Raw genomic sequence first — 576,716 nt, forward strand, 5'->3', positions numbered from 1 at the left:
ATTCATCCATCCATCCACCTATGTATTTAGCATCCTCAATGAGCTAGACATTGGTCATATGAAAATGCTCAAGAAATGTGTAACCTGCCAGGTAAAGTATACAACGAACAACAACAAAAAAGTAGACCAGTGGCACTGGGATATTTAACCTCACAAAGACTAGGTGGAAAAATTCATTCTGGAAGCAAAGGTCAATCTGGACTCAAAAATGTTGTTATTAGCTAAAACAAATTTTATTTATTTATTTTTAAATATTTTATTTATTTATTCATGACAGACACACACAGAGGAGAGAGAGAGAGAAAGAGAGAGAGAGAGAGAGAGAGAGAGAGGCAGAAACACAGGCAGAGGGAGAAGCAGGCTCCATGCAGGGAGCCCCACGTGGGACTTGATCCCAGGTCTCCAGGACCACACCCTGGGCTGAAGGTGGCGCTAAACCGCTAAGCCACCCGGGCTACCCTAAAACAAATTCTAGAGGTAATGTTTGGGATACAGAAAAATAGGAATGGGCAAGTGGTTATGTACTAACGAGTGATAACATCAACTAGCGCGGTGTGCACTTGACCTTTTAAGTATAGTTCTATTTTGCTTTTAACTTCTTTTTTTTTTTTTTTTTTTAATTTTTATTTATTTATGATAGTCACAGAGAGAGAGAGAGAGAGGCAGAGACATAGGCAGAGGGAGAAGCAGGCTCCATGCACCGGGAGCCCGACGTGGGATTCGATCCTGGGTCTCCAGGATTGCGCCCTGGGCCAAAGGCAGGCGCTAAACCGCTGCGCCACCCAGGGATCCCTGCTTTTAACTTCTAAATCTTCCACAAATTGCTTAAATATTTAAGGTAGTGAAGTTCAAATGTCTGAGGACTTTGTACGTGGGAGGACGATGACAGGATCCCCACCTCTGAGATGCTTACTGGAACAAACAGTAACAGCACATTGTGTAGAACTGATCCAGGGTTGATATTTTATAGCACAAGAATGGCAAGATGAGGTAAAGGTATTAAAAGTAGATCTCCTTGCATGAAGTCTCTTTGATCCTTCTAAGATAACTCCTTCAATTCTCCCTCTTTTACTCAAAGGTAATAAACTTTTAAGGACTCCCGTTGAGGAAGGATCCCCTTCTCCCAAGAATAGAGCTACAGGGGATACAAGCAGGGTATGAAGCCTCAGACATCCACTATGAGGGAATTTTGTGGTATTGGTTAATTGGGGTTACCAGGTCCTAAACAGATCTTTATGGGACATTTTCCTAGTCCATCATCATCTGCACCACATAGAATGGGGGAAAATAGGTTCTGTAATGTAAATAGGAATTAAGTAGTTTAGGTAGTAGTATTCTATCAATGATCATGATTTAAATTTGACCAGTGGACCAAAAACTTGATGTTGGTGGAAGCTGAAGGATATAGGGTAACCGTGTACTATCCTGCAACTTATCTCTAAGTCTAAAATTACTCCAAAATAAAAAACTTTTTGAGGGCAGCCTGGGTGGCGCAGTGGTTTAGCACCGCCCTCAGCCCAGGGCCTGATCCTGGAGACCCAGGATCGAGTCCCAAGTCAGGCTCCCTGCATGGAACCTCCTCCTCCCTCTGTCTGTGTCTCTGCCTCTCCTTCTCTCTCTGTGTGTCTCTCATGAATAAATAAATAAAATCTTTAAAAACAAAACAAAACAAATGCTTTTTGACAAAAAGGCTTTGGAGTCAAACTAACCAAAGTTCCCAATATTAGAGACACTATCATTAGATAGCTTTCCCAAGCTTTTGGAAGATGCAAGATAATACTTAAGCTCCTGAGTAGTGTGTCTGAGAATGAGAATCTGTAGGTGAAGGACCTTACAAATATAATAAAAATTCCCCCAAAAGAAACCCTAAGGCTCTCTGAGTCGGTTCCCGCAGCAAAAAGATCAAGAGATGACGTGACAATGTACTCACCCTGGCAAGGTCCTGGAGAAAGGTTTTGACACTGTCAGCCATCTCTTCACCACCCTAACTACCAACTACACACAGAGAGAAGCGTCTCAAAATCTTTCATCATGAAGGACCTGGAAACAGATGGAACATAATGAAGCAACAAATAGGCATCTTATAGGTAAGTTACTTCAGGTATATTTCTACTTGATGGCATATTCCACATACCAACATCTCTACATGGAGTGCAGCAGATTTGGGCACTCCCACAGATACTAACACAGTGAACTAAGTGAAGATATACCTGTAACTGCTAAAACCTGAAAGCAATAAAATTTTTTAAGTCCCACCCGTTCACTTTTACTTGGGGGTAAACATGCTCTTGGATGAGGAGTCTCCTCTCCTCTCTGGGCTTTGGTGTCCGTAACTATCCCTCCCCTACACATCCCAAATACTTTTGAGGATTTGGAAATGAGCCATCATTTCATCTTAGTACCCTCTTGAGTGGTTATTTATGCTTGACATAGAACCTCCAACACTTGAATGAAAATCAAGAGCAAGATGAAATTCTGGGAAAAATTACTAAATACATACTTCATACACAGGACCCTCGGGCACACAAGCTTAAGGTACAATATAAATTACCTACCTACACTACCAAATAGGCCTCCTCGAGTTTTCCAACTTTAAATACACACACGATTTTAATAAGCACGCAAGAAACGTTGGATTATAAACTAGGTCAAAAAAGGTCGTGTATAAACATTCTTTAAAAAAATACAGCTTTCTCATTTTAGGTATTCTCAGATGAATGAGAAACCTAGCTCCAAAAATTGATGACGGAATTTCACAAGCATCTCGTATAAAACTCAAACTTCAAAACCTAAGTACGTTTTTCCCTCACACATATAACCACTTCAAACTGTACTTTGACCCAACTGGACTACTGCCACCCAGAACCAGAAGAGCAGGGAATACTGCAGTAGGAAGGCAACTTGTACAACACCATATGTACCATCTGCTCCTTAGGTCAAATCCTATTACTTCAGATAAAGAAGTTTCTAAGGTTAAGAGACTTCTGTGACTACTCCCACTTCAGCACAAACAAAAGTACCACAGAGTAACTGGGTAACTCACTGCCAGGTGAACAGTTAACTACTCAATGAGGACAATACACAACAGTAGTTTGTCAAGACTATCATGGGTTACTCTTCATCAGCTACTTCCTCACCTGTAAATTAAGGATATTAAAATGTTTTATAGGTCTTTTGAATATATGCTGCACTAACATCAAAATAGTAACTTTTTTTTTTTTAAGATTTTATTTATTCAGGAGAGACACAGAGAGAAAGAGGCAGAGACATAGGCAGAGGGAGAAGCAGGCTCCATGCAGGGAGCCCAAGGTGGGACTGGATCCGGGGACTCCAAAATCAGGCCCTGGGCTGAAGGCAACGCTAAACCGCTGAGCCCCCCGGGCTGCCCTAGTAACTTCTATATAAACATAGTCCTGCTCCAGACTGAGCTGGCTTGGGAGTTTAAGCAGGACCATCGCTTGGTCTGGATTTCTCACAAGGCAGGGACAAGGGTGAAGCATGGCAGTTCTAGTCCAGAACAGCTGTGTTGGGAATCCCTGGGTGGCTCAGCGGTTTAGCACCTGCCATTGGCTCATGGTGTGATCCTGGGGTCCCCAGATTGAGTCCCACCTCGGGCTCCCTGCATGGAGCCTGTCTCTGTGTGTGTCTCTCGTGAATAAATGAAATCTTAAAAAAAAAAAAAAAAGAAAAAAAAGAAAAAAGAAAAAGAAAAGAAAAGATAAAAGGAAAGAAAAAAACCGCACAGCTGTGTTATTTGAACCGTGGCCATTAACACCTGGCTTCAGGACGTTCCAGGGGCAAGTTACCTATTGACCAACAGCAGCAGTCGAACAAGTCACTTCGATTTTATAGAGACCCTAGCAGTCCTTCATTCAGGGATACTGGTCAACTGCCCGCTTGGACAAAAAAGCTGAGACGTGGAGAAAAATAGAACTTCCCACAATTTTAGGACCACACGGGGGGAAGGGGGGGTCCCGACACTTTGCAATTGAGCTGGAAGGAAAAAAGATGCATCTGGTTCTCATCACTTTACAGATGGAGGAACCCAGTCTCCAAAGTTCAATGCCTGCCCAAGCCTACAGCAAATGAGAGGCTCCTGCGAACTTCAAAACCCTGGTGTCCTAACCCCCACCATCCCCCGTGCATCCCCCCATCTCTTCACTCCAGCTTTGCGATGCGTGTGTTCAACCCGTGCAACTTCTCCTGAACCTGGAAATACAGATGGCCCGGAGACCCCCGGTAGTCACTAGACCTTGTCACACATCCGTCTGCGGCACAGTCCTGTCCTTTCGTTTCTAAGCGGGCAAACCCAACCCGGGAGGCAGGAAGCCGTCCCGGCCCACGCGGCTCTCGGGAGGGTGAGCATCCTCGCTGCTCTCGGGGGCGGCGGCGGGGGCTCCACGGGCGGCTCGAGTGCCCCGGTCATCTCGGGTCCGTGCCCGCCGCGCCTCGCAGCCAGTTTCGACCGGAAGCCACGGTCTCGCCACCGCACAGCCGCGCACGAGGAGCGGGGCACGCTCACGACCGGTCACACGCAGGGCTACACCCGCGCGCCCCCCGCCCGCCCCGGCCGGCTCCTGCGAGCCCGGGGCCCCCCGCCCGGAACCGCGCACCCGCACCCGGGCCCTACCGCCCCTGCTCGCAGGGCCCCGGCCGCGCGGCGCCGGCGGCCCGGCTCGGTGGGCCTGCACCTACCCGGCCGCTCCGCCGCCCGGCCCCTCGCCCACCGCGGGCCCGCTCGGCTCCTCTCGGCCCCTCCGCGCCCGGCCGCCAGCTCCCGCCCGGGCGCTCCCAGGGCCGGGGCCGCTGCGCCCGCACTGGGCATGCCCGGGCCGCACGGGGCCGCTGGGAAGTCGGGCGGGCGCCGAGCCGAGCGGGGCCGAGCCGAGCGGGGCCGAGCCGCGGCGCGCCGCCCGGGCTGAGGGGGCGGGGCCTGGCGGCGGGGGCGGGGCCTGGCGGCGGGGGCGGGGCCTGGCGGCGGCGGGGGAATAAAATCGAGCGGCGTCGGCGGCGGGGCCGGGCTTGGGGGGCGGAGCCTGGCGGCGGGGGGCCGGCCTGAGGGGCGGGGCCTGAGGGGCGGGGCCGCGCGGGCCTGCGGAGCCTGGGAAATGCAGTTCGTGCTCGGGCCCCGCCCCCCGCCCCCCGCGCCGCGCGCTCCCGGGACCGCCTCCCTCCTCCCCGCCTTCCCGAGCCCTCCTTCCCAGTTTCCTGCCCTTTCCGGTCCGTTTGCTCCCGCCGGGCTGCTTGTGTCTCTAAAACAACCCTACGAAGCCTAAGAGAACAAACTACAAAGGTTCACCTTGCTTTTCTGGTTGGAGAGTTTCTAGACCCAAAGGCAGCCATGCGCAGGAGTCAAGATCGTTCAGAACAGGACAAGCCGCCGTGCAGTTCGGCTGCGTTGGGTGTGTGCTCTGGCTGCAAAGTGATGCTGGAGACTAAAATTCTAAAAATAAAGTGAATAGAAAGCCCTTTTCATCTCCATCCCCCCCAATCCATCTTTACCCCAGGGATGGCAGTTCTTTGGCATCCCCATCAAGCCTCACCCAGAACTTTTTCTCCTCTAGTTCCAGCCTATTGTATCTCACTTCCCATTTCTTCTATTCACTTCCCATTTTCCTTTACCTCTGTGTTTAGAGCTGCTAGCGCTAGGTCAGAAGCTCAGACTTTTACCCCCAGAATCTATCTAATGCAACCTCCTATTTGTGGGACAGGAAGCCTGGCTGCCAACTGGACTCACTCGAAGTGAGTGGCGGAGCAAATGTCCAGGCCTCCTGACTTTTCCAGTTAAGTGGGCTGGGAGTTGTTGATCTCTTCTCCCTGGGCCAACTTCCAGCCCCGTGCCAAAATAAACCAGCCCTTACCTTGAGCCTGCTGAAACCTTCCTTTCCCTTCAAGGAAGAGGACCAAGTGGAAATGACCAAGATCAGAGAAGGGAATGAAACATTCAGATCAGAAGGCCAGGGCAGCCCCAGTGGTGCAGCGGTTTAGCGCCGCCTGCAGCCTGGGGTGTGATCCTGGAGACCTGAGATTGAGTCCTATGTTGGGCTCCCTGCATGGAGCCTGCCTCTCCTTCTGCCTGTGTCTCTGGTCTCCCTCTCTCTGTGTCTCTATGAATAAACAAATAAAATCTTAAAAAAAAAAAAAAAAAAAAAAACCAGAAGGCCAACCTAGGATTTATACGTAAACCACTGGGGTGGGTTTTTTTGTTTTTTTTTTTTTTACTTGTTTCAATAATCTATCACTGAAAACACATCTAGGAATATCCACTCAAGTTTCCTTTTCTCATAAATCTATTGATGAAGGAGGGTTGGAAGAAAGGCAGGCAGGGACAGGGGACCCCCTGGCCTAAGAGGAAACCAGTCTTAAAAGGATTTTACACCACCCTGGAAGGAGCCTCCACCCTTTCCTACATGATAGATGCTGAAAACCTGATTGGATGACCAGTGAAGAGGGTTAATCACATTAAAAGAGCAGGCCATGGAGCCTATAAAAACCCTTAGATGTAGAAACTGATGGCAACCCTCTCTGGTCCCCTCCCTTTTCGGGAGCTTTGTACTATCACTTTACTAACCCTCAATAAACTTTGTTTTCTGCTCACTACTCTCTCAGGCCTACCTCTTATTCTTTGAAGCAGCATGGCCAGGAATCTTGGACACCAAAGGAAAGGAAATCCTACCACACTATTGCTGTATTTACTCTATTGCTTTATCTACTCCACCAATGAAGTCATTACAAAGAAAAGACTCTCCTAAGCATTCCTTTTGCCTCCACTATAAGTAAAAATCTTAAATTGCTTATTACATAAAGTGACTTTCTTTTGGAATTTTATTTTATTTTAAAGATTTTATTTATTCATGAGAGACAGAGAGAGAGACGTGGGCTCCATGCAGGGAGCCTGATGTGGGACTTGATCCAGGGATTCTGGGATCACGGCCTGAGCCAAAGGCACCCACTCAACCGCTGAGCCAACCCAGGCTTCCCTGGAATTTTATTTTTATTAAAATAAGCAATCCAGAGGCTCCTGGGTGGGCTCAGTTGGTTAAGCATCTGCCTTTGGCTCAGCTCATGATCTTAGAGTTCAGGGATTGAGCCCACGTGGCACTCCCTGCTCTGTGGAGAGCCTGCTTCTCCCTCTATGTTCCTCCCCACTGCTCCTGTGCACGTATGCTCTCTCAAATAAGTAAAATCTGTAAAAAATAAAATAAAATAATGTGAACTCCATCCTCTGAGTCTTAGATACCGTATTATAAAGAGGTTTAATGATAAACTGAGTATAGTAACTATCAGTTACAATAGTAGCTTTTCCTCCAAGCTATATCCTTTCTCAAGAGTGTGAACTTAGAATTTAATATGTATTAATCTCTAACTCGCTTGATGGTAGGAAATCTTACAAATCTGACAAGTATAATACAATCTAGAATTTTAAAACAATGATAAAAAATAATTATTATACTTTGCACTTTTAAAGAGCTCTCACAAAGTCCTGAAAGATTAGAGGCAACCTATTGGACAAATAAAGAAGGTATTACTGTCCCAATTTTACAATTGAGGAAGCTGTATGGCTGAGCACCGAACTCAGACGACTTAACCTCCAGCCTTAGAGCCTTGCCATATCTGTAACACAATGTTGCTAAATTAAATGGTATCTGTAAAGGTTCCTTCTAACTCTATGTACCATGATTTAGTGAATTGGTGACAATATCAGATTTAGAGGCTAGATCTCCCAGTGATCAGCCTTGGAATCTTCCAGGGGAGAGAGATACTATGATTTATTAAGCATCTAACATGTACCAAGCCTTTCAAACTTACTATTTCACAACAACCACTTGTGGGAGGTAACTAATAATCAAAAACAACCCAGCCAGGTCTGTGGGATTCTTAATGCCTTTTCTTCATAATACTGGCCTTCCTTTGTGGATCACTATAAGGCTTCCCAGTTCAATTTAGGCTGTGTATTATTATCAATAAAATAGTGCTCCTCAAATTTTAATGTGAAAACGAATCACCTAGGGACCTTGCTAAGTACAGATTCTCATTCAGTCCATCTGAGGTGCAGGCTAGGAGTCTGCATTTTTCTTTTCTTTTCTTTTTTTTCTTTTTTTTAAGATTTTATTAATTTATTTGAGAGAGAGAGAGAAAGAGCACCAGCAGGAGAGGGACAGAGGGAGAGGAGAAGCAGACTCCTCTACTGAGCAGGGAATTTGTTTTTTTGTTTTTTTTTTTTTTTGAGCAGGGAATTTGATGTGGAGTTCCATCCCTGGACCCTAGGATCACTACCCCAGTTGAAGGCAGACACTTAACTGACTTAAGCTCTCTGTACCCCAGGAGTCTGCTTTTCCTTCTTTCTTTCTTTTTCTCTTTTTGTTTTTAAGATTTTACTTATTTATTCAAGAGAAACACAGAAAGAGAGGCAGAGACATACACAGAGAGAGAAGCAGGCTCCCTTAGGGGAGCCTGATGCAAGACTTGATCCTAGGACCCTGGGATCAGGACCTGAGCCAAAGGCAGACACTCAACCACCAAACCACCCAGGATCACTATCCCAGTTAAAGGCAGACACTTAACTGACTTAACCTCCCAGTACCCCAGGAGTCTGCATTTCTAAGAAGTTTCCAGATGATCATTATAAATGTTTATCAACTGCCTGTTATCTACCTACCTATCTTGGCTAGATGTTTGGAAAACATCATGTTCTCCACATTCTTCTCTCCACCTGGAAAACAGACAATGTAATGCAATGTGATAAAAATAAAGTCTTGAGGGGCAATGAGGAGTTAGCAAAAAGAAGAAAAGATGAGGAGGGAATTCTACATGGAGGAAGAAGCATATTTAGAGCAGTGTAATTTGTTCATTAAGTCTGGAATTTAGAAATGGCAAGATATAAACTCTCTATTAATCAAGTGGTTTCTGTTTGCCAGACTCTTTTCAAATAATAGGATTTAGTGATAAGCAAGACAGACAAGATGTCTGCATTAATGGGGTTGAGTAAATAGGCAGGATGGCATAAAATAGAATAGGATAATAATGATAAATGATGAAAAAATAAAACATGGAAACATCCTAGAGAAGGCTGGCTGCCACTGGCTTTGTGAAGGATAGGAATGGAAGGCAAGTTAAGGAGCTGACTTCGTGCTGGCATCTGAATGCAGAAAAGGAGACAGCCATGTAACAATCTGGGGTTAGCAGGGGAAACCAAGTACACAGCACTATGGCAAAAAAATTGCCGGGGTATGTTCCAGGAGCAGAAACGAGGACAGTGGGGCTGCAAATATGACAAAATTGTATTTGGCTTTCTCTTCTTTACCTCCTACATCTCACCAGTCACCGAGTACAGTTGCCCCTTGAACAATGCAGGCATTAAGGGTGCTGCCCTTCCCCACCCCTGCACATAGTCCAAAATCCACATGCAACCTTTGACTCTCCCAGAATTTAACCACTTAATAGCCTCCTGTTGACTGGAAATCTTATTGATTACATGAACTCTATACTGCATCCTAATAAAGTAAACTAAGGAAAAGAAAATGCCAAGACAATTGTAAGGAAGAAAAAAAATGCATCTACAGTAGTATACTGTATTTCTCAAAGAAAATCCACACGTAAGTGGAACTGCGTGGCTCAAGGGTCAACTGTAATTTTGATTTGACCCCCTAAAAATCTCTCAAATCTATCCTTGAATCCATCTGTACCTCTACAATTGCTTTTTACCTAAATCCTTATAAAAGTCTTCCTGCCTCCAGTCAGTTCCCCTAACCCATTCACCACATAGCAGATAGCCAGAGCTTTGAGAAAATGGAAATCTGATTATTCTTCTCTTTGCCTAAAACCCTTCCGTGGCTCCTATTCCCATCAAGATAGAGTCCAAACTCTTTATCTTTATTATGGTTTATAAAGACTCTGGGGACCTGGCCCTGCATATCTCTCGTACTACATGTCTCTCTATACTCTGTATTTCAGGCCTAATTCCTCAAACACACTAATGTTTCTCTTTCTTCCTGGTCTTCATATGGCATTCCATCTGCCTCCCTCTGAGCCCTCCACACACACACCTTCCTCAGGCAGAGTCCTCCTCACCATCCTCTGTGAAACCCTTCCCAATTACCCTCCAGGTCTTCCTGAGAGCTCTTGGAGCACGCAGAATTTCCCTTATCAAAGTACTCATCCTGCTAAATTATAATTACTTATGTATTATCTTTCTTCCCCATTAATTGAGGGGAAGACCATTACTGCTTTGTTCTTTTTCATAATCCCCAGTGCCTCACACGGTGTCCAGTATTGGAGTAGGGACTCAAATATTTGCCGAAAGAACAAGTGAATCAGCCTTTCTGTGTCTCTCATGAATAAATAAAATCTTAAAAAAAAAAAAAAGAACAAGTGAATCAATTAATAGAAGTTGAAATAGGCAGTGAGATCATAGCTTTCTATGTCAGCCCATGAACTTTGGACACTAGCTTGGTGGCAGCAAGGAGCCAGTGAGGAAGCTGAAGGAAAATGGTATGATTATAGTTGCACTCATGAAAGACCACTCTGGTAACAAGAAGACGCATGGATTTGAAGTGAACAAAATTGGCAGTAGTGACTGTGGATGTAGGAGGCTGGTTGCTTCCACTATGAAAGGGTAGAATGATGAAAGCCTGAATCTGCAGAAAACAGCTTAGAGATAGGAAGAAAGAAACTTAAGGATGTGGAGATTGGGAGAAGAGGTAGAGAAAAGGGGTCTTATGCTTCTAGGGTGGCTAAGCTGGTTGATAAGAAAGGTCATGACCTAAAATTGGAAAAGAGAGGTAGGGATCATGGAGGAAGATAAATTCAGTTTTACACATGTTGAATTCCAGGCACCTGCCATATCCACAAGATGAGCTATTTTAGTAGGCAACTGGATCTGGACTCACCAAAGAAATCTGGGTAACAATACAGATTTGGGAGTCGTTGGCATGTAGAAGATATTTGAAATTATGAAAGTAGAAGAGATCAACCAGGAAAATGCACAGACATGAAGTACCTGGCTGGCTCAGTCAGTAGAGCAAGTGATTCTAGATCTCAGGGTTGTGAGGTTAAGCCCCGCGTTGGGTCTAGAGATTACTTTAAAAAATAAAATCTTAAAAAAAAAAAAAAAAAAAAAGAAAGAAAGAAAGAAAGAAAGAAATGAAGCAGCATAAACTGAAACTGTGAGTATGATAGCTTTTAATGAGGTCTGGGAGTCCTTCTAGAAAATTATTGAAACTAAGAGAGGTCTTGGGGACTCCTGAACTTGCGCGCGGTGTGAGAAATAAGGGTGCTTTTATAGACCTTCCTCCCTCTAACTTCACAGTTTACCAAAGTGAAAATGAGAGAAATACAGAGGAATATTTAAAGCAGCTCTGTTCCCAACTGCCAAATTCTGGAAACAACCAAAACATGCATCAACAGTAAATGGATTAAAAAATTTTAGCATATTTATAGAGTACTATATGAATGAAAATGGATCAAGCTCATAAATATTAAATTAGGCAGAGGAATCCAAACACAAAAGGATACATACTGTAAAGTTCTACTTATATAAAGGCAAAGAGCAAGTAAAACTAACCAAATGATAGAAATATTAATGCTTATATTGGAGAAGGAGGGAGAAAAGGATATGAAGAGGACATCTGGGTTGCTGGTAATGTTCTATTTATTGATCTGGGTGAGAGTTACATGTATGGGTTCACTTAAAACTTGTTATTGAGCTCTGCACTTTTTCTGTATTTATGTTACACTTCAGTTTAAAAGTTTTCATTACCAAAAGCTTAAATGTGAAAGAGAATAGCATCAGGTAATTTGAATAAAAGGCTTTTTTGCCTTTTATTTTTAAGCTAGGAGAAAATTGAGGTTTGTTTTTTTTTTTTAAGATTTTATTTATTCAGGGATCCCTGGGTGGCGCAGCGGTTTGGCGCCTGCCTTTGGCCCAGGGCGCGATCCTGGAGACCCGGGATCGAATCCCATATCAGGCTCCCGGTGCATGGAGCTTGCTTCTCCCTCCGCCTGTGTCTCTGCCTCTCTCTCTCTCTGTGACTATCATAAATAAATAAAAATTAAAAAAAATAAAAATAAATTAAAAAAAAGATTTTATTTATTCATTCATGAGAGACACAGAAAGAAGGCAGAGACACAGACAGAAGAAGCAGGCTCCATGCAGGGAACCTGATGCAGGACTCGATCCTGGAACTCCAGAATCATGCCCTGAGCTGAAGGCAGACCCTCAACCACTGAGCCACCCAGGCAGCCCGAGGGTCTCTTATATAAGGAGAAAGAGTCAGATCCAAAGGAAAGTCAAAGAAACCAGAAAGAGAGGCTAGGGAAAGATTCTTTTTTTTTTTTTTTTATAAGATTTTATTTATTTAAGAGAGAGAGTGAGTGGGCATGAGCAGGGGGAAGCGGCAGAGGGAGAGGAAGAAATAGACTCCCTGCTGAGCAGGAAGCTGCCCCCAGGATCCTGGGGATCATGACCTGAGGTGAAGGCAGATGCTTAACCAGCTGAGCCTCCTGGTGCCCCTAGAGAAAGATTCTTGAAGAGTTTTGAGAAAAGATAAAATCAGAACTTCTTGTGGGGCCTTGTCTATTAAGGTGAGGTATGGGGAATTAGTTAGAAATGCACATTCTAAAGAGTCACACCAGAGATTTTGATTCAGTTTATCAGGAATGGAATCCAGAAATCTACACCTTAAAACCTGGTGTTTGTGGTGCAGGAATTCTTGGACTTAAGCTTGAGAAATACTGCCCCAAGGTAGTGATAAGGGCAGAAAGGGCACAGCACTGGGATCAGAGCATTTTTGCACGTTCCAGAGTTGCCACTTTACCATCTAATAGGAGAGTTTTGTATCTTTTGCTTGCTTATTTTGTTTTAGTGTCCACAGGTCATATACCATGCAAACTTCTGGGCAAGGTTATTCCATTTCTCCAAGCTTCAGATGCCCTCATCTGTAATGATCTTATCTGCTGCAGAGTAATTAAGAATCGAATTAAATTATGTGGAAGGGAGACTTCTTCTAGCCAAGATGTAGTAACAGTAACCCTCCCATGTGAAACAACTACAGAATCAGACAATATACATGCAACAGTGGTTTTCGGATATTGGACATCAGGCAAAGCAGGACAGTGATCCCTAAGAGTGGAGGAAACAAATGAGATGAGCCTACTATTGATTCACTTTACTATATTGAGGCTGTAACGCACAGAGAGTGGAAACCCAGTTGAACCCAGTAGTCTCCCTGAAGGTAGCAGGTGGAGTTGGAGGTCCCAGGAGGCACAGCTGACTAGAGTTCACAGGGCAGAGCCCTAGAAAGGGAAGAGAGCAGAGAGAGGAGTAGAGTTTCGGGTCGGCTGTAGAAAGGCTCCTTATGGATACAGCTGAGCACACATCAGTGCATAAATATAAGGAAAGTACTCAAGGTTGAGGAAGAGCCACCCAAAAGGACTAGAGGGCATAATGTCTGAACCTCACAAAGAACTAGGAATACCTTGTGTTCCCACTAACCAGAGGAAAAAGAACGTGATAATAAAAGGACATAAGGTAAAATAATGCCCAGGAAAAAAAAAAAAAAAAAGCTCTTACTAAAGGCTGCACTAGTCCTGCCTAACAAAACTTAAAAGCCATCCTCATCCTTGAAAGAAAGTACAAAAGTGTTTCAGGTAAGCTTACCATATCCCAGAAAAAAAGCTCAGGTATATGTATAGGAGGGACACCTGGGTGGCTCAGTGGTTGAACATCTGCCTTTGGCCCAGGGCATGATCCTGGAGCCCTGGCATCGAGTCCCACATTTGGATCCCTGCATGGAGCCTGCTTCTCCCTCTGCCTATGTCTCTGCCTCTCTGTGTCTCTCATGAATAAATAAATGAAATCTTAAAAAACAAAACAAAGGGACAGGGGTTCATTTAAAAAAAAAAAAAGAATATGTATAGGAATACAAAAATATCCAACTCCCACAAGGAAACATTCATAATGTTTGGCATTTAATCAAAAATGATCAGGCATGCAAAGATGCAGGGGAATATAATGCATCATGAGGAGAATAACCAATCAGTAGCAACGGATCCTTAAGTGACACAAATGATAGAATAAAGAAGAACGCCAAGAGGAGTTACTGTGATTGTATTCCATATAGAAGGTAGAGAGGGCACCTGGGTGGCTCTGTCGGTTAAGCGTCCAGCTCTTGATTTCAGCTCAGGTCATGATCTCTGGGTCCTGAGATTGAGCCCTGTGTTAGTGGGGCTCTGCTCAGAGGGATTCTTTCCCTCTGCCCCTCCCTGTTGCATGGTCATGTGTGTGCTGTGTCAATCTCTCTCTTTCTCTCTCTCTCTCTCATAAATAAATAAATAAATAAATAAATAAATAAATAAATATCTTAAAAAAAGAAAAAAGGAAGGTAGAAAAGAAACCGAACAAGTTAAGTAGATGCATGAAAAAATTTTAAAAGAACCAGATCAAACTTCTAGAGATTTAAACTTCTAGAGATTTAATCCAAAAGAAGGTAGAAGAGGAGAAGGATGGAGACAGATGAGATAAATAAAAAATAAGATGCTAAATATAAATCTAGTCATATCAATAATTCCATTAAATGTAAATGGTGTAAACACCCCAATTAAATGTATGAATCTAAAAAGAAAAAATATCCCTTTGGCCATCTTTGGAATCTGGTATTCTAGGAGTTGTGGCCACAGAGTCCATAAGTAGATAGTAGGAAGGAGCCCAAAATCAGTTGGCAAAATTCCCTACAGAAATAAACCAGTGAAATGTATTTCAGTCATTGAAAGATGTTATGAATAATAGATTATAATGTCCTATCAGGCAGCAATTTACAAATGAAACAGTTACTTTATTCACTTGAACTTAAATAAATTCTTTTTTTAAGATTTTATTTATTTATTTCAGAGAGAGAAAGAAAGAGAGAGAGAGAAAGCAAAAATGGGAGGTGGGGAGGAAGAAAGGGAGAGGGAGAGGGACAAGCACATTCCCCAGGCATCCCTTGTATGTATGTATGTATGTATGTATTTATTATTATTATTATTATTTTTAAGTAAGCTCTATGCCTCAGGTGGGGTTTGGACTCACCACTCAGAGATCAAGAGCCACATGCTCCAGGACTGAGCCAGCCAGCTGCCCCTAAGCTTGTATTTTACAATGAATACTTAATTCATTTTTTAAAAAAAGATTTTATTTATTTGACAGAGAGAGAGAGCACTAGCAGGGGGAGCAGCAGAGGGAGAAGCAGGCTCCCCGCTGAGCAGAGAGTCTGATTACAGGGCTCAGTCCCACCACCCTGGGATCATGCCTGAGCCAAAGGCAGCTGCCCAACTAATTGAGCCACCCAAGCACCCAAATCAATACTTCATTTAAAACTCAAGGCAAGGGGATCCCTGGGTGGCGCAGCGGTTTGGCGCCTGCCTTTGGCCCAGGGCGCAATCCTGGAGACCCGGGATCGAGTCCCACGTCGGGCTCCCGGTGCATGGAGCCTGCTGCTTCTCCCTCTGCCTAAGTCTCTGCCTCTCTCTCTCTCTCTGTGTGTGTGTGTGTGACTATCATAAATAAATAAAAATTAAAAAATAAAATAAAACTCAAGGCAACTCTATATAAGAATCTTATGTTATCTATCATTTCTCTCTCAATTAACAGATGAGGAACCAAGAATTAAGTAGGAAAAGTAATTACTCAAGGACAGACAGATAAGTGGTGAGGCTCTTCCAAACACAGATTCACATTATTCCAACATTTATACATTTAATCATCATTCTATATTGTGTTCAAAAATTGGAGAGGGACTCCTGGGTGGCTCAGTGGTTTAGCTCCTGCTTTCACCCCAGGGCGTGATCCTGGGGTCCTGGGATCGAGTCCCACATCAGGCTCCCCTCAGGGAGTCTGCTTCCCACTCTGCCTCTCTGTGTCTCTCATGAATAAATAAGTAAAATCTTAAAAAAAAAAAAAAAAAGAAAGAAAGAAAGAATAAGGGGCAACTCCCAAGGAAGCTCTATTGCTTGGCTGGAGATGTCCGGGAAGGCTTTCTGAAAGAACGGATATTACTGTTGAATCTTGAAGGTTTGATGAAATGTCTGCAGACCAAAAGGAAGAATCACCATTCTGGTTTAGGATGAGGAACCTGTAAGGTAACCACAACCATAGAACCCATGGGATGGGGAATAGGAAGGTGAGGTTGGTAAGGTGAGCAAGGACCATCATGGAAGATGGTTTATAAACTCCTACGAAGTCTTACCTTCTTGTTTTTACTTTTCTTTGTTTTTTTTTTTTTTTTTTTTTTATTTTTTTTTTATTTTTTTTCTTTTTTCTTTTTTTTCTTTGTTGTTTTTAATCAGTTACAGCTAATTGAGTTCACTGTACTTCTCAATTCAGAGTACGCTGCCATCATTGGTCTGGGCAAGGTCTTGCTTGTTTGTTTTTTTGTTTGTTTACACTTTTGCATTCCCCTCTATTCACCAATCTCCACTACCCTTTCCTACACAAATATTCCTGTGTGTTTGATATCATTTTACTTGAATATGTTCTTGTAAAACATGAATCATCTTATAATATATACAAAATTTTAATTTACATAAATGATATGCGATAGATGTCAGCCTGCTTTTCTTTTCTTTTTTTTTTTTTCTCACTCAGTACTGCTTTGAAGATCACACCAAGGTGATGTGGACATCTAATTCTTTACCTATTGCTGCCTAAGGAGACAGTTTTGTCTTGGATTTTTTCCTGTGAACCCAGAAGAACCGTTCTGACTTTCCATGGTTTGTAAAGTCAGATGTCTACAGGCCTGCTGAAGCAGGCTGAGCAGCCTGGATGGGGTGGAGGAAGTTGTTACTTGGCTCTGGGGATTTGATGCTATCTGGCAGTGCAGGAAATGTTGCAAGAGAGGCCAAAAATCTTCTGATTTTTTAAATATTGGAAAAACTTAAATACTCAACCATGCACTGCCATTTCTTGGCTTTTACATTAAAACATTTGGATTATCATGGGGCACGTGGCTCAGATCATGATCTCAGGGTCCTGGGATGGAGCCCTGTGTCGGCTTTCTGCTCAACAGGGCATCTGCTGCTCACTCTTCCTCTGCCACTTCCCCTGCTTGTGCTCTCTCATTCATGCACCCTCTCACATAAATAAAATCTTAAAAAAAGCAAAAAACAAAAATGTTTGGATAAGGGGTGCCCAGCTGGCTCAGTGGGAAGAACATGCAACTCTTGATCTCAAGGTTGTAAGGTCATGTCCTGTGTTGGATGTAGAGATTATTTAAAAATAAAATCTTTAGGGACGCCTGGGTGGCTCAGTGGTTGAGCATCTGCCTTTGGCTTGGGTCATGATCTCAGGATCCTGGGATCAAGTCCCACATCAGGCTCCCTGCATGGAGCCTCCTTCTCCCTCTGCCTATGTCTCTGCCTCTCTCTTTGTGTTTCTCATGAATGAATAAACAAAATCTTAAAAAAAAGAAAAGAAAAGAAAAGAAATTAAGGGGAGAAAGAAATAGAGTAAAAGGTCAAAGATTCCACTGAGCTTCGGTACCTAGAATGGTGGTTTACCAGAGGCTGGGAGCAGGGGAGAAGGGGGTTTTGGTTACAGAGTGAACATTTCAATTTGGGATGATGAAAAAATTCTGGAGATGGACTAGTGGTAATAATTATAACTAATGTGAATGTATTTAATGCCAAACTATACTTAAAAATAGTGAATATGCTGAGTTTTATCTTTATGTATATTTTAACACACACACACACACACACACACACACACACACACACACACTGACTCAAAACAAGTCCTTTCTGGGATCCCTGGGTGGCGCAGCGGTTTGGCGCCTGCCTTTGGCCCAGGGCGCGATCCTGGAGACCCGGGATCGAATCCCACGTCGGGCTCCCGGTGCATGGAGCCTGCTTCTCCCTCTGCCTATGTCTCTGTCTCTCTCTCTCTCTCTGTGTGACTATCATAAATAAATAAAAATTAAAAAAAAAAAAAAAAACAAGTCCTTTCTGCCAGCAGGAAAAGCTGTGTTTAATATGGAAAAATACACCCCTGGGTGTGCCTGAGTGGCTCAGTCAGTTAAGCATCCAGCGTCTGAGTTGTTTTCTGCTCAGATCACCATCTCAGGGTCATGGGATCGAGCCCCACGTAAGACTCAGTGCACACTGTGGAGTCTGCCTGAAATTCTTTCCCTCTGCCTCTCCTCACTCTTGTTCTCTGCCGGTGACTCAGAGAGGCAGGGAAGTCAAAACGTGCTGAGAATTTGAAGTTTGGTTTCAGGTAATTCTTTCAATACCAGGGACTTGATTAAAGATAAGATTGAGTAAGAATCATGACACAACAATCTAAGATGGAAAAAGCAAGGCTGGGATGTGAGAGAAGGAATTAGAGGATTTAAAAATTATACATAACCGTATTGAGATATAATATCCACATTATACAATTCGCCCATTGAAAGTGTACAAGTCAATGGCTTTAAGCTCAGTTTCTGCAACCATCACCACAATCAATTTCAAAACATTTTCTCACTACCTGTAAAATAACCCTCTTACCCATTAGGGATCATTGTCCACCATCACTAGGCTGACACACATGCACTTTCTGTCTCTTTGTAGATTTATCTATACTCTTTGTCTGTGTTGGGAGGGAAAACTTTTCCTCTACCAAGTTAGGTTCAGTAAGGGGGGCTTCAAATTAACAATAGACAGATGAATAAAAGATAAGAAGTTGTATTTATACATAAGCCATGTGACCATTCAGCAACTTTTCCTCTACCAAGTTAGGTTCAGTAAGGGGGGGACTTCAAATTAACAATAGACAGATGAATAAAAGAAAAGAAGTTGTATTTATAAATAAGCCATGGGAAAAAAAAATAAGCCATGGGACCATTCAGCTCAAGAGGCTCTCTGAATAGCTAGAGATAGGAGTTTATATATCAATTTAATAGTGGAAAGGGGGGAGACAAAGGGTTTCTGAAGGAAGAACAAATGGTTTGGTGGGGTTTATTGTTTGTTCTCAGAAAAGACAAATGGGCTTTTAGGGAAGCAAAGGGCAAGTATGACAGTTTGTTATAAAGTTTGTTTATGTAATTTCTCTTCCCCGTGTGAGTGGCCCATTTTCTTCCTAGAAATGAAGCATCCTGGGAATATTAATGGCAGTTTTACTCTTGGAAGACTTTTTTTTTTTTTTTTTAGTTAGATAAGGGAGCCTCTGAAAAGGCTTCTTTCTGCATTTGCTGTACCTCAAAGTGTTCAGTTTAAAACAATCATAAAAATGAATAAATGAATGAATAAATAAATAAATAAATAGTAAATAATAAATAAATAAATAAATAAAATAATCATCCAATGAGCAACGCCTGGGTGGCTCAGTGGTTGAGCGTCTGTCTTAGTCTCAGGCCGTGATCCCAGGGTCCTTGCATCAGGTCCCACATCTGGCTCCCCGCAGGGAACCTGCTTCTCCCTCTCCCTTTCTCTGCCTCTCTCTGTGTCTCTCATGAATAAATAAATAAATCTTAAAAAAAAAAATAATGCTTTCCACTGAAGGGTTGATGGGAAATCCCAATAAGTAATGCTAACAGAGTGAAATTGCAGTCTTGTGATGGGAAATGGCAAGGAAGCGGTTGGTTCTCTGTGTCCAGGCTGAGTAAAGGAGTAGAGGGTTTGGGTTCTTAGTACTTAGCTCATAGGGATAATAGAAATAAAATACTTAAAATGGTGCCTGGCACTCAGTACTCAGGAAGTGTTAAGTTCTTATTTCCCAGGCAGCCTGGGTGGCTCAGCGGTTTAGCGCCACATTCAGCCCAGGGCTTGATCCTGGGGACCTGGGATCTGGTCCCACGTCGGGCTCCCTGCATGGAGCCTGCTTCTCCCTCTGCCTGTGTCTCTGTGTCTCTCATGAGTAAATAAAATATTAAAAAAAAAAAAGTTCTTATTTTTCCCAGACAAATTTCTTTTGATGTAATTACCAGAGGAATAGCTAAAAAATAAAGAAGGTTATGATGAGGGATCCCTGGGTGGCACAGCGGTTTGGTGCCTGCCTTTGGCCCAGGGCGCGATGCTGGAGACCAGGGATGGAATCCCACGTCGGGCTCCCGGTGCAGGGAGCCTGCTTCTCCCTCTGCCTGTGTCTCTGCCTCTCTCTCTCTCTCTCTCTCTCTGTGACTATCATTAAAAAAAAAAGAAAAGGTTATGATGAAATCTTCAGTACAGTAAATGTTTACCTTCTCAATTTGACAGGGAAGTTTCAAAATGCACTGGGAAAGGCCCCAACCAGAAACAGAAAGGTAGAAGTGCTTAAAAGGACACATTTCGGGGATTCCTGGGTGGCTTGGCCGGTTTACACCTATTCTTATACTTTCACTCATCTCTCCCTGTGGAGTGGTCTAGTCACTCTTGCAAATATCCACATAAAGCACTCTGAGATGCTCATGAAAGATATTGTTCCTCCCAAAAAAAGATATTCTATAAGTGTGGATAGAGGAGAGAGAAAGGAACAATGTTACATAGGCCAGACTTATTATTCAAGGACAATTAAAATATTACTTTAAAACATTGTTTTTGACTTTTTTATTTTTTATTTTTTTATTGGAAGAAGCTATACAAAAGTATGCAATTCAATTAATCATCATACACACCCATGCAAATGCACATACTTGCACATCCTTTAGGATTTTCCCTAAAAATTCCCTAAAAAAGGGTAAAATTTTCCCTAAAATTTTTCCCTAAAAATTCCCTAAAAAAGGGTAAAATTTTACCCTTACCCAAGGTAAGGGTAGATGTAGGGTTGCTGGATGAAATATGGAGATACAGAATGTCCAGTTAAATTTGAATTTCAGGCAAACAATGAGTACATTTTTAGTACAAGTCTATTCTATGCAATATTTGTGACATATTCACTTTTTTAAAAAAACATTCATTATTTATCTGAAATTCAAATTTAACCGGGTGTCCTGTACTTTTGCTTGGTAAATCTGGCAATCTTAGAAGGGGACATTAAAGAACATCCATTGGGTATAAATAATTTTTTTTTTAAGATTTTATTTATTGGGAAGCCTGGGTGACTCAGCAGTTGAGTGTCTGCCTTTGGCTCAGGGCATGATCCCAGGATTCTGGGATCAAGTCCCGCATCAGGCCCGCATCAGGCTCCCCCAAGGGAGCCTTCTTCTCCCTCTGCGTGTGTCTCTGCCTCTCTCTGTGTCTCTCATGAATAAATAAATAGAATCTTTTAAAAAATAAAATAAAAAAAGGACGAATTTCTCTCACTGATTAAAAAACATGTTAAAAGTTTAATTAATTATTAATGTGGGACTCAGAATGTTATAACCAGTTTAAAGGAGAAGTAAAAAAAAACAAAAAGTTTATGTAGAGTAAAAGAATGTCAAAAGGAATTTACAGATAGATGATAATCTGATTTTTTCCCCAAGGTTTGGGGAAGGGAATTGAACCTCCACCTGACAGAGTCAATTTGCGTGTCTTTAGGGAAGAATTGTTTTGCATTTCTAGGAGTTATTTGCAATTTACAAAATTGCAAAGTAGCTAAAGGGCAATGAAGGGTTCAGAACAGGCCACCTCAAAATGACCTGTTTTGGTCTACCGATTATCTTGAGCTAAAGAAGCTTGAGATACTGCAGAGGCAGGAAGCGCTCTCTGACCTCCTCTTTCTACGTAAAAGCTGGTCAAGACATTTCCCATGAGAAAGATGCCCTCCCTTACCAGCAAGAGAAGAACATTCTCATCACCAGAGACTGTAGTTGATGCTGAAATGGCTCGATACACACAGACCTACCAAAAATAACCCTCATCTTGTAGTAGTTACCTCCACATATTTCCTAGTGACCTTCCCACAATTTACTGCCGGTACTTCAAGCCCCTTCATCTTTTCACATCTTCACAAATTTACCATTCCTTTATTTAAAATGTTATATAAGGAAAAAAATAAAATAAAATGTTATATGAGGGATCCCTGGGTGGCTCAGTGGTTTAGCGCCTGCCTTCGGCCCAGGGCGTGATCCTGGAGTCCTGGGATCAAGTCCCAAGTCGGGCTCCCTGCGTGGAGCCTGCTTCTCCCTCTGCCTATGTCTCTGCCTCTCTCTCTCTCTCTCTCTCTCTCTCTCTCTGTCTCTAATGAATAAATAAATAAAATCTTAAAAAATAAATAAATAAAATGTTATATGAGGTCTTGGTCCTGACTGCTGCTGCTTCTTCTCCCCCCCCCTTTTTTTTTTTAAGATTTTATTTATTCATGAGAGAGACAGAGAGAGAGAGAGAGAGGCAGAGACACAGGCAGAGGGAGAAGCAGGCTCCCTGAAGGGAGCCCAATGTGGGACTTGATCCCAGGTCTCCAGGATCATTCCCTGGGCCAAAGGCTGTGCTCAACCGCTGAGCCCCCCAGGGATCCCCCCCTCTGTGTTGACCACAGTTCGTACTGATGAGGTTTTGGAATATAGGTGAAGTCCAGAGCCGATGACCAAGAAAGAATTCTTGAGGCATCTTGGGTGTAAAATGGTTACTAAAGCAGGAGGACAGGACAGCTGGGCAGGAAGAGCTGCTGCCCTGGGGCTCACAAGGAGAGGCTGATTATAAACCTGGGAGTTGGGAGACTAGGGAATAGGGAGGTTTCCAAAGGGTTTTCATATACTAAGGAGGACCTGCAGGATAGTGGAGGCCTTGCCATTGTCAAGTTAAAGATTGCGTTTCCCACTAGCAAGGCACCAACATTAAGACAATTGGAAACTTTCCGAAGAATGTCACACGTATCCCACCCTGGATAGGGGTCGTTTGTGGGATATAAGCTGTGCTTTGTCCTCAGCTAGTCCTGCTTCCCTATCCTGTACCTTCTATTGATGAAGTTCTTCTTTCCAGCTTATCTCTTAACTCCCACAAACGACCCTATGGGCAAAGCATCCCCCGATGGGAACTGAGACTACCCCCACATTGAGCAATGACAACTGTCCCGACACCAGCAGGACCGCACGTGATTGACCCCAAGACAATGATCGGCTTGACCTTTGCTGCCCACCACACGTACCCACCGACCTTCGTCCCACATCTGCCTTATATAAACTGGGATGTGTTCTCAGCACTTTGGAGGCAGTCTCTGTGACGTTTGTCCTCTGTCTTCCTGGCGTTGGCCTCATTGGAATGAATTCCTTTCTTGTCTCCCCACCGCTCCTCTCTCTGTCTCTGGATTTCGCCAGGGGCGAGTGGTCGAACCAGCTCTGTTTGGGGTCCCCGGAGCCAGCTAGTCTCCCACCCCAGCACCCCAGCTACATTACTGTTACCATTTCAGAAATGATGACATTGAAGCAAAAGAGAAATAAGTTGCCTGGGACAATACAGTGTGATGTTAGGGACTTCCCTCTCAATGAGTGCTTACGAAAGTAGGCTCCTTTACACACACACACACACACACACACACACACCTTCACCTTGACGACACCAAGGAATCGAAGAAACAATACAACCGTGGCAGATTTAAAAGTAAAGAAAAAAAAGAATTAAAAATAAAGGTTCCGGGGGATCCCTGGGTGGCTAAGCAGTTTAGTGCCTGCCTTTGGCCCAGGGCGTGATCCTGGAGACCCGGGATCGAGTCCCATGTCGGGCTCCCTGCATGGAGCCTGCTTCTCCCTCTGCCTGTGTCTCTGCCTCTGCCTCTCTCTCTCTGTGTCTCTTATGAATGAATAAATAAAAGCTTTTTTTTTTTTTTTAAAAAAAAGGTCTGGACAGAATTTGCTGAGCCCAAGAATTAGAACAAACTTAAAAGAATCTTTAGTTAACTAGAGATTCAGGCCAAGCGGTTTGCTTCGTTTGACTTCCTTTGTTAAGCTACAAGAGCATTAGAGCCTAGCAATTTGCTAAGACCTAGGTGTTTCTTTTTTATTTTTTCCCCAGTTTTTAAAACAGCTTATTGAGCTATAATTCACATACTATACATTTCCCCTACTTAAATTTAGTGCGTAACTTGGGGTGCCTGGGTGGTTCAGTCTTTTGAGCATCGGCCATGGCTCAGGTCATGATCCCAGGACCACATGGGGCTCCCTGCGTGGCGGGGAGCCTGCTTCTCCCTCTCCCTCTGCAGTTCCCCCTGCTTGTGATCTGTCTCTCTCTGTCAAATAAATAAAATCTTTTTTAAAAGTGTGTAACTCATTGGTTATAATAAATCACAGAATTGTGTAGCCATCATCACAATCTAATTTTAGAATTCTTTTTTGGCCCCCAAAAGGAACCATAGTCATTGCTGTCTCTCTGCATTCCTACCTCTCTACCCCAGGCATAGGCAAAAGCTAATCTTTCTGTCTCTAGATACCTATGCAGAATGTTTCATATAAATGGAATCATCCAGTAGGTAGCTTTTTGTGTCTGGCTTCTTTCACTTAGCACAGTGTTTTCAAGGTTCATTCATCTTAGAGAATATACAGTACTTCATTCCTTTTGTAGCTGAATAATATTCCACCGAGTGAATATACCACATTTTGTTGATCAGTTCATCAGTTGATGGACTTTTTTGGCTTGTTCCCATTCTTTGGCTATTATGAATAAGGCTGCTATGAAAATTCCTGCACAAGATTTTCATGTCTCCTGAGTACATACCTAGGAGTGGGATTGCTGGAGCATACGGTACCTCTATGTTTATTTAGGTTTTTTAATTGTAGTAAAATGCATATAACATAAGATTTATCATGTTAACCCTTTTTCTCAGTGTACAATTTGGTCGTGTTAAGTATATTCACATCGCTGTGCAACCAAATCTTCAGAACTTTTTCTTGTAAACTGAAACTTTATACTCATTAAATAACAACTCCCCATTTCCTTCCTTCCCCGACCCCTGCAACCATGACTGTACTTTCTGTTTCTGTGAATTTATGCTAAATACCTATAAATGGAACCATACAGTGTTTGTCTTTTTGTGACTGGCTTATTTCACTTAGCAAGTGTCTTCAAGGCGCATCCATGTGTGGAAATTAATGAAAGGAAACCTTGTTCATAACCATGAATATATAACCAACACTTCCTGGTAATTAAGAGCATGAACTTTACTTTCAAAAGACCTAAAGTTATTTTGTATAAGTTTTCTAAGCTCTTTCAACCTCAGTTTCTCCATCTATAAAATGGAAAATAAAAAAAATAGTGTCTACTTCATAGTATATGTGTGAAGGTTAAATGAGGTAATACGAGTAAAGCATATGGTACAGTGCCTGATGTATGGTAATTACTCAAGATGGTTGATTTCTTTCTTTTTATTGCCTTCAAATAATGTATTTACTGAACCCTTCGCTTACCTTCAAATAATATACCAGTGTATTATTTATTGTATGTTATAACTGGAGACATCATGGACTTCTGGTTAAAAGTTCAGGTTCTAAAATCTATTTTATTTATTTATTTAGTTTTTAAAACGTTTTACTTCTTTATTTGAGAGGGAGAGAGAGAAAGAGAGCACAAGAGGAGGGGGAGGGAGAAGCCGGCTCTTCACTGAGCAGGGAGCAGGATGCAGGACTCCATCCCAGGATACTGGGATGATGATGATGATGATTATTATTATTATAAAAGTTTTTATTTATTAACTCATGGAGACACAGAGAGAAAGGCAGAGGCACAGGCAGAGGGTGAAGCAGGGTCCCTTTGGGGAGCTCGATGCAGGACTCAATCCCAGGATCCTGGGATCTTGCCCTGAGCTGAAGGCAGACGCTCAACCGCTGAGCCACCCAGGGGTCCCTCAGGATGCTGGGATTATGACCTGAGCAGAATGCTGATGCTTAACTGACTGAGCCACTCAGGCACCCCCAGATTCTAAAATTTAAATTTCTGTGTTGGTGATCCTTGGGTGGCTCAGTGGTTTAGTGCCTGCCGTTGGCTCAGGTCCTGATTCTGGAGTCCCGGGGTCCCACATTGGGCTCCCCGCAGGGAGCCTGCTTCTCCCTCTGCCTGTGTCTCTGCCTCTCTGTCTGTGTGTGTCTCTCATTAATAAATAAATAAAATCTAAAACAATTTTTTTAAATTTTCTTAATAAATAAATAAATATTTGTGTTCAGGGGCACCTGGGTGGCTCAGTCTGTTGAGTGTGTCTACCTTTGGCTCAGGTCATTATCCCTGGGTCCTGGGATAGATCCCCATGTTGGGCTTCCTGCTTAAGCAGGGAACCTGCTTCTGTCTCTCCCTCTGTCTGCAGCTCCCCCTGCCTGCTCTCTCTCTCTCTCAAATAAATAAACATAAATCTTTATTTAAAAAAATAGGGACACCTGGGTGGCTCAGCGGTTTGGTGCCTGCCTTTGGCCCAGGGCATGATCCTGGGAACCTGGGATCGAGTTCTGCATTGGGCTCTCTGCGTAGGGCCTGCTTCTCTCTCTGCCTGTGTCTCTGCCTCTCTCTGTCTCTCATGAATAAATAAATAACATCTTTTTTTTAAAAAAAAGAGGGATGCCTGGGTGACTCAGCAGGATGCTGAATTTAAAGGAGGGATGCCTGGGTGACTATATGAAGGAGGGATGCCCGGGTGAAGGCAGGAGGGATGCCTGGGTGACTCAGCCGTTGAGCACCTGCCTTCAGTTCAGGGCCTGATCCCAGGGTCCTGGGATGGAGTCTCACGTCAGGCTCCTCACAGGGAGGAGCTTCTCCCTCTGCCTGTGTCTCTGGCTCTCTCTCTGTGCCTCTCATGAATAAATAAATAAAATCTAAAAAAAAAAATTAATTAAAACAAAACAAAACAAAACAAAACAAAACAAAACAAAACATCTTGTTTAGAATGGAGTGGGGAGTCCAGCAGGGGGAGCTCTCATGCCCTATCACTCAACATTAATTGTAGACCCAACAGAAAGAGGTGGACTTTGCCCTTGGATAGGATTTACTATCCCAGCAGGAGGAAGGCAAACTTTCCTCCTTCCCCAGCAACAGCCTGGCTAGAGAGGGAGTCACCGCTCAGCCAATGAAAAGTCTCTATACTTCAGTCTTCAGGTTGTTCCAAAGGACTTTTTGTTTATAACAACCTTTCCAACATTCCTTTCCTGTATAAAAGAGCCTTCCTCTCCCTGGTTCGGCAGACTTGCCTATGGTTTTGCCAGAGCTTGCTCATCCCAGATGTCAATTCTCTGCTATTCATGAAAAAATCCATTTTTTTTAAACTGGTAAAATAACTGACAGTTTTATTTATTTATTTTTAAAGGTTTGTTTATTTATTTATTTATTTATTTATTTATTTATTTATTTATTCATGAGAGACAGAGAGGAAGGCAGAGACAGGCAGAGTGAGAAGAAGCAGGCTCCACGCAGGGAGCCTGATGTGGGACTTGATCCTGGGTCTCCAGGATCATGCCCTGGGCTAAAGGCGGTGGTAAACTGCTGAGCCACGCAGGCATCCCAACGGACAGTTTTATATTTAAGATTAACACATGTTATATATCATGCGTCAGAGTTTCCTTCCTTTTAAGGCCCAGAAAACTTCCACTGTATGTATATTCCATGTTTTGTATATCCATTCATCCATTGACGGACATTTGTGTTGTTTTCACCTCTTCTCTGTTGTGAGTAATGTTGCTATGAATGTGAGTGTATTAGGAAGGAAAACAGGGCAGCCCGGGTGGCTCCACGGTTTAGGGTTTAGTGCAGCCTTCAGCCCAGGGTGTGATCCCGGGGAATCCCACATCGAGCTCCCCACAGGGAGCCTGCTTCTCCCTCTGCCTCTCTCTCTGTGTCTCTCATGAATAAATAAAATATTAAAAAAAAAAAGGAAAACAAAATTACTCTCCTAAGTTCTGTACCTGGATCATGCAAACTAAACTGACAAAAGATAGATTAACTAGAGAATAGGCGGGGCAGCCCGGGTGGCTCAGCCATTTGGTGCCACCTTTGGCCCAGGTTGTGATCCTGGAGTCCCGGGGTCGAGTTCCAAGTCGGGCTCCCTGCATGGAGCCTGCTTCTCCCTCTGCCTGTGTGTGTCTCTGCCTCTTTCTCTTGTGCTCTGTGTCTCTCATAAATAAATAAATAAAATCTTAAAAAAAAAAAAAAAAAAAAGAAGAAGAGAATAGGCACTTAGTTCATGTGCATGGGAATCAGAAAAGAAGTGAAAATCAAAGAAGCATTTAGATTTTGGAGTTTATATACTCTCTTAACAAAGGAAACTAGGTTTCAAGGGACAATAAATTGTCAGGAAGTGACTAAAAAATATAGAGGGGAACTAATGGAAGATAAGGGCTATTTTAGTAAGATCTGTTTATGCAAACTTATCTTGGTGTAGATATCCATCTTCAAAGGTAAGAGTCTCTTCTCTCACTGGTATTGGGGAAGAGCACTTTACTCAAAGAGAAATTTATGCTGTGCTTTTAGGCACTGAAGGTAACTATGTTTTTGTTTTGTTTGTTTGTTTGTTTTTTGAGGAATTTCCAGTTTTTTAATTTTTATTTTTTTAATTTTTTTCAGTTTTCTTTTAAATTTACGATTTTATTTATTTATTTGAGACAGTGAGACACAGAAAGATTACAGAGGGAGAGGAAAAGGGAGAAGCAGATTCAGTGATGAGTAGAGAGCCCGATATGGAGCTCAATCCCAGGTCCCTGGAATCATGACCTGAGCCAAAAGCCAGACACCTAGTGAGCCACACAGATGCCCCAGAGGAATTTCCAGTTGTTTTTTTTTTTTTTTTTTTAGAATTTCCAGTTTTTATTTGAACTGATAAATGCAGAGAGAAGATTCACCATAACAAAATCTAAATAAAGTAAATTTTTTTAAAAAGCTTTTATTTATTTATTCATGAGAGGCACAGAGAGAGAGAGAGAGAGAGAGAGGCAGAGACACAAGCAGAGGGAGAAGCAGGCTCCATGCAGGGAGCCTGACGCGGGACCCAATCCCAGGTCTCCAGGATCAGGCCCTGGACTGAAGGCAGGCGCTAAACCGCTGAGCCACCCAGGCTGCCCTAAATAAAGTAAATTGTATTTCAAGAATGATATTCTACAACAACATGAGATAACCCAATAACAACAAAAAATGTATATGTTGTTATTATTTTTTAAGAATTTATTTTTAAGTAATCTCTACAACCAAATAGGACTCGAACTGACAACCTCAAGATCAAGAGTTGCACAATCTGCTGAGTCAGTCAGGCGCCGCTCCCCCAAAATGTATATTTTATTTATTTACTTATTTAAAAGATTTTATTTATTTGAGAGACAGAGAGAGATCACTAGCAGGAGGGTGGAACAGGCTCCCCACTGAGCGAGGATGCAGGGCTCCATCCCAGGACCCTGGGATCATGACTTGAGCTGAAGGTAGACACTTAAGCAACTGAGGGACCCCAGTGCCTCAAAAATGTATATTTTAAAAAGAAATACATATTTTGATTTTGGAACTGTAAATTGTGTTTTTCTTATTTTCTTTTTTTTGAATTTTATATTAAAATGCATTTCTTTATATTTGAGAGAAAACAAACTGATTAAAAAAAAATGTTGTGTGACCTAAGATAGTCACTCTAGGGAGGAACACCATAAGGAGAAAAGCAGATTTCCAGGCAAAACATCCAACTGAAGAGACAGCAAAGCATGTTTTGCATTTGCCATTTTCCTAGCTAGACAAAGAGCCCAGATGTATTAGTATATTTACATATTAACTTGATCTTCACAATGCAGTGTCTATTCGGACCCCACACTAGGCAAAACAATGGACTTGATCTAGTGCCAGGCACCTCTCTCTCTAGGTTTAGGGAAGAGAAAATTCATGAAAAGGCAGTGGGAAATGGTCCAAGGTCCAGCCTGGAGACATCAGAGGGAAACAAGATCTTTCCTCTAAAGTTCTCTGGACTGAGACCCCTTCAGTCCTTGTTTTTGACCTGGGGGCATAACGGTCTCCCTTTCTCTTTGGGTAGACAGACAGTCACTGCCTATGGGAATGCAGCAGCTCCTCTCAGTAACCATGGGAACCTTATTGGCATGGCAACCTGGCAGCCACAGTGAAAGTCAGCAAAGGGTGGAGGGATGGAAGTAGTGGGAGGTAGTCCTGTGGAAGAGGGGAGGGGGAAGCTGCCTTCCTTTTTGCTGAAGAGGGAAAAGGATGAGGAAAGATGTCCAGTTCTCTGAATGGCCTTGGGGAGAAGCTCCTGATCAATTCAAAGCTCACTCTATAACCCAGTTCAGGGGGCTTGGGGTAGGATTATATGCCAAACTGGACACCAGGATCTAGATCTCTTGATGCTTTCCTGTGTTAAGTGTGCCTCAGCAGCACCAAGACAGGGATAGGGCTGGGAGACACAGAGTAAAATATCTCACAACATGTGAGCAAATTCTGACATTAAGTTTTGATTGCAGGCAAAATACCATGCAGAGCTTTTGTAGGGCTCTGAGAGTCAAGCACCTTTTATTAAAGACGTCTAGGGGTGAGGAAATTTCCAAGGAGCAGCTAAGGCAGGAACTCACTATGCAATAAGGTTGAGGATGGCTAAGAAGTAGTAAAAACAAAATCAGGGGCACCTGGGTGGCTTAGTGGTTGAGCGTCTGCCTTCAGCTCTGGTCGTGATCTGGGGGTCCTGGGTCTGAGTCCTGCATCGGGCTCCCCACAGGGAGCCTGCTTTTCCCTCTGCCTGTGTCTCTGCCTCTCTCTGTATGTCTGTCGTGAATAAATAAATGAAATCTTAAAAAACAAAACAAACAAGATCCAGTAGGGAGAACCCCTGCCCTGCACCTTACCTACCTATGTCAGCCTCAAAGAAATTACTGTTTCTCAGCGTCCATTTCCTCTTCTCTCAAGACAGAGGGTAACAGTACCTAATTTTTGGGACGTTGTGAAAACTAAGTAAGATTAAAAAAAAAAAGTAAATTAAAAAGTAGTATTAAAGCTCTGTGCATGAAAATATCTCAAATAATAGTAACAAGTGTTGTTACTATGTTGGCTCCTTATAAGTGGCTGTTTGGGTGGTTCTGTAGCATCACCTGAGATCTGAGGAAGCCTTACTTTAATGCACTGACTATTAAAAAATAACAGCTTTATTGAGATATAATCACATGTCATAAAAGTCACCCTTTTAAAATATACAATTCAGTGGATTTCAGTATGGCCACAGACTTGTACAACCATCACTTATCTAATTTTCATTACCCCAAGTAAAGGTGAAGAAACTATACACTCTACACAGTCGTTGGCAGTTACTCACCATTCCCCTTCCAAACAGCCACTTGGAAGCCACTTGTGTAATTTTTTTGTCTATGGATTTATCTGAACATCTTATATGAATTAAATCATGCAATTCATGGCTTTCCATGTCTGACTTCTCTCATTTAGCATAATGTTTTCCAGGTCCATCCCTGCTACAGCCTGTGTCAGTATCCTATTCCTTTTTATGGCTGAATAATATTCGACTGTATGGACATACCACAATCTGTTTATCCATTTATCTGTAGATGGACATTAGGGTTGTTCCCACTGTCTGGGCTCTTATGATAAAGTCACTATGAACATTCATGTACACGTTTTTGTGTGTATGTCCTGATCAAGTTTTAGTTTATGGTTTATCAGGCCCCATGACTTTTTTTTTCTTTTTTTTTTCCCATGGCTTATTATGATCAGATAAAGAAATGGTAAATATGAAAGAGAGGCTGATGTCATTACTTCTTTTAAAAATTTCCTCCTGACCATACCCTGCTTTACACCTATTCTCCTTACATTTTCACTCATCTCTCCCTGTGGAGTGGTCTAGTCACTCTCGTAAATATCCACATAAAGCACTCTGAGATGCCCATGAAAGATATTGTTCCTCCCAACAAAAGATATTCTATAATAAGTTCTATAATTATAGATATAGATCCACTCTATAAGTGTGGATAGAGGAGAGAGAGAGAAAGGAACAATGTTACATAGGCCAGACTTATTATTCAAAGACAATTAAAATATTACTTTAAAACATTGTTTTTGACTTTTTTATTTTTTATTTTTTTATTGAGAGAAGCTATACAAAAGTATGCAATTCAATTAATCATCATACACACCCATGCAAATGCACATGCTTGCACATCCTTTAGGATTTTCCCATCTCCACCAAGGTAAGGGTAGATGTAGGGTTGCTGGATGAAATATGGAGATACAGAATGTCCAGTTAAATTTGAATTTCAGGCAAACAATGAGTACATTTTTAGTACAAGTCTATTCTATGCAATATTTGTGACATATTCGCTTTTTAAAAAACCATTCATTATTTATCTGAAATTCAAATTTAACTGGGTGTCCTGTACTTTTGCTTGGTAAATCTGGCAATCTTAGAAGGGGACATTAAAGAACATCCATCGGGTATAAATCTTTTTTTTTTTTTTTTTTTTTTTAAGATTTTATTTATTGGGAAGCCTGGGTGACTCAGCAGTTGAGTGTCTGCCTTTGGCTCAGGGCGTGATCCTGGAGTTCCAGGATCGAGTCCCTGCATCCGTCTCCCTGCATGGAGCCTGCTTCTCCCTCTGCCTTGTCTCTGCCTCTCTCTCTGTGTCTTTCATGAATAAATAAATAAAATCTTTAAATAAATAAATAAATAAATAATTTTTAAAAATAAAGATTTTATTTATTTTATGACTTATGACTGAGTAGCGACTGAAGCTGTGTTAGAGGAAATCCCTGAATAAAATGCAATTTGGAGTAGCTTGTAGATTTAATTTAGTTGGCATTCCCCCTACGGTTTTGTATAACTAAGCGTTGTGCCATCTTGTTTTCTCCCAACACCTCTATGAAATACTTAGGAGTCTACCAATGGGCACAGAAAGACAAGGAAATTTAAAGACATTCCAAGATCCCTCAGAGTTTGGAGTCAACTTAAACAAAATGTTGGGATTGGTTTGGGAAAGAAAACAGACTTCAGATTGATTAAATTTAAGAGAAGGAAAAGATCTTATTTGAAGATCTTTATATCGTAGATGAGCAAACTGAGGTTCAGAAAACCCAGTAATTCTAAGTCATAGAGTTAGCTAACGTTTATTTATTTTTTTTAAGGTTTTATTTATTTATTCATGAGAGATAGAGACACAGGCAGAGGGAGAAACAGGCTCCATGCAGGGAGCCTGACATGGGACTCAATCCCGTGCCTCTAGGATCACAACCCGGGGCTGAAGGTGGCACTAAACTGCTGAGCCACCGGGGCTGCCCTAGTTAGCTAATGTTTAAGTCGACACTGAAATCCAAACTCCTAACTCCTAGCTTATGGAGCTTTCCCCAGTTTTCCAATACCACACACCCTTCAACTTCTCTTCCCTTCCCTTTAATTTTCTTCTCTAGTAATGTGGTCTACATAATCAGATCAGTCATAATCACATAGTTATATGAGACACTAGACTGAGAATTTTTCCTAGATCTTGCAAGTATAGAGAGCTGGATTATTCAATATGGATTAATATTTTTCTGTTCTAAAAAGGTTTACAAAAGGATTAAAGGATGGGACACCTGGGTGGCTCAGCGGTTGAGCATCTGCCCTTGGCTCAGTGCGTGATCCTCGGTCCAGGGATCAACTTCCACATTGGGCTCCCCACAGGGAGCCTGCTTCTCCCTCTGTCTGTGACTCTGCCTCTCTCTCTCTGTGTTTCTCATGAATAAATAAATAAAATCTTAAAAAAAAGGAAAATGTATAAAAAAAAGAAGCTCACTCCTTACCTATCAGAAAAGATTACCCCATAATCTAATAATAATGATTCTTTAATCCTTTTTGTTTGTTTTTGTTTTGTTTTTAAGATTTTATTTAGTCATTCATGAGAGACAGAGAGAGAGAAAGAGAGAGGCAGAGTCACAGGCAGAGGAGAACCAGGCTCCCTGCAGGGAGCCCGATGTGGTACTCCATCCCTGGACTGAGGATCATGTCCTGAGCCAAAGGCAGACCCTCAACCACTGAAGTCACCTAGGCATCCCCCAAAGAGCAAATTCTTAACCTGGAAAGGAACTGGATTTTTTTTTTTTTTGAATATGCAAACTTACAGAATCAGCAGATTTTGAATGATTGTAGATTGCCAAGTTTCTCAAAGCTTCTGTATTTATATTCATTCTATATCTAACTGCTCTGTGTGTCTCTAAGTCAGTATTTGACTCATCAACTTCTTTTCACATGTTCCAGGGATCTGATCAATATCTAACACTGTATTTTTCCTCTTGTGGCTCCTCAAAATCCAGTTGCAATGCCCTGCCATGTCAAGAATTTTGCAGGATGTCATTTGCTATGTATATTTTTGGGGAGCCATCTTGCTCATCACCAACCATACTTCTTTGGGGCTTGGTGTTTCAATGTTGTGAAGCTTTCACCTAGTAGGATGTGACAACTAGAAGAGACCGGTTTATTTAAATCCTGGCGACCAAGACTTTGTGAAAAAGCCTAACTGCTGAAAGTGAGACTATGGGGGTTCTTTGCTCATCATTTCTACAGGGTGAAAAATGATGTCGTGACTCAGAGTCAAGTCTTAAGGAGGACAGCTGTGGCCTAGAGCAGCATTTGCAGTGCATGTAGGGCTCTGGGGGTTTGCTGGTGAAGTGATTTTTATATGGCCTGACGAGTGCAGTGAAATGACAGTGTTAATTGGCATTTTCATTTCCTCCAGTTTATTTCTGAATCATCACATTTCTGAGTACCAGGGCATCCTGGGGTAGCATAAAATAGAGATTACCTGAGATAGAGGGAAGAGGGAGTGAGTCCTCAAGAGTTTATATAAATGATGTGTCTGCTTGGCCTGGTGGGCACCCGAGGAACCTAAAATTAACCTGATAGTGAGCTCGTGGACCTGAACCACCTTGTGAGTGGCCTCTCCTCATGACGCTGTGGTTGAGGCTGTATTTCCTATCGAGAGTAGGAGACAACAATAAACCTATTCTGTCCTCATTCACCCAGGCACATGCTGAACTGTGCTGATAAATCACTTGGTAGCTACAGAGAGGGGAAGATTAATGACCTTTCTCTTTTGACCACTGCAGATCTACAAGCTTCCCCCACACCGGGGATCTCATTTTTCTCTTCCAATTAAAACCTGTGGTTCTCCTTTCCTGAATAGCCAAATATTTTCTTTATAGAAAATAAAAATTGTCATCATATTTACACTTAAGGGAATTTCCAACACCTTAAGGGATCTCATGCTTTATTTGCCAACTAGTTCATGTATTTCGTCATTTTTCATCAGGTCACGGAGGAGACTATTCTGGAATTTGTAATTATTCTTGAGGTTGATTTATTGTCAATTTTTATAGTGCTGCTCATTCTTTTTGCAAGTAATGTGCTTTTGCTCTTGCCGCTTGCGCTTTGTGGTGGAGGGTAATTACCCACCAACTAGATGGCTATGAATAGATTTTGAATCTTGGGGAATATTCCACTTCCCTTGTGGAAACAAATCAGGGAGTTTAATCAACCCCGGAGATTGAGGATGGAGATGGATATGGGCTGGAATGGAATGTTGGTGTTTGAGAGCTACCAGTGATGGAAACATCAAGCAGCCTTAAAATGTTAGCAGCTATGAGCTCATCTTTATTTGCTGGGCTGTGATTGACATAGGTTTTCAAAAAAGATTCAGCAGCTCATTTCCAGAATACCATGGAAAGCTGGCTTCTTCAAGAACGATCCTTCTAAGGAAAGTCAAATAGAACGAGCACAATACACATCGTGCTATTACTGAATTTCTAACAATAACAAGCTGTTTCTAGCCTTGAAGCCCATTAAAAACACACAACCCGAAAAACAGAAAAGGAATGTGCCACCCTGCAAGGTCAGGTTTCTCATCACAGGAGGTGTCTAAGAGCACCCGGAGGGATACTGGTTTCTGAATCAGGTGCAAGTTAGGTTAGATGACCTTTAAATGCTCCTTATTCCCCAAGATTCTTTGATTATATCAAGTAAATTAGAGACTAAAATAAGTTCAGTTCAGGAACTAAAATAAGCTCTTAGAATGGTATTAGTGTGATTCCAGAAGTATTATTTACCCTGTATTTCCAACAACCAGCAGTTTGAACCGACTAGCCTCAGTTTTTCTTACTTCAGCCAAGCCAAGCTTGGGCTATGCCAGTTCTCTCTGGAGGAAATGCAGCCCCGTGCTGGGAGGACGTTCACTTACCCCGTGAAGACCTATGTGTAAGGTAGTGGTTCTCCACTAGGGTGATTTTGTGATTTTTCCCTTTCAGGGGTCACTTGATGAAATCCAGAAGCATTTTTGGTTGTTACAACTGGGGGGATGCTACTGGCACCTAGTGGCCAGGGATGCTGCTAGACATCCTGCAACACAGGACAGCCTGCAACGGCAATCACCCAAAATATCTACAGGGCTGAGCTTGAGAAAACCTGCCCTAAGGTTTTCAGGCAAAACCCTGCTCTCTTCCTTACTATCAGGTAGCAGTCATAGAACTTTGTTTAAAACACTTTATACCTGGGGCGCCTGGGTGGCTCAGGTAGTTAAATATCTGTCTTCAGCTTGGGTCGTGATCCCCAGGGTCCTGGGATAGGGCTTCCTGCTCAGCAGGAAGTTTGCTTCTCCTTCTCCGTCTGCCCATCCTCCTGCTTGTGTGCACGCATGTTCTTTCTAGCAAATAAATAAATAAAATCTTTAAAAAAAAACCCTCAAACACTTTATATCTTCTTTAAAGCACTGATCACTTTTGTCTACTGAGAGTGTCGTTTGTTTGGAAACTTTCCTAAGGTCTAAAAGCTCTTACTATGGGGATGCCTGGGTGGCTCAGTGGTTGAGCGCCTGCCTTTGGCCCAGGGCGTGATCCTCGAGTCCCGGGATCGAGTCCCACATCAGGTTTCCTGCACGGAGCCTGCTTCTCTCTCTGCCTATGTCTCTGCCCCTCTCTCTCTATGTCTCTCATGAATAAACAAATAAAATCTTTTTTTAAAAAAAAGCTCTTACTATGTATAAATAAAATTGGACTTACTCTGATTGGAGATGTGGAGAGGTGGAAATAGCTCTACCTATTAACCTTAAGGAAGATTTTTGAAACTTTTAACAATAGCATATAAGCAACACTTATTGAGCACTTACTATATGCTAGGTCCTGTGCCAAAGTCTTACATGGATTGCACTCAGGAGGTGTAAATATGCGTTGAATGTTGGATTGTCTTATATAATTCTGCTGGGGTTCTGTATTAGTTTCTTGAGACTGCCTCAACAATGTCACCGAGTCACTGGATATCAGGCCCACCCTAATCCAGTTGACCTCATTACCTATTTCCAGGTAAGGTCACATTCTAAAATTTGGGGTTGGGATGCCTGGGTGGCTCAGCAGTTGAGCATCTGTCTTTGGCTCAGGATGTGATGTTGGAGTTCTAGGATCTAGTCCTTCTTGGAGCTTGCTTCTTCTCCCTCTGCCTGTCTCTGACTCTCTCTGCGTCTCTCATGAATAGATATATAAAATCTTTTTTTTTTAATTTTTAAAATTTTTAAAAATTTATTTATGATAGTCACACACACACAGAGAGAGAGAGGCAGAGACATAGGCAGAGGGAGAAGCAGCTCCATGCACCGGGAGCCCGACGTGGGATTCGATCCTGGGTCTCCAGGATCGCGCCCTGGGCCAAAGACAGGCGCTAAACTGCTGCGCCACCCAGGGATCCCGATATATAAAATCTTTAAAAAAGAATAAAGTTTGGGGTTTCTAGGGTCTGAATTTTTTCCTCCTCTTAAAATTTACAGATTGGAAACCTAATGGCCAATGTGATGGCATTTGGAGGTGGGGCCTTTGGGAAACCTCACAGATGAAGTGAAGCCCTCATGAAAGGGGTGAGTGCCATTACAAAAATGGCCCAAGGGAGATCCCTAGTTCCTTCTACTTTGTGAGAAAATGTCCATCTGCAACCCGGAAGAGACCTTAACCAGAAATCCTGCCATGCTGGCACCACAATCTCTGAATTCCAGCCTCCATACCTACTAAAAATAAATGTCTGTTGTTTATAATCTACCCAATCTGTGGTACTTGGTTAGAGCAGCCTGAATGGACTAAGACATGGGTGGACATAAGTTTTTGGGGGACAATATCCAACCCACTATAGTCTGCCCTCAGTCCTCTTGTGTGAGATACCTTCATTCCATACCAGCATTCCCAAGTCTTAACCCATTTCAACATTAAATCTCATCCAAACGTCATCAATTCAAAAAGTTCCAAAGGTCATCATCTAAGTCAGGTATGGGTGAGATCGTGGGGGTGATATACCTGGGGGCAAACTTCCCCTCCCTCTGTGGATCAGTGCAACTCGTTGGCTTCTAAAATACAGGGTGGGACAGATGTAGGATGGACATTCCCACTCTGAAAGGGAGCAAGTGGAAGGAGGAACAGGATGGCCAATTTAAGGCAAGCTTGAAACCCAGCAGGGCAAATTCTATGAGGTTTCGAGGCATGAGAATGATTCTCTGTGGCTCAGAGCTCCATCCTTCAGACCAAGGGTGGCCACTCTGCCTTCAGAGTCGTTCTTCCTTCTTCTTGGAGGATACCAGGTGTTTGCACACACCAGGTGTGTGCTTCTATCAGCCTGTTTTCTGACCGTGGATTTCAAAAGTCTGGTAGTCTTCCTTCATCTCATCCCATTTCTGATCCTTTTGGCCCAGGTTGGCAGTGTTTCTGTTGGGATCGAATTCTCAGAAACCTTGCACGCACGCAACACAATGCATAGGAGTGCAGGGGGTGCAGGCCATCATTCCTCATTGCATTTTGCCCTAAGCAGCAAGGAGATGCCAGGCCACATTTTTCACCCTTTAAAGACTTTTTTTTTTTAATGTTTTATTTATTTATTCATGAGAGATACACACAGAGAGAGAAGCAGAGACACAGGCAGAGGGAGAAGCAGGCTCCATGCAGGGAGCCTGACTTGGGACTCGATCCCGGGTCTCCAGGATCATGCCTTGGGCTGAAGGCAGCGCTAAACCGCTGAGCCACCTGGGCTGCCCCATTTTTCATCCTTTAAACGTCTCCTCAGCTAGGGGCGCCTGGGTGGCTCAGTCAGTTCAGCACCTGACTTTTGATTTTGGCTCTGCTCATGATCTCAGCATCCTGGGATCGTGCCCCAAGTCAGGATCCCCCCTCTGCTGGGAGTTGGCTTGAGATTCTCTCCTCCTCTGCCCCTCTCCTTGCTCACAGGCTCTCATTTTCTCTCTCTCTCTCTCTCTATGATAAGTAAATAAATCTTAAAAAAAAAAAAAAAAACAGAATGTGGTACATCCACACCATAGAACATCATTCCATCTTAAAAAAGAATGAAATTCTGACCCATGCTACAACATACTGAACCGTGAAAGATTATGCTAAGTGAGATAATCCAGACACAAAAGGACAAACTTGGAATAGTCAAATTTATAGAGATAGAAAGTGGAGTGGTGGTTACAGGGTGTGCAGGGAAGAAGGAATGGAGATTTATTGTTTAGTTAATAGAGTTTCAGTTTGGGATGATAGAGGTGATGGTTGTTATAATAATGTGAATGTACTATCTGCCACTGGATTGTACATTTAAAAATGGCTAAAATGGTAAATTTTATGTTGTGTGTATTTTGCCACAATCAAATGAAAGAAATGTTTGCTGGAAGAATAACTTCGTTTGTATTTTGGGACATTCTCATTCCAGATGCCTAGAATATCAGTCATCAACTTCTAGTTCCTTCAAATCCTCACAAAAACAAGAACAACAGCAGTATTCCCTTATTTAATACTTAATATATGCCAGGCACTATGCTAAGCATTTTGTGTGTATTATTTTATTTAATCTGCACAACCACCTTGTAGGAGATACTGGAATCCCCACTTTACAGATGAGGAAATTGAGGATCAAAGCTGGTAAGTAACTTGTGCAGAATCACCAGCAGAGAAATGGAACACTGAGAAATTTTCTGCAGAGCCCAGGCTGTTTATCACTTTGCTGTGCTTCCCTGAAAACCTCTCTCAAACCTGTGAGTCCCATGCTTTGAAGTCAGGACAGAAGGTGGCCTCTGATACAGTGTCCGCAAGCTTTTCTTAAAGAGGATGACGGCCAAGACTTACATAGTGCCTTCTAGTGTGCCTGACAGTACTTTACATATATTAACTCCTCTAATCCTACAGCAGGCCTCAGATGTGGGTGCTCTTTATTTATCCTCATTTTACTGAAAAGGAAATGAGGCGCAAGGAGGTTAATTTACCTAAGTCATAGAACTGGGTTATCATCGCAACAAAATAACTCAGGCTCCCTCACTCAATTTTTAAGATTTTTTTTTTTATAGATTTTATTTATTTATGAGAGAGAGAGAGAGAGAGGCAGAGACACAGGAAGAAGGAGAAGCAGGCTCCATGCAGGGAGCCTAATGTGGGGCTCAATCCCTGGACTCTTGGACCATGCCCTGGGCCGAAGGCAGGCACTAAATCGCTGAGCCACCCAGGGATCCCCAAGATTTATTTATTTTAGAGAGAGAGCGAGAGAGAGCATGAGTGTGGGAAGGGCAGAGGGAGAAAGAGAATCTCAAGCAAATTCCCTGCGGAGCATGGCCCTCTGTCTCATGACCCTGAGATCATGACTTGAGCTGAAATCAAGAGTCTCACCCTTAACTGACTGAGCCACTCAGGCACTCTGACTCAGACCTTTTAACAACCTCTTTCTTTTCCACTCAATCTGGTTGATGCCACCTGAAGGGCAAAGTGATCAACTCTTCCTAGAATCTGGATGGGACCTTATTCACTTGCTCCACCTTTGTCTCATGATTCCAGTGTCTGTGGAATAAATGCATAAATGAGCAAAAAAAGGGCTCCCTGCTGCTTTCAGCAGAAGCTCTCAGCTTCACCATGCTTCCGCCAGTTATCTGACTTATCTCTAACTTTTTTAAAAAAGATTTTGTTTATTTATTGATGAGAGACACAGAGATAAAGAGAGGCAGAGACACAGGCAGAGGGAGAAGCAGGCTCCAGGCAGGAAGCTCAATGTGGGACTCGATCCCAGGTCTCCAGGGTCACACCTTGGGCCGAAGGCGGCGCTAAAACACTGAGCCACCCGGACTGCCCTGACTTGTCTCTAACTTGATGAAAGTATTTTGGGTTCTCCAAACAGACTTGCTCTTCAGGTGCCTTTCATTGATACCTGAAGATCTTGCGTTCTTAGTTACCGGCTTTCATGAATTATTAGATTTTGTATTGACAGCATCTAGAAGAAGCACAGACGTGCATAGAGGACAAGATAAATGAATGAGGAGGAAATTTTCATAATACCCCAGGGTCCTTCCTTATACCCCCTGGTGAAGCATCCTCTGTTATGCCAGAAACCTTACTCAGCTTAATCAGCCCGGATCGAGCTCTCCTCCTGCATCTTCGGGCGGTGAACGCATGTATCCCTGTTGGCTCGAGGTCTGACCGGGTTTGGGCTGGGAGGCGCTGCTCCGCTTGCCCACCTCGGTCTCCAGTATAGTAGAATGAGTCGGAGCCCCAGCAGTCCAAGGAGCCTTTGGTGTGTTTGGGGGCATCCGCCTGCCCGTGCGCTCGGCCCCTGCCTGGGTTTCCAGGGGGCATCTGCAGTGCCAGGCGCTGGGAGGCAGCCGGCGTGGGGGTTCCTGCGCGCACCCCTCTTGGGGCTCCTGCATATTCATGAGGGAAGCCGAAAGTCCAATGTTAGAGGGGGGAGAAATAGTAACCATAAATATTAATAAAGGCAGGCCACATGCCGCCTGGAAGGCTCTGAACGCCAGCGAGTCGATGACGTCGGGCCGGCGCGTGCCTGCGGGCGGGTGCCCGAGCGCGGGCGCGCCCCCGAGGCCCGGGCGCGAGCGCGGGGAGGGGGCGGAGGGGGCGGGTGGAGGAGGGGAGCCGAGCCGGGCGCCGGCCGAGCTGCGGGGGAGCGCTCGCTGGCTCGCCGCTGCCGCCGCCGCCGCCGCCGCGCTCTGCTCCGGCCGCTCCCCGCGGCCCTGGATGGGGGTGTCCCGCTGAGCCCCGCGACCCGCCTCCCTCCGCCAGGACCCGCACAGGTGCCGTCGCGGGGCGACCTGAGCCCGACCGACCCACTGCCGAGGGTGGGGGTTGCACGGGGGGCGGTGAGGGAGGCCCGGCGCCCGGGCTTCTCCGCCGGCGGGTCCAGGGGGCGCCGCCGCCCGCTCCCCAGCCCGTCCCAAGCTGGACTCGGAACCCGAGAGCCCCGCGGCGGTCGCCCTCGGGCCGGGGGTGTGGGATGACGGGCGCTTCCAGCAGCAGCAGATGAGAGCCTGGCCCCCCAGCCAGGCCTGGGTGCGTGTGCGTGCGAGTGTGTGTGTAGGGAGGGCGGGGGCCGGGGGGCACCGGGAACGCTGCCCGCTGGTGTGGGGCAGCGGGTCTGCACCTCCTCCCAGGACCGCTGCCTGCCCGGCCGCTCTGCAGCGCCGCGGGGTCACCTGTGCCGCCGGAGCCGCAGCCCCAGCCCGAGCCCCAGCCCGAGGCCGAGCCCCTCCGCGGGGTGCCGGGCCGGTCCCCGGGACCGTGCATTCCTGCAGTGTCAGAGCCGCTGGCAGCCGCCGCGCACGCCGCGGGAGCGATTGTCTGTCCACGGAGCAGGTCGGCGAGAGGACGCGGGTGGGGGCGGGGCGGGGCGGGGGCGCTGCCCTCGGGCGGGCCGCGGGGCGCAGGGCGCGGCGGAGCCGCCGCGCGGCCGCGCCACCCCAGCGCTCCCCCGGTCGCCGCCCGACCCCCGCGGAGCTCCGCGCCGCTCCCGCGTCCCGCTGCCGTTTGGCCGAGGGCCGCCAGCCATTGTGCAGCCGGGAGAAGCCTCTCTCTCCCCCCACGGCCCCGGGGCGGGGCGGCGGGGAGGGGGGTGTGAAATGAGGGTGAGCGGAGCCGCGGGAGGAGGGGGGGGAAGCGGCACCGCTCAGGGGTTGCTGACTTCTTTGCAAGCAGACACTGTTTCTGTGAAAATGGGAAGCTGGCACGATCGTCTCTACGGACCGGTTTTGCTGAGTAGCGGTGGGACAGCTGCGTGGCTCCAGCAGGGCAGATTTCAGGGGTGAGGCGGGCGAGGGGATGGCAATCAGCTGAACTGCGGGGCAGGTAATAGGACGAAGCGGGAGATGGACCGGGGCCTCCTAGGAGGTGCAGAGGCCCAGCGGCGCGGAGGCCCGGTGAAGTCTCCACGGCTCCCGCTCCGCTCCGCTCTGCTAAGCGGGGAGTGAAAATTTGTTACTGCGGCCCCAAGCTGCATCATGATGCTGCAAGGGAGAGGCTCATGTGTTTCCTACTGGGTCTCTGTTAAGCTCGGAGCCGTCTTTTCTTTTCCAAATTACACCACCTATTGGGAGCCAAAATAAACGGAATAGATTATGGGACATAAACTATAGCCCTGTAGCTTGTTCTAGGATAAAGAGAAAAAAGACAAGGTGACCCTTCTGTGCTTCCCTTTTCCTGCCATTCTTCCTGCCCTTTTTTTTTTTTTTTTCACATGGATTTTGGAAGTGTAGAGAAAAGAGGATAAGCTATGAATTGTATTAACCCTAGCTTTTCAGGGAGAAGGCCTCCGGGATGAGCTGTGAATGAAGAGGAGGGGTGAGCTTGCCAGGCTGCAAGAGTGGGACGTTTCTGTGGGAGTGCAAAGGCGCCCCACCAAGAGAGAAGAGCAAAAGAAAGTGAGCTACAGAAAGGACAGAAGGGGCACCGGTTCAGGAAGGGCTGCCAGCGCCAACCCAGAGACCCCTCCCGGAGCCAAGCTCTCATGGCCTCTGCCACAGCCCGGGGTCTTTCTATAAATACCTGGCTCAGTTTGGGTGTTGAGTGACTTCCAATTTCCAGAGCAGGCTTTCTGTTTTTGTTTCGTCTCCAGGTGGCCATTCATGCAGAGCTTCTTGGCTTCTGGGTAGTGAGCTGATGAAAAGAAAACAGGCTACATTATGGATTGTTCTGATGACCATGTTTCTGAACTCTAGAGCTGTGATATCCAGTTCTTTTTTTATAATTGTCTAGGTGAATTCATTTTCTCTGGAGGCTGCCTGGGCTGAGGATAGGTGCTTTCAGCATAATCTTCCTGTTGCCAACACCCAAAACTCAATCTTTGTCTTAGATTCTGGTTGGATTGCCCTCTTGTTGCTGGTTAAAAGTATAGATTGTGCCATTGCAAACTAGCACCCCATTGCTAGTTTACTCATTCCGGCTCCCTCTTCTCTCTTAGAGAAGAGTATACATTTAAAGGGAGTGTAAGTATCTGGAACATCAGCTGGTTAGCTTTCATGTCTTTCTGAAATGGGGCCAGTGTTCCAAGAAGTTTTGACCAAATATATCGAAAAAAAGGTAATAAAATTTACTTGGCGATAGTTCTCCCATTTGATCATTTATTGGACATCACATATGCCATACATTGTGCTTAGCACTTTCAAAGATTATCTTCATTACTCTACAAAATAACCTTCAAGTTAAGTACTATTTTATTTTTTTAGGGATTTGTTTATCTATTTGAGAGAGAGAGAGAGAGGGCATGAGCAAGGGGAGGGGCAAAGGGAATGGGAGAGAGAGAATCTTAAGCAAACTCCCCACGAGTGTGGAACCCGATGTGGGGCTCCATTTCATGACCCTGAGATCATGACCTGAGCCCAAACCACGCTTAACCGACAGAGCAACCCAAGTACCCCTAAATATTATTTTAAACCTCCTTTTATGGATGAGGAGACTGAGGCACAGATTTTTTAAAAAGATTTTATTTATTCATGAGAGACACACAGAGAGAGGCAGAGACAGAGGGAAAAGCAGGCTCCCTGTGGGGAGCCCGATGCAGGAATCGATCCCAGGATCCTGATCCAAAGGCAGCCAAAGGCAGATGCTCAACCACTGAGCCACTCAGGTGCCCCCTAGGCACAAATCTATCAGAGGCTGATAATTTGCTGGAAGTCTCACAGCTAGGAAGGGATAGGATCAGCATGAGAACCTGGAGTCCAGACTCTCCTGGAGTCCAGACTCTTAGCTATCTCAGATTCCAGCTCTAGTCCACACAAATCCTTCATCTGTAAAGCCTTCCTTGCGCCCTATTGTGCTCTGAGATCTTTTCTCAACTTACTTTGGCACTCACAGATTCTCAATCTTTTTTGTGCTTTGGCCCATTTGGCAAAGTAGAGCCTATGGTGTTCTCCTTCAAATATCTTTTTTTTTTTTTTTTAAGATTTTATTTATTCATGAGAGACACAGAGAGAAAGCCAGAGACATAGACAGAGGGAGAAGCTCCTCCCTGTGAGGAGCCTGATGTGGGACTCCATCCCAGGACCGTGGGATCAGGCCCTGAGCTGAAGGCAGGTGCTCAACCACTGAGTCACCCAGGCATCCCTCGTTCAAATATGTTTTTTTTTTTTTTAAAGATTTTATTTATTTATTCATGAGAGACACAGAGAGAGAGATAGAGAGGCAGAGACACAGGCAGAGGGAGAAGCAGGCTCCATGCAGGGAACCTGATGTGGGACTCGATCCCAGCACTCCAGGATCACACCCTGAACCGAAGGCAGATGCTTTAACCATTGAGCCACCCAGGCATCCCCTTCAGAATATTTTTAAGTACACAAAATATAGTTATATTTAAAGGGCCCCTTTAGGGGTCTGTAGACCCTAGATGATGAATTCTTGACTGGCAGTTAGTTGTGTATTGCTTTATAGCTGTGTTGTCCAATATGGTAGCCACAAGCCACCTGTGGCTAGTCTAAATGGAAATGTACAGTGACAATACACTGGATTTCAAAGACATGGCATGAAAAAAGAATGTAAAATGTTTCACTAATATTTTAAAATGTAGATTACATGTTGGAATGCAATCTTTTGGATATATTGAATTAAATAAAATGCATTATTAATATAGATTTGTATAATTAAGATTAGCTAAGTTAATAAGTTATTAAAATTAACTGCCAAAGCTGTTAGCTGTACACCAACATCTTCATATTTTAACAGATTGGAAAATCAGGACCGGGATGCTTGTCACTTAGCTACACTTTGGCAGGTCTGTTTGGCTCTTGAGCATATGTTCTTTCTAAGATATCATACTGCTTTTATATATCTCTTTATCTTTACATCTTACCACGTGGCCTTTGCAAACTGTAAATATGTAGAATATGTTTTGACGTGATGTGACGGTAATTGGCTTAAACCTAGTATAATCCCAGTAAGAGGTAGCCAGGTCCTTGCCTGGCATGACCTTTGCCTCACTTATTTAGAGTTTAAGTTTTATAGGCAGAGATGGAGACTGGTACTTGCCGGGCAAAACCCATGGTTTTTGATGCCTGTCCGGTTCTCCTCAGCTGGTGGTTCCAATTTCAGTATCTAACTGGATCACTACTCATGCAGAGAGAAGAAAAAAGTTTGGTTACTTTTCCATGTTACAGGGAAGAAAGTTGAGTATATAGAGAAAGGTAGATAATAATGCTGCGCTGCCTAAAATTGAAGATGAGAAACTGGGGGTACCTGTGTGGCTCAGTCAGTTAAGCATCTGCCTTTGGTTCAAGTCATGATCCCAGGGCCCTGGAATTGAGACTCACATGGGGCTCCCTGCTCAGTTCTCACTCTCCTCTGTGTGCTCTCTCTTTCTCAAATAAATTTAAAAAACAAATGAGAAACTGTATGTGGGGGCAGATGATCATTTTTCAGTGAGTGCACATTGATTGATTGCCTTAGCCGCAGAGCAGTGTATGCTCGAAGCCATGCATGATTTCCAGGGGACTTCTGTGCCCTCGAGGAATTTAAATTAAAATTGGGGAAGGGCTTGGATAACCACACAGTTGGATAAACCACAGTCGAAGGCAGTGTATGAGGAGGACCCGGAGATGTGGAAAGGAAAGCAGGCCTGAGTGTGCAGCTTTCCAGCATGCAGTGCCCGAGATGGTTACGGAGGCTGACCTTGGAGCTCGTGGCCTTATCGTCTCTCCTTCAGGATAACCAATCGTTTGGTCCAGTCCTCTAGCCTTAGACATAAGCTCTGTATCTTAGTCTATTATTTGTTGATGAGGGTAGTAATATCCAGGTCTGTGAATCCCTATCCAAAAGCCTTGGGGCCAGGCATTTTAGAAGCCAGTAATACAGTGTGTATTCTGCATAACATCTCCTGGGGACTGGGGCAGCAATCACCATAATTAAAAAAAGAGTAATATTTCTGCAGCAAAAACACACTAAATGGGATAAATTAAAACCATAAGCAACTTTATATTCACATAGATCAGGTTTGGTTGCCAAGCGAGGTCAGGTCAGGTTTTGCCACCAAATAGGTTATGAAAGACTTCTGGTTTTTAGAGCATGTGGTTAAGGAGGTGGACCTATGGGTAATAACAACAATAATAATAATAATAATAATGTGGACCTATGGTAATAATAATAATAATAATAATAATAATGTGGACCTATGGTAATAATAATAACAACAACAATAATAAATGGAGAACATATGGAACAACGATGACACTGTTCTAAGCACTTACACGAGTTTACTCTTTTAACCTTAAGCTTTAAGATGATTATTTCTGTCTTGAGAAAAATAAAAGGAAGCACAGAGAATTAAATAACTCGTGAGGCTGCAACCGGTAGGGGTGGGACTAGGGTGCAAACCTGGGCAGGCTGGTCCCAGGGCTACATACTTAACCACTCTGTCTTTTGGAGCAGGGAACCAGAAGCTGGTACGTCTCCAAAGTTTACTCCACGTAGGTTCTTCACACTGATGACACCGTTTGAAAGCCTTACATGTATGACAGTGAGGAAGTGCGGCAGCAATGGGTACCTGGGAAGTTAGAATCTTCGTTTTCAGAGGGATAGAGTCGTGGGATACGTGGTGATGGTTCCTTGGCAGAGCTGGTGCAGTAGCCCAGTCCAAGCTCACGTCACCTTGTTTTTTTCTCCTAGGTAAACGAATCCTGAAAGTGGCAATTGTCCCATTGCTGTGCAAGAATGGAGGCCCCACTGGTGAGTTTGGATGAAGAGTTTGAGGATCTTCGGCCCTGCTGCTCAGAGGGCCAGGAGGAGAAACCGCCGAGTTTCTATGGCTCATCGCCCCACCATCTAGAGGACCCCTCCCTCTCTGAGCTTGAGAATTTTTCTTCTGAAATAATCAGCTTCAAGTCCATGGAGGACCTCGTGAATGAATTTGATGAGAAGCTCAATGTCTGCTTTCGGAACTACAATGCCAAGACGGAGACCCTAGCTCCCGTGAAGAACCAGTTCCAGATCCAAGAGGAGGAGGAGACCCTGCAGGATGAGGAGTAAGAAGTCTTAATTGCCCTCTGTTGCTTCAGACACAAGCCCGTAGACTGGGGCTCCTTGACGTAGAACTGGTTTCTGTCTGTGGGTTCACGGCCCATCACTTACCTTTTTCTGTAGTGGGGCAGGGTCCTGGTAATTGCTGACATTATTCTGCTATGTTCCTTTACAGCAACCTGTAGAGCTTCCTAAAATTAAAACCTTAAAAGAATGACAGATTTTTAGAATATAGGTTTTCTTAGATATGAAATGGAATTTTAGGAGCATGATCCATTTTAGGGTCTGTCTTCAGGTTCCTTTTTTTTTTAAGATTTTATTCACTTGAGAGAGTCGGGGGGAGGGAGCCCACAATCAGTGGGGAGAAGTAGAGGGAGAGGGAGAAGCAGACTCCCTACTGATCAGGGAGCCCGATGAGGGGTTCAAACCTAGAACCCCAAGATCGTGACCTGAGCCAAAGGCAGACACTTAACTTTAGTTTTATTTTATTTTTTAAAAAAGATTTTATTTATTTATTCGTGAGAGACAGAGGGAGAGAGAAAGAGAGAGAGGCAGAGACACAGGCAAAGGGAGAAGCAGGCTCCCTGCAGGGAGCCGGATGTGGGACTGGATCTCAGGTCCCCAGGATCCCGCCCTGAGCTGAAGGCGGCTCTAAACCGCTGAGCCACCCGGGCTGCCCTCAGTGTTTTTTTATATCAGTAGTAATCCACCCAGGTATTAGAAATAAGGACCACGGGGGAAAAAAAGTAATTAACTGTGACAGAGGAATCTTGTCACCTGAATAATTTGCTTCAAGAAACAGCAGAATTGTGAAAATCACCTGTTTACAAACCCCCCTCAGGACTCCAAAGTCATCTATAAATGTTAAGATCTGTCCAAATAAGAAAGCATGCAAAGTGAACTGAGAGCCCAGGGAATTACCTTGGGCACAATAAAGGGTGGTAATTAGTGACATGGCTTTTGAGTATGCGGATTTCCTGTGTCACTTACCAGCCACCTTCTGGGGTCTTCACATGAGTCAAGAAAAGGACTTTGAGTAAAGCGCTGTTTGAGGAGTGACTAGAAAAAGAAAAAGAGGGGGACCGCTGGGTGGCTCAGTGGTTGAACGTCTGCCTTGGGCTTAGGTCGTGATCCCGGGATCATGGGATCAAGGCCCTCATCAGGTTCCTGGCAGGGAGCTTGATTCTCCCTCTGCCCCTGTCTCTGCCCCTCTCTCTGTGTCTCTCATGAATAAATAAACAAAATCGTAGAAAAAAAGAAGGGTATAATTCGGTGCATAAATTAAGGAAGGGTGCTTTGGGCACTTAGTAAATATAGGCCTGAATTCCCTGTAGAGGTAAAATATGCATTGATTGTTCTTAAGGCATCACACAAGAAATGTCAAGTAGTTGTAATGGAACCTTGGAACAACTGGGCTTCCTTTTCTCTTTTTATGAACTTGAGCGGGGGCAGGGCGGGGGGAGTTGCCCATAAATAAGTGGGGTAAAAGGACGTGTCCTAGGACAAGGGAGCCTGACCTGGGTGAGAGGTAGCTGGTTACTGGATGAGCCTGTGAGTGTACAGGGCCTCCCTGTCTGTCTCATGCACCATTATATCCCCATGCCTAATACAGGGCTTGGTGTGTCGTAAGGAATCAAAGTAATATTTTTTGAATGAAATACTGAATGTCGAAGGAATTGGGTGAGCACTAATAGCTGGCCTTGTAGGTGAAGGTAATGCATTCCCAGAGCCACACCATTTCCTTCTCTCCTTTTTAATTAATGTTGGCCTGCAGTCATGACCAGAGAGAACATTTTTACTCTGGTGACCAGTACTGTAACTGTGGGCTCAGTGTTTTAATTCAATTTTAAGTTTCAAGCTGATTCTTCTTAAATTCAGAGCCTGTTATGATTTGTTCGACTACTTTAAGTCTCAAAAGAATGGCTCTGGGGCTTCATTATACAGCGGTTTTTTTTCCCCCCACTGCCTGGTGCAATGAACTAGAAATACAAAGACTATGAATTATAATTTTCATACTCTTTGCTAACTCACTGTGTGACCTTGGGCTAGTCACTTAACTCAGTCGACTGCGTGGGTCCTCATCTTTGAAACCTCCAGAGCTCAATCCTGATGAAGCGAGGCTAAGGACTTGAAAAGAACCTAATTCCTTACCTCACCCAGGCTGTGCTCTGAAAATGACATTTTAAGATGCGTGCCATTCCTTTTGCTTCCAACAAATCATTTCTTCCCTATCTAACCCTCCCTACCCTGCGCCTCATTAAGGATGAAGGCCCAGTGAGCAGGTTCTTACTCTCTTCTAGCGCATTAGCAAAGGCCATTCAATGTTAATTACCGTCACATGGGGTTATTGGTCTGCTCACCCTGATTTTTCTGACTTGTCTGCCTCATTGACTGCCTCAGCTAAAAGACCAAAGGTTGAATAGTTCCTTAGAGATAAAGTACAATTTGGGGGTAGTGTAGAGGGACGAAGCCAGGAGTAGAGAAATTAACACTGCGCTTTCTAACCAGTGCATCTAGACCTTTCCAACTTTTTTTTTTTAAAGATTTTATTTATTTATTCATGAGAGACAGAGAGAGAGAGAGAGAGAGAGGGACAGAGACACAGGCAGAGGGAGAAGCAGGCTCCCTGCAGGGAGCCTGACGCAGGACTCGATCCCAGGTCCCCAGGATCACGCCCTGGGCTGAGGGTGGCACTAAACCGCTAAGCCACCAGGGCTGCCCAATCTTTTCAACTTAAAATAAAAATCAGAGTTAAATTGTACATTGTGCCTATAGATACCTATCCAGATTCCTCAATTATAAAATTATGATGAAGGAAAAAGGTAATTTACTATCTAATCTGGTTAAGATTCTCCTGAGCATAGCTTGTAATAAACTTGCTTAGGTTTGGTATTGGGATGGGTATTTCATCCACAAACGGATTGACCGTGTTTTGGTTGGGTTAGAACTAGATAATGGAACCATAAAACAAAAGGCTGTGAAAATCTCAAACCTCCTTAAAGATAGCACAAGTCATAAAGCGATCGCAGTAATTCCCTTTAAAGTTTGGATTTCTTTCATTCTCACGTGGAACTATTTGCTAATAGGGAATTGGCTGAGATGTCAACTTAACTCCATGTTAGGGCATGGAAGTTTTGGGCATTACGGGAGAGTCAAATTTGAATGGCTACTTCCTAGTTTTAAGTTTAGAAACTTCCAGAATCTATTCTTTGCATATGTGTGATCATCCTTTTTTTTTTTTTTTTTTTGGTTATAAGAGTGAAAGGGGAATGGATGGTCCTCAGCCAATTGCTTGCCTCACTGGGGCTGCAACTGGCCTTCTTATAGGCACCCTGGACACGACAGCCAAACATGCAAGAACAATCACATTTTCCTGTTCTTCAGATAAACTATTGGGTTAAAGATGTAAAAAATAAAGTCCACACAGGGAGGCGCCTATCTGGCTCAGCCAGAAGAGCATGCGAGTATTGGTCTGTGAGTTCGAGCCCCACGCTGGATGTAGAGTTTACTTAAAGAAATAAAAATTTAAAATCAAATAAAGTCCATACAGTAAACAAATAACCTCGTAGTCAGCCAGGCTTGAAGGTGAAGACAAGTAAATACCAAATACTCAGGACAGAGAAAGCCAAAGTAACTGATTTTCAGCAAAGTTATTTCTCTTCTCAGTTTCCCCAGAGGGCAGAGGTATTATTGATTCTGTTTAAGTCCTTGAAAGAATCTAAAAAGTTGTCCAAAGCCATCTGTGCTAATAATAATTCCTAAGTATTAACTGTGAAAGCACACTCATGTGAACACACAGCAGAATGTGGCTGTTGGTTTGATTGGATGCAAAACACTGGACAAGGGCAGTAGCCAGCCGAGAGGGTGTTTAGGGAGATGTTACCAGATTGGAATTCTAATAAGCCCTTTAGGCTAGTTGTCTGCCTTAGTGTCAAGAATAGGTATGCAGAGGTGTGTGTGTGGGGGAGTGGGGGCAGAATTCACAGAGCCCTGATGGCCGTGTTGCCAGTAGACCCAGATCTTTGTATAGGGGGTTTCTCCCACCCCGTCCTGTGCAGTCTGTTCCCCCCTTGCCGGCCTCCTTTTCCAAGTCCCTGGTGTTATATGGGGAAAGATAGTTTAGCCAGTTCCATGGGCACCTGAGCCCAGGCCATGAGGCACGCACACCTTTTCTGTCATTACGGGGAATTGCCAGTGCCATGGCAGCATCATGACAGGAATGGAGGCAACCTGTTTAATCTTGGCCCTTTGATGACAAAATCAAGGAGTTGACATTCAGAGTCTCCCTTCCCCCAGATAAGAGTAAGCAGCAGGGGCTTCTCAGGGAGGTGGAATTCCACGGTCCACCTCAGGGCGCCCCGAAGAGGGAACAGATTCCTCCCCAAGGCTCCTGCCTGTGGTAGGATAGATGGCCTCTCCGGGGAGGAAAGGCCTTCCCTTCTCTTCCTCACAGAAAGCTTTGTGTTTTGCCCTCCCACCACTGGCTCTTCCCTCCTGTGGCTGCGGCCTGCCGCCAGGGCTCTGCCTTCCATTTAACCTTTGCTGGGGCAGGAGAGCCAGACAGGAAGCAGTCACGCACCCCGCTGCCCCTGCCATTCCTCCCTTTGTAGACTCATGAAAGCACCGTGTCCGAGGATAATGTAGTTAGAGATCGTTCACGCAGAGCTGGTTTCTGAACTGCTGTTCAAGCTTGTGATTGGGAACTTGGAATATTATTCTGATGCCCGTGCCAGTACCAATCATAAAATGATAAGCATTGGAAGAGTTACGTGGTTGGGAATGTAGGCTCTGTAGCCATGTGGCCTGGATTCAAATCCCACCTCTGTCATTACTGGCTGGGTGAACTTAGACAAGTTAACTGACTTCTCTGGTTCAGTTTTTTTTTTCCTCCTTAGGACCTGCCTTATAAAGTTGTGAGGAGATAGTGAATTGATCCACACGAAGGTCTAGAAGAGTAGCTGCCTTCTAGTCAGTGCCCATTAAGTGATGGCTGCTAGTGTTGTTATTGTTACGTGGGCACTGAATACGTGTGGGAGGATAGGGTATGCAAGCCATTACAGAGAGCTGAGAGTCGCTCCATCTTAAAGGTTGTTTATGAACCTCAAAGGGGCAAAGATTCCTTTAGAAAAGAAGAAGAAAATTTGGACAAAGCAGGAAAGAATGAGGATGGCTTGAACCCCAAGGAGAAGAGGGTGTATGGGAATCGTCACTAAAAATCTAGAATAAGAAGATGAAAGCCGCAGTATGTCGGGTAAAGGCTCACAAGAGAAAAGCTGCCACTCTTGCCCTACATGATTTGACAGGGTCCCCAGTTGTCGTTTTAAGGATGCACACAGTTTCAAGGTCATTGGCTAGTGTGCAGTTCGTTAAAGGTCCCAAGCTTCTGTCCAGCCTGAGAGAGGCACAAAAAGCTCCTGCCTATTTTGGGCTTTGCTGAATCTTGTTTTTCCAGGCACTTGTTACAGGGACAAACCTGAAGGCCAGTGCCCGCACACTTGTTGTTGATTCTTGGAGCAGAGAGTGTACCACAAACGATGCAAGGAGGAGTCGAATGAACAGCTGGCCTTCCTGGTGGGTGTGGTGCTTGGAATTTTGTCTTGGAGACAGCAAATCATATTTGCCTCTTGGCTTTAGAATGCTACTGAGACTTGCATTGTTAGCATTAGGCTGGATTAATGAAGCTCTAATGGTGCCTGATGGAGATTGGATTATCACCCATGTTTAAGAAGCAGACGCTGAAATCCTGCTCAATGGATGTCTAATGAACACTTGATGAGTCCTCTCAAAGTGCTTTCTTGTAATTGTAGGAAAATAACGAATAAGCGGATCACCCCAATAACGGCTATGAGCTTGTTTTCTTGAGTTCCTTCAGTGTGCTTCATGACCGATTGTATACCTTGTGCCCTAGGAATACCTCTTTGCCTCTGTGCCCATAAATCATATGTCATTCTGGATTTTACGTATATTAAGAGCACTCGCCTCTCCAGATTTCAAGTGCCTGTGCTCTTGTCCATCCTGCACTTAACCTTTTCAGCATCTTAACCCATATTTTGTCATCTTTTGAATTTGATCCATATGGACACTTAGCTGCGTGGTTTTTAAAAAATTATTTAATTTATTTATTCATGAGAGACACAGACACATAGGCAGAGGGAGAAGCAGGCTCCCTGTGGGGAGCCCGATATGGGACTTGATCCCAGAACCCTGGGATCATGCCCTGAGCTGAAGGCAGATGCTCAACCACTGAGCCACCCAGGTGTCCTTGGCTGCTTATTTTTAAATGGCCATTTCTTTATATTAGTCTATCTAAATAAAATTTACATCCTTATACCTTGTTTTTGTAGATATCACTCAGGTTTGACATGTGTAGGCACCTGAGGGAGATTGCTTAGAGCCCTCATTTATCATTAGCTAATATTAATTCAAGTGCCATGGCTGCCGTGGATGGCATTATTTTAGGAGCTTGGTTTACTAATTTATATTAATCTCTTAGTGTTGACTCATGTGTTTATTTTTCTGTGTGTGAGAGTTTGTGACTTTACGTAATTTCCCCTAACTTCTTCCTTTTTTTTCCCCCCTCAAAGAAACCTTCCTAAGTGAATTAAATGACACGAATTGTAGAAAAGTGTTTCTTATAATGTACATATTGGAATTCTAAAAATACATGTAATAAAGAGAGCCCCATCTTTCCTCACTAAAGACCAGTTGTTAGAGGTGTACTGATTGGTTCCTTTCATATATTTGCCTTAGAGTGTCCATGATGGAAACGGGGCACACTCATACTCTGCATTGGTAGAGGGGGGGGAATTATGCTACCCGTGGGCTTGCTAGAACATTTTGGCTAATAAGTAAGCATTAACAGCATTGATATATCCCCCTTAGCTACATTAGAGGCCAAGTAATTAATTCTTGACCCATTTGGATTGCAGGCCTCTGAATTGAAATGCATCTAAACTCTACGATGGCCCTGATCTTAATGAGATTCAGCCAGAAAATCTGCCCCATATCCATCTGTCTATCTATCTATCTATCTATCTATCTATCTATCTATCTCATGATCTTCCTCTTTCTCAATCTTCTTTGCCCATAGGAACTGAAGGGAAACATGGGCATTTCTTAGGTTCATGAGACGAACTATTTGGTTGAGGGGCAGATTTATTTTCAGGGGCAATTAATTTTTTGCCAGAGGTGGTTTGATTGGGCTCTACCATTTGTATCTCAATGGTGAGAAATCCCTCCTCTCTTAAGCAAACACCTTTCATGCCGAAGCCCCTGGCTGGGCTCCATTATCTTGGCTCTTTCTCTCCAGATAGTGCTCCTAATTCAGTTTTTAAGCTGCTTTGCTCTTGCATGCTGGAAGGCAGATGATCTCAGCCTGGCACACACAGAAGCCTCTCTCCTCCCCTGGCCCAGCTCTTCCTTCCTCTAGGCGGGGCCAGGCCACAGATGTGTGCTAATGAGAGCTTCTCTTTGTTTACAGGGTTTGGGATGCTCTGACAGACAATTACATCCCTTCACTCTCAGAAGACTGGAGGGACCCAAACATGGAGGCTCTGAATGGCAACAGCTCTGACACTGAGGTACCTCTCTGGGGCCCCTTACTTAAGGCTTGAGTAGATGTGGATTCCAGTTAGAAAAACATTTAGGAATTCAGTAGTCTTCCCCATTAGGTAATGAAGCTCAGCAGTAGCTCCAAAACATTGCTGGGAAGGCAGGAGTTGTGGAGGAGGTTAAGGATAAGCTTAGGGGACATCCAGTGTATACGAGGTGATTCTAATGGCTCTCTGTAAGAAGTGTGAATGCAAATTACCCTGTTGTTGATCTGTGTCTTACAACATGCAAAATAAGGTGGTCTGAAGTAAGAGGAGGAGAGCAACTCTAACAGGCTTCTCTTGTGTTCAAATAATGATGGTTGAAAAAAAAAATCAGGTTTTCCTGTCTACGATGAACAGTTCAGTCCCACCAAAAACAAGATACCAAATACCGACAGATTTGTGGCAAGGTCAAATCCTGGCTAATGGCTAGCGCTGGGGCCTACACATTAGTGAAGTGACCACTGAGTGAGGGGTGGCTGAATGAGCCGTTCATAGACTCAACCAAGAAGATGCTTATGTGGCTGAACCTGAATTACACTCTGTGCTTACTCATGCCAAAGAAGAAAGTAGCCTAAAGGCTTCTGAATAAAGAGAATACTTATTTTGAGTAGATTTGCATGAGGAGTGACCTTTCAAGAAGATCCAAATGGCCCTTCCTAGCTGAATCTACATATAGAAAAGTAAAATCATTTAATGACTCTGCCCTTGCTAAAAGCCAATTTCTGCCTTGCCTCTCCTAATTTCCGCTGTAAAGGAAATTTGCCAATTTCTTATCAGGAAGGGCTGTCGCAACCCCATGGGCTCAGCGAATGAGGGAAAAGGAGGTGAATCTCATCTTCATAGGTCCTCCAGAATTGAGTCCAAGTAAAAGACCAAGAGACAGATTTCCCTTCCTGGGCGACATTTCTGTGGATTGTTGCCCAAATAGCACAGCAAAGGGATCAGCAGTTGACTGATTTGTTGAAAAGGTAGCTGTATATCTTTAATTCTTTTAATAATTAGCAATCCAAAATTCTCAAAACTGCAAGGTTTCATTGATGGTAAGACGGTGATGTTGAGATCAGGAGATGTGCGACAAGCCTACTAAGCATGGATGTAGGAGGCTGAGTCCCAAGTCCCATTTTGTTTTCTCTTGACATACTTATATGTATCCTCACCCCAAATGCAAAGGACAAGGAGGCAACCATGGAATAAATGTAGCTACTGAAATTAAATCAGGTCCATCATGATGGAAAAGGCAGATTTTACTTTGTTATCTCTTTTGCCACCTTTCCAACTCATTTTGTGGATTAAGCCAAAGGATGTATAAGATATCCTGCCCTTCAAAAGGTCTCTAATTTATCCTCATTTGCAGATTTCCCTCAAGAGGGTTAATATTTCAGGGCAAATTGAGTGACCCTGAGAAGGATGATCTTGAGTTCCGCTCCTTGTGAAATTTCTTCCATCTAACCCATGGGAAAATGACAGGGTAGCCAAAGTGGATGAATTGAGGCTGTTTTATTTCATCTCCTTTATTATCGGGATTCATTACAGTAGAAGCTCTTTTAACTGACCTCAGTTTAAATGATTTGCTAGATTAACCAGCGCTCTGTACTCCTGTAAAAGAGTGACCGACCCAGTGCCCTTGGCTTGCCGAATGCACACAGCCGGTAGGCTTCTTCGAGCAAGCCCTCATAGCTCTTCTTCTGCTTACGTGGTTCATTGCCAAGAATCTGTTGTTTGTATCCAAACCTCTTGATGCTTGTCCTTCTATAAGTGATGTAATCAAACATTATAGAAACTGTTGGATTATGATGGCAAAGAGAGTCATATTTCGCTTTTTGAGAATCAGAGTAACACATGTACATAGTCTTAAAAGTCAAATAAGACTTTAAAAATATTATAAGACCTAAAAAACCCGCTCCCCCAGCAGTTCCGGACTTGTCTGACTCCTCCTTAGAGGCAACCACTTTTATTTCTTTTGGCCTATATCCCGAATTTTCTAAGTAACACATTTATATTGCTATTTGATGGTTAAAATCAACAGTCTGGGCGGTTATCTATTAACTTTATTCTATGGAAGATAAGATCAAATGCTTTCACACCACCTCAAATATTTACACTTAGCCTTCCCCCCTTCTAATATGGGATAGTCACCAATTTATATATAGTGAAATCAATATTAAATATATACACTATTGTAACTGTGTAAATACTATTTCTTACTGAATCATGTAGTTATGTATGGATATTTCCTCTCTTATACAGCCTTTGGTTGAATCTGATATAAAAAATAACCTTGTTTTTGTATTTGCTTAGTTTTCTGTAGATCTATCTATCAATATAGTTCAACCCCAAACTCTGAGTGAAATTTAAATCTCACAATATGGTAAAAAAATCAGACATTCTCTCAATATTTTGGGGGGGGGCGGGTCCTGAAAATGTCCAAATGAGTACCTCCATCTTTCTGCTGTAAACTAGTCTGGTTGTATTCTACATCTGGTGCACAGCTGTTGTCCTTGGACTTGCCTTCACTTTCATCCCAATAATTCTTCCTGCTTCTCTCTCCTGTCCTTGGATTGCTGTATTTTTTATCTTTCTGGGTACATTCCGTTGTTTTGGTGGGAAATAAATTCAGTATATTTTTGAGAAAGGGTACAGAGGAATATATTTTTTAGAATTTACTAGAATGTCTGTATTCTCCTGTCATATACTTGATTCGAGAGTTTGACTTGATAGTTATTTTAGATTGCAAAAATTTTTTTTTACTCGGGATTCTGAAGGCAATGTTCTCTTATCTTCCAGCTTTCCCTTGCTGTTGAAAAGCCCTCAAATCCATTCTGATTCTCCTTTTATATGTGACTGTCTTTTGGTTCTTTCTAAAAGCATTTAGGGTATTCTTTTTTCTTTTTGAAATATTCCATTGTGGTGTGCCTTATAGTGAGGGTTTTTTTTTTTTCCCCTCCCATTCATTCTGCATTATACTTAGTGGGCCCTTTCAACCTGGAAGCTCATGACTAAGTTGCGGCATTTTTCTTGTGTTATTTGTCTGAAAATGAATTATTTCTGTTTTCTGCCTCTATTGAGATGATTACGTGGGTAGTTCTCTCCTTTATTATGTTAATGTGATAAATTACATGAATTGATTCTCAAATATTGAGTCAACCTTGCATTCTTGAGATAAACCCAACTTGGTCATGGTGTATTATTCTTTTCTTTCCTTTTAGTTCATTGTGTGGTTTTCTTTTCTTCTGATAGCTTTACTGAAGGATGATTGGCATACAGTAAATGGCACATATTAAAGTGTTCAATTTGATAAGTTTTGATGTAGGTATACATTCATGAAACAGTCACCACAGTCAAGATATTGAGCATATCCATTACTACTCCCTTGCACCCCCCAGTCTCTAGGCAATCCATTTCTGTCACTATAGATTAGTTTGTGTTTTCTAGAATTTTGTATAAATGGAATCCTGCAGCATGTACTCTCTCTCTCTCTTTTTTCTTTTTTTGGTCTGGCTTTTAAAAACTTAGTATAATTATTTAGATATTCATCCATTTTGTTGTTTCTATCAACAGTTCATTCCTTTTATTGCTAAGAGGTGTTCCATTTTAGAGATATACTGTAATTTGCTTATTCATTCGTCTGTTGATGGGCATTTGGGTTGTTTCCAGTTTTTGAATATTGTAAATAAAACTATTATGAATATTCTTGCCTAAGTCTCTTTGTGGACATACGTCTCCATTTCTCTTGGGTAAAAAATCTACAAGTGGAATGTTGGGGTGATATGGTAAGTGTATGTTTCACTTTTTAAGAAACTGCCAAACTATTTTCCAGTGTGAGAGCTCCAATTACTCCACATCCTAACACTTGTTATGGACAGCCTCTTAAATTTTAGACATTTGAGTAGGTATCTTATTTTGGTTAAATTTGCATGTCCTTAGTAACATATGGTACTGAACATCTTTTCATGTACTTATTAATAATCTGTGTGTCTTCTTCAGTGTGTTCAAATCCTTCGCCCACTTTCTTAATAGGTTGTATGTGTTCTTATTAAGATTTTATGGTTCCTTATATTAAAAGATAAAATGAGGCATACTAAATTTTTAAGAGTTTATGTGAGTAAAATCAAATAGGATGGCACCAAGCCCAAAGTGGTGAGGAGTTACTTCAGCAGGAACTAGAGGGACAGACTTTTATATAGAAAAGGTGAAAGCAAAGGAAGGATGATATTTGGTTGACTATAGCCTAAAGGATTGTAATTCTTTGGGAAAGCCCAGTTGGCTGTTTGTGATTGGTTGTTCTTTGGTTTGAATTCTTAACCTTGAGGCATTAGAGGCTTTGGTTTTGGTTTGCTTGGCGGGCTACTAAGGCACTGAAACCACCTCAGTCCAATGGCCTCCTTGTTTAATTAATCTAACATATACATTCTAGACATAGTCCTTTGTCTGATACTTGGTTTATGCACATCTTCTTATCTATGGATTCTCCGGATTGCCTTTTAACTTTCCTAACATATTTTGAAGGTCAAATGTTTTTTAAATGTGATGAAGCACAGTTTACTGATTTTTTTTTTCTTTTTATAGTTTGTGCTTCTTAGGCGGTATTTAGGTAGTCACTGAGAGTTTTTTTCTTAAGTCTTCTAGAAGTTTTATAGTTTTAGCTGTTCTGTGGCTTATGATTCCTTTCAAGTTAGTTTCTGTATATGGTGTGAGGTAAGGATCAAAGTTCGTGTGTGTGTGTGTGTGTGTGTGTGTGTTTGTGTATGACTATCCACTTGTTCTGGTACTACTAATTGGAGGTATTATTCTTTCCCTATTATATTGTCTTGGCACTTTTGTCGAAAATCAATTGACCATATATGTGTGGATCTATTTCTGAATTCTTTATTCTGCTTCATTGATGTGTGTCTATCTTAGGCCAATGCCATGGTGTATTAATTACTGTAGCTTTGTAATAAGTCTCAACATAAAGTAGTACAGTTGCTGACCCTTGAACAACATGGGTTTGAACTGCATGAGACCTCTTACATGTAGATTTTTTTTGGGAAATATAGTACTGTAAATATATTTTCTCTTCCTTATGGTTTTCTTCATAACATTATCTTCTCTCAAACTTATTTTATTGTGAAAATACAATATATAATACATTTAAAATCCCAAATATGTATTAATCAACTGTCTATATTATCAGTAAGGCTTCCATCAACAGTGTGCTACCAGTAGTTAAGTTTTGGGGGAGTCAAAATTATATGTGGATTTTTAACAGTGCAGGGCATCTGCACCCCTAACCCCTGCATTGTTCAAGGGTAAACTGTATAAGTCTTTCAACTTTGTTCTTTTTTTTAAAATTATTTGGCTATTTTAGGTCCTTTGCATTTCCATATAAATTTTGGAGTCAGCTAATTAATTTCTATAAGTTGCTGGAAATTCAACTGTGACTGTATTATATTAAATCCATAGATCAATTTATATATTAGATCAATTTGTTATGTTAATGTGAATTACACTAATTGATTTTCAAATCTTAAACTAACCTTTCATTCTTAAGATGAACCCCACTTAGTCATGATATAATATCCATTTTATATAATGTGGGTTTTGATTTGCTAATATTTTATTAAATATTTTTTAAAAAGATTATTTATTTATTTATTTATTTATTTATTTATTTATTTATTTATTCATAGAGACACAGAGAGAGAGAGAGAAAGAAAGAGAGGCAGAGACACAGGCAGAGGGAGAAGCAGGCACCATGCAGAGAGCCTGACGTGGGACTCAGCCAGGGTCTCCAGGATCACGCCCTAGGCTGCAGGCGGCGCTAAACCCTTGTGCCACTGGGGCTGCCCCTTTATTAAAGATTTTTGCATCTATGTTCACAAGGAATCTTTTTCTGTAATTTTCTTTTCTTTATTTTATTTTTAAAAAAGATTTTATTTATTTATTCATGAGAGACAGAGATAGAGAGACAGAGACACAGGCAGAGGGAGAAGCAGGCTCCATGCAGGGAGCCAGATGTGGGACTTGATCCGGGGTCTCCAGGATCAGGCCCTGGGCTAAAGGCGGCACTAAACCACTGAGCCACCTGGGCTGCCCAATTTTCTTTTGTTTAATGTCATGACATGAAATGGGAATTTTGCTTTCTCTAGTTTCCAAAAGAGTTTGTCTTAGATTGGTATTATTTCTTCCTTACATGTTTAGTAGACTACACCAGCGAAACCATCTGGACCAGTTTTCTCTGTGGAAGGTTTTTGATGATGCATTCAATTTCTTTAATAAATATAGGAGTGTTCAGATTTTCTATTTCTTCCTGAGTTGATTTTGGTAAATAGTGTTTTTCAAGGAATTTTTTCATTGAATCTAAGTAATTGAAGTATTGACCACAAAGTTGTTTATGATATGTGCTTATTATTTTAATGTCAGTAAGATCTATAGGATGTTCTCCTTTTTATTTCTGATCTGTTAATTTGTGTTTTCTTTCTCCTTCTCTCCCACTCCTTCCCCTCCTCTCTTTTCAGTCTGGTTATGGGTTTATCACTTTTTTTTTGGGGGGGGTGGCTTATCACTTTTATTAATCTTTCCAGGAAACCACTCTTGGTTTCTTTTTTTCTCTGTTGCTTGTTCATTTTTCTGGTTTGTTGATTTATTCCCTTAACTTTATTATTTGCTTGCTTCCTTCCTTACATTTACTAGGGTTTTACTAAACCTCTTAAGGTGAGAGTTTAGGGCAGATTTTAAACTTTAAAAATAACTGTCTTAGTCCACCCAGGCTGCTATAACAAAATACCACAGACAGGGTGACTTATAAACAACAGAAATTTATTTCTCACAATTAAGGAGTCTGGACATCCAAGATCAGGGTGCCAGCATGATTAGGTTCTGGTAAAGGCTCTCATCTGGCTTGCAGCCTGCCAATTTCCAGCTGTGTCCTCACAAGGTACAAGGGTTCTCAGGATCTCTGTGGAGCCTCTTTTCTACGGTACCAGTCCCATTCATGAGGGCTCCACTGTCATGAACTAAGCAAATGCTTGAGGTCCCACCTTCTAATACCATCACATTGGGCATTAAGATTCCAACAATTGAATTTTGGGAAGACACAAAAATTCAGACCAGCAGTGACATAAGCATCTTAAAATTAAAAAAAATGTTTCCTTTAAGCATTGCTTTACTTGAATTTCACAATTTTGATATGGTGTGTTTTTACTTCTGCTGTGTTTCAGACTTCTGTTTGAAATATTTTCTAATTTCTCTTGTGATTTCTTCTTTGACCTATGGGTTGTTTAGGCGTATGTTGCTTAACTTCAAAATATTTGAGGATTTTATAGTTATCATTTCATACTGATTTCTTATTTAATCTGTCAGAGAACACAATATATACCAATTCAATATTTTAAAATATATTAGGATTGATATGCAGCCCCGCTTATTTTGTATCCTATTAGGAATGCACTATGTTCCATTGAAAAGAATGTATATTCTGTAATTATTGTAATTATTTGTACTGTTCTGCAAAGGTCAACTAGATTAAGTTGGTTTATAGTATTGTCGAATTTTTCTAGATCTTAGCTGATTTTTTTGGTCTGTTTATCCATTATAATTTATTTTTGTGTTTTAAGTTTTATTATTGAAGTATAGTTGATGTGTACAATGTTAAATTAGTTCTCTTTTTAGGTGCATAGCATAGTGAGTTGACAATTCTATACATTACACAATCCTTACTGTGATGAGTGTAGTTACCATCTGGTGTCATTAATGTTATTACAATATTATGAACTATATTCCCTTTGCTGTACTTTTAATTTTCATGACTGACTGATTGATTAATTTTAAGTAAGCTGTACACCCAACATGGATCTTGAACTCACAACCCCGAGATCAAGAGTCATGTGCTCTACCAACTGAGCCAGCCAGGCTCCCCATGATTTATTTATTTTATAACTGGAAGTCTGTACCTCTTAACCTTCTTCAGCTTTTTTGCCCATGCCCTCCTACCTGCCAGCCTTCCCTCTGGCAGCCACCAGTTTGTTCTCTGTATTTATGAGTGTTTCTATTTTTGTTTCGACTTTTAGATTACTAAACATATAAGTGAAACCATGGTATTTGCCTTTTTCTGTGTGACTTATTTCACTTATTTCACTTTCCCTCTGGGTCCATGTATGTTGTCACAAATGACAAGATCTCATTCTTTTTTGTGGTTGAGTAATATTTCATCAAACACACACATGCACACACACACCACATCTTTATCCGTTCATCTATCAATAGACACTTGGACTGCTTCCATACCTTGACTATTGTAAATAATGCGGCAATAATCATAGTGCATTTATCATGTTGAATTAGTGTTTTTATTTTCTTTGGGTAAATACCCCAAGTAGCATAATTACTAGTGGTAGTTACTAGATGGCATCATGTTTCTATCAATCCTTTTACTTTTCACCTGTCACCTGTCTGTATCTTTACGTTTAAAGTGTATCTTTCATAGATTGCATATCTATGCTTTTTGGTTTATTGAGTTTAATTAATTTGCATAGCATTTAGTTCATTAACATTTAGAGTAACTTTATTTTTTGAAATTTGTATTTATTTATTTATTCATGAGAGACACAGGGAGAGAGAGAGGCAGAGACACAGGCAGAGAGAGAAGCAGGCTCCATGCAGGGAGCCCGACGTGGGACTCGATTCCGGGTCTCCAGGATCATGCCCGGGCTGCCTTAAAGTAACTTTAATAGTTTGTGTTTAGGGGTATGATCTTGCATTTCTATTTGTCCTATCTGGGTTTTTTATTGTTGTTGATTTTCCTCTGTTCCACCTTCCCTGCCTTATTTTGGGTTAATCAAACTTTTTGGTATTCCATTTTCTTTCTTCCATTGGATTTTAGCTATACCTCTCTCTGTGTGTGGTTTTTTTGTTTGTTTGTTTGTTTTATTTTTGGCTTTTTACTGACTATTCTAAGGATTATATTCTGCATTATTAAGTTATCATAGTCAATTTAGGGTTAATATTATGCTACTTCACATAAAATGTAACACACTCTCAACAGTATAAATGTATCCCTGTCATCCTTTGTGTTATTGTTGTCATACATTTTACTTCAATCCACATTATGTACCCCACAACACAAGTTATTATTTTTGTTTTAGACAGTTAAGAAATTAAATGGAAGTAAAAAACCACAATTTAAAAATATTTACCATTTCTGGTGTTATTTATGTTTTCTTGTAGATCTGATTTTTAATCATTTCCTTTCAGGCCAAAAAACTTTCTGTAGTATTTCTTGTAGTGTTGGTTCACAGGTGACAGATTCTCAGCTTTCATTTATTTCATGTTTTCCCTTATTTCAATGATCACAGCCTTGTACTGTCTGTGCCCAGTGCCTCAAAACAATCAGCTCTTAGATTTTTGTCCAGATTTATAGTTGTATGTGGCAGGGTAAGTCCAGTACTAGCTACTCTTTTGTGGCTGAAAGAGACTGTCTCTTCTGTTTTTGCTTTTGGAATTCCTTTTATTCAAGTGTTGGACTTAAATCTGTCTTTTGCTTTTTCTCCCCTCTATTGACTTACTTTGTTTTGCTCTTTAGGTGATTTTCTCAGCCTTATCTTCATTTCTTCTACTGAAAATAGGTTTTGCTACCATAATTTAAATTTCTTTTTTTGTTTTTTAAAAGATTTTATTTATTTAAGAGAGAGGAAGAGAGAGCGAGTGAATAAGCAGGAGGAGTGGCAGGCAGAGGGAGAGGGAGAAGCAGGCTCCTCACTGAGCAGAGAGCCCAATATGGGACTGGATCCCAGGACCCTGGGATCATGATCTGACCCGAACTGAAGGCAGATGCTTAACTGATTGAGCTACTCAGGAGCCCCCATAATTTTAATTTGTAAGAACTCTTTCTTGTTTTAAAAAATTTTTAAAAAAATTAATTCTACTAAACAAGCTATTTTTTTTAAAGATTTTATTTATTCATGAGAGACGCAGAGAGAGAGGCAGAGATATAGGCAGAGGGAGGAGCAGGCTCCATGCAGGGAGCCCGATGTGGGACTTAATCCCGGGACCCCAGGATCATGCCCTGAATGTGAAGGCAGATGCTTAACCACCTGAGCCACCCAGGTGCCCCAATAAGCCTGTTTTAAGGAAGTAATATTTTCTTGGTGTTCCTGTGAGGGCAGCAATGATAGGAAGGAGTTTCTTCTGCCCTCTGTATTGCTTTTGATTTACCTTTCCTTTGTATTTGTTTTAGTCCCTGTTTTCATGTTGGGGATTATCTGCAAATATTTGACAATCCTTGGGCATATTTAAAAGTGAGACTAGACTCCCAGAGCTTTTCCTGTGAGGGCAGGGCTTGTCTCTTGCTAGTCCCCACTGTAGCAATCAGTAAGGACCTGGTCATTTGTTTGGAGACTCCAAATATTAGCATGTATCTATAGGTCTTTTTTCTTGGGCGTGTAACAGAAATGTACTGACCACTAAGTGAATTCCTCCATTGTTTTGCTTGAGGAGCATAAGCCTGACTGCCAGCATCCTTGGAGCCTAATCAGGGCAGGAGGCTGAGGGTCTCTGGTGAGTATGTAGACTTACACTTAATCCCTCTGTTTGGGGTAAGATCCCTTTCCCCAGCTTACAGGTGGCCTGGTGTCTATTGAGTCCAGGTCTTCCTTAGCTCAAGAATAAAATCTCCACTTCTTTTGATGGTGAGAGGGCAGTAGTTGCCTCTCTACGTGGGACAGGAGAAGAAACCTGGGGTTTCACTGCTCTTATGAAGAATCCTGGCAGATCCTTCCTTTTACAGCCCCACTTCCCTGTGCCCCTCGAAGTCTCCAATTCCAGAGCCTTTCATCATTTTTGGAGCACATACTTTGGGAAGCTTCTTCTCATTGGGCTTAAACCCTCTAGGCTACTAGCTAAACATCTGCTTTCTAGCATCTTGTTTGCTGTTGTCTTTCCTTGGGTTCATTTTGTACCTGTGCAATATTCCCTTTTGGCCCTTTTGCACTCACTTTAGTAGGGTATCAGGAGGAAGAGGAGATAAATGTGTGTGCTCAATCTATGTGTCTTCCTTCTGCTATTAAAAAAAAAGAAAGGAAATGGGACACCATTAAAAAAAAAATGTGTTCTAGGGTGCCTGGGTGCTGCAGTCAGTTACGTTTCTAAATCTTGATTTCGGCTCAGGTCATGATCTCAGGGCTGTGAGATTGAGCCCAGGGTTGGGCTACACACTCAGCATGGAGTCTGCTTGAGTTTCTCCCTTTGCCCCTCCTGCTCATGCTCTCTTTGTCTCTTTCCTCAAATAAATAAATAAATTAAAAATAAAATTGTGTTCTAGTGTGGATGAAAGAAGAAAGACAATGTGGAACCTCTACTCAAAGACCTATCATGGAGAATAAGGTGTTGGCCTTACTTTAGGAGCTTGGGGAAAAAATAAGTATATGCTTACATTTTTAGGTCAAAATAATATGCTCAAGCTATATAGTAGTATCATTATTTACAATTCTCCACATTTATTGGGTTTTTCAACTAATCAATATTCTGTTCCTGACTGATATAAAAGATGGTCTCTTTCATCCCTATGACTGTAATTAATAGCAGGTGGTGGTTGTCTTGGACAAGAGGAAAGACAGTTCAGGACAGTGCATTCCGCCCTTCTGTTTTCCAGGTAACAGAGCAGCTAAGTTGTATTTGGTGGTGGATTGACTATATGAGGTGATAGTGTTACCATTCCTCCTTGTTCATTAATTCTTTCAAGAAACGTCTGTTGTCTACATGCTGTTTGCTGTGCTCTGGTGCATCTCACCGTGGGGATTCAGAGGCGTTGACTTAACCCCACACAGATGTTTCCTGGTTGTTCACAAGCATGAAAGGATGTAGCTGTCCTTTCCTTGGGCTGGGTGCATGTTGATTTTTTTTTTCACGGAAGGTGAAAATAGACCTTCGTTCTCTAATTCTGGTCGAAAGGCAACCACCTATGTGGAACAATTGTGATAAGGGCAGGGAAATATAATGCAGTAGAGACTCCCTTTATTGTGAATAGAATCATCTGGATTGCTCTGCCAAGAGACACTGGCTAATAGTCACTATTGAACACAAGGACTCAGTGTCATTGGAGTCCTCACTCAGACTACTGTGCGGCAAGATTTAGCAGCATTCTAGGCTCCAGGGAAGGTTCCCTGCATTAACTGTCAGGCTTTAAGCTACCACATTATGGCTTTAAGGGCACACCCTTTACTGAGAGCAGGAGGAAGAAACAGCTTGCTGAGAAGGATGGCCAGACCTTTCCTGGCTTGAGGTCTTCTTTTCTCCGTTCTGGAAAGAAGTCACTTGGAAGAGTGATTTTTTCTTGGAAGAGCCATAGTTCAACTTCTACAGTATGGACACAACTTGAGTTTTAGTCTATGCAGAAACTCAGCCCCAGATGACCTGGCCTGAGGGTTGTTTGTGCCTTTGGCCTTCCCATTGTTACACCAGAGGCTAAAGGAACTCCCCGTAGCGATTTCTAGGTCTCTGTCCTATGTTAAGAATAAAAGTGTAATGTACTCCTCCATGTGCATGTGTGTGTAACTCACGTGATCCTACCCGTATACATAAGTGCCATCATTTCTCAAAACTTTTTTTTTGTCGTGTTAGTCCTCACCCTGCTTTACCCTCTGCACAAGATATTGTCCTCGTAACAAAGGGCAGGTAGGGATTCTGTAAATTTGCAAGGAAAGAGGGCTCATTGAGAAGTGACAGAAACTATTAGAGTGGAAAAGAATCTGGCTAGGACTGGGGAAAAATGGGGGACAAGCCCTAGAGAGGGTGGGGAAGGATGGGAGCATGAGAGCCAAAAGGGAGGAGGAAGGCCATGGAGGGGGCCGATGTCGTGGAAGTAGAGGCAGGGAATCATTCACACACGGGAGAGTGGAGGAGCCAGGGCTTTCTGCAGATACTTTTGTGTTTGCTTCTCCTTTCATTTTACTTTTTAATGGCAGACTTCTGAGGTCTGAGAAAATGTGGCGTAGGTGCACTTCCCACAATACTAGGAACTCAGAGTAACTTGTCATTTTTTTTTTTAAGATTTTATTTATTTATTCATTAGAAACACAGAGAGAGAGGCAGAGACACAGGCAGAGGGAGAAGCAGGCTCCATGCAGGGAGCCCGATGTGGAAATCGATTCTGGGTTTCCAGGATCACACCCTGGGCTGCAGGTGGCACTAAACCGCTGAGCCACCCCGGCTGCCCACTTGTCATTGATTATAGTTGATTTTCAGGTCTCTTTTTACCCAAGCCTGACAAATGAGACCTGTCAGCTTTGTGCCAGAAATGGGGAGATGAAAGAAAGCTCCCTCCGAGAGGCATCCATGCCACCACTCAGGTTCACTATCATTTAAACTAGAACCTCCCTCTCCACCTTCAGCATGGAACTCAGACGGAAGGCCTCGTGAAGGGAGATGGCTTAGCTCAACGATGCACTATTAACAGCCAGTGAAAATTGGCCATATCTCAGAAAACGTAAACCTTCCATTTTTAGAATAGACTTACTGTCAAAAAAAAAAAAATTCTGGTTATAGACTTAACACTCGCTTATAAAAAAGAATCCAAACAGAAAACAACTCTGTTTCCCAGGGTGAGCCTAACTTCCAGCACAGGCCTTTCTGGCCCTGAGAAGGTTTGCCCTAGGAGTGTGGTTGTGAACAAACTGTGGCTTCAAGAGCTTTGCTCTGTAGAGCGGGATGTGCGGAAGCCAGGCTGCTACCACAGGTGGTAGACTTGGCAGAGAGAGGAGCATATGGGTTCGCCAGCAGAAATAGATGTCGCCATCTGGCACACAAGCCCCTCAAATGATCCCCTTACCTCCCTGCCCTGCCCCTTATCCAGGGTGAGCGCAGATGGCATTTGAGATACATTTGATTAATTTTTTAATGACATAGTCCTGGTTTTAAGCAAACGTAGATAGAAGGTGATGTGTTTCGTCAGGGGAGTTTGCCAAGGTGGGACTCAAGGAATAGGGGAGAAGTTTCTGAGGACAGATTATCTCTGACATGATTGCTTGGGATGAAACTGGGTGTTTTCTATTGGAGCAGGGGAAGTGTAATCTCCAGGAAGGAGGCAGATCAGCATGCCAGCTATCGAGGAGCACGTAAAACTTGATTCCTGGATAAGAGGTGTCTCTGCAGCAAGATTTCCTGGAGGCTCTCTTTGCCAGCCCCCAGAGGACTTTCTAAGTAGACTTCTGGACATAGGCAAAGGGTTAGGTGGTTTAGTGGTTTATTTTGTGCCGGATTTGAACATAAATGCCAGACTGTGGCCGTTAGGGATGTGATTAGTAAAGCCAGATATGCTGTGACTATCTTGGTGGATTTCAACATCTAGACTCTTAGTGGTTGTGAACTATCAGAATTTTACTTGGCATTGTGGAATTTTGGAGGAACAGGGCACATGTTTCTATGTTTTTTGTTGTTTGGTGTGTGCTTCTATTCGTGTGGTCAGGTGGTTCTGTGGCATGTCCCGTATGGATTCACTGCATCCTTAGCAGCTGTGACACCCTGCCTAGATTCCAGTCACAGGATGGCATTGCATCAGGTTCTAAAAGCTTAACTTTCTGAACCAGAACAGCGTACCCCTTAAAATGCCTCAGACAACTAACTCTGGAAACAACCCCCAGAGGAAGTTGTTTCAATCTGGGGGAGCCCGGATTGAAACTCCTTATATAAATAAGAGTGCCTTGGCTGCAGGAAATGGTTGTGGCATCACTCACCTTGACAAGGCTCCTTGTTCACGCAGGGACAATCTACCTGTGGGTTAAAGAGCAGTGCTCCTCCCTTTGAGTCAGACATCCCTCATTGTCCTTTTTGACGGCGCTGGACTCAGGGATGCATGTTGCACAGAAAGGGTGTGTTTGAAATTTGATGAAACTCTGGGCATCTCTTCAGATTCCCTCGTCACACAGTGGATGGCCGGAGGGGCCTCTCAGTCTGTGTCCTCTGTTCTAGAGACCAGACAGTAAACAGAACCCTAGTTCTGCTGATGATCAATCAGAATTCCACCCCCCACCCCCCCCTTCAGATCCATGAGAAAGAAGAGGAAGAGTTCAATGAGAAGAGTGAACATGATTCTGGTATCAATGAGGAGCCTCTACTCACAGCAGATCAGGTATGAATATTTCTCTTGGTTCTTGGGACTTTTTGTTCTTTGGATCAAGAAAAAGTTTAAGTACATACTTGTCATGTCCATTTAAAGCAGAAGAAAAATACATGGTCTCGCCGTGGCTATGTCGATGACTCCTAGTGTCTTTGAGCAGGGATTTCATTTCTCTCTATGTCTCAGTTTACCCACCTGCAGTAAATAGGAACATAATTCCTGACCCTTGGGTTGGGTGGGGTTTGTGTTTGATTACAGCCAGAAAGAGGCCCAGTGTTGACTGGCTTTGCTTCTTGCTAAGCCTCTGAGTACAATCTCATTAAGAGTCAAGACGCTTAAATAAAAGATCCCAAATACCTATTCTTGCAAAAATAGAAGTGACTGTTGTATGATGAGTATTTTCTCATATTTCATAGAACACCCAAAATATCGAGCCTTCTAGAAGGAGTCTTAATGGACAGTTGTGTCTTTGTTAAAAAAAAGATTAAAAAAAAAAAGGTAGTGTTTGACATTTGATTGAATTAGTTATATTGTGGCTTGAGTCATTTATTACTTGGGGGACAGGCACCATACACACTGTTGACAAAGTAGTTCTGAAAAAGCTCCACCAGGAGCCTTTGGTGCCAGAAAGTGCTTTTCAGCAAAAGGAACTCTTTCCTATCTGTGATAAAAATGCAGATAGATGTAAACAGGTAAGGATCAAGAGATTGGAGGGCACCAGATAGGAAGAGAATTGGGGCTAACAGTTATTCTTGTGAATTGTAAAGAAACAATTCAGTAATTCAAAGTCAGTGATAAGTACTCTGGGAGAAGAAGAAACTCAACCATATAATTGTAAAGGGGGTTTGTCATTGGCTTGCATTTTATAAAGGCTGTCGGTAAGCAAAGACTAAATATCCCCTAAATTTGCTGAGTGGAGGTGAGACGGGGTGGGATTAAAAGAGAAATTCTCCAGGTGGTTAACTCAGTCCGCTCGTCCTTGGTCCAGCTAACAGGAAGAAAAGCCTGCCTCAGGGAGAGCACAGCCCATTGGTCTGGAGCCTGAATCCATCACAGAATCGAGGACAGACAAATGTATGCGTGCCCGGTCGTGACCAGACCCATCTGCGGATGCCTTTCATGCTATCTTTGCCTCTTCCATTTTCTTTATGTGTAAACAATTAATGAACGGAGCAGCTTGCCCATATTCCTCTGGCAGTCCTCTGATTTAGCTCTCTCTTCTAGGGGCTGATCTGTATTAAGAGTCTAGATCACGGCTGGGTTTCTCAGCTCTTTCCTGCTCTCCAGACCCTACCTATCCTTTTGTTATTTTCTCATCCTGGTTTGCCCTGGTGGCTGGGAAGCTTTAGTTTCTATCTAGGTGACTTCTGGAGAAATTTCCTCTACATAAAAAAGTCTCCCCATTTTGAGTTGTTCTAGGAACAGCGTAAGCACTGTGAGCAATTAATGGACTGGGTTTTGTGTTAAAATTGGGTGGATAAAGTACTTTCCCACTTAGAAATGAAGTGCTCAGCAGATTGAAGTAGATGTTCCCTTCTAGGCAGCTCTGCTTTGTTTCCCGAAAGAGGAGTTTATTTTCAATAAAGCACTCATCTAAATGGTGTTCTTGGAAGAGATTGCACATGAAAGAGTACCTTACATTAATGAGAGAGTGTATGGAAGCCTTTGGTCAGATCTATTTTTATTATTGTTCAATATGTATTAAATAACAATATTGCTTTAGGAATTTTACAGGCAGCAATGTAGAAATACCCTTAACTGATCAAAATTCGAGATGGAATGTTCCTCCAGCAGAGAACAGAGTTAGCATTCTCTTGCGTACCTTCTTCAGGTGATTGAGGAGATTGAAGAAATGATGCAGAACTCCCCAGACCCTGAGGAAGAAGAGGAGGTTCTAGAAGAGGAGGATGAGGGAGAAACCTCCTCCCAGGCAGACTCGGTCCTCCTGCAGGAGATGCAGGCCTTGACCCAGACCTTCAACAACAACTGGTCCTACGAAGGTGAGGGGCCTGGCAGGTGGGTGTGCCAACGATGAACACTGCTGCCTGCAGGCCAGGCCGTGGGCACAGGCTTCCCATGTAGCTTAATAGGACCTCAAATCCAGGGAGTTGGCAATGCCTTTCCAACTGGTTGTCAGGACAGAAGTTAGCAATTTTGGGGGGTGGGATGGGGGAAAGGCAATCAAGCAAAATCAAAATAGTAAAACTAACCAAAGAGCAAGACTAAAGCAGATTAAGTAGAAGAAATCGGAAACCCGCTGTCTAAAATGATACTACCATAAAATCAACAAAAAAGGTAATAATCACGAGAGCTGATATTTTTGGAACGCCCGCCATGTGCCGGACCCTGTTCAAAGAATTTCTGTGCATAATCTCATTTCATCCCCACACCAACTCCATTAGGATTGGGGTAATTGAGTATGCTGAGAGGCTAAGTGACTTGTTCGATGCCACTATTGGGGAAATATAATTAATAACAAAATCTAGGGCAGCCTGAGTGGCTTAGAAGTTTAGCGCTGCCTTCAGCCCAGGGCGTGATCCCAGGGACCCGGGATAGAGTCCCGGGTTGGGCTTCCTGCATGGAGCCTACTTCTCCCTCTGCCTGTGTCTCTGTCTCTCTCTCTTTCTCTGTGTCTTTCATGAATAAATAAATAAAATCTTTAAAAAAAAAAAAAAAAAAAAAACACCAAAATCTCCTGCCCACCTAGAAAACCTCTCCACAGAAGAAGAGAAAGAGAACAATTTTACTATTGAAAAAGTATTAAGCCAGAACCGAGTGCCCATCACAGGCAAGTCGCTAAAGGGATTGCAAAGCCAGAAAGAAATCCTACTCTCGTCTGCAGCTAAGTGGATACAACCCATTTCATTAAATCGGTTTAGCAATCTGGAGAAGGGTGACTAGTTAGGGGCCTGTCATCTTCCTCGATGATTACTTTTCCAACCTGTGACTCCCGGGTGCTTGAGGAAACATTCCTGAGTCCCGAAGCTGACAAGAGGCTTATTTTGCCATTAAAATGATTGGTGTCCATCTGCAAAGGACAGAGGAGGGTGTTCACAAAGAACAGGCAGGTGAAGGGGAGAGAAACTCGCTGTCCTTATTTTCAGCAGGGAGAGCCAAGCCTCCTATTTTTTATTTGTATCTGCCCTGACATCACATCCAGGTGGTGAGGGGTGGAGCCCACATGTGAAGCCAGGCAGGTTCACTCCAGAATCCACACTCCTGATCTGTGTCGTGTTAGCTCTCTGACACAGGTTCATGGTAATTATGATCACGCAAAGAAAGAGGTGGATGAGGCGTGAAATGAAAAGATGTGACACAGTGAAGGCAAAATTGAGTACAAAAGCCATCAGTCTGGAGGGATAATGGTGCCCATGCTGCAGGAGGGGCCCATGCTCGCCGCCAAGGGAAGGAGGGCTGGGCAGGTGTCTAGGTCCAGACCCCGGATGGAGTGGTGGTAAAAATCGAGGCCTGATCTGAGGAAATGTGTCCTGAAAATGAGACCCTGTGACCCTAAGGGAGTAGAGGCTGGGCGAGGGCAAAAGCAGAAGGAATGTGCTCGGAATGATGGGGCAGATTTGGCTGCAGAGCTGCATTCAGGCCGTTCTCAGCCACACAAAGGCCCCAAACATAGCCGTGCTCGGCGGAAGACTCCGGAAAACAGCTGAAGTGCACAGTGAAATGGCAAACGCAGAAGGAGGAGGACAGCTCCAAAGAGCAGAATAAAGGAGGAGGTCGAACCGAGTCAGCACATCCACAGGCCACAGCAGAAACAGAACAGAAAAGCAAAATGGATTCTGGGGCAGAAACAAAAGATGTTAGGGACCAATTTGAAAAGATGTTCCACCCAAACCCCCATTCCAGTCAATTTTTTTTTTTTTTTTGTAAGTAGGCTCTCTGCCTAGCCTGGGGCTTGAACTCCTAATCTTGGGACCGAGAGTTGCATGCTCTACAAACAGAGCCAACAGGACACACTCCCCCCACCCCCGATCTATTTTCAATGAAGAAATCTTAAGGGACAAAAACTTAAGATAAAGTCCTCTGTATTGCAGCATCTCAGATTCCCTTTCCTTTTCTCTGATGGCAGACTCTGTACCAACTAGCCATGGTGCATTTTTTTTTAAGATTTTATTTATTTATTCATGAGAGATACAGAGACATAGGCAGAGGGTGGAGCAGGCTCCCTGCAGGGAGCCCGATATGGGACTTGGTCCCAGGATCCGGGGATCACAACCTGAGCCAAAGCAGATGCTCAACCACTGAGCCATCCAGGGGTCCCTCCAGGGTGCATTTATTTATTTATTTATTGCATTTTTTAAAAAAAGATTTTTATTTATTTATTCATGAGAGAGAAAGAGAGAGAGAGAGAGGCAGAGACACAAGCAGAGACACAGGAAAAGATGTGACACAGCGAAGGCAAAATTGAGTACAAAAGCCATCAGTCTGGAGGGATAATGGTGCAGGATGAAGCAGGCTCCATGCAGGGAGCCCGATGAGGTACTTGATCCCTGTTCTCCAGGATCAGGCCCTGGGCTGAAGGTGGCGCTCAACCGCTGAGCCACCAGGGCTGCCCTGGGGTGCATTTTTTAATATGTGTAGCCAGCCGGCCACACGTTTCCTATGTTCCCTAATATCTGCACCCGCCACCCAGGGCCACAGGGGTGCAGAGGGCCTTGGATCCCTGTGCTTGTTTTGCTGGCCGGGTATATCTTGCTCTGTTCTTGGGACAAACACCACCTTTCTACTGCTCTCAGCACACATGCCAGAAACCTTCTCTTAATGTTTTCTCCCCCTGATCCTTCACCTGCTTCGCACTAGGAATATCATAGGAACAGGGGAAAAATAGGAGGAGGACTCTGGGATCACAAAGCCACACGTCTGTCCATGCACAGTTTTGTGAATGGGGTCCACAGGCCCCCCTGGGGGCTGTTTCCTTTTCCCTCTTTGTTTCCCCAAGAGCAGTGTTCACTTTGCTGCTGGCACACAGGCCCCTTCCTTCCCGGCACGGCCCTGAATTCCCACCCCGTAAGGAGCTGGGGAGCCCTGGGCAGCGCCCGGGAGCCGCTGGGTGGGCATGGGCCATGGCTGGGACGCAGCCGTCACCCACGGGCCGTCTGCCCCCGCAGGCCTGAGGCACCTGTCGGGGTCGGAGCTGACCGAGCTGCTGGACCAGGTGGAGGGCGCCATCCGGGACTTCTCGGAGGAGCTGGTGCAGCAGCTGGCCCGCCGGGACGAGCTGGAGTTTGAGAAGGAGGTGAAGAACTCCTTCATCACGGTGCTCATTGAGGTTCAGAACAAGCAGAAGGAGCAGCGGGAGCTGATGAAGAAGAGGCGGAAAGAGAAAGGTCTGAGCCTGCAGAGCAGCCGGATAGAGAAGGGAAGCCAGATGCCTCTCAAGGTACGTGAGCCCCCAGCGGGGAGACGGGGCGCGTGGGGCCCGGCACCAGCAAGACGGGGACCGAGCGGTGACTGCCAGCAGGACCCGGGCACGCACTAGGGCCCTGACGATGGAGAAGGCACCCATGTCTCCTTTACTCCTCTCGAGGACCTCGGTCTAGCTGGGGAGATGGGACGCGGACATCGGAAAATCCTTGCCTGTGGCATGTGCTCCCAAGGCAAGCCCTTGGAAAGAGGGGTGATGAGCCCTGAGACTCGGGGTCAGAATCCCCCTGCTCCCAGTCCTGACTTACCTCCTCCAGGTGTCAGTGGGGTGTCTCAGGATTGAAAACTCTGACGCCTTACTGGTATGTTGACAGGGCTCCAAACCAGTGGTTCTCGATCTGGGAGGCTCAGGGGAATCATCCAAGGAGCTTTTGAAAAATACCTTGGCCTGGGCCCTGTCCCAGACCTACTGATTCAGGCCGAGGCTTGTGCATTCCGGGAAAGGCTTCCCGGATAAGGACAGTAGCTTTGCGGACGTTGTGTTCTCCTCCCTAAGATGCTTGTGGCATCATCTGCCCCGGGTGGACCGTCTTGCTTTATTCTCTGTACACCTGGAAGCTGGAATGAGGAAACCAGGGACGTGCAGGGGCCACGCTGCCCGCTGCCCTGAGGGATGACGGAGTTAAGAGTCTTTGAGACTCAACTGCTGGTTCTTGCAAAGCTCAGGCTTCCGTGTTGGCCTATGTTTTAGACCGGGTGTTATCTGGGACCCGGTGGTAGCCGTGGGTCTGAGTAGCTTAGGGAGGACACCGAAGTCCCCAGGGGGTAATGACGATGGGGCAGGAAGCACTTGTTCTTGAGCACCCCCCACTCTCCGCAGCGCTTCAGCGTGGAAGGCATCTCCAACATTCTGCAGAGCGGCATCCGCCAGACCTTCGGCTCCTCAGGAACTGACAAACAGGTACGAGCAGTTCCCTGGCTCCCAGAAACCCTCCGGGCCGCTTGCCACCTGGCCTCCCCCCGCAGAACAGGACGTGGCGATCCCCTGGGATTATCTCAGCCCTTGGGCAGAGGGGTCTTAGCACCTTCTTGCACTCTTAGGGAGGGACACACAGTGTCTTTTAAAGGGTGAACTTTTTTCTTTTTTTAATTTTTTTTTGAGCGGCTGCCAAGCCCTCAGGTTCAAAGATGAGTGGGTCCCGGCCCTGCCCTCACCAAGGGCATAACCTGATAGAACAGGCATGTGCATAAATGGACGCGTTTGAGATCGTGGACTAAGTTACCTGATTGTGTGCGTGTGTTAGACACATTCGTAGCTGGATCCTAAGGGCTGGCATTCTGGCACCGCAACATGGGAAGTGATTTGGGGAACATCTGGCCCGATTGCCACATTTTGCAGGGGTGAGAGCTAAGACCCCAGAGAGATTAGGTCTCCTCTCAAGGCCACACCTCGAGGGGCCAAACATATAGGTCTTTGGCCTTTGGGTCAGGGGCTCTTCACCCTCAGCCCCCCAGGGTCCCCCACAACCTCCAGGATCTCTCTGGTACCCTGTTCTGGGGGGGGGAATGATCTATTTGTATAAGCACCTCATATCCAGCAGAGGGAGCAAACCCAACGTCCAAGACCGAGGGCGGGGTCGAGGTTCTCTCCCCTGTCATTATTGACCCTTGGATTTCGTATCACCCAGCAAAGGATAAGGAAGTACCATCTCCCCTTGAAATGTTCCCTGCGCTCAGCCTGAAGGAGGCACAGCTCACCAGGACTCCTAAATTCCCCAAGCTTCTAAGCATCCGAAGAGTGTATTGGATGGAAGGGAGGGCTAATAGGGTTAAGTCTTAGTTTTAGAGACATCCCCCAGAGACGGGGAAGGAGTCCTAGGGGTCCTGAAGCAGCGGTGTGCAGAGGATCGTGGGTGTCACTGAGTGTCGCCTTCGGGGAGCATGTTTGTTAGGCAAAATCACAGTCAGCATGCGGATGGCTGACGGATCTTACCGCAGAGGGGCCGTGCTTGTGTCTGAAGGCCTGCGTGCCGTGTTTGTCTCGTAGTATCTGAACACGGTCATCCCTTACGAGAAGAAAGCCTTGCCCCCGTCGGTGGAAGATCTCCAGATGCTGACAAACAGTGAGTTCCTGTCATCCCCAGCGAGATGGGCTGCTCGTTTCCCTCCCTCCCTCCTTGCCTGCTTGCCCCGCTGCAAGCTGCAAGCGGTACCCCTGGGGTCTGAGGCCTCAGGTTTCCCCGAGAGCAGCGTTAGCTGGGTCAGCCTGTGCATCACGTCCCCCTACAGGGGACAAAGCCAAAGTCCTCTGCACTGGCACCCAGAGCTGTCTTGTTTGCTCCCTGGTTCCCTGTAAAGGGCAGAGCCTTGCCAGGAAGGAATGAGCTGGGGAGAGGGGTCGGCGGCAGGTGGGGGCAGGACTGGTGTGCAGGCCCTGGCTCCCCAGCAGGCCTCAAAGCCTTGCCTTCTCTGCCTTGTCTGTCCTCCTGGCAGCAACTTGAGGTTTGCTTTGTCCCACCTCGTGGCCCCGCAGCAGGGGGCTTGGTCTACGGGGCTGGCTGCATTTTTAAGGAGAAGCAAGGTTTCTTCTTCATTGGCGGTGGCTGGGTGAGTGAGCCTGATTGGAAAGAACAGTCTTCCTTCCAGGAACTGACTGCCTCCTCTTTGCTCTATTGTCAAATATTAATCAACACCCTGAGCTAAGAGCTACGGGAGGAACCAATGTGTGATAAAGAGCCTTTTGTAGGCAAAATCTCTTTACATACATCAAACACAACAACGCCCCAAGGGCTCGGGGCACATGGTATTAGCCATCAATGTCAGCCTGCATCTTTTAGGAAGAGAAAAATCCTATGCTGAGGTGGCGGCAGCTCAGTGAATCCCAAGAACGCCCATCTCCCTGGCAACCGAGTGCCTCACTAAGTGACATAGTAACCGGGCCACCCAGCCCAGAGTCACCCTGCCTCTGAGGCAGTGGCTTGAGCTGGGGGCCAGGGCAGGGCCACTGGATACCCAGGGGGGAGGAGGGGCAAGAGGAGTTTCTTTTGTTCAGCTGAGGATAGATACCTGCAGGTGTCCCCAAGCTCCCCCCAACCCCCTCTGCGGTGCTATGAAGGTGACCAAACATTTTCATTTTTATCAATTTGAAGAACCAAAGCAGGGGGTTCTGGTAAACAGAAACCCTGCCTACATCCAGGGATACCGCGTCCTTGAGAATCTGGAATTTTAAATTCAAAGTACATTGGCTTCCTCGTCACTCATTTTCAACTCCTTTATTTGCATAAATATGCACTCAGATTTTTTTTTTTTGTCCAAGGGAACAGCCAGAAACGAACTGACATTTATAGGTGTTTGTGTTTTCACAAGTAGTAAGCAGTTGGAAAATAATTTGGACAGATTATGGAGGTTGATACATGTAAAGTACTCTATCATGTTTTTTTTTTTTTTTAAAGAAGAGCTATAAATTTATTACAGATACCCATTCAGGAATTCAGCGCGAAATCCTTTCATTTTAATTAAGAAACAGTGGGTTTATTTACATGTTTCCCAGTTCGTTTTAAAAAATTTTAATTGGAGTGTATCCATCATTTAGAATAGTTTGGAAATACAGAACAGTGAACAAAAGAAAATAAATAATTCATTGTCCCCTCCACGGTGGTTACTATTTTGGTGTTTTCAGCCATAATGTTTTATGTCTTCTCCACATACTCGGGATTATACTGGCTATAAAATTTTGTATCATGATTTTACTCCTATCAGTTAACATTTGGTTAACATTCTTTTTATGGCTCTCTCTTCTATCATGTGGGTACACCACAATCCAATATTTTATTCCTTTTAAAAGAAAGAAGGGTCTTTCCTGCATGTGAATTCAGCTGCAGGTTATAAAAGCTCTCTCTCTCTCTTTTTTTTTTTTTTTTTTTATGGGCAAATCATCGTATGGATTTGTGAATGTCTCCTCTTGACTCCTGAACTAAGGACATAGGCCCCAGACCAGCTCTTGGGACCGGACAACTCCTATACCTTTTGGATTTGGGGAGTTAACTTAGACACATGTTGGCTGAATGCAAGGATTGCATTTTTACAGCTGTCTTCTTTTTCTTCTTCTTCTGTTTTTTAAAGATTTTATTTATTTATTCAGGAGAGACACAGAGAGAGAGGAAGAGACACAGGCAGAGGGAGAGGCAGTTTCCCTGCGGGGAACCCAATGTGGAACTCGATCCCAGGACCCCAGGATCATGCCCTGAGCCGAAGGCAGATGCTCAACCATTGAGCCATCCAGGCGTTCCCCCCCCCCCTTTTTTATTTTATTGATTTATTTTTTTGAGAGGGGGAGAGAGCACACTTGAGCAGGGCCAGGAGCAGAAGCAGACATCGGGGACGATGAGCAGGGCCCCTGAGATCATGACCTGAGCCGAAGGCAGACGCTTAACCCACTGAACACCCCCAGGCTCCCTGCCGGGGTCTCCTTGTTGGGCATTTTGTGTTGCCCACGTTCAGTCATCAGGTACTTCCAGCCTGTTAGGTTGACTCGAATACACATCTGAAACTACGGTAGAAATAAAAAAACTACCACCTAGAGGGCCTCAGGTTCAGGCTCTTGCTTTTCTCTGGACCTGGTCACTGCCTCACGCCCCCCAGGCTCCATTCATCACTCACTCCCAATCTTTGGAGTCAAGTTCCATGATCCTGATTTGAAGCGAGACAGGGTGATCAGTGGAGACCTAAGCCATGGAAACCCCTGGGGGGAACCCTGTACTGTCCAGGCTGAGGTTGCCTCCCCCCAGTTATCTGTGTCTGCCCACCTGTATTGCTTTCTCTGCTTGCAGAAAAAGCAATTTGTGCTCATTGAAGAGAGCCAGACCCTGCAGAAGTATGAAGTAGAAAGGAACATCCCCTGTGGTCTCACACCCAAGGGTGACCACCCTTAACAGTTTCATGCACATTCTTCCAGGCATTTCTTCATGAATATTAGCATTTATTTATTCATTTAAAAGTTAATGCATCATGTTCTATAGTCTTCTTGCTTCACTGATAAATGTGTCTTGTGCCCACAGATCCCTCTCTCCATTTTTCATAGAGCTAGGTAAGACCACCTGGGATAGACACACCATGTTTAAAGAATCTGTGATGAAGAATCCTATATGGTGGGCTTTCTCCTCCCCTCTTTTTCTTTTTTTTAATATTGTAAAGTCCAAACATGTTCTTAAAGGATATCCTACAAAGCTGACTTCCACAATGTGAATTATGAACATGAGAAAGTGCTACCTCGTTTAGTAACAGAAAAAAGCTATTTTCAAAACCTCTATAAAAAAAGCCTTTATGCTTCAGTAACTTCCCTCCTGTTTGCCTTATATGTGTGTAAATCGTGAAGCGTCTCAATGAGAAGTCTACGAGCTCCTTAAGAGTATGTAATTCCTTTGCATTTCCACAAAGTCTGGCCCTGTACTGGGCACAAAATAGAAAAAAAAATTTTGTTAAAGTAAGTTCATTTGTTTTGAATAAATTTGAATAATAATTTATTATTATAATAATTAGAGAAATTTTTCTAATGTCTCTTTACATGAATAGAATGTCTTTAAAGAGAGTTTTGGGGCACCTCGATGGCTCAGTGGTTGAGCATCTGCCTTCAGCTCAGGGCGTGATCCTGGGGTCCTGGGATCGAGTCCCACATCAGGCTCCCCACAGGGGGCCTGCCTCTCCCTCTGCCTGTGTCTCTCTCTCTCTCTGTGTCTCTCATGCATAAATAAATACAATTTTTAGAAAAAAGAGAGAGAGAGAGTTTTATTGGTGATTCAGTAATGTGATGACTGCCATTCTTAATATTTAGATTGCATCTGAAAGCTGATTCTTTTTTAAATTGCTTTATTTCTTTTCATGCTTATTAAAGATATATACTTAGGAAATCATGTGGAGGTTATAGATGAGCAAAAATAAAAAAAGTAAAAGATAAAGGAAAATAAAGTCACCAACAAGCCACTGTGACTTTTTGGATGTATTTTACTCCACCAGCATGCTGACATGCTTCTTGACAGAAGCTTCTAGGCGTTTGCTCCTTACTCAGTGAATGTCTGGTTTCCTTGAATCATTTCCCACTCTGGGTTGGTGGGTTGTCTGCCTAGAAGTGAGCTTTCTGCTCTGCTGGCATCTCAGCTCATCTCTCTTTCTTTCTCTCTCTCTCTCCTTCCTTAGTTCTCTTTGCCATGAAGGAGGATAATGAGAAGGTGCCCACTTTGCTAACGGACTACATTTTAAAAGGTGAGAGCAGCCCCTGGCCCCCCTGGTGCAGGGCTCCCTGGCAACCCCTCGCCCAAGGCCTCCCACCAAAGGCCTGGAACCTGCCCTTCTGCAGGCTTCTCAAAGCCTCCTGCCCGCCCAGACCACTCAGGGCTGGGGGCCACCAGTAGGCGCTTGTGAGGCCCCCACAGGGATGGGTTTTTGTCTTTGCTTGTTGCCGGGAGGCCAGGGGAGAGTCCTTCACCCTGGAGTCACCAGAGCGACTCCGCATTGCAGCAACCAAACCAGCACAAGGCTGATTGTGAAAGCTCTGTGGAGTTCAGGCTATTTCGTGGGGAGAAACAGCCTGGGGCTGCCTTTACTAGTCTCAGCTGCTTGAAGTCTACATCCTTTGCTAACATTTGTTTTATTAAGGAAACTTTTAACATATGTAGGAGTCAAGTGCCCAGAATAATGAACTCTCATGTGCTCAACATCCTACTTCAGTGATCATTGACTCATGGCTGATCTCTATTCACTTACACCCCTACCCAGCTTCTCCCCTCCATATTATTATTATTATTATTATTTTTTTAAATCTTTTTTTTTTTTAATTTATTTATGATAGTCACAGAGAGAGAGAGAGAGAGGCAGAGACACAGGCGGAAGGAGAAGCAGGCTCCATGCACCGGGAGCCCGACGTGGGACTCGATCCCGGGTCTCCAGGATCGCGCCCTGGGCCAAAGGCAGGCGCCAAACCGCTGCGCCACCCAGGGATCCCTCCCCTCCATATTATTATTATTTTTTTTAAAAAGATTTTATTTATTTATTCATGAGAGACACAGAGAGAGAGAGAAAGAGGCAGAGAAACAGGCAGAGGGAGAAGCAGGCTCCCTGCATGGAACCCAACGTGGGACTCGATCCCCAGTCGCCAGGATCACGCCCTAAGCAGAAGGCAGATGCTTAACCGCTGAGCCACGCAGGTGTCCCCTAAGTCTCTTTATATATATATATATATATGTATATATATATATATATATTCCCCTTCCTTTCCTCTTGTCCCTTGAAATTTATTTCTTGGGGGAAACCAGGCTGTTTGCCCCATAGAATTTCCTGGTTTTGGCTTCTGCTAGTTAGTCGTGTCCTCATGGTTTAATTTAATACATTCTTCCTTTTTTTTTTTTTTATTTCCTGTTAGTTGGCAGAGCTAGAGGCTTGATCACACTCAGCCTCAAATAAGCATTACATTATCGACGGTGCTAAACTTCCATTAAGAGACACATATTCTCCGGTTGTCGTTCTTTGTGTGACATTTATATCCATATTAGTTTGCTCAGGCTGCTAAAACAAAATACCACGGGGTGGCTTCAACAACAGAAATGTATTTTCTCACAGTTACAGAGGCTAGAAGTCCACAATCAAGGTGCCAGCAAATCCAATTGCTAGCAAGGGCTCCCTTCTTGGCTTGCAGGGAGCTACCTTCTTGCTGTGTCCACAGGTGGCCTCCGTTGTGTGCATGTGGAGAACGCTAGAGCTCTCTGGTGTCTCCTCTTAGAAGGACACTAATCTTATTAGAGCAGAGCCCCATCCTATAACTCTTCTCCTTGGAGGCTCCATCTCCAAATATGGCTACATGGGGCAGTTAGGGCTTCAACATGGGAATTTGGGGGGGCACCCGGACATTCAGGCCATGACAGTATCCACCGCTGATAGTCATCTGCTGTGTGGATCCTTTATTTCATTTAGCTTCGCTCTACACGCACACACAATGTCGGGTGCGGTTCCAGTAGGCTCGCGGATCTCAGTTAAGGATCTCGGAGTTGTATTGTTTCCGTAAGGATCAGAAAGATTAGTCTTGAATTTCTGCAGGAGGACGGCAGGCTCAGCATTGGGAAGAACTTCTGGCTCTTAAGGGCTTTCAAAGCAAATTTCTCAAAGGAGTTTTGTGGAAATGGGTTTGGAAAGTCTGGGAGCCTGAGGGCTGGACCCCTTTCCCCACCGTGATCCACGGAAATGTCAGTGAATTCATAAAACTAGTTAACATTTACTGAGCACTCTCTATTTGCTTCTGAACCACCCTGTGAGGTAGGCAGAGGCAGAGCACAGAGGGGTGGGAGCCACTTCCCCAAGGTCGTGGGATTAGCACAGGCCGGATCTGGGGTTTGAACCCAGGCAGATGAGCACCAGAGACCTGATCATCTACACCTTCTGGAAGGAAGACACGTGATCGCAGGTGTCCCCTGGTTCCCGGGGGCGGCTTTCTGCCTCTGGGCCAGGGGCATCCTGCGCTGGCAGGGCCTGCCCCACGCGTGCTTTGACCTCTCTCCTCTCCCCTTCTCTTTGCAGTGCTCTGTCCCACCTAACCCTGCCCTCGGGGGCAGCCTTGTTGCGGAGGTCACGGAGCAAGAGTCATTCTATCACAGGGACTGCATGACACCACGTAACCTCCGACGTGTATTTAAACGTGTATACCTTAACCTGGATTAAACATGAGCAAGCGCGCGGGGTCCTTTGCTGTTGGCTTCTAGTCCTAGTGATCATTGGATGCATGACCGAGGGGCAGGGCTGGTGGGGGCCTCTCCGCCGTCGGAGGAAGGCGGCCGCTCTCACCGCGCATTATGTAGTCTGGCTCCAGCCCTCGAACACAGCTTACACTCTAAGACTAATTTTGAAATAAACCTTCATTTAATTAATATTCTTCATGTGCTTTGGAGTGTGGTGTTTCAAACCCACAGGGGCAGGCCGCCTCGTTGCCTTTGTGTGGTGTCCCGTGGCCTACGGCAGACGACCGGGTGTTGGGGGGCCAGAGCGAGGCCCTGCCACGGGCCGGGTTCGGGCTGCACGTGGCACAGAGGGAGGAGGCCACCCCCGGAGCCCCAAGATCCGGCTGCTTGGCAGCTGTCAAGGGAGCTGCGCAATGTCTTGTAGGATCTATGGGTGGGGGAGTCAGAGCAGTGGGGCAATGAGGGAGTCAGCAGGTGGGGAGTGAGTCTCGAGGAGCAGCATGTGCCTCCTGGTGAGGTGGCCACGCTGGCCCTCACCAGCCCCTCCACAGGGACCCGGGGCGCGGAGGGAGTCAGCTCTGCTGGGCGATCCCAGCTTGGGGGACTGCGGCTGCCCCCCAAACGCCCCCAGGGCCCTGGGAACGGTATCCTGTGGCCGTGTGTGCCCTCCATCTGCCCTTCCCGCAGCCCCAGGGGGCCAGCGGCCCCGACCCCACTTGGTGTCCCGGCCTTGGTGACAGGCAGCTGCCGGCCTGGGCTGCCCCGCAGGTGGGCGCTGTCCCCTTGCCGGGGTGCTGGCGCGATTTCACCACACCTTGAACTCGCTTGGCTTCCGTCTTCTGGCTTGAATGATCATAGCCCTGTGAGTTCCCACAGCCCCGTCGTTTTTTTTTGTTTTGTTTTTAAGATTATGTTTATTTATTCCTGAGAGACACAGAGAGAGGCAGGGACAAGGCAGAGGGAGAAGCAGGCTCCCTGCAGGGAGCCCGATGTGGGACTCGATCCCCAGACCCTGGGATCACGCCCTGAGCCAAAGGCAGACGCTCAACCCCCGAGCCACCCAGGTGTCCCTCCCACAGCCCCGTCTTAAAACAAAAAGCTTTATGGAGCCCTTGCCCTGTGCCTGCCACTGACCTTATGGCTTCATAAGCTAGTCTCACATCGTGGCGACCCTCCGTGGTAAGTAGGCCATGGCGTCACCCAGATTTTACAGATGAGAGGAGACCTGGGAGGAGAGACGTTCACAAGTGGTGGAGTCAGACTGTCACCCTCCACTTGTTCTTGGTAGGGTTTGCCTTAACCGCATACAACAAACAGAAAGCCATACTTTATCACGTCGGCAGAAGGCTGAGGGTCAACATGGGCGACAATAGAAGGCCTTCTGGGTGCCTTGCCTCTCACTTGTTGGGCCTCTGCTTTTCTGGCAGCTGTGTCGCTGAGCAGTAGCCATCCGACCTTGGGGTGAGGAGGGCCCACCCCTCCAGGGAAGCTGCCCCCGTCCCTGCAGGCCTAACTCAGGCATCTACCTCGTGCAGAACTACACAGGCCGAGCCCTGGCTGCTGGGGGGAGGTCGAAGCAACCATAGGTGCCCATGTAAATACTTAGGGGCCGACACCCTGACCTAAGTTTTGGTGCTTTGCCAGAAAGGGGTGACTTCTGTTTTGCATTCAGTGGCACCGTGGTTAAGGATGCAAAGGGTCATCGGTGATGGGAGGTCACTTGCCAGCTGTGGGGTTTTTCACCTGCCTCAGCAAAAGGGAAGCAGAGAATCCTCCAGAGCTTTCCTTCCGGGCTTGGATTTGTCAGATCTGGGTCAGCCACTCCTTTCCCCCCGAACGTATCCTGCCAGCAGGCGTCTGAGGCAGCAGAGACAAGCTAATCAAAGCTGCTGGCAGTTAAAAATAAATCTCAAGTGTCAGGGATCCACTCAAGCTAGGGGAGGTGAGTAGGGAAAGCTGGTGACCGGGGGTCCTCTTTTCTCGCCTTTTGTCCACATCGGCAGCCTTAGCGGGAAGGTTCAGTCGAATTGCCACGATTTTGCATTGCCCTTCCCTCAATTCCTTGCTCTTCAACATGTGGTGCCCAGCATGGACAGCATCGAATTGCTGTTAGAAACATCTCGCCCCAAACCTCCCGAATCGGAATCTGCATTTTTAATAGGCTCTCCAGGCCATCGGTATTGGCATCCAAGGTCTGGAGAAGCCTTGCGAGAGCAAGTGTGCAGCGTGGTCAGCAGGAAAACGCGATTCTCCACCCCCCACACGCCCCTCTGCTCATGCTTGAGGTGCAGTGATGCAGCCGGGGTGCCCCCAGGTGCTGTGACACCTGCGACTGCGGTCAGCCTTGATGGCCGGGCGCAGGACCAGTCCGGGCTGCTGGCACATGGCGAGGGGAAAGGGGCGCCCGGGCCTCGGGCAGGTGGGCTCTAACCTCCTGCCAGTTAAACGCCCCCACGGGGTGTTGCCCAGTGCCCCGTGATCAGGTCCCGGTAAGGAAACTCCGCTGGGGAGCCAGACACAGCCTCTGTGTGTCTTGTCTCTATTTCGGGAGGGAGGCAGATACAACCCAGCAGGAAGAGCTAACAGGGAGGGTGGCGCCCCTAATGCTTGTGGGACAAATTGGCTTCTAAAAATTCAGGAGAAAAAATAAATAAATAAATAAAATAAAAAATAAAAATTCAGGAGAGCTTTTTCCTGCCTCATTGGATGGTCGGGAGGGTGACTTTGTCCAGCCGGTGGCCAGGGAAGAAGGGGGGTGGACGGTCAGAGAGGAGGTGCGCCCTGCAGGGCTCTCAGGACGAAGGACAGATCAGGTCCGACGTGCAACCAGTGCCCCTCCGTGGGCACCCTGGCACCCACCGCACCCAGGCGTGGCAGGCCGCGATGGGGGTCTGACCAAAGGCTGAGGGCCGGGGCACCCCGGGACACCCAGCCCGCCTTGCAGCGGAGCACTAATGGGGAGGGGCCGCCTCGCCCCCCCCCCTCCCCTGGGAGCCCGGAGAGGTGGTCCTGCTGGCGCCTGCTGAGTTCCTGGAGAGGCTGAGGCCTGTCGCTCGGCTTCCTGCCCGAGCTGGGGGGGGAGCGCCTGGCCCCTCTGCGGACCCCAAGGTGCCTAGGCTTCCTCTCGCTGCCTTTCTTTCAGAAGAACAATGAGCCACCTTAGCACACAGCCCCGCAGCTCCGCACCCCGCCCAAGCCCTCATGCATATTCATCCCGCTTCAAAGAGCACAGCATGGAATATGCAAATTGGCCAGGCAGGAGCTGGTTGGCATTTTGATAATAGCTTTGTCTGAAAAGCCCCAGAGACACTTGCACATCCAGGTCCTCTCTCCCTCGCCCTCTTTCCCCTCCCTGAGGCCCCTCCTCGCTCGCTCTCCCGCTCTGCATGGGGAGCAGGCAAGTGCACTGCAGAACCAGGACCCCAGAAGCCAGGGGAAGAGCCGGGGCGGGGGTCTGGCTCCAGGCAGAGCATCTCCCTTCCCACCTGGTCCTCTCCTCCCTCCTCCTCCAGCGGCGTCGCTTGGGTTTTCTCCCTGTGGAGGGGTCCCGGGACCCTGGGCCTGTCCACGCTGTGTGGGGACGCGGTCTCCGAGGCCATTCCCCCCTTTCCTTGGTCCTTCCTCCTCCTCCATCCTGGTCTTGCCCTTACTCTGGGAAGTCAAGTCTGAAAACCCAAGACGCTCGCCTTCCCTGAGAGCAGGGAAAGAGTCACCCACAGATAGGAGAGGAGGCTTGGGTGTCGCCCCCATCACCGACAGATCGCGGGGCCCCAGGAGTTCCTGACTTCACCCCGAGGTCTCGATGGCACATCCAGGCGGCCGTCAGTGACAGGCTGCGTGGCCTTGGCATTGCCCACTTCTTTATCCCAGTTTGTGGATGGTCAACAGCAGCATATTCCTGAAGATGAGCTCTGGGAGTGCATCCTGCCTTAGCGCAGCCCCTAGAGAAGCATGCAGAGGTGGGGTCCCTGCTCGCCCCAGGGTAGCCGGTTCCAGTGAGGCGCTGGTGGGCTACAGGTGGGTGCCCTGCTGCGGGGGAGGCGGGCTAAGGCTCGGAGCCGGGCGGTGAATGCTGCTGCATGTGGGTCCTTGGAGGAGAAAAGTGGAGGCAGGTGCAGTGCTGCAGGCACCTCCCAGATTTCAGGGACCAGGGGGTCCTCTGCCTTTGACCCTGAAGGCCAGCCCTGGTCAAGCTGGGGCTTAGAGAGACATGTTACCTCACAGGAGGAGCATGGGTTTTGCCCTTGGGTTCAAATCCCAGCTCAACTACATATCAACTAAGTAATTTTTTAAAAAGATTTATTTGAAAGATAGAGACCACACTTGAGAGCAGAGGGAGGAGCAGAGAGAGAGAGAGAGTAAAGCAGACTCCACACTGTGCGTGGGGCCCGACACAGGGTTCAATCCCACAAGCCTGAGGTTGTGACCTGAGTGAGCCAAAACTGAGGGTGGATGCTCAACTGACTGCACCACCCAGGCGCCCCCACATTAGCTAAATAATTCTATTTTTCTTAGATTTTATGTATTCATGAGAGACACACAGAGAGAGGCAGAGACACAGGCAGAGGGAGAAGCAGGCTCCCTGCAGGGGAGAGACCCAATCCCAGGACCCTGGATCACGCCCTGAGCATCTGAGAATACGCTCAACCACTGAGCCACCCAGGCGTCCTCTAAATTATTTTTGAGAAAATAATTTCTCTGAGCCCCAGTTTCCTCATTTTAAAAATGAGAATATTAATATCAGTAATTCCCCCAGGGTTATTCTGAATACAGTATCTTGCATATATGCTAAGTACTCAATACATTGTGACTTTTTACTAGTAAACTTTGAGGAACAAAGAGGAACAAGGCCAGGTGCCGTGTTCTCTCTGTTGTTGGGGACGTGATCGTGTTCTCAATCCAGTAGGTGCAGAGGCCTGAAAACAGAAGACAAGGCAAGAGAAGGTGTGGGCTACTCCCCTCGAGTCAGCCGTACCCTCTGTCCTCACCAAATCCTGCCCGCCGGTGGCCCGGGGAGTGCTGGCCCCTGCCAATTCTACAGCCAGAGGTCTCCGGGTGCCAGTAGCCCCGGGACCAGGAGACAAAGCAAAGAGGCTGGAGCTGGATCATATTCTGATTTCTCAGCAGGTTCATTCAAGGGGAGTGATGCAGGAGGGAGGGTGAAAAGTCCAATGTACTTTTGCACTTAGCGGAAAGATTCTATTTATACTGCTAAGGAGACAGGTAGAGAGACGGAAGAGGGAACACGCAGAGCACCCCAGACACAGAGAAGCCTCACGTGCCCTGTGACTAGGCCAGACAGGTGGGAGGCATGCGGATTCTTTCAAGAGGTTCGAGAAGGGCATTGCAGGGTCTCCTAAAGTGCTGCTCCCACACATCGACTAGGCCTTGAGGACCACCTTTGAACAGTCTGGAGGGGTGTCTTCAGAAGCAGATCTTGGACCATGGTGGAAATTGGAGGGATGGGGTGGCTCTGTGTGCGATGCAGCCTTTCTGCCCGGGAGGCATGGGGCTCCCCAAGGCTGGGGGTGGGTGGTAAAGGCAGGTAACAATAGATGGTGGGCCGTGGGTGGGATTCCCATATGGGGTGAGCAGGTTGGGTTTCCTGACCCATTCTGGGGGCCAAGAAATGATTTTTTTGCTTCTGCACTTGGATCCCTGCTCTGGGCAAACAGCCCCAAAAGGGGCAATACTCAGAGCATCAAGCATTTTCTGCTCGGGGCTACCACAGATCCCTTTCTGAGTTTGGTCCTGGATGGAGCAGGGGTTGGGAATCGCTGGGGGGCTGTCTACGATGCACCTACCTTGGGCCCAGCCCAGGAGACTCTGATCTAGCAGAGAACAGAATTGGGCACCTGCAGCTCCAGACTGCTGCCCAGCAATCCTAGGCACTCCAGGCTGACCTCCTGGGGGTGTTGCAGGAGTGGTGGGGGGAAGCTGCATGAGAGGCAGAGATGCCACTGGGCCCTGAAGTGCTGGGGCAGAGTCCAGGAGCCAAGTTATTGCATCTCCTTCCAAAATGTGACCCCTTGTGACAGAGTGAGACCCGTCAGAAGGGCAACAGGAAGCATGCAGCCCACTGGCCCGTGGAAGCCTGGACAGTGATGTCAGTCTCAGCTTCTCCAGCAGGGGTGGGGGCTGTCCCGAGATGGGAGGAGTGCCCCCACCAGGAGAAGCTGGGGACCCACGTCATCTTCCACAGGACTAGTTTCATGGAGCATCAGCCAAGGGCAGCTTAGCAACCATCTCTTCTAACCTCTCAGTGTGCAGGTGAGGAAGTTAATTTAGATGGTCGGTGAGAGGGAATTGTTAGCAGAGTCTTGACCAAATCCAGGAGAACCCAGGGCTCATCCTCTCCCTACAAAGGAGCTTGGGAGGCCCCCGGGAGGGCAGAGCCAGCCTTAAGTGAGGTCCCCGTAATAAAAATTTGTGATACTACGGGGGAAACCACCACCCTGAATTTCATGAAATAACAGGTGGGTGTGAGATATGCACACCTGACATGAGTTCTCTGAATAATGCTTGGGTGTAATAAGATGAGAAAAAAAAAACCCGAAAATGAAAAGGTATAATGAGATATACACAACTGAAGGGAATTGTCTTAAATGGCTGATTGTAATGAGATGTACATAAATTGTAAGGCTTGTAATGAAATGAAAAAAAAAATCCTTCCCTGATAATACTGGGTGTAATGTCTACACCTGAAATAAGTCGTCTCACTGCGCTGAGTGTAATGAGATGCACATAATTTTAAAGAGTGTAATGAGATGAAAAATAAATCAAACACTTGTCTTAAAATGAAAGATGTACAAAGATGCACACACCTGAAGGGCATTGTCCTAAATGGGTTCGCTTTAATGAGATGCATTTAATTTGCAAGGGGGCTAAATGAGATTGGCCCAGAGAGAGGCTGAGAAATATAAAACTATAAGATCTGTACAATCGAAAGTGGTATAATAAAATCTGCCTCATCCGTGGGGTGGAAATAAGATGCCAAAGTGGAAATGCACAGAGTATGACGCGATCGATCAGCGTTCTCTCGGCCAGTCCTTGGTGGTCCCTCGCCCTGCGACGCTCTGCAAAGTTGAATTATCCTCTGTCCCCTGTATGGTGCCAGGCACACAGTAGGCACCTGTGAATCCTACTGGCTGAATGACGGGGTTGTAGTCTCTATAGCAAAAGGAAGGTAAAGGGAGCAGCTATAAACAAGTAACTTCTAAAAGGCAAAATAAAACTACTTTCTTTTCTTTTTTTGAGAGAGAGAGAGGGCAGCGGAAAGGAAGGGGCCGAGGGAGGGAGAGAGAGGATCTTAAATAGGCTTCATACCCAGTGTAGAACCTGGTGCAGGGCTCGATCCCTCGACCCTGAGGTCATAACCTGAGCTGAAATCCGGAGTCGGACACTTACCCGACTGAGCTGCCCAGGTGCCCTGAAAATTATTCTCTGAGAGCAACGCTTCTCGAAGTCCTCAGGCATCTTGCCTTGGAATCTGGGAAACAGTTGGTCATGGGACCAGATCTGCATATATAACAAGCAGCCCTGGTGCGTTTTATGTCCCAAGATTCATGTTTCCCTATTGAGGCCAGAGAGGCAGGTAGCCGGAGTGAAGATGTCTGGATGTAGGACACAAGGAACGCTTTGCAATGAGACGTCGGAATATCTTCACTTCCACAGATACGTTCTCTTGGATATTTTTTTTCCCCTTTTTGTCAAAGGCCAAGCCTCCTGAACTGTCTTGTTTTCTCACGCTTGAATGCAAGAATGCAAATATTGGAAGGAAAGTCAAAAAAAGGCAAAAAAAAAAAAAAAGGCAGGGGCGGGGAGGATAACTAATCAACGAGCCAACCCAAAAGTGACAGCCTGGTAACAAGTGTCAGTGTTGGGGGGAGCACGCGTACGGCCAGTGTTGTGATAGCCTGGAGAGCGTGTCGTAAGGGGTAGCGATGACGGGATCACACCCCGTTGTGGCCGTGTAGGAATATAGGTCCTGGGTGGCAATTCTCTGTCTTTCAAATGTTGGCACAAAATTTTTTTTAGAAACAGTATGTGGTCCAAACAAAGTACGTCTGGGAGCTCAATTTGACCTGAGTGCCACATCGGACTCGAAAGTCTTGTTTGCAGCTCTGAATGATGACGTCTGAGGTCAGGGTCCCAGGAGGAGGTCGTATTTTCACCGTGAGGGTGATGTCACCAGCACACATTCAGTTGCCTGTTCTTCCAGTACGTAAACTCCTGGGGGCCAGAGCTTTGATGCCCGCAGGTGTATCCCCTGCACCTGAAGCTGCCGGAGACGGAGGTGGGAGACCGAGGTGGGGCTCTATAAATACACATCAGCTGGATGAGTGAGTCTGAGCGGGATGGGGTGTGACGGAGCTGTTGCCCCCAACTGGCCCAGGGGTCTCCCATCAAGGGAACGTATCTCCGGCCCTCGGCTCCCGTGACCCGGAACCTTCCAACCTGGAAGGTCTGCCCCGCTGGGATAGGGTTGGGGCCAGACATCGTCTGGAACGGCTTCCAGGGCCCCGACGCCAGCACCCCGGTCCCACCCTCCATTGTCCCATACCTCCACGGGGATCGAGGCACATCTTCTCCTGGGCCCAGAGAGGGCTTGGTCACGCACGGACAGAGGTTGTTCCTCCTCATAACTCTGCCAGCCGCATCTCAAATGATTTGGGAAACCCCTTTATCATTGGTGGCATGGTTGAAAAGCTGTCAGAACCCGATAGAAAAACAAGCAAGAGGTGGGAGAGGCTGGGGCAGACTACTCTGGTTTCTCCCAATAGGGTCGCCTACAGTGTGTTTTGCGGAATATTAGCAAAACTCAAATATATACTACTTGGGGCGGGGGGAAGGCAAATAAATCTGGGGAACATGATAAACAGGTTTCTCAGAGCTTTTCCTTTACTCCTGTGCCTTCTGGAACCCCACCAGCAGAATAGAATATGCAGTTCATCCTAGATTAATTTGGCCATGGATTTTTTTTGTTTTTTTTTGATAGCATGGCTTTGAACAGTGTCTTCCTTGGAAACCACTTCTTTGAAAGCCTCCTGGTTTCCGGGCTCTGGGAGGTGAGGCCCTAAGGTGTCATATACTTGCGGGGCTCGAGACTCCTCACCGCCCAGAGGTGGGGGTCTCTGTCTGTGGATGCTCTGGGTTTGAGGGAGGCTCGGGCTCCATGAGAGCGGGGACCTAGGGAGCACCCCTCGAGCTGCCTGTGGGCCCATGCGGGGGCCTGCGTGAACTCCCCTCCCTGCCTGCAGCCTGGGGGGGGGGCGGGGACATGTACATCTCACCGGGTGCCCAGGAAGGGAAACTGGGCTGAAAGGAACAAGAAACCTGCTTCCTGGGGAGGTGCGGGGTGGGGTGGGGAGAAGCTGTGCCTAAATTCCCACTCGCCCCAGGGAATAGATTGCTGAGCCCTGGGGTTCAGAGGGCAGGCTCCTCTCTGGACACAGCTCCAGGATTCAATGCGGCAGCCAAGACTCGCTCTCCTTCCCGATTCCTGGGACCTGGGGCCTGCGAGGGCTGGCAGGGGGTGGGGGGTGGCAGTGGTGCCACGAGCTTTGAGGATGAAGACCCTTTGGAGCCTAGGATGCAGTCCCGGGAAAGGCAAAGGCCTTTGAGGGAGGTCAGGGATGGTGGAAGAGGGACCACAGGCTGAGCTGCTGCTCTGGGGGAGCCCTGCCAGGTAGGGGCGGAACAGGCTGTGGCTCCCGGCTCCCCTCCCTCGGTCTTTGTCTTTGAGCCCCACCCGTATGCAGTGAGTGTGCCCTCCTGCCCAGACGGGTAAACTGAGGTCACTCACACGGCCTCCTACCTCGTTCCCATCCATGGGTCATCAGTTCAACAACAGGTAGGCTGAAGCCAAAGTTTCTCTGCTCCAAGGTCCCACTAACCACCGAAAAATGACTGCGCACCAGAATTATGGTAGGTAATAAGATTTACTGAAAACTTCTCGGCCACATTCAGTACTGGTTTGGTGGATACATCAGAAGGAGGTTGCATAACATTAGGCAGGTGGAGGGGCTGGGAGGAGGATGTGTGGGCCCATGTGTGCGGGTGCACCTGTGCTGGGTGGGTCGCTGTCCGAAGTGCTAGGTGAAGGGTGTGTGCATGTCTGTGTGTGTGTGTGTGTGTGTGTGTGTGTGTGTGTGTGAGACAGAGAGAGAGAGAGAGAAGAAAAACGAACCAGAAAAGGAAATGTATTTTATCCCACTGCACATTGCAAAAGTCTCACTCCAAAAAAGCTAGACTTTCCTCTACTTATGGCATCAAAAGGGAGTAAAAAATGATTGGATCACCCAGATTATAAATAAGGTTATTTGTTTCTCAAAAATCCCTATTAAAACATTAAATATCAGCTCTTTTGGGGGGAGAAATACATTCATTTCAGGGAGACCTCAGGGAAGCGACCGTCCTTCTGCTCCACCCCAACCAGGCAGGGGAGGGGAAGCCCCCAGGAGGGCCCCCGAGGGTCCCCGAGGTGAAGCCAGGTAGCCGCACCCTGCCACTGAAGGAGATGGCCAATGCACAATTTACAAATGAAACTGCAAGTCCATTAAATTAAATCCAATGGAAAACACACATGTGATCAGTCCTGTCATTCACAGCCAAGGGGGCAGGAGAGGAGAGGGGAGGGGTGCCAATCCTGGGGGCCCGGAAGTTGGGGGGGTGGTGTGAGTCAGGGCAGGGGGTGGAAAGCCTCCTCCTCGAGGGAGCCCCAGTTCCTCCCGTGCTGTGTGTCAACGTGGTGGGTAGATCAGCGAGGTGTGCGGGGTGGGCCCCAGGTCTCTGGGCCCTTCGCCCACACTGTGGATATTGATGGGAAGAGGGATGTAGCACCTTCTCCAACCCCCGGCTTCCCCCTGGACTGGATGCTTCTTTCCAATGTTTCTTCCGCCTTCTCTGAAGGATAGAATGAAGAAGAGAGAATGGGGGCTGGTGGGGCCAGCCTGGGAGCAGGGGGTCGGTCCCGGGGGGGCTGAGGGCTGGGACATCTGAGGAGCTCCATCTGAGGGCTGGAACATCTGGGATAAGACACCATTGTCCTGTTGTTACAGGAGCGGAGTTCCGTGACCACCTAGGGATGGCCGTGGTCCCCAAAGTCACCTTGATGTGGCTCCTAGCTCAGGTTCTGCATCTCCTTGGGTCCTGGAGCCAACCCAGGGGAAGGGATTCCTCTGAACCCCCTGCAATCTGAGCCTGCCGGCTTACCATTCATTCCTGGGACAGAGAGAGAGAAGGTGGCTATGGGGGCTCCTGCCCTCTCTCCCAAGTCCATGGCTGCCTGGGCCTGAGGCAGGTCCTTGGAGGAATGAGCGGGAGCCCTCAGGAGCCCGCGTCCCACTCTGATCTGCAGGCCGTGGCGCCACGGGGCCTCCTGCTCTGCTAGCCACAGGTGACGCGTCTGGGCTCCTCCTGCCCTTGAATGTCTGTCAAGGAGCTGAGAACCTTGTGGGGCTGGAACCCAGACCCCCCGATTCTCCCTTTCCTCCTAACTCTGTCCCTGGCAAGGCTCACTCTGAACAGCGCCGATCCACTCACAGTGCAGGGCTTGCAGACAACCCAAGTCCTTCAGTGGGGGGAGGGGGCGGGAGGGGGAATGGGTGCCATCTGTCCTCAGGGATGTGGTGAGTCCAGCTCTCACTCCTGCCTTTCCGCGCAGGCTGCTTGACGGGTCCCGCAGACGGAGTCCTCTGCAGTTCTGGGGAAGTGGGGCTGGGGTACTCATTGAAGCTTGGTAGTTGGGAAGGAGCAGGTGTCTCCTCTGCATTTCTTCAAGCTACTGATTTGGGGAAGCTAGGGCCTAACTTCCTTGGTGCTGCCTGCCCATGCCCCCCTCCCCCCCACCCTGAAGCCCTCCTGACGACACTCCTCCCCCGCTCGGTGACCAGTGCCATCTGGGCTGCCAACTACTCCAGGGAGTCACTGTGTTCCAAGCCCAGGTCGCTGACATTTGTTGTCTGAAGCTCGTCGGTCTCCTCCTCCAGCTCCTCTTCCTCTTCCTCTTCCATCTCGTCCTCATCCTCTTCTTCTGTCCCATCCAATGAGTCATCGTGTGCAGCCATCATAGCCTGCTGCATAGCCATGGTGGCATTGTCTGAGGACAGGGACTGCAGGTTGTCCAGGCTGATGGAACCTACATGAGAGAAGATGACAAGGGTCAGGGCCAGGAGCCTGTGTTGGGTAGAGTTGGGTAGAGTTGCAGGGACTGACTCACAGGTGGTCGACAATTCCCAGGTATCAAGTCCCCCAACCATGGGTCAGCTACGCCCTGCCCCATCCCAAGCAGTGGTGCTCCTAGTTACCATTCACCGACCGTCTTCCATGTAAGTATGTTAAGTACTTCGACTTTCTAGCGGTTCTGTACGGTAGGTGTTATTATCCCTGTTCTGAAGAGGAGGAGACTGAGTCTCAGGTGACAGTCAGGCAGGATGGAGCTGGGATTCTCCTCTTGGTCTGTCTAGCTCAAAACCTGTTATTTCCGCTACACCTGACGTGGCAATTGCCCAGCACCTGGAACCTGAGTGCAACCGTATAGATGCGCAGGAAGGTATGTACGCGCACACCCACACCTCCACTCCGCTTCCCACACAGAGCCATCTTCACGTGCCGAGCTATAAAATGTCTGGCTCATTGAATTATTCATTGTGCACCAGGCGACCAGCAATTAGAAAAGTGTATCTGGAGGGTGTGATGGAGAAGCTGGGAAAACAAAGCTCTTCCTGGCCTCCGTTCACGAGCCAGCTGCCCGCTTCGGTATTTATAGATGGCCTGGCTCCTGGGGAGCCGTGTAGACACTCATGGACGCTAAGGAACTTTGGGTGGGTGTGGGAGTGAGGAGGGGGCTCTGCTGAGCAGTCATTGACTCAGATGACCATGGACTCCCACTCCTCTTTATGAGGTTGCTTTTTTGGCTCGTTAACACATATGCAGAAACATCCCCTTCTTTCAGGCTCGCACGCATCCTTGGACGGAGATCACTCTTGTGACAGCGCTACCACTGTCACTCAGGCAAGTAGATGGTCAGCCCTTGCGTCTTTGCAGAACCTGTCCCAGAGGTCTACCCACCAGCTCCAGTCTAGTGTCCACCTATCCCCAGTTCTTACCGTCTGGGTTTGTCCCTGGGGCGCCACCCTGCTGCTGCAGCACCCCCGCAGCAATGGAGTTGGGCCAGAATCTTTGGGTGGGCCGGTGCTGTGACTTGATCTTCTTGGCTTTCGGGGCAGGGTCTGGGTTGCTGGCATCAAGCATGGGCTGCAGGATGCGCCTCCGGGCATTGATGAACCTGCCCGTGGGTAAAGGGAGAGACCTGGTTAGTCACCCCCCCGAGGTTGTGTGGCGTGTGTGTGCATGCATGCATGTGCAGGGAGTGCAGAGCTGCTTCCAGGCTCTCAGCAGCCGATCCACTGTACAGAACAGACGGGAGCTGATGTAGGATGTGAAAGCCTAGCCGGGGAAGAGCCCTGGGCCCTGCAAAGCTCATGGAATCACCTGAGCTTGGTAGCCACAAAGCAGCACGGGAGGGATGCATGAGGAGGGTCAGACATCTCTACTCGGGACTCGTCAGGACTGGACAGAGGAAGTAGGGGTCCCCTTAGGCAGAAGCACTATACTCTGACTCTCTCCAGAGGGCCCAGGGCTCTGATCAGGGGGCCCACCTGTTGGGGCTACCGGTCTCCAACCAGACCTTGCTCTCAGGTTTCTAGGACAGCTCAGCCAGACACAGAGAAGGGGAACAGATCCTGCGAAGTCAGAACAGCCAACTCTCCCTCCACCTTCCCACCCCAGCTTTGCAGAATGTTGTAGTTTTTCAGTTCGTAGAGGTGGCGGCTCCTGCAGGCTCCCAGGCCTGAGGCCTGCGCTCCGCGTGTGTCTGCGGTGCAGGCGGGGCTGGGCTTTCCGCGCTGGCCTCCCGCGCTGTTCCGGAACCATCTCCCAGCAGAGGGCGCTGAGAAGCTGCAGATGAAGCTCTAGGCCGTTGGGTTGCTGGTGGTTTGGGGTTGATTCTGTTTGGAGCCCAAGGGGAAGACTGCCCAGGGAGCTGGGCCGGGCCAGGCTGGGCTGTCTCTCTCCCCCCTACGCAGTCCCTCGCCAAGCAGGTGGCCCCTGGATCCGAGCGCCTTTGGGCAGGCGAGAACTCACCAGTTATTTACTTGCAGGAGGGTGAGGTTTGTCTGGGCTGCGATCTGCCTCTTCTCATCCTCCGTGGGGTAGGGGTGCTGAAATGAGACGGGAAGGGCTAATGCGGGGTGGGCACACGGTGGCCCGGTCCCCTTAGACACATCACAGCACTGTCCTGGCCCAGGCAGCCCAGCGGTTCGGAGCCTAAGTTGGGGAGAGTACGATGTTTATTTCCCAAAAGCAACGGGACTGGGCTTGGGGGAGGCTGCCCCATGTCTGAGGCTCCCACATTCAGGGCCACCCGGCCCTCAGCGCAGTCCCCCCCAGGATGGGGGACCCAACTGGTTTCCCAGGAGTCAGTACAGTTCCATGTTGAGAGCTTCCAAGGCACTTTCACATCCCGACTTGGTCCTCACAGCCAACCCCCAGCAGGCAGGTCAGCATTATTAGTATTAGGTTGACAATGACCTCAAAAGTCCACAGACCTAACAGAAGGTGGTAAACGGGGTATATGAACCAATTCAATCTAAATTGACTGAAATGTACTGAATATCTACTCCGTGCCCAGATTTATGCAGGCCTCCCAGGAGGCAGAAGATAAACAATACTTGGTAACCTGTGAAATGTTGTCATGCGTTTAATCTCATTTAACAAAGCCTATCACTAACATTTTATGAGATAGGCAGGTTAAGTGTTGTTAGTCCCACTTTACAGATGAAGGAACCAAGTGACTTCTCCAGTGTCCCCCAGGCAGGTGGTGGCACCAGCTTCTTTCCATTTTGGTCCTATCTCCCTCCCCTTGCTTCATGCTGCCACTTTGTAAGACTGAGTCCATGTCTTTGTGGCAGTGAGTGAGGAAGTGGTGTCCCAGGGCATTTCAGTCATTGCACTGATGACATGTTTGTCTCCCTCTCTCTTAGACTGTGCTTCATGAGGGCAGAGACCATGTCTTATTAATTCGTCTTATTAATGTATCCCCAGTGCCTTCCACATGCAAATGACATGCAAATGACTCCCAAGTGAAAGAAAGCAGAAACAAAGCAAAGGTTGGGTGGTTTGGGTAATGGGCCCTATAGAAGGTTAGGAGAAATGGGTTGGCCAGAGCGTTGGGAAGGCTGCACAGGTCACATTAAGAATGGGAAAGTTTTGGGTGGGGGTGGAATAGGAGTCCTTCCGGGTCCCACTGGGTGGTGAGCCACATGGTAACTGGGTCTACGTGTCTTTGTAAAGTCTTTCCTGGAAAGGTCCCCACACTGCCACACCTTGCACCCAGTAGGCATGCAGTAAAGGTGTCATGAGTGTCTGAATAGGTGAGAGCCTTGCCCTTGAAATGGGGAGGTGGGATCTAGGGGTTCTTAGGGCACAGGGCCAAGCTGTCCAGCCTCCTCTAGCCAGGGTCATTTCTCATGACGGAGGTGGCATTAGAAAGTGCTGCTTAGGGATCCCTGGGTGGCGCAGCGGTTTGGCGCCTGCCTCTGGCCCAGGGCGCGATCCTGGAGACTCGGGATCGAATCCCACGTCAGGCTCCTGGTGCATGGAGCCTGCTTCTCCCTCTGCCTATGTCTCTGCCTTTCTCTCTCTCTCACTGTGTGCCTATCATAAATAAATAAAATTAAATTTAAAAAAAAAAAAAAAAAAAGAAAGTGCTGCTTAGGCTTTCTGAAGTCCCAGAGAGTGGGACTTGGATTCAGGCATGTCCCTTAGCCCTACACCATAAAGTCGCCTAGTGGTTAAATGAAATTATACTCATAAAGTGCTCAATAGGAGGTGGCTTTTCATACTATTATTACGGGATGATGTGAGCAAGGCGCTTAAGGCTGTCTAAGGAATGAGTGTGAGAGCAACAGCCTTGGAAGTGCTCTCATTATCAGTGACAAAGGCAGCAACCTCTGCAGTTGCCTGCAGCAGTCAGGATCATGTGCTGTTCAGATTCGTACTTCTGACCCTGACCACCATGCCAGGGTAGCTGGGCCTTGTGATTCACCCAATATTAAGATTCTAACAAGCAGGAAAACACATCACTGTCACAGGAGCCAATTTCATCTTAACAGGGAAGGAACAGAGGAAGGCTGGCTGCCCCAGGGCGCAGAGGAGGAGGGGCTCTAGGTTTCTGACACCTTCTGGGGAAGGGCTGGGGTCCAAGCCCTATTTTCCTGCCCCACAGCGTTCCAATTTCTCTAGCCATGAGAGGGAGCCAAGCAGCCTCCCTGTCCTTGGCCACTCGGTCTGAGAACACAGCAAAAATATGGCAACTTTCTGCCCTTGCCAGGCTGCACTAGGCTCTTTTGTGCCTCCTGGTCCTCACACCTGCTTTTCCCTCTACTGTAATGCTCTTTCTCCCGCTTTTCCACTGTGTGTATTTCTGAGCTTCTGGGGAGACGTGTCACAGATCAGATCCCCTGTGAGGCATTTCCCAACTTGCTGGGGCAGAGTTAGTGATGGCTAATGTTTGAGTAACTGCATTTAGCCCGTTATATGGTGTGAGGTCTCCCTAGGAGACTAGGACTTGCTTTCAGGCAGGACCTGGGTCTTATTCGACACTGTACCTCCAGGGTCCAGCCCAGGCAGGGGCGGTGTTCAGTGTCTGTGTGTGGAACACACGAGCGAGCCAACACAAGGAGGAGACGGCCAACTTGTTTCTTGAGCAGAGAGGCTGTCCCTGTCCGTGGTGCGGTCCATCGGCCCACAGGTGAGGGGAGGCTGCTGCCCCCTGGCTGCTGGCGAGTGAAGGACACCTGGCTGTCGCCGCTCCCAGCTCAGAGCCAGAAAGGCTACAGACAAAAGGGAAAAGACGCCTCTACCAGCGGGCAGTGTGGGCATTGGCAGTAAGAGAAGGGTGGGCTGGACTGGTCAGGGAGGACTTCCCTAGCAAGGTGGGACTTCAGCTGGACTTTGAAGACTGGCCAAGCCATCCTAGCAAAGGAGAGGATGGGCATTCCAGGCAGGAGCCTTGCACCAAGACTTACATTGAAGCCAGTCAGATGCAAATCTCTTCCACTCTTAAAGACCTCCAGGGAAGGAAGGACATCCTTCAGCCTCCCATGGAGGGATAATGTGTGCTGTGTCCAAGCCCACATTCTGAGTGGATGTCATAAATCCACAGGTTGATATGCTCCCATTGAATGGAGAGGGTGAGAGGCAGTGTCACTGAACTGTCTGGTTGTTCTCTTATGGGGGGGGGGGGGGAGAGAGAGAGAGAGAGAGAGAGAGAGAGAAGCCTCTTATCCTCCCAACAGTGCAAATGCCACCACCCATCCCTCCTGGAAGCAGTATCTCAGGAGGCACATGGTGGAGGCCACGGGGTGAGTGGCAGCTTTGGCCCAGCTCTAGGGACAGGTGTGTCGGCCAGAACATTCCTGGCACCACATCTGAGTGCTCATAGGAGCAGTCCAGCTTGTACACGCCTCAGACCAGATGATTCCTGAGGACAGAGTCAAAATAGTCCTGGCTCCTGGACAGACCTCGATTTGCTCAGTGCTACTTTTAGCACAATTGGAAAGGCTCGGGGCCAAGGACGGGAAGAGGAGTCAAAAGAGATCGTGGTAAGCCATCAAACCGTACTACTCTCTGGTCATTATTTGGAAGAACTCCTCGGGAGTTGGGAGGGACAGGCAGCAGCTTTCTGGAAGTAGTAATCCTTTCTTGAAAAAGGGATACAGAATGGGCCAGAAAATGACAGATCTTTCTCAGGGCAGCCACGGAGCTTCACACAAGTAGGTAGAGCTGCCTAATGGTCAAGAGCGTGGCCTTTGGACCTTTGGAGAGGTCAAGTCCTGCACTCCACCCCCCAACCACCCCCCTTACCGGCTATGTGAGCTTGGAGATTTGTTGTTTTACATCTTCCATCTTTAGTTTCCTTAGCTTAAAATGGAAATAACAGAACAGTGCAAACCTCTTGGACTTGGGGGTTGGTTTAGTGAGATACTGTGGGTAAAGCACGTAGGCTTCATGGACTCACTCTGTGCAATGTAGCAAAGCCTCCCAGACATCACATTGCCAACTGTTCAGTCTCCTGAGAAGGGCAGGGCAGCGTTGACACCAAGTAGGTGTTTCATGGTGCCCCAGCTGCCATAGGAAGTTCCTCTGAAATCTGACCTAACCTCTTCCCTGCCTCTTTCTGACGTCTTGCTTTATGACCTCCTCACTCAGGTGTCATCTGCCCTAAATGGAGGCTGAAGGCACCTTCGGGTGAAGGGTGAGTCCTCATGGGGTTCTTGGTCTGAAAGAAGTATGGCCAGGGCTGGTTCATGGGTCCCTGGCCACACTTCTTTCACCCGAACACTGTCTTGGCCCAGGCAGCTAAGCACAAGGCCAGCCAGTCACCAAGGAAGGAGGCACAGGGGAAGCAGCAGCCCGCTGGTGTCAGTGGCCTGGTGCTACTAGTGAAGCAGGGCTTGGAGCCAGTTTTCCTTCCTCACTTTCCCGCCGAGACCAAGCACTGCACTGGCAGAGGTGCCAGCCCTCTTCCCTTCTTACTCCTGACTAACTGTGGGCATGTACCCTGGGGCAGCTCCAACTCTGTGGGCACAGCCTTGCTCTAGGGGCAGATGCTAGCCCAAGGGAGGCTGTTGGGATGGTGAGGGGCCCCAAAACAACCACATTGTCATCACATCTGAGATGCCATCAATGGGAGGGTGCACACTGTTTTCAGAGATGCTAAGTGGAAAAAAATGAGCCTTTTAGAGAGGAGAGAAGCCCAGGAACTCCTCTTTCTTACTGTAATGTGCCTTGTGCAGACTTTCCATTCTTCTATCTCTCCTTTAGACTCCCCTCCCCCTTATAATTGTACCCACACAGAAAGGCACAAAGAACTAAAATGTATAGCTTTATGTATTATCACCAACACCAGGGGGACTGCCACCAGGTAAAAAAATAGGATATTATCAGCACCCAAAAGTTCCCCTTGTGTACCTTCCCAATCACCACCTTCAAAGATTTCCTCCCTGGAGATAACTGGATTTTTACAGTACTTTCTTGCTTTTCTTTATAGTTTTCCTATCTATGTTACATCCTTAAACATCATTGTTTACTTCCGCCTGGTGTTTGGATCCTCTATAAATGGAATCTGCTAGCAGGCAGGATTTCACTCCACAGTACAATTGTGAGATTCCTCTTCAGTAGTTCTGTGTAACTGTAGCTATTCATTTTCATTGCTGTACAGTTTTCTCTCATAAAAAATCTGCCGCCTTCTGGTTCTTCACCCTCCTGCAATCCTGGACCTGTTTTCCCTCCCTCTTGTTTCTCTTTCAATCCATCCTTCATGCTGCAGCAAGACTGGTCCTTTCTCACCTGGCCCCAGTGCCTCATGGCCGCGGGGCACCTCTCCTCTGAGTTCGAACGCTAACCCTATCCCGGGTTCCACACACTACCTGGATGATTTGTGGAATTGTCTTTCACTCCAACCAGATGTACAGAATGTTTTTGAGGAAATGAGGCCCCCACCTTTCTTTCTACCCCCACCTCATCAGTGCCAAGGAAAATGCCTGGCACACGGTAGGTGTTCAGCATGTGTCCGTGGAGTGGATGATTATAGGAACCGAAGGGGTTAACTGGTGGTTGTCACCATTCCCCAGGTGTCTTTGTGAGTGAAGAGGAGTGGGAGAGGGTGGGGAGCATCAGTGAGTCAGACTCCCTGGAATACTACCTATAATCAGGCCACCCTACTTCCTAAAAGGGTGGGTTGTTCCATGTATGTTTGTGGGGAGGAGATTGGAGTACTTAGGGTCTATAGAGGCATACTGGCCAGCTTTCTGAAGGAGTCCGGGGTAGCACAGTAAGACTCAGGTAAGAACATGAACTCTAGAGCCAGACTGTCTGGCTTTGAACACTGGTCTCTCAGCAGCTCAAGGCCTTGAGCTTGTTACTTGGGTTCGTCTTCTGTAAAATGGGGAAAATAATCCCACCTACCTCTGAGGTGGCAAGGAGGATTAAATGAGTTAATATTTGAAAGGTGCTTAGAACAGTGCCTGGCACTCTGTGTTTCTTAAATAAATAAATAACAAATAAAATAAATCTGCTGCTTGGCACATGTGGCTCGATCTCTGTGAAAGCCACAGGTTGTTTTTCTGACAGATGGCAAGAGCCCCCAGCAGCTCCTTCCGTGCATGGGGAGATGTGTTCCTTTGTTCAAATGGTTTTATTTCCTGGAATCTGGGACTGTTCCAGCCCCTGTGCACATATGATGGGGTGTTTTCCCCTAACCTGGATCTCAGGCTTCTCGGGGGATGCTGTGAGGCTGTAAATCTCCCCTGGCCATTTTTTCGGGTGGGATCTTTGAGAGCTGCAGGCTCCCATGGAGCGTCCTGGGGCTCAGTGCAAGCCGTGCCTCCCACACCTCCTGTCTTCTGGGATCAGCTCCATCCAACCCTGCCACTGACCAGTCAATTGTCAATAAGTCCCTGTCTTTGCTGGAGACCACCGAACTTGCCTCTATCCCTGGGACTCACTGCTGCTGAAGCAGCCAGTGTGGCTCACACCCTGGGACTATGGGTGTCCTAGGGCATGCTTCCACCACTCTCCATCTGTCCTGGGGAGTAGAGGGCAGCTTCCAGGGGTCTGCTCTCTCCATGTCCCTATAGTGAAAGCTAGGTGGGAGAAAATAGTTTCATATCATAGGCAGGAATCCAAGACCTAATGTTTCTCTGGCACAGAAAGATAAATGCAACCAAGACAGTCAGCCTGACTTCCCACTCCAGGTGTACCTTCTCCCGAAGTTCTACAGGTACAGATGCCTGAGCAGCATGGGATAGACAACAGTTATGGCACGACAAGGAGCCACAGAGTTCCCTGGGCTCTGGAGGGTGTGGGGATGTGGCAAGTAAAGGGGAGAGCAGGAGTTAATGCTCACAACACTAGGAGGAGGGGTCAGTTCCTTGGTCTGCAACAATCACAGCCCAGACAGGGGCAGTGATGGTCAATTGGGAGAGAATTCTCATCCAGACAACTCCTGCTTCCCTCCCTACTCCATTCTAAATCCTAGCCACCCTTCTAGGTCTGGCCCAAATCTCATCTCTTCCACTAGACCCTAACTTTGTTCATCAGCATTACATGCAGGACTTGTTAAAAGCAATAGCTCAGTCATGCAAGAGCCCTCAAAGTCTCCTCTCCCACTGGGCAGGAGTCCTTGGTACCAGCACTTTCAGCGATGCACCCAAACAAGTTACAGGTGTGCAGAGATAGAGCTAGGGTGGCTCGGCGGGGTCTGGGCTGGTGGGAATGCCCTAGCTGGTCTCCAACTGTAAGTGGTGTAGTTGTTTTCCTACCATTTTCTGTGTGGACCATCCTGAAGAAGGCGGGGGAACGTGGCCCTGTGGTGCCACTGTGCAGTGTGCAACCCTTTGCTCTGATGGTTGGGAGAGTCTTTCTACTGAACTCAAGTCTTCCGTCTTGAGAGACATCCAGCCAGAGAGCCTAGACTGTCCTCTGAAATCACACAGAAGCCTACTGCACTGCCTCTCCCTGTATAACAAGAGTTACCACCACTTACTGGATGCCTACAGTTTTTGGCTAACTTTGAATACTTACAATATTCACAGAGTATGCGGTCAAAATACCTGATATGTATTCTCATTGAATTTTCCAGGTACCTATGAAATAGGCATCATTATTCACATTTTACACCTGAGAAAACCGAGTCCAGAGGGGTTAAAAAACTGGCTCCAGGTTATACATGCAGTGAGTGGCGGAGCCCAGACTCACACCCCCTGTATCTTTAACCACGTCCACTCCACCTCTGGGCTAGACCATCTGTCAGGCGCTGCGCTTTTTAGCATATTATTGATCATCTTCGCCATAGGTGGGTATCATTATCTCTACTCTATGAGGAGGTAATGAGCATCAAGAGGTGCTAGTTGACCCGTTCAAGGTCATATCGCAACTACAAAAATGGAGCTCGGATCAGTCTCAGGTCTGTCTGCCTCCAAAACCCTTGTTCCTTATACTATACCGTGCTGGCCCTAAAGGAACAAATCTTTTCTATGGACCAAACATCCCCAGTCCCCTTAACCATTCATGATGTGACATGTTTCCTGTTAAGGGTCGTTTGAACAGACATTTCCCTAACCCAGCTGCTCTTCTCTGGACACAACTTGTCAAAGGACCTTTTGAAATGTGATGGCCAGTTCTGGACACGCTAATCTGGATGTGTCTGACGAGCACAGATGGTCAAACTCCTCTCATCTACGTGGATTCCTCCATTCTTGAACCCCTTGAGTGTGTGTGTATGTGTGAGCATGTGCATGCTAGTACCTGATTATATCATGGGTTGACCACTCATGGTTTATGTATGTAATTTGTTTCCCCAATTAAATGATCAGTCCCTTGAGTGCTGAAATCATGTCTCATTACCCAAAACTTAGGTGTTAGTGGATAGATACTGTATTTGGAACTTAGATCACTGTTTCCCAGAGAAACAGTGATACTCTTTTTTTTTTTTTTTAATTAGCTAGCTTTCCAGGCTAGCCTCAAAGGCTGATTTAGTTAGAGATCTGTGTTCTGGTGGAAAGGAGCCCCCAGGACTCATGGACAAACAAGAGATCTTGTTCTATTTTCAGGGAGTGGACTAGACAAGAGTAAATTCTGAGATAGGTGAGCACAGACTCCGTCCTTTTTTCTTTTCCTGGGCCCTGCTGGCACTTCTCAGTACCTCTTCTCAAAGCCCCGGGGCCCTCATGTGACTCTGCAGTCAGCCTTCCCAATCTGAAGCCTCTGGCTGCTAGGACTTCAGGGTCAAATCTCCTGAAACTATATTCATGATGATGTAGATAAAACTCATCAGATTCTCAAGAGGTCGGGGGTGGGGGGGTGGGGGGGTTGTCTCAAAGAGGTTAAGAACAATTGCTAGAAACCTTTCCTCTGGCACCCCATTCTGGTTTGCCTCCTCAAAGTGCTGTGTTAAAAAATATTCTAATCTTCATTTGCTACTGCTAACAAGCACTGGCACTCTTCCCATGAAGCTGATCTTAGCTGAGTGGGAGTAAAAAAGCAAGCTTTGGAACTAATTCATACTAAGCTGTGAATGAATGATGGCATCCTGGCCTCTCCATTGGCATCTGTTTTTGACAGGGATTGGAGACTTGTAAGTGGATCTCTGATGACTGGAATTTCAGATTGTGTGGCAAAGTTAAAGGAGAAAGTAGCAGACAAGATATTCTGGAACAAAAATGGTCTCTCTAAGTCTCTCTGAGCTGTTTTTTTGCTTTTCAACTTTTCTTGCTCTTCCCCACAGATTCCCTAGAAGTGTCAAGATTTCTCTCAGCTTTTTGTGAGACAGGACAGATTATGGGGACTCCCGGAGTGAGATGGGAGGCATCTGCAACAGTAGCTGTGTCTGTATTGGGACAAAGTACTTTCACACACATCTCATTCCACCCTCACAACAACGCTGTGAGCTGGGTCTCATGATTCCCATTTTAAAGCAGAGGAGATTGAGACCTGATGAGGTCAGGCAACCTGCCCCCAGCCCCCTGGCTAGGTAAGAAGGGGCGTGACACTCGAATCCAGAGCTTGCCTCCCCGTATCATGCCCGTTCCACAGGCCACACTCTTTCTGTGGGTAAGAGACACCACCGTTCCTAAGTCAGTTCTAGGTGGATCCTCTCAGTGGGTCTTTGACGGAGACAGATGCATATTCCTTGGGGCTTTAGTACCATGTTAGGCATGGGGAAGGTGGCAAGACACACAAAGAATGTTTGTTGAGTAACTGAAGATAACACCAAGGCACAGAGGCAACCAGCTGGCTTTCACGTCCACATGCCCTCCTTGGCCAGGAGCCACGCTCAGGGCACACGCCGTACCCGGGTATGTGGCAGCCTGTTTCCCCCGGCAGGGCTGAGCCCAGCATGTGAGGCTCCAGGGCTGTGGGTGAGAATAGCTGGGAATCTGACAAAGACTCGCTAAGATAAGGCCACGCTCACATCACGTGGAGTACCAGAATGTTCATAGGAGCATTACTCAGAAGCCAAAAAGTGGAAACAACCCAAACGTCCATCAGCTAATGAGCAGATAAACAAAATGTGGTCTGTCCATGCAGTGGAATTCTGTTCAGCCATAAAGCAGAAGGAAGCACTCATGCGGGTTACGATACGGATGAACCTTGGAAACATAAGTCAAAGAAGCCAGTCACAGAAGACCGAGTGTGATAAACCTATTCACGGGAAAGATCCAAAATCAGCAAATCCATAGAGACCCAAAGTAGATGACTGGTTTCTAGGGGCTGGGGAGCAATAGCTAACGGGTACAGAACTTCTTCCAGTGATGAAAATATTCTGAAATTCAATAGTGGTGATGATTGCGCAAGTCTCAATATACTAAAAATCTCTGACTTTACTTATAAAGGGTGAATGTTGGTATGTGAATTATAATTCAATTTAAAAAAAGTCATACAGAGAAGGCCCCAGGTGCATTTTGTGACAGCGGCACAGAGTTCACGGGAGGGCCCTGGAGCCAGGCCCTCGGCCATCGAGTGGCCGCGTGGAAGGGCAGCCCTCTCGACCATAGGGTGGGACGGGATGGCAGCAGGCATAGTCCAGCTGTGACCCTGGCCAGATGCCACACGAGCGGTGCCGGTGTGAGGGATGGAGAAGGGAGAGGGAAGGAAGGGATGGTGAGGCGTCCTCATTGTATCTGGAAACTAGGGCTGGCATTTAAATCTCCTGCCCCCCATCCCCCCACCAGGACAGGGCTCTGGGTCTCCATTGAGAGCCTCCGCTGACAGCCAAGGTTCCCCTTTGCTTCACCTAGACTTTGAGTGGGAGCCGAGAGATGCTCTGGTGTCTTGGGTCAATGCAGAGGCAGTGTAACCCCAGTGGGTGAGGAATTAGAGCCTCGAGGTACCACAGACCTGAGTTCAAATCCCACGAGATGTTGGGGAGCGTGTTCCCTTCTTCGAGTCTACTTTTGCTACCGACACAATGAAGATAATAGTAGTACCCAGCTCCTATGCCGGCCGGGTGGATTAAAGGAGATGATGCTGGAAGATGCTTAGCCTGGATCTGGCCTGCGCAGTGAAGGAGCCGCTGCTTTGATGTGCGGCGGGGCCAGCTGGGGACTGGTTTCCTCTCTGGGATCTCCCCACATGCAGAGAATATTCTAGAATGTTGCTCCTGTGCGGGAATGAGCAGCATGGCCCGGCCCGGGGTGCTGGGATCTGGAGCAGAGGGGATGGAGGCAGAAGCTGGGAGGGAAGAGCAGTGTCTCTCCCTCCCCATCCCGTGGAGAGGACCCTCTGCAGGGTTTTCTCCTCCAGCCTGGGTTTGCTATGGAGTTATTGCTTCCAGCAGGAGTTTGGCTTCTTTGAGCCAAAAAGCAATAGCAAGAAAATATCACTGGATTCTTTAGGGACCCAACAGCAAGCAGCTAATGGAAGAAACCTTCCCAATCTCACTGCAGCCTGACAGCAAAAGGGCTCTGGGGTTTAAGCTCCATCTCAAGAGCATTCCGTCCTCTGAATCCACTTCGGTAGCTCTTCATGCCGCATGAGAGTGGAAATGACAAGAAGCCTCAGACTCAGGACAAAAGGAATCAAAGAATACTAACTTCTCCCAGAGGGAAAGAAGACAACGGGAAAAACTAGTATTTACTACAGAAGTTTGAATAAGCAACCCCTACCAACCGAGATTGTAGATTTACAGTGTTCTCCATTTCTTCCGCAGACCATGACAACTGCCGTCCACATCGTCCTGGGTGCTCGGGATGAACAGGCTACTGAGTAGGGGGTTCATCAGACCCTCTATCTGCTTATCAGGAAGTCCGCAGCGTGTGTATCCAGACTGGTTTACGCCAGCTTTATGTGTTAGTGTGATGACGTACAATTTAACTATTCTGGGAACCAGTGAAATATAAATGCAAAAAGAAAGTTATTCTTGCTAAGAAAACGAAGTGGAATGCTTTGGAGAGACTGGGGACTCCGATTTCTTTAAAAAATGCCCTGTAGTGAGGATCTTGAGACAAACGTAAGAGGTTGGAATACGTAACAAAAATCTAGAAAGATCCCCTGGCCAGATTACTTCCCAGACCTCCAAGTTCTTATCCCATGTTAAATAAAGACGGAATTTATAGATGTTCTATTATGGGAGAGGTTTGTGCAAGTAAAAGGACAACGTCTCATCAGAAAAAGATCAAGATCGTGGCCCTGTATCAAGACATTAGCAAATCAATATATATGCATATCTTCTAAATTAAAATAAAATGTATCTTTCTAATGACTGTGCCTTTCTTCCTTTCTTGGGCCAACTTTTCCAACGAACCAATCAACACATTGAAATCTGTCCTTTTTCATGCATTTTTCTACCCTTTTCCCCTAAAACCGAACAGCTACTTTGTGCAGATACGGTGTTACTGCAGAATTCTATTTCCCAAGAACTACTATCTCTGAGTTGTTCCTCAAAGAGACAGTGCAAACGAGGGGGTTGGGGAAAGGGCTTTGAGTAACCAAATATGTTTAGGGAAAGCTTCCGACCATGCCCCCTCTTGTGAATTGGCAATGCCCTTCCCTAACACACTAAGAGTCAAGAACTGAGCTAAACTTTGTATAACTCAGATTTTCCCAAATTCCTTTACCCTGTATCAGGAGCAACACCTGTAACATCCTATAAAGGTGCACACTCTGGGAATCAAATCTTTAGGGCCCACATAAGAGGTATAATGTATAATCCCCGTTCTGGAGCAATCTACAAGGAGTCAGAGACACGAGACATGTACGTTTGACCCACACATACATACACAGAACACGTAAGTAACAGTCTTCATCAGAATATTTTTAGGGTCAAATGATGGTAAAAATCAGTAGGTGGTTATATATATATATTTTTTTTTTTCAGTAGGTGTTTATAGATCAGAACAACAGATCTGGCGTCCACCTCTAATTTTCACAAACCGTGGGCCTTGGTCTCAAGAACTCGCTCTTAGTCCACTGTTCTAGAAAGTTCAAAGAGGATTCACATTTCTTAAATGTGACTATGTGCCAGGTTTGGCTCTTTATCCGTGTTATTTCATTTAGTTTTGATAAGCACGGGAAACGGGTATTATCTTTTTTCTTTAGATGCAGCGAGATTGCACAGCCAGTGGCAGGGGCCTCAATTCGTACCCATCTGCCTGGCCTCGAGGCCTGCCTTCTTTTCGCTGTGCCCTGTTACCCAGTCTTTATAGCCTCTCCTGAGCTAGGGTTTGGGCGCCTGTGCACCCACCGATATCTGGGTAGCCGGGCTGACCCATGGCCCAGCCTGGGCCTGCAGAGGACAGCTGTGCCATGCTGTGTCCCTAGAGCCTGGACTTCTCCCCATCCCCTTCTCTGGCTCATCCACAGGTTCTGAGTTGTAACTTTTTTTTAAAGGCCTGCGGGTCACTCTGTTGTCCTCTCCTGATGGTCGCTGTGAGGAAGGCATTAGCTGGGGGAGGACTTTGCCAATGTTAAGTGCTTTATTAATAGTATCCGCACTGAGTGCACTCTGAGCTGGAGAGGGTCCAGGGGTGGGAGGGTGTGGGCAGAAAGTCTTACTCATGCTTTTCAGCAAGCCCTCTCCAGGGTTCCCGGGCCCATCTTTAGAGCTGATTGGGGCCCTTCCTTCTCTTCTGCTGTATGCTCAGCGACTCCCCCCTCTCTCTTCACCTCTACCTTCCTCTGCCTTCCCCAGGCAGGCTGGCAGTGGCCATGGAAGGGAAAGAAATGACGCTAAGTTATAGAGGGGCGCTGAGCAGGAACAGGCCAAGAGGGCGGGATGTGACCTGGAATCCAAGGTCAAAGGGGAGCACAGCCAGGCTGATAGGATGACCCTTGAGTCTCAGCCTAAGACTTAAGTCAGGGGTGAGATGCGAAGGGACAGTGGGAAGTGGCTGAGGCAGGAGCCCCGCACGGGCGATGGGGGTCAGTGCAAGGTGCTGGCCTGGGTGCCCCAGCTGGTGGGCAGGGGAATTGGTCTGGTCATCCTCCCCCTCCGACGCTTGCCTTTTCTCCCCTTCAGAAGTGAGGCTATAGGTGGGTTCACATCAGTCTTCAAAAATGCATGGGGTTGGGGAGGCGGGGCAGGAAGGACAGGGACTAACAGCTGTGAAGCCCCTCAGTGTGCGAGGTCTTGGCGTTAACTTCGCTGCTTCCTGAGTGTGAGTGTGTCTAGGTTACAGAGTGAGAGGTTAAGTCTAGATCTGAGCTCAGGTCTGGCTGCCTCAGGAGCCCATGAGCTTTCCACCGCACCCACAGTCTATAGTCACACACCATTGCCACGGACCCATGGCTGGGGGTAGGGGGGAGAGGACCAGCTGCCGCCATCTTGGCTGTGACGGGCCAGGGCACAGAAACAGGTCCTTCCCCGAGAGCCCTTCTTCCCATGGGTGGGGCTGGGAACTGTAGCTGGACACTGAGCCCGCTGGGCCCCTGGGGCTCTCTGACAATGTGGAGAACCAGAACAGGCAGGAGGCCTGGACATCCCTGCCACCATCTTCAGCCACTGAGTCAGAGCTGCTCCCAAGAGGCCTGAGGATGGACCTGGCCCTGGCTCCCTGGCTTCATCACTAGGATCTCAGAGTCTCTCCAACCTCATCCCCTCAACTTGACCCTAGGTCTTCCAGTCTCCTCTCTCCAAACTAGGTTCCTGGTTGTTCTCTAGTTGGTGCTTTCAAAGCGTGCTTCCTCAGCAAAGCACTGAGGAGGCCCCAAGACCCTAGAGCTGGAGGGTGGACCTGTGTGGGGAGACGCAGAGGCCCAGCCCCACACTGGTCACCATGGAGCAATTCTGGGTGTGTGGGCCTAGTGCTTCCAGGCCAGAGTCCCTAGGATGCCCATATCTGAGCACCATAGCCCAGGCTCAGGCGCCATGGCTTCTGGAGGTACTCCTATTTCAAATAAAGCGTTGTTGATTGACAGACTGATTAATTCCTATGATCCATTTGATTTCTTCCTCCTCAGAAAGAGTTTCCCTCACTCTTGGTTCTTCCTCACAGGCCAAGACAGTCCCTTGGTATCTGTTTGTTTCCATCTGTCTTTGTACCGCCATGCCAGGCCAAGACCTCACACACTGTTGGAAGCCTGCTGGTGCTTCCAGAATCTACTTCCCCTCCTTGGGTGCACACGCGTGTGCATACACACATGCACACATACATGCGCATGCATGCACACCCTACAGGATCAGCCCAGACATGGCCATTGGCCTTCATTTATTGGGACAGCTCTTGAATGATGCCAGGGGATTATAGCTTTGATCTCATTCCTGACGTTCAACCACAGTCCTGTCTGTCGCAACCAACACTGCACACAGCACACAGTTGCCATCATGTGAGCGCACACAGCAGGCTCTTTACAGACATTACATTTAAAGCCAAGGCTTTATCGCCATTTTTGGAAGTGGCCGTAGAGGCTTATTGGAGGCAGTTGTTCCGCACCAGAGCTGAGCTGGTTACATGAGGAAGGAGAAGTCTCCCTGGGATGCTCCTCCAGACCTGGTGGTTGCAGCCACCGCTCCCCAGCCCTGTGCCTCATCTGGCCGCTCTGATCAGAGGGACCGAGAAAAGGGCCACACATCTGCTGCTACCCCAGCAGCGAGGACTCCAGGGAAACAGAAGAGCCCTGGCTGAGGATCACCCTTTTCTTCCATGGGAGAGGGGCTGGAGTATGCACAGCCGCCCGCAGGAACCACAGTCCTGGAGCCACAGAACCTCACTCCGTTTATGAAACATTGCCCAGTGCTCCCTTCAGAATAAATCTGTGCTCATTCCCTCATTTGACGTCACACTTTTTTGTGGCAGCAGCAAGCACTGGAGAAAGCCTCTCCCAGCTTTAGGCCCCTCTGAAGCCTCTCATCTGCCTTGGCCTCTGGAAGATGAGATCCCTATTGGGAGAGCCTCTCTGTGGGGCCACACCCTCTGAAGATCCGGGGGTGACAGTAGAGTCTGGACCCTAGGGGGTTATTCGTACCCCATGCTGCAACTCCACACCCCCAGCGCACACACACTCACCATGAGATGTTGGAAGAGCCAAGAACGCATTATATTGGTGGCGTGCTTGGGCAAGACTCCTCGTTTGTTCTTGGACTTCTTATCCTCATTGTCCAGGAGGGAGGTGAGGTCAAGGTTAACCTTCAGGGCACGTGGAGAAAAAATTAGCATCAGCAGCCTGGCGGGCCAGCAGCCGGGGACCTGTTGCCATAGTGACGGCAGGCTCGCTGCCAACCCCCTTCCCAACTGGTTCTTAGGGCCCCAGGAAGGCCACCTTTCCTTTAACTCTGCACCAGCCCCTCAGAGAATGGGAAGAAGGAGGGGGAGGGGGTGCGGGGGAAGGGGATGAGAGAGGACACAAAGGAAACAGGGACATGCAGACGGTAGAGGAGAGACAAACTTGCCAGAGACCATCCACTGGTTATGAGCATTTCTGGGTTACTTTACAGTTTGCAAAGCAGCTTCCTACCCATTCCCATGGTGAGCACTGACAGCAGCCCTGAAGGTAGGAGGGCTGCGTGCAGTTGGTGTTAACCCCCCTTCTGGGGATAAGAACTCTGAGGCTCAGGTGACTTATCCAAGATGACAAATTAATGTCACATCTCAGGCCTGACTTCAGATCCTCTTTCTCCCCCTACTTGTGTGCACCGCTGTATCCCACTGAGCTGCGGGGTGTCTTGGGGTAGAGGCCAAAAGTGGGAGGTGTAGGATCCTTTGACGTAACCCGAGAGGTGGGGAAATCCTAGGACTTCCTGACACTCAGCTTCCGATATGTAAACTGGGGGTAATGATAACGAGGATTGAAGGAGTCGCTGGTGTAAAGGGCCTGGCGGATAGTAAACGGTTACGGTTGCCCTCCCCATACCATGCACATGTGCACACACCTGTGCACGGACACTCACCTGTGTGTTCTGGATCTGGATGGCTCCCTGGGGGATTGCTTGGGTGACCACCTGACCCTGGGAGGTTACCATGGTAACCGGCTGGTATAAGGCTCCACCTGAGGAGACAACCAGTTTTTGGGTCCCCTGCCACGGGGGTGGGTAGGAGTGAGGGCAAGCAGGATTTTCAATTTGCTTGGCACTCCCATGGAAACACCTTCTATTCTGGAGGCACTCAAGTCCCTGTTGTGGGGGGTTGGGATGGGAATGGGGTCCAGAGAGCAGAGCCTCTGGTGGGAAGTGTTTGGGGGCAGGGACAATAGCTTTACTTGGTCTTTGAGGGGCTCATGAGACTCTGACCCAAATTTGTTCCAAAATATCACAATCAGATCTTGGTGCGAGCCATCGATAAACTCAGAGAACACTTTAGTCAAGAAATTGAGCTGGAAGCCCCTTCTTGGCAGGGGGCACCCCTCCCACTTCCTAAGATTGTACAGCACCCTGCCCCCCACCCCCTGGAGCCCCCTTGGGGCCACCCCTTCTCCTCCCAGGAGTGTCCCCCACAATCCCCTGCACCGACCTGACACCACTTGTGAGTTGACGGTTGTCATGGCGATGTTGCCCTGCTGGAGAGCTGAGGCTGGGACCACAATCCCCTGGGGGTTATTGGAGACTCCAGACATGGAATTGGGGGAATTCTGCAGGAGGTCCTGGCAGTAAGGGAGGCGTGGTTTGTGACAATGTCACTAAATGCTTAGATGCCACAGCCCCAAACTCCTCCTCTCCCTTTCTCTCTTCCTGCCTTCCCTCCTCCCTTCATCCTGCTCCTCCCAGGACCCAAATCTGAAAGGCAATTCTCATGGCCTTCTAGAAGGAGTGAATAAGAAGGCTCAATATTAAAAACCAACCAACCGACCGACCGACCGACCAGCCAACAATATTTATCCACTTAGCCATTCCATTCTTCCGAAACCTGAGACACAAATCACCACATAAACAGTGGCCTCCACTTCAGCTCCACTTTGGAATTTCCAATATTGATGCCTTGGTTCTAACCCCAGAGATTCTAATTCAATTGGTTGGATGTGTGGATGGAGCCTTGGTGTTTGACAATCTCCCCAAGTGGTTCTAATGTGTGGCCAGGGCTGAGAACCAGGCTTCATCTGCCTGGCACCTCTTCACTCTTCACATTCAACTGTCTCCAGACGCCTTCCCTGACACCCTCTCCCCTGAGAACCTCACCTCCTCACGTACCTATATCACATTATTACACCAAGCTCCAGAAGCGAATGGCCTCCAACATTTTATCTTTGTATCCTGAGCACCTAATGCAGGGGCCTGGCACACGGTGGCTACTAAAACAGTTGTTAAATAGTAATTTTAAAAAGCCATCCTAGCTTCTTTATAACCTGCCTTCCAAGGGCATCTCATGAGCCTCGACCTCAAGCCACCCTTCTGCACATTTCATCGATTCCTTCCTCTTCCTGAGGCTGCCAACCCAGAATCCTGCCACAGACAGAGCTCCCTTTGCCCCACACTGTCAACCTGCCAGCCCCTGTTTTACCCAGGAAACAATCCTTGCAGTTTGTTTTTCTGCAGTAGCCAAAGCAGATAAGAAGACCATGTTTTTCTGGCACTCTGGTCACCTCGTCATTGCCATGTACCAGCTGGGCAAGGAAGTGCTTAGACCTGACGTTGAGGGACTCCGCATGCCATGCACAAGGGAAGGGAGCTTGGCTGCAGCCTCCAAGAAGCAGCACTAAGCCCTCCCTGCCTGGAGGTCGGTTGCTTGCTCAGAGCGGGAGCGGGATTTGTGAGGAAGGCATTGGGTGTGGGTGACAGGTTGGGGTCTTTAGGCTTTATTTGGAGAAAGCAAGAAAGGTGGCCGATGAGGTGTCGTGGAAGGAGCTTCAGGAGACGTGCTTGGGTCTCTGAGCTTCTCCGACCACGGTTCCTCATCTGAAAACAGGGCTGAAGCAGGTAGCCTGTCTGATGACCCTCTAGGGCTGATGCTCTCATGCTCAAAGCTTTGAGTCATGACACATGAGCTGTAAGAATTCAGATAGGTGCAGTCAAGAAAATAGACTACAACTGGGGGGTAGGGGCAAGAGGAAAGAAGGCCCCTGGCTTCCCAACTTTTGCTTTAAGACTGGAAGAAGCTTGAGCTTTCAGCCTCCAGGGAAGTTCTAGAGTTTCTTGGATGAGCCAAACTCTTGGTCTTCCCACTCAAGCAGTTCAAGTCTCATACGGAGGCCCCACCTTCCAAAACCCAAAAACTGGAAGAGCCCTTAGAAGCCACATACTACAACTCCCTGAACACAAATAAGGAACTAGAGGCTTTAGAAACCCAAGTGACTCACCCAAGGCCCCCAGCTGGTTCGCAGCAATGGGACTAGAACACAGCCCTCCTTCATCCACAAATACTGAACACCCACCTTGTGCCAAGAACCGGGCTACGAAGTGCTCCTGGAACCACAGCGGTTCAGTACATAGTTACTGGAGGTAAGATAACGGGCAAAACAATCCAACCCCAGAAAGACAGAGGTGGCATGGGCACCGAGGAAAGACCATGAATTTGGGAATCAGCCAATCACAGCCCTTCTGGGAGCCTTAGTCTCATTTATAAAATGTGTCTGGCCCAGTGCTGACATCCAGGAGCCCTCAAAGCCTGTTTTTAGCTACGTGGCCATCTGAGGTTGATTCAGCCCTCATCCCAATGCCCCAGCCAACCATCCTCACAGGATGTGAGCCAATGCTGATGTTCTCTGAAGCTGAAGCAAAGCTGGAAGGTAAATGTATCTGAAGAGGGTGTCCCACCCATGCCTTTCACCCCAAAACTAATGGAAATGATTTTTCAACAATCTCATCGGGAATCATTCATGCCATGTGCTCCTCATTGGGTAAAGGCATTTGGGTGTTTCAAATATAAAATGTTGCCCCAGACTTTCTTTTCTCTGAAAAAAGTATCCGGCAAGGTTAGGAAAACACAAGCGAAAGCAGTAAAATAAATACAAGATGTGTGCCTTGGGATTCAACCAAACACACATTTTTGCTAGCTGGAGGCAGAAGGGTGAGAGCTATTGCCTGGATACTTCATCTGCTTATTCAGACTCTGGCTGGTTCCCTGCCCTGTGGTTTTGCAAGCCTCGTGCCAGGTTCTGGGCTTGGGTAACGAAAGGCAATTTATGCATTAGATCTTCTCTTTCCGACCCTCTCCTCCTACTCTGGGGTCCTTGGCTGGGACATGCCGAGAGGCAGCCAAGTTCTATCAGCAAAGGAATGGAATGTAGAGCTTTGAGGGCAGAGACCATGGAAAGGGCCAGGGCTGACCACATCTTAGCTGGGCACAAAAGAGGAAGGAAAATCTGGGCATCCCTGAGGTCTGGGGAAATAATATCCATCCCCAACATTTGTAAATGTGAGCTGTTTCACACACCGGCCTGAGCCCTGTGCTGTTTTTAAAGACACAGATTCTCAGGGTCATTGAACCGGACCCTCTGCAATCTGTATTTGTAATGACCACCCTCAGCTGGTCTCAAAGATCAATGGGTCTGAAACTACCTATTTATTACACACATAGAATATTTGCATTCTTCTACCAGGTTCTTTCATTTTAATCTCCCTGCTACCATTTGCCTGAAGAGGAGCTGAGGTCTGGAGAACCAAAGTGACTTCCTAGAGTCACCCAGCCTCGAACCCGGGTCCTCTGGCTCTGAGCGCGGTGCTGATGCTCGCTTGGAGAGATGTGCTTTGGAGTCAGACATCCAGGCCCGATGTAAGCAGGGTGCCTGGCACATTCAAGCACCCAATAAATCACTTCCCACTTCCTTTGGCTAAAGCCACTCAACTCGGGAGCTGAGTTTGGCATGGCCAGGATTTAAAACCTGTCCTAGAAGTCCTGGAGCCCCTTGGGTTCTCTACTGAGCAGCTGTGGAGATCCGTCTGGGGCTGCATACCAAGTGGTGGCCAGTCCTTACCACACGCCCCCCTCATTCCTGCCTCCCTGCTGCAGGCATTCCCGGGCCCAGGCCAAGACCAGTGGAAGCTGCGTCCCTGTCTCGGACGAGCTCTGTGACTTGACTGCAGCCACTTCAGGAGGAGCCCAGGGTCTAGCTCTCTGGAGCCTCTGTCTCTCCGGAGACAATGGGGCTCCAAATCTCTGGCAAGAGTCTATGGTCTTTTCTGAGGAAACAGCTACGATGGCAGCAGTGGAAGCCCCTTGGGGAGACAATGTTGGCTAAGCATGCAGTATTTTTATCTTCTTGACAGCTTTCTCTTGGGGCTTATCAGACTCCCAACCAGGTGGATGCTGCTCTGTCTAGACCCAAATAGAGCTGTTTCCTTCCAGACTCCTTAGCACCCATAAAGAGGTGAGAAGCACATGTGTTACAGTTTTAGCGACATTCTTGAACATCCAGAGCCTCACGTCTCTGCCCAAATTGTCCAGGAACCAGGGGTGCAAGCTGGTTATCTAGCTCAAGATCTCTGCCTTGTCCCATCAGGAACATGGCAGGGGTGTCCCCAAGCCTCTGAAACCTGCTGAAAGGCTGCTGGAAGCCTGGTTTCCTTGGTGAGGCCATCCCACCAAACTGGGGAGTATGTGGGCTCCTACTTTCTAGGAGTAAGATTTGCTTTCAAAGTAGGAAAAGTCCCCAAAGCTGAAAACTTCCATAGTTTCCTGCGAATGATGTCTCAGGGCCTGGACCGGGTGACCTAGGACTCGGATGGAAACCCACAAGCTGGGCTCTACAGGCCTCCCCAGAAGCTGCCCCTCCGCTGGTCCTCGTGGGCAGTGGCAACAGGCATCTCAGAAGCGGGTATAACAAAGTAGGGGAGCAGCTTTAGAACGGCTGAGAGCTCACACCTCCTAAACCCCACCCGTGGACCAGCTGCAAAGCCCTCGCTGCCACTGGTCACTCTTTCTGGGTCATAGTGGTCACTGGGCGAGTTTTACTCCAAATCTCATTCTGGAACCAAAAAAGATGATTTGTTCAAAAGGAAGACCTTACTAAGAAAAAGTGGGAGGCTCTGGGGTTACTCTTGGAAGCAGAGGGTGTTCAGGTGAGGTACGTGTGGCACAAGGAGGCTGACGATGGCTATGGCTCTGACCTCATGGCCTGCCATCAGCCCAGGAGGAGCTCGGTCAGTCCCTGGGGCCCCCAGTCTTTGCTGTGAATAGGGAAAGGGCTTGTGTTGCCTGAAGAAACGTAATTTCCACTATAGGAAGAAATTCTTAGAATGAACTGATGGGAGGAAGAAAGAAGGAGCGAAGGCAAAGACAAGACGGAGAGAACAATTCTCCTTTAAGTTATTTTGAAAGAGCCGGAGTGTTTATCTTACCAGGATGTCTGTGGAACAGGGGACGTGACCTAGATGACACTGCCAAGGTCCTTCCAGCAGAGGATTTTAGAAAAACCAACGCCATTCCCTAGGATTGTGTGTGTGTGTGTGTGTGTGTGTGTGTGTGTGTAGTGGGAGGGGGTGAGCAGGGGAGAGGTTGGGGGAGCAGTACAGCCCACTGAGGGGGGTGGGGGGGACAGCTGTCTGCCATCCACCCCCAGGCCACTAGGGGTCTCTGCTGATCCATCAGCTCAGATCTCACTCCCCCAGACCTCCCCAAGTGTCCCGGAGGTCAGGCTGGGGTTGGGCGCAGCACTTCTGCTGGAAAGCTTGTCCTGACTCACCCCTGGCACGCCCATGGCCCATTCTCTGGACTCCTTCAGTGCTTCCTGTCGGCCTGGCCCTACTGGACACACAGCACGGTCGTTCTCCTGCTTATGCAGGTGCATGGGTCCTCCTCCCCTAGCTTTGGTTGCAGATATTTGGAGGGGAAGAGGGTTCTTTCTTTGCATTCTCCCACACTGCCTACCACAGTGTTGGGTGCATGATAGATGCTCAATAAACGCATGGCCTGACTCGGCTTTGGCCTGGGATGGGGTGTGTGCGTGTGTCTTAGAGGGGTGGGGAGGTTGCCCCTGTCCCCAGACACGCTGTCCCTGGCAGGCTTCCTCCATTCTGGCAGGGCCTGAGTCTGGTCCTGAGATGGGAGGAGCTGGGCTCCCAAACACTGGGGAGCCAAACACATGTAAACAAGCCACCTGATCCTGTTGCTGTCCCTCTGGTCGTTGGGGGCTTTAGTCTCAAGGGAAAGGCACTTCTGGCCTGTGGGGGCAAGTGGCAGCTGCTGCTCTTAAGGAACATTCCTTCTCACAAGGAGGAGTGGACTGCTCAGGTTTCACTGGCCTGGCGGAAGGGGAAGGGCGGTCCTCATGGTCTCCGGGGCCCCTGAGCTGAAGGGCTGGAGGCCAGGAAGTGGTGGAGGGGACAGCTCCAGCGGCCATGGCGACAGTGAGGCAGGCCAGGGCTTGGAACTCTGTTTCCTGGCGCTGTGGTCTAGGGGTGCCCCCTTCCATCTCAGGGGGATCTCGCAGGGTAGATCACTTCCCCCTTCTCCTGCCGTCCCTAAAATGGCCTGGTCAGATCCTCAGGATGCTTGGCCACTGGGGTGGAACTTCTGGGGGCTTGATGGCAGGGACTGCCCTCCACCCTCACCGCCTTGACCTCCTGCTAGTCTTGAAAATGCAAACTCCCTGTAGGTCAGTAGGCAAGTCTACCTTCCCCAGGTAGGGGTGCACTCGCTAGTCCCCTTCCTGTGTTTTTAGGGAGTCTGCATAGCTGGAGAGTTCACTCTGTACCTTTCTCCTCCCTATTAGCAAATCTAAAGTCTTGCTTCCAGCAATTGGTTCCTTCCTCTCTAGTCTCCAGATTCCTGCTCTGCGGTTAAGGGGGTCACTCCTCCTTACCCAGGGCGCAGGATCTCTGGTTCTTCCTATGCGTCACCAAAAAAGCCAAAGGATTCATTATAGTAAGTAGAACATAGACTCCAGAGTAACCTACTCCAGTCTCTGCTGCTTACTAGGTGTGTGACCTTGAACCAATGTCTTAACTTCTCTGAGCTTCTCTTTCCTTGGGGAGAAAATAATGTGTCCCTTGCAGCCTTGATGTGAGGAGTAAATAATATATGCAAAGCACCCAGTGCATACAGGGTTTGGAGACGTAGGGGAGGTTCAGGAAATGTTGACCTTCTCCCCGTTCTCTCCCAGCTCTTCCTAGAGCAGCACAAGTAGCTCTTCCTAGAGCTACTCAATTAATTTGCCTCCAACACGTTTCCAACCCTTACCCCCTCGCCTACGCTCCCCATTACCTCTCACATCTTTGGTGACTGGCCATCATTTCCCACCTTAGGGCATAACTCCCCACAACTTGGTTGCAAGATACTCCACTGTTACGTTTGGAGGACAGAGATCATGTCAGATCCACTTTGAGATCTTTGGAACTCAGCAGGCTCAACTGCACTTGCACAGATGCACAGGGTATGAATGAATGACTGCTCAGGAACGAATGACTGCTCCTCCTCTACAGCTGCTTCTCTCCAGGGATTCTAGAAGGTTGTTTCTGTTCCTCACCTTCTCCCAGACTTCTCTCTATCCTGGGAACACTTTTGGAGCTCCTGGAAAGCCTACACCCTGCCCCCCCTCCCCTCATCCCCCTCATCCCCCTCATCCCCAAGGCCAGTGAATCTGTGACTTCTCCACTCACAATGGGCAAAATCCTCCTGCTGGTCTACCTAATCCATGCTGAGGTTTGCTCATTCTGTCTCTAGGCAGGAACAGACTGGCTGTGTGAGTGTGCAGGGCAGGCCGGGCCCTTTCTGGGGGCAGGAGGAAGGAGGCTGAGCAGCGACTGGGGTAACCTGAGGCCACACATGTGGTTTGTTTAATCCAGACCCTTTCCTGGGGCTCCTCTCCCCATCTCTGGCCTCTCCCTTCCCGCCTTTCTCAATGTTTCCTCGACCTGGAGCCGAGTTATGTTATGGCTCACATAACTTATCTAGATCCTCAGGTGTGACTCACAGCTCCTTCGCACTGAGATTGGGGGCTCCTTCTGGATGATTCACTCATGCTCTCACAGGACCTAGCAGGGTGCATACAATAAGTGCCCCCCCCCCTTGGTGACTGAGAACCAAGGCTCAGCCCAATGTGCCCCTCGATGGGGCCCTGGCTTAGATCCCCATAGAGAAAGAGGGATGAGTTTCAAGTCAAATTAATACTTGAGTGAGGCGGGAGCTAGGTTTTGTCCAGTGGGATGGTTTAGTTTACAACCTCTAGGAAAAGACAGGAGAAGCTTGAGTGCGAGTCTGAGATGAGCCTCCTTCCTAGGGAGGCTGCCCCTGCAAGAAGCCTGGGCTGGGAGGCGTGAGGGAGCTTGGATGTCATCAGGTGCAGGCAGACAGGCTGGCTTCCTGGGGACGTGGACAAAACTGTGGCCCAGTTCTTTGGGAGACTCGGTTTCAGCTCTCCTGCTTGGTGGAAGCCAACTCCCCCACTCCCTACCCTCATCCCACCCCCAAGAGAAAGCTCACATTCAGAAACAGGAAGGCCAAGCGGGGAATGTGCCCAGCTGCCACAGAGCTGAATGGGAACACGGTGTGGCATCTGAGTTGGGGCGGGGGAGACCAATTTGAATTAAAAAAATGTCTCCCACTTTGCAACACAAGGCCGAATGATTAGCACACAGGGAAAATCATGAGCCAGCAGTTTGCAACAAAGCTGGCAGGCGGCTGGAATGTTGATCCTGAGGATCATGTTCCAGAGGGGAGACACCCCTCCCCGGGCCAGGCTGGCGCTCAGTGGGGCTATTTCAGGCTGGGGGGATTAAGGTCGAACCATGACGAATGTGAACCATCGTCTGCATGCGTGTGTGTGCGCGTGTGCGCAGACACACACATACACACACACACACACACACACTCCAGACACTCCTTTTCTCTCGTCTCTTCCCGGGCCCCCATGCCCTGATCTCCAGGCCTGCCTCCTGCACAGAAAGTCTCTTGGAGGCCAGGACCTCTCCCTACCGGGCAGGCCCAGCCAGGCCCGCAGCCCCAGCTCAGGGAGTCACAGGAGCCAGGCCTGGGAATGTGGACAGCACACACCTGGCTTCGCACTGTCCCCTCACCTGCCCAGCCTGTCCCTTCATCCCCTGTCTCTGCCGATGCCATTCTTTCTTCTTTCTCTTCCGCCCTGGCTTTCTCAGCCTCACTTCCCTTCTCTCTGCTACCCTTCCCTCTGGGCTGCATCCTTCCTAAGCCTCCCTCCTGACGGTGACTCTCCAGGGTTGTCTCTCTTTCCCTTTTTCTTGCTTCTGATTTCTCCCTCCCTCCTTCCTCTGGTCTTGCCTGATCTCCGTCTTTCTCCTTGTCTTACTTCTTCTTTTTTTTTCCCTTGTCTTACTTCTTTAAACAGTTCTTCGCTGGCCATCCATGCATGAGACCTTGGGTTAGCCGCCACCAGGCGTGGGTTATAATTGTATATAAAATACTGTCTGTTAGCTAGGAGACGAGAATAACAATATACCAGCGACTCTGAGTTGAAGCCACATGTGATGTTTACAATTAAGTGGCCCCCAGTGCTCCCAGCACTTAGTTGGCAGAAAGAAAAGGCCTTTCTGGATGGGGTGTCAGAGGGGCCTCCAGGGGAAAGCAGCCTTGTGGCCTCCTTGGGAGGGGGCTGGGCTTGGTCCTGCAGAGCTGCGCAAGTGTCGTGGGAGCAGACAGGCCTGGGAGAATGGGGGTCCGGGGAAGCCTGGGGTATCAGGTGAAAGGATGAGAGAACTCTGAGGACATTAAGAGCTTCTGGGCAGGAGAATGACATGAGCACCTCAGCACCACAAATCCAGCGGCAGAGGCTGAAGAGGCACGTGTAGGCGTGTTTGCGGTGTGCATGAGTGTGCGCGCACGTGTGCGTGTGTGTGGAGGGCTGAGGGCTAGCCAGAGAGGACAGGCGAGCCGGTGAGGCACCCAGGGCAGCAGCCTGTGTGCGATGATCCCATTTACCCACTGAAGTCTGGACTAGGTAGGAGGTGGCAGTCAGGGGCAATGAAGGGACACGTTTGCGAAATTCCAGACAGGAGTGTCTTTGCGTCTTTCTCTAGCTGTCTTTGTTTTTGCCCAATTGTCTGAGTTCCCCTTTCCAAGCAGATCAGAAGCCTTTCCACGGTGGCCACCCCAGGGCCAGCTTCGCTGTCAGGCAGAGATCTGATATTTACAGTGACGGGAATCAAAGTTCTCTCCTTTTCCTCAAAGCTCAGAGGCCCCGAGCGCCGGGATCTCCCAGGAGGACTTGGGCAGGCAGCAGCTCCGCGCCCCGGCTCACCGGGGGTCTTATCCTCCTCTGCCAACCCCGCGCCCCCAGAGGCCCTGCCGGCTGCAGACTGACTTGTCAGCCCCAGGACCCCAACCCCGGAGGGGCCCGCTGTGGCTGCCGAGCCCTCTGGCCCTCCTCTCCTCCCCCATTACCCCGGTGCACCCCCAATGTCAGCGCTCGAGGTAGACTTGGAGAGCCCAGGAGGGGAAATCCAGAGCCTCTCCAAGGACCTGATTATTTCCAAAGACTTGTGCTAATTTTCTGATATGATCCTCACATCTCTGTGAGGCACTAAATCCTCATTACTTTTCCTGACCGATGCATTCTAATTAGATCAACACTTAAAAAAAATTCACAATAGCCACAGGATGGCTTTCCATCTCATTAACTCCTCACTTATTATTTTCATGAAAATTACTGATAAAAATGTGCATCTCCATTTGCTGAGGCCTCACGGCCTCCTCAGCTCCTATCTTGAATCTCTCCCGTCACCGGGGCTGCGCAGCGTCGCCATGGTAACCCACAATAATAGAAACTAATAAATTACAAACGAGATGCTCGTTGAGCAATTATTGTCCTCTTTTATGCAAGTTTCTTGCTAATTTTGATCATAAGGGAAAGTACAATAAGACTCTGAAGGAATGAGTCTATTTCAAGAGAATATTAGCAAGCAGAAGCCTGGGCGGCTGTTTTTAGATCTGTAATAAAGTGATTTGGTGATTTCAAGCAATGGGAAGAGGAAATAAACTTCTTGCCTCATGTCCCATGCAGTACTCACTGTCAAGTCCCACAGAGATCCCTTTGGATATGTGCAAGGCGGGGGTGGCCTCCTAGAGGCGCCCCTGACCCTTCCGTCCCCTGCCTCTACCAACCTGGAGGGATGGATGGATGAAGTGTGTTGGTGCCCATCATTCTTAGAAAATTTACCCTTTTCCCCAATCGTCTCATGAGAAGAGGCCACTGCAAACATGGGGGGCCCCCCATGTTTCTGTCCTAGACTCGGGAACTTAGTGGGAGAGGAAGAAAGCGGTGAGCTATGGCTTACGTAGATTGTCGGTGAGTTTGATGGAAAGGTATCACCAGGCAGCTTTCTTAGCTCGTAGGTTTGGAGAAAATATTCCACCCTGGAGAGAAGAGCCCGTGTTCACCTAGAACACATAGTGGCCATTTCTACATTCCCCAGTTCCCAGGATGAAGGTAGTGGGTGACTCTTGGGAAGGGGGGTGACTTGAGGTGACCTTCACAGTGGCCCTGAACCTTAGGGAGACAGATGAGCCAGGGTAGGGTGAGCAACAGGAAAATGATCTGGGAAAAGCAGTCGCATGGGAAGCATAGAACCCACCTATTAGGTGGGCAGGACTCAGGGAAGGACCATTTTCCTCAGAGTCTCCTTCTCAAAAACACGGAGAGCTCAGCAAGCCCTCTTGAGAAGTGTGCGGGGATGGGAGGCTGGGGTCCATTCCCAGCTCTGCCTCTGTCTCTTGTTCCAGGAAAACTTTCCATCTCAACACTTATGTGCATTTCATGCATCAGAAGAGGGCCCTCATGCTGAAAGGATCGGGTGAGTCTAATCCACTTTCCTGGGCCACCAGGGGGCCTTCAGATAGTCCTACACCTGGCATAGAAGCCTGGCTTAGGAGATAGGACCCAGCCTGTGTGTTACCTGTGAGTGAAGGTTTATGGAGGGCTGGTTGGGGGAGTAGGGTCCCCCGAGATCATTCCTGAGCAGGTTATCGCTGTGCATCTTGGTTTTGAGGCAGGTGATGTACCGGTTACAAAAGTCCTTGCAGAGTTCATTGACTTTCTCCAATTCCAGCAGGTGAATTCTCAGGACCTGGATTGCCTTCACCATCTGGAGAGAGGAGGGAGAGGTGAGCCCAGGTATTCGTATCACACTCCTCCTGCTGCCTTGACCTCCTGGGCCCCAAGCCCACCAGCGGGGAGAGAAGCCCATCCCCTGCCCTAGGTAGAAGCTTTCTCATCCACTGGATTTAAATTCTAGTTATGGTGACCTGCTGGTGGTTCGTGTGTGTTGAGCCCACTGCTACTACAACCGTTCTAGAGTCTGAGAACCATAGAGATAAAAGGCCAGGTCTCTAGCTCTGGCCCTGCCATTTATCATCTGTGCGGCCTCAGGTAATTGCTCTGCACCTTGTTGTCTGAAAAATAGTTATGCCCTCCCTGACAACTGTCTAGGTTTGTTGAAAGGATTGCATGAGAGAATGCACAAGCTGAAAAGTGTGAGGTGCTGAGTAGGCATGAGGAAGACAGGAGAGTTTCTTGTGAGTGCCTCAAGAAGTCAGGGACTGTCTATTCTTAAACATGTATTCTGAGTGCCTCATGTGACACAGGTCACCTTGCAGATGCCCCATTGATACTTGTTGACTGATGGAATCATCCAGCAGGACTTAGCTGGGCTCTGGAACACCTAGCTGTCTGTGGTGGCCTCTTCTGTGCCCTTTGGATTGTTGTATGTGTGCCTGTCGCTTCTTCAAATGGACACTCCGAACCCTTCACGGCAAGAGGCTATTTCTCAATCGGAGCTCTTCTCTTTATCATTGTTATTATTATAAAAAGAAAAAGTGTGACAGGAGGTTTGGAAAGTAAGGGATGAAAATAACTGTCTTTGATCCAATCACCCTAAAAGAAAGATGATTTTTTTTTTGTCTTTTCTACAGGCATCTATTTTAACATGGCTTTAGTCATCTCATCCATACAACTTTGTTTCCTATTTTCCCCTTAGTTTATCAAATGGATTTTTCTACACAGCAGCGCTGTCTTCCCTATTGCCCTTTTCCAGCCTGTGAGTTTCTAGAAAGGAGAGATGGTGTCTGATTTGCTCACCGTGTTATCCTTGGCACCACCACTCAAGGGATGCTGAGTAAATATTTGTTGAATGGGTAAAAATTATTGAGTAAATATGTTTTTTATTGTTGCCTATTATTTCATGTGTGCCATCCTTAACCAATCCCTTATTGTTGAGCATTTAGGCTACTTCCAATATTTCAATTTTATAAAACATGTTACTGTGACTGTTTTCCAAGCTTCCAGCTTTTACTTCACACGTCTGCATTATTCCTCAAGGTGAATTCCCAGGCGTGACAGGAAAAAAAGGCTGTGGACATTCTTTTGGCTTGTGATAAATACTGCCAAGCTGCTTTTCAAAAAAAGTTTGGTTCAAGTGAGGCTGGAGCGATTGGACATCCCCAAGCAAAAAAAAAAGCAAACCTTATATAAAAATGAATTAGCATGGACCAAAGACCTAAATGTAAGCAATAAAACTATAAAAACCTTTAGAACAAAAATGCAGGAGAAAATCATGAGTTCCTAAGAGTAGGCAAAGAGGTCTTAGACTTGACCACACAAGCTTGACCCAGAAAAGGAAAAATTGATAAATTAGAACTCATCGATATTGAAAATGTTTGCCCTTCAGAAGACCCTGCGAAGAAGATAAGAAGGCAAACCATAGACTGGAAGAAAATACTTGCAAACCATATATCTGACAAAGGACTTCTTTCTAGAATATGTAAAGAGCTCACAGATTTAAACAGTAAAATAGCAAGCAACCCAATCCGAACAGGGGGAAAAGACAATATCAGACATTTCACTGAAAAGGATACACAGATGGCAAGTAAGCACACGAGAAGATGTTCATTGTCATTAGCCATCAGGGAAATGCAAATTAAAACCACAATGAGATACCACTTACACACCTATCAGGATGGTTAAAATAAAAAAAAAAATAGTGATAACACCATGGCAAAGAAATGGACACTGGGTCACTTATGAAAAATGGTTCAGCCCCTTTGGAAAACAGTATAATAGGGGTTTTTTTGTTTGTTTTGTTTTCTAACAAAACTACATATATGCTTACCACACACCCTGCAATTGTACTCTTGGGGATTTATCCCAGAGGACAAAAATATATGTTTGCACAAAAACCAGTATGTGAATGTTCAAAGCAGCCTTATTTCTAACAGCCCCAAACTGGAAACAACCAAACTACACTTCAGCAGGTGAATGGGTAAAAGACACTGTGGTACATCCATGTGATGGATTACTATTTATCAACAAAAAAGGAACCAAGTACTATACACTGAACAACTTGGATGGATTTCAAAGGAATAATTACGCTGAATAAGAAAAGCCAATCTCAAAAGGTTGCACACTATATGATGCCACTTCTCTAACATTCTCGAAATGACATTATGGAGATGGAGAACAGATTGGTGGTGGCCAGGGGTCCAGATGGGGAGAGGGGGAGGAACTGCTCTGTATCTTGACTATCAGTGTTCACAAATCTAGATCTGTGAGAAAATGGCACAAAACTACACACACACACACACACACACACACACACACACACACACACAAAGTGCATGTAAACTGGTGTAATCTGAGTAAGATTGGTAGATTGTATTGTTGATTTCCTGGTTGTGAAACTACGTAGTTATGCAAGAAGAGAATCAGAACTTTTTTGTATTAATTCCTAAAACTGCGTGTGAATCTATAATTACATCAAAATGAAAAATGAAAAAAATGGGGCTTGTTGCCCTTTGAGACCCATTGATATGGATAATAGCAGGATACAGGGAATTCCTGTTTAATCCTACCCTCCCGGCTGTTGGCTAGCATCTTGATGCCTGGGAAACAAGGCAGGGAATGTCTCCCGGAGAATTTTGCAGGTCAGGTGTGAGTAGAGCGGAGTGGCTGGACACCAGTGCCATGCTCCTCTCTGAGCTTCACTGGCATCTCTAGTGGGGAGTGACTGGGGTTAGCTTTTGGATTGCCTGATGGGCAGGCAGGCACTGTGCTTAACTAATGAAGGCTCCTGGAGTATGGAATTAGACTCAGTGCCACTCAAAGACAGACCCACAGCTCTGTGTCTTCATTTGGGGCTCAACCCTCGGGTCTTATCCTAAGGGAGTGCTCCCTCCCTGGGGCTGAGACCAAAAGAGACTGTGTTCTCCCAGGTAAAGAAGGGAATCTTGACTTTAGAATGGATTATTCGGTACTGGAATAACATTTGCTCTCAATTTCCTACTTGGCTGTGGCCATGGATATCTTGGTTTACGCCTTTCAGAATAATTAGCCCCATATAAAGCGTTTAATGAATGCTCATTGATTGATTGATAACAACACCCAGACATTTCTTATTCTTACAAAGTCTCAGGCACTGTGTTAACCCTATCACATGCCCTGCCTTAATTATACCACACAGCCACCTCTGCGAGCAGGTACTCTTATTGCCCATATTTTAGAGTTGAAGAAAACAAAGCCCAGATATACTAAGTTTCACTTGTTTAGAATCACATGGCCGATGAGTGATAACACTAGGGTATGAAGCCAGGTGGCTTATGTTGCTTCACCCTCAAGACAAACTCTCAGGATTTGTGTAGCTGGAGAACAGCAGTTTGAAGGCTGCATGATTTGTGGGGTGTGTGGGGGTGGGGTGGCTCAGTGATGGGAAGTATGGGCTTCCAGGAAGACCAAATAGCTTTGGGGACATTAAAGTTTAGGATTTCCAGAACCCTCCCTGGTAACATTGCCTCCTTTGGCTGCTCTGGGTTCTCATCTCTCACTCCTGGCCAACCCCCTGGAGTCAGAATACCTCACAGTGTAGGAGTATTGGACTGTTAACATAGAGGGTTGGACTGTCAGGGGCTTCCTGGTTTTTGATTCCCTGAACATTACCAGGACTCGTGCCCTCAATTCACTGATGGGGCTGGAAGGGCCCTGGGAGATGATCTGGGCTGGCGTCCAGGTGAGTGGATGGTCCAAACTCTCTAGGCTACATGGCTACATCCTCTCTTCTGAGGCTGCCCCTGTCAGAAGCTTCACTTCAGACCATCGCTATGTCTCTCAGCCTGCTGATCGAGAAGTTCTTCCTTACATGTCCCAGAATCTCTCCTCCTGCCTGAATATAAAGTGCTTACCCAGCACCAAGAACATCTAGTGACTCCATCAACACCACCTCCCTTAACTGAATGTTATCCATTCAACACAAACACTGAGTCTCACTATAGGTCACACACAGGACAAGGCATCTGACTTGAATAAATTATCCAACTGGCTTTGTCTCCTTCGGACAAAATCACCCTAATTCCTTAAACCTTTCTTTTTTTTCCCCTTCTTCCCTCTCTTCCTTCCTTTTTTTTCCCTTCCTTCCTTTACTTCTTCCATTTCTTCTTTCTTTCTGTTTCTGAGCTTTCCTTTACTGGACTATTTTCCATTTTTAATTAAAATTGCACTGACTCATTTAATTTTAAATCTACATGCATGCATCCACCACGTGGAAAGGTGTACATATCTATTCAATTACTTTTAAAACATAGCCAGTAAATAATTATTATTTAAAAAGAATCCAAAAGTACAAATAGGTAAGACAAAACACAATAAATCTACGCAGGATGATTTTGTTCAAACAAAATACACAAGGAGCTTACACCAGATCTGCAGATCTGGTGCCCAGTGGTCAATAGTGGACCTACTTTTTGGTCTAACAAAGCACAGTTGAAGGATGACTTTTTTATGGGATAATAGGCTTGGTTTAAAGATTTAAGAAGGTAGAGTAAATCATAATGATATTCTGAGGCAATAAATATGTAGGACCTATTCAATATTAGAGAAAAAGATGGGCTGGCTGTCCAGTGGAGCAGCAAGTCTGTGGGGGTTGTTGTCAGACAACCTGAATCCAGCCCACTGCTTACAAAATTGGGTGTTACTGGGCCAGTTCCATGACTTCTGCAAGTCTCAACTTCCTCATTTGTAAAATGGGGATAATGATCATCTCCAGCTTGCAAGATCTGATGAGGGCTAAAGGAGATAATGATGTGAAAGTATCTTAGAAACCACAGGGAAGCAAATGTGTATAATTTTTCCACCTCTTTTAATAATTTCTAATATCCTGTTGGCTTTTCTATTGCTATTCCATATTCAGCAAGTAGAAAAATAATCATTCCCAGTGTTTTTCCTCCTGTATTTATGTTTAGTAAATCATTCTCTATCCTACATGTTTGCCGTTTCGGGTTTTTGCTTCTCAATCAGAATAAAACTCTGATTTATTAAACTATTTTTCTAAGTGATCAATGTCATACAAAAAGTTATTTCAAATATTCTAGAGCAATAACTATTCCATTTCATTTAATATCATCATCAAACGTGATGAATGTGTTCTCAATCTTTTTCCCTAAGTCCTGCTTTACCTCCAGCTTCTCTCTCTGCCTTCTCTTTCAAAATAAAGAAACAGCCCCTTACTTCTGAGAAATACCCTTCAAAAAAAGCAAAACAAGATGCAACCTTACATTTCAGTCTCACATCACTGTGCATTAGGTTCTCCAACCCCTCATCCCGGTCCCACAGGACTGGGGCTACTCGCTGGCCATGAAGTTGCAGGGTGTGATGTCTCAAATCTATTATTTCCTGCCCGCTGAATGTGGACAAGTGGTTCAACTTCATCTGTAATATTTAGGATGAAAATACCTACCCGGTAGAGTGGGTATGAAAATTGAATAAGACAATGTAGGCAAACTTTCTGGGCACATTGTAGCTATTTGATAAATGCCCATTCTTTACACCAATCCTCTCCCCTACCCCACTGCCACCAAGTTTCTTGCTAAAAGGTGGCCTCTTGTAGGATCATGGCTTCTGCACTTCACGGTCATAAATCCTTGCCTTCCACAACGCTTGTATACATACACCACTTTATGATTGGCAAAATGCTTTTCTCATCATTATCTCATTCGAGTCTCACAACAACGGGGACACACAGGCAATAAGCACGGGTAACCTAAATCCCCTGCGGCAATGAGGGAGGCACCCTTTCCCTGGAGGGCAGCTTCTTTCCCCCCCTCCCTCTTCTGCAACTTGGGAAGCCAGGACTCCTCTTCCTCACTTATAGACAAAAGAGATTACACACTTTCATTCCTTAAAGTGCTCAGATATTTCCTGCGGGTCGTGAGGGCAGCCAAAGCTAAAATCTAATCAGGGATGGTTCCCTGACCATACCAGTTGGATCTGAGCGGTTGGAAGTGTAGGGTCCCTGGAACAACAGATGGGACGTGGGAGAAGGGTGAAGACCAGGGATAGGAGAACTGCCAGATGACTGGGGGTTGCAATGATCAGCTACAGAAGCCATCCTGCATGACAAGTCCTATCACTTTTAAGTCAATAACGTGGCACTTCGCCCCCAGCGTCCTCAGAATTTGGGGCAGCAAGTGGTTCAGAGGGAAGAGCTGGGCTTTGGGAGTTAGACCCACTTGGTGCAAATCCCAGCTCTGTAACTTCTTGCCTATGAGACTCTTAGTCCTTGATTTTCTCCTCTGTAAAATGGGGATGACAATGACTACCTGGCGGGGGGGGGGGGCACTCCCATGAGAATTACATAGAGAAGCGTGCTCGAGAACAATGGGTTTTGGAGGCTGAGTCTTGGGTCTTCTTCCACCCACTGAGAAATTCTGGACAATTTACTTAATCTCTGCACTTTATTTTCCCCATTTTTTTTCCTGTAAAATGGGATAATAATAGTGACTCTCTCAGCATTGATCTGAGGAGTTAAGTGAGATACAGCTCGCAAGAACTAAAAACAAGAACTGATGCATAGAAAGCCCTAGAAGAACAGCAGCTATGGGTCAGCACAGCTGTCAAGAGTGTGGGCGCTGGCGTTCGAGCCCCATGCAGCATCTGACTTGCGCCTCTGCCTCGGACTAGCTGTGGGATCTTGAACGAAGTGATTTCACCTTGTGTCTCAATCTCCTCATTTTAAAATGGAAATAATCATACATCCATACCTTGTGGGTTCCAAAAGAGGATTAAATAAGATAATATATGTAAGGTGTTTACAGTGGCACCTGGCACCTAGTAAGTGCTCGCTCTATAAATGTTAATCGTGACTAGCTTTGATTATTCTCCTAGCTTTCCCTATCTTGGTGTTGGTAAGGTTTTCTGCTCCTGTGTAGGTGAAGAGCTGGACTGAAGCCTGAAGTGAACGACTCTGATCGGAGCCGCCCGAGGTCTCTGCGGGCCCAGGGCTCTGGCCCGGCTCCTTCGTGTGCCTCCTTATTCACAGCCTCCGGCCTCTGGCCCTGCCTCTTTAGAGTGGGCCCAGGGGCCTGGGGGCCCCATTTTGGAGCTGGCTTTGCGGTCAGGCAGCCATAATCTGTCCCTCGAGCCACACCAGAGTCTCATTAAAACGTGCCCCATAAATGTTAAAAAATTTACACATAAAAAAATTCCATGCATGAAACTGAAACCGTACGTTTTACAGCCTCGGTTTGAAATCTTGCATAATATATAAAACCTCGGCACTGCACTGGGGGCCCGTAAATCAGATTTTATAAAACAAAAAGCTTTTACCTTTCAAAGGGGTTTGGGGAACTTGCAAATTTTACAAACTTTACCAACTGCCAGTCAGAGGCTGCTGGGTCCAGGCAGGGGATCAGTGGGCCAAGTGAGAAATGGGCCTGGTGAGCACTGGTTGGGTGGGGGGGCTCCTGAGGGAGCTCAGCTGGGGGTTGGGGGCATGCCAGCTTAGCCACCATGCGGGGGGCGGGGGGGGGAGCCACACCCACAGCCCTGAAACAGGGAGGTAAAGAAGGGCAGAGAGTGGGCACCAGGGGATGGACAGGGGGTGTGTAGAGATGCTGGTGGCATTTATAAATGAGGGCTTTGTAAATAAGGTGAGGTCACCCCAGAAGGAGTAGGATATTGAGAGCCAGCAGACATGGGCTTTGGTCCTAATGACTCATTTTCCTTTTCTGGACTTCAGTGTCCTCATCTGTAAAATGGGTAGTGGGATGGGCTGGATTGGCTTCTCCCTGAGGTTGTGTTTTTCTCTTAGTGTTTTGTGATTCTACTGTGGGAGCAGCTGGCTAGCAGGGGAGGGAAGTTCCCACAGAAGCCTATGATCTGGGAACCTCTCTGATCTTTGGGCAGCTCTGGGACAGCCCGTTCCCATGGGAACTTGTCTGGGAGACCACGGTGGGGAGCAGGGTCTGGGATTGCTCAGCGAGGCAATTTGCTTAGAGGAATGGAGAATGAGTGGCTGGAGGTGGTGGGATTTATGTCCTAATGGCTGGCCTGGCAGGGCTGGGGCCCATGGGCTGTCTGGGCTGGGGAGGGAGCAGGATCAGAGGGAGACTTGAGGCCCCAGGGTGGGACAAAGTTTTGGGGGACCCCCCATGTCCTCCTGACAATCCCATCTATGAAAGTCAATATTCAAGGGCAAAGGAAAGCCGCCCTGACACACATATATATAAAAAATAAATCTCTCAATTATCTCAGCTCATTTGCTTGGGGTCTCTCATTTTATGTCCCTGCTCCGCTGCGCAGTATATCTGTCCGGATAAAGAGTTACAGTCCGTTGGGCTACGTGTGCGGGGTTGTAAAAAATACAGATGCCAAATTAACTGGCTGTGGCACTCAGCAGCTGATTGAGCTGATAATGACGCGATCTGACCTTTTTCTAATTTCTAATTATGTGCATCTCGGCTGTGCTGGCTACATGATTCTTGTTCTAATGATGGCCCCTGTGGTTGGCCTCTTGAGCCGCTCCCTTCCAACATGGGACCATAATCAGGGAGGCAAAGGGCACTGCTGGACTCCCCAAATAAAGTTGCAGGGTCCCCGCCCCACCGTCTCTCTGATGGCCAGGAGGAGAGGTTGGGGAGGTGGGCCTCCTTACCTTAGCGATACTGCCTTCGAGATTAACCTTTTGGATGCCACCCATTTTTAAAGGACATTTCGTTCCACATGCCATCTCGTTAATTTTTTTTTATTGCAGTCACATGAGATGGGTGTCTTAGCACTACAGATGAGGAAACCAAGCTTCAGAGGAGTTACATCATGAAAGTCACACACTCAGTGAAGCTGGGCTCCATCCTGTGTCTCGAAGTGCTCCTTCGACTCTCTCTTTAAACACCTGACCGGTAGGCCAGCCATTGACCGTGGCCAACACCTTTAAGTAAATCAGGTCCACGTGGGTGGATGTGATGTCTGAGGACTGGTCCATCCACTGGACCAGTCCCAGCCCAGTCACCTGGAATGAGAAGACCAGGGAACACCAGAGGTCTGGGCCGCGGGGCATCCACATCCCTAGGTCAGGTGCTCATGTAGCACATACCTGACCAAGTTCTGTTGGGTTGAATCAAGAAGTCTGATTCTTTGGGTGAAAAAAAAACCAGAGAGACCCAGGTAGTGTTAGCAAGGGGAGAGCACAGAGCCAGCCACTTACTGGTATTTTCCAGGTTATACTAGAAAAGGAGGCGGTTCACAGGGTGTCTTTGATACTTTCACCTGGCAGGGAGTGGTGGGCAAGGTGTGTGAGGTTCGTTAGGACCCTAGGACTCCTGCTTCTTATAAACGCTTCAATTCTTTCACATTACTCAGCCTGATTTTACTTTTTCCTACCAACTTAGGCCTCAGCTTCTTTTCGTGTCATGTGTCAGGAGTGGGTCCCGGCCCCTCAGGTCCATTCTGCCTCACACAGAAGTAGCTGCCACAGGCCCCGGGTGGCTCATTCATTTGTCTTCGTTCAGCTCAGGTCATGATCTCAGGGTCCTGGGATGGAGCCCTGCATTGGGCTCCCTGCTCTCTAGGGAGTCTGCTTCTCCATTTCCCTCTCCCTCTCCCCCCTGCTCATGTTCTCTCTCTCTTGCACACATGTGTGCATTCTCTCTCAAACAAATAAATAAAATCTTTATTTATTTATCTGAGAGGGCGTGAGTGAGAGAAGGAGCAGGGGAAGGGGCAGAAGCAGACTCCTTCCTCAGCAGGGAGCCTGACATGGGGCTCCTTCTGGGCACTCCAGGATCATGACCTGAGCTGAAGGCGGATGCCTAACTGACCAAGCCACCCAGGGGTCCCAATAAGTAGAATCTTAAAAAAGAAGAAGAGGAAGCTGCCTCCTCCCCTAGCTCCATGGCTACTGTGGGTCTAAATTCCAAAGACCTACTTCGGAGCTGCAGTTCTGAGATGGTGGTCAGCTGAACACTGGAGAGGGCCAGACCAGCCTGCAAGGAACCGGACAGACAGTGGTCTGGGCTCCTGGGAAGTGGGGCTGCTCCAGACCAGCCAGGGACAAAGGAAGGCCAGGGATGGGCGGAGCAGACCCAGGGCCCTCATGTGTGTGTACATTGTTTTGGTGCCACATTTGCTTTTCTAATTCTATTTCTCTTTTGGGAGCAGGTTATCAGCTAAACTCTGGCTACAAGAGGTCAGCACTACCATCGATTTATGGAGGAGCATTTTGCAGAGTTTCCAAATTCACCATGCATGATCTAGGTAATCTGCCCACAGGAAAATAAAAAATTGTGGTTAATAATTAATAATTCCAGGATGACTATATATCATGATGAATGAACAGAGCAGCTTCCCTATTGCTTGCTCTCTCTCTCTCTCCCTCTCCCTCTCTCTCTCTTTCAGCATAATTCCCAGGGCTAGAAGAGAATTTTAGATGTCACCTATGGTAGTGGGTATCAAATCTCATTGATGATTGCAATTTCCCAGGAAACCTAAAAAATTGTAGATTCTTGGGCCCCACCCAATTTACTGAATCACAGCGTCCAGGTGTGGGGTCCAGGAATAAACATTTTTAAAAAACCTGTAGTGATGATCTGGATGATGATAAATTGGGTTTCGGAGCTTGGTCTAGGCCCAGATGGACAGGACATCCGCTGGCCTTCTCAACATGACTGTGTCTGCAGGCTTTTTTCTCTACTGATGGGTTTAAACATGCCTGTTGCCCTCATCCTCCACACAGGAGCGCACTAGCCATCAGCTCTTCTCTGAGTGGCCCAAGACATATTTATTAACACGCCAGGACTCCAGTCCTCATAACAGCTACTCCAGACCTTCTGGCTCCCATGACCCTCCTTCCCTCCTGTCTACACTGCAAAGGGGGTGGGGTAGTGGGATGCAGGTGTGCAGAGAACAGAAGGCCATTGGCAGCAAAACCTAGGCATGCGACTCTTGGGTTAGGAACCAGAAATGGCTCTCAACTGCTAGATGGGTGCATCTAGTGCCTGCCCCACAGCGGGCACCCCCAAATTTCTGTTGAATGAATGGAAGGAATAAAAGGATCATTTCTAAGGCTTTTGGAAGGATCAAAGGGTAGGAAGACCCTAGCCAGGGTGGGGGTTGGAGGGTCTTTACCAGATTGTCCAGTTCTGGGTCATCGCTGAAGAAGGGTTTGTGCTCCTGCTCCTGCTGGTGGACAAAGTTCTCGATGTCCACATCAAAGCTGGCGGAGGTGATGCACTCCGAGCCCTGGGTGGCCTGTTCGCATTTCTCAAACAGCAGCGTCAGGAGCGGGAAAAGAGGGTGCCTGCGGGGACAGCAAGAGCTCACACATGCGCACACACACAGACCTGCTGCTGGCGGGGCTCGGAAGCCACCGGGGGCCCCTTGCCCACACTCCCAAGGCCCCCATGCCAGCCTCGAGGGCAGCACCTCATTCCCTGGTCTCCCAGCTCCTGGGGCCTTCGAGGACTCTATTACTCCCCAGTGGGTGCCTAACCCTTCTCTTTAGTTAGATAAGCTGCGCGAATATTTGGTGAGAGATGAGGGGTATCACCCTTCATGGAAATCAGTGTCCATTTCCCGCTCAAGGTCAACCCAGGAAGGAAGTGTAGGAAGTATCCAGAAAAGTCCTGCACATGAGCAGTAGTGGTTAGTCACAGACTTATTCTAGAGCCAGCTGAGGGCAGCAAATGTGCACACCTGTGTGTCTGCAAGTGTGCACAGGGGGACTGTGTGAGCTCAAATGCTCGTCCATACACGGTGGGCTGGTGTCGCCACCTCTCCTGAGTCCCCTGGCTGGGTCACACACCCCAGTTACATGTATACAATCTCCCTGCACCTTTCTCTCATTGCACACTTAGCACAACTGTGACTCAATGATTATCTGCATCCCTGTTCTCTCCCAAGATTGGCCCTGTTTTAATGATCATTGTATCCTTAGGACCTACCCTGCCCTGCACACTCATAGCAGGCACTTCCTAAATATTGGTGGCTGATGATGAATGAGCAAATGAAGACAGTGTGAGTGTGAGCGTGTGTGAGTGTGTGGGTGTTGTTCTGTGATTACATAAGCTGAAGTGCCTACTTCAGTCCCTGACTGGCTCTCGGGGTCCTCGCTTAGACATCACCACCTCGGGGAGGCTTCCTTCACTCCCCTGCCCCTAACCGCGGCTGATGGCTCCCTGAATTGTTTGTTTTAGTATCAGCCTTCCTCACTAGACTCTGAGCGAGATGAGGGCAGGAGCTGAGCCCACCTCCTTCATCACTGTGTGTCCAGAGTCTGGAAGAGGTACGTGGATCCCGATAAATGTTTACTGCACATTACATATGTGTGCGCCTATTTGCACATACAAGGGCACATCATTCATATTTCCCCACAGCATGTGTGAACAATTAGGTCTCAGCATCCAGCAAGTGTGCAGGTGTTTGCATAGCTTGCTGACGCTGGACCCTGCAGCCTCACTCCCTTCCACTGCGATTCCAGAAGAGCGTCTGCCCACATCCCTCTCTGGTCTCCCCTCAGCCCCTTGGGAGCACACAATCCAGCTTTTTTCTGCTTGATGAAGCCCTGCTTGCTGGGAGAGGAGGAAGTACGTGCGTTGGGCCTGGCTCCCAGGTCTCTGCCAAGAGCACATTCTAGCCAGCACTGTCTGATAGAACTTTCAGCCATGATCGAAATGTTCTACCATTTCCTCTGCCCAATATGGTAGCCACCAACCCAGGGAGGCCAACAAACACTGGAAATATGACGGTGGACCCTGCAACACTGAATTTTAAAGGATTATTTATTTATTTATTTATTTTAGAGAGAGAGAGAGAGCGAGAGAGCGCAGAGCTTGCAAGAACACAAGTGGGGGGAGGGTGGGACAGAGGGAGAGGGAGAAGCAGGCTCTCCATTGAGCAGGGAGCCCCATGCAGGGCTTGGTCCCAGGACCTAGGGATCACGACCCGAGCCAAAGGCAGATGCCCAACTGACTGAGCCACCCAGGGGCCCCTGACTTTTAAATTTATTTAACTAATTTTACATAGGTAGCCAGGGTGGCTAGTGGCTACCATACTGGGGAACACAGTACGTCTTGCAGAGACAAACAGACCAGGCTTTCTTCCTCCCAACATGCTACGAAGACAGCAAGAGAAAGACTGACTATCCAGCCTACAGTGTTGGTGTACAGATGGGGGAACCCTTAATGGCCTGCCCCGTGCTGGGATTCTGGTAATTCTGGGCAATAAGACAGAAGGTGCTCAATGCCATCCACACCCACACCTCTACTGACTGGGCATTCTGCTCGGGCTCAGGGGCACTGGCGGATGAAGAGAGGGACATGCCTGCTTCAGTTGAGCCACTTGGCGGGGCAGCCTGCCCCTGGACACCACCTCCTGACCCTTGTCTTGGGAGCTGTTGCACACACAGCTGCCCCCCACCCAGGCTGCAGCCGAGGTTACAGTCTGGAGAGGAAAGAGGCTGGATGTCTGAGGGCGGCGCGTGGGCAGCCCCCAAGAGCTAGCCCATCTCCTGGGCTCCCAGAGGAAGCTGGCAGGGCAAACCAGGGGTCCCTTACCCGTCCGGCTGAAGACAAAGAGAAAACCAGGTGAAGGGGTTAAACTCCAGTGTAAGTCTTCATTTGCAGCCACTAATACCGCAGCATATTATAGTCTAATCTAACCTGATCCCAGTTTAATGCAAGATTCTTCTGGCCCTGAGTGGAATACCAAAGAAAGCCTCAGTGGCTGTAATTTAAGCAGAGCCCTGCAGTGGTTTAGCTGAGGGACATGAAAGGCAAATTCCAGACGGTGTTATGAATTATTGCGCCTTATGAACCTTCGTACTCTCAACAGATGCCTGCTGCCATTTAAACAGCCACTAGATCAATTAGGAATGAAAGGCACAAATCGACTCTGTACAAGGGCACTAAATTACCAGGAACTAATAATCCGCAGCATCGTGCCAGGTGGTGGGGGTGCGGCCCCCGCCCGAGCCCCGCAGCCGCCGCCGGTCACCGCACGTTCCTCCCTCGCTGGTTGCAGGGAGGGTGGGCAGCGGCTGCATGGGGAGGGGATGGTCTATGTGTGTGCATGCGTGTGCACACATGTGCACCTGGGTTGAATGTTGGCTGCCAATGAGAGCGGGTGTGAGTGTTGTCCAGGTGTCCTGGCCTGTGTGTTGCTATTGTGTGTGCACACACAACGCATTTTTGCAGTATGCGTGCACATGTGGGTATGAAAGCGGGATGCAGATTTGGTGTGCTGTAAGGTGTGCATATGCCCCGTGTTGTATGCAGTGCGTGTGCGCATGCGTTGTGTGTTATTTGCAAGCAGTATGTGTGAGGGGTTTGTGTGTTCTGTGTACCCAGCCTGAATGGCATGTGGGGTGGGGAAGAGGGATCTGCGAGTGATGGAGTCTCCCAGCGTTAGAGTTTAGGTAGGCAGGGAGAGTAGTCTTTTTTGCCACTGTCCTTACCCCTGCAGGGCAGACAGTAGTCAGGGAGGGCCTCTCTGAGGAGGTGACATTTAAGTTAAGCTTCCAGTGATGAGGAGGGAGGGAGGAAAGGAAAGATCATGCAAAGATCTGAGGGAGGGGCCATTCCAAACAAGGAAAAAAACAAAAAACAAAGTATTTAAGGTAGAAATGAGGTTGGCACGTTTCTAGAACAAAATCCAGATGAGTGTGTGGAGTGAGGCACGCAGGACGGGAATGGAAGGAGAGGAGGCTGAAGAGAAGCAGGTGTTAGACCAGAGGTGGGGGGCTGAGGTAGGACCGGGGCATTGTCACACACACTGGGGAGCAACGTACACTTCCTATGCAGAGTGACAGCAGGGGCCCTTTTTATAAACTTCTCACTTCCAGGTGTCAGATCTCCCCGGAACATGTGTGTGTGTATGTGTGTGTGTGTGTGTGTGTGTGTGTGTGTATGTGAGGAGGGCATATCTGGGGTATTTTCTATGGCTTCTGCTATCTCTCAGAATAAGGAAATATTTTCTATTGCTGCCTCCTCCCCCACCCCAATTTAACCAGGGGCCCCTGGAGCACAGAGCAGACCCCATGGACGCCCGCATGGACACCTGTCTCCAGCCCCCACCCCCACCTGAGCCACACTATCAGCTCCCACACCTCTCTTCTCATGGACACCCTCCCCAGGCTCCTGCTTCTTGCCACTCTGATCCCTGGGTCCCCGAGGCCTGGGGCTCAGACGGCACCGGAGCTTGCCCACGGCTTTCCTACAAGTGTTTGCCAGGGTCAGTGAGCTGTCTGTGGCTCCCATGCTCTATCTGCCTGGATCCCTCGATAAACCTAGATGGCTACCTGCTACTTCAAGACACTCTGCACACACACACACACACACACACACACACACCCTGAGAAATAGGCTGTTTCTTAATGACTCAGCTGGGTTCCATGGCTGCAGTCATGCTATGGGCTCCTCTAAGGCTGTCCCCAGCCCAGTCCCCAGCCTCTGGCCCAGCCACCCGGCCTATGGGTTGACCTATATTTCTAAGCTACCCTCCAACATCACCCCAGAAGGCTGGAGATGAGGCCGGAAGCCTCCTCCATGCTGCAGGCTGGGGTAAGCTGGGGGTGAGTAGGTCAGGGACCAGGGGAGCTGGGTGTCTTAGCCTCCTGGGATGTGAATGGTCCCGCCTGAACCAGGTGGGGGATGGCAAGAAGCATTTCCAGTTAGGCGTGGGGTCTGGTTCTTTATTCCTGGCTTTCTCTGAGCTTCGGTTTGGCCAGCTAAGATGAGTTTTAAGGAGTTCCTCTTCCTGCCGTCCAGATCTGTCCCACTGTGGGTCAATACCCTTCAGAGGCTAGAAGCAGGAATGTGGAAGCTCCATCCCCGGTGCCCAGACGATGATGAACAAGATATGAAAGATGGCCATTAGACTTTATTTCCAAAGAGCGGAGGACATTTGACCTCCATAAGAGCTCACCTTCTCCCTCCCAGATCTTTCTCCACTCTTCTCCCCCTGTCGCCTCCCGCACGACCGCCCCCTCCACCCCAATCTCTCTTAAGCCGTTCGAAATTTGGAGGAAATAAATCTCACTGCACTAATTCAGTGAGAGTTTGAGCCTCGTCAGTGCAGAACAAATAAAAGGAGTGAACTGGCATGACATTTTACTGCAGAAGAGAGGTCGTTTCCAGCCACTAATAAAAAGGATTTGACACAGACTAATAAAGAGAAATGAATTTCTCTAATGGCCTAATTTAGCACATTCAGCATTGTGCCTCTGCCTGGGTGCTGGGAGGGGGCGGGTGGGAGCCGTGAGTGCGGACAGAGCCAGGAGCAGGGGAGGCGCCGGGGCTCAAGCAGAGGGGAAGAAGAAATGATCTCAAATCACATTTTATTATTTCTTTTCTCTTTTCAGGGGCCCTACCCCCACCCCCCACCCTCATCACCTCTCCTCAGGAGCAACTGAACCAAAATCAAGCGCGAGATACGCAGTTTCCGCTAACGATCCAGAGACATAAAGAACTGCTCTCCGTAGAACCGCAGTCTTGTGCTAGCTTAGGAAGGTGATTAAGCCGGATGTACTGATTTCTACAGGGGTTTAAGCCGTCATTTGGTTTAATTACTTCTGACATTTTTGCCTTCGTGTGTTTTTTTACATCACCCATGTGCTGCCCTGGAATGCCCAGTTTGGGGCTGCCCCGCCCTCCAGGGAGCAGACTGGGGACAGGGCAGGATGTGGGCTGAAGCCCTTGGCAGTGGCCAAGGCCACCCTCCCTCTGGCAGCTGGGAGCGGCCCCCACTCCAGCCCCGAAGCAATCCTGCCCACCCTGCCCTCTCCGGTGAGGCTTCCCAGAGCCTCCTTGGGCAGGCGAGCCTCAACACCACCTGCCCACCGTACTCCTCCCCGCCTCAGGACAGGTACTCTCAACATGGGTTGGCCCGATTGGCTTCTCCAACATTCAAAGGCCTCCAGTGATGGAGACCACCACTTCCTTGGTAATTCATATGCTCGGACCCAACTTCAAGTTCCCCTATAAGGCTGAAGCATGTTTCCTTTCGTTTGAAGGATTCAAGAAAAGACAGTGGGACCCTTTTCTGTGTCTCTTCCTTCCTCCTTGGACAACCTGGGCTTTTGGGAAAAACATTTTTTTCCATATTTCTTTCCGCTTAGAGGACCGGAAATACAGAAGCTGAGCCAGCAAAAAAGTTAGAAAGAATACAAAAAATAGCTTCAGGGAAGCTCAGATGTGAAGAACACAAGAGGCAGACGGAGAAGAGATAGCAGTAGCAGAGCGCCACAGACTCCAGGGGTGGGGGGGGCAGGATGGTCATACGCAGGGGGGCACATTCGTGTCGAGTTCTCTTTCTGGGTGATAAACCTTGTGATTCACAGTCATGCCACTCCGTCACTTCTGAGCCTCTCAGCCATCCCTTCCCTTGTGACCTTGGCCGGGACTGCGGACCTCAATTATGGGTCCAGCCAAGTGTGTGGCAGCCTGCCTGGCTGTCTCCCTCTTCTCCCTGGCACTGCCCCTGGAGCCCCTAGGCCTGTCCTGCACCTCGCCTCAGCCCAGACTCCTCGGGCTAGGGGGAAGATGGGCAGAGGAGGCTCCGCGTCAACCCTCACCCCTCACCCCGTTCCCCAAGCCCTGGCTGCTTCTTCCAAAGGGCACAGGGCCCAGAGCCTCCCCGGCCCTTCCTAGCTGGGATGGGGGATGGACTGCTCAGAGTGTGGAATGGTTGGTAGGAGAGCAAAATTCCTGCGTGGAGATTTTCAGTGATGAGCTGGTGGGACAAGAGGCCTGGTCGGGGCCAGAGGACATTATTAGTCTGTTGGCCAGCGAGGTGGGGGAAGGTGGGAAAGGCAGTGATCAGGCTGGCTCTGCAGCTACCCACCTAGTCTCCACTCACACACACAGTGCAGGTCTCCACTTGCCAAAGGCCCACCACTTGGGAAACTACCGTACCCATGGGCTGGCATTTTGATCCTTTATTTCTAGCGCTTCAGGTCAGAGGTCACTGGGATCAGAGATTCACAGACAATACCCTAGAGCCGCTTTCTGGGACAGCCCCGTCTTTTTCCTGGGCATCTATTCAGGGCCTGATGGTCCATTACAAGTATTCATTCTCACAACTATTGTTCTCCTGGATGCCAATGAACTAATAAGTTCACACTTCAGGTGCTTCGGGTATGGCCTCAGACTTCTCTTCAGTACTTTTTTCTTAAGAGTCGAAAGAGAATGTGGTCTTGGCCAGACAGTGGGTGGTCCCTGGTCCCTCGTCTTTTCACTGACCGCCTTCACCAACAGAGGCAATCTGGACTTCTCGCGCCCACCTTTGCTCCTGCCGCTCCTGAACTGTGTTCCTGCATCTCTACCTGTCACCTGTAATAATCTTCAGAATCCATGTCAAGATGCCACCCATTCCACCAAGGCTTCCTAGTGGGTCTCTCCAGCAAGAAAACCATTGCCGCCTCTGAAGCATCATAGGAAGCACTTTGGGGTTTCTATCTTGACCTCGCTCATAATTTAAGGTGAGAAGCTCGGCGGTCTGAAATAAGCATAGACTTTAAGGTGAGACAGCTGTGTGACTCGGGGGCAAGTTAATGAATTTCTCTGAGCCTCAGTTTCCTCTTCTACAAAATAGGGCTCATATCACCTACCACGCAGGTTACTGTAAGGTTTCAATGAAGAGACACGTAGAGTGTCTGACACTTAGTAAGCTATCAATTAATGCTTGTTCCATTTCCCTGGAAAGGTGTGTGGGCACCTTCTTTATTCAGAGCAACATTGACACCATCGGCTCCAATAAATTTCTATTCCCATATCCACTGACTCATTTGGCAGGGAAAACAAGCCCACGTGCCAATTCAAATAGAGGCACAGAAAGAGGAGGAGGAGAGGCGATGTACAATTTATCAGAACTCAGAACCTCTTTTTTTTTTTTTTAACCAAAAAAGCACTGCCAGTAAGAATTTATTTTTATTTCCCTTATGACACTCATTAAATTCTACTAACTATAGTTGTTTGTGCACAGATCTGTCTTCCTCACTATGTGGTGAGCTGCTCTGGTCCAAGAGCTCATCTTATCTCTTTTTGAATTTCCAAGGGTCAAACACAGTGCCTGGCACACAACAGAGGATCGGCAAATGTGTGGTGAATCAACCAATGGGAATAAACGAACTATGGGAAGGGAGGTTCTAAGACGCAATCCTGAAGTTCTTTCAGGCTCAGAATCCATCCCTTCAGCAAGACTCAGATCAGACGCTGCCATCTGGCAGCTTCTAGCTACAATGGTTACAAAAGGACCTGTGTTCCTTGGGCTCTGCTGGCTTGTGTGTGGGGTGGGGGCTGGCAGGGTCCTGGAGGGAGGGGGTGAGTGTGAAGGAAGAGCTCGCCCGGCCCTCCATTTCCCCTCCCCTCGAAGGCACCAGATGGAGAGAGCAGAGTGGGGTGGGGGAGAAGGAGCCAGCAGCTCCTGGTTGGATGTATTTTTACCTCAGGTGTGACGTTGAAGCCATGCGGGTGTATTTTTAGCCCTGCCTAGTGGGTGGTGTGTTCGCCTGGGTTGCCTTGGAGAGGACTTCTTCTTGTTGCTAAATTGGAATCGCATCTGCTAGGGTTCCTGGGCTCCAACCAGTTCTCCTCCCCCAGGTGGGTGGACAGGTCCATTCCTGGCAAGGGTGGAGCCCAGGGCAGGCCAGTCTGCTCTGTCCCCATCCCTTCACCCCCTCTACACACCCCTCCCTCCTGGCACATTAAAAATAATAATAATAAATGTGAGATCTCAATGAAGTGACTGCCAAGGCGAGTCTGCAAGGGTACGAATACAAACAACCTAAAGCTAGAGATCTGTGAGGACCTCACGTCTGGCCCCTTCATTTTAAGGAGAGGTGACTCAGGCGCAGAAAAGGGAAATGTCTTTCCCAAGGGTAGCTGGTGAGGGGCAGTCAGAGCTCCTGTCCAAGCCACCAGAGATCTAGCCAGGGCCCCACGTACAGGCAGCCTGGAGGGGGTGCAGGGGGAGGGCGCGCTCTCCCTTCTGCCTTGGTCACTGGCAGTGACTAAACACACACCCACACACACTAAGTTACAAAGGGCTCTGGCACGTGCTTATTGCATCCGAACACTCCATATCCTTCTCATTCCCATTTTACCCATTAGCGAACCCAGAAGTGTATCATTAAATAATGATATCAAGCTAGTAAGGGACTGAGTTGAGATTGAAATCTGGGTACCCACACTCCGAATTCTGTGCTCTTTCCCTTCCCCCGTGTATCACTGAACCCACTTCCTTCTTCTCCCTTTTGCTCTTCTGCCCTTGAGACACGCGCATCCTTGGGGGTCACAGACCTGAGCCCCCACGTTTACCCTTCGAGCATCAAGATCAATGCAGCGCAAGAGAATCTCTGTCCTATCAAATGAATTTCAAAAAGAATCTTCTCTCATAATAATAAGGCTTCTGTGCGTTTGGGGAGGGCTTTGACATTTTTGCAGACCTTTCGGTTTCTCGTTTGGTGCCGACCCTGTGAGGCAGGAGAACAGTTTATCTAAAGAGGTGACATAATTTGCCCAATGGTAGAGTCAGAATTTAGACGGAAGTCTTAGTCTTAAGTTCTTTCCACTTGACCATGAAATGGGCTAGTGCTTGAGAAAATCAGAGAGGGTTTAAAAGAAGGGCAAGACTGGCCGGGTCCAGCACTGGTGAGAAGCCCCAGCCTGCTGGCTCTCCTCCTATTCTATCCTGCACGCTTCACAGCAGCAGGAGACCCAATTGCTGGTTGTCTTCCCTCTTATGAGGGGGACAGATCCCCTGTAGGACTAATGACAGTAACTACTCATGAATGCAGCCACCGTTCACTGCGAGCCTTCTACATGCCAAGCACTGTCAGCTGTTAGCATTGGTTATCTCCTTTAATCCGAATATAACCTTGTGAGGATAAAAGTCAGTGGGTTCCAGACTCCTGAACTCTTACCAGTGTGCCTTGTCTTGGCAGGGTACCTGGACTTCTCAGCTGGGCCTGGGCCGGGCCGGTGAGCTGCAGAAGCAGCAGGACTCACTGCCTCGGAACACACCTGCTTCCTGGACCAGGCAGCTGCAACCTCTGTGTCTGCCAGCAGCACGTTCAGAGGCTGCGCTGGGCTTGGGGGGCCTTCGGATGCCGGCAGGAGGGGCAGAGAACAGGCTTTGCCCGGTGCCAGGGGAGAACTGAGCGTGGTTTTACTTCCAGATTATGGCTCCAGCAGGATCACTCCCCTGACTATAGTCAACAGCTGAAATGTTATCTCTGATGCCAGTGAATCCAACTGCTTCCAAGAACAGGGAGTCTGCTGGAGCCCCCAGCCCACAGAGCCCAGCCCAGAACGCAGCCTGGAACATCTGCTCCCAGCATCTCGTCTAGAAGCCCTAGCATGGAGCATCTGGTCCTGGCTTTTCTGCTTGGAATGGCTGAATTTCTCCTACATTCTTCTCAGGCCAGCTCACCCAGCACATTCCAGGAATGACCAAGCACAGTGCCAGGGAAGGCAGAGGGTTAGGCCCCAGGGTCAACTCACTGGAGCCAGGACACCCTTTGGTCACAAGGTGGAAGTGTTCTCTCAAAGACACTTCATTAGAAAGTGCCAGTTCCCAGGGTCCTGGCCAGGCAGCTGTCCTGGAGGACAGTCACAGCAGGACCCAGTCCCTCTGTCCAGGCCCCAGACTCCGGGGGCTCCTCCCACCCCATTTACCAGCCCAGCTCCAGGAAAGGCAGCTTGGCCATCATTTCCCTTGGGCTTTGCCTCCCTTGGGAAGAGCAGTGTAGCTCTCCCACACTGTGGGTCAGAAGCCTAGCAGTCAATTCCGCACTATGTGCCAAGTTTATATTATAGCTACTTTATGTCTATCTTTTTCCTACTCGCGGACTGATTCGTCTTTTTTCACAACCCCTCTTGGAACATAAGATGATGCTTTACACACAGCGGAGCTCCCTGCACGTTTAACTGAATTGCCGTGTGGAGACCACTCGGCTGGGGGGCCTTTCCAGCCCTGTCTGCTGCCTCGCCTCTCGGCATTTACCTCCTACCCTGACCAATCCCTGCTCCCTTTTCCCCAAACGTCTGATAGCAACTAACCCCTACGGCCCTCTCACCCGATGCGAGATTCCTTACCAAGCACCTAATGTGCGTTGTCTCATTTATTCCTCTTGCCAACCCTGATGAAGAGGTAGTATTATTTGTAGCCCTATGTTACAGAGGAGAACACTGGGGGCAGAAAGGCTTAGTGCCGAGTGTGGAGCCAGAATGTACACCCAGGTGACCGAGGTCCAGGGTCCATGCTCCCAGCCCTGAATGCCACCTCCCTGAAAGCACCAGACTGCTTCGTTGTATCCTGAGCGGGCCAAGGGGAAGCATGCTGGCCCCTCATGCTTAAAACGTCCTCACTCAAAAAAACAAAAACAAAAACAAAAACAAAAACGTCCTCACTCCCTCAGCCCCGGTCTACCCCCTGCAGCAAACACTGGTCTGTGTGTCAGGTATTAGCCTGTATTCCCTAATGTTAGTCTAGTTGTTACTGTTTTCTTTTTTTACAGTTGAGAAAACAGAGGCTCCGAGAGATTAACTCGCCCAGGGTGACAAAGCCAGCGATCACCAAGTCTATTTCTAGAGCTCGTTGCCTTGCCCGGCACGGCCCTTCTGCTGCACTTACGCCTCTAGTTGTAGGGCCAAGCCTGGTGCCTCGGTGACCTCTACTAGGATGGTCTCAAGAAAGCGATCTGAACGCTTTCACTGCCCTGTTCTGATCTTCCCCCAAGTGAGCGTGGCTTCTAGAGGGACCCAGTCCCAGTCCGGGTGAGAGGAGACCAAGGAACACAGACAGGGCTTTAGAAATGTCCAGTTAGGACTGGACTCCAGAGTGAGCTGGCAGGGCAAGGTCTCACAAGGGTAAAGCTCTGAGTCTGTGGTTGAGAAGAAGAGAGGAGGCTGTCCCAAATGAAGACCTGGAAGGGCCACAGGGAAAGGCCAAGACTCTGAAAGCAGGAAACTACAGAGGAGGTGAAGCTTGGTTTGACTCAGGGTTTCTGGAGCTGCCAGGAAGGAGTTTCATTAATGGGGAAACCAGGAAAGGCTTGGAATCTACTTGGAGAAGGTAGGGAAGTCAGGGTGGAGGCAAGGCTGGGCTCAAGCAGATGGGAAGAGACAGACCACGCTGGTTGAAACCAGGAAAGAAAATTCACCGCATTAAGGTGAAAAGGCATAATTGCAAATGCCTACTGCGTGCCAAGCACTGGTGGAAGTATTAATTCATTCGGAGAGAACATTTTACATTTAGAACCCAGGGGTAGACCCGACAGGCCAGTGAGGACCGAGAAATGTAGGAGCATGGCTAAGGGCATGAATAAAACCAATCTAAAGAACTGATTATACGATGTACTGACCTGTTTACCTCCCCCTGGCTGCACACAAAGGGGGGCGCTTGGGTGGCTCAGTAGGATAAGTATCTGACTCTTGATTTCAGTTCGGATCATGATCTTAAGGGTTGTGAGATGGAACCCCATGTCGGGCTCCGAGCTGGGCATGGATCCTGCTTGGGATTCTCTCTCTCTCCCTGTCCCTGCCCCCTCTCCCTCTCTAAAAAATACATACATACATACATACATACATACATACATACATACATAGGGGGACCTGGGTGGCTCAGTGGTTGAGTATCTGCCTTCGGCTCAGGTCATGATCCTGGGGTCCTGGGATGGAGCTCCATGTCAGGTTCCCTGCTCAACAGGGTCTGCTTCTTCCTCTGCCCCTCCCCCCAGTTTGTGCTCTCTCTCTCTCTCAAATAAATAGAATCTTTAAATAAATAATTAATTAAATAAGTACTGATTTGTTTAAAATCAGAGACCGTGGACCTGCAGTGTGGCTGCCTGTGTGGGGTGTGTACTTCGGGCAGGCAAGAGCCAACCAGGTCCCTCTTCGCAACTCTGTTCAGTGGTATCACCTTGGTAGCTTGAAATGGGCCGTGGTGGGAGTGTTTACACCATGCAAATCAGCACAAGCTACAAATCAGGGCTGGGCCCTCGCTCCCCTCTCCCAAGAGCCGGTTGGCCAGCATACCAGCCTAGAACCCTGTATATTTTTTGGGGGGGGGTTTACTGCCTTTTGAATGAATCCATTCAATGAGCACTGCTTTGGTGCCTACTCTGTCCAAGCTGCCGACTCTAAGGTGTTGTATAAGGTGCCAGAGATGGACCAATGAATAAAACAGACACAGACCCTGCCCTCATGGAGTTCCTGATCTAGTAGGGGAAACAGAAGCACTGTTAGGTTGATCAATTCAACTTCGAGCCACGCCAGGGAAGAGAAGCACAGGGGGCAGCAGCCACCCCGCCCCCCACCTCCCCACCCCCGCCCCAAAGCTCCATTCTCCAGCATTTTAAACGCAGAAGCCAAGCACACTGTCCCCCTGCCCCCCCCCTCCCCCGCCCACGTCCTCAGGCTCAAGTCTGCAGCCAAGCTTTCCCCATTAATAGCTGGTAACTTCTGCGCTGGGCAGGCCCCTTCCCCGTTCTCAGGGAGCTTGGCAGCCTGCTGGGGGGAACCAACGCCCCAGCAGAGCCTCCCCAGCCAAGCCTCTCAGCCCAGCCGCCCTCCTCCCCCTCTCGCACCTGGCCAGGCCTAGCTCCCTGCCACTCTTCTGCTCCCCAGGACATCACGGTTTCCATGGGAACCCACTCACTTCAAAGGGGAACGGAGGAGACCGGAGGGGAGGGGAGGAGTGAGAGTGAAAGCTGGATTAACCTCACCCTCCTGGCCCCATCTCTGGGCCTGGCAACCTGACCTAAGGGCCAGGTCCCCAGGACAGCGCCAACACTGCCCAGCAGCATGGAGGGATGGGGAGGGGTGGGGTGCGGAGGGGTGTCCAAGCTAAGTTTGAACTTTTTGTGGGGAAAAGCCCCAGGGTTGAGGCGGGGGCTAAGGAAGAAGAGAACTGAGCTAGGTCCAAACCTGTGGTCCCCGCTGCACGGGGCAACCCCTCCTCGGACCCCCTTCTCAGCATTGCTCTCGGGCCACAAACACAATTACCCGCGATGTGCATCCAATCATGGGATCTGCTAGGATTAGACTGAAATCATTAATCTGAGCCGGAGCTCCTGGTTGCCTTGCTGATTAGCCCAGATGATGCTCTGGTATGATCCAATTAAAGACAGACTGCCTCCCTTCTCCCCCCATCACACACACACACACACACACACACACACACACAAACACACACACTCCACATCAGAAGGAACCAATACATTTCATTAACACGTCCTCATACACAAATAAAATCTCAGGGGTGCTGGCAGGCTCCCTGGGCTCACAGGCACACCCTTCTCTTTTGTCACACTGTCCCCCCTGCTGTCCTGCAGGGGGCCTGGTCAGAAGAGGGCCCTCTCCACCCTTCCTTCATCTGTGATTCTGGGAGGGGCCGCAGTGAGGTCTACCCAAAGTCCGTGCTGGGCACTAATCTGAATGGAGAGAGTCTTGTTACATTTATTGACATAAAATGCCGACTCCCTGATGTGCTTTGGAGCAGCCAGGCTGCCCCAAGGCAGGCAAATCTAATTAAAATTACCCGACCCTTCAGGAGGCTGAGCTCCTTCCCCGGTCATCCGGCAATGGCTGTAGAGAGAGCAGCTGGTACTAATGGGAGAGGTGTGGTTATGGGAGAAAACCCCGGGTCCCTGGGGCAGGAAGGACTGCAGAGAACAGCCAGGCAAAGGTGTCGGCTGTCCTGAGATGCTGGGCAGCCGTGTTTGGCTGGGCAGTTGGTGGTGACCGACCTGGGATTCCTTCTTCATGGTCAGACACCCGCAGAGATGATTTGGGCAAATGCTGAGGGCTGTTGGGGGCTCAGCCCAGTGGGAGAAGATAAAGCTCAGGGGTGAAGGTGAGCAGGACTACGTGTTAGTTGGAGGAAGATCTGGCCCTTTATATTTCAATTGACATCATGATGGATTGCTCCCATGGGAGCAAGGATGTGCAAGGATGGGAGAGGTGACCCACTTCTCCTGCAGGTTGGCTTAGGTGGGGAATGAGCCTGGGATCTTGGGAAGGGCTGGGGAACCCATTTGCTTTGTGCTAGACACAGTGCCAGGTGCCTACATGGGCTCTCAGTGATCTTACTAAACCTACTGGTTAGCTTCTGTGGTGAAACTAGAGCTCAGAGAGATTAGTACACAAAGGAATTAGGACTCAAGCCTGGGTTTCCAGAAACTTGGTTGTACCACTAGTCAGGGGTCTTTCTAGACTATGATCTGTGCTCATTACAGGTCCCTGTCCCCTAGGAGTTTGCAAAGGTGCCTAGGACGGTGCATACAAATCATGTGGTGTGAGGGGGACCCGAGGGTCTGCATCTCTAGACAGCTCCTAGGTGACTCAACGCTGCTAGCCCCTGGGCCATACTGTGGGTAGCGATGATCTACATGGAGCATGATGGCTGTGCTCCCAGGCCATTGGACAATCAGGCCATTTTCAGAGGCCATGGGATTCTCCTCTTCCTTCTCCCGCCCCCCACATAAGCATGAGCCCACCCTGCCATTTAATTTCCAGGTGCCCAGGCAGCCTCACCTCCCCAACCTGATTGTTCTGGCCAGTGGCCATTCTTGGAACATGGAGGCTCTGCTCTGTCTGGAAGGCCCTACTCCAGCCCATTTCTTCTTCCAGTGGACTCTCTTACTAGCCTTTGTGCTCAAACTCAAATATTGCCTCCTCTGACCACACCGTGTTGGTTTCTTGTCTGCATATCTGTCCGTTCTAGAGAGACAGGGAAAAGCCCACCCATTTGCTTTTACAGGTTTACCCTCTATCCCCTGGAGTCCAGCCCAGTGGCTCCACATACTCTAGTGAGTGTTCAATAAATGAGTGTGAAGGAAGGAGGGAAAGGAGGACAGGTGTGCTCCGTCTCTCTGACAGGTACTGTGACCAGGTCTGGGAGTTCTTTGGGGTCCAAGGCAGGGCTCTGTACCTGGCCTGTGCATTGGGCGGGGGGGGGGGGCGGTCACAGGCACAGTGATTTATCCTCCCACCAGGGCTGCAGAAGACCCTCGTGGCAGTACCTCTGGATCAGGGCTCACTGCTCTGGACTCCGTGTTGGCATTAGAGGCATTCAGCTCATCCGAGGAGCTAAAAATAATGCCGACGATAATGATAGTAATGGCAATAATTACCAACATTACCATAAAAGCACTGTCGTTGCAGGGAGGAGTGAGGAAGAAATCAATCCTCTTTCCGTTCATCTTGGGTGGACCATTCCACGTGTTCCTGATCTTGGCACCTGCCGTAGCGAGTGCTAGGGCACAGGTAAGACGTGCTTGCCGATGCACGTGAATGTACGTGCTCACACAAGTGAATGTGAGCAAGGGTCCAACCTCAATACTCAGTGCTGACTCGGGCAGCTGTTCTAGTGGTGTAAGCTCCCCACAGAAACGTAACGACTAAGATCCCTGCTGGAGCTTCATTCAGGGCTGCTCCTAGAGGGCTGCGTCTTCTCAACCCCATACACAGAACAGAGAGCCCCCGAGCCCATCTCACCCTCTGCAACATTCAGGGCCTGGCCCTGCTCTCAGCGAACTCCCCGTCTGGAGGGAGGGCGCTGGAACCTACATGGCCACACACCACAGCGCTTGCTACAAAATAAAGACAACCACGAACCAGATGTGGTCCAAGGACCAGCTGCATTAGATTCATCTGGAATGCTTTTTAAACATTCATATTCCTTTTCCTATAGCTTGACCTACTGATTCAGCATTTCTGTGCATGGAGCCCAGAACTATGCATTTTAATAAGCTCTTCCAATGATTTTTCAGGCATACTAAAGTTTGTGTGATACCAAGTCCTAGACTGTACGGGCGGATGTCCAGTGGTCTGGTGGGCTTGTGGGAGTGAAGGCAACAACGGGGGATGTGCAAGGAAAGGATGTGCCCGAGGTGGCCGTCAGCTGAGCTGAGGGTTTCAGACACCCACAAGGGCTCAATCCCCAGCTGGGATGAGGAAAGGATCCTTCTGGAAGATTCTTCCCCAGGTTTTGTTGCCCCTTACTAAACAATCCCAGGAAGCTGGTGTCAACCCACAGCGGCCAGCTGAGGGATGTCCAGACTGATTTGAGAGAGAAGGCAGTGAGGAGAGCGGCTGTTGGCCGTGGTCTTTATGAGCCCACCCGCTGGCCTGTGTGCTCATCTCTCAGGGCTGAGCTGGGCCGGAGGCTGCCGGGGGGCTTCCGGACACAGCTCAAGTGTCTCCTACCTGTACACAGCTCGCTTGTCAGCCTCTAGCTGGGCCTGGGGGTCAATGGGGGCACTGGGCACAGGCGTGCTGGCAGCAGCTGAGGGGGCGGAGATGTGGACAGCCTGGGTCTTAGAGGGAGCCTGAGCAGTTGCTGTCATCTGCGGAGAGAAGAAGAAAGAGGAGGTGGCAGGTTAGTATGACCAGGATAGTGGGTTCCTGGCCAGAACTGGGAAGCCTACCTCCGCCTGTGGCGTGTGCATGAACGAGAGAATGTGTGCCAGGGAACTGTGAACGTATAACAAGCATCCACTTGTTTACGTGCTCCAGTGAGAAGAAAGCATTCTTCATATGAGAACATTCTAGAGAATAATTTAGGGCCATACAAAACCAGGTGGGGTACCTGCCCTCTTCAAAGAAGAGATGATTCTTAATGTAAATGAAGGTGGTGACCTCTGCCCAGAAGCAGAAAAAACTAAAATGATGAACCCTTTAAATTGTGCTTATGGGTCATTTGGGCTGTTCTGGGCAGTAATAAGTTGATTTGATGACTTCGAAGAGCAGGGGAAAAAAACCCCAGCTGAATCAGTTCTCATTTGGGCAGAGGTTTATCCCATTTCACTCAAGCCAGAAGTAACTGAATGGGTTTGATAATGGAATGGGTCCCCAAATTTGGTTTACCTGAGTGGTAGGAGGTAAACAGGTTTTAGTGGCCACTGGATAGATTTCTTTTCTTAGCCATAACGAGTGCTTTGGGTAGTGATTTTTGTCCTAAGAGATGTTTTTGAAGGTATCTCTATGTCCCCGATTTTTTGCCAGAGCAACTCATTTTAATTTATTTATTTATGATAGTCACACACACACAGAGAGAGAGAGAGAGAGAGAGAGAGAGGCAGAGACACAGGCAGAGGGAGAAGCGGGCTCCATGCACCGGGAGCCGGACGTGGGATTCGATCCTGGGTCTCCAGGATCACGCCCTGGGCCAAAGGCAGGCGCCAAACCGCTGTGCCACCCAGGGATCCCCAGAGCAACTCATTTTAATGTTCTATATCAGACTTTCTGAATAAAATTTTATTTAAAGAAATGATTAGATGGCTTAAATTTTTGGATAACCAGCATTACAGAATTTAATGCTTTTAAATATATTTTCTTTAGTCAAATGGATCCCTAAAATGTCACAAATGGTGACATGCCTCAACTCTTCTCCTCCACCAGCCTGTCCACAGCACCAGTGCTGTTGGGCTTGATATACTTGACTACCTCCTACACACTAAAACCTTGTTTACACCTTCATCCACAGCATGCAACTGAGGCAGGTAGATGCCTACTTAGCCTTTGTTGAGAAAATGAATGAGAGAATGAATGAATGAATATACTTCGAAAGAATCAGATGTTTTACAGTTGGCATGTTCACCATATGACCTAGGTCCCTGCTTCCTGGAAGGAAAAGCATGGTCCTTCCATCAATACAAGCACATTATTGCTAATGCTGATACCCCCAAGACATTTATTTTTGCTGTGTCATTTACTCCATTTAGAGTTTTGCTCGGATGCCATGTCTTCAGTGTGAAACAGAGCCCCTCTGTCCCTTGCCGTCCTCTTACTCTGCTTTTTTTCATAGGCCTTTCTATGATCAGATACTACACATCCACTTGCTTAGCTATTTTCTCTCCCACTCCCAACTAAAATGTCAGCTCAAACAGGGCTTGATTAGCAGTTGTATTCGTATGGCCCAGAATAGCCTGGCACTAGTAGATGCTCAATAAATAAATGTCAGATGGTGGATGAAATCTTTCATTTCCTAAAAGAAGCCTATCTGCCTTACTATACTGAATCCCCATCATCTTTTGTTAGGAAGAAATATCCTTGCCACTGTTGACTGGACTGGGGGAACACTCCCAAACTCAGAGCATCATGGTGCCTTCAAGCTAGAAGATGATTGTTTGATTCCTACTGTTGCCTGTTATTAGCCTTTGACCTTGGGCAAGTCCCTTAACTTTCCTTAACTCCTGCTTTCTCATCAGTAAGCAAATTGGTTCTTGCTTGGTTCTAAATTGGTCCTAAAACTCATTTTAGGCCCCATGGGTATTAAAGAGGTGCTGTAAGGAGGAAAGTAGAAACAAATGTTCCAATTTTCAAAACAGAGAAAGAAAGTAGAATCAGAAAAACCAAATACTGCTAATCTTCACGTTGATCTGGGCCAGTTTCTTTCATCCACTAATGCAAGTGGTCATCTTTTTTTTTTTTTCAAATATTTCCCGAGTCATTGGCAATGCACTGGACACAACGTGAAGTAGGCAGTGAGGTTATGGATGAATGCCTGCTCTCAGGTTGCTCAGTTTCTGGATTTCACAGGTTGCCACGCTGGCAGGTGAGGAAAACATGTAGACACAGATGGTGTAAGTGACCTCAGCAAGGTACCTCCCATGACACCCTTGTGGAGGGCATGGAGAGCCACGACCAGTGGACAACCGCATGGATTAGGACTCTATAACGTAAAGGTGGCATTTAAATGACCCAGGTCAGCGTGAGGAAGGCTTCTAGGACAGTGTCACATGCTTTCTCCTTAGCCTTCTTCTTCTGCAGTATTTTTATCAGTGGTTTAGAGGAGGGAGGGAAGCTGAAGAAATGCTTGGCAAATTTATAGGCGACATGAGACCAAGATCCAAAAGATCTTTACAGATTTTGGCCACAGGCTAAGTCTAATAAGATTAATTCTCATGTAATAAGTCAGAATTTAACACTTCTAACACTTGGGCCAAAAAAAAAAAAAAAAGAATCAATAATATAAGAGCAGAACAGGAGAGCCATGGTTTAACAGCAGTGTTCTAGTTGACAGAAAGCTCAATATGTCCAAAGTGTAATGTGTCTGTCAAAAAAAAAAAAAAAAAAAAAAAAAAAAGACAAGCAGCCTCACCTAATGCTATCTGAGGATGCACTAACAGAGGCACGACTCTCACAAAGCCTCTAGTCCCACTCCTCTCTGCCGAAACAGGTGTAGGAGAGTACGTTCAGAGAACTGATGAGGCTGGTGAAGGGATTATGCATTATGTCCTAGGAGGGGTATGTGAATCTGGAAGATGTAAGAAAGATTCGAGGGATGGGGGAGATGAGACACAAGAGCCCCTCTGACTAGGTGAACAGGGACTGGATTATATTGGTTCTGCTCTGCAGGCCTCAAAGGGTCAAACTACAAGCAATGCATTCAATCTATACAACGTTGGAGACAGATTTGGGCTCAACCTAAATAATAAGTTTCCAAGCCTCTGAGTGTTTTGAGGCTGGAACAGGCTCCATCTGGGAGGCAGCGAGTTTCCAGTACAGCAGGGACTGAGCAGAGACTGATGGGCTGGGTCCCTGTGCAGGGGATGGAGGCTCTAGCTGGGCAGCATCTGAAGTCCCAGCAGTGACAGGCTCAGACACCAGCGGGGTCCTCTAACAGTCACCACCTGCTGTGCGGTTGACAAGAGCCTGCGACTAGAGGCTATAGAGTATGTAGGAGTGCTTTGGAAACTCTGGGATGCTCCCAAGATGGAGGGGTGGTTGTTGTCATTAAACACACGGTTTCCAGAATGTGCTTCGTTTCTCAAGCAAGGCACGGCTATGTCTACAGACATAGACCCCTTGTTTAGGGGTGAGACGTAGGGGAGGCTGGTATGCTCTGCCTTGGCCAGTAAGGCTGAATTTCCTCATGTCCTTGAAGGAATCCACAAGGGACTTCCATGAAGATGGGCTTCTAGGAGAGAGAGGGATGAGGGGACTTCCTCTCCTCTGACTTCCCTTTTCTAGCAGGACTGCTGGGTGACAGAGGAAAGCACAGAATAAGAATAAATCTCCTCTTTCTCCTCTGACTTCCCTTTTCTAGCAGGACTGCTGGGTGACAGAGGAAAGCACAGAATAAGAATAAATCAAAAGCAGTCAATTAAAAAAAAAAAAAAAAGCAGTCAATTGCCAGCATCCCAAGAGGTCCCAGCTGAAAGGCTGTTCCTGGAGCTCAGGGAAGGTGGGCGGGGGGTGGCAGGAGAGACCAGATCTGGTCTGAGCAGGACAATGACTCAAATTTATTTAGCTCCTGGGGGCCAACTCAGCAAACTCTGCGTTTCCTCCAGGTTTGGAGAAGGAGTGTTTACCTCCAAATAGATCCCCTTTCCTAGCCAGGGACTTCCATTTCCCCAAGTACTGAAGCTCTGAGGGAGAGGGCCCCCAGCAGCTGCCTCAGGGGCTGGAGGAGGAGGGCCACCTGTGCGGGTTCTGGGAGGAGGTTTCTGGGCAGCACCCCCAGAGCAGGAGCAGGGGAGAGGATCAGGCGCAAGGCATGGTCCTAAGTGACACAACGTGCTACAGCTCCCTTGTTCTGGCCTGCGAAAGCCAACTTTTAAATCTTCAGGACTTGGGCAGCCCAGGTAACTCAGCGGTTTGGCGCTGTCCCCAGCCCAGGGCCTGATCCTGGAGACCTGGGATCGAGTCCCACATCGGGCTCCCTGCAAGGAGCCTGCTTCTCCCTCTGCCTATGTCTCTGCCTCTCTGTCTGTCTCTCATGAATAAATAAATAAAATCTTTAAAAAAAAAAAACAAAAACAAACCTTCAGGACTTTTGCAAGCTGATTGATCTCCCACAGGTGGCTTGAAAGTGGCCCGGTTAAGCATTTACACCAGGGGGATTGGCAAACGCCGCAAATCAGGGCCTCTTCCAAAGCGCCAAGCAGAGAACTGGTTGTCAGACATTTACCAGCACACCTAAATGTCAGGCATTCTTTCCAAGCAACTTTGTCCTTTTCTCCTCGGTCTGGCAGGTACAAAAACTAACTGTACACACTCCATGAGGCCACTTGGCATGTTCACAGCTGGTGCCAGAACCGGCCACTCCAGGCTCTGAACCTTCCTCCAAGGAGGCCTCAGGGGAAGCTGGGGACAGGGTGTGCGGACGGCACTGCACAGACATGAGGACTGTCGCCTTACAACAAGGAGAACTGAGGCACAGGGGAGGAGAGGCAAAGCTCAACAATGTCTCGTGAGTTTCCTGGAAGATCAGAAAAGGCTCAGAGAGTGGAAGGAGCAGGGAATCTGAGGCCCTGGGTCTGATGCTCCTTACCTATGAGCTGCATGTCTGGGGGCAAGTTTCCTGATCTCTTGGACTCTTGGTTTTCTTATCTATATAAAAGCCAGGGTGAATGTCTACTGCAGAGGCTGCAGGGAGTAATCAAGAGAACAGGGTGCTGACTGCTGGATGGGGAAGGGTGGCAGCACTCCCTGAAGGAGACAGGGTGCTGTGAGAGCCGACACAGGGTTCTAGGGTTCCCACCTCCTCTTACCTTCGGGTCTTTTTTTGGGGCAAAGGTCCTAGGGCCTCCTCCCCTAACCCCATACCCCTTCCTCCCACGGAAGCTATAACCACCGGACTTCTCGCCATCATTCAGCTGGAACCAGCCCTGCTGGGAGCTTGGAGCTTGAGGGCCCTGCCCAGATTCTTGGTTTGAAACACGCTGGGATGAAAGTTCATGATCCCCACCCCCATCCTAAAGCAGAGTGGGAAGAGATGACGTTTGTAAGCTGTGTGTATAGGAAGGCAAAATCTGCCCGCAAATCTGCCAGCCTCTCTGACAGTCTGGTCTGACCGCAGAAAGAGGTAGGAGATGCTCCACAGTGTGATCTGAGAACTCACCTCACCTACCCACCCCCGCTGCCCTCACTGACCTTGGAATGCCCATCCACGCTTCAGTGTCTGCCAAGCACCACCCTCCCCCAACTGTAGGAGGAGAGTGGCACGCGATGTTCTCATGAGCTAGTAAAATACCTCGATGTTCTCATGAGCTAGTAAAATACCTCGATGGTCTCAGGAGCTAGAAAAATACCTCCACAGGCCTTCAGGTTCAACAGTAATGCAGGGCACTAAGTTAGCGCCATCCCGTTTTACATGAGAAAATTGAAACCCACAGAGGTGAAGAGACAGCTGGAGATTGCAGACAGTTTGTGTAAGGGTTGGGGTGAGAACCAAGGGCTTTTTTTCTTTGAGGAGGAGAATGGGATGGCCCCCCATGCCCACCCCCACCAAGTGACAAAGAGGGCAGAGAGGAAGGGAGCCAGATTCAGGTGGAAGGGTCACTTCTTGGCCATGCTGGGGTGACTGGGGGGGGGGTGTCCACGCAGTTTCTTGTTTGCACTGCGGCCCAGCTTCCCCCCATCCCCCCGAGAGGCCTCCCACACACAAGTCATTCCTCAAACATGGCTCATGGGTCATGTGAGGAACAGTCCTGTGCGGGGGCGGGGGGGGGGCAAGTAGGGAGGTGTGGGTGGTTCAGTAATTGAAGGTGGCCCGGTGCTGCCGGGTTCACTCCCCTCGGAGGCTGTGGAGGAGCCTGTGACCCAGAGCCTGACCACGCAGGGCTCCAGGCTTCCATCACCACCTGCTGTCAGCCTCCGTTCAGGGCTCCTCTCTTGCTCCTGGGAGGTGGGAGCAGGTGGCTGGGGGATGAAGGATGGCAACAGAGTCCCTCTAGCACCCCAAAAAGGTGCTTGGCAGGAGAAACTGGCCTCAGGTAGAACTGAATCCCACCTTTGCCACTCACTATGGGCCAGCCCTGGATCTGGAACTTTACCTTTCAGGGTCTCAGTTTCCCGATCTGTGAGATGGCGGCGATGCTTCCTGCCTCCCCAGCTCGTGAGGATTGCTGCCTCCTTCAGCGGATGCTGGCCAAGCAGCGGCAGCAGTCAGGCCCGTCTGCTCTGTGCTCCCTCAGCCCTGAGCATGCTCTTCAGCTGCATGTTCTTACTTGTCTCTCTCAGTGACTAGCCTGTAGGCCCCTGGTGGGCAGGGGCTCGATCTCTCCTGTTCACTACTGTAGCCTCCGTGTATCTATTGAAGGCAGGGTTGACTGGTGTGGAGGAGGTAGGCTTCCCATCCAAAAGATACCTTTATGGCTGTAGGTTTACCCTCTTGACAGTGGATGCCTCAGGCCCAACAGAGAAGTCACAGTTCCTGACAGCATATGGTTTGGGAGTGGCAGGCATCCAGCCCAGGGCTGGAGATAATGGGACAGAGCATGATGTACTGGCATGAGCATTCACTCTGGACGTGACTCTGCCTGTGTGACTCGGGCGAGTTACTCAACCTTTCTGATCCAGGGCCCTCACCTATAGAACAGGGGCAACAATACCTACGGTGCAGGGTTGTTGGAATTAAATGAGATAATGCGTGCAAAGCAGCTGGTACGTAAGAGACAGCGTATGGTAGTTATCATCAATATGAGCCGCCGTCTGCAGCCCACACTCAGACTTGGCCTCTTTTGCTTCTGTTCCATGGGCTGCCTAAGGGGTCCTTCCCTGTGGAGGGAACCCACTGTCTTGTGGGGCAGGCCTGGGCTCAGGCACAGGGAGAGGGGACCATGGTGTTCTGGGCAAGTGACTCAGTTTCTCCATCAGGTACAAATGGAGCCGACAATCTCTTTTCCGGGGATTAGTGAAGCCATTATGTGAGAGTGAATTGCACACGGTGAATGCTCAGTAAACTTTGGTTTCTAAGCATTTTTATTATTCCTTTGTTGCTACTCTTCCCTCTGAATCCAAACTCCACTCCCTGTCCAGACCCTGCTCCAGAGGTCCCAGCACCCGCACTTCCCATGTCACACCCTCCGTCCCCACACATGGCCTTGTTCTTTGTGACTCCTCTACCTAAGAACCTCTCAAAGAGTCCTTTCTTCCAATCTTGGACAGCCTAGGTCTGTACCTTCTCAGCGTGACTCAGCAACGACAATCCTCCAAAGAGGACACCCCCTCTTCTGAGCCTCCCACCTGACCCGGGCAAGGTGGGAGCCGCCCATTCCCAGTGCCTGCCCCACCAGGTCGTGGAAGCACGGTGGTGTTCCGGGGAGCAGCAATGGGGGAGGCGGGGAGACCCGCACAGGCCTGGTCCACTAGGGGCCGCTGAGGCTCCAGCAGGGCTGGGCTGGGCTTGCCTGGGAGCTGGCACTGTCTGCAGTGCTAGGGCAAGCTGGCAGGGCAGGATCTGGTTCCCTCACTACCAGGAGAGAATCCAAGGACCTGGGAGGAGGTCAGGGCTCGAAGCTATTTGGTAAACATCAGGTTTGGCCTCAACAGGTGGGAGGCAGCAGGGCGGCAAGGCCAAAAAATGAGGTTTTTGTGGGGAGGGCACAGCTCCCAGAGTGCTCTAGGCCCAGGCCTGCTCCCTGACCCTGGTCTTGCTCCGGTGCAGTGCCTTCCCCTTACGTTGTACCCTGCTCAGACCCTACTGTGTACGGTTGCCTGAACATGCCCGATGATTTACATCCTCATGCCTTTGCTCCCATAGCTGCCTCAGCAGGAAATGTCCACGTTTCCCCTGCCCTGCCTCCCTCCGAGCATGTGTAAACCTACCCCTCTTTCCAGACTCAGCTGGGCACCATGTCTCCCAAGAAGCCTTTCCCAGTGCTCCCCACCCCCGGACCTAGGTAGCCTGGACCCCAGCCTCATCTGTGTGTGCCTCTAACCTTAATGCCTCTCACACTTTGGGACCTTTAATTGTCTGTCTCCTGAGCGGACTGGTTTCCCAGCCCCTATAACCATGCCTGGCTCCCGGGAGGCTCCCGGTATGGTTGTTGGATGACTGAATGACTGACCAAGTGAGCGGATGAGAGAGAGCAGTGTTGAAAGGTCCAGGGATCAAAAAAGGGAGGGGCCGACAAGGAAGGGCTCCTCTAAATGACCCCCAGACCCCCTCCCCACCGCAGTCAGCACAGGGAGGGGAAGAACCGGCAGCAGATTTAGCTGGAAGCAGGCAGCCCAACTTAGTCCGAAGGGGCTCCTGGCACGGCAGGCCGAGGTCACCTACATTCTGATCCCGGGGCCAACTGGATAGAAGCAACCACAGAAAAATGACCTCGTGGTGTAAAACGAGCGGTCTTAGTTAATTAATTAGCTTTAAAAGGGTTTGTAGGCACTGGTTCTCACAATGAGGCTTGTAAAATGTTCACTGCTCCTGTCTGCACTTCTGGGGTGTTACTGACGTTTGGCTAACGGGCACGAGGCTGCGGGCTTAAATCTGAGTCTCGCTCCCCAGCTTTCTGGCACTTTCTGGGCAACCGTCTGCCCTCCATCCTTCCTGTCCATCTCTGGAGAACCGCTCGCTTGTATAACTGTCCCAAACCAGTGATTTCCAGTAGGCCCGTTAGTGGATATATCAGAATCTCCATGTGTGCCTGTGTGTACGCACGTGTGTGCAAGGGGGTGTATTTACAGCTAGAAACATATTTGATATGCATATCCTATTCCTAATAAAAAGCGGAGGAAATCAAATTCAGGGCAAACTTGGCTACTAAAGATGTACAGAAGAGGCTGAGTAGAAAGTCAGTGTCATGGTCGTGGAGGAAAAGAGGCCGGGAGTGAGCATGCTGTGTTTCACGCTCACACTTACAACAATCCCGTGGGGCGGGGAGGGCACGCGTTATTCCCATTTCACTGATGCAGACACTAAGGCCCCAAGTGGACTCTAAGCTCGGCGAGGGCGGGAGCTACTCATTCTGTGTCTCTAGTACTGAGCACAGGGTTGGCGAGATCACAGGGACCCTCGGGATTGATCGAATGGGTGCGTGGCTGGGAGAAGTGTACTGAGGTGACTGGCCTAAGACGCGTCTAATTCATCAGCAGCGCAGCTGCGACAAGGCCTGAATTGGATTCCTGAAATTCAGGATTCCTGAATTTCTGCCGTGTGGAGTCATTGCTCTAGCCTGGACCACAGATTCCAAGGCCACCAAGCACCCCTCGCTTGCCCATTCCCCGCCCCCTGGACCATGTAGACACCCGAGCTCCTAGAAGATCACACAGGCAAGGAAGGCAAAGCAAGTTCAAGTGCTCCTCAGGCTCGCTGCGGACTTTGATCACCTGTTCCCTGATTTATTTTAAGCTTCGTGTACTTGGGCCATTAACTATTTTTGTAGCTGTTTGGGGCCCGTGCCCTGTTTGGAGGCAACAGGATAGGGAATAAAATCTCTGGGTTTTTGGCAAATTGCAGAATTCAGGTATAAGCTCATCGAACAAATAACCTAGACAAGGCCACTAGAGTATTTCTTCCCCAGCTTAAAAGTCAGGTTGCTAGCCCACCATCTCCTAAATGGGGGCATGAGGGCCCCCCGGTCAGACTCATGGGTTGCACAATGAGGAAATACAGGTGTTAAGTGAGCTGGAGTTCAGGGATATGTCCAGTTGAAAGACATGGGTGGCCCAAGCAGGCCAGGGACAGAGGTCACTGTGCACAAAGAGAAGAAAGTCCCGGCCAAAAAATAAGAAAGAAAGAGAAGAGTCCATTTTGATGAGTCAAAGCCAGGCAAGGCAGGTCACCCATACGGGTCCCTGGGGTGTTGCCCCCAGGGGCAGAGGGAGCCGTCAATCAGGCCACAGAAAAGGCTGAGGGGGACTTTCAAAGCTGCTGAATTAACTCTATGGCTGCAAAGCAAAAGGCAGGGGGCTCCAGCCTTTAAAGAGATGAGAGGAATGTAAAGTGTGAAAACATCTGAACTCACTCTGCCCTTCACAGCTGCATGGCCTGGCTGGGGGCCATTCACAGCCAGGGGGCCCCAGCCACCCCCTATGCCTCCAGCTAATGAAACCAGCATGGGGATCCTAATGACTGATCAAAGCCCATCCAGCTTCCCCAGGATGTCTGCTCCCCTGGCCCTGCCCAGAGTGGGAATGGTGCTCTGATAGGGTAGGAAAGAAGGTACTGGGGGTTGGGGTCATGGTGGGGGGTGGTCAAGAGAGGCGGGTCCAGCCTGGTCCGGGCCCAGCCTTAGCCTTCCTCTTGTAGGAGAGGTGAGACTACAACACTTTGACCCCAGATCTCCAGTTTTCTGGGTCCTGAGCACCAGTCTCCTTACTCTAGGGGCTCAGGAGGATAGAGGGGGTACAGAGGGACACAGCTTTTGCCAAAGGGTCCCAAGCAAATGCTTGACTTCCTTCTCAAGTGAGCTTCCCATACTGGTCCTGAACCAAGAGTTCCGACTTTGCCTGCCTTGCGGCCCTCTGGTCATGAATGAGGTTGCATCTTGGGTGAGTGACCAAAACGCACCCATCATCAAGTCAGCCACCTTCTGTGCCAATTTGCTCCTAAAGTGGTAACTGGGTGCCATACTCACAGGGGAGCTGCACCTGGTGGGACAGACTAGGGCCTGCCAGGATGTCTGCTTTCTGGTCAAATGCTCACGCAGCCCGACACGCCGGGGACATGCAGACAGAGGAATACTAAACATTGAATACATACACAAATAGACCAGATAAAATATTTGTCTTGCCTATAAGCCAAGGGCAAAGATATTTGTGGAACGGGAGGTATGTGTCTGTGTTTGAGGAGGAGTGGGGGGAGGTTGCTGATAGCAGGAGCTGGCGTGTGTGGGTAATAAGGTGAGGGAGCGGAAGTTCCTGCTTTCACTACTAGATCCCACTTCTTTCCTGAAATTGCCGGTGGAACAGCAGAGGGGAGAACTTGGCGTGGTCGTGACGTTGCGTCTGGAGTGTTACAGGAAGTGGGAGAACTTGTATGACCTTCAGTGGTGAAGATGGAATACACGAAGGAAGGGTGTCCACTCAGAAGGAGTGAGGGGGTGGCTGTGTCATCTCGAAAATTCTGGGAGGGGAGAGTCACAGGGAACAGAGCTTTTAGAGTCCCATTTAGATGGGGGGGCGAGGGGGTGGGGCAGTGGGAGGAGGGGGCCGGGAAAGTCCAGGTGACAGATGGCCAGGCTGCTGCCAGGATGCAGAAGAGGGAAAGGAGTGATACAGGAATTAACCGCATATAGTGAACGGGATGGGGAGTGGAGAGACCACACACCTAGCTCATATCCAGGTCTCCCTGGAGACAATGTTTTCATTAAACAGTCATTGTAGAAATCCAGAGTCCCCAGGGACCTGGCCCCACCTCTGGGGGCAGAAAGTGAGGATGGGGGACCCAGCTCGCCTGCACCGGAATCGAGGAACTGCGGCTAGACAGTAGAGGGCGCTGTGACTCCAACAGAAGTTAGCCAGAAGCCACCAGAAGGAGGAAGCAGGCCACAAGGAAGGGTTCCAGTGGGTTGTTGGGTTTGCACTTTCTAAGTTTATGGTCTGCCTTTAGTGCACAATGAACGCAGAGCGACATCCTTACAAGTAATCACGGGTTTCCGCAGGATGGACTGAAACAGAACTGCATGGCCAGGGGCTGCGTGGCCATCATACCACTTGGCTTGTGCCCAGATAGCGTGGGGCCAGAACCATTAATGCTTCTCTCCTGAAACGGGAAGAAAAAAAAGCCTCCCTCATTTTTAATAACTTTATTCCCCAAACTTCAAAAATGAAATTGCCAAGTTAAGAACTTGCCTTGGAAAAAAAATTTTTTCTAATTTATTATAAAGAAGGTCCGGGGCTTGGGAATTTTTTTTTAATGCAGATTCCTAATTTTCCAAAGTGAGATTCTCCTGTGCATTTGAATAGATTATGCTCGGTATTGCTAGCCCTTAGCACAACGGGAACATTATTAAAACGATTGCACGGGTCTCAGAGGAAGGGCTCTGCTTCTCGCTTCCTTTTTCATTTTGGGGACTTCGTATCAGAGACTGTCCATTTTTGCCTGTGGAAGAAACTGGGTTTTCCGAGGAGGTGATATAGAGATGTGCTCAGCTGTCCAGGCCTTGAGGAAACAAGACCTAAAGGAATAGGAGGAAGCGGGGCATCCTTTCCAGAGGGCCCTGTATAGGAAGCGACTCCCCTGGGTGCTGACCCATGTTCCTATTAGGCCTGGCTTTCCTGAGGACACTGAGTGTTAGAGAGCAGCTGGTTCTTTAGGATAATGAGCATGATGAGGGCAATGGAGCAGGGCTTCCCCTGAGAAGCTCAGCCTCTTGAAAGCATAAAGGGAACAAGGCAGGAGGACGCAAGCAAGTTCCCCAGAAGATGCACACAGAAGACATTCCTACATGGGAGCCAGTCCACCTCAGAGTCTAGCTCTCTCTGGAGAGAACGGCCTTTCCCTATGAGTCAGAGGTCTTTGTTCTGGAGATCTCACCCACCTCCTCCATCCTGCTCATTCCATCTCTGCCCTAACCCCCCATCCTGATCAGTTTCTTCGGGACCCGGGTTGGCCCAGGGAAGGTCCATGGCAATCTAGCCATAGTCTCCTGACCTAGCCAAGGCCACAAGAACCCCAGACTTTGGCTTGGTCACTTTACCGTGGACACTGATTTCCTGTCAGACCCTTGGGTTACAAATAGATGTGTGGTTTCCGCGGGGCAAAGTACTCCTTGGTGTTTTGAGTGTACTTTGCCTGGTGAAGCATGGTGGCTCCTCGGAGAGGAGGGCCTTGGGACAGTCCCTGCCCAGGGCTTCTACTTCAAGGCCCTCGATGGGGAACTTGAGCCTCCCTTCGTCTCCCAGAAGGCTCGAGCAGCTCAGTGGTGGCTTCCGGGGGGCTGAGTGCCCGAGGGCTGTGGCCACACCTCCATCCCCTCCCTCAGCAGCTGGGATGTATTAGTTCCCAGCTGTATGCTGAGAATTAAATTAGGCTCCTGTACTTAACTACACCCGGCTCAGCATTCTTGGACAACAGAGGCCTTGCTGCAGCCCTCCCGCTAATCCCCACCAAACCCAGACTTCTCCCAGCTGCCCCGGCAGGCAAAACAAGGCTTGGGGTGGGCGGGCGGACGGCAGCAGCCACCAGCTGTGCCAGTCCAATGCTCTCTGGACTTTTGGCCCTGCCCTCGTCTGTCCTTGAGCCTTGGGTACCAGGCCTTTGCACTCACCATGTGCTAAATACGGGGAAGTGACCCCATGTCAGGTCCCCACTTCTACTGTTGAGCTAGGAGAGTAGGATCCAGCTACAAGAGAAACGGAACCGGCGTGCCTGCCTCTTTATTGGTACCCCCGGGGTCCCTAACACTGCCTGAGCAGACGAGAGGATGAAGTCTGTATCTACTGATGGAGGAGGAAGCTCGTCCCCCATTGCAGCCCCAAGAGTCCTAGGTCTCCACAGTCTGGGCCTCCTGCACCGCAGGGAAAGGTCCCAATGTAGGGTCGCACCCCCAAAAGCTTTCGCATTGAGGAGCCATGTAAATGCTGCAGTCACTCGTGGAAAGCTACTGATGGGGCAGAGGGTTTGCCGCATAGGAGGCTGGCTGCAGAAAGCCCACAAGGAGCACGGAGTGGACATGCTGGGGCCGGTGTGGGGACAAAAAGACGTGCGCTTGAAGGTTGGGGAATGACACGTGCTTTTGAGTTTTCAGGGGGAGAGGAGTCAGTGGTGGTCCACATGCCAGGCATTCGGTAAAGTGGGGATTTCTGGGGGTGGTGTTGTGAGGGAAATGGATGGATGGAATGGCCACTACATGCTCACACCGGGCTGGGGCTGTCAGGATCCCAGGACCCAACGTGAGCAAGAGCCTGCCCGCCCTGTGTCTGCACATTCATACTCCCCTCACAGCATAGACCCTCCACGTGCTCCCTGAGAACGGCTGAGTGTGAACCGCTATGGAGAAGGGAGGCCGGGCAGGGACGGCTGCAGGTCCCCGGCCCAAGGCAGGCCCTCACTGCACGTTTGCTGAGTGAATAAATGTCCTAGCTGGCTGCAGTGCACATTCTAGATACTCAGTCAACCCTGATAATACAGACTTGAGAGATCGGGGTAGAGAAAATAGGAGAGGGTGATGGAAAGGGTCGGAGAATGCAGGCTTCTGGGACAGCACAGCCACATAGCTAACTCAGAGTCTCCAGAGAACCGGGTGTGGAGAAAGGTGCACATTGGGTGGGTGGGGAGGCACGGGTCCCAAGTGATGGGTCTGAAAGACTGGGGGAGCCCAACCCACAAAAGCAGGCCTCTAAAAGGAGGAAGACGGGGCACAGATGCCACCTTCTCCAGAGGTGCAGCCAGGATGGAGTCTCTGGAGAACTCAGGGAGGGCACTGCTGTGTCCAAGCTGAGGGATGGAAACTGGGAACCAGGTGTTGGGGGGAGAAGTGTTGGACGACCTACAGATACCATCCTGGCCTTTTTCTAGCAAGAAGCCAATAGGATCCTGAGCAGAAGGGTGATTCCAGGAACAGGCAGGTAGGGAAGGACAGGACAGAGGGGCTCCTGTGACCAGTGAGTGGGGGCATCTGGTGCAAAAGAACCTCTCATTAAGAAGTTTCCCCAGATACTCAAAAGAAGACTCGATTTACCTGCACCTGGATCTCCCTGAGGGAGGGGCTGGGTGCATTGGTCGGACACCTGCTCTGAGGGGGAAGCAGGCCAGGGGTGGGGGCAGGACTGGGACTGGGGGCTCCAAACCATGGTCCCAGAAGTTGGTGACAGATAAGCTCAAGTAGGATCTGAACCGGGTTTTACAAATGCAGCAATCCCTCCAGGGGTCTGTGTGGGGCGGCCCTCCAGAGGTGGGGGGGGAGCCCAGGGTACAGCAGAGGCAGGCCTGGCTCTGTCCCGCCCCCGGGGAAGGCCGCCGCGCCCCCTTCCCGTCACCTGTCACCTGGTCAGTCACACTCACCTGCGGGCTGTCCTGGTAGGGTGGGGGAGGGACATTCTGCGTGGCCATCATCGTCAGAGCGGGGGCTGGGGAGGCATGTTGCATCATGGGGTTGATTCACATCGAGGATCTGTGGCAGGAGAAAGGGAGCCGCACCGTTAATAGGCTGTGCGCAGGGGGCCCTGGGGACCGGCCGGCTTGACATTTCTCAGGCTGGGCCACCTAGACTGACGGGACACAGCAAGCGCTGGAGACCCTTCAGGGGAGCAAATGAGAGCTGAGGGGGGGAGGCCTGGGTGGGGAGGGGCTGGCTGAGCATTTTGACTTGAAAGAAACGATATTCAAATCACATGTGAAACGACCTGTCCACCCACAGCCATGCTTTGTTCAGCATCACCAGGGGCCTGGTCTGGGAGGGGGGAAGGGGTAGGGGGCTCGGCCGGTGGCAGCTCAGGGCATTGGCGGCATTCGGGGATCCCACAAGACAGAAGAGTGCTGGCCCCTTCCCAGGCTTCTGGAACGGCCACCTGAGCTCTGGGACGGGGGCCCAAAAACCTCTGTCCCTGCAGGAGGCATCAGGCCCTTCCACTTCCAAGGCCCAGCCCCCTGCACTGGGGTCTGGGGGCCCAGCCCAACCCCTCCCAGGTGTGCTCACCACACCCCCTAGTGGCAGGTGGGGTGCCCCGGGCTGAGGGGTGGAGTTGGCACCTGGGCACCTGGGCACCTGGGCACCTGGGGGGACCAGTGGGTCTTCAGGGAACCTCCAGGCTGGGGTGAGCCTCCCGTCACTTGGCGAGTTTTTCTAGGTGTGTGCTGGAGACTCTGGGCATAGGGATGTAAGTCAGCCTCCTTAGCCTTCGTTCAGTACAGAGGCACAGGCACCTGGGGCCAGAAGGGCAGAGCCAAGTCCACCCCCTCCTACAGGGGGACGAGGCCAAGAGGAAGGATGTGTGCAGGGTGGAGGTGGGGATGGGGGATGCTGCTAGTGAAGCCGGGGTCAGTCCCCAGTGTCCTCCACTGTGCTGCCCCCTGACCCATCACCAGTAAGCCAGCTGCCCCTCCTGAGCCTCAAGCTTTCTTCTTGACCTGGAACGTGGTGCTGTAAGTGGAGACCGCTGGCAATACCCCCCAAGGAAACAGAATGCCCAGAAAGCTGTTGAGCTATACTAGATGCCCTGAAATATTTAGAGCTGGAAACCACAGGCTAGTTGCCTGACCCAGGGCTGTCCGTTGTGGGTCCTGGAAACTCTTTTTTCTTTTTTTTTTTAAAGAAGTTTTTTTTTTTTAATTAATTAATTAATTAATTAATTAATTTATGATAGTCACAGAGAGAGAGAGAGAGGCAGAGACACAGGCAGAGGGAGAAGCAGGCTCCATGCACCGGAAGCCCGACGTGGGATTCGATCCCGGGTCTCCAGGATCGCGCCCTGGGCCAAAGGCAGGCGCCGAACCGCTGCGCCACCCAGGGATCCCGGGTCCTGGAAACTCTTAAGAACCTCAGTGGGGCTAGGGACATGGGTGGAGGGTGCTGATGAGCTAGGTGTGCGCACAGACTCAGGCCCTCCCTCCCCTATCTCTGAGGGCCCGGTGGGGCTCCACCCGCCCCCACCATGCCCTCCCACCCCTTTCCTAGGGTCTTCTGAAATGTTCTGCAGGAATTCTGTGGTAATCTCCGGGTGTTTGGAGCTGCCCAAGGGAAGGGGCTGGTCTCCAGAGCCCTGAGGGGTGTGTGTGTGAGAGAGAGAAAGAGGGAGTGCGGGTGTTGTTTGGTTATTTTTCAGGAAGAAGAGGAAGTAGAAAGCCTAGCCTGACCTCTGTCTCTGAGGCACGACTATGTTCTGACCTTCAGTGCCCAAGCAAAGACACGGGACATATAGGTGTCCATTCAAGGGCTATTTATTGGGTGTCAACTACATGCAAAGAACTGAGCTAGGAGGTGGGAAAGGGTACACGAAGGAGGCAAGATCTTTTTTCCAAGGAGTGTTATCAGTCGGGAAGGTGATGGCCCGGCAGGCAAGAAGAAAGTGAAATGAAGGTTCCAGAAGGGACTGGGTAGGGAGAGAGGGCTTTTGCTGTGATTGCAGGGCATTCCCCTTGGCCTCACTCCTACCTACACCTCGCCTACCCCGGCCTTACTTCAGAGGAGGGGCCACCGGGATGTGTTGGCAACAGAAACACTCAGGGTGTCCCCACCTCATGCACACCTGAGGCACCCAGATCCATGCTTTCTTTCTGCAAAGAGTGTCGGGAGGGAGCCCTTGGGGGAGCTGGTCACTTCAGGCGGGAGAACCAATGCCTGTTTTCGTGGCTGGGTGTTTGGGTGGCGGTAAACATCCAAGGAAGGGTGGAAAGGGTTCCCGAGGACAAAAGAGCATAAAGGCTCCTTGAGATGTCGGAAGAAACTTCCAGAATTAAGACGTTTGAGATACTAAAATGGGTGCGGAGTCTCTTTTGGACCTTGGGCGGGCGTGCGGGGGGAGGGAAGGAAATCGGGCTATTTCAGGGGTGTGTTAGGCTCAGGCTTTCCTGGGACTGCAGCGGATGAGGTGACGCTGGTTGGGGCCTCAGGACAGGCCCTGGGGACCTGTTCCTTGGAGCTCCAGGCTTGGATGCTCCTTGGCAGGGAGAGCCGCTGCGGGGCTGTAGTGCCAGCGGCGTCCAGCAGAGGGCCTGGAGGGCCTTCTCTCCCCTCCTGGGGCCACCCGGTTCCCCTTAACCTCTGCGCTGGGCCTGGGGGTAACCCCATCCCACAGGTGAGAAAGGCAGAGCAGAGGACGCCCTCGGAGGAGGGCCGGGGCTACCAGATTGGGGCATTCTTTTGTTGGCTGTCCAAGGAATGGGAGGTGGGGTCACTTTAGAGTTGCTGTCCCTAGAAATACTTGCGATGGCAGGAGGGCTACGCGGTCTGGAGGCAAGGAGAGGCACATTGCAGCCAGAAGCAAACACCCACCCGCTTGGGCTAAGAGGAGATTTTTTTGTCTCTGGCCTGTCAGGCTGGAGCAGGGGTCAGACCCGCCTCGCCAGAGGACACAAAGAACAATTTTCTGAGGACCCAGATGGCCTTTGCCCCTCCCCGTCCCCCTCTCCGGGGTCACTGCAGGCCACTAGGCCACTAACCCATTGCCCTCTGGGGGCTTCTCCTGCTGGAGAACAGGAGGACTTTTCATCGTTGGTTCTCTGCTCACTCAGGCACAGAAGGTTCTGGTGGGGAGACGCTGGGGGAGACCCCACACCCATCTCTGGAAGCTTGCTCTTCGCTTCACACCACTCCACAGGCCCAGGCACCCCCGTCCTTGGGAACCCCCCCCCCCCGCCTCCAGCTGGCTGGCCTGGGGGCCCGTGGAACCACCCTGGAGAGGAAGGCGGGGATCCAGCTTCTCTTGTCTGAAACTGGGCCCAGTGAGACTCCAGAGCTGCGTGGGGGGAGCTCCCTGCGCAATCACGGGGTGCCTGGGCCTCTTTGGGAGTGCGGAGGGGAGGAGCAGGCCTGGGCTCTGGAAACCCAGCCCGGGGCTTCCAGCATGTGTCAACGGCTCCTGTGCGGAGGCCCCAGGGCTGTTACCAGACACCAGGGCACTCAAGGGGGCACGGCCAAGAGACTACGGATGGAGGACACACGAGGAATGATTTACCGCAGGGAAACCTTCCCAGGGAAGAGAGGCTCAGGTCAAAAGGTTGTTCTTAATGCTGAAAACCTTTACTATATGACAGCTAGGAGAGGGGTGGGGTGGGGGGGACCCTAAGGCAACATTCAACCCGACAATGATACCCAAGAAGTAATCTGTGTCACTGATATTATCAAAAGGAGTCCAGGCTGCCATTTCACAGAGCTCAGGACCCGTGTTGCACGGACTGGGGGTGGGTGAGGGGGCGTAAAAAGACACCCCGTTTTAGGAAGTAGGAATGGGCAGCCCAAGAGCACCGCCTCCCTCTCTCCTCAACTCTTGCGCCCCTCAGCCCTGCAAGGTGAGGCCCTGGGTCTGTAGCCCAAACTCCAGTGTGTTGACAAACAGGCTTAGAAAAAAAAAATAGCAAGCTCGTTAGGAAGGAGCTCATTAGGACTTGTTGACATGAAACCCATTAGGCCAATTAACATTCCATTAACGGCCTGGGGCACCAAGGGGTTAATGCTGCCCGGCAGTAATTGGGCTGGGGTGCTGGGGTTGGGGGCTCAGGGCCTCCAGGATGAGAAACAAAGTCTAATTGGGAACTCTCTGGCCAGCTGGCCCGACAGCATTTGTTCTTGCCCTCTGACCCCAGCTGAGACTACACCGCATCCGGCACCCACTTTGGGAGGGGGGGACGGGACCAGCTCTCCTATGGCCCCTCACAGCTTTGCCTCAGTGCCCCAGACAGGAGACTGGGGGGATGGCGGGCACAGGCCAAGGCGTGGATGGCTTTTCCACCCCGTTGGACTCTGAGAGTCCTGTTTTCTTCGTCCATCCCTGCCCTCACCCCCTTCTGCTCCAGTGTCTCTCCTAGGGCCCAGGCTGGAAAGTCTCCTGGACTCTCCCAGTTATAGGTGTGCCATCGAAGCTTCCAAAAGCTCTTTGGAGAAGCGAGGATCCTGGAGGCCCCAGAACCTGATTCGGCTGAGGAGTGTTGTAGTTTAGGCACAGGGGTGAGGAGAGGGAGCACTGGGTCTTCCATCCTTCCTCCCTTCCCCAGAAAAAGCTACGACACACTGCGGAGGGCCCCCTAGAAGCCCTTGTCTCCTGTCCTCTGACCCCCACCAGCAGTATTTTCATGATTTTCCTCCCCGGGGTACACGTAGAGGCTGTGGAAGTCCCATCCCCTGCCTGGGCCTTAATTTCCTCTTTTGTAAATGCCCTTGATTGAAGCCTTGTGCTGAGGGTCGAAAAGTCTGGATTCCTCATCTAGCCCTGCCACTTCTCGGTGGCCGGGACAAGCCACGTTCCCCTCCTGGACTGCCACCATGAGGGATTTCACCGGAATATTCTGCGGGTCTTTGCCCAGGGTTAGCCCTCCACGTGAGCTTCGTCGAATAGAATGGAAATAGTTGGACTGGAGCTTCATTTCAAAGGCCAGCCAGCTGGCGGGTCTTCTCTTCCTCACTTCCCATTTGGGAGTAAGGGAGGGAGGCCAGAGAGCCAGGAGCCCTCCCCAGCGCACCCAGGTGGTTGGTTACCAGCCCACCCCCCAACCCCAGGCTGGGGGGGCCTCCCAGCAGCTGCCCAGGCCTGGGTTCTGACGTCTAGACAGGTTTGCAGGAGGCTGAAATAACAGAGTGAACTCAGCAGGAAGGGCCAGAAGGCTGCGTTAGTAACCTGGCTGGCTGCAGCTACTCCCCCAGGAGCCGCCGCCTCACCCAGGGCACAATCCGGTCTATTTTCCTTTCAGCCTAGAGCCTCCTCCTAAAGGATGGTCTGGGGCCCGCTTCCTTCCCAGAGGCGGCCTGTAGGTGGCGCCTCGGAGCCCCGCTTTAATTGCATTATATAATATAACCTGTTTACTAAATCATGTAATTCAGTCGCCTTAGGATTTACAGCTTCGGATGTGTATAGAGAATTGGACTTTGAGGCAAATTTAAAAACAAATAAAAATGAGAGGCAGCTGTTGCTGATAGTGTGATATTCATCTTTTGGAAACAAATTCACCCCACTGCTATAAATTATGCCTGGAAAAAAAGTGTTGTTGGTGGGAAGGAGTTGGCTAGGTCTCCTGTGCTGGCAACTCAGAGCGATGAATCTTGAAATAACGGTGTCAACCTGTCACCGATTTCATGTGACTCTGTGGATTTATCTAAAGAAACGCAGGGGTGCGCGCGCGCACACACACACACACACACACACACCCCAGATTTCCTCGCAAAACACGGGAAGGGCTAGGAACCTCGAGCTTTAGAGGAAAGACAGTGGTCACTGTGCCGGGTGTACGGGGTCAGTGCTGGGTGGTGATGGGGTGGGACCAGTGCAGGGATGGTAGAGAGCACAGAGGTGAGGATGTACCTCTGGGCTGGGACGCTGTAAAATGTGACAAGGTCTGGTTGAAGTATTTGCAAGCGATGGAGAAGTGAAGGGTCCTTGGGGAGCGGAGGGGAAGGGGCCAGCCCCCCAGGAGCCCACCAAACGCTGGACCAGGTGCTCTAGGAATCGGGTGGCATGGCTCAGGGGCCCGAGGATTCAGACGACAGGAATGCCGTGGCCTAGCTGATGCTGCTTTGACCCATCTCTCTGACCTTGGGTGTTGGGGGCAAATGGAAGGCCTCTAGTTTGATAAGAGCAGGCTCAGAGTGGGGTGGGGGAGCCAGGCAGGTAACTATGTCACTGAAGGAAGCACAGGTGGAAGGGGACCCAAGCAGGCTTTGCACTCAGGATCAGACCTCTGCTCACTCCTGTGCTGAGGGCTGGCTGGTAAAGGTCCAAAGTTAGCCACGGCTCCACCATTACCCAGGTCCCCGGGGACACTGCACCTGGCACAGGGCCCAAGTCATTGCAGAATGCCCCAGCCCTTCCCTGCTGCTCCTGTGGTTCCTGCTTGGACCTCTCAATAGGTCTCTACTGATTTCAGCAAAGATAGCAGGCAACTCAGACTCCCTGGCCACCCACAGCCCTCTGAACTAATTGTCATTTGCCACCTTTCTGAGAAGCCTACTTGGGTGTTGGTGCCAGGTCATGCCCTATTATTATGGTGCTGGTCTCCAGGGAACAGAGTGGAGACGGAGCAGAAGCCAGCGTGAGCTTTAACTGGGATTGCTGTCTTCTGACTCCCTGAGAGACGTGAAAACAGCTCTGTCCCCACCCTTCTCTCCTCCTTCAGCCCTTAACTGCCACGCAGAGCAAATGGTCTTTGGAAGGTATACGAGCCTTCTGTGAGGTCAGAGAAGCCAGAGACCCTCCTGCTTCCCATACCAGGAGTATAGTCTCCTCCAAATGGCCACGGTCCTCCTTCCAAGGGCCTCTACTCCTCTCCTTTCCCCACTCCCAAAGACCACTTTCGGTGTGGTCTTTATCTGGAATCCCAGTATGTCTCCCATATGCATGGCTGGGTCAACAGAGCATCTATGCACTTACTGACCCCAGTCTAGAGACCCCGTTCTGGGAAGCGGGGGTGGTTATCATCCACCCTGGACCCCTCTGTGCACACAGTTTAGGCAGGGGATGCTCAGTGGTTACAGAAGGCAGAGGACTGGACTCCGTCCTGGCTGTGAGTGGGCCTGCTGGCAGTCACGGACCCACATCACCCCCTGAACAGATTTCCCAGAGAGGAGCCCCCCTCTTGCTTCCTGCCATGCCTCTCTGATCATTGGGGTTCCAAGAACTTCAGCGCCCAGACTTTGGGCACATCAGGGCTGCTGCTTTGCCCCTTGACGCCCCTAGTTTAGCTATTTTGCAATTTGGCTTCAAGCATGTGGACCAGGGTCAGAGTTAGGAGAGGAACTCATGCTCTGCACCATCCCTCTTTCCTGCCTCTCTCTACTTCCCGACACCAGGGCCAGAAAGTGACAGAGCAGTCACTCGCCTCCCTGCCTGGCCTGTCACACCTTTCCCGGCTTCAAAAAGCTGCTGATATATTTTACAAACTGAAACAGCAATTTAATTCCCCCTGATAGCAGCAATTGTCCATTAGATCTTCCTACCGAGGAGCTTTAACAATAATTCCTTTCATCCGACTGCTTGCTTCTTCTTGATCTGAGAATCAATCCCATAAATAGCAGGCAAGAGTTTTCACATTACTCTCCCCCTCCAGCTTTTAGCATTTTGATGAAGATTCTCATCTCCTCTTAAAGCACTTCACAACTTGGCAATTTTTCCCCCTTTGGTTCCTTTAAACAAAATAAAACAAAAAACAGAAAGTGGTGGGGGGAGCGTGCTACTTCTCAGGGTAAGTGCAGCCCTTGCATGTGTCTCACAGGTAAGTGCCTTGCACCTTTGCCTGCGCAGAGGCAGGGGATTGGCAGCAATGACCTCCAATGGCTACCTCCTGACAGCTCAAAGTGGGTGCTACTCTGCCCCAGAGGGGCACCATGATAGGTTCCTAACCACCCACAGTTGGGTCCGGCTTTTGTCGGTGATGCTCGACTCAGAGTATTTTTCCCTTTCCAGAAAGTCTGTCCCTTTGGTGCCACATCTCAGGAGTGGAGGCCGGGAGGCCGTGCTACTGCCCTGGGGTGGGGTCCTCTCCCTGGACCTGTGGCCAAGGTCCCACCCAGCACTAAGGCAACTCTCCCAACCTAGAGCTGGGAGTCTGCTCTCTCTCATTGCCAGCCCCAAATAGCACAGGCAGGAGAGGTGGGGAGGAACAGGGAAAGGAGGGAGCTAGAGACCTTTCATTCAATTGTTTCTCTTTTCTTTTAAACCTGCAGGCAGTCCCAGCGATCAGGGGCAGAGGAGAACCGTCTAGTTCTTCCGAGGGTACGGTGAGGGCGGTGAGGGTGGATTGCCAGGGCACCTGGGAGCCCCAGCCGCTCCCTCAAGACAGCGTCACGTGCTTTCTTGTCTGCACACACACACACACACACACACAGAGAAACAAATCTAAAAATGAACCCAGGGACCGAAATCCCCCTCGACAAACCTGATTCCCAGGTTTATTATTATTTGTCAAGAGCTGACGGCAGCCGCTGCTCGGGAACGGAGCTGAGAAAACAACACAGGCTAGGCCCCTGAGGCTCACAACTCAGCAGAGACAGAGGAACAGCTCGGATGCCGGGGAGCCCAGATGGAAGGAGGGCTTCTGTTCTGGAAGGAGCCAGGCAGCCACCTCCCTGCTGCCCTGTCTGCCTCCCTCCCTTTTGGAAATCCAGCCGAGCCCCCTCTCTCCTGTACGGCCACACCAAGTCCTCTGGCTGGATGATGCCTGGTTCTCTAAAATTGCCTCCAGAAAAAAATGGTCAGGAGTCACGGTTGTTGAAGCAAGTGGCTCTCTGGGCTGAGTTTATCATGGAAAAGCCACTCATCCTGGTACATCCTCACCCAGCTAATGGGTGTCCTTCCTCCCGAGGCCTTTGCGGTGGCCCAGGCAAGCTTGTGAGGAACGGGCAGAGTCAGGCCCCAAGGTCAGTTCAGGGAGCCTTGGTCCTCATGGCTGTTTGGAGGCAGGGACACTGGCTCTGTGTTCCTCACCTGTTGGGAAAGGGAGCCCCAGGGAAAGGAGGATGGTGGCTGCCACATGCGAAAAATTGATGCTGGGCAGCGGGCCCACTCATGGGACTCAAGGCCCAGCTGAACAGACACAGCCCCCATCACCTTAGGAAAGTTTTCCTCCCTGCTTTTTGCTGTCCTTCTCCTCTGCCATCTAAGTCCCTGTAGGGGACACCACTCTGGTGTCCTTTCCTTCATCCACATTTTGCTCAAAACTCTACTCTTCCATGAAGCAGAGTAGAGCACAGAAGCTTGAAGATCACTACCCGTGTTTCTATGTTACAGGAGGTCTGCTTTCCATCCACGCGTCCCGTCTCGCCCATTGAACCCTGTGCCCCCCGGCACACAAGGATCATGGCTTTTCCTTGGGTTTCCTTTCTAGGGGGCAGAAATCCTAGGCCACATGATTTCTACAAGCTCTATATCCTTACAGGGCGTGAATATATACACAGTTACAGTTTAATTTCTTGGGCTTACTGTTACAATGTAAAACAAACAGACAAATCTGGAAAATATAGCTCTTTGAGTCCCAGCAGTCATTCACACCTCAGTGAGAAGGAGTTTGTTTCCCCGGAGCAAATTTTGATAGGGGTGAGATGGTAAATGGAATTGATAACAGCTGCTATTTATCAAGCTTTCCCCACGCCCAGGGCATGAGGCTTATCTATGTGATGCAGATAACCTTGTGTATTCCCACCCCCCCATCCCGCCACTGCATGGTGAAGGCAAGAGGCTGTGCCCATTCATGGATGTGAAAACTGTGGTTCAACGAGGTTGAGGAGGTTTTCCAATGTGATACAAGGTCTGCTTGCAGAGTCTGCATGTTTAACCTAGAAGTCTCAGGGTAGAGGTGGGGAACACCAGAGGAGGAGTGAGCTCCCCAGAAGTTGGGGGAAGTACAGAAGAGGGAAGGGTGAATGTGGAAACGAGCTACCAACAGAGTCGGGCCATCCCGTACCGGCTGTCCTTTAACGTTCACATGCCCTGGATTTCTGTGGATTATAGCAATCCACCTAAAGGTCTCCCGGCTGCCAAATCTGGGCACCCGTACCCCCCGTAAATGCTCACGGTCTTGGCACCTTTGGATAGTGGCACCGCTTCGGGAGCAGCCTGCTTCTGCCAGCCCCGTCACCCTCGGACTGCAGCGTGGGCACACATTTTATTTAAAGATTTCACTGCATTCTGCTCTTCTCATTTCACAAAAATGAGTGGAAGATGGAAAGCTGGAAGTGCTGATCCCAGGGATAAGAAGTAGGGGTCTCATAAACATAATACCGCTGAGACAAAGATGGAAAACATCAAGCGTGCTGAAAGAGGCAAATCTTGAGTTTCCATCGTAGACTCCCTGGACTGTGGGCTCAATTATAAAGGGGAGGAACAGAATTAAAGAATGCACGCGAAATGACAGAAATCCGCGGTGGAAACCTGCATGTGGGGGGCGACGCGTAATTGGGAATTCGATTGTGTGTTCGAGCCGCCTGGGTGGGAGTGGAAGTCTGGGGACCCGTGCTGTGCCAACACGGGGCCAGCCAGGGCCCTGACCCCACACTCTGTGGCGCTGGGGCCAGGGCTCTGACTCACATCTCCTTCCCGTCAGCTCGGGTGCAGGGTCCCACTGTGGTCCAGGTGAGAGTCACCAGGGGCGGGGTGCGCCGGAAGGGAGCGTGCAGCCGGCAGCCCGTCTGCTCCCTGTGGCTGTATCCGCTTGGACTTCTTTCCCCACCCCGCCCCTGGTTTTCCAGGGACCACCCACAGCTGCAAAGAAGTCCCTGTTCTGGAGGGAAGTAGGCCCATGACTCACAGGCTAAGAGGCACCTGGCTCTATCTCTGGAAAGCCTGTCCAGTTGAGCAGTATGGGCTTTTTCAAGTTGGGGCTGCCCTGCCGTAGGGGGCATCTCACTCTTCGTCATATCTCCCTGAGTTCTAGCCTTATCCCCCTGCAGAAGTCCCTTCCTGCTCACCCTCCTTTCAGTCTTCTTCCTCTCCTGGCCCAGATGGATTCTGGGCAGCAGTCTGAACAGGTGACGGGTGAGGACATCTCTGCAGGCCAGCAGCGGGGTTGGTACCCACAGCCTCCCGGACAGGCAGCTGAACACAAGTGCAGAGGACCAGAGCTGTGTTCTACTTCCCACCGGCTCCTGCCTGCCCCCTGCCAAGCCCCAGCCCCTTCAAACTCCAGCCTTAGGAGGGGTCTGCAGTTCTCTGGCTTCTCATAGGGAAACTTTTAGTCATCTGCTGGCTCTTTCTGCTGCACTCAGGCACCCAGGAGAAGTGTTTCATATTAGCAGCAGAATCTTTGATTCCTAGAAGCTTGTCTGAAAATTAGAACTCACCTCAAACCTTAATCCTGCCCTTTGCAATGCCAACTCATGTTCCATCATAGTGCTTTCAGGGGCTAGAAAGAGTCCTGCCTTCAGTACAGATTCATGGTGGGCTCAAAGGTCAAAATTGTGCCCCTACTTTCCCCTCTTCTCTCTCTAGTAAGAGGGGACTCCACTTCTCATGGCAGGGCAAGGGCCAGGGGATGGAAGAAGAGAGAAGACAGTGGTTTGTGGCTCTTGGGGACCAATTAGGATGCTCTGACTTAAAACAGAGAATGATCTTCTGGGATCTGAGCCCTTGTTAATCTGGATCTTCCAGTGTCTGGCCCTCTCAGGGAAAAGGAGCGAAGCGTCTTGGCTCCCAGATCTAGAGCTTCTGTCCAGAGCAGGTTGGTCTGGGCAGTCAGGGGAGCTGTGTGTGAGCTGTCTGCTCCCAGAGCCAGTCTCTGGGGTGGGGAAGAGAAGCAAGTGGGAATTCTCATCCAAGATGCCTCCCCCAGGGCACAAGGTAGCCTAAGGCTGGGGCAGATCCGAGCTATCCAAGCCCTCTAATCTTTCTTCTCTTTTTAGGGCCTGGCTGTCTCAGGTCAGAGCATCTGCTGTGCAGCATTGCAGAGGGAAGTCTGGTGTCTCTTTGTCCTGGAATTCATAAAAGTGAAAAAAAAAAAAAGATCTCACTTAATGAGATACTTGCCATGGTCAGGGATTATTTCACTAACGGGAGCTTTGTGTGGAGGTGAGCTGAAAAGGTGTAGGGAATAGGGAGATGAAGAGGAAAGGAGGCCCATTTAAGAATGATCTGGAAGGTCAAGGGGTCCCCAAGGGGGACAGGCTGCAGCTGCTGAACAGATGAAAGGTTCAGGGAAACGTCTGTAGCGGGAGGCTGACCTACTGCCTGACCTCTGCCTTCCCCTCACTTCTCACTCTGCACCTTCTTCCCCAATTCCAGGGGCTTCTAGGTCTCAAGGCTCCAGGGAGATTGCCAGAGTGGCAGGGTTGTAGCACCCTTAGTGGTCATGAGGTCTGACCTCTCTGTTCAAATGAGAAAACTTGTCTAAGTCCATGCAGCGAGTTGAAAATAGGGACCTGACTAGAATCCAGGTCCCAAGAAACACATCTGATAAGCATTTACTGAGCACCTACTACGCACCAGGCTCTGTGTTGGGCAGTGGAGGTGCCAGGAGGAAACAGAGACAATGGAGCAGGATAAACGAAGAAATAACGAAATGATGATATCCCTGAGCTGAAGCAAGACCGCTGATTTCAGATTGAAAGTGGTCCCAGGGCCTGGGCAGGAGTAACGAAAAAAAAGAAAGAAAGGAGCAAACAAAATGTCAAGCCTCAGCACACGGTGGTGATGTTTTCGAACTTACAAAGGAAAAGTAAACCAGAAGTTTTCATGAATTCTTATTGCAAGATCGGAAATACAAGATGGGAGAATAACGTCTTCAAAACCTAAGAGAAGGAGTTTTTTTTTTTTTTTTTTTTTTTTTTAGATTTTATTTATGTATTGGACAGGGGGAGAGAGAGAGAGCGAGAGAGAGCGAGCGCACAAGCAAGGGGAGCAGCAGCAGATGGAGAGGGAGAAGCAGGCTCTCCACGGAGCAGGGAGCCCGATGTGGCCTCCATCCCAGGGCCCTGGGATCATGACCTGAGCTGAAGGCAGCCGCTTAACTGACTGAGCCCCCCAGGCGCCCTGAGCAAAAGGCTTTTTAAATATGGGATTCTGAGCTGTATCGGAATATCAATCAAGTTCAAAGGCGAAATGCAATCTGTTTTGGATGCATAAGACCTCAGAGTTTATTTCCCACCCATCAATATCAGAAATCATTAGAGGTGGTATCCTCTAATGATTAGAGGAGGAATCCGAGCAAGAGGACTGCATCCACACAAGACCGCGGGGCAGCCTGGTGTGTCCCCGAGGGAGGGTGAGAGCTGGAGGGGAATGGGGGCAGGCGGTTACCGCCAGGGGCTCTCAGATTCTCCTGCAGTGGCCACGTGGTAATGACAGACGGCTCCATTTCCTTTTCCCGGTCAAATCACACTATTTAGTTCTGTGGTTGGATAATATTTCTTTTTTTTTTTTTTTTAAGACTTTATTTATTCAAGAGAGACACACACACACAGAGAAGAGAGGCAGAGACACAGGCAGAGGGAGAAGCAGGCTCTGGTGGGGGAGCCTTACGGATCACTCCCTGGGCTGAAGGCAGATGCTCAACCACTGAACCACCCAGGTGTCTTGGTCGGATAATATTTCCATCTTACAATCAACCTATAGTTGGAATGCAGAGGGAACTATAGTGATAGGGCTGTAAATCTTCTAAATCTTTAAAACAAATCTTCTAAGTCTATAAAACTACTATTATACTCAATAAATATGAGTGAATTCTATATAATGCTATGCACTATATAATATTTACCATGTAATATACATACACACTGTATTCTATATGATACCATATATAAACATATAGTGTCAGGTACGGTTTAATAAAAATTATCCAACTGATCCAAATTGGAAGGGGAGAATGTGTGCCAATTTTCCTGGCTTTCATGGCAGGGGGTGAATAGATAAAGACGTGAATTAAGAAAGAGGGACTAATGTATATTATATGACATTATAAACACTAGCCACCAAATAACTAAAATTGCAGGCTATTCATTGTAGTTGACTTTGGGTCATTTGGACCTTGTGGATAGAGGTGGGGAAGGAAGGGACCCTTTTAATTTTTTATTTTTTTAATTTATCATTTATTTTTGAGAGAGAGAAAGAAGGCATGAGCAAGGTGAGGGGCAGAGGGAGAAGCAGACACCCCACTGAGTAGCGACACACCCCCCGCCCCCTAAGGATCCTGGGATCATGACCTGAGCAAAGGCACACACTTAACTGGCTGAGCCACCCAGGTACCCCAGGCCCTTTTTATTTTATTTCATTTCTTTTTCATTGCTTTTTCCTCATGTACGTACTTTACTTCTCATTTTAAAAATACCTCAAATAAATAATGAAACATCCACAGAAGAGAATACTACACAGCAGTTAAAAATAACAGAGCCAAGCTATTTATTTTGACCTGGAAAGCTGCCCACTATACAGCCTAGGTTAAAAAAAGCAAGGTTTTAGAAAAGTATTTAAAACATAATACCTAAGCACCCGAGCCAATAAGATGTAGTCCCTCTCTGTGTTCCCTGCCCTAGGCCAAGGGGCCTGCTTTCGGAAGGCTTCCTTGTCTCAGATTTTTATAAGATGCATCTCTGGTTTTGCCCCAGGAAAGAGTTATTTTATGTATGTTTCAAGGGACAAATGTATGTTTTTTTGACAATACGTGATCAATCCCAAGACTGGCCATGCTGAAGCTGCTCAGGAGATGAAAGCCTTACACGCCAGGAACCAGCCGGGAGGAAGCTGCCAGAGAAGAAGCATCGGAGCCTTACGGATGTCAAGACTGAAAGGCACCTGAGAGCTCCTGGCCCACCTCCTCATTTCACAGATAAAGGACACAGGTGGGGCCCGATGAAAGGTCACTCCGTTGAAGTCGTGTCCAAAGAAGAGAACTGGGCTGTTGGAAGCCAGAGTCGGGAGCCAGCCAGGGAGAAGTGGAAGGCTGGAAGGGAGGCCTCAAGCCCAGGCTCTGCTGAGAATCCTACAGGGAGATGGCGGGGGTGCATGTGAGGGGGTATGGGTGCCCTTCAGGAGATGTTCAGGGTGCAGATGGCTTGACTTGGACGGGAGACCCGGCCAAGTCAGACCAGATCGCCCTTCCTTAGTGTCGCGGTGGCTGGAAAGGTGACAGGAGGAAGTGTGCTGGGGCTCCTCTGTGAAGCTCGGTGAGATGCTGAGCTTGATGGGACATCTACGGGGCGCCAGCCTGCAAGCCGCTGGGTGAGGTGCTTTCTAGTACATTATCTCATTTAATCCTCAAAGAAGCCTTCTACGATGATCCCAATCACATAAAGACAGTGAGTGTCAGAAGACTTAAGTTAATTAACTTGCCCCAAATCTCACAGCCAACAAATAGCAGAGCTAGAATTTGAGTCTGGGTGTGTCCAGTTCCAAAGTCCCAGCCCAAGGGATCAGAGGACTTCATGAAATATGTGTTGGTCAATTATAAGTCCTTCCCAAACTGCGGTACACCTACTCGGGTTCCCTTGCCGAGCCCTGCATATGTCATCAGTCCCTTCACCTGATCCATGAAGGTCCGGTGCCTGGGGACTAGGATTTACGTTTGCCCAGGAGGGCTCACAAAATTCCCACCTCGGAGGGTCTAGATCAGCAGTGGAGGCTCCTTTTCTCCCAGCTCTGACCGTCAACTCCAAGGACATAGTCTTGCTGTGTCAGGGCGGGGATGAGGTGGGCTGGGGCCGAGTATGAGTGTGGGGAGAGGAGGGATGCTGGAGTCCCAAATTCTAGGTTTCTAGGTGGGTGCTCAGCTCCACCCCTGTCCTCCACCAGCCTCAAGGGCACACTGAGTTTCCAGCGGCCCGCAGATTCTGTCCCTGGCCTCTCCCTTGTGTCTCCCTGGGTCCCTCTGCCTCCATCGAGCCTCTGACTTCAGGGGGAGGCAGGCAAGCCCAGGAGGGTATGGCAGTTAGGGTTTGTCGTTGACACGTGGAGATCATTAACGGGGCTTATTTTTAAATTGTAATTGCAAAATGTAAATGCTCCCCAAACTGATGTGTAATTGCTACCCCCTCCGCCCCAGCCCTTCCCCTCTGGTGCCAGCTTTGCAAGGAGAGAATTAGAAAATAAAAAGGGGGTGGATTATGTAAGCAAAACGATTTTAAAAAAAGAGAGCGAGAGAGCTAAGAATTTAAGTGAGACAGCTGGCGGCTCCTCTGATTGCCACACTTCCAGCATTAGCTGCAAAAATTGTCCTTGCCGACTGCACCAACCCAAGCAACGGTGTCAACTGCATTTAGTCCCCGGAACAGACCAGGCTGGGCCTCAGCAAGAGAGTCTGGTGGGCAGTGTGTGTGGGGGGGGGGCGGGGGGGGGAGAATGAGGGGGAGGTCAGGGGGTGCATTGTGAGGTCGCCTCTCTGCCATCCATGCAAACTTTCCATTCCATGGCAAGACGCAACCCGCCACAGGCATGAGCAGTCCCTCAACCCATTTCCATCCTTCCCTTGATTCTAGCACGTAAGGAGGGCAGGGCTGCCTCCATTCTCCCAGGCATGCCCTGGCCTGTTTGGACTCCGGCATCTGCAGCCTCCACGTGGAGACAAACAGGACTCTACCGAGTTGCTCAGTGAGAAGTAGCTAAGTGGAATGGCCAGTCCCAGAGAAAGCCACTGGACTTGGCAACAACACCCGTCCACACTGGTTCACCAGTAGTCTCTAACCCTGTCCCCTTTTTCTCTTTCTTTTTCTTTAACATCTCCCCATCTTCTTTAAGCCATAACTATCTCCTGCAGTGGTTTCCCTTGACATTGCTGGGCACGCAGACTCCGAAGGGTGTTGAAAAGATGGTCAACACGTCCCTGAAATGGGCATTGCCAAACCCACACTTAGCATGAAGACTTGAGCCCCCTACATAGGCCTTTTTCTCTGGTCTATACCTCTCGGAGCTTCAGCATGCTGCCCATCCCTTAAGGCACCTACAACACAGAGCTCCCCAAATGGCCAGAGGCCATAGGAACCAGGACAAGCACTGTGGGCTGTTCTGCCCATGTGATCCTCTGGAATATCTGTGGCCTTGCTAACTTGGGGAGCTGGCCCCAGCAACATTCGCCTCTCTGGCTCACTGTCTCCCTCTCCCTCTCTCCAGGGAAACCAGCTTTTGTGAGGAATTGGGTGATGATTCCTGCCCCCCAAATGAAAGCTGATGAACTGTAAGATCATGGCAGCCCTGGGACAGCAGGGGAACTTACAAAGTCCTGGGCAGTGTCCTTTGGAGTTGGGGCCCAATCTCACCACAACAGATCCAGCCCTTATCATGGCATACTGGAAAGAAAAAAGGGTTGTTTTGGATAACTGGATTTCTAAATCCCTGCCTATACTGATACTTATGTCTTTGAGATCATGAAGTTACTTAAGGGGATTTAAAAAAACCCTATCTGATAAGAGGATTAAAGGAGATTCTCCATTCAACATGTCTTATACATCCTAGAGAACTATTTCTCAGAGTTCATCAGAAACACCTGGGATGCAGTTTCTTCTGTGTTCATCAAAAACACTTGGGGTGCGGACTCCCGGTCTTAACCTCGGCTTAGAAAATCAGATGCTCTGGTGTGAGGTCCAGGTGGTACATTTTAACAAAGACCCCTACGTGATTCTTAGATGATAGTGCTTGCTCCAGAAGGTTATACAAATGTCAGTATCATTGTGGATGTAAGCAACAGCCCATCCATCTGCATCGACAGCACTTTATTGTTCCCAGACTATGCACAAGAAGAGAGGTACAAGGGACAAGGTATGGCTCTGGCCCTGCCCTGAAGGAGCTAAGGAGGAAAGACATGAAAAAAAAAATAATTTGGTGTTGCGAGTTCCAAGGTTGTGTATGCTAAGTGCCAGCTAATGGGATAGGTTGCTTCTCAAGGTTTTCAGAAGAAAAGATCATCTTCCTGGAAGGCTTAACTATGTGTTTAGGGATGGAGAAGCATTTCTTACTGTTCGGGTGATCCTGGCGGACTCGAGGATGGCCCTCAGGAGACTCACTCCTTCTTCTCACTCCCAGCTGGGCCAGAAATTCTTCCTGTCAGCTAGTGCCAAAGCACCTGTAAAAAAAAAAAAAAGGGGGCAGAGTGGCTCTCAGAAGGGGTTAGAGGCCCTGGGTGATCAGAGAACATGGGGGCACCTGCTATGGCTATGAGGGATACACTCTATCTTCTCCCTGGACCTCCCTGCCATATGTACCAGGCTAGTCTCTCCCCAAGGTATAGTGGCTCAGGCCCACCGAGCCACTGTACAGCCCAAATCCTTGCCTTAGTTGCAAGTGCCCTGTCCTCACCTGGCTGGTTTCCTTTTTTTTTTTTTTTTTTTTGGTATACCTTTTTATTGGAGTTCGATTTGCCAACATATAGCATAACACCTCAAGTGCCCCTCCCCCCAGCTGGTTTCCTGATATCAGTTGTCCATGTGGCCCTCTCTCCCCCAAAGTGTGGGCAGGTGCCTGAGTGATTCTGGGCCCTGGGGAGGGCGGAGCAGCTGGCTTCTTCTTCTTCTTTTTTAGAGATTTTATTTTATTTTTAAAGATTTATTTAATCATGAGAGACGCACAGAGAGAGGCAGAGGCACAGGCAGAGGGAGAAGCAGGCTCCATGTAGGGAGCCTGACATGGGACTCGATCCCGGGTCTCCAGGATCAGGCCCTGGGCTGAAGGCAGCACTAAACCGCTGAGCCACCCGGGCTGCCCAAGGCTTCTTGTTTTAAACTGGAGAAGACTTGGGGTGCCTGGTTGCCACAGTCGGTTGAGTGTCTGACTCTTGGTTTCAAAGGCTCAAGTCTTGATCTTGGGGTCTTGAGATCAAGCCCCACTTGAGATCAGGCTCAGCACTGGGTCTGCTTGAGTTTCTCTCTCTCTCTCTGCCTCTCCCCTCCACTCTCTCTCTTTAAATAAATAAATCTTAAAAAAATAAAATAAAAAACTGTAGGAAACTCAAAGGAAGAGTAGCAGTCGCAACCTCTTCAGATGTGCGGCTGAGTCTCTGATCCTTTTCCCATGGCAGGCTTTCGCTGGGGGTCTGGAGACTGGGTGTGTGTGTGGGGGGGGGCAGCAGGGAGGAAGAGTCAGGAGGGCAATGGACCCCAAGCAGAGACGGGCAGTGAACGACAGCCTTGGCCTAAACTTGGCTTTGGCTGTACTACTTACTGATTTATTTTTAGATCGAAGTGAATTATTTTGGTTCTCAATATTTAAAATGAACTGCGATGTTCAGAAACTGAGGTTGGTGGTCTGCACTGTTCTAAGGCCTGGCCTGACACTTCCCAGACACTCGTGTCGGTTACTTTTCTCCTTGTGGATCCAGTTGCTAATTTGATTTGAAGGAGGCTGTGTTTGGGGCTGTGAGGGCAGGGTCACGGGACGGCGCGGGAGCAGGGCAGCTTGCTGAAATGCCTGGGCTGCCTTTTCAGGGCAGCATCGGGCAGCACTGCCAGCCAAGAGCCCCAGCCTCAGACGAGGGGTGGATGCATCTGTAACATTCACAGTTCCTCCCTAGTTAACACCATCGTAGTCTCCTTGTAAAAACACATTTGCACCTCAGTAAAGAATGTAATTAACTAGTGACATGACAACAGGAGGAGCTAAACAGTGGCCTGGGCTGCGAGCTGCAGTGGGGAAATGGAAATTTAGACATTTGCCTGAACAAGACTTTCCTGTCTTCCTTCCAGTGTGTGTATGTGTGTGCGTGCACATGTGTGCACACGTGTGCGCATGTGTGCACCAACACAGGCACTGCTAGGGGTGAGGGTGGCAGAGGCACAGCATCCGGGATGAGGGGGTATGAATTCTCGCCTGCAGGAAAGAGTGAGCTGGGGCATGCTCGGAGGATGGGACGAGCCAAGAGAAGCTTCCACGATAGGCAGGCTGCTTAATGTATTTCCATTAACAAAAGCTTACCGGGTTGAAACAAACCCTCTGTCCACACCCCAGGCTCCTCCCAAGAGGAGCTAAGGAATAGAGACATATTCAAAGCAGCAGGGGGTCAGGTCACCTTGGGACAGCCTGAGACAGAGAGGCCCAAGGGATCTGGACCAACAGAGGGAGAACAGGTCCTGAGCACCAAATTACTGTTGTCCCCAGACCGCAGCCTGTTTCTCCTCCCCGGGGCCTTGGGTGGATTCTGTGAATGGCTCCCAGTTCTCTGGCCTCCCAGGCAGCACCCAGGAGAGGTGTCCCATTCCTCCTTCCCCAGCCCCATATCATGAGGGAGGACCTCCCCACCCCTGAGGGGTTTGCTGCGGTGTCAGCTCCTTCCCCAGAACTTTCAGTGACTCCCTACTCTCAGAACACACCAACAAAGCTTCCCAGATGGCATTTTACCAAGTGTGGCCTTCCAGGTGTGTGCAGGCCAGCCCCCAGGCCCCCAACTGCCCTGCTGGACTCCTCTTGCTCCATCACCCGTAGGCTCTCTGCCCTCCATCCAAACGCAAGCATTTCCCATTCTCCAAACCTGTGCCACAGCTTCCCGCTTCCTCTGCTGCCCCGGTTCTATATTTCTACCTGGCAGGACCTTAACAATTCGTCAGTATTCAACTCAAACATTCTGGCTCTTTCCTCTAGAACCACAAGTAATTTTACCTCCTCTGTGTTTCCAAGTAACATGCTGTTTATCATTCTTTGGAAGCTCTTGCCACATTCTGTTTCATGCTATAGTTATCTTGGTGTCTTTCATCTTTTTCCAAACTGTAAGCTCCTCATGGGCAGAGACCCTGTCTGATGTCTGTCATTTTTCAGTTTACAAAGCACTTTCATATGTAATATCTTCTTTAACTCTTACAGCCACCTCTAAAGGTCACTATTTTAATACAACTAAATTTTCATTATCTTTACAAAACAATACAAGCTGATCCACACCAAATAGATAAATAAGAGGGAGAAAGTTTAGGTTAGTTGTAAGCCCACAGTACAGAAAGAACCACAGTTAATATGTAGAATTAAAACTCTTCTTTCTTAAAAACAGTATCACACCATATAGACTGTTCTATAGTCAGCTTTTTATTTTTGTAACATATATATACCTTCCAGATAAGGAAAATATACATTATAATCCTAGTGGCTAAATGGCATTCCATTTACGGATGTACTATAATTGTTCAGCCAAATTTCTATCGTTTGTTGTTTAGACTATTTCTAGTTTTTGCTTTTATAAATCATGCCCATTCTTATAGCTGAATATTGCTCCAGACTTGATTGTTGTTGTAGAATAAGCTTCTAGATGTGGAGCTGCAAAATCCAAAGGTATGTTCATGAAAAAAAATTTTAACAAATTACTTGTGGGAAGGTGACAGCAATTCACATCCTATCTGCAATGTACGAGTGATGCCTTTTTCTTTGCCAGGTGATTGTCCCCATTTCACAGAGGTGGATAATGAGGCTTAGGTACTGGGCTTGCCTCAAAAGACAGCCAGCAAGTGGCATGTCTTCTGACTCCAGACCCTGACATTTTGTGGTTCCAACCTCCCCACTTCTCTTTGCTCTTGTACGTCTTACCAATCCAAAGGACGTGCCCGCAGTAGTAAGTGCTGAGTAAATGCTGGGCCCCGGAAGAAAGCAGAAGTGGATGTGCCCTGAGTTGTAGGGTGGGCTGTTCCTGGGAGCTCTGCTGATGTCGGCTCCCCTGCCTCATTTCCCCAGGTGTCTGGGGTCTACTTGGCAGATGAGAGCTCTATTCTTGGGGAGCTTTATACTCTTCCTTCCTCCCTTCATCCACCCCTCTGAGCAGGTGCAAATTGCTTCAATTTAGCCTCCATGTATTATAAACCTACCATGTACTGGGGACTGACTGGGCATGCAAAGATCTCACATAGACACAGACACACACACAGACACACACAGACACACACACACACACACACTCTGTCCTGTCTTGGAGGTGCTCACAACCTAGATAATACGGAAATAATTGTACCCTTCAATGTGTGGAGGCAGCTGCTTCTGGCTGTCGGCCTCACCACCCCCTCCTCTGCCCAAGTCCACAGTGGCAGTGCGGGTGGGGGAGAGGGTGTGGGTCAGGGGTTGGAAGGCTGGGAGCCCTGCCTGTCTGCTCCTTCAGCCTCTATTTCTAATTGTGTCCTCTCAGACTGAGGGGCTGGAGCTCCTTTTTGATGCCCTGGTGCAGCTGCAGCCACATGTTCTTTTTTTTTTTTTTTTTTTTTTTTAAGAATTTTAATGTATTTATTCGTGAGAGACACACAGAGACAGGCAGAGACACAGGCAGAGGGAGAAGCAGGCTCCCTGCGGGGAGCCCGATGCAGGACTCGATCCCAGGACCCGGGGATCAATGCCCTGAGCCGACGGCAGACGCTCAACCACTGAGCCCCCCAGGCGTCCCAGCCACACGCTTTTTAGTCTGTCTTTGTGCTCTAGCTGTACCTCTGCTTCTACTGCCACCCCTCTGGTGACACTGAGGACCCAGGGCCCCTCAGACAGGAAGCACACGGACAACAGAGGCGGGTAACCAACCCCACCCCCACTCAGGCACTGATGGGGATACACTGGAGGGAGGAGGGACAGTCTGAGGGGACCCCAGCCTGCCCCCATGCAGGGCACTGCTGCAGAGCTACAGTATACACAGATTTCTCCTCTCCTAGACCTGACAACCACCTAGCTCCCGACAGCCTGGAGAACGCTTCGAGGCAGAAATATCGCTTATAATCTCCATTCTGTCACTGCCAGCGATTCCTCTGAGCAAAGGAGGGCAACTCGCATGGCAGAGAGCGCTGGAGAGAATGAGACCAGCCTGGGGCTGGGGGGACGTGGGTCGCGGCCACCCCTCCAACCCCAGGGCAGCTCTGTGAGCCACGTTGCTGCCCGCCTTGCCTGAAGGAGGGGCCCCAGTCTGCCTTTTCCCATCTTGGCCAGAGAGAACACACCACCCTCCCTCTTGTTAGACAAAATCCGCCTCCTCTGGAGGCCAGCGTGGCCTGCGACACTCCTGCCCTGATCCCCAGGCTGGATTTGGGCTTAATTAACAGGCTGCCTGACAGGCGGGGAGGCCGACAGAAAGAGATGGATGGGAAGACAGGGGCCCTGTGCGATCCGATGGCCCAGATGTTTCAGGGACAAAGAAGGAAGCAGGAGCTTCACCTTGAAGATGAAGTCCTTCTATCCCTACAAGATCTCCAGGAAATGGAGTAGCCTCCACCCATAGTTCTTTAGCTCTGGTCAGGCCCTTCCCTGCCTGTCCAAGTTTCAAACCAGGGCGCCCCCTGACAGGACGGGCAGGCTTCCTCAAGAGAACACCTCTGCCAGTTCTGACAACTCGTACTTTTTGTTTATTCATTCATTCATTCATTCATTCATTCATTCATTCATGAGAGATGCAGAGAGAAAGGCAGAGATACAGGCAGAGGGAGAAGCAGGCTCCCTGCAAGGAACCCGATGTGGGACTTGATCCCAGGATCCTGGGATCATGCCCTGAACCGAAGGCAGACGCTCAACTGCTGAACCACCCATGCGTCCCCAACTTGTACTTTTTGCAGATGGATAGGACAGAGATGAACCCGAGCCTCTGAAATCTGTGGCCGGAAGCTCACACCAAAGGCCTGTCTCCTGTCCACTCTGGGAAGGCTGCTCCATCCTGAACCTATCCCAGGATCAAAAAACATCACAGTCATTGTCTCCTTTGGCCTAAGAGCCTTGAAAGAGCCTGTTCTCTCTCTGGAGCCCACCCCAGGGCCTATACTGGCATGAGTGCAGGACCCTCCGGCACCTCCTCAGTGGTAGACACAAGAGTCTAAGGCTGCTTCACGTCCTTACTGGGGTGAGCAAGCTAAAGAAGTGTGGCGGCTCATTCCAGCCTGACCATGGGTTTGCTAGGTGATGTTGGTCAAAAGCCTTCACCCTCTGAATTCTGTTCCGTCATCACCATCATCACCACCACCATCATCAGTCTTCATCATTATACACAAAAGGCTGGACTTGACAGTGTGATCTCATTCTCTTATTGCTCTTGATCTGCTATTGAACTCAGCTGTCCTGGTGAAAGCCTCACATATCACCAGAGAGACGAGGCCGATCTCAAAGAGACCAGATTCCAATCCTCTAGGAAGAGAGAGCCTCTTCGGGAGTTAAGATGATTTACAGACTTGTTTATACTGATTGTCCCCTGCTCAAAAAAATCTGTGGTGGCTTGCCAGGGCCTAAGAAGACAAAATGCAAATTTCTTAGCTTCCATTTTATCCTCTGTAATCAGCCAAAACCTACCTCTTTTCTCGAATCCCCTGGGCCTTTCTTTTTTTTTTTTTTAATATTTTATTTATTTATTCATTAGAGACACACAGAGAGAGGCAGAGACACAGGCAGAGGGAGAAGCAGGCTCCATGCAGGGAGCCCGATGCAGGACTCGATCCCAGGACTCCAGGACCATGCCCTGGGCTGAAGGCAGATGCTCAACTGCTGAGCCATCCAGGGATCCCTCACCTGGACCTTTCAACCCATATCTTCTTCCAGCCAGCCTGGGCTGCCTCTGTCGCATGAGCTAGCGCACGCCATGTCTGAGTCCTGTGCCGTGTGACTAGGCCCTCATGCCCTTCTGGGGGGCCTCATGTTCCTCCTCCTCCCTGCTGTCCAGGCCCATCACCATCCTGCACTTACTCAGGTCCTCCTTCCTCAAAGACAGACTCAAGTCTTGCCCTTCTCTGACCTTCTGCAACTGAATGAAGTCAACCTTTTGTACCCGGTGACTGGTCCTCAGTCTACTCTGTTTTGTGAACTGTTGCTTTCTGTGTTAATCTGAATCTCTTCAATGGCATCATACATCTTTGAGGACAAGATCTGTGTCTTTTATTTCTTTTATGCCCGCTACACATACCTTGCTTAGTACCGTGTCCCTGTAGACCATTGAAAGAATCATTCCTGTCACATGAAGAGGGACCGCTACCGGAAAATACTAATCCAGATGAATGCTTAATCAGTACAGTTGAAAGTTTGCTATTTAGTCATCATTACTTTTTGCCAAAGGCATTCCAATTCTCTATATTTCAATGTGTCTCTGAAGGAAGAGCTTTTGACCAAACTCTGGGTTATTTCAGAGGACTCCTGCACTAATATTAATAAGTGAATATGGAGGGATAGTCCAGCAGAGCGGAAGAGGCTTTGAAGCCAGACAAAGTTGGATTCAAATCCTGGAGCTCCCTCCTCCCAGCTGTGTGACTTCTTTAAGTCTTGGTTTCCCTATTCCTGTAAAATGCAAACAATAATAGCTAACTCACAAATTGTTTATTAGGATTTTACGGTATTACAACACACAGATGCTGTGCTTAGCAGACGGTAAAGTACTCAGCCCTGGCCCAGACTAGGCTTCTGTAAATGGTGACCATCATCATTAACGACAATGATGGTAATGACAGTTTGCTTAGGTCTTGTTTGGCCAAATCCTACTCCTCCTTCCAGATTCAGCGCTGTAACATTTTCTCTCTATGCCACCCTACTACACATGGGGTATGTCATGCCCTCCTTTCTTCTCCCCTAATAACTGGGGCCATATCTCTTATAAGATAAAGTCCAAAGTTCTTAGCCATGGACTCCAGGCTGTATCTCACTAAGTTACTGTTTGTTATGTATTCCTATAGGCGTCCCTTCCATTAAACTCTGAGCTTCCTGGGCGACGTGTTCCTCACATCTGTGCTTCCAGCTCTGGCCTACCAGCAGGCTCGATGTGTATTTATTAAACGAGGTAATGAATGGATGGACAGGAATTCCAAAGGCACTCAAGAGACCTGGGCAGAATCTCACCAGACATAAACGAGAGATTGGTGATCGGGACTCCAGCATGGAGAGCAAATGTCCCTTTAAGCACAGCTAAGACCAGCCCTGACTTTGGAGAAGGCACTTAACTTTTCCAGCAGGATTTCCTTTCTTGGAGAAAACTTCAGATCCATTGGAAGCATTTTGAAAATCTCTGAAAAGCCCCGACTGTCTCCATCCCCCCTTTGTGCTGGGCTAAGCCTCTTCACAGCCTACTGCTCTGCCATTCCTTTCCCCAGGGGTCAGACCCTCCAGCCAGTGAGCCCCTGCTCCCTCCTCCAGCCAGGCTGCTGGATGGCCCTGGTTCTGAGACAGCCTTCCCAGCCCTGAAAGCTCTCACCAGAAGCACGAAATAAGTGTACTCTGGCACAAGCTAACCATTCATTTTTGTCCCCACATAGAATGAACTATATTTTTCTCTCTAGCTCCTTTGCTGCACCTTAGCTCAGCAATAGCCTCTTAATGGGTCTCTCTCTTGCCTACTCCATCCTCCACATGGCTGCCTCAAGGATGGTTCTAGTGACTTAGAACATCCTATTCTTTTAGCACTTATCCCACCAGATTGTGATTGTCTGTTTGCCACTCTGGCTACCCCACTAGATTATATCATCCTAAACTCAGTTTCAAGCCTGTATATATCTGCAGAGCCCCAAACGCATTTTGGACGTATCGGATGTTCAATAAATATTTGTTGAATAAAGGAATAAATAAATATACACATTCAGCAGAGGATATGTACACACAACATCCTAATGTCCTTTACCAAGAACTATGTTATCCCATTTATTATTTAATTCCTGCAACAGCCCTATAAAGTAGGTATTATTCGTCCTGTTTTTAAAAGGGGGAACTGAGGTTAGAAAAGTGACTTTGTGACTTGCCTGAAGTCACAACGCTGGGTAAGGAGTGAAGTGAAAAGGCAGAGTCCAAGGGTTTCACGGTGACCTCCTCAGCACCCCTGTGCACCTGCCCACCTGCCTGCTGTCTGCCTAGCCAGGGAAAGGATGCAAAGAGGCTGAGCTGCTTCAGGTCTGCCTCACTTGGGAAATAAACAAGAAGAATTCTTCTTCTCATCATTTGGTGAGTCGCTGACATTTTGTTTGACAAAGAATCTAGGAAAAGCCTCTCCTGGGACTAGTTTTGGGACTAGGCTGTGATAATATTGCTTTATTGAAAAAAGATGCTAGGAACTGAGCTCTGGATGGCCTTTTACATGGAGTAATTTATGCAGGAAATGAGAAATAATTTTTCTTAAAGATACACACATTGAGCTGTACATGGTCACAAAGACAGGAGTGATGACAAAACACACACAAACACACAATCCCAGAGACATGGTCACAGACCCACAAAGGCACAAATTCTAGTTCACAGTCATGATCACAGCCACACACTCTGTAAAAAGTCAAAAGATTCCCAGTCAGATCACTACAGAGCCCTTGCAAGTGGACACACCCACTGGCAAGAGAGTCTGATGGCTCCGGCTTTCCCTTTCAGGCCTTCCAGGGAAAATCGCGATCCCCCCCACCCACACACACACATGTAAATTTCAGTCATTAAGGAACACACAGAAAGAATGACACTGAAAAAATTAATCTCTGTGCCTCCCTGCCCTTCTCAGGGCCCTGTTCCCTCCTGCAATGATCACGCTGCCTGTGGAGATCCTGCCAACCTGCTGACCTGCCACCCAAGGCACAAGTTCCCACTCCAGGAGATTTACACCTTGGGTCTCACAGTGGTTGCAGTCATAACCTGCTCCTGGAGGACAGCAAAGGAATGATAACAAGGACGAGAAATGAAATGTCTGTAAAATTCTCATTCAGATGCCACTCAGAAATGAATCTCAGAAATGGAAGGGATGGTAAAAGGATTTTATTTAAAATGCTTCCCTCCCTAGGCTGTTTGTGAAGGGTTGGGATTCACAAGGATATCTGAAAGTCAGAAATTCTCTTCCATCCATCGTGATTTTGACCTGGGCTCAGAGCAGAGTCCAGGATCCCTGTTCTGGTGGAATTGGCAACTGAGATACTCAGAGAGGCCAGAAACTGCATCTGGAGCCACACACCTGGCTTCTATCCATAATGCTCCTGTATTAGCTCTGCATGTGACCCCGGGCACATCACTGCCTGGGCCTCAGCTTCTCTATTTTTAGAGTAAGAAAGTTAGGAGCAGATTGTTGTTTCTGCCAGGGTCTCATCAGAAGGCCCCTTGCTCTGCCTTGGCCAAGTGTTAGTGAGATTTCATACACCTCTGTACATGCACGGTGATTTATACATCCCAAAGCATATCCAGCCACATCTGTTAGCTTTTTGCTTGAATTCACAGTACCTTCGTGACGTTGATAGTGCTAAAAGCAACACACCCATTTTACAGATAGAATAATCAAACTAAGACTTAAAGTGTCTTGGCCAAGGCTGCAAAAAGAATCAGTCCTGATTCACCTTACACAGAATTGAATTTCTTCTCTTGAACATCACTCCCTATTCAAAGGGAAAAAATGCACAACATACCTTGAAAACCCTGGAATTTGGTCTGGAAAATATTTTTTCTATTGCCTACCTTGGACTGGTTAAATAACAACTGTGATTTTAAAAGCTCCTGCTTCATTTTTGCATGGCTTAGGATGGAGGTCCAGGGCAGATGTTCTTTCATTTAGGAAAATGATTTAATCATCCTTTGGCTACTAAAGAAGGGCCTACTCTGAGAGGGGAAAGATCAAAGAAAAGGGAACTCGACTGTTATTTGCTCATTCAACAAATGTTTATTGAGTGCCTGCTATGTGCTAGGAACTGCTCACAATTGTTTACACACACACACACACACAAAGATAAAAGTCTCAGCATTCATAGGGCTTACATCCTGGTTGGGGGAGGGTAGAGATGGGAGTAGTGGACAGATGATAACAAGACATATAAATAAAATATACAGTGTCAGATACTAAGGGCAAAGAAGAAAAGGTAAAGGGAAGAGAGTAGAGTATGAGGAACTTAAAGTTCCCCCCACGAACTTCCCAGGGAAATGAAGCCAGGGCCTCAAAGATGGAGAAGTGTGAGTCTCAGCAGAAGACAGCAGAAAGAAGATATTGTTCTTTGGGAAAACAGGTCCCAGCAAGAAGGTGGCAGGGTGGACTGTGCAGGAGAAAAAGAAACAGATAGGAGAGGGATCTGAAGAAGGTGCCTCACCTGTGAAGCTTAACTAACTCCTGCCCTGTGCCATTGCCCCGCTCTGGCCTCTCCTCAGGTCTCCAGGGCTAGGTGAGTGAGGCCAAGGGAGTGTCAGAAAGCTTAGTAACAGAGATAAAAACTGGATCAACAAAAATGTGCTGCTTAGCCATATTATCGTGCAAGGCAGGAGAAGAATCAGGGAAACCTGATTCTGCTCTCCTTTAAGTCTGGTGTTTTGTTTATCATGTGTTTTTGTCATTTTTTTTTTTTTTTTTTTGTCACTGGTTTTGATTAAAAATTTCCTTTTTTTTTTTTTTAAGATTTTGTTTATTTATTCATAGAGACACACACAGAGAGAGAGAGAGAGAGAGAGAGAGAGAGAGAGAGAGAGGCAGAGACACAGGCAGAAGGAGAAGCAGGCTCCGTACAGGAAGGAGACATCCTTCCTCGATCCCCGGTCTCCAGGATCACACCCCAGGCTGCAGGCGGCGCTAAACCGCTGCGCCACCGGGGCTGCCCCCCCCCAATTTTTTAAATTAAAATAGCATTTCTACCTGAGTTTTTGGTGTCCCCCCACCAAATGCCTGAGATGAGTAAGTCCCCGTAGGCCTAGCTCCCACATGATTAGTAAGAATGCACAGGAGACAGCTCTGCACTCTGTGCTGAGGAGAAAGAGAAAGGGCCGTGCCCCAGAATGAGGAAGCTGTGAGGATAAGTCCAAAGAGGCCTCACAAGCAAGACAGAGAAGGAAAGGGGAGCAGGACTTATTCCTGGAGCAGAACCTTGAAGCAAGACATGACCAGGAGAATCCAAACACCCTTCCTCCATTGGACCTTGGGGGAAGCTGGATTTCCCACAGCGTGGGAGGGAATCTCAAGCTGTTCCACTGGGATATTCATGGGAAAGTAAGCCTGGCAGTTTGGAGGGCTTGGGGGCATACTGCTGATGGCAGATGGCCAACTGCTCCCCCTTCCAGCTCCACAGCCAAAGGTCCACTGCAATAATTAAACTGTGAAGGCACCAGAGTCCATGGGGAGTTCTGGGAGCTAAGCTGCCCCTGCCACAATCAGCAGCCCTGCCCTGGTGGGGGAAGGGAGGGGAAGAGATGGTCACTATTTGCTTTCACTGCAAGGGAAAGGAGAGGGTGGCACCTTATCACTGTGTCTGCCCAACAGAGCGTGACCCCCCTGAGGGTAGGGAATGGGAGGGAACTATGAAACAAAAGGGAAGATTGTATGATGGGGTCAGTGTTCTCCAGGGCACCCCAGCACTCTGGCTCACAGATCTGCCTCCAAAGGAGGTGCCTAGAGTCTGCTTTCCTCACTGTTGCTCCCTGCTTTCCTCCAATGCCTTCCAAACCCTGACAGTAAACCCTAAGACCTTAGATGCTCTATTCCTATTCTCAAAAAAACTTATTTTATCTTTTTTTAGGTTTGAGAGAGGGAGAGAGAGAATGAGAGAGAGAGAGAGAGAGAGAGAGAGAGAGAGAGAGAGCACATGAGCGGGGGTAGGAGTAGAGGGAGAAGCAGATTGCCTGCTGAGCAAGGAACCCAATGCAAGACTAGATTCAAGGTCGCCAGGATCAAGACCTGAGCTGAAGGCAGATGCTTAACTGACTGATCCACCCAGGCACCCTCAAAAAGCTTATTATTAAAAAAGATATTGGCAGCCTGGGTGGCTCAGACGTTTAGCGCCACCCTCAGCCCAGGGCCAGATCTTGGAGACCCAGGATGGAGTCCCACGTCAGGCTCCATGCATGGAGCCTGCTTCTCCCTCTGCCTGTGTCTCTGCCTCTCTCTCTCTCTCTCTGTCTCTCATGAATGAATAAATAAAATATTTAAAAAACAATAGGGGCACCTGGGTGGCTCAGTGGTTGAGCATCTGCCTTCGGCTCATCTACCTGGGGCCCTGGAATCCAGTCCTGCATCAGGTTCCCTGCAGGGAGTCCACTTCTCCCTCTGCCTATGTCTCTGCCTCTGTCTCTCTCTCTGTATCTCTCATGAATAAATAAGTAAAATCTTAAAAAAAGAAAAAAAACAAACAGGTCAGGTAGTTGAGACCTTTGTGATATGGCTCCTACCTCAATCCCCTGGCTTATATCTCACGTCTCCTTCAAGTCGGGGAATGGCAAACTATACTCACACCAGATCCTGAGGCTGTCTGTTTTTGCAAATAAAGTTTTATTGGAACATAGCCACACCCATTTCTTCACTATTATCCATGGTTGCTTTCCTAAAGAGTGGGAGAGTTGAGCAGTCGCAACACAACACCTGGAATATTTACTGGCTGAAACATTTCATGAAAAGTTCCTTGGTCCTGGTCTAGGTAATGGGTAAACTGTGCTCATCCTCTACTATGCAGACCCTATTCATGGATGGCTCCAGGCTCTTGCTGGTTCTACTCCCCAAGACTGGGATGCTCCATTTCCCTGTTCCAGTAGCGAAATGTGGCTCATTCTACAAGGACGCCCCTTATATATCATTGGCTCTGTGATGTCTCCTCAATTCCCATATAAATATTGCTCACACCAGTGTATAGCCACGACATGTTGTTAGGATGACCACACATAATTTATCACCCAAACTGGGACAATTTTGAGAATGGAGGAGACCACGACTAATAATTACACAGAAATTACAGCTTTCAACTGAGACCGTCCCAAGCAAATGGGGTCATCGGGTGGCCCTACACTCAGCGCTTTGTTCATTCTGCCTTCTAAGGGTCAACTGTTTATATATCTAACTCCCACAAAAGCCAGAATGCTCAATGACAAAGACAGTGTGTGTGTGTGTGTGTGTGTGTGTGTGTGTGTGTGTGTGGCTGGTGGGGGGTGGATGTTGACCCTGAGAGTATCCATATATATAAGCTATGATCAATTAATGATTGCTAAAATGAAAAAAGAAAGGGCTCTGGTCCTGAATGAAACAAAAGCAGTCTCTTTAAGAGCAGCAAGCTGGAACAACCAAGGACAGAGGAGCCATTAGCCAAATAGAGAGGCACCTGCAGCCAGCAGAGGGTGCACACTTGTGTCACTGTGCAGGCACACTCAGAACAAGAGGCCATGACAGTGCCTGATCCCCTCCCAGGGACTGCCACCTTTCTGCTTCCCTGGCCCCCCTGCAGCCCCCCACCTTCCTCTTCCCAGCTCTGCCAATCTATGGCTCAGCTGCTTTCCCATCACTCAGGATGGCTTGGGGCCGCCATATGCACCAGAATGCTGGTCTTGCAATGGCCAGAACAAAGGAGGGGCACCACTTCAAGGATGATAGCTTATTTCTGTGGGTTTTCGGCTGAGGTGGAATACTGGATGTTCAGAATTTAGATATACATCTCACTTCATAAAGCTCCAGCATATTCTATGGACTTCAGCTAGGAAGTCCATAGAAGCGGGAGCTAGGAAACAACAAGAAATGAAGAAATGAAGATGACCCATTTAACATATTGATACTCTCCCATCTGTTCTCTACTAAACAGCCAGGGAGATCTTTTTGAAGTGTAAATCCATTCTATCCCCTCCGCCTCTTCTCCACAGTTCCAAACACATTACTGGTTTCCCGTTGCTCTTGAGATCTGTCCTTAGCCTAGAAGTTTGGGTGTGGTTTGGCCCTGCTGACCTCACCTGCTTCACCCACCTTGCTCTTTGCTTTCCAGCCACCCAGGCCTTTGGTCCCTCAAATAGAACATGCTTCTTCTGACCACAGGATCTTTGCACAAGCCGTCCTACCTTCCTGGAAGATGCTCTTTTCTTGTCCACTTTCAACTAGTAACAGCCTGCTTCACTTTCACAACTCAGCTCAAGCTACTTCCTCAGGGGAGCTATACTGAACTCTTGGGGCAGGGTGAGGATCCTTTGTACATTGCATTTCTTAATCCGGTTTGAGTACTTGATTCAGTTTATAATTATACATTCATTTATGATTATTTGAGCAATGTCTAGGCTATAAGGCACTGGGCTGTAAATTCCACGTGGACAGAGACCCCTGTTTGTCTTGCCCACCTTGAATCCCTAGCACCTAGTAGTGTTCCAAAATGTTAGTGGAATGATCCTTCGCACCAACCCGAGTCAAAGATCAGGAAGGTGACCTCTGATCATTTCTCAGTGTAGTGAACTAAAGTGATTGGAAATAAGAGCTATGGATTAAATTCTTTTCATCCTCCACTTTCAGCTCTTTCTCCTCCTTCTCCTAACAAAGCTGTCTCTAGGGACCTATTGCACAGAAGGCCACATAATGGAGTTTACACAGGCCGAGGCAGTGGCTGTGAGTTCACAGGATGAGACAGGCAACAGATGTGGACAGACCCATAGAGGGCTGATCAATAACCAGGAAAGGAGGCTGGGCCAGGACCAACCAGATGGGAATGACGAATTTGTAGCAGGTCCTGTTTTTGCCGTGCTCCTGCCCACAGCATTTTAGGTTCAAAGAGAACCCAGAGGGGATCTTCTCTACTCCATAAGTCCCTCCCTCCTTCCCTCCCTCCCCCTCTCTCCCTTTCTCCTTCCCTCACCTCCTTCCCTTGCTGTTCTATAGTATTCTTTATGCCTAAGGACATCTTGACCCCACTACAAGGCAATCTTCTTGAGGTTAGGGACTGTGCCTTAAGTGACTTTGCATGTCTCACTAGCTCCTGGTACAAGGACCAGCACACAATGAATATCTGTGGACCCTGTCCTTATCTGGACGGCGTGCAATGTGGCAGTGACTGTCTGGGGTAGAGAGCCAGAGAACAGCTTTAAGGCCTGGGTGTGGGGTAGTGCCAGGGAGGCCATGAGGGCTCTGTGGTCCCAGGTGTGCAGACAGGGTCAGCTCTTGGGCCAGACAAATGCTGAGGCCTTCAAAGCCCAGCCCACCACTGGACTAAGAAGCTGCTCCTCCGTGGGCCGGCTCATCTCTAGCGTAGAACAGGTCACTATGCCTTCTGGGGTCTGGAGAGAGAGGCATTTACTCACCGTCCCCCACCCCAGGGGCGCCAGGGGCAGCCAGGCACTTAGCCTTAGCCGGCACTTGTACCCTGCAGTGGGGCTAAGCAGAGGGGCCCCACCTGGCCAGGGAGAAAACAAAGCAGCTGCCTCCGTGCTGGCACCAGGCCGCTCCCTGTGAAGTGAGGCCTTTGTGCTGGGCCAGTCAATAATAGAAAATGCAAGTGGTCCAAGGTAGCACTCCGAAGCCCCTGGGCAGGATGGGGCAAGTAGCCTACCAGGTCGGGAGCACAGGGATTAATAACGCATCAATTTTAATGCAGGGAGAGGTTTTTTTTTCTGCTTCACAAACAGCAAAGTGAATGTTTGAGCATCCCGGCAGGGGGTTAATGAGGACTCTGATTAGTTATTCGGATTTCTCCACACTGCCTCAATCCATCCTACTAGGGAGGAGAGAGAGTAGGAGGTGGGGAGGGGGAGGGCTGCAGATGAGCCAACCTCCAGTCTCTGAGCCGGTTTCAGCCCCCAGAAAGGAAAGCGACACCCCACCCCACCCTTCCTCTCCACTCTTCACACACTGTGGTAGGAACGAGGGCTGGAGGGGGTTTGGTGGTGACCTGGTTCAGCCCCTCGACCAGAGGGAAGACCAGAGGGGCAGGATTCCCCAGGCACACCTAGGATGAATGAGAGCGCTTGCCCAGGCCAGAGCCCAGCCCTGCTTGGGGCTTTCCACCAAAATTCCCTCACCCTGCTCCTTCCTCCCAACCCAAATTGAACATTCTTCTCCAGAGTCTGTCTGAGACCCCCAGCCAGGGCTGTCGGCTGGGCTGGTGGACCACAGGGAATCTTTATCAGAATTTCTCTGCCTCTAGCCCAGGCTGGTTCCCCAGGAAGGCCCTCGAGGAGGGGAATCCTCTCAGCCCTGCCTCCTCTGTTCCCAGCTGCCTTCCCGGCTCCCCGCAACCAGCAGAGCAGCTCCGAGGAGGGAACCCCAGCACAAAGCCACCAGCTCCCTCTGGCCAGACCTCCTGCAATCAGCCCCTTCCCCTCCCTGCTGATTCCAGATCAGCGACCGGTCCTGCTCATTTGGCTCCCAACATGCAGGAGGGCACACAAGAGGGGCAAAAGCATGCAGAGACACAGCATGATCTCAGGAAGAGAAATCGCCAGGCCATCTGGACAGGCTCAGTGCCTTTCCTGCTATTACCACGCAGACAGACTTGTGAGCAAGGGCTCCCCACTCCCCTCCTCACTCCCAGGTCCCAGTCCATCCCCTGTGGGACCCGGAGCAGGATCCAAACCCAGATCCACAATAGATGTCACAGCGGGACACAGCCCCTGAGTTTTTCTGAGATCATCTTAGTGTCACTTAAGTCCTTAAAATGCCTCTTTCTGGAGGCATCAACCCCAAATGCTCAAATAGCACATTGAGAGGCCCCTTCTACTCTCCCAGCCTGAATCTACATATCCTCCCTAAGGTCAGGGTCCATCTTGGCATCTTCTTGGCACTGGCAGGGATTCGTGCCCTGAGGGCTTCTCAGTGCTGCTGCCCTAAGCCTCCGTGATCTCTTCTAGTTCATTCAGCAGCAGAAGGGCTGGTGTTTATTGCCGGTTCCTATGTGCCAGCCATTGTCCCCAGTGTGGGACACACACCACACGCATGATCTCACCGACCCTCACTGACCCTGTGGAGTAGGCGCTTATATACCTGCGTTCCAGCCCAGCACAGTCCAACAGAACTTTCTGCTGGGAAATGTCCTCTGAGCTCTCCAATATCGTAGACACCATGTGGCTATTAAGCACTTGAACTGTGGCTGCTGTGACTGGGTAACTGAATGTTTATAATTTCATTTCATTTCATTCTAATTTAAATAGACACATGTGGCTGGTGGCTGCCGACTTCAACGGCGCAGCCTCACAGGGTCAAGCAGCGCGGTCACTGTCACCCAGCTGGTAGGGGCCCGGCTTCCCACGGGGGCGTCTGTGTCAAGGGCAGGTGTGCGTCTCCCCGATGCTGTCTATTATTATTTATTATTATCAAGTGCATTAGAAACTAAGGCCAGAGAAGGCAACGAAATGGTCCGTAATCAGCAAGTCTAGAATGCTCTCCAGCCCCGGGTCTGTGAGGATGCAGGGACACCATGCGGGATGCAAAGATGAGTAGGGCAAGGCTCTCCCCTCAAAGTGCTACTAATTCAGTTAAGAGACAAAAGGAATTCTACTTGGGACAGGGGTTTTCAGCGCAGGATGGATTGAAGTGGGATGTTGCCCAGACATCCCGCAGTCCCCCAAAATCAACCTCACCCAGCTATCAACTCTATTATCTCCATTCTGCCCGCTTCCCCATGTCGGGTTCTCGAATGTTCTTCATTTCGGGTGAAGGGTACCATCACTGCGGCAGGCGCTCAAGAATGAAACTTGGAGGGACGCCTGGATGGCTCAGAGGTTAAGCACCTGCCTCAACTCAGGGCGTGATCCTGGAGTCCCAGGACCGAGTCCCGCATCAGGCTCCCTGCATGGAGCCTGCTTCTCCCTCTGCCTGTGTCTCTGCCTCTCTCTGTGTGTCTCTCATGAATAAATAAATAAGATCTTTGAAAAAAAAAAAAAAAGATTGAGACTTGGAGGCGCCCTCCACTTTTCTTTTCCCTTCCTTCCTGCTTCTCACTTTCTACTTTCTAAGACGTGTTGAGGTTCCTTCCTAAATGTGCTTTAGAGACCCCCTCCTTCCCATCCCTACCCTCTATGCCCCCCACTGCCCCTCAACCTGTGGCTTCCTCCTGTCACCTCACCATGGGCTCCAGCGTCTTGGAGGAATTGGATGATTTCTTGGGCCTCTGCACTTTTGCATCTGCTCTTCTGTCTTCCTGGAAGGCCCCTCCTTGCCCCATCTGCTCAGACCACTGTACGTAACTAAAGATTCGGCTCAGGGCTCTCTGTTCCTCGAAGCTGCCTCTGAGCCTCCTTACCTCTCAGGCAAGATGCTTCCCCCTCCGCTCTCCTGTGACTCAGCTCACCTCTTTTATGCCACAGGACCGTGTGGGTTTAAGCACTGGCATGTCCCATAGTGTCCTCTCAGGCCAGACATAGTGGCTTTGTCACTTCTGTGCTCACAGGGCCTGCGGTGGATGGCGCACGGTGGGAGGGAGGGAGGACGGCACAGATGTGTTGGCACCAGCTGTTATCTGAGACCTACTGCACTTTCCCCTCCTGCCTTCCCTGCGTCCCACGCACACCACCTTTCTGCATGAGGAGGCTTGCGGGGAAGTTCCCTGAAACATTCCAGATTCACCTCGCAGCCTGCCCTCCCGGGGCAAGGTGGGGTGACTCCCCAGCACCTGGCACTCAGTGAGAACCCCGATGGCTTGGAGGAGTCTCAAAACAGGGTTGGCTTCAACCCCAACCCAAACCTCCAAATGACCTTATCAACATCTCTCCCTTGGCCTCTGGGCTTCTCCCGGTTCCCTCCCATAGGCACGTGGGTAACAGCGGCATCAGGCACTGTCCACCCGCACCTCTGGTCCCTCCGAGAGAACTTACCACACGGTGCACCTGTCTGGGGGGCCAGAGTCATCATATCGACATCGTTCTTTGCCGTACCCAGTGCTCCACCCCTTACAAAGCAGCTGCCGCCCCATTTCTCATTTGAGCCTCAGGACTCCCCTTTGTGAGGATGGAAGTTAGACGCTGTTCCTCCATTTCACAGACGAAGAAACAGAGGCTCAGAGGGATTAAGAGACTTGTCCGGTCTAAGCACTGGATCCTAGATTCTAGGTCAGATCTTTTGATTCTAAGTTCAAGTGTTCAACTTACTGGGAGGATGGTAATGACTGAAATAATGGATCGCAGGGGAAAAACATGCTTGGAAGACTAAGCCGATGGGCTCATTTGAGGGTACGTGGGGCTCGGGGTTTTGAGGGGACACTGGGGGCAGAGCAGAAAGCTGGGAATGAGTGTCTGGGGCTGTGCTCTACCCCCACCCAGTCCACCAGATGGTCTAGCCCTGCAAAGTCATCTGCTGTTCTCCAAGCACCATCTTGCAGCTTTACCTTTGTGCTTTGCTGAGGAATTTATAGCATTCTTTGCATCTCTGACTTCTGATAGTCCACCCAGCCTTCCACGACCATTTCAAATGCTACCTTCTGCAAGAATCTTTCCTGGATCTTCCCCGGGCAGAAATGGTCTCTCCTCCCTTTGGGCTCTCACAGCACTTTGTATCTCCCAGCGCTGCCAACTTTGTCTCATCCCAGTTGGGGCGACGGTAATTTATGTGTCTGCCTCCTCCACCATGTCTGAGGCGGGGACAATTCTTGTTCACTTCTGTATCACTCACAGTATCTGGAACTGTGCCTTGGGCATACGAGGTGATCCAAACATATTGGTTGGGTTGAATTGCATTGCTAATTATATTTCTAAGGAGGGCTGGTAAAAGAAGGTAGAGTTAATCCATGTCTTTCTAATGGTGAATGTGAAATGTCACAGACATCACATCTTTTGTCCTCATTCTCAAATCTGAGCTTGAGGATGATTTAAAAGCACATGTGCAAAAGATGAAAGGAGGGGCTTATAAACAAGAAGCAACAAAAGAGTAGCCCGCACCTGTTAGAAGTGTGCTAGGAAGGCCAAAGCCCAGAATGCACTGGTGTCTGAAAACACCCCATCCCCCACAGTCCCCCTCTCTTTTCTCTCTTAAAAAGCAATACTTGAAGCAAAACGGAAGAGAAAAAAAAATCAGAGAGTAGCTACGGTCCAGGCAGACATATGAGGTTACTGGATAGCAAAAGGAAAGCAAACAATTTAACTCCCACTTTGCTTTGTTATCTTCAAGGACAACAATCATCAAAACAGAAAAATGATTTCTAAAAGGTTCAAGTTTGAGATAGGTGAGGAGATGGTAATCGAGCAGCTTATGGTGTTAAGTAAAGTCAAGGCCAAGGACACCAGCAAATCACACCTCAGAGCATGGAAGGAACTTAAGGAGAGGACTGCTGAGCCATGGTTAGCTGTCTGTGACTTGATGAAAAGAAATATTTTGGGGGTTTTTTGTTTGTTTTTTGTTTTAAGAGATGGAAACATGTAAAAGTCATCTATCTTTTCACAAAGTGGCTAACAGATTCTGGAAGTCACATAACTGTAAATTCAAGATGAATTGCTAACAAAAATTCTAAATTGAATTAATTACCAAAGAAAGAAGTGATGACCAAGAATCAGAATAGCTTCACTGAAAACCAATCATGTTTAACTTGATTGCCCTTTGTGAAAAAAAAAAAAGCAGAAATCCTAGGTTGGCAGACAAGGAAAATTCTGAGAAGTATGTTGATTTCAGCAAGATACATGATGGCACCATCCATGATATCCTTCTGGGTAAGATAGGTTGGTCTGGGGCACCTGGGTGGCTCAGTCAGTTAAGTATCTGCCTTCAGCTCAGGTCATGATCCGAGGGTCCTGGGATCAAGCCTGCACTGGACTCCCTAGTCGATGGGCAGCCTGCTTCTCTCTCTCCATTTCTCTTGCTCTCTCACATGCTCACTCTCTCAAATAAATAAAATCTTTAAAAAAATACATAGATTGATCTGAGGAGTAAGTTGGACGAGAGAATAGGTAGGTGAACTTTTAGCGAGATTGTGATCATCCCTCATCAGTAGTGGCCAGCCGATGCCAGTGTGGTGGGAGTGACTGGCTCTGTGCCACTGAGTGTCTTTGCCAGTGAGATCTGCATGACGTTGTAGAAGGTTTGCTTATTCTACACACTGGGAGGGGTAGTTAATGTGTTTCCAGACAGAATTAAGATCGAGCTCATGAGGCAGGAGACACAGGCTGAAAGCAAGGAGATGATGCTGAAGAAAGGAAAATATAAAGTTATACTGCTTGAGGAAACGGCAAGGTGTGCAAGTGAGGGGGATGGAGCTTAAAACCACTGCATGGGAATAACAAAGAGGGAAGTTTGGTTGAACATTCCATAGGTACCAGTGTTGTGGTGTGGTTGCCAAAAAAAAAAAAAAAAAAAAAAGTAATTGCAATTGCAATCTAAGGCTGCATTCCTACAAGTCCAGGTGAAGGTGGCGATGGTTGAGACCGTGCTGGAGGGTCACGCTTACTTACTTTATCAGAGGAACACTGAGACTATGAGTGCATCAGGGAGCTAGGCTAGGATAAAAGGTATCTACCCGCAGCACAGAAGACCCAGGGAGAGGCATGAGCATTGTCCTCAATGTTTAAAGTGCTATGACAGGGACACCTGGGTGGCTTAGCAGTTGAGCCTTTGGCTCAGGGCATGATTCCGGGGTCTGGGGATCGAGTCCCACCTCGGGCACCCTGCAAGGAGCCTGCTTCTCCCTCTGCCAATGTCTCTGTCTCTCATGAATAAATAAATTGAGAAAATAAATAAATAAAGTGCTATGACACAGAAGAGCTATTGCTTTTACACTCTGCTGTCCAGAGCAGAACTAGGACAGGAAGGTGGAAGTGACAGAGACATAGTTCCCTTTTGTGTCCTACTGCAAGAGCTGCCCCAGAGCAGAGCAGAGCAGAGCAGAGCAGAGCAGAGCAGTGCAGAGCAGCTGCCTCCACCAGGAGCTATCAGGAGGACAGCGAAAACCTGTGTACTGGAAATGCCTTCATATCATGGCAGGTTAAACCAGCTGACCTCCATGACCCCTTCTGGCTTAGGACATGATGAGACCCCTGAGTGAGGAAGATGTTTCTGATTGGGGCAAAGCCTCTCCAGGGTCCTTCCAATACATCGTGGAGGTCATCATCTCCTTGGCCAGTGTCATAAATCTGGTCCTGCGTTCTGGGGAATTGCTCTTGGGAGAGATGAGCGCGGTCATGACATGTGGCATTTGGAAAAGAGCCAACATTTTCCCCTGTGCTTCTCACAGAGATTCCCTGTCCCCACCCCCACCCCCTCCAACATTTCTGGGAGGAGCGTGGCTCCTTCTTCATCTTCCCCTGGGGCGTGAGCAGAACTGGGCAGAGGTGGGAAGGGAAGGCAATGGTGTGACTGCCACCTCTGGAGCTCAGAAGGCCAGTGAAGCTAGCAAGGCCCAGCCCAGGCACAAGCCAGAGAGCTGACCACCATGGCCAAGGGCATGATCACAAGCTGATAACTTGTCAGAAGGAAGAGCAAGAAGCAGTTAGGGAGCACATTCCAAGGAAGGCCAACCCAATAGCCAAATGGTCTCCCTGGACCATACAGTCAACGCCAATTGATACAAATTAGGTATCTCTGAGAGATTCTTGTTTCCAGCCCTCCCTGGGTCTTTGCTCACAAGGCTCCCTCTTCTCAACTGTCCTCCTCCCTTCTAGGTTTGCCTTTTCTGGTCTTGCTCATCCTTCAAGGCCTATCCTTTGCATAACCTTTTAGTTTCTGAATTTAAGTCATTTCCCACTGGAGCACTCACTGTGTTCTGCCTTGAAGTATGGGGAGTGATATTTGTGCCTGGTATGCCTCCTTCATCAGGAAGCAAGTTCCTGGAGGGTAAAATAGGGGCCTTTTGCATATTATTAGTCTCGCATATTAGTGGCAACGTGGTGGCTATTAGAGCACCGCCCTCATGGTCCCGAGTTCTGGCCTTGACTCGGACAGCAGATCCTGAAGGCCTCACGTTCCTGAAGAGTGAACTGAGTACAGATCCCCAAGTCCACACCCTTATGATTCTATTCAGTAAATGTTGTCTTGAGGTATTTTCCCCTGTATCACCATTGTCAAACCCTGTTCATCCTGTGGTCTGCTTTCATTTCTGGATTTTTTTCTGTTGTTGTTGCTCCTCCAACCACCCATCCATCCCTCCGTCTGTCTGTCCATCCATGCACCCTTACTTTTAACCAACATTTATTGAACATCTGCTTTGGACTAGGTCACCCAAAAGACAAAGATGTATGTACCGTTCCTAAGAAGAGCACGGTTATAGCAGGGGACACAGCCACGTGAGCGAGTAACATGCGTACAGGGGAATGCGTGCTTTATCAGAGGTGAGCAGGAAGTGTGCTGGGCCACCAAGGGAGGGATGGACAGGGAGGAGGAGGCGGATCACAATGCTCAAGCCCCTCCTAACCCCCTCAGCTCTGTCTCTGACCCTGATGACTGGAAGCCTTCTCCTTGGCCTCTCCTCCCAACATGGTACCGAGAAGAGAGACAGGATTTGCGTGAAGCAGAAACAGGGTGCAGAGGGGTGTGGCCTCCCAGTCCACAGGGAGCTTGTGGGGCGGTGCAGGGGGGGCTCTGAGGTCCAGGGTCTGCATTCCCCAGCCGCTCCCCTCTCCCTGCCCCCACTGCAGCAGCGCGCGAGTCATTTATTCCTCCATAACATTTGCTCGAAGGAACGTTGCCGCTGAATTATAGCTGGGACCATTATCTCACAATAACTGTCTGGGAAATGTTAATGTTAATGCATGGATCATGCAGAATGCCACATTAGGGGTTTTATGGTGGACATAACATTTTTATGAACTTTTTCTCTGGTAGCATCAGCCTTTGATGGAAAGAAAAGAAAAGAGGGAAGAAATAAAGGCAGAGTGGGGAGGAGGAAAGCAAGCCGGGCGGCGGAGAAGTGGCCCTGGGAGCACAAGGGCCATTTGATGGCCCCTAAGGCTGATCCCCCCAGAGCTGCTCCTTCTGGGGGGGCCACCCGGCAGCGCGCCACTGGACTGAGTATCTTTCGTGTTGGGTGGTTGGGAGTGGGGGGCAACCGGCCAAACTGGCAACTGGCAGGAGACAGGGTCTACTTGGGCAGACCCATAAAACTTTTCAGCCCTTTCAGCCACCTGCTGCCAGGTGGGCATTCGGTGCCAGTGGGGGCCAAGGGAGGGGTGTGGTGCGGAGGGGGGTCCCAGGCTCGGTGGGGCGGCCACCATACCTTCTGGATGAGGGAACGGTTCCCTAGCAGAGCAGCTTTGGGGGCTCACCTTGGGGAGTGACGGCTAATGGCTTAAGGAGATTTTAATTTCTGCCATTAAATGGAAAAAAAAAAAAAAAAGGAAAAACACAATCTTGGGAATGGCAGTATTTTACACCTGGCTTTTAGAAAGGACTAATAAAGGCAGTGTTTAGCATTTTATATCCTTACTCAAAAATAACGATCTTTGGTTCTCATCTCAGACATATTTTAAGTGAGCCTGTGTCTCCTACCTCCAGAATATTCTTTCAGGAGGCTGGATTTATGGCTCTGTTCTTTGCCTGCCCTGGGCTCCAATTTAAGCCTCGTAACCACTGCATTACGGTCAGTTTGCCTCTTCTCTTCCCTCCTTTCTACCTTTGCAGTCGCCCCCGATGCTGTTACTGCAATTTTTCTTCCAGACAGAGTGCTGTTTAGCTCCTGACCCTGCAAGACACCTAACACCTGTTTACAGCCATTCCTTTGAGCACATTAAAACTCGGGCTGGGGGTGGGGTGGCAATGCTGTTCTGCAGCTCCTTCTCGGTGGTGTCAAATCCCCACAAATCACCACCCCGGGAGGCTCCAAGACTCCCCTCCCACCCCCCACTCCCCACCCGCACCAGACCGTGAGTCCCTCTGAGCCAGGACAGGTGTGTGGTGGGGAGGCTCGAGAGGTGTGTATGGTGCCCGAGGCAGGAGCGGATGCAGAGAGTTGGCAGGAGCCTGGCTCTCTTTAAGAACACATTTGTGGGCTTGCTGAGAAGACCTGACCGGTGAGCATGGTTAGTAGAAAGAAAGGGTGCCTGCAGGCCAGACCTTTCAGGTTCCAGCTCTACAATGGCCTATGACCTTACTGAGGTCACTGAATCTCTGGGGGTCATTTTTCCTCTGGCTAAGGCCAGAGTGGCAACTCTCTGGGTCTTCTGAGCCAGTCTGACTCTGTGATCTGCTCAGATCATCTGGAGGTTGTTTAGGTGGCTTTGGGTGTCTGATCTATCCTTGAGGCAAGGTGAGTGCCAAAGACATTGGGCTGGATGAGTCTAAATCCAGGCTTCACCACTTCCTAGCTCTGGGAACAGAGCTTTTTTAACAAACCCTTGGGGTCTCTATGCCTGCACGTAAAGAGGAAATCACAGTGCATATCTCGTAGGTTGCCAAGGTCAACATGCCTGCGAACACCCTCAGCAGTTTACACATGTATTACGCTTGACTTATATATTATGTCTGCTATTCCGCACTAGAATGGAAGCTTTGCGAGGGTGGGGATTTTGCTTTGTTTTCTTCACAGATGTATGTCTTATGCCTTGGCCAGTACCTGGCACGTCGTAGGACCTCATTCAATATTCAGGGAACGGATGAATGTCAAAGAGTGCTGGGGCAGATCGGAGTCCCTCAGTATCCCCACTTCCACCCCAGTGTAGACCTCTGAGTATGTGCCCTAAAGCTCTCCAGAGGAGGACATTCTCCAGGCTCTGGGGGCTTTTGAGTCTTTTGACATAAAATGCCAGTTTAAGGAGCATCGAAGGCATTCACGACCCAAAATGTAAAAGGAATTTGCACAAGCCCTCACGTCTGTTCTGGCGGATACCGAGAGCAGGTGTACCTGAACCAGGCAGCAGGCTGGGAGCCCTCCCCTATCCAGAGACCCCCTCCCATCCTTCCCCAGGCCGCTCCCCTCCTTCCTGAGCTGCCACACGCTCGCTCCTGGGGACCCCTGCCATATGCTCCATTCCAGCTCTAAACTGCGTGCTAATTGTTCTGAATGAACAGCTCCAGCTGGAAAAGCAGGCAGGCCGTTTACAGACCTTAAGATAACACCCAGCTTCCCGTAAGTAAGGGGGGTTTCCAGGGAAGGGGAATGGAAAGTCTTCCTTTCAGGGCCAGAACTGGGCGAGACGTGTCCCTGGGGCTGGGGCTGCGGCTGGGGCTACAGTCCAGGGTATCAGCTCTTCTTGATCTCTACCCAACTGAACCCATTTCAAAGCAGCCCCACCTGAGCAGCCTTCCCTGTGGCAGCCCAGAGCCATTTTGTGCCTCCTGTCCAAGGCCCAGCTCCCGGCATGTGTGGAGAATCTCCTGTAATGGTGTCCCTTGTGCTTCCAGAACCCGGCCACATCCCTGCGTTCTCTAAGAAGCCTTTCAAGATTGGCTCACGTTAGGCCCCTCATTCAGAGAGGCATTGTGCATTGCATCTATTTGGGGAAGTGGGGAAGGAAGGAGGGTGGATGGAGGGTGGAAACGGGCTGGCAAGGAACAACTTGCTCTGCCACGGAGGACTGCCTTGACAACCTGCGTCACCCTGCACGTGGAAAGGGGCGTCATCTACGCGTCTTTTTGTGTCATCCTCCTACTGCCTGTCCCTACACCGCACACCCAGTTTTCGCCGAGGTTCTGCAGTGTGGATTTCAGCTTTGTCTCCATTTCCATCCACATTTCCCAAAGAGGGAAGGAGAAATGCGTACAGGGCAGTTTTCTGAAGGAGGCGCCTTGAGGTTGGGAAGAACTTGGGGGGCCATGACACTGAACTCCCTGATTCGCTGAGGAGGAGGTGGAGGGGGCTGTGGGTCTTTCCCGGCAGGGAAGGACTCACCCCTGCACCCTGCCTTCTTCCTCGTGCCTGGGGCCTGCCTGGGGATATGCCAGGGAGGACGGGGCTGTGACCACAGCTTGGAGACTGGGGCTCAACGCCAGCTCTGCCACAAATGAGCTGTACGGCCTCAGGCGTGTCACTCAGTCTGTACCCCCATTTGCTCATCTATAAAAGTGAGGGTGAAGCAACGCTTGCTCTGCTTACCCCTCAGGGTGGTTGGAGGGTCAGAAGAGAAGCAAGTGTGAGAAGACAATGAAAACCGAAAAGCAGGATTCAAAAGTAAGGGATTTAGGTTATGCTTATTTTCAAGGCTTGGAGTCTTTCTTACCTACCAGGGGTTAAGGTTTTGGAAGAGGTAGAGAAACAGCCATCTGCGTGAAAAAAAAATATCTGCCGGTTCTCCCCACCTGGCATAAGAGCAACAAGGAGGGCTGCTGAGGAAAGCAGAGGCTTGGCCTGCTCCGCCTGTGTCTCTTCTAGAGGCGGGAGCGCACGGAGGTCTGATCCCCGAGCAAGCTGGCTCTCACACGTCTGCCTGCCCAGAGTGGAGCCATGGGGGAAGCTTTCAGTTTAACAAAAGGAAGAGTAGACTGGCCATGAAATGCCTGTGGATTGGTGGGCTGGGTGGGAGCTGGACAACTTCAGTGTTCTGGAGGCTTCTGCTGCCTCCAAAGTCTCTCACAACAGACATTCCTGGACTTCTGAGATGCTGCTGGGAAAGGAGGTGGCGAGGGCACGGCGAAGGGGAAATGGGCCTCTCCTTGAGGGGGTGTTTAGCCAGAACCTCCTGGCTCTGGCCCATGTGCCTGCCCTGCTTCCCTGTCAGGCACTGTTTGTACATAAGACTTACGGCTCCTGGCAACGGGCCTGACTCGGAGACAGCCTTGACCCTGGAGGGCCTGACCCAGTCCCCTTGGCCTCATGGCCCCACCAGTACACGGGGTGGCCAAGAGGGCCTCGACAGTCAGCCTCTCTCCAGCCAAAGGAGGGCAGCAGGGGAGGTGAGCCAGAGGCCAGCTCCTTCCCTGGAAGGCTCTAAGCCCAGCTTCGGCTACAGGCCAGCTTGCTGAAGGCAGTAGGGGAGGTGGTGGTCAGGGGGAGCTTCATGGGCAGAGAATTACACCCATATGATCCCCGATCAGACATGGCCTCAGTTACTCAACGGATTGCCAGAGTCTGGGTCAGCCCAGGGCCAGAGAGTTGGCTCAGGTATTCTCTGCCTCTCCAGGCCCAATTTCTAGGTCTGATGGCTGAATGCGGCCTTTTGACTGGTGCCATTCACGCTTCCTTCTCGTTGCATGCAATGCCTTTCCTCCCCTCCTCTGCCAGTAGAAAGTCTACTCATCCTTCAAAGTCCAGCTCAGATGTCACCTTCTCTTTGAAGCCTTCCTGGATCTCCTCCAGGCAGCAGAGGGTGTCACCCGCTGCTCTGGATTCCCCTGGCAGGCAGAGTTAGCTGCTCCTGAGATGCCGTGATCACACTTAGCACACAGTCAGCAGCAGGCCCTGAGCTCCCTGTAGCACTGAGCTCACCAACACACCCTGCGATCTCCAGCAGCACCACGCACAGATCCCTGCACACAGTAGGCACTTAAACATTAACAAGCATGCAAATGTGTAATTGCATACCTGCCAGGGCCTGAATACATCTGTGAAATGAACACCCAGAAAGGAAGAATTGGAAAGATGGCTGAGCGTCCTGAAGGTTGCCCAAGGGAAGCACCTCTGCCTACCTCTCCCTCTGCCTGCCTCAACCCCAAGCCCAGAGCCCACCAAATCCAAATGGTTTTTTATCAGCGATGAAACAATAGATGATCTTTTGACATTTCCCGGGCTGTTTGGAAGGAGGAAAGATAATATGTAATAAATTCATATACTTCTCTGTGTTTCCTGGCTCCAGCAGCTATATTTCCATCTCTTTATGCAGGAGTCCTGGGGAGCTGAAATCCTTGATAATGCCAAACAATTCAACACTTTTTTCTCTTTACTCTGTCTGCACCACAAAAAAAAAAAAAAAAAAAAATCGACTTTATGCTGGCAGCTGTGGGAAGTGAAATCAGATGCCACATTCCTTCTTGCATGCAAGAGAAGTCAATTCTGCTTTGGGGGCCCCGTCTCTACTGGAGGGTCTTTGGGAAGGAGAGCTTAGGACCTCATGTCTGATTAACCCAAGGTGAAGGGCAGTCTGGCCCCACCTGCCCCCAGGGGATAGGGACTCGTGGATCTTGCACCTGAGGTGACTAGGACAGACTGAGCCATTTTCTCTCTGTGCCTTCTATCTCCACCGCCCACGGTCCTTTCTCAGACAGTCCCAGCAGTGGACTGACTACATCTGATCTGACTCCAAACAAACACTCTCCCAAGCCAGAGCAGCCCAGGGCCCTGGAGGTTAGTGGAGCAGGCTGATGCCTTTGAGCTCAGACTCTCAACTTGAACAGCAAATTTCAGCCCAGGGCTGAAATCAGCATCCATTAGCAGCACCTTCATTTCTCGGAGAAGGGAACTGGGGACAAGCTGGAGGACAAGGCTTAACCCAGGGCCATGCACCGCAGTCCGCTAGAGCTTCAAACCTCTTCTCTTGACCTCTAGGCTGGAGATTTATCTATTTGTCCGTCTACCCTTTGAGTCCTCTAACAAATCTTAAATGCCTCCCATGTGCCAGGCACTGTGTTCAGGTCCCAGGAAGCTTCCCCTGAGTCAGGGGAGCTTTGCTTTCAGGTTTTCCTGTAGAGACATAATGCAGGGCTCTGCTCGTTTGGATCTGAGTAGGTTCTGCAGGACACACAGTGTGTGGCTTCAGCAGGCATTTACAACACCCCCAGCCTCTCCTTCCTTGTAGCCACTTCCCCCCAGGCCCCCTACACACATACACACACTCACCTACACTCCAGCCATCCTAAAGTGCACTGAGTACCCCGAGGTGGTGCTGTGACATCAACGTGCCATTCCTTCCTTCTCATATACTAAAGACTAAGAGGGTGGGCTTGAGATTCTAAATACGGGATTTGAATCTTGGTCCCACTACTTGCCAGCTGGGGGGACTGTGGCAGGTGACCCCTCTGTGCCTCAATGATCTCATGTGTAAAATGGGGATAATCATGATAACACCCCCTAGGATAAAAGAGGATTAAACAGAATAATACACACGCAGTGGTTAGCACAGCGCCTAGCACTGTGCATTCAAACACTGCTTGCAGCTGTCAATAGTAGTCGTAGCCTGATAGGGAGTGGCCCAGAGAGGCCTAACTGGAGTGGAAATAGAGAGTTCTCCAGCCCTAGCCTTGGCCAGCTTTGTTCCTTCCAAAGCAAAAGGCGCTATTCCAGAATGAGGGTGGGAGCCACTCGTCTCGGCTTGACCTGCTTCTTGTCCCGACATCCTGCCCTGTGAGGGATGGCCCTGAGATGCTCTTGCAAGCTTTCTCCCTCTCCTGTCCCTGGGGAGAGTAGGGGCAAGAAACAGTGACCCTCACCCTGGACAGTCAGCCCAGGAGTGATGAGCATCGGTCTTTCATGGGGAAAGAACCATTAGTCTCCCAGGCCATCAGCTACCTTTCAACCCCAGCCGCAGGGAGGGAAAGACAGGGGTGGGGTGGGGTGGGGTGGGGGTGTCTCAGAAACTGGAAAGAGACTAAGTGCTTTGGGCCCCTCTGGGTTTGCTCTGCAGTTTTGGGGGAAGCACCTAAGTCCCTCCTGGCCCCGGACCTGACTCAGGAAAGCCTAGAGGGAAGTAGGTGGGAGGATGCAAGGGGACTCAGCTTGTGCAATTCCAAGGTTCCTCAGCCACCTGCTTCTGGGTGGGGGAGCCAGGGGGCCCTGGGGCCAACTTTGGGCTCCCGCCAGTGCCATTTGGTGAACACTTCCACATCCTCTTCTTTCTCTCAAACAGTCTTTGAGACAAACATGGCAGAGATCATTGACCCTATGTAATAGGTTAGTATGTCGAGGCTCAGAGCTGCTGAATGTCATGAGTAAGTGGTGTTGCCAGGATTCCTGGCAAGCATACCTTCCTGATTCCTAGTCGAGCATACCTTCCCTCCAACACCCTGCCCTCCACCCTGCCCTGAGTGGCCAGTTCTTCATTTCCCCATGGAGATAGCTGAGGGGCTCATTGACTTCACCCCATATCCTGCACCCAGGGAAGGGAGGTCAGCAAGCAGAGTCACACACTCAGACTGTAGCCTGGATTAGAACTTGGCCTGGGGAAACCTGACAGGTGCTTTGGGACTTGGACTTGAGAATTGATGGCCAGGTAAGGACTGAGAAAGGGAAGAACAAGGTCTGGCCTACAGGTGCATCACATGGGTTGAGGAGACCCTGGGAAGAAGTCGAAGGTCATGGGCCCCCATCTGAGCTTCCCGGTTGACCACTTCTGACTTGGGCCTACAGCTTAGCTTGCATGCATGCATTCATTCATTCCAAGTATCTCCTCGGTACTTGATGCTGTGCTAACAGCTACCCTTGCAGGAGCTCAGAGCTTGCTACCTGGGAGACCTTCCTGCAAACTGCCAAGGCTAAATGCTCTCAGGGCACTGTGGGAGCACAGGGAAGGAGGCACTGATTCTGCTTCTATCTGTGCCAGAGTCTGGGACAGCCCCTCTAGCTAATGCTTCTGTGCTTCATTCCAGTTTCAGAACGAGCCCTCCACTCAGGTGGCCAACTGAGGGCCAGGTAGCCCTGTACGCAGGGGCAGGCAGTCGTGTTCCCATAGTGCCATGACCCATCTGTCGGCTCCAGATTGTCCCACATGGGCCTCCGGCCAGGACACTCATGCACAGGTGGCCCTCTGGGCTTATGTCCCTCAGCAGGAGGCATGATCTTTCTAGACCTCCCATGCCCGTCTATACTGCCACAGTGCAGGAGCTCCTTTATGTCCTCAAGGCCATCTTCTGAAGGATCTGACCCTCCCGTGCTCTTCAGCTTGTTCAATCGGGCCTGTTCCACCGAGGCTCCTTAGCTGCCCTCACTCTATATGGGTCTCCCCAAACCTTAAGTTCCTCCCTTCTAGCAGAGACTCAGCCTGGTGAGTCTCACATTGAGCCTTCACCCTGTGACAGATGCATGGGGTTGCACGGCAGCAAGAACGAGTGATTAAGACCGTTTGTCCTCGGAGCAGTGATGACTGGTGGGAGCTACAGAAATGTGACCGCGAGCTAGTAGATGGGGAGGGTGATAGGGGGCTCAAAGAAGGGCCAGGACCATCCTGGGGAGGAGATGACGCTGAGCTGGCTCCAAACAAAGAAACTAGTAGTGGTGGTGAGGAGAGCATTTCAGACAGAGGAAACAGCATTTGCGAGGGTAGGAAATAGCACAGCGATGCAGGAAATGATGAGAAGTTTGTGTATTTGATGAAGGGGTTGGCAGGAGATGAGGCTGGCGAGGATAGAGGCCGGCTGATGGAGGCCCCACATGCCAGGCTCTGAAGCTCGGCCTTTATCCTTTCAGGAACAGCCAGTTTTCTTGAAAGCATCGTACTCCCTGCAGAGATTCACGTCAGGTATCGTCTCCTCCAGGGAACCTTCTCTGACTTCCCCAGAATCACGGACTTTGTGAAAGAGGAGTCCCTTTCTCTTTTATGGTACTCATCACATCACTCTAAGTTTTTGTTTAAATCGCTGTTTCCACCACTATTCTGGAGGTCACATATGGTTTTCTGTTCTTTTTTAGGGCCCCCAGAATCTAGCAGGAGGCCTGAAGGTACCCAGGTGCTTACTAAGTATTTTACGGATAAATGAGGGAGAGCGCGTTGAAGTCAGATGATTTCTTCACTCCCTGCTCTCTGCCTTCATTTTGAATCCTCAGTTTAAACAATAAGTATTGATTTATATCTGTACCGATCTATTTCCTGATCTATATCATGGAAATAATAGTACTCTGAGGATTATTGTAAGGAATGATATAAGTAAAATTGTTTAAGATATAAAATCACAGGGCAGCCCCGGTGACTCAGCGGTTTAGCACTGCCTTCAGCCCAGGGCACGATCCTGGAGTCCCAGGATCAAGTCCCACATCGGGCTCCCTGCATGGGGCCTGCTTCTCCCTCTGCCTGTGTCTCTGCCTCCCTCTGTGTGTGTGTGTGTGTGTGTGTGTGTGTCTCAGGAATAAGTAAAATCTTAAAAAAAAAAAAAAGATAGAAGATCACATAGTAAGTTCCCCATAAATGCAAGCTTCCCTTCCCTCTCATTCAGTTAATATTTATTACTCACTTTCTATGTGTCAGGCACTGTTCTAGGCACTGGGTTCATAGCGAGGAAACAAATCAAACCCTCTAACTTTGTAGGATGCCCTTCTAATTGGGTGAGACAGATAATGCCAGATGGAGGAGATAAGAGCCTTGGAGGAGAATAGGCCAGAACAAAAAGGAAAGGGGGAGTCCCAGGAGTCAAGGTGGTGTGTGTGGGGGAGGCAGGAAACCCCATCGGTGAGATGCCAACTGAGCAGAGACTTAAAGCGACCAAAGAGTGTTCAGGGCGGGAGGGGTGTGTTGGAAGAACAGCAAGGCGGCCAGCGTGGCTGGAGCCGAGCCAGCCGGGAGACGTGGCAGGCCTGGCAAGGTTCCGGAGCAGGTGAGGCCGCGGGAAGATTGAATTTTCCCTCTGAATGAAATGGAGGCCATTGGAAGAGTGGATAGAGTGGTGTGATCTCATTACCATTTTAGATGGGGACTCTGGCTGGCTGCAGGGGGGTGAGAACAGGCTGAAAATTTGCAATGAAGGATGACAGGTTGGGGCCAATTGCAATACTCCGGGCAAGAGACAGTGGAGACGGGCCCCGGACTGGGAACAGTGGTGAGGAGTCTGGTCCACCAAGGCTTCTGCATTCAATGCTGTAGAGTGTGAGAGAAAGAGAGATGCCAGGATGACCCCAAGGTACTTGACCTGAGCACCTGGAAACCTGGATTTCTCCTTCGCTGGGATGGAGAAGGCTGCCTGCCCTGCACCAGGTGGTGCAGAGGTGGAGAGAACCGAAGAACATTCTGGAAATGTGTATACCCACATCGGGCAGTAGGGAGAATTATGCGTGGTGCATATGAGGGAAGAATAGGAAATAGCAGCCGATGAAAGAATAAGCCAAATAAAAGCCAAATGCCAAAATGATACAGACAAGAACGGTTATGGCTGGTCAGGAAGGCGATCACTTGTGTTGGCTCAGGCTCTGAAACTGCCCTTTACAAAAGCCACCTTCTCGCCAAATCCAGGGACCTTGTCTCAGACCTCATTTCCTTTCCACTCATTGTCACAACTGACCCTAGGATCTACCCTTCTCGGCGAGAAGCTGCCCACAGCTATGGCCCCCTCATGCGGCTCTCCTGTCCTGCTGCTCCAGCTCACCGTGAGCTCCTCCTCTCAATCCATGTACCCACCCAAGGCTGCCGGGGCCCTCACGATGCTCTCTGGTTCTGAGAGTGGTGCGTGCATGCACGTGCATGTGCAACCCATGCACACACACATGCACACATGCGTGCACACATGCAGATTTGATCTGTGACCCTCAGAAGCCTGAGGACTTTCGTCTCAACAGGACATTTATTTTAGGTGTCCAGTTATCATCTCATGTGCAGGCTAAGCTCAGTACCTCCTTTCCTTCAGCTTTTCAGGTCACCTTGCCACTTTCTTTCTTTTTCTTTTTTAAAGGTTTTATTTATTTACTTGAGATTGAGCACAAGCACGAGCTGGGGTAGGGTCAGAGGGAGAAGCAGGCTCTCCGCTGAGCAGGGACCCCAACCCTGGGACCATGACCTAAGTGGAAGGCCACCCAGGCACCCTACCTCACTGGTTTCTGTCAGCGGCATCATGGTTGTGCCAACACTCTGGCTCCAAGCCTCAGATTCATCTTTGGCTTGTTCCTCATCCTCATCCTTTTATCCATGAAGTCATCCAGCCCTATCCCTCCTTTCTGGGAAAGGCTCCCTTATATCTCCTGACTTAATTCCTGCAACACAGGACCCTATCTCCAGCCTCCCTGCCTGGTCTGTCCTTGCAGAGGCTGTGGCCAGAATGACCTAACTAAAGCAGGAACTTTACTATTCCACTTCTCTGTTGGAAAATGCCAAGTGGGTTCTCATTTCCAGCAAGACGGGGCTCCAATTCCTCAGCCTGGTGTTAACTTCTCCCAGTTGCCACTTCTTGCTTTGACCTCTCACTGGACCCCAATACTCTACCCGAGGCCGGCGGGGGGGGGGGAGCTGGCCGTAGTTGGGCACCTGGCAGTGCCACTCATTATCTCATGGAATCCTCATGACAGCCTTGCGAGGTAGACATTACCACATTCGTTTCGCAGATGGAGAAATGGACCTTATAGTGGACTCTTCTAGTTACTCTGGAAGTCAAGAGCTAGTGAGTAGCAGACCCGGGACGGAGACTCAGGCCTTCTTGATTCTCTAGTTCCCACCTCTTCCATCATACTGTACTGCCCCCCCACCCCCCATTAACCTTTCCACCGTGGAGCGATGGCTCATGTTTTTCTTCTACTCACTCACAATGCCCTGCCGCTGGGCCTCCCCACCCCACCCCTTCCCCTGACCCCACCTCCCTGTATTCTTTCTGGCCCAGCTCTCGGGTCTCTTTCTCCTATGATCCCAATTCTCCCAGCGTCTCCACTCAGCAGACATTTCTCCTTTCCTTTCATGTCTAAATCAGTTGTTTCCTGTACCTCTCCTCTGGTCACTTTGCTAGGGAACGCTGTCCACTGTGATTGCAAGCTCCTTAAGAGCAGGAGCTTATTTCAGACTCCTGGAATATCCCACACATTCTGTTAGGCTCCAAAGGAGATAGTCCATAAATACTTGTGGAAATGAAAATATGATAACAACTAGTTCTTTAACAGAAACATTCAAAACAACTTCTAGCAAAAATCGTTTGTATTTCAGTTTATTGTGTTAATTTCCTCTAGTTAACGTGAAAATAATTGTCTGAAATTACAAGTTAAGTAGGATGGTTAATGTTAGGAAGCTTTGTTATTTAAGAAAAATATTATTACAACGTTAGTGGCAGTGAACTACGGAGTTCAGCTTAGGAGACAGCTTCCTTCCTTGACACGCAGTTTTCCATCGCTCAGAATATTCTGTAACGCTCTGATTTTTTTTCCTCCCTCCATCAATGTCTGAGGAAATGAGATTAAAGGTAATATCCACAGAAAGTTTGAAGATTTTTAAATAAGAGGTAAGAGGCAGAAGGGAGAGGATATTGTATTTCCCCAGGGAGTGTGTGTGTGTGTGTGTGTGTGTGTGTGTGTGTGTGGTGTATACATGTGTATATGTGTGTAGCGTGTGCGTGAGGTTTGTGTGCGTGTGTGTATGTGTGTTATAACTACCCCAATAAAAAGTGACTTCCCTGAGGCTGGTCAAAGATGAAGACAGATTCTTCCCAAAGTTTGAAAAGATTTGCAAAAGACAAAGACCCGGGGATCCCTGGGTGGCTCGGCGGTTTAGTGCCTGCCTTCAGCCCAGGGCGTGATCTTGGAGACCCGGGATCGAGTCCCACATCGGGCTCCCTGCATGGAGCCTGCTTCTCCCTCTGCCTGTATCTCTGCCTTTCTCTTTCTCTCTCTGTGTCTCTCATGAATAAATAAAGAAAATATTTAAAAAAAAAAAAAAAAAGACCCAAGAGCTAGAGGGAGACTCTTTCAGATATAAGACCAGAGCGGTGTTTGTCGGGAAGGTCAGACAAGGAACAAGAGGATGAACTACTGAAAAAGGAAGATCTCTTTCAGAGAAAGAAATTCAAATAACGTCTTACACTTGAGTGAGCTCCCTAGGAACAGAGCCCCTCCCCACACGTCCAGCCTCCCCCTGGAAGACACTCTGCCTACAGAAAGCAAAGAAAGAGGGAGCTACATCTCCCTCACTTGCCCCATTAGTCAGACACCTGCTCACTTCCAACACATGGTGTTGGCCTAAAAAAAAAAAAAATTAAAATTTGTTTTTGTGACTAGGCAATTAAAAGCATATGGCCAAGAAGGTAAGGAGTAGAAGCAGCACCAAATGCTCTATATACGCAAAGCTGTTTCTCCCACCTCTGCCCCTGGATCCCCCATTGCTCCACGCCACCCCCAGGGGCAGTTACTGTTACAGCTTGCGGGCCTGCCTCCCCGGGAGACTGCACATCCAGGCAGGTATACTTCTGCCATAAACGGCAGCACGCAGGACAGTGCTATTCTGCACCTTGGCCTTTTCCCTTTGGGGTTGGCCTGGACTTAAGCTTCCATGGTCCACAGTGACTGCCCCCCCGCTCCCCAGGCGAGCCCGACAACAGCCACAGTCTGTCCCCGCTCTGGGGTCTGGTTCTCCTGGACCTCTTCCCACACTTCCATATCCCACGTGCACAGCAAACGCGGCTAAACGCCCCGGTCTTGAACTGATGTACGTCGTCCCTTCCAGGACAAGCACTTGTCAGGTATCATGAAGTCGGTCTGAGGTCTGGGAGAGCAAAGGAGAAAGGAGAAGGGGGTGACACCTGCTGGGTTCCGACAGTCCTGAAGGGAGTGCCCGCCAGGTGCCCGGCCTTGGGTAGGACCTGGGGATTCAGACACGAAGCCGGCCTTGCCGAGGACTCGGCAGCAGCGCCCCCAGAACCAGCATTGCTATCCGAGGAGCTCCTTAAAACCGGGGACGGGCAAGGGTCAGCCCCTCGCCCCCACCCCACCCCTGGGCTTGGGGGGGGGTGTGACGCAGCGGGGGCTGGCAATCGCTCCTCTCCTGTGGCTGCCACCGCCACCAAAGAGACTGTCATTAAAGCTTTGTCCCCGGCTCTCTGATTTACATGTACAAATAATCGCTGTCAGGGGCACGAGCCCCAGAGAGCAATAATAGATTCTGCTGGTAGCAGATGCAGATGCAGGAAATAAAAACAAAAATGAAACACGCTAGCCTGGCAAAACTCAACGCTGGGAGAAATCCTAGGGGGGAAAAGCCTGTGGGGGGCGCGGAGGGCCTATCAGACCAAGTATTGATTGGTTGGTCTGCCACAAAAGCTAGCCTGGGAGTCGGCTTTTTTAAAAAAATTGTGGTCACATATATGACATAAAACATGCCCTTTTAACCGTTTTTAAGCATCCAGTTCGGTGGCATTAATTGCATTCATACTTTTGTGCAACCGTCACCATTACGTTCCCAAAACTTTTCCATCACCGCAAACAGAAACTGTATCCTGTAAGCAGTAACTCCTCATCCCTGCTGTCCTCTCAACCCCTGTAACCTCTGGTCTGCTTCCTTTCTTCTTTTTTCTTTTTTTGCTTCCTTCCTTTAGGAACTTGGCTATTCTAGAAATACCGTATAAGTGAAATCACATAATACCTAGTCTCTTGTGTCTAGTTTTTCTCCACTTTGTGTCATGTTTTTCAAGGCTCCCCCCGCCGGCCCCCCATTGTAGTCGGGCACGAGAGCTTCCTTTTAGGGCTGAATACTATTCCACAGTGTGGGCACACTACATCTTGTTTATTCACTCATCTGTTGATGGACACTGGCTGTTTCCACCTTTTGGGGATTGCGAACAGTGCTTCTGGGATCATGCACATATTATGCAAATATATTTTAGAGGCCCTGTATTCAATTCTTTTGGGTGAAAGTCTGGGAGTGGAATTGCTGGGCCATGTGGTAACTCTGTTTAGGTTTTTGAGGAAGTGCCATACTGTTTTCCCCACAGTGGCTAACCTCAGACTTGGAAGGATGACTCAGTCCCTGCTCTAGCAGATGGGGCTCTGGATATGTTGGTCCTGGGAGACCACCTGGTGCACCTGGGCATGGCTGACCTCTCCGGTCTAGCCGACCTGGCCTGTGGTAGTGGAATGAAGGAGAAAGCGTCCAGAGCAGAGGGGTATCAGAGTAGGGTCCATTCGGCCTGTCTTCCAAGTCGCTCCCCAATGCGCCCAGCTTGGAAGAGAGCCCACTGTAAGAGCGGGGCAGGGAATCCTAGGGACCCCCACCCACCTTCCTATTTTACATTTGAGAAAGTGAGGCCCAGACATCTGATGACACCTGGCCTAGGTCTCCTGACCCTTATTTTTTCTGCTGTACCATCCTGCCAGCGCCAGGTCTGGAAAAACGGGGCTGCCCAGAATGGAGTGGGAAGAGACGGCCTCAATGCTATAGCTCTGCAGCTGCGGTGATACTGGTGTTGGGCTTAGTCCTGTGTCGGGCTCAGCTCTCTCTGCCAGAAACTCCTTTCTCCCACCAGCTTCCCCTGGTTCACTTCTGTCCACCCCCAGCCCCCACTGAGCCCCCTAGCCCCTCGGTGGCGTTGGGCGCCCTCCTCTGGGCTCCCTCAGGAATTCAGGCTCAAGGCTGTTCTCACACACCTGCTGATTTCAGCTTACCATCTGTTGCCCCCACTGTGAGGTCAGCATCTTGAGAGCAGAGAACGAGCACGCTATGTGTGTATCCCCAGGACAAGGCTGGTACCGAGTGTTTGTCGAATGAATGAATGAAAGTAATTGAGTGAATGAACTACTTTATAAATAACCATGCTGCTTAATAAATGTTTATTGACCCACCAAATGAATGAGTGAATGGATGAATGGCATCCTGGGGGCTGAGTGAGCTGGTGAAGTAGACTCTTGGCTCATGGTCAAGCCCTCACTCACTCACTGACTCATGGATTCCTTCATTCATTATAATCACTGCTGTGTGTCCAATCCTGTTAGGTACTGGGGTTCAGATACAAATTAAGACTCTGCCTCTGTCATCAGGAAACCTCAGAGTAAGTGGAGACCCAGGGAAACAAGAGGTAGGCTTCGTGCTACCCCATCCCCAAAAGCATACAGGGACTCACATCACATCAAAAACCCAACCAGGCCCTTCTCTGCTTCACCAGTTGCTGGGCACAGCTGGCTGCGGGAGGAGTGGCCAATTAGCATGCTGCACACACCTGTCCGAGGCTGCTCCAAGGATCCAGGGGCTGGAGAATTAACGACCAGGAGGATTTTTGGAGCTCCCAGAACCCAGCCCAGCTCACATCAGAGACCTCATTCCCCTTTAGGGATTCATTCATTCTGCACAGCTGGTTAATTTTTCATCAAGGGGTGGGGGTGGGAGTTGGGAGAAAGCTCTGATCCTTCACTCTTTCATGCTGGGGGTGGAGGAGAAACACAACATCCTATCCATTTTATTTTTTAGATGAAATGGGAACAGATTGTGGTTGCCAGGCAAGACCCAGCCCTCACAGGGCTCGTGCTTCTGCTGCGGGTTGATTAACGGTTATTGGGCAAAGGATAAAGCATCCAGACGGCACAGGCCTCTGATGAAGGTGCGTACACATTTAATGAGCACCGGGTGACATGCTAGTGGTGAGCAGCAATTTTTTGTAAAAAGTGATTTAAGGTTCCACTCTTCTATCCCGCCTTCATCTCCCCTCCCATTAGGACCAGGTCAGGCTAACTCCATGCTCTTGCCTGGGGAACATTTGTTCTGTTCCTTTATGAGCACCTCCCTTCTCCACAGATCCTCCAGCTGCGGCACCAGGGGCAACTATTTCTGCTTAAATCTGGGCCAGAACCTGAAAGCATGGGGCTGAAAATAAAGTCTCAGTTTGCTCATCCAGAAAATGGGAACAAGAAGAATAAGAAACTGGCCTTATAAATAAATGGGACCGGACATAGCAAATTGTCATTTGCTATCTCACTTGGTCCTCATTCAAAATTACGTGTCCCGAATTCGAGGTGACCCCAGAAGGGCTCTGGAGCAGACACTCTCGTTCCTGTTTTGGGGAAAAGGATGCGGAGGACAAAGTCGCAGTCTCTGCCCAGATCATGCAGTGGGTCAGTGGCTGAGGAGGGAAGGGATGTAGAGCCAGAGATGAGAAGGTTCTTCCTTCCTTCCTTGTTTCTGGGCTCCCTTCCCTCTGGGAGCCCCCCATCCCCTGCACCCCAGAGCTAAGATGACTTCCCTGGTCAACAGGGCCCCTGCTGGCCTGCTAGACACTCAGCTTGAAGACCTGACCATTTCCTAACTCCATGTCCCCCCTTCCGAGATGTCCACACCCCAGATAGCTGGGAGACATAGTTTCTGGTCAACAAAAAAATAAAAAACACCTACTGTGTACCTAGCATTGTGCTATGTTGCTATGTGCTCTGTGCAAGACGTAAGGCATCATGGTCCCCTTTCTCAAGAAGAAGGCAATTTTATGGTTCAGACAAAATCTGCACAGAGGAATCTGATAGAGGGTGTATGTTAAACAACAAACATCAGTGTCTCCCCCACCTTTGGTAGGCTTATGAATATTTAATCTGGGGATCTTGCTAAAATTCGGATCCAGGAGCTGAGATAAATGCTGAGGCATTTCTAACCATCTCCCAGATGATGCTGGTGCTGCTGGTCCTCAGACCACATTACGAATAGCAAGGCTATGTGTGGTCCATCTGATGACAAGTCAGAGGAGCTAGGATGGTCAGGAGGAGTTCCTGCAGGAGGAGTTTATGGTCAGGAGAGGTTTATGTGTGGTTTGGAGGGCGGGAGGGACAGCAATTGGCAAAGCAGGAGAAATCCTCAACAGAAACTCTGGGGGCCGGTGGGTCATGGGAACACAGAAGAGGCCTGATAGAGCAAACTCTCAGCTGGGAGTTGGAGGCACAGTCACCTGTCCTGACTGTGTGACCTTGGGCTTGTCACTTCTTCAAAAGGGGCTTCACTTTCCTCCTCTATAAAGGAGGAGTTGAGTGGCTCCCAGCCTGGGCAGCACATTAGAACATCTGGGCAGCTTTTAAAATAAAACAACACCTGAATTCCTTCCTGAGAGGTTTTTATGTAGTGGTCTGGGCTAGGGCTCAGGCCCAGGTAGTTTTTAAAAGCCCCCCAGTGATTCTAATGAGCAAGCCTGGGTTGAGACCATTGCACTGGGCGACCTTAAGGGTCACCCCCCCCCCCCCCCCCGCCCCCCAGCTCCCTCATCTTTACATTTGGATAGAAAGCACCAGGACTCCTGGCTTCTGTTCCTGGGCTCCGGCCTGGAGCAAAAAAACAAAACAAAACCCAAAACCCCACAGTATTAGACAAATCCTAAGAAAAGCTTTACCACAATGCCAGAAATCTGAGCATTTCTCTGGTGGAGGCCAGGTGGAGGGGCTGTCCTGCCCATCTGGTTCCCATTAATCCCAGGGCATGTTTCACATCCCTGGCAGGTACTTGGAGCTGGGAGCAGCCCCCTGGGTGGCCCTCGGCAGGGGCCTTTCAAGCCAAGCCCTGCTGACAGGCTGCAGGGCTCTGTGGGGCTCTCCTGGCTTCCAAGTCACTTGCCCCCTCTTGGGGGTAGGATCCTGGGCAAATTAGGAACCAAAGAAGGCAGACGCAGAAGCTTGGCCTCTCTTTCATTAGCGGTCTGTCACAAAGCGTGAAGGGCCTCGATAAATTCTGTAGCTCAGCAGCTGCTGAGGCGACCAGGAGGAAGACGATTCATTTGTTCCCCAGAAGACGGAGTCTTCAGGAATGTCCAGCCCCGTTCATCCCCCCCACCCAGCCGGGAATGAGCCCAAAGCCACATGGTGCTGTCTGCCTGTGAAGACGATGCAGGGGCAGTGACTGCCCCAGCTGGGGGTCCCCGAGGACCCTTCCGCCCTGCCAACATGGGTGGAGAGTCAGCCTCTGTTTCCATTTGGCTGCTAACACATCCCTTCCCGGGGCGCAGGCATGACAGCTCTGTGGGGGGGTGGGGAGGATGGGCCACCTCACCAGGGTTGCTAAGCAGGGTTGGGGAGCGGGGGTGGGGAGGTCACCTGGATGGAGAGTGTGTAGGCTGAGTCTCCACCTGAATTCTCCCCAAAGGGATGCTGCTGCTTCTCCTTCTTCCACTGGCTGTGCCCTAGAGGGCACAGTGTTCTGGTTCCGCCTGGGCTCTGGGATCAGACAGCCGTGCAGCAGAGTCCCAGCACCACTGACTAGCTAGGAGACCTTGGGCAAGCTAACCAACCTCTCTGTGCCTCAGTTTCTCAGCTACAATGTGGGATAATAAAATATGTACCTGGCAGGGAGCTGGTGAGGATGAACGTGGTAAGATTATTAACAGTGAAAGTTTAAGGGGGAGAAAGGTCAGAGACAGAGAGGTCTCTCCAGCTGGCAAGTTCTCGAGCAGCAGGGAACTCAGAACTCCTTGCTCAGGTGAGCTGGAGGAGAGGATCCATGCCCAGCACAAGCCTTCCGGGATGAAAGCAGGGGTAACGCCCTCCTTCTCAGGAAAGGACAAGAACCTATAGGCCATACTTTGCCTGACACTCACAACATGTGCACATTCTGGCCAAATCAGTGTGGGACACTCTGGCCAAATAGCAACGCCAGCCCCTGGATTGGGAAAGGGCCAAGGGCCATGCCTGCAGATGTCCCTCCCAGAAGGAACCTGTGGCTAGGTTCTCAAGGAACTGTGTGGGGAGGGCAGACAGGAAGGAAAGCGTACTGCAAAACACTGCCCTGGCCTGTGCTCGGCCAGAGGCCAGCCAGGTACACAGCTGTGTGGCCCAGCAGGGCCCCCGGCAGACTGACACCAGCATGGCCACCAGCCAGCCCCAGGGGCCCGGACAGGTAGTGGGCAGTGGGGAGGAGGGGCTCCTAGCCAGGGCTGGCCCAGTGGGTCAGTACCCGTCACAACATTGGACACAATCCTTCCACCAAGGCTGCTTAACCTTACTTTGAAGACATGGAGTAAAAATCCATTTTGCACAAAATTTCAGTTTAGAGCAAGAAATTATTTATGTTTCAAAAGGATTCCTTCCAGTGCAAAATTTTTTACCATGGGACTTGTCGGTGACAGATTTCTAACACCTTTAGGATATGTCTTGATTTTTAAAAACTCCAATGAGAAGCAAATTTTCAGGAATTCAAATTTCTAAAGCATGAAGTTTCTTTTAGGCACTGATTCTGCATTTTTGACCTACCTGTAAGCACTGGCGCCCTGTCCCCCATCTGTTCTTTACCACCCCTTTGTCCCTCCCGTGTCTCCCCAGTTACCTCCCTAACTGAGTGTGTCCTATGTGGCCAGTGCTGGGCTGGGGGCTTGTTTTCTGGTCTCTCATTGATCCTCACAAGACCCTCCCCATGCTCCGTCCCTCACTTGTGGCACACCTGGGACCAGTGGGGTGCTGGTAAATATTTCACAGTCTGTTCTCTGGAACATGCGCCCACCATGGCCAAGCCCAAGCTACAGCGAGGGGAGCGATGCAGAGCAGCCTTTACATAGGAGTCCTGCCCCCCAGCCACAAAAAGCAGGGGTAACCTTAAGGACCTGGGTAATAGGAAAACGGAGTAAAATGCTTAGGGACTCGTACATTTTGAGTATTCATTACCTTTGTTTTGGTTTTAACTTTAATGAAATATACACAACAAAATTTACAGCTTTAAACATTTTTAGAGACATAATGGACAGCATGGTAGCCACAGTTCTTAGTACTGTACTGCATATTTGAAAGTCGCTCAGAGTAAAACCTAAAAGTTCTCATAAAAAGAAAGAAATTTGTAACTCTAGTGATGAATGTTAACTAGGTTTATTGTGGTGGTCCTTTTGCAATATATACAAATATCAAATCATTATGCTGTACACCTGGAACTAATATAACGTTAGATGTCAATTATACCCCGATTAAAAAAAAAACCTTTTAAGTGTACCAATCACTGGTGTTAAGTACAGTCACACTGTTGTACAAACATAACCACTATTAATTTCCAGAATTTTTATCATCCCAAACAAAAACTCTGCACCCATTAAATAAGAACTCCCCATACCTTTGCTTTAAAATATAACTTATTAAACTTAAGTTTACAAAATTTAATTTTAATCAGGGCTGTGTTTAACCAGTGGCTTGAAAAATTCCTGAAAGTTTAACAAACAGCTTTTGCAAAGTGGTACAAGCTGGCCCCAGCACAGCACTGTCTAGAAACCAAGTACTGCCATGCATCTGCTACGTTTACTCCGGGTAATGTAATAATGACGTCAAGCGCAGCATTTTAAATGCAGCCTTTCATGTAAGCCTCATAAGCAAACCTCTAAGTTAGGTCATTTATTATCCCCACTTTACAGAAGAGGATCCAGGTGAGGCTACACCGAAGCTAAGGAGAAGCTAAATGACTCATAGCCCTATACCAGGTCACATCTAAACTCCTCAGTCCAACTGTCAGGACTATGAACGGGGCCTTCTTTATTGATACAGTTTGATTTCTCGACACCAGTCAATGTCCTTATCCCCAGTGAGGCATCGGGACAGAACTGGGAATCTGGGATAGGTCTCCTGAAAGTTCCTTCTCGCTCTAGCGAGGGAGTCCTTTTCAAGGCAGGAGGGCTGTACAGGAGAACCAGCCTGAGTCCTAGCTTTGGCTCTGCCTCTGAGATATTGAGCAAATCACCATTCCTAAGACTTGGAGTCCCCGACTGAAGAATGAGGGGAGCAACAGTCTCTCTGGGGTCTTAGTCGCTCCAGATTCCAGGATGCTTTGGGACAGAATGTGATGTGATTCTCTGCTCTGTGGCCAGCTCACTGCCAGATGTGACTCCTTCTATTGCACTCAAACTAGTGTAGATCCTCCCATATAGTCAAGTCCTCAAGCAGAAGCGTATTGGACCAAGAAGTGTCCTCACAGACGCTGAAGGACCTCAGCAGTGAGACAATCATAAAGGAAGAATGGTTTGGGGGAGGCTGCTCCGATCTGGGGTTGGGGGAGGAAAGAGGATCAGTTGACCTCCAGAAGTCCCCAGTGTCCTCTCCCCGAGGAAGCTGGTCTTGCGGGTTTCCTGAGCTAGATTGATTCCAGGCCTGGAATCCATCATTCCCTTCATAATACAAATAATCACCAAATGTGCTCAAGCACTCGGTAGCCTGGATATTCACTCTAGCAATTCTCTGTGTGGACGGTGATTAGACCATCATTATCTTAATGCTTCTTAATTTATCTTTCTGATTAGCAACTTACCATTTTATTTGCAAAAAATAGCCTTCTGCTGGGTGGAAGCCAGCCGAGCACAGCAGCTGTCATTTTCTCTGTACTAAATCAGGCCAGGCTTAAGTTGGTTTTCTGGTGATGCTATTTCTTGTGTCTTAGCGCTAATATATACCACAATCCATCATGGTTGTTGTTGTAAAGTCTCACCCCCGGGGGGCTGCCGGCGGAGAGGTCACCTCTACCCAGGGAAGAAGTCCAGGATAAGACACCCCCTCCCCTATTGACATACTCCAGGAAGGGCTCCCAGAGTCTGACCAGCATCCTGCCCTGATAGAAGCATAGTCATAGAAGCAAAGTCGGTGGTATGTGAAAGATAATAAAAGCTGCCATGTCAAAAGCACCTGCCCCGTGCCAGGCATCATATGAAGCGCCTGATATCCACGATCTCATTCAGTTCTCAAGACAACCCTAGAGGTGTGTGCCATTGCTATTTTCCTTTACAGATGGAGAGACCAATGCTGAGACGAGTTACGTAAGTTGCCTACAGTTTGTAAGCGGCAGAGCTAGCTCTGAATCAGATCCTTGCGACTCTCAGAACCGATCTTAAATGCCATGTTATAGTACCTTCCCAAGCACAGTAGACACAGCAGGAGATGAGAGATTTTAGGGCAAACATCATCAGGGTGACTTTTGAATAGTAACACTCTCTAGCTTTCCCACTCACAGAACTGGCTCAAAACAGCATCTCTCCATCCTAACCACAAAAACCATCCTCTTCTTTCCCACTCTCCACCACTGTGAGCAAGTCCTGCTCTTTCACGCTGTTCCTAGCTGTCGAGCCCTGGGTCACGTAATGTTTTCCTTTTAAACTGACCTTCTGTTTTTCTGTCTTCTTTTTGTTGTTGTTGTTTTTTGTTTTGTTTTTCTGTCTTCTAAACATGAACAAATCATACTGCCTTCTGAGCCCTACTTCCTTCCAGAAAATATCTTTACCATTTTCTATCCCTGAAACAGACCGGTCATGGCTCTGGGACATCACTGCTCTGCCATTGTCTTAGGAGGTCCGTCGTATTTATTCTACTTGGATATTCAAAGCCTACACTTCATATATTTCAACTGTTCCTACTTCCTTCAGGAAGAAGTATGCCTAGATATTCAGGTACATGAGGGAGGGCAGGAGGATTCATTATTTGACTCCTAAAGTCTCCAAAGAAGGTCCTTAGGTAGAGGAAACTCACTGAAGGAGCAGGTGACTGTGATGTTGTGTCTTCAGCCCAGTGAGTGACCATGTATTTTCTTGGTTAACAGACATGCCTTCGCTAAGCTCTATCTATGAGAACCTAGTTTGCGCTATTCAATATGGCAGTCATTAGCCACAAGACGTTATTTAAATGTAAAATGCAGTTCCTTACTTTTACTAGCCACATTTCAAGTGTTCCCATTGGCTGGTGGCTACCAAACTGGACAGTACAGATAGAGAACATTTCCCACTGCAGAAAGTTCTACTGGACAGCAGCACTGGTCCAGATAACTTAGTCCCCTAAACCCACTTGGAAGCTTTCATAAACTAGGTTGGATACTTATTAAGGTGCAAGTTTAATGGATTATGGTCACATATTTACCTCATTTTGGATTGTATAGGCCAGTGTTTTCCAAAGTGTGGTCTTCACACTTTGAGAAACAGCATTATCTGGGAACTAGTCAGAAATGGAAATCCTTGGGCCCCATCTCAGACGTACTAAGTCAGAGCCTCTGGAGGTAGGCCCAGCAATCTGTGCTTTAACAGGCCTCCAGGGGATTCCGATGCTCGCCACACACATGTTATAGATAAATAATGATGCCATGTGTTGAGAGACTTGTGTGTGCTGGCCACCATTCTAGGTGCTTTACAAGTACTATCTCACTTAAACCTGGCAACGACACTGTGAGGTAAACAGTGTGTTCCTATTTTACAGACAAGGAACTGAGGCTCTGGGTAGGAAGTGACTAGTTCAAGGTCACACACATCTTCAAGATTTGCAGAGGCAGGTTTCAAACCCAGTTTGTTCTGACTCTAAAGCCCAGGCACTAACAGCCCCTGGTTTGGCAGCTCCTCCTTGCCAATGGTCTCTGAGGATACTTGGGGAGAGTATCCTCATTTGCCAAGCAGAACAGTGGGACTCAGGATGGGGAAAAAGAATGAGGCCCAAAACTCTCATGGAGCAGCTGTAGGAACAGTGCTGTCCTGCCAGCGGCAGCTCCACCTTGCCCTAATTGGGGAAATGAGGTGGATTTGGGTAACCTAAAGGCCAGCCCTCTCTACTCAGGGCAGTGGTCTTTTCCTGGGTCTTTCCAGATTGGCCAGGCACTCAGGAATCTTGTCTGAAGGGTGCACATGAGTTCAGAGAGATGCATTGCTCTAAAAATAAACTTCTTCCCTGGATAACTGTAGATTTGCTTTTCTTAAGAGTTCAAGGAAACCGCCGGTGATTGTATTAGGGGATTAGAGCGAGAAATTGCTGTTCCTTCTTTAATCTCTGCAGTAGTCCCTAGGCTGGTAAGTCGGATTTTATAGGAAAGGAAACACATGGTTTGTTTTGTACAAAAGTCAGGTTCCTGAAACTTTCAACAAACATCCATTGAGCACCTATGTTATCCAGATACTTTCCCTCAGGCCACCTCATTTAATCTTTAGAACAACCCCATAAGGACCTATTATTTAAGACAGTGGCTATCATTTCCCCCATTTGACAGATGAGAAAAGAGAGGGTTTCGACTGGTAAGTGGCCAGTCGGAAAGAAAACCCAGATCTGCCTATTTTGCAAGTTCTCACTCTTACTCCTCAAGCCTACCGTGTCTGGCACTGGGGTAAATTAGGAGGAGGGACTGGACTCTGGGGATCTGGGGACAAATCCAAGAAAATCTCAGGCACAGCAGGCTGATATAGACAGGGAAAGAAGTTCCGTGTGATGGCAGGTCAGCCATGGGGAAGGCTTCGAAGGAATATTTCCACGGGGATTTGTGTAAATTGGGCCTGTTCTACACATTGCTAGGATCATATTTGACCCTATCACATGTGTATATCCCACACTTTCAATCCCTTTCCTCCTGAGGTAGTTCCAAGCTGGTGCTGGCCACCAACTCTTTAGGCCCACAGGGGAGACATGGCCCCAGAGACTGGCCTGAGCTCTGGCGGATACTGAGCCCCTTGTGACCTCGACGCGAGAGCTGGCCTGTCTGCTTGGGCCAGCAAGTCCTGATTTATCTAGCTAGTGCCCAGGAAGCCAGTGCAGTACTCAGATCCCCAGTGGCCTCAGACAGACAACCCACCTCTGCCCTCCTGGAAAGCAAGCAGGACTCAGTGGGCAGGCGGGAAGGCGGCAGGCACAGTCCTCGCACAGCTTGGCTGAGAATGTGCAGGCACAGCCAGACTTTGCCATGCTGCACCTCCTCGAATGGGCTGGCCAGGCCATGTGCAGCCCAGAGGGGTGATGTGGGGCTGTGTGTGTGAGATAAGGGGCCTCAGCCTTGGGAGGCCCTCCTCCAGGCCCTCTAGAAGGAGCAGCGAGGAGAAACAGGGGCTGCCCCTTGTACCGCCAGGGCCACTCACGAAGGACTCTACTGGACAGCCCGTTTCAACTCACATACAGTTAGGATCTCCTCAGGATAGTTTCAGTACTCTCTAGATTAGGGGGGAAGGCTGGAGAAGGCCATCCTATATTCTCTTTCTGAGTTTGGCTGGCTCATCCTTGTCCTCCCCTGACATCTGGATTACTAACGTCCGACAGAGAACTCCAGAATGCCAGAGAGGAACTTTTTAGGGGAGACACGGCCTCTCCCTGCCTCTGTGCAGATGGCCTGGGCCCCTCCCTCCCCAGCCCTAATTTCTCATTCCAGATCCGGAGTGCCATTCCCCAGATGCCTGCAGGTTAAGAGGGGTGGTTATAAGCTGAGCTTCAAGCAGCCTCAGGAGCCTGGGTGCAGGTTCAGGCTGTCACGAGGTGCATATCAAAGCCGGAGTTTAAAAACTGTACTGGGAATAGTGCAATTATCTCGCTTCACCACATTTCTCAGCCCCGACTGAGGTTTAATTAAAGCCAAGTAAAAACACAGAGTCGCCATTTCAGATATCACCCCCACTGCATGCTGGTTAAAAAAAAAAAGGAAAGGAAAGGAAAAAAAAAAAAACCTTTATCAGGGACTTAAAATTTTTTCTGTGGGTATCTTCCAGCTCAGTTGGATATTATTCCTTCATAACAGCCTCTTTAAAGAAAAAATATATATATTTAATATATATGTATAAAATGAGTTAATCCCCCATAATCTCCTTGAGTTGTACCTAAAACACAGTTTCTTGCAGGTGACCTTTTCAGGAAAGGCTGTTCCTATGGCAACCGCATTGTTTGATTCAGTCAAGAGAAAAATGCTGCATGGAGATGTACTTAATTTTGCTTAATTTGATGCTGTATTTAACACTTGCGCAGGCTGACAGGAGAGAGGGGCTGAAAGGTAGGAGCCCGCTCATCGGGTTACGTTCACTGGCATCCTATCCTGAGAGTGAAAGGATCTGCAGACACTATGATCCACTTGGTACCTGCCCCTGGCTTAGGGCAGGGGAATAGGACTCTGAGGGTGTACAGTTGCAGGAAAGAGATGGATAGGGCCTACCAGCCGGTCCTCAGACGCCAGGCCACAGCATAGACATTGCGAGTTGAATAAAAACGTAGCACACACTGGTGACATAACTTTGGACCAAATGTTAAGAAGCCTGGGTAGAGTCTTTGTTTTATTCCTCCCATGGCATTTCCTCATCAATGTGAGAGGCAATTGAATTCAAAGACCTCTCAGGTGTCTTTTAGTACTAAGCCTATGAGCCCCTGTGTGCAAGTCTGGGCTCCTCAAGGAGACTGTGAGCTTCATGGAAGTGGTGCTGGGCACAGAGTAGACACTCAGGAAATGGTTCATTCCTTTGGTCAGACAGGAGCCAACTCCAGGATGTACCACAGCCCAATCCTCAGAGATTTGGGTACAGCCTTGCCCACCACAGTTCGTAGGCCACTGCAACTACTTCTTGCCACATACAATCACAGATGGAGATCCTAAAGTAGGATAAACTAGGGCAATTGACCAAGATGCCACAGATGGTGACAAGGATAGAGTCCCTAGTCCAAGCTCTCTGGTTTCCAGTGGTTCTGTCAAGCCAGATACATGTTCCTGTTTGGAGGAAACAAGGCGACCCCAAGATAAGAATAGCCCAAGACAAACTGCTGTCCCAGATGGGGCCAGGATGCTCCTGTTCCTTCTGTCTCAGCCTTAGACCAGCAGCATGGACCAACTATATGCATATCTCTATTCCAGGTAAGTTCTAATTTCACTTACTAGCTTGATGACCTTGAGCAAATTATTTGACCTCTCTGGGCCTGGGTTTCCTCATCTGAAAAGTAAAAGAGTTGATTGGAGATGCCTAAAATGCTTTTCCTACTTTGATATTCTTTGTAATATGATTCTACTCTTCTGTCCCCATATGTGAAGAGCTATATTAGTTAGTGGGCTGGATTAGCCACTATATGGTTCCAACTCTCAGTGAGTCAGCCCCTCTCCCCAGGTCTTCAACTAGAGCCCCAACATCTCTATCATGAGCCACGCCCAGCCTAGATGTCTATGGCCTCAACTGTGGACTGCTATGATGTTCAGAAATAATTCTGTTATGCCTGCTTCACATTTACCGGAGTTACCATCAGGAGTCTAAGCCTACTTGATCACGTATCACTGTATAGATGCTCAACCCGTGCTACTGTGTCCACCTTTCCCTCTCTCCTCCTTCCCCATATCCTTCGACTGTGCCCTCTGGAAATCTTGGTCCTCTCAGATAATCTCCTTCACTTTCTTGCTTTAAGTGAAACCCAGCTTCCCTCTGAGGACACGTGTCCTTAGAAGCCCTTTCTGATAGAGGCAGGTCTATCTCCCATATCCAATGTGCTTCAGAATGGGAGGTGAGTATATGCCTACCTTGCTCCCCATCTAAATTGTCTCTTTCTACGTTCAAAACCCAAGCTTATTTGAAGAGCTGATCACCAGACCTCTTGACCCCTGCTGCATATATAATTCTATCTTCCTACCAGCTTTCTGGCCCTTCCCCTGCATTCATGGATGACTTCAGCATCTGATTTTCTGATTCCTTCTCCACTAATATTTCTGCCATCATCATCAGAGACTTTAACATTCATGAAGATGATCCATCCAACATCTTGGCCTCTTAGTTCCATGATCTTCTAGCCCCAATGAGCTTTTGCTCTAATAAAATGGTCATTTTGTAGACTTCGTCTCATCAATCACTGAATCACCAACTAAATGTAGATTTCTAATGTCCCACTTTCTGACCATCACCACCCTCTTTAGAGCTAGCTTATCCTGACATTGCCAATTTTCCAACCTCATAAAGGCCTTCATTTAATTAAAAAAAGCCATTTTTGGGGGGTTAACCATTGTTACCACTCTCTGCATGTCCACTTTATTCCTTACCCAGCTCTGATCCCACAATCCAACACTTGAACTACTCCCTTGCCAATACCCTGAATGTCTGGCAGCTCTCCTTCCCCTGTACCAGTCTAACAGAACTCCAGTCCTGGTATCCTATCCATTTGTTAGCAGTCTGCACCAGAACAGCTGAACATTTCTGAGAAAAATGACACAAATTTGCTGACTAGACTCGCTGCAAACACGACCACAAATCTCCCTCGATGCTGTCAGAGAAACCCACTACACTTCCTTAGAGAATTCAATTTCCCAGTCTCTGGGGAAACTATCCCACTTCCTTCTCTCTCCTCAAATCTCCTACACTCTCTTTCCTAGCCCATTCTTAGCTGATGACCTGGCTGTATATTTCATAAAGAAAACAGTTTTCTATAAGATGAGAACTACCTCATCTTCCCATCAACAAGTCCTTTACTATATCTGCATCAGAACCAAAATCCTCTGCCTACCCCTCCCTGACTGCAATGGAAAAAGAGCCCTGGCTCCTACCCAAGGTCAACACTTTCCCTGGGCTCTGAACCCATCCTCCCCACCCCCTTATATATATTTTTTTTTCCAGCTCTTCTCTTTCTTCTTGCATTATCATTTTCTCCCTCTTTACTGGGTTGTTTCTATTGACATCCAAACACACTCCCTTTAAAGAAATGCTCCCTTTACCCCACTCCCTCCTGCAATTTCTACCTCTTTTTGAGCTCCCCCTCACAGCAGATCTGTTCAAAGGAATCTATACTCACTGCTTCCACTTCCTCACCTTGACTCTCTTCTCCCCAAATAAAGCCCACTCCAATCACCACTCCACCAATGACCAATTGCTGATGTTACTAACGACTCTATCTTGCTGAAATGGACGGCCTAATTCTCTGTCCTCATCTGCTGTCAGCAGAGTTCACCAAATGTTCCCTCTCAAAAAGTTGTCTTCTACAAGGTTCCATGAGAACTTACTCACATGGTTTTGCTCATACCTCACTGGCCCACCTTCTCTGGCTCCTTGTGGGCATATCCTACAGGCCCTAGGGTATCTTCAGCTCTCTTCCCTTCTGAATTCTCTGTCTCTGTGAGGTCTTACTTAGTCTTGTCGCTTTAAGTAATTTCCTTCACACTCACATCTCTTGGACTGATACCTCCAGTTGTATCCTCCACCAGATCCCCAGACATCTGTATTCAACTGTCTCTTCAACGTCTCTATTTCAGTGTCTAAAAGGCATCCAAGACTTAGCATATTCAAAACAGAGCTTTTAATTTCCCTTCTCAAATCCACACATTCCCCTCCCCCCCATTGAACCTTCCCCATCTAAGTATACTCTCCACTCACTTGCAGAAAATCCACGAATTGGTCTTAATTCCTCCCCCTTCCACTTCCAGTTCATCAGGAAGGCCTTTTGGTCCAACTCCCAAAGTTCATGAGAGTAGAGCCAGCTGAATCCAACCACTATCCCCGATCTTCTATCTCCATGACCAAGACCAAGTGTCTCTGAGTCTACACAACAGCCAGAGGGGTCGTTCTATAGCAGATCTGGTCAGCTCTCCTCACTCTCCTTTCTACCGACAGCCTTCTGACGGCTCTGTGTGGGGAGTAAGATCCAAATGCCTGTGCACGACCTCCTAAGACCCTTTGAAAGGCACCCTATCTGCCTCTCTGATCTTATTTCTCTCTGTATGCTCCCTCTTGTCTACTAACTCCCAGGTGCGCGGGTTCAGGCCCATCAGTGACTCTGCTCTTACTTTTCCTTCCAACGGAGATGTTCTTCCCTCACATCCATCTGTCGCTGCCACCTTCTCCTCCACCAAGTTTTGATGCGGGTCTTCTGTCATCAGAGAGCCTCCCCCAACACCAGCCAAGGCGCTCTCCCATGGCACCAGCGAAAACCTGATGTTTTTTCTTTCCCTATGTGTTTCTTTGTTTATTTGCTCTTTCCCTCCCCACTCAGAACTGGAACTTCCTAAGGGCAGGGCCTCTGCCTTGCTCAGCACTATTTCTTGCACTTACAACAAGGCTTTGCACACAGTAGGTACTTAATGTTCCTTGATTGGCCACCTGTAGGATTCAATCTGTGGCTAGATGGGAGGGGCAGAGGGGATTCTGAGAGCCAGCATGGAGGGGGTGAGGAAATAGGAACGAGATGTGAGCTCCTCGAGGACAGGTGCTGCTGTCTCCCTTACCTTTGTGTCCAGGGTGGGCCCTGCAACCACGACTGGCTTCTAGCCAGTGCGTAATAAATACAAGGGTCCCACAGCATCGTGGAGTTGGGCATTCTCTGAGCACCCTGGATTAACCCTCCATCTAAAGCAAGACCTTCTGTTTACTGTAATATCCCTATTGGGTGATCCTCCAGCCTTCCAGGATCCTAGAATATTCAGGGAAGAAGCCCAGCAATGGAGGGAATAGCCCAAGGCCATTGCCCACAGAGCCTAGCCTAGGCCGGGCCTGGCCCCCAGCCCCAGGTCAATCTTCCTTCTGGCTGCCTTCTCTTTTTGCCCCCACTGTGCCCCTTATTTGCACATCCTTGCCCGTATTCTTCGTGCTGTGCAGTTTGATTTCTAGTTTATTAAAAGGTTAGAAGAAGAGGCGACCTTTGACGAACAGCTCTCCTGGGTGGACTGGTGGAGCTCCAGTGCATGGTGCCAGCACTGCAGAGGTGATCGAGCCCCACAAGGCAGGACTCCTGTGCTCTGGTGAGGGACCAGGGCCTCTCCGGGAGTGCGGAGACCTGGTCTACTGCTGCTAGACATCCCTCACCCTGCAGAGGTGAGTCACTCCCTCCCCCGGGTCATGGAATGGGGCACAGCCGTTAGGAGTGTGGACCCCTGCATCTTTCAGACCTGCCTAAGGTCTGCATTATGTAACCACAGGCAAGTAACTAGTTTTCTGAGTCTCATCCAAAAAAGGAGGATAACCATCCCACTTGGCTCCAAGGATTAGTACCAAGGTAAACGAGAGAGTAAACGCAAAAGTGTTCCGCGTAGCTCTGGACGTGGAGTAAGCGTTCAGTAAATGAGAACTGTCACAGCTATTAGGTCCTCCAATCCCACCCTCTGGCCCTGGAGCCAGCATAATGGTACTGTCACCACAGTCAGGAGGAAGCAACTTCTCATTTGGCTACTTCCCCAGTCTCACTCAGAAGATCCAAGAAGATTCTTATTCTGCTGGTTCCTGCTCATATGATCGTCCATGTCCCATGTGTCATCAGAGAAGAAGTTCCTTGAGGGTTAGCCACACCGACACCATCTTGAATCACCCGGTGCACACAACAGCAGATGTTAGAGCTGAAAGGGACCACTGCCCCCCATGCCCCAATCCCAGCCCCAGAAATCGCCTTCTCATTTTGCTAGTCAGGGATGCTGTAGCCCACGGCAGCCCACAAGGTCACACAGTGACAGCTGGATCTGGAACTCAGGCCTCCTAACTCAGGGAGGCACACTACCTGCTTATCCTCATTCCCAAATTCCGATCCACATAGAAAAAGACTATATGAGACCCCAGGCTATGAGGCATTTTACACGGTACACAAAAGTCTCTTCATCTCGGCCAAAGCTGAGAAACATTTTCTTCGCACCGTGTTTCCTCATCCCTTAGGGAGGAGGCCAGAAGCGAGTCTCCAGGGCACAGGGCACCTGAGTACCAAGAAAACTGGTGACTGATGCCCTGGACTGGTGTCCCCCATACCCCCTTCCCTCTCCTTCTCCTGTTTGCCCACCCTCCTTTTGAATTCTCTCCTTTTTTCATTTCGCCTGGGCTGCCTGCCTTCTTGGCTGTTTGCTCAGAAGCTGGGCTCTGTTTGCTGAGCTGTTATTCATTTTCATATTACCTGGGATATTTTCAGCTGCTCCTCTGGGTTTTTAGGAGAATTTCAAGTGGTGGAAAGCAACGTGGACTGCAAAGGCAAATACGCATCCCTGACCTCTGAGCCTCACCTGGGGAATCTGTTCATCTTATCAGCTGCCTTCCTGACGAGCACAGCCACTGCTTCCCCGGCCGACACTCGGGCCCTCATCGCGGGCTTCCAGGGAGCGGGGCATGCTTTTAGGCAAACAGGCTGCAAGTTTTCTCAAATCCATGACTGATGCATCAGGCCGGTTTGCTTAGGCTCTTGAGTGATGTCCTAATGACTTGTAGGGCTTTTGGCCCTGCCTCTCCTTACAGGACCTCCTTCCTGCACTGCAGCCAGACCAGAGAGAGCGCATCTCAGAGGTGCTTTCATCTCCTCCACCTGCCCCCAGAAGTAAGGAGCACAAGGCAGGTGGAGAAGTCAGCTCTGGCAAACAGCTTCAAGAAAACATGGCTTCATGTTCTTCCAGACACACCAGGACCCAATGCTAAGGCCGTGGGATAAATGGGAATGACAAAGGGAGAAGGGCCTCAAGAAGAAGGCTGCTCCCCTGGGAGGGAGCCAGAGAGCTGTCCCTGTGCCCGTTCACTTGGCAAGATCAAATCCTGAGGGGTGTCTCTTCAATCCCCACCCCAGGTCCAGGGCAGAGCAAGTCCTGAACCGGTGCATTATGGAACAGAAGGAACAGGATGATGTGGGCCATCGAAGGAACATGGATATACAGTCAGAAGACCGTGACCGGGAGGCTTGGTTATCCCACACAGTAGTCACGTGACCAGGGCAAGTCACTCACGCTTTCTGCCCAGTCACCTCACTTGTCAAACGAGGACAACAGAATCAATCTCAGGGCCGATGTGAACACCCCATGAGATAACATGTGAGCAAGTGCTGCGTCAGCGGTGACGGCCTCTGTAGATGTCAGTCATCGTTCATCCGGAGTCAGACATTCCGTCAGCGGACCAATCACCGAGAATCCACAGCCAGTGACGTTGAGACAGACTTTTGGAAAAACACCTGGCGTGTTTTCGCACCTGCCCCTGCCTCTCTGAGACCAGCGGCACCCCGCCACCGGCACTCATCCCCACTTTTCCTCCAAGCCCCCACGGAATTTGTTCCAAATGTTCCAGGAGACTAGGCAAGAGGCCTGGGTTATTTGATATGTGTCAGGTTTAATAAAGGGCATCGAGCGGCCCTGGGCTTGTTGTGTTCTCTGGGCTTGTCACTGTGGTGCTGGTGGCCTGTGGCACCGCCACTGCAGGCCACAGACAGCAGTAAAACAAGAGCAGGTGTTATTAACAGGGCTGAGGGAGCTGGTACCGCATCTGTCACTGCGTGTGGGCAGCCGTGGCTCCCCCTGCCTCGGTGGCTCCTGCCAGAGTCACCTCGCTTCTGGGCTCTGTGGGCAGAGCGGAGCCAAGAACAGGCTCTGGGCTATGGACTGGAGCAGGGCCCACAGAAGAGATGCTCCTTTCTGGGCCTCGTGGGATTTTTTTTCTTGACTACACCATCAGGTTGTTGCTATCTTTTCCTTAACTCTGCTTTCACGACAGGATAGACAGTGAAGGACTAACTAGAACCAAAGCCAGAGCCTTCTCTGGGGCAGGGACTGGGCCTCCTCTGATAAGTGAGTGCTCTGAGGTAGAATGTCTGCATGGTACATGGTGAACGAATGTGTGAAAAGAGAAGCGGGGCTGCAGCTGGCTCATGTGCTCTGACATGGGATGGAGGTAGGGGCTGGGAAGCCACCCCAGTGCAAACAATGAGAGAAGGTCCATTCATGGAAGAAGAACATGGAACACACATCTAGGCAGCGCTCAGCATCAGAAAAGTCCAGAAAGAGATCACAAGTCCCTTCTATAGGATATAATGGCAAAAGCCCATTTTCTAAAAGCAGGGCAAAGGGCCAAGTTGGACTTGCAGAACTAACCCCTTCCAATCTTCCCAAAAAAGAAAGCCAGAATACATCATAGGCTTAGGTAGGACTCGGTCTGAGGGTAGAAGTCCTGTGGCCACTGTCATAGGGAGGAGAGAATTGTGGGGCATAGAAAAATGAAGTTATTCAAACTTCCTTCCTCCAAATCCCTAAAGGGGCTCATCAGCTCCCAGTAAAGAACACAGAAATCAAGTCAAGGGGTCGTCATCCCTGTAGAACCTTCTGTTTCATCCTCAAGGCAACCAAGACTCGGCTTCTTTGATTCCAGCCAAGTGATAGCCCCTGACCGTCCTAGAGAACCCCATCACATAGGGCCTCTCAAGAGGCCCTGTCAGATGTCACCCTCCTGAAATAGCGCAGTCCTGCCACAGTCCCACATCCAGGGGCCCATGTGTGGGGAGAAGAGGGGCCAATTATGATCTCCATGTTTTCTCCTGCCGTCGTATTTAGAAGACACGAAATACAGAGAGCATCAGAAGAACTCTTCTGGGTTGGTGGACTGGGAGCTGGGTGCTACCTGCTTTAATTTTTCCCTCAGTCTAATGACAGGCTAGGAGGCCACCCTGGCCTTCCAGACAAAGAGTGGTGAATGGCTAACTACAATACAAAAAATAAAGATTTTTCCAGGGCATTAGCTCATTTTTCTCTACCCTTGAACCAATTAACAAGAGTCTGGGCCGTAAGTTCACAGGAGATTTTTAGTTTGGGACCACACACTCAACAATGCCAGACATGGGACAATTAGAAAAGATAGTCATTAGGAAAAAAGGCTAACAAATGCCACATAAAAACTGAAATTAGAATCCCCAAGGCATCCCTGGGTGGCGCAGCGGTTTGGCGCCTGCCTTTGGCCCAGGGCGCGATCCTGGAGACCCGGGATCGAATCCCACGTCAGGCTCCCGGTGCATGGAGCCTGCTTCTCCCTCTGCCTGTGTCTCTGCCTCTCTCTCTCTCTCTCTCTCTATCATGAATAAATAAATAAAATCTTTAAAAAAAAATAAAAAAAATAAAAAATCCCCAAGGCTTCAGTCCAAATTCTGGGCCCTTGAGATCACGCACGGAGAAGTGTGCCACGGCACGGTTGACACCTAACTGCAGAGGGAGAACCACAACTGAAGTCCAGAATCAAAGAATGCTAAGGTCATTTGTTTGGCTTTCAGAATCCCCGGGAGAGCAGGCTGGTGCTAGCTGCAGTCTTATTTGCAAAGCAGTGATAAATAAGCCCACAGGAATCGATAAATCCAGGAACCGTGAGTTATTCAAATGCTAGCCATGAGTCTTTGAAACCTGTGAGAAGATCTCCCCTGGCAGACAGATTCCTTAAGATAGCCAGAAAGATTGTTTAATGGGGACAAGGAATGAGCAGAGGCGATGGCAGGACCTTCAGGAACAGTTGGCATTCCCATCTCCATCGCTGGTCTTGTTTACTGTGTACCTCTAGTGGCAACAACGATGCCCAGCACATGAAGCACTTGGTAAATATTTGTTAAATGAATGATGCATGCATGAACCCCGAACCCCAATCTCTAGGAACTATTTGTTACCATTCCCCAAGCCAGTTCTATGTGGGAACTCCCCCAAAACTCCAAGGAACACCACTGTGCCCCACCCACACACACTCTGCAAACTGCAAAAATGGTCTATGTCTACGTGTCGCGGCATCCTCTTGAATACATGCTATCAAATGCACTTGAAAAGACCTAGAATACCCCTGCCCCTAGTCTGCTGAGGAGAGAAGTGAGTCCCCTGTCTCATTTCCAGATTTATTCTGAGCCCCACACTGGACAGTGCATACCACCTACCCCCATCAACCAAACGCACACAAGTAGCAAGTGGCCAAGGGGCCAAGAGGCCTTTGGTCTGGGAGACTTTGTCACGCCCCCTACAAGTGTTAGCAGACAGGCTGGATTCCCCAGCTCTGGCATTAATTGTAGCCCATGTGCTATGATTACAAAATGGAATTAAATGACATGCCAAATTAAAGAGTTATTTTTTCTAATAAATATTTTGCATAGGATGTGTTTATAATGGCATTAATTATTTACACTGCCATATAGAGAAAGCATAAATATAAAGAGGGAGATCAGACGGTTCCTATAGGAGAAATAAAATGAAAATTTCCATCAGGATGATGAATACCTGCAGTCTAACTTTGGGGCTGGGGCTGCGGGGAGGTGGAAAGAGAGGGACATCTTGAGAACAAATCTGACAAACGTTACCAAGGCTTTTGAGGGAGGAATATGTTAAAAATGAAAGTGAGTACAGAAAGTTTAAATATTTAATACCTGCATTAATTCTAATTCACACTTTCTTTATTTTTCAGATTAAAAATTTACAAGAATTCCCATCTCTTTCATCTTTCTCCTACGAGACACGTTACGGTCACTGTTCCAGGGACCACCTCTGGCAGCCCCAGGGGAGGAAGGAGGCATGAGAAAAGTAGCGCCCACCTCCCTCTGCCGTGGCACCCGTCCCCCACCAGATGTCTCCCCCAACTCCACCCCAGGAAGCCACTCTTGTTGGGTTTCTGGCGCCAGAATGGCTGATGGGACCGAAGCCACTTCCTGGCCTCCTCAGCTCTCCGGGAGAGGGCCACGGAATTCTCAGAGATGATGCAGCCAAGATGTGGGTTTAAAGCTCTTGCCCAAGTCCAGACCTTCTGGGCAGAGAAGTATCACCACTGATTTCTCCTTGAAACAAGGGATTTTTGTCACACCCACTTCCCCTGCCCTCTGGCAGCTTTTATTCTAAAGCCTACCAGACCAGCTCTATATGCCTTAAATGATGCAATTTTCAATTCTGCAAACCAGAGTTAATTTGAATGCTAGGAAGAAAGAACTGCTTGCAGATCACAGTCAAGAGAGGAACACTAGGGCATTACTTCCAAGCTTCAGCACTGGCCCCAAACCCAGCATTGAACTGCTGAGCAAACTCCCCTCATAATAATAACAAAATAGACATCTGCGTTCCTTTGAAAAGCACTTCCCCACATCACACCCCACCCTACAGTTCCACACAGTGACAAGGATGCTGTTACCAGCCTTCACTGGAGACACAGGAACCCCAGCTTCTGAAAAGTCATGTGACAAGTCCAAGGACTCCCTACTTTAAATTAAAATTAAAATTCTTCCCACTTTGGGGATCCCCGGGTGGCTCAGTGGTTTAGTGCCAGCCTTCGTCCCAGGGCGTGATCCTGGGGTTCTGGGATCGAGTCCCATATCGGGCTCCTTGCATGAAGCCTGCTTCTCCCTCTGCCTGTGTCTCTGCCTCTCTCTCTCTCTCTCTCTCTGTCTCTCTCTGTCTCTCATGAATGAATAAAGAAAATCTTTAAAAAATAATAATAATAAAATTCTTCCCAATGTTACCATGCAGCTTCTCCAGCACAGGGTTCCCACATACTGGTGACATGGAAGGAAAAGAAAAACTGGGCCAAGAGATGCTTTTTAACCGCATTCCCTGATTTCTGAGAGGCTGGTCTGCAGGGCAGGCCTACATTTGTGGGCTGAGAGCCATGTAGGGAAGAGTGGCTACACTCTGCTCACCTGACGGGTCTGCTGTATCCTGTTTCTGTTTTCCTTCTGAGACCCTCAGTGACCTTGAGGCCAGGGACCCTCAGAGGAGAGTTATTGACAAAATTGTCTCAAAGTCTGAGCATTCTTCTGACCCTCCGGGCTTTAGACTGTCAGACACGGATGTGGTGTTTTCCTCCTTCTCTCTCTCATAGCATGCTGCACCCCCCCCCCCCCCCCCGCCACATCACTTACCACAAATTCCTGTGCAAAATACCTTCATAAATAGGGCTGATTAGCTCCTTGTTCTAATCAGGCCTCTGCTTAGACAATTCCCTGCCCCCAGCCCCACTCCTCTTCATGCGTCTACTGATCCACAAAGTGCCTGTAAATCAGCAGAGAAAACACACAAGGGTGCACACACACACACACACACACACACACACATGCTCCCTCCATCAGAAAGCTGAGCAGGAAATCACGCCTGTGGTGGGGATCTGGCACTGAGAGATGTTTGGGGTTGTTTGTTGTTTTTACTCCCAGATACCTGCTGGAGTAGGGCCAGCCCTTTAAATGAGATGAGCAGAGCTAGAAATCATCCCAGCTTAATGTCTGGAGAGCAGAATCCCTCTGAGCAGTTCCTTCTTCCCTTCTCTCACATAATTCACAGTCTCTTCCTGATAGGGCAAGGAAACAGAGTCCCCCCCCCCCCCCCCATCCAGGTAGAGGGCACAACTGGATGAGCTCCAAAGGATCAGCTTCAGAGATAGCTACTCTCCTCCTGTTGGCTCCATAGAGCACCATTCAGGCTCAGAGTTAGAGCTGTGTGGGTACAGGAGCACGCGCACAAGCATGTGGAGGTAAGTTTGGTAGACCAGTTGTCTGAGCTTCACCAACAAGCCTACCCACCCTTCTGGATTTCGCTGGTTGTGAAATTTTCAGATGATAGAAGAGGGGATGGAGATAGCAGGGAAGAAGGTAATTTAGCCAGATGAGTATGTTGATCAGGGTCCACGCTGTGGCTGACGACAATAACAGACACGGTGATGGCAATCACAGTGCTGACACCTTGCAGGAGCAAACCCCTTTCTCCCAAGCACTCTCACCACCCTCTCTCTCACCTAATAAAAATCAAAAGAGAGATCCGATGTTTGCAGAAGGCACACTCCTAAGATCCTAGCACAGTGCGCAGCGCATTATAGGCATTCTTGTTTTTCTCATTTCTCCCTGTTCTACTCTCATTTTCTTGTGCTAAATAAAATGATTTAAAGCCTGGGTCAAGATTAGGAAGAAAGCGCTGAGGCCTCTACTACCCCCCAGATCCTGTGTGTAGATTGGTTTTGCTGCTTTGAGGAGACAGAGGGATTGAAAGGCTCCTATGGCAGGGTGGAGGGTCTGGGCAGCCAGGAAAGACTGCAAGGAAGGAGAAAAAGCTCTCCCTTTCTTAGGGGGAGGATGTCTTAGCAAATGGAAATGCGATCACCTTAATTCATAAACCTACTTTTATTTTTAAAAAGCTGTTTTCAAAGGAAATGATACCTCTCCCACCTCTACACCCCCTACCCCCACCCCCTAAAAAAAGCAGGCCTGCCCTGCAGTCTCTCTCTGGCAAGTATCCTCTTTGCTTGGGCAAGAGGGAAAGTTCAAGAGCAAAGGGAATCACAGTTGTTAGAAGCCCTGAAAAGACAGTTTGACAGAAGCCCACCTCAGAACATTTTTCCGAAATGAGGTAACGGGGGAAAGTGGAGAATTGGGGATCAGGGGACTGACCAGCCCTGTGACCTTGGACAAGTCACTTACTTTGAGCATCAGTTTTCTCCTTTCCAAACTAAGAAAAATCTAACCTAGTGGGGGTTTATTTTTATTTTCATTTAAATTCAATTTGCCAACATACAGTATAACACTCAGTGCTCGTCCCATTAACTGCCGTCCTTAGTGCCTGTCACCCAGTCACCCCATCCCCCCATCCACCTCCCCTCTTGCAATGCTTTGTTTGTTTCCCAGAGTTAGGAGTCTCTCCTGGTTTGTCTTCCTCTCTACCTAGACAGAGCTTAATTCTCCTGAGCTATGCCAACTGAGCCTCTCACTCATGCCCTCACCAGCCATTACCACATTTATAGTGTGACTCAACTCTTACACAAACCCTGTGAGACAGGAACTCTTCCCCCCTTCTGAGAGATGGGATACTGGGGCGAAGGGCTGCAGTGGCCTGCCTGTGGGCAGAGACCCAGTCAGTTATGGAGCTGGGTTGGAGCCCAGGTGTTCTGCTCTGTAGCCCACACACACTCCCCACATCACAGCTGTCTCCTGATGGGCAGATGAGGTCATGTACACGCAAGGCCTTTGGAAAGTCTAAAGGCTGGAGAATGTGAGGCGCTATTTCTGACAGTTTGGAGAGTGGGGAGGAGAGGGGCACTTCTCATTTTTGAAGCTTTCCTAGGGTCTTCTTCCTAGATCCTTGGCAGTGAGAATATTTTCTCCTCCCTTTGTTCTAGAAGCACTGCCCCACTTTTTAAAGCAGTAAAAACCACAGATGTCCCACAGACACCCTGAGGGCAGGTGGGGTGGAGGGTGAAGCTCTGAGGGTTTCAGTCCCTTGAGAAACCTGAGACAACCCTGTCCTGCTTCTCCAGCTCTGTCCTGACTCTTTGAAGGTCTAGGGCAAGGCCTCTCCCTGCCCCAGACGCCAGTGTCTCCATCTGGAATGGAGATAATCTGAGCAAAGCCAAGCAGCCAGCCAGAGTGTGGTGGTAGAGGAGGGCAGAAGGACAGAAGCCATGTTGGGGTGCCTCCCCCTGGGAGCAGGGAAACAAGGGGAGGCTTGTTTGGGGGCCATCTGTGGTGCTGGAAACTGCTGTGAGCATCTTAAAGATGCTAAAGAGGAACTTGGGCAGAGAAAAGGCTTGGAACTTCTCATAGAGGCTGGTGTTTACCGGGGTGGGTTTGTTTGTAGGATTTGAAACAAAGGGTGCTATGGTCATATATGTTGAGGAGGCTCTAGGTTCAACTGGGTTTTCTTTAGTGCTGGATTTCTTAAAATGTTTAAAATTGTAATGAGTCCTAGGACTCTTTAAAAGGGGGTGTTCATGCAGCTATACCCAAACTTGCTTGGCTTTGGAAGTCATTCTCTCCCCCACAGAGCTTTCTGTGCTGTAGAGCCCACTTGGGGGAAGTGCTAATCTAAGGCAACTCTCCCATTTCACAGATGGGGCCAGAGGAGGATGGGAATCTCTGTGGCTTCTAAAATTGGCCACCTTCCTGAATGCCCCTCATCCCTAGGGGGCTAAGAATCACTCCACACCTGTTTCCAGGGATTAAGGAAAATGTGTTTGACTGCAGCTGTGGTGCATGGAAGAAAGGACATCTGTCTTCTCTTTTTAAGGGGTGGGGGTGGCAAATGCGGTGAGGGGAGGAGAATGAAGAACTAGGCCCCTTAGAAATGGGGAACCATTTAACAGAGTAGAGGAGCAAGACAGCTAGACAGGTTACCCTGAGAACACTCTATGCCTTCCCGAGTCTTAGCAGGGACCACCCAGGAGGCCATGTCCCAGTCCCAACACCCACGTCTGCAGCTATTGGGCCCACTCAGAGACACTATGCTTGACCTCAGTTTCCCTTTTTGCTAATGGCTCCTTCCTGGAAATGAACTCCTGTCCAGCGACAAAGTCCCAGGGCCCCCAAGTCCATGGTAGCCTGAGCTGCAAAGACCTGGGGAAAGAGCTGACACCCATTACAGTTTTTGCAGCTAAACAGGAAGCTCAGCCAGGGAGAGAGAGAGAGGGCTGGAGAGTGATGCCCACACCCTTCCCCTGGCCCCAGACCCCCCTTCCCCACCATCAATCCAGAAAATGGATCAAGATCTCCTCGTAGCTCCTAGTCTGCTTCGATGAGTCTCCCTTTTTGCAAATGTCAGGCGTGGCACCAACCTCTCAGGTTCAGGGAGTTGAGTCCTAAGGGGCTTGAGAAGACTGACCTTTCCCACCCTCTAAAAATGGGGAGAGGACTGATTATAACCCCAGCTTTGTTGAGGTCACTGGGGGTGGGGCGAATGGGATTCCTATGGGCCAGAGGAGCTGGATGGAGGGTGCAGGGATGGAGGCCCCCTCCCCCTACCATTATACATCATTCTGGGACTTTCTCCTCCCAGCTCTGAGCCCAGCCAAGGCAGCTGTTGTCCAGATCCAAACAAAGACCTGAGACTTCTTCCAACCAGGCCGAGCTGGGCGGTCCGTGGATGGGCAGGGGTTGTGGGGGAGCAGAGAGACGGGGCAAGGGGGAGCCAGGACGGGAAGAGAGTCTGCATGTCTTGTCCTCTGGTCCGTGCCCTTTGTGCTTAGGCTTGAGATAGCCACTTCTGTGGGGCCCAGGCTGGCCCTTGGGCAGCCTCTCCCCCTCCTGCTTCGCTCGCTCCTCAGCCACATGCCCTTGGGCTGAGCTAAGTCCAGAACCCGGCTGAGTAGGGGAATTGTTCTGAGAAAGTGGCCCGTTGGCTGGTTGCTATGGAAACCGACATACCACAGTGCTGACCCCGGAGAGGTTTAGCACGCTCCCCCAGCAGGGATGCCAGCAGCTGGACTGCAGCTGTTACAGCGTAAGTGGGGGCTGGAGCCTCCGCCAGCAGTCCCTGCTGTTTGCCTAAACTCGTCCGGCAGCAGCTCCCCTCCACTCGCCCCCACCCCCAATCCCAGCACAGCCCTCCCCCTGCTGCAGCCAGGAAGGGAGCGGCTGAGCCTGCCCAGGCGCCAGGGGGTGGGGGTGGGGGAGGGGAGCAGAGCTGGACACCAGAGAGGGGGGGTCTTTTATGGAGCAGGACCCCTCCTCCCCATCGCATTTCGAGGGAAACCAAGGCCCAGAAGTGGTGGAGGAGAAGGTGGTGGCCAGTCACACAACCAGGGCAGGGCAGGGTTTTGCTCTTGGCCCTCCCTGCACCGAGTGAGTGCTCACGTGGAGTCGTGGGCTCCATGCAGAGACGCAGCTAACCCAGCATCACTCCCGGGCACAACCATAAAGGGTAAGGGGGCATCACCGAACAGCAGGTGCACCCGAAAAGCTGACCACAGAAAGTGGGGTACGTGAAGAAGAAAGGGAGAATGAGTTGGGAGCAGTGGGGAACAGCAGGAAAGGGCTCTGGAGAGATCGGAGGGGCTAGAAAGTTAGAGGAGAGAGGTCAGGAGGTACCCAGAATGGGCCCAGGAGACGCGTGGTGGACGGCTCCTTCCCCCAAACAAAGACAGGCCTGCCGAGGACTCCCCACAAAGAGAAGGGAGTAGAGAAGGGGGGGAGCATTAAAATCGGTTTCAAGGAGGCATCTCCTGCCATCCCATCATGCCTTGAGTTCCCCAAGTGGCCTAAAGCAAACACACCAACCTGCCTCCCTTCCTCCGTGTGAAGCTGCAAGACTCAGGCCAGGCTAATCTGCACCCGGGACTCTAAACAAACACCGTCCAGCCAGAGAGGAGAGATGGCCCTCCCTGGGGCGGCCCCATCAGCCGGCCGGCCTCACAGCAGCCGGAACACCAGCTGCCTTCCATTCCCCCCATACAGCTGGCCTCATACCAGGTTTGCTCTGACCCTCATCCCCACCTCTCCAAGGAGCTTGGGCCTGCCTCTCCTTTGCTGCCCTTCCTCATCTAGAACCGGGGCCCAAGTCAATGCCTTGTGAGCAGGTGGTACCCCTCTTCCTCCAGAACTTCATCTCACTGCTCCAATGAATGAACACCCTTCTTTATACTCTTCCCTTCCAGCCACCCTCAAGTACTTGGTCACAGGTGACTGGAGGGCTGCTCTGGATCTCTCACCCTCTTGAGCTATTGGGAAGTTACTCTCTTTACAAAGGCTTTGTTCCACCAACATGAGACTCCTGGTACAACTCGAGAATGAGCCAACATCCTTACGCTCTGTAACTGTAACCGAAGACTGGGCTCTGCAATGGGCCAGCAGCTTCTTTCGCACTTATCACCTTTTTAAAAGGCAATGTGGTATCTCAGGTGAGCGATTCCTATTGGGTTTGCAGATCCAATAAGAAAGCATTGAAGCTGATGTCCCGCTCCTCTGGCCCACCTCTCTGCCTCTGGAGCAAGATCCACTGCTCACTTACGGACATTTCGCTTTGACTTGGGGGTAAGATGCACTGGCTAGGAGGTGCCTGGAGCCTGCCCTGGCCAGTGAGGTCATCAAAAAGCATTTGCTGAGCAGTTGACCATATGCCTAGCACTGTGGGTATGGTGCTAAGGAGGAGGCATGTGGAAAAAGTCTTGGACAAGGGCCCCAGGAAAAGTTTGTAGTCTTAATGGAGGACAAAACTGATGTGAAACAGATAAATCAGAGCTCAGCAAGAGAGCACCCTGCGTGCAGACACAATGGTAGTTGAGGCACTACACTCTCCAGAGAAAAAGATGTCCACAGGAAACTTTTTCTTTCTTTTCTTCCTTCCTTCCTTCCTTCCTTCCTTCTTTCTTTCTTTCTTTCTTTCTTTCTTTCTTTCTTTCTTTCTTTCTTTCTTCTTTCTTTCTTTCTTCCTTCCTTCCTTTCTTTCTTTCTTTCTTTCTTTCTTTCTTTCTTTCTTTCTTTCTTTCTTCTTTCTCCTTTCTTTCAGAGAGGGAGAGGGAGGGTGGGGTGGGGAAAGGCAGAGGGAGAGAGAGAATCTCAAGCAGGCTCCATGGACTTGGGGCTTGATCACATGACTCTGAGATCATGACCTGAGCTGAAATCAAGAGTTAGACACTTAACTGATAGAGCCACCCAGGCGCCCCAGGTCCTACCCATTTCTTGAGGCCAAGTGCAGACACCCACTTGGCAGCAATGGGGGTGGGAGCAAACTATGGTGGTAAGGATAAAATCAGACCTATGAAACCATGGCAGTGGTGAAACTCTAGCCAGAGCCTCCTTCTATCTCTCCTTCTTGGGAAAGACAGATACACAAACACCTGACATCCCCTCTTGACGGCAAGCATCTCTTTACTCTTCCAAGATGAGAAATGCACCATAACCCAGGATCCGGGGTCTGAATCACTCTGGGACTTTGTCACATTCCCCCTGAATAATGACGGGCATTTACAGTTTCCACAACAGCTATTTCATTTAAATCCACACTTCCTCCTGTGACATGGGTAGGGATTATTATTCCCATTGTACAGATGAGGAAAAAGAGGCCCAGAAAAGTGAGCTGTTGACCTGAGCTCATGTGTTTGAAAGTAACAAAGCCAAAGTCAAACAAGGCCTTCTGCTGTGGGCCAGCATGCTCTCCAGCATGCTATAAGGCCTTTCCCCTAGAGTGTCCTGTTCTGTTTCTTATAGAAACCAGCACCTGGTAGTTGATTAGTAAACATCTCTTGTACAGCAGGAAAGCATAAAGTTGCCCAAGTTGTTCTGAAGACCACAGCAAGACATGTTCAGCTGCCTGTATGTGTGGTGGTGGGGTGTTAGAGGATGCAGCAAGAGTCCAGATGAGTGCCTGCTTCCATGGGGAAGGTTACCCTGAAGCGCTGAGCTGCCATTTCAAAGAGATGGTGGCAAAGGATACTGAACTAGTTTTAAAATAAATTAACTCCTAAAATATCCTTAAAGTCCTCAACCTATGTGAGCAGCAAACATCTTTCTGATGAAAAAATAAATAAATAAGGGGTGACTGGGTGGCTCAGCAGTTGGGTGTCTGTCTTTGGCTCAGGGCGTGGATCCTGGAGTCCCAGCATGGAGCCTGCTTCTCCCTCTGCCTCTGTCTCTGTCTCTGTCTCTCATGAATAAATAAATGAAATCTTTAAAAATAAATAAATAAATAAATAAATAAATAAATAAAAGAGGTTGGGGATGAGGAGTGGGGAACTGTCAGCAGAGAACAGGTTGTATGGTAAGGAGCAGAAGGAGGTCAGAGGGTAGACAACACAGGAGACCACACAGGCCTCCAGCCAGGTTCCCCACAGCAGGGTCCATGGCCAAGTTCTGCTCTACCCTTGAAGCAATGGAAGGTGGGCCCTCCCCAGGGTCCTGAGATGGGGAGATGCCAAGGAGCCCCTTCATCTGGAACAAAAGGCAAAGGGTCAATCAGGGGAATCTGCAGGGCCAGGCTCAGTGTGTGGAAACAAGGACAAAAGGCCTCGTCTATGCAGATGCCTGTGAGCACTGACGCACTGGGGCATGAGGGCCCGGGCATAACAGAGCATCTTAGGGTGCCCAATGGCAAGAGATCAAACTCCTGGTGTACAGACAGTGATTCAAAAAAGGTTACTTTACTGGTCACTTATTACAGGAATTTTTTAAATGTTGGAGCTGGTAGAGATTTTAGGGACTACTTTGCACATGTCCTGGCTTAGTGCCTAGAACGCAGGCACCCCCCCCCCATGTTTATTCAATGAATGCATACACGATTGGATGGAGAGAGAAGCAGAACTCTGAAACCGCTGATATTCGTAATGATGTTCTGACGTCTGAGATATTGATGTGCCTTCCGAATCCTCCAGGAGAAAGCTGTGCTTTCTGCACTTGTTAACTGCCTTTTAGGGTCAGATGCTCTGATGATGGTAACTCCTTGTGAATCAGAATCCAAGCCGGTTCTGTTTGATCAACCTGCATGGAGTTCCTAGAATGTGCCAGACACTGTGCAGAAGTACTTCACTGCCCCTTCTGTTCCAGACCATGAGGGAATAGGATTCAGGGCTCTGACAGTCTCACGCTGCAGAGGAGGCAGGGGCAACTGCAGCAGGAGCTCCTCTGCCTCCCCACCTGGGGGTGAGGGATGCATTCTCTGCATCCCCTGGGGTTCCAAGCAACTTCTGCTTTGCGTTAAAAAGGATGGAGATGACCCCTCTGGCCCCCTCCTGCCTCAGCCAGAGCCCTCCACCCCCTGGCAGCCTGAGGAGGTGGAAGGGGGGGGCAAGGCTGCCACGGGGCTCGTCTCCTTGCCATTTCTTTGGCGGCTCCCTCACTGGCCCTGTTTTTCAGACCTCTAGTAATAAAAACAAGCCAATAAAATGAACATGAAAATATATTCATTAGGATTTATAATGCTCATTAAAACTGCCTGTGTACGAAAGCATGACTTAGCTTCATATAAGTGGGAAAAAAATGCAAATTATACTGCATGCAAAGGAGATATTTCCCTAATCGTCCAATCAAATGCCAGCCCAATTATCTGTGGCCAACCCAATGGGTTAAAATTATACTCTCTCTCCTTGGACACAGTGAGGCGCCTGAAAGTGTTTCATTTTAATAAAAATGAAATCTGGACCCTGCAGAAAACCAGCTTCACTAATGACGTGTTTACACAGAGAAAGACAATTTCTAGTTAATGGTGATTACTACCGAGAACAAATTAAACTTCCTGGAGTATATGGGTTAGAGATAATGGGAACGGGGAAAAAAGTTATGGTTTTAGTGTGTGCGTGGCGGCATGGGGGAACAGGGTGACAGAGGAGGAAAGAAGCCCGGCACCTCCAGGAGGAAGTCGAGCCTGCAGGGATGCTGGGGTGGGTGAGGACGGGAGAGCTGGAGAGACTGGCTGTGTGGGTTGTGCCAGGCCCAGCCACCCAGCTCAGGCAGTGGGAGGGGGCAGCTGGCTCTGAGCTCTCAAAACCCTATGGCTGGCCCCCTTCATCTGGAGCAGGGCCTGCCTGCAAGCTCAGGCCTCCCCTGCACTCTTTCCTTCTTGGGACAGCAGGTGACCGATTCTTACCACTCCTCAGTCTTTGGGAACATGTGGAAAGTGCCTCCCATCCCATTCCACTGGCTTAGCGGTGACAAAGCCCAGAGGCAGACCTAGGCAAAGCCAAAGTGAGCAAGCAAGCTTCAGATGGGTGACAGAGGGAGCAAAATGGACAAGGAGGTAGAATGACAGGATAGTCATTATGTTGGTAACATAGCTTTGCCAACCCTTCACTAAGTCCTTAGCCTCTGGAGGGTGCCATTCTAAAACATTACTCATTTTTACCGTCACCTTTGGGGCAGTATCATCATCATCTTCCTCTTCCTTCTTAAAGCAAGAAAACAGAGGACAAGAGATGATGTCACACGCCTCGTGAATGAAAAAGTTGAGTTTCTAACCCTGATCCAATCCTAAGACCGATGCTCCTAGCCATTGGGCTATCTTGTCTGGCTACTATGAATATGGAGCCCTTTACTATTGGTATCCTCTGGGCTATGAAAAAGAAGCCTCCAGCTTACCGCACAGACTCCAAGCACTCAACTTCCTATTCGCTCCTTTGCCCACTGGAGGACATGGAGATGCTCCTGCAGCAGCAAAATCTCAGGAATTGCCAGATCGCTTCTGCTTCCCATCTCCCCTCTCCCCTACCTCCTACAGGTGAGCCAGGGCAGGGAGGTGGGAAGGGAGCCAGGATTCCTCCAGTGCTGAGTTTTAATGTATGTTCTTTTGTAAACAAGAACAATCATTTGTGAACAGGCCCAGATGCAAACAGTCCCCAAATCAGGAATTCCAGCTCAGAGGCGCAGAATAATACAGCTTTGGGGAAGATTTAATAATAGTAAAATTAAAATTGTAACTGAAGCATAATGAAGAATGTGGTACAAACAGGCACTGCAAAGGAAAAAAAAAAACCCTACACAGATTAGCCCCTATGGAATAGTGATTGGTTGAGAGCAACAGTAAACAATGCACAGAAATGCAACTTAATTATCTCGCAATTCTTAACATTCTACCAAAGCCACATGGAAAGCTTTGATGTTGGCAGCAGCCGAGGCAGCAGCGGCGGCAGCTCCTCTGTCTCCCCTGCTCCTGAAGGAAGATCATTACTAAGAAATTTGCAACCACTCCAGCAGCTGAGCCAGAGAAGAGCAGCGGGGTTTATCTGCTGAGAAACCAGGAAGTGGCCAACCACCTGGGAAGAAAGCGTCTCTCGAGGGCCACCAAGTCAGGGGATTGGTGGACAAAAAGAGAGCTCTGAGGATTGGGGCATGAGGATCAGGATGCTGGTAGGGGAGGCTCAGCTGACAACCCATCTTCAGAGCTAAGTGGGTAGGCCTCCTCGGGGAGCCTGGGGTCCATCAGCCCCAGGACTGGCTTAGTGAGCACCGGGGTACTTGTTGGATGGAATCTGGTCTGCCCCTCCTCTCCCCTTCCCCCCCAAACACACAGTGAGTACCATCTGGTTGAGAATATCTTCATTGTTCCTGGGTTTGTCTCTGAGTTGACCACCCCAGGGCCACGGGGTAAGAGACCCAGAGGAAGGACTCTTCATTCTGAGTCAGATGCCTCTTTTAAGGATGCTTCTGAAGGACATCTGAAGAGATGGATTCAGTGGACTCTTGCATCCAGAAGCCGAGACCAAGACGCCAAGGCCTGGCTTCCTCTCTCTTGAACTTGCCCAAGAACATGGCACCACAGCCACTAATCCATTTCCTTCCTCTTTGGAGTCCTCCTTTACTCTTTGGGAATGGTGATTCCTAGAAACAAGGGATTCCTCATCTGATCAGTCAGTTGGTTGGCTGAGGGCAGTCCTGCCAAGAGACCGGGGGGTGGGCCAGATGACCTCCTGTGGTCCCAGGCATACACAGGAGTGTAAGAAACCAAAACTGTGGTTCATGAAGTCCCTACATCAAAGTTTGCTTGGATTTTTGCCTTGTCTAAGCTCCTAGGAAGCCTCCTGACTTTGTTTAGTTGAGTCCTGAAGTGTAGCAAGACAGAGCCCAGTTGATCCCTAATCATGAGATGCCCTGGGAAATTCCAGCCCTTTGGTGATGGGGGTTCTAGGGTGCCAGTTTTGGGGCTACCCACTCACGGGCTCTCCCGATGACTGGTCACATAAGTCCAGAGGAAGTCCTTGATCCCTAGACAAGATAGTCAAGACAAATAGGTTGCCCAGACTCCTGAGTGGCCTGGGGAGAAGGAAGAGGTAGTTTTTCCCTGCACAGGTGATGGGGATGCTGCTCTAGTTCCCCAGCAGTTGCCACTGAACTGGAAGGAAATATTTTCTGTGGCTCCTCAGGGTTTCACTCCTATCATTTTGGAAATCAGTTCCTGGGTAGACTAAGTTCCCCCATTTCACAGATTATAGATTCTGAGTTGTAATGGAGGGAGGCTACTGAGAGCTCCAAGGTGATCCTAGAGAACACTGAGGGTCTAGGATGGATGCATTATCCACTGCTGGGGGCTAGGGGCTGGGGGCTGAGGGCTGGGGGAGGGCAGGGAGAGGCAATCTCAGTATTGATACATTTATGTGGGATGCTGAGCTGTAGAGACTCTGGTACGTTGGAGCACAGCAGAGACTCACCAAGACCCTGCCTCCTCTGGCAGGGCAGTTTCCAGAAGTGAACAAAACGTGCCCCCCACCTTCATCACGCCCTAACTCACCATTATGGTTAATCTGTAGTCTACCCCCCTGAACACGATTTCCATAACCCTTATCTCATTCTGAAAATATCTGGCTTACGTAGGTTTCATTGTCTACCCTCCTTTTCCACTAAAATATAAATTCCTTAAGAGTAGGGGGTGTGTCAGTGTTGTTCAGCACTGTGGCCAAAGTGCCAGGCAAGTGGCAAGTTCTACATAAGCGTTGGCTGAATGGAAGAATAAAATGCCTGGAGCCAACAGCCTAGACCCACTGTTATCCTCAACCTCCCTTTCTCAGTCTCACCTTGGGGGTGGCCCAGTCTGCCCTAAAACACCTGGCCTCAAGATACGAGTGAGGCTGGAGCTTGGCCAACGAGGGGCTGTGGGACAAGGGAAATGCTCCTAGAGTCTGGAAGCATAATGGAAACAGACGTAGAGTGCTCACAGGCTAGGTACCAGGCGTGGCTCTGAGTCCTCAACACGGATTAGCTCATTTTCATGGTCACAATGTGGGTTTTGATCCTGCCAAGTCCACTAACTGGCTGTATGACCTTGGGATGGTCACTTCCTCTCCCGGCCTTATTGTCTCAGTCACTGAGAAAATGGAGAAGAGTGGGCGCTACTCTAGAATATCTGCTAGACTGTAACCCCAGAAAGGACAGGGGCTACGTATGCACTGTTGCAGCCTCAGGATCTAGCACGATGCCTGGCACATGGAAGGTCCTCGATAAGTGTTTATGAAACGAACAAAGTAATGTTCTGTCTACCTGTGTTCTCGGATCCTAAGCTGCCCGTTGTTCTGCAGCACGCAGGTCACTTTCTCATGTCCCTTGGGCCCAGGAGGCCCTGTCTATTGCTTCCAAAAGCCCCAGAGGACCTTAGACTCGGAGTTCACCTGGAAGTGTGTCCTCAAAGGAAGTGAGACAGGCACTCCCAACGCAGCTCTGGGGCTGGAGGAAGAGAGAGCTGGCCAGAGTGGGCAGAGGATTCTGTGTCACCCAACACAGGGATCGTGATCCCACACTGCCACAGGCTACAGCCCCTCAGAGGAGCCTGCAAGTAGGCAGGGCAGAGCTGATGCTTCTCTTTATCTTACAGATGCAGAGACTGAAGCTCAGGAAGGGTAAGCCACCTGCCCAAAGTCACGCAGCTGTGTGACCCCGAGGCCTCCTCCCGTTGCTTCCCTTGCTGCCCTCACTGCTCTCAGACTAGAACCCTGATGTTTTTGGCGGAGGAGAGAGCTGCTGGAGAGGTGGCCCCTCACGGAATCTCCAGCACCCCATCACGGCCTTGGAGGCACGGCAATCTGAGAGAGATCTGGGAGACGGAAAACTATTGGTGACTTTATGCACTTGCAGATTTAAACACACGTTTTATTCTCCGTAAAAAGCTGCCTGGCAGTTGCCCGGGTGCTACATTTTTGCAGATGTCAGATGCGTCCACCTCTTCACTCCAGTTGCCTAATAGCCCAAGTGGTTGCTGCCTCCGTTGTTTGTCTCCTTGGGGTGTGCTCTCTTCAGCCCCGGGAGCCCCAGGAAGCCTGGTGTTACATAAGCACCTCATCAGAATAAACATCCAGCTAGACGCCTCTTCCTTCAGTCCTCCCGCCCTGGAGGAGCGCCTACCTCTAGCCCCGCGTCCTCCCAGAGTGCAGAGAGAGATTTCTGTTCCTGACAGCTGCCCCTTATTACCAGTGGTCGCCCTGAGGAGCCAAGGCCAATTTGCAGCATCTCTGGGCATCTCGTGCCTTCTGTAAAGGACAGAGGGTAGGGGATCGCCTTTACTCTGACCCCGGACTCCCTCCTAAGCATCCTGGCGTCCCTCCTAGCAGGTATTTATTCAGAGAAAACCTACTGTGGGCCAGGCCCTGTGCTGGGTACCAAGAATATAAATAGGAGTGGGCCTAGATCCCTTCCTAGGGAAAAACCAAAGCAGAGCGGAGGTGACAGACGCGCTAAGAAATAACTACAGATCAGCAGCTATAATTGAGAAATATATGTATTCTGGGATCCAGGGAGGGAGGGAGGAAGTTGTGGCTCCGCCCAGGAGTCAGTGGCATTTGTGAGGGGCTTTGAAGGACACGCAAGTGTGAATGAAGAAGCGAATGATTGAGTTAGGATACATAAACTGCACAAAGTAATACATGACAGGAGGTGTGAAAAGCAGTAGGGAAAAGAGCATGTGGAGGATTGAACTAAAGCCACTTCTCCTGGTACTCAGCTACCCCCAAACTGGCTCTGGTCTGGCCAGACTCCCTCCTTCTTTGAGAGCAAAACTAGAGGCTGGGGAGTCCTAGTCGCTGGGGAGTCCTAGTCGCTGCTGACTTCACCTCTTTGTGGCCTCTGTTCCCACCTCTTTAGACTAGAGCCAACGATATAATATCTACACATAGGGTTGTTGCAAGGACTAAACGAGATACTATGTACTATGTACACGTGTGTGGCGGGCCTCGATAAATGGAGGAATCATTATTACTGCTTTTGTTACTATTACCACTACTGTTCCTGGCAAGCTGCCAGGAACCTTAAAAAAAAAATGCCTGGGAGGCATAAAAACACTTCTGGATATACTTGATTCTCCACATGGTAAAAGATTAAATTCTTCACTTCCAACCCAAACATATCAGGAAGGGCCTTTATACTCTTTCTTGATGATGAAATGAAAAACATTTTGGAAGAGGCAGCCTTTTATCACAGAAGCTTGCTTGGGCAATCCTCAAAGGCCTCACATAGGTTCTGTTGCCCGGGACAGAAGTCAGAGCCAATAGGTGACCCACTTAGCTCAAAGCTTCGCTCATACAGGTGCATTAAAGAGCTCTACAGATGCCGCTATGTAGGACCCCTTAAAGGAGTGAGCTGACGCCTGCATGCAACCCCAGGCCCTGCTGGTGAAGGCACGGAGTGTGTGTGTGTGTGGGGGGGTGTCCACTGCTGTCACTGGAGATGGTTGGTGGTGAAGAAATTGCTCAGCATCTGCTGGGATTTGGGCCTGGCAGTCCCACATCCCGGGGAGCCACATGGACCTCTCATGGAGTACACTGTCTTGTCCTGGTTTTCAGGACCCCACCACACACACTTACCCAAATGCCCAAGCCTGAGGACAGGATCTCATCCTGGATACCTCACCACCCCCCACGCTCCATTTCAAGCCTGTCCTTTCTCTACCTGTAACACCTCACAAATGTATACAGTGTTCTCTTTCTCCACCGCTACTTCCTTCAGGCAGGACACCAGTGTGACTTGCAATACCTTTCTAAAAGGTCTCTTTGATTGTTTTTTTTTTTTTTCCCCTGCCTTCCTCTAATCCATTCCACACACTGAAACAGGAGTGATCTTTCCAGGACACAGATATGGCCAAATCAGTCCCTTGCTTTGAACTCTTCTGCGTACCAACACATCCCCTGATAGCCTGGTGCTCGAGACCCTCCGTGGCCTCCAGCCCCACCTCTCACCACAGCCTCTATCCCACACAGTGCTCCTGTCAGATGCAAAATCCTGTATTTCTGCCCCCCAGCCAAGCCCTCCCTAACTACTGAAGTTCCCTTCGCTTTGAGTACTTCCAGTCACTCCCTGGTTTCTTGGTTAACTCCTCATTCTTCAGGTATCAACCCAGACACCCCCGCTCTCGAGGAACCTTCCTTGATCCCGCCAGATTTTATGAGGTGCCCTCTGTGGTCTGCCCTTACCATACTGTCCTCGAAGCGCCTGCCCACCTGTCATCTGTCCCTATTCTCTCACTGAGCACTGAGCTCCAAAAGGATTCCCATCCTGAATCATGCTCGAACATAGCAGGCAATAAACTTTTGTTGAATGAACAACAAATGAACAAACAAATGCATCAAAGACAAACTAAATGAATGAATGAATGAGTGACTTAGGCCACATAAGCTGAAAAAAAAATCACATAACAGGAGGTCATCCCCACAGTGAAAGCTGAGCACATGACTCGGGAGGCAGAGACACGGGGTGGAGGCAGGAAGAGGTCCGGGGCTGATCCAGCAGGTGAGCAGCAAGAGAAGAAGGGAGGGGCCCTGGCAGAAAGGCAGGAAGGACACATGAATGAACTGCCCCTTTCCGCCCGGCTCCCGAGCCCTGCACCCTGTCTGCATAAATCTCGGCTACCTGAAAACAGAGAGTTTTGCCAATAAGGAGACTTAATGCCATTTCATAAACTTTCTTTAAATTAAAATCAGGCAATGCACACACATACACATATACCCCACAGACATCTTCGTCGCTGAAAAGTTGCTCCCTATAAAATAAAAGAAGCTGTTTAAATGTCTTCCTTCCAAGCTAGCCCCACAGAGCTGGAGCTGAGAATACATTAGCCTTTAATGAAGTGAGACTCTCATCTTCCAGGAGACACCTCATTTAGCGCAATTGTTTCAGAGCCATTACAGAAAGACAATTACAAGGAAGCGGGGAGAGTAATTGGAAATGCTGGCAGGAGTTGGGCGAAATGATAATAAATAAAAATATTCAACCTAATAAGCTTCCAGGAGGGGGTGGGATGAACAAAATCAACATAATTAGAACTGAACCTTAGCAAGGAAACACAGACAGCAGGGTGGCAAGTGCTCAACTTGTACAGGAAGAAAGAAGTCGCAGGCAGCCGAAGATGATTCCGGGCCGCGGGCTGCTGGCCCCCTCCGGAAGCTGCTGGAGGGCGGAGGGGTGCCCAGAGCCCAGGGCTGGCGGTCGGGGGGTGCTCAGGGTGTGCTGTTCCTGGCCACGGAAACCTGGAAGGCTGGGCCTGGCACAGCCGGGGGCCTCTGTGCGAGGAGCGGGGTCGGGGGAGGTCGAGGGGGGAGCACGGCCGCAGCCCTGGCTCGGTCGCTGTGGGTCTCTAGTTTGGCACCATGGGCTAGAGGCCTCCGCTCTCTGGGCCTCGCTTCTCTCATCTTAACTCCAGGGAGACAAACTACAAAGATCTGTAAGTGGTCTCCCTGTCTTTCGTGAAGGCTGTCTCCCTCTATAGGTGTGTCTTCCTCTCCTTATCTGATAGGTCCCCTCTTGGGTTCTGAAATTTCAACTCAGGAGCCTAGAATTTAAACTTAAGAGAGTCAGCCTGAGCATCATTTATATCCAAGTCATTCCTGACCCCACTCTACTTCCCCACCCACCCCAGGGGGCACTGGCCACATCCTACTTGCCAGGCCCTGGCCTGTCTGCTGGATCCCCCGCAGCTCTTAGAACACAACTGTGTTTGTTGATAGCTCCGTCTCTCCCTAAAAGGCCATGAGTACTGTTTAGAGCATTTGCCGGGGAAACGGTATGAGGCCTGGGATTGGTTTCAAAATAACCCCAGTGAACAGGGGAGTGCTAATTTACATTATGATTTCTTGTTTGGTTGTTTTTGAAAAAAGGAATGTACTAACTTGAGGTCAGGGACCTCAGATTTGTCACCCGCTACTTAGCTCCGGACCCGGTACACAGCGGGCACATACTTATTTTTTTGTAGCATAAGGGGTCTCCAGTAAACATGTCAAATAAACTGACTGAGGATCAAACTGCAGTCAAATTTTAAAACTTTGGAAGATTCTCAGATAGTCTCAAGCAATTCCAATAAATATAATTCAAACCACACTTAATTTACTGAGAGCCGGTAATATGCCGGCAGTGTGCCAGGCCCTGGAGATTCACGGGGGAACAGGATTCCCCAAGTGACTTTCCCTAAGGAATTTGCCATCTAGTGAGACTCAGGTTGTAAGGCTTGAGGCATGATGTGAGGCCACACTTGGGGGTGGGCCATTTGTCCTGAGACACAGGCATATATGCTTTAGTCTCAAGTCCTGAACAGTGGGACAGTGCCCTTAAGTCTGTGGTCTTCAAATGAGTTTACACGTCTATCAGTAAAAAATTTTCATATACCTTCAATATGTATATATATCAATGTGTGTGTGTGTGTGTGTGTATTAGGCCTACTACTCTACCAATATATGTCTTATGGAACATATTCAGAAATGGAAATCTAAACAGGATGAGATTTAAAAAAAATAAATACATTTGAAATATTTTCTTTTCTTATTTCAATGACCTATCTTGCTCACTTGGTTTTGGAGATTTCATGTGTAGAGTACCAGGGTCCCAGGACTAGACAGGCCTGCCATATAGAAGGGGTGCATGCAGGGCTCAGTCAGTTAAACATCTGACTCTTGATTTTGGTTCAGGTGATGATCTCAGGGTCACGATGCCAGGGTTATAAGACTGAGCCTCATGTCAGGGTCCATGCTGGGCATGGAGTCTGCTTAAGATTCTCAATCTCTTTCTCTCTCCCTTCCTCCCCACCCCCCCACTCCCCCAGTTCACATACACGTACCCTTTCTCTAAAAAAAGAAAAAGAAAAAGAAGTAATTCCAGGCTGCTCAGTATACCAAGTGGAATTTAACACCTGCTTTTCTCTGGTCCTAACACCCAGTTTCCAGTACCTGGTGACAAATGTGCCTCCAGGTCCATTAGAACCCTGGAACAGAAAAGCCAAGCAAAGGATGGGAGAAGAACCCAGACACCTCCCTCTGAGAGAAACCAGGAGTAGTCTTATTCATTCATTCATTTGGCAAACACTTATTATAAATTCAGAATGTGCCAGGCACCATGCCAGGTGGAGTGAGGGCTACAGGCCAGAACCCTGTGCTGACTCAGTTTCATGGAAAAGGCAGGATGCAGATACACTTGGGATGCGGGTGGACACTGATCAGTGTCAGGAGATTCAGGCCAGGTGCCCTGGGAGGGAGAAACTGCCTTCCCCTGAGTGATCTAAGACTTGTTCAAGAGGTGGCATGGGACTAGGGAATATGGGCAGGCTTTGGCCATGCAGAGAGAGAAGAGACAGGTTGTTTTCCTCTTCAGGAAAAGGAAATGTCTGTAACAATGACACAGGGGCAGTAAATTAAGAGGGTCATTCTGCTTTGCCTATCCTCTGTTCCATCTGGAGATCCCATATCCTGAGGCCAGGTGGGAGAGAGAATGCTTACCAGAATTGCAAATAGAAGAGACAGGGGCCTGCTCTCAGACTGAACACCCTGGAAACTAGAGAGTGAGGCCTGCTGCCATGCCAGCCTCCCATCAAACATGCCAGATTTGTCCAACAAAACAAGTATTTATTGAGCGCCAAAGGCTAATGGGAGAGAAAGCCAGTCTAGTAATGGGCATTCTCTTTCTTTAGGGATGGACAGAGCTTGAGCTGGCCTCCAGGCGAGGTAGAACAGAGGACTCCTAAGGCCCTGGCTAGTTCTGGGATGCTACCTTCTGAACTCTCAAGCCCTCGAGCGCAAGGCCTCTCTAGGAAAGATGTAACTAAGATACAGTGTGATAGACAGTCACAGAAAGGTGGTTGATGTGCACTGGGAGCTCAAAGATGATAAAGCCCAGCCGGGATGTGGTCACACACTCATCACCAAGCAAGTGAGTTCTAGCCAGGTAAACCAGGGGGATGGACAGCGTTCTAGGCAAGGAGAACCATATGCATAGAAGCAGAGAAGCACAAGAGTACAGAAACCCAGGATCTTTCTGGTGGAGGCAGAGGGTGATAGGATCCAGCCACTCCCAAGAAAGCAGGAAGCGTTGGGGCCCTGGGGGGAGACAAGAAGCCCTGGGAGTCGCTCTTAGGCTGACCCTGCTATGCCTGGAGCAGGGTACCACACACAGTTGGTGCTTAATAAATGTATGTAGATGGTAAATTGTCATCTCTAGAAAGTAAAGGCTGGGATAAGCAATTCATTCTTATAAAGCCCCAGGCAGGGCCACATGCTGAGATGCATTTATTAAAGTCTTTTGATGAGAGAGGGAGGGAAGAGAAGAGGGAGGAGGAAGAGCTGGGACTGGAGCTGCCTGTCATCATCTTGACAGAGCCCCCTGCGCCCCCTCCTCCACTGTCCCACGGCTTTACATCCAGGAGCAGGCACAGGGTCTCAGAGGGGAAAGCAGACAGGAGCCATGGCAAAGGAAGGAAAACTAGCAATGACGTCCTAAGCCCCAAAGCCAGGTCAAGCATGCCTATGATTTCTTTAATTTTTCCCAAGAACCCTATAAGGTGGGATTTCTAGTAGTCTGTAACAGATAGGCACACTAAGGCTAAGTAAAACATGGTTGGCCGAGGAAGTGGGAGCTCAAATCTGTTGGACACTATTCCTCTAGATGCTTCCCAGTCCACAGAGTGGATAGGGCAAAGGGAAGACAGACATGGACACCAGCTAGTGGTTTGTGGCCCTAGGTCCTGGGTCCCCTCCTGTCTCCTCAGGTTCTGCTGGCCCCTGATGTCCCTAGGTGAAACCCTAGAAGTTGGTGAGAAACTGCCCCAGGACCCGGGCTGAAAACAGCCAGCAACCCTCAAGGACGTGGAAGGTTCTCTGTTAAAGGCAGTTCGGTGGGCAGCCCAGGTGGCTCAGCTGTTTAGTGCCACCTTCAGCGTGATCCTGGAGGCCTGGGATCGAGTCCCAGGTCGGGCTCCCTGCATGGAGCCTGCTTCTCCCTCTGCCTGTGTCTCTGCCTCTCTCTCTCTCTCTCTCTCTCTCTGTGTCTCATGAATAAATAAATAAAATCTTAAAAAAAAAAAAAAAAGGCAGTTCGGAAGGACCCTTAGTAGACACATCCACAGCAGCCTCTCATCCTCTTCTCACCCTGGTCCTTTGCTCCAGCCTTGACTTACATTTTGCATCCAGAAAGCCAGCACCTGCCCAACAAAATCCCAGGGACCTCCCTGGGCCCTGACCTAGTTCCCTTCCCAAGGGCCGGGAGCCTTGGGTTCCATCCATTCCAGCCTCTACCAAACCCTCAGTGGCCTTAGGTGAGTGTTAGCTCCTTTTGAGCCTTAGTTTCTCCCATTTGATACTGAGGAACTCAGTGATCTCTAAGGTCCCTGAGCAACCCATGGGCCTCTTCCTCCCTTCCCAGACTTCTCCTTTTCCTCCTTGCCCCATCCCATAAAAGCCAGGAGCCCCTTCCCTTGGGTGAGCCACCTGCAGGCTGAGCAGCCCATCACAGGCCCCTGGGGACCACAGGCGAGGCCGTCCTGTAATGGAGGGCTAGAAGCCTGGAATGGACAGACTACCACCAGAGCCTCTGCACAGCCTGGCCAGGGCCAGGGCTGTGGTGCTGGCCACCACATTTGGGAAGGTGTCCAGGTCCCTGATTCAAAGGTGCTTCATCCGAGATGTCTGAGTGCAGTGGGAAGCACAGCCTTCGGGGTTGTGCAGACGTGAGTTCACTGCTCCTCTTTTTAGCTGGGGAACAAGGGTGTGTTGCTTCACCTTTCTGATTATGCCTGGCTCCCTGATTTGTTCTGTTATTAGAGGACTTGTCTCTGAGGGTTGGTGGGAGGGTTACAACAGATAATGCATAAGAAACGCTGAGCGGTGCCTGTCACAGAGCAGAAACTATGCTTCTTCAATGCCCCCTACATTAGTATAACAGTAGGACTCCCAAAGTACTTGACAATCCTGAGAATCACATGGTGTAGGGGAGAGAGCTGCCACCCACACTCAGCCAGTCACCAAGGCTAAGCAGTTTCATGATGAAAAAAAAAAAACCCTTCCAGCAGGAAAGGGCTCCCCCAGGGAGAGACCCAGGTGGGTCACTTGAATGTGATACACTTTTTTTTAAAAAATTGGGTTTAAAGTTATAAAACAACAGCAGTGAACTCCTCCTGCCTCTGCAGGTACTTGGGCCCAGGTGGGGATCGGGGGCATTAATTAAACTCATTCAACCTCCCCCACAAGACCGGTGGTCCCGAGTTCCCGAAGCTTCTCTCCATGTGGTCTCTTGCACCAGAAAGTGGCTCCTCTCCAAGTCTCAGCCTGGAGAAGTACCCACCTTGTGGACCAACCTCACAGGCACCCTCAGACCCCCTCCTCCAGACGCCCACCCCAACCTAGCCTAATTCTGTCCTAAGTATTCCTAAGGTGCATTCCAATTTCCCGCTGTAATAAATGGCACAGAATGCAAATGGAGGTGGATGTGGGACACAGATGTTTGCACTAATTTAATTGAGGGAACACCTTGGATTAAACACTTTGCAAAACACTCACAAATAGGTTCAGTGCATTCGGTAATGAAAAACCTCCCAGCCCCCTGGCACTTCGCTGCGGCTGCCTGGGGCTCCAGGAGCTGCGGCTGGGGGTGGGAGGGTGTGGGGGAGTGGCCCAGAGCAGGATGGAGACGAGATGCCTCCAAACACAGGGAGTGAGGCAAAGGAGCCAGTTCCTAGGAGGGCTTCCAACAGATTTTCTACCAGCTGGGGCTGACTCCAGCAAAAGCAAGAATCTGGAAGGGTTGAGGAGCGAGGTAGGCAGCACCTGCCTCCCCATGTGGGTAACTGCTCACCTGTAGGGGTCAGCAACTGGCAGGTGCCTCCCTGTCCTAAGGACTCAGCTCCATCCTGGAGGGCTCGACTGCCCATCTGGCTGATGGCCAGTCACCTCCCTGTACAGTATTGAGGTCCCCAGGCCCCATGACCCTATGGAAGATCAGCCTATTTGATCTTTGGGCATGAGGGTGGGTGGAAAATATCTCTCAGAAATTTGGGGCTTATTTGCAAGGCAGTGATAATTTCTCTGAAGCTTCTTCCTCGCCTTCCCCTACAGATTAGGGGACTTCCAAAGCTCAAATCCTGTGCCTCTACCAAGCTCCAGCCTTCCCCCTTCCCTTCTCACCATCCGTCCGTTCATCTCCTTAGCTCTGGAGCTCCAGAGAAAAGCTATGCTCATCTGACCTAAGGCACGCACTGTGGCCAGGGAGGCAGACATTAATTGTCACAGGTACACTGTGATAAATGCCCTCAGAGAGGCACACTTGGTAACCCGGGAGCTCAGGGACAGTGCAGCAACTTGGCGCAAGATGGTCAAAAGAGAGTGGAAAAAAAGGGAGAAGGATTCCTGGCAGAGGAACAACATTTGCAAAGATAGGCAATTGCAGAGACTCAGGAGAGACTTCCCATGTGGGTCCACTTGGGGGACGGATGGCCCCAGTGTAGATGGACCATTTTCACCAGCCCCCTCCTCCCACCCCAGCCCCAGATAGTTCTCATAGTCGGGTAAATCTAGGATCAGTTCCTGTAATGATTGCTGTGTAAGTCTCAGAGTTCAAATCAGGCCAGGATGATTTTATATTCCTGAAAACAGAATCCCTAATTTTCAAACACAATGATCACTTCAAGTGTAATAACCATTATAATAATAACCTCTTATACTTGTATAGTGCTTCATAGTTTATAAACCACTTTCACATATCTCTTACAATCCTCTATGAACAGCCCTTCGAGAAACATAGAATAGGTAGTTTCCGTATTCTCACTTTCTGGATGAGAAAATTAATCCCAGGTTCTCAGCTACATAAATAACAGAACTAGGGCTCAGACTCAGGTCCATGTGACACCGAAGTGCATGCTTGTCTACTCATTCAATCATTTAGTCTTTTGACCATTCAGTGCATCATGGAGCACTGTTTGAGCACCTGTTATGTACCAAGAAACACTTGGTACAAGACTCAGAGCATGGATAGCATAGTGGGGATACTAAGATGAGGAAAAGCCTAGGTGCAGAGACAGCACATTTACAGATACACCTGGACCAACAGGAAAAACAGCAGGGCAAAAAGCAAAGCACTAAAGTCGAGGAACCAAGAAAAACACAAAGCCACTCTGCAAACACTGCGTCCTTCACTCATACACACACTCCCTGCAGCCTGCAGGCACTCATGTAACACGCATGTGCCCTTATCACATATGAAGATAGGAGCCACTTCTCCTGGGCTGCCTCCACGCTCCCCAGCATGGAATGCAGACTCCTCCACACCCAACATCCCCACCGCTAGTTGAGCAACAGTGCAGACCCAGCAGCTGGAGGCTGCCTGTGGGGCTGTTTCACCCCATCCACAGCTCATACGAGCATTCCAGCACTGTGTGAGCCCTGGTGTTGTGGCAGCAAGAGTGTGATACACTTCTAGGCTGGCTGGCTTGTGGCAGGCTGGATGGATGGACAGATGGATGGTGGATGGACGGATGGATGGTAGATGGATGGGTGGATGGATGGGTGGATGGATGGATGGATAGATGGATGGTAATGGATGGGTGGATGAATGGATGGACAGTGGATGGACGGATGATGGATGGATGGGTGGATGGATGGATGGATGGATGGATGGATGAGATAGAGAGGGACACTGGAAAGCACCAGAACTTTCACCTAGCTAGAGGTAGATCCTGTTGGGACCCTGCCAGTGGGCCCAATTACAGCTAAATACTACTTTGCTTTCAGTTTCCTCTGCAAAAACAATATTCACCTCACAAGATCTATGTGAGAATGTGACAGGAGATGCTGACAAATGTAGTGCATGACCTATCACATAGAAGTAGTGCCCTCCCACCCAGAAAGTAAAAGTAATGGACAGGCAAGTAACTGTGCGGGGACTCAACAGAAATCAGTCTCCTGACTTCCTACCACATCATCCATGCTGGGGCTTTAAGGACTTACTAGAGAATGCCCCTCTATCACCTTACCCTCTTCTCCTAGGTTCATTCATTCTTTTTTTCATTTGACCAACCGGATAGGGTACCTATTACGGCCAGGCCTGGTGCTAGGTACTAGGATTAGGAGAAGAGTAAGATTCAGTCCTTAACTTGGAAAGACAGACAAATAACTATGTTTGAGGTCCTGTAATGACAAAGAGGACATAGAAGGTATGCAGCAGTGTTTCACAAAAGCCAGGGAAGCTCTGGAAGGAGGCAGTCATAGAGGAAGATATATGAGTTGGACATTGCAGGAGGATTAGGGGTCACCAAGTCAAGGAGATTCCAGACAGAGGATACAGCACGTGCAAAGGCTCTGTGCAGTTATACAGAGTATCCTGGGGGAACTGAGCAACTAGGTATATTTGGGGCCTCAGGAGTAGGAATGTGCCCATGTGTCTGAGTGTCTATAAGTATTAGGAAGGAGGAAAGAGCAAGGTGGGGTAGGAGGTGAAACTGGAAAAGTAGATAGGGTTGAGCCTGGAAGCCCATGGTCAGTCAGGCCAAGGAGGCTGCAGACAGTAAAGCACTACTGAGGTGGTGGAGCATGGGTGGGACGGGCCAGATACAGCAGCATTAATTAGGCTCCCACTATTCAGGCACAGCACTAGGCTCCTCTGTATATAGGAGGCTATCCTTGGCTGACTGATGATAAATGAATTTGAGGAGGTATTTTCCTCTTTGATTCAGGCAATTATCCCTGGAGAAATGGCCAATTTGGGAGCAATTTTTCCTCTCTGAAGAGCCAGACTGGCTGGCTAATAGCAAAAGCAAGGGGAGGGTTCCGACATGGCCACCACCACCACCACCAGCACCCACAGCCAGAGCTGCTGGGAGCAGGGCTTGGAAATCCTTTAGGATGTCCTAGCATGTGATTTGGGAAGAAGTTGAGAAGGGATAATGGTGGAGGTCACAGGAGCCAGAGAGGAAGAAAAAAGGGGAGGAAATCCCTCAGGCCGGACAAAGTCTGATGAGTCTGCATCTCTGGTGAACAGGACAGAAAGGCAAGGTGGGTGGTGGCAGCCACTCTGTGGTTCCCAAACCCTCAAACCTTCTCCAGTCCTGCTCACAGCGGGCAAGTTTCTCCCTCCCCTTCCTTCTCTTCTCTCCCCCCACCCCTTCCCTCCTTCTCAGCTCCTCTCCAGAAAGGTTTGTGGAGAAGACTCCAAATAGCCCCCTCTCCTGCAGGCATAGTCACACCAACTGAAAGGAGATTTAATTAGCAAAATCTCGTTAGGCAAACGAAATTATCCGTAAGACAATACTCCTCTGGACAGGGGGTATGATTAAACAAAGCCATTAATTGAGAGAGTCGCTTTGGCAGCTCCCCGGATGCATTCATCTCCGGGCAGGCTCCACTTTGCCTCCTTGGGCCAGAGGAACAGACTCGGCGTCCTCCCTGCGGCCCCACCCGCTCCCCACTTCATCTCTCGCAGAGCCCCTCCAGTTGGGGCTGCAGACCTCGGCATCTCATCAGCGGCCCGCGCTGCCGCCAGATTCCTGCTAAAGTGCCTTGATTGCATAATGTCTATTTGCATAATGTAAATTGCAATCTCCTAGCTCGGGAGGCAGGAATCACAGAACAGCCATTATTTTTTACCACTCCACAAAAATTCTACATTTAGAAAGCAGATTTGCAGCTCAGAAAGCCGTATAAATCTGAATCCTCCAGAAACGCCATTAAATCACACCAATTAAGCCGGACCAACGAAGAGCCCCTGTCACTGTTCTCTGCACACTCAAGGACTCCCTGCCCAGATGGAGGCCACGAGAATCTGGAGGCTGTGGGAGCGGGGCTGGGAGCAGGAGCTGCAAAGAGGCAGGAAATTCTGTCTTGTAAACCCTAACCTAACACACCCCCGAGCATAGGTGCCCACCAAGACCTGGAAGAGAGAGGAGGAGAGGTGGGTGCAAGGAGCCTGAGTTATTTCTGAAAGAGGACTTCAACTGCCTCAGTTCATACCTTCTATTGATTAAGTTCTTCCTTCCAGCTTATCTCAACTCGGACAAACGACCTTGTGGGCAAAACATCCCCCGATGGGAACCGAGACTACCCCTACATCATCAGTGACAACTGTCCTGACACCAGCAGGACCGCATGTGATTGACCCCAAGGCAATGATCAGCCCGACCTTTGCTGCCCACCTGCAGGTACCCACCGACCTTCGTCCCGCATTTGCCTTATTTAAACTGGGATGTGTTCTCAGCACTTTGGAGACAGTCTCTGTGATGTTCGTCCGCTGTCTTCCTGGCATTGGCCTCACTGGAATGAATTCCTTTCTTGTCTCCCCACCGCTCCTCTCTCTGCCTCTGGATTTCGCCAGGGGCGAGTGATCAGACCAGGTCTGTTTGGGGTCCCCGGAGCCAGCTGCTTTTCCACCCCTGCACCCCAGCTACATTTCTTAAAACTCATTGCCTGATTTCTGGTGGTGGACACACTGTCTATAGACTTTCAGTTTACGGAGCAGGAGAGCATGGTTTGGAAAGAAGTCTGCACTCCTAGCAGAAGTAGTGGGGAGATCGAAGATCTAAGATCTTGCACCCCGTGCAAAACATCCATGCCTTTCGCAGCTCTTCCGTGACTTTTCCTCTCTTCTCCCAAGTCCCTTCCAGCCAAGTGTAAGACACCATAGGAGAAATCCTGTTCAGACTGGGCTGGGCTGGAATCTGAGCGCTTTTTAAAAGCTGTTTCCTAGGGGTCACTGGGGAGAGAGGTGAGTCACAAGGTGCCTGGAAAGGGGCATTCCCTCTGCCAACTACCCAAGATCCCAGCTTTCCCGCAGCTAGCCGTACACCTGGTTACTCTTTTGCCTCTTTATTGCTCATTCAATATTCATTTGTCGAAGGGCAAGATGCTAATGTGTATTATTAAAATATCAATAGTTTATGAGTGAACTTTTATGGAGGGTACAGTTAAAGGAAAGATTCTTGACCATCCCTGTCAGGAGCAATGGAGAGAAACAATCTTTCTAACTCCACTTTTTATTTATTTCCTGGGTGGATGATGAATGGCTGAAGGGTTTTGAGTAGCTATTGTGTGCCAAGAATGGCTGTCGTGCTTTCAAAGGCTGGCTTCCCTTTGCTCCCCACCGCAGTCCTGGGAAGGGTATGCTGCAATCCCAACTCCATTCTGGAGATGACGAATCTGAAGACCAAGCAGATGTGCCTGGATCCCAAAGGTCCTGAGTCAGAATCTAAACTCTGATTTTTGGTCTTCGGACCCCAACTTTTTTCCCCTCAAGTTGGAGCCTTGAAAATAGAAATGATCCTTGTTTTTATCTGTTCCTTCATTTGTCCAAGTTAAACATTAGTTTCCAGACTCAAGTTCCAAACCCTGGCACCTTTTTATCAAAACCAAGCCCGCTTACCCCTCTCTTCCCTGCCCCCTCTCTTTCCGGCATTAGCCATTCTCAGATCTCAGCCCGTTGGGAAAATGAATCAGTCATGTCTCCACTCTTTCCTTGCCTGGGTTTTGCTTCTGTCCTTTTAAGTCACAACAAGGCATCCAGTCACTCAGATTCTCTTCCAAAATTCAGCTGCATTTGGGTGGGAAGAATGGCAAAGGAAAGGGGGCCTGGTCCCTTAAAGGTACAGGTTCTAGTGTGTGGGAAAAGGGCAGGAAGGAGAGGAGAGGACATCGGGTCAGATAGGAAGGGCTGTCCAGACTTCCCCAGGTCCCAACACAGCCCCAATAGCCTCTTAAGTCCTGCTCTTTGGTCCAAACCTCTCTCAACTTGGAAGGCCACTGAATTGGGAGTGTGGGGATCCCTGGGTGGGAATGAGGGCTATAAGCTTGAGGAATCCTTGGTCACAGGTTTAAATGCCTCTCCAGATCTGGCACTTCAAGCTGAGAGTTACAAACTGGACCAACATTTGCTGAAATGGACCATGAGGTGGAAGCTTCCACCAACTGCAGGACCTCTGAATATCAACATGTTCTTGGGGAGTCCTGCTTTGGGAAGAAGCCTAGCCTGGCCTCTGGGGGTGTAGAGATGGATTTTAAACCCAGACATTCTGTGAGATAAGGGACAGTCTGATTATCAAAAATGGGCGTTTCTTTAGCCTTTTCTTTAGTCTTTGGAAATAGATGAGGCTGTACTGTGTCTGACTTGCCAAGTACTAGTCATGGTAGACTGTACTCACCAAAGATGGTTGCAACAACATATATCCCATCCCCATGCTCCTCTTTTAACATGCTGTTGATCTTCTTCCTTTGAGTCATGGTGGGAGGAATGTCTATGTCTTCCTGAAAGCGCGGTAGGCCTTTGTAACTGCCCCAGTCAAGTCAAGAGAACGTGGTGGAAGTAAGGCTACTTGGCTTTGGCAGTACAGCCCCCACCGGCTCTAGCTCTCTTTCAGGGTGCTCCCCCTTGGCATCCAGCCACCAGGCTTTGAAGAAGCCTGAGCCACACGGAGTGATCACATGGGCCTGGCTGGCAGCCCCAGCTAACATCTCAGCCAACAGCTGGGATCAGCCCCCCGAATTATAAGTGAATGGGCCTTCAGATGATTCCAGCACCCAGCTTTTCACTTGCCTCCGTTGAGATCCCAGACCCAGTGGAAGAGACACACCATCCCTACTGTGCCCTGTTTGAATTCCTGACTCACGAGATATGCACAGAGTCAACATTATTAATGCGCTAAGTTTTGGGGTGGCTTGTCACAGCCATAATAACTGGAATACCACTGGAATTAATTCAAATGTTTTCTATTTCCTGCTCAAATCCAGCCTTCCCTGGTCTTTACTCTGAGACTTCGGACTATTCCCTCTTCAACTGGTCCCTGTCCCTCTGAGCCTGCTCCCCTCCTCCTCCTCCCTCTCCAAAAGGCAGGATCCTCGTGCCTGAGGCAGCCTTGACAAACATTTCCCTGAAGGATCATTTGAATCTTTCCCATCTCTGAATCCCAGGACCCAGAGAAACCTGCTGCTCCTTGTTCCTCAGTGTAGGCCCAAGAGCAGGTCCCTGTGAGGGAGCTTTCCCTGGGTGCATGTGGCCCAATGCAAGGCACCCGGTGTGGGGAGGGCCCTGAGAGACAGGGAGAGATTGTGCAGACCTTTTGCCCACACTCTTCACTCTCATTAAGGTTCACGCTCAGCTTGCTTCTCTCCTACTTGACTTGACTTATGAGGTCCCTTTAACCTCCGGTGCGAGGAGACATGATTCTCACAAAGGTCTTTCCACTCTGGCTCCCCCGGTCCCCCAGCCGCATCTCCTAGGTAGGCTTTCCTGGAACAGGATGGAGGGAGGCCCCCTTCCCTGCCCCCTGGGCCCAGGCTCCGACCACTCCAGAGCCTGGGCTGCAGAGGCGGTGTCCTGGGAGCCACAGCCCGTCAATCACAGAGGCGACCAGCACTGAATCGCAGGCCATTAGGCAGGAGGGCCGGCGCCCTGCTCACTCACCGGGCAGCCATCGGCAGGATGTTAGACGATCGCATGGCGGCCATTCTTATGATTTATTCAAATACTCATTACAGTCAATCTATTTTTACACAGAGGTGAAGATGTGCGCTGATAACGGTTAATCATTTATAATTCCATGGACTGGTTGGAAGCCAATGTACTATCAGAGGCGCAGCGGCAGCCCGGCCTCCGGTAGCCCCAGAAACAGGCTGGGAAGCTACCTACATAGGCCAGGGCAACCCAATCTTGGGGCTAACCTCTGCTGAGCAGAGACCAGGTTGGGAGTGCAGCGGGGACAAGAAGACCTGGGAATCCCAGACCATCCTCCGGGAGCTTACAGCCTCCTGTCGATGTAGCAGAACTTCAGAAGAGGGAGAGATCACTTCTAGCTGGAGTTACCAAAGAGGGTTTTACTGGGGAGACTGGACCGAAGCTGGGTCCTCCAGGTGGGTAGACTTTCGCAAAGTAGGAGCCAAAACGAGCACATAAAGCATACGGTAGAGCTGTAACCATGCCAATGGAAGGGGAGCCACCATCAGTGTCTGCCTTCCCCACCTTCATGGCTCCCTAGAAATAAACCAAGGTGTAAAAGCAAGTGCGGGTTATGAACTGGCCCACTTCCTCCTCGTTGCCTCCCCAGCTTAGTCCACAGATGATAGTGGCTGGGGTCTGGGTTGGCCTTGCAAACTCAAGAGCTTCCCTCTCCAACACTCATGACACACATGACACATCAAGTCCACCTTAATGCACAATCAATAAAGTCTAATTAAATAGGATGTCATATTATAGGGCTTTTCTGTCACATTTAGACCTAATCTAATTAGAAGTCCTCTGTATTTTACATTCTGAATAGCTCATTGTTGAGTATTTCTCTTGCACAATGCATGACCGTTAAAGATTAGGTTCAGGGCTGGTCTTTAACCCATAACCTCATTGAGTCAGCATGGAAACACCAATCAGAGTTACTTACAGTTCACAGTCCCTTTTCTGGTGAGCGGCATGGAGGACGGAAAGCCTCAGAATCCTGCTCCGGACTTCATCTGCCAATAAAAGAAAACGTTTTTATAGATATGTATGATTCTGCTGGGATTGAGAGCCAAGGCAGGGCTGAGGGTAACCTCAGAGTGGGTCTGGTCCAGGAGCAAAGCCAGGACTAGTAGCTTTATTCACATAGTGCTGAGTGGAAACGTTTCCTGGCCAAGGGACTCTTGGTGCAAGGCGATTACCATCTAGGAAAGCTAACCAGGACAGACAGAGAGAGGATCACTCCCTCCTTACCTGCTTGGTGCCTCAATTTCCTATGAGTTTCAGCCCCTTCCCTATAGGAATCCTATAGGAATTTCATGGCTGTTGAGACCCCTAAGCTGACCAAGGCAATAATCATTTACTGATGCCTCCCATCTGATGGAAGACCCCATGCAGGAGGATGAGCCCAGCAGTCCCTGTGAAAGCTTGCAACCTATATAGGGAAGGCAGCAAAAAGCTAGCAAACCACAAAGCCAAGGCTGTTGTTTATGTCAGGATTATGGAAAGTCTTGATTGAGGGGAGAATTTTCAAGGAAAGGTGAAGAGTCCAACGGGGCTGGAAGGAAGAGTCCAATGGGGCTGGAAGGAAAAGAATGCACATGGAGAAGCAGGATGAGGGCAAGACTTGGAAAGATTAAAGATGTGACTGCTTTTACTTCTCTTTCTGGAATAAAGCAATAACAACAAGGAAAACCCAGCACATGTTTATCGGGTGTCTGCTCCATGATCTACGGTGGCTATGTACAGTGACAGGAACAAAATCCATGGGTGGGTCCTGTTATAAAACTGCTGCCATGATGTCATTGGGGAAATAAGATTCCCCATGTGGAACATCATCAGAGAAGACAGGACTATATGCACAGTAGTACTCAACTGGGTGGTAGGGACTATAATTCTCTCTCCACAGAGGAATGAAGATGGCAAGAGCTGAGGCACTCAAGGAAATATTTGGAGGGAGTATTCAGGATGAACAGGTCTTGGAGACAGACAGGCAATATTTGGCTGGTAGAAGGGAGCAAAAAGGCATTCCAAGAAAGGGAGCAGTCTGAGCCAGGATGAGAGGGGGATGGCATGGAGTGCCCTGGGTCAATGCAGAAGCTGGTCTGCCTGAGAGAGACCAAGGCGAGACCAACACTGAGTACGCCAATTAGGGCCAGAGCATCTAGGGCTCTGAGTGTTCGGAAGAGAGGCCAGACTCAGGCTAGAATCTGGTAGAGCCATTTAAAGTTTTTCAACAGAAAATGACACAAAGAAGATGAGCCCCTCTGCTCCAATCTCTTTAAGATCTTCTTGTTCATTAAAACAGAGAGGTTTCTTGGTAGAGGTGGCATTTCAGGTAGAAAATTCAGGCATGGTGTATATAGCGTGGTGTGCTCATAGAAAGAAAATGCCCCTTTTGTTCATGATGGCGTCTACCAGGCTAAGGTACTTCCTGTGGAGCTGTCTACTAACATCTGCATAACAGGTTCATGGTTCAAGGAGTTGCCTCTGAGATAAGCCCAGACCATTGGACTGCAAGACCTGGAAGACAGGACTGCATCTCATGCATCTGTATGGCCTGAGAATCTAGCAAAGTGCCCAGGATTTATTGGATTCTCAGTATATGTCTGTTGAAATATTCATTGGAAGACCCTGTTCATTCCACACAGAGTTCACAACTAGCAGCTCAGAACCAGCCGCCGGTTGGCAATGGTCGGCAGTGGGCTCCAACTTATAGTCTTTTAAACAACTGACACACTGCTACTGAGCATACATGAACTCAGTATAAGAAGTCTCCAGATTGAATTGCATGCAGCAGTAGGTACTCTCTCCCTGCCCTCTGGGATTGTCTGTGGAGCCGCCAGCAGCTTAGAAGATACAGCAGACTTGCTGTTTGCACATGCTACAAAGCTGGGAAGGAAGCTCCTATTGGGGAGATGGATTCAAGAGTGTTATAAAGCTTTTAACAAACTGAAAGAATGAGCCAAAATGACAAAGTCCATTTTTTCCTTTACCAGTTTTTGCACAATAACATTATGATATCCATAAAAGAAATAATTTTGAAAATAAAGAAATACAGGCCACAATCCTATCTCTGTAAACCACCAAATTGCTCTAGCCCACGTCCACATGCAAATCCATTTTTTATTTTTTACAGAATTGTAGGAAAATATTTGACAAGAATATATACACCAAATCCCACTCTTCCATTCAAAAGTCAATTCCAGAAACACCAAATAGGGTAACCCTAGTTTAAAATACATATATATGTGTGTGCATATATATATATATATATATATATAGAGAGAGAGAGAGAGAGAGAGAGAGAGATTATTTGAATTTAACATAAGCTCAGGATGAGCGCAGAGTACAGCATTGCTGCCAAAGCCATTAGATGTGATCTCAGGTTGCATTAATAGCCATACGGCATCCAACTGAGGGATGGACAGTCCCCTCACCTTGGACTTATCAATCCATATTAGTTTACGATGCAGTCTGGCATACATTTTAATAACTTTCACAGTGAAAAGAGAAGTGAGTGAAGATGTCCAGTGGCTAAAGCATGGGTTCAAAGTTTAGTAGCGAAAAGTGCAAGCTCTGGGGGCACTTGGGGGGCTCAGTCAGTTGAACATCTGCCTTCGGCTCAGGTCATGATCTCAGGGTCCTGGGATCAAGCCCTACACTGGGCTCCCTGCTCAACAGGGAGTTTGTTTCTCCCTTTCTCTCTGCCCCCCCTCCCCCTGTGCATGCTCTCTCCTTCTCTCCCTCTCCCTCTCTCTCTCACTCCCTCAAATAAATAAAATTTTTATTTATTTTATTTTATTTTAATATTTTATTTATTTATGAAAGACACATAGAGAGAGAAAGGCAGAGACACAGGCAGAGGGAGAAGCAGGCTCCATGCAGGGAGCCCGACATGGGACTCGATCCCAGGTCCCCAGGATCACGCTCTGGGCCAAAAAGGCAGGCACTAAACCACTAAGCCACCCAGGGATGCCCTCAAATAAATAAAATTTTTAAAACAATCTTTAAATAAATAAATAAAAATGCAAGCTCTGGAATCAGACTTCCCAGCTTTCTGGGCATAAAATAAGATTTTGTTTATTTATTTTTGACAGAGAGAGGGAGGGAGCACACACATGAGCAGGGGCAGTGGGAGAGGGAGAAGCAGACTCCCCACTGAGCAGGGAGCCCGATGCGAGACTCAATCCCAGGACCCTGGGATCATGACCTGAGCTGACAGCAGACGCTCAACTGACTGAGCCATCCAGGGGCCCCCAGATTGCCCCGTTTTCTGTCCTGACTCCACCACTTACTAGTGGCACTACCATGGGAAGGTTACTTAACTTCTCTGTGCCTCAGTTTTCCATCAGTAAAATCAGGCGAGTAAGGGTTCTACCTCTGAGGTTTGAGTGAGGATTGAATGATTTTGTAAACTGCAAAGTGCTTAGAATACAAATTCAGCACTCACTGAATGTTAGCTAATATTACTATTTTGTTATTATTTTCATTATTATTTATTATGTTATTATTTTCATTACTAGGAGGCTGTGAGGTAGAAGATACGAAAAGAAATCAGACTGATGCCTTCATTTGTCCCTCTCTGAAATTACCCATCTTTCTCCCACATAGTGGTCCTCCAAATATTTGAAGAAACTACAAAGAGGAGGAGGAGAAAGAGGAGCTGTGTTACTCTAGACAGCAGGATCAGGAGTAATTGCTACATGTTAGAGGAAGTCAACTTTCAATTCCATAGAAGAAAGAAGTCTCTAGCAGTGAGAACCATCCCCAAACAGGCTTCCTGTAGGTAGTGAGCTCCCCAACCCTGGAAGGAGAACCTGCACTGGGTAAGAAGCTGCTGCACGGCCTGGTCTCCCAGACATGGCTTCACCTATCTACGAAATGTTAAAAAAATAAATGAGGAGATCGACAGGGTTGACAAACTGATATACTGATAAAAGATTAATATTGTCTTTGTTCACCATTGTTTCATAAAGTAATTCGACCCCCAAAAGTAAGGAGAGCCACAAAGGACCATTCGTTAAATTGAATAAATAGAGCATCATGGAAAGCATTCCCTCTTTCCTTCTCTTTCTGTCTCTCTTTGCTCCTCTCCCTCTCTCTCTCACTCACACACACCATGTGTGTACATATACGTGAACATGAAACCTCCCCACACCATCCTTATTTTTCACTCATTACCATGTACCCGTGGAAAAGTCTACGTAACCTGTCGCTGCCCCATGGACACATGCTGGGGACCCACTGATGTGCCATGTATTTTCGGGTCTTCCAAAGCCAATAGTTGGCGGTCCTGGCAGGCAAACAATCATGTCAAAAGTCTTCAAACAAGCAGCCATGCAATCATGGAATCAGAATTGAAACTTAGGTCTGACTTATTCACCATGAAAATAAAATGGAACTATGAAATTGACCACTCACATTTATAAATATGAGGACATTTGTGAAATGGTAGGTGAGAGAGGAGTTGTTGAATGCTCATGATTATCTGGGAACGAGGTAGGGAGAGGGATTTAACAAAGCTTCTCATAGGAGGTAGCACATGCCCCAGGAGAGCTGAGCGGCACCCATACAACATGCCTAGGTAAGTTGTAAGGATGGAGAGAGGTGAGCTTGAGGCTTAGCAAGGCCATGAGTCTAATAGAAAGAACACCCCTAACAGAGAGGTGTCAATCAGATATGGTTCACGTGCTTCTCACTCTGTCATTAATGTATGATCTTGGACAAGGAACTTTACCCCCCCCCACCCCGTGCCTCAGTTTCCCCATAGGCAAAATGATAGGGCTAGACTACTAGATAATCCTTAAAGCAAAATTCCATCTGACATCTATATACCTCGGAGGTTGCCCAGACTAACCCACCAGGGAGAGTTCTAGGTCTTGTGCTAAGGTAGCTCAGTATATCACCCTGGTTAAGAGTAAAGATGTGAGAGTCAGAGAGTTCTGGGTTCAAACCTGGGAGCATCATTTACCTAACCTTAATCTCTACCAACCTCAATTTTCTCATCTTTAAAAAGGAGGGTGGGGATCCCTGGGTGGCGCAGCGGTTTGGCGCCTGCCTTTGGCCCAGGGCGCGATCCTGGAGACCCGGGATCGAATCCCACATCAGGCTCCCGGTGCATGGAGCCTGCTTCTCCCTCCGCCTGTGTCTCTGCCTCTCTCTCTCTCTCTGTGACTATCATAAATAAATAAAAAATTAAAAAAAAAATTAAAAAGGAGGGTGATAGTAGCATCTTTTTTTTTTTTTCTTAAAGATTTTGTTTATTTATTCATGAGAGAGACACACAGAGAGAGGCAGAGACACAGGCAGAGAGAGAAGCAGGCTACATGCAGAGAGCCTGATGTGGGACCCGATCTGGGGACTCCAGGATCACGCCCTGGGCCGAAAGCAGACACCAAACCGCTGAGCCACCCAGGGATCCCCGACAGTAGCATCTTTGAATGAGATGAGGCATCTAGAGCATTTTGTGTAATGCTTGGAACATATTAATGATAATAATAAATGAGGGCTACCGTGGTTCTTAAGTATTAAAAGTTAAAAATTGAGGGGATCCCTGGGTGGCACAGCGGTTTGGCGCTTGCTTTTGGCCCAGGGCGCGATCCTGGAGACCCGGGATCGAATCCCACGTCGGGCCTCCCGGTGCATGGAGCCTGCTTCTCCCTCTGCCTGTGTCTCTGCCTCTCTCTCTCTCTCTGACTATCATAAATAAATAAAAAAATTTAAAAAAAATTGGTAGCAACTGAGCAGAAAAGGAGAAAGAGAGGCAAAGCAAGAAGGTTGAGAACTTCTGCATTCATCCCACAGCCCATAAAAGCTTCTCTATCCTTGCCCTAGGGATGAAGACAAATTATGGAAACCCATTCTTCGACACCAAGAGTCTCTCTGGATGCTCCTCTTCTCTGAAAACCCCTCCACGGGCAAATGAACAAAACTTCCAGGGAAAACAAAATGTGAATATATCTTTCCAGAAGGAAACTCCTGCAGGACCACCCATCCGTCCAGACGGCATGCCCTGTGTGTCCCCACCTTATTGCTGAGCCTCCTCTCTGTTCCACTGCGCTCCCTCGTCACCTGCCAACAGCTTGCAGTTGCTTACATTTGTTGAATGAGGTTGGCAGTTACAGCATTGTAGGCCCTGACCACCAGGCTCTAAATTACACAATAACTAGGTAATTGAAGACTGATAAAATTGCCTGGCACTAAATACTTGACTCTGAGATGCCTCCCACCCCAGCACTGAGGGTAGTGCACAGCCGTTCCTGAACCTGGTACGAACGGATGCTAATTCCACACCTGTCTTTAGCTCCCCATCTCCCAGTCCTGGCTGCCCAAGTACATTCCTCAGGCCCTGCCCAGGCCCAGGTCTCTGATCTTGGCCCTGTAGCTGTGAGAACAGGCATGCATTTAAAACCTTCTAGGCAATGTTGGCACTGGTGGGCTAATCCTCATACCTTTCCTATGTGCCAGAAGGAACTGGAGGCACTAGTGATCTGTCTACATCAGGTGAATGAGGTGTGCACTCCCAGGGCCTCAGGGCCCTCTGCAGAGGACCTGCTCCCAGGGCAACCTCCTGGCCCTGTGGATACCCTCTGAGGTGTGAACACACCAGGACCCAAGACTTGCCGATTCTCTGTCAGGAATATCATGGCTCTTCTTCACTTGGCATCGTCATTGACCTGCCTCTCTCTTCTTTCCAGTCCTAATTGGTCTCCTGGCCTCTAGCCTCACCCCAGTTTTGCCCATCTACCACTTCCCCATAGCCTGGGATCTTTCTGGAACACAGATGTGATAAGGTCCACTCCTCCTTAAAACCCTTCAATGACTCCTCGTTGTCTGACAGAGGTTGCCAACTGGCAGCCCCTATGCTGACTCTTGCCTGTCTGGCATTTTTATAAATTCTGCCAGTGTCTAAAAAGTGAGAGATTTTGCATTTTAACAATCCATATTTCTAACTTTCCTCCAAAGACTGGAAGACCTAACGAAGCCAGTCCTGCATTTCCACACGGCAGTCACTGGAGGATGCAGTCACCCCCTTTTAATCACGCACGGGTCCTCCTGTTTACCCCCGAGAGAAGGCAAGCGTCACCCCGGAAGTGTCTCCCGTCTAGGGCCAGACACCTGGAGGCAGACTTACTCCGCCTGCTGAAGAGTTTCGGGTTCAAGGTGACAGCATGGGGGTGGGTGGCTCATTATGTTCTCAGCTGTGCTGTGCCAGCTGGAGGGTGGAGGATGGGATCCAGGGAAACACCAGTACCACCAGGCAGGCCTGCCTCGTGTCCTTCCCTCTCACCTGGGCAACTCCACTCCTAGCCTCGAGACAGCCTGCAAAGGTCTTAGGGCAGCTTTTCTGGAATGCCAGTGGCTACAGGGCAGGTGCTGAAGAAGCCCCACCCTGCTTTATTCCTGAGGCCCCACCCCTGGGCCCAGCCTCTCCCCACCCCAACTCAGGGGCGGCTGTACCCCCTCCCTTTATTTCCATCCCACTGTTCCTATCAAAGCCCTAACAGCACATATTTTGTTAATTGTACAAACCTAATGGGGGAATGCATTGGCAAAAAAGGGTAATGGCCATCAGACCAGCAATAAAACAAAATTAATGGCCCATAGGAAGAAATCATGTCCACTTAATCCCGGCTCTGAAACTCTAATAGAATAATGGAATACCAACGGAGGGTTTTTTCTCTCTATGCAGATTGCTTACACCATGTTAATCACTTGCAAAGCAGGCCACATACCACTCTGGCTCACATGACCCTCCAGGGAAAGTAGCAGACCAGAAACATTTAGTGCAAGGCTCATTACTGACATGCACCACCGCAGCAACACCTTCCCCCCTCCCTCCTTCCCCCAGGTGACTCTGGGACAGCCAGTATGGGGTGTCATTGAGAGCCACGAGGTGTGGCGGGCCGGAAAGCAAGACACATAATACCTAATAATAGCAAACATTTATTGAGTGCTTACTATGTGCCAGACCCTGAGCTAGCTAAGCACTTCCTATACACTATATTACTGTGTCTCATTTTCATCCTCTGGAGCTGCACAGTCCAGCAAGGTAGCTGCTGACCACATGCGGCTTTTTACATTCAAATCCTAATTAATTAAAATTAAAGAAAATTTAAAATTCAGGCTTCAGCTTCACCAGCCGCATTTCAAGTGCTCGATATGTGTCTAGTGGCTATTGTCCTGGAAGGTTCAGACAGACTACATCTCCATCATCACAGAAGGTTGTATTAGGCAGTGCTGCTCTAGAATACTGAGGCCAATTTATCTTGCTCATTTAACAGATTCGGAAGCTAAGGTGCAGAGAGGTGAGGCGCGCTGCCCGAGGTCACACAGCTGGAATACAGCTGCGCCAGGTTTGAACCCAGGTCCATTTCAGCCTGGCCCTAGAATCCTCAGCCCATCCACTAAGAACCAGGCAGGACTTCTGTGGGTAGTTAGCAGTAGAAAGGTTCTTCTGTCCTGTCTTGAGCACCCACCCACTCCCTGCCACCCCAAAGAGGAGACAGACCCCAGTGCTCCATTTGGGAGCCAGCTCTGTGGCTGTCCCAAACTGTAAAGGTCATCTGGAGAGAGGGAGGGCTTTATAGGTCATCCAGCCCAACCTCCTTCCATTTATGAATGAAGAAACCAATGCACAGAAAAGTGAAGGGGCTTGTCCAAGGTCAAACAGTTGGGCAATGACAGAATTAGAACTACAATCCAGTTTTATTGACTGCTAGTCCTCACTGGCCAAGGAAGAGGACAGAGCAATGCCCAGGGCCACATATGGCCAGAGGTGAGAGAAGGAGGAGGTGGGTATCTCCTGCCTTCCTGGATAGTCCTGGGCCAGCTCAGAGGAGGCTGGGATGAGCCTGAGGGTTCTGGGCTCTGAGGGAAGAGGGGTGGGGATAGTCAGTCAGGCCTAGAAAGTGCAGTGGTTAAAAGCATGACATTGGGTTGCTACTACCTTTTGAGAAAATAGTATACAGTGTCTATTACCATTAAAAATACACAGAGACTTTGGCCAGGCAGCTCCAATTTGAGAATGTGTCCTATAGGGAAAAAGTAGCAGTGCACAAGGATAATGTGGAGCATCTATGATAGGGGAAAAGTGAAAAACAACCCAGATGTCTACTAATAGGGGACTGGTTGCATAACTTGTGGTACAACCATACTGTAAATAAATGAAACCATTAAAAGAATGTGTTAGATCTACATCTTGTGCCATGCAAGCTGGCCATAATGTTCAAAATAAGAAAAGTAAGTAGCAGAGGATGTGTGTGGAGTGGTTCTATTTTTACAAAAACAGAGAAGACTCTAGAATGAGTTGATCACTTTGCATGTGTTTGTGTGAGCATGAGGCAGAGTGACAGGGGTGATCCAGTGTTCACACCGGTGCTGATGGGGCACCAGGTACAGCCAGATGAAGGCATCATTTTTAGTGTATCTTTGCCTTGTTTCTGCTTGCCATGAGCACTGCCACTTTTGTAATTTTTGAAAAGAAATAAGGATGAGAAAAATGACTGACAAAGGAAAAAAAAAAAAAGAAGTCAGACTCTAAACCTGCCTTACTCACTAGCTTTATGGCCTAGCATCAACCCATCTTGGTTTCCTTGCCTGGAGACCGATGATAATAGTCTCATGTCACGAGGTGCTGGGGAGACTGGAAGGACAATGAAATTAAAGCTACTCAAGTCGCATGGGCCTTTTTATCAAGGTTGAGGGAAAAATCTGCCCAGTACAGGGAAGTACTTCCTGGGTCAACTCTCCAGGGCAGTCCCAGAGCCACAGCCACAGATCCCATTACTAATGTCTCAGAGCCTCTGTATTTGCCATATAACCATTTTTATGTGTTCCTCTGCCTACTAGACTGGAAGAAGTTCACAGGTAGGAATAGTCCCTTGCTGATTTATTCATTCTTTTGATCATTCGTTCGAGTTAATAATAACTTAATAATTAGGGCACCTGGGTGGCTCGGTCGCTTAAGTGTCAGCTCAGTTTTGGCTTGGGTCATGATCTCAGGTTTGTGAGATTGAGCCCTCCCCGCTCAGCAAAGAGTCTTCTTGAGACTCTCCTTCTCCCTCTGCCCCTACCTACACCTCTCTAAAATAAATCATTAAAAAATAATAACTTAATAATTATGTCTTAGGCACATGTACCAGGCACTGTGCCTGACATCAACTATGTAACAATGAACAAAACAGAAAAGTCCCTGTTTTCATGGAGCTCACATTCTAATGGAGGAAACAAGCAAACTGTACATACATACATATATATGTATATATATATATATCGATGTGTATATATATACAATCAAGTGGTGACAAGTACCAAGAAGAAAAATGTAGCCTGGTAAGGGAGCAGAAGTGACCGGGGAGAGGAGGAAGGTGTTTTAGAGAGAAAGGACAGGAAAGAACCTCTGGAGCTCTCTGAGAAAGCACCCGTTGAGGCACGTGCCACAGACCCGGTGAGGTCAGTAGTTGTTTAAAAGATGTTAGTTTAAGAATAAAATAAAAATAGACTTGTAGGAGAGTGAAGAATAATTAAGACACCCTGAAAACATGCCTCCAGTTCTAAAGATATGCCCAAAAGAACTAAAAGCAGGGGCTCAGAGATGTTTGCACACCCACATTCATAGCAGCATTATTCCCAAGAGCCAAAAGGTGGGGAGCCACCAAAATGTCCATGGACAGATGAATGGATGAACAAAGCATGGTAAATATATATAAGGAAATACTGAACCTTAAAATTAAGGGAAGGAAGTTCTGACACATGGTATGTACAGTGTGGATAAACCTGGAGAAGACTGTGCTAAATGAAATAATCCAGCCACCAAAGGACAAAACCAGTATGATTCCACTCCCATGAGGGACCTGGAGAAGTCAAATTTGTAGACATGGAAGGTTGAACAGCAGTTGCCAGGAGCTGGGAGGGAAGAAAGATGGGGGTTATGGTTGAACAAATGCAGAGTTGTGGTTTTGCAAGATAAAAAGGGTTCTGGGGAATAGATGGTGGTTGGTGATGGTTGCACAGCACTGTGAAAGTACTTCATGTCACTGAACTGTTCACTTAAAAGTGGTTTAGATGGTCAATTTTATGTTATATGTATTTTACCCCAATTTTTAAAAGCACATACTGCCAGTAACTTCTCTCAATTTCTACAGAAGAAAAGAAAAGAGCTTAGGATGTCGAAGAGCGGAAGAGGAGCCTCTGACAGCCAAGGTGAGGGTAAGGGAGCCCAGGGCAGACAGAGAGAGCAGGGGACCTCACGTCTCTGAAGACCAGTGGGGAGAACACAGAGTAGGGGCCTGCCAGGCAGAAAGGGACAGGGGCTCCCAGGCCAGGCTGCTGCCAGGGAAGACAACTTTCCTGTGGAAACATCTGAGCTGGCGTGATTCCAGGGTGCTGATACTGGACAGATGAGATACAATTTAGGGTAAAAAAGAAAAGAAAAAAAATTTTTTAAATTTGTTTTAAACTCGTTGGAGGTAAGAGACAACTGATAATGAGCAGGCCACTCTCTAGTTTGAAATGAAAGACAGAAAAAAAAATTTTTTTTAATGAAATGAAAGACAGTCACATGTATCCGCTGTAGGAAATCTAAAAGGAAAAGGGAAGAGGAAGCTGAGAAGAAGATGAGAGGATCTGGGCCCTTCACCTGATACAGCAGTGAGCAGCATGGTGTGTTGGGAAGTGTTTTTACTCAGGGCCCAGGAGACAGTTCTGTCTTCACGGCTTTGACCTTATGTGGCCTTTGACCTTCTCTGGGCCTCAGTTTCTTCTTCTGTTGAACGGAGTGGCCGGATCAGGACAAGAGGAATCTTAAGGTTTTAGGGGTTCACAAACTCCTCCACATTTTATCCAGAATAGTGTTTGTACATTATTCTGCGGAGAGATTTATACGTTTTATACATTATACAAGATTTTAAAGCTGTCCCTGTCCCCAGAGAGGTTAAGAATTGGTGGGGGAGTTATTCACTAGGCTCACATTAAGTTAGAAAGTTCTAAGATTCCAAAAAATCTTGAGCTAGACACCAATAAATAAATCAAGATGTTTATTGGGCCTCAAATAAATCAAGATGTTTATTCCTGCTTTGCCTGCAGCACAGAGATATTGTAAAAACAAAGTGAAATAATTATATACTTTGAAAAGTTAAAATTATTTCTCTGGTGTCAGTGCATATGATGATCGCTATTGTTGGTGTTTCATGGAAAGCAAGTTGTTCTACAGCAGGCATACAGGCAGCCTGATAGAGGGATGTGATGTGCTACAGCTGACCGCCCTTGGGTAGAAATGAAGAGGTCCTCAATTTCCCTTGTGGAGAGGGGTCTGGGCCAGAGAGAAGAGTGAATACAGCCTACCCAGGAGGTGCAGCCTAGGGCAGAGTGAAATGCAATTCTTTGTGCCAACAAGCTTTTATTTTGCATCTGCCTTTAGTTGGGAGGAAAATTTCAATTGTGTGCCTGAGAAAAGTGACAAGATTGAGATAATGTCAAGGAAAAATAGCACATGCAGGGGACAGTATCTGGCCACCAGAGAGCAAGACCCAGGATGGAAAACTACAGAATGATCAAGCCAGCATCACCAGGGCAGAGGGGACCTCAGCCACAACAGGTAGTGCCTATCCTGGAGGAAGTGGCTCCAAGGAGCAGGGGGGAGAGCTGCTTGTCAGAACCATGCACAGTGAGACCTGGCTAGAACCTTTGGCAATCGTGTGTTCCAACCCCTGATTTCATGTCTGCAGAAACGGGTTGAGAGAAGGAGTGAACCCAAGGAAGGCCAAGACTGGAAGCCAGCCAGTGGCTCCCTTCGTTCAATTTATAAAATGTGTTTTGAGGTTACCAGATCCTTTTCTAGGTTGGAGGTCAATAATGAACAACAAATCCAGCTCCCTGGCTTCAGGGAGTCCAGAGTCTAGAGGAAGAAACAGACACCAGTTGCTTGAGAGGTTAAGTGTCATCCAGCATGTATGTAGGGACCACAGAGGAGGGTCTCCTCACTTAGGGCAGGCACATCCAGATAACAACGAGGTGGAGGGTCAGCCCCTTCCCCTCAGACCAGTGCTGGAGATACCCTAAGGTCTAAGCCAAGCTAACAAGCACCTACGTCTTGGAGAAGGGGTGTCCACCATGGCAGCCATCAAAGGGAGACTCTGAGCATCCAGGCCCCATGGGGAGAGAGCCACTCACTCTAGCAGGCCAGCCACAGGCCCTGGTGAGCAGGCCTCTCCAAATAGCACTTCCATTCATTACTTCCTAACTCGCCTCGGGGGGCTGGTCCTGAATATTGTTTCATAAATAACTTAACAGGGCTCCAGCTTGTTTAACCGAGGTTAGGCAGATGTGCACAGCACAGGCTGATTATGAGGGAATTTGGCTGTGCTGAATGGTTCTGGGATGCTGATTCTCTGCGGAGGGGTGGCTCAATGGAGAAGGCAACCACTCGGCTGGTGTCCCCACCTGGATCCCCAGATCACAGTGGGATGCTGAAAGAGCATTTGTTTCCAATTGTTCTTAGCCACTAATTTGGCTCCAGGGTATAACACCAATCTGAGAACAAACGGAGTAGGAAAACTGTGCCTTTCCAGAAGGAGGCTCGGTATCACCAGAAATAGGGGAGGGCAGGGGAGGTTTCCTGAGTTCACGGCACTTGCCCCAGGCCTCCTGAGCTGGGCTGGCCGCTTCCCGCTCCAGCCCGGAGTCACCGGCTGCACTGCCATCTGCTGAGCCTCACCTGCTCATTGCTCCTCAGAGGTGCCTCCAGCAGAGGACAGATTACTCTGATGGCAGGTAGATAAAAATGGGATCCCTTGCTAGCAGTAACTACCCAGAACAATCTCTCTCCTGAGCAGCTGACTGTCTCCACCTGGCACCTGCCAGGGAAAGAGCTGATGGGTGGTAGAGGCTGGCAGAGGCCGGCAGAGGCAACTCCCCCCACGTGTGGAGGGGACTTGCTCAGAGGGCCCTCTGTCGGGCTGCAGAAAGGTAGGCCGGGCCGCCCCTCAAGAGAAGACACAAAAGCAGCCCTGTTCCTGGCAGAGTAAAGAGCTAGCACCCTCCAGGGGCAAAGGGGAAGGCAAAGCTGGGGAGCAAGGCCGCGGCAGATGCTTTCTCAAGACTCCTGAGCAAAATCCCCAGTAAACAAGAGGCCCCTCTCATAGTTAAATTGCCTTCTGGTGGCTTAAAATAACTGAATCAGAGAACTTTGCCTGTGACCCTCTTGAAAGCAAACTGGTAGATAAAATGCTCTTAGCAAGCCTACCGCTCTATTCACAGCCCCCCCAGCCCACCCCCAGCAGACAGGCCATCGTTTGTATGACAAAAATGCCTCCCTAACCAGCACGTGAGTAAGCCAGTCAGTAACTTCATAAACCCAACATAGTATAAAAATGCTGGAAAGAAAACACTTTTTAAAAAATCTCTGAGCAAAGTACATGTCACAAAATCTTCCCACTAAAGTTTATGAACCTTACTCTGTAAGGGAAACTCCCAGACCGTTACTTAGAGCTGCTTCAGACTGATTTTTTGTACATGCTTCTAACAGGACCGGTTTTCTGGTATCTCGGGTCTTGCCTGATAAAAGCCAGGAAAGAGGAGGCTCACGCCGGGGAACGGAGGGTCCGGCGGCCTCGTGAATCAACGCGTCAGGTTCAGTCAAATCAGGATTGTTTACTTAGGAAAAAAGGAGAGGACGTTCACTGCTGATGTTTAAAACATCCTTGGAGGATTTTAAGAAGTAAGCCTTTTAGCGATCTGGAAAATCCCCAGTGAGGCTCCTTCGTGATGCTTCCAAGCTTCCGGTAAGTTGTGTTGGAGCTTGTGCAGGAGCTGCCTGTGTTCATTCCTGGTTGGCTCACTCAAGTGCTCAACAGGCACGACTCGGTGGATGCTGGGGCAAAAACACAAGACAAGGCAGGGACACTGTCTGGTGCAACACATACACACGCACCCATGCACACACATGCATGTCAAGAGCACCTATTACACATTAGGTGCTCCATAGATGCACGTTGTCCGGATGTTAGAAAAGCCAGTCCGATTGCCCTGGGCCCCAATCCCTAGCTGCACACAGGAGAATCTTGGCGGGGAGTCAATTAAAAATTTCATTGTACCCAAATTTTGAGCTGCTCCACCAAGAGAAACATAAGGACAACCCAGAATCAGGCCTGAAACAGTGTGGACCAGACTCTCCAGTCCATCTCAGAGCTGTCGCGCCTCTGCTGGCCCGGCTTCCCCAGTGACAAAATGAACAGTTGGGAGCAACGGAGTCTGAAATGCTTCCAGCTCTGGCGTCAACAGGACCCTGGTTTTACTTAAGGATGGACCCACCCTGCCAGCCTGATTTCTCTTCTTCTCACCAAAGCTGTGGAAGGCGGGATTTAAGTCTCTGCCCCAATGCAGCCCAAGGAGACAGCAAGTGACTCTGCCTCCTCTCCCAGCCCCTCAGCTGGCCCTGTCATCATTTTGGGGACAGAAAGTCTTTATGAGACTCATAAGGGATGGTGGGGGAGGGGTTAGGATTTTGGCAATCTGTCCTGAAAAATTCGGGTTAATAATTTATATGTGCATTAAAAAAAAAAAAAAACCTTCTGAAACAAATTGCATACAAATTGTGTGACATTTGAAGGAAATTTGCCAATGTTGCTCAGTGAAGCGTAATAAATATATGCAGCCCATAATAATAAGTTACTTAAACTCAGGGCACTAAATGATTTATTAATTGTCTTCTAATCCTTTCCAGCTCCAACTAAAACCAAGAGTGTGGCCATATTTCACATACCAGTTCATAATGCCTCCAACAGCAAACAGCACGGCTGCCATTAGCTATTCGGTCCATTTTTCATTCTGGGCCCCAACTCTGCAGATGGGTTTGCAGCAGGGCCCACAGCTGAGGGGGACTGCTCCTGTCAGCACATGGATAAATGTACCCCAAACACATCCCATCCCACTGCACTTCTCACATGAATGTCACGCAAAACATGTTCATTTTGCCTTGAGCTCCTCTCCTCTGGGTTCCCCTTCCTCTGGGTTCCACCTCTCCTACTGCCCTTGGCACCATGGCACCCCCGGGTAGAGATCAATCCTAGGAGAACAGGCCATTGTCTCCTGGGATGGCCCAGCACCAGGCTCAGAGCCCCCAGAGTCCTCCCCAGCAGCAGATGGTGAGTCACAGAGAATTAGAACGGAGATGGGAAATGGAACAAAGACCTGCCCTTTCTCTAGGACACACTGACCCAGTGGGGAATGTGGGATTTCTGTTGCCATGCTCACTTATTGGGTCTCCTCCCTAGTGCTCCAGACATAAGCCTCTTCCCCCTGGAAGACTTCATGCTCAGGATGCTGCCCAGAGCTGCCTACAGATCCAACCCTGCATGGGAGTCATACCCAGGGTCTGGTTGGAGGGAACACTAGCAAACCAGAAGTTTGGAGCCAGAAATATCGCCTGTGGATCGATGGAGAAATAGGGCAAGATAGGGTCCCAGGAATTGAGTGACTGAGTTCAGAAGTGAATGATTCTCCAGGCTGCCTTGCTTCCTGGACCAGCATGCTTCTCTGCAGTCTTCCCATCTCAGAATGATGCCATCTTTCACCAGTGACCTACATCTGGGAGTCCCCTTGGATTCTGTTTCCGCTTCATGTCTCACTCCCACGCGCAACAGGGGGATTCTGCTTGGGATTCTTTCTCTCCCTCTGCCTCTCCCTCTATTTGTGTGTGTATGTGTGTGTGTATGTGTGTGTGCGCGCGCGCTCTCTCCCAAAACAAAAACACCCCAACATTTCTCAAATCTATCCCTTTCTATCTCCACTACCACTGCATGATTCAGAACCCAGGGATGCAAATCAGCAGCTCTTCCCAGATGTTTTGTGGGATTTGCACAGTGCACCTGGTTTTCCTTTGTTTTGTTTTTAAAAAGGTAATATGTGGGGTGCTTGGGTGGCTCAGTCGTTTAAGCTCCTAACTCGATTTCAGCTCAGGTCATGATCTCGAGGTCATGGGATTGAGTCCCTCATTGGGCTCCATGCTCACTGCAGAGTCTGCTTGAGATTCTCTCCCTCTGCCCCTCCCCCCACTCACACACACTCTCTCCCTCCCTCTTTTTTTTTAGTTGTTGTTTTTTTCCCCTCCCTCTTTAAATAAATAAAATCTTAAAAAACTGGTAATACATAACATGGTTCAAAAATTTAAAAAGTATATGAAATGTCTCTCTCCCATTCCCATCCCCCACTTACCCAAGTAAACACAAATACAGATTCTTATTATCCCCCTTTTATGCGCACTTTTCTGCACCTTGGTAGATTTTTTTTCTCTTTATGTTTAATATATTTTTGGAGATCTTTCCATGTAAGAACAAAGATAGTCTTCATTCCTTTTTACTTTTATTTTATTTATTTATTTATTTATTTATTTATTTATTTATTTATTTATTTAAAGAAAGCTCTACTCCAATCATGGGGCTTGAACTCCTGACTCCAAGATCAAGAGTTACATGTTCTACCAACTGAGCCAGCCAGCCACCCCCTCCTTCCTTTTTGTAAGTGTGTAGTATTCCATTGTCAGAATATTCCATAATTTAACTAACCTCAAAACGATGGATATTTGGTTTTTTTCCAATCTTTTGTCATTACAAATAATGTTGCAAAGAATAAATGTTCATGAATGTTATTTCACAAATGTCTAAGTGTATCTTCAGGATCAATTCTCCAATATGAAATTGCTGGGTCAAAAGGCATACGATCAATAATTTTGATAGATATTACCAAATTTCCCTCTAAAAGGGTTGTACTGATTTACACATTAAGATAGCCTGTTTCCCCAGAATTTTGCCAATACAGCATGATAACAAAAGTTTTAGATTTTTGTCCATTTAAAAGATGAATGAATAATGCTATCTCAAGACAGTTTTAATTTGCATTCCTTTTTACGTGTAAGATTGGGCATCCTTTGTTAAGAGCCATTTGTATTTTCTTTTCTGTGAATAGTCTGTTCAAATTCTTTGCCTGTTTTTTTCTATTGAGTTGTATTTTGTTGTTAGTTTTTAGGAACTCTTTGTATATTAGGGAGAATAGGCCTGTGACATGAGTTGCAACTTTTCTCCCAGTTTGTCATTTGTATCTTGACTTCATTTAAAATATTTGGCCTGTGCTTTTTAAAATTTTTAACTTGAATTCCAACAGGCCTGGAGCATTCACAATCCCATCGGCCACAGCCTCCATTACTCCCTACAGTTGTACAAATGACTTACTTTACAATTTTTAATTGCCTACACATTGGGGTGATGCATGGAACTGCTACCACCATTGTATGATCCAGAGGAAAGCTAGTCTGAAAATAGAGCTGATATCCAGAGGATGACAGAGAAAGAATCTGAGTGCTTGTTGATGTCATTAAGACACTGAATTTTTCCATCCCTACAGTACTCCTGGTTCTGGGCTTCATAATATGTAAGAAAAAAAAAATCTCTTACTGTTTAATCCACTTTGGGTTGGATTTGCTGCTACTGGCAGCCAAAGGCATTCTAACTGAAACATATCTTGAATGTGCTTGTGAAAATCTGGTCCCTTCCAATCCATTCCTGCTAGTGCTGAGGCCAAGTTCAAGAACTTAAGTCTGGCAAACACCACTCCCCCATTTTAATACATTCCATAGCTCTCCCCATCACCTGCAAAATATAATCCAAGGGTTTTCACACTCAACCTGTCCCTGCCCACCCCTCCCCCCCTTTGCTGGTACTGTCTCCTGCTTCCAGGTTGTTGCACAACCTGTCCTAGCTCCCTGGAGGGTCCTTTCCCTCCTTCTCCTTTCTAGCTCCCAGGACAGTCCATTCCACCATCACCTCCTCCAAGCAGATTTCAGACCAAGTCCCCACCCCTACCCTGTCACTGCCATGCACCATCTGGTACTTTCCTCTATGGTTGCACTAACCTCATTGTCTATACATCTTTTTACATGCCTGAGCCCCCACCCTGCTCACTTTTTTTAGAGTTCCTTGCAGGCAGGGGCGATTCCTTGTCCCAAACCTAGCTTGAGACCCTGTGTGAGGTAGGTGTGCAACCAGTATTTGCAAACTGAATGGAGCTCCCCACATTCATCTCGATGTGTTCCCACAGATGCCTCCTCAGACCTCTCCCAGCCCGAGTCCTCAGAACCAATGCCTTACTACCCACATCCATGCCACTTCACAGAGAAGCTCGAAGAAATGTCCCTGCCAAATGGGCCTGTTCTAAGAAGGGAAGCAGATGACCTAGTAAATCACCAGATTCAAGAGTGCCATTTGCCAGAGCACGGGATCCATGCCAGCGTTCCCAATGCTGTAGCAAATCGCCTACTACAACAGAAAGCCAGGGTGAGGAGCTGGGTTCCCAGCCACTTAACCAGCTGTGTGAACTCAGAGAAATGACTTAAGCCCTCTGTGCCTCAGTCCTCTTATTTGGGTAAAAAGGATAAGCAGGCTGTTCTGATGACTGTAATTGTCAGTAAATGACAGTCATGTTATTTCCTCCCTTAGAGCTGAATCAGCCCCAGATAAATGAGGCAAAGTCCACATAGAGCACACCCCAAACACTTCCCCACGGCCAGCCTCCTTTCTAGGTCAAACACCAATATGGTGACCATGCCACAGAAATATACTATGGAAACAACAGGAAAAGGAGAGGGCTGGCATGCCCTGAGCACTTCCTGTGCACCAGCCTGTGCTACATGGTGCACACCTGTCACTGTGCACCTGCATCATGGCAACACCTCATGGCAGTGTTTCCAGTCCTCTTCCGGAGAGGAGCAGAGTGGGGCTTTCAGAGGATAAACATGCCCAGTGGGTCCATGTCATGAACCCAGTTACATGGGAGAGTTAGGGTCTCAACTCAGCTCTGTCTGGCTCTCACCCTTGGGTTCTTTTTCCTGCCTCCCGTTACACCCAGACTATATGGAATGAAGCTGGCCTGACACATCCAGGACTTGTGTTCCTGCTGATAAAATTGGAGGAGATGACCAGGGAGGAGAGGACTGAAGGAAGTCTGGGGCTGCGAGAAAGGGGGGTGAAAATGGGAGAGGGAAGAGAGAAGCTCCTGTGTGTGCGTGCATGTGTGTAACTGTGTGTGACTGTGTTACGGCTCTTGTGTGTGCATGTGTAGATGACTGTGTGTATGACATGCGCATGGCCCTGCATGCCCATGTGTGTGCATGCATGTACATGGGCACCTCTGTGTGTGTGTGTGTTGACGAGGGGAGGGGGACAGCTTGCACACACTGGCCTCCCACCTACTTCCATACACATTCACACGCTGGCCTCATCGAGCCCAAACATGCCCCATGTGAACTCCACATGTGGTCAGCAGTGGGAGACTTCACCTATTAGCCATTGCAGGCAGTTCCAACCAGCCATGTGACATCAGCATTACCGGGGCTGTTATTAGCCTATGACCGGCCTGGCAAGCCTGCCCAAGGGACAGCAGAGGGGAGAAGGGAGGGAGGAGGTACCTTCACCAATTCAATCAGGCTTCCCTGGACAGACTTCCCCAAATCCAGACATATCACGGCCCCTCTGGTCAAAGAGAAAACTCCAGGGAGGCACTTCGGCTTATGTGTCTCTCAGTTTCCAGAGACGTTCAGAGCACAGGGGGAGACACACACATCTTCCCAAACTAGCAGTCAACAACAGGCCCAGGGCTCTGGCTGAGGAAGGAGGGAGGAAGGGGCCTGCAGGAGAGGAAGCAGCCTTGGCTCCCAGCCAAGCCTCAGGACCCTCAGCACCCACCCAGATTCACCCTCCACCAGGACGACTCCGGGTTTCTCTCCTGTCCTCTCTCTTGTTCCATCTGGTGTCATCTACGGTTCAGAGGGACAGGGCCCACCGTGGGGTCACAGCAGCCTGTCCGGAATGCGCAGAACCGAAACCACAGCTCAGCTCCCAGTCCCTGCCTAATCCCCCTGGCTACCTGCCACTCCAAAGTCCTCTGAGCTCTGCCAGATGACAGCCACCATAAAGGATTTTCTCCCTAAGCAGGACAAAAGAAAACTCTTAAGGAGTCATAAATAAATAAATAAATAAATAAATAAATAAATAAATAAATAAATCTTATGGGGCTTGGACCCAATAGAAATTCCTTTCTCTTTCCCTGGACTCTAGAGAGGAAAAAACTGAATCCTTATACTTACTTAACATAAAAACATCTCAGCAGCTGGGGAAGCCTTCATTCCCTGCATTCCCTAAAACTTGTGACACCCCCCACTCCCAGTGTCTCTGAACATAGTTAACCTATTGAAGTTAGTGGCAAAGGCTAACCAGAAAGCCCCTGCTTTAACCATCCCCTTGCTTCTTTTCAAAACAAGACGCAGAAACCAAATAACTTAGTATGGTACATGACTGCCTCGGCCTGGAGAGAGAGAAGAAGAAACACACACACACACACACACACACACACACACACACAATCACACGATGTATATTATAATGATTATCCGACCTTCCTGTGTCCTGTGGTGACTTCAAAGATCCTTTCACCTCCATCCTCTGGTTTTCATGACTACAAGGCACTGGAAACAGAAGTTTACATCCTGCTTTTCTAGCTGAAAGAGCCCAGACAAAGTTATGTCCATTTTACAGGTGAGACAAGTGAGGCCCAGAGGGATTCACGGTCTGCGTGAGTCCTGGGACTGTATCACACACGGTGATGTGTCCACCAAGGGCCTAACCCATGGTCCACAGCTCTCTGCGCTGCCCTCTAGCTTTTCTTGTACTCATTCTAGTCTTGATTAGAAAACCAATTATTACTGCACTCACTCCCAAGCCCCGTCCTCCTGGTGGGAGAAAAACAGGGCCCTAGTAGCAAGCTGATCTTTTGGAGAGTCTGAGAGCCTCCCAACTGCTCCGGAAGACACGCGGCCTTCCCCTTCCAGGACTTAGCAACGCTGCCAAAACAAGAGGAGAAAGCTTCCAACAAAAGTTTGTTTTCATGGAGATTTTATTTCCTTCGCTGAGGCTCTCCCACCACAGATTTCTCTTTGTTGGAACTTGCATTCAGAAGTCACCAGATACACGGCCCCTGACCCTTTGAGCCCTCCGGGGATCTCACGCCTTTATCTCCCCTCCCAGGCCTGCAGGCTGCCGGCTTCCCCACCCCCCTCTCAAAGGGCCCTTTGAGCCACTCCGGAGAGAGAGGGGCTCTTGGAGTGGGCAGAGGCTTCACTGGGAGGGACGGGGCCCTGCGCGCACGTGTCTCTGAGTATTGGCAAGGGGATAAGGATGCGGAACCACATCCCTGGATCCCTCGGGCAGAGCCTGCCTTCCACGGTGGTGAGGCTGTTAAGTGGGGCTCAGACAGCAGGATGCGGTCTCCCAGGCTGTCCCCAGGCCTTGGCTCAGCTAGCACCGGGGCAGGGCCAGCCCAGGCACAACTCGGAAGGGGATAAAATTTGTCTTAGATGGACAAGCCTTTCCTTTTTGCCCTTTTCAGGATCAACTGCCTTCCCAGGTCCACAATTCAGAGATTTTGCTCTGGCCGGCTCTCTTAGCCGGGGAGAAAGGAGCTCACAACATGAATCCATGTATGCTTCACGGGCAACTCTCCCCAGTGTGTGCATTCGGGAGGGCGAGGGAGAGCAGAAGAGAATCCAAAGAGTCAATGCTTAGTTCTGAGGGATAAATTGCTAATGGCAGAATTACAGGTTCAAGAGGTGGGGGTGGGGTGGGGGTGGGGGTGGCGGCAAGGCCCCTGATAGAGGTCCAGCTGTCCTCAAAGCCTCCCTTCAGGAGGTGGGTCCTGACATGTGCTGTCAGGGGCACAGATGTTAGGGTTGGAGTCTTAGCCCTACAACTTGCTAACTCTGTGATCCGGGCAACTTCATTTCTTTGGGTCTCGTCTCCATCTTCTGTTCAAACAGGGATGACACCATCTTAAGGACGGTATGAGGATCAGACAATAGATCCAAAAAGCCAGGCAGGGTATCTGGCGCACAGGAGGAGCTTGACTCCTGCTCTGCGAGGCCTGAGGTCGAGTCGGCACCATTGGCATTTCTCTTTGAGTTTCCGCATAAAGGGTCTGGGTTTTCCTCTGCCTACACCTTCTTACCCTTGCCCCAGACTGTACACAGCTAGACAGTAGGATTTTTAATGTTTACGTTTTTAAGGGCCTATGTGAATTTTTGTCATGAGGAGGCAATAAAGACAATTTACTAGGCATTTTTCAAAATCACCATCTCATTTGTTTCTCAAATGCTCTTATTCCCATTTAATAAACGAAGGAATTGCGAGTCAGGGATACAGAATGACCTTTCCAAAGTTGTGCAACAGGTAAGCAAGAAAGGTAAGACGAGGCAAAGCCTAGTCATGTGTGGTACAGGCATGTGCAAAGAAATGCCACCCTGCAGAGGGCAGAGAAGGGTGACAGATGTGAAGAGACTTGAGGCTTATATACAAAGGGAACCCATGAAGCATGATAACCTTATGAAGATGGGGGATTCTAAACAAACTGCCATTGCCTGGCTTGAAAGCCCAGAAGCTTGAAGGCAGTTCCAAGGGACATCATCGGTGGGACAAAGTGACAGAGAAAAGAGGACAACCTCACAGAATTTCTGTGGCAGCTCAGGAGTTCAGGGAAAGCTGTCCTACTCCACGTTCCACATGAAGACCTGCAGAAGGCAGCCCTGGGCCGGACCAGGCTCAACCAGACTGAATAGGGAGTAGAAACAGCATCTGTAGAAGTCTACTGTCCAAGGCAAAGTGGGTGCTGAGGCCAGACCCTAATGCGCCCACGTTCTCCATCACACAGCAATAAACAAGGGACACGGGAGGAACTAGGGAAGGACACGGGTCCCGTCCTAACTATAGAACCAACCAAGGGGCCCTTTGGCTTGGGAGCTGGCTCCATAGATCATGTTTCCTCTCCACGGACACCTTCCATTAGCCCAGGAGTACAGAGAACTGGGCTGTGACCTTCCTTCTCTCCCCCCTCTCTCCACCCCATTCAGGGGTGTGCCCTGACAACACTAAGCTCTGCCAGGCCCTCTCAAAGCAGCCTCCGCTCCTCCTGACCAGCGTCAACCTGCCAGGGCCAAGTCAGGTGCAATCACATCTGCCCTAGAAGGCTGACTCCTGGACATTCCAGCCGGAGGATTCCAGGATCTCAAATTCATAATTACCAGCTCCAGAAAGAACGCTATCCCTCTGCCTCCTTGGGCACAACAAGTGTTTCTGGACTGATCTGCTTAACCAGGTGCAAAGGAACTCTTGCAAAGGGAAGAATGAGGAATCCCTCCTGAGTCCAGGGAAGCCATGAGTCTATACTGTGAAGCAATTGCAGACAGTCTCCTTTTGCTTTCAAATGTACTTAATCAACATGAAAAGGATTGCGAGGGCTGGAGCTCCTACAGGTAGAACTAACAGAGAAGAATAACGTTCATAAATCATTTAGCATGCAGGCTAAACAGAGGTGTTATTTTTTTTTTCTTAAAGAACACAATGTGGAAGAAATAGTCATTCAGGAAACCAAATATACTGTGACTTGTCCCCAAATGTAGTGTCCCCAAGGGGAGCAAGGCAGCCCATTCCTATCATTTTCCATCACAATCTGACCCTCAGTAACTGGTTTTCCAGTGTGGGTCCCTCCCCCACCCTGAAAGCTCAGTCCAGCCAAGGGGTCAGTGCTTCGGAGAGGCAGCTGATAAAAACAGCTGCACCCCCACCTACCACTGCAGCCCCAGTCCAGAGACGGACTGTCTCTCCTCCACAGCTGACTCCACCCTGCAGCAGCTGGGCCTGAGCTGGGAGCTCCAAGAGGAGGGGAAGTCAGGCCCATGAGACCCAGGCTACATTTTCTTCAGGCCTCTGCTCAAATGTCACCTCCTCAGAGGGCCCTCCCCTAGCCTAGCCACCCTGCAGAATGATGCCCCTGCCCTGGCTGCTCTCTGCCATCTTCACCTGCTTTAATTTCCTTTCGGAGCAATTATTACTACTTTGCATTATATTAGATGTTTGTTATGCGTGTACCAGGATGTAAGTTTCAAGAGGGCAGAAAATGTATGTTTTGTTGACAGTCAAATCTCCGGACCTAGAATAGTATCCGACACATAGTAGGTACTCAATGAGTATTTGTTGAATGGATGGTTGGATGGATGGATGGATAGATAAGTGAATAAAATGGTTCCTTCCCCCTCATCCAGGAAATATTCCAGATAGAGAAACCCTTGTCTACTCCAAAGTAGGAAGATGGCGGTTAAGAGCTAGGGATCTGTTGCTGATTGCTGATTCTGTCATTTTTGGTCCAGAGGCAACTATTCCTGTTCCTCAGCCTTACCTTCTCCACCTTAGAATGGACACCACTCCAGTGCAAGAGAGATAGTGAGGGAGGAATCAGAGAACTAATGTTTATTGATTTCTCTTACAAGGGCCTTGTACCATGGCTGGGCAACTGATTGCCTCATTTATTTATTTTTTATTATTTTTTTATTTTTAAAAGATTTTTATTTATTTATTCATGAGAGACAGAGAGAGAGAGAGAGAGAGAGAGAGAGAGAGAGAGAGAGGCAGAGACACAGGCAGAGGGAGAAGCAGGCTCCATGCAGGGAGCCTGAGGTGGGACTTGATCCTGGGTCTCCAGGATCACGCCCTGGGCTGCAGGTGGCACTAAACCACTGAGCCACCGGGGCTGCCCAAATGTTGCCTCATTTAATCCTCACATTTAATCCTGTGAGATCGATAACATTACCTCCATTTTAGAGATAAGAAAACTGAGTCTCAGAAATATAAAGTAATTCACCTAAACTTGCACACCTAGAAGTAGAGAAAGGAGATCTCAACCTGGGCCTGCAGATCCCAAAGCCACTTCCACAGACCATGGCGGCACATTGCAGAGTTTATCCTTTTGCACATGTGTTACGTGCATCATCCTGCAAAAATCCATGAACTCCACACTTTTCCAGAAGTAGAACTGGGGAGAGAGGTTAGGGTGACATCTCGTCCCAGTTTCCCTGAGACTTTCCAGATTTCCACACTGAAGATCCCATATCCCAGGAAACCCCTCAGGCTCAGGTGACCCGGAACAGTTGGTCACCTTCAGTGGGATGCAGCCACAGCTAGAGACCCTGGACACCCTGGCCAGAGAGCATGGGATTTCCTCAGAAAAAGCACTTCCTCCACATGTACCACTAGCAGCAATGTCTGTACCACACGGCTGTAGGCCCCCAGTACCGTGCCCGCATCTGATTTGCCGCACACAGGCAAGAGCCGGCATTGGCACGAAGGGAGAGGCAGGGATCCGTGAGGTGCCATGACCCTCCTTTGCCCTGAATGCACTTTGGCAACTGAACAAGAATAGCGTGGACTCTTTCCCCAAAGGACTGTAACCACCAGGACGACATGACCTCCCAAAAGCAAGGAGGGCAGATTCCTGGGATTCCAGTCAGTGAGGCTGGACAGGAAGAGCAGCATGCAGGACTGCCAATAAGTGACCAAGAAGTAACATAGGGCCCATGGGAGGGACCCTCCCAGATTCCCAGATCAAAGGCACAGACTCCATAGAAAGGTCACAGAAGCCGTCTCACTATTCTCCAGCTAGACTTTGGCAGAACCTCTACCATTTGTCCTCATTCTCCTGCCTCCAGAGGGAAGACCCATCCGGGGTCCATCCTCCCAGCCCCCACCTCCATCCACCACCTTGCTTCACGTCCAGGGAGGGCCAACCTCCAACCTAAACCACCTCAACTCTGGGGATAGGCTGATGGATTCTTCTGCAGCCAGGGCTAGCACAAGAGCAATCACAGCCTAGAGCATCGGTGAAGACCAAGTGGAGAAGTGGGTGGAGGCAAAGCGTAAGGTACAGGGTTGCTCAGGATACTCTCCCTCTCACCTTCAAGCTTTCTGATTTCAGGGCCTTAGTGGAGGGGCCTTTTGTTCATTTGTTCATTCATGACCCAGGTGGCTCTTGCATCTTGCAGCCCAGAGCTATGAGCTGGAGCCCCCTGTGCTCCTCTTCCATCCTCCATCTGGACCTCCTTACACTCTGCTGTGGGCATGTTGCTTCAAAAATGTCTTCAAATTTTTCACCTGGGTGTTTTCAGTGTCCTGGCTCTGTGCCTAACGTCCTTCCTCTCTTTCTCAACATGCTGTATCTGGAACCTCCCCCTCCTTTCCTCCTGCCTTGAAAGCAGAGGCCCCGTCTCCTTCCCTGGGCTGTTCCCACCTGGGCTCCAACCCTTCTTCCCACAGTGCCCATCACCTGGGAGTGTGTATTCATGTATCTTCAGTGTCTGCTCAGGCTGCCCTCCTTGACCTGCAAACACGCAAACTCTCCCCGGACCCTTGGGCTCAGTAGTGCAGTGGAAAGCACTCCCCAGAAGGCAAAACTCCACCCATGTCGCTTACTGGCCCCGTGTCCTCCAGAGACTCAGTGTCTTCATCTGTAAAGTGGGTGTAATAGCCCTGGCCTGACTCCCTTAAATATGGTGAGGAGTAGCAAGAAAATGGACTTGAAGTATTTCTTAAATTGTGATACAAATGGAAGAATGATTTAACCTTTATTGTCTTAACCTTCTGGAATGACATCCTCTCATCTCTTTTTCCTTTCACTGCCAAATGTTTGAAAGCGCAGTGTGTGCTCACAACCATCACCTCCTCTTCTCTCCTGATCCCTTGCAACCTGGGGCTGACCCACAACTCCAGTGACATTGCTCCTGCCACAGCCCACTTTCTCCCTGCCCCGTGCAACAGCTATTTCTCAGGCACAGCCCTCCTGAACTCAGAGTGTGACACTTGTCCCTTCTTCCTCCCTCAAACCCACTTGCCTTCTTGTCTTTACTGTTTCCGTCAATGGTACCACTTCTCCTCCAAGCTGTAGAAATCTTATAATTCTCGTTGATGCTTCCCTCTCCACACCCCAACCCTGACTCCTCCAACATCCCCACGTGGGGTGTTTCAATCCTACTGGTCCAACTCCCACATAACCTTGCATGTTCACTTCTTTTTGATCCATTACCAACAGGCGTCTTAATTCCTTCACTGCTTTTCCTGCCCAATTATAGTTGTCTCCCAAGTTACTACTCCTCTCTGCTCTATGTTACACATTAGTGTCAGCAAGACCCTCCTAGAAGGCAAAGTCTTCTCTTTTTATTCCTTATATCAAAACCTGCAGGGGTGCCTGGGGGGCTCAGTCAGTTAAGCATCTGACTGGTGACTTCGGCTCAGGTCAGGGTAGTGGGGTCTTGAGACTGGGCCCCATGTCAGGCTCTGTGCTCAGTATAGAGTCTGCTTGTCCCTTTTCCTCCCTCCTCCCCCGGGCTCATGTGTGCACACTCCCCCTCTCTCAAATAAATTAAATAAATAAAATCTTAATTAAAAAAACCTGCAATGGCCCCTTGCAGCCTGTAGAATAAAGTGCAAATCCTTAAGCCTGACACAGAAAGCCTTCACACCAGGGCTCTAATCTTTTTCCAGCCTTAACTACAATCTACTTTGTAATTTGTAATAAAACCCTACAGTTTTAATAAATTAGAGTATTTCTTGTTCCCTGACTATGCTCCATACTTATCTACCTCAGGGCCTTTGCGTATCCCATCTATCTACTGAAATGCCCCTCTTCCCTACTGCCCATTAGAACCCTACTCCTCCTTTAAGCCCAGCTCAAAAGCCATCTGTCCACAAAGTATTTCCTGAAAACTCAGGAAAATAGGAATATATTTTCTAATTCAATTCACAGTATATTATTTGATACTTATCATCTTGTGTTACAACTATTTACGTCCTTGTCCAAACTCTTCTATTAGATCTGTTCATTACTGAATGCCATTTAGCATACTTTTAAATCCATAGTAGTTATGCAATAAATATTTGCTGAATAAAAAAAGAATGACTAAAAAAGTCTCTCCAGTAGTTTCCAATCCAAGGGCCCCATGTAGGATTTGCTTGATGATTGTTGGCCACCAGCTCATCTCCTGCCCCATCCAAGAGTCCTGTGGCAAAGCCAGGTTGACGGTCAGCCACGTCACACACACATGTGCTCCCACCACTTCCTCACCTCCCACATACTCCTCAGCCTTCTCCAATCTTCTATCCTCACCTACACCTTTGGGTGCCAACAGCTCTCACACCAACAGAGTCAGTGAATACTTTCTAGTTCTTCTCTTGTTGGATTTGCCATTGTTGTTGCCCTGACTCTGTGGTCTCACTCTCCATCACAAAGTCTTCTACTCCTCTGGTTTGGTGATGCCACCCTTTCCAGATTCTTCTAACTCTTCTCCCCTCTGTAGCTTGTCTATGGTTTTTCTATCACCATCTCTTAAATGTTGTGTTCCTCAGGATTCCATCTTTGCCCACTCTCTTCTCCTTCGACATCCTCTCCCTGAGTGATCTCATTCACTTTCACGGTTTTGACCACCATCCATGAGCTGATCTCTGACTTCAACCATGTCCTCTAGTGCATATGTTCAGTGTCCTGACAGACATGTCCAACGAAGGGTCCCATACACATTGGAACTCTGTGTTGGGAGGGAGGAAGGGGGGAAGGAGGGAGCATAGGAAAAAGGGAGGGAGGGAGGGAGGGAGGGAGGGAGGAGGGAAGGAAGGAAGGAAGGAAGGAAGGAAGGAAGGAAGGAAGGAAGGAAGAATAATAAACCCACCCCCCAGAAGACCTATTTTTCTCCTGGTTTTCCAGCACAATTGCTAGAACCACCATCTACTCAGTACATAAGGTAAAAACCTGAAAGTCTCCATGGAAAGCACTTTGGAAGCACTGTTTCAAAGTTCTGGAATCCGCCCCCTACCCCCCCTCCACAGCACCACTACTTCAGTCCAGCCTTCATGCCTGCTTGCCTAGAGGATTGCAATAGGTCTCCCACTGGTCTTATCCACATTAATCCAGGCTTCTCAGTACTGCCAACATGATTTTTCTAAAACGCAAATCTCTCCAAGGCACTCGCCGGCCTAAAATCCCTTAATACTAACAATAGCTGCAATTTATTGAGTACTCTCTTTGTTCCAAGACTTCTCTTAGCACTTTATGCTAATTAACTCAGTCCTTGCAAGGAAGGAAGTGCTATTTTTACACCCTTTTTACAGATTAAGAAATCGAGGCACTGAGAGATTAAGTCATAGGCAGCAAGTGGCAGAGCAGGGCATCTGGCTCCAGAGCCTGCATCTTGGCTGCTATTTCATATTGCCTCTTGGAGGACTCCCTGTTGGCTATATGAAAACTCTAAGCTTCTCAGGTGATATAAAAGGTTCTCCATAACCCGGCTACTTCGGCTCCTCCACTTGCCTCCTGCTACTCCATGGACCATGCCTTATGCTCCAGAAATCCTGAACTGCTTACTTTGCAAATACATACCATGCTGGTTCATGCATGCATGCCTTTGTGCAAGATGATCTCTTGCTTAACACTCTCCTCCCCAACATTTGGCCACATTTTGGACTACTTTCTATGCAAGCCAGCTTAGGCGTCACAAAAGCCAGTTTCTTCCAACTGCCCTGACAGCCATCAACCTGATCTATGTCCCTATTCGGTGCCCCACAGCCCCCTGCCCTTGACTTTCCTTCTCGGGCCCCCCTCTAGACTGTAGATTCCTCAAGGGTGGGAACTCTGCATCTGCAGAGTCCGGCCCAGTGCCTGGAACACAGCAGTTGCCCCATGAATGTTTGCTGAGCTGAACTGAACTCCGCCTTCCCCAGAGTACTCCATCCCACCCCAAACAAGGAAAGCCCTGACCCCCAGTCATTCCGGAGCATCTCTGCACAACCATCTCTTTCTTCCCAGAATTCCCTCAATGCATAGAATCTGGGCCACTCACGGAGTAATTAATTAATCCTGTCCCTTCTTGTGACCTCTCCTGCATAGTAATCTTCATCATTATTTAACTCTTGTATTGTTACTTTTCTTCCCGTGAACCACTTCCCCAATGAGAGGATAAACTCCTTGAGGCTGGAAGTTAGGGGCTAGGTTTCACTCCTATTTCGATATTCCCAAATGGCTTGTACATCTCAAGGGCCCGATAAATGTATGTTAATGTAATGTAGTGCAACCTAGGGGAGCTGAGGTTGGGCTGCAGCACACGTGTTTGGGGTAGGGTATGCAATGGGAAAAAAGGGAAGAGATCTGATGTTAAATTAAGCAGGGGCTCTTTGGAGAAACAAAATATTTAGGACTCAAAAGAGCATCACCTCGTCTCTGTCTACAGCACCCTCCTCCCCCCACCACAGGCCAGAGACTCACCTGCTGGCTTTGAAATGAATTTGCACTTGGATGTAATAAAATATGGAATTAAAACTCTGGATTCAGAAACAAATGAGTCACAAAGTATGCATAAAAACCAAAATTATCACTCCTTGCCCTCCATCAAGAAGCCTCCAGCCTCACTTGCTGGACACCAAGGCCCATTTTGCATTAATTGTCCATCAGTTGATCAAAGAACCATCGGAGCTCCTGTACCCAGGTGGCAGAAAAGAGATAGCCTGCCTGAGCCTGGGATGCAGGCATGCCTTTCAAAGGGCTCACCCCAGTCTTCTCAGGAAGCGTATCAGTGGCAACATGCTTTCGTTAACAATGGAAAGTATCTAGCTCTACCAGCCCTATCACATGCCAGGCCGAACTGACATAAAAATAAGTGCCAAAAAACTCAGACCTTCAAAAGCATCCATGATTAGCTCGTTCATCATCGAGGGGAGTGCCTGGCTGGCTCAGTCAGTTAAGCATCAGACCTGACTTCGGCTCAGGTCACGATCTCAGGGTTGTGAGATCCAGCCCCATGTGGGGCTCTGCACTGAGCATGGAGCTTGCTTAAGATTCTCTCTCTCTCTCTCTCTCTGTCTCTGGGGCACCTGGGTGACTCAGTCAAAGTGTCTGACTCTTGGTTTCGGCTCAGGTCATGATCTCAGGGTTGTGGGGTTGAGTCCTGCATTGGGCTTCACACTGAGCACAGAGTCTGCTCATCCCTCTCCCTCTCTCCTCCCCCTCCCTATGCTCACGTGCTCAATCTCAAAAAACAAAAACAAAAACAAAAAACAAAAAACAAAAAACATGCATTGAGGATCTGCTACTTCATTCCTTCTTTCTAGGAGTAACATGTCATGAACGTGTTGCAAGCACAGACTCTATGCCAGGCACTATTGCTGAGTTCTAGGAATTCGGTAGCACACAGGACAAGCCCTGACCCTCCAAGAATTAACAGCCCCTGTGTGCAAGGTACCATAAGCACTCAAAGAAAGATCAGACACGGTCCGCATCCTCATATGTGGCCTAGTTTTGGAGACAGGCTCTTTATATAAGGCGTGGGGTGTTTGTGTGGCTGCCATTATTCTGCACAATAGCCAATCACATCAGAGAGCCTCTACTGAGCACAGGTGGACTCCCAAGCCCAGAGCAGGAAGAGGCTTTAGAAAGGAGTCAGGAGAGTATTAAAAATGGAGAAAAGTTGTTGGGGGAGTGCAGAGAAGAACAGTGGGAGACCCCAAAGGAGGTTTACTGGAAGGCAAGCCTCACAGTGTTGCATAGGGTTCCTTCTAGCCAGAAGTGGGGTTGATTCACATTATAAGTGGGGATGATCCGACAGGGTGAATGCCTTAAGGCATATACACTTGGAAGACACTCTGGAACCATCCTGGGAACTTTCGCTGATAACACTGGGAAATTCCTGGGCAAACTGAGATGGGCTGGTCACCCTATGACTGGCCCACAGGCCAGCGACTTTTTACCTAGCAAGCGCGGCCCAGATAAATGCATTAGCCCTTCGCTGCTCACAGTGTGGCCCGCAGACCAGCAGCATGAACATCACCTGGGAGCCTGTTCCAAATGCAGACTCTCAGTGCCCCTCAGACTACTGATTTAGAATCTGCATTTCAACAAGATGCCCAGGAGACTCATTTATATGTAAATGTTTGAGAAACGCGTTAGTGGCCCTTTCTTTGGAGATCCAACTGCACTTCATCCTGGGCATCGAACCCAGCCCCAGCCCCCAGGGCCGCTTAGCCCACCCACCAGCGTGCTATGAACTAAACTTCCTCTTCTGGGAAAGGAGCGGGCTTTTGCTTCTCCCTCTGCCCACCTGATCACCAGAATTCTTCCCTGTCCCCGCGTCTCTATGATTCAAACAACTGTGAAAATGAGATTTACTCTCCAGGGTCTGACCTTTCTCTGTGCCAACCTCCAATTCATGGATCTCCAGTAAAAGGCAGTTCAAGGAGACCCAAGCAAAGGGCAGCATGGATTTTTTTTTTTTTCTTTCCTGAACCCATGACACATCCTCTGGGCAGAGGAACCCCAGTGGGTTGTCCTTCCAGGCTCAGATGGTGAAGATGACGCATGCGTTTGGGGAAATGAAGCGTTGGGAAAAGAGGCTGACATGAGATTACCCTGGAGATGACACAGAAATCCTGGAGTCCTGGGTTTTACTCACTGGTTCAGGGTACAGGCTCACACATGGACACACACCCCAGTCAGCCACACAGTAAGTTGGATCGAAGAATTTGCTGACCCAAGTTGTGCAAGACTTTGGGCATTTCGCTAGTCAGCTAACGAAAGACCACCCCACCCAGACCACCCCACCTCAGCCAGGCTTGTCTGTGTTCCAAAAACTCTCAAAGAAGGGCATTTGGGTTTGTGGCCTGAATCTTGGGCTTCTCTCAGTGGTTGTGAGAGGAAAGATATCCTCAGCTAGGGGAGAAGAGAGAAAACCAAGGTCTTGCCGTCCTGTCCCCACAGAACATTTTACGAGCTGTGCCCTTCTGGGCTCCGCTGTCTCTTGGTTTCACTGAAAGGCCAAGGAGGTTGGGGAAAGGGTGTGACAAGGAAGCCGGGGCCTCATGCCACCGGTGATGGCAGCACCCTGGCTGGATATTGGTTTGATGACCTGACGAGACAAGATAAATATTTAGAGGCCAAACTCGAGGTCCAAGCCCTGGACCCTCTGCTTTTGAGCTAGAGCTGGGAATGTTCTGGGCAGTGTGTCCAGAAGGCCTAGAGTCCTGGTTACCAGACACCAGAGCCTGGCAGATAAGACTTGAAATGAAGAGCTCATAAGGAAAAATTTACCACAGTGGAATTCCACTAAGAGGGCCATATATTTAGGGATTGCGAATATTTTACCTCATAATGAAAGGTCTGAAAAACTTAAAAACACCAGGCAGCTGTGGGGTGGGGGTGGGGGGGTGGGTAGGGGTGGGTAAGAGAGCAGTGAGTGAATCTGCCCATCTCTAAAAAGGGGGAAAAAAAGGAATTTGTTTAAATAGTATCACCAAAGGAAGCTTTGATGAAATCACCCACTCTGTGGGGCTGGAAGTGGGTTGAGGGTGTCTACCCAAGAGGACTCGCTTCCTGCCAATTACTGCCCCTCTCCAGAGCCCCAGGAGCCCTATTTTGTTTTCCCTTCCCCGTGCTCTTCAGAAGGTTCAAATTGAAGAGTAAGGAAGGAGGGCCCTGGAGGGAGCCCTCTGGGAGAGGTTGAGTGCTCTGTCTGCCTTGCACAGTTTGGTGAGCACCAGCCCCCAGGCCTTCCCTTCCCAGGGGTGGGGTGGCGGGCAATAAGCAGGGAGCTTCGAGCCCCCTCCGCACCCAAGCGAGCACTTCTCCCCCATGGTGCACCTGCAAAGTGCCCTGGCCTGTCGGGGGACAGACACTTCTCCGCTTGGCAATGCAGGTGCTTCATCCGTGGAGGATTTGAGGTTTGAGGGAAGAGGCGAAGCGCAGGGAAAGGGGGTCCAGAGCCCAGCGGCTAACCTCCCCGCTCCTCAGTGACATTTAACATTTCCCCAGGACCCAGGGAGTTCAGGCCTAGCGCCCCTTGAGGGAGTGGGGGTGAGGAGTGTCACAGCTGCAGCCGGGCAGGCCCCTGGCCCCCAGCATGTCTGGGGTGAGATGGGGGGCTCTCTCGGGGATGCCATTCAGGCCCTGTCTTTTGGGGGAAAAAAGCCAAAGAAAAACATGTATTTATAACACGAACTTCCCTCCTCTCCTTCCCCTCAGCTAACTGATTAATTAAATGAATACAAAGGCCGTCTTGTTGGGAGCCCCAGCCGCAGGGACCCTCTGTGTTTTCTTTAAGCCGGCCTAGCAAACAGGAAACAAAAGGCTTAATTCTGTCTGGTTTCATGAAGGGGGCTGTATGTCACAGCCAGAGGCTGGGGCTCCTCCGCCAGACCCCACGGAGCAGCCACAAGGCAGCTCGCGACCCCCAGCCTCCCAGCCGAGCCCACCACCCGCCAAACACACCCTCTTCCCCAATCCGGAGCTCAAGCCGCTCTGGCCTGGCTCTTGGGGGAAATGCCTACACGGCAGGAGAGAAACTAAAAGGGAGCCAGCCATGCCCAAGAGAAGCCTCTGGAAGAAAACCTTCAAGGGAGGAATTTCATCCACGGGGCCATTAGCAACGGGAGAGAAGAAAAGGCGGCTAAGTCTGGGGCTTTCCTGATGGATGAAATGAAAAATAACCATTTTCCAGAGGTCATATTCCTCTTCCAGGGAAATCTCCCAGATATTCTTTAGCTTGGCAACCACACAGGTCCCCCCCCACCCTCCCAGGTGGACACTGAGGCTCAGAGAGGGACTGAGCGAGTGAATGACACAACCCCGCAGAGCCTGCTGGAGCCCCCCTGACACGAGAGTCCTTGCAATCTCTTTCTCTCCAAGGCTTTGCCCCATCTTCTGGACATTTCCCTAATTTTCTGGGAGTCTCCAGAACTTTGTATGAGGTGTGTGGGGGGTGTGGGGAGAGCAGGAGAGATTGTTTTTTTTGTTTTGTTTTGTTCTGTTTGTTTTGTTTTGTTTTCCCAAGGAAGGGAACAGTATCTGAGAAGGTTTTTAGCTGCACTGGGTATAAGTCCAAAGGGGGTACAAAGGTTTGTACTCAAGAGTTCATCGGACCAAAGGAAGTACCCCCAGCAGGTCTCCCCCATTTCCCAAACCTAACTAAGAAGTGACAAAGAAGACCCCACTTCTTCCTTGGGGGGTTGCAGGGACATGATCAAGCACCAATCTGAATTTTCCCCCAACCTAATCTCTCAGCTCAGAAAGTGCTCATGGAAACCAAAGCCAGAGAGAAGGAGACAGAACGAGAAATGATGGCGCAGAGGTGAGCCCGGCTGCATCTAGGCCAGTGGTCTGAATTAAGTGAGCCTAATCAAGCCTTCTACTTCAGAGACCCCAGTTCACTAGGCAAAGCCTTACTGAGTCAGGGCACACCACCCTTTGGAAAAGAGAGCAAGGAAGCAAGTGCCCGCTCAGCCAGCCATTCATTTAGGTACTCGATGGTTACCTTTCAAGGGCACTGGGGATGCAGCGACCAATGCAGACACTGTTTTTGACCTTCTGGAGCATGTCTGATGGGCGAGTCAGATATTAAATTCTAATCACACAAATAAATATGCGAATGCAAACTGTGACAGCCTTGATGAAGGACAACACAGGCTATGAAAGATGGCTCTGGCTTCAAGGTAGAGAAGAGACGTGGCAGGAGGGGAAGCAGGAGGCCAGCCAGAGGTACTGCAGTGGGCCACACAGCACATGAGCAATGGCAGAGGTCTGGGCCAACAGTGTGGCACAGCGACTGTGCCAGAAGTGGTCAGGCCGAGACTTAGTTTATATTATAGATGGAACTGACAGGCCATATGATTGGGCTACAAGGCAAGCAGGACAAGGTCAAAGTCAAGGATGATCCTGGTTTTTGGGCGAGCAACTTGGTGAACCCACTGCTATTCGGTGAGATGGGGCAGATGGGGGAGGCACAGATTAAGTCAAGAGGTGAAAACAGTGAGTCAGTCTGGTCCTTTCTGTTCCCTCCCTTGCCTCCAACCTCGGAGGAGCACCTCAGTTCATCCCTTTGCCTCATTTCCTCCTGTGTCTAATGACCGTGACAGTGGAGAATGAAATGCCTTGGCAGTGGGACCCACTGGCCCTGCCTCAGTTGCCCTCTGGGAGACAGGGAGACCAGCAGCCAGGATCTGACGTTGTGCACTGGATGGCAATGCAAAGTGGTGCACTCCGAGACAGCCCAGAGAGGCCATGTCACTATTTCAGAGATGGGCAGACTGAACCACAGGAGTTAAGCCACCTGCCCGAGCTTTCATGGCCATGGGTGCTAGAACTGGGCTATACGTCAGGCAGCCCAGTGTTTCCTCTATGAGTGGAAATTGCTTCTGTCTTATCTAGAACATACGAGTAGCAAGGAGCCAAGGAGCCCCAACTCAGTGATGTGGGACAGTGAAATACAGCACACTGTCTTCTCCTGCAATAACTGATTTAACTTGCTGATTTGGTTTCTCTTGGATGGATAATAAATTCCATTTGTACTGAATGAGTGTGCGGGGGTGGCAGGAGCACCTGGACCTGAGTGAAGGTGAGAACAAAGGAATGTTCTGCGAGGAGAAGGGAGTACCCAGACAAAGGTGGGAGCAGCCTACATGCCACCGACACACTTCAGCTTCTTTCGAGTGGACTGGAAGCCTGGGAGCATTGCTTGGAAATGCATGGGTGAGTCATGAAGGCCAGAGGAGCAAGGCTGGGTAGCTGAGCAGATAGCCCGGGTGGGGATGGGGACTTTGACAACCACTAATGAGAAGGAAAAAGAAGAGGAAGGATGGCAAGGAGGAGGAGAAAGAGGCATCAAGGGAGTACGAAGAAACAAAAAAAATGACAAGAGAAAGGGGAGGGGAGGAAGGGCAGCAGTGGCTGCGGAGATGGAGGGGGCATCTGCGTCTGAGGAGCCCAGAGGTCAGAGCTATAGGGTTAGGACCAAAGGTCATCTGAGAGTCAGCCCCTGTTACAGGTTGAAGGAACTCAAAGGAAGGAGAGATGAGATGGATCTTCACTGATGGATCTCCACAACAGTGAAGTCTGTCCCCCACACTCACCCATACTCAAGGAAAATGTCCCTGGTCACTAGGATTACCAGCCTACTATGGGCAAGACTCAGTGCATTGAAGGGGAGTCCAAAGCAGTTTTGAAGGCAAGAATGGCTCCTCCCCTGCCACTGCCCCCATCCTTCTCACCTCTCAGGTGCCACCAGCCAACAAGGGAATCCAAGGTTGAAAGGGCTGGTTGATGGGGCACAGTGTTATATGCTCCCCATCCCCACCTTGGCCTTTCTGTCCTGTCTATCAAAAAAAGCTGATAGGAGCAAATAGGATTCCAGACACCGCATTCTTGGTTCTCTTCAGAGAGAACGCTGCTATAGAAATTATGGTGGCACATTTGACCTCTTCCATATGAGGACTCCACTCTGGGCCCCTGACCCAGTCAACTCTCAGCTTCTCTCTTTTCTGGCCAGTAGCCCTGAGAGCCACCGCAAGCTCCAAGAACATGGGCAGCAAAGCCTAAATCTGACCATGGGGCTGGCAGACACAGGAAAGCCCAGGTTCTCCCAACTTCTCTCCACCCAAGGGCTTGTCTTTGGGGTCTAAACAAAGAACCAGCTACCTCCCTGGAGGGCCTTCCATTGGTCCTGCCAGGCCATGGAATATGCTGCTAATGTGCTTTGTAGGGAGGTAACAGCTAGGTCTCCCAGGGGCCTGCAATCTGCAACCCACAGCTGTGGTGTGGCCCAGGGAGACGGCTGTGGTGAGTCTGTGCAGGGCAGCATGGAGTGGGATGACCCACCCTGAGATCACCATGACCCCCTTCCATCTGTCCTCACAGGCAGCTGCTGCCCAAACATAGCCAGCTCCCCACGGACCCCGAGTGTACAGAAACCTGGCGAGGTGCACTCTCCCAGCAACTCCCTGGCTCACCCTTACCACTAGCCCCCTTGAAGCCTTGGCCTGAGTCTTACTTCCCTGCTTAGGGCAGGAAGGGGCTTTGAGGCCGAGTTATTTATTATTAAGAAGTCCCTAGTATGAGGACTCTCCCAGCCTAAGGACTTGGAGACTTGAGGGAAGCTGAGGACTCACAAGGAAGGCTGGGGCAGAGCTGGCTCTCAGGCAGATGTGGAGCAGAAGAAATTTGCTCTTGGGCCCCATTCAATGAGGGGTTCAATAAGAGAGATCCCCACTCAGGAATCTGGGTGCCTTCCAGGACCCAGTGGGGAGACTGGAAGGATCCATGGGGGCAGTCACAGGGCACCACGAACAACCTCTGGGTTTGCTGTTCACCCACCCACGGACTCTGGCCAGTAACTAAATGACTCTGAAGGTCAAAGTGGCTATAATGAATTGAGAAATTTCATCTCCCTCCCATCAAAGATGTAACGAATTACACAAAGACCAAGTTCTCCCCAGGTATTTCTACCGAACTCCTCCAAACACCCGCCTCCCCCAACTGAGCAAATTCTCTCTCTCCCTCAGAGAAACAGAGGGCTGCAGGGGGCTAACCCCCACAGTAGCATTGTCCAGTAGAATCTTCTGCAGGGATGGAAGATATGGCTACCGAACACTTAAAACATGGCTAGTGAGACTGAGCGACTTAGTTTTTAATACGATCTCATTTTATTTAGTTTAAATTTAAACAAGCACATAGTAGTGGCTACCATATTCTCACCCAACAGGGCAGTAGCCAATGTGTTCAGGGAAGTACCTTCTTCATGCCAATACAGCACTAACACAAAGGAACGCCTTTTCTCTAAGTAATAAAGCACAACGGCCCCTGCTTGGGAAGAGGGCCATCTTTTGTCCTTCCTGGTGATCAGGGCCACTTCACATAGGCAAGCAGTGGCTCTGTACCAACACTCAGAGTCATGGAAGATTAACATGGATAGGACCGTGGACGTGATCAGATCCAGGTCCTTTGTTCTGTTGATGAAGGAATTCAGGCCCAGAGAGGAGAGATGGCTTGCGCAAGGTCACGGGGAAATTACAGCAGGGCCGTCAGGACCCAAGTTTGAGTTCACTGCTGCATGACCACCTTCTCCCTGCACCACCTCTGAACACCAGAACTCTCCCTGACAGCCGCCCTTCCACCCTTGTCCCCCAAGGGCCTGGTCAGCAAAGTACAGACTGGAGCTTCTCAGTGAGGGAGATACACAAGCCTCGGTGAGGGCGTGGGGAGAGCCCAGGGTCTGGTGTCTGGGGACAGAAGGGGCTCAGGCCCTGTTTCAGGCTTGATTCTGAGACACCATCCTCAGAGGGGCAAGGCGGTAACCAGCTCAATGCCTAGCCCAGCTCTGATGCACACTCAGTGTACAGCAGAATGAATGAATGAATAAATGAATGAATGAAAGGAACAAACCTCCAGCCTGAGTTTAAGGTACACAAGCCTGCTCTCCGGTTGGCTCAGAGACAGAGAGGAAATCCCACCACACCTGTTTCCAGGTACATACTCTGAAATGGAAAAGTCCCCTCTCCAGGGATTTTGGCATGGACGCACATGCCCAATACTCAACACCCAGAGACGAAGCTGGGGCACTCAGAATGCCCACTGTCCAGACCCCGCAGTCCACCCAAGTGGTGGTAGAACCTGGAGGCTCTCAGCCAGGATGGACACCCTAAACCGAGCTTTCTTAACCCGGAGTCCCTGAGTCCTAGGGATTCCAGTCTGGGACACCGTCAGTGAATTGTGACCCTGTGTGCGCGCACTTGGATGCACATTTTCCTTAGGAGGGAATCTATCATTCCAATTACATTTTCAAGGAGGCCGTGACCCAAACATTTTTAAGAACCCCAACATCCAAAATCAGTTTTGGAGGTTGGAGAAATGGTCAGGCACGGGACTCACAGGACTCCTCCACTGGATGTTTCCATGGCACCTCAAAGTCAGCATTTTAAAAATGGGACTCCTCTCCGCAGGAACTTAGCTCTCGTTTTCATGAATAGTATGTCAATCCACGGAGTCTTCAGGCTGAAGATTGTACCTCAAGGTGGACTTCCACTATCTGGCCAATCACCAGGTCCTATCAGGTCCTCAGGGCTCTTAAACTCATCCTCTTTTCCATTCCCTCTCCTCTAACCCGGACCTCACCTGTGTTCCTCCCAGCTCCAAACCATCCTCATCGTCTTAAAAAAAACTTCAGTTTTATGCTATTGCTCACCTGCTCATAATATTATGACTTGAGGGTAGGAAAAGCATATGTCTTGAACCTGTGTCTTAAACCAGTAAGGGAGAGGACCGAAGGTGTAACAGAAAGATCTTAGGCTTTGGAGCCAGACCAACCCGGGCTCAGATTCTGGCTCCGCCTCTTCTTGTTACATATTAATGAGGAAGTTATTCAAACTCTCTGACAATCAGTTTTTATACCAGTGAAATGGGGGTAACAATAATAATTACATCTTTCTTGATGAAGCAGTATTTCTTGTGCAGCGGCTAAGAGTTTAGGCTCAGAGCCAGACTCTCTGGGTGCCAATCCCATCTTCTGAAATTACTAGCTGTGTGACATTGTGAAAGTTCCTTAACCTCTCTGTGCCTCAGTTTTATCCTCTATAAGAGGGTGACAATACTACCGATGTCACAGAAGTGTTGTGAGGATTGAAGTCACCAAAAAAGCTCAGAACAATGCCTGGCATGTAGTAAATGCTTGCTGAATGCATTTTAGTTATTACTAGTAGAGTCTGTATTGAAAACTAAATTATCTGAAGCATACAAAGCACCTTGCCCACCGCCTGGCATACAGGAGATGACCAATAGGTGACTTTCAATAGCATCTTTCCCTCCACTAAAAGTGCATTGAATTAGCCTTTTAAACTTGTGGAGTCTGCATTACTTGGTAAAATATCCAAGTGGGAGCATTCCAGCAGAAGCACTTAGGAGGAGGAATGAGGCCTCGGGGGACATTGCAGGAAGAGTGGGATTTGGGGGTCCTCTAATTTAGGGACTCACCAAAACCCTGAGGAGGAGCTGAACATTCCTGTTCTGTCAGCCAGTATAATCTCAGCCCAGAGGGGTGAGGGGTGCGGAAGCAAGAGGGCCAAGTTCCCCTGCTGCGTGGTAAGGACATGGACCGGGGAGCAACAAACCTCCCTGTCTCCAGACCCCGACAACACACCAAGTAACAGTCTTTTCAGGAGACTGCTAGACAAACCTGCCCATGTTATCTCCTGATGAGAAGCATCCACAAAGACCAGGGGAGGTTGGAAAGGTTAGGGCTGGGAGCCGGCCTGGGGGCAGGAAAGGGGCAGCCAAGGTGCTCTTATCAAGGGGTCAGAGGACCCTGAAGGGTAGGGGGAGCTGAGTGTGCAGAGCTCCCACCTCCTGCCCTGGTTACACAGCAGCTCTCCACTCAGGGCTCACTAGAGCCCAGGGAGGCTCATCCAGATGCACTTCGGCCTGACTTTGGAAAGCCTGAGACATCACATTGCTCTTGGCTGCTCCCTCTTTGAGGGGGGGGGGGGCTGCCAGCAGCTTAGAGCTTGGAATAGCTACCAACCGGCGCTCAGATATTGCCTTTGCTTATGAAGGGCCTTCACGGTCGTTAGCATACGTGATACTCATAACATCCCAGTGAGAAATTTATAACCGTACTCCCAGCTCACAAATGAGGAAACTGAGGCTCAGAGAGGTGAGGGGCTTGTCCAAGATAGCACATTGGGGATGTTCTCCGTTTCAGCCTTAAATCCTCATCCCTTGCTGTACCTGCTGCTCTTTCCACCCTGCGGTACTGCCCTGACGAAGTCCCCCCACCCCCGTCTCCCTGGAAAGGACACTGGGCCAGGGTCGCTGGGTCCCAGGCCTGTGTCAGGCCTGTGGGCACCAGGCTTCCCCTCCTGTCCCCCCCCATCCCGTCCCCCACACCCCTGGCCCGAACAGAGAATCACAGCCCATGGGCGGGGGGGGGGGGGGGGGGGAAGCAGCCAAACCTCTGGTGAGAAGGAGGAGCCGGCTGTATACTCTGCACACACTCGTAAGTTATGAGCATCACAGGGGGAGAGACGCACATAAATTAAAGTGGCCGACTTGTATGCACACACACACACTGGCACGGGCAGAAGGCTGGCCTTAAATGGTAAAAATTAGCAGCTTGAAACAGTAAAAAACCTCAACTTTGCCTCAGAAAGATGCAGGGCAACTTCACAGAGTTTTATGTGGCCCATAAATTAGAGCTGAGGACGGGCTCCGCAGCCTTCCCGGTGCGGCCGGGCCTCGCGCAGGTTCGCCGGTGGCAGCATTACAAATGTCCCGGGCACTTTATACACAACAGCACAGCGTGAGTTTGCTGGGGGATATTGGAGCTGGTAATTGCTATTCTAAAACTGGCCTTGTAAGCTTGAAGAAATGTTTTGAGGGGGGAAAAGAGCCAATTTAAGAGCTTTATAAAGCCGTAAATGCCTTCTGAGCAAACCAAATGTAATCTATCTAGAGAGACAGGTCGTCCCTCAAACCCAGGGGCAGAGCCCACGATGCCGCCCGGCCCAGAGAGGTTGCCCTGAAGGCCCCACCGCGGCAAGCGGGTCACCAGGATGGGGACGGGGGACTGTCCCTGATGACCCTGGTGCCTCGGAGGCTCCCCCAGGGCAAGGCTTGCAGCTCCTTTGGTGGCCAGCCCAAGCCGATCCCTTCCTCCCGTGCAAACTAGCCCCGCGGGCTGTGGCTTCCCTGGCGCTTCCCAAGTGTCCTTCTCTCCCTGTGGTCCTCGGAAATGGGGCGGGCTGGAGACTTGGGAGCCCTGGCCGAGACTTCCCCCACTGGGCCTCAGTGCCATCCACAAAGTGGGCCACTGTAAGAATCAAGGAAGGGAGGACAGCCCGGGTGGCTCAGTGGTTTAGCGCTGCCTCCAGCCCAGGGCCTGATCCTGGAGATCTGGGATCGAGTCCCACGTCGGGCTCCCTGCATGCAGACTGATTCTCCCTCGGCCTGTGTCTCTCATGAATAAATAAAGAAAATCTTAAAAAAAAAAAAAAAAGAATCAAGGAAGGAAGCACACAAGAAGCACCTGCCACATAGCACTCAATAAAGAGCGGCTGTTAGTCTTTTATGGCTGTTGCTACTTGTGGGCCCTAGGCAGAGGGCACCTTTGCAAGTCTCCACGTTCTCGGGACTCAGCTCCTGCCAGGCTCCTGGCATCAGGTGAAAGGACATCGTTTAAGGATCACCAGCAGTAGCAGGCGGGCACGGACGTTGGCCCGACCTTCCCCGCACAACAATGCCAGCGCCTCTCTTTCCTCACTTCACTTTCCCTCGTCACCCCAAGCTGCCAACAGACACATTCTTTAGTCGTAGCCTCTGCTCTTGCCTCGCACACCATGTCAGGACCTCAGAGTCCTCTGCTAACCCTGATTATCAACTCAGAGCATCTTCTCCGAGCTGCGCGAACTTGCCCAGGTTTATGGCGAGAAAAGCCAAGACTCGGAGAGACCCGCTGGAATAGAAGCAGCCAGGTTCCTACTCTCCCAACCCTCTGTTCTCATCCCCTGGCCTCCCTCTCACATCTCTTCCCTGGTGCCCTCCACCTCCATAATCCCACTCTCTTTTCGGATGTCAGTATTTCATAACGGAAAACAAAAGCCATATAATGCACAATTACCCACTTTCCATTGTGTTTTAACAGCTCTGTTGACAGCATGAAGCACCACACAGGAGCAGTAGAAAGGGATTCGAGATCAAGCTTCCAGCGAAATGTGTTTTTAGTTATATGTATTTTCATAGTTTTTGCAACACCTTATTAAAGTTGAAAGCTATATATAACAGCATTACCGGTGGCACTTTTCAATACCACTGAAGTTGGGTTTCTTTCCAGCCCAAAGCAAATGCGCCCCAGCTGCCTCTAAGCAGGCACTTCCCCATCCCCACATCCACTTCCAGCTCTGCTGAACTGACCCCCACTCCCCACACCTCCTGCACACACACACACACACACACCCATAACTTCTGAACAGTGGGTGCAGAGATGAGACAATGGTCCAGGGTGTGGGCAGGTGGCTCAGCTGTGATAGAAATCTTACAAACCCCAAATCATGGGACTGGAGGTCTTCCCTGACCCACCCCTCCCCACAATTCTCTTATATAGGACTTACCGTGACCTAATTGCTGTCCCCCGCCAAGATCATGCCAAGCAAGTTTCCATTTCCGGGACCTCACGGAGGCCATGCCGTCCTCCTGGCTGCTTACCTTCTTTCCCTCTGCTTTCTAAACCCCTACTTAAACCTGAAAATGGTTGTGATCCATTCACAAAATAAAATCAACACACAGGAGGTAGCCTGGTGATGGGGAAAGTACCTGGGGCCTCAGTGACAAGATCTGTATTTGAAGCCTGTCCCTGCCATTTCCATTAGCGAGGTCTCCATTAGCAAGTTTCTGACTTCTCTTATCTTCATTTTTTGGCTCATCCATAAAATAATAAGAGTCTGAACTTCATGATTATAAGATCCTCTCCAGTCCTGGCATTCCAGAATGAATACCTATTAAGGTTTCCCGAGAAGTACTTAGGTGACACCTCCTAGGCACTTGGTGCCATAAGGAATAAAAAGAAGGATAAGGCTCAGCTCCTGTCCTCAAGGAACCTGTACTTTGAGAAGAGAGACCTCTGAGAAAGAAAAGTGAAATTACAGCAAATACGTTCGGCTCTAGCCCAAGCTAGCAATACATGAAAAGTCATGAGGCAGTACATGATTAGACGCCAAATGGATTGTGCAGGCAATAATTGCTCTAGGCCGAGGAGTTCAGAGGAGGAGAGGGTGCTGAGCGGTGGGCTGGTCTCAGAATGCTGTACCTAAGAGGCGGGAGATGACGCTTGGCTTGAAGGACACGCGCACACCCAGGATTTGCATCTCTGGGAAGGGCCAGGTAAGCAGACCTTTATGAGCCATGGTGGTCAGCAAAGGGAAGGATGCAGGGGCCAGTGAATCAACCAAATGAGAGGGGAAATGAGATTCACGTAGACAAAAACAGGGGCCAAGCTGTAAAGGGCTTCAAGTGCAGACTAAGATGTTTGAATTGTTGCCCTGCAAGCAGCGAGGAACCAGTGAAGTGAGCAGCACAGAACTGTGTTTTGAGAGAATTCATCAGGCAATGATTTGCTGAATGGATTGCAAGGGAGAGGCACGGGAAGGAAGAAAGCCAGGGAGAAGGTAATTGCCGTAATCCAGGCAGGAGGTGTCAGCATCTGGACCGAGGTGGTGGCGGTAACAAGGCAGTGACACACCAGACGTGGGGAAGGATGGGAGGACAGCCTTAGTCTCTAAAAGGTTAGAGACTGACTTGACCATTTATTTATCGCCCAAACTTGGACACTTTGAGAGTGCAAAGGGAGCCATTCCAATTACACGAGGACAGCAAACTTAAATCAGGACTGTCCTGGGCAAAGTGGGACGTACGGTTGCCCCAGGGAGCAGAAAATGAAGGAGAGGAAAGGTGAGATGGACACCAAGGCTTCAAGCCTGCAGGGCAGGAAAAATATGAGAGATGACAGGAACAGGAGGAAGGGGCAAAGAGTGATAGAGAAATGAGGGAGGAAAGGAGCTCCCTGTAACTGAGTGGCCAAGCCGAGTTTGAATTCTTTGAAGGCAAGCGCTGCATCTCATCTGAATCACCACAGAGACATTTGCTAAGCTGAACTGAGACAATAAAGACCTGCTGAATTTCATCTAAAGAGGGCTGATGGTTGGGGCCATTAGAGATAGGGCTACCCTCCCCCCTTGGTTCTGTTTGTTTATATGTATGTTTTCAGAATTTCAATAGACCTACCTCTTGGTAGGGTTTGTCCCCATGGCCATCTGCAGCCCAGGGACGTCTGGTGAACTGATGATTCTGATGTGTGCTGAAAACATAAATGGGACACCAAAATGGCCAGCCCTGGCAGGGGACTCTCAGCAAATCCTCCTCCGCACAGGAGAGAAGGAGCAGGGAATTAAATTCAACCATGCTTCCCAACTAAAATGCAGAAAATGAGGCCAAAAGAAAGGAAATTCGAGCTAAAAAACCGAGAGAGCAAAAATGCAATTTTCCTCTACCCTGAGTGGATTCGGACTCTTATGTGCAGGAGTCCCAATTAGAACATCAACAGCCACTTCTGCTGAGTCTTATCCAAACTGAGGATTAGCACCCAGCACCAGGACTTGGGAAATCTCAAACTTTCCCACAGATGCAGCTCCCCACAATGGGGACTCGACTCCATGGCTCTTGCCTGCACCTCTGCGGCAGACAGACAGGCTCACTAGTCAGGTCCCATAACACTGTCCAGAATAGGATCTCACAGAGCTCCAGTGACCCAGAAATTTGAGGCAGAAACTAAACATTGGCTATGAATTATCCAGGTACCTGTGGCTGCAGTTACTTGATAAAGCTAATCTCCCCAAGAGTGTTGATTACTGCTGAGTTAACAGTATAAGACTTTGGTATAGGGCGAAGTCGCCTGGCCCAGCACTTCTTGAGCTATAAAGAATTCGCTACCAATCCTCAGAGAGAGTTCCCTCTTGGAACCTTCTGATAGAAGCAACTCCACGGGTCTCTCTAGCTGACTTGGCAGCACCAACATCACAAAAGAAAGAAGATGCTATGGTTTGCAGTGGCTCTCAATCTTTTCTCCACTGCACACAAACCTATGGGTTACAGCAAGCCCTGTCCGTCACAGTGGATCCTTGCAGCAGTGGTTCCCTACCTGGGGTGGAACACCCTTAAATAAGTTATCAGAATAGGCTGAGGGGTGGTGTGTCTTTGAGAAAGCCTTCCCCAACCCTCCAACCCACAGGGAGGTTTTCTGATAGAAGTCAATGTACAAATCAGGAAACTTGCATTATACCAAACTTCCTTTGAACACCTACCAGCTGTAAGAACCATCTCACCCACTTAGCATTCATTTTCTCACCTCTGAAATGGGAGTAGTTATAACAAAGACCCTGTCTCTGAGGGCTGTGGCAAAATTAAATGAAATAATAAAAGTGTGTGCAGTATAGTGGGAACCTAACAGATGTTTGGGTTTTAGTTCAACTGACATTTTAACAATGTGAGGAGTGCTGACATGAAATGGGTATTTTCTAATTAGTGGGTATTTTCCCTCAACATGACTCCCTATATGATGGTCTGCTATAGACTGAATGTTTGTGTATCTCCAAAATTCCTATGTTGAAATCCTAATCCACAATGTGATGGTATTAGGAGGTGGGGCCTTTGGGAGGTGATTAGGTCACAAAGGTGTAGCTCTCATGAATGGGATTAGTGCCCTTATAAAAAGAGACCCCAAAAAGCTCCCTCACCCTTTCTGCCATGTGAGATTCTAGCAAGAAGTCAACTACCTGTGAACCAGTATGTGGTCCCTCAACAGACAGTGAATCTGCCAGCACCTTGATCTTGGACTTCGCAGTCTCCATAACTGTGAGAAATAAATTTATGCTGTTTATAAGTTACCCAGTCTATAGTAATTTGTTACAGCAGCCTAACCAGACTAAGATATTCTCCTTCAGGAGAAATCTATTTGTTGGGTAATAAAGCAGATGGTGGCTCCCATCCTCACCTGACCCAAGACCTTAGGAGTACCCCATCATCAAAAGGGTGGTAGACAGCTAACATCATATGCAATGATGAAAGGCTTAAAGCTATCTCCTTAAGCTCAAGAATTAGACAAGATGCCCACTTTTACCACTGCTATTCAGCATTGACTAGAAATTCTAGTCAAATAAATTACCCAAGAAAAAGAAACAAAAGATATCCAAATTAGAAGGAAGAAGTAAAATAATTTCTACTCGTAGATGACACAGCCCTATACATAGAAAATCCCAAAGAATCTACAAGAAAGCTACTGGAACTAATAAACAAATTCAGCAAAGTTGTAGGGTACCTGATTGCATGCAAAAATCAGTTGTGTTTCTATATACCAGTAATGAGCAATCTGAAAAGGACATTAAGAAATAGCATCTAAAAGAATTAAATGCCTAGGAATATATATAATCAAAAAGGTGAAATACTTGTACCCTGAAAACTGAAAACTGTTGCTGAAAGAAATTAAAGAAGACCTAAATAAATGGAAAGGCATTTTTTAAAGATTTTATTTATTTATTCATGAGAGACAGAGAGGGAGAGAGGCAGAGACACAGGCAGAGAGAAAAGTAGGCTCCATGCAAGAAGCCCGATGTGGGACTCCATCCTGGGACTCCAGGATTGTGCCCTGGGCCAGAGGCAAGGCTCAACCGCTGAGCCACCCAGGCATCCCGGAAAGGCATTCTATGTTCATGGATAGGAAGAGTTAATATTGTTAAAAGGTTTATTCCAACAGCCCTTTCCCCAAATTGATATGGGATTGCAAAAAGTCCTGAATATCCATAAACAAGCCTGAAAGAAAAGGGCAAAGTTGGAAAGCTCATACTTTGCAACTTCAAAATTTACCACAAATCTACAGGAATCAAAACAGTGTGCCACTGGCATAAAGACTGGTATATAGACCAATGGAATAGAATCAAGATTCCAGAAATAACCCTGTACATCTATGGTTAATTGATTTTGACAGAGTGCCAAGTCCATTCAATGGGGAAAGAATAGTCTCTTAAATGATGCAGGGAGAACCATATTTCCACATGCAAAAGAATAAAGTTAGACCCCTACCTCATACCACATACAAAAATTAACTCAAAAGGATCAACAATCTAAATATAAGAGCTAAACACATAAAGCTCTTTAAAAATTAGGGATAACGCCTTGGATCTGGCAACAATTCTTAGATATATCACTAAAACTCTAAGTAACAAAAGAAAAATATATAAATTGAACTTCACTGAAATTTAAAAAATGTTGTCCATCAAGGAACATTATCAACAGAGTGAAAAGACAACCTACAGAATGATAGAAAATATTTGCAAATCATGTATCTGACAAAGGTTAAATGTCCAGAATATATAAAGAACTCTTAAAACTCAACAACAAAAAGAACAATTTGAAAATGAGCAAAGCACTTGAATAGACATTTCTCTAAGGAAATATGCAAAAGTCCAATAAGTCCACAAAAAGTCTTATCCTGAGTCACTAGGGAAACTCAAATCAACATCACAATGAGGTACCACCTTATACCTACTAGATTGGATACAAACAAACAAAAACAAAAACAGAAAATAGTGTCAGCAAGGATGTGGAGAAATTGGAATGCTTGTGCTTTGCTGATGGGAACTTGAAATGGTGTGGCTGCTGTGGAAAATAGTTTGATAATTTCTCAAAAAGTTAAACATTGAATGACCATATGACCCAGAAATTCCACTCCTAAATATATAACCAAAAGAACAGAAAATAGGGTGGCAAACAGATACTTGTACCAGTATTTATTGCAGCATTATTTACAATAGTTGGAAAGTGAAGCAACACAAGTGTCCATCACAAAGAAAGAGATAAACAGAATTCAGTGTATATATATATATATATATATATATATATATATATATAATACAATACAACATTATACAATACAATTATATATATATATATATACACACACACAATGGACTATTACTCAGCTATAAAAAGGAATGAGATTCTTACATATGCTACAATGCAGATGAACCCTGAACATATTACATAAAATAGCCAGACAAAAAGAATAAATATATTATGATTCCATTTAAGTTAAGTATCTAGAACAGGCAAATTTGTAGAGATAGGAAGTAGATTTAGAGGGTACCAGGGCTGAAGGGAGGGCAGAATGGGGAGTCATTGCTTAATGGGTAGAAAGTGTCTGTTTGGGGTGATTAAAAAGTTTTGGAAATAGATATGGTGATGATTATGTAACACTGTGAATACCCAAAAATGGTTAAAATGGCAAATTTTTATCATATATACAATATATTTACTTTCTTGTAGACAAATTGAACCCAAAGAGCCTAACCAAAGGGGGAAAAATCCAGATTTCTTTCAACCTTGAACTCAGCAGCTAAAAATGCACATAGGCTTTGCAACAGACTCTACTTAGACTGAGGTATGGGGCCACTGGGCACAGAGGACACTGAACAAACTCCAGGAGGGAAGGACTAGGGACGCTGCTTGCTTTCTACAGGGGTGCTGGAATCAGGTTACCCACAAATGGAGTTGGACTCCCCTAAGATGCAACCACTTAACAAATGTTTATTGACCACACACAATGATTAACAGTGAGTAACCTGCCTGAGGAACTGGTACTTGGCCTGTCTTCTGAGGTCTAAGCAGCAATGGCCTTGGGCCCTGGACTGTGCTCAACCATTAGGATGTCTTTCGTTGTGGTTTGTTCTGGGTTTCAAGGGAAGGTACTGTGTAGATGGAAAAGCATTATACAGGTATGAGATGGTGTTGCTATCATTACTATGATCACTAGGGATTTATTAGGTCTTCTTGGAAGTTGCCAGCCTAGCTAGCCTCCAAACTCCAAGCCAGCAAAAGCAATGGGTTGCTCCTGCGTGGGGGAGGAGAGGTTCTGGGGAGGAAACAGGGAAGAGTAGTCAGCATGTGCAAAGTTCCAGAGGCTCTCTTACTCCACCAGGAGCCCCTCCTCCCTTCGTGCTGGCTGGCTTGTTACCCTAGGGTCCTTACTTGATATCTTCCTACATACACGCCTTTGTTTATGGCTTTCCTCTCCCTGCCTATTCAATCCTACCCAAACTTTAAGTTCATGGGAGACGGGATTTCTAACAGAAAAAGTTTAGATAAAGATGGACCTGGTTTTTTGTTTTTGTTTTAAAGATTTTATTTATTAATTCATGAGAGACACACAGAGAGAGGCAGAGACATAGGCAGAGGGAGTAATAGACTCCCTGTGGGGAGCCTGATGTGGGACTCCACCCCAGGACCCCAGAATCATGACCTGAGCCAAAGGCAGACACTCAACCACTGAGACACCCAGGTGCCCCTGGATGAAGTTTTGATCCAAACTTAATCAGCTGTGTGGCTTGGGCATGTGCCATATGTGAAAACTGGGACAGTTATACCCATACTTCAAGCCTGTTACCAAGTAGTAAGTGTCAAGGGTTTGGCACATCCACCTCTTCCACGACATCTTTCCCAATCCCCACAGCCCATTTGATCTCTCCTTCCTCTGTGAGCCTCACTCTTAGTAGTATCTCCCATTTGGTAATGAATCCTCCTGACCTGTAATATCACTTGTCATGAACCACTCTTAAGTACTGCTACGGAACTCCTCCAAAATAATCTAACTTTCCATGTTTTCATGCTTATCTCCCCTACTCAAAGTGTAAGCTCCTTCAGGTAGAGGCCAAGTCTTAGCATCTTTTGGCTTCCTCCAGGGTGGCCAGCACACAATGGGTGCTAAATAAATTGAAAATATATTTGAGGCAAATGGAGGATCTGCAGGCAACAGAGGAAAACCCCACAGGAAACAGAACACATTCAGCTCAAAGTAATAGCCCATTCATACTCTCTGCTCTGGATGAAACTGTTCCCTGCCCATACTGGCACTTAATGAACACTTCATTCATGGAGTGAATGAAATCTGCTGATGCCCCTCGCTCATTAAGGTCAACTACTGTGGCTAATCAGGAAAATAGTTAATCTGAAGGAAACACCTCTTTTTGTGAATTTTAGAATGTCTTTGAAAATGATGTCTGTCTTCTTAGTTTCATTTGACCCATTACAAGGAGTCAATGTAAAAAAAAAAAAAAACTAATTAAAAAAAAAAAAGAGTCAATGCCCCATGAGCACAGCTCTCCTTCTATTAAGAAAGGATGCCCAGGAGTAGGTTGCAGTGGCAGAGGGTAGCTGGCCAGGAATATAAGCTGTGTCACCAATAATCCACATAACAGACAATCCACTGCCAGAAAACAGACTTGTTGCATGCTACCCGCATGTACCATGTCCCTTGGAGCTTAAAGAATCTCCAGCCTATTCAGCCAAGAGGCTCTCTGGGTACTAACCATCGGTCAAATCTCAGATGGTCAGAACCACCCCATTCTCCAGGTCCTCATCCAAGAAGAGGCCAAATTAGACTAGAGGCTCCCCAACATCCTCCTGCAAGTTCTCTTGATTCCAACAAGTCTTCCTGTTTTCCAGAAAATCAAATGAGTCAGGGAAAGGGGAAGAGATACATTAAAAGTACCCTGGAGTCGAGCCACCAGCCCAGCCTCAAGGGCAGGAACAATAGCAGGTCACCTGTCTCCATCTCTCTCCCCACAAAACCCCCCAAGGGTCCTTTACACGTTCCTCTTGGGGGCTGCTGGCAGGCCAGGACACTGCTGTTGGGCAGGCCAAGTGCAGCTGACTTGGAAAAGCTGGGGAGGCCTAACTCCGGCAGAGCCTCTGTGGGAGAAAGGAAGCAGCTCCTTAACATTCCATCCCCAGCACTGGGGATAGGGCTCAGATAGCTCAGCCTGTTATACCTATCATGTGCCAGCTGCTCCATGCATTAGGCCGTTTGAGTCCCAACACAACAATGTAATATAGTTATTAAAGTCCCCATTTTTATGAATGAGGATACTGAGACTTGACCAAAGTCAAGCTGATAGTACACAGCAGACGTGGGATTTGAATTCTGGTCTGTCTGAAGCCAAACCCTTTTACTTCTCAACTAAGCCCTCCATGGATTTCCATCTGTCACTGGGAGATTCAGAAGCCAAGTGGAGGGAGCAACGGGGGTAGCCTTTAGTGGGTACAGGAGCCTCAGCCGTACCCATCCTCTCCCTCCTAACTGACTCATAGGGTGACCAACTTCCCCAGGACCAAAGGGTTCCCCTGGACATGAGACTTTTACACTAAAACTATCCCGGGCAAACTGTGATGGTTGGTCATCCTATAACCAAGGCTCCCTTGTGCTTCGTGGTTCCAAAGAAAGCAAATACATTTTTCAGGATGCAGATGTAATTGCAAGACATTATCAATGACTCTTACTCTGAATAGGAGAATAGCTTTAGGCCCATCCTCCAGCATAGACCCAAAGGGCCAGGTCATACAGAGAAACCTCCCCTTCTCTCTATGTCCCAGCTCCAGGCTAAGACTAAGAGAAGCCAGTCTGGGCTGAGCTGGGGTTTGAGGGGAGTGGATAGAAGAGAAGAGGTACTTGGTAACTGATGCCAATGGGGGCAGATTTTTTTGAGGCACTGCCCCCATCGAATACTCACAACAACCCCATGGTAGGGGATTACCAGCCCATTTTGCAGATAGGACAGCTACATTATTGGAGACCATTTAGAGGATCTTCTCAGAGGTTCCCCCAAACATGTAAGAAGCCTGGATCCTGAGAGTCCTTCTCAGGAGGCTCCTTACCAGGAATCAAGGCAGAGTCCCCATAACATAAGCCCATGGAGAACCGTTCCATGGGGAAGGAGTCAGACTGTGCCAGGCCCTCCTCCCAGCCTCACCGGGCAGCTGGTAGAGGGCCTCACTCACATCTATCATCTCCAAGTGTATGCATGCACCAAGGGAGAAGGGGGCTCGCCCCATGACAAGACCTTCACCAAGTCCTCCTAATCACCGTTCCCTTCCACATGAAGATGGAAAACACAAAGGGCAAAGCCTCTCTCCAGCTATCCAAACACCTCTTCTAATTCAGGCAAAGGAAGCCGTAGTAATCAAGGAATACCGTAGCCTGCAGTGAAGCCTCATCCTCTGACCCCATACCCACCTCTTCACGATGTGTCTTGGATTCTTATTTTGTTATTATTTAACTTAATGAATAAGAAGATGAGCACTGATGAGAGGCTGTCTGGGTTCAAATGCTGGCCTGCCCACCTATTAGCTGGGTAACTTGAAACCGGTGACTCAACCTCTCTGTGCCTCAGATTACTCAAATGTGAAAGATGTAGGGCAGCCACCTCAAAGACTGGGAGAGTTAAATGAGTTGTAAGGCACAAAGTGTTTAGAACAATGCCTGGTACAAAGTCGCTGCTCAATAAATGTTTGCTATTAGTATTATTTTAATATTACTATTTAAAAAATAAAATAAAAAAATAAAAAATATTATTATTGATGTTAATAAAATATTGTCACCCTTGCTGGACTAGAAGTTTCTGGAATGCAGGATGAGAAACTGATACTTCTTTGTATCATTCCCCATGTTAGGCAGATTTCTACCAAGTAAGAGCTATCATTTCCCGTGGATTGACCTTTACAGAAGACCAACGGCTCCTTCATGTTACTTCCTAGAAATGGGGAGAGAAATATGTCTGCCTGTCAGTGGCCAATGGCCATTTTTACCCCCAAGGATGGCCCCAAAGTGCCTCACTGTGAGATGAGCAGCAGCAACAGAGATCTGGAATGAGGCCCCAGGAAAAGAATTCAAGGAAGCCTGAGTCCTCAGGACATGCCACCCCCTGGAAGTTGGGGACCCCCAGAAGCTATGTCGTGCAGAAAAGCCAAAACCTTGTAGAAAGATCTTGGAGTGAACCCGAGAGCCCTCAGTTCCCATCCTAGCTCTGACTGTGTGACCTTTCACAAGCCCCTTAACCTCTCTGGGCTTCTCTATCCTCAGTGGTTGAATGAGACAGTTGTTCAAAGACTAGTTACTGAGTTCCTTCCAATCTGACATCCCACGTCTCCATTTCAGAGGAAGGGAAAAAGCAAACTTTGTATGAACCTAACAACTCATTTCACAAGCAAACAGCTCTCCTCATCCAATCATTCCCTTCACAAACATTGACTGGCTTTTCATTATATGCAAGTACTCTTCTGGATTATAGGAGTGGAAAAAAAGAGACAAAATCTAATCAATACTAGAGAAAAATAAAAGGGAGGAGGGAGAGCCAGGGATAGGAGAAAAGGGATTTCACTTTAGAGAGGGTCCCCAGGAAGGGCCTCACTGAGAGGATGACGTTAGAGTGGAAACCTGGAGAAACCAAGGGAGCGAGCCAGGCAGATGTGTGTGGAAAGGACGCGCCAGGCAGAGGGACAGCAAGTGCAAGAGCCCTGAGGTAGCAGCATGCCTGACTTATTCCAGGCACCACAGGGAGGTCTGGGGGTCAGTGTGGCTGGAGTAGATGGGTGAGGGAGACAGTGATGGGAGTTGAATGGGGGAAGTGGAGATTTGGCCAAGATAAGGACTTTGGCTTTTATTTAATTATGAATCCAAATCATTAAAGCTTTAACATAAATGAATTTGACACTGTTCACTTATATGGTGAAGGCCAAGTACGTTGTCCATTTGTTCACTTTTACCTCCCTCCTCTCCATTGTGGACACGCAATCTACCTACCTATGATTTTATTTTTATTACTTTCATTTGGGGCAGAAAAACTGAGGCTGGAGATCATCTGTTTCTCTCTCCAGGCCTGTAGCCAGACTTGAACCTGGTCTCCACTGCAGAATCTCAGACTGGGATCTCTTACCTCTCCAGGAGCTGCAGCCTGGTCCAGAGTCAGACTCCTGGTACTCCTTCTCGAACCCTTCTGAGTCCCGCTGGCCATCTCTCAGCCCCTTCTTCTCTCCCCAGTGCCTTTTCACCTACTGTTCCCTCTGCCCCCAATATCGGGGATACTCTTCCTTCGTGTCTTTCTTCACTGATGTCCTTCAGACCTCAGCTCAAACATCACTCCTCAGAGAGACACTTCCCTGCTCTCTCTAAATAGCCCTTCCTGTTCAATGCTCTCAGGGTTTAATGTTCTTCCTCTCACAGCTCTTATTACACCTGTATTCTCATGTTTATTTGTATGATTTTTTTTTTTTAATTAAGGCCTCTCTACTCCAACCAACTGCAAACTCTATCAGGATAGAGGCTATGTCTGTTTTTGCTCAACTTTCTATTCCAGGCACCAAAACAGTGCCTGGCATACACCTGGCACCCAGTAGGTACTTGAAGAGTAACTGAATGTCCTGGGCTTTTGTTTATCAAGCACCCAGTGGGCATTGGGTGGGACAGGCTGAGGGCTCTTCAGGAGTGGGTGTGGCCAGAGCCCTGGGCCTGCAGAGCCCCTGATGCTACACAAGGCTCTTTACACCAGTTAACTCCTTCCATTGTCGCGGCCACCACTAGGGTGGACGATTACCATTCCATCTGACCACTGAGAGAACTGAGGTACAGGAAGCGAGTGAGCTTCTGTAAGTGGGCCTGTAGTCAAACCTAGTCTTCCTGATTCCAGGGTCTATGCTCTTTCTGCTCTATCCCAACTGCCCCAACTGCCCCGGCCTGGGCAGTTTCAAATTCAGCTCTGACACTAATTTTCTGTGACCTTAGGCAAGTTTCTGCCCCTCTCTGAGTTTCAATTTTCCATATAGAAAATACAGAGGCTGGGATAGACAGAGGTCCTTTCCAGTTCTGAGATTTCATGGCTTAAGATTCTATGCTTCTAATTTCATAAAAGTTAAACAATGGGTACGAAAGTACTTAGCTCCATGCCAAGCACACAGCGGACACTTCACAAATGTTTATTTCCTCCCTGCCTTCATTCGTACCTCCAATTCCCTGTGTCAATGACTCTCTTTTTCACAGCCCTCCTTGAAATCACCTGTGCTGTCCTGGTTCTTCCAAGAGACCCAGAGCACTGCCTCCCCTCCCTTCAGGGAAACCAAGCCAGGCTCTGACATGGAAGTCTCCAGGCTGTGGTGTCCTCAGATGGCCATTCTAGCCGTGCTCCCCAGAGAGGCCCACGGTCTTCCTGCACCCCACTCCCTCCCGCTTCCTAAAGGGGTACTTTCATCTCCTTGATGTCCAGCACTGTGGGGAGAGAAGGAAGTGACAGGAATGGAATTCACACTCAGGACCTTCTAGAGGCCAGGGCCTAGACCAGGCTCTCTGCTGTGTTGTCTCATTTAACCCCTACAAAGAGCCATTGCTTACCCCATTGCACAAAAGGGAAGAAAGTAAGGCTCAAAGAGGTTAGGAAACTGTGCAAGATCACACATCCAGCAAGTAGCAAAAGCTGGGCTGTCACCCCTACCTGTCTAACCCTGAACTAAATCCCCTTTGCCAGCCCTAGGAGATGACTAAACCCAGGGAGTCACATGGCAACATCAGCTATTCCCTTGAAAGCATCTTTCCTTTTCATATTTATGGAATTGGATTTACAGCCCTAGCAACTTAAGTCCATTCATCCCTCTGGCCACCTCTTCTTTTCTCTCTTCCCTAACCCTCCAAAATACAAGACTGCAAAATTATCACAAATTGTGCCCAGTGCTTCTAAAAGAATGACATGGCTTTACCAACACACCAAAGAAATAAGGTCAAGAAGTTGACTCCAGCCAATGTAGAGGAAGGGGGCCTGATCTTCAATAAATACCCCCCTCCCCAGCTGGTGCTGAGAAGGAAGGGCAAGTCTTTCCTCCTCAGCTTACAGCTGCTCCCCCTGAGGACTTTCCAGAAGTCAGACTCAGGTAAGCGATCAATGTGAACATCACTGGGTACCCCCAGATACTATGAAGGCCCTAGACAGAGTTTCAGGAAAAATAGGGGAGGGATACTTTTTTTTTTTTTTCTAAAGGCTTCTCCTGAAAGCTATGCCCTTAAGGAGCATGAGGGTGGGTTGGGGGCTGGGGGTGGGGGATGGGAATGACATCAGCTCTGCCTGGATGGGAAACTCAGATGGGAGCAAAGCTCCCCGGCAGGACTTTTCTGGTGCCCACTGTCTTCCTCTTACCTTGTTCTGCCCTTGCCAGGGATGGAAAATGAGCCACCAGGGATGGAGGGCTTGGCCAACTCTTTGCCTAGAAAGGGCCTCATCTGAGGGCCAAAACACAAGGCTGCCCTCCAAGACCCCCAAAGTAGGTTACACTCCCTGTTTACGCTCTTGCTGGACTTCTCTATGGCTCTAACCATGGTTTCAGTAATCACCTACATAGCTCGAGTGCCCTCCTCCCCCATGGACTGGTCTAGTGGAAGCTGTATCTGCAGGACCTCTGCAGGATCTGGCATGTAGAAGGTGCTCAATAAAAATCTATCAGATGAAGACCTGGTTCGGGCTGATGGGACCTGGTGGAGGCCAAATCACCCCCCCCTCCCCTGCACTCCACACCAGGCCCCTGCACTGCATTAGACGGCAAAGCCTAAGTGAGCACAACCACTGACACACAGCAGGCACAGAATTCAGGTTTTTCAAACTTCTGCCAGACTCTGGAAACCATGCAGAGGGAACCATTCATGCCCTGGCAATGGGGTAGCATGGCAGGCCATCCTGCCCGCTTTCCATTGCTTAAACATGGTTGTCATAACTCTGTGAGCGAGTATAAGAGGAGGTGTGTATTTGTGTGAATGCTCTACTTTAAACTAATAAGAAACACAGAATCTTTGCCAACCAATTTTCTCCCCCACGTATTACATGCGAGGCACTGTGTAGGCGCTTTCATTTGTGTTTTTATAACGGGCATAACACATCCACATACATTAACTCATTTGGTCCTCTCTACAGCGCCGACAGGATGTATTATCACCGCCACTTTGCTGATGAGGAAAGTGGGGCCAGCTTTTAAGGTCATGCAGTAAACAAGCCTGAGGCAAGGCTCAAACCCAGCCCTTGGCTTGTTCTACACTGTCCTGCCTCAGTCGCCCTTCCTGCCGCACCACAATCACATTACCTGTGACCTCCCCAGGCCAGAGCCCTGGATCCACAGTGAACTATGCATGCACTGGAGCAGGGGGGCTGGGGTGGGCGGGAGATGGAGAGAGAAAGCAGCCAGGAATCCAGCAACTACTCCCTGAAACACGCAGCTCCCTAGAGGAGGCCGCATGCTGGGTTAGAAAGCCTGCCGATCCAGAATGCCACAGAACCAGCCCCGTGACTCTGGGCAAGTTCTCTCTCTTACCTACTCTGAGCTTCACTTTCTTTTTCAGGTCCATGGTGAGGACTAGATAGAGAGGTGGGAACCCCCAGCACATAGTGAAGGAGCCCCCAGTCTATGGTCTTGCACAGCTCCCCTAAAATCACAGGGTTCGGGGGAAAAATCCTTCTCCTCCCTTGATCTACAAGCTAGTTGTGGCAGCCCATCTCCTTCCTCCCTGAAAGAGTCCAGTTCCACCAGGCTCAGGCAGGGACGCTGGCACCACAGTTCTGTGCAAAAGAATGCCAGGGAAGTTCCCTTCTTCCTTGCCAGCAGCTAATGGCAGTCCCCAGAGTACAGCCTGGGAATGAAGTTCTCCTTCCATCTCCCCTTCCAAAGCCAATGGAGATGACTTTGAAGAGTATTCCAGGAGACCAGATGTCCAGCTTGGAAAGCGGCCTTCCTAGCAATCTGGAAGTCAGCAGTCCCCATCTCATTGCCACCAAGAGGCTCTCACAAGTTGGGGTGCCTTACCAATGAGAGCTATGCCAGTGCAAGGAACGAGTCACTTTCCCTGGGAACAGCCTCCAGGGAAGGCTGGGGAATCCCATCAAGCTCCTTGGCTTTCTTCCAGAACAAACACAAGTGAGGAGTGCCCCAGGGGACTACTGCCCCCCTTCGAGTCTGGCTCTCTCCTCCCAGAGCTGGAGGGTGGTGCTCCCAACGAGGTAGCAGGGCAAGACCACCACTTATATACACAGGCCCCAGGAGCACAGCAGACCTGAGCTCCCATATCACTGGGCTCTCCTGCTTGATTCCTGTCCCTATGGTCCCCCTGGAGACTAGAGAACTCAGAGGGCCTGCCAGCAGGAGCTCTTCCAGCCCCCGCATCCAAATAGGTGAGGCCCAACTGCTGCTATATCCACATCTTTCCATCTCCCTCAGCTCATCAGGGTTAGACAGGTCCTACCAAGAATGGGCTAAATGCCCCTGGGTGTCCCACCACCTTCCCCAGACACAGTGTGCCCAGAGGTCTGAACCACACACAGTTTAGCATTTATAGCCCAGAGAGTCATAAGTAGTAGACCCAGAAGGGGCCTTAAAGACAATCTCATCTAACTTCCTCGTTGTATAAAATGAGGATGCTAAGAGTCAAAGACATTAAAAGACATGTTAAAGGTCACACAGCTTGTCTTCAGTGTGATGTGCATTTGTCTGGGCTCTGCAGTAAGATTGTATAGCTCCTAGAGACTCCAGTGCAGCATGCTACTGGGCATTCATTAAATAGAGGGCTCAGGCCATGCTTGTTGACGGACAGATGAATCACCAGGGAGGGCTCAGGAGTGAGAACAAGCACCTGTCACCACGGGGCCCTGGGCATACCCTGGAGCCTCTCTGGGCCTCTCTCTGATCTGGAACTAGAACCACAGTCCACACACACAGCACGGCTTCCCCTGAGAAAGGGCAGGCACAACCCTGTACTTTCAAGGCTTAACACAGGCCTGGATATAGAGTAGTGATCGGTGACCATGTCAGAGTGCAGAAAGAAGAACCTCTGGGACTGGGGAGCTCACTCCTCCCCCCACCCCGTTCTACCACAGACCCACACTGCTACCCTGGAACTGGGGGGACTGGGCCCCTACACCCACTCGGAGTTAGCAGGCCCTACCATTAATGGGGTCAACGTCCCTTGGTGTCTGTCAGGATTGAAAGTCAGACGACCGTAGGTACGAGCCTCCATCCTCCACACCCCGGGCTTCGGGGGGCTGACAGCTTGGGCTGCACCACAGCTCTGCTGCCCCCACCCACTGCCATGACTACACTTCCGGGCCCCTAAATCGACCTCCACCCCTTGTGCTGGCCAGCCCCATCTGTAACTGCAGGCTTGTGGAAATAAAAATACAGATCTTCTTCTAGGCATTGGTTTCCATAACAGCTCATAGCTCTCCCCGGAGTCTACCAAACAAAGGTGTAGGTAACGGAGAGGATGGGTCCTGCTGGTTCCTTTAAAGAGATTCTCAGGAGAGGAGTAGGTGGAGCTCAGGGTAGAGCAGCCCTCAGCGCAGCAAGGCAATTGCTTTGTCTCCAAAAGACTAAAGAAAGGAGCGTTGCTGTAGAAGGTAGACCTGGACCCCCTATTCAATGTGAACAGGTGGAGACACCCACCACCTCTTCCTGGACCCCCCACTGTAGCTCTCTGAGCCCCAGCTCCCCTCATCTGTCAAATGACATAACAATGCCTATTCCACCTGCTTCCCAAAATTGAAAGGATTAAATGAGAGAGTGCCTGAGGATGGGCTTTATTAGGAAAGAATATTAAAAGGCACCATGAGCTTACCATGTGCCTAGCACTTTTAGATACTATGTTCTAGAGTCTTCACAGCACTCCTAAGTCCTCTGCATTATTATTATTATCCTAACGATATCTCCAAGAAAACTGAGGCTCAGAGAGCTTAAGTGATATACCCAAAGACACACAGATCAGTAGTAGTAGAACCAGGGTCAGAACCCAGAATCTGACTCCGAAGCTTGTGGTCCCTCTCCCAAGGCCACGTGGTCTCAACAAAGGAAGCAAATGTCGCCCTTGAGGAAGAAGCCAGTGAGTCTTCAGACTGAAAAGCTGCCCTCTTGGAGCCAACCGTTATTGCTAGGACCCGTCCATTTGCCCCAGGGGGGCCATCAGGCAAGTCAAAGCCAACTCCTTCTACTGTGTTGATATCCTACCACCCAGGGGCCAACCCTCCCTGTGTGTGCCTTTGCAGCTTGCTTGGTGGTGGTAGTGGTTTCAGTCATTGCCCAGTCACGAAGCAATCTGGTTGGTAGGAAACAGAATCATGGAACTTCGGGCTGAAGGGGACCTCTGAGAGCAAGGTCAAGCTCCTCATTGGATAAGTGAGGAAACTGATGCCCAGAGGTCAGCCACTTGTTGAAGGCCACAGAGCCAGTCAGTGGCCAGGTCTAGAGCAGAATCCACCACCCTGTGACTCCCAGTTCAAACCATTATCCTCTCCTCCATCCCAACCACTCTAACCGGGGCCAGCTTCCTAGGTCCTGAGAGGCCCAGGTGTGGCCCATAAACTCTGCTCCCTTAGCTTAGGAAGACCAGGGATGGTGGGTAGGAGAGTCGTGTTATAGTCAGGAATGGGATTAGTCAGTTTGCTTCAAGCACTGAGTCAGTTCTATGCATCGAGAAGTCAACAGGAACAGTCCTCTCAGAAACCCCCCACAGTCGCCAACACTGGGAGGCCCAGGGGGCACTGCTGGAGGCAGGGGTGGCCCACTCAACCCCCTGACATGCTGGGAAGGGGCTGACCTCCTCACTCTGGTTCAGGTGGGCCCCCAGCCATCCCTATGAGCCCTGTGGCCTGGAGAGTCTTGAGTCCCCTTCCAGCCCTGCTTGGCCAGAGCTCACCCCCCACTTCGGTACTGACGCTGCTGAGCGCTCACCTCCACTCTGTCCTCATTACTCGGCATCAGCCCCACAAAATGATTTGTGCCCATTTTCATGGCACCTCAGCGCAGCTGCATGTCATCTCTTACGTGTTTCTGGGTTGAGTTTGTCCACTGGCAAACTGCACAGGGTCTGGGTGTCTATTTCTACCACAGCCCTTGCTGGGGTCAGCACACAGCAGGCAGCACCAGGCCACAGTGTGACTGGCTGTTTGTCCAACATTCATTGATGGTGCCAGTGACCTGAGAAAGGCCCCAGGCCACAATCCCTGGGGGAAGTGAAAGGGAAGGGGAAGGGGGGAAGGGGGAGGCTGGGTAATCCACCAACTGGATCCCCCATCCAGAATAACCTGGGGAGGAAAAAGAACCTGATTGCGTCTCTGCCGTATGCCACACACTGCTAGGTACTTTACAGATGCTCTCTCCACAATTCTTTGAGCTTTATACTTTTATTTCTCTCTTTATAGGTGGAAAAGCTAGATCAAAAATGTTAGGCAATGTGTCTAATGTGTCTAAATTCTTGCAATTAGAAATGAGGCTCTCAATGTAGTTTTATCTGAGGCTAAGCCCATACTCTGCACTCTCTCCACGGCAGGCAAGCTCCAAGAAGACAGGGACTTCGTGGTCATACGTTTTCGTCCTGCTTGATTTTGCTGCTTGTAGCCTCAATGCCTAGAACTGTACCAGGCATACATAGGGGAGACATGCAACAAATATTTGCTGGACGGAGGAACAAAGGAATGAATGAAGACCATGCCGCCGCCTCTCCCCGGCAGGACAGGAAAAAGGGCTTGTGATGTCAGGTTCCTAGGCTCGATTTCCAGGAATTTTGGACAACTATCTGTTCCTTCTCTCCAACCAGAAAAGTACCCAATATATTAAAGTTCCTCCAAAGGCCACGTGGAGGATGAGTGGTTTTACTAGGCATGGGATAGGACTGGGAGTGGAAGCATAAGCTGAAACACAAAAGACTAGGTCCTAATGAGGTGGGGAATTTAAAAGCATTCTCAGTGCTCCGTGATCTGCTCATTCTGGGCCACTCTCTTGCCTCTCCCAATGGAGGGGGGGGGCCTCCCTCATCCCCCACTGGGTACCCCCACCGCCTGTACTGAGCTGTACTGAGCTGTACTGAAATTGGCCACATTCCTATTAAGCAGAGAAACTAGCAGTTACACCACCCACTCCAGCCCCATCCGAACCCTCAAAAGATCCTGCTCCGGGCCCCAGGGCCAGCTGCTTTTCTCCACATTCCAGCCAAAAATAATACGAGAACGAAGCTGTTTGGTGGAGACTTAATCTAATCTTCATTGCTTCAGTTTTAAAATATCCTGCCTGGTTTAGGGTTTCTTATTACACACAGGGATGTGTTTTTAGTGAGATAGGTCTTAGCAGAAATGGCCTTCTTGTAATTAGAAACCCAGTCAGGCAGGGCCTGCGGTGAGGCATCCAAGCCAAACAGCAGATCCCCCTCAAGACAACACGTTTGCAGCGAGCTCTTCCCAAGCTGCCAGAGGGCCTGCTTCTCCCTTACTCCTGGGGGCTCTGGAAGGAGAAAAAGCTTGAGCTCTGGTAGAAGGATGGTGCCTTCCAACCCGTAAGCGTTCCCTTAGCAAAACTGTTGCTCCTCCTACCTCCATCCTCTCACCCCTAGTCAGAACAGAGACTAAGATGTTGCTCAAGACCACTGGAGGAGGATATGCGGAGGAAAAAAATGACCCCAAGAAGTCCCTATGGATGAGGGGGGATTAAAGGCAAGCATTCCACAAGCCACGTCTCCAGTATCAGGGCTCGCACTGAAATATCAGGCATGGAAACAGGAGACTCCAAGTGCGGATACACTTTTGTATAAGTGCTGGGTGTAACTTCTTGGGCTCTCTGGCCCAGCCTCTGCTTTGATCTGCCAGCATGGAGACTGCTAAGTGAGGTTCAAGCTGCGGCTAGCTCCAGACCAGCGCCCATCCCCCGCCCCCCCCCACCCCCCAGGCCGACCAGATGTCACACACCAGTCCAGGCTCAGGCCTCTTCTTTTCCGCTGGCACAAAGGGAAAGGGGCTGAGTTTCTGATAAATCAGATTCTGTGTTTATCTGATGCCTGAAAGCTCTTCCAGGTAGCACCACCCGGGAGAAGCATGCTGGTCCCCCTCAACTTAACTTCCCCTCCTGATAAAGTGCAGGTGGATTGTGGAATCACAGCAGGCATTTTCAAATTCTAGGATGTAAAGAAAGGCAGGCGATCAGCCCCTTTGCCCGAGTCTCAGAACTCCTGAGAGTTGTGGGGAAAGGCTCTGGATTGGGCAAGGAAAGAAAACACAGAGAAGAATGTCATTTGGCTGCTCAGAAGCCTCTCTTCGTTTCCTTTATTATTTAGAGTGCGCCCAATGTGGGAGTCAGGGAGTCATGCAAGATTTGCCCCTCCTGTAGCCTAATGAGGAATCCGTGAGATGCATTCCACTTTACAGATGAAGAAACAGAGATCCGGAAGCTAGGTGACCCGCTGGAGTCATGTTGCCAGACAGTAACAGAGCATAAAACTGCCAGGCCCCCAAATTTCAGCTTAAACACTAGCTCAGCATGTTGACCTGCCAACCCTGATTATCTCCTTCCTCTCTTTCCCACCAGGTATTAGATTTAATTAAATTAGCAGATCCCCATTGCAACAAGCCTGGCCATGCAGCCTGGCCAGAACCCAGCCAGGGCAGCTACTCCCTCTAAATTCTGCTTCTCAATATAATTCAATCTTCAATAAGTCACAGATCGCATGTGAAGTGTTTTATACAAAGCATGGTGTGTTGGCTAGAACCAAGGCTGACGGTGGCTCGCGATGATTTCATTTTCCGTATAACTTCCTCTGCTTTTCCTCCGTGGCATCACTTCGCCCTCTCCATACTCTGATCTGCATTTTGTTTGATCCAGACACTTGGCTTCACATGCCGTCACCTCCAGCAATTGCATCACACATTTATATATATCTTACAGCATCACAGTCCTTATGCCACACAGCATAGGAAAAAGGAAAACTTATAACAGCATTTCTCACCTTCCTTGAACTAATTTAGAAAATGTGCTCTAAATTAAATAAATCAGGAACAAAAGTCTGAAATTGAAGATAGAATTTCGGGGGGGGGGCACTAAATAAATAACAAGGAAATCTTGCAACATGTTGGAAGCCTATAAATTTTATAGGTTGTTTCTTTAATAAAAACAAATTCAATTGCTAACAACACAGTTATTATTAAGCCGCTAACATTTAAAAATCTAATTTGGCCTGCTCTGCTGCTGTTTATGTTGCATTCACCCAGGGTAAGGAAGTCAGGTTGATGGGTTTGGTTTGGTTTCTGAACCAGGCTAATAGAGCCCCCTTTAAAACCCAGCCTTTTTGCTTTCTAGGCATGCCTTGGTCCCTAATGAGTTACAGTCCCAGGTTGAAGATGGACAGGGCAGACAGAAATTTAACACACACTCTGGTGCACCCATAAACATCAAGGCTGAGGGAGAGGAGGTATGTTTCCAGTTAAGTTAAAACTCCATGAATTCAAGATTCTCCACTCACAAGACAGTAATTCTCCTTATTTCATCACTAACTTACTTCAAATGTGTTTATACAATTTATTGCTACTGAACTTCCAGGCAACTGGTGTAGAGTTAATGAAACCCAGCTTGGAGAAGCTTTGGGCTTTGAACAACTAACCACAGTTTAAATGGTTATGACATGCGGTCAAAGCCACAGCCCAGCCCCACTGCAGTTTCTGTGTTAGGACCTAGTCAAAAACCTTGTCCTCTCACCTTTTGTGCCAAATAGATTGAAAAAGAGGAAAGCGCTGAAAAATAGCCTTCCATGTTTCTTCTCAAGGTTCCCAGCCTTTCTCCCTGACATTTTAACACATCTGTCTTACTAAATGCAGGGCAAAGCTCCTCCCCCCAGGCTCCAAGTAAATATTTTAGTTGCAGTTTGAATTGGCAGCCGGTTGAAATCCTGAAATCCAGTTTGAGTTTAATTGAACAGGGTCAGGCCTACATAAAGCAGTGTTGAGACAGGGGGTAAGGGGGAGGTATCCCGCAGCACTCCAAGTCTGACTCAGTGCAAGTCCAAAAGGCAGTTTCAGAAGGCACAGGTGACACACTGGACCGGAAAAGAAGTAAACTCGTCTTTCTGAATTACTTGGACATTGATTTTTTTTTTTTTTTTTTATTAATCCTCATTGTCACATGGCATCCTCCCCCAGGCTCTGTCCATGTGGGAACTCCAGGAGGCTCCCTCTTTTTAAACAGGCCCATTTTGGAAGAGTAAAGGGGAGGTACAGGCTTTGCCACTGCCGCACAATAAAAGCCCCTTTTGAAAGCAGCACTTTCATTAACTTAAAGCAATCTATAGACTTAAAAGCATGGAGCAGTAAACTCCCAGAAAGGATCATAAAACAGCCAGTCTCAAGTTGGGTACACTTCAGTGCAATTTGCACGAGGCATTTTACTGTGAGCGGTGGCCGGGCCCATCTCCCTCCAGTAACCCCCTGCCCCTTACTCGGAGCAGCTTCTCTTTCTCTGGGCTTTCATGCCTTTCGCGCTCACAAAGGGGAGGCGGTGACTGGGGAGTCTCCGTGGGGTCACGGCTCCCTCCCGCCCTCCGGCTCCCGGCGGGAGAGCTCTCGAATTCCAAGCCCGCAGGAAAACAGCCTCGGAGCTTGGCCGCCGGGCAGTCTCGAGGCCCGAGGCCGCTGCGGCCGCTCGTGGGTCGCGCGTCTTCTGAGTCCCGGAAGCGCGGTCCGGGTGCCCGCGCGAGGGGGGCCGGGGCTGCGGGGGGCCGGGCCGTGGGCTCCGGATTGCAAAAAAAAAAAAAAAAAAAAAGAAATTTCAAGTCTTCCTCTCGTCCAGCCCCTTTACACGTTTTGCTTCCCTGGCTGGCCAGAGGGAAAATAACCTCCCACCCGGGTCGGGACTTCTCTCCCACCAACGAGCTAGGCCTGAGCCGTGGGAGGGGAAGATGCGGTTGCGGGGTGCAGCTCGAGTGGGCGATCGCGAGTGCAGAGACAGGAGGCCCCTTCCCTTTCCCTAAGACCCCGAGCGAGAGGGCTAGGGGCTAGGGCTTTGCGTAAGAGATGCTTGAACACCATCGTTTGCTCGGCTTGGGGAGCGGAGGGTCACCCAGACCTGCCTCAAATGTGAAGCTTTTGGCTCCCACCCGCTGGGGAGCACTCGGAATCCGGAAAGTCAACACGCTGGCCAAGTCCCGAGACCAAGTGGGGTGGGGGTAGAGGACCCAGAGCGCCCCGTTTCGCGGGCTGGACACACGGGCGGCCGGCGGCCGGGCTCCCCGGCAGCGCCCGCGGGCGGAGGGCCGGACTCGGAGCCCTTCCCGCCCGGCCGCAGCCCGGCCTCCCCGCGCAGGCCGCGGTCCCTGCGGGCCGCCCGCGCCGCCCGCACGCCCGCGGCCCCCCAGGCTCGGTCCTCCGACCCACTCCGAGCCCTGCGGCGCGGCCCTGCCGCCCCGACCCAGAACGTCCCTCCGATTTGGCCGCTTCCCCGAACCCTTCTCCCGGGACCGGGTCCTGCGCGCCTCAAGTCCTCGGCTCCAGCCCCGCGCTCCCCGGGAGCAGCAGCAGCCCTCCGGGGCTCGCCTGCCTCGGCCGCGGCAACTACTTTCACCGCCCGCCTAAACGCCTCTCCCCCCACGGAGCGAGGGGGCCCGCTCGCGCGACCCTCCCCAAATTCCGATGGCCTCGATCCCAAGGAAAAGCCGCGATCCCGGGGCAAATACTAGGGACGCCCCCCGTCGCGCCGGTCCAGCCTCAGGTGCACCTCGGGCCCGCGGCTCCGACCGGAGCCCCCCGCTCGGGCCGGGCGCAGACTCGGCGCCCTTCAGTCCCGCTTCTGCGCAGCCTGACTCCCGCCACCCGAAGTCCGGCGTGGCCCTGAGTCCGGGCTGCTGCGCCCCCCGCCGCCGCCGCTCCCCGCCCGCGCCCCGGCGCTCGCCGTTCCCAGCCGGGGCCACCGGGAGGTCGGCTCCCTCGCCCAGAGCCCCGAAGGACCGCCCGCTTCCCCCGCCGCCGCCTCGGGCGCGGGAGTCCGGAGAGCCCCGCTCGCCCAGCCCCCAAGAACGCAAACTTCGCGCGGCCGACTCGGGACTCCGCTCCAGCCCCTCAGCGCCCGGCTCTGGGCGCTTCCCGTCCCCCCTTTTCCGAACTCGCGTCCCAGCCCTCAAGCCAGGAGGGCTCCCCCGTCCCCGACCTCGCCGCAGACCCCGCGGAGGGGCGAGGCCCCCAGCCGCGCGCCCCCGGCCCGCCCGCCCGCACAGCCCGCTCGGCCCGGCTCCCCGGGCGGGGAGGGACGCGGCCGCGGCTCCTGCGCTCCGGCCGCCCGCAGGCAGCTCCGGGCCGGGGGCGCCGAGCGAGGTCCCCACCGCGCCCGCGGGGCGCCCGGCCCGGCCCCGGCGGCTGCACCCGCGCTCCGGCCGCGCCGGTCCCCACTCCCGGGCCCCCGGCTCTCCCCGCCCGCGCGCTACGGCGTCTCGGGCCGCGGACAATGCGCGCCCGGCCGCGGGCCCGAGCGGGGCGAGGCGAGGCGAGGCGAGGCGAGGCGGCGGCGGCGGCGGCGGCGGCGGCGGCGGCGGCGGGGGCGGCGGGGGCGGCGGGGCTGCGCGCGGGCCGGGCCGGGGCTCGGGCCGGGGCTCGGGCGGGCCGCGCCGCTCCGGCCGCCTCCTTCCCGGGCCTCGGCGCCGCTCGCGCTGCTCCGCTCCGCGCTCTCCCGGCGCTTCCCCAGCTCCTCTGCACGCTCCCGCCGTCCCTCTCTGCTCGCTGCCTCCCTCCTCCCTGCTGCCTCCCTCTCTCCTCCCTGCTGCCTCCCTCTCTCCCTCTCTCCTCCTTGCCCTGTCGCAATGAATAATACTCTGGCTTGGGGACTGGAATAAAACACACGCGCTCTGAGGCAGCCGCCCGCAGCAGCAGCCGCCGCGCCGCCGCCGCCTGCAAAAGCGTCTCTGACATGGAAATGAATGACAGCTTACCTGATGCCAATCTTCATCAGACTGACACCGGCGTGACAACACAGCCTATACTTCCCAGCACTGCTCGGGACGTCAGCGGCACAGGGACCCGCCCCCCGAGCCCCCCCACCTCCCCTCGCCCCACTCCCGCTCGCTCCCCACCCCCCGCGCCCCCACCCACTCCGGGCCCGGCGCTCCCAGGCCCGCGCCGCAGCTGGAGTGTCTCCCTCTGCTGGAGGCTTCCCGGAGACGCGGAGACGGCGCGCGGGCCCGCTCCTGCCGGCGGGAGGCGGAGCGGCGCTGCGGAGGCGGCCGCGGACGGCGAGCCCGCCGCTGACCCCGGCGCGCCCAGGCGCCCTCGGAACCGGGCCGCGCCCCCCTCCCCCCTCCCCCACCCCCCACCCCCACCCCCACCCCGCGCCGCGCCCTCCGCGCCCTCCTCGCTCCGCGCTCCGCGAACACGGCCTCCTGGGCTCCGCGGCTGGCGGGGCGGAGGGGCGGAGGGGCTTTCCGCGCACCCCGAGACAACTCCCCCGAAATCAGGAAACTTAAAGCTGGCGAGGGAGCCTCCCCTCCACCACCACTCCTTCCCCCCACCCCCCACCCTATTCCTGCCTGATGGCCTCATTTTTATGATTGCATTTGAATAATTCTCATTACCCTGGCCCCAGAAAAGGTGCTCGGATGACACTCTGGTTAGTTATTCCTATTCTCAAGAGCTTTTTCTGCTGTGGGCTTCCCGGGGCGTTCGGCTCACCGAGGGGGAGACTGTAACGGGGTGGGGCAGTGGGAGAGATAAAAGGGTGTAGAGGCTTTGTCAGTAAATCACCTCTTTGCAGATGCCTGGCAAGCCTATTCTAAGCCACTGCTATTTTCATTCTAAAAAGTACCGGAGTTCTGGGGGTCCGGGTGGTGTAATATAAAGGGAGCGACCAGCTGGGCTGTTTCAGCCTGGGCCTGCTAGGGTGGCTTCCATCCACTTCAAGGAAGAAATCCGAATTGGCGCCCGGCCCTCTAAGAAGACCCGTGCAAGGATTTATGGTCATACATGTATGTGCTTTCTTTCAATCCGCAAAGATTACAGTCCTACTAAGTGCCAGGCTTAGGCACCCAGCCACCTGGGTGCAGGACTTAGCACATGGCCCTCTGCATAAAGGGGCCCCCTTGACATTTGCTCCTTGCTGCCCTTAGAGGAGCTGGTTCAGCCACAGTCAGGCAGCGATTGATCCTCTGACCCCAGAGCAGGCAGGGGGCCTGGATAAAGCCTAGACAAAGACAGTGATGTAAGCAAGGGAAGCAGAAAGTGAAACCCAAGCAGGCCAGGTTTTCAGTAAAGAATCTGACCCAAGAAGTTGAAGGCTGCCCCATCAGTCTTTGCAGGCCTCTGGGTCACTCCTCATCTGCCTCCATCGTGGGCAAGGACGAGAGCTATTAGCGTTCCATGGCTCGGAAGAGGCAGTTGAGACCTGTTCTGCCTCACGTCCCAGATACACTAAATACTGCTTGTCCAGGTCTTCCCAGTCCCTCCCCAAATTCAACCTCCAAAGTTGCTTGTGGAAGAAAGTCTTCACCCAGAGCCCCCTTTATGGATGGAGTTGAATCCTCTCACCTTCACGTAGAACCTCCAAAGACTTCACTAGGTGGATTTATGTCACCCCAGCCTCTGATCTGTGGTCAGAGACTCTGGCTGCTGACAGCATAATCGCTATTATATATTATACATTGTATAATAATATAATAATAATGAATGCACTTGCCCTTTTTATGTAGTACAGAAGTGGCCAGATTCTCCAACCCAGAGGCTGGAGGTCAGGCTGCCATAAACTCTCAGAGGGAAGCCCTCTTCAGATATGGGAGGGGGAGGGGAGATCCATTTGCCCCCCCGCCCGCCCGGGGCCCCTGGAGGGAAGGCTTTCTCTCTTTCTCAGGGCTCATAGTGAGTTGCTGTAGCCTGTAGAGTCAGAGGGGAGAATCAGGCTGAATGTAAATACTTAACCCCATCAGAGAGGTGTCAGTGAGCCATAAATAGTACTGCAGGCAATAGCCATGCATCACCGATTCACATTTGTCACACCCCTCATTTTCTGAGATCTAGTTCTGTGCCCAACTCTTTCTTGATACAGGAGATCCATTGCCATGAGCTGTTAATTTTTGGAGTCTTTTAAAGTACCGTGATTTCTACTAATACCCTTTTGATGCCTTAAACTGCACATTGTAATTTAAAATAAATGTATCTTGCTTTAACTACATTTGTAATTTGCAAAAGCTTAAAAAATGATTACCTAAATGTAACCATCCCTCCAAAATCATTCAAAGCAAATATTTGTCCTGTACCCACTGGAAGAAAGCTCAGCTGTGTGCACCAAGCTAAGGAGCAGAAGCAAAGAAATTCAAGTTACAGTTCCTGTCCTCAAGGAGCTTTCATTCTAGTTGAAGAAGGCAGAGCACCACTATATAAAGCATTAAACGATAATAATATAAGAATCCAACAGACAACACAAGCTAGTAAATATCTACTGTGAACACATGAATCGCCAATATGTCAAATTCCAGGAGTTCCATATCTAAATGTTGGCTCTGTCAGTGATCAGAGAAGGGACAGAGTGGAAATTAAGTCTGTAGAATTCACTTTACATACTCTACAGTCTCTCCCAAATCATCCTTCTGAGGATGAAGAAGAAGATGGAGCGGGGCACACATGTCATGTAAGTCACTAACACCTCAACATTATGACCAAACAGGAGTCCCTACCCATCCCAGCCATCACTCTTAAACACCGGAGTTCCTACGGTATGGTTCTGGGCCCTTTTCTCACTCTTGTCTGCACGTGATTCGTCTTTAGGATAAGCAATTCACACCAGCCCAGATTGTCTCCTATGAGCTGTGGATATGTATAATCAATGGCCTGAGTCCTGTCATTATCAGCCTGTGAATAAAATTTAAGCTTATCTGTATGCATCTGCTCAGGCCACCATAACAAAGTACCACAGGGCCAGCGGCCCAAACAACACTTATTTTTCCATAGTTCTGGAGACTAGGAGTCCAAGATCAAGGTACCAGCAGGATTGGTTCCTGGTGAGACCTCTCTTCCTGGCGTACAGATGGCACCTTCTTGCTGTGTCCTTACATGGCCTTCCTCTGTGTGCACCAGAGGGGGAGAGAGATTTCTGATGTCTTTCTCTTCTTATAAGCACACCATTCGTATTGGATTAGAGAACCCCTTCTTAGGACTTGTGTTACCTCCTTAAAGCCCCTATCTCCAAATATAATCACACTGGGAGTTAGAGCTTCACCACAGTTGAAGCTCTAACTGTGTGAACTTAGGGGAGGACATAATTCAGTCCGTAACACTGTCCACATACCAGTTCCCTCTATTCTCAATTATTTATTTTTTTTTGATGAATCTCGATTGTGAGTTCTTTAAGGATGGGGACAATACCTACTTCATCTTAGAATCCTTAGAACCTTGATAAAGTGCTTAGTCCTGAAAACATTAAAGAAATACTTATCAAATTGAATTGGATGGAACTTATTTCTCCATCATTGCCCCAGCCCAGCTGAGGGACTTACCACCAGTCACCTGGAATATGAATATTTTGATGATTTCCTAATTGCTCTAATGCCACCAATATCCCCAATACTTCCTACATGCTATCACCAGAGTGTTCTTCCTAAAACAATTTTTCTCCTCAGGAAACCACTGTCTATAAGATTTAGCCTCAAATGTGTATTGGACTTTATGATAAAAAGAAGGGATTTGAAAGCCACCCTCCTTAGCATGGCATTCAAATTTTACTTCCTCATCTGGCCCTGGTCTACCTTTCAGTTAATCTCCTGCACCCCCACCTACGCCTCCCCATCACCACCTTCCATGGTTCCCAGGGTTAGCCCACGGACTTCCTGCATAGGTTCCTTGTGGAACTTCTTTATAGTTCTGGGTTCCTGGTTGAATCCTGGAGAAAGTTCATCTGGATAAGGGCCTAGGAATCTGTTTTAAAAGCTGCTGCATGAGGAGAATGAGAAGACAAGCTGCAGAATGGGAAAAAATACTTGTAAAAGACACATCTGATAAAGGCCTGTTATCCAAGAAATATAGAGAACACTTAAAATTCAACATTAAATAAATGAACAACCCAATAAAAACAGGGAAAAGATCTGAACAGACAACTCACCAAAGATATAGAGATGGCAAGTAAGCATATGAAGAGATGCTCAGCATTATTTGTCATTAGGGAATTGCAAATTGAAGCAATAAGGTATCACTAACACCTATTAGAATGACCAACATCCAAAACTCCAACAACACCAAATGTTGATGAAGATGTGGAGCAACAGGATGACTCACTCATTGCTGGTGGGAGGACAAAATGATACGGCTACTTTGGAAGACACTGTAGCAGTTACTTAAAAAACTTAATATACTCTTACCATATGATCCAGCAATTGTACTCCTTGGTATTTACCCAAATTTAAAACTCATGTCCACATAAAAACCTGCACACAGATGCTTAGAGCAGCTTTATTCATAATTACCAAATCTTGGAAGCAACCAAGGTATCCTTCAGTAGGTGAATGGGATAAATAAACAACGGTACATCCAGACAATGGAATATTATTTATCACTAAAAAGAAATGAGCTACAAACTATGAGAAGACATAGTAGAACTTTATTTTTTTTCATAGTGGAACTTTAAATGTATATCACTCAGTGAAAGAAGCCAATCTGAAAAGGCTGTATAATGTATGACCAACTATGTGACATTCCATAAAAAGCAAAACTACAGAAGTAGTAAAAGGATCAGTGGCTGCCATGGTTGTGGGGCAGGGGAGGGGTAAAATGGCAGAGCACAGCAGGTTTTTAAGGGAGCAAGGCACTCTGTATGATACTATAATGGTGGATATGTGTCCTTAGACATTTGTCCAAATCCGCAGGATATACAGCGCCAAGAGTGAACTCTCCTGTAAACTGTGAACTATGGGTAATGATGTGCTGATAAAGGCTTGTCCATTATAACAAATATTCCACACTGGTGGGGTATGTTGATGGTAGTGGGAGAGGCTGTGGATGGTGGTGGGGAACGGAGGACAGGAAGTACAAAGGAAATCTCTGTAATTTCTGCTAACTTTGCTGTGAACCAAATATCACTCTAAAAAATAAAGTTTATTAATAAAAAAAAAAAGAAAAGAAAAACCCACTTCTAGCCAGCCCTGGTGAAGCCAGGATAATCAGGGCCCTTTCGGCCCTCCCTGCACTTGCTCACGCTTTTCTCTCAGTCTTGACTTTTAATTCCCCCTTCCCCCTACCCACCAAAATCCCATGTGCTGTTAAGACTTAGCTGAAATACCATCTCTTTTCAAAACCTCCTTGCCCCTACTGCCCCCACCCCACCTCTAGCAGAGAACACCAGCTTTGGAGTCACATGGACCTGGCTCCAATCTTCACCCTGTCACAAGATAGGCACATATCTGGGAAGTCACGGATACTCTCCAAGTCTCAGCTTCTGCCTTTATGAAATGAGGATGATAATAGTATCCAGCTCATGAGCCCATGGAGATTAGATAAAATAATGAAGGCAGAGCTCAGCACAGTCCCTGGCACATGGGAGGCTCTCTAACAAATGGAGCCATTAGATTTAATAGCCCTTACCCAGGGCCTCCGCAGTACTTGCCTGCGCCTTTATTATAGTGCTTATTTAATTGGCCTGAGGAAGGGAGATATTGTGTACTGAGAATGCTGTGACAGGCTCTGAGGGCTGGAAACACAGATAATGGGAGCAATGAAAGAGAGGAAGGGGGTGCTTACTCTTCTCCTAAGGCCTCCTTCCTGACCCTGAAACCAGGTGGGGCTGGGGTACTGGGGGGGGCAGGGCCAAGTGAGGAAGATTCTGTTTCTGATGAAATGCATCAGGGCACACCCCTTAGAGCCGGGCTGGGGGGATCTGCACATTGCAAAAATGCATCTCCTAAAAGGTGGGGCTGCAGGATTCCACTCTGAGCTGGAAGTTGGGATGTCTAGGCTCCTTGCCCATATCTGATTCACTTTTTTGACCCTGAGAAAGCCTCTGTCTCTACTCCCCCATTTCACTCCCATCCTCTGGAGCATGGGGGGATGCCACCTGTCTTCTGGGCACATGATAGACAATTAATTGGGTCGTGTCTCTAACCGGCTTCTCTAATATAGGAGCAATACGGTCCCCAAAGCCTTTCAAAAAAAAACTCCATCTTTCTTCTGGTAGTGATGTACATATTGGAAGTTTCTTCAAGCATTGGCTGCCTCTCTCTCTCTCTCTCTCTCTCTCTCTCAAGGTTGCTACCCAGCCCTAACTCCAGATGAGAGGCTCTGTGGGAAGCAGGAAGGGAAAGAGAAGAGTTTTAAGTGATTTTGCAGCTCTTTCCAGTTTCTAGCAAGAGGTGGGCAGTATCACAGCCAGTTTGACGAAACTGAGAAAGAGGAATACTGAGAAAGAGAATATTTAGACTGTAAAATGCTATGATGATTTCCAAAAAGAGCCACTTGTGGGAAATGGCATCCCAAGAGTTTGGCCACAAAAATTTGAGAAGGAAGGTACAAACCTGTGCCATCCAACACACAGTGGCCACTAGCCACGAGCAGCTACGAAGCACTTGAAATGCAGCTGATCCAAACTGAGATGTGTAATCATAGATTTAGAAGACTTAGTATAAAAAAAAGAATGTAAAATAGTTCATTAATAATTATTTTATATGTATTAGATGTTGAATTGATAATCTTTTGGACACATTGAATTAAATTAAAATAGGCTATTAAAAACCCTTTCACCTATTTCTTTTACCTTTTTTTAGTGGGATTGTCAAAAAATTGTAAATTAATATGTGACTTGCATTGTTGTTATTGAAGCCTCTCCTCTGGACTTCATTTTTATCTTGATAAAAACTATGTTTGGATGCTGAAATTTTTACCATTTATCAGGTAACACTCTGGCTCACCAGTTCTTCCAACTACTCTGCTTCCCAGCACCACCACATGGGATCAGCTTAGGGGTGACAGAGTGAGGGGAGGACAGCAGGACAGTCAGCGCCTCTTCCCTCAGACTTCCCTCAGAAGTTGCAAGGACCACCCCTCCTCCATCCACAGGGTTATGTGGAGTTTTGAAATGTCTACTCTCTCCAAAACAAAGACCTCTTCTCCTTGAAGACCTGTACTGAACCCTCGTCCCCCATCTCCTTTGGCCACCTCATCACCTTCACAGTTGTCACGCCTGCCATCACCACGCTTTCCCTTGGCTCTATTCCCATTTTCACCACCTCACCATTACCTCCTCACGGAATTGCCTGGCCTTCTGCTCATACCCTGGACCATCTCCTCCCTGTCTCCAGGGATGAACTCTAACAGCATTTGTTGCCTCTGATGCTGCGTCCAACCTCTAAGCTTCCCTGAGCTGAGGATTTTGCATGGCCACGCTCTCAACTTCATTCTGGCAGCCAGACCTACAGCAGCCAGGCTGCTGGGCTCAGAGAACTGAGCAACAACCCTGGAAAGGGGTGAGGCCTCCTTGTGAGAAGAGGCCAGTCCTGTCTTACCATGTTGCAGGGGGAGGGTGAGAAAAGAGTGACCAAATGAAGGAACAAGATACTCAACTTAGCCAGCACAGGGAGCATGGTTAGTCTAGCAAGGAAGATTAAAACAAAGAAGCAACAATAATAACAGCTAATATGTATTGATGATTTGCTCAGTGCCAGACTCCGAGCTAAGTGCTCAAGATGCCCTGCCTAATCACATTCCCATGGTGTCCCCATGAGGCTGAGATAAGGGGAGTAATTTGTCACCAAGTAACAAGTGTGTGGACTCAGGCAGGCTGCCTCCAGGACCCATACCTGGAACCACTTGGAACCACTATGCTGCACTGCTTCCTCATAAACATCAAAGTTCTCACCCTCATTCATTTGTTCATTCTCTGATTCACTCATTCAGCATGCATACACGGATAGCCTCTAAAAGATGTTCCAGCTCATGGACTCCTATTCAGCATGTAGGCTGGCCAGGCACCTGCTAGGCCCTTGGGCTATAAATGTGAGGAAAGCACAATCCCTGAACTCAGAGATCGCAGGTTTTCAGCAACCAAGGGAGGTGTAGGAAAGTCTAATTCTGTCTTCAGATCACACTGTTTTACAGGCAGAGAAACTGAGACTGGACAGGAGGGGGAAGGATAGGGTCAAGCTCAAACCTCTCCTTCCTTAATAGGGCAAAGAAGAGTCAGCTTGCATTGTCTAACCAAACCAGGGATTGTCATCCAGCTCCACCCTTCCCTGGAGGTTTTACAAACACACTGTGTCACTTCTTGGCTACAGGTCCTCTTGACAGACTCAGCATGTCTTCTTCTGCCTGCGTCCCCATTGGCTGCTATCACAATGCATAGTGGGAGTGTCAATACTCAAGTCAAAACTCATCCATTCCAGAAACTCTACTTAATTCAGGACACTCATGTCCTGTATCCTTCTGAATTTGTGGGCTCACATTTCCACTATAGTAGTATGCACTTGAATGCTACTTTGTACATGTTCTTAAATTTCAAATATGTATGCATTAGCTCCCCAACTAGATTTTGAGCTTCTTAAAGGCAAAGACTACTTGTTGTGGTTGTCTTTTATATATATCTTACCTTTCCAATCTCCAAGCATTTGGAAGCAACCTCAGAGTATGTGAATAGCCTAATAAATACTGATGATCAACCGTGCACGGACATAACTTTGTGTGTCTGTCTGTCTGAATCAGTATGTATAGCAGGGATGTTTGTGTGTACAAGTATCAGTGTAAGTATGTGTGGATGAATTCTCCAGCTATTGCAGTCATGGAAGCTTAGACACACAGCAGCACAATCTGTCAGTTTCCAGACGTTATCTCTCATGATAATTTCCTGCCAAATCTTTGAGTTGCAATTAAGAAAGTAGATAATTTGAAACATTTTCCTCTGCATGTTGAGATGGATTATAATCCTAATTTGATAAAGACTCTTAATGACTCATTAGCCACCCTTGGCTTCTCCTCAGGTCATCCAACTTCCCAGGCACAGGGAGGCAGCAATGCTCAGGCCATTACATGTTATTGCTTCAGCAGCACTAAAACCAAGACACAACAAAGCCACAACAGCACACCACAGTGCCACAGCCCTTGAATTCTCTTTTCTTCAGCTCCTAGATTTGGGCGTTGGATTTTCTTTTCCTGGCGTTGAACAAAGCCTCTAATTTCTTGATAACCAAAATGCTCTCCCTGGGGTCTTGGCACACTGCCCAAGGTGGCATGTACAATGTACTGTAGCCTTCCCTCTGCATAGTGGCAGAGGAAGACTGTTCTCAAATCTCCAGCCTCTATCCCCATAATAATTTGTTTCCTAGGAAGTGATTCCCCAAGTCCAAAGGGTAGGATTCCCGGGAGCAAGGACTATTTCAGGTTGTTTACAGATGATAACCACATAAAAGCCCCCTTTCTACTTTGGCTGACCAGGGATCAGAAAGCACCAAAGGTCTTTTGGGAGGTTACCCCATCCATTTATTTCCTTCTCTCCTGGCAGAGTGACACCTCTTCCAGCCAAGGTGTAAATAATTAAATTCTTCACAGGGCCATGGTTTCTTCCCTTGGGTTGCCCAGTCTAGAATTGAAGAACCCTGACTCTCAGAAAGTTCTTCCTCATACATGGACTCATGTGGATATGTATGCAGCATACATGGACACACACACATGTCACAGATGTTCCTGTAGGATCCACATCCACACAACCACAGCAGCACAGAGACAGCATGGATATGTATGCAAGGACTTTGAACAGTCCTTGATCCTGAGATCTGATAGGAGAGTAAGGAGGAGAGGGAGGCTTAGTCAACCAGCAAACATCTTTGTTGCATGCCTACTACGTGCCAGGCACTGTGCTGGGGAACAATGTGGCCAAAGAGAATGGAGACGCTGGGGGTGATCAAACAAAGTCAGACCAGTGGTTGCTGCCCTCAGATTTGTAGCAGGTGGGGGTGGCATCTGTAGTCCCCATCAGACTTCTGAGCTCAAATTCCCTTCCCATCCCTCCCCCATGTGTGTTCTTACTCCTGTCCCCACTCTCTCTATCCCTGATGTCTACAGGGTAGGCTTGGGTGAGATAAAAAGCTTCCACTCCCCCACCCCTCTCCCCCCTTGCACATTTGATCAATGTGACAAATGCTTTCTGGGCAGGACCCCTGAGGCTGTCTTCGCTGCCACCCACCCCTCCTTCCTTCCCAATGAGTCCAGGGAGATCTGAGCAGAGGGGTGATGGATAGCCCTGTCTTATTGTTCCAGACTCCAAATCCAACAGGGGCCTGGGAGAGCTGTATAAATCAGAGCCTGGGCTGGGCTCTCACCAGCGTGAGGGCTCAACAAGAGGAATGGAAGGCGAAGGACCATAAAACTGTCTGTGGGCTAAGTCGTTTCATTTCAAGTCAGGGCCAGGGAGAGAAAATGTTTGGTTCTTGGGAGACAGACTCATTTGAAGAGGATGGATAAGCTGGTGGAGGTCTGCATGTCTGCATGCTCAGAGAGAAGGAGGCTGAGGGAGACCAGTCCCACAGGAGGGGGTACTAGACAAGTTGTCCCTCACCTCTGGTGTCTATTCATTCGCACCATCCAAGAGGGTGGGTATACTCATGTCCCAAACTTTGATATGGTTTGGGAAAATTGATCTCTAGTGAAAAGAGAATATTTTTGTCCTAGATGGCTAATAATTTTCACTTCTTTGAGGAAGGAACAGATGGGGGTTAAAAAGAAAAAAAAAAAGGCAATGCTGGATATTAGCTCTAACTGTGATGAAACCAGGATCAAAAAAAAAAAAAAAAAAAAAAAGAAACCAGGATCAGAGAGGCAGGAGTCATTCCCATTTCATTTACTGAAACCTTATGGAAGAGCTAGTGTGTGTCAGGCACTGTGCTAAGTGGTGGGGGCACAGAACCACAGGGGCCTGTTCTCAAGGAGCTCCCAGTCTAGTGGGAGAGACAGAGAGGCAGTCTTGTAAATCAATGGCATGTCGTTCAGTATCCTTTGTCACAGCACTTGTGGTAAATTGCTGCATTTATTGATTTGCCTGTAATTCTCCCCTCATTAGACTGGAAGCTCCTTGAAAGGAGAAAGGGAAGGAACCAACATTTGAGTGTCAATTATAAGCTCTCATTAGGCATTTTATTTTTTTATTTTTTTTCTCATTAGGCATTTTAGAGTCATTGCATATCCACCATAACACTTTACGATATATTTTATTATCCTCATTTTACAGATAAGAAGATTGAGGCTCAGAAAGGTTAATTCACTTGCCCAAGGCCAGAGGTAGTATGTGGTATGTGGGAGAGCTGGGACTCAACTCAAGTTAGTACGTCCCCACACAATGCTCACAGGCTCTCATACTGCACCTTCATCTCCTGAAGCTGTAGCCAACTCAGGAAGCTGTTGACTATATACAGGAGGGAGGGGCACAGAGCTGTGTGTGGCTAATCTGGGTGGGAGGGTCAGGAAGACTTTGCAGAGGAAGGGATTACTGAACAGTTCTAAAGAACAAATACAATTTGCCAAAATGACAAGAGATGAAAGTCAATGTAGGTGGAAACCACATGTGCAAAATGATGTGGAGGCATGAAATGGCATCATGTGTACTGGCCATCTACTCAAGGGCTCCCTGCCTCACCCATGACCTCCTTTCCCCTTCCCGTTTCAGGCCTAAGAAACAAGAGCTCATCAGTGACCCAACGGGGCATCTGTACTATGCGGTGCAGTGTGTTTCTTTTGCTGTTATTGTCGTTACCTTTCCTGGGACTAGATTTTGAGATCCAGGGAGGCTCCAGTCTGCTTTACTCATAAGCATAATTCCAATACCTAGAATGGTGCCTGACTAATTTTGGAATGAGTGACAGAAGAGGATGACAAAAAGGGGGTGTTTTCTACATCTCTGCCTTCCCATGAGGCTGGTATAATTGGGCCAGACTAGGAGTCCCTCCTGTTTGGGGTGACGGAAAACGATTTTAAGGCCAGACAGGCACTGAGATAGGATGAAAGGAGGTGAGGCCCAGGGTCCTTGAGCAGTTGGCAAAGGCAAGCCTTGCCTTCTATCTTCCCTGCTTCCTCCCCTCTAGTTCAGGAGCCAAATTTAGGATGTAGACTCAGAGAAAGGGGGCCACAGAACTGACCTTGGACCTGCCCCTAATCTTCAGCTCATGCTAACAAGACAAGTCTTTGTGGGACAGAAGCTTGAGGAACACCAATATTTAAGGAGTATCACAAAGCAGAGGAGCCTACAAGGGAAACCGAGGAGAGCCCAGGGAGCCATAAGACCCAAAATGACACCCAGTTACCCACCCATCTTCTTCTATAGCTTAGTGGCTATCACCCCACAGAAGTCTGTGGATCACTTGTGCAACTTCTAGAAATGACAGAGGTATTAGCTAAGGACAAAAATGAAAGAAACAAAACTAAACAAAACAGTGGGTTAAAGAGTTTCATGGTTTGTAAACAAAACAAAGAGGGAAGAGTGGTACTGACTCAACAGAAAGAGGAAATCACAAGCCAAGGGCCTGTAGTAGGGGCTGATCTACTCTGCAGAGCCCTGAAACATTCAGTCTTCAGAGGCACTAAGTCCCATGGCCCTGAGGCCAGATACCTGGCAGGAGAGGGGGCATTGGTGGGAAGTCTGTTTATAAGAGGGGTCCCTACCCCCATAGACAGACAGCCAAATTTCTCTGTCCTTCAGTAAATGAGACCTTTTTTCTTTGGAGGAACTAAATAAGAACCATATTGGACTTGGGAACACCAAGTATGGTGGTGAATTAAGGAGAGATCTGCATGCTGAACTGTGTGACTATTAGTCCTTTCTCTGGCCTTGTTGGCAACTTCCCATGACCGCCAACAAGTAGACTGGAAGATTCTTCTTTGAAGAACTGAATAACTCCAGGGAGAACTCCAGTTACTGTTATTTGAAGTTCCCTCAATAAAAAGACTCATTTTCCATCTGAGCACCCTATCTGAAGCCCACTAGTTAACAAACTCTGCCATTTACCTAACAAGCTTCCAAAATCAACTTTCAGTGTCTCTTTCTTAAATATAAATACGCAGTCAAGAATCAGCAGATACTTACAGAAAGACTCAAGCTTGATAAAGGGAGACTAAAAAAAAAAAACAGATAAAAAAGAGATCTGAGGTGATAGAGATTTTGCAAGGAGGAATAAAAAAGCTCAAAAAGAGCAATAAGATCAATTCAAGAAGGTAAGAGCTTGCATCTATAAAGCAAGGAAAGATTACAATTAAAAAGGAAAAAAATGAAAAAAGCCTCTCTGAAATTAAAAATATAATTACAATTTTTTTTCAAAAACTCATAAGATTTAGAAGACAAAGTTGAGGAAGATTTCCAAAGAGGGAAACAAAAGGGAGAGAGAAGGAATAACAGGAGAGAAATAAAGGACATTAATCTCCTCATTAGCCCACCACAAAGACTGAAATGAAAAAAAGAGATCTGGGATCCCTGGGTGGCTCAGCGGTTTAGCGCCTGCCTTTGGCCGGGGGGCATGATCCTGGAGTCCCGGGATCAAGTCCCACATCAGGCTCCCGCATGGAGCTTGCTTCTCCCTCCTCCTGTGTCTCTGCCTCTCTCTCTCTCTCTCTCTGTCTGTCTGTCTATCATAAATAAATAAATAAATAAATAAATAAATAAATAAATAAATCTTAAAAAAAAAAAAGAAAAAAAGAGATCAAAGCCTACCACCATCATCACTGTGATTTTATAAGACTGATGTGCTGCCCACTGCACTAAGGTAGCCAGTTTTTGTGATTTTGAATCATGAGGGATAAATAAAAGTTCCTACAATCTTCTAAGGAGAAAAAGAACCAGGCAAAATAAACAAGAATAAGAATATTAAACTTCTCCAAAAGCAGCATCAGATGTTAAAAGATAACAGAGAAAGGTCTTCTAAATTCTGAAAGAAAATTCTTTTTAGTCCAGAATTCTGCACACAAATAAATTATCAATCACACATCAGAGTAGTATATATTTTCAGGTAGTCGGTGTCTCAAGACAATTACCTCTAAAGTACTCATTCTTAAGAAGTTATTGGAGAGGGGTGCCAAGCTGGCTCAGTCAGTATAGCATGTGACTCTTGATCTTGGGGTTGTTAAGTTCGAGTCCCATATTAGGTGTAGAGATTACTTAAAAATAAAATCTTTTAAAAAAGAGAAGAGAATGGAATTTAGCAATTTAGTTTGATGATAATGTAATAGTGAAGACAGCTAGTTCAGGAAATAGGGGCTCCAACATAAGAAGGCAATAAAGGAAATATTCAAAATGATGGTAAAAGGAAGCCTCAGAATAACAGTTATGCAATATTCCAATTCTAAGAGCAACCAATCCAGATCGGAGCAGAGAAACAGGAGGTTCTTGGAGGGACAACTGTAAAGGGGAAAAATGGAACAAATGGGCTTGAATGTATGCAACATGGTATTAACAAGTATGCAGTGGAATTGTTGAACCATTTGAAAAAAATTATAAGTACATTTAAGCATAAGGTCAATTAAAAATGAGGCAACTATTAATTCCAAGAGGAACAAAGAATTGTACAAAAGAGAATACACGATCACAGTGTGCTACTTGACTCAGGAGTAAATAATATTTGTATAGTCATGAGTACATAAACACTAAATATCAACGTAACAAAAAAAAAGGTTTATGTTGGAGTGGTAGAAGGAGGGGAAGTGCAGGGATGGCATTGGAGGGTAAAGGGTGGGAGAAACTAAGGTCTCATCTACCATGGTAGAGAGTCAATATACAATTTCTAAAATTGGCAAATCAAAAGATAGCAGTATAAGCATAGCATTTTAAAATATGGTAACACTTACAAATGAGAAATAAGCTGAAAGAGTTGAGGTTGACTGACTTGAGGAGTGGGACTTGGGAATGTGAAGGGCTGAGGCAAGGCAACTGCTGATTTCCAAATTGTGTGTAAGCATTCTTTGATTAAATTGAAAATTAAACTTTTTTAAAAAAGATTTTATTTATTTATTCATGAGACACACAGAAAGAGAGAGAGAGAGAGAGGGAGGGAGGGAGGGAGGGAGGGAGGGAAAAGCAGGCTCCATGCAGGGAGCCTGATTCGGGACTTGATCCCTGGTCTCCAGGATCACACCCTGGACCAAAGGCAACCACTAAACCACCAAGCTACCTAAGGATCCCCGAAAATTAAACTTTTGAGAGTCTCTCTGGCTCACATACAGTCTAGCTTAGCTTCTTATGATAAAACATCAGATGATAATTTGGGGCCAAAGTTCTGGCTGAAATAAAGGATGCATTTTTATGTGCGTATCTGCATATACCCCTTGGAGAACTGACATGGTTGTGGGTGGTCAATAGGCTTAAAAGATTAAGAAATCTGATCCTGACCTATGGTTGTGGACATCACAGGCAATTTTCAAAGATATCATATTTCATGTTTGACTGAGCATGCTGGTCTCTCTGATTACAATAAACAAACTTCCCAAGCCCCTAACAAGGTGACCGTCTCTTCAACCTTTAAAACTCTCCTAAGCTATCATCAATTCTAGAAAGTCCTTCCTGATGCCTCCTCTCTGAAGAGTTACTTGTTCCCTCTTTCAGCCTACTTCTGAATCATCTTTGTCTATGTCCAGCAAAGCATCCCAAACCCCGTGATTCAGTTAGAAGTAAGCTGTCTCTCCAGCTATTCTATGATTCTGTCTATAGTCTGCAGCTTGTGCTAGTTATGCTGCAGGATAAACAACCACAAAATCTCAGTCACTCACCACACAACGGTTTATCTCTCATCATGTTATATGTTGGCTGTGGCTCTGGCTCCACTTCATATCGTCTCTTTATGTGGGTCTTATTCTGGACATGCCATTCTCCTGGCAGACAGAAAACAGAAAATGTCTATGGGACCACAAAATGTTCCTGAAAGCCTTTGCTCAAAAGTAACGTATCACTTCTGCTTAATTTTTATCGGCCAAACCAAGTCACATGACAAAGTCTGATGTCAATGGCACAGATAAGCATAATTCCATAGCAGGGAGGGGCAGCAAATAATTGGGTGCAATAATACCACCTACTACAATCCCCTCTTTGTTGGAGTCCACATCTTAGTTTTTGTATCCTGGGCCTAGCACAATGCTTGGCACCAAGTAGCATTCAGGGCATCTTCATTGACTTAAACTGAATTGTCAAATAATAACTTAGCCTAGTATTACATCCTGAGAACAGAAGGAGATTTGGAAAGGGCTTAATATAGAGCTAGGAGGGTATCAACAACAAGTTCATGGTATGTGGAACAGCACCCTAGACTTGGGTGTCAGTTCAGACTCTAAAAGCCATTACACCTCTCTGGGCTCATCTTTAAAATGAAGGAGATGAAGGAGAGGATCTCTAGGATCCTTTCCAGTCCTAACTTTTCAGGAGTCTGTCAGAGAACACCTCCACCTGAGTTCCTTCCTATCTGCTTGCCAATCTGCCAAGTTCTAGTAGTTATGTTAGTCAGTTCTACAACTGAGAAGAAAATAAGCCCTAAAGTCACGTCACACGCTAAAATGAATTTCTAAACACTGAAAATTCAATGATGACAATAAGACAAAATAAAACTGTACTTCAAAAATGAATGTGTTTTCAACAAAAATGTTAAGTGGCAAATGTTTTCTTTTAAACAAACCATTTTCTATTTTGAGCACATTGTTCTAGGACAGAGGGATATCCATTACATGAAAGTTACTTATCACGACATTGCAGAGGGGTGATTACACATCTGAATGTACCCACACTGAGTTCTGGTTCACAAATGGAAATCATAACGTAAGTAGAAACTGCCTTGTACATAGTGAGAGTTTGGTGCTTGTTGAATGAATAAATATGTGTCTTGGTTTGACTTCTTGGGCACTGAAGCTAACATTACCAATCCAATGTAGCTCTATTCAACTGTATCTGGACCTGGTCTTGATTATTCTTTAAAGCTTTTAGCAAAAAAAAAAAAAAAATCTAAAAAGGTTTGAGAAATCCTGTAGCTGATGGGCTGGGCTGACATACTAAGAGAATTAAACAGACCTTGGGTCCTCAGCCCTGTGTTCTCAACAGCAGAAGGCAAACGTTGTGATGACCCTGTTTGATTAAAGAATTTGTACTTTTAAGTTTCCACCCATAAATCAGGGATGCCAATCCAGGTATCCATCACCACCAGATAATAACAGCATGTGCATATAATTTACTGTATTCTGATTTCTTTACATATGTTAACTTATCACAGCAACCATAGGAAATGGGTTCTGTTATCATCGTCATTTTACTGATGGGGGAATCAAGGCACAGAAGGGTTAATTAACCTGTCCAGGGTCACACACTGGGCTAGACTTTGAACTCAGGACATCAGGCTCTAGAGTCTTCTAAAGTCCTCTCTACATTATATTGTCAGAGGGGGCAGCAGGCTACCAAGTGGGTTGGATTCATTCTTGGATATAGATGTAGCCTGAAATCATAAGCATATCATCAGCCCCTCATCTATAAAGATCCTTCCCACCTGTCCCCACAGCAGCGCGGGAGACTATGGCTTCCATCTTCTAATCAAGGGTGCCATGAGGAAAGTGAGTGTGACTGGCTCCCTCAAATACCAGAAAGGATAATTTTTCAGGTGTATATCATTGATCCTTAGCCATCTCCAAATTTCTGGATTCCATGCCCCCTTGCCTAGATGAATATAAGGAAAGGTAACCTCTCCCCGGTACAGCGAGGTCCACTTTATAGTGGTCCGAGCACAGCAATCAACACATCAGGCTCTTTCCTGTAAAAAGCAATCAATACTGTCCCATCCCACATCCTCACCCTTTCCTGCTCCTTGGTCTATAACTGCTATTGATTACATCAGAGCTGGGAAGCAAATGCCAAGATATATCAATCAATCACCAAGGTACCAAAGAGACTTTATTAAAACCATTACACCTTCTTCTGTTTTCCTGCCCACCCCAGGTTCCTCAGCCCAGTGGCCATTTCTTTTGGAATGTTTCCAAGAACTTTGCAGACATGATCTGATGGCTGGTGGAATTTCCTCTATTTGGGGAAAATTTAGACCCAGAGAAGGCGCAAGAACAAGTCCCATGGTGAGAAGATGGAAACCAGGTGTGTGAAAATATGTGCATGTGTCTGTGGAGTATATATATATGAAAATGTGCATGTACATATGTTTGTTTAAAGAAAAATCTAGAACTTAGTCACATTTCAGAAACATTTTGTAATTATCGCTGAAATTTTTACAAATCAATTCCTTCTGGTCGCTTAATGTCCTTCACTAAGTGGTTTAATTGTGAAATTTCACTTTATAATTGGGTTCATTTTAATGCAGAAAGAGGTAGATTTGCATAAGCAAATGACAAACAGTTAACAAAATCCATTAGCAGAGACACAGGAATCCAAAGAGCCAAACACCCTGGGTTGTCGGTTTAGAATCAAAACCTGTGGTAAGAAAGTCCCTGGCCAAACTCAGATCAAGTTCTGCTGCCCCTAACCAGACAGAGGGAAGGAGGAAAAGCATTTCAAATGCTTTAACATATTACTAAAACAACAGGAAGCCTGCCAATGTGGCAGAAGAGACAAAGTAAAGGAGAATTTCTGTTTGTCAATGAAAGACCAAAGACCATTTCTTTGAAACTCCAGTCAAGGATTTAAAAGGAATCACCAGTTTTTCGTAGCCCTTTGACAATTCTTTTTCCAAGTGAAAAGGGTACTGGACTCAAAACAGAAGGGAGTGTGGAGAATCTGACTTCTAGTCCTCATCTTCTTGCTGAGGTCTCAACTAGACCATACCTGAATGCCTATGTTTCTTCTTTCTTCTTCTTCTCCTTCTTCTCCTCCTCTCCTCCTCTTCTTTTCTTCTCCTTCTCCTTCTTTTTAAGATTTTATTTATTTGAGAGAGAGCATAAGTGGGCAGAAGGACAGAGGAAAAGGGAGAAACAGACTTCTTATTGAGCGGGGGCTCGATCCCAGGACTCTGGAATCATGACCTGAACTGAAGGCAGATGCTTAACTGACTGAGCCACCCAGGTGCTCCTGAATGTCTATGTTTCAAAGCTCCTACTGTCATTACCAGTAATTGGTGAATTCTTTCATTTGTTCACACTCAACAAATATTCATTGAGTGCTTGCTATGAATAGGTCCTATAGACATTACAGAGGCTCACAAGGACATGGGGTGAGGGCTAAGCTAAGAAATATATAAATAAACAGTAGATAAGGTGCTGTCCTCATGGAACTCACAGTCTAGTTGAGTGTTATGGATTGAATTGTGTCCCCTTAAAGTTTATAGTTTGATAGAACTGGCATCCTTCTAAGAAGAGAAAGAGACACCAGGTCTCTCTGTCTCTCTTTTTCTTTTCTCCATGCACACACAAAAGAGAAAGAGACACCAGATCTCTCTGTCTCTCTTTTTCTTTTCTTCATGCACACACTGCCCTGTGAGAACGCGGTGAGAAAGTAGCCATCTGCAAGCCAGGAAGAGATACTGCACCAGAAATCAACCCTACCAACACCTTGACCTTGGACTTGCTAGCGTTCAGAACTATAAGAAAATGAAGTTCTGTTGTTTAAGTCACCTAGTCTGTGGTATTTTCTTATAGCAGCTGGAGCAGACTACTAGATAGCACAAAGGCACGATGCTATGGAGCACAGGTTGGGGTGCCTTGCCCCATCTAGGGGATGAGGAAGATCTGACACCTAAAAGGCCAAGAGGACTGGCAGGGGAAAGGCAGAGGTGGAGGGGAGTTTCCAGGACAGGACACTCACATGCGGAAGACCTGCAGGTAAGGGGAGTTCAGTTCATTTGGGGGAGCCAGACGCATTTCTTATGGATGGAGCCTGAAGTGTCAGAGGAAGAGTAGAGCTAGGGCTGAGGACGTAAGGGGAGCCAGGTCCAGGAGGTTTCATAAGCAAACATGTCCCTGAAGATCTTGAAGGCCAAGGAGCTGCTATACCTTTTGAAACTTTGGGTTCACCCTTTGATACTTCCAATTCTGCTGAAAAAAATGCCAGCTTGGGTTCCGCAGACACGGAGTAGTCTGCTTTTCCACCTCCCTAACCAGTCAAGTGCTTCTTTATATGTTTGTGTATGTCCCTTGTGGGGGACATACTTTTTCATCCCTACGTTTCCTCCTTGCCTTTTGAAGCATCTTCTTCGGGTGCTTGCCTTCAGCTCTGCAAAATTCCTTTGCTTTTTGTTCATAATTGGTAGTGCTTGTTGAGTCAGTTAACGCCAACCATGTACCAGGCACTGTTTTTAAGGGCTTTCAGTGTATCAGCTTTGTAATGCTCACAGCAACCTTATGAAGTAGATTCTGTTAACTCCAGTTTATGTAAAAGGAAACTGAGCCCAGAGAGATTAAGACATTTGCCCAGGGCCACTCAGCTAAATGAAAAAGCCAGGATTAAAAACCAGAGCAGACTAGCTTGGGTGTTCATACTTTTAACTACTACTATGCTCTATTGTCTAGGGGGAGAGGGGAACAGATGGAGAAACCGGGGCCAGTTAGATCGCCATGGCTAGGTGAGTGAAGTGCTTGGAGCTCTTTCTGATTCTGGAACCTATGCTCTTAAACTCTTGAGGGGATGGAGAAGCAGCAGCTGGCTTTGAGAGGGACTCGGGAAGTAGGCTAGATAGAACTATCGTGGGAGTAGTTGAAGAACAAGGGAGAGAGATGAGAGAAGCAAAAAGTTGGGGTCACACTCAGGTTTCTAGGCAAATGATACAACCAAACCTTTGTCATTTTGTGCCACTTTATTCCTTGTTTACTCATTATCTCAGTCATTGGACAAATGCTTATTCAGAACTTATTCTGTTTCAGGCACTGGGCTGGAAAAGAGGAGCTGGTAAGTCCTGAAAATGACCATGAGCCTCACCAGCGCCTTCCCTGTACCTTCTTTTCTGGAGCTCAAGGACTTTACATTTGAGGGGATGGAGTTGATATATAAATAAATACAACAAATTATTATGGTGCTCAAAATAAGCACTATATATATATATACATATATATATATATATATATATTCCCATCTATCTATAAAGTCATAAAAGGAGGACTTCCTATCTCTGCCTAAAACAGGCAGGTGAGGCATCACTTGGAAGAAGGTGCCTATTTGAGCCAGTCATGAAGGATAATGGGAATATTCTAGGAGAGTAGCTGGGTTCCTTGGAGTTTCCCTGGAAAATATATCACAGATACTCAAATTCCGGAACACAGAGTCATAGAATTAGATAATATTTACCGAAAGGAGCCTTAAGGTCATCTGGTCCCACCACTTCGTTCACAGGTTGCAAGCTGAGTGGGGCCAGGCCAGCCAAGCTGAGGCAGTGAGGCAAACCATAAGGGAGCATTTCCTCTCAAGGCCCAGGGATTGTCACCCAGCCCCAGCCCCAGCCCTGAAACTGAGGCCTGGCTTTACTGGGGTTCCAACAACCAGTCAACCACCAACGGTACCTTGCAAGAACCCCTGGCCACCTCTGCCCCAGTTTTCTGGGCTTTGCGATTCGTGGGTTGTGGAGAGAAAGGCAAATGGAAAACAAGATGGAGAGGAGTCAAGAAAGTCACCACGGTTTCTGGTTTGTGTAAGGACTCTAAATCTCCACCTGCACCACCCTCCAGCCCCCTCAAGTTCCCAGCTTCTCCTCCCCCAAGTCTTATGTTTAATAATATAAATAATAGTGAAAGGGAATATAAAGGAAGGGAGAAGTGTGTGGGAAATATCAGAGAGGGAGACAGAGCATGAGAGACTCCTAACTCTGGGAAACGAACTAGGGGTGGTGGAAGGGGAGGAGGGTGGGGGTGGGGGGGAATGGGTGACGGGCACTGAGGGGGGCACTTGATGGGATGAGCACTGGGTGTTATTCTGTAAGTTGGCAAATTGAACTCCAATAAAAAATAAATTTATTATTTAAAAAAAAAGAAATAAGGAAGTCCTCCTCATGGTGTCCTTCCCCCTCATCCCTCTGCTACCCCCCCTTCCAGCGCCACACCTCCCCGACAGTAATTTCAGTTTAGGCTTCTCTTTGCCGCGGGCACCTGCAAACGTCCACCGCGGAGGCCACAGGGCTGCGGTTCGACAAATCTACCGGCAGGGGGCAGGCCTGCCGCGAGTCCCGATCCTGCCCGGGCCTCCCAGCCCCCAGCCCAGTCACAACTCCTTAGAGATGCAAATTGAGAAGCAGCCTTCCTAACCCGAGAGGGCTGCTAATTCTCGGACGAGTATGCAGATTTCCATCCTGCCTTTGCCTGGGTTTATTTGTTTTACTTTGCAATAAATTTAATACAGACTCCCTGAAGCAGAGAGGCAGATGGACTATAAACTCTGCATTTTGAGCAGCCTTAGTTACTAGGTTAGTGTGGTTTTTTGATCCCTACTTAAATTATATCTATGAAATTTGACATGGATTTGGGTCTGGGGTTTGCCGGCTCCTTGGTGCTCTGGAGCTGCTTCTAGGGAATTTACAAGGGTTGATTTGATTATTGGGACTTTAATTTCTCGCAGAGGCTAACGAGCAGGCTGGGAAGCCTGGCTGGGGCCTAACAGGAAGATGGGAAAGTGAGAAGTTGGGCTGCTACCTGCCCCACTTGTAGGCGGGGTCAGTATTGTTTTCCCACGCCCCTGGCAGGGCCCTAAGTCAGACACACCAGGGACAGCCAGCAGGAAGCCTGTGCTGCCCACCGCCCGCTCTGGGGTGGGGAGGGCGTCGTGCAGCAGAAAGTGCCCGCAAGAAGCTCAGAGTCCAAGAAAAAAATCAGACACACATGTGGGACAGACATAACTAAAACATCTATAAAGAAGCATTAACAAGACCAGTACAAATTGGCGTTGTCTAACAATGTGAATTGGATATGAGGGGACATGGCAGAGGGGAGAAAACTGCCAGTCACCCCTCCTATGAACACCTTTTGCCTCACACTACAATGTGCAGCCCTCTCCCCTTCCCTGCTCCCTTTCACAGACCAATAACAAAAAGAAGGCGTCAAGGAGCTAGGAGTATGACGAGCTGGGTTCTCAGCCCAGCTTCGTGGAGTGCCTCTTTGTTCACATGTTGAGTGATACGTTTAATTTCTCTGAAACTCAGTTTCCCTGTCTGTAAAATTGGAGTCACCTGATTATCATGAGGGCCGAGCAAGATGATTTGGGTAAGAATGCGTGTGTACACAGGAAAGGACAGGACCATGCCCCATGTAAGGGCATCAGTCCCATGTAAGGGACTGATGCCCTTTGACAGCTGTGAGGTGATCACTGGTGGAAGCAGGAAGACCTTGGGGCAGAGGGAGGTTGTGAAGGAAATTTCAGCAAGACCCTCCACTGTCCTATATCTGTGCCTCAAACCTGTCTGGGAGACCGATGCGCATGGGAGGAGCTGGGCCCCGAAGTGCAGACAAGGTGTGCTGGCCAGCTCTCTAACCTGGTTCTGGCTCACTTGCCTGAGAAACCTGCCTGCCAGCAGACACCGACCAGGGCACCTGGGGAGTTCCCATAGCAGCAGATGCTAGGGACTGTTGTGCAGACCTCGGAAGGCCTGGGCCATGCTGGCAGTGGGAGATGGGCAGGGAGGTGGGGCTGCAGCCTCAACTCACTCCAAGGGAAATCCCAGAGCATAGTCAGAGCCCTGAGACAGAGAAACCAGGGGCCCTCTTCCTCGGCCTCCCTTCTCTGCACCTCGACATCCTTCAGTCAGAGCCTGGAGCAGGAAAGGGACCTCGAGGGGGCACTAGGAGGAATGTGTTGAAATAGCTGAGAAAAGCCAAGGTTTGGGAGTCACCGAAGTAAAGGGGCAAAAGGAAGGAAGAGGGCAGATAAAGGAGAAAAGGAAGGAGCCAAGGACATGCTGGTATTTGTTCCTTCCACGTAGGGAAGAATCACCAGGAGAAGGGAAAAGAAGTAAGAAAAACAGAGTAGAACCAGAGAAAGGAAACAGCCAGGTTTCCCATGAGGAGGGGGTGGGGGGCAGGGGAGGTGGAGGCTGAGAGGAAATGGAAATGAGGGGCTTGGTCACCATGGAGAGAGAAGCTGGAAGCTTGGCAGCAGTTTGTCTATTAAGAGGAAAGGAGGGGAATCAAAGAAGCTGTGGGTGTGTCTACACACACAACCGAATTGGAAAATAACTAGCTGAATTCAGCCCAAAGGAGGGCATGGAGGGGGAAGGGGATGAAAAGGCTGGCTAAGTTCTCTCCAAAACAACAAAACTCCCCACCCCCTCCCACTTCTCCAACCTACCTGCCCCACCTCTCGCCCCAATAATGCACTGAATCAAAACTATTAGCGTCAAGATTTTGTTAAATGAAATTTGACTTCAAATCCCCCACCCAGACACAGTCCATGATCTGTGTTGTGCAAGGGGAAGGGAACCTAAATCTTGCAGCAGAGACAGAGGTGCCACCAGCAGGTGGCAAGGAGGGGCAGGGTGCATGCGGAAGCAAGGATAACCAGTCAGCAAGGATAACCAATCAGGCACGGTGGTCTTCATAGAACCGCTTGAGGCAGGACAAAGAAATCCAGCAAGTAGGCACCACAAAGCCAAGAGGATGACCACACAAACTCTCCAGAGTCGTGGCAGAGGCAATCCTGCCCTGAGACCCATGGCCAACATTTTGTCTGACCCTGTGCTTCACAAGAGCCCACGCTGGCTCTCCTCCAGGTGTACCCTCCCTGGGGGCACAGGGCAGGAGCCTTGCTCCCCATTCTCAGTCACATTCCAGGTGCCCAGGCCAGGCATGGGTGGCTGTTTGGGCAAGGATGGGAGTGGAGTGGGGGGTACACTCCCATACAGAGGGTGTGGACAGAGCTTGGGAGTGGGAACACCAGCCCCAAGGCTCCTCACAGTGCAGAACAGTGCCCATGACAGGAATGGGGTGTGGATGCTTGGCCAGGGCCTTCACGTGCACCCTTGCCTTAGCCAGGGAATGTTAGCAGCTGTCCTGAGCAGAGGAGAGCCTGGTATCACAGCTGGAGGTCAGGATGCTGAAAAAAAGTAAGGAATCCAAGATTGCTATAGGTTAGGAGCTCAAAACGCAAAGAGAGCAAGAGGGACGGTCATACCCTAGGCATGTGTGGCCAAGGAGAATGGGGAAAAAGAACCATAGTATACCTCCTGTAATATTTAGTACATACTCATACAAAAAAAATCATTGTTTACCTGAAACTCAAAGTTGGCTGGTTGTCCGATGTTCTATCTGCCACTCCTCTCTGGAGACACAGGGGTTGGGGGGGTGGCCATGAGGCAATGTCACAAGGTCAAAATCTTCCTAGAGCTAACACATGCCAGAGAACCTTAACCATACCAGAGTCAGACCAGCATGTTCCAGTTATGGATGGGGTTGTGAAAAGCATGGTCATTTTCAAAGGCCCTGGGCTTAGTGGAGAGAATGACCAAATCCTCTTATCTGTACTGATCACTTTCAGATAGAACCAGAACTGGGGCAAGATATAAGCAAGGGAGACTCCGTTCTGCACCCACTGGAGTCCCAGGGGCCAGCTAAATCTCAACTGATAAGGAAGAGTTTCCTTCCCTGGCCTCCTACCCCAGTCCTTCATGTCGGAAAAAAGGGACCCTCTCAGCAAAATAAGACTGAACTGACACTTCTTCCAAGTACTTTAGAGGTTCACACAATTCTATAGTATTTTTCTGATCTAGCCTAAAAGTCTCCTGGTGCAACTGGTACTTTTTATTTTCAGAATCTAACCTCTCAGATGCTACATTCCGGGAGGAAAATAAATAAATACACAAATCAATAATAACTCTACATTAATTTTGAACTCAATTGTGAACACAGGAGAAAAAAAAAGTCAGTGGTTGTTGCCAGATGAAAAAGGGCAGATTCAAAGGAGGGTTCAAGTTTTGTTTTGTTTTGTTTTTAATCCAAAAAAGTTTTACAATGGTGTAATAAGCAATAGAGAATAAAATAAAACAATAATAAAAAAAAAAGCATACACAGCAGTGTCCTGTTAAATAACTGGATGAGATTCATCAGGGCAGCAACTGGTTCTGAGTGTTTTTTAATTTTCTCTCTGCTGGATATTCTCCTCTCATGGTGTCAACAAATAGATTAACTACTTGTCAGGGACGGGGCCTTCACAGAGCAAAATTGAATTCTTCAGTATTTATTCTTCTCTTTATACCTCCTCCCCTAAGAGGACTTCTGGTTGTTTTTTTAAAGACACCCTCCCTCCCCCCAAATCCAGAAATGATTCTGTCCATAAGGATGACTTGGTTATATCATGCGAAGAGTTAATTCCACCGCAATACAGACTGGATTCAATCGGAGGGTTTAATACGATTTACTAATTGCCTCTCCTTATAAAGGAATCAACCTTGCAAGGGCCAACTCAATACTTAAATGATGCCTCTCTGACAAGTGAAGGCCAGATGGCAGCATGGTGCCTTCAACAAACCAGGGTCTCACAGAAACCTGAATCCAGAACAGTGGGGCCCATAGCACTAGGTGAGCTGCTTAAAAAAGAACCCGTAGCTAAGCAGTCAGAGTTACATGCTCTTCCCAATAGCGGCAATGTCGCTTCAGAAAAACAATGTGATGGTTCAAATTGGGCTGATATTATTGACTTAAATTTTTTTTTTAATTTTAGAATTTTGTTAGCATGTAAGTCATTCTTAATTGTAAAAAATAACCAACTATAAATATGGAAAGTCACGCCTATTTTTTGTTTGCACCTTTGAGGTTACATTATGATAGAAATAACTCAGGTCCAAATTAGATGCCTGAAAGAATATTTTTCTTCTTTGAGAAAGAGTCGACATTAATCAAACATGAGTACCAAAGATAGAGTGGAAAAACTGGTCTAAAAAGTCGGAATGCTCTGGAGCCTGATCCTGACATGATCCACTGGGCAACTCTGAGCAAGTCTATAACTCAGTTTGAGCTCTAAAATAGGAGTTATATATGTGCCTTTTCTCTTCCTCAAGGATGCTCTGAGTATCAAATGAGATAATGAATGTGGAATGACTATTTTTTTTTAAGATTTATTTATTCATGAGAGACACAGAGAGAGAGAGAGAGAGAGGCAGAAACATAGGCAGAGGGAAAAGCAGGCTCCTTGCAGGGAGCCCAATGGGGGACTCGATCCCGGATTCTGGGATCATGCCCTGAGCCAAGGCAGATGCTCAACCACTGAGCCACCCAGGCGTCCCAGATGTTTTTTTTTTTTTTTTTAAGTATAGCTCAAAGCATTGTGGAAAGTGTTTTCCCAGAGCATCGTAAGAAAGGAAAAGCAGTCTCAGATGAGATGGATAGTTCTTGGATTTGCCTGCTTAAATCATTGAGGTTAAGAGTTGTCACTTTCATTATGATTGACCTAAGAAGGCTCCACAGAAGAGAAGGAAGGAGAGAGAAGAGGGAGCATGCATGGCACCTGCTGGTACCTTGCTTAGCTCAGAGACACTGTGGGGCTGTTTGTCCATCCGTGCTCCATAATGATGTTCACAGGCCTGGCCACTCTATCCATGCCCAGCTCCTCTTGCCTTGTCTTCCTGCCTTCCGGGATCCCCTTCTTAGTCTGGGAAATGAGAGAGAATATTACTTAATGGTGTCTGGGGAAGAAAGTTGTCAATTTCTCCTGAGCTGGCCTCCACCCAACTTTCCAATCAGCAAAATTGCAATCAAGGTTGGACCTACCTAAGTAAAGGAAGCCTAGGCACGTCAGATCAATTGAAGTTCTAGGCACTGATCTCCAAGGGAGAGGAAGCAGTAGAGGGGGGTGGGTGCCTGTTGATGCCAACTCAGCATTTACATTTGTTGGAAGGTAGATGCAAATACAAATTAGTGACATCTTACTAGACGTTAGATAATAGTAGTTCCTGGACTGCAGCAGCATTTTCAGAATCAGGATTTGACACCAAAATGTAGGAGGCTGCTCTAATATTGTTTGATAGGGTTTTTTCCCTTTTTAGCTTTTTTTTTAAAAAATATTTTACCCACTTAGCACGTGAATTATCAACTGTCTGACCAATAGAGAATAAAACACAATTCCTTTTTATAAGTAAAAACAAATTAAAAATTCAATGCAATAGGATACCTTTCACAAAAAATTAAGTATCTGAGGAGTAATTTTAAAAAGTAATATAAAAGACTTGGGGAAAAATTTTTAACCATTTTGAAGAACATAAAAGACCTGAATAAACAAAGGAATCTATCAATACTCTGGAAAGGATGAATTAACTCTATATAATGTCAGTGCTCCCTAAATTAACCTGCAAACTGAATCTACTCCAATCAAAATCTCAGTAGATTTGGCTGGGAGACAGGGGTGAAAGAACATCTGTCAAATATTCTAAAGTGTATGAGGAAGTATAAAGGCCCACTAATGCTAGATGGCTTTAAAAGAAAAAAAAAAAAGCAAACAAGGGGCACCTGAGTGGCTCAGTCAGGTAAGCATCTGCCTTCTGCTCAGGTCATGATCCAGGGGTCCCGGGAACCTGATTCTCCCTCTCCCTCTGCCACTTCCCCTACTTGTGTGCACACTTTCTCTCAAATAAATGAGTAAAACCTCTTTAAAAATAATAAAAAATTAAAAAAAGCAAAAAGGAGAAATACTTAACACTAGAAAGTGAGAAATATTCCAAAGACAGCATTATTAAAACAGTGTGGTACTGGTACAGAGAGAAACAGGCCAGTAGAATGGAAGACAGGTCCAGAAGAAGGCTTACGTGTGCCTGGAAACTTGCATGTGATGGATCTGGGGTCATAAATCAAAGGGTAAAAATATGACTTATTTCATAAATGGTAAAATAAATAGGAATTTCTGTCTCATTGCTTGAATAAGAAAATAAACTGTATATAGATTGAATCCCTAAATGTGAAAGGTAAAATCAGAAATAAGGGAATATACACGATCATACACTGTGATCTTCAAGTGGGAAGAAATTTTGTAAACGAGATTCAAAAGCAACACCATAAGGAGGAAATTGGATGGATTTTTACATCAAAATGAAAGATTTCTGTTCAGTGAAGTTGTACCATCAACTGAGTTAACACAAAAATGGCTAGTGCCTAGAAGAAGACATTTGTACGACTAAATGCTCAGGGAATCCCAATAAATTATTAAGAAACAAAAAAGAAGAAACAATAGAAAAATGAACGAAGTAGGTAAGTAGATGGAAATCCTAAGGGCTAACAAGTCTTTGAGGTGAGACTTAATTTCACAAATAATATGAAAAACCCAAAAGAAAAATAAGATGCCACTCTACGTATAGTAAATTAGCAAAAATTACAAAGTCTGATAATATCAAGTGCTGACAAGAATGTGGAGAAACAGGAGGGCTGATAAATGTGAAAACTGGTCTGGCTCTCTTAGAGAACAGTTTGGTAGGGCTTATGGAAGTAAAGAATGCATGGAGCTTATACTGTGGGTACACACACCTTGGAAAAACTCTCGCACAGAATGTCCATCATCTTGCTGATGGAGGAAACAAAGCACTGATGGCAACAGGGGTCTCCACCACCAAGGGAACTGAAGGGTAGATTATGGTAACTACAAATGACCAAACGCAATGGTAAGTAAGAAGGAATGAAATAGATCCACTTAAAGCAACATGGATAGTCTCCAAAATAGAATTGGGATGGGGGGTTGGGGGAAGGATGGATTTATAGCACAATAAAATTTATGTATGGTTTTAAAAGACACAGAGCAATACCACATATGGTTCAAAGATATATATACCAGGTGGATAAACTTACAGAAGGTGGATTAGAAGGATATATATTACAGTGGATATTGGGGTGCACCATCCATAACCCTCTTTAGGGCCAATGCACCCACCCCCCAGCTGCAGGGATCATTAGTGCTGAGGCTCAAGGTTGCATCCCTCAGGGGAACTGCCCCACGGAAGGCTATGCCCATATTAGGGCATTAGGGAAGTGGTCAGTGGCTGGCTGATGCAAGGATAAAAGGCTTGGTCCCTCCAGGAGCGCTTGGGTGGCTCAGGCGGTTGAGCATCTGATTCTTGATCTCAGCTCAGGTCTTTATCTCAGAGTCATGAGCCCGAGCCCCATGTTGGGCTCCACGCAGGGTATAGAGACTGCTTAAATTCAAAAAAATTAAAATAAATTTTTCAAGGCTTGGTCTGTCCTGCTGTGTTTGGAAAACTCTAAAGGGTCCTCCCAGGTTCAGAGCTTCCATAGTCTCAGGTGAGCCCCTGGTTGTAAGCACAGTGGGGATCAGCTTCACTGTCTGTCCCATCCTACATCCTCAATCCCTTCTGTGTGTGTCTCCCGAAAACACTCCTGAATGAACCTGCACACAAGTCTCCATTTCAGAATGTGCCTCCTTCCAGAGAGCCCTATCTAAGGAACACATGAAATAATCAAGAGTGGGAGCAGTTACTGTGGAAAATGGAAGAGAAACGGGGATAGGGAACAGAAAGGGAAACTAAGAATTCCATGAGTCAACGTGAGGTCTCACAGGACTGGTGATGACAGCACACCATGTCATTCAATTACATGCACCCAAAGCCCATAATGTAAAACAAAAAATTGAAAACATACCATCTGTCTGTGGATGGTATGCATACTGCCCTTTCCCTTGTTCACATTTCTCTGTTAACTAAACACCAGTTAATCTTCGGCCAGCAGGGTGGGCAAGGAACGGACTCAGAAAAAGCAAGGGAGGTAAAATGGGTAAGGACTTATGTTTTCTGACCCTTGTAACTAGGGTTGACCTTAAGAATCAGGAAGCTAGGAACTCCCTTGGCCCAGGTCCACTCTTGGTGCAAGGAGTTATGAGAGATACATCCTATCCAGCAAGGGTGGGCGTAAAGGAGTGTGGTATATATGTTGGGGTGTGTGTGTGTGTGTGTGTGTGCGTGTGTGTGTCTGTGAGAGAGAGAGAGAGAGAAAGAGAGGGTGAGGAGAGAGGGAAAGACAGAGACAGAGAATGTGTTTCCACCTCAGGCACAGCTCAGCCCAAGATCTGACAGAGATATAGATTCTATTCTTTCCATTCACTCCAGCACCAGATGGAGCAAGAAATCTTTATGGCACCTGTTGGGAGGGGGGTACTTACAGCTGGGGGAGCAGCTTCGTCTGCCTCTGAGCCAGATGCCACATTGACTTGGGCATCTTGCTCTGCCTTCTACTCCCCAGCTTGCCTGCCTCTCCCCTCCTCTGACTCTCCTGCTTGATATTTTTCTGTAACAAAAACCTATTCCCTTCTTTGGGCCTTGACCCAGGCAATCTCCTCTCTATACCCCTCTCCTCTGTCTCCAGAGTCCTTTGCCCTTTTTTAGGGTCTACATGGGTCTTTCGGTTAGCTTCACACACACAGACACTGAAGTGGATCTTCAAAGAGAGCAAAACTGATGCAATTGTGTTTGTCTTGGAAAGTGCGTGCCCTGGGAAGAGGCTGTGGAATGTTCAGGAAAGCCACTCAGAGGCTAAAGTGCCCAGAGTTCTCTCTCTTCAAAGAAAAATAGAGAACTGTGTTTAAAGGAGCATAAGTAAATTATACTGTGAATTTACCAATCTACCCTTTCCATAAAACATACTGAGCTCCTACTATGTAGCATGTAAGTATGTTCGGAAAGCAAGGACTTCCAAAATGAGTAAGATGCATTCCTTGGTGTCTAAGAGCTTACAGTTTGGTATAAAGGTAAGGTTTGCATACCAATATTGATGATGTAGTGTTTAACATGGTAAGTGCAATAAATAAGTTACCCCCAAATGCTCAGATTGTTCAGAGCAGAGAAAGTCACATTAGAAGGAAGATTCAAATGTTTCCTGAGTGACATAACTTTTGAAACAGCTTGCAAATAATGGATAGGATTTAATATACTTTGAAAATTAATTGTAATGTATTTAATATATTTGAATACAATGTAATAATGCATTTAATACACTAACATTTTAAAAACATGATTAATATTCCTACTGCTTTTTAAAAAACTACATGAAATAAGAAATCAAGATTCCCCTTTTACCCATCTCATTCCATCCCCCAAAACTAACTATTTTAACAGTTTGGTGTGTATCAGCCCTAATCTTTGAATGGAAGTGACTTTAACAAAAAGAGAAGGGTATCCCAGGTAAAGAACAGGAGGTGAGAAGAGAAAAGAGAAGTGTGTGCCCGGGCGGTGTGGCCAAAGTAGGAGATGAGAGATGACATCACAACAGGGAGTTAGAGTCAGGTCCACAGAAGGTCCTCAGTATAGGAGTTTAGCATTTGGGATATTGTTCAATAGGTGATGTCATAAGAAATGGTTGAAGGAGTTAGGGATTTTTAACTAGAGTAAGAGAAGATCTGGGGACACATGGTAGCAATAATTTAATTACATATAAACAAAACCTATAATGGGCAAGAGAGATTAGGCTTTTTTTAAAAAAAAGATTTTATTTATTTATTCATGAGAGACACAGAGAGAGAGAGAGAGAGAGAGAGGCAGAGACACAGGCAGAAGGAGAAGCAGGCTCCATGGAGGGACCCTGACGTGGGACTCGAACCCGGGTCTCCAGGATCAGGCCCTGGGCCCAACGCGGCACTAAACCACTGAGCCACCTGGGCTGCCTGAGATTAGGCTTTTAATTTGAGGATCCACAGGTCAGAATTTGGGTCAATAACTTAAAGTTTCAGGAGTGGGATTTCAGTTCTCTATAGATAAAGAAGGACTTTCTAAAAACAGACCTATGCCATCATAGGACAGATTACCTGGGGAAGAGTAAGTACCTCTTCACTGGAGAAGCTCTGGGCAGAGGCCCAGTGACCCATCACTGTGGACAGAAGACTTGTGCATCAAGTAGGGAGCAGGGAACTTGTGGAAGTTTTTTCTAGCATTAGGATTCTGCAGTAAAATGAGGAAGCAGGGAAGGATTTTTAACTGAGGAATTATATAATCAGAGACATGCTTTAGAAAGATTAATCTGGGAGAAACGTATAGATTGGGTCAAAGTAGAAACAAACTTAAAACGGATGAGCATGAGCCTGATAGAATAGCTCAATCAAAAGCAATTAGGACTCTGGTTAAAAGTGGTGGATTAAGCATGCATTTTATCTGTACTCCCTCATAAAATGCAATGAAAATGACGGCATGAATAAAAATGACACGAATCCACAAAGACAAAGACTGTGGAAGAGAAGATGATAATAGGCAGGACGTGTCACAAAATCCAACTTGGAATTGGAAGCACCTGGCCCCTCCTTAGACCTGGCTGAGGCTGGAAATAGGCAGTGGGTTAGCTGTCCAACACCGCACCCCCCCTCCCCCAGCAATGACAGGACATCTCTGGAGAGGCTGACCTGGAGGAGGTCCACATGAAGGACAACAGTCACAGCTAAACAATGAGGTACCATTCTGGAACCAGAGGAATTAAGGGAAAGAGATACTGAATGGTGAAATCCAACGGTCGCCTTCCCTTGCTAGGCTCCTGGAATGCCAGCAGCCAGGCTCATACTCACCTCCTCAGGTAGAAGACTAGAGTATTTGTTTCTTGGGAAACTTAACAGCTTAAGAGTTAAGCCTAATCAACACTGAGATTTGGGGGCCCCCAAGTGAATGGCCTAATCACTCAGCTATAAGACCCCACTAGTTACCAAGACTAAATACCCCCAACACAACACACTCTACCTGAGTTTTAGGGCATCATTTTTAAATATAATGCCAGGCAATAATTACTGAAAATTTTGGTGAAATCTCTAACACAAAATACTGAACAATCAAAATAAAGGAATTTTAAGGAAATAAGCATTGCAGAGAGAAAAGGAAACTTCAAAAATATAATTAACTAAAACTTAAGAGAATCAAGGGATGACACTGTACTCATTAAAAACAAGAAGATGCTGTGGAAGAGAATAGGGAGTGGGAAAGAGCTTCTTCACACTGAAATAAAATATCCCAAATAAAACACTAAACAGAAAAGCTGGAAGAGGGCCGGGAAGCTCTCACCAAAAATAGAATGAAACAGAAAACAAAATGGAAAATAGAAGAAGAAAAGGGGTAAAATCTAGAAGGTCCACAATCTAACTAATAGGAATTCCAGAAGGAGAGACAACAGAGAGTTGATGGGGAGGAATCACCAAAGAAATAATATTAGAGCCTTTCATCAAACCAGAGCCCCCAGGTTCCCAGGCTGACAAGGTGGGTGGGTGCCCAGCACTATAAATGACAAAGTGGCACCAAGGATTGTTACTGCAAAATTATGGAAGATCATGGGTAAAAACTAAACCCTATTTGCAGAAGCATTATTCAAAATAGCCAAAAAAGTGTAAACAACTCAAATATCCATCAACTTCCTTAAGGATAAACAAAATGCAGTATATTCTTACAGCAGGATATTATTTGGCAATACGAAGGAATGAGTACTGAGACATGCTACAACACGAAGGAACCCTGACAATGTTTTGATAAGTAAAAGAAGCCAGTCACAAAAGACCACACACACATAGTGTGTGATTCTATTTCTATGAAATGTCCAGAAGAGGCAACTCCACAGAGACAGATACAGACTGGAGGTGGCCTAGGGCTGTAGTGGAGGTGGTTTGAGGAGAGTTGAGTTTAGACTGCTAATGGGTACAAGGTCAGTTTCTTTGGGGGATAATCAAATATCCTAAAATTGTTATAATGGTTGCAAAACTCTGTAAATATACTAAAAACCATAGATGGTACACTTTATAAACGAGTGAATTATATATGAATTATAGCTCAATAAAGCTTATATATTAAGGAGAGAGAAGGAAGGAGGATGGGAGGAAGGGGGAGAGAGAGAGAGAGAGAGAGAGAAAGAAAGGAAGGAAGGAAGATTGATTCCTTAAAACTTCCAGGGAGGAAAAAAGGTTGCAGATAAAGGAATAGGAATCAGAATGGCATTAGACTTTTTAAAAACAGACCTAGATAGAAAGGAGGTGGTAGCACAACGTCTTTAAATTTTTAAGGGGTGCTTGGCTGGCTGAGTCTGTAGAATGTGTGACTCTTGTCCTCAGGGTCTCAGGGTCTTGAGTTCAAGCCCCACATTGGGTGTGGGCTCTACTTTAAAAATAATAAAATACACAAATTTGGAGGAAAAGTGACTTTTAACTAACATTTCCATACCTTGGCAAATTAGGAATCAGAGTTGAACAAAAACATTTGAAAAATGCAAATACTAAAACATTTTTCCTGTAAATCCTTTCTATGAAGTCTTAGAGAAGAAACAAGTATCATTAGGCAGTAAACTAGCAAAGAGGAAGACATGAGACCCAGGAATTCAGAACTCACACAGGCGAGGAACAAAAGGAATTCCCAAAGTGTTGATGCAAAGTGCCATGGGCCTTAAGACCAACCTGTCCAGATTGGAGCAGGAAGAGAAATGATTTGGGTGGCATATCTCAGGAAAAATAAAATAAAAGTGAACCACTATGGAACTGATAAACTGTCTGATACCCATGGCCAGACTGGAGGGAATTTATAGTTCTAGAAAATTTGGGGCAGAGTTAGCAATAGGCACATATAAAACTAGGCAAGTTTTTAAAACACCAGTATTAACTTAAAAAAAATAATAATACATACCAGAAAGGAAACGTAATCATAGTACATGACAGGGCTTAGCTACAATATTTCCACAGTCACAATACTATAAATACTGAATGTCAGTTTAACCAAAAATTATCTAGTAACTAAATTAGGAGCCTCGAGGGAGAAGTGGGTATTTTTGTGTTGGAATGTGTTAGAGAGTTAAATTAACATCTGCCAGAGGAAGAAGGCAATGATGTTGGCAAAGTTGGGGAGGTGGAATGAAGCATTAGAAGCATAATGCTGTTTAGAAAGTACAGACTAGAGACCGGAAGAGACCTTTAATTTCAGAAAGGTCATCAGGCCCTGAGTTTCACTGGTGGCTGGTGGGGATGGGTCTCGGAGGTGTGGAAGCTGGCCTGAGGACACAGTAAATGTGGAGAGCAAGGGGAAGGGAAGCCTACCAACAAGAAACAAACAAAATCATCCCACAGGTTTAAGCCTGGGTTACAATAATGGCAGTGTCTGGGGAAACAGCAAAGTTGGACAAAGTCAGCTGCTTGGGGGGAAGCCAGAGGTGGCCTCTGCCGTGTTCTGGGTGGTGGGGTCCCTTCGGCTGCACCCCCTATAGTGTGCCTGTGTGGTTTCTAGAGGTACAGCATTCTGCTTGCAGCTCTCTGGCAAACAGAAACTGGGAGCATCTCAAATGTGTCAGATTCTGGGTTTCAGAAATCACTTAAATTAATTCCGCTGATATTCAGCTAATCAAACCAACGCCCGGGGAAATTAATCCAAGGGAGTAAACAGTTAACCAAGGGATGATCAACAGTGTTCAGAGACAGAAGTAAAGAAGTGAAGACCAAGGAAAGGCCATTAGGTCTGGCAATTAGGTGATCATCAGGAAAGTCAGTGTCCTGGAGTGGAAGGGGTACAGCCAGATGCCGGGCATGAAAGGTGATGTGTGGGCTGGGGAGTGGCATCTACCGGACAGCGCTTCACACACCATAAGGGCTCCACAAATATTAGTTGTTGCTTTTTCAGAGAAACGTGATGATTTAAATGGGGAAAAAAAAAAGGCTGGTAGCTAGCTTTGTGAGGACAACTAAGTATTTAAAGGTGTTTAATGATAAAAAGAAGTCATGGAGCTCGCGTCTAGACTGAGGGGGAGGCCAGGCAGTGACAATGGCTAAAGGAGCGGAGAACATTGGCTGATGGAAGGGAGCACCAGCGTACCTGGACAGACTTCTAAAAAGGACATAAATGCAACAACTCGTTGTGAAAAAGAGACAAGTCCAGACCAAAGGAGAAGGGAAAAGGATGGGGGAGGGGATATCCAGATAAAATTTGAAAGGGAAGAAAGAGACATTGAAAAACCCTAGATTGGACGATCTCTTTCTAAGAAAACAGGGATGCATAAACCATCAAATGAAAGTAGGTATCTGTAGGTGGGGTTGCATGCTGGAAGGAGCTGGAAAAGCTTTGGCCACCCCTCTCCCATTCCCTCCTCCAGTAGACCTTCCACAACGGCTGGAGACTTTTTTTTTTTTTTTTTTTTTTTGCTGTCACAGTGGGGGAGGAGGTGCTGCTGGCATCTAGTGGCATTTTGCAGAGGTCAGGATGGTGCTAAACATCCTGCTATACACAGGTAGGCTCCCCACAACAAAGAATTAGGCTGTCCCGAATGTTAATTGTACCAGGATTGAAAAACCATGCTTTAGAACAACTACTGAGGCGATTTGACTAGGCAGTCAACAAGAAGTGTGTAGGAGGATTGCTCAGCAGCTGCACAGGCCAACCCAAGCTTAAATAACATAAATTTGAATCCAACTGGTATGGTTTTCTGAAGTTTTCTAGTTACATTAAGCAGAGAGAGCTCATATAAATAGAATGTCTCATTTTGAAGGGCTTTACAAACATTTATCATGTTGTAATCAATTGCTAAAGGTTTAAATATCTAACATTTATTATGTTAAACAAATCTTTGAGGTCGGTACCTTTTTTTCTGGCTTTTCATTGAGGAAACAAAATCACAGAGGGGTTAAGTGGGTTACTCAAAGTCACACAGCCAGTACAGGTAAAGAAAGGATTTAAATACGGGCAGTTTAACATGAGTGTCTATTCTTATCAGGATGCCATGCCTTTAGGAGACCTCTATGATCATTTCCATTTCTCATTTGACACTTTTCCAAAGACCTCCCAATTCTGGAACATGGGTGTTTCCTAGCAAAGGTGTTTTTTTGACAGCTCTGCACCATACATATCTTGTCCCCTTAATACACAGGACTCAGTCTTGAATTCAACAATCCAAATCTTAAGTGCTAGGAAGGTGGTTAAGATTTCCTCAGAGAGAAGTCAAGTATTTGATGTATGACCTCTGAAATAACTACTTTGAATGAGATCAGCAACCTAATCCCTTTGAAATTCTGCAGATGGCCAGTCTGTTTTGTGAACCAACAGGTTAGCTATGCCCCTCTTTCTGAGATTACAGAGTGATTGAATGCCTCTGAGCATTATTCACTCTATCTATCAAGGCCTTTTGACTATTAATCCCTGATCATATGCTCTGCTCAGCCTAGGTTTGGAATTATCAACCTCCTAGGGTTGTGTTCATCAGGACTTGGCAGAAACACTAAGTTTCTCCCCTGTATGTGTATTAATTCAAGAACTCAGGGAAACCAACTGACTGGCCTATGATTGATGCTATTATGAAAAATGCCCAAGCAACAGATGGGGATTAGACACTTTTAAGCATCATTAATCCATCCTCAGAGCTGGCTTGACCTTTGACCCAGCTCTGGCTCCTGACAGCAAGAGGGCTGTAGGCTTGAGACCTCCTGCCTGTGGTAACTGGCAGAGGCGAGGCTGTTGCAATGGAAAATGGAGGAGTACACAGCTTACCTGAAGGACGCTGAGATCAGAAGCAGCTAGGAGGTCCCCAAGGGACCAGGATGCCCTGCAGAGAAAGAATGCATCCCTGCTCAACCCAGCATTCCTCTCCCCAGCCTCTGTCAGCTCTGCCTTTAGGTCAAGGGGTTCACAGAGGACTCTGGGCCTCCCATCTTCCAGCTCCCTCCTTCCTCTCCAGTTCTTCTCCTGGCCCTGTCATCTGACTCCTTGTGTCCCCCGCTGCCCCAGGGGCCTTATGCTCTGCTCCATCCTAGCTGCCCTGACCAACATTCATTCCATATCCTCTGAGTCACCTGTTTGTCCTGCACCCTCACATTGGGAAGTCTTTCTCGATTACATACTTACAGAGGAGAAAGACAGGTTCAGAATTGGAGAACGTATTTATTTCTATTTTAATTACTAAATTATTTAGGGGTTCTCCTCCCTCGATTGTGATTCTGGTTGTTGTTTAAGTACTTCTTAGATAGAGCTTATTCTTCTAATCATTTTTTGTATTTCCCCAATAATTCACATCTGATGATTCCTGTTCACTCTGTAGCTAAGATATAATCATCATGATTTCAAACACTAGGACCTTCGGTTGACCCTCACTAAGTAACAGATATTTGGGATTTTGAGATTTGAGCATGAGGGGGGTTACAAATCTTATTCAGGGCAAGTGATTTCACTTAATCTGGTCTTATCTCCCTTTCCATTAGAAAAACCTTGCTTTGTCTAACTTAAATGCATCTTTCTGTTGTGCTCTCCAGAAATTCAGGCTTTCATCATAGAATCCCTCTGGGAAATGTCTCTCAGTCCTTTACAAGAGTCATCAACTCAATCTTCTCATGCTGTAGTAAGAGGATCTGGGACAGGGAGTAAAATTCATCTGTTCTCCCTCTGACATCAAGAGGGAGAAGGAGTTTTATCAGTCACGTACCTGAGAAAAAAGGCCAAGGACACAGCCCCAAAGCTCTGATCCCCAAACCCGTGCACCTCTAACGGCTATCCACAGAGGGCTTCTCCCCTTCCCAAGTCTCTATGTTTAGTTCCTTGGCCACTGCCAAGTGTCATTCCCTGCTCTTATTTCCTTTCTTTGATCTGCCCCTCCAGTGCTCCAACACTGAAGTTACTGTTAGCTAGCTGGTTTACTTAGTCTTTGATTCTAACTCCCCTTTACCAGGTCTTCTTGGGTCCTTCTCTTAAGCAAGAAGGCCTGCTTTCATCAGCATCTCGTTGTTGGCTGATTTCTGAGAAGAATATAGTTGTGCGTGTCTGAAGCTGTTCACATCTTGATTTCCTATAGGATGATCAAAACTGCTTTCTACCAGGAGCTAAAGAAAGATGATCCATCCAGGGCTCCTCTGGGGCAGAAGACAGAGTCCCCAGAGCACCTCTACTCTCTTTAAATTATTTGGACTTTGAAATGATCTGTTTAGGCCCTTAGGCCAACTGAGTGCTGAGAGACAGAATGCCTGCTGCTCTTTGTTTCTTCTAGGAACTCCATAAGGAAAAGAAAAATAGGGGAGTCTGAGACCCACTGTCCCAGTGACCTGGTGAAGAGGTGTCACCTGCCAGGTCAGCCTCTCACCTAGCTATCACAGAGGCTTCTTGGAAGAGTTCCGATCCAAAGAAGGACCTAGAACAAGGAATGGATATAGTAGGTGCCCAGTTAATATTTGTTGAATAAATGAAAAAAGTTTTAATATCTTACAGCATCTCTTCACTATTGAGATTACCCTCACTCTGAAGTAGATAGAGGCTAAAAGAGACAGAAAAGAAATTAAAATGCGTTTGGCACCGAGACAGAGTAAAGCTGTGTCTAAACATGAGATGGAAATCGCATCCTCTCTTAGCGCCCCAGATTCTCCACATGCAACGAGTCGGGGGCTGATACTGGCACAGAGAAGAAAATGAAAACTTATTTCCTAGACCCCCAGCCCAGTGAAAGTGTTCCATCTCCATGATCCAAAGAATATCGAGGCCTATTTCTGACCAAAAGAGGGAGATAAAAATTCCCTCCCCGGGAAACCCAAATTTTTGCAGAGCGGAAGAACTTGCTATATCACAGCTTTAGCTAAACAACGTGAGCTTGATTATCAAATATTAGAATTGGAAGAAACAAGCATTGATGCAAGTAAAAGAATATTCTGCTGCTGATTTAAAGACAAGTGAATCGCTAAATATTTTTATTAGCAGCAAATTTGCTGCTTGCTGGAACTAATTTCACGCCCCGTAGATATGGTGCTTAAGTTGGAAATGGCGTTAAATTGCTCTCTCCTTGAGGCGGGTAAGGCTTCTGGTGGCAACTACCACTAGATGGCACAGACAAGGTAGCTCCTCTGAGATAGGCAGTCTTCAAGCGAATCACAGGGAAGTCCAGAGGAAGTTTCGCCCTAATTTCCCCTCCTTCCAAAGAAAGGCCTGTGTCTCAAGTATCTAAACCTGTTTAAAGAAAAGAGGTGACTAGAAGGGACCATTCCTCCCAAAGTTCTTGAATTTCCCAGTTCTATTTTTTCTCTAAACTCACACACCTCTAGTTCATACATCCAATTCGTCAAACAACAGTAAGTAATACAGTTTCTTGTATGTTAGTCCTGTCCCTTCAATGGTACCATATAGCTTCCAGAAAGGAAAGATTACATTTTATCACCAGAATGGAAACCACAGTGAGCAAACAGATACAATTTGCAGGTCCAGGAGCTAGAATAGAAGAACAAAGGTAGCACAAAGGATGAGACCAGGTTGGACCAAGACGGAACAGAACACACAGAGGTCACTGGGCCCACAGGGAAATGAAAGCAAGATGAGCAATCCAAAATGAAGGCAAGGCCAGCTCTGAGGGTCAGAGAACTGCTGGGGCTCAGAAGCCACAGCCAGAGGACACGTTAAGTAGTAAAGGTCAGAGCAGGCTGTGGCTGAACAAATAGACCAACAGAATGCAGAACACAAATGCCTAAGGAGAAAAAAAGGCAAGAGGCCAAAGGTCAAGGCAGCAGTCAGGAAATGCATAGAAGCTAAAGAAGTAGGAACAAAACATAAACACAGAAAGATTGAGGTGCTTATTAAACGGATGCTTACAGTCAGTTACTACTTATTACTAGGGCCAACACAGGTTCACCAAGAATGAGTTTTGCCCAAATGAATTTATTTCCCTGTACAGTAGAGTTATGAAGTTGATAAATCAGATCATGTCACTGATTTTCTTAAAGACTTCTGAGTTGGCTATAGACTAAAGCTCGAAGTCTTTAACATGGTAGTTGAGACCCTTCACACTCCCTTGCCTCGTTTCCTGTCACTCCTGTCCCTAAACCTGGCACTCCAATCACATTAGGATATTTGCTCTTCCTGAACCATTCCAAAGACATTCATTCCTCTTCATTCCTCTACGGTTGGCTTATCTTGTTTCTTCACTGGGAACAGCTCCTATCTCCATGCTCTACTTATCTCACCAAAATCTCGCTTATCTTTCAAGGCCCGTTAAGGTCACTTCTTTGGTGAAGATTTCCTTTCTCCTTTTTCCCCCATGGAGAAGTAATCTCCTCTTGCTCCAGGTCCTCTGTAAACTTTGCTTACACTGTTAATGTGGAATATGATGTAATATACACGTTACCTATTATACAGTACATTGAAAAACATATGTACCTCTAATATAAATGAGAGGTAATGCATATTTAATTATATACACATTAATTTGGAGCTAAAGTATATGTGATTATCACCTTTGCTAAATTGTGAGCTCCTTAAGACAAGAACCATGTCTTGATCATTTTTGCATCTTTGGCACCTAACACAGAACCTAGCAGAGAGGGGGTCAACAGTAAACATTTGATTTCAATGGGAATCAATGGCAAATGCATATATCTTCAAAGTTATCATTATGAATAATGTTGTAAAATGGGTCATTAGGCAAAACTGAAGCTGTCTGAACACATACCCAGACAAGAAGGAGGTTTCCAATGCTGCCAGGTTTTATCCAACATTTTTAATAATGATCTGAATTAACATACAAAAAGAATGTTTATCAAATGTGCACGGAGACCCACTAATATCATATAGAAAAGAATCAAGACTTTAACAATAAATGTAATAGACTGGAATCCAGTAGTCTGGAAAACTAACAAGATAAAATTGAAGTAAATGTAAAGTCCTATATTTAGATTTCAAAAATAAATTGCACATACCGAGTAGGGTGGAGATTTCACTTGGCAGTAATAAATGTGCAGAAGAGTTAGAAGCTTCAGTTAATCATAAGCTTTAAAAGTGAATAGTGAGATGTGACCAGTAACAATCGAAGGACACAAGTCCCTGACGGTCGTGGAGTGTCTGGCTCAAAAGAAGCAGTAATAGTCTCACTGTACTCCAAACTTATGTGACATATTATGAGAAATTCTAGCACCAGATTCTAAAAGATGCTCTAAAAAGCCACAGTTCAAGCCCAGCCTAAAAACAAACAAACAAACAAACAAACAAACACACCGCAGTTTATCCAGATGGTGAAGGAATCTATATACGATGAAATAAATCAGGAGCAAGGGAACTCTGTGTGGGCCTAACTTGGAAAGCTAAAAACTAAGGGAAGGTTTCATTGGTATCTTCAAATATTTTAAAAGTGGCCTCTTACATGTTGCTACAAATGGCACTGTGTAGACACAGTGAGTACGAATTACGAGGAGGCAGAGCTTGGCTCAATGTAAGAAAGACCTTTGTAAGATTTACAGCTGTCCACCAATCAAGTGGGTAGCTCTGGGAGCTTGAGAGCTCTCCAACCCTGAACAGATTCCAGCACAGGCCAGATAACTAGGTAGGTATCTGTAAGAGACTTGCAGAAGAGACTGTTTCTATATACAAAATACAAATACCTTCCCTTGTGAAATCTCTCAGTGGCTCATCAGAACCTGCAGGATAATGTCTAAATTCCTCATCACGTTACGAGTCCTTCATGACACAGATCCCAGTGACCACCCCTCCCTTCATCTTCTGCTCTTACCCACCCCCATGTCTTCATCTCCAGCACATTCCATACCATAGATACTCCAAACTCCTCACCTGTCCCCTAGTTGTTATTCTCTCTCATACCACGAAATATTTGCATGTTCTGTTCCTTGTGCCTAGAACTCTTTCCCTCATATCCTCTGTGGCTAATTTCTGGTCATCCATAAAGACCCTCTTCACCTGTCAACCTTCCCGGACTCCTCTATTTCCTGCCCTGTACTCAGGAAGCACCCCAGATTGCCCTGTGATGCAGCCTAATTTATTGTAGAGTGTTTTTTCTTGTTTGTCTCAAATAGTAGAATGTGAACCATTTGAAAAAAAAAAAAGACTATGTCTCATCTCTGTACCTCCCATTTCTAGAACACTGCCTGACGGATGGCAGGTGTTTAGTTTTTGAAGTGAATTGCATCAGGCCTTTATTCCGTAGGTCAAAACATGATCAAAGAGTCAGGGAGAATCTGGAGTTTACTACATGGGCCATCATCTCCAGAAATGAGGGTTCAGAGAAATGACCAATTCAGGGAATGGCCTTCCTTCTCAACCGTGGACCACCTAAATAATTACAAATAGTGCTTTCTTTTTCCTTAAGAAATTTGGCTTCACTGTCTTCATTTGTCAAGCTCCCTGCCCTTTGTCACTCCCTCCCTTTCTTCTCCCCCCACTTACATGCTCCCTGACTCTCTTTTCTCAACTAGGGAAATATATGGGCAAAGCAATCAAAGAACCAATTCTATTTATCATCATTTATTTATTAGATTAACTTAAATCGCATCCACTGCCTTCAGGGCCTCTGAGTTTGTGTAGCAAACTCATGTTAATATTTTCTATTGAGGATAGTCTGGTATGATGCCTCAAAGGTTAGCAAAACAGGGTTCTGGGGCAGAAAATCCCAGAACTGAAGCCTCAAGACTTCTTGTCCTCCTTATGGACGGGGATCCTTGCCAATAAAAAATGTGGAATATTTATGAGACTACCTTCTCAAGCTGGGCCATACCTAGGCATTTGTGTGCTCCTGAGAGAATTATATTCCTAATCCTGCTTTACCTCTTAGATCTCCTTTCTAAGAATTAGGTCTTTCAATCGCAGAACACAGTACCAACCTATAAAAAGCCTTTCAATTTGAGTAGCTGGCAGCTCAAATAAGAATTGTGTCCATATTTTAAAATCCCTCCATTCCGGCTATCTCCTCTCACTCAAAGCCCACGGATGGTGGCTACACTACCTACAACCTCAGCTTGACCCTGTTCCAAAATGGAACAGACAGAGTGCTCACTGGTGTAACCTCAGCTGAATGGGAGCATTTTTCCGCTGCTTCTCCAGCACCCTGAACTTCACGTCTTGTAAGGAAGCACAGGGCTCAGGCCTGTCATGGGCTGTAACAATGCCTCAAGACATCTGCTAATCTAGAAACCCCATGGTTCTTCTAATACTCTCACATTTTCCCATAAAGCATGGTGAGTTTCCTTCCCCCACCCACCAAATGTTCCTGTAGAGGCTCCAGCTGAGTTTTGCCATATATATCCTTCCTGCAGCTGCCTGGTGTGTGCCTCTCAGGCTGCTGGCCTCTCCTTTCCCAAGAGTTGGGGAAATGAGAACTCACGAAATCCTTCTCTTGCTGGTTGGTCGCTTTACGTCAGCTCTGCAGAAAAGAACACCTGGACCCAGAGGCGAGGGCCAGTGGCAACAGTGGTAACAGATCCTCCTGCTGTCTGAGGCTTTAGATCCTCCTCCCAGTCGGTAGGAGAACAAAGGGACATTAAACTCCACCTTATCATCACCCTTGGCACTCTCCAGGAGAAGGATGCCATTTTACAAAGAACAAAGAAATCCCACCCCCACTCGTGATGAGGAGAAATGAAATGAGCCTTCTCACTCCACATTCTGGGGAGGAATCACCAAAAGCTAGTTAAGGGCTTGGCATTATGGGAAGCAGGCCCCATTCTGACCACAGATTGCACTAACTGGTATTTGGTAGACTCATTCTGTCGTTGATTTTGACAAATCAAACCAAGTTACTCCTCTGCTCAAAAATCTTCCAATGGCTTCCCATTTCACTCAGAGGAAAGCTCAAGCCTTACAAGGCCCCCTGTGCACCTCTTCAACTCTAGCCATACCAGCCTCTTTTCATTCTTCTAGAAATATGCCTACAGACCTTCCCTCTAAGGGCCTTTTGCCTGCTTGACTCTTGGCTCTTCACTCTCTCACTTCCTTTGGGCTGCTGTTAAGATACCACCTCTGCAGAGAGGTCTTCCTTAATGACCCTATATAAAATAGCACTCCTCAATCTACATGCCCCTCATTATTCTTTATTCCTTTATCCTGCTTTTCTTCTTCACAGTACTTGAAACCCAGCTGGTATTTTACATAGTTATTTGTTGATTATCTGGCTTCTTCCACTAGAATGTAAGTTCCATGAGAGTAGGGACTTTTATTGTTAATTCTTTATCTCTACAGTCTGGAACAGTGCAAGGCAACCAGCGATACTCAGTATAAATATTTGTCAAATGAATGAACACAGGAATGAATGGCTCTACCCTTAGGCATCCATACTAATGATCCATTATCACTTGCCTTGTGCCTGACCAGGCGATGGAGCCTCTTGCCCCCTGGCCCAGCTACTCTCCTATTTTCCAGAACTCCAGCTTTTCAAATGATTACTAGCATAATCCAAATTCAAGTGCCTCTCTGCCAACCAGCCTTTTCCTGTCCTTTGGCTTAAGGAATAGACTTTAGAACTCCTTCCAAGGGATGTCTGGGTGGCTCAGCAGTTAAGCATCTGCCTTCAGCCCAGGGTGTGATCCTGGAGTCCCAGGATGGAGTCTTGCATTGGGCTCCCTGCATGGAGCCTGCTTCTCTCTCTGCCTATGTCTCTGCCTCTCTTCTCTCTCTGTGTCTCTCATGAATGAATAAATAAATAAAATCTTTAATAAAAAAAAAAAAAAAAAAAAAAACCTCCTTCTGGCATAAGAAACCTTCTCAGCTCTCAAATAAGCCGAATGGACCCAATCTTTTGGCGGCTGAGTATACTAAAACATTTCATTTGGCTCTTTCCTGAGTAAAGCAGACCTTCTAGAAAATAGACAAAAAAGCCTGGCTCTCAGTTGTTGAGCCAACAGGTTGAATTTTCTCTGAAGGACATTTTGACTCGTAAGAATGGACAAACAATTCAGAAATCAAAAGCATGTTACTTGTCTCATCCGTTTCTGAGTCCTACCAAAGAGGTAACTCGCCCCCTTCCCCAAATCAGGGGAAGCAGAAGCTTTCATAAGACACAATGCTGCAATAATGCTGAAGGAAGCTGTGTAGGTTTGCTTTCTATCCTATTGTCTTATCCTGTCAGCTCTGTCAGCTCCCAGGATCCAGGCTCAATAATTTACAGCAGAAAGACGTTTAATAAATAAACGGCCAGATTGGAGCTGTCAGCTCTGCACAATGGGGCTGTTTGCATCTTTCTCTGGGGCTTCAGCACCCGCTCTCCCGACTTGCTTCAGCTAAAACAATCCCACTTGCTATTTTCATAAAATTAGTTCCTCTGCAGTTTCTATTAATCAGAACATTCTTTGCAGAGAATTATACTGGGATTTCATCACCATCGGAGTTCAACCATTATGCGAATCTGATGAATTTTTATCACCTCTATGAGTGGCAGTGGGTAAAAAACTTGGGTAGGCTGAGGTAAGTGGGTAGAGGGTTCTCCCCTCATCATCAGCCGAGGTCACACAGACTTGAGAACCCAGATCGGCCTCCCCTGACACACATCTGAACAGCTTTCTTCCACAGACACATCTCTTTTGTATATATCTATAATTCTGAATCTTCTTGGGGTCACAGACTCTTAAAAATCTGAAAAAAGCTACAGATACTCTCCCCAGAAAAGCCTACATAGGCACATACCCACTAAGCCTTAACATTCAGGGGGTCTGTTCACACTCTTCCTCCCCTCTCTGCATATATGGCCCATCCACGGACTCTAGAGTTATAATCAGGTGTCCCGTGACTTCCTAATCATCCTCGTCTCCCCGAAGAAACTTAGACTGGAAAAGAAACTCAGCCACCTCTGAATCCCTTTGTTGAAGGAGAAAAGATTTTCTTAAAAGAGAAAAAGAGCACAGAAGTAAAAAAGTTTTTCATCATAGTCATATATCTTTTGAGAAATGAGGAAAAAAAAGGAAAAATATAAGGCAACTCATTTTGGCTGAAATAATGAAAGCCCCAGTATCCATAACCTGATTACAGTGTACTGTATTTGTCTGGATGAGACATGGGATCAAAATTAGGAAAGATTTGATAAATTCTCCTTGCCTCCAGACTATACAACACCTATCTTGTCCTAAGATAAGCTCTACATGAGAAAAGACAGCATGGATAAAAGAAACCTTGGACCAATGGAACCAGGATTCTAGTACCAGCTCTGTCCATAGACTATGTAATTTTAGACAAGAAGTAACTTATCTCTATCAATGGTTTTTGTTTTTTATTAACATGATTTTCAAAATCTGTGTCAAATCCAGCATTCCATGGGACTCAATTCATTAGAGATCTCTAAGATACTAAGGATCAAAACTTTTTTTTTAATTTATTTTTATTTATTTTTAAATTTTTTAAAACTTTTTTTTGGTAAGATTTTATTTACCTATGTGATAGAGACCAAGCACAAGCAGGGGAAGCAACAGACAAAGCGAGAAGGAGAAGGAGAAACAAATTCCTCATGCAGCAGGAAGCCCAATGTGGGGTTCGATCCCAGGACCCCCAAGCCAAAGGCAGATGCCCAACCATCTGAGCCACCCAGGCACCCCTCAAAATTTTTTCTTAAGGGCCCAGCAGTAGGTACTTTAGGCTTATGAGCCATACAGTCTCTGTATTAACTACTCAGTGCTGGCGTTATAAAGTAAAAGTAGCCATAGACAACCTGTGAGCACACTTGTATTCCAAAAAAACTGTACTTATCACTGAGATTTGAATTTCATATAGTTTTCAGATTTTTCTTTTGTTTTTTTGTTGTTGTTGTTGTTTTTTTTCTCCAACCATTTAAAAATGTAAAGTTCAGGACACCTGGGTGACTCAGTGGTTGAGTATCTGCCTTCAGCTCAGGTAGTGATCCCAGGGTCCTCTGCCTATGTCTCTGCCTCTCTCTCTGTGTGTGCCTTTCTTGAATAAATAAGTAAAATCTTTAACATAAAATAAAAAATAGAAATGTAAAATTCATTCTTAGCTTGCAGTTCATACAAAAAATAGATGGCAGGCCAGAGTAGGCCCGCAGGCCATAGTTTACTGACCCTGGTCTATAGCATCAGGTAAATATTATGATCTGGAAAATCATGGTAGCAATTCTGGATGACCTTGGAAAGCCAGTAACTTGAGTTCAACAAGTGAAAACTGCACTGGGGGAAATTTTTGTTTACCATTTCCCAATTAGCAGAATAGAACAACGGTCGCTTTTGAGTTTCAGCTAATAACCAACAATTACTTAAGTAACTTATATTTTCAGACCAATAGGAATGCTCAAATCATCACACATGAAAACATGTATATTACAGAAATTCAGAACTCTCTGGCAGAAAAAGTTTTGACTACAAAATGAACAAGAAAAAAAGTTTTTTCTATTTATTTATTCATGAGAGACAGAGAGAGAGAGAGAGGCAGAGATACAGGCAGAGGGAGAAGCAGGCTCCATGCAGGGAGCCCGATGCTCCAGAGTCACGCCCTGAGCCCAAGGCAGGCGTTAGACCGCTGAGCCACCCAGGGATCCCTGAACAAGAAAATTCCATGCCTTCTGAGATCACTCCTACAAGCCATATTCTTTGTACCACCCTACCTCTGTCTGACAGCATAACAAATGATTTTGCACATTAAAGAAAGAGGAAATTAGGCACTGGTTTGTATTGTTCTTGCTTGAGCTTTCTGGTTTGCTTAGGAGAAAAGAAAATTGTAATTAAACGAATGATATGCGTACACAGACGACGCCTACATTCTACAAGTACAGTATTAGCAATACATACACAGCAGAGATTTGCGGCAAGGTGGAGAGGCAGTGTATAACACTTGACAGAGGAGACAATTTTTAAAAAGAGAAAGATTGGATAGTCAAGTAATCAATCTTCTCTAGAGTGAACTCTGATTAAGAGATGGCAAAAGATGGAGCGCTGTGGCGACAGCACTTCTCTCAATTTCCATGAGAGGATGGAATGTCATTATTTAATCAGAAAACTAATACCTCCTCCCAGTTAAGGGGTGAGAGAAAGGTGGGGCTTGCGGGGAGGGTCCCTTGATGTGAAAGGAAACCTAAAATGTTATATCCATTCAGGAAGATGTAAGAGGTTTGGAGTGCCTTCTCAGTCGTGCCTGATTCTTAATTTATGATTTCACTAAAGTCAGCTTGATCATTTGAAGTGTAAGAAGGTTAACTTCCCCAATCTCAAACTTTTGAACACTTCCTCCCCAAAACATTCAGAACTCAGAGCTGGTCCTGACCAGGTGGTCTAGACAGTTTTATTTTCCATTATTTGCCTCTACTCTAGCCTTAGCCCCTAGATACTCGTTGCTCATTCTTGTCTTAATACCTTTGTTCAGACTATTTTCTCCCCCTGGATTCCCTTCCATCTCTGTTCCATCTTTTCCACTCCTCCCTCTATGCCAGGGCCCCGCATTAGTCCTAGTTATACCACGAGGACCCCTGCTAACTCCAGCCAAAACTCTATTTCCCCCAAATAATGCAAGTGAAGAAGTGCTCTGAAAACTACAAAACGCTCTGTAAATATGAAGTATGATTATTACTGGGGCAATTAAGTTTGGCTCATGTTATATCCTGCCTTAAAGTGTTTCCTAATTGTTTCATATGCTGTTGGCAGGAACAAACCACAGCCTATTAAGGAGGGCAGGGGCCACATATTTTTTGTGTCTTCATAGTCCCTACCAGTGCTTTGCTACACTTTAACACTCAATTCCAAGGAAATCAATTAATCAAAATAATGGCTTTCTTAACCTCAGAGCTCCTCCCTGGGCCAAGTGGTTCAGTTGTTGAACACATGAGAACTAGTGGGCTAAGACAAATGACTGCAAATGAAACCTTGAAAGCAGAGTAAATTTAAGACTTACATTCAATGGAATTCAGTCATCTTCTTCTATTTTACTCACAAAGCTATGATGCAGGAGGAGCTGAATCCCTAAATCAGAGATTCAGCGTCCCAGGACTGAATAGTTTGCTTCATGACATTTCTGAAAGTTGTCTGAGGTCAAAGGTTCAAGCACTGCAGTTCTCAAATTTGGTATTGTTTTGGTTTTGATTGTGGTCTCTTTTCCCTTCCTGATTCAGCAGTGGAGCATGCATCCTCGGTCCTATTTCCATTGCTTGGCCTGATTTATGGATGTTTTGGACTAACCAGCCCTACATAGCTTCGGAACTAGATCGTGGCGAGTTTTAGTTTGCGGTTGGATAAGAGCAGTCTCCTAAAAGCATGGACCACTTCCAGCTGCCTGGAGGTGTGGCTGCAGATTTACCCGATGGACCCTGGCCTCGCTTCCTCGGTCCGGCCCTTGAGCAGAATTATCCTGGCCATGGTCCACTTCCTAAAGCTAACCGAAGAATAACTCCAAATAAAATAAGGCCAGGTAAGGATAAATGAAAATATGATGCTGTTGCAACTTGTGCTTCGGGCCTCGGCTCCTTCCGGGGTGGGGGGTGGGGTGGGGTGGGGGGTTAGGGACCCTTAATGACTGGGCCTGACCCCACCTCTCCGAGGCCTAATGGGACTTGCCCCCAGAGTCCCGCCGCCCACCCAAACCACCGGATCGGGAACAGAGACGCCCATCAGACTCCGAAGCAGACATTAACGTCCAGACTACGGTACAAATCTCCAGGCTTCGAGGTGAGGGGAAGAGGTTGCCTTCCCGGGCTCTATCACCCGGCTGTACCGTCTCCATAGTAACAGCGAGGCAGGCCGGGAGAATAGACTCCCTCCCGCCTAACAACCCGCCCCCGCGCCAGACTGACCAATGGTTCTGCGGGTTACCTAAGAGACGGTGTGATTGACACCAGCATCGACCAATCGGAGGGAGCAACGGAGAGCGACGTGCCCACCCACCACGCTCGGCGTTGCCCGGAGGCGCTGCGGCTGTAAGCAAATACGAAGGAAGCTGGGTGTTGAAAGAGCGGCGCTGATTAGCGAATCTGGAAGCGCCTGGATGAAAGCCCACTTGTGATTCGTCGGAAGGAGACCGAAGCCCCTGTGGGCTGGACCCGGCCGGACCTTGAGGTGTGAGTAGGACACCTGGTGGGAGCGGGAGAGCCAGGTGAGGGGGAGGCGAGGAAAGTGGGGGCGGCTGCGGAGGCAGCCTGGGGGAGGCTGGGGTGGAGGAGGCTGCAGGAGGGCGTGGGCGCACGGCTCGCCGCCGATCTGGACCCAAGGCCCGGGGCGGGGGAAGCAGGGATGCTCGCTTCCTCGTGCTGCTGAGAAAGCGAAATGTTGGTGCGTGATTCAGATACATTCGTCTGTCCGCCTGCTGGGAGGTAGCCGGGCGCACATCCTGAAGATGAGACCTGGGGCGACGCCAGACCCGCAGGCCCCAGGTCCGGGGGTGCCGCTGCCCCGCGAGCCGCCGGTGCGGTCTGCACACCGCCCGGGGGGAACTGGGAGCCCCGGCCTCGACCCCCGGTCCCCGTTTTCTCAGAGTGCCCTAAGAGATGATGCCACATCGATGGCATTTAGGTAGCGCCGCGATGGGTTTTTTATCCTCCCCAGCCTTGCATTTTACTTCATTAACAAAGGTAGAAGCATTATCCTAATACATTAAAATTCAAATCGGATTGAATGTAGAAAATAATAAATAATGTCGAAAAATAAATGTGATGCCCCCCCTCCTCCCCGCTCACCCCATTATATTTGAATGTTTGGAACAGCTATAAAGGAAAGTGAATCCTCAAGAAAGGCCAGTGACTCCTGGAATCCCCGTTTTCTGCTGCCTTCCTGGGCTGGAGCTTGTGAAAGTGCGGGAATGGGTGAGATAATCTACCTCCCACAGGGCACTAGGCCCAACTTAACCTCCGTGGAATGCACGTTTGTGCTGGACAGTAAGTTATCCTTGGATGGCCATCGGTATTCTCACACGGGATCCACAGCCAGGGCCAGCGGTGTATTAGGTCTGTTAGGCTGGGGGTGCAGGGGTCAGGCACCTCCAAAGAGACCTCCATGAGGTCAGTTGGCTTTCTTAACCAGTCAGTTTTATCTGAAAGCTGCGAGAAAGGGTATGAAGAACCAACAATGCATGAATGAGCGGTGCACTGCACAGGCCTCTGAAAGTTTTGGACAATCTCTTTCCCCAGAAAGACTTCACAGCATGAGCACAGAGTGGGGACATTGGACCTGTTGTTGCTCTGGTTGTCGGCTACTAAACAGGGTTTTCAAATTCTTTTTTTTTTTTTTTTTAATGTTCTGGGAATCTCTGTAATTACTCAGTATTTCTTTTTTTTTTTTTTTTTTAAGATTTTATTTATTGATTGATTGGAGACACACAGAGAGAGAATGAGGCAGAGACACAGGCAGAGGGAGAAGCAGGCTCCATGCAGGGAGCCCGATGTGGGACTCGATCCTAGGACCCCGGGATCACATCCTGGGCTGAAGGCAGATGCTCAACTGATGAGCCACCCAGGCATCCCAAGTAAATGGACTTATGCTGGAAACCAGGTTGGCTAAACCATCTGTTCTCAAAGAAGGTTTAAAAAAGCCGAGGACATGGGGGTGCCCGAATGGCTCAATGGTTGAGCGTCTGCCTTCGGCTCAGGCATGATGTTGGGGTCTTGGGATCGATTCCTGAATCTGGCTCCCTGCAGGGAGCCTGCTTCTCCCTCTGCCTCTCTCTCTGTCTCTCATGAATAAATAAATAAAATCTTTAAAAAAAAAAAAAAAAAACCCTGGACATGAATCCAAAACACCATTGTTTTAATTTTTTTTTTGTTTTAATTTTTTAATTGTATTTTACTCAATAATTAAGCTATTCCAATATGGGAAACAATCACAAGTATCCCCACACTGAATAAACAAAATAAGATGACTGGATGTTCACTTCTATCCCACAATAGTGCTCTATACTATATCTAGGCTTTCCTGTCCATGCTTAGTCAGAAAATGTACAGTTTGGTTATAAAGTGATGAACCGCATTCTTATAAGAGGTTGGGGATATTTATCTCATTACTTTAAAGCCATGCCATATATGGACCCCAATGGCTCATGAACCTTTAAACTTTCATGGGGATTGAAGGGCTTGTTTCTGATGGTACCAACTGCAGTTACCACTTGCCCAGTATTCTAGGCGTTAGAGTTGGTCCAAGTTTTACAAGTAATTTTTACAGTTTTTACAAAACAGCAGCAATTAACTAGTTATCTTGTTAGGGTAGTACCATCAGCTCAGTCAATGAAGCAGGAAACCTGAGTCATCTCTAACACCTTTTCCCTTGACTCCTTTCCATTTCCACAGCTACAGGAGTCTAGACCCTCAACATCCCTTATCCAGAAAGTCCCCTACTGGTCACCAGGCTGGTCTCTGATCTTAATTCATATGCACTGAGCCACCAGCTACCTCTTTAAAAATTAAGAGTTCTCTGAAGAATTTCATAAATAGAGAATATTACACTGGGTAGTATAACAGATACCTATGCCCTACTAACGAGATTAAGAAACATTAACAGTTTGGTACATCTGCTTAAGTTTTTTTCTTTTACATAAAACATTACAGATTTATTTCAGATCCCTCTTGTTCTCTTTTCTGGCCCCATTTGCCTTCTTCCCTCCCCATAGGCAAACACTCTTGAGACTGTTGTACATCATTTGTGCCCATGTATTTATATTTGTACAGTATACATGTACATCATAAATGATATATATTACTTTTTAAAGATCTGCTTACTTATTTTAGAGAGAGAGAGACTGAGAGTGTGTGGGGTGGTGGGGCACGGGGTGGGCAGAGGGAGAGGAAAAGAGAAACTGAAGCCAACTCCACGCTGAGGCTGAGCCTTAAGAAGTTCACCTCCTGACCCTGAGATCATGACCTGGGCTGAAACCAAGAGTTGAAAACTTAACCAACTGTGCCACCCAGGCGCCCCTATATATTACTTCTCTAATATTAAAAACACAAGTAGTATCATACTGTGGGCTTCAATTTATAATTCGCCTTTATCACTCAACATTGTCTCTGAGATAGCATTCATATCAATACAGGTAACCAAATTCATTCATTTGAAGTGTTCATTACAAGTATATAATACTGTATCCATTCCCTTATTCATGGACACTTAGGTTTTTTCAGATGTTTTGCTATTATGAAAAAAACTGCAGTGAACATCCTTATAGATGTCTCTTTACATAAGAGTTTTTCTAGAACAGTCGTTCTCCAAGGGGATGGTACTGCCCTGTTGGTCATTTCGGAATTTGTGAGAGCACATTTGGTTATTACTGTGATTTGAAGGCACTACTGGGATTTTCAGAGCAGGGCTGTGGATGCTAGAGGTTCTGCAGTGAAGAATTGTCCTGCATCCTGTACAATTTTCAAGTGTCCCACAGGATACTTATTTGTAATCTGAGCCTAGAACCTAACTCCATTTTTCATATAAACATAATGTATTTTTTGGCATAGTTTGACATAGTAAAATTTCCAGGAATGTAACTCAAATGTAAATCAAGGGAAAATTATACTTACTTGTGTTTTGGAACTTTAACAAGAGTTGTTCATCACTTGAGAAAATCACGTAACTGAAGGCAGCCCAGCTCGTGGTATTTGAGTTGCCATACAACACACCTGCATGAGCCTGCATTTGTAGCTTTTGCGTTCATGGTGATTCTAAGTTTAGGTGCAAGCATCTGACTGCTGTACTTCATTATGTATTCTAGTGTAGTCAGCCTGAACATTTGTATATTTAAACATATGCTGTTTTATTATGAATTACTTTCCATATAAAATTGGCTTGTATATGACATAAAGTAGAGGTCGAGTATTACTATTTTCTGATTGGATGATCATTTGTCCCAACACCATCTACGAAATCCTTTACCTGCTGAATCAGAACCAACTCCGTCCTATACAAAGTTCTCGTAAATGCATGGATCTGTTTCTGGGTTCTCTATTTTATCCCACTGATCCATGTGTCTTTATGCCATATCACACTGTTTTAATTACCTTGGTTTTATAATGTGTCTTGCGGCAGTTGGTAACAAGAAAGGCAAGTCTCCATCCTAGTTCTCAAAATTGTTTTCGCTATTCTTGGGCTTTTGCTCTTCCATATGAATTTAGGATCTGTTTTCAAGTTCCATGAGTTCCATAAAAATTTATTTTGAGATTTTGGTTAGAATTGCATTGAATTGATACTGAGATCTTTTAATATTGAACCATCCCATCCAGGAATGTAGTTTATTTCTCTACTTAAAAAAAAAAAAAAACCTTTGCTGGCACCTGAGTGGCTCAGTCAGTTGAGCGTCCAACTCTTGGTTTGGGCTCATGTGTGTACGTGTGTGTACATACCAGATCTTCTTTATCCATTCTTCTATTGACGCACTCTTACGTTGCTTCTATATCTTGGCTAGTGTAAATAATGCTGCAATAAACATAGGGCTGCATATCTTTTCAAATTAGTGTTTCCATTTTCTTTAGGTAAATTCTCAGGAGTGGAATTACTGAATCATATGGTATTTCTATCATTAATTTTTTGAAGAACCTCCATACTGTTTTCCAAGTGGTTGTACCAATTTATGTTACACCAATAGTGTATGAGGGTTCCTTTTTCTTTACATCCTCACTAACACTTGTAATTTCTTTTTCTTATTTAGCCATTCTGATTCGTATAATGTAATATCTCATTGTGGTTTTGATTTGCATTTCCCTGATGATGAGTGATGTTGAGTATCTTTTCAAGTGTCTGTTGGCCATCTGTATGCCTTCTTTGGAAAAATGTTTATTCAGGTCCTCTGCCCATTTTTTCATCAGATTGTTGTTGGGGGTTTTTTGTTTGTTTTTTGGGGTTTTTTGGTGTCCAATTGTAGAATTTCTTTATGTGTTTTGGGTATTAACCCCTTATGGGATATATTATTTGCAAATATCTTCTCTCATTCACTAGGTTGCCTTGTGTTATTGATGGTTTCCTTTGTTGTGTAAAAGCTTTTTATTTTGGTGTAGTCTCAATAGTTTATTTTTGCTTTGGTTCCCTTGCCTGAAGAGACATATCCATAAATATGTTGCTATTGTTCTTCCTTGTTTTTAACTCCTCAAACAATTTGTCCTTATCATTACAGAAATCTTTACTATCAGTATTTCCCAGTATTTTTCTTACCATTCCTCCTCACATCCATGCCTTCTTTCTTGGTTCATTTTCATTCTTTCCCAAGCATATGTGAACTCCATTTCAGTCTTTGTACATCTGAAAACATCTTTATTTTATACCCACTCTACTAGGAGCCTTGTGTGCTGATTGTGTGGCATCCTTACAGAGTGGTTTCAGTTATCACTGCTGGGCATTTATGGGTTTCTCACTTTTAGACTGGTTTTATGTTAATCTTACTTCTCGAGATTCCCATACCACTTTGATAGTATGATTTGAACCCCACATCCACATGTGGTGTTGGGTTGGGATTCACATTTCTCTTGGTTTATTCTTTTTTCACTCATGGCCTGAGGTACTTGCCCGCTCTCCTCCAACAAAGTCAGCAGCAAATGTTTTCATCCCTATTTCAAACACAGATGAGTCCTTTCAGGGCTTATCTTTATGCCTTGTTCTCAGTTCCAGTTCTCTGTATTGTGGGTCTGATACTTCACCCGTCCAAGAGGGGGCTGCTCCAGAGTCTGCAGCTGGTTTTGGTATCCCTGCAAAGCTCAGCTCCTGCTTACCACTCAGATTTTGAATTACGCTTTCATTTATAGCTTCAGGATTTTCCTTTATTGCTTCCGAGCTCTGCCATGTATTAAATTCCTTTTGCTCAGTTTTATTAAGCAAGTGTTCACTGTTGTATGAGGTACTTCCCTTGGTAGGTCTGTCCAGTGTATTGACCAGAAGTTACAGTCATCTTTCTAAAGCTAAAAATGATCCTATCACACCTTCACTTGATTTCTGTGGACTTGTTAGCACTGCTTCATTTATTCATCCAACAAATATTTCTTGCTTATAAAATCTGTGGTAAGAACTGGGGATACTGTGGTGAGCAAGATTTAAAGTCTCTGTCCTAGTGGACTTTACTATACTGGTTGGAGACATAGAAAGTAAACCTGTAAATAGTAAGTAAAAATGGACACTACAGTTTATGAAACGTATCCTGAAGGAAATAAGGAGTGATGGAGAGTAATTGTTCGAGGTGTTAGTTTAGCAAGAGCCATGAGGGAAAACCTTTCTGAGAAGGTTACATTTAAGGCTGAGATCAGACAGATGAGAAGCCAGCCCTGTAAATAGTGGAAGGTTCGTTGGGGGTTGGGGGTTAAATCCAGGCAGTGGAAACAGCAAATACAAGGACCCAGAAGTGGGAAACACTTGACAGTTTAGGGTTACTGAGGTGATACCGTGTGCTCTAAGAGGGAGGGATGCACCCAAGTTAGGTGAGAGAGGCAAGTGAGAGCCCAGCCTCATCTGCCACCACTCCTCTCTCAGCTCATCCCACCCCTGCCTGTCATCCTGCCACACTGATTCTTTCCCAAATGGGCCTGTGCGAGGTCACCTTGGTGAAGCCTTCTCCCTTCGCACTACCTCAGTTCCCACTGTACTTTGTCTCCTTATCAGAGTGTGGTGTGGATAATTGTTCCCATGACAGCGTTCTCCAGTGGGCCTGCAGCTTCTGTCAGAAGATACATCTAGTTTACCCTTCTGACCCTTGTGACTCCCTTGTGGCACATAATAGATGTTGATCGAATAAATATTTGTTTGTCAGTTTATTCCTAGGGCTTCCTTTCCGATCTTTCCAAGGGCTTTATAACAGAGCTTCTCATAGATGATAATTTTTGTGGTATTTAAGCCATCAGGGTAAAGAAAACCATTGACTGAGGAGGAATTTATTTGCTTGAGATTTGTCTCTGATACTGAAGGGGAAAATCAAGGGGAGGGACTGCTCTAGAATCATTGGAGTGGGTCGCAAAGATTGTGCCCACATCCTAATCCCCAGAACCTGTGGATGTGACCTTATGTGGAAGAAGGGTCTTTGCAAGGCATAATTGAGGATCTTGAGAAGAGATCAAACCAGATTCTTTGGGTGGATCCTAAATGCACCACAATTGTCCTCATAAGAGACAGAAGAGGAAGAGACAGGGACACAAAGGAGAAGGCCATGGGAAGATGGAGCCATGCAGCCACAAGCCAAGCAATGCCTGGCACTCCAGACTCTAGAAGAATCCAGGAAGCATTCTTCCCTAGAGCCTTTGGAGGAAGCTCAGCCTGGCTGGCACCTTTGATTTCCGACTTCTGGCCTCCAGAACTGTGAGAGGACACCATTCTATCATAAGCCAGCAGTTTGCTAATACATATCCCTTCACATTACAGCTCAGTTATGTCTTCTGTAGCCCAACTGTAAGAAGACCTACCTCAGAAGCCTGTTGCATGAGTAAATGAAATATGTTTGTAAATACAGTGATGGCTCCTTTTTTCTTCTTCATCGTTCTCATCTTCTTCAAGCATTTAGGGGTTTGCTTCCTTTTCATGAAGAAAAACTCAACAGTAGAGTGGGACATATCTGTCCTGTGATTGTCTGGAGAGTTAAAGCTCACACCTCAGACTCAGACTTAGCACACCTGATAGCTTCAGCCTCCACATGGGCTCCCTGTGCTTGGGCCCTGGTGCCTTCACAGCCCCCTCCCGCCCCCAGCTGGTAGTGTTTATAGCAGGAGAGCATTCAGCTTGCTGCTGCATTAGAGAAGCCAAACCAGAATTCAGATACCAGATCTGAAGTGAGCCACACAGAGCAGAAAGCAACCTCTCCATCCTCACCTAAGACAAAGGCTTGGCGTTTTAAATTTCTAATTCCTATTAAGAGATTGAATTTTCCCAAAGACCTGTATTCTGATAATCCTCATCAGAAGTTCATCAGACTGGGACGCCTGGGTGGCTCCGTGGTTAGGCGTCTGCCTTCTGCCTGGGGTGTGATCCTGCAGACCCGGTATCGACTCCCACATCGGGCTCCCTGCATGGAGCCTGCTTCTCCCTCTTCCTGTGTCTCTGCCTCTCTCTCCCTGTGTCTCTCATGAATAAATGGATAAAATCATTTAAAAAAAAGAAGTTCATCATACTGAATTCGGACTTCTGTATTTGGATTTGCGCCTGAGTGCCCTCGCACAAGCCAGGAGAGGGCTGAAGATAGGTAGCACCAGTGCAGGGAGGGTGGCGCATGGCACGTGGTGCCCGGGTGGCTCCAGGGCCGAGTGGGGCACGGTGCTCATGCTTCGTTTCCCCCGCAGATGGCTGGCACCGTGCTCGGGGTGGGGGCCGGCGTGTTCATCTTAGCCCTGCTCTGGGTGCTGGTGCTGCTGCTGTGTGTGCTGTTATCCAGAGCCTCGGGGATAGCCAGGTAAGGCATTCTCTCCAGCTGGGAGTCCAAGGTAAAAGCAATTAGAAGCGAAATCGCTGATGCTCATTAAACATTTAGAATCCAGAAGATCATTTTTGTAATTACTGGCAGTTTGAATGAGTTGCATTTTAACCTGTTATCATAAGCACTGACGGTGTTATTTATGCTCTGAAGCGGAGGTGAGAGGAGAAGGGAAGTGGTATATTTTCCAGCTCTCACTGGAGGATATGGGAGAGACAAAAAGGAAATCCGCATTCTCTGCCTGCTGAATTTCTCAGAGGTATATGTGTGTGTCTTTCTTAATTGTTCAGACTTAAGAGAGCACATGCTCCATCTGTCCCTAAGGCCCTAACCTGGGCCTGGGGACACAGCAGAAGTGCTGATGGCTTGGCTCTCTCTTGGGGACTGGCCTCAGAACACTGACCCTGAGCATACTGCAGAGTTGCGCTCTGGCCAGACAGTGTCCACACAAAGCAGCGAGCTACGTGATCTACCAGAGTATTCCAGTCTAAAGACAAACAGAGAAGTTGAGAAGAGGGAAGGGCTGCTCTGATTTTTCATGATCATGAATGCACAGAGGCAAAATAAAAAGTACTAATTCCCATTCTTAGGAATCTCGAATCACCAGGAATCAACAGGAAGGCATCCAGTTGGGGACCCATCTAGGAAGAAGGGGAGAGTATTTCTAATTCACTGGACAGGGTGGGCAGGGCTCTGTGCCTTGTTAAAAGACTAGAACTTAGAATATTGGCTCCAGGGAAGAGCCAGTCCAGACCTAACTGATTAGAGAGGAATCTGTAAACCAGGCTCGTGACGTTCTGTCTTTTGACCCCAGGTTCTCTATCATTTTTGTGTTCCTTGGTGCTCTGATCATCACATCAGTTCTGCTGCTCTTCCCTCGAGCCAGCGAAGTCCCAGCCTCAGAGGTTGAAATGAAGGTAAAACCATTGGCTTAATTTTGCCTCCTGAGCCATAACTCTTCTCTCTCTTGGTCTAGACCGCTATCCTGCTCCAAGGTGCTCCCCTATGTCAGGTCTCAGGTCGTCAGGTCAGCTGAAATTTATAGGAAGCATAAAGTTAACACACGGGTGGGGAAAGCCCAGGGGAAGTTTTACATTGCCCAGTCCTTTCACCCAGGATGAGACTCTCACACTGATTCCCAAATGCAACACCATGGGGCAGTCAGATGCCTGATTCGAGTGCGTCCCCACTGAGCATCAAGCTGAATGAGCAGTGCGTCCAAAAACCACCTGACACAGTAGGGCTGGAGAAGAGGAAATGACTTAGGAACAGGAGCAGCACCTGGCCCTGAAATACAAGTGTCCCCATCCTGGTAGTCGAGGCTCAGAAACCTAGATCCCTGCCAAAGCATACGACGCCCTCAGGGTGCTGAGCAGCAAGCTTATCCATTCCCGTGTGTTTCAATTACTCCACGCATGTTTTCAAGAGAGTACTCTCCATAAAGAAGATTGGTGGGGAAAGAGCATTTCTGTGAAAAGCAGAAGTTGTAGAGACAGCTGAATTCAGTACCAATGGCTGTCTGGGGGTTTGGGCTGCCACTCATTCCTGGAACCCCATCCTCCAGCACCCACCTCTCTAGAGGGATTGTTACCACTTCACTCACAGTCCTTCTGGAGACCCTACCCATCTACTTCATTCCTGACTGGGGCTCTGGCTTTACCCTAAGATCTTGATAATGGTATTTACTTATTTCCCATCACCCATTCTAGCAGCTTCTTTCCTCTCAACCTCCCATTTTCATTTTTAAAGTAATAATGATGACATTAGCTCATGTTTTTTCTTTTTTTAAGAGAGGGAGACAGGGGGAGAGGCAGAGAGAGAACCTTAAGCAGGTTCCTGGCTGAATGCAAAGCCCAACACAGCGCTCAATCCCAGGATCCTGAGATCATGACCTGGGCTGAAATCAAGAGGACGCTCCACCGACTGAGCCACCCAGGCGCCTCATCTAACACTTTTTAAGGGATTACTGTGTGTGACGTTGTGTGCTAGGCACCTTGTTTGCATATCTCAGCATATCTCACTTAAACCTTAAGACAACTCTAACTAGTATGAAATAGTGCTATTCCCATTTTATAGGTAAGGACACTGAGGCTCTAAGAGGCTAAAGTAACTTGCCCAAGGGCATACATATATGGGAAGAGGCAGAACAAGGATTCAAACTGAGGTCTGTCTGCAAAATCTTCATTGTTGGGGACTCGACAGAAACTGGGGGGTTTGTGGGTGAGTTGTTGACACTAGACCACAGTACACAAAATTATCCAAGTTCTGAACTAAAATTGGCACACGTTTCTAACCCTATCTAGGACTGATAGTGGCAAAAGAGAGGACATTTGTTCTGAAAAGTCCATGGCACATAATACCACACAGATTTAAGGAATCATTTCCACACATAGCGGGTGTTTTTCTCAAGATTTGAAAACTGCTCTGTCAAGGTGCAAGTACCAAGTGTGGGACCCAGAAAGAGACTCCCGCCTGTTTCCCTGAGAGGGAGAGAGTATGAAGGGCCATATTTCTGGGCCGTTATGGACATGAATATTGGAAAAAGGGCGCAGAACCAAAAATACTGTTTTGAATTCAATCCCTCTATCCTCCGTCATAGGAGTTACAGACCCAGGAGAGAAGGATGTTTGAGCAAAATATGTCTGTCAGCATGACCAGCAGAACTGGTGTTTTCATTTTCAGGCTTTGAGAACTGGCCCCTGCAGCAGCCTGGCTCAATACTGTATCAATAATACATGACCTGGGCCTTCTGCACCCAAGGCCTGCTAATTGGCTAATTAAAAAGTGAAACGTGTCAAACGAGCAAACATGTAGCCCGCGAGAGACTTGTTCGGTACAGGAGCCAAGGTCAAAGTTATGTTAAAGCTGTTTTATCAAACTGACCTTTGTTGTAAGTTGGCTGTTGGGGTAATCTCTGGAGCAGCCCTTTCCTTCTTGGTATCTTTGGATCTCAGCGATCAGAGCAGTGCTAGGACTTGACAGGTAGTCTGGGCATCGCCACTGTATTAGCTTCCTGTTGCTGCTGTAACAAATCACCACCGCTCTATGGCTTACAACACAGACGTCTTATCTCACAGTTCTGTATGTTAGAAGTCCAAATGCAGTCTCACCAGGCTAAAGTCAGGGGTTGGCAGGGCTGAATGCCTTCCTAGAGGTTCTGGGGAAGAATTTGTTTGTTTTCCCAGCTTCTAGAGGCAGCCCTTGGCTAGTGGCTCCCTTGCTCCATCTTCAGAGCCAGCAAACATCTCGCAGACTCTACCTGCATCTTTACATCTCTTTCTTTGACCTTTTCTTCTACCTCCCTCTGCCATGTGTAAGGACCCTTGTGATTATGCTGGGCCCACCTGGATTGGATAATCCAGGGTTATCTGCCTATTTTAAAGTCAGCCAATTAGCAACCTTAATTCCATTTACAACCCTATTTCTCTTTTGCCATGTAATCTAATGTATTCACTATTTCTGGAGATTAGGATGTGGGCATTTGGGGGCCGTTGTTCTGTCTACCATAACTGCCTTTCAGGTATTTTAGAGTCCCTTCCTTTTTGGAAGCTGTGAAGTCACCCTGTCACTTGGTTCCAGTTCCATTAGGTTCATAGATTAAATTGCTTTTTCCTGCCCTGGTTTAAGCACCACTCATTGGATCTGGGAAGAGTAGAGCTCTGGCAGCGGACAGTAGGCAGGTGGGCAGAGCCAACTCTAAGTATAGGTTTTGTCCGCAAAGACCAACAGCATTGGAGCCTCAAGTATGAGTGCAGGCACCCAACTGTATGATTTGGGGCATGTTATCTATCCTTTCAACATTTCAGTGCCTCAGTCAAATGGTCATTTAACCTAAGCCTTAGAGCACTGGATTATGAATGTCAGGGTTCAGGACCCTTCTGATGAAAGTTTTAAAGAATCACTTTTCCATTTTGAAAATGACCTCTCCTGAATCAGCAATGAATGGGTTGATGATTTGGGGGCTTGATCTTGCATATATGGGGGTTATTATGCTGTTATATTTTTATATGTTTAAAATTCTCCATAATAGGGACGTCTGGGTGGCTCAGTGGTTGAGCATCTGCCTTTAGCTCAGGGCATGATCCTGAGGTCCCAGGATTGAGTCCTGCATCGGGCTCCCCTCAGGGAGCCTACTTCTCCCTCTGGTGATGTCTCTGCCTCTCTCTGTGTGTCTCTCATGAATAAATAAATAAAATATTTTTAAAAAGTAAAATATCCATAATAGAAAAGTTAACAACAAAAATGAGCTTTTCTAAGACCAAGCAAGCAAGTTTCTCATGAACTCTTTCAGATAACTGATTTCAGAACATAAAAGAGCTCATCCAAGGTCTTTGCAGTGTTTATGAGCCTCCTTCTAAATTGAGCCATTTTTTTTTCCCTGTACTTCATTAATCTTATCTTTATCTCATATTTCTGGCTCAGGGTGTTAAGGTTCTTTCTTAGTCATTTACAGAGGAGATTCAGAGCAGGACGTTACTGGAAGTCACAAATAGAAATGGACTTTGGGCCCATTCATCAAAGATTTCAGATGAGCACAAGCAGGGTGCTGAAGTGATAGTAATTTCATTTTTGATGTTTCTTTCTACAGATTGTGGATTCCTTTTTCATTGGCCGTTATGTCCTGCTGGCTTTCCTCACTGCTGTCTTCCTTGGAGGCCTGTTTTTGGTTCTCATTCATCATATCCTGGAGCCAATCTATGCCAAACCGCTGCGGTCCTACTGAGCACTACTCAGGAAGACCAAACCATTCTGTCCTTCACTTCTGAGGTCACTGATGAGCAGAAAGGTACTCTTCGGAGCCTTATTTTGACAGCCTTCATGCCTTAAGATCGGAGAAATATCCATTCATGACTAAGACAAATCCCTTGAGTCCTGGCTTCCAGAAATGGGGTTGCAAAATTGGCCCTGCCGAGATGATTCTCACCATCTTCAGAGGGATAGTGTGGTCTTAGCACCTGTTCCTCAAGTTTTCGATCCGTTTTGAAAAGGTAATGGTAACAGTGACCTGCTTCCAGTAGATTTTCAATCAAGACTACAGTAAATGGATTTTGGGAAAAGGAACACTTTGGTTTCTTCTGTCCAGTAGACTGAAGACTCTTGTCCTTTTGAGAATACACAAGATTCTTTGTTATAAGGGTGGGATCATTTGGGAAGGAAAGGCACTCAAAGTTCAAAAGATTATTTTAATGGGATGAGTTGGAAGAGTTACCCAGGTACTGGTTGTTGACCAGTTTGCATATGGTGCCACAGAATCTGTACAGGCAATGGGTGTCACTTCCCTCTGCTCTAGTAAAGCAATAAACAATCAGAGGACCGACTTTCACTTCAGAGTCTTAGCCACAGCTTTCTCAATCTATATTCTCTATTTGAGAGTTGCTTGGGTATTAGAAGAAGATATGGAAATGTTGGTTGCTTGTCTTGCTGCTATAAATCTCCGGACTCTTTCTCTTTTAGCATTTGCTGGCTTTCAAGTGCCTTTTTAAATTGTCATAGGATCCATTTTGGGTTATTATCATTTCTTTTTATCTTTGTAGCTTTTTCTCCAAAGCTGGTAAGGAATATACATACATTCCTAGGATTAGATATAATTTTATACCGGTCTCAGATCCCACATCAACCAAAATTATAATTAAATGGAGAGGCTCTAGGATGGTTCCACTTTGGAAGTTTCCTCCTGACTCCCTAGAACTAAATGAAGAAGGATCTTCTGGCTTAAAATTAAGAACCAGAAAACAAGTTGGAAAGAAAACTTTGAGCATGTGCTGAGCTATGTGCCAGTAGTATACAAGTTCCCTTGTAATTCAGTGTATTTAAATTTTACAATATATTTGTTATCATCTGGTTTTAAAGCAGAAAAAATTAAGGCTTAAAGAGTTGAGCTAACTTGCCCAGGCGTCATATAACAACCAGCATGCACACCGAGGTGTGGCAGGCTCTGGGATCTGTCTCAGACTAAAAAGAATACACACTGAGCTTTGTGGAACTTTGAGAGCTTAAGGAAGTCAGGGCCACGTCTCCTTCACTTTCCCTCCTGGATCCTATTGTCAGTGTAGAGATGATACTCCAGCAGAGGCTAAGCTCTAAATTAAAAGAGGAAAGAATAGGTGATTTGGGGGAGTCGTGGACTGGTGAAAGCCAGGTGTATTTATTTCTGCCCTTGAACTGTCTCTGTCTTACTTAGTTTGGAAAACCTTTGCAGATAAGGCTTTGTCACAGAAAAATTCAAAGGAAATCATCTCTTCATCTGGCCTAGGGTCTACAGGTAAGAAAAGAAAGGAGAAATATCTCTCCAAGCAGATTGGAGGGGAGAAAGGACAATGCAGACATGTAGAAGGAAGTGGGGCAAATGGGCAGTCAGGCTATGTGCTCTTCTCTGGACACTTGCACTGAAGCTTCCAGATACCTGTGAATCTCCATGCAGAAACATTGAGCCAGCCCAAGTGGAGCATGGACTCCTAACAAGCACAGGCTGCCATTTGTCACCTGAAAGACTTGCTGACAAAGCAAATCTGGGAAAACTTGTAGGTTCTGACCTTGAATCCATCTTTTTTATTCCCCAACAAAGGTGTCCAACTATGAGATCAATGGGTAATAGCTATGAAGTTTTGGATGACTACATGGAAAAAAATGTATTAAGGTTGGAAACTAAAATACCATGGCTAGCTAATGTGTGTGTGTATGTGTGTGAATGCGTACGCATGTGTATGTGTGTTTTGACAATATAAATGACAGGTTTGTGTGTTAAGGGCAAAAATACACTTTGTACAAAGTGTTTCTTAGGTTGGCCTGCCTTCTGTAGATCGCACTACCAGCCGTGAGGAAATGACTGATAGATTATTCTCTAACTTCATACTCTAGGCAGTTATGGCCAACCATTAAAAAACAAAAAAACAACCACAGGTTGAGATAAGAAGTAGACAGCTGAAACATGAATGTCACTGAGAGTCCTACATGGGGCACCCTACAGAGTCTGATAGAGCACCCCCTGGGCTCACCACCTTCCTTGGAGACAGGGCGTAGAGGCCATCTTAGTGTCCCATTCATAATTCTTTGATCATGGCCTTAGAACAGGTGGTGCTGTGCCCTACCCAGAGGGGATCCTGTAGCAGAAAGACTGGTGATCCCCACTGTTTACAAGGTGGAGAGGGAGAGTAAATCAACAGTTAGTTCTACATGGAAAACAGGTGATTTCATAGCCTCTTAAAATTGTATCCTGACAAAAGCTAAATTAGCAGGACACCACACGCCCCCACGACGGAGACATTGGCCCCGTCCGCTAGGTGGCGCTGCGTGTTATAGTTTACAAAGTCCCTCAAGCCTGCCAGACACACTTACCAGGTAATATTTTGACAAGTTCCTTAAATTTCTCATTTATACAAATGGAAGTAAAGCTAACATTCTTTGCTGCTATGTGGTATCAGCTATTTAATCTAAAAATGCATCAAAGTTATTGTGCCAACATTCAGGTCCTGGGAAATGCATAGTCCATGCTTTGTACCACGTGTGCTGCCATTCATTTAATTCTAACATCAGGGAATCCACTTCTTGACTTCTTGTTCTGTTCTCTAAGACATAAACTCTTCTGTCAACTCTATCTCACTGTTGCTTCAGCTGAAGCATTTTTATTTTACTTTGATTTTTTTTCAAAGCGTACAGAAACCTGCTGCAATTATTTTATGGAAGAGAAACAGGCAAAGAGAGGGATGTTAAAACTTCCCTAGTTATTAGTGGGGCTCAAACCTGACATCAGGATTCCTGACATTTCACTCCTCAAATAATAATAAAGATCATTTTTTGCTCACAAACAACTCGTTGTTTCTACATTAGTTAATAGTATTTTATAGCTATTGATCTCATCCTTTCCCTAACCCATGTCTTTAAAAACATAAAACTTCCATTGTAGAATTTCTGATTAGCATCTGTAGTACGAATAAAAATATTTCATCATAACTTCTTGGCTTAAACTTTTAAGTATTTGGCTATTGTTACATAGGAACTAGTTTCCAGATGTGGGAGTCATCCTCACAGAAGTGCAGGAACTCAGGCTGGGAAGGGATTTTTTTTTTAGTTCATAGGATTCAATCTTTAATCTCTATTTCCATCCCAATACTTGGAAATATTCTATTCCTCACAGGCTGAAATCGCAATTTTTATTATATTTACCAAACATGTGCTAAGCATTTCTGTAAATGCTTTGTAAATATTAAATGATCCTCATAAGCAACCCTTATGAAGTAAGTGCTCTTAATATCCCCATGTCCTGGATGGGGACCAGGTACAGAGTGGTGAGGTCAGTCAGCTCAGGGTTAGATAGGAGCCAGGGTTTGAAGTCAAGGTGGTTTGGCTCCAGTCTAATCTTTTACTTACTTTATATTATACTATGTTGCTCCATAAAATAAAAAGAAAGAAAAATGAGGGACCAAGGTCAAGCAATGCAAATCTAGTTGACAGAAATACCAAAAAGGCTCAGCTGAGTCTAACAGAAAACCCAGAAAGAGGATTGGGCAGGAGTCCGAGAGAGAAAGCAGTTAAAAGCCACACAGGATGGGACACCTGGGTAGCTCAGCGGTTGAGTGTCTGCCTTTGGCTCAGGGCGTGATCCTGGGATCCGGGATTGAGTCCCACATCGGGCTCCTTGTGTGGAGCCTGCTTCTCCCTCTGCCTGTGTCTCTGTCTCTCTCTCATTGTCTCTCATGAATAAATAAATAAAATCTTAAAAAAAAAAAAAAAGCCACACAGGACCTGAGAACGGCACTCATCCACCTTGTGTTTTTGGTGGGCCTTTGCCTGTTGGACTTTGGCTCCTCACGGGCTGAGAGACAGTGGAGCAGCCCATAGGTTGAGTTTTCCAGGACATACATAGCCGTCCCTCTCTTAAATGCTGTCCACCTGGAATGTTGGATACTTGGGTTGGTTTTCAGAGGTGCCAGTGGAAGAATCAAAGCCACAAACCAAGCAGGTTTTTGTTTCTTGATCTCAGTTTCTAGCAGACCATTATTGGTGGTTGCCATTTACTCAAGGGAAAAAAAGTTTCCAGCTCCCAACACACACCCTCTTGTCTCAGTTTCCTGGGACCTAAGAAATGACAGCAGGGATAAAAATCAGGACCCAACACCACAAACAGAATGAGAAAGTTTCTTTTTCTTGTTTTCCTCCCATTGTGTTGGGTATAGTACAGGATGCGCATGTGGCACGGTCCAGCCTTCAGAGAACTCGGGTGGTTACACAGCTTGTATTTATGCTGGACCCAGATGCTCCATAGACAGCCCCTCCACCTTTTTTCTCTTCATCTTTGGGGGTATCTTTTTTTTTTTAAGATTTTATTTATTCATACAGTCACAGAGAGAGAGGCAGAGACACAGGCAGAGGGAGAAGCAGGCTCCATGCAGGGAGCCCGATGAGGGACTCGATCCCGGGTCTCCAGGATCACGCCCTGGGCCAAAGGCAGGTGCTAAACCGCTGCGCCACTGGGGCTGCCCTCTTTGGGGGTTTCTTTGGCTTGTCTATCTCCAAATGGATATCGCCCCAGCTTTACACTGGGGAACAGGTAATAACATCCTATTGCTGTAGTAACAAAGTACCGCAACTTAGTGGTTTAGAACAGTACAGATTTCCTATCTTACAGTTTTGGAGGTCAGAAGTCTGAAGTAGGTTTCACGAAGCTCATATAAAGCTTTGGGAGGCTCTAGAGGGGAATCCCATTTCCTTTCCCTTTCTAGTTTCTAGAAGCTGCACATTCCTCGGCCAGCATCCCCTTCTGTCCTCAGAGCCCCATCTTCTAACCTGACAACGAACACTCTTGCCTCCCCTGTGGTTTATAAGGAGCCTCATGATCACAGTGGGCCCACCCTGAGAACCCAGGATAGCCTCCTCATCTCATGGTCCTAGTCCCATCTGCAGTTAACATATTCATGGGGCCTGAGAATTAGGATGTGGACGTCTTGCAGGGGGTGGGGGCGGGTGCTGTTCTGCCTACTGGAGAATATATGGCCCACCCCCCATGCCTAAGGTTTGATTCCTCCCACCCTCCACCTTCCGTTCTCTGCCTACCTTGCTGCTTTATATCCAGGCCTGCCCCTTTATCTCCGGTCCCCTCCGGTCCCCAGGGCCCCCACCCCACCCCCATGATGTGTTGAGTCTCCTTCCCCCAACCTCAGTCCTGCCGAAAGCCTCAGAGTGCCAAGGGTTCCCTTTCTTCTCATTACTTCTTGCCTCCCCGCCCCCCCACGGCAACCGCACACCACCCCAGCCTCCCAATGGCTCTCTAAAGGAGAAATGCAAAGAGTTATTGCTTTTTAATTACAAGTGCTATTGTAACATCTATAAGGAAGAACACTTTAAGCTTAATTGAGACCAAATGTGAAGTTAAATTAAATGAATAACTAATTAACGTAATGCTCCTGCATTAGCCCCAAGTGAGCGCTGAGGCCCGGAGAGAAGGCAGGTAGCAGGCTTCCGGGGAACAGTCAGTGCCCAGAGCTGAGGTGGGCAGGGAACCCGGGACCTGAGAGACCAGTGCGGAGGGGCAGACGGCAGGGCTGGGGCTCTTCCACCTTCTCTCTTTCCCCCAAACTCCCACCTGCGGCCCTCGGCCTTGATTCTGGGACCTGGGGCTGACCCCCCATGCCAGGCTTACCCCCGGCCCCCCAGCCAAGCCGGGCTCATCCCACTGCTTTTCGGGTCCCCATGCTGCACTGTAGGGGCTTGCTCAGCCTTTCTTTTAACATCCTCTCTCTTCCACCCCCCTCCCCCATCATGCTGCCTGCCCGGTCCATTCATTCTCCCTTCTGACGCCTTTCGCGTTCATTCATTCCCAGCAAACTAACTGCCCTGGGGGATCCAGCAAACCAACTGCCCTGGGATCACCCTCCGGCCTGCCCCCCTCCTTCAGGCTGGAGGAGGGATGGTGATGCCTCTCAGCACACCCCCCCCCATCTCCAGTGCTTCTCTCCTATTGTTCAGAATTTCCGTCTTATCCCTCCCCCAGGCAGGCTCTGCAGGGGCAGGGAGGGAGCCTTAATACTGTCTGCAGGTGTCCCTGCAGCGCATCTCGTCCTCGGAGGTGGGTCCCCTTAGGACTGTCCTCCCGGCCAGGACCCAGGCTTCAGGCCGGCCAGTGGGGGAGGCTAGGGAAGAGGAAGTCTCCCCCACAGGAGGAGGTCTCCTGCCAACCTACCCTGACCTGAAGCAGCCAGCCGAGAGAGAGAGAGAGAGAGAGAGAGAGAGAGAGAGAGAGAGAGAAGAGAGAGACAGCTGAAAGTTGGAGAACACAGCACCCCTGGCCGTCTCTGCTGGGGACAGAGTGCGTGGCCCACGCTGGGCTCTGCGGGGGACGATGGCACCATCTAGTGGCTTCCCTCAGTGAGCCGCGCAGATGCCTCTGCCCTGAAAGAAGGTTCCAAGAACGCTGGGCTGGATGTAAGGCTGGGCACTGTAGCCCTGGCCCAGGGTGGGTGGGGTGGGGGGCACCCAAGGACCTAGGGGTCCCTGATGTCAGAGTGGGTGTCAGGCAGCCGGAGGCTTACAGCCGGTCACCGTGGCTGTGTGCACCCCCGTGAGTGTGGCCCTGGCCCTGGTGTCCCAGTTCATGCCCAGCCGAGCAGGCTCAGCTCCCGCTTGGGCCACTACCCACGATCATCAGTGTTGTCCCAAGCACCTCCGCAGGGAGTGCCGGCTATGACAGCCGCGCTGGGGGGGGGGGGGGAGGGAGTGGTCCCGGGACACCCAGCACCGGGCGCGGCTGGCCAGCGGACTCCGGACTGTGCTGGCGGCGGCGGCGGTCAGAGAGGAGGGCCAGGGCCAGCCCGGCCTGCAGCGCTCTAGGATTCGGGGAGGCAGGAGAAGTGCTCAGGAACACAGGGGACAAGAGGCAGCTCCGGGCCGCCTCCCTGCTCGGGCCATCACCCTGGTGTGGGTGCTCAGGGCATCGTCCCACCGTGCCCTCTGCCCCTCCACTCCCGGAGCGGGGCTAGCGGGCGGCAAGCACTTGTCGTCGTCACTGGCAGGGCCCTGCCACCATCCCTGCCCCACACGCTGGGGATTTAGTCATGCCCCCCACCCCGCCCCCGGCACTGCCCTGACACGTGCCCCCCACCTCCCCGTGGAGACACCGAGGGCTGGGACTGAGCCTGGGGCAACGGAAGCCCTTGCTGTCCATAGTGGCCCAGCCCAAGCCCAAGAGTGATGCCTCCCTGCCTTGTCCCCCTTGCCTCTCCCCAGTCCTGGCCCTGGAGGATACAGCAACAACACTTTAATCGACTCGGGTCAGGAGTCAAGAACAGGACCCAGTGCAGGGGAGAAGGGGTTCCAATGTGGGGAAATACATGAGAAAACTGGCACGTGGACAAAGGAAGGGAGCGAGGCTGGGCAGCTCTGAAATAGGGTCAGAAATCCGCCCCTACACACAGGCCGATTGCTGAGGTTCAGATTTAACACGGGAAGGAGAAACACGCCCTTGCCAGGCCTTGGCCCAGGTCAGGCCTCTGCCTTCCCTCTTGGAATCTGAACAAGCAAGATCTGAGCCTACCCTCCCCTTACCAAGCTGGAGACACCACTCAGGCTCTGATCCCCATCCCTTCTGCCCGCAGCTTCCAGAGTCCTGGGCCACGAGCCCTGCAGTCCTCATGTTGGCAGTGTACCCTCCCTCCCCCGGGCTGGCTGGTGTCAGGTCAAGAGGCTCCCACAGTCCTTGGGGGTGGTTTCTGTGGTCTTGCCCCCACTCCCCCGTGAGGCGGTGGGGTCGGGGAAGCACTTGGGGAATTGGCTGAGGTCCTCCAGGCTTCTCCTTCAATCAGGGCTTCATATTTCTTTATACCTGCAGGAGAGGGGAGAGGTGGGGGAAGAGAAAGTGAGACACATACTAAGCTCCTGCCCCATGGTGGGGCCGGGGAAGGCAGGTTTATATGGCCCCTTAGTAATTGCCTCTCACCCCCGTTCTCTATCACTGAGGGCTCCCTTTCACCCCCTCAGCTGCAAACAGCAAGCCAGGATGACCATGAGAACCTTGTAAAGCTGGTGCCGCCTCTGACAGTTTTACAAAGCAGAATCACAGATCCCATCTTGTCTCAGCCTCAGATTACCTTGTCAGGGACTTAGGGGTGAGTGCCCCCCTGCCATACACAGAGGCTACGGAGTCTCAGAGGGTGTGCCCACGGTCTGATACAAGAAAGTGAGCAGGGAAGTCAGGATTGCCCAGGGACTCCTGGTTCCCTCTGCCCTAGCATGAGCTCCTTTGCTCCCCACACACCGGCCTCCCTCGGAGACCCAGCTCAGGGTGGCAGCAGTGCAGAGAAACGCCAGCCCCCACACACCTGGGTTCAAATTTAGGCTCTGTTGAAGGCCTCAGGCACACTGCATGAGTTCTGAGCCTCCATTCTCTCATCGCTAGAGGACCTCTGGAGGTTGCTGAGAGGTAAGCGGCCGGGTCTGAAGTCAGACTCCATTCCAGGGGGAGCAGATGCCCACTAAATGTTCATCCCCCCTTCCTGCTGCTCTCTGGGCCCTCCCAGTCTCCCCTCAGGCCTGGCCCAGGAGGGCAGGTGGAGGAGGTCCCCACTGCCCCCACCAGGGCAGGCAGGATGGAGCTGGGCTACTGCCTCCCACCCTCAGTTTTTCTCCCAGAGAACCTGGAAGACAACATCTTGAGGGGAAAGTGCTTCCCCGAATGTGGGGCTGGTCACCCTGAGCCCAGGGGCTCCTTCCACACATTTACCATCCAGGGCCAGGTCCACGGCTCTGGCCAGCTCCTCAGCCAGAACGGCCTGCTCAGAAGGAGAGCGGGAAGGCCAGTGAGAGCCTGCCCTCCGCACCAGCACGCAGCCAAGCCTCTTGCTGGCTCTGCCTCGGCCACTACATGTGGCCTCCACACCCGCCACCACCGGGCAATAGACAGAACACACCAGGCCAGCCACCGAGGCTTGATTGCAATCTTATCCCAAAGGCTTTGATTCTAGTTGCCGTTTTCTGTACACCCCGGGCAGACAGGCCAGATGATGTTGGTTTGTGAACTTTTAGGAGGCATGTAGGGCTCAGAGCCCGAGTTCAGAGGGAAAACGATGTCCCTGGGTCCTGCCTCTGTCCTCGGGGTACAGCCAAGGCCATGCCGCTCCCTCCCTAAGGAGAAGAGTCTGCCAAGCCCTGTTGGCAGCTCAAGCTCCTTAGGAAACACTTCCCAAGCACCATGCTCTGCTGGGGTGGAGAGTCTTGGAGCTGGCTCCCAAGGGGAAAGAGAAAGTTGGAAAAATCACATGGAGGAGAGAGGATTTGCATGCAGGCCCCACTCGAATGGCACCTTAGCCACGGACTTGAAGGAAATACTCACAAAAGTCATGGGACTTGAGGAAAATACTACCGCGGGTGGGTTAGGGCCAGACTAGAGCTATAGAGACACATGGGGACAACAGAGGACACATTAGCAGGTCTGAGAGTGGGGATGGAGGGGCATGGAGCAGCCCCAGGGGCCGGCCCCAGCCTGGGCTGCGGGTGGGCTCAGACTGGGTCCCGAGCAACTGAGCACTGGTTTGAACTCCCATAAGAAGAGAGGTCGGGGAGGAGAGGCTACTGCAGTCGGGAGGACTCACCCTCTGTCTCTGCTCAGGAATGACTTCCAGGCTAGGATCTCTTTGTACACCAACCGGCAGAGGAGCTGCGGGGAATCCAAGGCACAGGGGGAGGGGAGGGCCATATTAGCACTGAATGCATGGGGAGTCCCCAGTGCTAGGTGAGCAGGGGGCTGGGAGGAAGGAAGGTTGTGGGCACAGAGTCTCATCTGACAGGGTCCCCCTTGGGGAACGTGGTTCTGAGTGTAGGGCAGGTGATCTCACTGTCCCATAGGCCCTTGTGGCCAATGCTCTGCTCCTCCGGGGATCCGGCCTGGCAGGACAGGACACTGACCCCCACCGGTGCCCATCTGTGTACCCCCGAGAACCCGTACCAGGCAGGCCAGAATGTCGGCAGAGATGAGCATGTAGAAGACATTGTTCCAGCCTGTGGGGGAGATCAGCCCGGCCAGCAGAGGCCCCAGAGCCGCACCTGCGCAGAACACAACATCAGAGAAGGGCACCCGGCAAAGGGCCCCAATCTGCCTGCCCACCCGGGGGCAGCATTCCAAGGAGTGCGCTCAAGACAGGGCTCAGGGCTCAGCTGCCAGGAGCCAAGAGTGGGAGTCACAGACCTATGGACCCAGTGCCGTCGATGATGGCCGTGACAGTGGAGAGTGCCTTTGCATTGCCCTTCAGGCTCTGGTGAGTTCCCTGGGGAGAGACAGCAGAGTGGGGAGGCCCAGGTGAAGAGGCAGCACCAGGACTGGGGGGCTGACTTGGGGAAAGGCAGCAGCAGGGGCTTGGAGTGGAGAGGAAAGGAGGGGGGCCAGTGCTGATGACTTTGAGGGTCTCAGGTGCCAGGATCTCTGTGCACCAGGGAGGGGGGAGGGATGCGGGCCTGGAGACCCCAGGCCCTGACCAAGCCCCCAGAATCATCCCCCAGGGAGGTGGCCCGCTTACCAAGTCAGCAGAGACAGCGGTGGTGATGAGCGCGTAAGGGCCATTGACCAGGGCCCCACAGATGATCAGCATTACTGAGGCAGTAACAGGGACAGCTGGTTAGGGGTGAGGGGCCACCGCCAGCCCCCGCCCCAAAGCAGGTGAGACCCCCACACCGGGTGTCAGGCTGAGAACCTCCACTTCCCCGAGCCTCCCACCGTCACCCCCAAACCAGGTTCCAGGGGGGCCCCCAAGGCAGTGGGCTTCCTGTGTGCCAGCAGGACGGGCAGCCGCCCCTCACCTACGGAGTTGGTTATCCCGTTCTGGCCCACGGAGTTATACAGGAACATCTGAGAGGAAGAGGGAGACGCAGAGTCACACCCAGGCCTCCCCATCGGCCGCCTGGCTTAGACTGGAGCCTAGAAGTCTGGCCGGGGAACCCGTGAGGTCACCTTACTCCTTTTCCTTCCCAAACCCAGACCTCTTGGTCTTTAATTGTCCCGGAGATGGAGGGTCTAAGATGTGGCCATCTATTGTTTCCTATTTCTCAAAAAGGAGAATATCTAACCTTAATTTCTCATATCTAACCTTATCTAATATCTAACCTTAATTTCTTATTCTTTTCTTGGCCAGGAAGTTTAGCAGCTGGTCTGCTCCTTCTCCACCAAGGCCAGATCCTTGCTAATCCCTTCCCCAAATTCTCAGTCTGAATCTCTTTCCTGTGCCTCCCTTGGCTTCTCCGCCCCCAGCATGCACAGGGATGGACACACACACATACAGACACACACACACACAGGCGTGTGCACAGGTGCCCAGGTGTGCATGCATTTCCACAGCCTGCATAGGTATATTCGAGCATGTGCATTTTGCTCTTGAGGTTGTACCTACCATGGGGGCAGCCAAGATTAGCATGACGCAGCAGGTGGTGGCCCTGCCATTGGTGTAGTCGGAGATGAGTCCCGCCATGATGCCACCTAGAACACAAACCGGTTCACGCGCTGCTGCTCCAGAGGTGACCACAGCCTCCCACTAGCGTGGCACCCCAAGCTTTGCCCCATCGCTCTACCCAACACTAGCCTGGGCATGGGCACCCAAAACTAGCAGAGCTCTCCTCTCTGAAGCCCTCCCCACACCCATTGCTTTATGAGAAGATCAAACACAAGTGCGAACTTTCTTAGGGCTACCCAGCCAGGCAGGAGCCCTTTTTCCTCTGATGTCATCTGCCCAGGTAGTGTCACATTGGACCCGTCCCTTCCTTCTGCACTCGTACAAGGGAAAAGGGGAATAGAGCCTAAGGCAGATTAGGGCAGGGCCTCACCTATGATGCCACCAACATCGAAGAGGGTGGACAGGTCCCCAGCCTGTTTGGCACTAAAGTGAGCTGTGGAAAACACAAATGTGTGGTCAGACCTGGGGGCTCGGAGCGAACGTCGTGGAGTGCCACAGCCAGCAACACCGCTACGGAGCACCTGATCCAGTCCTACTGCCTCCATTTTCAGAGGAAGGAGTGAGGACCATGGGGAAGTCATCCACCAGGGTCACAAGTAAATTTGCAGCAGTTTGGGACCGGACACCCTCTCTTCCCCACACCCCATCCTGTACTTCCTTCTCCCCTTGCAGGTTGGCTCTGACCTCTCAGAAAAGCCTTCCCCTGAGAGCACGGGGGCTGGCCCAGGAGAACCCTGTCCCACTGGGCCACCTTTGCCCTGGAGTCATGACTATTCTCACTGAGCCGCAGCCCCACCAGCCCCACTCCTGCTCTGCTCAGGAGGCCTCCACCAGGAGCCTCCACACCCATTTGAAGTCTCTGCTAATAAACAAAGCCAGGAAGGAGACTCACAGGCACATGGGGACCTCAGGTCACAGGCCTTGTCCTAGGATTTGAAAAAGGAATATCCAGAAGCTTGAATTGTAGCCTAACCCTCAAGGTTGACTCATACTCTGAAGCCAGCACCAAGGCCACAAAACAAAGAATCCTAGTGTCCACAGAGCTTCCCTGGCATGCTCCCTTTATCTTTGAGAGAGGCCCTGTGATGGGGCTGTTGGGCAAGTTCTGGGCTGGGATTTGGCCTTGAGTAATCTCCATGGCATCCTGTTCAGAGCAAGTACAGTGCAGGCAAAGCCTTGGCCCTCCCACAGGGCTTGGAGGGAGCAGCTTACCCTGGGGTGGAGGGCCTGGGCCCTGCAGGAGCTCTGAGGGCAGGGGCAGGGGAGTGCAGGCCCCGAAGGAGGGCCGTACCTCCCACCCAGGCACAAGGCATCAATCCCAGAAGGCAGCCCCTTGACAGGAAAGCAGTGTTCGCTCGCTACCAGGCTTCAGGCCATGTGGTGGCTCACCAGGCCCTCTTCCTGGGGTTGGGGGAAGCATTCAAAGGCAGACCTTCCAAGCACCAACCAATCCCACTCATCTATGAGCCTCGGCAGGCTGGAGGTGGGTGCTCCTACTCTCAAGACTAGAGAAGAAGTTAGGAAGGATTACAGAACAAAACTTTGAGTTCCTAACTCCCAACTCTGGTCCAGCGGAAGAAAGGTGGCTGGAATCAGGGTCCATGAGGTCTAACTGCCAGGGGCTAACTTCCAACTACCAAAAAAAAAAAGAAGAAGAAGAAGTCTCCCTTTGCCCCAGGAGAGGTTCAGCAGGCATCCTGACTATATTCTGGGATTCCATGCATCACATGACAGGTTTCCTCTCCCCACCAGAGGTGACCTCGCCTCCCTTGTACTCACCCACATTGAAGATGTAGAGGGGCAGCCAGTAGAGGAAGGTATAACTGACCAGCTTGGCGAAGAGCAGACACAAGGAGAACTCGACTACACCCTGCAGAGCAGGGCAGAGGGTGTGAGGGGAAAGGCGTGCAGGTGGCCCGAGGCCCGAGGTAGCCCCAGGGGGTGCTCAGCACCCCCAGCACTGCCACCACCTACCACACAGACCCACCTCCAGGACCTCGCCCATCTCAGTAAGAGCAAGGTGCCTACATTCAAATGCTTGGTCAACACAAGCCTCCCATGTTACCTCCCTCAGCTGGCCACTCACCTGAAGCACCTCCTATAAAGAAATTCTGGAAGCCATAGACCACCCTGAGCCTCCCCCGCCATCTTCTGGCATCCAGCAGAGAAATCTAGAGAGCCTCTCCCTTGCCTCCCCCCACAAACTTCTCACCGGGATCCGGAGCGCCCCAAGGAAGCTGATGGCAGCAGGCTGGGCACTTGGCTCCTTGGAGCCCCTGGTGGCACTCTCCAGGCTGCTCTCCTTGGGACTGTTCCCAAGGTCCTCGGGGTCCTGATTCTCTTCCAGCCCACCCTGAACAGAGATGAGCCCGTGCTGCGGGCACGTCCAGGTGCCACCTCCCACCAACTGGAGGCACAACCCGTGCAAGAAGTAGGGGCTCCTGAGCTGGAAGAGGTACGCGCCCCCTCCCGTCTGAACTAACGTCCTTCGGGCCCAGCCAGGATATGGGGGAGCCAAGCCAAGGGCCCGGCGCACGGGCCCTTCTCCAACTCCCAAGTCCTCTCTGGGACCAGCCCCCGCGGATGGAGTAGAAGGGCAGGGGTCGGGCTGGGGGGGCTCACACTTGCGTGGTGCTGAGGGGGCGTGCAGTCCACGTCTTCTGGGTCTGAAAATAAACAACCTTCTAAGAAGCTTCCCAGCAGGCCAGAACCCCTGCCCCCAAGTTAATGGCCAGTCTACTTCCCAGCACGAGGGAGCCTGGAACCCGGGCTCCGCAGATACCTTCTAGGCCCGGCTCCCGAACAACCACCAGTGTCACTACTGCCTTGTGGACTTTCTCTGCCCACAAAGTGGCCACACTGCCAGGCTGGGCATCTCTGAGGGCCGCGGGGATGTGGAAGAGGACGGTGGATGAGGGGTATCCCGTCTCGGTCACCTCCCCCTGCTCGCCTGCGGAGCCAGCCAGCACTGGCCAGGCACAGCGATGGGCCAGGTGTCCTAACTGCACGTCTCGCTGAGACCTCAACCAACCCCAGAAAGTAGAGGCTCTTTTTTTACAAATGAGAAAACTGAGGCCCAGGGGTACCTGGGTGGCTCAGTAGTCGAGCGCCTGCCTTTGGCTCAGGGCATGATCCCGGGGTCCTGGGATCGAGTCCCACATCGGGCTTCCTGCATGGAGCCTGCTTCTCCCTCTGCCTCTGTCTCTGCCTCTCTCTCTGTGTCTCTCATGAATCAATAAATAAAATCTTTTTTTAAAAAAGGAAAAAACTGAGGCCCAGAGACACTGTTTGTCCCAGGCCATACACAGGTCCTCCAGCCCCATGACCTATAATAATCCTCCCCCTAGAGCCAGCTGCCTTCTCTCGAGAAGGAGGAGGGGGTCCACTCACATTCGATGAGAAAGAGGAAGGTGAGGACGCCCATGGCAGCGGTGATGATGCCGGGCACCACAAACGACAGGCCCCACTGCTCATTCACCCAGACGCCAGCGATCAGGGAACCCAGGATGTTGCCCACAGATGTGTGGGAGTTCCAGATGCCCATGATGAGCCCCCTCCTGGAGGGAGGACAGGGAAGGAAAGGGGAGAAAAGGGGGGAAAAAAGTCAAAAGAGAAGCACACGGTTCATCACAATTGCCCCGGCCAAGTACAAAAAGCTGGTTGCCTCCAGCCTCTAAGCCCAAAGACAACCGTGGGGGAGGAAGGGGAGGGCTTGCCTGGCATCAAGCAGGTGACAGCAAGGCCTGGGGTCCTGCTCCCCTCAGCCAGCAGCTTGGGCAGCTCCCATGGGGCTTCCACATGCAGCTCTCCCTACCCTGAGGATGTCCAGCCCCCACCCTCTCTTCCCTCTGGTCCCACGGCTGCTACCCTACAGCACTGGTCCTCAACCAGAGCCACTCTGCCTCCAGGGGACCCAGAAAATGTCTGGAGATTCTAAACTGTCCCAGCTCCAGGTCTGCTAGTGGCATCTGGTGGGTAGACGATGCTAAACATCCTGCAATGTATAAGATAACCGCACAACACAGAATGATCCAGCCCCAAATGTCAGCAGGGCTGAGCCGGAGAAACTCCTGCTCGAAATCAACTCTTATGTATTTATTTATTTTTTGCACAGAAGCCAGTTCAAGTACAAAATAATAATATTTATTATAAAGTTTTAGGGACCCCTGGGTGGCTCAGTGGTTGAGTGCCTGCCTTCGGCCCAGGGCATGATCCCAGGGTCCTGGGATCGAGTCCCACATCGGGCTCCCTGCATGGAGCCTGCTTCTCCCTCTGCCTGTGTCTCTGCCTCTCTCTGTGTCTCTCATGAATAAATAAATAAAATCTTTAAAAAATAATAATAATAAAGTTTTATTGGCTTCATTTTTGTCTTCCTGCAAAATGGAAATTCGTCTGTTGTGAGGAAGAAGCAGAACTATGGTGGCCTGTCTTGTGCTTAAAACCTGATCAATGAGAAAACCAGCAATGCTTTTCAGTCACTAAAACATTCAACTAAACGTGAAAATCAGCAAGACGGAAACAAGTCTCTAACCTTTCACCCTGAAATTATACACAAGGCCGCCCGTGGCCTCCTGGTACCCACAGCCCTCCCGGGGCACCTCCCGCTCCTCCCCCTCCTCACACTCACTTCCCCTTCCCGAACCAGTTGCCAACGCAGGTCACCACCGAGGGCCAGCCCGTGGTCTGGACAAGTCCATTACAGATCTGCGGGGAGACTGGAGGTCAGTGGGACCGGTCTGGGCCATGCGCAAACTCCCTCCGACCCGTCCGGGCCGAGGGGCCCTCCATGGCCCACGCTGCAAGCACCCCCTTTCCCAGCCCACCCCCCAGTGCCATGGGCAGAGTTCTCCTCTGGCCCAAGATCCTTCCCTGCAGAGACCCAGGCTCTCTGGCATTCTCGGGGACCTCAGGGCTGTGCTCAGGGCAGACTTAGCGAGCAAACAAATGCATGACCTGCATGATTCCAAGAAGGGGTAAGAAGGGCCCCGCAGCTTAACGGGGAGCACTGGGCTGGGAAGGGGTGATTCACAGCCCAAATCTGCCACTGGGGGTGGCTGGGACCAGTGGCCTCAGCGATCCTTCCCATGATAGAGCAGGGGTCTGAGCCCAACGTGGAGGCTCGTACCTGGATGAGCACAAAGTACCAGAGCATGTGGATGTTCCAGAAATATCCTAGGCCAAAGAGCGAAGTGAAAAGGCCACTGAGCAGCATTCCAGCTGAAAGGTAGTAGCGGAGGGGGAGCCGCTCCCCAAAAATCCCGCTGGAGGGGAAAAGTGGATCTGTGGTTAATCACCCACCGCGCTCCCCAGATCTGCCACCTGCCTCGTCCCCCTCCATACCACCGCGCCAGCTTGACCCAGGTGACCACCCGGGACCTCCGTGTCACCTGCCACATGTCCCCCTCCACACCACTGTGCTGGCTTGGCCCAGGTGACCACCCGGGACCTCTGTGTCACCTGCCACATGCCCAGGAGGCCCTCGAGGCTCCTCTCACTGGACTTCCCTGCCCTGGTCTCCTCGCCTACCTGCCCTCGGCTGCCCACTCCTCCCCATTGACTTTCCTGGGGGCACGTCTCTTGCCTCCGTCCTGTGACCTTAACTACCACCTACAGGTTACACAGCTCCACCCGGTAGCTTCCCTCCAGATCACTGCCCCTGCAGGATCACAGCAGATGCCAGCTGGACGTCTTAACCTGGATGCCCCCAAGACGTGTGCAACTCAGCACTCTGAGGCTGAACTCTCCCCACTCAGTCCCTTGGGCCCCCGCCCCTCATCTGAGGGAGCGTGGTGCCACCATCTCCTGTCGCAGAGCCACCACATGGCTACGGAACCAGCTGCTGATGAATTGGGCACCTCCACCAGGCTGTGGGTTATCGGAGGGCAGTACCCTGCCTCATTCGCCTTTGGCCCCTGGTGACGGACACCAGACTTGCTGCATCAAAGCGGTGCCCGCTGTGCTAATTTTAACCTAGGCCCAGGAGAGAATGGGGGTTTTCCTTGCCATCTCTGTGTCCAGGTCCTCCCCACCCCCCAGACATGAAGGATCCCGGTGCAGGAAACACCATATTCCAGCCGTATCACCACCACTGTCATCTGAGAGAACAACAGAGGGAGCGTCCAGCCTTTCCAGGAAAAGAAGCTACTAAAAATAGGAGTCTGCTAGGTGAAGGCGCAGGCCAGGTGACGACGGTAAGGAAACGAGGAGGGCCGGGGCTGCTGGTATGTGTGCCCACCTCTTGGTCTCCTATCTACCTGGGGGGGGGGGCATCAGCCTTTTCTCTTGGACCCCCTCCACCCCGAGGTTAGTCAAGGGGGGCAGCAGGGACGCCTGAGTAGCTCAACGGTTGAGCGTCTGCCTTCGGCCCAGGGCATAATCCCAGGGTCCTGGGATTGAGTCCTACATCAGGCTCTTTGCATGGAGCCTGCTTCTCCCTCTACCTGTGTCTCTGCCTCTCTCTGTGTCTCTCATGAATAAATAAATAAAATCTTTTTAAAATGGGGGGAGCGCACCTGGCCCCAGGACAGTCACAGGCTCGGCCTGTCTCTTACCTGATGAACATGCCGATGGCATAGGCCACAAGGAAGGCATTGTCCACAGCCCCCAGTAACTCCTTGTAGTTGTTCTTGTCTGAAAACAGATGAGAGAGACAGAACGCTGGTGCTTGGCTGTCCCTGCAAGAAGTCCTTTCTGGCCCCGGACGACCTCCTCCTGGGGCGGAGACATGGGGAGTGGGGAAGGGCAACCTGCCCTGTTCCTACCAAATGGAGCCCAGTCGCACCACGTAGTGTCATTGATACTGTGGCTGTCGTTAGTGGGCTCGATCAGCTCCGAGCAGTTCTGGTGCAGACGACTCTGAGGAGGCAATGGGGTGCACAGGTCAGGGGTCATCTCCCCGTGTCAGAGCCCACCCAGCCCTCCCAGACCCCACCAGCACCAGGGCCTCCCCACTGACTCCGTGCTCCTTCCCCTGGCTTCTCCTCCTGCAGGAACTGGCTTACAGGGGCGAGTGGCCGCGTCAGACCCTCAGTGAAGGGCAAGGGGAGTCTAGGAGCAGAGCCCTCCCCTTCCACCCACAGGCAGCAACACTGCTGTCAAAGGGGGCAGCTCAGGAAAGTTCCCTAGGAACTACTCAAAGTAGGGGTCGGCCATGTGAAGGAGTCACCTCCATGACTATGGTAAGGGAATAGGGATGGTTCTGGGCCGAGCTCTAGAACATTCTCCTAGAGTTTATTTCTGCTGGGCCCGGCATCCCCTGCACTCTTCCCGAGTGCCAGGCCAGCCTCACCTTGACAACACTGATGGGCTTCCTGGACATGTGATAACAGGTATAAATGAAGAAGGTGAGCAGCAGGATGAAGCCTCGGAACCTGCAGGAAAAGGCAGGCACCTGGGTTAGCAGGAAGTCGGCCTCAGCTGGAAGCTCAGTCGTAGTGTCCCCCGGGGCCCACTCTGGCAGCCCCAGGGCCTCGGCACCCCGAACTCTCTACCTACATGTCCCCACCAGACACAAGTTCCTTGGGACGGAGGCCAAGGGGTGGGTGGGAACAGAGGCCTGGAGGCCACGGGGCTCAGGGAGCCCTGGCTCTCTGGTCCCAGCTCCTGAGGCCTTGCAGCAGAGCTGGCTCAGCACCAGCCCCCCAAGACCACACAAATGTCCTCTGTCCCCGATCCCCACAGCTCTTGTCACCTCCCATCACCTCCACTGTCCCTTGACCTAAGGTCAGGACGCCTCTATGTGGGTCTGTGTTTCCTGCCGAGACATGGCAGCAGCAAGGTGGAACCGTGTTTAGAACACCGGAAGTGGTGGGAGCAGGTGCAGGGGGGCCTGTCCCAGGGGCGCTCACTAGTCCTCTTAGGCCTGGAACACAGCAGGAGCAGCAGCGGCTGTAGCCCAGTTAGAGCAGAGCCCAGAACGTGGAACAGAGCCGGGAACGTGGCCGCAGTGGGGGAGCTGGTGTCGGAATCCACATCCTCCTCCCAGGCCGGGTCTCGTCCATCCCACTGGGCAGAAGGTCATCTTTTCCATCTGTGGCTCACACATCACATGCGCCCTCGCCTCCCCCCACTTCTCATCCCGAGGACCAGTCTTGGGATGGAAAGAACCCCTCAGCCTGCCCTTTCCCCGGGGGTCTGGGGAAGGCCTCGGTGGCCTCCTGAGTCAGTGTCTGCTTCCTCAGCAGAGCATCAGCTGAGCTGAGTCAGCGGCCGGGAGCCACAAAATACACAGAAAATAGACCTCAAAAATGGACCCACACCCCGGGAGGAAGAGGCAGGCATTTAGGAAAGATCCAGAGCCTTGGCTGATTCAAGATCTCATGGAGAAGGAGGGGGAAGGGTAGGAAGGACCCTAAAGCCCTTTCCATCCCTCAGCAACATGACCCTAAGTGGCAGGACACGGGAGGCTCACTCTGGCCTCTCTAGGGATCTGCCTCCCAACCCCACTCTGCTTCAGCTGCGAGCTTGCAAGGCGATGGAGCAGAGACTCTGGCCTGCTGCGGCCTGCCCATGTGCTCCCTGGGAGCAGATAAGGAGTTTCAGCAGGGGCCCACGCCAATATCCTGACCTGTGAGATTCCAGCCCTGCCCTTACACCCAGCTCTGACCCCACCTCCAGTCGAAAACCTGACACCCAATAGGGCAGATGAGTCATGATTCTGGGAGATGGGGGTGCAGGAGGTCCTCAAACGTGCTGTGATGCCAGGCCTGGCCCTGATGCCCTCTGGGACTTCCTCCCTGGACTCCGAAGAGGTGCCAGGATGAGCTCAGAGTCCCACGGCTAGCTGGGCACAGCGCCCTTGGCACCAGGCCTCTGATTAATCCAATGGACTTGCCATTCCACAGCCCTCTTTCCATTCCATTCCACTTTGGTGGCTATTCTGAGCAAAAGGCCCTGGTGCCACAGTGCAAAGGGGCTTGGGGTCACTGGTGCCATGGTGCAAAGGGGCCTGGGGTCACTGATCAGGTGAAGGGCTGAGCTAAGCTGACACCAAGGCTGCCAGATTTAGTCTCTCACAGGAAAGACAGCTGAGGGGCTCTGGGCGTGGAGAACCACAGGTTTCACTTCCCTTCTCTCAAGCCCTTTCTTCAGAATAAGGGGCCCCAGGAAGGGAGCAGCTGGCCCCCTGTGGCTGTGAGGGGAGGGACGGCAGCCCGCGTGCTGGGCAGGGCTGGGCTAGCAGGCCAGGTACGGTGGCACTGTGTACTGTGAGGCCCGGGGACTGTTTGACGTGAGGCCAGTTGCCCCCCGTGACCCTCCAAATCTCTGTTAGCAGAAAGTGGCACTTCTTAGAGTCCCCCCTCCCTCACCCTAATACTGGTTACTCAGTAACCAAGTTAGATAGGGACGCGAACCAGCTCTCTCTTAACTATGAGCGGACAGTCCAACTATCGACCTTATTAAGACTTTGCACTAGGACTTCCTGAGGTAAGGACAGGGAACGATGTGTCCCAAAGCAGCAATGGGTTAAAAACAAACAAAAACCCTACAGGACCTATTACCACTGCCAGGACAACAACCCAAAACTACAAGGAACAGCACAGGAGAGGGACACCAGCCTTAGGAGGTGATGGAAAGGAGCCTCCTCTCCCCAGTCAACCCCCAGGACCTGCATCCTCCTTTCTTACTTTGCAACCCCATCGCTGCCCACCCTGTAAGGCCAGTGGGGACTTAAGCTCCCTTGTCGCCATCCCCTTCCCCCTGTGCCAGGAGCGGGCTTCCAACCCCATCCAGGACTGCTCAGTAGCCATGTGACGGGCTGGGCTGGCTGTGGCTGCAGGTGAGCTTGGCCCTTGCCCTGAGCAAATGGACTTGGTGACCTGTCCTTGGATGTGCCTGTTGTGGGACTCAGCAGATCTGAAGAGGATAGAGGCTGGGAACATAAGGACCAGGCCGGTGGCGGGAGTGCCCCACCCCCTGCCAAATCCTCCACAGAGGCTGGCAGACACTCCGGTAGGGAAAGGCCAGCCTGGAACAGACAGCACAGCGCTGAGCCCTGAGCCCGGAGCCCGGCCTCCAGCACCCAGGATGGGGCAGGGACAGGCCAAGTCCCGGAGGGCACAGAGCCCTCTGGGGGCAGAAACTCAGCCCGAGGAATCCTCTAGTTACCCTTCCTCCTGCTGGGACTCAGGAGCTTGCTCAGAGAGATCAACTTGACTCAGAGCTTGGTCTCAAGATCCCGTCCAGCAAAGGGAGCCATTAGCCCGCAGCCACAGTGATGAAAAGACATGGCTTTAAGCCACGGCACCATGTTCTGTTTAGGCAGCTGGCAACCTCTGGAAGAGTATGAGCTGGTCAGTTTGGAAGAGGTGGTCAACGCTATGCAAACGGCACGGGGGGGGGGGGGGGGGGGGGGGAGGGGCGTGCTGATGGTGGCAGAGCTGGGGTCCCAGCCGCAATGTGAGAGGACGGACGGACTTTCTCTCAAGATTCTCTAGAGGCCCAGCCCCCCCCTCCCCTGCCACCTCAGCCTCATCCCCCTTCCTCTGAGCTAGAAGGATCCAGGGTACGAGGCATGAGCCAGAGGCCAAAAGGAGAACAGCACTACGGCCCCCCCCAACACACACCCCAACTCAGGCACCGTCAGATGGGGGGTCGTGGGCTTCAGAGACTCTGCCCCCCCACCCCGTGCCTGTCCTCAATTCTGTTGTCCCTTCAGGGTAGCTGCACTCAGACCCCAGGACTCGCGTGGTACAGTCTGAATTGAAGAAGTCAGGCCCTGACCCACCGCATAGACCATTCCAGACCCGTCCACGTCCACGGGGCCCTAAGTCAGACCGCCCTCCCCAAGGCCGCCTGCAAGGAGGGAAAGAGGAAACGGTAGGAAGGAAGAGGAAGCAGGAGGCAGCTGGGGAGGGGGGTGAGGGGAGGGGGGAGGGGAGGGGGAAGGGGAGCACCCCAGGGTCATATGCTGTGACCAGCTCTGCAAGCCAACACATAGCACCACGCCCAGTGCTCATCCCCAGTCACCCCATCCCCCCGCCCTCCTCCCCTCCTGCACCCCTTTGTCTGTTTCCCAGAGTGAGGAGTCTCTCATGGTTTGCCTTCCTCTCGTTTTTTCCACCGCTCATTTTAAGGAGCCCTTTCGGTGGCCCTTAAGGCCACGTCTCTGCCGCTACCGGGACAGTCAGACCAGACGGAGCTACTGGGCAGCGGGGGCCCTGATGGGAGGCCAGGAGGAGGCCGGGGGCCAGGGCAGGACAGGGAAAGGGTCCTCTTTGGCGGGAAGAGGCTGAGTCCTGCCCCCGGGGCCTGGGGCTGTCGGCCTCTCTGACCGCGCTGTGCCCTTCTGTAAGTCAGACACCGCACTCCGCACCTAGTGTCACGGGATTGAGTGACACGTGACAGGTGTGGAAGCGCCGGGTGTCCAGAAGGTTCTCCGGCTGCACTGGAAGGCTGGGCGCAGGACCTGTGGGCGAGCCCTCTGCCAGCCCTGGGGGACATGCAGCCTCGGCCTTCCCAACAGTGATGGGGGGGGCACGGCTCCTGCCCCCCGCGGTCCTGCTCGGCCAGCCCCTCCTCCCCCCGCCTCCTTGTCCTGGGTGCTTCTCCCACACAGCACCTGGGCCTGCACCCAGGCCATGAGCAGCAGCCACAGCCACGCCTGCACACACACACACACACCCCACGGGCCCGCAGGACCTCTAGGCCGCGCAAGCGACCCACAGGGGGAGGACAGGGGACAGCTCTCGGGTGACTTCGCCCGCTCAGGCTCCCCCAGCTGCGGTGCCACCTTCCCTGGTCCCCCTCCGCCCTCCGGGTCCCCCTCCGTGCCTCTGCTGGCTGTGCCTCTGCGCTGGGGCTGCAGGTCACTCGCCACCCCATCCTCCTGCCGAGGCTGCTCCCTCCCTCTGACCGCAGCCCTAGGCTGGGCCCTGCTGGCTCTTGGGGTCTTCTCATTTCACCCGCACCCCGAGGTGCGGCTCAGCGCTGTCTGCAGTTTATAGACGAGGACCTGGAGGCTCAAAGGTATTACGTGACTTCTGCGAGGCCAGACGGCCCTGTGATCGGGGTGACAGCAGGACGACCTCTGGCCTGGGAGTCGGACCAACCTGGATGCAAACTCCAGCTCAGCCTCATACTAAGGATGTGGGGCTGGACAAGCTACACAACCTCTCTGTGCCTCAGTATACCCACATGTGCGGCGGGGAAACAAATCGTCGCCTCGCGGTGAACCACAAATAAACAGTGTCTGGCACAAAGTAGTAGAAAGAGCAAGTAGAATGATTGGCAATAATTAGGGTTTGGCCAGGGCTTGGGCACCTGGGTGGCTCAGTTGGTGAAGCGTCGGCCTTCGGCTCAGGTCATGATCTCGGGGGTCCAGGATGGAGCTCCCTGCTCCGGCGGGAAACCTGCTACTCCCTCTCCTTCTCCCGCTCCCCCTGCTTGTGCATTCTCGCTCTCTTTCTAATAAATAAATAAATAAATAAATTTTTTAAAAAGGCTTAGTCAGTGCTTAATATGAGCCTGGCCCTGGTCTGAGCACTTTATACATTGTACCTCGTGTGACCCTCAGGACAGTGTTGTGAGGTAGGGACCGCTAGTCTCCCCACTGGACAGACAAGGACTCCAAAGTTCAGGGCAAATCCACCCTCTGGTGTCCCAGTCGCAGAAGGGTGAGCTAAGTCTGCTTTCTTCTGCTCACTTCTGCTTGAACGCCCTCCTTGGGGACACGTGAAAGCAGTAAGTCTGATAAGAGTTTGATCCTTAGTTGTCGGAAGGTAGGACCAGGTCTTAATCATCACTGCAAGCCACCGGGTTCAAAATAATAATGGGCCTACCGTTGGCACATTAATGTTTAGTGTTTGATAGGAGTCCAAACCCATACTCAGCAGGAAAGAAATAAAAGGACATGTACTGAGTGCCCTGCATCGGCCACGGGAAGTAAAAAATGTTCTGATATCATGTCCATCCTCCAGAACCCACCTGTCTTCTTTTTACCGATGGTGTAACCAAGGCTTAATGAATTTAAGTGCATAAGACATATGGTGGTGAAAGGATTTCAATCCAGATCGGTCTTAAATCTGGGAGCTGTTAGAGGACAACAGTACGTAGTTAGAATCACACTTCAAAAAGTGTGTAAATGATGTGTGTGGTTGTAGAAAGCGGTGCCGTGTGTTTTCATGAGCTCTTCTAAAATACTAACCTCCTCAACCCTATTTTCTCTAAAATAGAAGTTACTCTGATTAAAGGGTATAATTAATATACATGAATGAAACTGTATTAGGAATAATAGCAGCAGACGGGTACGATTTGGCATACATGGTGATGAGATATATATATATATATATATATATATATATATATATATATATATATATATATATATTTTTTAATGAAGAAGAAAAAAAGAGAAGTGTTATCTTAAAGTAAAATAACTGGTCTTTCCAGAATAAGAAAGAAGACAGTAAAGAACAAAACCTGAGTGGATTAATTTGTAGAAGGTTTGTGAAAAGAGAATTTGATTACAGTATGCACAAATAATGAATCCGAAAATAAGTAATTATGTTAAAATTTTGTCAAAATCTGCCTCAGTTTTCATCTTTTTCATATTATTTCCTCAATAAGGCTAGGGTTCCTTTAGTATCAAATACATCAATGCAAAAGTAGAATTTGGTGTTCTCTGTCTCTGTTAAAACGACAAAATTTTCTTGAATGTTGGTTATTGGTCTGCTTAAAGAGAAGTTATAAAATGTTACTCTTTCACCTCCTGGGTAATCTGCCTAGATGGCAAAAATCCAGTATATTAGAGAATAATTTTCCATTATTTTAAAAAACAAAGATTCTTAGGAAATAGCTGATTTTCTTTCTAATGTTACCTTCAATTTTTTTTTAATGTATTATGGTCACTTTCAAATGGGTAGACAAGAACAGTTTCTTAGGCACTCATGATAAGCATTCAAATGTCCTAACAACCTCTGATTTTTTTTTTTTTGTCTTCCCAAAATCAAGTCCTAAATGCAACATAAAATAAACTTTTCTGGATATCTTTCATACCTCAAACTATCAATGAGATATTCAAGAGGGCCCCTGGAAAATCACAAAGATTTGTTCTTTCACTTTTTAAAAAGAGAGGTGCTGCAAATGGTTAGGTTTATCTGAGATGTTGCTATTGACCAGCTGTGTGGAAATAACTGTGAAATCAGAATAGACACTCACCCTAATCTAGGTTAAATTTCCAAAGGTAAAATGTCATTATTTATATAAGTATTTCACAAACTATATGCCATATGAGAAATTCCTACAGATTTCTCAGTGCCCTCTGGGTCTGTCCTCAGCATCCCAGGGTTGCTCTGCTGTGTGAGAACAGCACAGCACAGCCAGTCACGATTTCAGGTCTGATTTATTTTATTTTATTTTTTTATTTAATTATGATAGTCACAGAGAGAGAGAGAGAGGCAGAGACACAGGCAGAGGGAGAAGCAGGCTCCATGCACCGGGAGCCTGATGTGGGATTCGATCCTGGGTCTCCAGGATCGCGCCCTGGGCCAAAGGCAGGCGCCAAACCGCTGCACCACCCAGGGATCCCTCAGGTCTGATTTAGAATGTCACCTGGTATACTATATGTTGGCAAACTGAATTTAAATTAAAAAGGGGGGTGGCTTCTGGGGGGCTCATCAGTTGAGCGTCTGCCTTCGGCTCAGGTCGTGATCCTGGAGTCCTGGGACGGAGTCCCAAATCAGGATCCCTGTGGGGACCCTGCGTCTCCCTCTACCTGTGTCTCTGCCTCTCTGTCTCTGTCTCTTATGAATAAATAAATAAAATCTTTAAAATAAAATAAAATATTACCTGGGCTGCAATATTACTTCTTTAATTTGAATCTAATATCTTCTATTTTCAACTTGGGATGTACATGGGACTTTCCTTGGAGTTTTATTGAAATACAGTGTGTAGGAGTGCCTGGCTGGCTCAGTAGGAAAAACATGTGACTCTTGATCTCCAGGTTGTGACTTCAAGCCCCATGTTGTGTGCAGAGATTAAATAAATAAAATATAGACGTGTAGGACTTATGTCACATTTACTCAATCCCTTCAACTGGTGTTCTTGGTATATATACCTCTGGTATACTATATAAATTATATCTCAGGATTTTTAAATATCTCAAGACTTTCTTCTTTATAAAAATTGTGTTCACCCATTTTTATAAATTAAGATGTAATGTTCACTATCTCCTTTGAATTTATCTTACTACGTTTTTAGGCATTGTCTAGATTTTTAATTGGCTTGATTTTGTTTTGCATATCTTAGGAACAATCAAATTTTCTGATTAGCCACATCACTCTTGTCATGAATTCTCATCAGGTTGTTCACATTTGAAAATTATTGTAATAAGTTAATTCATGCCTCTTTAGGTCTCTGTTACCTACAGAAAGTTTTTGTTTCATTCTAATGCTTCCTAAAGTTTCTTTAATCAGCTAGAGGCCAAAAGTTTTGTTTTTATCAAGCAAGAACTATCTCGAAAAAGCACTGTTCCAGGCACTTATTCTTGGGTATGGGCTTCTCATGGCATTGCTTATACATCTTTAAGAACATACCCAGTGGGTTGAGTAAGGATTTCCAGAACTCTAGTGAAGAAGCGGACAGGTTTATGAGATTGCTAACCCAAGATTCGGTGGGATAAGAATCGCATAGGCCCAAGTGAACTGATGAGGGATGGTCATCATTGCTGTTTGGAATATTGTGGATGTCATAGTGTTCAATTTTCTGGAAATATAAAGAAGCCCTACCAATTTCTTCTTCAGCTGTGTATAACCCATAACAATTTACTAGATTCTGTTTTTGTAAACTAAAATGAAACACTTGCAAAAATCTCTTTCTCCCTACCTGGCCACCCCACCCTCCAAATTCAGAAACTTTTGTTGAGTCTTCCTGCTTTTCATAGCCATATGGTGATTAGCAAAAGTTTAATAAGAAATTGTCCTTTTGTTGTTATTGTTTACGTGAGCTCCACAACTAGTGTGGAGACCAGCGTGGGGCTCAAACTCACCACCGGCAGATCAACACCTAAGCCGAGATCAAGAGTCAGATCCCCAAATGACTAAGCCACCTAGGCACCCTGTCCTTTTTTTTTTTTTTAACCAGGATGTAATTAGAAAAATTGATTATATAACCAAGGCCCTACCTGGAATGTCATATTTGACAACGATGATCTTTGAATCAGATATAACCAGCCCCTTTTAAGGAACTAAGGTTGACTGCATGAAGCCAATACTAATAAAACCCTCCCAAGAAAACTGTTTACTGTGTTCCTTTATAGGCAAATAAGGAAGGTCCTTCCCTGGCAGGCCCAGTACACTTGGGATATTTTGGGGACTTCAAGAAAGGAGGAATTTGCCCACATTTATGGGTAACAGTAGGTAAAACTAGTATTTTGGCTTTCTAATCTCAAAACAGTAAATAATATAGATAATAATAAATGAATTGAATAAATAAAGGCTTTTAAAGGTTCAATTTAAGATTTCTTATGAAAACCTCCAGGGAAGCAACCTAACAAGGCCTGTATTGTAGATGAACACTCTTGCTGTACCTGTATACATAATCAGATAAAATCTGATGAGACCGGCCTTATTTTGTGATCAAGAATAATCTTTGCAATTATTTTTGATCAAAGCAGAGGAGACTGTAGAAAAAAAAATACTTCCCTGGAAAACTGTGCATTGTCTAGGGGACACTCCTCCAGACACCCGGATTCTAGCCTTTCATTGACTTTGTGCTATTTTATAATTCTTTGGAGTGGCAGGCAACTGACAAGTCATGTGTATGAAATGACAGTCTCAAATGAATAGTCTTTCCTCCTAATCTGCGGAAGGCCAGTCTGGTCTTAATATTCCTGATCTATAAATGGGCAAGTTCTTCAGATTCTTTCTTAATTGTGGTTAAAATATACATAACATGTACCATTTTGAAGCGTACAGATCACTGGCATGAAGCACCTTCGAGCTGCTGTGCAACCGTCACCACCATCCATCCCCAGAACCTCTCATTGTCCCCAGCTGAAACTCCACACCCATTAGAAACAACGGCTCCCTCTTCCCCTCTTCCTAAGACTTTCTAACTGATCATAACATCTGCCTGCCTTATGATCAATAAAATGAAAAATCTTTAACACGTGTTCATTTCTTATATCCTATCAGTCATAATTTCATCTTTTTACGAAAAGCATCTTTTAATAGTCCTAAAACTCAAGAAGGATCAAATACTCCAAGAGAGTGAAGAAGGCTGGAAGTGATGGAGGGCTGTCACCAGGGAGGGCGGTCACTGCCCTCCGAGCGCCGTGGGTGACCAGTCGTCCCAGTTTGCCAGGACCGAGGGGGCTGAGCGAGGGGGCTCTTACCTCTTGGAACCAGTAAGGTGGTCATCTTGAGAGCACCCGCGCTATCTAAAGGGGATTCTCCACCGGAGTAACATAATTTGAGAATTTGGGCCTGGTGTGGCTCAATTGTTTCTCAAGAGGGGCCAGGGATCTGGCTAATTTACATGACCGTTTACAAATTGTTAAGTGATGGCAACTAACACAGTGTTCACACACACACACACACACACACTGTGCGGACCGAGAGACCTGCTCCAGCGCGTGGCCTGCGGTGAAGCGGGGGCTGGAGGCCGCCCTGCCCCGCGCACCCCGCACCCGCACCCGCACCCCGCACCCGCACCCCGCACCCCGCACCCCGACGGGCCCTCGCCTGCAAGGCCCCCTTGGGCAGGAGGGAAGCACAGGCTGGGGGGGCGGGGGCGGGTCCGCAGAGGAGCCCCCGGGCTCCGACAGGTGTGCCCCCACCCACGTCCCTGGGGCGCGGTCCCAGGACCCCAGCCTCGGCCCCCGAAGGGGCGCGCGAGGACAAAGGGGACGCCGCCCGGCCTCGGTGCCCAGCGGGTGGGGTGCGAGGAGCCCCCCGGCCCCCGGCCCCGCGCCGCCTCCCCCGCGGCTGCCGCCCCCGCCCCCGCCCCGCTCACCAGCTGTCCCTGGAGAAGGTGCGCAGGAACCAGACGCCGGGCGCCAGGGCGGAGCGCATCGTGCGGCCGCGACGGGGCAGGCCCGGAGCTCGGAGGACGCGCGGCCGCAGGAGGGCGCGGAGCCGGCGCGTGGCCCTCGCCCGCCGCCGCCGGGTTTAAATGCCCCGCGGCCCGGCCCGCCCCGGCTCGGCGGCCCGACGCCCGCAGCCCCCGCCCCCTCGCCCCTGCAGGCCCTCGGGGTCCCACCCGGCGCGCACCGACCCCCCAACCTCCGGCGCCTGCATCTCCCCTCCCGGCCCCCGCGCGGGACCGGCCGCCCTCGGAGCTCCTAGGGGCGCCTCCGCCTTTGCGCTTCTGCTCCGCTCACTTCCCGCCCGGGCCGGGACCGAAAGCCCCGAGTCAGCTCTCGGCGACCTTCCGACCTTCCGCAGCCCGCAGCTCATTGCGGCCGCCTGCGTCCTTCTGTCCTGGGAAACTGAGGCTCGCGGGGGGGGGGGGGGAGTAGTGACATGACACCGGGTGCCCCCCTCACCTCCCACCCCCGCCGCATCGCACTGGTCTGAGGGTGGTGCACCCTCGGGCACCCTGAGAGCGCAGGAGGCTTTGCGGGGTTACAGTATGGGCCCAGACAAATCCCTCCGGCCCAACGCGGGCTGCCCGTCCCACTGGGACTCCGGGCTCCCTATGGAGCCAGGCGGGCCTCTACCTGCCCCCCTCCCCAGGGAGACTGGCCTCCCATCCACTCCTGCCGGGACAGGCTTGCAGCCGTTCTGCTCTCCCTTCTGGAGGCAGCAGCCAGGCAGCAGGGAAGCAGCACAGAATTCTGTGCCCTTAGAAAGTGCTCCTCAAGGCCTCTAGCCCGAGGATTTCCAGGGCATGTTCCCACCTATGAAAAGAAGATACTGTGAGATCTTTGGATTTGAACCCAAGAGGGGTGAACTCTACAGGGCCAGAAAGGAAGCATTCACCTGGAGAGTAAAGTTGTTAATAGAATATAAACTAGGAACATGTCCGTGCAAATTGATTTCAGCCCTAACACCACCCTACCCTGAACCCCTAGGAGGGCCCAGGCCTGAAGAGCAAGGTCATAAAGATGGAGCAATAAATCCGCCCAACAGGTCAGGGCCCAGAATGATGGGCTTGGCTGTTCCCTGCCCTGGAATCAAGCACAAAGAGGGTAAGCAGAGCTGTAATACCTCGTTAATGCCAGGTGTCAGGGGGCAGAGGTCTGGTCGCAGAAATGAAGACAACAACAAGCAGAGGACAAGAGGTGAAGGGATAGAGGAAAGAAGGAAGGAGATGGGAGGAAGGAACCAGTGCTAGATTAGGTGCAGCACAGAGAGGTCGAGCAACCAAAGGAAGAGCATGGTGAACAGCAGCTAGCTTCATCCTGAATTCTAGCACTAACCGTGCCCAGATATACATTCATTTCATTCTCACAAGCCAGTGAGGTGGGCATTACCCGTCTGAGAAGGGCGATTCTAAGTCCTGGTTTACCTGGGACAATCCCAGGTAAAATTCCGCTCTCCCAGAATGTACAAAGGACCAGTTCTGGGGTCAGTAACACCCAGTAGACATGAGGCATAAAAGCCAGCAAGGTCAGGGGTGGAGAACAAACTAGAATAATCAGCTGATATCCCCAGGAAGACAGCTATTTGTTTCTAAGGTAGGTACTAAAGAGGAGGAGAAAGTTGAAATACAAATGAACCAAGAAAGCTGCTGACTGGACTTGATGCTCCCTGGGAGGGGTCCATGGACAGTCCTGGAGGAATGGAAGGGACCGTCACCAGGGATCCAGAGGCGCTCCCCAGACTTGAGGAGGGTGGAACCTCCTGTCTTTCCATTTGCGACAGCAAGAAGTCCAGGAATAAGACCTAGGCCTGCTCCCTTCACGTGCTTCTCTGGAGATGTTGTGTTTGTGCCTCTTAGGGGACCCCGCTGGCCCGGGGCTGGAACCCCCAAGGAACATTAACGGCATGCCCTCGGGTGGCATGGCTATTCTTCACCGGGTGCCAACAAGTGGCTGGGAGCCCGGCCAGTCCTGACATAGTCTTTGCCTTGTTCCCGTTACTTCCTGTGAATTCCAGCCTTGTATCCCTGTTCAGGGGCCAGGATGACACCGGAACACTCTTACCAATGTTCCTTACTTGTTCCTGGGGGTGACTAGCTAGACAGTCTCTTTGCTTCCTGCAGCTTGAAGGAGTGACAAAGAGAATGTTATGGCTCAGATCCTCCTTTCACTCACCTACACAAGCTCTCTACCCTTGACTCACCTTCCTGTTATCTGGCACCCCTTACACACACTCCTCAGGAAATAAGGAAGGGAGGGAGGAGTCACCAAATCTAAGAGTAAAGGAAAGGCTCTTCAGTTCTTACTGTGGCTGGCCCTGTCATTTGTCCCAAATGCTCACTATGGTCGAGTATCAGACACCCGTAGGACAGAAGCTGGCAGTTAATGGGCCTCTTGCCCATCAAATGCCAGCTCCTACTGCTGGGTAGGAGTTCCTAGTTTCTACTGGTTTACTGATCACCCACAAGACTTTCTGGGTAGCCAGTGATCTGTATAGGTCCTTTTAGATATGGTAATAGTATCCTCCCTACTTTTTTCCAAGGGATCCAGGGACCAAAGGCTCAAGAAGGCCTAATGAGAACAAATGCCATGAGAATAAGCTATGAGTCAACAGTAGTCCAAAATCCCTGCACACACACAAGCCGGATTCTCTGAACACCTCTCCCTCCTCCCACTTCTGACTTACCAAACAGAGAATGGCATATTTTTTTTGTGATAGAATCAAGACCCAGACCCTTGATTAACAGATCCTGGTAGAGGTTGGGATATTAGGGGAGATAGAGACTCTTTGACCTTTTAAAGATTCAATTTCATATTAGGCTTTTTAAATTAAGATGCCAAGTGTTGTAGTGAAAAGAACACGAGCTTTGAGGCAGAGCCAATCCTGACCCAAACACTACTACTTCTCTGAACCTCTAACATACATAATAATATCTGCCCTTGCAGGGTGGCTATAAGAATGAAAATTCTGCATATAAAAAGTGCCTGGCCAGGGGCACCTGCGTGGCTCAGTTAGTTAAGTGCCTGACTCTTGATTTCAGCTCAGGTCATCATTGTGAGGTTGTGAGAAGGGAGCCCCAAGTTGAGCTCCATGCTGGTTGTGAAGCTTGCTTAAGATTTTCTCTTTCTCTCTCTCTGCCCCTCCCCCAACCCTCTCTAAAAAAAAAAAAAAAAACCCGAGGGGGCCTGGGTGGCACAGTCAGTTAAGTGTCCAACTCTTGGTTTTGGCTCAGGTCATGATCTCGGGGTCATGAGATCCAGCCCTGTCCCCCTACCCAAGCCCCTCTGTTGGGCTCAGCATTGGGCATGGAGTCGGCTTGAGAGTCTCTCTCCCTCTCCCTCTGCCCCTCCCTCTTGTGCTCTCTTTCTCTACAATAAATAAATAAATCTTAAAAAAAAAAAAAAAAAAAGCACCTGGCCATATAAAGTAGGTTTGGTAAGTGGAGCAATCATTCATTATATGTGCATGAGATACTGACTACAATGGATAGACACCAATGGCCAGTATAAATCATAAAAAAATATAGGGTTCAAGATCAGAGTCCTTAAAAAGTGCCAGTGAGTATAGCTGAATAGGTTTAACCTATATATCCTTAATATCCTGTGTGCGTAGACACGTATGTGTGTGAATGTGCATGAATGTTGGTATCTTACGTATGTATGACTTTACTCACTGACGTTATTGTAAGCATCATGACAACACATGTTGAATAATTTGGGGTTGACAAGGATGGATGCATGGGTAGAGGAAAGTGCCGGAAAGAACGAAAGGAGCTATTATTATCTCAAATGTGACAGATGCTGACATTTCACTAAATTTCTCCCAGCCAACACAATCAAAAGATAGATAAGCAAAGTGACTATGTATCCCAAAAGATTTTATTTCAAGGAAAGACAAAGAAAGTCCTAGGCTTGATACAACTGGTCAAAAGTAAGGGCTTCACTCTATTCAAGGCAGGACGGATGGTTCATACTGGCCTAACGAGTGGGCTTTGAAGACCATTATCAGCCAAGCAAGGAGGCAGCCCGGCTCTCAAATGGTCAGCCAGTGATGGTAGCGAATGTATGTGAGGAATGAGAGCAGGGAAGAAAGGAGCAGACTGGGGAGGTGGCTAGATTACTAGTCTCCTGAAGTAATTTTGTTGGTGTGGGCAGAAATAAAAAGAAGATATGGTAATGAAAAAAGTGAGGCAGCCTCAGGCAGCCTCGTCATACAAGCTGAAGACAATTTTTGGTTGTTCTAGTATCTGAAAGTAACAATTCATTCATCTATTCATTTAATAAATGCTTGTTACGTGGCAACTATCTGCCAGGTGCAGCACTCTGTGCTAGGGATACATTGATAAATAGGACAGGTACTACCCCTAACCTCAAAGAACATACGGCTGAATGGGACAGAGATGCAGAGAGCCCTAATTCCACCTCAAAGAGCTCCAGGAGAATAAATCAATTCAAGCAAGAAATAGCTTATAGAATTATGTTCATTCTGCTATGGTGACACCGAGAAGGGATCAGATACTGACTGGGAAAGTCTTGAAAGGCTTCACAGCGGGTAATATAAGAAGCAGAACTGGAGTTAAGTATAGCTCGGTGACTGTCAAGTAGAGAAGAGGGGACAGGAGCAGCAGAGTGCACGTGCACCAGAGGGATCAGGACCTGAGCTGAAGGCTGACACTTAACCAACTGAGCCACCCGGGTGCCCCTGTTGTTACTGGTTGTAAGATACTCAAGAGCCTTAAAAAGTCTGTTACGGGATTGGGATTTTATCCTTTGGGCAGCATATAACAGGAGGTTTTATGGTTTGTGGGGTTTGTATTTTTTTTTTTTTGGTGGGGGTGGGGAGAGGGAGAGAGAGAATCCTAAGCAGGTTCCAAGCTCAGCACGGAGCCCAACGCAGGACCTAACCTTACAACTCTGAGATCACGACCGGAGCTGAAATCAAAATCTTTGTGGTGATGGAACCATTTTGGATCTTGATTGTGGTGGTATTTACATGAATCAACATGTGGTAAGGGCACACGTAAAACTATACATACGTATTGTGCCAATGTCAATTTTCTGGTTTTGATATTATACTATAGATACATAAAATATAACCATTGGGGGAAACTGGGTGGAGCCTACACAGGACCTATCTGAACTACTTTTGCAACTTCCTGCATAATTATTTTATAAGTTTTGTTTAAAAAAAAAAAAGCAGCTCTTCACCAACTTTCAACTTCCTTCTGGTAGGTCTCAGTTTGCTAAATCTAGGAAAAGGAGACAGGAGAAATGAGAAGTTTACTTTGCAAATATAAATTTTTTCTTTTGAGGAGGTGCGATGGTGCAGCAGGATGAGCTGTGCAAGTTAAGTGAATGTCAGGCAGGACTGCAGAACTGTTCCTCAGATCCCAAGTTCTTTGTTCTCATCTCACACCTTCCTCTGCATCACTAGATGGCTGGGAGATAAAACGTCTCCCCATTCCTCACACATGGAAATTCAAGCTCATGGAGAACTGGCTGGCGTGCCTGGTTCAGGCAGAGATGGTGGTAGGAAGATGAGGTGTCATCTCTCCCCAAGGACCAGTCCATTTGTAAAATCAAATCCCCTCTTAGCCCCTGGGGTAAGTGTAGGAGTGCCTCCCCACTTATGTCCACAATTGGGGATACATTTTTATTGTGACACTGTGAAGCAAGAGGAATGAAACAGGGAGAACAGGTTGGATAAATAAACATTGGAAATTTGGTTTGGAGATTGGAAGCATGTGACTTCAAAGACTCATGTTATTTTTCACAGGCAAGGACTGGAAGGTCTTCAAGGGAAGTTTTCCTAGCAAGATTTTGAAAGGTCTGAGCAAACAAGCCAGTGCCACGCAATAAAGGCTGAAGATATCCCTGCTACCCCTAGATGTCTGTGGCACCGAAGGCATGACTCACATCTTGAAAACCTCTCTTATATCTCCTTTGGCCCAGCAATACCTTCACCCTAGAATTTCTCCCTGAAACTCATGAGTACTGGCGTCAGATCCCTGGCCCTTAGTTACTACAGCATGCCTTGTAGAATACATGAAGGACAAACAGGTCGCTAAATGCAAGAATCAAGTCCCAGGCTGAAGTTCCAAGGGACAGAATCCTAATTCTAGACCGACCATTTGAGAAACTCATCTCCATCCCAAGCCTTCCCTTCTCCAGAATCAATATCATCCATATGCTCACTGTATGCCAAGGTAGGTTCTAATCATTTCTATTTACTGAGCACTGTTTCTAAACCTTGTTTTTCCCTTCTCAACAATGAACTTGGACAGGGTCTTCTTAGTTTATGAGCCAGAGAGGGGGGGGGTATTCCCAGGCCTCTCGAGAAAAAAAAAAAAAAAAAAACAAAACAGAAAATTCATTGGTTTCTTTCAGGACTTTGTGTGTTGCCTTGTCCAGTTCAAGTCTTACCAAGTCCTTGTCTATTTATTGCACCAAATGAAGTTAAAGACACATACTCACAAACCTCAAAACAAAAAAATCCAATCAGGTTAAAAACAGATGAACTAAACAGTCCAGCTAATTAACAAAGATTTTAAAAGTAAAATCTGAAATTCCCTAGAGGAACTTCCAGCAAGACATATTTAAGAAGACTGTACGGTAAATTAGCACTCTTGCTGCACCTATATAAATAACCAGATACAATCTAACAGGACTGGGGCTCCTGGGTGGCTCAGCGGTTGAGCATCTGTCTTTAGCTCAGGGATGACCCCAGAGTCCTGGGATTGAGTCCTGCATCGGGCTCCCGGCAGGGAGCCAGCTTCTCCCTCTGCCTATGTCTCTCTCTGCCTCTCTCTTTGTGTGTCTCATGAATAAATAAGTAAAATCTTAAAAAAACAAAACAAAACAAAACAACAATCTAACAGGGCCAACCTTAGTTTGTGATCAAGAGTAGTCTTTCTTTGAGACTATTCTTGACCAAAACAAAGGAAATGGTAGAAAACATTTTGGGCTTTAGTAGAAAATTACCCATTGTCTAGATAACTGCCCTCCAGGTTATCTGGTTTTAGTCTATAGCTGATCTAATTTAGAATTCTGCAAATCATAAGTAACTATGAAAAAGATCAGTTATGCCTCCATTTGAACTTTCAGTTCAACATTCCTTCACCCATAGGAGTATTTTTTCTTTTATTTATTCTTAGAACTATTTATAACTTCTGCTTATTCCCTCATGGGTAATAAAGCCTTTAACACACATTCATTTTAATATCAACATACACTCATTTAATATCTACATGACGATCATTATTTACCTTTTTTAAAAAAAATTATCTTTTAACATATATAAATAATTATCATTTAAGGCAGAAAACATATGTGTTTATACATAGAGTTAAAGGTAGTATACTATGGTTGGGCAGGAGGAGTAATTGCTTCCAATGGAGAGAAATCAAATAACTTTTCATAGAGTAGGTGGTACTGGGACTTTGCCTAGTAAATAGAATTTTAGGACTGAGAAAAAGAAGGGCATTTCAAATGACCAGAGGTCTGTTAATCCTAAGGGACTTAACCTTCATGCTATTAGCCAGCACCCAGCATCCTGGACTCCCAAGGAGAGGCCAGACTCAACCTATGAGATTCGTATAGGGTCAGTACCCAATTTGGAACCAATCTCAGTGAATCTGCCTAGGTATCATCCTACCTAACAAGATCTACAGTCCCAACTGCTCAGCTGAGAAAGGGCTCCCAGCAAGCACAGGAACGTGAGGCAAATCATGGTGACTAGCATAACTGGTTCATTAATTCAAAGCAACCAGTGTTGAAATTAGCATCACAGCCTACTTCCTATATGTCATATAGCAGAACTATATGACAGCCTAAACAAACTCCCTATCTCCTACGGCCTCGGTAGGTCAGGGATGTAGTTATATGGATCTAATTGCATTTTACTTCTGGAGTCAAATCAAGTTTCATTAATAGCTGGGACTATATATTTCCATATTGCCAATAGTCAAGAGGAAGAGGTAGGTAAGGAGTTTAGAAAATGGAATTGGTAGGAAAATGTATATGCAATAGAGCATTAACTTAAGTCTCCAGGTATCACTTTTTTTTTTTTTCAGGTATCACTGTTTACCTGCGTCAGATGACATTACTTCACAAATATATTTTCCAGCCTGAGCCACGATATGTAAGTCTATGCCTTACTATATAGCTTTGCTGTTACTACAGACACTATAGTGTAGGCCACTAACTGTCACTCTTCTAGACTAATAACAAACAGTTCTGCATTTTTCAGAGACCCATGTCTAGTTAACCTACTGATTCCTATTGTGTTGGTTCATGCTCCAATCCTGTTCTACTTCAAACTCTTTTTCCTTGATTTCCATTGGTAATCTTTGTCTCAGTTCTGTTTTTTTGCCTTGTGTCTGTGTAGTATCCTCTCCCAGTCTCAGCTTTGCTTCTGGTTCCCCCTCATCTACTATGCCTGACCCAAGTGACTGGTACAGTAAAGACAACAAATTCATCTTATGCAAAAGAAGACCTCCTGACTTTGAACCCTAGAAGAGCTGTATGACAGCCAAGGTTTATGTATTGGACATAAAGTACTAATGACAGAAAAAGATGAGTTGGTCTGCTCTATGGCAATTGCTCTGAACGCCTTAGAAAAAAACCACAGTGCCCATTTAGGAGAGCAGGTTAAGGCATGTCCCTCCTCCAGCTGAATCATAACCCAATCTTGATAAGGTGAGTGGATCCTGTCAGATGAGAGTATCTACAGTTCTGAGCAGGAAGGATTTAAACGTAGGCATCATCTCACCTCTGGTTGAGCAATAAAGAAGGTGTGCTAATTTGCAATTTAAATGACACACCCAACCACTTGGCAACAAGGCATATTCTTTCCTTGATTCTCCTCTCCAATTTTAAAAAAATCTGGTTTTAGTGGTATGAAAGCTCAGTGTAAGATGGAACAATGAATAAAATCAAATAACTAAATGCAAATCAAACATAAATATCATAATGACTTCGGCATATAGAAACGTTTTCTCTTAGGCATTACAAGGTCAAATAGGGGTCCTATGTTCCTATATGTACCTAGCTCCTATATGTACCTGGCTAAAATATCTGAAACATCAGAATTCCATGAAGAGCCAGTATAAGCAAAGACCTTGCATCTAATTGAATTTAACATGTGCCAGGCACTATACTATTATATGTGCACTACCGCACTGAATTCTTACAATCTTACAAGTCTATGAAGTAAGTACTATTATTATTCCCATTCTGTAGATGATGAAACTAAGGCACAGAGAGTTTACAAATAATTTGCTTAAGGGCACACAGCTCGTATGTGGTAGAACCAGGATTTAAACTGTGACTGTGATCTTAACCACTGTACAAATTATCCCAGAGTAGAAGGGCCTTTAAAGACAGAGCAAGAAAGAGCTTTGACAACAAAGAGCAATTTTGCAATCTTTAGAAGGCTCTATTCAGAGGGAAGATAAGAAATATGAGTGATTTTTCCTATCCCTGAGTTGAGCTATATATTCTCTTACTCTCATCTCTCCCTAATATTTCAAAGCTCTATTTACAATTACCATTTTGTGCTTTTTTTGTCATTTTACTCTCATGTTCTCCGTGGTCTTTCATTCCTGATCTTCACAACTTTTATATGTTTGGGAATTCAACAGATTTTAAAACTGGGTGACTAGGAGCCTATCTGATTATTTAGGATGTGAGCTATATTAAGGGAACTTCCATACATACCTGGCCTGCTGGAATGGACCTAATTTCTATTTTTAATCACTCCTTCTTATAGAAAGGCCACAAAATGTTGCAGCCTCTAGGTTCTAATAATAGCAGATAATATGTACTATGTTAGAAGTCTCACTACTAAGGGATACTACTTTCATACCCTAAACCTTTTATTATTTAGGGGGGAAGGCAGAGAGAGTGAGGAGGACACTTACAAATGCTAACAAGGTTATTTCAGGCCCAAGGTTTCTAAAATAAATTGTTTTTTAAGAAAATTCAAACATGCATAAAAATAGGCTGGCTGCATAATGAGACCCCAACATACCCATCATCTAGATTCACTAGTCACAAACTTTTGCTACACTTATTCCATCTCTCTCTGTTCTCTCACTTTGTTGAATTATTTTAAAGTAAACCTCAAGCACAGTTTTATTTCATCTCTATATATTTCAGTATCCATAACTGTATAGGTATTTTCTTATATAATACCATTTTACCTACCAAAATGAGTAACCTAGATTCTATTCAAATTCTCTTGATTGCTTCAAAGATAGTTTTCTTCACATCAGGATCCAAACAAGGTCCATACATTATATTTGGTGGTTGTTATCTCTATAAGTATGTCTTCATCTAGAGCTACCTTCCCATTTTTTAAATTTAAGTCATTAACTTGTTAAAGGAATTGTCAGTTTACTTCCAAATGACTCATCCTCCCAATTTTGCTTTCTCATAGTATAATTTTTCCCCCTTCTATTTCCTATAAATGGAATCCTCCCTCCTTTTCTCTTTACATTTTGTCTTCATCTAAACCAGAAACACAGAAAATGGCTTGAGTGGTTCTTCTCTTAATTCTTCCTTGTATGGTTCATAGCATCATCCTAAGTGAATAGAAGTTACTTTCTTTTATACAGTGAATTCCTTAGAGCAGGGGGACTTAATTTTCTCCTAGAACCCAGATGAAAAGCACTTAAAGGTTGATTATATTTGGTTTCAACTTTTGGGAGGCAAAAATACTTTACAGAAGGCACCATATTCCTCATACTACATCGTACCGGAAGGCACAATATCTGCTTCTCTCACTTGTAGTGATGATGTGTGCATGAATTAGGTTCAGATGATGACAATATCTAATAGGTTCATCCATTAATTATTGCTATAGATTCCTGGGGCGAGGGAGGGGGTTGGGGGTAGCAAGGAACCTAAGCCAAGAATTAAGTGATAACTTCTACCAAGGCCGATCTCATCTTGGGGCCTAGAAGGGATGATGATGCATGCAGTAATGCCAAACTGCCTTACTCAAAAGAAATCCATTTGACTTCTCCTTAGCATACCCCACTATCAGTAATACTGTAATGTCAATAATACTGAGAGCAAGACCAGAAATGGACCACTCATTTCCACCTTAAGACAGTTTTAAAAATCTAAGTAAAAAAAAATTAAAATTAAATTAAAATTAAAATCTAAGTCAACATATTCAAAGTCTTTTGCCTATCAGAATAGGCCTAGCATGCCAGAACATTTATCTTCCTGTATACTATTTCCAATCTCCTAAATCTTTTTTTTTTTCTGAGAAACATTCAAGACAGAACACAAAGCAAATTACATTCATTACACCTAGAGGGAAATTAAAAGAAATATTTTGCCTCCAAAAACATAATACATAATCTAAGTTAAACACAGTAAAGTAATCCCAGATAACTCCTTTATTGCACTTTAAAAGGTTAGAAGATATGAAAGCAGCAGTTTCTAGCCTCTGCACCCAGTGGGTAGTCAATAAAGTTGTTGACAATCTCATTCCTGTCATCATAAAAGGGCTAACTAGGTAAGGGTGAGGCCTAGACAATTAAGTATTATACTAAAGCAATATACTAGAACAATGCAGGGAGGAGGACATAGAGTTTACTAAACCAATTAGACCAAGCTGTTTTGGTTAGACCGCCTAGGAAAATATATCATGCACCAACTTTTTTATTGCAGGAAAACTAGTACATGGATATCCTCTGCTACGACCATAACCCTGGAATGGCCTCTATCATACGCGAGTTCCATCTCTTGGCATGGATTCCATAATTGATAAAGTTCCCTTCTGGGGACCAGCACAGCTGAGCTTCCCTAGGACTGTGCCTCTCTTGTTGAATGTACAGCCTCCTGTTCTGCTCTCTATTCCACTGTGACTTACTGAACTTGCATCTACTCTGACAAGATAAATGGTGGAGTCAGAGCAGAGAATGAACTCGTCCCACCCTTACCTCACTATCCACAGGTAAAACCTACCACTAGTGCAAGCTCAGCATGAAGAGCAAGTGAAATGGAAACCTTGAATGAGGTCAAAAGTACACATCATACTTAATAAATTCATACAATGTTAGAGCTACAGGGGAGATTAAAGGTCACTTAGAATAACCCTTCTATTTTATAAAAGAAAATACTGTAGCCCAGAGAAATTATTTGTGTCAAATTAAGTGGCAATGAGAAAATAGAATACAAAGTAAAGTGATGTCTAAAGACCTTTTGAGTAAAGATAAAAAACATTAGGTAAAACTACGAATCGTGTAGAAATAATTGGAATTTTTATTTTTTACTTATTTTAAGATTTTATTTATTTATTCATGAGAGACACACAGAGAGAGAGAAAGACAGAGACATAGACAGAGGGAGAAGCAGGCTCCATGCAGGGAGCCCAAAGTGGGACTCAATCCTGGGATTCCGGGATCACACCCTGAGCTGAAGGCAGATGCTTAACCATTGAGCCACCCAGGTGTCCCAAAATAATTGGAATTTTTAAAGGACAAATCTGCTCATTCATTTAACAAACATTTACCAAGAGCCTATGTTACCAAGAGCTATGTGCCAGGTATAGTTTTAAGAACTAGGGATGCACCATTGAGCAAAAGCTGGCAAAAATCCCTATCCTCATGTAGTGTACAATCCAACAGGAAAAGAGAGAATGAATTAAGTAAAATATATAGACACATAGGTAGAAATATCATGAAGAAAGGTAGAGAGAGGGGATAAGGAGTACTTGGGTGTGGAGGTGGTTAGGAAGGTCACATTTTGAAATAAGATGGTCCAGGAAGGGCCTTTAATAAAACACATCTCAGTAAAGACTTAAAGGAGGTTAAGAAAGTTAGCCAAATATTATCTGAGGGAGAAAAGTATCCCCAGGCAGAAGAAACAATAACTTAAAAAGCCCTGAAGCAAAAGTGTTCCTAGATTGTCCCAAAGAAACGCTGAGCAGAATGACCAAGAGCAAAGAGCAGTAGGAGATAAACCCTCAGAAGTGACTTTGTATGGGGCCTTGATTTTATGGGGCCTTGTATGACATTATAAGGACTCTGGATTTTCCTGAATAGCCAAGGGGACTGTGAGCAGAGAAGTGATATGATCTTACTTTTTCTGAAAGGACTGCTCTGGTTGTGGTACTAAGAATAGTTTATCAGGGGCACATATAGAAACAAGAAAACCAACTAGGAGACTGCCACAATAATTCAGACATGATGATGACTTAGATCAGAGATGTAGTGAGGCAGATACTGAATAGTAATTGTATTTTGAATATGTTTTTCAAGGCAGAGCCAACAAGAAGTGAATATGGGTTGCATAAGAAAGACAAGAGTGAAGGTTGACTCTATGCTTTTTTGGCCAGTATTCCTACAAGGATGAAGCGCTCATTTGCTGAGATGGAAAAGACTGGAGAACAGATTTTTTTGTTGTTGTTTTTTGGAAGTGTATGTGTGTGTAGAGGGAGGAGACCAAAGGTTTGCTTTTGGGTGTCTTAGATCTGCTTTCTGTACTGAGAAGGCATACAAAGTACAAGCAGACAGATTGCTTAGGAAACTTTTACAATAATCCATGAGAGAGATGCTGGTGATTTGGACCAGGCATCTGCCAGTATAAGTAATGTGAACTACAGGTATATTTTGAAGGTAGACTTGACATGATTTGCTGAGGAAGTGATGAAGGATCAAAGAGAGAAAGAGAGAAGTCAGTGATTTTTTCAAGTTTCTTGGCCTGCATAAATAGATGGGACTGCTATTAATTGATATGGGAAAGAGTGTAGAAAGAGCAAATTTGAGGGAAACCAACAACGTGGAAATGTCAAGTAGGCAGTCAGGGCTATAACAGTTTGGTTTTACGGAGAGGTCTGGACCAGAGATATAAATGTGGGAATTTGCAGAGAACATTTAAAATCATCAGAGGAAAAAGACCTTCCAAAAGAACAAGGATAGATAGAAAAGAAGTCCCGGGACTGAGCCCTGGGACAGCTTAATAGTGAAAGACTGGACATGAGAAAAACATAGCAAAAGAAACTAAGAAGCAATGGCCAATTGAGTTGGAAGAAATATCAAAAGCTTTGGTGTTGTAGAAGCCAGGTGAAAAGGTACTTCAACAAAATGGGGTGATCAATTGTGTTTAATTCTTTTGATAGGTGAAAAGGAGTCTGAAAATGAATGACCATTGGATTCAGCTACGTGGAAGTCATTAGTGACTCTGAAAAAAGTATTGTCTTTGGAGAGGTGAAGGCAAAGAGTCTTACTAGAATGCATTCAAGAGAGAATGTGAAAAAAAAAAAGAGGGAAAAAAAAGAGAATGTGAAAACAGGAGGAGGAGGTACAGACAACTTGAGGAGTTTTGTCATAAAGAGAAGCAGAGAAAAGTGGTGGTAGGTGAAGGAGAAGGCGGGTAAAGAAGGGTAGCTTTCTTTTCTTCTCTCTCTCTCTCTCAGTTGGTTGATTTTAAAGATGGAAGAAATTACAGTAGCTTTATATACCTACCTACACAGGTAGGTAGGGAGGTAGATATGGTGGTGGGAACTTGGGGAACCTCCCCTTTGACTGCTTGTCTTTCCAGTTGTAAAGGAAGCATTGTCACCAACTGGTGAGTATAAGGGAAAACCTGGAGGAAGTTTAAGGAGAATAAAGGAATAATTATTTACGAATTGCCTTCATTCTTATTCAGTTGGTTTTTACCTGAAATGTCTGCCATTTACCTTATTTTAAATAGTGGGCCCAAATTTAATCCTGTTATCCCCCCCAGAAATCAAAATCTATCTCAACAAGGCTCACTTCTTACATTCAGGCCTCTTCATTTCTATAGGTCCCTGCTCATTTAGAAAACCTATAGAATGTTTTCTCCCAACTGGGATTTCACAGACTTGTAAATTCAGGCAAACTCTTGGATTCCAAGCTTCTTTCCAAAGTGCATCTATCCAATTCAAACAGGATTCACTACACATGATCATGAAACTCAGGCTTACTCCTTGGTAGCTACTAGCTACCCTAGCATTCTTGAACCCCACAAAAATAAATTAACACTGTTTACATATTACCAAATTACAATGCAAAATCATACTCATACCCAAGTGAGATTTATGTTCATAGACTAAACTTAGAGGAAGAAGACTTGAAAGCTGCTTAATCTTATGCAGGATTTAATCCCATCATTATTTCACTATTAACTTGATGTCAGACGAGTTAATTCACCTATCTCAGATACCTAAACTAAAAAAAGAGAATAAGCAAATTCTTGTTGTACAAAACCAAACAAATAAGAGCCAATACAACTTACAATTATAGGAGTAAAAGGTTGGTCTTGACATCTGAAAATCAATTAATGTAATATATCTTGTTAAATAGGAAAAAAAAAACCCCACAAAAATCTTAATACAAAAAGCATTCCACAAAAATAAACACCTTTTCATAATAAAAACACTCAACAAATTAGTAACAGAATGTAACTTCCCCAAACTAATAATGGGCATTCAGGAACCCTTTATTAAAAGCCATTACTGGGGGCACCTGCCTGGGTGGCTCAGTGGGTTAAGCGTCCAACTTTTTATTTCGGCTCAGGTCATGATCTCAGGATTGTGAGATCAAGCCCCATGTCAGGCTCTGTGCTGGGCATGGAGCCTGCTTAAGATTCTCTCTTTCCCTCTCCCTCTGACCCTCAGCCCTCACTGTCCCACCCCACTTCACTCTCAATCTAAAAAAAGTGCCTTTATTAAAACCCACAGCTAACATCATACATAATAATGAAAGACCAAATGTTTTTACCCTAAGCCCAGAAACAAGACAAGGGTGTCACTCATCATTCCTATTCAACATGGTACTGGTTGTTCTACTCAGAGCAATTAGACAGGAATAAGGTATTCATACTGGAGAGGAAAAGATTATCTCTATTTGCAAATAAGAAGATTATATTTATATATATATATAATATCCCAAGAAACCTCCTAAAAAACTATTAGAAGTAAAAAAGAATTCAGAAAGGTTGCAGAATACAAGATCAAGATACAAAAATCAATTATATTTTCTATACACTTGTAATGAACAATCTGAAAATAAAATTAACAAAACAATTCTATTTAAAACAGCATCAAAAAGAATAAAATGCTTTGGAATATATTTAACAAAATAAGTACACATTTTATGCTCTGAAAACTACATAACATTGTTGAAAGAAATTAAAATAAATAAACACATAGATTAACAGAACAGAGAGCTCAGAAATAAACCCCTGCATTAATGGTCCATTAATTTTTGACAAGTGTCACATCAATTCAAAAGGGCAGGTAAGTTTTTTGAACAAATGGTGTTGGGACAACAAAAGAATGAAGTTGGACCCCTAACACTATACACAAAAACTAACTCAAAATAAATCACAGACCTAAATGCAAGGGCTAAAACTCTTAGAACACATAGGAGTGTATTAGGATTTGGTAATGGATTAGGTAGTGGTTAAAGCAACAAAAGAAAAGCCAGATGAATTGGAGTTCATCAAAATTAAGAGCTTTGGTGCCACAAAGGAAATCATCAAAAAAGTGAAAAAAACAAGCTCCAGAATAAGAGAAAATCTTTGCTAATCATGTCTGAGAAGGGGCCTGTATGTAGAATATACTACCCCTCGAAACTCAATTATCAAAAGATAAATAACCCAACTACAAAACAGGTAAAGGATCTGAAAAGATAGTTCTCCAAAGATATACAAAGGGCTGATAAGCAAATGAAAAGATGCTCAACATTATTAGCCATTGGGAAAATGCAAATTAAAATCACGTTGAGGTACCACTTTACACCCAGTGGGATGGCTATAATCAAAGAGACAGGTAAGGACACATGTTGGTAAATGTGAAGAAATCTTAACCGTTATACACCATAGGCAGGAATATAAAATGGTGCAGCCACTTTGGAAAAGTTTTCAATTCCTCAAAATGTTCAACATAGAGCTACCATAGGGCCCAGCATATACACTCCTAGGTATTCACGCCCAAGAGAAATGAAAACATATGTCCATAGAAAAATTTGTCAATAAATGTTCATAGCAGCAGAATTCATAACAGTCAATTAATAGAAACAGCCCAAATGTTCATCAATTGCTGAATGAGTAAATAAAATGTGTTACCACAGAGTGGATGGAGTATTACTGGGCAAAAAGAAGCAATGAAGTATTGATACATGTTGTAACATGGAAAAATCTTAAAAACATTCTACTACACCAAAAATTCTATATATCGTATGATTCCATTTATATGAAAAGTCCAGAATAGATGCATCTCTAGAGAAAGAAAGTAGGGTGGTGATTGCTTAAGGCTGTGGGTAGAGCGAACAGGAATGGAATAGGTGTAGAGTTTTCCTCCTTAAAATTTTTAATTGTGGTTTAAAAAAAGCCACATAATCTAAAATTTACCACTGTAATTGTTTTTAAGTGTACAGTTCAGTAGTATTAAGTAGATTCACATGATTGTAAAATAGGTCTCCACATCATTGTAAAATAGATCTCCAATAGTACTAAACAGATTGTAACATAGATTGCAAAAAGGAAACTCTACCCATTAAACAACTTCCTGTTTCCTCCTGCTCTCAGACCCTGGTGATGACTATTCTGTCTCTGTGACTTTGACTACTCTAAGTTCCTCATATAAGTGGAGTCATACTGTATTTGCCTTTTTGTGACTTTACTTCACTCAGCATAATATTCTTAGTGCTCATCTATATTATAGCATGTTAGTATTTCTTTCCTTTTTAAGGCTGAATAATATTCCATTCTGTATGTGCATCACATTTTGTTTATACATTCATCTGCTGACAGACACTGGGTTACTTCCACTTCTTGGCTATTGTGAATAATGTCACCATGAACATGGATATGCAAGGATCTGTTCAAGATCCTGCTTCCAATTATTTTAGATACATACCAGAAGTGGGATTGCTGGATTATGGGGGCATCCCCTTAGAATGACAAGATGATTCTAAAATTTGACAGTGGCTGATAGTTGCACAATCCTAGAATATACTAAAAACCACTAAATTGTACATTTCAAATGGGTTAATTACATGGTATATGAATTACATCTCAATAAAACTGTTAAATACAACTCATTAATGCTGAATCATGGATATAATTAAAGATTTTGACTGAACTAGATTATTAATCTGGGTAAATAACCAGTCAATCTTGTCATACAGGTAATTTTGGCTCTTATTTTCAAAGACCTGGCTAGATGTTTAGGAGTTTTTTTGAGACATAACTCAAGTGCTTCTTCAACACTAATTATTAGAGAAAACTAAGAAAAAGGAATTATCTGGGATCCCTGGGTGGCTCAGTGGTTTAGTGCTTGCCTTCAGCCCAGGGTGTGATCCTGGAGTTCCAGGATCAAGTCTCACATCAGGCTCCCTGCATGGAGCCTGCTTCTCCCTCTGCCTGTGTCTCTGCCCCTCTCTCTCTCTCTGTGTCTCTCATGACTAAATAAATAATATCTTTTAAAAAAAGAAAAAAAAAGGAATTCTCAGTATCTTTAATTCAATACTAAGCTTTTTCATATTTTGCATCAGGAAATACTATGAAGAAATAACAAATTCATGCTAACAATAGCAATTTTTATTTTATCTGCACTGTAGGTATGCCATTCACCAGATTTTTAAAAGATAGGGATAAATAAGGCAGGACTTTACTCACTTTGACTTCAGATTTACTTTTTTTTTTTTTTAAACATTTATTTATTTATCCATGAGTGACACACAGAGAGGCAGAGGCATAGGCAGAGAGAGAAGCAGGGTCCCTGCGGAGAACCTGATACAGGACTCGATTCTGGATTCCAGGATCACATCCTGAGTGGAAGGCAGATGCTCAACTGCTGAGCCACCCAGGCATCCCCAGATTTACTTTTTGGATAATGACTTCACATAGAAGATGCTCAAAAGACAGAGGGTTTATTCACTTTATTTTTACAATACAAAATTATAAAATTAAAAAGTCTTAAGTCCAATGTCATTGAGTAGGGAAAGAGGTACTAAGTTTAAAAGCCAGGAGAGAAAAATCTTGAGAAAAAAATGTACATCAAATTCAGATTCTTCTCACTTCTAATTGTTATACACAACTAGAAAAGCTATCAGCAATACAGATGGCCACTGATGCTCAGAAACTCATTTCATCATCTTCTTTTTGGCTTTATCTAGACATTTTCAATCTTGTCAAGACTCAAAGTCAAGACTTTAAGAAAGACAAAATGAGAGAATCTCAAAGATTTCTCATGATCTCTTCTGACCAGAGCAAAGCTATTGGTCTGACTGATCATTTGAAAACAATAGACTCCATACAGTTCATGGCAAAAACAAAGGTTTGGAGGTCAACTTTCAATTTCAATTACAAGCAGAGACTGAAACAATGGTTATGATCTAGTTATAGAGATGACTGTCATATGTGACAGTCCTTCTTACCAGATTACACATTTTAACAGCTTTTCCTAAATAATCTCTCAGGGTTGATTTTAAGCGAAGAGTGAAACACTAACAATTGGATTCAGATTCTCATTACAGATTTTTCAAAGTCCGTCTGTGTGCAGAAGCCAAATTATGCATGGCGACTCGAAGAGTTGAGGTCCCCTCAGGGATATCACAGGAATTGATGACGGAATGCAGTGCCCGGGTATATGCTGCAAATAAAGGTTTGCACAGTGATGAATGAAATCAGATTCTAAACTACTCTCCCAATCTCCTTCCCATTAGTACTGCTTCTTTACCAAGTCTCATAGGTATTTTGTCTATTCATTGAATAAATATTTATTGAGCACTTAGTACACGCCAAGCACTCCATGAGGACAGAAAAGATAATGAAGAGAATGAACATACAAATTATTAAACTGCAGTGTAACACTCTCAAACTAGAGGCATATACAAAATATCATCACAGAAAGAAGTTCAGAATGAATGAAAAATACATCTAGGAAAAGATGGAAAAGATTTCCAGAAGTAGTAACATTTAGGATGGTCTTGAAGGATTAATAAGAGTAAAGGAAAGAAGGCCTTCTAGGCAGAAAAATACATAGTGTAAAAGGTATAAAAAAGTGATATGTACTGGAAATAGCAAGTTTGATAAGGCTTGAGTGTCACCTGGGGCCAGAGAGAAAATATGCCAATATGGCATACATTTTGTACTGTAATGGTGAACCCTCAAAGTTTTAGAATAGAGGAAGGGCATGATAAGATTTGTGTTTTCAAAATTTAACTCACGGAACTGATGAGAAACTTGTATCACACGGATGGGGCAGTAGGAGTACAAATACTGGCAGTATTTTTGGTGTGTACATGAAGCCTATATTATCTCTACACTATGTACATCAATATATTTAAGGATGGCCTGGAAATAGAAACATTAGTGCTAATAAGAAGGACTCTGTATTCTCAAGCTAGAACTTCTGAATACAGAGTTTATACGGGTCCTCATATTCCTCAGTGTCACTCGGCATAACTGGGAGTCTAACATGGATATAGATGGTAATAAGTCTATCTTAAGTGTCATGAAAGTTTTCGATAACAGGGAATTCAACTGGACAGAGGCCTAACTTAGATGGCCATAAAACAGAAGCTCTAGGGAAGCCTGGGTAGCTCAGTGGTTGAGCATCTGCCTTTGGCTCAGGGCATGCTCCCGGTCCTCACATCGGGCTCCCTACATATGGAGCCTGCTTCTCCCTCTGCCTATATTTCTGTCTCTCATGAATAAATAAATAAAATCTTAAAAAAAAAAAAAAAAGCTCTAATTTCTTCATTTATAGGAGAACCTGGAATCCAAGTCTCCCAACAGTGGAGTGGAAATATTTCCCTAGCATAAATGGAGACAAGAAGATAGCAGACCTCAAAAAGGATTATAACTCACTATAATTGTTTTTATTGCCTCAGAGTTGTTTTATAAGGGGTTATAACAGTCTCTGATATATAGTAAATACCCAATAAATGCTAACTTCCTATTATCACTACATTTATTGTTTAGTCTTTTTTTCTTTTAATTGCCATCAGGCTCAACCATTCCTTTAAGAAGCTTACCTCTATGGTTTTTATAGAAAATACAATTGTTGGCACAGGTATCAGGATGAGCATCCCAAAAGTCAGGACCACAACAGCAGAGGGGAGGTAAAGTAATATTATACAGTCGCATTTTCTCCTGGATCTGGGCTCGTAGAGCTTCCATATATCTATAAAGATACAGTTTGATCAGGCAAAGTGAACCACTAGGAAGAGAATGAGCATGAGTTCCTATTTTACTACCAGCTTTAACCGTTAAAACTATTTCACATCTCCGTACCAATACAAAGACTTTATGTCGAACTTTTCAAAATACCTTTGGCATTCCTTTTTTCTCTGTTGTTGTTTTTCTCTGGCTCCTTTTATTTCCTCAAGTTGTAGCTGGGCTAGTATCTCACTCATCTTCTCTGAATATGGCTCTTCATGAAAGTTCATTCTTAGTATCTTCTGTTCTTCAGCATAACGCTGCTGCTCTTTCTTCTTCTTAATTCTGAGAATAAAATCATAACATGGTTAGGAATTTCATAAAATAATTATTGAGAATTAGCTTCTAGACCCAAATGATTCAAGGAATTCCCAGAGATAAGAGTCAGGAAACCAGTGTAACACCCTTAGAACAGCCTCAAAATTCCTGCTGGCTGATCTGAATTTATTCTACAGCTCACATAAATATACAGCCTCTCAAATGCCAATGACCACTGGTTACATATAAAAAAGTTTTTCTGTAAGAATCCAAGTACAAAAGCTTTCTTACCTTAAACAACAAATAAATAGGTAAGTCAACCAACCCAACCAACTAACCAGACAAAACACAAAAACAATGGTTTTTATGGCTCTGGACATCAGGCAATGAGAAATAGTGATTCTTGATGGATGGTAAACAAATGAAGTGAGCCCGAAATTGCCCAAGCCTATTGCCTTGAAAGTTTCCAGGCAGTGGCACAAGGTGAGAGTGCTAAGGTAGAGCCTGATAGCCTCCCTGAATTATGAAGATGGAGCTGAAGGTCCAGGGACACAAAGGCAACTAGAGTTCATAAGAGGGAACACTAGAAAGGAGAGAGCTGCTCAAGAGAGAAAACATGGAGATCTATAGATGGTCTCCTTCTAATACACAGCAGAGTACTCTGACTTATTTGAGGAAATAACCTGAGGCTAGGGACAGAATCATCAAAACAGGTAACAAGGAACATAGCCTTGTGCTCACACAGAGCTGGGAATAGTGCCTGTTCTCACCAATCAGACTTGAAAAACTCATAATGCACAGGGCATTGGGTAGAGTTTTCAGGATGATCTTACCTCCACAGTGGGGAATAATGATTAGTCCTCAGCTGAGCACTGCACCAGACACAACCTAGTAAATCATAAAAGCAAAGCCCCAAAGTAATTTAATTGCACCCCAAAAGCTCAGAAAAATTTGTAAGAATATAGAGATATCTAGCAACCAACAAGGTAAAATTCACAATGCTTGACATCTAATCAAAGATTACCAAGCATGTTGGGATGCCTGGGTGGCTCAGCAGATGAGTGTCTGCCTTTGGCTCAAGGTGTGATCCCGGAGTCCCAGGATTGAGTCCCACATCGGGCTTCCTGCATGGAGCCTGCTTCTCCCTCTGCCTGTGTCTCTACCTCTCTCTCTCTCTCTTTCTCATGAATAAATAAATAAAATCTTAAAAAAAAAAAAAAAGATTACCAAGCATGCAAAAAAGCAGGAAAACATATTCATAATGAAAAGAATAACCAATCGGAAAAAAAAATAACCAATCGGAATCAACCTAGAACTGAGTTATTAGAATTAACACAGGAACACATTAGAACAGTTATTATGTCTACATTTTATGCGTTCAAAAAGTTAAGATATAAAAAAGACAAATCAAATTTTTTGAGGTGAAAACAACAATTTCTGAAATGAAAAATACACAGGACAATAAGCCTATATCTAATGGAATCAAGAAGTAATAACCTTTCAAAAAAAAGCACCAGGCCCACATGGGTTTGTGGAAGAAATTATACCAGTTCTCTACAATCTTCTTTCAGAGGACAGAAACAGAAAGAATATTTAACTCATTCTATAAAGAGGCCAGCACTAACCTAATAAGAAAACCAGACAAAGATATTACAGGAAAAGAAAACTAGAGGGATGTCCGGGTGTCTCAGTCAATTAAGTGTCTGCCTTCAGTTCAGGTCATGATCTCAGGGTCCTTGGATTAAGCCTCGCATTGGGCTTCCTGCTCTATGAGGAGTCTGCTTCTCCTCTCCCCCTGCCCGCACCCTGTTTGTACTCTCTCTGCCTCTCTCTCAAATAAATAAATAAAATCTTAAAAAAAAAAAACAAAAAACAAAAAACTAGAGACCAGTATTTCTCAGGAACATAGAGACAAAAATTCTCAAAAGTCGAAACTAACAATGTATAAAAAGAATTATATGCCAAGACCAAATGGGACTTATCCCAGGAATGCAAGGCTGGTTCAACATGAGAAAAAAAAAAAACAATGTAATCTATCACATCAACAGGCTAAGTAAGAAAAAGCACATGACCCTACAGATATATGCAAAAAGGCATTGGACAAGATCCATCACCATTTGTGATACTCTTGGTAAAGTAGAAATAAAAGGAACTTCCTAACCTTGATAAAGAGTATCTACAAAAAACCTACAGCTAGGGCAGTCCCGGTGGCTCGGTGGTTTAGTGCTGCCTTCAGCCCAGGGCAGGATCTTGGAGACCCAGGATCGAGTCCTGCGTCAGGCTCCCTGCATGGAGCCTGCTTCTCCCTCTGCCTATCTCTATGTTCTCAAGAATAAATAAATAAATAACTTAAAAAAAAAAAACCTACAGCTAACATCATACTCACAAAAAATGATGAAACGAGAAACCTGCCCACTAGACTCAGGAATAAGGCAAGACTGTCTCCTCTCACCATTCCTTTTCAACACGGTACTGAAAGTGTTACTGAAATGCAATAAGACAAGAAAAGGAAATACAAGAGAAACAGATTGGGAAGGAAAATAAAAAGCTGTCTTTGTTTCCAGATGACATGATAGTCTATGTTCTTCCAACCTGATCCTACAGATTCAATGCAATTCCAATAAAAATCCTAACAATTCATTTTATAGATATTCACAAACTGACTCTAAAGTTTATATGGAGAGGCAAAATTCCCAGAATAGCCAACATAATACTGAAGGGAAAAAACAAAGTTGGAAGATACACACTACTCAACTTTAAGACTTATTACAAAGCTAAGTAACAAGACAATGTGGTATTGGTGGGAGAATAGACAAATAGTACAGGATGGAACAAAGAGTCCAGAAATAGGCCCACCTTAATATAGTCATTGACCTTTGACAAAGAAGCAAAGGCAATGCAATGGCACAAAGACAGTCTCTTCAACAAATGGTGCAGGAACAACTGAATATCCATGTGCAAAAAATGAATCTAGACATAGATAGACCTTACACTCCTCACAGAATTAACTCATAAAAGGGTCACAGAATTAACTGTAAAACACAAAACTACAAAACTCCTAGAAGATAACTTAGGAGAAAATCTACATGACTTTGTGTATGATGTTTGAGATACAACATCAAAAGTATGATCCATAAAGGAAATAACTGTTAAGCTAGGCTCCATTAAAATCAGAAACTTCTGCTCTGCAAAAGGCACCGTCAAAAGAATGAGAAGACAAGCCACAGACTGGGAGAAAATATTTGCAGAACATATCTGATAAGACTATTAACCAAAAATACAAAGAACTCTTATAACTCAATGATAAGAAAACAAATCTGATTTTAAAATGAGCCAAAGACCTGAACAGACACCTCAGCAAAGAATACAGTGTTGGCCCTGAACAACACTAGTCTGAATTGCATGCATTCACTTACATGTGGATTTCTTTTTATTTCTGTTTCTTATGATTTCCTTAATAACATATTCTTTTGTCTTACTTTATTGTAAGAATATAGTATATAATACACATTATATAAAACGTGTTAATCAGCTATGTTGATTATGTAATTGTGAAGGCTTCTAGTCAACAAACAGGCTGTTAGCAGTCAAGTCTTGGGAGTGTTAAAAGTTACATGTGGATTTCTGACAGTGTAGAATATAACTGCCCCTAACTCCCATGTTGTTCAAAGGTCATACGATTATGGGATTGTGCCTTCGTGATGAGAGAGTGAGTGAATTACTGACTGACTGAATGGTCAGGTTGCTCTTTGGTGAACATTAATATGGAAGACAAATATCTTCCTATCTTTTGCCCAGAAAGGTCTGTACATTAACCTCTTCCCCAGACCTTCTTTTCACCAACTTTCCAATTACATTCCTTTCAACCAAACCACTGACCACAGCCCACGGATCAACATGAACTCTTACCTTTCTATAAGCATAAAAGTTTAGGTTAAGTGAATGGTAATAGATCTTAGATCATCAAAACAGTCATAATGGCCATTCAAGCAATTCCCAGACTTGAGCCAATTTACAGAATGAGAACCTCTTGAATGAAGTGGAGTCCAGGTTCCCCTGAGAAAGGACCTTGCTACATTGCCAAAATTTTATACTGTTAATCTACTAGCCAGATGCCACAGGTCTCTGTGAGTCAGACTCCTGTGATTATTGCTTTGGCTCCATTGTCCAATTATAGTAACCACATTCCTCTTGTTCTACCACTCCAGAACCACATCATCTCTACTGAATCAGGGATCCCAGTTTGATGGTTACAGTTCCTATTATGTTTGGATTACAGAAAAGAATGGTCACAGAACTCTTCAAGGATGCTGAAGTTCCCCTCACAAATTCCTCACAGTGGCAATGTAATTCCTCTTGACCCTCCTAGAGTTGGGAACACATCTTAGCTAAGTCCATTCTAACATACCAATCTCCCTAAGCTTTCGGATACCTTCATCTACAATATGCCAAAGCTGTTCTGGCAGTTAACTTCATTTTGTGTAGGTTACCTTTGGGTATATGGTTTAGTCAACCAACCAAACTGTTAAAGACCTCTAACCCTTCAATCTCAAACTCCGAATTTGGAGTCTCTGCTGAGTGGGCCCATACCAGTAAGTCTGACTCAACTTTATATTCCATCCACCATGATCCTATCCTTTTTATCACCTAGTCTACACATACTCCCCAGATTTCTCTATGTACAAGTTGAAAAATAATGTAGTTTTCTTAGAGTGTAGTGTAGCTCCTCATAGGTCACACTTTGTACCTCCCTTGGGGCCTACTGGGACTTGAGTCTAGTTATAGGTTGAGAAACTAAGAGTGCTAGTAGAGGAAGCAAATTAATACAGGCCCAAATCAGGGCAGAGGCTACCAGGATGGGTAGGAGGGTGTGACAGTTATTTTTATGTCTCAACTTGATTTCAAGGATCACGGGACGTACATTATTCTGGGTATCTCCATGAAGATGTTTTTGGATGAGATTAACATCGAAATCAGTAGATGACATAAAGTAGATTGCCTTCTCTAATGTGGGTGGGCTTCATCCAATCAGTTGAAGGACTGAATAGGACAAAAAGGCAGAACCTCCCAAGAGTAAGAGGGACCCTGACTGTCCTGAGCTAAGATATCAGCCTTTTCTTGACTTTAGACTCAAACTGAAATATTGGCTCTTCGTGAATATTAAGCCTGCCAGCCTTTGTTGTTGTTTTTTAAAGTTTATTTATTTAATTTACTTTTTTTAAAAAGATTTTATTTATTTATTCATGAGATACACAGAGAGAGGGAGAGAGAGGGAGAAACACAGGCAGAGGGAGAAGCAGGCTCCATGCAGGGAGCCTGACGTGGGACTCAATCCCGGGTCTCCAGGATCATGCCCTGGGCTGGAGGCAAGTGCCAAACCGCTGAGCCACCCAGGGATTCCCCTATTTACATTTTTTTTTATTTACTTATTTTTAAGCAATTTCTACACCCAACATGGGGCTGGAACTCATGACCCTGAGATCAAGAGTCACATGCTCTACTGACTGAGCCAGCCAAGCCCCCCAAGACTGCCAGCCTTTGAATGGAAACTACACCATCAGCTCTCCCAGTTCTGACTGCAACTAAACCATTAAGTCTCCTAGGTCTCCAGCTTGTAGATCTTGGGACTTGCCAATCTCAGTAATAGCGTGAACCAAATCTTTAAAATAAATCCTATACACACATAGTTTATATGTACACTGACTGTTAATGTCATATACAGCATATATGTACACACACACACACACACACACACAATCGGTTGTGTTTCTCTGGAGAATCCTAATATAGAGGGAAAGAATAAGAGAGACATTAAGATGAAAAAATACCTTTCAGCAACTGATAAAATACAAATTTGGAGGATGGGGAAAAGAGACAAAGAAACTCAGCCAGAGGACAATGGGGTTGAGATAAGTAAGTGAAGAAGATGAACAGGTTTGAAGGAGACAGTGCATCTGATATACCCAGCCTGAGTTTGAAAGGCATAGGATACACCCAGGGGCACATGTATAGGTTCCTGGAGGGAACTTAGGACTAGTTCTCGGAAAACAGGTCTAGTCATGAGAAAGCAATGGGAGTCATCTCTACAGAGAACTGAAATTTTAGAGTGAATGAGGCCATGTAGATTATTTTAAAGATCCTAACCAGCTCTGACTCTACGAGGAGTCTGAATTTTGGGATTATAACAGTCCTGCTTCTGATATTCTTAAAGGTACTTTGGCACCTATTCCTTTCACAACTTACAGGTTGATATTGCTGATTAGTGCTTCAGAGACCACTGCTGGAATCTCTCCCACACCATCCCTGCTAGATGGTTACCCTGTAACTACTAATGCCTACAGGGACGGGAAGCTCACTGCTTCAAAATCTGCCTATTTCTCTTTAGTCTGAAAGAAAAAAAGGCTGATTCTTGAGAGAAGGCCAGAATAAAAGGGAGTCAGGGGGAAGATTAACCAGTAAAATGGAGGAAGCAGTAGGTTGGTATCAGGGAAATCAAAGGAGGGGGTAAATCAAGAAGCTACAGGAGAGTTATGACATAGGCTCCTGGTGTTATAGATGAGGAGGCCCCTGGAAGGTGAGAAGAAGATGACTCCAAAGGAGGGGCAGACACTGAAGTCAGATCCCAGTGGCTAAAGATAGGCTTGGTGAGAGGAGTAAGAGTGTTGACTTTGCATTTCCCCTCCAGCAGCAAGGTGCATTTGAGCCTTTCTTGGTACTTGTAAATGGTGAACCCATTTCTATTTTGAATACTTGACTACATGAGTACAATTTAGAAAGTAGGTGTAAAAGAATCTACCTTTGAATGACTGCTTGATAAAGTGGGATGTATTTTGCAGATACAATTTTATTATGGCTCACATTCATACACAATTAGGCTAGAGTCATCTGTTGCTGTATCACCAATCATCCCTACAACTTAACGGCAGGAAACAACAAAAAATACTTATCCCATTGTTTTTGTGGGTCAGGAATGCAGACAAAGGACAGTGAGGACAGCTTATCTCTGTTCCACGATGTCTGGGCCTCAGCTGAGACTCAAATGCTGAGGAGCTAGAATCATCTGAAAGCTTAACTGAGATTAGACCTGTTTCCATGAATGGCTCATTCATGTGCCTGGCAAGTTCATGCTGGAAGTTGGTTCCTCCTGACATGATCTCCACAGTGTTGCTTGAATGTCCTCACAACAGGGTGTCTGGCTTCCCAGAGTGAGCAATGCAAGGGCTCAAGGTGGAAGCTGCAATTTCTGTTAGTGATCTTGCCTGGGAAGCCACACACCATCAGTGCAATGCAATCCTCTATTGGTCACATGGGTCAGTCTCTTCATTGTGTGAGGGGACTATGCAAAGGTGTGAATACCAAGAGATGTGGATCATTAAGGGCCACCTTGGAGGCTGGCTGCTGCATCTGGCATGACAGAGGTCAGTTAAAGCCAGATCAGACCACTACTGACAGAACACTAAAGGGCAGGCAACTGTCAGAGGCCCAAGCCTAACAGAGGTGGTACATTGTCCTGGCTACTCTAGCCATGGGGTCTAATAGAAGCTGTTCTTGGTCCATCAGGTTTGTCATCAACCCAATCCAATAACCTTCCATGGGTGGAGAGTTTATAATTTCCCAAAAGTGAAGCATTAGATGGGATCTTCAAAGCAAAGCCACACAAAGCTGCTTTGCTGGGCTGGATAAACTCTTGCTCGACACATGTCTATGGGATGCACAGTTTCTGGATGCACATTTTCTGTGGCTGCTAATGAATTTAGAGCTGAGTGGGAAGGGGTAGTGAAACAACAGCAGGGCTTCAAAAATGATTCTCCATAGAGCAAGGCTAAAAAGAAATCTATATTGACATAGTAGATTTACATGAAAATAGTCTTTCCACTCTGTAAACAGCCATAAATAAGGATAAGCAGTGACATGCAACACTTTGCAGGAGCCAGCAGGAGTTTCTGCTCTGGCACACTATATGGTTTCATGCTGGAGCACCTCTGCAGTTATTCTGCTGACCCGCAGGACAACTGAAAGCCTAACATTTTTCCTTCTCATCACCTCCTACATTCCCTGGTGGGAGCTTTCCTGCCATTTTCCTTTCCAGATGGAATGACGTGGCTTGGAACAGCCTAGACAGCTTGTCCTGAACAGAAGGGCAGAGAAAACCAGTGGACAGAATGTGACAGGGCTTGGTAAACAAGGGAGAGATACTGAGGCGCCAAAAGCACAGCTGCCCCACTAGAGAAGTGTTGCCTAGAACCCTCTCTCTTCTTGGGCAGGAGCATCTCAGACAGGAGGAGTGCCCCTGTTCTCAGTGGAGCTCACTAACGCTGAGACTTGCTGCTACTGAACAGCTAAGTCAAGGTGGAAAGGACGGGATCTTCCCTCCAGGAAAAAAAGGGCTTCTGTTTCTATTACACAGCTTTTGTTATTATCATGTTATGTGACCAGGGCAAGTCTCAATCTTTCCACCTGTAGTTTCATCTGTGGATAAGAATAATCCACTTCTCTGGAACTGAGACATGTAGTTACTAAGTGCAAAAGGAATGAGTAAATACTCACTAAGCTCCAAAACACCGTTAGGTGAAAGGCTTCAAAGGGGAAACTGGGCAAAAGTGTTATTTTGCTCTCCAGTAATTCCCTTGGCTTCCTTCAGAGCTGTGTGGCATTAAGACAGGGCCACGGGCTTGGGAGCCAAATGCCTGGACACCTGCTTGCTCTACCTTACTATGTTTCTGGAACATACTGCTCCCCAGGGGGCCTGCCTCTTTAAAATAAGGGACTTGGGGGCAGCTCCAGTGGCGCAGTGGTTTAGCGCCGCCTGCAGCCTGGGGTGTGATCCTGGAGACCCGGGATCAAGTCCCACGTCAGGCTCCCTGCATGGAGCCTGCTTTTCCCTCTGTGTCTCTGCCTCTCTCTCTCTGAATAAATTAAAAAAAAAGAGGGGGGGAGGGCTTGTTCAGTGACCTCTGTATAGTGCTTTCTGCTCTGGTCTTTATGACCTTGAGTTTAAAGACTAGAACGGCCACATGGTGCCTTGTGGACTGTGGACCAGATGGACACCTGAACTCTCCCCCCCACGTCTTCAGGAGAGCTCAGAAACTAACCCATCCCATTTCTTTACCTTTACTATATGACTGATCTTGTAAACTCTATCAGCCCCCTGCCTCACCCAGACCAATTGAATAAGGATCTGAGGGCGGAGTCCCTGCTTAGACATAGTTTAGAAACTTCTGCAGGTGGATTCAAATGTGCACTCAAAGCTAAAATCATTTAGCCCATCATCATTTACAGCTCTCAGCACAGAGGCTCAGGGGCAGGCACTGGCTCAAACACGATGTTAGTTAGCAGCATAGTTAGAAGTGGACCTCAAAGCTTGTGAACCTGAATCTCTGAAAAGTACCTAGAAGGGACTTAGAGAAACTCTATCTCCCCCATCTGTGGAAACCTTGGGTTTCTGCAATAAAAATCATCCTAGATCCCAAAGGTCACAATGGAGAGACACTTCCACAGCAGGAGGGAAGCTGGACCACACACTAACTTTCTGAGAATCACCCTGACATTGGCGATCTCACTAATCACAGGTGCTACATCAAGCTGCTATCAACTACAAGACCTCTAATTTAAATTTTAGCTTTGCTAAAAGGGACAACTGATGCAAAGTAGCCACAGAAAGTCACACATAACAAGAAAATCTGCTCCTGCTTTAGTTCACTTGTCTTCTGAGAGGAAGGCTGGTTGGTTGCCTCTGTGCCTAGACCCACATGGTCAGGCCATTTCTTTTTCCAGCAGACCAGAAAGTTCCATGAGGCCCATCACCGTCTGTGAAGTCAGAGCCAAGGAGAAAGGCCAGGAATCAGATTAAGGTCCATCTTGTACATTCAAGCTTCCTCTCCTGCTGACGTGAAAGGGCCACCCTCTCTGCAGCCCCACATCTCCCACAGCTGTCTCACACACTGGTCCCCTCCCCGCCTTTCGCAAATGCATTGAAAGCAAGTAGCAGAAGGGAGGTTTTGCTATATTCTGTTTCATCATTTCCTGGGTAAGTGACCCAAGATTCAGTCACAACAGAAAGAATTGCTGGTCCTAGTCAGCAGATCTGGATGGGGGTTTTGAGTGTTTGATTGACTTGCTACAAGTTAAGGGTCTATCCCTTAACTCCTCTGAGCTTTTGGCACCTCAACTTAAAAATAGGGATCTAGAACCCCACTCCATCTACCTCTCAGGATTGTGACAGAGATCAGTCTCATTAATGTACGTGAGAAGGATCTTTGTAAGCTGTAGAGACTGCTTGGGTGGGGAGCCTTATTAGGGAATTGAGCCTTGGATAGGAGTACAAATACTCTAAAGGATTGACTTTTCAGAGAAGCAGAATATTCTGCTAACCAAACCACTTTGGAGTTGAGAAATAGCTTCAAGGGATCCGTGCCTAGGTCTACAGGAGAACATCCCTAGTATTTATGGGTTCCCTGAGGGCGTACAACAGGGCTTATTGAGGAAGGCTTCAGCACAGACCCTGTTCTCTCCTGGGTGACAGAAGCTGTCCCAGAGACAATGCCTCCCTAAGGAAAGCTACACACTGTGTTCCTGCCAACCAAACGTGATGATCTGCACTACGGTCATTCATTGTGCCTAGTACATGGGAGATGTCCATAAATATTTGTTGAATGAACTGACTTCCATGTAAGCTAGTGCCCATGCTAATCCCATACTCTCTTGAGACCTGCAACTTGTCAGGGCAGAAGTAATAGCTATTACTGAGGATTAAATTAGTTAGAAGAGAAAAAAAGAAATAACCAAACAAATCTAATTATAGAATAAATATATATTCATTGTAGCTAAGAAGTAGGCATTACAGGTATGTACAACACATACACAACAAAAAGAAATAACACAATTCAGTTTCATAAAACTTTTCTAGTGACAGTTATTAATGAGCCCCAAACCATGCTGGGCATTGCTGTAGGCAGAGTATAGAAAGAAATCACCTACAGTGTTAGAACTGAGGTGAAAGACCCCATGGTGATTGAGGGATTGGGCGAGGTCAGGAAGGATTTGAGGAGGGGGTGACATCTGATGAAGCAGAGAAGGGGAACTAAGAGAACCATCCAACCAGGGAATCATGTGACAAGTGGAAACTCTAGAGCATATGATGATTAATTCACAATAGCAACTGCTTACTGAGGAGTGGCTATGTGTGGGAACTATGCTAAATGCTTTACAGACAGTATCTCATTTGCTCCGCATGTTAACTGCATGAAGGAGGTATTTTTATTCCCATTCTATATATGAGAAAACTGGATTTCGGATGGTCACAATGTTGGAACCAGCAGGAACAGGATTCAGACACTGGTCTCACTCATGCCCTCCCCCACCACCCCTCAGTCCTTGTTCTCATGTAGTACAGCATGCACAGAATTAATTATTCATGGAGCAACAGGTATATTGGAAGAAAAGACAGGATGAGGACAAATCATGTAATTTTTTTTTATGGATTCTGAGGTGCCTTTACTGAACATAGAGGTGGGGGAGGGGAGCCACAGAAGGGAAAGGCGGGGAAGAACAAGATTCGAATTGTGCTCTGAGATCACTCCAGCAGCCATAGAGGGAGTGGTCTAGAGACCACTTAAGAGGTTATGACCATGATCCAGGCTTGGGGTAAGAGAATCACTGCTTGTCATCAAGCTCTGCCTTCAGAGTGTGGTCCCAGGAACAGCAGCCTCCTCATCACCTTGAGCTTGTGAGAAATGCAGACTCTTGAGCCCCACCCAGACCTACTGAATTAGAATCTTTATTTTAACATGATGCCCATGGGGATCCCTGGGTGGCTCAGTGGTTTGGCGCCTGCCTTTGGCCCAAGGCGCGATCCTGGAGTCCCGGGATCCAGTCCCATGTCAGGCTCCCAGCATGGAGCCTGCTTCTCCCTCCTCCTGTGTCTCTGCCTCTCTCTCTATCATAAATAAATAAATCTTTTTTTAAAAAAATAACATGATGCCCAGCTAATTCTACTGCACATTGAAATTTGACCAGCACTGGCATTAAGGACAGGAGCTCTGCCTGGCTGGGACAGGAGGGGGAGATGGACACTCCTAGAGGGGCACAGTTTTGGATAGCAGATGCCTTTGAGAATCAGAGGAAAGCCAAGAAAAAAGTGCTGATGCATACCAAAATTAGCCTACAATTTTAAGGGCTTCACAGAGTCCTGATGAGCACAAACGACTGCTGGATCTGTAAGAAATCCCTGAATCTTAATTCATTATTAATTTAGTTTGGGAGGAGTGAAATGGAGTTTTTTTTTTTTTTTTTTTTTTTTTTAAATCAAGTCTGAAACCATAGACTGTAATTTTAGAGAACTCTTAAGAGCCTGGACAAGGCTTTGGTCACTGTAGTCAGGGCCAAGACTCTGTTCCCACTCCCCAGCCCCACTGCTAGGCATTGTTCTCCAAATCCCCTGGTGATCTGAGCAGATACCCTGGCACTATAAAACAAGGCCTACCCCAGCCTCCTTGAGCTGGGCCTGACCTGTCTGCCTGCTTTTCTTTTCTTTGGTCCCAGAAAAGCCAAAATTAGCTTCACTTTTGTTCCTTTTCTTAGGTGCCTCTACATTGTATCTCAGGAAAGGATTATTGTGCTCTGGGGACTCTCTCATCATGGGATGTGGGGAAGGTGATGAGTGAAAAGGAAAATGGTCTTTGACAAATTGGTTCAACTCAGGTAATCACATGACTTTCCAGTAATTGCTCATCACTGCTTCAGGAAGGCTACTGTTTCAGCTCCCAAATATTAGCCCAATAGGAGGCCAAGGAAGGTTGGGGAGCAGTCAGAGGTTTGAAAGCATGACCACGTGAGCAAAGGACTTCTTTTGGGGGGTGAGGAGACATGTTAGGGTCACTGCCAGAATACAGAGGAATGGGAGCGACTCCTGAGCTATGGGCTCTGGAGGCTGTGGCATTTGAGCTTGGTTTGATTCCTGGATGGATAGGCTTTCCTTGCTGACTGTTCTGGGGCCAGAAGGAAATACTTTACCTCTCACAATGTGCACTGCTTGAAAAACAAAACCATGGACAATGATCCAGGGGGCAAATGTGATGTGAACTGTCAGAGCTAAAGGTTTCACGCAGAGAACTCAAGGTGTGGTCAGGCATTTGCCTTAAACTTCTCAAAAATTCCAGAGAGAGCTCCTACTGACCTCATTCAGACTTGCTCAGCCTGACATCCCTGGCCATTTGGGAAATGAAAGCAGTGGTGGCAGGAGCATGTGAGGATGCTTTCCTGGGCAGGACATTTTTTCCTATTCTCATCTATCTGATGTATCTGTGGGTGGAGGTGGACAGAGGGCAGTCACTAGTGACAGAGAAGAGACACGAGGTGATGAGAGCCAGCCCTGCCCAGCTGACCACTGCCAGCAGCTGTCTCTCCAGCCTGCATTCCCCAGGGTTTGCCTCCCTCCCATGGAGATTTCTGATATTGGGATTCCTACTTTGGACGTACATTTTCCAAATCTGAAAATATGCCCCGATAGCCACACAGGGGATATATTATTTGGCAAGAGATTGGAGATATAACTTTGAGAGCCGCAATATGTTTACACCTTCTGATTACACCTACCTACTTGAGATACCTCTCTTGCCTTGTACAACTTCCTGCTTAGGCAAACTGTAGGCAGTCTTCCACCCACTTTGTCCATACCTCCCCACAGGTCTCTTCCCCTGGCATTTCACTAGGATTTGGGATTCCTCCTCACTCCTCTACTCCCAGATGTACTAAATCAGCGAGACGAGAATCTGATGATAAGCAGACTGCCTGGGCGAGTGTGCTGCAGGCTGGGGCGAGTCAGCTCACAGCCTCCCAATTTGTATAGATGAATTTTTTTTAAAGATTTTATTTATTTATTCATGAGAGACACACACACACACACACAGAGAGAGAGAGAGAGAGAGAGAGAGGCAGAGACACAAGCAGAGGGAGAAGCAGTCTCCATGCAGGGAGCCCGATGTGGGACTCGATCCCGGGTCTCCAGGATCACACCCTGGGCCGAAGGCGGCATTAAAACCACTGAGCCACCCGGGCTGCCCTGTATAGATGAATTTTAGTAACCATTACACCTCACACTTCTTATACCAGTGATTCTCTACCTTGGCTGAATATCAGAATCATGCATGGGATTTTAAAAAATTAACATATAATATGGATTCCAAGCAGAGATTAGATGTGTGGGTTTCACCTCCTTTAAGCACAAAAAAGTACCTTAAAATCCCCAGCAATGGTTCCACCAGATTATATGTTAGCACCAGGTCATCTCTTGGAGAATATCCCTAATGAGGGTCAATCACTTGGTCCCACAGAGGACAGGAAGCCTTCTGAACAAAGGGGGTGTGGGGACCGTAGGACTTATCTTTAAAAGACTAACCTCACTGGGGACAGGGAAGTACTCAGACCTTTTAGGGGTCCAAGATGGTCAAGAAAAGCTGTAGAACCTAGAGTGGATCTCCGTGGGTAAGAAGGTGAGAGAATGGAGATTCTGGCTCCACTGGCTGGCGGGGCTGGAACTGGGTCTCACTCAGCATTTTAGGCCAGCTGATATCCTGGCAGGATGCTGCTTAGGTGAACTGCTATATTAGGAGACCAAGTCAGGGTACCCCTGGCTACGGTTAGCAAAGGGAGGTCCCTTCTTGAAGGGCCACAGCTGGGCCTGAAAGACTGCTAGGAGCAGGTGGTAAGCACCAGTTGCTCACAGGGTAGGACCCATGTCCAACAGTGACACCGTAAGGCAGTGAGAGGTCACAGCAGAAGTAATGGTAATATTTCTCTGATGTTATTTGCCCACCAATGATCTCAGTACCTTGCACTTATTCATTCATTTAGTAACATTTAATAAGAGTTCTGTGAGGAAGTCACAACCACCCCTATTGTCCAGAGAAGGGAATTGAGCCACCGAAGTTATACGGAGAGTAGCTAGCTGCCAGGCTGTGAGCCAGGCAGTTTGGCTCCAGAGCCCACACTACTAAACACTAGTCAGGCCTTGCTGCCCCCATTAACAAAAGCCACCATTTTTGTGCATTTACTGTGTGCTTCTATGTTGTCTGTGCTCTCTTAATCCTCACCACTATCTTATGACATGAGTACTGTTTCAATTTCCATTTCACAGATGAGGAAATTGAGACCCAGTGAAGATAAGTAGTGGATTGCTCATTATCTATTTTCATTCCCCTGGGGAAAAAAGGCTTCTCTCACCCACAGCAGTTCCTTCACTTTTTCAAACTTCTAAACCTTTAGGCTTCTCAGAAAACTGAAGCTAGATGAGAATCTTTACTAGATGATAATGATACTGAGTGCATGTCCTGCAATAAAAACATGTGTAGTCTAGCAAGGAACTGGAACAACAAAGATGATACAACAATACTTCCACCTCTAAGTCTGTAAAAGCAGATCATTTCAATTTCAGCGGTCCTGCCCCAGACTTACTAAATCAGAATACATGAAAGGTGAGGCCAGGAAACCTGAACTAAAGCAAACCACAAGAGCTTCTAGTACACAGCCAGGGTTGAGAGTCACCGTCTTTATTTCATAGTATTATTTTGCAGCCCCCAATGAGCATGCAGCAGTATTTCCAAAAACCATCTGTAGCTTTTAAATTTTTTTACTTGGAGAGGAGCTGGTTAAGGATAGGGGCAGAGAAGCAAAGGCCACGGGCTCAATGCTCACATCCACATGCTCTCTCTTCATGCTGGCCTTTTCAACTTAAAAAGTCATCATCTATTCTTTGAAGACAGGCCCAAATGTCTTCTTCCCAGTGAACCCTTGCCCTGTCCAGCTTCCTCTCCTCCAGCCTTGTCCTGCCAAAGGACTGCATCCTGTGAGCCTGTGGCACATGCTTCCCTTAAAGCACTGCTTACCTCATCCTCTCTCTGTGCTCTCCCCGCACCAGGCAAGACACACCTGCAGGACTGGCAATAATTTACATGTTCCCCCGGCCCAGCAGATGTCTGCGACATAGCAACCTATCAGAAAGTGCTAGTTGAATGAATATAAAAGAGAGAAGACAAAGATATAAGGAAGACAAAAAGGGCCAAAGGGTAGCCATACATGGAGGATGGCTAGTGAAATCTGATTCAGTGCTGATGACCCCTTGAGCACATGTGATCCTTGCCCTGAACCATGGGACAGCCAGTCCAGGGTCACTTGGTCACCTTGGAACTGTGGGCAGAGTACTGACAGTGAGGTGAAAACATTTATGATTTCACCAGGAATCATTTCTTTCTCTTTCTCTTTCTTTCTTTTTTTTTTTTTAAAGATAGATTTATTTATTTATTTATTTACTTACTTACTTACTTACTTATTTATGATAGACACACAGAGAGAGAGAGAGAGAGAGAGAGAGAGAGAGAGAGAGAGACAGGCAGAGGGAGAAGCAGGCTCCATGCTGGGAGCCTGACGCGGGACTCGATCTTGGGACTCCAGGATCACGCCCTGGGCCAAAGGCAGGTGCCAAACTGCCGAGCCATCCAGGGATCCCCTCTTTTTTTTTTTTTTTTTTAAAGATTTAGTTTCTTATTTTAGAGAGACAGAAAGAGAGAGAGAGAAAGCAGGGAGGGACAGAAGGAGAGGGAGAGAGAGAATCTCCAGCAGAGTCCCCACTGAGCTTGAAGTCCAATGTGGGGCTTGATCTCACAACCCTGAGATCATGACCTGAGCCAAAATCAAGAGTAAGAGGCTTAACTGATGAAGCCATCCAACCACTCCATCATTTCTTATTTCTGTTGATACTTAAAACCACCTCGTGAGAGACACAGGGTAGACGTTAATCTCATTTTATAGTGAGATAACTAAGGCTCATAAAGGCTGATAAATATGTCCAAGGGTCACAGGGCTGGTAAACAGAGGATGGGTTAATCCAAATTCATTGCTAGATAAAAGTGGGACATATTGTTAAGGATGGAAGAACCCTAGCATATCATCTGATCCAACTCTGGTCAATGGTGTATCTCCCCCAAAACCGCTTCAAGGAGGGGTGATGGAGTTTGTTAGAATTAACTGTAGTATAGGGGAGCTCCATGCAACCACTATGACTTGGACAGGGCCACATGAAAGTTCTCCCTGCACGGAGTTAAACTCTCTGTGGCACATCCCCACTACTTCAATCCTCTCCTCCTGAAGACCAAAGGCATTGCTCCCTTTCCACTCTGCCAGTTCCATTCCACTGCCCTTGAGATGCTGAGGCTGACATCTTGGACTGAGCGGAGGTCCCAATTCCCTTCCCTTGCAGCACTGTGGCCAAGAGCGGCCAGTGTTTGCTCAGCTAGGACGCTGGCACTGTGGATAGTGTGGGTGAGTCATCACTTGCCTATGGGGATTGAAGTCCCCATGAAGGCATTTCAAAAGGGGTATCATCCTCTGCCACTCTCTGTTCAGGAGAGTTTCAAAGAGCTATACTCCTCCAACTTCATGATGAAAATATACTCAAAACATCTAGTTGAGTTTGACCTAAAAAGGGGGGAAAGCTGCAAAATGAATTGCTTCATGCCTAGAAAGTAATAACAACAGGTATCTCACTGGCCTTTAGGAGTTAAAAAGGCCCTTTCATGGTTTGTTTTCAGTTTTTGCAGCTCATCAATAAGGTGGAGAAGTAAACTTCTTTTGCATGAACAAGAATAACAGGACTCAGCCTCACAGCTTGCATGTGGTGGGATAAGGACTTACTCCGGGCCTTCTAGGCCTGAGGTCAATGCCTTTGACCTGCACAGGAGGCCAGAGAAAACCCTCTGCAGACCACACAGGTGCTGACAGGGGCAGGCACTCACCTATTTTAGCTCAGCTCTGAGTGCCAGCACTTCTGAGCCCAGTGCTTTATTTTGCACTGTCTTATCTCAATAGGAAAAGGCAATTCAAGAGACCATCCTTGTCATGGTGCTCCAGTTTTTCCAGCTGTCCAGCTTTCTTAGCCCCAGTTCATCCCCTGGGTCTGACCCACTGTCTTATCTCAATAGGAAAAGGCAATTCAAGAGACCATCCTTGTCATGGTGCTCGTTTTTCCAGCTGTCCAGCTTTCTTAGCCCCAGTTCATCCCCTGGGTCTGACCATTACTCATAACCATGGAGGCCTCTTATCAGGGCTAAGATATAGGACCTATTTTTTTCTCCGTATCAGACAGACTGGAATCTATCCACCTTTTGTGACTTGATATCCCACAATTAGCTGGCTCAATCTAGCCACACTGGGAAGCTGCTTGAAAAGCAGTCCCTAGTAAACCAGCTGCTTCCCTCACAAAACCCTAGGATTTTAGGGACTTCCTCTGCTAAGTGTGAGGGACAGCCATTTCATGCTGGAGCTGATTCTGAGAGTCTTTAATCCTATACTTTCTCCCCCAATTTTTTACTCTGGAAAACTTCAAACCTACAGAAAAGTTGAAAAAATAATACAATGAACATGCATACGATTCACCTAGATTCACCAGTTCTCATTTTGTCACATTTGCTTGATTTTTCTCTCCATATACATATCTGCATATAACATATACACAGTCGGCCCTTAACAACATGGGTTTGAACTGCACAGGTCCATTTATACATGTTAGTTTTGTTTTGTTTTTATAAATGCAGTACCGTACTGTAAATATATTTTCTCTTTCTCATGATTCCCTTAATAACACTTTCTTTCCTCTAGCTTAATTTATTGTAAGAATACAGTATATAATATATATAACATACAAAATATGTGCTAATCAACGACTTAGGTCACCGGTAAGGCTTCCAGGTAATAGTAAGCTATTTGTAGTTAGGTTTTGGGGGAGTCAAAAGCTATGTACAAATTATCAACTGTGCAGGGGGTCAGTATTCCTAGCCCTCATGTTGCTCAAGGGTCAACTGTACAGATGGCAACCAAGTAAATGAAAAAATGCTCCACATCATGTGTCATCAGGAAAATGCAAAATAAAACGATGAGATACCACTGCACAGCTATTAGAATGGCCAAAGTCTATAAACACTGACAATACCAAATGCTGACAAGGACGTGGAGCAACAAGAACTCTCATTCATTGCTAGCAGGAATGCAAAATTGTATAACCAGTTTACTAACTAAACACTTACCATACTATCTAGCACTCAGGCTACTTGGTATTTACCCAAAAGACTTCAAAATTTATATCCAAACAAAACCTGCACATGGATGTTTATAGTAGCTTTATTCAAAACTGCCAAATCTTGGAAGAAACTATGATGTCCTTCACCAGGTGAGTGGATAAATAAACTGTGACATATCCAGACCATGGAATATTATTCAGCCAATTTCTAACAAGAAATTGGCTATCAAGCCATGAAAAGACACAGAGGAACTTAAATGCATATTACTAATTGAAAGAAGCCAATCTGAAAAGGCTACATACTACATAATTCCAACTACAGGTAGTCTCAGCTTTTCAACAGTTTGCATTATACCACTTTGCTTTTATGAAAGATGTATATTTGTACCTGTTTTTGCTAACTGAAAGAAAGTCTGAGGAGGATTTTTGTTTTTATGAAAGAAAGTGACAAGTAAAACAGTGTTCAGCATTTATTTTGCAGTAAGCCATTATAGAGGCAGCATGAGCAGCCCCGCCAAGCTCCTTCCCTGGGAGCTACACTCAGGGGTCTCAACATCAAGTTGCCACAGCTCTGAACGGATAGCATCCGTGCTTCATCTAGAATTATTTTGTGTATCCATTAGCAAGATGTGTTCTAGAGTCTCAGAAAAGCATGAGAGATTATTTTTTAGGTCTGGAAATGCTCAAAATATTTTTTGCATCAATTGATGGTAATTGCTTCTTGGCTTTACCATTTCAGTTTATGAAAGGTGTCACAGACATGCTCCACTTTTGGATAGTGGGGGAAATCTGTAAATAGCATTAAAAAACAGCTAAACAATGGAAACAATGAAAAAAATCAATGGTTGCCAAAAGTTAGCAGGGGAGGGAAAGGGTTAGAGGGATGAATGGGCAGAGCATACAGGACTTTTAGGGCAGTAAAACTATTCTGTATGGTGTTATAAAGATAAATACATGTCATTACACATTTGTCAAAACCCATAATTGTACGATGCCAAGAGAGAGCCCTAATGTAAACTGTGGACTTTGGGAGATGATAATGTGTCAATGTAGGTTCATCATTTGTAACAAATGTACCACACTGGTGGAGGATGTTGGTAATTGAGGTGGCTCTGAATGTTGAGGGACTGGAAGTATATGAGAAATTGTTGTACCTTCCTCTCAAAGTTGCTGTGAACCTAAAACTGCTCTATAAAAATAATTTTACAAAATACACTAGATGGGATTACCAGCAGATAAATATTAAAAGAACCAAATATAAAAGCATAACAATAGAAATTATTTCAAGTACACTACAGAAAAACAATAATCCCAAAAGGAACAAACAATCCAATTAAAAATGGGTAAAGATGTTGAATAGACATTTCTCCAAAATGATCTGTAAATGCCATCAGGCATATTAGATGCTTGGGGGTTAGGGTTGAGGGGAGGCTGGGTGGCTCAGCTGGTTAACCTCTGACTCTTGGTTTCACTCAGGTCATGATCTCAGGGTCATGAGATCAAACTCCACATCAGGCTCCCTGCTCAGCAGAGAGTCTGCTTCCCATCTCCTGTCCGTCTGCCTCACCCTGCGCTTGTTCAAATAAATAAATAAATCTTTAAAAGAAAAAAAAAAAAAAGATGTTCAGGGTACCTGGATGTCTCAGTCGGTTAAGAGTTCAACTTTTGATTTTAGCTCAGGTCTTCATTTTAGCATCCTGAGTTCAAGCCCTGCACTGGGCTCCACACCTAGTGGAGGTAGTGCTCAACAACAATTATAATCCAGAAAATGCAACCCAAACTAAAAAAAAAAAAAAAGTGCTCAACAACAATTATAATCCAGAAAATGCAAACCAAAACCTTAATGAAATATCACCTCACACCCATTAGGATGGCTACTATCAAAAAACCAAAATAAATGTTGCCAACGATGTGAGAAATTAGAACCCTTGTGCACTCTTGGTGGGTTTGTAAAATGGCACAATTGCAATGGAAAACAAAATGAAGGTTCCTCAAAAAATTAAAAATAGAACTATCATATGATCTAGGAATCCTACTTCTGGGTCTATATCTAAAAGAATTGAAAGTTTCATATTTGCAAGATGAAAAAATTGTGGATATCTGTTTCATGACAATGTGCATATAACACATATTTATTAATACTACTAAACCATACACTTAAAAAAAGTGTCATATAAATAAATGAACAGATGAATGGGAATAAAATGAAACAAAGTTGGCTTTAGATGTACAAAAGCTGAAAGAATTCATCCCCAGTAAACCAAGACCTACAAGAAATGTTAAAGGTTGCAAAATAATATTTGTTATTATATATTATATATTATGATAAAATAATTCTTGTTTACATCTCTTAAATAACAATAGACTTTTAACAAAAATAATAATGTATTTTAACATAAAAGTAAAATGCATGACAACAATAGCATAAAGGGCAGAATAGGATAAATGGAAGTATACTATTGCAAGATTCTTATACTATGATTTTTATACTATATGGAAAGTAGTTTACTATCATTTGAAGGTATACAGTGGAAAAGCTAGAGATGTGTCCTATAAACCCCAGAACAACAAATAATACAACAGGAAAAAAGTTATAGCTAACATGCTAACAAAGGAGATCAAATGGAATTATAAAAACATAAAAGTAATTCAAAAGAAGGCAGGAAAAGAAAAAAGGGGAACAAATACCAAAAGGCACAAATAGCAATATGACATACTGACATCATACCTTATCAATAATCACATTAAAGGTAAATGGTCTAAAACACTAAAAGGTAGAAATAGTCAGGTCTGACAAAAAGTCAAGACTTGATTATATACTGCTGACAAGAAATGCACTTTAAATATAAAGGAACAAGCAGGTTAAAAATAAAAGGATGGAAGAAGATACACCCTGCTGGCACTAATTAAAAGAAGACTGGGTAACTATATTAATATCAGACAATGTAGATTTCAGAGAAACAAAATTCTCAGGGATAAAGAAGATCACTTCATAATTATAGTCAAAAAATTAGACATAACAACTCCAGACATTTACACATCTAATAACAGAACTTCAAAATACACAAAGACTGATGGAACTATAAGAAGATTTTACAAATCCATAGTTACAGAGACTTCAATAGCCCTGTCTCAATTATTGATAGAATAAGTAGGCATAAAAATGGCAAAGATATACACCTGACCAACATCCCCAACCAATGTGACTTGATGGACGTTTATAGAACATTGCACAACATTTACACAATAGAAGAATACACATTTATAAAACAACAGGATATACATTCTTTGATTGTGAGGTTATTAAACTTAGAACTTTTACCAAGTCACACTCTGTGCCATGAAAAAAAAGTGTCAATAAATTTTGAAAGATTCAAGACATGCATAGTATATTTCTCCAGCCACAATAAAATTAAATTAGAAATCAGTAACAGAAAGATGCGCTGAAAATCACCAAATATTTGGAAATCAAATAACACACATGGGATATCTAAATATACCATGATCAAAGAAGGAACTAAGGATACATTAACAGGTATTTTGAACTGAATGGAAATGGAAATGAAGTCATAAGGTACTGCTAGAGTAGTAAGTTTACAGCACTAATTGTCTATATGAGAAAAGAACACAAACATCAAATCAATGACCTACTCTTTTACATAACTAAAAAAAAAAAAAAAAAAAAAAGAAAAAGAAAAAGAAAATTAAGCCTAAAGTAAGCAGAAGAAAATAAAGATTGAAGCAGAAATCAATGAACTAGGGAACAGAAAAGTTAAAAAAGAAAAGAAAAGAAAAGAAAAAGCTAGGTCTTTGAGGAATTTAATAAAATTGATAAATCTTGAGTGTACCTGGATCACTCACACACAAAAGGAAGATATAAATTTTTTTTTTGAGAGAGAGGACATGTACATTCAACTATTGTGGGGCAGAGAAAGAGAGGATCCCAAGCAGGCTCCACATACAGCATGGAGCCCAACATGGGACTGTATCTCACAACCCTGAGATCATGACTGGAGCTGAAATCAAGAGTCAGGTGCTCAACCAGCTAGGCCACCCAGGCACGTGGAAGATACAAATTAGTAAGATAAAGAAAAAGAGGGGCAACATCACTACAGATGCTACAGATATTAAAAGAATAATAGAAGAATACCAAGAACAAAGTTATGCCAAAATATCTGACAACTTAAATGAAATGACAAATTCGTTAAAAGACACAAACTACTAAAGGTTACTCAAGAAAAAAAATAGCTAACCTAAATAGCTCTACTATCAACATTAACAATGTTGTTAATAACCTTTCCACATTGAAAAGTCTATAAGTAGATGGATTCACTGGCAAATTCTACCAAACATTTAAGACAGAAATAATACAAATTCCATATAAACTCTTGCCAAAAAATTGGAGAGAATATTTCCCAATTTATTCTATCAGTCTCTGAAACCAAAACCAATCAAAGATATTACAAGGAAAGTGCAAGTCAGTATCTTTTAGAACACAGATGTAAATTCTAAACAAAATTTCAAGCAAATCTAATCAATTAAAAGAATTATACATTATCATCAAACTGAGGTATACCCCAGGAACACAGAGTTGGTTTAACATCCAAATATCAAACAATGTTATTATTATTTTTTTTAAGATTTATTTATTCATGAGAGAGACTGAGGGAGAGAGGCAGAGACAAAGGCAGAGGGAGAAGCAGGTTCCTTGCAGGGAGCCCGATGCGAGACTTAACCCCAGATCCTAGGATCACGCCCTGAGCCGAAGGCAGGAGCCCAACGCCGAGCCACCCAGGTGTCCCAAACAAGGTTATTCCTATATCAACAAACTAAAAAAGAAAAATTAATATGATCATCTCACTAGAGAAAAAATTTTTTGACAAAACCTAACATCCATTCTTAATAAAAATTCTCAACAAACCAGGAGGAGAAAAATTTCCTCAGTCTAATAAATGGCATCCAGGTAAAAACTATAGCTTACATCATACTTAATGATGAATGACTAAATGCTTTCCTAAGATAAGGATTGTCCACTCTGAGCACTTCTATTCAACCTTGTACTGAAGGTTCCAGCCAGTATAATCAGGCAATAAAGAAAAATAAAAGCCAACCAGATTTAAAGGAAGAAGTACAACTGTCTTTGAAGATGTTATGATCACCATGTAAAAATTTCCAATGAATATGTGAGCTTAATAAGGGTATAAGATCCATACCCAAAAATCAATTATGCATCTCTACATACCCACAACAATAAAAAATCAGAAACTGAAATAAAATAAATATCATTTACATAGCACCAAAAATATGAAATATTTAGGGTCAGATATGGCAAAAGACATGAGAGACCTATACACTGGAAACTTCAAGAAAAATTAAAGAGGAGCTAAATAAATGGAGTGATATACCTTGTTCATGAGCTGGAAAACTCAATTATCATTAACTATTTCTTCCCAATTCTCCCCAAATTATCTATAGATTCAATACAATCACAACCAAAATCCAAGAAGTCTTGGGGCATGTGGGTGGCTCGGTCAGGTAAGTATTTGACTCTTGATTTCAGCTAAGGTCATGATCTCAGGGTCATGAGATCCAGCCCCACATCAGGCTCTGTGCTCACTGGGGAGTCTGTCTGAGATTCTCTGTCTCTTTTTTTTTCTTTTAATTTTTTTTTTTTTTTTTTTTTTTTATGATAGTCACACAGAGAGAGAGAGGCAGAGACACAGGCAGAGGGAGAAGCAGGCTCCATGCACCGGGAGCCCGACGTGGGATTCGATCCCGGGTCTCCAGGATCGCACCCTGGGCCAAAGGCAGGCGCTAAACCGCTGCGCCACCCAGGGATCCCTGAGATTCTCTCTCTGAACCCCCTATTCTCTAAAATAAATAAATAAATATTTTTTAAAAATCCAAGAAAAAAATTAAAAAATAAGAAAATCCAAGAAGGCTTTTTGTATGAATTGACAAACTTATTTTTTTGAAGATTGATTGATTAATTGATTGATTGATTTATGATAGACATAGAGAGAGAGAGAGGCAGAGACACAGGAGGAAGGAGAAGCAGGCTCCATGCCAGGAGCCCGACACGGGACTCGATCCCGGGGCCTCAGGATTGCACCCTGGGCCAAAGGCAGGCGCCAAACTGCTGAGCCACCCAGGGATCCCCTGACAAACTTATTTTAAAATTTATATGGAAATACAAAGGGCCTAGAATAGCCAAGATAGATCTGGGGGAAAAAATGGAGGGCTAACACTATGTGATTTCAAACATTACCACAAACTACACTAATCAGAACAGCATGGTAGGAATATTTAGACAAATAGATCAATGCAACAGAAGAGAAAGTCCGGAAATAAACCAATACATATATGGACAACTCACTTTTTAAATACCTTTACTAAGATACAGCTTGAATTATTATAAAGCTTACCATCACCATAATATAATTTGAGAACATTTTCATCACTCCCAAAAGAAATCTTATACTCAAAAGAAACTTTGTATTCATTAACAGTCACTCTCCATACTTTCTTTTCCAGACCTAGTAGATTTGCCTATTCTAGACATTTCATACAATGGGATCACACAATATGTGGCCTTCGTGACTGGCTTCTTTCACTTGGCATGATGTTTTCAAAGTCTGTCTATGTTATAGTATGGATCAATGCTTTATTCCTTTTTATTGCTAATATTCCACTGTACAGATATACGACCTTTTATTTATCTATTCATCAGTTCTTGGACACTTGGGATGCTTCCACTTCCTGGCTATTATGAATAATGCTACTTACTATGAAAATGTATACAGGTTTCTGTTGGGATGTGCATTTTCAGTTCTCTTGGTTATATATCCAAGAGTGGAATTGCTGAGTCATATAGTAAATCTGTTTAACCTTTTGAGAAACTGCTAAACTATTTTTCAAAAACAACTATGCCAGTTTACACTCCCCACCAACAGTGTATGAGAATTCTGATTCCCCCATATTCTCATCAACACTTGCTACTATTTGTTATTTTTATAATAGTAATACTTGTGGGTGTGAGATGGTATCTTATCGTGGTTTTGATCTGCATTTCCCAATAACTCTTGATGTTGAACATCCTTTTAAGTACTTATTAGCTATTTGTATATTTTCCTGGGAGAAGTTCTATTTAAATCCTTTGTCCACTTTTTTTTTTTTTAAGATTTTTATTTATTCATTCATGAGAAACACACACACACACACACGCAGAGACACAGGCTGAGGGAGAAGCAAGCTCCATGCAGGGAGCCTGAGGTAGGACTCAATCCCAGGACTCTAGGATCACGCCCTGAGCCGAAGGCAGGCACTAAACTGCTGAGCCACCCAGGGATCCCTCCTTTTGTCCACTTTTTAATTGGGTTGCTTTTTACTACTGAGTTGTAAGAGTTCTTTATATATTCTGAATAAAAGTCTCTTATTAGATATATGATTTGTAAATATTTTCTCCTATTCTGGAGTTGCTTTCCACTTGACAGGTTTTAATTTTAATGAAGTCCAGCCTATCAATTTTCTCTTTTGTTTGTTGCACAACTGATTTTTGACATATGCACAAAGGCAGTGTAGTGGAGAAAGGATAGCCTTTTTTTTTTTTTTTTAAAGATTTACTTATTGATTTGAGAGAGTGTACAGGAACCAGGGAAGGGGCAGAGGGCGAGACTATCCAAGCAGACTTCCACTGGGCGTGAAGCCCAAGGTGGGACCTGATCTCATGACCCATGAAATCAGGACCTGAGCCAAAACCAAGAGTCAGACGTTTAACCAATTGAGCGACCCAGGCATCCCAAAAGGACAGCTTTTTTGACAAATGGTTATCTGTGTGCAAAAAAAGCCCCTTCATATCATATATGAAAATTAACTCAAACTGAATCATGGATCTAAATATAAAATCTTAAAGAATAATCTTTCTAGAAGAAACAAAAAAGAAAATTTTTGTGACCTTGGGTTAGGCAACAATTTCTTTAAAAATCTATTAAACAACAAATTGAAAAATGAGTCTTCATCACAATTTAAAACTTCTACTCTTTGAAAGACAATGTTAAGATAAAAAGATAAACCACAGGGTTTCACAGGGTAGGTGAAAATCTTTGCAAAGCATATATCTAATAGAAGACATATCCAGATTACATTAAAGAAATCTTAAAACTCAATAATAAGACAATTAAAAAATTTGGATTTAAACAGACATACCACCAAAATTGATATACAGATGATAAATAAGCACTTGAAAAGATGCTCAACATCTTCAGTCATATAGGAATGCAAACTAAAGCCACAATGAGATACCACAACACACTTTATCAAATGGCTAAAATAAAAAAGACTGACCAGCTTAACAATAACCCACAACCTTCGGACAACTGGGTGTTATGCTATATGTTGGCAAATTGAACTCCAAAAAAAAAAATTTTTTTTTAAATGTGTAATAAAGAAAAAAAAAAAAGACTGACCATACCCAATACCAAACACTGGTGAAGATAAAAGAACTTGAACTCTCTCATACTGCTGGTGGTAAAATAATATGGTACAACCACTTTGGAAAATAGTTCAACAGTTTTTTTAAAAATTAAACATATACTTACCATATGATCCAACCATTCCACTCCCAGGTATACTCCCAAGAGAAAAGGATCATATTTCAAAAGACTTGTGCATGAATGTTCATTGCAGCTTTATTCTAACAGACCCAAACTGGAAACAACCCAAGTGTCCATCAAGCTATGAATGGAAAAAGTGTGGTCAATCCATAAAATGGAATACTATTTCACAACCAAAAGGAATGAACACTCGATAGTACAAGAATCAATCTAAAAATAATTATGTTGAATAAAAGAAGATGGGCACAAGAGTACATGTTGTATTGAGGCAGTATAGAGAAAATTCCTATAAAGCCATTGGTTTCAAGCAAGAGTTAAGTTTTCCATACACTTAAAGACAAATACTTCCTTCTGGGAAAGAGAACAAATAAGCAAGTAACAACTGTTAGTGAGTAATGATTGGCTGAACAAAAACAAAAGAAACAGTTTACCCAGAAGTAACAATTTAAAGTTGGCTTGCACAAGTATTTCTATTTTTCAGGTACCCTGAACAATGCTGATCATGGTAAAAGGCATCCTATGACTGTCTTGTGACCACTACAGAGTGACCAGAAGATAATGATCCAGAGACTAAAGGGCATTTCCCCAGCCCTAGCCCCTCATGCCTGAAAAGTGCCTTTCAGAACCATACATGGTACCCCTTGAGGGGTAGTAACATTCCTCTTTCTTATCAGCTACCTTGTATCCAAGCTATCTCCAATAAACTCTGCCTGTTTTCTTTCTCTCCAGTTCAAAGTTCATTTCTAGGACATTGAGACTCAAGAACCTGATCTTGGAGACTGGAATCATCATGATTTCAGAAAATGCAAGCTAACCTATAGTGACAGAAGACAAACCAGTGATTGCCTAGGGAAGTGGAGACAGGGAGGGAGAAAAAAGTGAGGTTACTAAGGGCATGAGTATAAGCTCTTGGGGATGATAGATATGTTCAGTATATTGACTATGGTGTATATATAGATATATATATACACACACACACACATGAACAACACATATGAAAACATCACAGTTTATACTTTAAATATGTGTAGTTTATTGAACACTAATTGTATTTATTTTTTTAAAAGCCCACCTAACAAGTAGAGAGGAAATAAATAAGTAGCTCATGGAGAAAAATATCAGAAAACCTAAGTAATGAGCATTTGTTAAAATATAGGACCGATTCAAGACTAAAACTTTTAAATACATGCTGATGTCAATTGCTAAAAATTACTCTGAAACAAAGAACTATTGTTTTCTGAATAGTAGTATGAGGCCAATTCACACTCATACAAGGACTGCTGAAAATTCTGGGCTTCTATCCATTTGTGGCAAGCTATTTACTCCAGGGGTTATTATGGCCTTCCTTTTAGTTAGATTAACGCAGGTATGTATTAAAAACCAGGAAACCATCCTACAAAGGCCAAAAGATCAGGCATTGGAAAAGTACAAGAGATTCTAGTCGTACTGTATATGGAACTCAATCCATCCAGATTCTGACCACTAATCATGGCCATCTCTATCCAAGTGAAAAAAAGGATTTTCTTACAAGTGTTCTCCCACACTTGCCATTCTTTGCTGAGCTCCAACTGTAGGTCTAAATTGAATATTCCTCAAGTATAAAATATAAACATATCTTTATTATATGATTCAAACTCAAATGCAAAATAAAACCATAATAGAGTTATTAAGCAAGAAGTCTCAATATTGCAACTTGGGTAGAGAGACGTTTTCATATCAGTGAAAATGAAGATGTAAAGGCATGTAAAGACAGTGTAGCAGGATTAGGAGAAAGGTAATGAGAATATGAGAAAGATAGTATGTGGAAGGCCAAAACAAGCACATACTCATCATTCACAACTGACCTTAAAATATATGTCAACTTGCTCACTTAAAATATAATGTGTGAAATAAGCAAGAGAATGACAGGAAAAGATTAGAAGAGTACAAAAGTTAAAAGATGAGCCTAAGATCATGAAGGTGGTCCTGGCTAGGGATCTACATAGAGATTGGATTCCAGAGACAGCCAGTAAAGAAAAGTGATGTTTTGAGGACATTTATATTTGCTTAGTTCAATAACTCCTTATGCTGTGAAAATGGCAAGTGGTAAAAGATTTTTCTGTAAGTAATGAATCAAATTGAGGTTTTCAATGGTGAAATTTAAATGGAACCAAGAGAAAGACAATGGAAAAGCTTAGTTACTGGTATAATTGTCTATACCAATTATTCTCTAAACAAGTAAACTAAGAACTATGGAAACACGTCAGCAGCAAATGTTGACACTTTAGATCCGGTAACAGAAGTTACTAGAAATGATGGACTCAGCGCCCTCACCTCCCTAGTTATTCCTTACGTCAAACATCTTGTAAGAGCTGTCTGGACTTTTTGTCTCTATTTCCTGATCTCCTCACCTACTCCAATGTGGCTTTGAGGCCCATCAATCACTCCACCAAAACAACTCTCTCAAAGGTCAATAGTGGCCTACAGGTCATTTAATCCATCTAGCACATTCATTCTCAATGGGAGCAATATTGTACCCAAGATAGCAAAAACGGATTTGAGAGAGCAAAAAATATTAGATATTAAAAATAGTCTGTGGCCCTCCAAAAGTCATAGTACATAAGCCGAAATGCAATATACCTAGGCATTCTCCACTTCTCCCTAGGTGACTTTATGTATACCATCTGCATCAGTTACCACCCACTAACACCTGTACCTTGTAAAGCTAAAACTCCATCACAGTTCCTCTGAGGTTCAAACCTATTAACTACCTGCCAGTCTGACATCTCCATTTGAATGTCTCAAAGGCATTTTTCTGGGAAAAGAACCCACAGCTTTGGTTCAGATTCTCAGGTTAAGGACTACTGCCATATAGTAGTTTCAGAAAGGTTCATAAAATCAAAAATGACAAAGCAAACTTACAAAATTGATATAAACAATTATTCTATAAACAAGCTCTCATTCTTCTCTGACACTTTTAAGAAGCTGTAACTATAACTTGTGTTAATATAACTTTGTATAAATATAACTTTCAGTTGATACACAATAGAAACTAAACTAGGTCAGAAATCAACATATCGATGTATTTGTTTTTTCCAGAGCACTGAAGTGAATGCAGCTATAAGCAGTTATGCCTAAAGATATTCTGAAACTAGTACAGACTTTCAATAAAAGAGAGGAAAAACAAAACATTGCAAATTGGTTGATAAATTTGCTATGCTATTGGCAAATTTGCTATGCTATGTGTTGGCACAACTAAATAACAAGTATAGGTCAACATTTATATCCTGGGAAGAATCCTAAAGATAATATAACAGGCAAACTACATTAAAAAAAAGTCTTATAATTGCAACAACTCAAAAACTCGTCACTCAGTCATCTTCCATATGATAAGGCCACACCGCTAATCCTTTACAAAATTAAAACTAAAATACAGACCTAAAACTAAAAATGAGGCCTATCTTTTTGACTCTATGGACTCTTGTCTTCCCAAACCAGAAATTTGTCAACCCCAATATGTTCAAATAAAAGGAATTCTGCTTGTAAGATTAAAGAAAAGGTTTATCTCAGGGGTTAAAGAGGTGCCTGTTAGATCTCAAAGACATGAAAGAAATCTTCCTCTTTGGAACAACAGGATTAAAGTCTAATCTAGCAGGTCTAAATCTTTGCTTGTTGATCCTGTTATTCTGTTCAACCTTTCTGTCTGCTCACTTCCTGATTCTGATACGAATTCCTCCTTAGTGATTTCTGAAATCATTATTAAAAATAACATAATACTTCCTACTGGGTTCTCTAGTTGGATTTCCTTTAAGCACCTCAAACCCAGTATGCCCCCAAACTAAACTTATCCTCTCCACATCTACCTCCTTCCAGGCAGATCTATTTTAGATTTTATCTGGTGACCTAAGCCATAAATCTTGGGCTTAACCCTGAATTCTCTGCTGACAAAATCTTATCTATCATATGCTCTTAAAATTGCCTCCTCTGTATTGCCTCGCTTGGCCCTGGCTTATATGAAAGGTGGTGTTACAGACTTTAACACCAAAGAGGTTAAGTGATAGAATCCAATAAATGGGGGATTGAATTCCAGTTCTGCCATTGCTAAGTGTGATCTTAATCTTAGGCAAATTACTCAACCTCTCTAGGGCTCATTTTCTATAGAATAATACTATTTGCCTCATAAGGTTACTGAGGTGAGTATAAATGGGCTAAAGCCTCGAAAACAACACTGTGCCTGGCACAGTATAAACACTCAATGAATGGCAGCTACCGCTATCCTGCCGAACTGTGTATCAATTAAATGAGGCAATAATCTTTGTAAAGCACTTGACACAAAGTAAGGACTTTAAATAATAATTAATTAAAAAAAATATTTCACCTCTCATCTTCTAAGTATATTACCGTTTTTTGTTTGTTTGTTTAAGATTTTATTTATCCGAGAGAGAGAGAAAGAGAGAGAGAGAGGCAGAGAGAGAAGCAGGCTCCATGCAGGGAGCCTGATGTGGGACTGGATCCCGGGTCTCCAGGATCACGTCCTGGGCCAAAGGCAGCGCTAAACCGCTGAGCCACCCGGGCTGCCCAAGTATATTACCCTATTAATAATCTCCTAACACTTAGTCTGAGTCACCTTATCTATTCCTCAAATGCCCTAAGTGGCTCCTGTTTTCAGGATAAACTCCAAATCCCTTCTGTGACATACAAAGCTGTTTATGATCTTGTCTTTATTTCTTAAGACTCACCTCTTGCCATTCTTTTAGCTCTAATCATATCCATCTCAGAAGTGTCATATTCTCTCAAGTCACTGCTTTTACAATGTTATTCCTTTTACCTAAGATTCCCATCTACTCTTTTCTCCAACACAATTACAATTTTGTCTCATACTACTGCTTCTAATCCTTCAAAACTCAGCCCAGGAAGCCTTCTGCTACACCATATCCCCAATTCTGAGTTCAAAACAGTCTCTGTAATCCAATATTTTCTTGCAATTTTTTCTTCTAGTGATATACCTATGTTGATAAGAGAAATTAGTCTGTAACACTGCTTTCTTGTAATGTCTTTAACAGGTTGGCAGTAAGGCTATACTGGTGTCTATAATTATTTAGGGAGTATTCCCGGTTTTTCATTCTCTGGAATGATGTAAAACTTGGTGTTATTTTTTCCTTAAACACTTGGCAACTAACATTTATGGAGCAGCCACTGTGCCAGATTACACACATTTACATGTTACCTCATTTAATCCTCACAGCAACTTTATGAGGTTTATGACACTATTATCCCTGTTTTACAGAGAAGAAACTGAGGCTTATTGAGGTAACTTTCCCAAAGTCACACAGCTGGTAAGTAGCAGAGGTGGGACTTGAACACGTATCTCTGAATGTTCTTAACGACATGCTATGTTGTCTTGTAATACTTAAAATATGGTATTATTATTATTATCTACCCTTTTATCTGCTTCCTCACTCATGAGTGAAATCTATCTAGTAAGATCTTTGAAGAGCAGACTTGCATTTTTTTACAACCCTAAGTCTAGCCATCAAGTATATCAATTAATAGATACTCAATAAATTGCTACTAAATTAATGAATGAAAACATTATCATTTGATTTTTATAACTGAGTGAGGTAAAGCAGTTATTATTAATTCCTGCTTAGAAAACAGATGTATGTTCATTTTAGAATGCTGTTAAAGTGGTTTTGTCCTTAAGTTAAATCATATCCTCCATGCAAAAAAGGCGTTTATGATTTAGTTTCTTCAACAAGGAAAAGGCAAAAAAATAATTTTTAATTATTTGCAAACGACTGACAGCAGATTTAATTTTCTGATGCCATCTGTAAGACAGAGGCCTTCCTATTTTTTCTGGAGTCAAGAGTATAAATCAAAGAAGAAAAAGATTATCCAGTGAGAAAATGGCAATAAAACAAAAGCCTTAAGCAGAAAAGCTTTCAAAGAAGGTCAGCATATAGCTAAAGAAGAATTCCCCACTGACTATGCCATGTGGTAGGCATGTCATAAGAAGATTTAGGTTAGACATAAAACACCCACAGCAGGGATGTCTTCGCTTCAGTTATATAAACTGAACTAAATTTCTGTTCTTTTGCTTGATGAATTGGTAAAACACATACATGGGCACTAGAAAACTGAAAGAATTTTTGATGCAGATCAGATCCTAATTATGGCTAAACGACTAGGTTATAGTAAGACAAATCTGGCCTACATATAAGAACTAACTTCATGAGAGCCAACGTCCTTAGATTCTGCAATTGTTATCCAGGGAGATTATGTAATTATGGTCCTAATGAACATTAAGAAAAGATCCTTGAAATATTTAAAAAGAATCCTGCTGAAAGTTATCCTAGACAACATCATGGGGATTTTTCCAAGCTTCTACTTCAATTCAAAACACATACACACACTTTTTCATTGCAGTCATTTTTGTCAAATTGTTTTTAAGACAATAATATTATATCTCAGGGGGAGAAAAAGCATGTGAGAATAAAAACATACTAAAGAAACTATTAAACACCTCAAAGGAAACCATTCTCACCAGTGCACTGCCACATAAACATTTCAGAAGTCCTCTATTAGAAAATAAACAGTATATTCACCAGTAGGGGGCTGCTGCAGATACTGCTTTGGCATTCAAAGTCAAATACATTAATGATAAAAAATTTGAAAAATCATGAAATAAAGAACAGAAAAAAAATATTTCCAGTATTCAAAGATAATTCTTAAACATCTTGGAATGTTTTATTTTAGACATTTTTTTCATCATCATTGGTATTATAAAAAGCTTTGTTTCCATTGGATTCACGGCTTGGGAAAAGTTCAGGGGTATTCAAGAAGCTGTCCTGGGGCAGGAGGCAGGAGCCCAGGAAGAAGTTCCAAGGGCAGGAGAACACAAGAGTGCCCCTGGAAGGAGAGTGGGCTACTATTTCACTTGTAATTTTACATTTTTGTACATGAGAGAAATCAGTCTGTAATGTTGCTTTCTTGTAATGTCCTTGTCAGACTGGTATTAAGATCATGCTGCCTTCTACAATTATTTGGGAAGAATTCTCCATTTCCATTCTCTAGAATAGTTTATGTAAAACTTGTTTTTTCCCTTAAATATTTGGCAAGGATCCCCCAGTGAAGACATCTGAGCCTGGAATGAGCATCAATTTTTCTTTTTGGAAAGATCTTTTAATAATTGATTTAATTTTGGGGGCACTTGGTGGCTCAGTCTGACTCTTGATTTTGGCTCAGGTCATGATCTCAGGGTGATGAGACTGAGCTCTGCATCAGGCTCCTTGCTCAGCAAAGCGTCTGCTTGGGATTCTCTCTCTCCCTCTCCCTCTGTCCCTCCCTTCACATGCATGTCAGCTCTCCCTATCTCTCAAAAAATAAATAAATTTTTTTATGTAAAAAACTTTATTTACTTATTCATGAGAGACACAGAGAGAGAGAGAGGCAGAGACATAGGCAGAGGGAGAAGCAGGCTTCATGCAGGGAGCCCAATGTGGGACTTGATCCTGAGAAACCAGGATCATGCCCTGAGCTGAAGGCAGATGCTCAACCACTAAGCCAACCAGCCATCCCATAAATAAAATCTTTAAAAAACTCATTTCCTTTCTTTTTTAAAAAAAGATTTTATTTATTTATTCACGAGAGACACAGAAAGAGGCAGAGACATAGGCAGAGGGAGAAGCATGCCCTGAGGCAAGCTCAATGCAAGACTCGATCCCAGAACCCTGGGATCACAACCTGAGCCAAAGGCAGAAGCTCAACCACTAAGTCACTCAGGCGTCCCTGATTTCTTCTTTAAGTGATATGGGATGAGTCAGATTTCTATTTCTTCTTGCATCCACGTTTGGTTTTTTATTTTTAAAGAAGTTTGTCTAGTTCAACAAAATGATCAAATTTTTTTAGCATGGAATTATTCATATGTCTTCTTATTATCATCTAATGTTTCTAGGCTCTGTAGCAATGACTCCTTTTTCATTCCTAATATTGGTAGTATTTCCCATCTTTTCTTTTTCCTGATTAGTAAAGGTGGTATATCCCTGGCAAAACTAAATTTTCAAAGAACCAGTTTTTGGCTTTGTTGATTTTCTCTATTGTACATTTGTTTTCTATTTCATTGATTTCCATTCTTTTAAAAAAACACACTTTAAAAAAATATTTAATATATTTATTTGACAGAGTGAGAGAGAGAGAGCACAAGCGGGGGTGGGGGTGACAGACAGAGGGAGAGGGGAAGCAGGCTCCTTGCTGAGCAGGGAGCAGCAGGGAGCCTGATGCAGGGCTCAATCCCAGGACCCTGGGATCATGACCCCAGCCAAAGGCAGACTCTTAACGAAGTGAGCCACCCAGGTGCCCCTGATTCCTGCTCTTTATGACTTCTTTCTTCCTGTATGATTTGCTATTATTCTTAGCTTTTTAGAGATAGAAAGTTAAAACATTGATTTTTAGTCTTTTTACTTTTTCTGATAATTGCAATTAAAGGCTCCAACATTCCTTCTAAGCACTGTTTTAGCTGCATCTGACAAGTTTTGATATGTTTTACCTTCCTTATTATTCTCTTCAAAGCATTTCCTTTTTTTTTTAAATAGCATTTTTTCTTTTCTTTTCTTTCTTTTTTTTTTTTTTTAAGATTTTATTTATTCATAGAAACAGAGAGAGGGGGGATCCCTGGGTGGCACAGCGGTTTGGCGCCTGCCTTTGGCCCAGGGCGCGATCCTGGAGACTCGGGATCGAATCCCACGTCAGGCTCCCGGTGCATGGAGCCTGCTTCTCCCTCTGCCTATGTCTTTGCCTCTCTCTCTCTCTCACTGTGTGCCTATCATAAATAAATAAAATTAAATTAAAAAAAAATTAAAAAAAAAAAAAAAAAAAAAAAAGAAACAGAGAGAGGGGCAGAGACACAGGCAGAGAGAGAAGCAGGCTCCATACAGGAAGCCCGACGTGGGACTCGATCCCAGGTCTCCAGGATCACACCCCAGACTGCAGGCGGCACTAAACTGCTGCGCCACAGGGGCTGCCCTTCAAAGCATTTCCTAATAATTTCCATTGTAACTTTATCTTTGACTCAGAATTCTTTTAAAATGTACTGCTCATTGATTTCTAACTTAACATCACTATAGTCAGAGAATATACTCTGAAAAATAACCCAGGAAATTATCAATATTGGTAAGTGTGCCATGGACACATAAAAAGAATATATTCTTATCATTGTTCAGTGTTTTCATAAATGTTTTCATTTTCCTTGAGGAAATATCTAGTAGTAGATGTATGTTGAACTATATAAAATACTAAATGGTTTTCCAAAGTGGTTATGCTCTTTTCCACTTTCACAAACAATACATCAGTTATAACTAGTCTATATCCTTGCCAATATCTGGTACTGTTAAGTTCATTGTTCTTTTTTTTTTTTTTTTAAAGCTATTCCAATGAGAATGAAGTGGTATCTCATTGTGTATCTACTGAGTTCCTATTTTAAGATTATATTTGTCAACTCCAGACTTTCTATTTTATTCTATTTTATAGATTCCAGTTCTTTTGTGAAATTCTGCATATCTTCATCTCTTTTCTTCATCTTTTCCTTTATTTGAGTATATTAGTCAACAGTTTTAAAGTCCTTGTCTGCTAATACCAATACCTGAATCATCTGTGAGTCTGCTTCTGTTGTTTCTTTTCCTTTTGGTCATCTGGTCTTATCTCTTGACATGCCTAAAAAATTCTGATTGAATGCTGAATGTTGTTTTAAAACAAATTTAGAGGGGATCCCTTGGTGGCTCAGTGGTTTAGCACCTGCGTTCAATGCAGGGCATGATCCTGGAGTCCCGGGATTGAGTCCCACATCGGACTCCCTGCATGGAGCCTGCCTCTCTCTCTGCCTGTGTCTCCCTCTCTCTCTCTCTCTCATGAATAAATAGAATCTTAAAAAAAAAATTTAGAGACTCCAAATGATGTTATCTATGACCAGAAAAAGTTCACCCTTATCTCTGCTAGGCAGAGAATGCGGGGTTCATCACCTTATTCCAGTCAAGGCACTCAGCAGAATCAAGGCTGCTTTAGAGTTTAGGTAAGGCTTATTCTACAGTTGGTTAGAACCATTAGACCATCTTGTTAGTGTAGAACTCTCCAGTTCCTGTAGAACTCTTCAGTCTCTTTTTTTAAAAAGATTTTATTCATTTATTCATGAGAGACACACAGAGAGAAAGATAGAGGCAGAGACACAGGCAGAGGGAGAGGCAGGCTCCATGCAGGGAGCCCGACGTGGGACTCGATCTGGAGTCTCCAGGATCACGCCCTGGGCCGAAGGCGGCGCTAAACTGCTGAGCCACCTGGGCTGCCCACTATTCAGTCTCGTTTTGATTGAAAACCTGGGATATTCACTGGGTCCAAGCTCCCCTTTTTCACCCTGGTGGGTCCTGAACTCCAGATGTACTCTAACATCATAGAAAATTTTTCTCTGCTTCCCAGAAGTTTTCAACTTAGACCTTTAGTCTTCTTTACTGCACATATTTAGACATTGGCAAATGTCTTGAGGAGAAAACTAACCAAGTGTCTGAGACTCCTCAAAGTTTCCAATTTTGCTAATTCAGTGCCCGAAGACCAACGAAAGCTCCTCTTGGTTATCTGTCCCCCAGAAGTAGCTCTGTGCTTAGTCCCAATTCATGTTGAAACAAATATTGAAAATTCCTAAAGAAATCTTAAGTTCTCATTGCTGCCAGAACTCTAGTTCCTTATTTCCAAATGTGTGTAAGTCAGCCCTCCCTTAATGTTCCACAGGCTTCACACATTCAATGTCCTAAACTGAACTTGCTAGCTTTCTGTCAAATCTAGTTCTTCTGTGGCCATTGCCTACCTGTTAATGATCCTACCATTTAGTTATCCAAGAATAAAGTGAGAAACTACCCTTGACTCCTCTCAACACCAAACCCAACTGGTCATTGAGTCCTATGGATTCTATTTCTTTAATTTTATTAAATATATGACTCTGTTCCCAATGTCTCCATCATATCCTACCTTAACTACTAAAATAACTAACTAGACTCTGCCTTAGTTTTCTGTCCTCTCCTGACCAGAATGATCATTCCAAAACACAAATCTGACAAAAGACTTAGTCTTAAAATCTTCCAACAGCCTTTTGGTTAGCCCCTCTGCCCCTTTACTTCCACCAATTTAGCCTCCCCCAGTTTTCATACCGTTTGCCACACATATCTTATACTTCAAACTAAGTTCTATGACCATCTAGCAAATTCCAGTTCATGATTCAAGATCCAGCTTGAGTATTAACCTATTTATATATAAAGCCTTTCTTGACCTCCTGAGACTGTCTCTGCCTTACTTCTCACATAGCATTATAATTATTATTTTCATCTCTTTTCTGTTTGTCTGGCCTCCTTTGGTGATCATCCTATTTACCACCATTATCATCATCATCATCATCATCATCATCACCACCACCACCACCACCACTATCATCATCATGGCCATAAAAGGTACTATTTATCATGTTTTTATTAAGTGCCAAATACAATGTTAAGTATTTTACATGTATTTCTCCATTTAATTCTAACAACAACCTAGGAGCCAGGGATTATAATCCTCATTTTATAATTAAAAATACTGAATCTCAGAAATAAAGAAACAGGGCAGCCCCTGTGGCACAATGGTTTAGCGCTGCCTGTAGCCCAGGGTGTGATCCTGGAGTCCCCGGATGAGTCCCGCATTGGGCTCCCTGCACGGGGCCTGCTTCCCTCTCTGCCTGTGTCTCTGCCTCTCTCTCTGTGTGTCGCTCATGAATAAATAAATAAAATCTTAAAAAAAAAAAAAAAGAAAGAAAGAAACATTTTGAAGGTTATACAGCTAACAAGTTGTAAACTCAACCCTAGGGCTATTTGATTCCAAGACTGTGCTATGAACCACTATCCTACCACATATTCATATTTAATATTCTCAGCATATAATGCACTACCCAGTATGTGCCATACTCTTAATAAATGTTTGATTGTTGGAAAATACCAAATGAAATAATGTATGAAAGCCCTTCTTAATTATTATTTTTTTTAATTTTTTTTTTTATTATTTATTTATGAGAGTCATACAGAGAGAGAGAGAGAGAGGCAGAGACATAGGTAGAGGGAGAAGCAGGCTCCATGCACTGGGAGCCTGACGTGGGATTCGATCCCGGGTCTCCAGGATCGCGCCCTGGGCCAAAGGCAGGCGCTAAACCGCTGCGCCACCCAGGGATCCCCCCCAGCCCTTCTTAATTATAAAACTCTGTATGAATACGATTATTTGCTTCCACTCGCAGCTTATGGTTATTTTTCTACTTCACCATCCTTATCTGCTTCCTCAATGAACACATATTTATCCATCTAGGCCAACAGAAATGTAGTAATTTCTCTAACTTTCCAGATGGAATCAGTAATCCCTCTTCTGTATTCACAGGGACTCTGTACCTAGTTCTTCTATTTTTTTTTCCTAATTCTTCTATTGTAATAATTATATTACTTGTTTATATACAATTATTCCCCCATCCACCTTAGATTCCTCAAGAAGAGGAACTACATTATATTTATCTTTGTACTGCCTATGCCTAGGACAGTCCCATGATATGAAAAATGCCACATTAATGTTTGCTGAATAAATGCAGAATCACTCTCAGGGATGGATCAGAAGTGAGGTCTTTGCTCTGGAGTTCACATTTTCCCCCACAGCTTTATTGAGAAATAATTGGCAAAACCATTGTATAACTTTAAGGTGTACAATATATATCAATGATTTCATGTACATATATAGTGTGGACTGATTACCACGGTATTAGTTAACACTTTTCTCACTTCACACTTACCTTTTGTGTGTGTGATGAAAACATATAAAATCTACTCTCTTAGCAAATGTCAAGTATATGATACACAGTACTGTAATGATAGTCTCTACACTGTACATTATTGGATCCCTGAATTCCTTTATAACTGAAAGTCTGCAGCCTTTCACCAACATCTCATTTCCCCCACCCCCCCAGGTCCTGGCAAACACCAATCTATCTGTTTCTATGAGTTCATTTTTTTAGATTTCCCACATAAGGAAGATCATAAAGTATTTCTTTCTCTGACTTATTTCACTTAGCATAAAGCCTCAAGGTTCATCGATGGCAGAAACAGCAATATTTCCCTTTCTCGTGGCTGAATAATATTCCAATTTATATGTACCACATTTTATCCATTCATCTGTTGACAGACACTTACAAGGTTTTCCATGTCCTAGCTATTGGGCATAATCTTGCAATGAACATGGAGGTGCAAATACCTCTGTGAGACAGTGACTTGGTTTCCTTCAGATATATATACCCAGAAGTGGGATTGCTGGGTCATACAGTAGTTCTATTTTTACTTTTTTGAGGAACTTCCATACTATTTTTCCATAGTGACTGCACCAATTTACATTCTCACCAATAGTGCACAAGTTTCCTTTTTCTCCACATCCTTGCTAGCACTTATCTCTTATGTTTTTAATAACAGCCATTCAAATGATGTGATATCTCATTATGTTTTTGATTTGCACTTCCCTGATTAGTAATGTTGAGCACTTTTTTAAGTACTTATTGGTCACTTGTATGTCTTCTTGAAAAAAATGCCTATTTAGGTCCTTTGACCATTTTTTAATTGGGTCTATTGAACTCTAAGTTCCTCATCAACCTAGATATGAACATCTTATCAGGTACATACTTTCCAAACATTTTCTTCTATTCCACAGGTAACCTTTTCATTTTGTTGACTATCTCCTTTGCTATACAGAGTGAAGTCTTTTAGTTTGATACAGTCCCACCTGATTCTTTTAGCTTTGGTGCTTGTACTTATTACAATGTCATATTCAAAAATCATTGCCAAGATTAATGTCAGGAAGCATACCCCTATGTTTTCTTCCAGGAGTCTTATAGTTTCAGGTCTTATAGTCAAGTCTTTAATTGATTCTGAGTTGACTTCTGATGGTGTAAGTTATGGGCATTCTTCTGCATGTGGATATCTAGTTTTGCCAACACCACTTACTGAAGAGACTATCCTTTTGCCATTGTAAGGGAAATGTGCCAGGCTGCTTGGCCATAAATTTACTGATTTATTTCTGGGCTCTTTATTCTGTCCCATTGATCTGTATAGCTGTTTTATGTCACTACCATGCTGTTTTGACTACTACAGCTTTGTAATACAGCTTTAAATCAGGAAGTGTAATGCTTTCAGTTTTGTTCTCTTTTCTCAAGACTTCTTTCACTGGGGCACCGGGGTGGCTCACTCAGTTGAGTATCCAACTTGTGATTTCAGCTCAGGTCATGATCTCAGAGTTATGGGATCCAGCTCCATGTTGGGGGTGGGAGCGCACTCAGTGGGGAGTCTGCTAGAGATTCTTTCTCTCCCTCTGCCCCTTACCCTTTACATGCATATGTGCTCTTTCTCTCTCTCTAAAATAAACCAATAAATCTTCAAAGAAAAAAATTCCTTTCACTATTCAAGGTCTTTTGTGGTTCCATGCAGATTTTAGATTTAGCATGGTCTTTTCTGTGTCTGCTCTAGAACTTTGATAGGAACTGCATTAACTCTGTATATTGCTTTAGAAAGTATGATTTCTAAATCATACTTTCTAAATTTTACCAATATTATTTCTTCCAATTTATGAGATAGGAATATCTTTCCATTTATTTGTGTCATCTTTGCTTTCTTTCATCAATGTTTCAGCTTTTAGTATATAGATCTTTCACTTCCTTGGTTAAATTTTTTCCTAAGTATTTTATTCTTTTTGAAGTTTTGTAAATAGGATTATTTTCAGGGATCCCTGGGTGGCTCAGCGGTTTAGCACCTGCCTGCAGCCCAGGGAGCGATCCTGGAGACCCGGGATCGAGTCCCACGTCGGGCTCCGTGCATGGAGCCTGCTTCTCCCTCTGCCTGTGTGTGTCCCTGCCTCTTTCTCTGTCTTTCATGAATAAATAAATAAAATTTTTTTAAAAAGGATTATTTTCTTAGTTTCTCTTTCTGATAGTTCATTGTTAGTATATAGAAACACAACTGATTTTTGTAAATTGATTTTGAATCCTACAAAATACAGGAATTACTAAATTCATTTATTAGTTCAGACAAGTTTTTGTGGAGTTATTAGGATTTTCCATATATAATATTGTCATCTGCAAATGGTTACAGTTTGATTATTCCTTTCCAATTTGGATGTCTTTTATTTCTTTTTCTTGCCTAAATGCTCTGGCTAGGATTTCCAGTATGAAATTGAATATAAGTAGGGAGAGTGGGCATCCTTGTCTTGTTCCCGATCTTAAAGGAAAAGATTTCAGCTTTTCTTTTTTTGAAAAAAAGATTTGAGAGAGAACAAGAGCACAGGGGCAAGTAAGGGGGCGCAAAAAGAGAGAATCTTCAAGCAGATCCCCAGTGAGTGTGGGGCCCTACAGGGGCCCCAATCTCAAGAGCCATGAAATCATGAACTGAGCCAAAACTAAGAGTTGGATACTTGAGCAACTGAGCCACCCAGGCACCCCATGATTTCAGCTTTTCACTGTGGAGTGTAATAGCTGTAGGCTTGTCATGTAGGGATTTATTGTGTTGAGGTACATTCCCTCTATATCAGTTTCTTGAGTTTTTATCAAAATGGACATTGAATTTTGTCAAATGCTTTTTCTGCATCTATTAAGATGAACACATGATTTTTATCTTCCATTTTGTTAATGCAGGACTTTCATATATTTGTGAATTTTCCAATTTTCCTCGTTACTAATTTCTACTTACATACCAATGTGTTTGGAAAAGAAACCGGATATAATTTCAATCTATGATATCAGAGCAGAAATAAATGATATAGAGAACAGGAAAAAAGTAGAGATCGATGATACTAAGACTTGATTCTTTGAAAAGATAAACAGAATTGAAATGCTTAGTTATTTTAACCAGGAGAAAAAAAAAAAAGAGGACTCAAATAAATAAATTTCTAGAAACATGCAACATATCCAGACTGAAATGTGAAGAAATAAAAAATCTAAACAGACCAATTGCAGGTAAGGAGATTGAATCAGTAATCAAAAACTTCCCATTAAACAAAAACCCTGGACCTGGCTTCACTGGTGAATTCTACTAAACATTTAAAAAATTAATACCAGTCCTTTCCAAATTCTTCCAAAAACTGAAGAGGAAGGAACACTTTCCAACTCATTGCAAGGTCTACCCTGATATGAAAACCAGACGAGGTCACTATAAAAAAATAAAATTACAGTCCAGTATCCCTGACGAATATCGATGTGAAAAGTCTCAACAAAATACTAACAAACTGAATTCAACACTACATTAAAAGGATCTTATACTGGAATCAAGTGGGATTTATTCCAAGGATGCAAGGAAGGTTCAACAACTACAACTCAATCAGTATGATACACTGATTGAGTATTATACTCAATGTATCACTGAATTTGTTAAGACTTGTGTCATGGGGGCAGCCCCGGTAGTGCAGCGGTTTAGCGCCGCCTGCAGCCTGGGGTTGATCCTGAGGACCTGGGATCGAGTTCCATGTCGGGCTCCCTGCGTGGAGCCTATTTCTCCCTCTGCCTGTGTCTCTGCCTCTCTCTCTTTCTGTGTCTCTATGAATAAAAAAAAAAAAAAAAAGACTTGTGTCATGGCCAAAGTGGCATATGATCAATCTTGAAGAATGTTCTCTGTGTTCTTGAAAAGAATGTGTATTCTACTGCTATTAAATAGATTGTTCTGCATATGTCTGTTAGGCCCATTTGGTCTATAGGGCTGTTCAAAACATATGTTTCCTTATTAATTTTCTGTCTGGATGATCTATCCATTGTTTAAGGTATGATACTTTCAGTTCTGTTTGGATTTGTTCATGCTTAGGTACTCTCTACATGTGCTGCCAAAGTGAGCATTGCATTTAGATACTCTGATATTGGGTGCATAAATATTTATAATTGTTATATCATTTTGATTAATTTACCCCTTTATCATTATACATGACCTTCTTTGTCTATTGTGACTCTTTCAACTGAAAATCTATTTTGTCTGATATAAGGATAGACACTCCCACTCTATTTTGGTGCTCATTTGCATGGAGTATCTTTTTCCATCCCTTCACTTTCAGCCTGTATGTGTCCTTAAAGCTAAAGTGAGTCTCTCATGCATCACTTCCCTTTTAAGACAGTGTGGTATTGGCAAAAGAATTGACAAATAGGTCAGTGGAATAGAACAGAGAGCCCAGAAATAGACCTACATAAATATAGTTAACTGATCTTTGAAAAAGGAGCAAATGCAATACAATAGAGCAGAGATAGTCTTTTCAACAAATGGGGTAGGAACAAATGAATATGTGCAGAAAAATGAATCCAGACACAGACCTTATACCCCTTATAAAAATTAACTCAAAATGGATCATAGAGCTACGTGTAAAACACAAAATGATAAAACTCTTAAGAGATAACACAAAAAAAAATCTAGGTGAGGGGTGCCTAGGTGGCTCAGTCGGTTAAGCGCCTGCCCTCGGCTCAGGTCATGATCTCAGAGTCCTGGGACACAGCCACATTGGACTCCCTATTCAGGGGGCAGCCTGCTTGTCCTTCTCCCTCTGACCTTCCCTCTACCACCCCAATGCTCTCTCTCAAATAAATAAGTAAAATATTAAGGAAAAAAAAAAGAAAAATCTAGGTGACTTTGAGTATGGCAATAATTTTTTAGATAATATACCTAAGGCATGATACATAAAAAAAATTACAAGCTGGACTTCATTAAAATTAAAATTTTCTGCTTTCCAAAAGACAGTGTCAAAAGAATGTGAATTAAAGCCACAGATGAGGGGAAATACTTATGAAAAAAAAAAACTGGTAAAGGACAATTATCCAGAACTACAAAAAAACTCTTAAAACTCAAGAATAAGAAAACAACCCAATTAAAAAATGAGCCAAAGACCTAAACAGACAGCTCACCAAAGAAAATGCATATGAAAACATGTTCCACATCATGTTATTAGGGAATTGCACACTAAAACAACAATGAGATATTACTACACAACTGTTAGAATGGCTGAAATCCAAAACATTAACACCAAATGCTGGAGAGGATCTGAAACAACAGGAACTTTTGTTCATTGCTGACAGAAATGCAAAATGATACTTTGGAATAAAGTTTGGTAGTTTCTTTCATAAGTAAACATACTCTTACCATATAATCCAGCAAACATACTACTTGGTATTTACCAAAATGACGTGAAAACATACACCCACATGAATCTTGCACATAGATATTTAAAACATCTTTATTTATAACTGCCATATCTTTGAAAAGAAACAAGAAGTCCTTCAGAAGGTAACTGGATAAACTGTGGTACAACCAGATAATAGAATATTACTCAGAACTAAAAAGAAATGAGCTGTCAAACCATGAAAAGGTATTAGAGGAAACTTAAATGTATATTAGTGAGTGGAAGATAAACAATTTGAGAAGACTACATATTGTATAACAACTGTATGACATTCTGGAAATGGCAAAAACAATGGAGACAGCAAAAAGATCAGTAGTTGACATGGGCTGGGGGGAGGGAAGAAGAAAGATGAATAGCTGGAACACAAAACATTTTTAGGGCAGTAAAACTTATCTGTATGATATTATATTATGTGGATATGTCATTATATATTTGTCAAAATCTACAAGAACGTATAACAAGAGTGCACCCTAAAGTAAAATATGGATTATAATGTGCTAATGGAGGTTTATCAGTTGTAACAATTGTACCATTGTGATGCAGGATGTTGACAGTGGAGGGGGCAGACCATGTATACTGCAAGGGGGTAAATAAAAATCTCTGTACTTTCTGCTTAATTTTGTTATAAACTTACAACAGGTAAAACAAACAAACAAAAAAGTCTATTAAAAAAACATAGCCCTGGGCAGCCCAGGTGGCTCAGCGGTTTAGCGCCGCCTTCAGCCCAAGGTGTGATCCTGGAGACCAGGAATCGAGTCCCACGTCAGGCTCCCTGCATGGAGTCCGCTTATCCCTCTGCCTGTGTCCCTGCCTCTCTCTCTCTCTGTGTCTCTCATGAATAAATAAATAAAATCTTAAAAAAAAAAAAAAAAAACATAGCCCCTTATTACCTTTTCATACTTCTATCCATATGAAAAAAGTTGTTTCTACTAAGGATCAAAAGACAAAACCACTGCCTAATTGTTTTTATTTTTTTTATTTTTTATTTTTTTGCCTGATTATTTTTAAAACTTAGCTTTCATAATCATCCTAATTAGTAATTTAAGGCTCACAATAAGGATCAAAGAACTTACTTTTCAACTTTCTTCTGATGTTCTTTTTGCCTTTGTTGTTCTTTCACTTGTTCTCTCTCAATATCCATGAAAAGTCGTCTATATCTCAGGTATTGCTTTTGACGCTAAAGAAAAGAGGTTAAAATTGTTAAGATTCGGCTCTCAGAGGACTTTCCAAGGAAGGACAATACACCTGTGCCACAGACATACTATGTGATACAAAAGTCACATGAAATTAAGTCCTTAACTTCCTTCCATTTTATGGTGACCTAGGATAATATCACATACAGCAAGAGCTTTATATTCTCAAGCACATAGCTATTAAACATTACAGACAAATCAGAGAAAGAAGTACTAATTTAGTTTGCCCTCACTATAGTCCTTTGTCAACAGCACTTGAGGAGATAACTGTATTTGATACAATATGTTACTATATTTACTCTGTGTTCCCAAGTAATCGGTACCAAAGAAGCAGGGCCAAGGAAAGAATGTGACAGGTATTTTATAAAAGAACAATAGTCACTTTAAATTTTCAAAAAGAAATTTTTAAAAAATATTTTATTTATTTATTCATGAGAGACACAGAGAGAGAAGCAGAGACATAGGCTGAGAGAGAATCAGGCTCCCTGCAGGGAGCCGGATGTGGCACTCGATCCCAGAACTCTGGGATCATGACCTGAGCCAAAGGCAGACACTCAAACCACTGAGCCACCCAGGTGCCTCTCAAAATTGAAACTACAACACAAAAGTAAACTCTAAGCCTAGCCTAATATAGTAAGAAGAAGGAAGAAGGACTGAGGAATATCTGAGCACCATACTTTCAAAGGGAACAAGTATAGGGGCTTCTGTATAGTTTAGGTGGTTAAATGACTTACTCTTGATTATAGCTCAGGTCATGATCTCAGAGTTGTAAGATCAAGCCCCTGTTGGGCTCATGCTGGGTGTGAACCTGCTTGGGATTCTCTCTCTCCCTCTCCCTCTGTCCCACTTCTAAAAAAAGGGTGGAGGAACAAATATAATAAAAGCAAGTGCTATTGCCCTGTGGGTTTATACATTTGCAGGACACGAGCTACTCAAAGGGCACTAGTGTACATACAGACATGGTTTTGCCCTCTGAGTAGCTTATGTCTTTCTGGTAAAAATTATTAAAAGTATAATAGCTGATTCTTAATTCTGAGGCCAACACAAGCATCAGTGGTGTTTTTTAAAAACACAAGATGCCCCAAACCTACCTTTGCACATACGGATCTAATAGATCTGTTTGGGTCCAGGCATTTGTATTTCGAAAAAAGCTCCACATCTGATTCTGGCACGTGGGCAGTGTTAAAAACTGCTGGTTTAACTAACTTTAGATTGAGGAGGAAAAAAAGGAAGTCAGGATGCCTGGGTGGCTCAGCGGCTGAGCATTTATTTGCCTTTGGCTCAGGGTGTGATCCCAGGGTCCTGAGATCGAGTCCTGAATCAGGCTCCCTTCAGGGAACCTGCTTCTCCCTCTGCCTGTGTCTCTGCGTGTCTCTCATGAATAAATAAATAAAATCTTAAAACTAAAAAGGAAGTCATAAGTTAAAACTCTTCCTTTAAGTTATTGTGAGAAATACATACTAACGGGAAAAATTCACTAGGATCAGATCTCTGATCTTACATCAAGGTATCCTAAATCCTAGAAGCCTGAAAAAAAAAAGTTCAACAGATTACAATGATTCAAGTAATTTCTTTGCCTTTATCCATGGAATTTGCAGTATTAGCTCTTAATGTGCAAAAACACAAGAAATTATTCCCAATTTCACATGCACTATTATAGTAGAAATACTGGTGTCCAAGAGCGATTATCATTACATACCTCTTTCTTGTCTTCTTCTTGATCTACTCCAGACTGAAATGTCAGGGGAGTTTGGAATTCAGTGTTCAATCTTGATTGATATTCATCATAAACCTGTTAGAAGTCCAGTCACACAAAGTGACTAAACTGCCAAAAGTTAGTCCTATACATGCTTTTGATATCTTCACCAATTGATTCTTTTCTCCCTCAACCTCAACCCCAACCTCTCCCTCAATTGGATAAAAACAAATAAAAAATCAATAAAATAAAATAAATTTTAAAAGAATGAAAGAAACAGATTCAAAAGGAATAAACCAAATAAAAACCAATAAACTAAAGAAAAGGACTCAGGTCAAAAACACGGTCAATTAATAACAAATCAAAATGTTCAGAATGAGGGGCACCTAGGCTCAGTGGTTGAGTGTCTCCCTTTGGCTCAGGTCATGATCCCAGGGTCCCAGGATCAAGTTTTACATCATGCTCCCTGCAGGGTTGCTCCCTCTGCTTATGTCTGCCTCTCTCTGTGTGTCTCTCACAAATAAATTAGAAAAAAAAAAAAAAGTTCAGAATAAAAGTTCTTCTAAAGTGGCCACTTGAAATCTGAGTTTGCTTAGGATTGAATCCAGGATATAAAGCCAGATTCCTTATTATCTCAAATCTAATCATTTTCAATTTATATAACTCTTTTGGTGGGTATGAGTTCAAATAAGAATCTGAAAATATTATAACATCGAGTGATTAAAACTAGCTAATTTCTGCCCCCCCATGTTACCAGAAAAGCCTTATGACATAACTTGGTACACCTACTTTGTTATTGGTCAAAGTATGACCTCTAACTTTTAGAAATGTAAGCTTAATATTACTTTTTTAAAAAGATTTTATTTATTTATTCATGAGAGAAAGAGAGACAGAGAAAGAGAGAATGAGAGAAAGGCACAGACACAGGCAAAGGGAGAAACAGGCTCCATGCAGGGAGCCTGACGTAGGACTCGATCCCAGGACTCCAGGATCACACCCTGGGCTGAAGGTGGCACTAAACTACTGAGCCACCCAGGTTGCCCTTAATATTACTTTTTGTTTAGTTTAAAGTTATGTATCCTTTAGCAAAGTGGCAGGATATAAGATCAGCATACAAAAATCAATTGTACTTCTTTATACTTGAAAATAAAATTAATGGAAAAATCCATTTAAAATGCCATCAAAAAATTACTTAAAGTTAACAAAGTTAGTGTAAATTTTATACTCTGAAGCCTACAAAACATTGTTGGAAGAAATTAAAGGAGGTCTAAATGAAAGAAAAGACATCTGTTCATGGGTTGGAAGACTTGATAGAATGGCAGTACTCTCCAAATTGATCAACGGATTTAATGCAATCTCCACTGAAATTTCAGATGAGTTTTTAATAGAAGTTGACAGAGTGATCCTTAGATTCAAATGCAAGAGACCCAGAATAGCTAAAATGGTTTTGAAACAGAACACAGTTGGAGGAATCACTCTTCCCAATCTCAAAACTTACTACAAAACTACAGGAATCAAGATGGTATGGTACTGGCATAAAAACAGGCTTAAAAAATAAAAAAGAATAGACTTATATATCAATGGAACAGAAGTGATAGTTCAGAAATAAACCATTATATTTACAATCAACTGATTTTTGGCAAGAGTGCTCAATGGGTAAATGAGTCATGTATTATTATATTATATTATATTATATTATATTATATTATATTATATTATATTATAAATGGTTAAAATGAGTCATTTTAACAAATGATGTTGGGACAACTGGATGTCCACATGTAAGAGAATAAAATTTGATTCCTACCATATACATATATGAAAATCAACTCCAAATGGATCACAGACCTAAATATAAGAGATATAAAATTCTTAAAGAGTAAATATTCATGATCCTGGATTAGGTGGTTTCTTAGATATGATATCAAAAGCACAATCCACAAAAGAAAAAGTAACCTTAGACTTCTTTAAAACTAAAAACTTTTGTGCTACAAAGGAAACCATCAAGAAAACAAAAAGTCTACCAAATGGGAGAAAACATTTGCAAATCATGTAAAATCTAGTAAGAATTCACAAAAGACAAATAACTCAATTACAAATTGGGCAGATAATCTAATAAGCAGTTTTCCAAAGAAAAAATATACCAATAGCCAATGTGCACATGAAAAGATGCTCACCATTAACCATCAGGGAAATGTAAATCAAAACCACGAGATACCACTTCACACTCATTAATATAGCCATAATTAAAAAGGCAGATAATAAGTGCTGGTGAGGATGTGAAGAAATTAGAACCCTCATACATTGTTGGAAGGGATGAAAAATAGTGCAGCCGCTTTGGAAAACAGTTTGGCAGTTCCTCAGAAGGTTAAGTATAGAGTCACCATATGTCCCAGCAATTCCACCCCTTAGTATATTCAAGAGAAATGAAAACACATATCCACAGAAAAATTTGTACGCAAATATTCATAGCAACATTACTCATAATATCCAAGATGTAGAAACAATCCAAATGTCCATTAATTGATGAGTGGATAAATAAAATGTGCTATATGTATAACATAGAATGTTATCTAATGATAGGGATAAAGTACTGCTATATGCTACAAGGTCAATGAACTTTGAAAACATTACACTAAGTGAAAAAAGCCAGTCACAAAAGGCCATATATTCCGTGGTCCCATTTATATGAAATGTCCAGAAAAGGCAACTACAGAGAAATTGGTTAGTAGTTTGCATAGGGTTGAAGGGTGGAGGAAAAAGGAATTGGCTGCTAATGAGTAAGGACTTTTAGGGTATGATGAAACTGTTCTAAAACTCATTGTGGCAAACTCTACACAACACTTTGAATATACTAAAAACACTGCTTTGTACACTTAAATAGATTATGTCATTCAGAGTCAATCGTCAACATTCTATGTTCCTTATCTGTGAATTTGCCTATTCACCAAAATTTATTTGTAATCCCAAAATTAACACTTGTGATGCTTTTATGGTCATTTACAGACATGTACAGAGCTGTGAGAAATTTGAGTCACCAGATAAGAATGTTGCCAGCTGAGGCTGAACAAAGTGATGCTCTGCTCTTTTTGTTTCAGCTTTCATACTGTAACCAAGTATTCTTTCCAAGGTCTATTTAGTGCCAAAGTTTTTGCATTTTTGGCTCTTTTTTTGTTGGTGATTTCACTACTTAAAATGGCTTCCAGAGCACCTCAGTCAGATGAGAGTCTACTCTTGATTTTGGCTCAGGTCATGATCTCAGGGTCCTGGGATCGAGCCGCACATTGAATTGGGCTCCAAGCTCAATGGGGAGTCTGCTCAAGGAGGGAGTCTGTTTGAGGTTTTCTCTCCCTCTCCCTCTGCCCTTCTCCCAGCTTGGTCTCTTACTCTCTTTCTAAAATAAATAATCTTTTAAAACAAATAAAAATAAAAAATAGAATAAAATAAAATGGCTCCCAAGCACAGTGTTGAAGTACTATCTAGTATTCCTAAGCATAAAAAGGTTATGATGTGTTTTATAGATAAAATATTTATATTAGATAAGCTCATTCAGGAATAATCTATAGTGTTATTGACTCAGAGTCCATGTTAATGAATCAACATTATATATTCAATAAGATGTCTTTAAACAGAAATTCACAGGGACGCCTAGGTGGCTCAGTGGTTGGGCGCATCCACCTTTGGCTCTGGCATGGTGATCCTGGAGTACCTGGATCAAGTCCCGCATTGGGCTCCCCTTGAGCAGCCTGCTTCTCCTTCTGTCTGTGTCCCTGCCTCTCTTTCTGTGTCTCTCATGAATAAACAAAATCTTTAAAAAAAAAAAAAAAAAAACAGAAATTCACATAAAATAAAGTCAGGTATTAGTCAATGACCAAAACATGATCAGAGGCTCACAAAAACCTAACTCTGTATCTCCCCTAGGAACAATGGTTTAGTATTCACCAATTCAGTGTTTGTAGCAACTTTATATACTACTACAAATAACAAGAATTGATTGCATACCTCATTTTTAAAGTTATTTGTTATAGATAAAATCTGAAAATGATACATAGCAGAGACAGATGGTAGTTTTTTCTGGAATTTTGGGTTATTTTTTTATTTGTGTTTACTTTTGCTACAATAAAAATGAAAACATTTTCTGCTTTCAAAAAAGTAAGGGAAACTGGACTTTCAGCACTGGGCAAGGAGTAAGCTCACTATGGGCCTGTCTGTCTCATTCATTCTAACTAAAGATTCCAGGAAATGTGGCCTGCAGTTAAGTGGAGAGCGTAGGGGTGAGGTGTCCTGAAGAGGAATGAGCTAGAAAAGTGGATACCTTAACTCTGTGTATGAATTGGCTTAAAATCCCAAATCACCTCGGAGTTGCTCTTGCATAAGATGGACCTAACGGAGTATAATGAAGGCTTTGAAAATTGAACTAACATTCAAGCCACTGTTCAGAAAAGATGAGAAAGACCTTATAATATAAACTTAACCAGGTTGATTGCCTGCTAGGACCCGCAAAACAAAAGGTGTAACATTCCTTAGAGGATTTCAAGACAGGCCAGAGTCTCACAATATTCAAAATTGGACACAGAAGAAAGGATGGCAAGAGAATCCAGAATGTGGTCCAAAGACAGAAAACTCTTCTTCTGAGATAGTAGGAATATGTAAGAATGCCAAAAAAGCAAATGGCTGAGGGAATTAGCACATGATGGCTTCCATTTTCTTCATGAAAGTCTGAGTATGAGGATGCAGCAAGAACTTTAAAAGGTATCTAAGCTTTACAATCATTAGTGTGGGCCACAGGATAAGGAGCAGCACAGGGGACTAAGCAGTTGTGACTGTAAACCGAGTATGACTGTGATCTAAATCTATACTATTGACGTGTTTTTCCTGATAAGGCTGGGTTATTTCAGGAGCCTAAAAAGGGAAAGTACTGACCCAGGAAATCAGGGCTTGTATGGTGGAAGAACAAGAAGAGGTTCCAACCACCAAGGTAGCACCCTCAATCACAGTTAGGTACGCCTCTTCTGTGCTCAGTTAATGCCCTATGCATCCTCTACCATTAATTATGTTGCTTCATAATTATCTGCTTATGTATCAGTCCCTCTTCTGTAGACTTAAAAAAAAAATTTGAGTTCTGAAATTTGAGTTCTATGGCTGATTTACAATTGTATCTTTGATATTTAGTGCCTAAACAATGGCTAACACCTAACACGGTGTTGAATAAATGTCTGACTGATTAATTCATTCAAAACATATTTAGGAAGAGACTAACAGGTACCAGGCACCAGACTATCAGGTACTATACAGGCTGCCCATATACTGGTAAACACGTTAGGTGAGGTACCTCTCTTCATAAAGCTTATAGACCAGTGGAAAAACATGTTAAATAAATAAATTATTACAAATTGGTTTGTGCACTGAGAAGGAAAGAGAATGTAAGGATAGAGAAAAACAGAAGAGAGGAGACCTATTTTTGATAAGGTGGTCAGGACAATCTTTTCCAAGGACGTAATATTTATGCTGAAATCTGAAGGATGAGAAGGGACTGGCTTTGTGAACTAAAAAACAGAAGGCTATCCAGGGAAAGGAAAAGATATGCAACAGATTTGGCATACTCCAGGATATCTAAGTGACAATGTATGACAGCATACCTTCAGGCCAGCCTCATAAAGACAAGCTAAAAATGACAGAGAGCTACAGTTCAGTCCTGAAAACCTCAGCCCAAATCCTACTTTCTGTCTTGATGCTCCTTTTCTTCTGCTCTCTTAAAAGAGCCAAGAGGAAATATCTCTTTAGCTCTTTTATATATCCTAACAACACTGGTTGCCTGAAGGCTCTGTTGTTAAAATAACATAAAATCATAAGATAGAAATTATCCAGACAGTGATAAATCCTAGTGGGAATAAACCAGACTTCAGTTAAGCCATGGAGGAATCTCAGAAGGCCACATTATTATAACATTTTCTTGAAAAACTATAGATCTTAACTCAGTACATCAAAGCTTAGGCAATATAACCCTAATAAGCTCCAGGCTACACTCTGAACAGTTTATTTCTTGGTGATCCCATGTTATGCTCTACCAGCTTACAGACGGAGATCTAGGCCTGGCCATTGGGTGGAAGATCTTCCTGACCCCTCTCCCATAGAAACCACTCATTTCTTCCTCCCTCATGCCGTAAAAGACAACGGCCATCAGAAATATACCTCTTACAAAAGAACATACATTTTCCAACAGGCAGCAAGTGCTCCTGACAATATCCTAGGTTTCAGTGAAAGCACTAAAGTAATCTTAGGTCAGGGTAAATCTTACACACTATGACATAAAATAAGAAATCTGCTTTTTGCTCAGCCTTACCACTCCCAGCTCAGTAGGTGCCAACAATCCTGTCTAAATTCCAATACCCAGACAAAACATGAGACACACCTAACTCTGGGAAATGAACAAGGGGTAGTGAAAGGGGACGTGGGTGGGGGGTTGGGGTGACTGGGTGATGAGCACTGGGTGTTATATGCTATATGTTGGCAAATTCAACTTTTTTAAAAAATTAAAAAAACACACACATAAAAATTAATTAATTAATTAATTAATTCCATTACCCATACTCTACCTGTCTTCTGCTGGAAGCCTCTCTCTGGTGCTTGGGTGGCAGATGCTGATGGTCATCCAGACGCAAATCCTCTTGCCATCTTTCAGATGTCCCAACAGATGGCTGCTGCCTGAAACATAAGCTCTAAAAAAATACAAAAGCAGTCACCAAGGTGTGAGCAGTGACATAATGCTAGTAAAAATACTGTAGGCTGCAGTGACAGCCCTGACATACTCTACAGGTCTATTAGAATAGTCTGATACATCATGGCATAAAAAAAGACTTTACACTCCTTGCCACTATTAGGGATCTTAGCTGTATCCACAAAGCAATCATAAGTTTCTTCATTTCTAAAACAAGGATAATCATAGTGTCTATCTCCCCAGATATTGTGAGAATGAGAAATGAGACAATGAATACAAAGTTCTAGAACTATTTTGGTTATAGAAAGTGCCTAATGAACGCAAGCTGTTATTCATATTATTAACAGTATTAACAAGAGATAACACTAACAGTTGTAGCACTGTTGTTGGAAGCAAGCCCAGATCAAACTCCAACTAACTTACTTTCTGCTATTTACTTTTTACTACAGTCTGATCTACCTGCTGTCCAGCAGAACCTGGATCATGGGTATCACCTAAAACATATTCATAAGGCTCCAGAAATAACTCCTTTTTCCATCTCTCCTCTGTCATATTATGTAAGGCCTGCCCATAGTTCTTGTGCTAAAAGACAACATAAACATTGAATAACATTTGTTGAAGCAGGAGCATCATGCCAGGGCAATGGTAAGAGCTTCAGTGAAGAGGCCTGAAGGAGTTTCAACAGGTCAGAATGGTATGATACATCACAGAACTAGAGAACAGGATAGCTTTGCTCACTATTTACTGGCCTTAACACTAAACCCTTAAGTAGTTATTATATTTCCCTGTTAAAATTGAGCCAAAACCTAAGCAATTTATTCTGGGGTACTTATTCCTCACTATACTCTGCTCTACTTATTCCCCAAGAGAGGCAAGATCTTAAACACTGGGTGAAACATACTGGTGGTACTCCAGAAGCCAGTCTTCTTTCAATCTCCCATTTCTCAAAAGATGAGGGTTGCTTGATATACTTGCTCTAGGAACAACAAAATACAAAACTGTCTAAGCAGAAATGATTAGTGACAACTCCAAAATACTACTATAGGAGGGTAACATAAAAGAGTTGGTGTGCATGTGTGCTTGCATGTGTTAATACAAAATCCCCAAATATAAAGCAAAGTAGGAAAAAAAACAGTATAGTGAATCCCAATATATACATCCCCTAACTTCAATAATTAGTAACACTTTTGTCCATCTGTCTCTTTTCCCAATTTTTCTTGGACTATTTTAAAGCAAATCCCAGATTATTCTGGTACTTTTTTTTTTCTTTTGCATTGGGTAACTTTTATTCAATAGTATGTTTGGAAGTAAGGCAGCAAAGTAGTATTTTTATCATGTTGCTAGCATTTTCCCAAGGTACAGCCAGGAAACAAGCTTATGTCATTTCCACAAGGATCCTATGAAATGTCCCCAATAATTCCATACACGAACACTAAAGGTGGTAGAGTTGAGGCAGTTCTGAGGTGATCAACAGCTTGTTTTATCCTTCCTCATAACTGGTTTGCAAACTACATATCTGGTTTTGGTGTATCGCTTCAGTTGGCCAAGATTAGAAGCCCTTCAGTATTCATAAGACTAAATGCAGAAAGCCAAATATGCTCCAGGATGTGAGTTTATGCAGAACGATTTGCTGTTAACCAATCAGTATTACACAAACCCTGCCTCTTGGTCAACCCAAAGGACAGATATATGCTTTCCCACCTGGACAGACTTTAGGTTCTGGCACATTTTGAAATAACTGAAGATGTCCTGCTCTTAGCCTCACTCTGGCAGCTCTAATTCTATGTAGCCTACATGTAAACTAGCTTGATAAGCTCCAACCCGAATCTTAAGTACTTTCACCTCCGTTACTCTTTTATGAAGGAGACAGTGTTCCCCCTGTATTCTGCTCTACCTCTTCTCTAGGGGAGGCTCGGTCCTGGGTTTTAGGTTTAGCACACTGCTGATCCTCCAGAGGCAATTCATCACTTACTCCCTCTGCTCTCATAAAAGATGGCATTTGCTTGAGAAACAAGTTCTAAAGGAATAAAAATAGAAACCAAACTGTCTGACCAGGGCAACATACTAACCAGGATACTGTAGGTCTCAATGACAACTCCAGGGAAATGGTACCAGGTGAGATATTCTGATACATTTTAACTTGAACAAGGATATAATGTTTTTATTTTATGCTATTTTTTTTAAGGATGTAACACTTTTAGCCCAACTCCGTAGACCTGAATTTTTACTCCTAAGCCATGTACAGAATAGTGTTAACAAACTCCCCATATGTTTCGTAATTTAAGATTTGCCACATCTTCCTACACTGTTCATGTGGGGACAGTGGGTTTGTGGTAATACTGTGGGCTCCAGCAGAAGTTGTAGCATAATCTTAGTAAGCTAAAATAGTCTGATTCCACAAGAGAATACGAATGTGATTTATCAACCTTCTGAATGACAGAATTGATTTGACTGGTATAGGTCATCAGACCAGGGTCTTTGCACCTGTCCCTACACTTTATGTTACCTATTACCGAGGATATATACGATCCAGTTACTTTATTTTGTGTTTATTTCCTTTTTATTCTGCTTTACCTGATTTCTGATGAAGGTCTGGTCCTGGAGCTTGGGAGGCAGATACTGATGACCTGCCACAGAAAAGCCTTCCCTCTCTTCCTCACTTGACATATCAGAGTATGACTCCTTGAAGCGTACTTTCTGAAAGAAAACAAAAACATGGACTGTAAATTGTCCAGTAGCAATAACACGATAGTAATAGTGCTATAGGCTTTATTGAGAGCCTTACAGTAATTTTTTTTAGCTCGAGATAATGTGAAATATGGAATAAAACCGAAAGCCATACTTTTTGTCATTTCCGAAGTCTAGCTGAGAACAACCTTTGCCAGTTCCCAACTAAACCCTGAACAATTCAGTTCCTGCTGGTCTCTCTCCTTTTTCTGTTCTACCTTGTCCATGATGGTGGCCTGATCTTGATGCCTGTGTTGAAGGTCCTGATGGACAGCCAGAGGAAATGCCTCTCTCCCTCTTGGGCCTAACAAAATTGATGCTCCCTGCTTCAAACCTGCTTTCTAAAGAAAGAACAAACACAAGATATCAATTGTTCAGTTAAGAAAGACAGGTTAACCAGTAATACTTGAGGCTGCAGTGAGAATTCTGGCATTAACTGAGGTCAGAATATAACTGAACATGATATATAAAAAAAGAAAACACTAGACTCTTTCACATAAGCCCATAATTTACTTCCTGCTGATCCCTTGGTTCTTATTTTTGGCCTAGCTGATCTCTGGTGGAGGGATGGCCTTGGAACCTGAATAGTAAAAAATACTGCCCCACACTTGTGGGCCACTCCTTTTTCCATCTTTCAGCTGTCAAAGCAGATGATGGCTGCCAGAAATATTTTTCTAATAAAGGTAAAAAAAAAAAAAAAAAAAAAAGTAAATGGCCAGGGGTAATGTGCTACTGATAATACTTTAACAATTAATAAGAACCCTAGACTTCTGAGAAATTAATGAGGAAACTATTTTTCCCAACTATGACTCCAAATCAGCTGTAATTTAGTGCTTGCAAACCCCACTCCAAAATTTAAGTAGCTATTTCTTTTTGTTTTATCTCCTTTCCACTCTATTTTACCTGATCCCTGGGTAGAAAATACTGGTCTTTGGGTAGGAAGTCCTGGTCCCGACATCTGGGTAGAATATTCTGGTCCTTGGGTAGAAAATCCCGGTCTTTAAGTAGAAAGTCCTGGTCCTGACATCTGGGTAGAATATTCTGGTCTTTGGGAAGAACAGACTGTTCTTTGGGTAGCAAATCCTGGACTTTGGACATAATACTCTCATCTTCTAGTTCAATATTCTGGGCTTCTGGCAAAATACCCTGAGTTTCTATCTTAACAGCCTGGACTTTAGGCTCAATGGCCTGGGCCTCGGGCTCAACAGCTTGGTTTTCTGGATCAATAGGCTGGATACTGAGCCTTGGTTCAACACTCTCAGCTTCTAGCTCAACATTCTGGACTCCTGTCAAATCACTCCGGGTTTCCAGCAGATCACCTTGGGCTTCTGCAAGATAATCCTGGGCTTCCGGCAGAATATCCTGAAGGTCCTGAAGATCTAATTGCTTTTGCTCTTCCTCTTTCACCACAGCAAATAATGGGTTTTTGAACTGTACTTTCTAAAAGTGAACATAAACACCAGATATAGAAAGCCAGGTAGTAGCCATACTATAGGTTCTCCCTAAGATTACTAAAATAATCTCAAAGAGATATGGTAGTCAGGGGCACCTGGGTGGCTCAGTCGGTTAAGTGTCTACCTTCAGCTCAGGGCACGATCCCAGGTTCCTAGGATTGTGCCCCACATTGGGCTCCCTGCTCAGTGGGGAGTCTGCTTCTCTCTCTCTCTCTGCCCCTCCCCTTGCTTGTGCTTTCTCTCTCACTCTTGTGCTCATTCTCTCAAATAGATAAATAAAATCTAAAAAAAAAAAATATGATAGTCAAACAAATTACTAAAATAAAATGGGAAAATACAATCCTTGCTTGACTTAACAGAACCTAAATCTATAATCCCAAACCAGTACAACAATATGGCAGCCCTAGTCTAAATCACACTTAGTTTAATTTCTATTATACTATCTCCTTTCACTCTGCTTTACCTGAACTCTGCTGAAAGTTTTCTCCCTGTCTTCAGAAAGGAGATCCTGCTGCTGTCCCCAAAACAAATTTTCTCTCTCTCTCTTATCTACCGTAGTAGATGAAGATTCCTCAGAGTCAGGTTCCTGCAAACACACAATCAACAACAGTAAAAAAGTATCTATTATAGGTAGAAACAATGTGATTACAATAAAATCTTAGGCTTCAGCACACTATTAGGATAATTCGGTAGGTCAATATAATCAAGTATTATAAAAACAGGACATTACAAAAGAAGCATTAAGACTATATAATGAAAACTATAAAACACAGTTGAAAGAAATTTAAAAAGATCTAAATAAATGGAAAGGCATCCCACGTTTATGGGTCTCAGAAGATAATACTAAGACATCAAAAAACCCTCAGTCAACTGTTTTTCAACAAGAGTGCCAAGAAAATCCAACAGAGAAAGAAGTTTTCCAACAAATGGTACTGCGACAAGTGGATATCCACATGCAAAAGAATTAAAATACTTCCTCAGTACCGCATACAAAAATTCACTCAAAATAGGTTTTAGACCTTAGTTTAAGGACTAAAATTATAAGTTTTAGAAGGACACATAGTAGAAAATATTGATGACTTTGGATTAAGCAATGGTTTATTAGATACTAGATCAAAAGCACAAGCAACAAAAGAAAAATAGGTAAGTTGAACTACACCAAAATTAAAATTTTTTCACAAATGATAGCATTAAGAAAGTGAAATGACAACCTACAGAATGGAAGAAAATACTTGCAAATCATCTATCTGATAAGACATGTATCCAGAATATATAAAGAACCCTTATAACTCAGTAAAAACCAAATAACACAATTAAAAAATCAGCACCACATATGAATAGACATTTTCTCCCTAAGAGACATGTAAATGGGCAATAAGCATGTGAAAAGATACTCAAGATCATAAGTCATCAGGGAAACACAAATCAAAAATACAGTGAGAGGGCAGCCCCGGTGGCCCAGCGGTTTAGTGCCGCCTCCAGCCGAGGGCATGATCCTGGAGACCCGGGATCGAGTCCCACATTGGGCTCTCCCTGCATGGAGCCTGCTTCTCCCTCTGCCTGTGTCTCTGCCTCTCTCTGTGTGTTTCTCATGAATAAATAAATACAATCTTTAAGAAAAAAAAAATACAGTGAGATATCACTTCACATCAGTAGGACAGTTATAATAAAAAATATGGACAATAATAAGTATTGGAGAGGATGTGAAGGAATCGGAGCCCACATATATTGCTGATGGGAAACAGCCTGGCAGTTCCTCAAAATACTAGTTAGCCTATGACCCCAAAATTCTATTACTAAAGGAATGAATATCCACACAAAAACATGTACACAACTGTTTGTAGCAGTTATTCATAAAAGCCAAGCCATCAACTGATGGATATACCAAATGTGATATAGCCATAAAAGGAACATTATTCAGCAATAAAAAGGAATGAAGTACTGATATATTCAACAACATAAAACATTATGCAAAGTGAAAGAAGCCAGTCACAAATGACCATTATATGATTTATTATATATATTATTAATGAAATAATTGATGGAGATGAGGGAATAATTAATATCCAGGCAAAATGTCTCAAATATATATATGTTTCCATTTAGAGGAAATGTTTAGAATAAGCAAATCTATAGAGACAGAAAGTAGATGAGTGGTTGCTTAGGACTAGGAGGAGGGAAAGGAGGGTATGGGAAGTGATAGCTAATGGGGATAGGGTTTCTTTTAGAGGTGAAGAGATTGTTCTAAATTAGATTATGTGGACAGTTGTATAAACCTGTGAATATACCAAAAAAATCACTGAAATGTATTACTTTAAATAAATGAATTGTGTGATATATAAATTATATCTCAAAACTTAGGAAAAAACCAATACTGGACATTAGAATCTTAATCCTTAGCGGTGCCTGGGTGGCTCAGTCAGTTAAGCATCTGCCTCCAGCTCAAGTCATGATCCCTGGGTCCTGGGATTGAGCCCTGCATTGGGGCTCCCTGCACAGTGAGGAGTCTGCTTCTCCCTCTCTGTCCCTGCTCCTGATCTCGCTCTCTTGCACATGTTCTCTCTCTCAAATAAATAAAATCATAAAAAAAAAACAATCTTAACCCTTAAATCCAAACTTAATTAGCTGTAGATGGCTCTAACAAGCGATTATCTTTCCCCTCTATTCTTTATATTTCCTTTCCTGATTTTCTATAAATTTCTGGTAATACAAAGTAGTTAAAAGACCAAAGATCCTGATGGACCTAAAGGTCAACTGTCCTGTTGTTCCTATATTTATTTTGAGGGGTGATGGTTTACTACAAAGTGCTTTCTGGAAAAAAGAAATTAATACAAATATAAATGGTCTAGAGAAAGTAATACGCTCATGATACTAAGTTGAGTTTTTAGGAAGATCTGGAATGATTTTAGCAGATTATAGTGGTTGAATAAAGAATAAAGAAAAACAAATAGTGAGGTCTACTTCAGATTTACAAACAAATCACTCACACATCAAACATGGAGTAAAATAGACTGGTAAGAGAATATATTAACTTTATAAATGACAATTTATCCCTATCCCCACCAGTGACAATTTTAGTAGGCTTATGATTTTGTCTTGGTGACCTAACAGTATGCAAGCAACTGTATCTTCTATTTGTATCTCTAAATCTGGAATAACAATAACAACCAGACAGATTCTAAGGTCAGTAAAAATAAGTCTAACAAGGAAATGAAACCAGAGTTCAACCAGGTTATTGATTGTGTCCTTTCTGACTGGCAGATTTCCACTTCACACAACTGAGGGGCTAGAAAACTATTCAGATTTAAGGGAAAGTCCACATACATGATATAAGAAATTAGATCATTCTCATTTCTATGGAATAGATTTGTTTCCAATGTGTTAGCTGAAAAATACACATGCATTCTTTGGAAGCTGCAGTGAGTCTGAATTGATCATCACCATCATCATAATGAACTACATTTAAATGGCATCTTTGTTATACACAACTGGTTTAAACAGGATGTTATCTTAGACTTAATCCTTTTCCCTTCTACTGAATGATTATTTCAGTCAGACCTGTAAACAGTACTTTTTCTGGAAAAACATCAACTGAAAGGTTTGAAAATGTTCCACACAATATAAAATAGGAGTGTCTAGGATCTGATAACCCTTTTTTTTCTGGTTTACTAGAATGTGTCCAATCACTTCATTCTAACCATACTCTGGAGTCAGTCCAATGGCACAAAATGTAGTTGCCAAATTCACAGGTATGAAAATTGTAAAAAAAAAAAAAAAAAAAAAAAAACTAAGCCATTTAGAAGAATTTAGGTACAAAAGAAACTATCTTGAGAATCATAACAAGGCAATGCTAGAAAAAGGTAACCATACTAAATGCATCTAGGATGAAATGCCATATGTGATATACACCCATGCCCGCTTGTTTTTTATATTTAACTATAAATGTCTTAATTATCACTGAAGAAGGAAGCATTATAGGTTAGTATTCTACAAACTGCAAACATATAAGAGACAAATGTTTTTGATGGTTCTGTTGAGACACGTAAGGAAAAAACTATATATATATATATATATATATATATATATATACACATACATATTTAGGAAGCAAAACTAAGAAAGAATAAGAGACAGAGGTGATGATGGCCAAAAAAAAAAAAAGAGTAAAAAGGATGAAATGGTCCATTTTACTAGATGTTGTCTATCAAAACTTGAAATTAATGCCAAAATGAGTAACCACAGGAAAATACATGAGTTTGGGGGTGCCTGGGTAGCTCAGGCAGTTAGGCGTCTGCTATCTGCCTTCGGCTTGAGTCATGATCTCAGGATCCTGGGACTGAGCCCCATATTGGCTCCCTACTCTGTGCTTCTCCCTCTCCTTCTGCCTCTCCCTCCCCCTCGCCCCCCACACTCTGCTTGTGCTCTTTCTCTCTCCAATAAATAAAATCCTAAAAAAAAAAAAAAAAGAAAATACAGGAGTTTGTTTTTAGCATCCAAATTTGTGAACACTGAAATAAACAGGCACAGAACAATGGCATTTTACAAGTATAGCCTTAAATATCCTTTTAAGTCTAGTTCCACATTTAGGTTCCAATTATTCATTCTAACCTTGTATTTTGAATTAGCGCTAACAAGAAATAATCAGTATTAAAAAAAAAAAAAAAATCAGTATTAAAAAAAAAAAAAAAATCAGTATTAACCTCTGGGTCCATTTCTTTCCAGGCTTTCATCTCTGCACATAGCATCACTCCCTATCTCTTTATTTAGCTTTATTTTTTTATAGCATTTATCATTTGAAATTATATTCTACATTTATTTGCTTATTATTTGCTTCCCTACTAGCACAGAAGCTCCTTGAGGGATCTTTGTCTATCTTTTCTTCATTCTAAAAGTCCTGCTTCTAGAACAATGCCTGGCAACTATAGACATTCCATAAATATTGGCCGAATAAAGTTTTTTCAATTGAGAATATATTGTGTATAATCTTGTATTCTACTTTTTTCACTTAACTTTGTACCACAAACACTTTCCCTTGTTTTCATATATACTCTGAAAGCATGATAATTTTTAAAATGGCTATACATAGATACACTGTAATTTTTTAACCATCCCCTACTATTTGGATATTTTAGGTTATTTCCAACGATTTTTACAGTTCTCAATACTGTCGAGATATAAATAAATCTTTATCTGTACTTTTTAAAACAATTTATTAGAAATGAATTTACCTCTTGAGGGGGAAAGGTTTTCCTTCTACCATCTGGGAACATTGATGCATTTTTTTTATTCACAGTCTTAAAGGATGCCAGCCGGTGACGGGCCTGTTTCATGGTTTGACTAAGCTGCCAGGCAAAGGGAAGAAAGAGCAAACAAAAACAGGCTAAAGTTTTAATACCAAATTCACCAAGTGTTCCAACAGGAAAACAGGCCCCTATTATTAAAAAAAGCCAGACCTAAGACAAGAGGATTATCTGCAAAGGAGACTTTGTCTGCTGATAGTATTTTTACAACATGATTTTCATTACTCTAAAATACTGTATTTCATAACTTGATTTAAGTTCTGTTATTCAAATTTTTTTAACAACATATGCTTTGTATTAAGAGTGTACACAAAAATATCAGAATCTTTATCAGGATAAAAAGTCTGAATTAATAAACTTAGAAATGATTGAGCAGATACATTCCTTACCTTCCATTCATGCTCTCAATAAGGAGTTATTTCTTCAACTAGTCCTTGCATGCCTAATCACTTTTGTCACTCCTTGCTAGAAGACTCCATTCCCAGTCCCTCTAAATTCTTTTTTCCTATTTATAAGAATCCCTTCTTCACCCCTAACTGGAAGACTGTAGCTCTTAAGTCTTTTTTCAAATCCCCCTTCTTCCAGAAAGCCTTTCTAAGTTAATTCAGAACACAAATTCAAACATCTCAACCCATTTGTTTCAAGTACTCCAAGTAACAGCTGATAATAAGTATTAATATTAAATACATTGACTTTGTGTTCATTCCTTCTATCTAGTAATTTTAGTAAGCACCTATTTTGATTTCTTTTTCAGAGAATCATAGCCTACCTATTTTTCACAAATCTGCACAAAATGTTCCCTTAAAGAAAATACAGAAATGAACAAAGTATGATTTTTTTTTTTTAGGCTGAGCTCTATATCCATCATGTGGAAGAAAAGCATATCCCTACTATACTATTCAGTAAAATTATGGCAAAACCAGGACCAGTTCTAACCCATCCAGTAAAAGTTTAATGATATCAATTCTCCCTTGAAGGCAAATCATAACCATGATTTACAACTATAAATAATAAACACCTTGATTTTTACTAATAGTGAGCTAGGGATAAAAACACTCTCACTACCAGTGCAGTTTACTTACAGTGTATCACCTCTGTTTCATTCTTGCTTCTAAAGGTCTACATCTCCAGTCAGAAAAATCAGCTTGAAACATCACTCTTTATTCTGCTAAAAGGAGGACCTCTAAATTGGGTTAGCAGAGTGGCTAAAGGGGTCCAGATAGAGATAATCTTATTGCAAAAAGAGATACATGTGCAGCTGAGGTTATGGAAAATACAGAGCCACACATATGTCTGGTCTTACTCATTACCAAGTATGGTAAATGTTATTGCTTGCACAATGTGACCAAGGATTCAAAATACCCATTGTAACAGATCTGAAATAAGGATACATAATCTTCTTCTCCCATCAACTCCAAACCTCTATTAGAGTCACAGATTGATTTTAGTCCCTTAAACAAAATATTTCAACTGGTCCAATGGCTGAAATATACATTATAATTTTTCCATTTCTCTATCATTACCATAACCCTTCATCAAACCTCAACCTAAAGACCCTTTCAAAGACCAGCCATGAGGACTGTAATAGGCTGAATAATAATATACACTCAAAGACACCAGGTCCTAATCCCTGAAACCTGTAAATGCTACTTTATAGGGGAAAAAAGGCCTTTGCAGATATCAAGCCTTTAGAGATATTATCTTGAGATGAGATAATTTTAGATTATCCACATTGGCCCTAAATGCCATCCCAACTGTCCTTATGAGAGAGAAAGAGAGGAAGATTTGGCATACAGAAGAGGAGAAGGTGATGTAAAGATGGAAGCAGGGATTGGTATGATATAGCCAAAAGCAAAGAAATGCCAACAGACACCAAAAACTAAAGAGTCAACGATCAAATTTTCTCCTAGAATTTGTGGAAGGGGCCCTGCTGACACCTTGATTTCAGCTCAGTGAAACTGATTTTGTGAGGCACCTGGGTGACTCAGTAGTTGAGTCTCCCACTTTGCCTAGAACTGCCCAGCTTTAGCACTGGAGGTCTCGGATCATCAGAGAAGGGAAGGTGTGTCACCCTATGAGAACAACTGAATCAACTGTTAGTAATTAAATAATAGTGTGAAGATCAAAGATCCTATGCTGTGTGATCACCAGAGCTACCTCAGATTCAGAAAAACTATCCAGCCACAGACTCCTTAAAAGAGGTTAGATTTGTGTGTTTCTGATTCTGCCTTTATTATCCCACACATATTCTTTTTTTTTTTTTCCTCCGTCATTCAGCTTTATTTTAAGTGCTGGTTTTTGGTTCCCCAAGAGCTGCATGAGTGGTAGTCCTGACCACCTGACTGGGGACTGGGGGTCCACACATATTCTTAAAATAAAAGGAATTCTTGCAGTCAAAGAGCCTAATTCAAACAATAGTTTGCCAATGATAGATTACAGAAAACTTAACAGGTTATTTCATATTGCTTAAACCTTTCTTAACTGCCAAAATGAATTGTTATTTCCAGGGTTGAAAAAGCTGGAAAACGTGCATTATAGAGAGAAAAAAAGTAAAAAACAAGATAATAAAAGATTCAGTGAGAAACAAATAAAAAGCTGATTTTATTTATTTATTCATGAGACATACACAAAGATAGGCAGAGACACAGGCAGAGGGAGAAGCAGGCTCCATGCAAGGAGCCTGACATGAGACCCAATCCCGGGACTCCAGGATCACACACTGAGCTAAACCGCTGAGCTAGGGATCCCCCCATGGGTCCCCCCATTGAAACAATACTTATAGTAATTTCAAGAGTTCTAAAAATGAAATAGTCTAAGAAGTATTCAGTTGCTCAGCAGTGGCAATGTTCTAACAGAAAACTAGATGGCCATTTATATAAGAGAGGTTATAAAAAGAACTCTTTAAAGAAAGAAAGGTTAGACTAGATAATGTCTTTGGTTTTGCAACATTTAATTAAAAATGTGAGTAAATTCAAACATATTGGAAACTTCAAACATACAGAGAAGTAGAAGCTATAATACACACATGTATTATGTGTGTATTATATATATATATATATATATATATATATATATATATATATATATATATATATATCTCAACCAGTTTTAACATTATCAATTCCTGGGCAATCTTGTTTTATCTATAATGCCCTACTTCACCTCACCCTTATGTTATTTTGAAGTATATGCCAGATGTCAAGTCATTTCATCCTTAAGTATTTCAATATATCAGATGAACATTTAAAACCCTCCAATACCAGGATTCTATGTTTCTATCACTCTGCAACACAAGAAAACTGAAAAGTCCACGAACATTCAGAAAGTGAATTGCATTCATCATTGACTCAACCACTTCTAGATAAACCAAGGGAGTTAGTGCTTTAACAATATCTCACTGTCTAGTTCTTAGTGACATCTAGTGGATAAAAACTGCAACAGAAATTGCAAAATTAAAAAGCATCTATTGTATTGTCATGGTGTTGTATGGGCAAAAGTTTATAGGCTTAAAGTAGTTTAGTTCACTGAACATTCTTCAGTAGTTCGTCCTTCCTTCCTTCCTTCCTTCCTTCCTTCCTTCCTTCCTTCCTTCCCTCTTTCTTTCTTCTCCCTTTATTCTTTCTTTCTTTCTTTCTTTTCTTTCTTCTTCCTTTTCCTCTTCCTCTTCCTCTTCCTCTCTTTTTCTTTTCTTTTCTTTTCTTTTCTTTTCTCTCTCTCTCTCTCTCTCTCTCTCTCTCTCTCTCTCTCTCTCTCTCTCTTTCTTTCTTTCTTTCTTTCTTTCTTTCTTTCTTTCTTTCTTTCTTTCTTTCTTTCTTTTTCTTTCTTTCTTTCTTTCTTTAAGATTTTATTTATTTATTCATGAGAGACACAGGCAGAGGGAGAAGCAGGCTCCATGCAGGGAGTCCGATGTGGGACTTGATCCCGGGACTCCAGGATCATACCCTGGGCGGAAGGTGGCGCTAAACCGCTGAGCGACCCAGGTTGCTCATCTAGTTCATCTTTAAAAAAAAAAAAAAAAAAAAAAAAAGCAGGGTATAAAAACTTTTTAGGGATGCCTAGGTGGTTCAGCAGTTGAGCATCTGTTAGCCTCTGACTCAGGGAGTGATCCCAGTCTGGGATCGAATCCTGAATCAGGCTCCCTGCAAGGAGCCTGCTTCTCCCTCTGCCTATATCTCTGCCTCTCTCTCTGTATCTCTCAGGAATATATAAAATCTTTAAAAAAACTTTTAAAAAATTTTGTGACATTTCAGGCTTTTCATAACTTGATTTCCTTCTACCTATCTAACCTCATTTTCTATTATTCTCTCATCTGTAAGCTATCAATTAGAATGGTTCCATCACTTATTCCCAAATATACCAAGCTCAATACATATACTCTGTTCTTCCTATCTCAAAATTCTTTTGAATATAACCAGTCAATTTACCTTATCATTTCAAAATATACAGATCAATTCCACATCTTCCAGGAACTCTCCCACGAACATTTCCTTGGATTTAAAAATTTTTGAAATCCAATAGCACAACTTTTCCATCAAATAGAGCAAATGTCTCTATATTAATATCTAATAGTTTGGGATCTGTTAGCTTTATATCTCTACTTGGAAATATAAACCCATAAAGGGTCCTATTTCACATTTCACTGGTATCTGTATAATGTTTAACAAACACAGGATATTCAAAGATCTGTGAACTGATGTATTCTATTCATGTACTGCACAGATGAAGTAAAATCCACACTACAGTGAGGTTACAGCTAGAAGCACCATGAAGGCAACAGCTGTGTCTGTCTTCATCAATGTTCTATCCCTTATACTTTATGCAGTATCTAGCTCAATAAATACTTGCTCAAGAAATTGTTCATAATCTTAAAAAGGAAAATAAAAATGATTTATAAAATGATTACTACAAACCAAGCAATGGCAGGAAAAAGTCATAGAGTCATAGTTTGGGGCAAAGAGAAAAAAATTGTTTTAAGTATCTCAATATAACACATGCTTATATAAAGCTTTACCTATTGATACTAACAACACAATTAGATTTGCTTCATACTTATGACCGATCATGTAAGCGGTTGCAAAACTTTTATTTTCACATAATCGTTTTTTTTTCTTTAAAGATTTATTTATTTTAGAGAGAAAGAGAGAGAGTAAGCCAAAGCAGGGGAAGGGATAGAGGGAGAGAATCTTTAAGCAGATTCCCCAGAGCACAGAGCTCCACACAGGGTGTGATCCCACGATCAGTGAGATCATGACTTGAGCCAAAACCAAAAATTAGACTCTCAATCAATTGAGCCACCCGGGCACTACCACTACTTCTACATTTTTGCTCTTCTCTCACTATTCCTAGAAATACATTTTAAATAAGATGAAGTATAATTCCCAGAGCAGAGTTGAAGAATATGGTATCAACTGGACAAAAAAGCTCATGTACACTAAGGAGAATTGAATGTATGGTGCCAAATGATTTGAGTGGATAAACCTACTCATGGTAGTTAATTTCATTCATTCATCCATCCATCTATCCATCTATTTATTTATTTATATTTAAATTCAATTTTCCAACATATAGTACATTAGTTTCAGATGTAGTTTTCAATAATTCATCATTTATGCAAATTTTTAAACAACAAATATGTAAGGAGCACCTGGGTGGTTCAGACAGTTAAGTGTCCAACTCTTAGTTTCAGCTCAGGTTACAATCTCAGGGTCATGAGATCAAGCTCCACATCAGCTCTGCACCAGGCTCCAAGCTCAACACAGAGTCTGCTTGAGATTCTCTCTCTCCCTCTTTCCCTTTGTCCTCCTCCCAGCTCTTTCTCTAAAACAAAAAAAAAAATCTTTGATAAATTAATAAATAACATGTAAAATCAATTTCTAGATAGGTTACTTTTTTAAAAAATTCTGATTATGTTGAGGATTTATTATTACTTGACCTATAGATTTATTACGATAATCAGATTAAAAGACAGGAAAGACAAAAATGATGAATGAAAAAAAAATGATGAATGATACGCCCTATGTACTGTACTTTTTTGCAACAGAGGTTAGAAATCAGTTCTGTCCATATGCTACAAACAGAATAATTTACCCATAACAAAATTACAGTATAATGGGGGGGGGGGGGGGGAATCTTTGATCTTTGACCTAAAGCTCTTTCTCATAAGGTTTGACTCTAACACTTTGGCACCTTCCTTTAGATGATTCTAAACTGTCTTACCAAAAATAAATAAATTAAAAATATGTATAAAAAAATAAACATCATTTCACTATTCACCACTTTACAAAGGTAATTAAAAGTGAAATTGAATGTGATACCTCCTAATCGCTACTTCATACCTTAGATATAAGTAAAAAAATCATAGACATAAAATGAGTATATACTTACCGCCTGGGCTTGTTGTTGGAATAATTCATTCTGATTCTCTCTATCATCTATTCCATCTCCAAGCATCTGGGAAGGAGGTAACCTAGCACTTCCAATAGCAGCATTCAAGTTGTTTGAAAAAACACTTGTTTTTTTAGGAGTTAAATGTGCTGGATCTGAAGACTGCATGGCTATAGAGCCTTCTTTTTCTGCCTACACAAAGGAAGAATGAGATTCTTCTAATGAGATTCTACTCCAAGCCAGCACAATCAAATAATGCCCATAAGCAGCCCCAAAGATTTTAAATCAGAGTCAGGGTAGAAAGAAGAAAGCTTCAGCAAGCAAAGAAACTACCATTTGCCAGGTACTTACTATGTACTAATAACTTACATATCTAATTCTCATAATGCCATGAGACAACTATCATGGCCCCATTTTATAAATGAAGAAACTACAATCCACGCAGCAAAGCCAAAATTCAAACCCAATCCAAAATTCTGACATTGTTTTTAACTATTTGGTGAAAGAAAAAAAAAAAAATTGTGAGTCAGAATAACACAGAAAACACAAGTTTCTCTACATACAAATCTACTGCCCTCCCTAGCAATTATACAAAGCACAGAATCCAAAGAAAGTGATTCTGTTACTGCCTAATAGCTTATCTCATAACACACAGTTTCCATTCGATCGTTACTCAGGTTCACTTTTGAACTTACTGCTTCATAAGATCTCTGAAGCTGTTGCTTTTTTCTCAGCCTGATTTGCTGATTTACTCGGTGTTTGACTTGTCTCTGAAAATGCTTCAGAGCTTCTTGTTTTTTTCTTAGCTGCTCCTTTAGTTCTTCTTCAATCATATATGCTGAAGTCTTAAAAGACGAAAGATAGAAAATAAATGTGAATGTCAGCAGTTTTTGCCCATTGGGGCACTCAAATCAAATCTTAATTTTTCATTGAACTGACAACTAAAGTTGTCTTCATTAAATCTTAATGAACCAATTCAAACCTATCTTATATCACACATTTCCTAAAATGAGTAAAATAGTCCAAATCCAGTAGATTGTTCATCACTCACTAAATATGTCCTATTGTAAAATAGCTTCACGCTCAGATTTATGCTCCATTTTTAACCTAGCATGCCCTTCCTGTCATCTCCATCTAGTAAGGTAAAGGCCTATTCACTCTTTAAGATCATCTAATACCCAACCACCTAGGACCTTCCACAATCCATTCTTCTGAGCTCTCCCATGCTGTAGTATTTCTCACTCTTATTAATGTTAATTGAGAGCAAAACTTCTTAACTCCCCCACTAGATTAGGTATACTTTGAAGGCAGGAAATGTATTTAATTCCTTTGTTGCATCTACAGTATATAACAGAGAGCCTTGAATATAAAGGTACTCAATATTTATGTAATGCTCAATCACAAAACATAGTCAAAACAATCCAGAAACTGTATCCCATTTGAGTCCCTGATCACTACTCCTTTCCTCTGAGTGCGCTGAATAACAACCATGTACATCATAATTAAAAGCAGTTACCATTACTAAAGATCTGCTACAAGACAAACACTTTTAACTACATTATATCACTGAATCCTGGAAACTACCTCCAATAGAAAGCATTCTCTGTCCTATATTAAAGAAGAGGAAACTGGGGCTCAGAAAGATTCATCTTCAGTAGTAGCCCAAGATCCTAATGCTGGCAAGTAATAGAGCTAGAAGTTTCTGACTCCAATACGTATGCCCTATACTGTACTGTTTTTCTCTTGACTGTTTCTCTTTCAAAAAGAATCTTCAAATTAAATAAATCATACTCCTATTGAGTCCTTCTTCTGACACAGTGATTCCAAATTCTAGTTTAGAAGGTGCTCAAATATATCACAAGTCATTAACTCTCAAAATCAAATGAACTTAAATTCCAATTAAAATTAAATTATTTTCTAATTAAATTAAATTATTTAATTTCCTTAGAAATTAAATTTTCTAAGGAATCTACCTCATATTTTACACAAGGATATATCTAGGAGTGTATAAAACAAATATCAAAGAACAATTATAGGTAAAATAATTCCAAAGGAAAGATACAGGTAGTAAAGCCTGAACAACTGACTGAAAGTAACTCAAGTCCCAGAAAATTAAAGCCATCCTGCTTCTTTTACTTTCATTATCTGTCAGCTCCCTCTTTTAACCCCATGCTGAGATTATCAAACATCTTACTGAAGTATATGACTGATTCCAAACTGTGAATCTCAACTATAAACCAAAGATAAGAGTATACCACATTTTAGAAACATATTTTTCTTAGCAAACACCATTGTATAAGGCCACCAAAACCCAAGAACATTGTCCCATGTTTGGAATGTTAGGAGATTCCCAGAGTCAAATAAATTTTAGGAATACTGAGTTAAGCAAAAATACATACTGTTTCAATTGTACAACTAACTCCTCATAGACCTTTTGAATCCTAAGGACTATCCAAGGGGATAATACAGGATGAAGTGTTTCTCACAATAACCAAAGGACATTTTTGCCTAATTCACATATGATGGAATTGATACTGAGATTTTGCAGTAGTCTCCAAAGATGATCTGCCCTTCTCCCCACAGTGAACCAAACCTCCCAGTATTTATGCTCTTGTGAAGTCATCTCCCATATTGACTGTAGTCGGGCTCTGAATAGCCAACAAAATGAGGAAGAATTGGCTCCATGACTTCTCCAGCAAGGTCATAAAGCAACTTCCACTTCCACCACCTTAGAGGTCTCACCCTTGGGGAAACCAGCCACCATGTAAGAATTCTACCCTTAGACACCATGCTGAGAGGAAGCCCAAGCTAGCCAAGTAGAGAGACCATGTGGAAAAAGAAAGCATCCAGCAAGCCCCTAGCCATTCTAGTCATCCTAGCCCAAGTGCCAGGTATGTGAATAAGAAAGCCATCTTGGACATTACAGCCCAGTAGACGTCAAATGAAGAGAACCAAGAAAACCAACAAACAGCCAGAACCCAGTAAGCTTGTCCCAGACATCTCCAGCTATTTTAGCTGTCCCAAGTGAGGCTTCAGATACAATGTTGCAGACAACTGCTTGAAATCCTGACACACAGTATCTTTTGCTTTATGCCACTAGGATCCAGGTTTGTTACACAAACAGATAAAATATAAAATAATGCAATAGCCATAAAATGCTGATAGAACTGCAGTGTCTTTTGATGCTAATTTACTTAATGGAAGGGGAGGTCTGAAACTATAGTACTTTTAGGAATCTTGATGGCTCTGTAACGGGACAAAATGATTAGGAGTTTCCCTTTAGAATAACCATATTAGGTCTACCATGCTCTAGAAGTAACTATTCACCATTTATTCTGAGCTGACAAGAGCTGCATCTGTTAATAAGGGTTGATTCCCAAGACAGTATGTGCTAAATTGGTAGAGTTCTATGAGATGCTTGATCAAACTGCCTTTGACTGGTACTGATCAGAATTTTTTAAATGAGGGAAAAGAGACATGTTTATATTTTTTTCCAAGACTAATATTTTGCGTTAATATTTGGGAACATGAGATTCAATTGTCTAACATAGAAAAAGAAAATTTTGGTGGTTTTTAGGCATTTTGCTACTACATGATCAAGGTGTCATAATCTGAGCAATGAAAAAGAAGTGTCACTAACTTAAATATCAAAATATCTTTGTACCAAATCTTATCAATTCTTCTGGCTTATTTCTTACCTTTACTCCTCTTCATTCCTGCTTCAACCTCCCTTTTTTAGGGCTTTCCCTCTTTATTCCTTACCATTAAATAAGTCTCGATGCCATACTTCATGGCTAAATTGTTATAATTACATCCTAATTTGTCTCCCAGGAGCCAATCTATCCCTTACCTCAAAAAAAAAAAAAAAAAAAAAAAAAAAAAAGAAAAAGAGAAAAAAAGAATTGAAGCAACTAACCTAATCAGAACACTGTTTTATCATGAAATTCATCTGCAAATATTAAACAATGAGATCAATCCCTTATCCAAAATTTCCTGTGGTTCCTATTGCTCCTATTCTTTTACAATCCTATCAACCACCATACCCCTATGAAGCTTCCCACTCCAATTCATCTAATCTACCCTTAGAATCCAGAAAACATTTTGCTCATTTCCCACTCTCCCCATTCTCCTTAATTGGGAGAATCATCCTCCTCTGACCATCTAAATTCTTCATTAACTTGCCTATATCACATCAACCCAAAGTCCTATCTTTCTTCTTTAAGTATCATAGTCATAGCACTTAATCATATACCCTTTTTTGGAAATAGGCAGAAGAGGAATAAATGAATGTGTGTGTGTGTGTGTGTGTGTATACAAAAAATAAAATGGACATATGACATTGCTTTGCTACTGAAGATTTACTTTAAACATGTCTCATTTCTTCTCTGAGATCAAGGATCACTCATATTTTTCATCTTATGTTCAATATTTTGTCTACACATCCTGAAGACCATCACACAATTTGCGCATTCCACTTATTAGACACTAAAATGAAGTTGGGGGCAGGTTAATAAATAAGATTTTTTCCTTGTGCTCTGGAAGCTCACACTCCATCAGGAAAGGCAGATATGTAAACAACTTACTATAAATATAACATGGTAAATGCCACAACAAAATTCCAACAAAGAGCTAAGGGGCACAGTATAGTGAAAGACTATCAACAATCTTCTTTACAAAATTGTCCTCCTGTGTTAATGGTAACATATGGGAGTTACTGGGTAAACAGGCACACAGGTAAACTTTGCAGAAGTTTCCCTTCATCTGAAATGCTCTTCCCTACCGTCTGTACTTATAACATTTCCATTTTTAAGGACTATCATAGACTGTATTTCTACATCTATTCTACATCTATTCATTCATTCATTCATTCATTCATTCATTCAACGAGTGTTTCCTTAAAGACTTACTATATGACAGGATAGGAGTGAACAAAAAATAAAGGTCCCTTTCCTTTTGGAACTTATAGCTAAACGTTCTCTGGGCGACTCGGTGGCTCAGTGGTTGAGGGTCTGCCTTTGGCTCAGGTCGTGATCCTGGGGTCCGGGGATCGAGTCCCACATCGTGGACCTTGCAGGGAGCCTGCTTCTCCCTCTGCCTGTGTCTCTGCCTCTCTCTCTGTGTCTCTCATGAATAAACAAATAATATCTTTAAAAAAACAAAAACAAAACTTTCTCAGAATAGCCCCAGTCAGAATTAATCTGTTCTTCCCTTATTCTCTTACTGCGTCTGAGTCTTATTGATTCTACACACTTACCGTAACTTTAAGAATCAACTAATGTAAAAAAAAAAAAGAATCCATTAATGTTACTTACACACACTAAGTGCGGCAACTGTGGCAACTGTCATCCCTACTACCTTGGAGGGCGTCTGCAAGATACAGCCAGTGCCTACGTCTTGTGCATAGCAAACAGTTTAGACTTTGTGAATTAGACAGTTTTGGCAGACACCTGTGCGTTCTGCAATCCTAATTCAGGAACATACTCATTTTGCAACAGAAGAGAAAGGACTGTTCATGTTTATCTAAGCACCGATTAGAGAGGGCCAATATGGGGGGGTGGGGGTGAGGAGACCCCACTACACCTGCATCGAACTGACACTCACATACGCGGGGACTTCCGAACTATCTGGCGAGGCCGCTTCCACCCAGGCCCCAACCGGCATGACAGCCTGGTTCCTCTCGGCCAGCACCGCCAGCACGTCCTTGCTCTTCAGGGGGTTTAGGGCCAGGGGCATCCTTGTGGCGTGGCGAGGCTTCTGGAGGGGGGCCATACTTCCCGGCATCTGCGACTCCTGGGCAAGCAGAAAGGAAACGCTTAAAACCCTCCGAGGACGGCGTGGAAAGCTCCACCCCGCCCCCCGGCCCCCGCCCCAAGCCTGCAGCGGAGGCGCCAGGAAAGCAGAGAAGCCTTCGAGAGGCGGCGGGGGAACAATCCCGGAGAAGGAAGGAAGGAAGGACGGGAAAGAGGAGTAGGAAGAAATTAAAAGGGAGAGTGTAAAGCCTGCCTCCGGGAAGGAACGGCGATCGGAGGGGAGGGAACCTAGAGCGGCCCACGGGTGGCCCCGCCCGGAGAGGGAGGACGGGCCGCAGCAGCCCGAGGGAACGGGGCCGGGAACCTGAGTCTGAGGCAGGGCCCAAATAACCGGGGTCCCGCTACGGGGGGAAGCGCGCCACCGACTCCAACTATTCCGGACGCTACGGTAACCGCCTCCAGCAAACCGCCACTTTCGGGAGGGCCGCCCGGTCCCGCCCCGCCCCGCCCCGCCCTTCCGGGGGGGCCTGGTAGCCTCCCCTTCCGGCCTTGAGTCCCCGCCCCGGGGCTGGGAAAGCGTGCGGGGCGGGACTCCGGGCTCCGCAAGGACGTCACTTCCGCTTGGTGGCCGACTGAAGGGGCGGGGCCTGTGAAGGCGCGGGAGACTGGGCGGGAACGAGTGGGCTCGCGGGGCTGCTGGGTAACGGGGCCCGGGGCGCGGCCGGCTGCAGGTACCTTTGTGGTCCCGGCGCCGGGACCAGCCCGAAAATCCCTCCGGAGAGGGTCAGGGGGAGCTGAGGAGCGCAGACCGGGAGGGGCGGGGGTCCCGGTGGAGGGAAGCAGGAGAAAAGGATGGGAAAGGGTGGGCCTGGCCGGGCGTCCTGGAGGAACGAGCTAACCGTGGATGCTGCGGCTCCTGGGGACACCTCGTTACCTTTATGAGACTGTTTACTAGTTTCTTGAATTCGAATATCGCAGCATCGCGAGAGGTCACCCTCTCTGCTCCGAGCTCTACTGGGATTCCGGGGACACCTCATTATCCCTGTGAAATACCCATGCATTCATTCATTTCACATATAATTGGGAGCTTTTTAGTATACGGGTACTGTTCTGGGCGCTGGAAATCGACACCAGTGAACAAAACAAACAGCCCTTGTTAGTGGAATTTGCAGTCTGACGAGAAGAAGTGACCAAATAAACACATGAATAAGTAAATGTGTCTTGGTGCTGATGAACATCGTTGATATAAGCAAAGAAGGAAGATAGCGTTGTGGGCGGTTTTCTGTGTTTATTGAGCACCCAAGAAAAGCGTGATCTATGATAGCAAGAAAAGAAGTGTGGGGAGAGGCAATGAATGTGTAGATAGGATGACTAGAGAAGATTTCATTGAAGTACTTTAAAAAAAAAAAAAAAAGATTTTATTTGTTTGAGGGAGAGTGCCCAAGCTGGGGGGAGGAGCAGAGGGAGAAGCAGACACCCCGCTGAGCAGGGAGCCCCCAGCTCAGTCCCAGGACCCTGAGATCATGACCTGAGCCAAAGGCAGTGGCTTAACCAACTGAGCCACCCAGGCGCCCCCACTGAGGTCCCTTTGAGCAAAGGCTCCAAGGCAAACTCCCATGATACAATGGAACAAGCTACTGTCACCTTCAAAGGAGAGTTAAGGGATCCAGGTAGCGAGAACAGCAAGCACAATCGCTCCAAAGTAGCTGAGAAACAGCAAGGAGGCTGGTGCGACTGGTGGAGTGAGAGGAGGAGAGTATTGGGGTAGACAGTCGAAAGTTAGGGGGTGGGCAATCATATAAAGCATTGCAAGCCATGGAAAGGCATTGAGATGGGGAACCACTGGAGGGTTTTGAGCAAAGGAATGCCATAATGTGACTTAAATTGTTAAAAAAAATCACTGTGGATGCTGTATTGAGAATAGACTGCATGAGGCAGGAGTATAAATAAGTAGTAGGCCAAGTAAGTGACTATTTATTACAACAATTCCAATAGGAGATTATGATGTCTTGGATCAGAGAAGTAATGGTAAAGATGGTGAGAAGTCGTTGGATTCTGGATATATTTGGAAAGCAGGACTTTCAGGACCTGTTGAAAGTTGGATATGGAGTGTGTGTGTGTGTGTGTGTGTGTGTGTGTGTGTGGAGAGAGAGAGAGAGGAGTCCAGAAAAATTCTAGCGATTTTGTTCTGAGCAATTGAGAGGATGGAGTCGCTATTGCCATTTCCTGAGATGGGGAAAATGGTGGATAGAATAAGTTTGGGAGGAAGATCAGGAATTCAGTTTGAGACAGATTTTGTTTTTCGAATTGACATCCAAGAACATAATATGATAAAAGTATCTTCAGAGAGTTCTGGTCTAGAAATAAGAGTTTGGGAGTTGTTAGGTTATAGGCTTAAAGCCAGGAGATGAAATTAAATCAAGCGACTGAATTATAGACAGATAAGAAAAGAGGACCAAGGACTGAGCTGTGCGGAATTCCAACAGTAAAGAGGCTGAGAAGGAGGAAGGATCAGCTAGTAAGCTAAGGGAAAAAACAAGGAATGTGTGATAGCTTGAGAGCCAAGTCAAGGAAACGTTTCATCGAAGAGAAGAGACCATTCATGTTAAATCCTGCTGATAGCTCAAATTGGATAAGGACTAAGAATTGGCTTATTGGGTTAACAAAGTGGTCATTGATGACTTTTAAAAGAGCAGTGTTTTTGAAGTAGTTGGAAAGTGAAAGCCTGATGGGGTGCACTTAAGAAAGAGGGGAGGAGGAATTGGAGACAGCAATTTTAGGCAGCCTTTCCAATGAGTTTTGTTGTGAAGGGACATAGGGAAATGGGTAGCTGAAAAGAAAGATAGGATCACAGGATGATTCTTTTCTTTAAGAATGCAGCACGTGTTTTTGGTTGTTGGGAATTATCCAGTAGACAGGAGAAAACTGACAATGCAAGAGAGAGATGGGAGACCGTTTGCATCTATGAACTTAAGTGGACCAGAAGGAAAGGGATCTAGTGAACAAGGGGAAGGATTGGCCTCAGATAGCAGGAAGAAAGGTTCATTATAACAATACCAGTGAAGTAGACTATACACTGGTAATCGGGTAATATAGTGGTGGCAACTTGTGGAAGTTCTCTTCCGACTGCTTCATTTTCTCTATAAAATTGTATTGTAGCCAGCCTACAAGATGACCTCTCATGGTCTCCTGGTCTTCACACCCTGTGTAGTCCCCTTTTACATTGTACCAGTGTTGGTCTGTGTAACCAATAGAATATGACAGAAGTAATGGTATATCCCATCAGAGATTAGGTTGTAAAAGATGCTGCGTTCTCTCTCTCTCTGTCATTTTTCTTGCTCTTGCTCTCACTATCACTCAGATCACTTGCTCTGAGGCCATTTATGTCACAAGTAGCCCTATCAAAAGGCCCACATGACAGAGTACTGAAAACTTCTGCCAACAGCCCTTTGAATGATCTTGAAAGTAGGTCCTCCAGCCCCAGTCAAATCTTCAGAAATTGTTGTCTTGGCCAACAGCTTGACTGCAACCTCATAAGAGACCCTGAGCCAGACTCCGCACCCAGCAACTATGTGGGATAATGTTTGTTGTTCTAACATACTAAATTCAGGGATAATTCATTACACAGAAAATGATAACTAATACAAGTAGGAATCAATTAATAATATAGAGGAAGAGATGTTCAGGTCTGAGGAAGGAAGATAAGGTACAAAAAATAGTTGTCTGGAAGAGTAAGGACCCATATGAGATTCATGACTGTGAATTTCAACTGAGACTAGTCAGCATGGTTGAGCATTTTTCTTCAGTTGCATGCTTACAGCATAAAGTAGGTGGAAAAATTTATTTTAATCAGGTTTGGGGCTTTACCAAAATATTACTATCAAACAAGAAATGAAAATTTAGGGAGTTGAAGAGAGTTGAAGATGAGTGCAAGGGAGCAATTAAATGACCATGAAACTTAAAATAAGTAATAAGGAAAGGGAGGACAAGTGGGATGTAAGCAACATTGTAAGGTTTGTAAGATTAAGAGATTGAAGGTTCCAGGGAGGTCTCAGGTTTGTTGAAGCAGGATAATTGGAAGAGTGCCCTGAAAAAGATAAGAGGTGGGGATCCAAGAGTGGGATGCTTGAAACTGAGGGTGTGGAAGGACTGCCTATAATGGTACTGTCAAAGTCCATGGTAAGGCCAGGGGAGGGAATGCTGAGATAGAATAAAAAACAAGATCACTGGAGAAAAACATCTCATAGAAATGAGGGGCCAAAGCACTGGATGGACTGTACCCAAGGTGATCAAAATCACCAAAATGGGGGCAGCTGGGTGGCTCAGCTGGTTGGGCATCTGCCTTTGGCTCAGGTCGTGATCATGGGGTCCTGGAATGGAGCCCCACATAGGGCTCCCTGCTAAGTGAAGAGTCTGCTTCTGTTTGCCCCTCCCTCTGTTCATCCTCTCCCTCTCTCTCTCTCTCTCTCTCTCTCTCTCTCTCTCTCATAAATAGATAAATAAATATTTTTTTAAAAAATCACCAAAATAGGGGATCCCTGAGTGGCTCAGTGGTTTAGCGCCTGCCTTCAGCCCAGGGCATGATCCTGGAGTCCCGGGATCGAGTCCCACATCAGGCTTCCTGCATGGAGCCTGCTTCTCCCTCTGCCTGTGTCTCTGCCTCTCTGTGTGTGTGTGTGTGTGTGTGTGTCTCTCATGAATAAATAAATAAAATCTTTAAAAAAAATCACCAAAATATATGACCAGAATAGTGTTGGTGAGAACCAGGAACAATAATAGTCTTCAAGGAGTTTTGAGAAAGAGCCCTGGAGGTTGGTAGAGGATATTAACTTGGAAAGCAGTGAGTGTTACTGTCTAATAACATTAGATTCAAAGCGATGGATGAAGCTAAGAAAAGGGAGAGAGAATGGTCTATAGATAGGAGTGATCGAGAAGGTAACCCATCCCACCCCCTCCCCACCCCCACCCAGAGGGGTAGGGAGCAGAAAACAGCCACCCTTGAGAGGCTGGAGGGAGATTGAATTGCACACCTCCAAACACATGCGTGCACACACACACACACACACACACACACACACACACACACGGCCCTCAACACTGGGGAGAAGTATGATTAGGTAGCTCCTTGCTTTCTCTACCTCAAGGTCTTTGCATTTCACCGGTAGCTGCACCAGTGGTCTCATATGAATCTATACTCTTGTTAAATCCAGGAAGCTCACATCTTGGGCTCTTTTCCTATTTTCTGACCTTTGCATGCAGTTTATCTTCTCTTTGGCCAGAGTTAGTTTCTCAGCAGGGAACAGTTTGCTCAGGAATGTCTGTTTTCCTTAGAAACTTAAAAGAAAAAAAAACCGCGTGTTTTTGGCATGAGAGTCTTCAGATCGTGTACCACAAAACTCCTCATCAGAGCTGTATTATCTCTGTTGTGTGTGCCTGGGAGATCCCTGGCCATCTCTGCACAAAGCCCTGAGTCACTGGGTCCTTGGCAGCAGTCCACTCCACACAGAACTGATTGTTTGAGGAGCAGCAGGGGGCAATTTGCTGTTTGCTCACCAGCATCCTATTTGTGGCTGACTGACCCATCCTGGTAACAAATCAGAAAACTTGGCCACCAGTTAGGCCAAAGGGCTGACCCCAAGGAGAACTTCTGTAGAGTTGGGAAACCTCCTATTCTGCTCTCATGGGATCTAGATGTTGGGAACTCAACCCCAGGCAGCTGAGTCGTACCTACTTTCACTCTCTTCTCCAAACTTAAGTTGGATTTCCCAGGACTAACCAATTTTCTAGACTATTTCCTGAGGTAGATCATAGCACTGTCTTTCTTTGATCTTCCTCCTTAGCCACCTTTCCAAATAAACTTTCTAACTGAAATCATTGGTGAGGGTCCTTCTGTTTGTCTATGCAGACTAGGTTTTTGCAAAGGACTCGGCCTAGCTTTTGGAAGCCTTGTTGTTTTTCCAGCTGTCAGCTCCTTCAGGGACTGCCTCAGCTTCAGATTGCTGCCTTCCCTTCCCTTTGAGGAGCAGCCACATCCAGTGACTGATGGATATAAGATGTAAAGGCCCAGTGGTTTCTGCCTAATTTGGAACAACTAATGAGCCATCATTTCAGCTTCAGAGCTCCCTATGGGGTCAGCTGGAGCTGTCTGGCCTGCTCAGAGCTCAGCTTCTCCATCTACCTACTCCTGCTTCCTTCTTTCCACAGGTGTCAATCTCAAATACATCCTTGATCAACATCCTAGACATGAAATTTTGTTGCAGAACCTGCTTCCTGGAGAACCCAACTGCCACACCCTTTGAGGGTTGTTAAGGGTTCAGAGACCAAAGCACTGGCAGTGCTCAGGCCATATGAGTCCTAATGTCAAAAGCCATTGACTCCTGATCATTATTTTCTTCCTTTCCATCAGAGACATCTGCATATTTCAAGGATATGGCCTAACCATAAGTTAATGTCCTTATTTCTTATTCCTGTTGACAGTTTTGAGCCTCTGGATTAAGCTCTCAAGGCTACCTACTCTCCAGACTTTGTAAATAGGTGAGCTAATGAAGCTCCTTATTGTTTTAATATTTTGTTGAGAGAAAGAGAGAGCACAGAAGGGGCGGGAGAAGCAGACCCCCACTGAGCAGGGAGCCCGATGTGGGGCTCGAACCCAGGACTCTGGTATCATGACCTGAGCTGAAGGCATATGCTTAACTGACTGAGCCACCCAAGCACCCCTGAAGCTGTTTATAGTTAATGTCAACTTGCATTAGGTTTTATACTGTTTGTAACATAAAGAGCCCCAAGATACACAAAATAAAGTCAATTGGTCAAAAGAGGAGAATGGAGCAGAGAAGCAGGAAGATTCAGAATTACTTACAAAAATTTATTCTGGGAGCTTCCCCAGTGTTTGGGCTCTCCTACTCCAGACCCATGCAATTGTGCCTCTCCTTTGATGGTAACTTCACTGGGATATCTGTTCTGTGAAGCCAAAGAATCTTGACTTTGTCTTAACGTAAAGCAAGTTTGGTCAAAATGATTTTATCTGTCTATAATTGTTATCTATATGATTCACCATACTTTTGACTGTTTCTGGAAACATACTCCTAAAATATAAAAGTTGACATCATTAAAGATACTTTAAAATATGGTGCAGGTTTTTAAAGCAATGTCAAAAGAGGAATTTAAAAAATGTTTTATAGAATAAGTAGGAAGGCATTCAACGTAACTATCTGGAGAAAACTAAGTCATTACTTTTATAATAATCTGCTGTTGTTATTGTTATAATTGTAATAATAATCTGCTATTAATAGTCACAGTTTCTACATCCCAAACTTCTAGGGACTGCATATTAATAGTGCAGAGAACAGAGCTTTGGAAACAAACTTGGATTTATATTCTAGCTCTGCGATTTACTGTCTGTGGTCAAATCACATAATATGAGTCTTTGTTTCTTCATCAGTAAAATAGGAGCAATAATTGGCCTTTCAGGACTTTTCTGTGAGAATTAAGGTAATATATATGAAATGCATGATATGTAAGTAGGTTTTCAATAAATGCTAATATTTTTAAGGAATTAGGATAGAAGTTATCTCTTCTACATGAAGAAGATTTTAATTTGCCCAGAGTCCCTTCTATTTGGGGGCTGAGGGGTAATAAACTGACCCACCTGTGACTGTGGGGTTAGGCAGATGGCCCAGCCTGGAATGGTATTCTATTTTGATTATAATGATGGAGAACTATGTATGTCATATATGGTAGGCCAACAAAAGTCCTTCACCAAGATTTTTTTAACTAGCTTCATCAAAAGTCTGTTCTCTGGATGTCAAGAAGCACTGTCCAGTATGTTAATCCATAGCTGCATGTGGCTATTTAATTTTAAATGATTTAAAATTAGATAAAATTCATAATTCCTATCCTTAGTCCCACTAGCCACATTTAAAATACTCAATAGCCACATGTGACATGACCACCAGATATGACCACTTGACAACACAGATATAGAACATTTTCATCACCACAGGAAGTTACATTGGACAGTATTGATAATCTGCAGCATCTGGCAACCATAATCCCCATCAAAACGTATAAGAAGGTTTGAGAAAATTAAGCTGACACCAAAAGCTAAACAACAGGTGAGTAGTAGCCAACATGGATTTTAAGCATCTTAATTCCAATTATCTGAGCTCCCTCTTAAAATTTTGTTATACGGTACAAGAAATCTCTCCTTTTTTTGCTTCAAGTCATTCACATTGAACTTCTTTCAAAACCAAAACGTCTTGACAGATCCCACTCCTTAATTTGTTGGGCAACAAACCAGATACAGAATCCTGGGGGGCTAACTCTGGCAAAGATCTCTAGACTAGACAAAGCTGGACCCTAGAAATACTGTGACAAGGGCTGAAAACTTTGGCCTGTTTTCAAGGCCACCTTCCCTACATGGGGTTTTCTTTTAAGAAACTTTGCTTCTGGGGCACCCGAGTGGCTCAGTTGGTTAAGTGTCTGACTTCAGCTCAGATCATGATCTTCAGGTCCTAGGAAGATGGAGCCCTACACAGAGCTCCATGCTCAGCGGGGAGTCTGCTACTCTCTTTCCCTCTGCCCCTCTCCCTGCTCATGCTCTCTCTCTCAAATAAATAAATGAAATCTTAAAAAAAAAAGAGAGAAAGAAAGAAGAAAGAAAGAAAGAAAGAAAGAAAGAAAGAAAGAAAGAAAGAAAGAAAGAAAGAAGAAAGAAAGAAAGAAAGAAAGAAAGAAGAAAGAAAGAAAGAAAGAAAGAAAGAAAGAAAGAAAGAAGAAAGAAAGAAAGAAAGAAAGAAAGAAAGAAAAGAAAAGAAAAGAAAAGAAAAGAAAGAAAGAAAGAAAGAAAGAAAGAAAGAAAGAAAGAAAAACCCTGTTTCTCTCCCTGTTGGGTCTTGTGTATCACAAATCTATCTTATTAGTGTCCCTGGGCTCATTATGGGGACCCGATCATTCTCTGGCTGATTAGGCTTTGTTTTAGGTCCTCTTGTCCAGCTTACCATTCTTTGTTTCACATCTTGTTTCAGAGCTTTGCTGTATTCTACAGAAGTTTTACATCTGGGCCTGACTGAAGGCAATGTCTTTCTGGAGTGTAGTATATAAACTACAGACCACGAAGCACAAGCTGAGTCTGGACTGTGCTAATGCTGGGCTTTGAGCAGGCTACTTAACCTCTCTGGGCTTCACGATTGTTTTTGGAAAACAAACAAAAAATTCTACCACATAGAGTTGATAGAAGATTAAATAAAATAATAATTTAAAAGGCAATGTGCCCCAAAGATACAGATGCAATGAAACGCCGGGACACCTGCACCCCGATGTTTCTAGCAGCAATGTCCACAATAGCCAAACTGTGGAAGGAGCCTCGGTGTCCATCGAAAGATGAATGAATAAGGAAGATGTGGTCTTTGTATACAATGGAATATTCCTCAGCCATCAGAAATGACAAATACCCACCATTTGCTTCTACGTGGATGGAACTGGAGCGTATTATGCTGAGTGAAATAAGTCAGTTGGAGAAGGAGAAACATTATATGGTCTCATTCATTTGGGGAATATAAAAAATAGTGAAAGGGAATAAAGGGGAAAGGAGAAAAAATGTGTGGGAAATATCAGAAAGGGAGACAGAACATGAAAGACTCCTAACTCTGGAAAACAAACTAGGGGAGGTGGAAGGAGGGTGGGGGGGACTGGGTGACGGGCACTGAGGGGGGCACTTGACAGGATGAGCACTGGGTGTTATTCTATATGTTGGCAAATTGAACACCAATAAAAAATAAATTTATAAAAAAAAATCACAGGGCAAAATCAAAGCATACAATTGGAAATAGATATTTCAGAAGTCCATAATAAATTCAGCTTGAGAGTCCAAAAAAAATCATCTCTGGGAACTGGTGGTCAATAAATGCATTCATAACCTCAAAAAAATAAAAAATGAAAAAAAGGCAATGTGTACACAGCAATGCAAATGTATTAGCAATTATACTTGCTTACAGATTAAAATATACCTCTCCCAACTATATTTAAGCACCTAGACAGGATTTGCACCTTCTCTTCCTTTTGAACGTGCCACCTGTCCCCTTTCCCACATCCCCCCTCCTTTTATCAACCTCTGGAACACGGAGTGCTCTTCATAGAGTGAGGAATTATTAGATGCTGGCTGGCTAATTTCCATTTCTGTGCCTCCCTCACTGGGGGGAGGGGAGAAGAGGAGGGAAGGCAGAAGAAGGGGGACAGCAAATCCTCTCCCTGGGACGCAGTTGGTGGGAGGACATCATCTGAGGATCCAGAAGAAGGGAAACAATGAAGTCTTTCATGAGTTGGGGGTAGTGGCTTCCCCAGGATTTTTCAACCTGTTTTCATTAGAGTACTGGCATTTTACGAGAACAGAACTCCAGAGATGTCCTCTACTCACTACATCCTAACTAAGCCAGCAAAATCGTGATCTTTCCAACACTTTAACACCAATTCATTTCCCCTCTGTTCTTCTGGAGAGTTGCTGAATAGGACGCCTTCAGCCACCAGGGACACAAGCCTGAGTTCCTCCTCATTTCTGAGGGGGCGGGAATTCTATTCAGAAGTCAAATATTTACTCTCAGCATAATAGGCTTTGGTGGTTTTCAGTTAATGGGAGCACCTCCTCTCCGCCTTACTGAAATTCACCCAGTACCCCTTGCCATGTCCCAAGATCCCATGCTTCTCCCGAACACACCCCACACTTTCTTGAGATACCATATGTCTGCAGAAGGCTCTTCTGCTGAGTGACTCCTCATATTTACAGAAATCAATTGGCAGGCAGCAAACCCGACAGTTCAGGACGAACCTCCCTGGGAAGGGCAGGAGGGGCCTTTCTACCCATCTCCACTCTTTGTTTGATGTTTCTCAGAAGTACTCTGGAGTAAAGCTACCTAGGAGTAATTTAAAAAGGAAAAGGAAAGACAAAATGTCCTTTGGGAGGGCCATTCCTCTCTGTCCAGTCCCCCCACCCGCCCACCAAAAAAAGCTTGTTTTGTTCCAAAGAGAGCTAGCTAATCTATCTCTTGTTCAGTGGCTGCTGGAGCAGCTAGGCCCTGCCTCCTTTCAACACAAAGCCTCACACAAATTCCTCGTTTCCCGGGCAATGAGCTGCAGCTCTACAAATTCTCTGGCTGATGTTGGCATCCTGATTCCGCCCTCTCTCTCTCCGTTCTGGCAAATTGAACTTATGAAAGTACCATTCACGTACAGCTTTATGGAACCAAGAATTGAAAACAGCTTCAGCAATAATAGGGGGGCTTTAGGGGTGGGCAGAGAGGATCCCTTAACATTCTGGAGCCTAGTCAGAGAGTTGGTTCTGGGAATAAAAGACTAGACCACGACCAAGACTTGCACACAGGAGGTGGATTCCTATTGCTGAGTGAGGGAGGTGGTCAGAAGCCCAAGTTTTGTTGATGATCAGCCTGCATTTATTTATTTATTTATTTATTTATTTATTTATTTATTTATTTATAATTTTTTTATTTATTTATAAAATGTTTTAAATTTATTTATTTGACAGAGAGATAGAGCAAGAGTGCACAAGCAAGGAGAGTGGCAAAGGGAGAGGGAGAAGCAGACTCCCCACTGAGCAGGGAGCCTGACACTCTATCCCAGGACCCTGGGATCATGACCTAGGCCTAAGGCAGATGCTTAACCAACTGAGCCACCCAGGTGCCCCCAGCCTGCATTTCTAATCCAAGTTCTGCCACCAAGTAGATACAGGATCTTAGCAAGTTGCTAACTTCCTGGAATTTGAAATTTTCTTGCTTGTCGGGTGGGGTTATAATGCCTACCTGAAAGGGATATTAGGAGAATTAAATGAACAAATGGATATAAAGTGCCTGACAAAATGAGGAGTAGCTTTGTGTGTTTGTACACACACAAACACACACACACACACACGCTGACACACACACACACACACATACACGTGCTGGCCTATATTAGTTTTCCAGGCTGCATAGGGTCTCACCAGACTTCAATTAAGGTGTTGACTGGTCAGCATTCCTCTCCAAAGCTCGGGGTGCCCTTGAAGGCTACCCGGTCATTGGGAGAATTCAGGTCCTTGTGATTGCAGGGCTGAGGTCCCTAGTTCCTTGCCAGCTGTTGGCCGAGTGTAGCCCTTGGTGCTGAGATGCCAATGGCAGTTACTTTCCATTTGGCACTTGCCGTCATACAATTTATACCTTCAAAGCCAGTAGGACGACAAGCTCTTTCTGGCCTGCTGAGCCCAGTCTTCTATGATATAACCTAGTCAAGGGAGTGGCTGTCCTATCACCTTCACCATATTCCATCAGCTAGCACACACATTCTGCATTTCATGTAGTAAACTTTTCTGGAAGTTTCAAAGAAGTCAGAGGAGGAAGGGTTTCACAGCACAGCTGTGTCCTTCGATTTTCTTCAGCTCCCCCACCACGTGCCTTTCTTAGTCTCTCTTCCTATTGATTTCTTTCCTCTATGCATGTCACCCTCCCCAAATTCCTATCTCTAAAGGCTGCAGCTTACCTTTTTGTTCTTTGACTTTTTATGCTTAAGACCTTACCTCCAGCTCCCTGTAATGTATTTCAATTCTTTTCTGGCTAAAGACAATTCCCTCTCGAAGAGGGATTTTGGTGCCATTTGTTGGAAGACTTTTTTTCGTTCTGCTACCAAAGATGATTTACAAGCTAGTGGAAGAACAACTATGACTCAATACCAGGAAGTGAATGGAGAGAAAGAGGAAAGTGCTAACTATAAAAATCACCATTGATGTCATGGTATCCATAAGGATACCCCTCCCGTAGTACCATCAGAGGCAGCACATTCTTGCTAGAGCTTGGAGACAAAGAAACAGGCCAGGTGGGTGGAAATGTTCTTAAATCTAATGACTGAGTTATTAAAATTGGTACTTAGCTACCATTTTGTGTGTGTGTGAGTTACCTCTTCTTGCCTCTATTATAAAGAAATTTCAGGAGTCCCGGGTTGATCATTATATAACAGTTTAACTCTGGGCAAGTTACTTAACTTCTCTATCAATCCCGTCACCTAAGAAATGAAGAAGTGAGACAAGGTCATCTCAAATGTCTCTTGCTGTGGAATGAATCTACTGTTTTGCCGTTCCTGCTAGATCTTTGGTTCTTTGAAGACTGAGCTCATTTTTATGATTCCCCAGCCAGCTCTCCCCCTGCCTCCATTTCCCATAATGGTCTGCAGAGTGTGATGACTTATTCAAGATCACTAAGTATAACTGCCTCCTGTCCTGGGGATGGAACACTTGCGAGCTTAAGCTGGCAGGTTGTATGTATGAGTGTGTGTATGTGTGTGCATGCATGCATGTGTCTCTTGGGGGCTCCATTCTGAGCCTCAGGGGGACTATCTGAGCCTCGGCTCAGCACCGAGGTCTGAGTACAGCAGGCCAGGCCTGCCATGAGTGCTGAGGTGAGGAGTCAGAAGCCCCAGAGAAGGTGCCAAGTGAAGAGTGGCTCGAAGCAACTGTGTGCAGCAGAGCCAAGAGGATTGGGCCATGCTGCTCAGAAGAGGACAGTGCCCTTGGAAATGCTTCTCTGAAGTGCTCAGAGGAGAAAGGGGCACAGGTCTTGGCCAAGCAAGGGCATCACTGCCGTCAGCCCAGCAGTCCTCCTCCATCATCTGCTTCAGCAGCTGCATGAAGCAGAGTTCAGAATGGGGCCCTATGAGGAGACTTCTAAGAATGAAGAGTCACAGTCCCTGCACTGGAGAGTCTCCCGGGCTAATGAGGAAATGGCCACAGTAACATCTTCTGATACCAAAGTGGGACATGCAGACTGACATGTATAGATGTATTTTTGAAGTTGAAGAAATGTAACATTTATAATCAGGCTATCTCCATAAAATCAAAAAACAGCCTACCCTCAACAATTAGATGAGGCAGATAGACCCACAGAGGACATATGGAAGGATGAAACAGGGTGAGATAAATGTCATGTTACATATGGACAATCAAGTTGGTTTGACTGTTCACCTTACGTGTCTGTAACCCAGTTGCTTATCAGATCAGTACCCGCCCAACTCTCCTCTACCACCGCAAAGTGAATCCCAGTTATTTCTGGGAATCCACAAAGAGGTGCCTCATATATGTCCCCAACTGCCATCTGCAGCCATTATTTGGTGCCCTCCCTGCACTCATACCTCTGGCCCAGCTGCCCTCCACCATCATCCTTTATCGTATCCGGTTGCCTAAAGAGCACCCCCTTCCAGGTCTCATCCCTGCAATATTTAGCAACTGTTTACTGAGAACCTACTGTGCGCCCTGCCCGGGTAGGGAGTAGAACCACAGAGACCAGTAAGACATCGTCCTTTAGCCAGAGTGTTCACTGCTTTAAGAGAAAAAAGGCACATAGACAGATGACATGAACCTCTTTGGGTCTGCTTGGCTTAGAAAGAGCTGAAGCAAGATGGCAAGACTGCTGGGTGGACACTCGGACGCACAGAGCAGCTGCAGTGCCTTCATACCTGCCACCTGTGCGCCCACCCCCGCGGCCCCCGGGTAGCAGAGAAAGGCTAGATATTAATCCATCCTTCTGACCCAACTATTTCAACATTCTCTTGAGGTGGCTCAGTCACTGCTGGGATGACTCACAACTGTTTGCTCAATTTGTTTAGTTTCCACCCCCAACCTAGCTCCTCTCTAAGGACAGTAGGGGGAGGAGTATACCTGGCACGGCTTAGGTGGCAGCTGGTGTCTGTGGACATGTGTGGCGTTCTCCCTGTTGAGCTACATGCTGACCCCCCCATAGCAGTTGGTGGAGCCCCCAGCTGTTGCCAGTTCTTTGGCCCCTGGGCACATCTGAGTCCCTTCAAGGGAGCTTGTGGGCACCTTGGGGCACTTGCGTCTTCTGCACAGGTGTGAGGACCCTAAGATCCACCCCTAGGACAGGGGGAGGGAGGATGTTGAGAAGTTAGATCCCACTTAGGTCACCTGCTATCACATTTTTCTTTCCATTGTCCTTCAGGCTAAAAAAGGCAGACTCCAGACCTTCTATTTCCTGAACATCATATCCTCCTTTTAGCCTCAGACAATAAGCCTCAAGGCCTGGCCATCACAGACAAAAGAGGCCGTTTATCTGCACTATACAGCAGAAGAAGCTGTGATCCCATCCACAGGTGGCTCTGTGATCTGTGGAAGTGATAGTTAAAGGAAATTAAAATATCCTTTTGTCCTCTACAAAAGCTCACAAGCCTTTTGCCTTGCTACTGACTCTAAAATACTATTGTAGATGTCAGAAACTGAATCTCTGACTTTTTCTTTTTCATTGTATGTCTGCTGAAACCACACTGACTTTACCAGGCAGACAGTTGCCTTGAGCTGTCTAAGGGAACGTCATTGGCACAGAAATGCAAAATGCAAAATGAAAAAAAAAAGAATCTTTACATATTTCAGAATATTTTATTGGAGTTTCTCCATAAAGTTCAAAACCAATGCTGATCTCCTCTACTCCCCATTATTGGTTCAGATGAGCTAGGCAATGAGTCTTCAGTTCTAGAAACGTGGCCTACTCAGGCTTTCTGCAGTCTGTAACGAGAATATTTTGAGAGGTAGCTACCACACTTAACAAAAGTAAGACCAGGCTTGGAGACGACCAAGAGGGGAGCTGTAAACTTTGGTCTCATCAAGATATAAAGATTGCTACAGGGGAGCCTGGGGGGCTCAGTGGTTGAGCGTCTGCCTTTGGCTCAGGGTGTGATCCCAGGGTCCTGGGATGGAGTACCCCATCAGGTTCTCCACAGGGAGCCTGCTTCTCCCTCTGCCTGTGTCTCTGCCTCTCTGTGTCTCTCATGAATAAATAAATAAAAATCTTAAAAAAAAAAAAAAAAGATTACTACAGGAATGAAAAAGAAGAAGAGGCAATGATTTTAAAGTTTAAAATGTTATCTAACACAGAGTTTCCAAGGCACTCCACTGTACGAAATTATCATGATGCTCTCAACAATTCCTCTAAGGAAGCTACTGTTTCTCCAATTTTTAGATATGAAATTAGAGGCTGCAAGAGATTGTAAGCCAGTCCCAAGATCTCACAATTGGTAAGCACACATTGCACTGATTGTGCTTTTGGAAAGGTGTGGACACAGTAGTGAGGGGTCAGGTGGAGCTAGGTGTTTCTCCTCATCACAGCCTGGAGACAAGAGGAGATTAAGTAGGCTGTCAAGCTGCTGACAGAACTGCCAGGATGCTGGCGGTTGGACCATTACCTTCATCTGTGCTCTGGCGTGTTCTAGAAACTTGGCTAGAGGCAGGGGAATGAGCAGAGTGGCTCCAGGAAAGAGGTCCCCAGCATCCGTGTGATTCTGTGCTAGGAGAGAGAATCCCAAGCAGGACCGGGAAAGGCATGAAAATAATAGAATTTGAGCCATTTTCCAATCGTCATCCTTGGGATTGAAAGGGGGATTTTGCATTTCTTCAGCAGTTTTCTGGAGTCTCTCTTTCCCCGGCTATTTCAAAGCTCCCCTCCCTCCTTTCCAGAGCTCATCGGAGGTCTGTCCCTGGCATGCGCCCTCCTTTGCAGCAACAAGGAGCATGAGGTGGAGACAGGATAGGTTTGGACACAAGATCCAGTTCAGTCCCATCATTGAGCCCAGTCCCATCATTGAGCCCAAATCCTCATCTCCCCCTGGTAGTGGGGCTCAGCATAGGCAGGCAGAGAACTGACGGGACCCATCGGGCTAGAACCCGCATTGAAGATTAAATCCTAAGCAGATACCCCCTTCCGAGCTGGGGATGTAGGGCTTTGAAACTAGAAATGCCAGGTCTGAAAGAGAGGAAAGAACAAGTCCAGCAATACACAGGGCTCTGTGTATTCAGAGGGAAGTTGGCAGGGTTGTGCTCGGGCAGAGAAACTCCGAGTGGTACAAAGGGACGTGCCCAGAGTGGAGAAATCATGCTAATTGTCTGCACCAGAGCCGGAGAACGCCACCCAAAATGAAGAGAGAAAGGGGAGCCCCGTCCAGAGCCTTCAGTGCCCTGAGCCTCGCTCCTTTTGTCTACCTTCTTCTGATCCAGACAGGTAGGCGACCAGAAGGGTAAGAAAGGGTCTGGAGAGGGGACCCGTTACTTGCAAAAGAGAGGGAGGGGGAGTTGGAGGGAGGAGGGGAGAGAGCTCAGCTGCCGTGGGAAGCATCTCAGTGAGTTCAGGCATTAGTGTTGAATGTATTTCTTCATTCTGTGTGCCTCCCGCCCAGCCCCTGCGCCCCTCCCCCAAAAGGCTGCATGACTTCGGAGCTCCCACGGCATTCAGTACATTAGATAGAGGGCAATGAGCCATTTCTTATGGGATGTCTTGTTGGCGTGGGCCAGTCCGGCATTCTTTCCAAGGGATCGTGATGGGGCTTGGACGGGTGGGGGAGATCTGGTTCTGTGCCTCCCCACCCCCCACCCTGGCTTCTCTGAGTGTACCACAGCAAGGGAGATGAAATACGCTTCGGAGATAATGAGCCTTTTGGTTTTGGGAACTAACACCAACCTGCCCATAACTCACCCCATGCTGTTGACAACTCTACCAACTCCTTAGAGGATGGATCTTTAAATAGATGGGCGTAGACACACACTGCTCTGGAGAGCCTAGCAGTTCACAATTTGACCACGCAAACAGACACAGAGATCATTTTAATAAAATGTAGAAATGGATGCCCAGAATCAGAGAGAAGTCACCTATCCCCATCCAGAAAGCTGGTTCTGGCAGTACACGGTGGGGTGGAGGAATATCAGGGGAGGTGTCCTGGGAATGTCTGCACTAACTTTTAAAGGATGAGAAAAATAGGTAGGTGTGGGGAGGGGCATTTTAGTTGGGGAAATGCATTTCAACATTTTGAGATGGCATCATGTGTTTGGGAGCAGCCCAGCCACTCACCAATGGGAATTCGGCGAGAGCCTTGTAAACCATACTAGGGAAACTGGGATATAATCTGTAAACAGTGAAAGGGGGGAAGGGGTATTGGATGGCTTTTCATCTGGGGACTGGCAGGGCCAGAACTGTGCTTCAGATAGCTCAGTCTGCAGCGAGGCGTTGGAGAAGAAACTGGAAGCGGATGAGATAGGAAAGGAAGCTTGTATCCAAACAGCTAGGGCTGTTGTAACAAAGAACCACAGACTGGGTGATTTAAGCAACAGAAATGTATGGTCTCACAGTTCTGCTGGCTAAAAGATTGAGATCAAGGTCATATTTTCTTTGGAGGCTCTAAGGAAGGATCTGTTCCAGGTCTCTCTGATAGCTTCACGTAGCTCCTTGGCTTATGGCAGCAGAGCTTCTATCTTCACAGGACATTCTCCCTATGCTCATGTCTGTGTCCAAATTTCCACTTTTTATCAGGACATGAGTCATATTAGATTAGGGCCCCTACACCCGACCTCATCTTAGCTTACTACATCTGCCAATAACCCCAATGCCAAATAAGGTCACATTTGAGGTCCTGGGGGTTAGGACTTCAATGTATGAATTTGGGGGGTGGGGAGCACATAACAAGGCTACTGCAGTAGTTCAAGAGAGGAATAACATAAACTGGAATTAGAATAAAAATAAGGGGAACAAGACATGGGGAGATAATATTTTGGAGGGAATTTCAGGACCTAGTCATTGATAGGAAGTGGGAGGATCCAGAGAGGGGGATAGGATTTGTATGTGAAATCTGAAATGACAACTGGGATAGGGTTGGGGATGTGATAATGCGTACTGTCCCTATTGAGGTTGAAATGCCTATGAGGCATCTGTGGGAAAATGTTAAATAGCCTAAACTGGGGGTGGGGTTAGGAGTGGGGGGCAAGGAGGTCAGGGTTGAAGAGAGGTATGTAGAAACTCTCAGCCTATAGATGAAACACAAAACAATGGGAATGGATAATATCACCTAGGAGGAGAAAATGGGCTGGACATGGAACATTGAGTAACCCCAAGTTTTGATGAGCACTGGGTGTTTTTCTGTATGTTGGTAAATTAAACACCAATAAAAGTTAAAAAAAAAAAAAAAAAAAAAAAAAAAAAACCCAAGTTTTGTACAGGAGGGTAGAGGGGAAAAAAGGTCCACTGAGGAGGCCAAGAAGGAAGTGAAAGAGATGGAGAGGGAATAAGAAGACTGTGGTGTCCAGAATGTCAAGAGAGTTGGTAGTTTTCCAGAGAATCAGCATCAAATATGTCAAAAAGGTCCAGTATACCAAGGGCCAATTATATCTCTATTATTATTATTATTATTATTATTATTATTATTATTATTACTATTACATCACAGCTAAAAGAGTTTGTTGGAAATGGCAATTCAGAGGTAACTTTTAGCCTTAGTGACAGTGGTCTCAGGGGAAATTACAACAAGTGGAAGGAATCAAGAGAGCTAAAGGTATGGAGACCAAGAATCAGGAATACAAAATACATGATGCAATATACAAGTCAGCGCGGTCCCTAAATTCTTTCAGGTCATCGAATGGTAAAGAAAAAATATAGAAAGATCTTGTCAGTCAGTGTGACCAGGCAAAAACAAAAGATGACAAAGGATTTTCTGTGTGGGAAAATGTAACTCAACAAATACAGCAAAAAAATATAAATTATGCTGATAGGATATTAGTTAAGACCTACGATGGATAGGAGGTAAGTGCAGGCTTGGGCCATTGTACTGCTGTGGACTCAAGAACAATAAAGAGCTGAAATTCTATAAGGAATTTCTGCCCTGCTCACAATATTAGTTAGGAAAATACCAGCTTCTATGACAAATAAATTCCAAAATTTAAGTTCCTGGCGATAACCATGTAGTAGTGCAATGCAGTTCCAGACTAGGCCTGGGATGAGGAAGGATTCTACTCCATGAAGCTTTTCAAGGACCAAGTTGATAAAGCTCTTTATCAACTTAAAAAAATTATTTATTTATTCATGAGAGACACAAGAGAGAGGCAGAGACATAGGCAGAGGGAGAAGCAGGCTCCCTGCAGGGAGCTGGATTTGGGACTCAATCCCAGGACCTCGGGATCAGGACTTGAGGTGAAGGCAGTTGCTCAACCACTGAGCCACCCAGGCATCCCTCTCATCAACTTTGACATGTGTTTCCAGTAGTCACACCCTGTCACCTTGGAGTTTTTCTCCATTTCTTTCAGGTAGAGAATTTAAAAAGAGAGAGAGAGAAAAAAAAGTTTCTTTAAACTAGCCTATAAACAGTACCTATCACTTCCACTGGTTCCATTGGCTGGAACTCAGTCACATGGCCATACCTAAGTGCCAAAGAGACTAGGAAATGTAGTTTTTTAAGACAGGCACTTAAAGGGGGCAAGGAATAAATACTCGGTCTTCAATGTTCTGTCCCTAGCATGGACAAATGAGGCTTTCCTAAATTGATCACAGCCCCATTCATGAAGCATTCAAACAAGGTTTTTCTAGAGGCTAGGACACTGACATACAGATATAAATGTGGCACGCCATAAATCTAGATCATCTAATCTGCAAAATTTCATTCTCTGGGATCCTAGAACTATTCCATCTTCTGGGAACCCAATAGGAAGAAGTCCCTTACCTGGGTTCTGCCCTTTTAGCTCTAAGATCACCTCCACATTATGGGTGCTATTTTTTTCTTCTAACAGAGAGTTATGCACAGAGATGCATTTAGCATTAGGATACAGTTTGATGAACCTTTAAAAAGCAAATTAGCCCATGTAATCAGCCTCCAAGATCAAGAAATAGAACATTTCAGCACTTCAGAAGCATGCCCTTACTATTTCATTTCCTGTTGCCCTTCCCCAGGGTTACAGTGGTATCCTAACCTCTAATACAGATTAATTTTGCATGTCTTTGAACTTTGTAAATGGAATTATATGCATGCATTCTTTTGCATCTGGCTTCTTTTGCTGAACACCAAATCTGTAAGACTCATTCATGAGTTATTGAAATTGTAACTTGTTTGGTCTCAGTGCTGTATAGTATTCCATTGTCTGAATATACTACAATTTATTTGTCTATTCAACTTTAATAGACACTTTGGTAGTTTCTAGTTTGAGGCTTTATCAATACAGTTGTTAATATATCCTAGTACTTGTCTTTTGGGGAACAGATGTACATATTTGTTTGGGGATATCCCTAGGAGTAGAATTGCTAAGTTATATCTGTGTGTTTAGCTTTAGTAGACATGGTCAAACAATTTTCAAAAGTGATTGTATCAATCTGCATTCCTACCAGCAGCTCCAGTTACTCTGCATCTTCACCAATTGTGTCTTCTCTTTTTCATTTTAGTCATACTAGTGAGTATGAAGGGTATCAAATTATGGTTTAAAATTGCATTTCCATTATTATCAATGAAGTTGTATCTTTTTCATATCATGATTAGCCATTTGGATATCCTTATTTGCGAAGTCCCTGTTCTTTTTCTTTTTTTTTTTTTTTAATTCATGAGAGACCCTGTCACCTTGAGAGAGAAAGAGAGAGAGAGGTGCAGAGACACAGGCAGAGAGAGAAGCAGGCTCCATGCAGGGAGCCTGATGTGGGAATCAATCCTGGATCTCCAGGATCATGCCTTGGGCCAAAGGTGGCGCTAAACCGCTGAGCCACCTGGGCTGCCCTGAAGTCCCTGTTCTAAGTCCTTTTTTTCCCCCCCATTTTCTATTAAGCTTTCTGAAATTTTTTTAAAATATTAATTTGTAGGAGTTTAAGAACTATATTTTGGATACCAGTCCTTTGTAGGATATATGCCTTGCAAATATCTCTCACTCTGCATCTTGCCTCTTCACTCTTTTAATGGTGCCTTTTGATGAACAGAAGCTCTTAATTTTATTGTGTCCAATGTATCATTTTCTTCTTTTATGTGTACCACTCTTGTGTCTTGTTTAGGAAATCTGTCTCTGCTTTCAAGTTGTGGAGATATTCTCTATGTTTTCTTTTTTTAAAAATAGTATTTTACCTTTCACAGTTAGATCCACAATCCATCCAGAATTAATATTTGTGTAAGGTATGAGGTAAGACCATCTTTCCTACATGGCCTGGCACTATTCATTGCCAAAAGAATCCTTTCCCCAGAACACTGCAGGATCACCTTTGTCATAAGTTGAGTGATCATATATAAATTTATTGTTTGGCTCTGTATTTTATTGCACTGATCTGTTTGTCTATTCTTGTGCACTATCACACAGCAAATCTCCTGGGATTTTGATTGATATTATATTAAATTTATAAGTCAGTTTTGGTGAATTGACAGCTTAATGATAATGTCTGTGGGGCACCTGAGTGGCTCAGTCAGTTATGTGTCTGCCTTCAGCTCAGGTTATGATCCCAAGGTCTTGGGATTGAGTCCTGCATTGGGCTTCCTGCTCAGTGGGGAGTCTGCTTCTCCCTCTCCCTCTGTCCTGTTCATGCTCTCTCTCTTGCTGTCTCTCAAATAAATGAATAAAAATTTCAAAACAAAAACAATAGTGCTTGTTCTGATCTAAAATAGGGTAAATCTGCGTGCTATCTTAATACCTATTAGCTAGATACACATTTACTGAACATCTACACTCTTTAAGGTTGATACAAAAGTAGGTATAAAAAGGTACAAAGACACCTCTCTTCCTGGATGCCAAGGGCCTTCTTCACAACTTCTGCTTCCTGACTTTCTCCTATGTTCCTGAGTGATTGACATTTAAAATGATTTCACACTCTTGAAGGCCCTTGAAGGCCTCAAGAGTACACCAACATAAGAACCCAACACAGGGGCAGCCCAGGTGGCTCAGCAGTTTAGCGCCACCGTCAGCCCAGGGCCTGATCCTGGAGACCCGGGACTGAGTCCCACATCAGGCTCCCTGCATGGAGCCTGCTTCTCCCTCTGCCTCTGTCTCTGCCTCTTTCTCTCTCTCTCTCTCTGTGTCTCTCATGAATAAATAAATAAAATCTTTTTAAAAAAAGAAAAAAAAGAACCCAACACAGTAACCTCATTATGTATGCAATCAGTGGTGCACCTATAGGACAGCGGCAGAGGAGGGGGTTGTTCTCAGAGCATCATTCACTAAGAAAAATACTAAAAGCCAAAAGCAGAAAGCAAAATATTTTCCTTTTAGAAAACCATGCTGTGGCACAGATTAAATTCTGGTCACCACATCTCAAAAAAGAAATAATAGAATTTAAGAAAAGCCAGAGAAGGGTATCTGTGATGGCCGAAGGGACCTCCTTGGGGTGACAGACCCAAATAAGACCAAAAAAAAAAAAAAAACCATAAGAAAGGATATAACAGCAGCCCGTGGTGTTAGCGAGACTAGGTGTATAAAGATCAACCCCTAGAATATGTGCTTGGCACCGTCTCACTGACACTCTTAGAAGGAAAATTTAAGGCAAACACTGGCAAAAGGAAAACTTTGCTAAGCATAAAGAAGCACATAAAAAAATGAGTAAGTGATGGTTTCCTTAAAGGGAGAGGCTATTAAGGAAACCCAAGGCTACTGGTACGTTCATTCTCATATTTTAAAACTTAACATTCCTTGGTGTCACTCCTGTTCAAAATCCTACTTGAGAGGGGCCACCCACCAGCATGGCCCAGTTTAAGTTGACAGGTAAATCTTGCTGTGATGTCAATTTCCTTTTGTTCCGCCTCCTGTGGGAACAGAGACTTCCTACATAATGATGCCTCAGAGACTCAAGGACCATGATTAAGTTAATCACTTCTCAAGGTCAAATAGCCCTAGTCCCTTTTATTTCCACTATGGATCGTAGTTGTTAGCCATTTCCTCATTTCTGTGTCCTGCTTTGGCACCTGTCCCAGTTCTCTGTGTCCCTTGAAAGTTGTAGAACCCTGAACTTAATACCAACTCCAATTTTGGCTAGAGTCTTTGGAAATGGTGTTTGCTCAGCAAAATACTCTTTGTCAGCTTTTGAGAAAGACTGCTCCATTCACTTCTGAACATGTGTACATACATCCTTGAGATTCGTGGGCATACCCGCATTCCTGTGTGTGAGGAAGGTGCCCACCTAGAGGGGGGTGAAACCTAGGGCAATCCATATGCTGTCACTTTCCCAATGTTTTTATGGAGAAGAATCAAGTTTAAACTGACAGAAAGAACTGACCAGAACTAGGAAGACATCACAAAAGGAGCAGTAGGACCTTGTATGCGATAGGAGAGATAGGACACAGGGGAAGCTCGAGGGAGGGCCAGGGAGGAGGAATCTCTTCCATTTCCCCTTAAGGTTAGGACTGTCACTTCCCAGCCTCCTGGAAAGAGGAAATGAGAACTGTCAAAGTTTGATGCTTGGGGTTGCTGAACCCCAGGACGGTTCTGCATATACAACCCTCATGCACAGACCCCGCTGCTTCAGACTGGGTCCTGAATAGAGGTTCCCCAGCCATTTGCTCATCACCACCATGGCCTTTAATGAAACTCAGTGACTTTTTTCAGGGCCACCTCAAGTCACACATACCGAAGTCTATTTGCCTATTCAGGGAAATCTGAAAGCTTGCTTTTCTAAATCAAGCCAAGCCTGGGACCTAGCAGTTGCTAAGCAGGAAATCCCAACTAAATAATCACAGAAACTGAAAGCTGGAAGAAATTTTATGTATTATGTGATCAAATGGATTTCATTCTGATACACAGAGCCAGAGGGATTCCTAGTAGCATCCCAATTATTGGGGAGGACAGGAGTCTAGTCCCTACCACCTCTTCTACCAAATTTGGGAGCCAGAACTAGATTTTATGTATTATCATTTTTATACATGGTTTTGTGGGAACAAGTATATCTTTAATTTTAAAAACATTTAAAAATATTTGATTTTGTTCATTCTACATCCCCCCAAATCAAGACTCCTCTCAACAACAAGCATAGAGGTGCCTGGGTGACTCAGCCTGTTAAGCAACCAACTCTTGGTTTTAGCTCAGGTTGTGATCTCAGGGTTGTGAGACTGAGCCCCAAGTTGGACCTCATGCTCAGGGATTAGTCTGCTTGAGATTCTCTACCTCTGTCCCTCCCCTGCTCGCTCATGTGCTCTCTCACTCTCTCTAAAATAGAGAAATCTTAAAAAAAAAAAAACAAGCATATCATACTCATACATCTGGCAGCTTTCATCATTTGAATAGTTTCTTCCACAATTAGATATGATTCTAACATACCTGGCATAATGGATCATAGGATGTCAGAGTTGAGAAGACCCCTTGTGATCATCTGGTCCCATGACCTCATGATACAAAGGAGGAAAGGAACAAGGTGAAAGGTGAAAGAATAGCAATTAGCCTTTCCTTGATCCCTTCCAAAGGTGACGACCACACTCCTTAACAACAAAGAACTTATTCCAAAAATGAACTGAATAGTTTTATTACATTTAATCTCCACAACTCACCTTTTAGTTTAATTTCCTCCTGGTTCAATGTGGTCATATAAGCACATGGAGAAGAATAAGGGAGGGAAGGGCACAACATAACTTCCCCCAAATTTATTTTATTTACTTTATGATTTTTTATTTATTTATTAGAGACAGAGAGAGAAACAGGAAGAGGGAGAAGCAGGCTCCATGCAGGGAGCCTGACATGGGTCTCAATCCCAGGTCTCCAGGATCACACCCTGAGTGGAAGGCGGCGCTAAACCACTAAGCCACCAGGGCTGCCCCACTTCGCCCAAGTTTAAACAGCAGAGTAGGAGAGTGGGAAGATGAGAGAGGGAACTTGAGAGGCAGTGATGAGAGAGAGCAGCTGGGGGTGCAGAGTGACTGAAAGCGTGACCTGTAAGTGTCTGTTTAGTTAAACTTAGCCCTGTTCCCAACTTACATCCTCTCCAGAAGACCTTCATTTGGTCACATTGCTTTACAAGGCCCTGTAACATGAGTGAGTGGCATCTGTTCAGGCCCCTAAAGCCCCTAAAAGATTTGTGAAATACAAGATGCATCTCTAGATGGGCCAACCATTCGACAAGATGGTAAAATCCCAGAATTGCAGGGTGGGAACAAATGGATGTAACATCCAGTTTGCCACTTATTTCATCTATCTGAGTCCCAAACAGATACATGACTTCTTCTAGGTCCTAAGTCAACAATAAGAGCCTAAGTCTCTGATGCTCACTCTTGTGTTCTTTCCACTACACAATGATAACTGAAGTACTGTCCTTTTCCACCGTGAGCTTGGTAAGGCAGTTGTTCTTGTAATTGTCATGTCTTGATTTTCTAAATGAGAAGAATGAGGCCTGGAACGATGGCTTTCCCAGGTTCGCATGGCCTGTAAATGGTGGAGCCCAATCTTCCAAGGCCTCTTGATTCGAACCACTTTGTTCTGTCCATCCCAAATCCCTCTTCTCTAGGGGTTGCAGGTTGGGCTGGATCTTGGGTGTATTTCCAAAACCAACTACTCATCTGCAGGACTATTCAGGCCTGGGTGGGCCTAGTAAAGTGCTACATCCAGCTGGGGTAAGGAAAGAGAAGACTCTTGGTGTGAATGAAGAATGGTCTAGTTGTCTCCTGGCCCCTAAACTCCCCCTTTTATTGGCACTGCCTTGTGCCACACTCCCTTCTTTATGAACCTCTGTTCCCATGCTGCTCCATTCCCTACTTTCCCAATCCCCAATCAAGAAGCAAATCTGACAAATTCACCCTGAGGTCCATGTCTGTCTGTTTTGCTCATTGATGCATCCCAAGGACGTAGAACAGTACTTGTCACAGGCGAAATACTCAATGTTTCTGTGAATGGAGCACATAGTGTTAGGTTAACTGGAGGCCTTCCTCAAGAGGAAGGCGACAGAGAAAACCACCAGAGGCAGAGGACCATGTAGAAGAAGGACCGAGGGCAATGGGATGGGTAAGAGGGGTGATGGTGGATCAGAAGGTTCCAGAGCTATAGCAGGAGAAGAGATGGCATCGAAGGGTAAGAAGGAAGGACTGACATGGAGTGAAGAGCCCAGAGGGTGAGGCAGGAAGACATCTGAGGACATAAATGGGGGAGAGGGGTGGGAAGCCAAGGGCCTGACACTGCCCTCTCCCCATGGGTCTCTGTCCACAGAGCCCCTGGAGGGGGTGAACATCACCAGCCCAGTGCGCCTGATCCATGGCACGGTGGGGAAGTCAGCCCTGCTCTCCGTGCAGTACAGCAGCACCAGCAGTGACAAGCCCGTGGTGAAGTGGCAGCTGAAGCGGGACAAGCCAGTGACCGTGGTGCAGTCCATCGGCACAGAGGTCATTGGCACCCTACGGCCTGACTACCGAGACCGCATCCGCCTCTTTGAAAATGGCTCCCTGCTCCTCAGTGACCTGCAGCTGGCCGACGAGGGCACCTACGAGGTTGAGATCTCCATCACAGATGACACATTCACTGGAGAGAAGACCATCAACCTCACTGTAGATGGTAAAGTGCTCTGGCAGGGAAGGAGGCAGGCCTGAGGCCTGGGACTGGGGCAGCCAGACCCGGGGAACACCCCCACAGAAGCCTCTTGGCAGCTGAGAGTGAGACAATCAGGATTAGAACTCGGCAGATAGGACACAGCGAACGCCTGTAGAGTGCTTGCTATGTGCCCGAGACTATTCTAAGTGTTTCACCTACATTGACCCATTTAATGCTCCTAATAATGTAGGCCTAGCTAATATGATTATCCCCATTTTGTAGATGCAGAAACTGAGGCACAAAGAGGTTGAGTAACTTGCCCAAAGTCACGCAGCTAGTACATGACAGAGCAGATACTTCAACCCAGACATTTGGACCTAGGTTGAGCCCAACTGAAATACACTCCGGCCTGGGCCAGTTTAAGACATCTCGAAGGGGCATTTGAGGAGAGTGAAGGGAAGGTCTGTAAGGGCAGGGACCTTGCTGTCTTGTTCAGCACTGTATCCTCTGTACTGAGTAGGGGCTCAACGAATGCACAGATGGGTGGATGATGGGGAAAGACTGGACGGATGATCCCTGAAGGGCTTCTCAGACCACAGGTTGAGTTGCACTGTGTTGGAAGGCAGGGAGTCAAGAAGGGGAGGGGAGAAGCTGCTTGGCCCACGGCTCACAGACTCCCTTCCCCCCACCCCTGGGACTCAGTGCCCATTTCGAGGCCACAGGTGTTAGTGGCTTCGACCACCGTGCTGGAGCTCAGCGAGGCCTTCACCCTCAACTGCTCCCACGAGAATGGCACCAAGCCCAGCTACACCTGGCTGAAGGACGGCAAGCCTCTCCTCAATGACTCGAGAATGCTCCTGTCCCCCGACCACAAGGTGCTCACCATCACCCGCGTGCTCATGGAGGACGATGACCTGTACAGCTGCGTGGTGGAGAACCCCATCAGCCAGGGCCGCAGCCTGCCCATCAAGATCACCGTATACCGTGAGTCTCCCTGTCTGCTCACCCTCAGGCCTCAAAATCCCAAGAGGCAGGCACCTCAAGGGACTGAGGACACCCCAGAAGGAGTGCCCCTAGATGGGGAGAGACAGGCAGGGATGGGCCACCTCTCCGTGGAGGCCAGCAAAGGGTGGGAAGGGGGCTCAGCAAGCTCCGCCACTGGCCAGCCCTGCTGCTTGGGCCTCCTTCTCCCTGCAAGAGCTTTCCCCACTATACTCGCTGCCCCTCTAAAGTCTCTCCCACCTCTCTGCCTTTCTCTCTCTCCCTAGGAAGAAGCTCCCTCTACATCATCTTGTCCACAGGAGGCATCTTCCTTCTTGTGACCTTGGTGACAGTCTGTGCCTGCTGGAAACCCTCCAAAAAGTCTGGGTAACTCCCCAAGTTCCACACCCTGAGCACCCTAATCCTTTGATACCACCCCAAGCCCTATTCTTTTCTTAGTCTCCTAAATGCCTATCCCCGCAGAGGGCCCTGCACCTCTTCCCAGGAGATCCACCTAACCACTGCATGTGTTGAGTACGGAATCACCTCCTGTGCTCCCAACTCCCAACAGCCCCAGCACCCTAACAGGGGTTTCGCTTGCAGGGCACCCTTCTGTGGGCTGGGCACGCTGGTTGTGACTAATGAACCACCTTCTAAGTACGATTATCTGCAGTTTACAGATAATAATAACACTGAGACTCAGATGGGTTAAGTGACTTGCCCCCGGTGCCAGCCAACAGACTCAGGATGCAAACCTAAATGTGACTCAATCCAAAGCTTATGGCGCCATCCTCCCGTGACAAGGCCTCTTTTACCGACACCAGATTCCTCTTGTGCCCCTGCCCCCCAGGCCTTCTCCGGCTCACACTCAACAGTTCTGTTCAGAGGATGCTGGGTTGATTTGCAGGAAGAAGAGGAAGCTGGAGAAGCAAAACTCCCTGGAATATATGGATCAGAATGATGACCGTCTGAAACCAGAAGGTGAGCTCCCAGCCACCCACTCACCCATCCCATCGTCACTCAGATCAGTGGGCTGCTGGGAAAAGGCAGAACTGGGCCACCAGGAAGCCAGCTCTGCAGGGCCCCTTCCTCCACCAACTGTACGAAGACTGCAGAGCAGGGAAAGGTGCAGCCAAGGTAGGACCCCAGGGATTCTGGATCCTTTGGTGGAGGTTGTGGCGGGGCCTTGACTGGCCACTTGGGGAGCAAAGAGTGTAGGCGCTGGCTGGCAGAAAGGGTTCCCCACGGGGCCAGCCACCCCACTCTCCGCCCTGTGCAGCAGACACCCTCCCGCGAGGCGGCGAGCAGGAGCGGAAGAACCCCATGGCGCTGTACATCCTCAAGGACAAGGTGAGCGGTTGCTGCGGGCCCTGCCAGGTTCTGGCGCCGGACAGCCGCACCACCCCGAGCCTCTTCACTCAGATTAGCCCTGGGAAGTGTTTGCCCCGCCCCCGCCGCCCCCACTTTAGGGATAGGAAAACTGAGGCTGGCGGAGGTGCAATGGCTCGCCCAGGGTCAAACAAGGGGATGCGCGTGCGTGGGAGCTCTCGGCTTCAAGCCCCGTCTCTGGGCACCGATCGGGCCATTTCCTCGCTGGCGTCCTGCAGCTCGGTCGGCCGGGCCGGGCCGTCCAGGACAGGCGGGAAGCGCGGCGGCAGGGCGCAGGGTCCTCGCGTCCGCGCTGCGGCTCTTCCGGGCCCCTTCCCCGCGGGGCGCCCTGCTACGGCCTCGCCCAGCCAACCGCGGCGCCGCGTGTCCCCGCAGGACTCCCCGGAGCCCGAAGACAGCCCCGCCGCCGAGCCCCGGGGCGCCGCCGAGCCCGGCCCGCCCGGCTACTCCGTGTCTCCGGGCGTCCCCGGCCGCTCGCCCGGGCTGCCCATCCGCTCCGCCCGCCGCTACCCGCGCTCCCCGGCGCGCTCCCCCGCCACCGGCCGGACGCACACGTCGCCGCCCCGCGCCCCGGGCTCGCCCGGCCGCTCGCGCAGCGCCTCGCGCTCACTGCGGACTGCGGGCGTGCACCTGCTCCGCGAGCAAGACGAGGCCAGCCCGGTGGAGATCAGCGCCTGAGCCGCCTCGGCACCCCCGGGGGCGCCCGGCCGAGCCCGGTGCCCGGGGGGAGCGCGGCCGCCGCCCGCAGCGGACCACGGAGGGCCCCGCCCGGGCGCGCGGGTCCGGCTGGCGGGCGAGCGTGGGCACCGCGGGGAGGGGGGGCTCAGGAGGTGAGACCGTGCCGCTGGCTCCCGGGCCACCCGCTGTGTTCTCGGTGGGCGGGGTTGTGCCCTCTTAGGACCGTATAGATTATTAAATTTCCGGCCCAGCCCCCCCAACCCAGGGTCTTATGGAAACTAACAACAGTAACCTAACCCCCGGGACTATCCCTATCCCGTGCCCTTCCTAGGGAGCTCTGCGCTTCCACCCACCCTCCTTCCCTCCCGGTTCCCGGGACACTTTTTTTTTTTTTTTTGGCTAGCTCGGGCTTAGAGAGGCCACTTGCCCAAAAGGGACAACTGTCCTAAACTAGGGGAAGTCAGAGGCCGGCTTCGAACCTAGGTTTGAAGAGGACTATTCTGAGCACCCCGGGAATCACTGTGAAGGCAGTGCCTTGGAGCACCCTTCTCTGGGTACCTACCGGTTGGTGAGGCAAGAGTCAAGTTCATTCTTTTGACCCCCTGACCTGCGCCCTAGTAAGGGCAAAGGATTCAAGCTTGGCCTCCTCCCAAAACCTCCCTCACTGGAGTACCAAGCATTCTTTCCGTCTCTAGTCCATAGAGAAGGAAGTTCTCACTCCTCTGACCCAGAAAGCTAGATCAAGTGAAGAACTTTTTTTTTTTTTTAAACCCTCACACCTATGCCTTCTCCTTGGCTTCCTTTCAAAACAAGCCTTTCAAACAATC

At 46.7% G+C, this 576,716-nt stretch overlaps 7 protein-coding genes across 31 annotated transcripts in view; 3 read left to right on the forward strand and 4 right to left on the reverse strand.

The window, feature by feature from the left end:
• Positions 1–4,883, reverse strand: part of EI24 (EI24 autophagy associated transmembrane protein) — a 14,160-nt gene extending 9,277 nt beyond the window's left edge. Inside the window, exons 1-2 of the mRNA XM_041772649.1 lie at positions 4,696–4,883; positions 1,931–2,040 (exon numbers count right to left, since the gene is read on the reverse strand). Coding sequence (XP_041628583.1) covers positions 1,931–1,972 — 42 coding nt within the window. The 5' untranslated portion in view covers positions 1,973–2,040; positions 4,696–4,883. The remainder of the gene's footprint in view (positions 1–1,930; positions 2,041–4,695) is intronic.
• Positions 4,884–41,674: 36,791 nt separating this feature from the next.
• FEZ1 (fasciculation and elongation protein zeta 1) lies at positions 41,675–85,025 on the forward strand. 6 transcript variants are annotated; one of them, XM_041773096.1, is made up of 10 exons: positions 41,677–41,852; positions 47,704–48,059; positions 55,535–55,634; positions 70,663–70,749; positions 72,569–72,737; positions 75,861–76,132; positions 76,997–77,077; positions 78,164–78,239; positions 82,309–82,374; positions 84,679–85,025. In XM_041773096.1, the coding sequence occupies exons 2-10, from the start codon at positions 47,749–47,751 to the stop codon at positions 84,693–84,695; spliced, it is 1,179 nt and encodes a 392-aa protein (XP_041629030.1). In that variant the 5' UTR covers positions 41,677–41,852; positions 47,704–47,748; the 3' UTR covers positions 84,696–85,025. The 6 variants fall into 6 exon arrangements, with proteins under 6 accessions (XP_041629034.1, XP_041629035.1, XP_041629030.1 ...); XM_041773099.1 differs by lacking the exon at positions 41,677–41,852 and adding an exon at positions 41,973–42,108; XM_041773098.1 differs by lacking the exon at positions 41,677–41,852 and adding an exon at positions 42,248–42,411.
• A 9,739-nt stretch (positions 85,026–94,764) lies between these two features.
• Positions 94,765–352,832, reverse strand: PKNOX2 (PBX/knotted 1 homeobox 2). Of its 3 annotated transcripts, XM_041771395.1 has the most exons (14): positions 352,697–352,832; positions 282,806–282,875; positions 189,676–189,782; positions 188,937–189,009; positions 171,666–171,774; positions 156,194–156,333; positions 139,116–139,287; positions 127,630–127,818; positions 116,345–116,474; positions 115,786–115,883; positions 114,905–115,024; positions 98,982–99,058; positions 97,946–98,124; positions 94,765–96,975 (listed from the first exon to the last, which is right to left on the reverse strand). In XM_041771395.1, exons 5-14 carry the CDS (start codon positions 171,750–171,752, stop codon positions 96,749–96,751), a joined length of 1,419 nt encoding a protein of 472 aa, XP_041627329.1. In that variant the 5' UTR covers positions 171,753–171,774; positions 188,937–189,009; positions 189,676–189,782; positions 282,806–282,875; positions 352,697–352,832; the 3' UTR covers positions 94,765–96,748. The 3 variants fall into 3 exon arrangements, with proteins under 3 accessions (XP_041627329.1, XP_041627328.1, XP_041627330.1); XM_041771394.1 differs by lacking the exon at positions 188,937–189,009; XM_041771396.1 differs by lacking the exons at positions 171,666–171,774; positions 188,937–189,009; positions 189,676–189,782; positions 282,806–282,875; positions 352,697–352,832 and adding an exon at positions 162,769–163,047.
• Positions 352,833–404,147: 51,315 nt separating this feature from the next.
• TMEM218 (transmembrane protein 218) lies at positions 404,148–417,887 on the forward strand. Of its 4 annotated transcripts, none has more exons than XM_041772888.1 (5): positions 404,263–404,311; positions 404,919–405,017; positions 412,434–412,543; positions 413,379–413,481; positions 417,153–417,887. In XM_041772888.1, the coding sequence occupies exons 3-5, from the start codon at positions 412,434–412,436 to the stop codon at positions 417,285–417,287; spliced, it is 348 nt and encodes a 115-aa protein (XP_041628822.1). In that variant the 5' UTR covers positions 404,263–404,311; positions 404,919–405,017; the 3' UTR covers positions 417,288–417,887. The 4 variants fall into 4 exon arrangements, with proteins under 4 accessions (XP_041628824.1, XP_041628823.1, XP_041628822.1 ...); XM_041772891.1 differs by having other exon boundaries at positions 404,276–404,311; positions 404,919–405,089; XM_041772890.1 differs by lacking the exon at positions 404,919–405,017 and having other exon boundaries at positions 404,148–404,276.
• Positions 417,888–424,799: 6,912 nt separating this feature from the next.
• SLC37A2 (solute carrier family 37 member 2) lies at positions 424,800–447,199 on the reverse strand. Of its 3 annotated transcripts, none has more exons than XM_041772902.1 (19): positions 446,944–447,199; positions 436,280–436,361; positions 435,753–435,846; positions 435,543–435,621; positions 434,117–434,252; positions 433,619–433,695; positions 432,382–432,548; positions 431,614–431,657; positions 431,204–431,344; positions 430,771–430,861; positions 429,362–429,424; positions 428,932–429,017; positions 428,345–428,393; positions 428,065–428,138; positions 427,737–427,815; positions 427,497–427,594; positions 427,144–427,208; positions 426,885–426,941; positions 424,800–425,378 (listed from the first exon to the last, which is right to left on the reverse strand). In XM_041772902.1, the coding sequence occupies exons 1-18, from the start codon at positions 447,000–447,002 to the stop codon at positions 426,911–426,913; spliced, it is 1,515 nt and encodes a 504-aa protein (XP_041628836.1). In that variant the 5' UTR covers positions 447,003–447,199; the 3' UTR covers positions 424,800–425,378; positions 426,885–426,910. The 3 variants fall into 3 exon arrangements, with proteins under 3 accessions (XP_041628836.1, XP_041628838.1, XP_041628837.1); XM_041772904.1 differs by lacking the exon at positions 446,944–447,199 and adding an exon at positions 436,839–437,768; XM_041772903.1 differs by lacking the exon at positions 426,885–426,941.
• An 18,722-nt stretch (positions 447,200–465,921) lies between these two features.
• CCDC15 (coiled-coil domain containing 15) lies at positions 465,922–546,118 on the reverse strand. Of its 8 annotated transcripts, none has more exons than XM_041771510.1 (16): positions 545,956–546,112; positions 545,443–545,631; positions 540,537–540,686; positions 539,842–540,033; positions 533,386–533,499; positions 528,621–528,743; positions 527,607–528,143; positions 526,922–527,044; positions 526,551–526,673; positions 524,878–524,952; positions 523,855–523,977; positions 517,262–517,354; positions 515,443–515,546; positions 468,332–468,505; positions 468,037–468,185; positions 465,922–466,649 (listed from the first exon to the last, which is right to left on the reverse strand). In XM_041771510.1, exons 2-16 carry the CDS (start codon positions 545,620–545,622, stop codon positions 466,528–466,530), a joined length of 2,382 nt encoding a protein of 793 aa, XP_041627444.1. In that variant the 5' UTR covers positions 545,623–545,631; positions 545,956–546,112; the 3' UTR covers positions 465,922–466,527. The 8 variants fall into 8 exon arrangements, with proteins under 8 accessions (XP_041627444.1, XP_041627445.1, XP_041627447.1 ...); XM_041771511.1 differs by having other exon boundaries at positions 546,018–546,095; XM_041771513.1 differs by lacking the exon at positions 526,922–527,044 and having other exon boundaries at positions 545,443–546,117.
• Positions 546,119–562,439: 16,321 nt separating this feature from the next.
• HEPACAM (hepatic and glial cell adhesion molecule) overlaps positions 562,440–576,716 on the forward strand; it is a 14,622-nt gene continuing 345 nt past the window's right edge. The window contains exons 1-7 of one of the 6 annotated variants that reach the window (XM_041769981.1): positions 562,440–562,627; positions 572,524–572,865; positions 573,544–573,825; positions 574,110–574,209; positions 574,673–574,959; positions 575,102–575,172; positions 575,587–576,716. The exon at positions 575,587–576,716 is cut by the window's right edge and continues 345 nt beyond it. In XM_041769981.1, the coding sequence (XP_041625915.1) occupies positions 562,543–562,627; positions 572,524–572,865; positions 573,544–573,825; positions 574,110–574,209; positions 574,673–574,959; positions 575,102–575,172; positions 575,587–575,889 (1,470 nt within the window). In that variant the 5' untranslated portion in view covers positions 562,440–562,542 and the 3' untranslated portion in view covers positions 575,890–576,716. The remainder of the gene's footprint in view (positions 562,628–572,523; positions 572,866–573,543; positions 573,826–574,109; positions 574,210–574,672; positions 574,960–575,101; positions 575,173–575,586) is intronic. The other 5 variants (XM_041769982.1, XM_041769984.1, XM_041769985.1 and 2 more) reach the window with 5 other exon arrangements.

The sequence above is a fragment of the Vulpes lagopus genome, chromosome 10 (assembly GCF_018345385.1).
Source record: "Vulpes lagopus strain Blue_001 chromosome 10, ASM1834538v1, whole genome shotgun sequence".
Lineage (NCBI taxonomy): Eukaryota > Metazoa > Chordata > Mammalia > Carnivora > Canidae > Vulpes > Vulpes lagopus.

What these genes read in the sequence shown, in the direction of transcription:
- FEZ1 (XM_041773096.1), top strand. Translation starts at nt 47,749, where the DNA reads ATGGAGGCCCCACTGGTGAGTTTGGATGAAGAGTTTGAGGATCTTCGG. An exon ending in GAAGCCAGATGCCTCTCAAG is followed by an intron (nt 76,133 to 76,996) that starts GTACGTGAGCCC and finishes CACTCTCCGCAG; the next exon opens with CGCTTCAGCGTGGAAGGCAT. An exon ending in TCTCCAGATGCTGACAAACA is followed by an intron (nt 78,240 to 82,308) that starts GTGAGTTCCTGT and finishes CTCCTTCCTTAG; the next exon opens with TTCTCTTTGCCATGAAGGAG.
- PKNOX2 (XM_041771394.1), bottom strand. Translation starts at nt 171,752, where the DNA reads ATGATGCAACATGCCTCCCCAGCCCCCGCTCTGACGATGATGGCCACG. An exon ending in GGCTCTTCCAACATCTCATG is followed by an intron (nt 99,059 to 114,904) that starts GTGAGTGTGTGT and finishes GTCTCATTTCAG; the next exon opens with CACCCCTACCCCACGGAGGA. An exon ending in CCCAGGGACAAACCCAGACG is followed by an intron (nt 96,976 to 97,945) that starts GTAAGAACTGGG and finishes TCTCTCATGTAG; the next exon opens with GTTCCATCAGCCTGGACAAC.
- TMEM218 (XM_041772890.1), top strand. Translation starts at nt 412,434, where the DNA reads ATGGCTGGCACCGTGCTCGGGGTGGGGGCCGGCGTGTTCATCTTAGCC. An exon ending in AGAGCCTCGGGGATAGCCAG is followed by an intron (nt 412,544 to 413,378) that starts GTAAGGCATTCT and finishes TTTTGACCCCAG; the next exon opens with GTTCTCTATCATTTTTGTGT. An exon ending in CCTCAGAGGTTGAAATGAAG is followed by an intron (nt 413,482 to 417,152) that starts GTAAAACCATTG and finishes TTCTTTCTACAG; the next exon opens with ATTGTGGATTCCTTTTTCAT.
- SLC37A2 (XM_041772902.1), bottom strand. Translation starts at nt 447,002, where the DNA reads ATGCGCTCCGCCCTGGCGCCCGGCGTCTGGTTCCTGCGCACCTTCTCC. An exon ending in GCCATCGGCATGTTCATCAG is followed by an intron (nt 434,253 to 435,542) that starts GTAAGAGACAGG and finishes TTTCCCCTCCAG; the next exon opens with CGGGATTTTTGGGGAGCGGC. An exon ending in CCGCTGTCTCTGCTGACTTG is followed by an intron (nt 427,816 to 428,064) that starts GTAAGCGGGCCA and finishes GTCTCTCCCCAG; the next exon opens with GGAACTCACCAGAGCCTGAA.
- CCDC15 (XM_041771510.1), bottom strand. Translation starts at nt 545,622, where the DNA reads ATGCCGGGAAGTATGGCCCCCCTCCAGAAGCCTCGCCACGCCACAAGG. An exon ending in AGGCCACCATCATGGACAAG is followed by an intron (nt 526,674 to 526,921) that starts GTAGAACAGAAA and finishes GTTTTCTTTCAG; the next exon opens with AAAGTACGCTTCAAGGAGTC. An exon ending in TGGCTTCTGGAGTACCACCA is followed by an intron (nt 523,978 to 524,877) that starts GTATGTTTCACC and finishes GTATTTTTTTAG; the next exon opens with AGCTTATGTTTCAGGCAGCA.